Source organism: Eretmochelys imbricata, chromosome 1, assembly GCF_965152235.1.
Source record: "Eretmochelys imbricata isolate rEreImb1 chromosome 1, rEreImb1.hap1, whole genome shotgun sequence".
In the NCBI taxonomy this organism is placed as follows: domain Eukaryota; kingdom Metazoa; phylum Chordata; order Testudines; family Cheloniidae; genus Eretmochelys; species Eretmochelys imbricata.
Genome location: NC_135572.1, coordinates 333,600,051 through 334,176,766, shown reverse-complemented (window position 1 = coordinate 334,176,766; position 576,716 = coordinate 333,600,051). Strand labels below are relative to the sequence as shown.

The 576,716-nt window shown below is 42.1% G+C and overlaps 3 protein-coding genes across 10 annotated transcripts; 1 reads left to right on the top strand and 2 right to left on the bottom strand.

The window, feature by feature from the left end:
* Nucleotides 1-62,263: 62,263 nt before the first annotated feature.
* LOC144275978 (uncharacterized) lies at nt 62,264-128,511 on the bottom strand. 5 transcript variants are annotated; one of them, XM_077835732.1, is made up of 6 exons: nt 127,770-128,511; nt 127,154-127,219; nt 95,512-97,980; nt 94,942-95,229; nt 63,543-64,108; nt 62,264-62,873 (listed from the first exon to the last, which is right to left on the bottom strand). In XM_077835732.1, exons 5-6 carry the CDS (start codon nt 64,066-64,068, stop codon nt 62,725-62,727), a joined length of 675 nt encoding a protein of 224 aa, XP_077691858.1. In that variant the 5' UTR covers nt 64,069-64,108; nt 94,942-95,229; nt 95,512-97,980; nt 127,154-127,219; nt 127,770-128,511; the 3' UTR covers nt 62,264-62,724. The 5 variants fall into 5 exon arrangements, 4 of the variants coding, with proteins under 4 accessions (XP_077691858.1, XP_077691848.1, XP_077691868.1 ...); XM_077835722.1 differs by lacking the exon at nt 95,512-97,980; XM_077835742.1 differs by lacking the exon at nt 95,512-97,980 and having other exon boundaries at nt 128,139-128,511.
* An 86-nt stretch (nt 128,512-128,597) lies between these two features.
* KMT2E (lysine methyltransferase 2E (inactive)) lies at nt 128,598-248,653 on the top strand. Of its 3 annotated transcripts, XM_077835683.1 has the most exons (26): nt 128,598-128,908; nt 147,799-147,983; nt 161,222-161,336; nt 162,719-162,948; nt 167,671-167,751; nt 171,724-171,782; nt 183,552-183,724; nt 185,292-185,330; nt 186,860-187,072; nt 190,189-190,319; nt 190,968-191,085; nt 191,804-191,913; nt 193,945-194,209; nt 196,427-196,525; nt 211,235-211,399; nt 212,469-212,777; nt 223,392-223,646; nt 223,887-224,031; nt 225,065-225,318; nt 227,496-227,552; nt 230,249-230,815; nt 236,540-236,838; nt 244,537-244,625; nt 244,729-244,824; nt 244,983-245,074; nt 246,380-248,653. In XM_077835683.1, exons 2-26 carry the CDS (start codon nt 147,913-147,915, stop codon nt 247,895-247,897), a joined length of 5,550 nt encoding a protein of 1,849 aa, XP_077691809.1. In that variant the 5' UTR covers nt 128,598-128,908; nt 147,799-147,912; the 3' UTR covers nt 247,898-248,653. The 3 variants fall into 3 exon arrangements, with proteins under 3 accessions (XP_077691809.1, XP_077691791.1, XP_077691800.1); XM_077835665.1 differs by lacking the exon at nt 244,729-244,824; XM_077835674.1 differs by lacking the exon at nt 244,729-244,824 and having other exon boundaries at nt 128,679-128,696.
* Nucleotides 248,654-251,246: 2,593 nt separating this feature from the next.
* On the bottom strand, nt 251,247-558,408 carry SRPK2 (SRSF protein kinase 2). 2 transcript variants are annotated; one of them, XM_077835698.1, is made up of 19 exons: nt 558,343-558,408; nt 558,161-558,233; nt 463,316-463,379; nt 384,066-384,149; nt 381,822-381,973; nt 360,837-360,945; nt 360,068-360,155; nt 359,750-359,837; nt 352,536-352,642; nt 335,218-335,383; nt 331,066-331,091; nt 329,449-329,695; nt 316,807-317,286; nt 293,075-293,175; nt 292,865-292,972; nt 274,643-274,712; nt 273,887-273,979; nt 273,376-273,468; nt 251,247-252,867 (listed from the first exon to the last, which is right to left on the bottom strand). In XM_077835698.1, the coding sequence occupies exons 3-19, from the start codon at nt 463,351-463,353 to the stop codon at nt 252,683-252,685; spliced, it is 2,235 nt and encodes a 744-aa protein (XP_077691824.1). In that variant the 5' UTR covers nt 463,354-463,379; nt 558,161-558,233; nt 558,343-558,408; the 3' UTR covers nt 251,247-252,682. The 2 variants fall into 2 exon arrangements, with proteins under 2 accessions (XP_077691824.1, XP_077691833.1); XM_077835707.1 differs by lacking the exons at nt 273,887-273,979; nt 558,161-558,233; nt 558,343-558,408 and having other exon boundaries at nt 463,316-463,566.
* Between the last annotated feature and the right edge of the window lie 18,308 nt (nt 558,409-576,716).

The following is a 576,716-nucleotide window of genomic DNA, read 5'->3' as shown; positions in this document are numbered from 1 at the left end:
AAGAATTCATCTCGGGTGCAATTTGTCTGAAATTGATGGCTTTACACCTAGGATAATTTGGCCTAGTAAAATATTATTTTTAGCACCCAAAATTATGCTAGGCACTCCACAGGAGACAGATACAGCCAATCCCTGCCAAAAAGAATTTACAATCTCAATTTTACGTATTATTCTCCAACCTTTTATAAGAAAGGTAGGACATTGTTCTTTCTTCCTGCCAAAAGATTTTACAAGCTGTGCTCTAGCCCACAAAATGGAGCCATAAAAGTTCAGCCAGTCTTTATTCTGCATAAACTTGCTTTGTGTTCAGTGAGGACTAGAAACGATAACCCAGGGTGAGTCTGTGCTTATAGAGAGTGACCTCATAAGACTAGAACTTATGATTGATCACAGAAATTTCAAAAACACTAAAAAAAAATCTAATGGGTTCAAAGTGATGTTTTTCTTATATAAGCATGAGCTTGTTCTCATCTGTGCAAAAAAAAAAAAAACTCACTGAAAATGCCTGGTTAGATTCATAGCAGTTCTTGGTTTTATGAGTGGTGCTGACTCTGCTGATTTTCATAACAACCCCAAACAGTTTCTCAAGCGAAACAGATCATACAGGAAAACATGGCTGGGAGCAGGTTTTGCTTGGAAGTATTCAAAATATCAGGCTAAGAAAACTAAAATTAACTCTTTATTTACTGGGGTTAGCATTTCCTGGTGCCAGACATCAACGATTCCAGACTTCAGCACTGACAAGGGTTAGGATGCTCAGGAGCTAGAAATCACAACTGAAAAAGATCTTCCCATGCTGCTTGTTTTGTTAAAATAACAATAACAATCAATAGTTTATGCTCTGTCATGTATTTGAGACATCTGTCATGTTTTAGCTTTAGATGAATGTGTGAGAGAATTCAGAAATAGCACAAGAAGGAAGCTCTCTGTGGTTAAATTTTTCAGTTCACTTTAATTGCTAATCATCTGCAGCAAATAATTAAAATACATTATTATATTAGTACCAAGCCAGAGGGAAATCCATCCATTGTAATGTTTGAGTAAATAAATCGACACAATTTACGGTCCACCTACATGGAAACTTCAGAGCTGGTATTACGTGATGCCATAGATGTGCATTGTGCTTCGTGCTTTACAAAATGGATTAAGAGTAAGGTCAAGCCCCAAATCCATGGTCCCAATCCTCCACGGGATCCATGCAGTCAAATCCTTGCACCCATACAGAGTCCCACTGGGGTCATGGGTATGTCTACACAGGCCATTAAAGGAAGTCTCCCAGTCTGAGTTCACAGACTTAGGCTTGCAGGGCTTGCGCTAGCATTCCAGACATAGCTATACAGACAGCTCTTTGACGTTGCAGCGTGGGCTGGAGCTCAGACTTCCAAGCCAGTGCCCCACACACACTTCCCTAAGCTTCAGAGCCCGAGCTCCAGCACAAGCCACAACTTCAAAGTGCTGTCTACACAGCTATTTTAGAGCACTAGTGAGTCTGTCACCCCGGGCTGGGAGGTTTGCCTCCACAGGCTGTATACACATACCCAATGGGACTGTGTACATGTGAAGGGATGTGCCCATATGGATCCAATTATAGGTTTGCAACCTAAGCTAAGAGAAGAACTATGGAAGGAGATGAAAACACATGGAGGAAAGGGAGGGAAGGATGGGGCTGAAGACAAAATGATTGTCTGGTTATTAAAAGGATTAGGAGTGTAGTCAACTCTCATGATATTTTTTCAAAGCACTCGCTTCTGGAGTCATGTGATTGTGTGAGACCCTTAGCTCTTTTTTTTAAAGTAAATTTCTAGCCCTCGTGGCTGCAGAAAAAAAAACTTGAAAAACATGAGCCTTAAAGGCTCAAACACCATGAGGCAAATACAAACATCCCAACATTTAGTTTTAGAATCTCATAATTTGTAAGTCACTCATGGTTTTGGGTGCCTGACTCATGAGTTTTGAATGGTTAGGGTAGTCATATTTGAGTTAGTGGCATACATCTAGATGGTTGCACTTTTCTCCATCACTAGATACATATGATTATAATTTATCATTTGAGACTTCCTTAAGAAATGGGTTTTGAGAAGACTGAGGAGGTGAAGTCAGTCAAGAAAGGTTTTCAAGGCACAGGGGGCTGCATGAAATAACACATTATGTTAGTCTCTAGAATTCACTTGGAAATGCTGATAGACAGCTATATAATTGCAACATGTTTTAAGTTTTCTGTTTTGCTTGACCACTTTTTGTAAGTTCATGCGTAATAGGCCTGATTGAGGGTCCAAGATATCCAATAGCCATGCCCCAGTGAGAGTCCAGCTGCTTATGTTGCTGCCACCACCCTCATATCCAGTTGCATTTCTGGGACAGCATGCTGAATCCCAAAGCCCCCTTAATGCACATAGAGAGATAAGTATGTTTGTCATGGTGCTCACAGACATCACTGATTCTGCAATGGTTTTCCATGAGCACCAAGATTAATTTTTTTTAATATCATTGGGTTTGAAGTAACATGCCTATCTGTCCTTCCTGAAAGAGGGTGTGAATACGCTAGCCCAGTTGGCCTAGCCAACAACCCAAATATTCACAGTGTAAGTTCCATATATACACTCATTCTTCTCAAAGACTATACTGATCTTTGAAAGTGTCACCATTCACTTTTCTAAGTAAAGATACTCAAACACAATAAATTTCAGTGTCTGAGGAGGTAATGATTTAATCCCCTCCTCTCTCTAGGATATTTGTCATCAAAGATTTACTCACATGCCATTCACTAACAGAAGCAATTGACAAGGATTGTGACAACTGGCGTATATTAACCCAGCTAAAGAACACAAGCCCTCAGTCTAGAGAAGAAGTGTATTATATTATTCAATTATTTCAACACCAACAATATGTCCAGCCCTGTACAAGATACAAAATGAAGTCACCTGCTCTGAAGAGTTTGCATTCTAGAAGATAGATACAGAGAAGACCAGATGCACTAGGCAGCACACAGAAAAGAATGAGCTGGAGGGAGGGTGGGAGGGAGTTCGGGCACCATGCATCGCTACTCTACTCAGCACTGGTGAGGAGGCCTCAGTTGGAAGGCTGTGTCCAATTTTTGGCACCACACTTTAGGAAAGATGTGGACAAATTAGAGAGCAACAAAAGTGACAGAAGGTTTAGAAAACCTGACCTATGAACAGAGGTTAAAAAATCTGGGCATGTTTAGTTTTGAGAAAAGAAAACTGAGGGGGTGACCTGATAAACAGTCTTCAAATATCTTAAGGGCTGTTATAAAGAGGACTGAGATCAGTTGGTCTGCATGTCCACTGATGGTAGGACAAGAAGTAAGCATCTTTATCTGCAGCAAAGGCAATTTAGGTTAGATATTAAGAAAAAATTTCTAACTATAAGGTTAGTTAAGCTCTGGAAAAGGCTTCCAAGGGAGGTTGTGGAAACCAAAGCATTGGAGATTTTCAAGAACATGTTGGAAAAACATCTGTCAAGGGTGATCTAGGTTTATTTGGTCCTGTGTTAGCGCAGGAGGCTTTATGACTTCAAGAGGTCCCTTCTAGCTCCACATTTCTATGAATCTGTGATCATAACAGAAGGAGAGAGAGCTCTCTCTCAAACAGGTGTGTGACTGGACATGCAAAAGAACAGATCATACTTGTACAATACTCCAAAATCATCCGGTATTGAAGTTGGTTGAAAAAAATGGGAAAATGATGTCACACAAAAATTTAAAGTTGTTTCTATTTTGCAGAGTTTGACATGGAGCCATTCTTCCATTCACTACCTTTTCTGACATTTTTACTGAATTTTTTATTGACATTATTTTTAAAAATCTTCAGTAAGAAGAAAATGCTGTTTTCAGTAAACTAAACATTTTTTATAAAAAATTTAGAACATTTCACAAACACCAGACATTTTGATAATGCCAACAATTTTTCACAATTTTTTAAAAGGCCATTTTAAATTAAATGTCTTCTCATGCAAAAAATTGACCAGTTCTATCCATAATTTAACAACCTGAACTACACAAGATCACTATGGGAAGTCTGTGTCTGATAGTATTGCTATTAAATCTGATCAATGTCATCAAAGAAGGGGAAAAGCAAGAACTATTTCTTTACAACACACATTCCTGTACTATTATCAGAGACTATGGGGTCTTTAACTCTGGTCCACATGGTTCTTAGGAGCCAGAAAGTGCCAACCCACCAACAGTCACTAGCAATAGAAGCTGAACTGCTTGTTGGGTTGTTTCCATTAGGAGGAGAAATTGATGATAAGATTCAGGTATTCTTGAACGCAATCCTGTTTATTTACAAAGAATGTACTCAATATCCTGTTTCCCTGAACACAGTCAGAACAAAGAGAGGCAGTTCACTTCTTCAGATTCCAAGCCTCTTTTTCAGCTAACACTGTGCCCAGAATAATATCTCTCTCTCAGCTTTCTCCCAGGGTCACACTCACTGTGCTTCTCTGGCTGTCTCCTACCTTTCTCATGCTAACAAACGTGCAAATCAATTTAATGCCCCACCCTGTGGATTTGCAATCAGTTGTAGGGAAACTCCTTATTCTTCCTGAGTTAGTTCTTGCTCAAGCCTTCCCATGTGGCCTAGCATGTTGGGCAGTGGGTTTTATTATTTCAGCTATCTGACTCCATAATGGACCTTAATCACATCTTCCATTTAGCCTGAATGAAAAGGGGCTAGCATGTCTATCAGCACAATATAGAAAAAAAAAGTGAAAACTTATCTTTAAAACTCACTGAATCTTACTAGATGCGAAGATACAGTCTTGCTGTAATCAAGAATGAAGCAAACAGAGAACAGGTGACAAAGATTGCTGTTTTCAAACCTGATGCCTAATGTTCGGCACCTAAGTCTATATTTAGGCACCTAAGGCTATATATATCTACACTACAGACCTGTACCACTGCAGCTGTGCCACTGTAAGGTCTCCCATGTAATAGCTCTATGCCAACGCGCGAGAGAAAACAGTTAAGGGACACTTAGGGATCACAACAACCGTCATTTCTTTGGATGTCCAGGACAGATAGGGAAAGACTGCAGCAAACCAGAACGAAGAAATAAAAATCGGTGAATAAAAAACCTGATTTTTGCCTGACTTGTGTCCTACAACTCACTAGAGAAAGCTGCTTAATAACATAAAAGTCCTTATTGGTGAAGGCATTTCTGTCTCCCTCCAGTTCTCAGCAAAACTCCATATCATCCATGCCAGCAAAACCTCTTTTGAGACATGATTCCCTTCTCAAAGCTCCCAAAAAAGATCACAGAGTACTATTTAAGGGACAAAGGCAAATTGATGAGGATTCCGAAAAGGCATTGTCAGAAGAAGATGAGCTTGTGCGATGCCACCTGACTTGCTGCTCTGTGTTAAAGACAAATTCTTTGAGAGGGAAAGAATGAGGGGGCTGTGTGTTATATTTGTTTATGATGCTAAACATGTCTCTCTCTCAATCCCTCCCTGCGCCCACTATAACTTATAGCCTTGGGCCTGATCCTGCAAATCATTACTTATCCTATAATCCAGGGATCGGCAAACTTTGGCCCACGGCCCGCCAGGGTAAATCCCCTGACGGGACGGGACGGTTTGTTTACCTGCCGCGTCCGCAGGTTCGGTTGATTGCAGCTCCCACTGGCCGCAGATCACCATTCCAAGCCAATGGGTGCTGCGGGAAGTGGTGCAGGCTGAGGGATGTGCTGGCCTCTGCTTCCCCCGTTGGCCTGGAGCGGCGAACTGCAACCAGTGAGAGCCGCGATCGGCCGACCCTGCGGACGCGGCAGGTAAACAAACTGGCCCAGCCCCCCAGGGGGCTTACCTGGAGGGCTGCGTGCCAAAGGTTGCCAATCCCTGCTGTAATCCTTTCTCCTGTGAGTGAGCCAAAAAAAGTCAGTGGATCTGCTCATATCAGTGCAGACTGTCATAAATAGTAACTGATTGTAGGTTTTGGCTTCTTATTGGTGGTCTCTGTCAGCAGTGAGGACTGAATAGGTACAGACACTGGACTGTTGGTCTCACCAGGTCAGAGATGAGACAAGCCGGCAGGGTAGTGAGGGGAAGCTGGACTACTGTTGCTGCCTGCCTTGTAGGCAGCAGACACACAAGATTTCAGAACCTGTGGCTGCCATCTCCCTGCATTTAGGTAAGTTTAAACAGTGGTTCTGTTGAAAGAAGAACTAGCTGGCTGTGAGCAGTTGCCTCTCTCAATCTGCTCTAAAAGACAGTCCACACACTGTGCAGAATCAAAACTCACCCTCTTCCCATGGGATGTAGCCTTGTTAACAGAGAAAGGAACTGAAAGATAATATGAAGTCCCTTCCATGCCTTCTCACTAGGGTTGGTTGCTTCTAGGGTTCCTACCTCAAAGTCGTTCAGCCAAGACCCTAGTTCATCCATCAGATTCACAGACTCTCTTTGGGTAGAAGGCTATTCCCATCTTCTTTATATCCATAAACCTCACCTGGTAAGGGAGTCTTGCTGACTCACTGTTACAGGCCCCACTGGGATCCAAAACACTAGCTACTAGAGCAGATGTGGGCAAACTACGGCCTGCGGGCCACATCCGGCCTGCGGGACCATCCTGCATGGCCCCTGAGCTCCTGGACCGGGAGGCTAGCCCCCAGCGCCTCCCGTGCAGTTCCTCTTCCATGCAGCCATTCCACTGCGCGGGCAGCGTTCTGGGCAGTGGGACTGCACGCTCATGCAGGGCAGCGCAGCAGCATGTCTGGTTCCAGCCAGGCGGCGCAGTGACCAGACACGCTGCTCTGAGCAGCATGGTAAGGGGACCGGGGCCGGGGGGTTGGATAAGGGGCAGGGGGTCGCGGGGGGGGGCAGTCAGGAGACAGGGAGCAGGGGCGGTTGGATGGGGTGGAGGTTCTGGGGATGGAGAACTGGGGGGGGGGGGTGGATAGGTCAAGGGATGGGGAACTGGGGGGGTTGGATAGGGGGTGGAGTCCTGGGGGGCAGTTAGGGGCAGGGGACAAGGAGTGGGGGGGTTGGATGGGTGGGGGGTACTGAGGGGGGCAGTCAGGGGGCAGGAAGTGGGAGGGGTAGATAGGGGGTGGGGGCCAGGCTGTTTGGGGAGGCACATCCTTCCCTATCCGGCCCTCCATATAGTTTCGCACGCTAATGTGGCCCTCAGGCCAAAAAGTTTGCCCACCCTTGTACTAGAAAGTGTTCACAGGAGAATGCTTCCAGACTGTTACACATGCCATAGCACACACTAATCTAAACATCGCTACCATTTTGAAAATAGTTTAAAATATAACAATTTTAGGTTAAAAATAATCTGTTATGCTTGAGGAGTAGATTCTCTCCTGGCATTACCATGTGGATTGTTATATCACACTATTCTGTGTTTCTGTCCATAGTAATTGTATATCACATTATTACAAAGACCAAATAACACATAGAATGACATTTACTAATGCAAACCCCCACCTCAAAAAGCCCCTTCAAATCTGCCACACATCAAAAGAATATGAAGCTAATAACAAACGTGAAAGGAAACAAGCAAGATTGACCTCTGCACATTAAGGGGCCTTCTAATCTCATTCCCTAATGTGCCTGATCTGTTGCACTTTGACATGTGGAGGTCCTACTTAATTATGTATCCCTTTGTTTTAATTGATTGGACTATTTAAGGGACTCCAAATTAAAACTTACACTTCCCTCTGGAGCTGCTTTACCTACTAGTGTTACAAATAGCACCTAAAATTATGCCAGTTAAAAGAGATTAGAAAATAATGTTTCTCTGTTTTGTCACTTTGTTCACCCAGTGCACTTGACAGCATTTTGTGTACAATTACTTTTAAATGTTCTCCCTGCAGCCAATCACTTCCTCCTGTGCAGTGTGGGTCTTTCACCCACAAAAACAGGAGAGAAAAAAATAAAAATAAGAAAATGGGATTGAAAAGCCACAAAAATTAGCCAGGGGCTCAAGGGCACTGGACCCAGTGGGAGCTTCACGTATGCTAGGAGTGCAGGTTTGGGTCCTTGATGTTCCTTAGGTGTATTTTGCTGTTGCTCATGAATAATTATCGGAATGACATGGATTATTCATGTCTGTGGTAAAGTAATTTATTTGAGCATAAGCTTTCGTGAACTACAGCTCACTTCATCGGATGTAGCTGTAGCTCACGAAAGCTTATACTCAAATAAATTGGTTAGTCTCTAAGGTGCCACAAGTACTCCTTTTCTTTTTGCGAATACAGACTAACACGGCTGCTACTCTGAAACCTGTGGTAAAGTGTTACTAGACAAAGCACTATACCCAATCACAAGATGAATTGTCAACAGAAAATAGTGCTATCAGTAATATGACAAAAACAATTTTTTTCAATCCTCCAGCCATTTTTCTGTTCCTCCTTTGTATAAGAAAAAGTGGCATGCCATTCAGTGGTTAATTACTACCATTATCTGCCTCATCTGCCTTGAAATCAGCCTGTCAGATTTTAAGAGTTTTATTATGTAGCCAGGAACTGAGCTTTCTGCAAATAGAAATGGCAAGATTTCTCTTTTTATGTGAGCATTTGGAAAATTCTTGAATGCTTCTGAAAACATTCATAAAGCCTGTTAGGCTGGAAGTTAAACTACTGCCCCTAACAGAACAACAAGTAATATAATTGTAGCAGATCTAATGAGCAGTAAGTGGCCTTCCATTCAGAGTTGTGGTCCCCTATTCCATGGAGTCTGAATATAGAATCTGTTAACATCCTTTTTTTTTTTTTTTCCTATTGCTTTGCAAGAAAATGCTGCAAACAAAGAAGCCAGGTCACTTATCAATCTATCAATGTAAACTCCTGTAATTCTTCACCGGAAAAGGCAACATAGAATCTTACTCCTTGGGTTTTTTAAAACTTTTATAAACATCTTGATATTTCTTGTATACGCTACACAGTCTCTGACCCTCAGCATTCTCTGCTGGCAGAGTCGGGCTTTGACACCCATGGATGACTGTGTAAAAGATAACTGCCAGATCCTGCTTGCTAGTCTACAACTAAAGGGAAGAAGTGCTGTGTTTACCTTAGGCGTTGGCTAAACAAGAGGCCATTCCTGATGTTCTATCAAAAAGGTGCTGGAACAGCATGAGCATTCACCTACAAGCCAGCCCCAAACCAAAGAGGTTTGGCTAGGAAGTTTACGACATCTTGAGTCTCCCATTCAATAGGACAGCCTCGCTACTGCTGTGCATAGCTGTGGGCAGCTTTACATCTATTGTGTGCCCCAGAATCCTGTACAAGTGCTGCCACAGCCCCCCCTTTGCAGCGCTGCTGCAACCAAGGCAAAGGATGCTTGCTGGACACATTTGGAAAAGAAAAGGCACTTTCTGCAGATGAGTGAGTGGAAGTAGATACTACATGTAGCCCTCCAAAAGTCTTCTCTCCTCCTCATCGCCGGGAAAAGCAATGACATTGTCTTAGGCCAGCCTATTATTCAGGAATATTTTTCATTGTAAGAACTTAGGGGAAGATTTTCAAAGACATGAAGAGCAGTTAGGCACCCAATGTCCACTTGGATTTGGGTGCCTACCTGCCCTTCATCCCTTTCCCCTTAATCACAGGTACATATGTAACCTTTGGGTGGGATAGAGTTCACTTCATTACACTTCTCCAGTGCCTACAAAAACCCCAACTCCCATAGAAGAGTAGTTGGAGACCCAGAGTTCAGTCTCTAAGGATTTTGAGCAAGGATTGCTCAGGGTCAACCTCCCGACATTCAAGTCCCAAAAGGAACTAAAGAAATGAATTTAATTAAATAACTTTATATTTTTGTAATCTAATTTTTACAACATGACATGGCTATGCTATAATACACAGACATTACCTTCACAGTTATACATAAACATATATAAAGAAAACTAAAATTAAAATCTGAACCGTTCAGTCCCCACAGAAATACAGTGAGAAGAAACTGAAACTTCCCAAAAGCTTAGGGCTTGTTCACCTAAGTCTCAGTTTGAGGCTTTGATCACCAAATCTATACAGTCTGCTGAGTCTAAAACAACATCTTCCCTCCACTTGCTTGTAGGAATCTTCAGTTGGAATCCATGCAGACTCTTCCTCTGCTGAAACCACTGCTAGTCAGTCAGCTAACAGATTAACCAACCACTCAGTTAAGTGTACAGATTTAAAGAAAATACAAAACTGAGAATAGCAAAATAGAAAAGACTCTTTCCCCATTACTACATTTAAAGAAAAGTTGGCGACTCAGACTAGTTGAGACAATTTAGCCAGAACTGTTTGGCTAAAATTAGGATGACCAGATTTCCCGATTTTATAGGGACAGTCCCAATTTTGGGGGCTTTTTCTTATATAGGCACCTATTACTCCCCACCCCCTGTCCCGATTTTTTACCCTTGATGTCTGGTCACCCTAGCTAAGATCAAAACAACATTCAAAACATACACTTAAAAGAGAAGTTATTTTTCCCTCCCAGTTTCCCTTTGCTATAATTAGCATTGCCCAGGCTTCCCTGTTAGAGGGTTAACAATATCACTGACCTGCTGCAAAATGCTTCAGAGTCAGGGACAACAGGCTGCTTTCTGCTCCTGGGCTCAGCTTCTCCCAACTCACACAGGGCACATAGCCCCCCGCGAAGCAGCTTCCCTGACTGCTTGCCCTCATGGAGTCTGACCCCACCAACAGGGAACCTACTGGAGCAGACCCAAAACTACCACACCCAATTCCAGAAGCTTCTGGATGTGGAGTGCTTAATCTGCCTAGCAACACTAAGTAGATGTCTTCACTGCTGCTATCGAGGCTGCAAAGCAGAGCAAAGAAACGTTGGAGCTTGGGACGCTAACCTCCAGACACAACTACTTCCTGTTGTTGGTGATAGGAGTGCTTTCCTCTCCGCCTTCAAGAGTTTTCCATCTTCAGAATGAAGGTCTCATCCGTATGGGTGGTTGCCCTGAGCTTTGACATTCTGGACTGGTTCAATGTAGCAGGTATACAATAAAAAACCTGGTTTGGTTAGGGAAAAATAAAAACAACCAATGAACCAGACACGGCTCACTCCTACCTCCCCCAATGGGTCTCTTAAGGAGATATCTCCCTATTAGGCTCATGGGTTACACATACACATGTATGGATGCTGCCTGTATACTGATGCACGTTAGTTTCTGATTTCTGTGTTGCAGCAACTAAGCGTGGATTTTTCAGAAATGCTCAACATTAAACTTACTCTGTTCCCATTGAAGTTACTGGTAAAATTCCCATGGACTTCAATGGAAAGAGATTTAGGCCAAGGCTAAGTACTTCTGAAAATCCCACCCTATGTATCTATAGTTACAAGGTGCAGTTCCAGATGATAAACAGAAACTGAAAGTATTTGAAGAACATAATTAAAATTACAGTGAACCCTATGTTCTTCTAGGACTGGCCTAGCTCATTGGCAGCAGTTTTGTCCAGGACCAGGAACAATTCAATGAAAAAATAAAAACAAAAACATTAACAAATTCTGCATGCCTCATTTTGGGATTAGACAGTCATCTCCTCACCCAGTGTTTTATGTATCCAAACTGCATTGCATGTCTATTTTAGATTGTAAGCCCCTGGGAGCAGGCACCATAGCTTCCTTTCTCTCCTGTAGTATACCAAATATACTGCCAGCATTCAATAAATAATAATAAATAACTGGTCAGCGGAGCACTTTGGGTCTATGGTGAGACGAGGAGGAAATTTTACCAGTCGCTTATTTCTCAAGCGACTCCTAGCAGCTGATCTGATTTTGGAATAGCATTGGTCTTGGCCTCATCAAGAAAGTCATTTTCTTTCCCTCTCTAACTTAGTAAGACACTTGTAATCACAAGTGTTTGGCGAGAACAGCAAAGTAATAACCCCTAGAAGGCTGGCATTTTTCAGACTACCAATCAAATGCACGGCTAAGAGGTTGTATAAATATGTCTGCAGAGAATTAATCAGGTAAAGTGCTGAGACTGTTGCAAAGGCAATGTATTCAGCCTTTGAAGGATGAAGACCCTTGCATTATTCTCTATAAGTGCTGTTTATCTGAATGTCCTTGCCATAAAAGCATGTTGTGGACTATCTGAAACTTCAATCTGTGTATTTACTTTGGGAAGGAGCAGCCTGCAATGCTCTCTACTATTCATCTTCACACCAAAGAAATATTGATGAGCTCCCTCAGAAAACATGCATAAACATTGGAATGCTGTAAATCCCTCAAGCAGAGACTGCATACCAACTCTATCATCAACAATTGGCACGTACCCTAATTGAATGGATCAAGTAGGAACAATAATCATATCACCAGGATGTGAAGCCTTTCAAAATCTCCAAATAGATTGAGAATCTAACAGCATTGCAATTAGGTAGTTGGACAATATAGCTTTCACAGAGACTGCTTTCATTAATTTTGGTTCACATGACAGCTCTAAAAAGGATTTGTAGGTAACTCCGATGCAAAGAAACGTCAAAAAGTCAAAAGCATGTGACATGTTACAAGGTCAAGCCAGACTGAACAAAATGAATGACTTATTTATGCAGCTTCTTCTTTGCACAGCACTAACTAGGAGTCTGTGACATTTATTAAATGTCCTCTTTCCTCTGTATAACACCTGTGTATAAAATTTTGCAGAAGAATTAATAAAGATGTTAATATGTTGCAACCCTAATGCTGAATTTCAAATGTTGCTGGAAATCCAATAATTATCATGCCAAATATTGTCATGCCTTTGAATAGCAAATACAATAACCTGTGATAAAAACTCTTTTTTGAAATGCTCCATTTAATCCTACAAACCTGACATTTTTCATGGAGGTGCCACAGTATATTATTAAGGCCTGTACATTTGGTGTTCCTTGTTAAAATTGTCCCATATCAAATAATTTCTCTGTGATGCCATCTATCTGTATTTGTCCACATATATTTTTGTCATAGCCTTCCCATAGCTATTAGATATAGTAGAGGCAGGATGATGAGTGGGCCGACCAGGGGACTTGGAGTCAAAAAAAACTGGTTTTATTCCTGATTCTGACACTGACTCACTCTTTGGCTGTGGGAAAGTGATTTAGCTCTCTCAGCATCATTATTTCTATTTGTGAAAGGAGGATAATTTTAACAGTAAATTAGACCACATGCTTGCCTAGGTACTGTGGGGAACAATACTTCACTGAGAAGGAAATAGATGGGATGATGAAACAGATCTTTACCTTCTTGATCATCTGTGACTCCATAATGATACTTACTCAACTTTATAAAATGCCTTAGGATCCTTTTAATCAGACACGTGCGCATTTCTTGTCTACTACTTGTCCTTCACTATTGGCACATTCTTTTCATGGGGACAAGAGCAAGCTCTGCTTAGAAAAGTGTAACTGATCATTTCCATTTGTAAAAGGCAAATTATTAAACCCACTGTATACTAACTCCATTAAAGTATTGTTCCCTCAGAGATCACTCTAAATTGTGTATTAGTTTTCTGACAAAAGCAGAATAGTCCCAATCATCATCACCAGTGCTCTCCTTGTGCACAGATATAGATAATCTTCCTGTGCCATTTGTTTTCTATTGTCTAGTTCCAGCAACAGCCATTGTAAGAGTCCTCTTTATAAAACACATCTAAACATAGCATGTGAGCTGAGCATTATTCCTGGTGGAGACCACACTCCACTTGGTGCAGGACTGGGGGAAGTGGCAAAGGTAGCTTTTCTCAATCCTATTCTCAGTCCCTGAAACAGGTTTGAGCAGCCTCAGGGCTGCTCTGACTTGTGCCTTGTTGCCTAATGGCCCCAAGAGGCCATTCCAGCAGCTCAGAATAGTTAGAGGGCAGTGATGCCACAGCCATACCCCATTTCTTCCATCCCATCATACCCCCCTGTGGTGGAAGCTGTGATGGGGATAGCATAGGGGCATTATGCTGGCTGCGACACCAAGAGAATTCTCATCTCCAGTGCTATATCCATTGGCTTTACAGATCTTTGTGCCAGCAGAGCTGGCATAAAGGGGCCAGAGAGTAATGATGAATCAGTCCCATTGACTCTGTTCTCCAGCCCCATGCATGTGAGCACAGAGCCCCTTCAGTCAGGCTGTGTGTTTATGTCCAGAATTTCACCCTAAATACTTTCTCAGGCAAAACTCCTGCCAGTGAAGATGTTGCCAGAGTAAAGACTTCAAGGTTCAGCCTAAATAGTCCAGTTATCAGGGAAATTTTAGCTAGTGATCCATCTGCAGATCTCCACTTCTACAATAACTTTTTATTCAAATTTAGGGACAAATACTGACCTACTTTCCACATACACACATATCAGGAGAACAACACACAAGCCAGTATGGTTGGAGGAGGATCTTGGAGAAGATGGCTGTCCTACATTTGGATGCCCTGAAAGGAAGCAGAATGTGCCCTCCACAGGGCCTTCACAACAGCAGCAGTGGAGAGACATACCAGTCCATGGCTTAAGGTCATGTGTATATGGACACATCAGTTATGCCATGGTTTCTGTGCACAGTACCCTGGGTTTTATTCCTAATTTAGATGCAATAGATTGCATAAAGGGAGGGGAGGAGGCTTTCTGCAGCAGCAGCCTATTCACAGTATGACTGCAGTCATTCCTTTTTTGCCCTGAACATGAATTTATGTTTATGTGGTACTGAAAATCATGGAGGGGGAGGGAGGGGCATACCAGTGCATGATGGATGATGGTATGTGTTGAAAACACCTCTATTATTTTGGGGGACTGTCCCTTTGAAATCTACCAGACTAACGTTATTTATTTATTATTTTAATGAGGTTTGTGTATGCAGGCATTTGAAGTAAATCATAAATACTGAATAGAAATCTCAGGACCTTGATTTGATTCCTGATGTTATTCAAACAAATGTGACTCTCACCCAGTACATGCTGCATCTTTATGTTCCCACTGTTCAGACTTCAGATGAAACAATCCCTTTATTTTGACTTTTCTTGTCGAATAATAGATCAAAACTGATTTCAAAGATTCCACCCTACAACTCACAGTGATAGTTGGAGATTAAAGTTGATGACCAATGTTATCTTTTAAAATGAATGGAAATAAAAATAGTGAAATGTATTTAGAGTATTGATCAGAAGATAGCACTGTGCCAAACACAATAGCAATGACTGTCTGCTGGCAATAAACTGACTTCTCTCTTCTCTCTGTTTTGCACAGTCCTGCTACGCCAATCCTCACTAGAATGAGCACAAAACAAAATGAGTAACTGCTTTTGTACATCAACATTAAATGGAAAGAAGCTTGGGAAGGAGCCTTCAATGGAGAAGAATGTTGACAAGTGCAAAAATGCCTGATTGGTAAGAGCTGCCTTCTAAACATAGATCAGCCAGGCATGGAAGTGATTTTCTGAAGAGAAATGCAATCATGGATTACACACCAGCTCATTAGAAACTGTCACTGAATACAGCATTCAGAAGACATGCATGAAAAGTCACATTTAGGGAATAAATTAAAAGGGATGTAGTTGTTGCTAGACAAAACTTATGTAATATATGCATTGAAAAGGTTTGTAAACTCATTTTTTTATTCAACTGAAAAGCAAAAAGCTTTAAAACCTTTCACAGTAGAGACACAGTTAACTCAAGACTGTTTCTGTTCCAGTAGCCAGGAAACTGATAGGACATCACTCTTAAATAAGCATTTAGAAATAGACTCTCTGAATGTTTCCATCTCCTAGAGGAAAAAGTATTACTGCAGCATTTCTGCACTTTGTTTATTTCACTGTATAATAAATTGGTTAAAAATGTAAAGCTTCTCGATTTTTACTGCATATGTCTTCTGTTTCATTTATGTCTGTAACAAACTTATAACTGAAGAATTATTTCGGACATATATCGTAGTTCTGTGAAGGCCTATATACAATAAGTTACATCTTTCTGAATGTCATAACACTGTTGATTCCCATGCAACATAGACTTGCTCCTATTTAAGGTGGCAAAATAAAGCCACTTATTTACAAAACGAAAAGGGAGGGGGAGAAATTACTTGACACCTGAAATGTAACACACAGCTGCAGTTAAGCACTTTTGTATTTTTTCCTGTTCTATGTCATATAACCACGTAATGAAATCCAATGGCCTATGTTATACAGGAGGTCAGAGAAGATGATCTAATGGTCCCATCTGGCCTTACAATCTATGAATCTGTCTAGTAAACAGGTACATTTTACGGAAAACTGTGTAAAAGCTCTGAGCCTGATTCACTGCTATGCTCTGGCTGCTTTGTGTGGTGTGAAGCAGCTGGAGCACAGCAGTGGCCGTGGCCCTTCGCGTTTTATTTTGCTTATGTGGTGCGAGAGGCATGTTACCACCGAGTTGTTCTGACTTCAGTGCAACATTTTGTTGCTGTTCATAAGGTTCCTTGCCAGGCAAACTCATTCTGGAAAGGAACTGAATAGTAAGAGCAGTCTGAGGCCTGGGATGTGATCAGATAATTATTCTAGAGAGGAGTATTTTAGAAGTGAGCAGCCTTTGTGTTCCCTGATGCAATTCTAAGTTTGGGAGATTTGGAACGCCACTATTATACTTGCTGGCATTCACAAAAAGTAGCTAGAATAACAATTGATTATTATTACAGGCCCCAAATAACAAATAGCTCTCGAAGAGGGACAGAGATGAAACATGCTTTTAACTTCTGGTTATAGATGAGCCACTGCAAAACAAAACTCTTCTGCATCTAAGTGCATGAATCTCAGTTATGCTTCTTTGGCTGAAGACAGTCTGTGACCAAACTGTCAATAAATAATGACTAGTTATTAAATAGCAATTTTAGCTGTTTGTCAAGGTACCTATATGGCCCTTATCACTATAGTAACTAAACACCTAACATATATGCTTGCCAAATAAGTTTACAGATAAATTTGGGTGGGATTTTCAAACACTCTGTCCCTTAGCCCAAGTTTGCATCCATTGTAGCCAATGGGAGTTTCCACTGACTTCAGTGGATGCTGAGCACCAATGCTGAGCACTTTTGAAAGTCACACCCAAAAGTTGTCCGCCAACATAAATCTATTCCTAGTCTCTGTCACCAAAATAAAGAGGAAGGGTATAACAAAAGTGACTTACGTGAGTGGGGTCGGAAGCTCATTAAGGCCCCAATTCAGCAAGGTATTTAAGCATGTGAGTAATCCCCCTGAAATCAATGGGACAACTCACATGCTCAAAATTGGGCACATTTAGGCCCACCTTGCTAAATGGGGTCTTAATAAAGTTTGTCATCATTTACCAGTGTTGGTATATCATAGGCACACTTTATTCTCAAAAGTTTGTAAAGAGGTTTACCTGAATGTGCTACAGTATCGTTGTAATCATTTATGCCAGGGGTTACATTGTATTCTCAGATTATTGCAGTCATGATATTTTTTTCCTGCAATAGAAACTACGTTAATTGGGTTTCTCTGTGCCATGCAATTTTGTTACTGCCTACTGAGTTTTGCATCATAGTGATTGTATCACGAAAAAGCCCACTTTAGACATATACAAATGTTGAAAAAAATGTGTCATCACAAGACCTTGTGGCTCTACTATTTCAATTAAAATGTACCATATGTACATAAATAAAGCAAAGTTACAAGGATGTACATCACTAAATGTTAATTAAGTCTACGTAGTATGTTTTTATCTTTTTAAAAGTGAACGCTTTCCCATTCCATTCCATTGTAATGTCAAAAATGTGTGCAATTTTTTTTAAAGTCAACAAACTGTAAAGAAAATTGTTGGAATACCTGACTTTCTGTAAAAAACTAAAATAAAATAAAATGACTACAATATTTTTTCTTACTTTAATATATGCTTAGCATTAAAGTACCTAATAAATGTCCATGATTAATTTTTGTAGCATACTAAAATAGAGTATGCTCATGCTTTTCTCCAGTTCACCTGTGGTAATGACTGCTGGTACTGCAATCAGTATCCCCCTTTCTAGACCCTATCCAGGCCCCACCCCTACAATGTGACGCATAGGGATACACCCCTGTGCTCATGTGGAGCCCCAGTAAAGTAAGTGGTCTCTGGATGGGCACATGGACTGTCCAGACCCATCATATTTGCAAGCTTGGGCCTTATTTGTTAAATGCTCTTCATTCTCTTATTGTAAACTTGGTTTCATAAAATGCAAAATAATCAGGAGTTGAATACAGTAAAGCCATCTACATATAGCAAGGTTTTCAAAGCCACCCAGGAGATTTGGATGCCAAGTGCCCATTAATTTTAATAGATTGATTACTCCTAGGCAGGTTTGTAAAGTTCAACTTAAATATTTTTGTGGAACTGAATAAAGCTCAGCGATTTTTTTTTCAATTCCAGTTTATAGTTCTGTCACAAATGGCCATTCTGTAAACAGAAACCAAGTAATAGCTTGATTTCAGAAAGCATATTATATCATCTCCTTTACATTGGCCTTAAATGTTTTTAAATTATTGAGGCCCCCCATTGTGATAGGCACTGTACAAATACATCAGTAGTCATGGTCAAAGAGCTTACCATCTGATTGTTAATGTTGTGCAAAATCCTTATCATGAAATGTGAAATATCTTTTCTGAATGAGATTAAACCTCGCTAGCTCCCTTCTCTCATCTCTGATTGGCTGCCCAGGTCAAATTTACTCCTGCAACCCCATTAACGTCAGTGTATTTTTGCCTGGCTATATCAGGTCAGGATTTGGATCTTCAGGTCTGTTTGGAAAAACAAGAAGATAATGTATGTCTTCGGCAAGATCTCCCCATGGTAAAACTGGTTCTAAAGTCTAAGGGTGCAAATCTTCACTTACAACTGCTGCATACCTCCTAAAGTCAACTGGGGTTGCAGCAGATGCAAACCATTGCAGAATTTAGCCCCAAGAAGCTTTGTGAGTTTTATTGGTAAGTGTACAATAGCTGTTGCATCCGCTACCATACTCCAGTCCCCACATGACGTCATGTATGACTGTAAATTCATTTGGGATATAAAGACAAGCTCTTTGGCTTTGGTCTTGAATTTTTTATCACAGAGGGCTTGTCTTCACTACCGGGGTAAGTTGACTTAGGTTACGCTACTCCAGCTACGTGAATAACATAGCTGGAGTCGACATAGCTTAGGTCGATTTATCCCAGTGTCCTCACTGCACTGCGTCAACAGGAGACACTCTCCGGTCGACATACTTTGCTCTTCTCAGAGAGCTGGAGTACCAGGGTTGACCAGCGAGCGTTCTGCTGTCGACTTAGCAGGTCTTCACTAGACCTGCTAAATCGACCCCTGCTGCGGCAATTGCAGCAGCATCGATCTCCCCGTAGTGAAGACAAGCCTAGTGGGTTAAGTCTGTACTTTCAAACTCTGAACACCTGCCAAATTTTGCAAACTCTGAGCACCTGCTACTGTTCCGTAATATATATCTTCTGAGGATAGTCCCAAAAAGATTATTAAAGTACCTTTAAGGCTGATCAACGTTTGTGCCTAAACAATAGGACAACGTCTTTCATATGTTATGAAAGTGTCATTAGTTTCAGCTGGGAAACCGACTGTCAGTGATTTGAAGTGAAACAAACTGTCCAGTTAAAAAAGTAAAGCAGGATTCAATTTGTACAGTTGATATATGTATATGTCTATGGTGAATAATTTCTGAGCTAATCCTCAGAGTGGAACATGGAGCAATTTTCCCCTCCACTAAAGTGTATGGGGTTTTAAATATGTTTTTCCTTTCCAGGTATTTTTGTACAGAAGGGGATGGTCTGGCCCAGGGTTGTTATATTAGCTGACAAAACCTGCACAGGTTAATGGTTAAAATGCACATGCAGCCATTCCTTCTGGTGCTGTGCACTTCTGTATTCTCACAAGCTAGGCCTCATTGGGTCTAGTTAGTACTTGGATGTGAGAGCTCAATAGAAACCCAAGTTCTGCAGAAAGTGGCATTTGTGGTTTGGTAAGTGATACTTGTTCCTTAAAATCAGTATTGAACAAATGCCACAGCCCTGATTACTGACTTCCAGTGGAAATTAGGTCCCTTCCTGCCTATGTGGCTTGATCCTGCACCCACTGAAGTGAATGGCAAAGGCCCCATTGACTCCAATGGAGCAGGAGCAGCCCCCTAGTTTGTATATCATTTTGTTACATTTGTAAAACACTTTGGGATGAAAGATGTTAAACACATGTATGGACTCATTCTGCTCTTATACAAATCAGTTTTACACCAGCATAACTGAACTAATAGTTATTCCTGGTTTACACAGGTAAAAATTAGTGCAGAACCAGGCCCTTAATATTTATTATTAATCAAACCATGAAACAAAAATTGTCAACACCCCATCTCCTGGGTTATATTCCTATTCCATCTGCTTGAAAAATATTTCCACCATGAACATTTTCAGTTTCAACAACTCAAGATGATCTAGAAGTATATAAATGCCATTAACAGGTGTAATCAGTTTTCTATTATAAGGCTTCCCAAATTCAGGCTTTAGGACAGATATACAGGAACTTTTCTGTTGTTCCAACCCAGATTCAGAAGTGAAGCCTGACAAAGGAGGAACTCAAAACTAGATTTCTGGTGGCCTGAATCATATTCTCAGCTCCAAACTAGAGATTTCCTTAGTGACCGCAGATAAACCACTAGCTCAAAATTTTCAAACTCAGAAGCCTAAAGTAAGGCCCTGAATCTATTTAATATGGATCCAATTACTCTATAATAATCCAATCCAATTAATACTGAGTTAAGTGCCTGTGGTGAGATGTACAAACCCCAAACTGGAGACGAAGGGGTTAAGGAGCTGCTCTGGGCCTAAACAGCCCTGCCCCATCAACCTGCACAAGCTAGAGGCACAGCTTAAAAAAGGGAAGCAGAGTAGCTCAGAGGTAGGCAGACAGGGATCAAGTCACACCACATCACTGCTTTTCCATTCCTGCTGCCCAGTGATATTGACCTGAATCAGAGGGTCTGTAAAGGAGGGGCTGGTGACTTTTGAAGGTCAGAAACTTTATTTTTATATTCAGTTCTTTCCCTGTGAGAAAAGGGGACACTGATAGGAAGTGATCCCGGGAGGCAGCTGTACAGCACCCCAGGGTACAGGACTTAACTGCCTACCACTGGGCCAGAGATTGGAACCTGGTGGAAAGGATGGGCCTGGGCTTCCATAACAGTCCCTAAAGAGGGGACAATGACAGAAGTCTATCTGTCAGCAGTTGAGGAAGACCCTGACCCAAGGGGGAAGCCCTGATGCCCTTGCTGATTTATGATGAATTCTGCATTATTGGACTCTATGTATTGGACCCTGAAAGGGGTAGATTTGCATGTGTGACTCAGACAGAGAGCTGAGCTGCTAAAAGGACATACCACCACAGGGTGGAGGTATAGCGAGAAAGGGGAATGCCAGGGAGAAATACAGCCTGCTACGCCCCAGCCTGACCAGTTGGCAGCATCTGTGGTTAGTATTCCCCTTCACAGGGCCTGAGTGAAGTCATCCAGATTGGAGAAGTTTTGGTTCTGATTGCCCTCTGCCTGAGCTCCCTCATTTGTTAAGAAATGGGAAAACAAATATGTACATCACAGGCTGTGCTAGGAAGCTAAATAAATGACTGCAACGATAGTGCAATGTTCATTAAGATTCTCAAATGGCCGGTGCTACAGAAAGCAAAGGATTATTATAATATGGCAGAGTAAATAGGGTTAGCTGGCTGGGTTGCTGTGAAAACTGAGGGCAGATGCTTGAAGAGTTTTCAGGCTTTATTCTAGGTTAAATGCCATCAGAAAAAGAGCCATTTTATTCAGTATAAATGAATACCCTCCCATGTTTCAGAGTGAGTGCACATGGAGGATAAGCAATCAAAAATACATAAAGTTGTTAATGGTTTTAAAGGGCTTGTTCTGGTTTTTAATTTTATCAGCTAGACATAGTGTGAAAATTCCTCATTTTTAAGTATATCAATCCATTTTGAATTAAATATAGTTACAATGGAATCTAGGGCACTAGAAAATTCTTCAGAGGCAAGATAATTTAGGCATACAGAAACCATTTATGGTATGTGACATTTATTGTTTTGTGTACATTTATGCTGCCATCTAGTGGCAGATGTTTTAATAGGTTTTGTTAATTCAAAATGGTTTCCAGTCCCTATTTTTCTATTTGTATTTATAAAAAGATCAGATCAGTAAAAATAATACTTATGTAAGCTTACATGCCTCCCATAATATGGACAAACCCTTTGACTAAACTGGCAGTGTAATAATTTGTACTGCAAGTTTACTATAAAAACCATTTGAGATGGGAAGAAATTAAACTTAATTTTTATTTGCATTCCTGGAGTGAGTAGAGGCTAAACCTTGAACTGGTGTGTATGAAAGCTTTGTCTGCTCAACCATTGGCCAGCACAGTTTAGGTCCATTCACTCAACAAGGGCTCTTCAGAGACCGTGTTTTGCATTTCTCAGACAGCAGTGATACTGATTCAGCTTTTCCCCCATCTGACTCTGCACTCTTTCCTGGACCTTACATTCCTTGTTGAACACCACCCAGCTTCAGATTCAAATTCACAAACTTAGGGTTCATCTCCAGGTTCACACTGCTGTCTGGTAACCATAACAAACACTTCACAGAAATGCCTGTTATTTCTTCAACACCTTCCTCTCTCCTCCACCCATGCAGCTTCTCCCCTCTCAGCCTCTCTGCAGCCAGGTGTTCAGTCCAGTGTACTGAATCTGCAGGCTCACTGCTGAGGCCCTTTCCCCTACCTGAATGATCTGAGGAGCCACAGGTCAGTAACTGGGTTCAAGGGAAAATGAAAGTCTGTATCAATCACCTCAGCCAATAAAGAGTAACAGGTGGAAGGACACTGGACCTTCTTAAAAAGCCGGTATCAGGGACCCTCTGCCTCTTGAAGCTCAGCCAGGAAGCAAAAAAGATCTTCTGTCCATATGCACCCAACATACCGAAAGGCCTAACACCTCTGCAAAGGAGAAGAAAATGGCTGTGATTGGCTGGAGAGAACCAGTACACAGTGAGCATAAAGCCAAGGCAGGGATAGAACTCTAGACCAGTGCGTGAAGCTAGGGAGGAAGAGCTGGGAAACAGCCCAGGCCATGTTGCACTGTGAACTTACAAAAAGACCTTCCAGGCCTTCAGAAGATTCATGGCTGGGAGCACCAACTCAGTGCTCAGAAGAGGAGTAAGGACTGATGAGAGCTGCCATTTAAAGAACTGCAGAGGAACTGCATGAGACAATGATGCTAAAATGTAGAGTCTGCTCACCTCCGATGCCTTTAGAAGCAGCCCATCTGCTACATTCAGGCTGATGGAGTCCAAACTGGAGAGCAGACCAGTTATTGAGGCTCCGAGTGAATGGGGGCCATGGGAGACAGCAGGGATGGGGGAGGAGGAGCCTCAGACACTGGAAAGAATACTGAAGAGGGCTGAAAGGAGCAGCAGCTAAAACCAAACTACTATACTAGGAATAGACAATACTACTGGTCAGCACATCTCCAGACCTTCCTTGAGGGAGCAGCAGCAGTTAATGGGGTTGCTGCATTAAGAGGGCCCAGATACTAAGATAGTATAGATAAGTTGATGAAGTAGGGTCAGATGGTAGGCCAAAGGATATAGGCTTTCAAGCAGCTTTGCTAGGATCAAAATGTGCCAATTAGGTGGTCCTGAGAGGAGCGGGACATTGGGTTTAGGCACTACTTCAAAAGAGAATAGCTCTGAAATGAGCTAAAGGTAATTGTGTACATCTAGGAACAAAGAAGGTAGACCATGCTTACTGCGTGGGGGACACTGTCCTGGGGAGCAGTGACTCTGAAAAAGATTGGGGGTTTGTGGTGGATAATCAGCTGAACATGAGCTCCCTGTATAATGCTGTGGCCAAAAGGGCTAATGTGATCCTTGGATGCATAATCAGGAATATCAAGTAAGAGTAGAAAGGTTATTTTACCTTTGTATTTGCTGCTGGTGTGACCACTTCTGGAATGCTGTGTACAGTTCTGGTGTCCACAATTCAAGGATGTTCAAAAACTGGAGAGGGTTCAGAGGAGAACCACAGGAATGATTTAAAGGATTGGAAAACATGCCTTACAGTGATATATTCAAGGAGCTTAATCTAGTTATCTTAACGAGAGAAGGTTGAGGATTTGACTGTACAATAGAAGAACCTACATGGGGAACAAATATTTGATAATAGGTTCTTCAATCTAGCGGAGAAAGATATAGCATGATCCAATGCCTGGAAGTTGAAGCTAGACAAATTCAGAATGGAAGTAAGGTGTAATTTTAACAGTGAGGGTAATTAATTGAAACAATTTATCAAGAGCTGTGATGGAGTCTTCATCCACTAGCAATTTTAAAATTGAGATTGGATATTTTACTAAAATATGTTCTCTAATTATTACTTTGGGGAGCTTCTATGGCCTGTGTTATATAGGATTTCAGACTAGATGATCACAATGGTCCCTTCTGGACTTGGAACCAATGAGCTTAGGGAGCAGCATACACCCACAATGCAAGGCATGAGGGATTGTGATTAGGGATGGTTAATCACATTAGGGACTGGCAGAGGCCTGAGCCCTGTCATCCTACAGGAAGACCACTCCAAGCAGCGATCCTGGGGATCACTGACATAACTAATGACAAAGAAGGTTATGCAGCAAGTCTCCAATGGGACCATCTGATTCTGTCAGGAATGACAGGTGCAGTCAACCTTATCCTGTATGGTCAAAGACAAAAAGCTTCATGACTCTCTTCAAGGAGGGATGAACTGGAAGGGATGCTCCCAGGTACAAGGCCATAGGTACTCACAGGGTAGTGGCAATGTATTACTACTGCAAATCAAACTCAATCAGTTGCTTACAAATTTTGGTCCATGAGCTCCTTCCCGCTGGTCTGCAGAATGAACTGTTCTGAGAACCAAGCTGTGATAAGGTGAGGTATTGGGTCAGGAGGCTATCAGTTCATGGCAGCTGCACCTGTATTCCATCTCCATGGTTCCATCAAGGGAATCTCCTCTTAGGCTTCTGGTTCCTCAGCCATCAGCTCTCTTGGGTGGAGACACACATCTTGCTCCTTCCTGACTGGGATATTTCCAGGCTGCAGAGTCCTCTGCCTACACTGTGAATTTCTCAACAAGTCAGACTGCCTCAGCAGGCCTGCTTTGCCTTCCTTTCTCAAAGCCTATAAACAGTGTACTTGTTCACAGTTAAGTTACCATACAGCTCTTTCTAAGCTAGCACATGTATCCTTAAGGTGAAAGCATTTCAGAGAAAACATATTAGAAACAATAATAGAATCTGCATGCATGCTAATAAGCTTACCAGAGATCACCCCGGTTCCAGCAAGGGCTTGGCCAGATGAATAGTCCTTCAGACCCCATCTTGAGATTTTCTGTGGTCACAAATTCACTAGAGCTGTTAGCTCAGAACAAGCACATCCCTAAATCTGTGGTTTTTCTCTTTTATACAGTTTGGGTCTTTGATCGCTACAGGCATGAATAGGTAATCAGTCAGACAATGGCTTTCTCCTCAAGCCATAGCTTCAGAAGATTGGGGCTGGAAATGGGGAATTTGCATTCCCTTCCCACCCTGCTCGATGTTTCCTAGGAAACCCATTTAACTCTAAAAGTTCGCATTGTTTCCAATAGTCCTTTGGGAAGTGTTATGAACTTCAAGAGACTTAACACAGTTCCCTAGAGACATTACATACAATCCCACCATAATACATAATATTTCCATTTTTAATACAATGAACTCCTAAAATATTTAAACTTAATGCAATGAGGTTTAATTTAATTCAATCAAGTTTCTCCAGGAAATTGCCATATCTGTCACAGAGGCATTTCCATAACAGGAGCTCTCTCAAAGTGCGCCACAGAATGAAAGGGTGAGAATCACCACTCATAAATCTTAACACATATAGCGCTTGAGTAATATTTTGTACAGGGTTTGCATACTATCTAGCTGTGACCACAACAAAGCAATAAGAACCATAGAATTACTTCTGAATTAGCAGATGCCTCTGTAATGTGTGTAGAGTATATTGTAAAATATGCTGTTCCCTTTTACACTGAGCCCGAACACTTTCACACAGGTGCTCATAGAGGTCCAGAGTGGTTAATGCACAGGACAAAGTGACCGGCTCTAGGAGTTCACAGAAGCTGTTGTAATGTATGTGGTCACACATTCCAAGACATACTGTTCCTTTCACATCAGTCTTGTGAATTTTTCATAGAAGCATGCTCAGAGGTCCAGTGTTAATACATTTACTGGTGATAATTTGAGTTCTCTTCCTTCACTTCGTATGAGGGTGTGTTTAGTCTGTGCTGGCAAAATCTTCCTGTGGTTCCTCTGTAAACTTTATTACAGAGTATATTTCTCTCTTCCTCACCCCCCAAAAAAAGACTGTGGTAAATCTAGATTTATTTTATTTGAGAATTCAGCACTGCTTTTTTCTCATTACTGGCCTGTGGCTGTACATTCATCAGTGCTGAAGCTGATGATGAACCAAGCGGAGTCAGGCCAGGCTAGAATTTGAATTGGAGACCTCTCAGAATAGTCCAAATGGTACATTTAAGTGGAGCTGGCAGTTCAAAATGTGGACTTTTTCCATGCAATTGCTTTAAAATGCATGGTTTTTTTTTTTTAAATCTTAGTTTTGCTGAGTTAAATTGGATGAATAAGAACATAAGAACGGCCACACTGGGTCAGACCAAAGGTCCATCTAGCCTAATATCCTGTCTTCTGACAGTGACCAATGCCAGGTGCCCCAGAGGGAATGAACAGAACAGGTAATCATCAAGTGATCCATCCCATCGCCCATTCCCAGCTTCTGGCAAACAGAGTCTAGGGACACCTGTGAATGGACACGGGACATCAGTTTGAACTGTAAGATGTTATCTAAAATTGTTGAAAGGACAAATGAAGTCAAAGAAGTTGTGTTAATGTAGAATCATAGAAGATTAGGGTTGGAAGAAGCGTCAGGAAGTCATCTAGTCCTACACCCTGCTCAGAGCAGGACCAACCCCATCTAAATCATCCCATTGTCAAGCTGGGTCTTAAAAACCTCTAAGGATGGAGATTCCACCACCTCCCTAGGTAACCAATTCCAGTGCTTCACCACTCTCCTAGTGAAATAGTGTTTCCTTATATCCAACCTAGACCTCCCCCAGTGCAACTCGAAACCATTGCTTCTTGTTCTGTCATCTGCCACCACGGACAACAGCCTAGCTCCATCCTCTTTGGAACCCCCCTTCAGGTAGTAGAAGGCTGCTATCAAATCCCCCACACACGCATACGCTCTTCTCTTCTGCAGACTAAATAAGCCCAGTTACCTCAGCCATTCCTCATAAATCATGTGCCCCAATCCCCTAATCATTTTTGTTGCCCTCCACTGGAATCTCTCAATTTGTCCACCTCCTTTCTGGGCGGGGGGCAAAACTGGATGTAATACTCCAGATGTGGCCGAATAGAGTGGAATAATCACTTCCCCCAATCTGCCGGCAATGCTCCTACAAATGCAGCCCAATATGAGATTAGCCTTCTTGGTAACAAGGGCACACTGACTGATATCCAGCTTCTTGTCCACTGTAATTACCCAGATACTTTTCTGAAGAACTGCCACTTAGCCAGTTGGTCCCCAGCCTGTAACAGTGCATGGGATTCTTCCGTCCTAAGTGCAGGACTCTGCACTTGTCCTTGTTGAACCTCATCAGATTTCTTTTGGCACAATCCTCCAATTTGTCTAGGTCACTCTGGACCCTATCCCTACCCTCCAGTGTATTTACTTCTCCCCCCAGCTGTGTGTCCTCTGCAAACTTGCTGAGGGTGCAATCCATCCCATCATCCAGATAATTAATGAAGATGTTGAAGAAAATCGGCCCCAGGACCAATCCGTGTGGCACTCCACTTGATACTGGCTGCCAACTAGACGGCGAGCTGTTGATCACTACCTGTTGAATTTAGTATGTCATCACTCAAATGTGATGGTTAGATGACCTGCAAGCACTTGTATGAACTCACATTTTGGCATAATGGACCAGGATACCTGAAATCATTTTGGTGAGATACTTGAGGCAGTGATGATTGATCATCCCTTGTAGATAATTTTGGGGCATTCCTCATCCAGTACCCTTTGAGGAATTTTCAGGCCTCAGATGGACCCACTCAGAAGCCAGACAGAGATTATTGTGGATGTCGCGTTACTAGAGGTAGGCAAAAAAATTCCAGGCAAAACTTGTTTTCACTGAGTAATGCAGATTTGGGTTAACTGAAACATTTTGTGAATTTGTGTCAATTTTGACAAACTGTTTCAGCCAAAAAACTTTTGGAAATGTCAAGACAGTCAATTTCAGCATTGCCAAAACGAAACTTCTCTTTTTTTTTTTTTTTTTTTTAGGCTAGCATCCCAAGGGGATTTAGGTGCTATTCTCAATACTAGGGTGGGGGTGGTATTCCCCCAGCAGCCCAATGGTTGGGGCACACATCTGAGATGCAGGAGACTCAGGTTCAAATTCCCACTCTAGAGTAGGGACTTGAACCCAGGTTTCCATATCCCAGGTGAGAGCCCTAATCATCAGGCTTTGGGATATTCTGAGGAGGAACTCTTTCAGTCTCTCCTACTGAAGCTCTTCTGGTTTGTATAAATAATTAAATATTCATCGAGACAGCATCAGAGAGAATGCCTCTGTAGCCCTCTGATTAGGGCCCTCACCTGGGAGTGGAGAAATTAAAGAGCCATGAATATGTAATTAGCTATAGAAAGTAGAACAGTTTCAACAGCAAAGCTTGAGCATTATACTCGATAGCCCTGTGGTAAGGGCATTCAACAGGGATATAGGAGATCTGGGTTCAAGTTCCTGCTCCGCAGTGGGGATTTGAACCTGTCTCCCCCCTTCATCTCTCTTTTGTGAATGGTGCCTATGTCCCTTGTGACGCTAGCCTTTTGTTTCCAAATTTCCTTCACTTTTTTTTTTAAAGGTTAAAGAAGCCCAAAATCAAAATATTTCATTGAGGGCCAAAGCATGACATTTGACCCAAAAATCCATTATTTGCTCAGCTCTATTCACCACTACCAGATCTGTTGGTGCTTAAGCAGCTCTTGACAGTACAATTTAAGATTCCTGCTACCTCTTCCATAGTATATTACTTCATTCAGTCTAATTTTGCTACTTTTCTGTTCCATTTTCTCCTGTCTACTTGACTCAAAGCTGGACAAGCTTAGAAGCTGACAACTCCTTTTTGCTATCACCAGTGTTGCCAGTTCTCAAGGTTTTCAGTTTGAGTCTCATGATAACTGGTGGTTTTCTTAGAGCCCCAGCTCCCGGAATCATGGAAATATATGGGGTTCTCAGATTTCCTTTTTTTTTTTTTTTTTTAAATAAAACTTCTCGCCCTTAGTCACGGAGAAAAGAATGAAAGTGTGACACCAGCACACCCAAAAGGTTCAAAACCAAGAAGGCAGATAAAGAGACTGCAAAATGGATTGTTTAAATCTCATGGGTTTTCAACCCCTCACATGCTACTTTGGGGTCTGACTCAAGATGTTTAAAGGTTTGGGGGCAACAAACACAGTAATTAGTGTGAAAGGCTACAAAAGCAATTAGTGGCCTTGCCGTGGTGTGAGACCATGCCAGCCAGGTCCTATCCCAGACCATAAAGGAACATAGGGTGCAGAAGTGAAAGCAATTTGTGTATGTCCCTGACTCACATTGTACAATTGTCGATTGGCAGTGTGCCAGGGAAAAAGGAGAGCCTCAAACAGAAGATTCACTATTTCTTCCTTATCTTTTTTTCTCTTACGTACTTTTATTATGTTTGTTCTAAAAGGTTGAATTTACAAACATGACTGTCCATCCTTTATCTGCCCCAAGACAGACACGTGGTATTAAAAGCATCTTTTTAAACAAAGGAGTTTATTGATTGTAACAAGAAACAAAGGGAACCGTTCCAAAATGAATGATTGTTTAAGTTGTGTGAAGTTTCTGTTTTGTTTCTTTTTGTCACTTGTGGAGTGGTTGTGACAGCAGAGTCCAGAGTCCCTTACAAAAACTCACAAACCAAAATTAACTATTTTAATGTTATGACAGTAGAAAGAACGGTCCAGGAACACCTCCAAGCCCTCAAAGCTAATCAGCACTGAGCCAGTGCCCAGCATGATGCTAGAAGACACTGAACTGTGGCAGCAGTGTAATGCTTCTGTATCCACTCGGGACTTCATTGTCATTAGGTATGCTTCACACCACTACTGTGGAGACTGTCAGTTGGGACAGCAAACATAAACAGGCCACTTGAATGAAAGGAGAAGATATAGTAGCTACAGCGGTACAATTTATTTTCTTTATGTATTAAAGCTATTAGAGTTCAACATAATCCCATAAATGGGAGCAGGTATGTCATTCCATCCAGTAGCTAGCAGGAATAAATATACAGTAATTGCACTGGTTTGTATTTATACTAGATTCACCACTTCTGAGGTACAGAAAAAACAGCTGGTCTGTGGCAACATTGGCTGGTGCTTGCCCCTGGCAGAGAGGGACCCAGGTGCCCGCTGGGCAGGGGCAGCACATTCCAAAGTGGGATGTGCACGGACAGTAGTTAAGATAGCTGCACATGCTGCCACATTACACATAGCAAAAAAAATCTGCCATACTACTTTTTCTGACCAGCAACTGGCAAGGCAGTAGAAAAAAAAAAACCCAGACTGGTCAAATGAGCCAGAGGGTATAGGTCCCATTACGTGGCCACACAGGGCCCACATGGTTTTTGTAAAGGAAAATCATGCCTCACCAATCTACTAGAATTATTTGAGGGCATCAACAAGCATGTGGACAAGAGGGATCCAGTGGATATTGTGTACTTAGATTTTCAGAAAGCCTTTGACAAGGTCCCTCACTAAAAGCTCTTAAGCAAAGTAAACTGTCATGGAATGAGAGGGAAGGCCCTTTCATGGATTAGTAACTAGCTAAAGGATAGGAAACAAAGGGTAGGAATAAATGGTCAGTTTTCACAATAGAAAGCAGTAAATAGTGGCGTCCCCCAGGGGTCTGGGGGACATACGGTATTCATAAATGATCTGGATAAAGGAGTAAAGAGTGAGGTGGCAAAACTTGTAGATGACACAAAACTACTCAAGATAGTTAAGTCCCAGGCAGACTGAGAAGCGCTACAAAAGGATCTCACAAAACTGGATGACTGGGCAACAAAATGGCAGATGAAATTCAATGTTGATAAATACAAAGTGATGCACATTGGAAAACATAATCCCAGCTATACATATAAAATGATGGGGTCTAAATTAGCTGTTACCACTCAAGAAAGAGATCTTGGAGTCATTGTGGAGAGTTCTCTGAAAACATCCACTCAATGTGCAGCAGCAGTCAAAAAAGTTAATAGAATGTTGGGAATCATTAAGAAAGGGATAAATAATAAGATAGAAAATATCATATTGCCTCTATATAAATCCATGGTGCACCCACATCTTGAATACTGTGTGCAGATGCAGTTGCCCTATCTCAAAGATATATTGGAATTGGAAAAGGTTCAGAAAAGGGCAACAAAAATTATTAGGGGTATGGAAAAGCTGCCATATGAGGAGCGATTAATAAGACTGGGCTTGGAAAAGAGATGACTTTTCAGCTTGGAAAAGAGATGACTAAGGGGGGATATGATACGGGGATATGATACAGGTCTATAAAATCATGACTTATGTGGAGAAAGTAAATAAGGAAGTGTTATTTACTCCTCATAATAGAAGAACCAGGGGTCACCAAATGAAATTAATAGGCAGCAGGTTTAAAACAAACATAAGGAAGTATTTTTTCACACAACGCACAGTCAACCTATGGAACTCCTTGCCAGAGGATGTTGTAAAGGCCAAGATTATAACAGTGTTCAAAAAAGAACTAGATAAGTTCATGGAGGATAGGTCCGTCAGTGGCTATTAGCCGGGATAGGCAGGGATAGTGTCCCTAGCCTCTGCCAGAAGCTGGGAATGGGTAACGGGGGATGGATCACTTGCTGATTACCTGTTCTGGTCATTCCCTCTGGGGCATTTGGCATTGGTCACTGTTGGTAGATAGGATACTGGGCTATATGGACCTTTGATCTGACCCACTATGGCCATTCTTATGTTCTTATGCCATAGCATTTGTGCAGGGACCAGTGTATTCCCCATTCCTCCCCAAAAAGGGGGCAAAGAGACGGTGGGATCATGGCCCTGTCCCTCCTCTTGCACTAGCCTGTGGAGCTGGGCCTTTGCATCAGGGGAGCAATCTGCTGCATCCTAATGGATGCAGCAGATAGACTGCACTTTTCAATCTGCATATTCTTAGCACTGCTTCTTGTGCACTATCTCTAGTGCTCTTCCCAGGGCAGGGCAGTCCTGTACTCTAGACTATATCTTAAAAGCAAAACTCTAGCATGTCATGTATGCAAGCAGCTAATATAGAAAGAGTTGAGGAGGTTAATGGATGACTAGATCAAGGTCTGAGAGAAGATGGTGAATACTAGGAAGCTCTTTACTAGGAAGTAGACAAAGGCTTAACAAGTTCCAGTAGTTGGAAGTTGAAGCGAGACAAATAAGGCAAAAAAATTTCAATAGTGAGGCTAATCCACCATTGGACAGTTTTACCAAGGGTTCTCTATCACTTGGTGTTTTAAATCAAAACTGGATATGTTTGTAAAAAAGATTTTTCTTTCTTAGCCACAAGTTTTGGGGCTTGATGCAGAAATCATTGAGTAAAATTCCCTGCAGTAAGAGGACAGACTAGATGATCCAGCTTTAAACCTATGGATGGTTTGCAAAGCATTTTGTGTTCCAGCTTGATGAAAGTTTCTATGTAAACATCATATCATTATTACTTAACTACAAATTGTTTTCACACTAAACGGTTTTCTATGGATATAAACACTGGTTTTGTGAATTCTTTATGAGAGGAAAAATGGCTGTGGGTTTAATGCACGTTTGTCAAACAAAGTTATCTATTGTATGTGTACTAGTGAGATTACTTATGTATCTTGCAACAAGCATTCTTTAGTTGGGAAGGATAAAGTGAACTACAGCATAACACTGTTTATCCTTGAGGGAACCGATTCTGCATTTCTTATATGTCCTGAACTTTGATTTAATGGATCCTCTAACTTCAAGATATGGAAATTTTCAGATGCACAAGGAATGCAAGATTGTGTCCCAGTCAGAGACTATTTTCGCCAAATTTTCCTATTTAATGCAAGAGGAAAAGATTAAAACAATTGAAAGCATCCTTAAAGCCAACCTGCCCTCTTTTACTTGAAACTTCTCCTGTGCTATATAAACTGAATTGTACTGGAAAATAATTTTCACAATTAAAAGTGGCATTTTGTTAGTTCTTTTGCAGTGTTTAGATGCCATGTTCACACCCCAGTTTGGTTTTTAGGATGGATTACTGAGAGTGATACATGGGGATATAATTGAGAGTAAGGAGAAAGCATTAAGGGGAGATTTAAGCTGAATTTCACAATATCTTCCTGACAGTGAGAGACGTTCAACTGAGCAATAATCTCCTCAGGGAAGTGATATAGAAGTCCCAAAGTATGGGGATTTTAAATCTAGAAAAGATATTTACCACTAAAAAATATTTACCACTGGGAACAACCCTGCATTGGCAGGGACTTAGACTGAATGATCTCTGAAGCTTCTTCTGTTGCTGAGCCTGAATCTGATCCCACTCATGCCAGGGTTACACGGTGGATGTCACTGGAGTTTATTTATTAGCATGTTTATTGGGATAAGAGGCCCCAACCAGCTTCACCACCCATTGTGAAGTCCATACTGATGGTCCCTGCCTCAGAGTTTACAAGCTAAAAGGAATTTGCCTGATTTATGCAGCCAACAAAGAAAGATCCTCTAAGTCTTCTTTCTGTGACTTCTCCCATGCCTGGCCACAGAAGCTTCAGAAAGACCAACTCAGTGCTTCTAGGGCTTCCTTCACCATCTCAAAGGTATAGGAAGTGTCTTAGCAAAGGTTGGGTAGGATTTCCATACTTTGTTTGAAGTTGGACACAGCAGGCTTTTCACCTACTCCAGTAAGTTAGCTCCAAGTAGTTCCCCTTGTTTGGTCAGTTTTGTTGACTTTCAGCTGTCACCAGCCTCTTCTGTACACGTCAGGGCTGGGACTGTCAAACTGCCTAAGGTACACAGCACTCATTTAAATTCTATTTAATTTAAGCTCCTTTGAAAGATAGGTGTCAGTTAGGGAGGGGAGAGGGGCACTTACCCACCCCACCCCCTGGAGTTTCATACCTGAGCCGGGCTCCAGCTTGCTCCTCATGGACGAGCACAAGCATGCAGGAGCACTGTCCCTTTAAGACAGGCATGCAAAGCTCTCTGTGTGCAAGTGTCATGCAACCCCACCCCTGAGCTATCAGTCTGACCAGACAGAAAGTATGAAAAATCAGGACAGGGGGTGGGGGGTAATAGGAGCCTCTATAAGAAAAAGACCCAAAAATCGGGACTGTCCCTATAAATCAGGACACCTGGTCACCCTAATCAGCTGGGTGGCTTCTTTGTTGGCCACAGCCCTTAGCTAGGGCTCCCCTGCCTCACTCACTCCCACACATACACTGCTCTGCTTGGAGGGCTTCATGTTGTGCCTCTCCTGGCCAAAGCCTGGGGCTTGCACTACTGCTGGCTGCTACTTCATTGAGCCTTCCTGGGGCTGTGGGGCGGGAAGCAGTGTGGATTGCTGGTCCCTGGATCCTACGTCTCCTTCATCCGCCAGGCTATCAATTGCAACCCCCTCGTCTTCCCTCCCCTCCCCTTCCCACCCCCACGCCCCCAAAGGATTTAAGCTAATATTCTCACCTTTGGTGCATTCATCATATTTTTGAGAAGCTTTCTAAGCTTTCACAACTGAAGTAACAGGGGTGTGCATAGGCATTTAAATTCCCCTCCTTTTGGAGAGGCACATCCCATAGGAGATACATGGGGGACATGTGGGGTCAAGTGCCCCTGCAGATTTCTGCTTGGCCTGTCAGGGTGGGGCAGTGAGAGGGACCCTGTCCTTCTCCAACTGTACCTGCCCCCCAGCACGCTTAGTCTCTGTCCGGCAGCTGGGCCCAGGCAGGGAGCGGAGAAGGCAGGACCAGCCACTTCTCATGCCAGCCACTCTGGGTCACTGCTCTGTGAGCATGGCAGCTGCCTGTGAAAGCCTAGCTGTGGAGGTAGCCGCATGCTGCACCCAGCCCAGGCCCAGCTGCCAGTGACAGGGGTCAAGTGAGCTGGGGTCCCCTCTCCCCCGGCACCTTTCCAGCTTGCTTGTCCCCTCACCCCAGCAGCTGGGCCCGGTTGGGGAGCAGGCTACTGCCACCACCTCCCCAGCTGGGCTGTCTCTCAGGAAGTGCTTTTACTGACATGGTGTAGCATTATTTCTAATGCCTAGGACAGTGCCCTAAAGAAATTAAAGGAAAAAGATCAGAGAGGGTAAATGATGCTCAGCATCAAGACAGTGGTGTAGTTCTGAATTATCCAGAGGGGTTTCTTTTCAGATCTCCTCAACTCTAGTTTCAGCTCCAATGTTAAAACAAAAAGAGCAAGAGCTACCTCCAGAATGCCCCTTCATTTACCCAAACACAAGTATTGGATGATAATTTGTGATGTATGTGTTTAAGACTTCAGTTTAACTTTATATCTGTGTACCCCCTTGTAAAATGGCTTGCTTCTCCCCCCCCCACACACCCCCATAAAAGGGTTCTGTTGTGGATGCTCTCCATACAAATGGACTTTTTTTCCATAGTTAATTCATTGCAGTTGGTCCTACTCAAGGGTCTAATGTTACTGGAAGGCAATGTTGGTTCCAATCTTTACAGAAGTTTTACAAAGAAACATCATCAAGCAAGTTCTAGTAATTAGGTGCACTTTAATACTTACAGTAAGTTGTGCTAAGTGAATTCTTCAATATAATGTGCCATTTAGGGGTTTTACCAGAGGCCCTATCTGTAGCACAGTTTCCAACTGAAATTGCAAGTAACAAACCCAAGGGGGCAAATTCTGCTCTCCTTAGCACTGCTCTAAATCTGGAGTAATTGCCAGGGCTTCAACCATTATTCTGAATTAGGAGCTGTGTAAATAAGAACAGAATATGATCCATCTTATTTCATTTTTAGTTTTGACCTTATTGATTAAAGACTTTGAACAATATATTTTAACCTCCTTAATATAAATCTGGGGTTCACTGAAATTCAACTAAATTTAGTTGAATTTCAGTGAACCCCAGGTTTATATTAAGGAGGTTAAAATATATTGTTCAATCAATCATTTGTGCTTTGGAAAAGTGATGTGCAGGGGGTCAGATTAGGTGATCTAACAGTCTCTTCTGGCCTTAAAGTCAACAAATCTATGAAAAACTGTGTGTGGCATGTTAAGCAGCCACTGCTATTTTCTTCATGTGTAGCCTGCTTGATCCCCAGAACAATGAGTGAATGGGGTGATACACAGGGAGCGGCTCAAACATCCAAAGGGGCTGACCAGAGCCAGGACATTAGCCCTGGGTGTGGCAGTGACATCACAAGGGCCTTTTGCAGGACCTCAACTTATTGGTCAAAGGAGGTCAGGAGTCAGAGGCTCACTGTAAGGTCACTGACAACGGCCAGGTAGGAAAGGGCTGCAGGCAGGGACAATCTCAGAGACCCCCATGGATTTCTTGCAGTAAGGCTCCTTCTTGAGGTCTCTCCTGGAGAACTGAGAGAGAATTCAGGTGCTCATACATGAGCGTGAGGAGCTGTCTCGTTGGAGTTTTCTCCTTTTCCACTACTGATATTGCTAGAAAACAGACAACCTGTTGAGAGAGGTTTGGTACCTCTTCAGCCTGAGCCATCTATTGCCAGCCAAATGCTAGGCACAGAAAACACTAGGTTAAGGAGGTGGGAGAATTTTTTCAGTTGTCTGTTTCAGTTGGTGGCCATCACCATAATATCTGAGGGCCGAGTATCACATTTTTCCTGTGGGGAGGCAATCTCTCTTCCCCCTTAACAAGAGCCTGACTTTATTATTTTAAATCAATTTAAACGAGCACGAGTATTGGGAAGTGTAGGGCTTTGTGGTGTTTAGATGCTGCTTGTAATTATTAGAACTGGGAGCACTGGCTGTTGGGAGTCTGAAAGGACAGGAAACAGGAAGCCGGGGGAGTTGAGGAGGCTGAGTGAGAGCTACCAAGGGTGCAGCAGCAGCTTGGTAAAGAGGTTTCCACTTTAAGAATAACGTCCTGTTGAAGTTTTAGTACCTTGCCTGGTTGTTACAACATTTTAGCGACAAGGATGGATCTTCTGCCTCTGAACCCACCTGCAGCCTTTCTGCAAAGCCCAGGTGAGCCTCCAATTACTTTTACTGCCTGGATCCATATGTCTGAGACTTATCTGCTTGCAATCAGTGCTACAGAGATTTCTGAAATAAGAAAGCATGCTCTGCTAATCCACTGCCTTGGAGCAGAAGGGCAGTGTATATTTTACACTTTTCCCCTTGCAGATGATAAATATGAGACTTCACTCACTGCATTAAATAACTTGTTTGTGCCAAAAGTGAGTGTAGTAGTTAATCGCTACAGATTTCGCCAGTGTGAGAAGAAAACGGGAGACTACAATGCAGTATATTGCTTCCCTGAGGAGTCCGATTGTAACTTGTGACTTTGGGAATATGGCAGATGAGATGATTAGAGACCAGCTCATTGAGAAAACAACCATGCTTCATGTAAGAGAATGCTTACTTCTAGAACCACAACTTACACTAGAAAAAGCAATAACCATTGCTACTCAGATTGAGTCAGCTACAGCTGAAGCCAAAATAATGAGCATGGATACAGGAGGCATAGTCCAGGCTATGACACCTTTTGCAGAAAAGTTCATTATTGCTGCAGACAAACGACTCCAAGAGGAAAACTAATGAAAAACCACCAAATCAGCAAATTCAAAATACAGTAAAAGCATGCTTTCGCTGTGGATCCCCACAATGCCTTGCAAGCTACACAGGATGTCCGGCAAAAGTAGGTCAGTGCAATCATTGCAAAAAGATTGGGCATTTTGCTAAAGTATGTCGCAGCAGCCAGTTCAGGTGCATGCAGTTACAATACCAGCTGTTACTGTGCTGAGTGGACATAATCACTACTGCACATACCCAGAACAAATAAAGTGTACTGTAAACATTGCTGCCATACTCTCAGGCAAATCACACTCTATTCAGCTAATGTTGGACACTGGCTCAGCAGTATCCATACTACCTGATTCCATATATTTGCATTACTTTAAAGATGTGCCTCTTACTGAACCCAAACTTCACTTGGTGTGCTATTTGAAAAACCATATTCCAGTACATGGCTGCCTGCCAGCAATAGTTACTTTTGGTGATTGCTGTGTAACTGCAGAGTTCTATATTGTCCACAAAGGCACTCCTATCCTTGGCAGAGATTTATTGGCTGCTTTAAATCTCAGGGTAGTTAATGGATGAATTGATCTTCCTCAGCAAGGCACTCTTGCAGTACACACACCAGTTTCACCTGGGACCTAACACCAGGTTGAGGAGAAACTCTGCTGTGCTTATAGGTTTCTGCTTAAAGTTAAAATGCGGAATAATGTGATGCCTGTAAAACAGAAGTTACGGAGCTTACCCTTTTCAGTCAGGGAAGCTGTTTCAGAGGAACTTAGAAAACTTGTTCAAAAGGACATTATTGAGGAGATTGACTCCTTGGAATGGGTTTCACCTATAATAGTGACACAGAAGAAGGGTGGAGGCATTCGCCTTTGTGTGGACTTAAGGGAGCTAAATAAAGCTATTGTGATTGACAGCCATCCTCTTCCTCACATAGAAGAAGTATTTGCAGAACTCCGTGGAGCAAAGATGTTTTCTACTCTTGGTTTGCAGAGCACATACTACCAGGTTATGTTGCATTAAGATAGCAGAGACCTCACAGCATTTATTACACAAGAGGGACTATTTCATTTTAAACGTGTTCCATACGGTCTCACATCTGCCCCAAGTGCTTTCCAAAAAATGATGTCATTGATTCTGAAGAATCAACATGGAGTTCAGTGCTATCTGGATGATATTATCATGTTTGGAAATACTTCTGAGGAGCAAAATTCATTCCCAGTTATGCTTCTGTCATTGAACTGTTACGAGAATTACTATGGAGAAGTTCAACCTTAGTGTGGACAATGGATGCACAAGCTATCTTTGAAACTGTGAAAGACTTGACTGTACATAGTCCAGTACTTGCACTATTCAGTCCTGCATTGCTCACAATTGTAACTACTGATACTTCTGATTATGGACTTGGGGCTGTCCTCACACAACTTCATGAGGAATACACAGAGAGGACTGTTGCATTTGCTTCAAGGACACAAGTAATGCTGACAGAAAATATTCTACAGTTGAAAAAGAAGCACTTGCTTGTTTCTGGGCTACTGAAAAATGGAGAACTTCAAGTTGTGCACAGACCACAGCCCTTTGACGACGTTGCTCACCGCGAAAGGACTGGGAAGAGCAGGATATCATATTGCTAGATAGTCTGCAAGACTACTCTCTTTCAATTACGAACTGGAATATAAGCCTGGAAACCAAAACGTGGCAGCTGATTGCCTTTCTCGCCCGCCGTTGCCTTCACCAGATGGTCCACCGGAGGATGACTATGTAGTAGTTGCGCTTATTACAAGCACTCTTACTGCAGTTACAAGAGAACAATTTCAAGCCGCTTGTTCAGCGTGTCCAACTCAACAAAAACTACGGGAATTTCTGACAGAGATGGCCCAGTAACCATAAAGACCTTGACCCAGTTTTGCTGCCTTATTTTAGAGTTTGGGACGAACTTTCTTTGCATGATGGCTGTGTGCTACGAGGTACACACCGGCTACTTGTGCCAGAAGAATTACAGTCAAAACTCATACACCTGGCACACAATACTCATCAAGGAATTGTCAGAACCAAACAACGACTACGGGAATCTGTATTGGTGGCCAGGGATGGACTCTCAAACTGAAGCACTCATAAAATCCTATGTCACTTGCCAAATGCATGATAAGACAGCAGTGACATATACCCCTCCATTACAGCCTGTTCCTCTTCCTGAATCTGCGTGGGGAAAAAGTGGTGACTGACATTGTACGACCTTTGATACTGCTCCAAGTGACTGCCATTATGCCATCACTTTAATAGACTATTTCAGTAAATGGCCTGAGGTAGCGTTTACATCGCAAATCTCTTCTGCTACAGTAATTAAGTTCCTCTCTTCAGTTTTTAGCAGGGAAGGTAACCCCAAAGAACTGGTTTCAGATAATGGTAGTCAATTTACTTCCCTGGAGTCTGAAACTTTTCTAGCAGAGAGGAACATTTTACAGAGACGGTCATCCCTATGGGGAAATCAAACAGTTTAACAGAAGTTTGAAAGAGAGTTTGCAAACAGATAAACTGGAAGGGTGATTGTGGATAACCTTCACTACTGATTTCTTGCAAGCATACTGGGCTACACGACATGCCACAATGCAAAGATCACCCCCAGAGTTACTGCATGGGAAACAGATGAATACTAAACTGAACATTGCTGGATTGTTACAGGCATGACCTGATGCCCCAACCAAGGATGATGTCTGTGAAAGCCTTATACTTTGCTTGGTTCTGTTCAACTGTTTTTCTCACAAGTGGCGGGGTGCTAAGGAACCAAAGTTTGAGTGTGGTTCTTTCGTTAGAATACGAAAACCTGGAATCTTAGGCAAAGGGAACCATAAATTCACAGCTCCTCTTAAAATCCTAGAGAAGAAAGGACCTTACACCTATCAACTTTCTGATGAGCGGGTATGGAATGCTTCTTATCTTGCACCTGCCTATTCACCAAGAGGAGATTATGCCAACACTCAGTCTGCACTGGATGACTTCACCATAGTATCAACACAACAAGACGTTGCACTAGAATCGGGGCTTGAGAGATGGCCTATCAGACCGAGACAACCACCTGTCTGGACTAGAGACTGTTATGTAGCATCTACAGTGTTTTCAGTGTAATATTTCTGCCAACAGTATAGTGTCTTGTTTCATATTTGTTCCTGTGGTTAGAACAACAATGTTTATTTTAATTGGGAGAGTTTCTTAAGAGAGGCGGGAATGTGGTGTTTAGATGCTGCTTGTAATTATTAGAACTGGGAGCACTGGTTGTTGGGAGTCTGAAAGGACAGAAAACAGGAAGGATGGGCGGGGGAGTTGAGGAGGCTGAGTGAGAGCTACCGAGGGTGCAGCAGCAGCTTGGTAAAGAGGTTTCCACTTTAAGAATAAAGTCCTGTTGAAATTTGTTAGTACCTTGGCCGGTTGTTACAACAGGCTTGTTTACACTAGAAGGTTGTACTGCTTGAGCTCTACTAGTAGAGCTCAAGCAGTACAATTCCCCTACTATGGACACAGTCATATCAGTATAAAGGTGCTTTATACCAGTATAGCTATTCCAGTACAGGGAGGGGAATAAGTCGTATTGGTGTAGGGCAATTTTATAAAGATATAATTGTGTCCACACTAGAAGTTGTGTTGGGACAACTATTTAGGTAAAAATAAATAAACAAATGCATCTCTACCAAAGTAGTTATTTAAAGGCCACAGTTCTTTGTATTTCTATGTTAGAAAACAGCAGAAAGAAGGTTTCTTGTACAACCTAAGTGCAGTTCCACAATGCATATATATTATGATACAGACTCACAAGTGTGGCCTTGGCATCAATTCCCTTTCCCTCACTGCATCAGTTTCCTCCAGACTACCAAGGGAAGTGGTGATTTCTCCACCTCTTGATGTTTCTAATGAAGACTAGATGCCTTTCTGGGGTGTGCTTTGGTCAAAAACTAGCTACTGTGCTAGTGATTGTGGGGTACTCTGAAACAATCTTTGAGTTAGGGTTTGATAAAATATTGCTCATGTGCATCATTCAAATCGTTGCAGTACCACAAGGTTTAAAGTACCTAGCCTGCAGGGCAGTGGTGGTGTTTGGTTATTTTTGAAATCTACTTGTCTGTAGTCTAGCCTCTGGAATCACGGTTAAAGTTGTCCCCCCGCCCCCCCCCGGGCCCCCCACCTGCCCACCAAAATCTGAAATGGTGCCCCTGTTTTGCAATTCCCAGGTAGGAGCATATGTGAAGACAGATTAAGAGCTGCAGAAACCGTGCACAGGCAGAGCAATACTACAGCCTGCTGGCCTGTTGCTCTTCAGTAGCTGCAGAAGGACTGAGCACCATTAGCTAATGTACAACAGGAAAATAAAACAGAGGGAGGGAGAAGGGAGTCACTTGCTCACTAACCTATGAAACGATTGTTGCATACGTAACCAATGCCTGAATGCAGTTAGGAAGAAGTGATAGGGAGGGGTGGGAAACTGCCTATCAAGGCTGGCACTTTCCTTATTTTCTGCTTATGCATTTTGGCCCTTTACAAAACTACCAAATTGGAGCAGGATTTGCTTCACATGATAACAAGAATCATCTCATTACAAACTACCTGTAATTCTATATTTAACATAAAATCAAACACAACAACCCCACCTTCCTGATAAAAGGGTGAGAATGATTATTGCCGGGGTGGCCAACCTGTGGCACTGGAGTCACATGCGGCTCTTCAAAAGTTAACATGCGGCTCCTTGTATAGGCACCGACTCCTCCGGGGCTGGAGCGACAGGCGCCAACTTTCCAATGTGCCGGGGGGCGCTCACTGCTGGACCCCTAGCTCTGCCCCAGGCCCTGCTCCCACTCCACCCCTTCCCTCCCTCCCCTGAGCCTGCCATGCTCTCGCTCCTCCCCCTTCCCCCTCCTGCATGCCAGGAAACAGCTGATTGGGAGATGCAGGGGAGGCACTAATCGGCTGGGAGCAGGGGCAAGGGAGCTGATGGGGAGCTGCTGACATATTACTGTGGCTCTTTGGCAATGTACATTGGTAAATTATGGCTCCATCTCAGGCTGAGGTTGGCCACCCCTGGATTAATGTATGTCTAATCCTCAGACAGTGGAGAGAGAGGGGAATTGGGGCAGCACAACTGGAAATTGTTTAATGGAAAGCAACATATTACAAAGACCTACAAATGGCTTATGATCTACCTGCTCACCTCTCCCACCCATTAGAACAACATGTTACATTTAAGTTCAAAACAGAAATGTAAGTTAGCTAAACCACTTTAGAAGCATGAAAGAGTCCAGGTCAGATTTAGGGTTAATGTATAAATTTACTGAAACCAATGGAGTTACCCCCACTCATGTCACCTCTGATCCTGAGCCCTTCATTTCCTTATCTTTACAGAAGAGTTAGCAAATAAAGCACATGCTAAAAAGTAGTAAACAGTGCTGGGAATAGTTCATTAAGTATTCTACCATGATTCTGGTGATGGACTGTAGCAAGGGAGTAGGAGAGCAATGGAAGTCTTTAGGCTCCTAGGAACATAAATATCTGTGTGGATCAGGGAGTAGGTCCTTAACATAACTAACACTGCAAATTTTCAGACTTAACACTTTAGTATCCAGCTCAGGATCCATCATATTTGGAAGACTCAGGAGATATTCATTTATTTACAACTTCTCCAGTCATTTGGACTCCCAAAAGAGAGAATTTCCCATGCTAAGATTTGGCAGGGTGCTGGATTGTTACTTCTGCTGTCTTCTCCACAGGATCAGCTGGGCTGAGCCCTTAAGGGGACCTAGGGCTCAGGCTCAAACTGAGCCTCAACCTGTACCTGGTTTCCCTTCTGGATCATGAAAACTGTAATTTCCAGAGGGTCATGTAACTACAGGCTGGAAGCAAGGCCTGCAAGGAGACGTGCGGGAGGCTAACATGGAGCTTGATAAATTTCAGAACAAGATTATATGATGAGGTTGCGTGTGATTGCAGGGGACTAGATTTGAATACTCAGGAAGTCCCTGTGAATGAACAGTCTGTGGTAGGGAACAAAAATCTATGGAAGAGGCCTGTGGCAGGAGCCTAGGGAACGCAGTGTGTCAGCTGAGCTCTTCAGAGACCAGGAGTCTGACATGAGACTGCCAATGAGTTCGTGAACAGAGGGAAGCAACAACAGAACCTGGGAAGGTCTTGATGGAGGACTGCTACGGACAAGGCCTTAAAGAGAGACAAGCATTGTAAGCAGCATCCCCATGACTAGGGCTTCACACTGGTTTCTGGGGCCCTGAAACTGAGCCCTCTGTCCTTCCAAACAATTGACAGGGAAATAAGAAGCCCTGTGGGGAGGGTGGAGAGCAAGCCTGAACTGCACTCACCCGCACAGTAGTGGCTCCTGTCCCATTGGGCTGGGCTCAGCTCCCCGCTCCAGCTGTTGTGACCGGGCACGCTGGGTCACAGAGCCACTCAGGTAACTGAAGGATTGGCAGGCCAAATCTGTGTGGCACATGTGTAGCCCTGTGGATCAGGTTGCAACACCATGCACTCAAATTCCATGGGTTTAGGGGCCCCTCAAATGAGGGCTTTGTGGCAAACTACCCCTTTTGCCCTCATCTCTTCCCCAGTTCTGCCTGTGAAGCAAGACAGACAGTTTGAGAGAGACCGCTATAGGGTTGCCAGTGTCTGGTTTTCGACACCCAAAAGGGACTCTGGTGGCTCCAGTCAGCACTGCTGACTGGGCAGTTAAAAGTCCAAGTTGGATTGGGGCTGGCAGGCTCCCTACCCTGCTCCCACAAGTGGAGGCATGTTCCTCCGGCTCCTAGGTGGAAGCGCAGCCGGGGGGCTCTGTGCACTGCCCCCACCCCAAGTGTCGGCTCTGCAGCTTCCTTTAGCCCGGAACTGCGGCCAATGGGAGTGGCAGGGGCAGGGCCTGCGGCATGGGTGGCGGGTGAACCCCCGCTTTGGGGAGGATAGCCTGATGGCCTCGCCCCTTCTGCCCAACACCCCACACACACACGCCAGACCCCCCAAATCCCCACCCCCACCCTGTAAAAGGAGAAGTCCTGACTCTGAGGGGCCCCTGTGACTGGAGGAGCCCTGGCCCACCCGCCACAGCAGGCCAAGCCGCCGCTGCCTGCCCCTTTGACCCCCACCCCCATCCCCTCCAGCGCCAGGCCAAGCTGCCAGGCCAAGCCGCCAGCCCCCATGCCTCTGACAAACCCCCTTGCCCCTGATGCCCCCCCCAGAGTTGGGCAGTCCCAGCACTGTGCCAAACCACCAGCCTTCCCAAGCGCCAGGCCAAGGCACCAGCCTCCCCAAGCACTGGCCCAACCCCCAGTGCTGGGCTGGGCCGAGCCGCCAGGGCCCCTGGCCCCCGAGTGCCTGCTGGCCATGGTCTGTGGGCAGAGAAGGCACACAAAGCTGTCTGGCGCCTCTGCCTAGGAGTTGAGGGACGTATCACTGCTTGCAGGGAGTCGCCCAAGGTAAGCGCAGCCTGGAGCCCACACCCCTTATCCCCTCCTGCACCCCAACCCCCTTCCCCAGCCTTGAACCCGCTCCTGCACCCAACCCCTCATCCCTGCCCCAGCCCAGAGCCCCCTCCCACACCCTGAATCCCTCATTTCTGGCCCCACCCCAGAGCCCGCACCCCCAGCCAGAGCCCTCACCCCCTCCTGCACCCCAACCTCCTGCCCCAGCCCAGTGAAAATGAGTGAGGGTGGGGGAGAGTGAGCAACAGAGGGAGGAGGGATTGAATGAGCACGGCATGAGCATCTCGGAGAAGGGGCAGGGCAGGGGGTGGGCAAGGGTGTTCGGTTTTGTGCGATTAGAAAGTTGGCAACCCTAGACAGCTACTGTTCAGGAGGGTCCCAGGGCCAGAACCTAGAGCAGAGGGAGGGCCTGAGCTCCTTTATGGTGTCACCTAGACTGGTGTGGAAAAAGTGACGCTGTGGCCTGGAGAATGTGAAGGTTTGATCCGTGTTCCAAGGGGAAAAGAAGAACCTCTCTCCTGAGGTGGGAGAGACTACTGAGGCCCTTGAAATGAGGAATGAAGGGCATGTTTGTGGAAGGCCTGTTTTTGATTGGCCTTTGTGCCAGAGGAGGAGGACTTCTGCTTTGGGTGAAGGGCCAATGCACAAACTACCCTACTAGCTTACAGCAGCCACAGCGAGAGAACTGAGGCAGCCATTACATTCTCAATAAGCTACACTGGAAATGTTCAGGGTGATGAATGGCTTGATGGAACCTTGCTGCTTGCATTCTTTAGCAGAGTCAACTTTATCTTGCCACAGTTTATTATGGGGATAAGATCACTTAGCCTAAGACCAGGCTTTCAGTGTGTCTGGGTCTTGGAGGAGACAAATACTAGATTTTCTCTGTTTGAGTTTTGGCCTCCTTTTGTGCAGTGGAGTTTTGGAGAGGCTTGTGCAGCTTAGGATACTACCTGCAAACTAGACCCATGTCCCACCTGGCTGATAAAATCTAGTGGAGAGAATTCCCAGGTGTCATATAACTCTAACCCCACACTTCCTTCCCCCTGCTAGGCTCTTGGGTGAAAGAGGGTGTGACTGGGGTAGCCCCATGCCCTCCCAATGCTATCAGCTGCAAGAATGGTCTCTTGAGGCAGCTAGCACTCTGGACCAGACCAAGCCCCACGATTAGGGAGTAGATATGAAGGTGGTTTACCTAGCCTCTAATCCTAATTGTCTCTGGCCCTGCAGTGAACACAGCTCAGCTGGACTGGTAGATCTAGCTCCAGGGGTCAGAAGAAGTTGTTGATTCTGCCCTTTGGGAAACAATGGTTATGCCTTGAACCACTAAAGGTGTTTTGATGTTGTAAATATCAACCTGCATAAAAACGTCACCTGCATAAAAAAGACAAACTCTGAAACAGTCCCAGCTTTCAGCAGGATATAAATTGCCCTTCACAACTGTCCCAGAAGAAGAGACCCAACCTTCCCCACTGTTGTGTACAATAGCTCTTCTTTACTGTCTCCATAGGACTTACTTGATTCCACATCCTTTTCCCAATCTTAGCTGCAGAAAAATTGTCACCTCTGGCCCCTCCTCCAAACCAGGAGGAAACTTGGGAGAGTTCTTGACCACAGGCTTCACACCTCACTGTGGTACAGAAAAGCCTGGCCTTTTTAGCCTATGCACTCACCAACGTCTGGCTTGCCCCTAGATAAATGATGAGAATACAGGGGTGCTGGAAAAGAGTGGGAGGGTCTCACTGTTGCCACACTTGTGACCTTTGTTCACCGAGAATCCCAGTATCTATCTGTCTGGCCTCATATTTTGAATTTGGCTGCAACCCTTGCTCCAAGTGCAGGAAATAACACTTCCTTCCCTTGCAGAGCCCCACCTTCTTTAACTGGAAACTTCTGCTTCTCCAAGTGCTTTTTTGAGTCCAGGCCAATCTAAACACTGAGTAGCATTCAAAGACTCTCCTTCTGAGCTCAATATGGCTGACCTCCAGCTGTGACGTTTAGAACGCACTCAGGAGTCAGATCACACAGCACTTTTTCTTAACACCACAAGTTCACAGGATCTACTTGAAGCTTCAGGAGGCACTTGATTTAAAGCCCATTGACTCAATGATGAGGGTGTTTCCATTGACCTCAGTGGACTTTGGACTGAGTCCTTACTTTATAATGGGCATAAGCACAGTCACTCCCATGTTGACATTATACTGGCTGGTCTGTATAATCGCTCCCATGATAGCAACGTGATACCTATTCTTACATCCCTGTGTTAGATATTTTAACTCCTCCAAGGCAGCACATCCAACTTTGAAATAACATGGATTTTAAAAAGCTTTAAAAACTGTTAATCAATTGCTTTTTCTCTCAATCCTGTGCTCACCTGGCTTATTTTCCTCAAAACGCTGCCACTGACGTGATTGACTCTGGGGCCAGGCTGTTTTGGTGGTGGCTCCAGCCGAGTGCGGCTTGTGATTGGCAGCTCTGATGATGATGCTGGTGTTTGTGACAGTTCTGAAGTTGATTTTAGTGCTGATGGTGTTTGTAGCAGTCTTGTGGGTAACAGCACAGGTTCTTTCAGTCCCTTATCATAGAATATCAGGGTTGGAAGGGACCTCAGGAGGTCCTCTAGTCCAACCCCTGCTCAAAGCAGGACCAATCCCCAATTTTTGCCCCAGATCCCTAAATGGCCCCCTCAAGGATTGAACTCACAAGCCTGGGTTTAGCAGGCCAATGCTCAAACCACTGAGCTATTCCTCGCCCCCCATCTGTGGAGCCACACAAACGTCTTTGGGGGCCCAGGGCAAAATCTGAAACAGAGGCATCTCAGCCCTCAAAGGAGCCTCCCCCACCTCATTCCTTACTTTACTCCTCCCTGCTGGCAAGCCTCACCTGGGAGATGAGTCCACGTTGCTTCCTGGCTGGTCCCCAGTGCTAAGAGTTGCTGCTGTGGTTTTGGCAACTGGCAAGTGAGGGCCTGGCATACAGCATGTTGCAGGCAGGGGTCTCTCTAGCTATAGTGGCACCATGACCCCATGCACCAAGTTGCAATGCCACTCACTCAAATTTAGCCTGCCTCCCCCTCCATCATATTGTTTCATGAGTTTGGGGGCCCTCTCAAACAGGGGTCCTGGAACAAATTGCCCCACTCCCTGGGCAGTCCCAACCACAGGATCGGGGCTATTTCTTGAGGTAACCAGTTTTCACCTTTTTCATACGCATCTACTGGCATCTGGGATGTGTCAGGTTTTTCCAGTAAATCTCCAATTATCTCAGATTGTCAACTTCCACCACATAGGATCAGGGCTGGTCTTTGAGGGTAACAAGTTTCAAGCTGCTGTTGCTCATTCTCAGCTTGACCATTTGCCCAGCTGTCAATCTAAATAGGGTTTTGTGTAATAAAAGTTTTTTAGTTAATTTACCTTGCTTCCAGACTGTATTTATAAATCAGGTATTCACTTAGTGCTTGTCTACAAAAGGGTTTTAAACTTGATCAAATCAAGTTAATCCAGTTTGAAAATGCTCTATGCAATCCATCACTGTGCTCTAATTCCACATTTATCATGAACTCTGGAGCCCTCTTGCAAAGTGGACTAGGTTTGATTCTAATTATATTAGTTTGGTATATTGTTCATGTGGATGCAATTTCTGCACACCACTTTTTTGCATGCTTCTAATGACTATTCCACACAGTGCTTTACAGGTCGGCTATTACTGACCTGTGCATTTACCTGTGTGTCCTCCCATGCCTTTGTGTCAAGTTCCCAGGATGACCCCTTCCTCCTTCAAAAGGTAGCACAGAGCCAGATTTTGCTCCTAGATCCCAGTGTATCATTATTCTGGCATCATAACCATGGTAGCTCCCCAGAAGCCCCATAGCATGCCTCTCCTAGCTGCTTAGAGCTGTACTGAGACCCTGGATCTCATTGCCATCTGGGGAGTGAGAAGTGTCCTTGCAGGAAGCTGTTGGGGCCAGCCACTGGAATAAAGACCTTTTTGTGGACACCTCAAAGCAGATGTCTGGGAGGAGTCATGACCAAGATGCTGAGCAGTGCTAGACAAAGAGCAAGCAGCTCACAAGAAGGGGACTCAATGAGGGACACAAGGAGACAATCTGGCAGCAGACATATGACCTGTCCATTTTTTGATGAGGTGGTCAGGATTTTGCACAATTGTAAACAGAGTCAGAATGAGCTCCACCCTGACATCTGGTGGTGAGCTGTGTGACTTCAGGGGCTGATCTCGTTTGCATGGGCACACCCACCCTGCCTAACATGATGGACTGCTTGCCCAAATGGTCACTTTGGCTGCTGTGGGATCCACAGTCTCTTTGTTATTGGGGCAGGAGTAATAAAGGGTTGTTATCGTGGTTATGTGAATCAAGGTCAGCAGAACGGTACTTGGCATTTTATGATGGCGGGACTTGCCCTCAACTAAGCAGTACTCACTAGGCAAGGGACATGGGTTCCAAAAACCCAGTGAATTGAGAGAGACTGGGAACAGGTATCTGTACCTGGTAGTATAGCCCCCTTCCTCCTGTAAAACTGATCAATAAAATTGTTTTTAATTGTTCACTTTATTAATATACCTTCATAAGCAAAGTTTTGTGAATGAAACAACTTTCATTCATAAAACTGGTTACCTCAATAACTGGCTAATTGAGTTTCACTTTCAATCCAATTGCTGCTTAAATTGCTGAAACTTACACTGTTTCAACATTGTAACTTCTGTTCACTGTTTGCTATTCCTTACACTTGTCCATATTGTAACTCAAACTCCATTTTTAACTTGTCCCAAACTCCATTTTAAAATACTCACTTCATTTTGTAAAAGCTTGCTGCAACCTTCATTTTTGCAAAACCCTGCTGTAACCTTATTAGGTTAGATGTGTGAATAAGGTATGTATGGATGATGGAATCAACCTCCAGCCCATCCTGATGAAATAAAGTGTAAACACCGAACGGCCGAAGATGCAGACAACAGCCCTGACAAAGTAAGAGGAGTCCATCCGCAAACGAAAAGAACAAAAGTACAATTGAAGAAACATCAAAGCCAGGTCCTAGGCTGAAAGTCATGTCTGCAATTGAGGGGTGATCAATCACACCGAACTCAGAGGCAGCGTGACAGCAAGACCTATAGACTCTGGATTCAAACTAAAGCCTACAACAAGGATGGGTGAGATGGAAGACTTTGGAGGGTAACATTCTGCTGCCAACATGGAAGGGCATCGGTGCATGCCCAATAGAGACCCAGCTCTTCCTCGTGCCCAGCTTTCCTGGCCAGTGAGCCGCCACAAGCTACGAACCCAAGAACTCAAGCTACATTCAGGACTGGTAACTATACAGCAGCTGCAGAAGCTGTGTGTGCATGAACGAACGTGTGAATGAATGTAAAATTGAATGAAATGTTATAGGTAGAACTGACTGCTTACTAGATTCTTTTTGTATTCACAATAAATGTGGCATTTTGTCTTATCCCCTTTAGTAAGATACTGCTGGTTTTTATTTTATTGGTATAACACCCCAAGGGCCCTAAACACAAATTTGACCCATCCTCTCTCCACTGTGTAATAGAGCTAATTTTGGCTCCATTAGGAGTCTTGTTACATGCTGCAGAGCTGAAATCACTGATACCTAGGTCTAAACATTAGACCCACTTGGGATAGTGGTGCACCAGCACTGAGGCTTCCATACTACCAGCTAAAATCACTGAGAGCTGAAGTCACTAAGAGCTGAGATCACTGAGAGTTGTGGTAAGGGGGGTGGGCCTGAAGACAAGCTGGTGAGTGGACAGCAGGATGGCTAGCACGAAGAGTGGAGCGGAGCGGATAGCAGGGCGGCGGGCAGAGAGGAGCGGACAGCTAGCGGAGCAGATAGCAGGGCGGCTGGTGGTGAAGACTGCAGGAGAACCCCATGGAGAGGCATCGCACTCGGCCATCGTTCCGAGCAGCAGAGCATGTAAGATGCCCCCATACCTCCCTCCACTTCCACCCAGGCTGGGCGGTAAACTCTGCAGATAAACTTCTGAATTCTCAGGGGGCTACACTGACTGAGGACAGACAACGTGGAGGGGTGAATTTTGGGTTGCTGGACTCAAGAACCACTCTGGGGCTGTACTGACCAAGGTCAGAAACTATGGGTGGGGTGACTGTTGGGTTGCTGGACTTAAGACCCTGAGGGGAAAAGGACACTGCCAAACTTACTTGGGGGTGGGTCTTTTGCTCATGGTTGGTGTTATGAATCCTCTTTTGTGGTGTTTCCCCAACATAATGCAGCATTGTTTCCCTCCCTTATTAAAAGGCTTTTGCTACACTCAGACTCTGTGCTTGCGAGAGGGGAAGTATTGCCACTTAGAGGCACCTAGGGGGGTGGTATGTAATTGTCCTAGGTCACTGGGTGGGGGCTCGAGCCGGTTTTGCATTGTGTTATTGAAACAGAACCCCTAGATACTGAACCCGGCCCTTGTTGCTGCCAACTCTGATGGGCAGAAGGGTTACACAATAATAGGACAACCCATCAAAGACATCACTCAAAGCCTGTTGCCTGTGCTCTCCCTGCCACTGAGGATGACTAGCAGACACATGGGAGGATCAGCAGAAGGATGCTGGAGAGAAGCTGTCCTTGAGAGCCAGGATCTTTTTGAGACATGGGACCCTGACACCCACCAGCTGGAAAGCCAGCCCCAGTCCTGCCCTGCTGCAGCAGATCATAATTCCTGCCCTGCATCGGCTGAGCCTGGATCCCAGCCAGAAACCCAGACTGGGACCAAAGAGGCAGATTCTATGGATGGAACTTTGGCATGTAAGTACCTATCTTTTCTATTTATTATTATTGTGCTATACTATGGTTCTGGATTTGGTTCTCGGTGCCCGATGGCTGAAGCCATTGTAGATAGATGTGAGCTAGGAGCCCTTCTGCGTATCCAGCCCCTACCTTCCTCCTTCCCATGCTGTCCACTTGCCCCACACACATGTTTCCAAAATGGTGGTTGCCCACCAAGGAAATCAGCCTGTCTTTACCCGGTCCTCCTACAGCAGATTTGAATAACTAAAGCATTAATTTATGCAAAATTTAAGAGTTTTTATTGAGACAGTGCTTACAGGAAAAGAAATCTGGTTATTGTTCATAGTTTCCATGAAGAATAAATGGACATTGCAAGCCCAGAAAAGGTACAAACAATACTGCTCCCCCCGAGGTACAAATGCCCTGAAATACGCATTCTACCTGACGTCGCTGCAGGACCCTATCTATTTTTCTCTGCACTTTCTACATGTCTGCTTGGGAAATATAGGAGAACTTAAGAGTGAGAAATTACTCAATTTTGCATTATTAGGGAACAGCTGCATGCCTGTGTCCAGTGCTTCTATATCGTGATGCCAACTTTTCCCAACCTAGTGCTAAAAATTTTCCAAATCTTCCCAAATCTGGTGAAAAATTCACAGCTGTGCTTCTGTATCCTGGGAAATTTCCCAAAATCTGGGAATTTTTGAGTAAAATGTTTCAACTTGGGAAATTGGGAATTTTCATTCAAAACATTTTAGTCAAATTCCCAGATTTTGGGAAATTTCCCAGGATATAGAAGCACTGCCCATGTCCCCCAGTATAGCTTGCAAGCCCCTTCCACTCCTGCAGCACTTTTAGGGGGACCATCCTGGTGAATAACTTCACAGCATAGCTTGTGGGTTTGCCCTATGCCTTTTTGAATAAGCTCATTCTCTGGTCACCTGCCTCAATGTAACATCAAGAGTCAAAAGAGTCCGCTTAACTTCAGTATCTGGAAAGATAATGGAGCAAATAATTACGCAGAAGCAGTGTTAGGTTTATGTGGACAACCCCTGTAACACACTGCAAGTGCAATCTGTTCTTCAGTCAATTTGCAAATATCTAGAAGATAATAAGGTGATATGTAACTGTCAGCATGGATTTCTCAAGAACAAATCATGTCAGACCAACCTGATAGCTTTCTTTGACAAGGTAACAAGCCTTGTGGATGCGGAAAACCCATAGACATGGTATATCTTGACTTTAGTAAGACTTTTGATACTGTCTCGCACAAACTAGAGAAATACAACCTAAATCAGTGGTTTTCAAACTGCGGGTCACAACCCACTACTGGGTTGTGGAATGTAAGGCACTGGATCACGGTGGCTCTGGTCAGCACCACCGACCGGGCTGTTAAAAGTCCCATCGGCGGTGCTGCCCGGCTAAGGCAGGCTAGTCCCTACCTGTTCTGACACCATGCTGCACCGCAGAAGGGGCCAGCTGCAGGTCCGGCTTCTAGGTGGGGGGGGCCACAGGGCTCCATGCACTGTCCCCGCCCCAAGCACCGGCTCCGCACACCCATTGGCCAGGAACCGACCAATGGGAGCTGGGAGAGGGGGGTGGTACCTGCGGGTGAGAGCTGCACAGAACTGCTTGTGTGCCTCCACCTAGGAGCTGGACCTGCTGCTGGCTGCTTCCGGGGCTCAGCGCAGTCCGTGATGCCAGGACAGGCAGGAAGCCTGCCTTAGCACTTCTGGTGTACCACTGACTGGGAGCCACCCAGGTAAGCCCACGCCCCAACCCTGCACCCTAATCCCCTACCCCAGCCCTGAGCCCCTTCCTGCACCCCAAACCCCTCATTCCCAGCCCCACCCCAGAGCCTGCACCCCCAGCCCAGACCCCCCCCCACACACACCCTGAACTCCTCATTCCCAGCCCCACGTTGCAGCCCTCACCCCCACACCTCAATCCTCTGCCCCAGCCCTGAGCCCCTCCCACTCCCCAAACCCCTCATTCCCAGCTCCATTGGGTCATGGGCATCAACAATTTTCTTCAACTGGGTCACCAGAAGAAAAGTTTGAAAACCACTGGACTAGATGACCTCTCAAGGTCCCTTCCTGTCCTATGTTTCTATGAAAACAGCATCAAAGGGATGTAGAGGGGATTACTATTCTGGTTCTGCACACACACCCTCACATCCCCGCGCTCCCATAACCCATCTTCACCATAGAAGTGCCTCCAGCACACCAAAAAAAAAAAACCCCAAAAAACTTCAAAACCAAAATGGGAACATAATTCCACCCTACCCCAAACCTCCCTAACAGCATATGCAGCAGATTAGAAATCACAACACTTTCAGCACTCTCCTCACACACAGGCCACTTACCATCTCTGAGTTTCCCCAAGATTAGGAAGAGGCTCAGGAGGAAAAGTAACATTTATATATTAAAAAAATACTATCATGAGCTGTCTGGAACATGAACAATAAGTGACTTCCCTCCACCCCATTCTCCCACAGCCACGGCACCTGCAGCAGCCAGACTGTTGTGGACAGGGCCTCTTTGTACTGCTGAATGGCTGGCCAAACTGAGGGGGCAAGAAAGGAAGACTTGGGATGAGATGTTTGTAGAGCTCATAGCAGGTTTTCAGAGACAAACCAGCCTGGTTAAGAAGTGAAGGCTGTACATGAAAACCCAGAGAGAAAGAAATGCAGCTCTCTCAGGTGAGCATTGGCAGACAGAAATGCAGAGGCAATTCATGGATGTCAGGGTACCCTCCTGCAAAACATGCTCTCGAGTCCTGCTAGGTCAACAGGTCTTGCAATCCCATAATCTGGGACCCACGCATGTCCTTCAGTCCCTGGGCAAAACTGGCTAGTGGGACCAGCAACAATTCCTCTCTGCCATCCCCATGCAGCCATCCTACCGATAGCCATTCCTCTCTCAGAACCAGCCTCTAGCCTGTGAGAATGCTGGCTCTTGGGAGCCCAGCACTTTTGAGCCGAGCAGTACCCCGACAATTTTGAGGCAGGGAACTCAATCCCAGGCCCATTATGGACAAGAAGAGGCAGAGGGAAGGTGTATATTTACCTGTGACTTTAAGGCCACCGCCCCCTCTACACACACATACTTTGTTCTGTTTGCACTGTTAGTATTGTTACATTTCCAGTTTTGTTTGCACTGTTGCTTTTATTGAAAGCTTGTTTGTAGTTGGTTAGTTAGTAGGTTGTTTAATTGAATGTATTTTCAAATACAAAAACCTAGTTATTTTTCCACTGATTCAATTTAAACTTTATTTTTGGTTTTTATTGTTCTTAATAAAAACCATTTACAATCCATCCATTATGAGTCATTATTGCGTTTAACTCAGAAAATCCTCTAAATCTGAAATAATTCATAGCGTTTTACAAAAGTACATAGAGAAGCTTCCACTTCTACCACCTATGCCTAATACCCCGGGCTAGCAGCTGCACGTGTTCAGGCATGAGATTCAAACTATGAACAATAGGTATCCATGCCAATACTCGCCTGGGTGTTAAAGTTTTCTGTGGGATGCCTTACTAGCTGCTCAAACTGCAAGTCTCTGAACCTCAGCTTCCCACCCATCATTGAGGCTTTCCCCCTGGCTCTCACAAATATTGTGCAGAACATAACATGCTGTAATGTTTGTAATGTAATGGTTTGATTATTTTTTTCTGCTGCTTACAACATATTCCACAAACAGCACCATCTGCCTATCAAATAGCCAAATGCACACTCGACTGCCAATCTGCAACTACTCAGATGATAGTTAATATGTTCCTGACTTCTGTCCAACTGGTCTGTGAATGGCTTCCTCAGCCAGGGCATCAGAGGATAAGCCAGGTCTCCCAGAATAATCGGGCCAACATCCACATCATTAATATCCAGAGTCCTCCTAGGGGCGAGGAGTCCTTTCTCCATTAATTGAAAAAGAACTGACTTCCAAAAAATCCTGCATTTGTTTGTAAACCAGTGGCCCACCAGTCGTTAGAGCACCCTGGAGAAATACCCATTCCTGTTTATAAATTCTGCACCCTGGCTGTGGGGGAGGGGAATGATAGGCACATGGGTTCCATCAGATGCCCAAATACAATCTGGGAGCCCAATGCCTGCAAATCCACCAATAATCTTCAGAGTATTACCTAGCTTTAGGGCCCCATCAGATAGCACCTTATTAATGGCACAGGAGACCTGCACAAGAATGGCCCCAGTGGTTGATTTGTCCATGCCACATTGGTTAGATACAGACTAGTAACATTCCAGCCTGGCCAGCTTCCAGACAGCAATGGCAACCTGCTTTTCTGCAGGTATGGACACCACATGTGAATACTCTGTTGCTGAAGCTCCAGGATCAGTTCTGTGCAGATCTCAAAAAAGGTAGCTCTCCCAACCCTGAAATTCTCTCGCTAGTGTTTGTCATCCCAGGTTTGCAGAACAATCCTCTCCCACCAATCCATGCTGGTTTCCTGGGCCCAGCACGGGTGTGCGTATGGGGTGTGCCCAGGCACATCCTAATGTCTCAAAAAAAAAAGTGGCTTTGCGTTTTAATTTAATCGCATAATACGCTCTTTTAGTTTTAAAGTATGGATTGTTGTATTATGCAATAAGCGCCAAATTGCGTACTATAAATGTTGTAGCAATGTATAGAAAGCCCACGTTCGCTCGCAGCATGCGTCCCCACTACTGCGGCGCTGCATTACCATTGGTCCTCCCTTCCCCCTCCAGCTACTATTCTAGAAAATTCTTTGACCTATATAAGTGGCCGCGTCAGGCGTGCCCAGCTCAGTGTCTACAGTGTTTGTAATCTTTGTCGCGTGTACGCTACTGAAATAGCATAACAAGCCCATGGCTTTACGTTTTAATTCAATCATATGATACCTCTTTTAATTTTAAAATATGGATCAGTTCATTGTTAAGATAAGAAAAGGAGCAGACAAACTGAATGATAATGAATGTGCTGACAGTAGTGCAAATACCTCGGACTCCTCGGTTAAGAACTGACATGAAGATAGTGCCGCCACCAGTTCCAGTGTGTGCAATAAACTGAGTAATGACCAACAGAAACAGACTTTGTCTCTTAGTTCAGGTCAGTGTAGTTCCTATTCAAAGCCATCTGATGACCCGGTCTGTGATATTCCAAAAAACAGATTAGAACACCAGTCTCGATTACCTAGAGGTCCTTCTCAGCCTAGATTGAGCATGTTTCCCAGAAGTAAAATAGGGAATAAACAAAGAAGTTTTCAGTCTGATTAGTATGAAAAGCATAGGTGGTTAGAATATAGCCCATCAAAGGACGCAGCATTTTGCTTTTACTGCCGTTTCGTCTCCTCTAATGATGCAGCAAACAAAGGTCACACTGATCCAGCATTTATTGATAAGGGATTCAGAAACTGGCATAGGGCTAATGAATGTTTTAAAAACCACCTACTGTCAAAATCTCATGTGTTGAGCTGTTCTTCATGGTCAAGTTTTAATGAAGGGAAACCTATTGATGTATTGTTGGGTGAGGGCAAGCAGGCTTATCTGTCTAAACAAGAAGAACAGTGCCATAACCAAAGTGTAATGGAGCAACTGATTGACATTGTTCTGTGTTTGGCGAAAGGTGGGAGACCATTGAGGGGTCACAATGAAAAAGCTGACAGTTTTGAGAGAGGTTTATTTCTAAATCTTGTCAATATGCTCCAAAAATATGATCCCATAATGGCAAAGCATGTGCAACAATCTCCTCGAAACTCTACCTATCTGAGTAATCGCATCCAAAATGATTTAATTGTAGCCTTGCACAACGTTGTGCAACAAAAGATTGTGTCTTCACTAAATGGAAAAATAGCCTCAATAATTGCCGACAACACTACTGACTGTGGACACCATGAACGGATGTCAATTGTGGTTCGGTATTTTGACAGTGAAAAACATAGTCCAGTTGAACATTTTGCGTCTGTTCAGAGACTATTAACAGTTGATGCTCAGTCTATGTTTGACCAGATAAATGACGTCCTTGGCATTCTTAAAATTGACTGGTCATCCGTGATGTCTGTCTGTTTTTTGATGGTGCATCTACTATGTCTGGATGTACCGCGGGAGTTCAAATGAAATGTAAAGAAAGAAACAGTGAAATACTCTATGTACACTGCTATGCACATTGTTTGAATCTCCTCCTAGTAGATGCATGCACTTCAAGTAAACAAAACAGAACTGTCTTTGATTTTTTTTTTGTGTGTTATTCAGACTCTTTATGCCTTCATGGAGGGGAGTCCTGTGCGACATGCAGTAATGGAGAAGATTTCACAAGAAGTAGGATCCCAGTTGAAGACTTTGAAGTCACTGTCAAACACAAGATGGGCATGCAGAGCAGAAGCAGGGGCTACTGTAAAACAAAACTACTCCATCATTTTACAAGCTTTATAAGAGATTATCAAAACAACTTGCCTTCCTGATGCTAAAATAAAAGCCAGGGGCCTTATGCAGTAACTAAATTCATTCAAGTTCATCTTTGCCCTTCACATGATGCACCCTATTCTCCAGATGGTGGTAAAAGTGAGTAAGGCTCTTCAAGTTTCAGATCTCAACTTACTTAGTGCAATGATAGGGGTGAAAAGCTTGTGTAACTCTTTGGCTGTGATGAGAAGTGGCCCAGAATATTTTTTATCTATTTTCAATGACAGTGTGAAAATGTGTGTAGAGAATGATACATCGATTCCCCCAGTTAAGAAGAGAAAAATGTCCACTGGTATTGATGACGCGTTTGAGTCCCAGCATCACTTTGATACAAAAGAGGAGCAGGAGAGAATAACTTCGTCTTACCCACTCCTAGACTCAATGATTACCGGCATTGACCAGCAATTTGAACAGGAGACTTGTAAAATTGTGACTGCATTGGGAAAACTGCTGAGCTTAGACATTGGCAGGAACAATATGAGAATCATTGCCAACAAATTTAAAGTGTCCTTGGATGAGTTGGAAGCTGAAGTCAGATTGCTTCGGGGTTATGAAGTATCTGTTCCTAAAGGTAGCACTACGAACACCACCAGAGAGTGACTTGATTGGCTAAAGGAATCAGATCGGCCTTCCATGTTCCAGGCCTTTTACAAATCTATTCAATGCTTTGCAGTCTTATCTGTTACAAGCTGTTCATGTGAAAGAGCCTTTTCAAAACTAGCACATGTAAAAAACAAACTAAGTACAATGTCCCAACAGCGCCTCCACTCACTCATGATTTTGTACATTGAACAAGTATTGGCTTAGTCAGTTAATTACAATGATGTGACTGAGGAATTTAAGTCCATAACACCTGGTGAGCGATGTCTCATTCTCTAGGACAGAAAGATGAAGAAACCTTAAACTGTTTTGGTCAATTTGGGTTAGCTCATTATCTGGTTAAAGATAAAGATCATGAAAATTGACTGTATTTTTGTATACGCCTGGTTATCACTGCAGCAAAAATTTGGTATTTTGTGTCTTATTTTTTAAGTTTGTATTTTTTAAGTAAACTTTAGTTGTTAATTTAAAAAAGTTTTAGTTAAGTTTTAGTTTCTTTTGTTTGTTTGAATAAAAAATAATGTCCTTTATGATTGAGTATTCAATAAATGTTCGCATTTAAAAAAAAAAAAATCCTGGGTGCACACCCTAATGAAATGTGCAGCACACACCTATGGGGCCCAGAAATGGCGCTGAACGCTGTGCAGCTGCTCCTCTAATTCAAATAGCTCAACACTGTCCTCTTCCTCCTCATCCTGCTGCCAGAGGAGTTGCTGCTGCTGCCATAGAATATTCTGCTCCTGCATCATCTGCTTGGTGGTGTGCGATGAGGTCCAATGCCAGATTCATCCGACTTTGTCTGCTGTAATACAACCCAAGCAACCTCTATATATTCACACTTGGCACCATGGAGCATTGTTGCTGTCCTGCTGGCAGACTGTAATTTGAATATGGCACGAGCCCACCCAGAATGGAAGTATGTGGTGGAGACAGCAGAAATGTAGGGTTAAAAAAACTGTGTTTGAACACACCTGGCGGCCCACAATTCAGTGAACACAATCTCAGGCTGCACACAGCTCGAAAGCAAAGCAGAGGATCATGGGATACCCCGAGAATGCTATGCCCGCCATTCACAGCAAACTGCTTCATGTGTTCATGAAAATGGAACGGGCAGTCTGTGTGCGCACTATAAGGGCGTGGCTACACTTGCAAATGTAGAGCACTTTGAGTTAAACCCGCCTTCGGAGAGCACAGTAGAGAAAGCGCTGCAGTCTGTCCACACTGACAGCTGCAAGCGCACTGGCGTGGCCACATTTGCGGCACTTGCAGCAGCATTGAGAGCTGTGCATTGTGGGCAGCTATCCCACAGAGCACCTCTTCCCATTCTGGCGCTGTCCCTTGTGGGAAGGGCGGGGGGGTGCGTGGGGCATTCTGGGTCCTGTCCCAATGCCCCGTTATGCGTCGGTTCGCATCCCAGAAATCCCTCTGCTTCCGGCCACAATTGGCACAATCTTTCAACGTTTTTTGTACTGCATGCTCTGTCTTCCCTTTCGGTCTGCGGGAATGGAGCCTGAATTGCTGAGGAACATGCTGATGAGTCTCGCCAGCACATCACATTTGGCAGTCGAGTTACTCCTTAAGATCCAAAGTGACAGTGAGGACTCTGACGATATTGACGCGAGTAACGAATACGACACGAGATTGCTTGTGACATTCACAGACATGCTCACCACAGTGGAACAGCGCTTTTGGGCTCGGGAAACAAGCACTGAGTGGTGGGATCACATCAACATGCAAGTCTGGGATGACGAGCACTGGCTGCAGAACTTTCGGATGAGAAAAGCCACTTTCAAGGAACTGTGTGAGGAGCTCACCCCCACCCTGTGGCACAAGGACATGAGATTGAGAGCTGCCCTGACAGTGGAGAAGCAGGTGGCTATTGCAATCTGGAAGCTGGCAACTCCAGACAGCTACCAATTGGTCACTAACCAGTTTGGAGTGGAGAAGTCGACTGTTGGAATCGTGTTGATGCAAGTTTGCAGGGCCATTAATCACATCCTGCTCAGAAGAACCATGACTCCGGGTAACGTGCATGACATTGTGGCTGGCTTTGCACAAATGGATTTCCCTAACTGCAGAAAGAAAACAAGTACTTGTGGCACCTTAGAGACTAACCAATTTATTTGAGCATAAGCTTTCGTGAGCTACAGCTCACTTCATCGGATGCTGTAGCTCACGAAAGCTCATGCTCAAATAAATTGGTTAGTCTCTAAGGTGCCACAAGTCCTCCTTTTCTTTTTGCGAATACAGACTAACACGGCTGTTACTCTGAAACCTAACTGCAGAGGGGTGCATTCCACACACATTCCAATTCTGGCACCAGCCCACCTAGCCTCTGAGTACGTTTAATCAGAAGGACTATTTCTCTATGGTTCTCCAGGCCCTTGTGGATCACCATGGGCGTTTCATTGACATTAACGGAGGCTGGCCCGAAAAGGTGCATGACACATGCATCTTTTGGAACACTGGCCTGTTTAGGAAGCTGCAAGCCAGGACTTTTTTCCCAGACCAGAAGATCACCATGGGGAAGTCGAAATGCCCATTTTTGATCCTTGGAGACTCCGCTTACCCTTTAATGCTGTGGCTCATGAAACCCTACACAGGGAGCCTTGACAGCAGCAAAGAGCAGTTCAACAACAGGCTGAGCTGGTGCAGAATGACTGTGGAGTGTGTTTTTGGCTGTTTAAAAGGCCGCTGGTGCTCTCTATATGGGAAGCTGGACCTGGCCCATAACAGCATCCCCATGGTTATAGCCGTGTGTTACCCTTCCCTTCACAAATATTATGGAGGGTTCAGAAGATTCACTCAGGCATGGAACTTGGAGGTTCAACACCTGGAGGCTGAATTTGAACAGCCAGAGAGCAGGGCTATTAGAGGGGCCCAGCACAGGCCTGCAAGGATTAGGGATGCCTTGAGGGAGCAACCTGAGGCTGAAAGCCACCACTAATGTCTGGTGCCCTGCACGGGAGTGAAGTGCAGTGGTTCCAATGTTAGTAAGAATCTGTGTTTGCTACGTATGATACACTGACTTGCAGTGCCTGTTGCTTTCCTGGGCTAAGGTATCTTTTACGTTATGCACTAATAAAGAATGTTTTCAAAGCCAAAAAATCCATTTAATGAAAAGAAAATGCATTTATTGAAAAGAAACACAACTGCTTGGGAAACAAAAAGGGCAAGGGGCTGGGGTGGGGAACAGTACAATCACAGGTGTGCATATGTCCTGTTATCATACTCAGCCTTCTTGTCTGGAGTGCTGTGCAATGAGTGCTGCACTTCAGGATGGCTACACTGCATGGTGATGGGGGTTGAGTGCAGTGGGTAAGGGTCATAGTTTTCAGGGCTGGGTGGTGAAGCTACAGGTGTTGGAGGCAACTGGTGGCGATAAGAACCCGGATGTTAGGGAAAGTGGGTTGGAGGTGACATGGGGGCACAAGGGAAAGAGTTTTGGGACAATGGCTGCAGGGGGGGGGGGTCGGGTGCGGTAGTGCTCCGCCTGCATGGCTACGAGCGCCTGGATCAAGTCCACTTGGCGCTCCATGATGCTTATCAGACACTCTGTGCTTTGATGCCAGGGATCTGCATTCTGCTGGCGGACCCTCCTTTCACTCTCCTACAACTCCTGCACTTTTTGATTTTCATTAAGGGAGTGCTGCATGACTTCATGCAGCATGTCCTCTTCACTTCTACGTGGCCTCTTCCTGATTCTTTGCAGACTCTCAGCCGGTGATAACATGGATGGCTGAGATCTCAAGGTTGCATCTGTAAAGGCAAAATGCAACACTTAAAAGGGGTAGCATTGTTCACACCAGACAGAGCAATGATTCCCCCGTACTTAACGAAGGCAAGCACAGTCTACACAATAGCATAATTTGCCTGTCCCAAACCGAGCACACATAACCCCTGGGAGCCCCAAAATGGTGAGTAAGCACAGGGTCAAGGGGGACTGATTGTTTCATGGCTGTACTATCCTCTGGGTTTCTGTACCTTGGGGAGAGCCAATAGCTGCAGGGGGCCCCTATACTGACACTGTCCCCACATTTTCCAGAGGAGTTCGTCCTGGAAGATATCTCGCTGCTGAGAGTGACCTGGGAAGCAAGGGAGGGTTTTCAATTACAATGCGGCTTCCGCCCTGGCCCATATGCAGCTTGCTTGTGTGCAGCAATGGTCCTTCCGCCCCTCATGGCACAGTGGTGTGGACATGTTAGCCTGACTAGGACAAGGACCACAGGGGCTTTCCCACAAAACCTGCACAACTGCATTGCCCAAGTTCTGGATGAGACCTTTGAAGAGATCACTGATGCCGATTACCATGATGTGAGAGAGCACATCAACATCCTATTCCGCATCTAGGCATGCATGCAGCCCTAACCCTCCTCACCCCAAGAGCCCGCACCGAATAACTTCCTTCCCAAAATAAAAGCCACTTACCGGGAGCCTCCTCTGGTGTTTGTCCTTCCCCAAGCACCGGCTGCCGTGACTGGCTACCTTCCTCCTGGCTTGAGAACAGCTCCTGGCTGCTTGCATCTGGGGATGCTGGGGTGTCTTCCTCCTCCTCAGCACCCTCGCTCCCGCTTTGCTCCTCCTCCTCCTCCTGCCTTGTTGAACTGGGCTCTGAAGTGTCCATGGTGGTACTCAGAGTGGAGGTGGGGTCACCCCCAGGTATTGCGTCCAGTTTTTTGTAAAAACGGCAGGTCACGGGGGCAGCACCGGAGCGGCTGTTTGCCTCGCAGGTTTTGCGGTAGGCATTCCGCCGCTCCTTCACTTTAACCCTGCACTGCACTGCATCCCGGTCATGGCCCCTTTCCATCATGTCCCTTGATAGCTGCCCAAAGGTATCGTAATTCCTACGGCTGGAGCGCAGCTGGGACTGAATAGCTTCCTCCCCGCAGACACTGATGAGGTCCAGCACCTCGCCATTGCTCCATACTGGGGATCTCCTGGCCCGTGGAGGCATGGTCACCTGGAAAGATTCGCTGAGAGTACTCCATGCCTGGCTGAGCAAACAGGAAGGAGATTTTCAAAATTCCCAGAGAATTTAAAGGGTGGGTCTGACGGCAGGTCACCTGAGGGCAGGGCAGTAGAGTTCAAAGTGATGAGCAGAGTGGCTAGAACAGGCATTGTGGGACAGTTCTGGAGGCCGATCAGTGTGCATTGACAGACCAGGGCGTCCACACTGGGGCCACGGCGCTCCGGCAGGGTGCATCACACGTTATGCCACTCGCCGAGGTGGAGTACCAGCAGTGCGCTAGCCATGGAGTCAGAGCGCTCTACATGCCTGGCCAGTGTGGCTGCGTCGTGAGTTAGCGTGCACCGGCTGCTTTAATGCGCTGTAACTCGCAAGTGTAGCCATGCCCTAAGTGTGATGTGTACTACTGGGAGTTACCTGCGGCATGTCAAAGAGTTTCTGATTAAATTCCCTGTGTAGACACACCCATAGATTTGATTATATCCCCTCTGTCAACACACCCATTTCACTGAGCTCTTGTAGAAAGTAAATTTCTTGTTCCTCTGCTCATTAGCATTTTATCTGGGTGTATTTCTATGGGCTTGTCTACACTGGCACTTTACAGCACGGCACCTCTCTCGCTCGGGGTGTGAAAAAACACCCCACTGAGCGCAGCAAGTTTCAGCTCTGTAAAGCGCCAGTGTAGACAGTGCACCGGCGCTGGGAGCCGCGCTCCTGGCGCTGGGAGCTGCGCCCCTCGTGGAGGTGGGTTTTTTAGAGCACTGGGAGAGCTCTCTCCCAGCGCTCTGCTGTGACTACCCAAGCTACGTTAAAGCACTTTAATGGTGCCAGTGTAGATTAGCCCTAAGTGCTAAAATAGTGTAGGCAGGGTCAAATGTGTCAGAGCCTAGCCAGGAGTAAGTGTCAGTGTTATGACTGGGGTGATGTATTTTGACCAGTCCACTTTGGACCCACTTTGTCTGGCCCTGATAATATCTCTGAACTTCCAAAGCAGTGGACAATGTTGGAGCAATGGCCAAAACATGGCACACTCCCTCTTCTATGGTCACAGTGTTTCAGTCCCTCTTTGTAGGGGGGTTTTAACCTCATATTTTAGCCAGTTTCCAACTTGGGCAATAACATTCTAATTACCTCAGATCAACTCTGGTCATTGCAATTGAATAAAGGGCTGGATTATTACCTAGCTTAACTGTGTGTTGCTAAACAGTTCCCATATTTCTTTCAGAGGTGGTTGCATTTTAATGGTGGTTCAATGATTTTTTAAGATTCAAAAACTAGAATCACTCTGCCTGGCCTAAGTCAGTGCAAATTGATCCTCTCTGCTCTGATGAGGACCTCGGTACTGGAAGGGGAATTCCTTCCTGAGGGAAGGCAGATGGAACAGTTGGTGTTTTTTCTGCGAAGGACCACTTCAGTTTCTGTCATTGTGCTCCAGAGAAACCTCCAACAGCAGAGGCTGCTACTGGAGTAGATACGCTACATCAGCTTGCAATTTGGCCCCCCGGCCCCCACTCCACTCAGCGAGCCCTACCCATTCTTGCCACTCTGCCACAGTACTGCGGGTCCCTTGATTGACCCACTGCAGCCTTCTCTTGGCAGACTTTCCCCCAGGAGGGCCTACCTGCGCCTCGGTTTATGCTGGGAGAAACTGCTATGAATCTGGTCTACAGGCTTATAAAGCTTGATTAAGCACTTTAGTGCCTTGCATTTAATCCAAGACTATGTAAATATCATCATCACTGCTATTCTTGCAGAGTACAAAGAAACCATAACCACAATATGAGATCCTTTGTGGCATGTTATTTTATAGGAACTAAATAATGACATAATTACTCAGTATGGCATCATAATAGGTTTTGATAATTACTGTCACCCACTGTGTTGCCATAAGTACTGACAGACTGGACTTAAGTATAAATACCAAATAGACCATTACAGAAGTACTTATAAGTACAAGTGTACATAGCCTTTGGAAATAGTACTGAAATTAAGTAAAAATACAACTATAAGCGCAAGTGCTTTTAACTCCTGTATTCCCTGCAAGTGTCTGGTCAATATATGGATAACTGCTGAAATAATAAGCACACAGTGGAAGAGAAAGAAAGAGATGCAGCTACTGTGTTTGTTTGCTCAATCCAGGGCACTAAGAGGTATGTGTCTGCCTGCTCTGCTCTGGCACAACTCATCCCTTCGCTGGGCAGAGCAGCGAGTCTCCCTGCTGCTGAGCTGGGCCAGGGAGCGACTCGTGAGTCTCCGCACTGCAGGTTGCAGTGACCAATCAGGAATGAAGGGGGCAGGACTGCCACCCTCATTGGCTGGTGCAACTGCGGGGCCAAGAGAAGAGAGCGCTGGCAGCCAGAACTCAGGACCTGGAGCTCCCAAGACAGGACAGTGGTTCTGTGAGACAACCAGAATCCAGGACACTTGGGAGGGGTGTGATGTGTTTTTGAAACAATTTTGGAAAAGTACTTACAGATTTAAAAAATTACTTATGCTCTAAGTACCTTTAAAATGTAAATGCAAATATCAAATACAGGATATATGAAGTACTTAAGTACAGGTGTGTAGAGTACTTCAGAATACTTAAGTACAAATGGGAACCTTGCTTTCACCAAAACTCTAGATTTCCTCACCAAACCTGCCATAGAGAATATCTGCAAGTTCATAAACCAGTCAGTATCTTTGTATAAGGCTTTGATAATCTCAGGCTTGAATCTCTTGGCATTGCTTTTATTCACACTGCTGAATCACCAGAAATACGCATTCAAATAGGAATTTACGTGACTGTCCTAGAGCAAACATACAAATGCCAAATGAATTCTCAGCAGAAATGATATTTTTATCAACTTCACACCTTTGAGATGAGCAGTGATTTGATTTAAAACAGAGTATTAGCTGGAGCCAGAACTAGTGTTTTACCTTTGGCAGCAGCGCAAACTGATGAATTAGCTGCTAGCATTTATCACAATGCTGAAGTGTCACTTACATTGCTATAGTAACTACAGGTGCAGAACAATCACAAAACCAAGCAAATCTCAGTGTGGAATGGGTTAAGCAGAGTTACATCTAAAGCTGTTTCTGCCTGAAGGCTGGTAAAGCATTAAACTACAAATCGTGTGGTACAGAAGTTCTGAGGCTGTGGAAGAACTAGAGTTGGAAAGTGGCAATTGTTGAAACCTACTATCTGAGGCCTGGTCTACCCTACAAAGTTAGGTTGGCATATGTTGCCTTGCACCGACCTATTTGTGCATATGTCTATACTCTCATTTGTCTCTGGCTAATGTAAGTGCCCAATTACAACGATGCAATAAAACCACCTCCCCCAGTGGCTTGGAGACATGGTAGACCTACTGAGGTCAATGCAGTGCAAGTGAAGACGCTGCATGATCTATGCTGACCCTAACATGCCCCTGTGACCGGGACTGCTCTGGTGAGAGTTGTGAGTGCCACTGCCCAGGGGTTATGGAGACTGGAAGCCACTAACCCCTACCTCCCCCCAACACTCCCACCCAGCATATTTTTGAAATGCCTTCTTGATTGCCCACCTTGGTGAGCACACCTAGCAACTCCCCCTTGTGTGTGACTGCCCAACCAACCGCTCCGGCTCCATCCAGTAGATGCCTGGAGCAGGCTCAGAAGATCCAATACCTGTCTACAGAGAGAAGAGGAAGCCATAGAAACATGGACATCTACAAGCAGATTGTGCAGGGGATCCAGGCAAAGGGGTATGACAGAGATCAGCAGTGGTGCTGCATGAAAGTGAAGATACTGTGGCAGGCATACATACTGCAAGGCCAGGGAGGCCAACAATAGATCTTGTGCTGCTGCACAGCCTGCTGCTTTTACAATGAACGGCATGCCATACTTGGCGAAGACACCACCAGCACCCTGCAGACCATTGTGGGTACCTCAGAGGACCATAAGACAGAGACCTCTGCTGTGAACAGTGGGGGTGTGTGGGGAGAGGAGGGGTGAGACATGGCACAGGCCCATGAGCCAGGACCTGTTTGAGACTCCCCCACAGTCTAGCCAGTCCCACCAGGCAAGCCTGATGAGGGGGAAGGAAACACAGGTAAGCATGTGCATGCATTTTTCCTTATAATGTTTAAATTTAAATATGGCACCTGGCCCATCTCCAAGTTAATAAGACAAAGGTATTGTCTTTTCATTGTTTTACACATACAAGAAGAGGTAGAGGTACATGTGACAGAATATACCCCTGTGTTAACACCCGACACATTATTGTAATAATTACAAGGCATGACTTGTGAGGTCTCATTTAAAAACTCATAATTTTCTGATCAGTAATATCGTGGCAAAATGTATGTAGCAGCATCGTATGTGAAGTCATCAACTAACTGAAATCATGACTAAAAGTATATTTTCCAGTCTGGGAAGTGGCTAAACCAGTTCCTTTGAGACAAAGGGAAAGCTGACACATCAGTCAGGTGTAAACAAGGAGGGAATGCTTCTCAAAGGGAGGACAGGGCTATAGAAAGCAGGGGAAGACAACCCCTCTCTCTCTTCCTGCTCAACGCATTCACTGCAACTGAAGAGACAAAGGAAGCTGCCATTAGACTACTGGGGAGGGATCCTGACCTAAAGAGTTTGCTCAGTAAGACTGCTGAAAGATTGGGTTAGAAAACTTTGCTTTGAATCTAATATAGTTTGTTAGGCACCAGTAAGCATTTTATCTTCATTTTTCTTGTAACTATTTCTGACTTTTATGCCTCATTACTGGTACTCACTTAAAATGTCTTTCTTTGTCGTTAATAAACTTGTTTTATTGTTTTATCTAATACAATGAGTTCAAGCTGAAGTGTCTGGGTAATCCCATTAGGGTTAACAAGGTATGTGCATATTACTCCCTTAAAGGAATAATGGACTCAATATATTTGTACTGTCCAGGAGAGGGCTTGGCAGTACAGGACACACATTTCTGAGGGGAAATCTGGGACTGGGACTGTGTGTGATAATCTTTAAGGCTGGTAAGAGCCAAGGTGTGGTTGGTTGGCTGCAGCACACACAGACATAGTTGGGAGTGACTACATGCTGGAGGCTGTGACAGTCCAGGTTGTAGCCTCCAACCGCAAGGCCAGAGACAGAGTAAGGCTTTGTCAGACCCTGGGCCAGAGCAAGTGGGGGCCCCTCCCCAACCCTTCCACCTGCAGTCCCCCACGCCTCCCCTGGCACTACTGCTGGGGAAATTGGGGTTGGGAGGGGGGCTTCCCCTGCTCTCTCAGTGCTCCTGCTGGGGAGCAGAAGAGGGTAGAAAGCCCCCCACGCCCTGACCCTGCTCCCTGGCAAGAGGGCTGGGCAGGTGGAACAAGTCAGGGTGCAAGGGCGCCTATTTTTCTGGAGGACCCCCAATTGGTTGGTTCATGGTTCACGCAGTGGCTGGTCAGAGAGCCTGCATGTAACTGCAGCTGGGTGTGTCCCTGCCCATGTGAATGCTGGTGGCACTGTAGGACCAGGAGTGGGTCTGCAGCTTGTCACAGCAGCACAGTGTGAGAAGGAGCCCAGGCTGGTGAGTCAGAGGGCTCAGTGGTACCCCACTTCCAGGTGGCACCCCGGGGCAACCCATCATATGGGGACCAACATTTTATAGATTCATTCAAGAGAACAGCCTCCCCCATCATCAGCCCCCACCCACCCCTGGAGGACCACACTCACCATGGCTGGGAAATGCACCAGGACATAACAGATCTTCTTGGGTGGGAAAACCAAATGGTGCAGACCCGGTTGATTACACGTCCAAAAATTTTGGACGCTCCACCCTTTGTAGTCCTTGGAGAACTTCATGGTTGCTGCTCCCTACCCTCCCCCTGCCGCAGGGCATCATGGACCACATCCTTACCCTTACCGTTCCATGCCAAGAGACAGCAAGGAAAACCACAGCTTCACATAGACTGAACTGTGAGAACCATTGCTGGTGTATGTGTAGCCACAACAGACTACCTCTGTGCACTCAAATGTACAGAAATGTTTACCCCTTTTCCAGTGTTAAAGTTCCACTCTGTTAATTTATGTTAAAAATTTGTATTATATTGAATTGACTGTGATTTTTTGCACATTGTTTTTCTGTCCTGTATTTCTGATTCAATAAAGTTATATTTTTGGATAATCAAATTACCTTTATTAGTTCACAATAAATGTTGCAAAACACATAGGTGTTGTCAAAGCAAACTGTACTTGTAAACGTACAGTAAGCCCCACATAAATGTACTGCAAGCACTACACAATTTTTATCAGCGCTCAAAGCCCCAGAGAACACTACGGTGGCTGACCCTTAAGGTACTCTATCAAAGCCTCCCTCAACCAATAGTTCCATGTTGGTCTCTTCTAAGCGCCCTTGTGTCTGGCTGTTCAAAGTCAGCAGACAGCAGCTCCGTCTCTGCCCTCTACACTAGCAGCAGCTTTTCTGCCTTTGCCTCACAGGTTGTCAGGGACCATAAGTCTTGAACACTGCTCCACAGGGCACTACAGAGCTAGTAAGTTCTAACCTGCCACCCAGTGACCTGCTAACCAGTGTCAGAATAGGAGCTGACCAAGGACTCCAGTCCTAGAATCCAACTGGCAGTCCCGATTGGTTCACGGCTTCTATATAAACCCACCACAGGAACAGGAAGTTGTCCATGCAACTGGATTTTCCCTGCTTTGGACTGCTTCCCCTGTGATATCTGCTCCTACTGCCTGCTGCTGATCTCGTAACCTGACCCAGCTTGCCTACTGACACCTGATTCTTAGTTTGCCCTCTGGCCTGGCTGACTCTGACCTCCTGGCCTGGCCTGACTCCTGCTCTGACCACTAGGGTCACACCACCCACATTGTCCCAGTTGTGACAAAGATATTATGCAGGACAGGCAGCTTTAACCACTGGGATATTTTTCACACTGAGATCCAGTCTAGTGCATAAACACCAGTACCCTCCCTCCAATCTAACAAAAGCACATTCAACTGTCAGTCAGACCTCCTGACCTGATAGTTGAATCTTTTCTTGGTGCTGTCCAGGTGGCCAGTGTACAGCTTCCTGAGCCAGAGGAACAAAGCGTAAGCAGGGTACCCCAGAATCACTATTGACATTTCAGTATCACCAGTGGTAATCCACTAGTTGGGAGAAAGTGTCCAACTCCAGAATGACTTCCCAGAATGCAATCCTACTCACGCCTCCGTCGCCAGTGCAGCTCTCACCTAGGTGTCCCTGCACTGGAGGGATGGGGCAAGCCTGGCACACAGATCCAGGAATGGGGCCTTTTGCATCTGAAAGTCCTGCAGCCACTGCTCATTTCTTGGACACAGAATCTTTGCTCCACTATCCACAGCTGTTCTGTGAATGCCACCGAACTTTTGAATTGTTTTTCTCTATGTCCCTTAGAAATCGTCATGTCCCTCCCTTTGTTGCGGCACTTCCAGCCTGGTGGAGTCCCCAGTGGCCGGTGAGCTTCCCCCCTGCAGCCACCTGCACACAGGAAGGGAGTGGTCAGAACACATGGTTCTCTGGCTAGCTCCAGTTGCAGGAAGGATGGCTGTCAGCTGGTGCAAGTTATAACAACCCCAGGCTAGAGCAGGGAGCCAAAACTAGCTGTTGGTTCTCAGCTTCTCTCTTGTCCCATCTTCTGGGCTGCTCTAGGTAGCTCTGTGGGTGAGGCAAGACATCATGTGCTTGGTGCACTCCAGGACATGGGTAGAACTGACGGAATCCCTGCCCTGCTTGCTGGGCTGCCTCAGCCCAGTGGGGAAGCAGGCAATGGAGTAGCCAAGGCCATTCTCCCCCTTTTCCTGTAATGCACCAGGTAGCCTGTGGGGGAGCCACTGAACAGCTGCAGCTGCGAAGCAACAGCAGTGGCTTGGAGTGATTCTCAACTCAGACCTGGAGCTGGCTGGGAGGCAATGCATCCTGCAACCTCCCTGCAGCAACAGGGCTGGTTCAAATGCATTAGTTTAAAATTTTCAGGGAAAGGCTTGGGAAGTATTTTCAATTAACAAACAAATACAAATTTTCTTAACAAGGAAATAGACCCTGCATACAAAGCATAGCAACACTGTGTGTCAGTCTTATCTGCACAAGGGAGCATTCAGAACATTGCTTGTACAAAACCAACAAAGTGCATGAAGACTGTTTATGAAATGGAGAGGGCTTCATTTGTAGTAATAATGGGACACTTTGTAAACAGTTACGCAAATGCTCTGTGTCATGGGACTCTGGTCTGACAGAAGCAGGCTGACCTTCAAGGCATCCTACAAGTCTCGTCTGTTTGGTCAGGCTTTTTGCTGAAGTGGATAATTAGGCAGGGTCTGCAGATTTCTTTTTGTGGGAGGGCATTTACCTTTCAATTGGGCAGTTTGTAAAGCTGTCCTTTATAGTATGTGGGGGTTTATTGCACATGTCCTTGGAGAGCTACTGATCAGAAGAGTTTATGAACAAAATAAATGAAGGGTAATCCAAATAGCATTGTCAATTAGCAGAGAAAATAATCTTGTTCACTAATAAAATGATACGTCATTCTGGGCAAGATGCTGGAGTAAGGAGGGTCTGGAGGGTCTATGCTTGGCTGTAGCCACTAGGAGGAATTCTGGCATGACTCCATACTCCCTGCTCTGCAACCAGCCAGTAGCTGTTTTTGGGTCCTGCTTTTAGCCAGTGCCATCCCTATCCCATTTCAGATAGCTATCACCCTAGGGAGTGCTAGTGGAGGGGGGCAGGTACTACACTCCCTAATGGGGTTCTTACCAGCCCCTTGGCATGGAAGCAGAAGGGAGAGGGAGCTCTTTGCACCCTCACGTCTTGCTCCTGCATGTAAGAGTTGGCCAGAAACTGGCCCTGTACAATATACTGATGTTGCCACTTTGCTGACTGGTAGCAGAGTTTGGGTCCTTGCTGGTCAGTTTCCCAGTTGAAGCAGGCAGTGTCACATAATTTCTTCATGTAGCTAAGTTACAAAATGTGGACGTATCCATTAAGGTTGCCAGGTGTCTGTTTTTTTAACCAGAAAGTCCAGCTGAAAAGGCGACCGGGCAATGTCCGGTCAGATGTACTGACCAGATGCTCAAAGTCCGGTTACTGCTGGGGTTGGGGAGAGAGTGTCAGCCTGTTGCCTGGCCCTGAAGCGGTGGCTCCCATGGCAGCACATATTGTACCGGCTCAGGTAGCCCCTTTGAGGAGCACAGTTTGCAGCAGAGGACAGAGTGCAGGGGCCCACAGCAAGTGGCTAAGGGGTTCCCAGTGGGCATGGAACATTCCCCTGGAGGGCAGCTTTGGAGCATGGAGGGCTCGAGTGGGTGGGGAAGGGGGCTGCTGGGCAGGCAGCAGAGAGGGAGGCGGGAGCTGCCATGCAGGAGGGCTGCACCCTACTTCTCCAGCAGGGCTGCCTGGCTGCTCCGAGGCAGCTGTAACACTCTTCTGACTTGCACTCCCTGGCTACCTACTGATGCTGGGGTTTGCAAGTCCCTTGGGGCTGCTCAGACTGGAGTTGAGAGGGGAGAGCAGCAAGCGATGGGGGAGGAGGGGAGAGGGAGGGACGGGACGTGGGGAAAGAGGTGGGGCGGGGGAGGGTCCAGTTTTCAGAAATTAGAAAGTTGGTAACCTTAATCCTGTTTTCTCGAACAGAGTTGGAGACAACTGGCACACAGGCAACAACTCCCTTTTGCAGAAACCACGGGTAAAACACTGCTGCCCTGTCCCAAGAAGCAGCTGGCTTGAGCTGATTCTCTCTAGGATTTAACACAAAACTAAGTTTGCTTAACAATTTTCTCTTTCTACCCCAGTCCCTGGGCCTGACACCTAGGAAAGTCTTCTAAGGACCACATGGACTTTCAGGGTAGGTCTAGGCATCAGCTCTCCTTTTGAGCAACTGCTTTGCAATACAAAAGAACCTCACAGCTTTGACTTCCAGACAGAGTGCTTTAACTTACAAAATTTTCTTAACTAGGGTTTGGGTGTTTATCCCGCAAAAACCTACCTCTTCTAAGCCCTAGGCTAGTGTCCTGACCATCTTCCTCTCTAGCTGAGCTAGTGTAACTATGGTCTGCAGAATTGTTTACATACACAGGAAACTTTGGTCTGCTACCTCAAGACTAAAATTTTAGCTAACATGCAAAAAGATGTCCTTCAGGCTGAATGCCATGCTTTTCAAGGTCTCCCTGTCGGTTCTGTCATGGCTATTTATATTACTTTATGCTGTGTAATTCTAGTCATGTTGGTGCTAGGATATTAGAGAGACAAGGTGGGTGAGGCAATATCTTTTATGGGATCAACTTCTGTTGGTGAGAGAGAGAAGCTTTTGAGCCACACAGAGCTCTTCTTCAGGTCTGGGAATGGATCTCCCAGCATCACAGCAAAATGCAAGGTGGAACAGATTGTCTAGTATTAGTAGTTAACACATATTGTAAGGGACCATGCAAGGTAGAGTGGCTCTTTAACACCTCTGCAGACTAAGGACAAAAAGAGGGGGCAAGTGGGTTACAAATTATTGTAATAAGCTACAAATCCAGTTTGTCTGTTCAGTCCATGATTTTTAGTGTCCAGCAGAGTAATGAATTTAACCCCCCAGGCTCATCTTTTGAAAGCGTTGTGCAGGTTTCCTTTGAGGCTGAGGACTGATAGGTCAGATATAGAGTGATCGCTTTGTGAAAAGTGTTCACCCACAGTATATGTAATTCACCCGAGAGGGTGGTATTTCTCTGGAATTGTTTACCAGAGTCCCAGGATCTGCAGTAATCCACTGGTTTCCGCTCTTGGGGAAAACTGGGTAACCCTCCTCCATAGGACTAGAATACAATCCCTAGCTCACAAAGATACATATAATAACATAACTTTTTATGGCTAATCTCTTGGCACATCTCTCTATAGCAGTCTTTTGAAGTTCCCATGCCTCCAAAGTCTCACATCTATCATACCCCCCATTAGTTAAAACTTGGTTTATGTTCTGGTGCCCCCTCTTGGTGGTTGGGTCTGCTCCCAAACCCTTTTACAGAAACTATTTTACTTATAGATATTTCTGATTATAGCAGATGCCTCCAATGCAGTTTATGAGAGAGCATTGGTGCACTGTATATCTTCATATTTTTCATAGTTATCCACAAACTCATAATGAATGTTGAGCCAAGTAATCAAAAAGTCACTTCACTGTGAGCACTAATTATAGACACTAGTGGCTAAGTTTGACTAAATGGACAAAAGGTACCCTAAGCTTCCATGTTAAGACCAGTGATGTTTAATATTTTAATCAGTGAGCTGGAAAAGTGGAGTAAACAGTGAGGTGGCAAAATGTGCATATTAGACAGAATTATTTAGGATAGTCAGGACTAGAGCACTCTGAAGAAATTCAGAGTAATCTAACAAAGCTAGAAGAATGGGTTGAATGAAGGCAGAGTAAGCCATTATTGACAAATGTAGGGTAAGGTACATTGGAAGGAATCATTTGAACTCCTCAGCCACCTTATCTTGTCCTAAATTAATTGTAATTCCTCAGGAAAAAAGACCTGGGTGTCACTGTGGACAGCTCAGTGAAAACTTCTGCTCAATGTGCTGTAGTGGTCAAAAAAGCAAACAGTGTTTGAATGAATAAGGAATGAAATGGAGAATAATATGGAAAAATATTATAATGCCATTATATAAACTAATGGTATTCCCTCACCTGGAGTGTTAGGATTATTTTATCTCAGAGGATAGCGTAGAAACAGAGAGGTTCAAACATGCATTGAGTTATCAGAAGCCCCTATTGGCTAGTCTAGGCTGGCACCACTAAAGCTCTGCCGTGTTGTGTGGCTTGTGTGGTCGCGCCAGAGCTCTGGGAGAGAGCTCTCCCAGTGCTCTAAAAAGCCACCTCCACGAGGGGCGCAGCTCCCAGCGCTGGGGCACTCTCTACACTGGTGCTTTACAGCACTGAAACTTGCTGCGCTCAGGGGGGTGTTTTTTCACATCCCTGAGTGAGAAAGTTGCAGCCCTGTAAATTGCCAGTGTAGAAGGATTTTCATGTGAAGAAACTGTAAAGATTGGGGCTAGTTATGTTAGAGGAGACACAAATAAGAGGGCACATGGCACAAGTATACAAAATAATTAATTATACAGAGAAATACATACAGAAACTATACAGAGAAAGTAAACTGGGTGCTCCCTCTCATTCAATCTTACAGTGGAAGACTGAGGGGGCACTCAATGAAATTGAAAGGCAACACATTTCAGATTGATAAGTTTGATGTAAGGGGGAAAACACCCTTAATTAACCCATGGAACTCACTGCCATAAAGTATCATTGAGACCAAGAGCTAAGCAGGATTCAAAATAGGACATCTGTAAGGATAATAAGAAAATTCTCGATTACATTAGATAGGATAATTTTTTTTAGAAGAGATATAAACCCTCATGCTTCAGGGTATAATCCATTGATGGATCACAGGAAGGAAATTCTCCTAATAACAGTTTATTCCATAATTGTCCTCTGAGCAGTTTCTTCCACTTTCCTTTGAAACATGTGGTACTGGCTACTGTTGATGATAGGATACTGCACTAGATGGACCACTGGTCTGATCCAGTCTGGCAACTCTTATGCTTTTGGGTCTTAGCTGTCACATAAACTAAATTCCATTTCAAAGATTAGCAGGAACTCCTATCAAAAGAATAAGCAAATTTCCTGGCCAAATATTTGAGGTAAACTATATTCTGGATCAAAATACAGACAGCTCAGTCTATATTTTCTGATAAACAGTGGTGGATTAAGGCATGATGAGACAGATCATCTGATGTCAGCCTCATCATCCCCACCAGGTAATGATCTGGTGAGGGGGCTTGTGTTCTTTATCTGTCTATAACACATGTAGCTTTAATCCATCCTTGAATGAAGTGGCCCATGATGGCCAACATTTTCATAGCTGCAGAGGGGACAAACAGGATCGATTTAATTAAGCATCATGCTTGCAAATGGGTATTTTTCTATATTTGGAATATCAGAGCCAAGCAGGTCATTCAGCAGCTGGCAATGTCTTCTGTGGAAGATAGACTTCAGCCTGAGAGCAAGGGAAGCAAAATTGGTCTCCATGGCAATAGGTGAATCAGACAAAGATTGGCACTGTGTGAGCTGAACAAGGAGGAGGGAGAGGTAGAAATCCTAAGACTGCAGCACCTGTTCTCATCTTCCCAGCATGCCCCCCTACACCAGGGCTTGCGGTGGCCAGTGTAGAGCCCCCAAGAGCAGCCAAAAAGTGCCTGCACCAGAGAAAGTCTCCCCAAACCTTGCAGGCTGTTTGAGTGGGTGGACAGAATACCATCCCTGGTCGTCATGGAGGTGTAACACAATTCTCTACTTGCTGCTATGTTACTATGTGCTAAGTTTTTCACAAAAGAGTATGGGTAGGTGATTGGTACCAGACCTGTAACAAATAAAATCTAAATGATGGAACTCATCACCGTGGATCTGTGGAACTGACAGCCAATGCCATATACCAGGGAAAGGGAGTGGAGGAAAAAGAACAATCCTTATAAAAACGTTTGCTCCTGGATATACAGGCAAGTCCAAATCATGTCCTGATATAGGCTGGGCACTATTGTTATCAGATATCCAAAGGGACTGCTTCAGGAGCTTGTGTAGATGGATCCTTATTTGCTCAAGGTCACAAAACAAGTCAGAGGAAAGATCAGGAGCAAATGCTGACAATAAGATGTGTCTGAGTTGTCATGGGCAATTTCAGCTGAGTCATTTGTGTAGTAGAGGAAGCAATTCCCTGTCATTGTGAAAAACAATCCCAAAATAGACACTTTAGAACTGTTTAAGTCTGCCCAGCACTGGAAAGGGATGCTATCTTCCCATTTTGTTACAGCAGCCTTCCAATTGTGAAGTCAGTCTTGTCTTCCAGTGGTGTAAACTTGGAATTAAGCCTTAAGGTTTAGTTCATCCTTAAATTTTCCTCTTTCGGGGATTCTCATGCAAGGTTTTGTGATTGATTGTAATATAGCATTGCAGGGAAACAATCCCTAAATTAGAGCATATCCAAGTCTCTGCATACAACCGTATTCTTACTAAGGTTTCTGAATTTATTTCTTTTGACTCCTCTTAATTCTACTGTTTTTCCAGTGCCCAGAAGAGACAATCTGAGAGCTAAGTCCTCAACTGGTGTAAATCAGCATTCTTATACTGTAGTCTAATTTTACACTAGCTGAGGATCTAGCCCAGGGGTCGACAACCTTTCAGAAGTGGTGTGCCGAATTCTTCATTTATTTACTCTAATTTAAGGTTTCGTGTGCCAGTTGTACATTTTAACGTTTTTAGAAAGTCTCTTTCTATAAGTCCATAATATATAACTAAACTATTGTTGTATATAAAGTAAATAAGGTTTTTAAAATGTTTAAGAAGCTTCATTTAAAATTAAACTAAAAGGCAGAGCCCTCCGGACTGGTGGCCAGGACCCGGGCAGTGTGAGTGCTACTGAAAATCAGCTCACGTGCCGCCTTTGGCACATATGCCATAGGTTGCCTACCCTGATCTAGCCCTACCTATCTGTTATTGACTATAAATCTTTCCGTAGTTTAGCTCTCCATTATCACGCTGATCTTATTAAACAATGTTTCTTGTTTACATTCTACTGGAGCACAGTTCTAATGGGAGGTCTTTCTAACTCAATCGTCTGTCAGAGGAGATTCATTTAGTAGTATTGCTCCTAATCTTGGAAACAGGCTCCCTCCATAAATTAGATCTACCTGTGAAATTATAACAAATGGTGGCTTGAGTGGTTTCTCGGATTTTCTTTTTAACGTTAAATGCCATAGAACAGTCACAGTCAGGAAACTGCTTTTCCTCACAGTTAACTTCTCCTTAGCGTAAAAGAGAAAAAATTAACTTAGTAATGACAATTTGTCATGACTCATTGGATTGATTTTTTTGGTTTAGTTTGAAAGTAATTCTCCTGTAATCTACTATAAAGATATCTGAAGTGAATTCTAAACCCTTCCTAAGTCAAATATTGCAAGACAGAAGTGAGATTTGAGAAGATAATATGGTTTGTGATATCTGTATATAACCTTGTTAGGTTTTGTTTCCTTAAGAGCCTAATTAACAAATGCAATGTTCTTAGAATGTTATTCCTGAGGCAGCAAAGACTAAGCTTCTACAAAGAAGGAAATAGAATTTAAATTCATTTTTGGCCATGCATAAATGTGTAGTTAATTATATATTAATGAAGTATAAAGTGTTCTTTGTGGCCAGTTACTCTAAATGTCATCTTTCCTCTCCTGAAGTTTTAGATTTAAATTACGCTAAAAGGTATTTTTTTAGTGTAACTAACAAAATGAATTTGTTTCATGTGGTTTTCTACTCACTTTCTATTCTGGGAATCTTTCTAATAAATATTGTCTTGCATCCAAATGATCCCAAAACATTAAAAAAAAAATCATGGGCTAAATTTTCAAAGCTAGGCATATGCAGTTGTACATTTACATCTGTGTGTACCTAACTAATGTATGATGATACAAATACACATGTAAATCAAGTATTTGTGTATGGTCTGTTAGATGCCTAACCAGCAATGTTCACTTGCAGTTACCTAACTAGTAAACCCACATTGGGAATTTATGTAGTAAAACGGTCATCTAGGGCTTAATTGGGTTACTGAGAATATTATGGGTTGGAGCCATGCTCCACTCCTCTCCTACTGTTCAGTTTTTGCATGTTTTCGCCCATTCTGTTATGCACTTAAATAAAGCTGCATGTTCCCAGCCTGCAATACTGTAAGTAAAGTGTGTTTCTTGTGCACCTTTTTGTCATAAATATAAAGGGAAGGGTAAACCCCTTTGAAATCCCTCCTGGCCAGGGGAAAGCTCCTCTCACCTGTAAAGGGTTAAGAAGCTAAAGGTAACCTCGCTGGCACCTGACCAAAATGACCAATGAGGAGACAAGATACTTTCAAAAGCTGGGAGGAGGGAGAGAAACAAAGGGTCTGTGAGTCTGTCTGTATGCTGGGTCTTGGCCGGGGACAGACCAGGAATGGAGTCTTAGAACTTTTAGTAAGTAATCTAGCTAGGTATGTGTTAGATTATGATTTCTTTAAATGGCTGAGAAAAGAATTGTGCTGAATAGAATAACTATTTCTGTCTGTGTATCTTTTTTGTAACTTAAGGTTTTGCCTAGAGGGGTTCTCTATGTTTTTGAATCTAATTACCCTGTAAGATATCTACCATCCTGATTTTACAGGGGGGATTTCTTCATTTCTATTTACTTCTATTTTTATTAAAAGTCTTCTTGTAAGAAACTGAATGCTTTTTCATTGTTCTCAGATCCAAGGGTTTGGGTCTGTGGTCACCTATGCAAATTGGTGAGGCTTTTTATCCAACATTTCCCAGGAAAGGGGGGGTGCAAGTGTTGGGAGGATTATTCATTGTTCTTAAGATCCAAGGGTCTGGGTCTGTAGCCACCTAGGCAAATTGGTGAGGCTTTTTACCAAACCTTGTCCAGGAAGTGGGGTGCAAGGTTTTGGGAGGTATTTTGGGGGGAAGGACGTGTCCAAACAGCTCTTCCCCAGTAACCAGTATTAGTTTGGTGGTAGTAGCGGCCAGTCCAAGGACAACGGGTGGAATATTTTGTACCTTGGGGAAGTTTTGACCTAAGCTGGTAAAGATAAGCTTAGGAGGTTTTTCATGCAGGTCCCCACATCTGTACCCTAGAGTTCAGAGTGGGGGAGGAACCTTGACACCTTTAAAAAACTGGTGATGAGGAAAAACATAAGAATGGCACCTTTGCATAAAATTGAGGAATGCCGAAAATGAGGATTGTCAGCAATATGTTGACAGAGTGGACCACTGTTTTCTTGCAAATGAGATAAGGACAAACAGAAATCAATTTTCCTCAGTGGCAGAGCGGTCTGCCTCTGGGTCAGCGGGGACTCCCACAGAAACACGCTGACCTCACACGGGTGGGAGGTACCACTTGCGATCCCTCCCTGGGTCACTTCCTGCTGCATTTCCAGGCATTGTAGTTCACGGAGCATCAGGACTCCCAGGCTCCTCAGCGCAGGTGACTCCCTGTAGATGCAGCCCTCCAGTCTGGCTCTCAGAGTTTCCGTTTCCTGTAGGCAAAGGCTGTGATGGCTCTTCAGCTGGAGCCTCCACCCAAGGTCCTTCCCCTCCAGCGGTCAGCCTAGAATGAGCTGGGCTGCTCCCTTTTATACTGAGGCAGTAGTTGGCGCATGCCCAGCACGGTCTGAGGGATGGGACTTCCTCCACCCATAGTGTGGGGTTAATCCTCTCTTGTCCAGTGCAGGGTATGCACACCCCATCACAAGGAGTTAGGGGAGAAGGGGAAAGAGGAGGGGAGTGCTGGGGTTGGGTTGAAGGAGGCGCAGGAGGAGTTAGGGGAGAAGGGCGCACAGGAGGAGTTAGGGGAGAAGGAGGCGCAGGAGGGGAGTGCAAGGGTTGGGGGAGAAGGGGGCACAGGAGGCGTTAGAGAAGGGGAAAGAGGCGGGGAGTGCAAGGGTTAGGGGAGAAGGGGGCGCAGGAAGGGTTAGGGGAGAAGGCTGGCCCTACCAGGGTTCGTCTTAGGGAAAATGATGCCTTAGATGAACCTGTATTTTGCACCCCACCTCCCCATTCTCCCTGGCCCCTGCTCTTTAAGAAACAGTTCTTTAATGTTTTGAAGGAGCCATTGCAAGCCTCTGTCCATTTAACCTTTCTGGGGCTAGTGTCCTTCACCTGTTCAGTAAGGGGGGCTGCTTTCATAGCAATGCTCGGTACATACTACCTGTAATAGTCAGCCAAGCCTAGGAAGTGGTGTACCTGCCTTTTGGTCAATGGTATTGGGTAGTCAACTAGTGCCTGGACTTGTCAGTCAGTGAGTGCAGCCAGCCCTTCCCCATCCTGTACCTGAGATACTGCACCTCCCTCTTCCCAGCTTACAGCAAACCTGGCCATTTGCTGCATTTTCCCTCAGCCTCTCTAGTCTTTCTGCTATTTCCCTCAGCTTCTCTAGTCTTTCTGCTATTTGCCTCACAAACCCAGCTCCACCAATTAACGCTCTAGGCCGTGTCTTTGCTAGATCAGTCACTAGGGAACGCCCTGGAGCTGCACGATTCAGTTTAAAAAAATAGAGACTGTTTGGTTAGCTTGTTTTAGAGTCAGCAGAAAACAGTCTAGTTAATAAGGACTTTACTCACTTTGACTTATACCTTGCTCCCTGAGTAGTTAAGAAGACTACTTGCAGAGCAAGGTACTAACCTAACTAATGGTGGCAGAATCAGATCCCAAATAAATAGCAGCTATTATTTGTTATTAAAAAGAAAAGGAGTACTAGTGGCACCTTAGAGACTAACCAATTTATTTGAGCATAAGCTTTCGTGAGCTACAGCTCACTTCATCGGATGCTGTAGCTCACAAAAGCTTATGCTCAAATAAATTGGTTAGTCTCTAAGGTGCCACTAGTACTCCTTTTCTTTTTGCGAATACAGACTAACACGGCTGCTACTCTGAAACCTGTCGTATTTGTTATCAGTTTCTCAGTGCAGGATTATTTTAAAAAAGATTTAAATCCTAAAGGCAAGACTCTACCAGATTGTAAAACTAATTTAAGGCAGCTTGTATGTTGAACCTAAATTGTTCCTTTTGTTGACAATAATATTCAGTCCTTGCAATATTGCTCTGACAATACAGTTTCTGTTTGTGTTTTCTGCCTGGTCATTTCCTCCTACGTTTTGATTGACTCATAGTCAGTGGGCCTGTTTCTCCTCAGACTGTTAAATTAATAAATCTGGACTAACTCCACAAAAAAATCAGTGGAGTTACACTGGTGTAAAACTAATATGAGGACAGTTAGGCCAATCTATTTCTCTGATCCATCACTTGAAGTATTTTTAGGTCAAGACTGGATTTTTTAAATTAGGCTCTTAATGGACAAATTACTGGGGAATGTTCCATGGCTTGTATTATGCAGGAGTTCAGACTAGATGATCATAATGGTGCCTTCTGGCCTTAAAATCTATGATAATAGAACTAAGTGTCTTGTCAGAACAAATATTTTTGTTTTGATTCTTTATATTTAGGTTTTTTGTTATCTAGAAAAGTGTCAGAGGAAAAATGTAGTTGAGCAATACAGTGCCACAAGAGCTCCTTTCTAAAGCAGAAGAGAATGCAAGTCCTCACAAAAGCAAAACCCAAAGGAATTGCATTAATATGCAGGGGAGATATTCAGTCTAACTGGTTTGCTATTGGTAGTAAGAGTCTAATCTGGAAATTCAGTAAATGATTAAATTTAAAAAGATAATTGTTGAATTCCTGATACCTTTATATAAAAGGCAAAAAGCGATATGCGCTCCTGAAACCACTTTCCTGATGAGATGCAGCTTTCCAAAGACTAATTTTCTTAGTTCTAATGGGACAATATCAAAAATATAATCAGTTACATAGTGAGTTGTGCAGCTGTCTGTTCCTGATAGTTCATATAATCAGTTAACATCTTTCATGCTTCCTGTACCAACCAACCAAGTCAGATAAGGGATCTTTTGCCCCCAAAAGACAGTGACTTACATTCAGAGCTGCTCCTGCTGTACTCACACAAAACAAACATTAGTGTCAGATATTACAAAGAATAACTCCAATGAATATTACTCCTTGGGAAATTCTGCACCAAAAATTTAAAATTCTGTGCACAATATTTTAAAATTCTGCATATTTTATTTATCAAAATAACAAAATATATTGACACTCCCCCTGTCAGCCCAGCCACCCATGCCAGCTGAGGGCAGGACTGCTTGGGGAAATCACAAATTCTGCTGGGAACATTAATTCTGTGCAAATTCTGCATTGTGCAGTAGCACAGAATTAGAGCAGGAGTAGAAGGTAATGTCAATTAATTCAAGTGCTATACTAGTTCAACTAATGGAATTTGATCCAGTGTGTAAAAATATCCCCTTAATTTTTGTAACTCTTTGGTTTCCTTAATTCCCAGATCATGTATTTTGTTTTAGCTGGATTGACATGAAATGATAGTACAATTAAGCTAAACCACAACGTAAATTCCTTATGACATTATACATACACTTTTTTTACTTTAAGGAAATAACTTTTTATTTCTAATAAATAAGTAAGCTCTTCTAAACTGAATGTGGTTTTGGCTGGCAAGGTGTTTTATTAGCAAATGCTGAAATAATTTACCTCCAGTAATTCAAAGTGGTTTAAAAGTGAAAAATCAGTTTCTTATTCATAGTGTGGGGCTTCCTTAGCATGCTTTCATTTTGACAACAGATATTCTGTGAAGCTAATTCCTACTGCTTTTCATGAGCAGTTGGTGGCAGATCTACCACGATGTTAAGAATAGATAATTTCCTTTGCAAAACATGTTTCAAGGACTTTTTTACAATATAAGACCTCACATAATTACAATCTCCCATCTAAATTACTGGTTCATATAAAAACTTACCTTGAAATATGAAGTATTATGCAACAATAAAACTTGGCAATAGAACTTAAACTGGGCCCCTTTGATATGACCAGAAAGTATTAATATAGATTTAAACACATTTTATAAAGGCATCCCCAACTTTAACATTTAATACTTAAGCCGTGTACCCTTGTTTCACCCACATCCTCTACCTCAATATGGCGCTTTGCATTGCTGCAGAGGTGCCCAATGGCCATAAGGATGGCATAACCATTTTCCTAGGGATTCTCCCACCTGGAGGGGAACTTATGGCTGGTGTAGGGTCAGCTACCACCCGCTTCCTTGGCCGCTAGCATAGAGTGTAGCCACGATTAGAGAATGGGAACACAGCTGCAATATTCCACTGGTTCTCAGCTTCTGGAACAGGCCCTCACGCTGCTCTGAGTTGCACTGTGGGCCAGACCAGTTCTTAAGTGAACCCAGGATTGGAGGGGCATAAAGGGGATTCATTACCACATTTACAACCTCTTCTCTCAGATGCACTAAGTACAGTTCAGATTCAACTGAACTTCCCTGTGTCTCTAATGTATATTGCAAACTTCTTGAAATAGACAGCAGATCTTCCCTTATGTTTGTACAGCACCGAGGATGCTGTCAGCCCTCAATAAATAACTATTACAATAAAGGCCAGGTTTGCAGTTATTCATGGACTCAGGGTTTTTAGAGACACAGTATTCTCCCATGGACATGGCACTAGCCTAGGATGAAGCAGACAGGGTTCTAGTGCTGGGTCTGCCACTTTCCTGCCCAAATCAGCAGGGCCTGGTGCTATCCACGCCAGGGTATTGAAGGAATTAGCTGAAAAAACTTCAGAGCCACTGGCAATATTTGTAAACTCATGGATGATAAGAGAGGGCATGGAAGACTGGAGAAGGGCTAACAGTGCCCATTTTTAAAAGGGGGAAAAGGAAGAGCCAGGGAACTATAGACCAGTCAGACTGACTTTGATACTTGGGAAGCTACTAAAGCAATGTATAAAACGTTCAGTTTGCAAATGCCTGGAGAATGAAGGGGTAATTACTAGCAACCAGCATGGATTTACTAAGAACAAATCATGACAAACAAAGTTGATTTCCTTCTTTGACGGGGCAATTGGTTTGGTGGATAGGGGGAATGTGGAGGATATAACATACCTGGACTTCAGCAAGGCTTTTGACACAGTCCCACATGACATTCTGATAAGTAAGCTAGAGAAATACAGGCTTGGCAGAACTACTATTAAATGGATACATAATTGGTTAAACAACTGCAAATAAAGAGTAACTATTAATATAATGATGTCAGATTGGTGGGGGGTCTCAAGTGTGGTTCCACAAGGATCTGTTCTGGGTTCGATGTTGTTTAACATCTTTATTAATGACCTGGATGTAGGAATAGAGAGCACAGTGATCAAATCGGCAGATGACAAAAAGCTAGGAGGATTGCCAAAACTTTGGAGGATAGAGCTAAAATTCAGAAAGATCTTGATAAACTGGAGAACTGGGCTACAGACAACAAAATGAAATTCAACAAAGACAAATGTAAGGTGCTACATTTAGGGAAGAAAAGCCAAATGCACAAATACAGAATGGGGGATAAATGGCTCGGCAGTAGCACTGCTGAAAAGAATTTGGGAGTTGTAATGGATCACAACCTCAACATGAGTCAGCAATGGGATGCTTTTGGAAAAAAAGCAAATGCAATTTTAGGTTGCATTAACAGAGGCATAGCATGCAAATCATGAGAGGTGATAGTACCACTTTACTCAGCACTGGTTGGGTCTCAGCTGGACAGTGTGTCCAGTTTTGGTTACCAATGTATAGAAAGGATGTAGAGCAGTGGTTCTCAACCCGTGGGCCGCATGTGGCCCAATTAGCACACACCTGTGGCCCAGCTGTGTGCTAAAGGGCAACGGGGTCGGGGGCTGAGGCTGCCACGTGGTAGGGTCCAGGGTCAGGGCTGCCACCTGGCAGGGTCCAGGGTGTCTGCTACCCAGCCCCTGACAATGGGGTCTGGGATCAGAGTTGCCACCTGGCCCCACACAGCAGGGTTGGGGTTAGGGTCAGGGCACCTGCCTGGCCCCGAACAGCAGAGTCCAGAGTCAGGGTTGCTGCCCGGCCCCATACAGTGGGGTCCAGGGTCTGGGGTTGGGGCTGCTGCCCTGCCCAGCAAGATCCAGAGTCTGGGGTCGGGGCTGCTTCCCAGCCCTGCGCAATGGGGTGCAGCTTTGGGGCTGCCACCTGGCAACATACAACAGGATCCGGGGTCAGAGCTGCCGCCTGGCATATCTGACCCACAATGATTAATAGGTTGAGAACTACTCATGTAGAGAAACTGGAAAGGATCCAGAGGCAAGTGACAAAGATGATCAAAGTGATGAAATGCAAGTCTTTTGAGCACTGTCAACTCTTAGATATACCCATTTCAATCAAAAGATTTAAACACACACATTAATGTGGTAAGTACACTTGTTTGTTATTTTCCTCTAAAGCTTCTAAGATTCTGGAAACTAATTGCATTCTTCATTGAATTAATTCAGATGCAGCTGATAACCTAAGGAAGGTGATTTGCTTTCAAGCTGCTGGGCTTTTTCTGCTCTTACTTTTCTTGTTTTGGCTGTAGCTAAATTCATGAATGATTTTTCACAAGCAGCCAGCACAGGACTTGGCAATGTCAGGGCTTCCAGCTGTGACGTTAAGACCTACAACCATAAGGAGCCTTCTGTGGATAGTTGAAAGTAGGTTGATTTCAAGAAGGAACAAGAGACCACACACTTAGCTCAAATTATTAGTGATAACATCCTACACTTGGAAATGACAGATTTTGCTTAGAGGAATTATATCTCTTTCTCCAATACTTATCTTTGCTGGTTCTACTGTGCAAACAGCTAAGTCACTTCAGGGCATTTATTATATACATTGTGACAACCCAAGCCATGATGGGATAAATCATGCTCCCATATTTACCACCTCATTGAACCTCAGTTACAGTCTCTTCATGGGGGAAGAAAGCAGGCCCTGGGACTCCAGTGGTCCTAGAAAGGGAATCTGCTGCTTTTCCCTCCTCCCAAGAGTCCCCCATGCACTGGCTTATGCATTACACAGCATGAGATGTGATCACAAAGAAGTCTCTTGTACTGAACAAAGAAGCTAAGAATCTCACAATATAAACAATCCCATGAGCAGAGTGATAATATAACTTCAAAAGGTTGGACTGATCTGCTGGGAATCACCCTTTCCTCTGAACTTGCTGCTGTTTCAAGGTGGGAGGCCTAGGAACTGGTACAACTAAGGCCTAGGAAAATAGTACCTATAGACTAAGGGAGCCAGTAATTGCCACTGGGCCAATTCAAGTCTGTCCTCAGGCATGTGTATATAACTCCCACTGACTTGAATGAGAATTGTGCAAAAATAGCTAAAGCCAGAATTTGACCCTTAGGACTAAATGGTGCTGCAATGCTCAGTGGAATTCACATCCCTGAGTTAGGTGCCTGGCTCCCTGTACAATGCACAAAGGCCAGCATGCTGAGCAGGGAGCCACCTAAGCTAGCCAGTAGAAAGGATGCTGAGAAGGATCTGTCCTAAACCGCATCCCCCTCAGGGAGACAGGTGTCTATGACAAGGCTGGAGGGAAGCGCCTGGCTCCACTCAGGCTTCACAGCCATAAACCCTCTCATGCAGTTAGGCACCTAAGCCTGGTCAGCTCTTTTTGAAGAAAAGTCAAGGAGCAGGATGATGTGGTGGTGCCTCCCACCCATAACTTTTAGCCCAATGATTAGGGCACTTATCCAGGATGTGGAAGACTGTTTCAGTTTCCTCCTCTGCCTGATGTGAAAAAGGGATTTCAGCTTGGGTCTCGCAGGTGAGTGCTGTATCCACCAGGTTATGGAATATTCCAGGGCTGGTTTCTCTTAACTTATCCTGTTGAAGCTGTTCCACTGTATATAAATAATTAAAAATGGAGCTGGGGGAGTAGAACATGGTTCTCCCATTTCCTCCTGCCCCTTCTCTAGCCACCTTGTATGGGTTTAGGTGTGCTCTGAGCATGCCTACTGGCTCGGATCCCAAATGTAAGAGAAACAGGGGAATGCCCAGTTTGAGAAGCCTGCTAGAGCTTAGATATGAGTTAGGTGCCAAGCTACTGCATCATGTCAGGACTTTCACGGCTGTGCACATGGTCAGTTATTGAAATGTAGGTGCCATGGTGTACGGGAAGACTTTGGCAAACCAGTAAAGTGCCTGAAACCACTATTGCTTATTGCTAAAAGCAGCCAAGTCAGCAGGCCGTAAATTGGCCATGTAGCGGCTTTAGCTTAACCAAGGCAGGAGGGGAGGAGGTTTTGGGTGCCACAGAAAGGGCAGCTTGACCCCACGTCCTTCCTGCTAAGAATGTTGAAAATGCTGTTATAGGTACTTTAGAAAAACAGGAAGCATGTCTATAATGTGCTCTTAGGAATGTGTCTCTCAGGGTCCCAAGGCATGTACACTCTGAAAAAAACATATCTGGTTAATTGATGATCATAAGAAAACCTTTTGCTTGACCTTTAAAAACTGCTTGATTAGCAAGTTTTCTTTAAGTGATAGGTCATTGTATTACTGATGTATAAATAAGGAAAAAAGTTTGAGGTAGGTAGACTCTTTAGGAGGGTTTCTTCAGGGATGCTCCCTCTGGACGCATCTTGGGGTCCCCACTGGCAGACGGAAGTTTGTCCAATGGAAGCCTGTTGCTGTGCCACTCGAAAGCCACACTCAGCTCTGGTAATTATCAAGGGTTGGGGGTGTTTTACTAACCTGTTGCAGACGTGTGTAAATGTTTGAGACTAAGTAAAGTTAAGGTTTAAGTAAAAGCACTGTTGTGTTGTCCTGTTTGTGCCAGCCATCTATCGGTCGGATGGCCGTGTCTCCCTTGATTTATTTCCTGATACCACCTCACACAGAGTAAAAGTCACTAAGAGATTTGGGTTAAAAAAAAACAAATGTGTAACAATGGGTACTTTAAGAGGGGAAACTTTAACAGGGAAACGTAGGTACCTAGAGAACTTTAGGCACCTACAGGGTTAGGTGGCAGCTGAGCAGGGACTTTGTGAATAGCTGTGGTGCCTACATGTTGGACTTAGGCATCTAAAGTACAGCCAGGTGCCTAAGTCCTTTTGTGAATCCTATCCTCAGCGTGGACCCTCTTATATGTTCCTGTGCTTAATGACTACTGCTATTAGAATTGTAATAAATGTTATCATACCCTGCACTTCTGTAGCACTTTCCAATTGAAAGCATTTCACGTTAGTTAATCTTTACAAAATCGCATGAAATGGTTATGTATAATGTGACATGATGTGACATCATCTTAAAAGATATTGTATCAAATCAACTTAAACCATGACAGAGTCCATGTGATACAGAAAACAAGAGAGGCACTTGCATGAAGAAATATACAAGACTCATGATGAGATCCTGTAAGCCACTGTTTACTTGCAATTGCTACTATTTGAAATGAAGCAAGACACAAGAGACATTAATTCTCAGGAGCTCTTCAATCTGAAAGAGTTACAGTCACAAAACTAGCTGCAGAGTGGCTGCCATTTGCCAGTCACCACGTGGCCATAAATAGCACCACATAATGTCAGGATGCCTGACACTGCGCTGGGTCTGATCAACCCCTGTATGGGAGTAAGAGGCCCTGTCTAAGCTAACAGGCACATTTAAATCCCCGAAGGAAGTCCAAGATGACAAAATAATGCCAGCAGGAGCAACAGCACACATTTTATATGTTCAAATTGTCTCTGCACCTTAGAGAGGCATCCAGGGATTTGGGCACCATATCATGCCCATCACCGTGACAGTGAAAAGTTATTGTCATAAAGAAACAGCTTCAAGAGCTATGAGTGTGTAGTGATACAGCACTATAAAGATCAATTGCAGTAAGCAATAAGCCACCAAAAGGTCCAGCTTTCAGAGACCCAATAGTCTGGTTATTTCATTTTAACTGAAAAGAGTTTGCCTTGTGTGTTTGTCTTCTGCTCTATTGTTAACTCTGTAAATAAACTTATCTCAGTTCCTCAGGAGTTCTGCACCTTTACGTAGTAAGAATGTACCTGTAAAAATGATGCATTTTGGGCCTTCAACTATGAATCTAGAATAACAGACAGACTGACTGTAACCTATAACAAATGTTTTAAATTTAGTTTACACTTATTTATCAGACTGAATGCCTCTCCCAATATGTTAAGTTGGAGCATTCAGCACATATATCTGATAGTGGAATCTTTGTGTATGTCTCAAGGGTTAATGTGAAGTCTAAAATTTTTGTTATATTCTTAACATTAAATTGATGTGGTTAATCCTTTGATTTCAGTGCACCACTAAAATCGGATATTAAACAATGACTGCTACTGTTGAGTAGACTTACAATCTTATTTTCTCTATTTTTGAGGCAAGACATTTCTGTGTGTCCAAGAGAATCAAACTGCCTTTGGATGGTGTGTATATTTGGAATAGCTTACATTTTATGCATGGGGAAAAATAATGCCTACATATGTCAAAAAATTAAACAAGAATTATGTGCACAACAGTGATATAAAAGTGAAAGCATATGTCATCATTCTACATGCAAACTAAAAATGGCTCTCAAACTGACAGCCATATTGTAATATGTACAGTATGCAGTCCTCTGTGGAAAGACTGTGTTTCAAATGTTCAAAGGAAAAAGTCCACTAGGGGGCGCCTGATGCCTCAAAGATCAAAACATTGCCTGGTGTAATGCACTGCATTTTCTGCAGTACTGTCATATTTCTAGTGCCAGCTAAGGGTCAAAAAAGGATTACTGACAGGAGGGGGATACAGTTGTGGATAATTCCTGAGCCTCAGCTGCCTTAGCCTCCATCTCACCACTGTATCATATTTGAGAGTAATTTCCATTAATTATTGGAAATTTTGATTCTCTGAGGCCTTGTCGTTTTTTTTTTTTTTTTTTTAAATTGAAAAGGTAGATTACTTGCAGCTCAAAAGCCTGACATTTGTAGGTAGTTTTAAAATGGTGGTGAGATGCAGCAATAACTTAAAGATCTGTTAAGAAGAGAGTTAAAAAGGAAACAAACTTTTAGTATGATTTAGCCTGGCAACTGTCCAAACTCTGGGCTTTGGCAGATTGCTGGGTGGTTATAACAGAAACCACTTCCTTAGTAGCAACAGGCATATCAACACTATTGTGCATTTCCTGGGGATGGGCTTTTGGGTATTTCAGTCTTGTGGGTAAGAGTCTGAAGCTGCACAATGTTGCCTGTACAGATCTGTGTGATTTACAAACAAAACACCATTGGCACACTAGGGAAATCTCCCATGTGTATCTAACTCAGAAGAAATGAATCATGGTATTTTTCTTCTGCCCCTGTCTCTGGATCTCTGACAGCTCTATTTAGTTTCAAGGGAGAAGGCAAGCTTTAGTGGAAGTTTGCCTCTGAGGGTTCCTCTACAGCTGCAGATGACTCACTCTAGGAGAGCCCTTTCAATGAGCTTTAAAGAGACATGGTCACCTGCGTTTTTTTTTCTTTTAATAATTATTTGCAAACCACTTTAAACTTTTGATACAATATCCTTTAAATAGCACAACTTGTCTGTCTTTCTTTTTTCTACCCCATTTTTACAATATGGTAGGAGGAGCAGGCCTGTGAGTAACACCAACAAATGTGCCAGGTCCTCTCTCCTACCGTCCTATCAAGATGATACTCCTGCCTCTTTGGTAGCAGCAGCACTCTTAAGGCAAAGCTCCTCAGATTCCAAACTCCTTCCTGAGACCTGTAGAGGAATCATGGGGGTGAAGAACCCCTCCTTCTCTGCTGCCTTACTTCCCTGCTCCCATTGTTTCCCCACTCCATGGAGAGAGATGAGGAGGGACGAAGGGATGCTTTCTAGGTATCCTCCACAAGCTTCCATTGCTGCCTGGTTCTGTACAGTTCTCTGAGAGAAGCTGGGGGATCCCTGCCCCAGGCTTCCATTGCTTCCTAGCTCTGTGCAGGGGTCTGAGGCTCCACGATCCTGCCTCAGTTTCCCGATCCATATAGGGACTGTGGAATAACAAACAGGTTCCAGTTGCTCCTTGGCCTTGTGTAGGAGATCCAAGGAGTGAGGGGGAGCCATTGCTCCCCAGGCTTACACAGGTTTATGAAGCTTAAAGGGGATTTCCCTCACCTGGCCCCTTACTCTTGCTGCTTCCTAGCTCTGTGCCTCCGATGAAGTGAGCTGTAGCTCACGAAAGCTTATGCTTAAATAAATTGGTTAGTTTCTAAGGTGCCACAAGTACTCCTTTTCTTTTTGCCTAGAAAAGAGACTCTTTATGGACCCAAGACTCATACAGCAGGAAGCCTGCTGCTGGGACGGAGGTAAAGGCCCTCTTGCTGTGGTTTGGGATGAGCATAGCTCCCCCCGAGCAGTGCATGAGACAGGATTTGCGACCATACATCCACAAAACAAACTATGAGTACTTGTGGCACCTCAGAGACTAACAAATTTATTTGGGCATAAGCTTTCGTGGGCTAAAACCCACTTCATCGGATGCATGCAGTGGAAAATACAGTGGGAAGATAGATATACACAGAGAACAGAAAAAATGGGTGTTGCCATATCAACTGTAACAAGACTAATCAATTAAAGTGGGCTATTATCAGCAGGAGAAAAAAGACGTTTGTAGCGATAATCATGATGGCCCATTTCAAACAGTTGACAAGGTGTGAGTAACGGTAGGGGAAAAATTAGCATGGGGAAATAGTTTTTACTTTGTGTAATGACCCATCCATTCCCAGTCTTAATTCAAGCCTAATTTAACAGTGTCCAGTTTGCAAATTAATTCCAATTCTGCAGTTTCTCGTTGGAGTCTGTTTTTGAAGTTTTTTTGTTGGAGAATCATGACTTTTAGGTCTGAAATTGAGTGACTGTTTGAAATGGGCTATCCTGATTATCACTACAAAAGTTTTTTTCTCCTGCTGATAATAGCCCACCTTAATTGATTAGTCTTGTTACAGTTGATATGGCAACACCCATTTTTTCATGTTCTTTGTGCGTATATATCTTCCTACTGTATTTTCCACTGCATGCATCCGATGAAGTGGGTTTTAGCCCACGAAAGCTTATGCCCAAATAAATTTTAGTCTCTAAGATGCCATAAGTACTTCTTGTTTTTTTTTTGCTGATTCAGACTAACACGGCTACCACTCTGAAACCATCCACAAAACAGTGAAACTTACTACTCAAAGTGCTATCAGACATACAAAATAACTGAACACAAAAGAGAACAAAATAACTTGCTTCACTTATGTCTTCCAGTTTAAGTAATCTCTGGTAAGACTCTTTTTAGAACTATGGTAGCAGGCTGTCTACAGTTTCAGACAGCCATCAATGCTTTGACTACACTTGGTTCATGTTTTAAAGGTTTTCTTTGTAACCATTTTGTTGTAATCTCTCTTTTTTTAAATTAAAACTGATATTCTCACATCACTCCAGGAGCTGTGACCCTAGATATTTGGCTATGGCTTGATCTGGCACTGAATATAAAAATGTATATGTTGAATGTCTAAACAAATTACACATGATTTTCTGAAAGAAAAGTTTCTTTACTGTAGGATTTTTTTTTTTAATAATGCATCATCTGTAAATCAAATACAAACAAATAAAAATTAGGTAATAACATGCATTCAACCGTTGCTGTTATTAACTGCAACAGACTCTCAATCTATTAATTTAATATCATGTCCTACCTAATGATTGGAAAATGCAGTAATTACATTTATCTTGTAAAAATGCAAGTCATTATTTCCCCTTCAACTTCAGCATAACAATCAGACATTTAAATCCCAAAGGATGCTGAACATTAAAAAACAAAACAAAATTAAACTACATTAAATTAGGAAACCCACTGAATGCATCCGATGAAGTGAGCTGTAGCTCACGAAAGCTTATGCTCAAATAAATTTGTTAGTCTCTAAGGTGCCACAAGTCCGCCTTTTCTTTTTGCTGATACGGCAAGTATCTAAATTTTTTAAGCTCTGATATGGGTGGCGTATGGTGAAGAAATATTTTAGGAAGCAAATATAATTAATTATGAATTCAGGGTGAAGTTTTAAATAGCTTTTCATATGACATTAATTTTGGAATCAATACCCTTCAAAACAAGCTTCAGCATTAAATGGCATGAAATAATCATAGAAGATAATTTTATTGAATGTTCTGAAATCTCAGAAGGTCTCATTCTCCTTTCACTTCCTGCTGATTTATACAAAACATAAGTGGGAGGAGATGAGACTCACTGAATGCGAAACGTGCTTAAAAATAGGACAATGATTCCTGATATATTAGCAATTACTGCTGGCCTGTGCTATCTGCCGAGAATTGAGTTTGTGTAAGTTTCCTCCAAATTCTAAATTAAAACACACACACACACACAAATCTCCCAATCTACTGACCAAATGAAAATAACTTACCTTAGAATGTAAACAGTGCTGTGCTTCAGCTGCTGCAGAAGGTGCACATTTAACTAATCAAGTCCAAACTCCCTTTGAGTTCAATGGGAGCTGGATTGGGCACCCTGTTCCTAGAGCTGTTCTTGTATGCTCACTGACACCGGTCCAGAAACAAACCCCATGATCTTGGCTTGTACTCCTAGGTAAACTTAATAATTAATACTTGGCACTTAGTGATATATATCTTCAAAGTATGGTAAAAACAATGACTGACTAAAATTTGTTATAATACTTGTTGTTCTGATGCACCTGTAAAGAGAAATAAATAAAATAATATATAAGGCTGTATTGTGCCTTACTGGCACTAGTCTGCATCCTATTCAATGTAGTTTCTTATATCATGCTCATGACCTGAGTAGTACCTGAACTCCAGCACACTGGTGGCCATCCACAAAGGGGACTCATTCTCTTCCTAAGAAGAGATGAGTGTGCAAAGGAATGTTTTGGTTTTGAATTTTTAATAATATATATTATATACATACATATGTTGCTATATGTTTTAGTAGTTAAAGTAAAAGAAATACACCTTACACTTAGAGTGGAAGGTAGTGGGTTTCCAACGGTCCCTAGTTCCTGGGAGAGTTCATTTCAGTCTTGCCCAGCTGCATACTGCATTGCTTTAGTCCAGCTGAGTGGTGACAAAGGCTTGAGTAACTGAGGCCAGGTCATTGGTTACCAAGATGGGAGGTTACCTTGTACCCCCTTCCTCACTACCTGTGAAGAAGTCAGGTACATTGTAGCTTTTGGGTGTGTGTGTCTATTCATTTTCAAAACACTGACATAGGAAAGAACTTCTTACAGAAAAATTTGTGAAGGGTTATTATAAACATTAATGCTCTATATTCAGAGATGCTTAAAAGAAACAGCAACTTGGGCCAGCTGATGTGTGGAAACTCATTTTGTTTAATAAATTTTAAGGGCAGAAAGGACGATTATGGTCACATAATCTGGCCACCTGCATAACATAGGGCATCCACACATGAACTTCTGTATCAAACCCATAACTTCTGTTTGAGCTACAGCAACTCTTATAGACAGTCAATCTTCATTTAAACACTAAGTAATGGAGAATCCACCAAGTCCTTATATAAGTTGTTCCAATTATTAATTACCTTCACTGTTAAAAAATAAAATGCCTTATTTGGTTTCAATCTGTCTAGCTTTAAGCTTTGAACCATTGGATCTTGTACCTTTCCCTGCTACATTAAAGAGCCTGAGCCTCACTGTCATAACTCATGACAGGTTTCAGAGTAACAGCCGTGTTAGTCTGTATTCACGAAAGCTCATGCTCAAATAAATTGGTTAGTCTCTAAGGTGCCACAAGTACTCCTTTTCTTTTTGTCATAACTTAGCTATCTAAGTACTTGTATATCATGATCAGATCACCTCTTAACCTTCCCTTAGATAAACTAAATAGATTGAACTTACTGAACCTCTCCCTGTGAGGCAGGTTTTCCAGCTCTTGAATCATTTTTGTAGCTCTTTGCTGAATCCTTTCAATTTTTTCAACATCCTTTTTGAAGTGTAGACACCAGACTTGGACCCAGGAAGTTTAGTTACAAAACTAAAAATGTAGTCCACATTAATAGAAAGGCTTGCTAAGGCTCACTCACATACCTGCCAAGCAAACCTAGGCCAATGTATAATTTTCCATTGAAATTGCAGGGAGCTTGCAAATTGCAACTTTTTTTAAAAATAAAACCAGCTAAAACTCAGTTTAGATTTTTAGATTTTTGTTGGTCTGTTTGAGTGGGTTTGTTTAATTGCAAAACTGAAAGCAGAAGTTTGGGGAACAGCATTTTGTGCAACCTGATGGACTCGAACCAAAAACTACAAAACTATTCGCAGGAACCTCTGAAGTCCCTGGTTTTCACAAAGATCTGTCTAAAACATTGTTTTAAGATAATTTTGTATGCGAAGAGGTGAAGGGGAAAAAGGAAAGGGATGTGAGTGAAGCATTCAGTCGGAAACATACAGGAGTTCTAAATGATTTAAAATGTAGATCTTATCTTGTTCATTCGAAGGCCTGCAATCATGCGTTCCCTGTAAGATGAGCAGTTGGGCGGCCACCCAGGAGAGAGTCAAGTGCCCTGCAGTTGATTAGCAGAGCCACGCATACCAAGCCAGCAGAGCATGTTCAGGTGCCCCTCCACCCCACTGCTTTGCAGCTTTGTTGCTCCTGCAGCTGCTCCCAGGACCCTCCTGGTAGCCGTGCAGAGCAGGGGAGGAAAGAAAGTGCTGATATCAGGGTGACCCCTCCCCTGTACTCCATCTCCACAGAGCAGGGGACAGGGCTCTGGACTCGTGACTCGCTGCAGCTCTGAGGTCTGAACAAGCCTTCTGGTGAGTGAGTGCCTTAAAGAGACAGACTTCCCCAGCAGCCAGCACACACAATCTCTGTCTGTCTGTCACACACACACAGTCTCACCCCCTCCCCATGTACCGCATACTGGGGGGGAGGAAGGCGGGGACGACATTGTTCAGTAGGAGGGGAGCTTTCAGTGAGTGCCTTAAAGAGACAGCGGATGGGCGTCTCTCAGAAACTTCCCCAGCAACCAGCACACACACAGTGCGTCACACACCTCCCAACACTGTTACTTCTTGGTACTTCCTGCAACGCACATATTCTCTGTAATTTTATTCTTTCAAAGTGTGTAATTTTAGTTTCTTGACTGGTCTATGCATTTCATAATTTTTATTTTTCTCTTACACTTAAATTTAATTCTTTGAGTAGTGGGTTCTAAAATGCCTAACTTGTCTTGGCTAGAGTTAATTATCCCTATTGGTAACTTTAAAAAAAAAATTCTATCTAGGTTTTTTGCCTCCAGTGATGGTGCACATCCTCACCTTACCTTGGTGCACATAATTTATTCCACACATGGGTGGAAAAAATTAGAGAGAACATCGCTGCTATTTAATCCTATGTTATGTGCCATAAATTCTGGGATTGCTGAACATTCAGCAGATTGGCAATAAAGGGTGAGTCCTTTCAGATGATTGCTGGAAGAGAACATAGCTTAAACGTTCTTTTGGTAATCTTGAGCTCTCAATATGTTAAAACTGCCTAAACCACAGTTTGACCAACAAAGACACAGACAAATAAGCCAAGCAGGTAACAAACTGCACTATACAAGTAGTGACTTTTTTTTTTCCTTGTAAAACGATGCTATTGATACTTCTTTCCCACACTAACAGTGCTGATTTTTCTTTTTTGGTTTTAATGGACAAAATTAAAAGCAACACCTCACTCCTAAAATGTATTGTCCAAAAAGACAAAATGGGGGGGAGGGGGGCGAGGAAAGGAAAAATTAACAAAAACAGCAAAAAAAAATAATCGAATAATCTCACAGATATTACTGCTTGTATTGGGCTGAAGAACAACTTATTCTGTGAGTAGGCACATTAATTTCAGTGGGACTGCTTACTGAGTAAAGTACCACTTGGCATAAGTAAGAGTGGCAGATTCAGATCCATTGAGCTCCAGTTTAGTTTTTACAGTGCCTGATATTCTCTAGATCCCTGACCTGCTTTACACTATAATAACTGAGCAGCAACAGTGCAGTAATTGGGAAAACAACAGAAAGTGTGTGTCTAGGAACAGTCTGAATTATTTTATTTTGAAATTTTGTGAATAAAAAAAAAAACCTCAGTTTTTCCTATTGACAGAGGTGCATACATATGATTGTCACACTGCAAGTGTATATACAGTTAACACCACTGCTGAATTACCAATAGCATCAAACATAAGATACTTTTACTGGAAGCACAGTTATGCTGTATTCTTTTCAAAAGATCCACTTCTGTGTTGCGCTGAGTTTCCTTCAACTTCCATGAAACTCTATAGGTTCAGCACCTTGCAGGACTGAGCATTATTTGAGCTGCTAAAGTTCTTTTGCATTAATATTTTTCATATTCCACACTTTCCCATACTTAAGATCAGAGTGCATGCAGAAACCAAAAAGAACAATGGATAGTCCTGTGAATTGCTTCTCTGTACAGGATGTAGGGTGGAGTCCTACTGAGCTTGTGTAAGCCGGCTGGAAGTCCAAAACCACACTCTAAAAACAAGCCTTTTTTTAAAATGAATAGTTTCACAATAAGGAGGCCATTATGTTTGTTTCGTGAAATGCAGCCTTATAAAACTATCAGGAACCATGCATGCTTTAAAATACTTTTATTTATTAAGATCTTAAATCATTAGACTATATATGTTCCCTAAATTACAAGAAATGAACTTTAATAGTAAGTGAAAGGCTTTTTTTTTTTTAAAATAAAAACCCTCTAAGACCTGTGTTCAGTGTCTTTTTAATACATCCACTCCTCACACACCTAAAGCAGATAAAGAAGCTGCTATTCCTGATGATATTTAGGTGTTGAGAGTTATTCCTTTTTTAGTAAAAACACTAAAGCCTGAGTATATGTCCTTGCTGGTAAAGTAGAGGACATGGTTTTCAAATACCCTGTTTTAAGATGTACTTGTATGTAATTTTAAAAGCAACCCAAATATTTTGCTAGGGGCAAATCCTGCCCCCTCCTCTGAGTGTGCGCAGGGCTCTCTTGCACCAGAACTAGTTTGGTTGGCAACTAGGGTTGCCAACCCTCCAGGATTGGCCTGGAGGCTCCTGCAATTGGCATTGATCTTCCGGTGACTATTGAAAGCAATCCGAGAGGTTTTAATAGGATATTTTAAGAAAATGACATATATGGGGGGGTGGGGGGGGGGAATCTGGAACAGCTTCAGTCAGAGTTGGCAACCCTTTTTGCAACAGGTGGAAGCAAGACTTAGGGAGGCTACGAAGGGGTGTAGAGTCCTGTGCAATGTGAATGCAGCACTATGAATATGACCACTGCTCCCCCTGAAGCAGAAGAGCAGACAGTGCAGCACCATCATAGAAGGCAGCATACAGCCCATTGCTCTATTTCACAGCATTCCACCCTCAGAAGTTGAAAAAGGTTTGTGTTTTATTTCAAACACATTTCATTCATCTTTAAAATGTTATCTTTGTTGATTTAGGGGAAGGAGGAAGTTTTACTGAGCTATGGAAAAAACAACCACCAAAAAGGCATGTGTTATATTTAGGGCCCTACCAAATTCACTGTCATGAAAAATAGGTCATGGACTATGAAATCTGGTCTCCCCTGGTAAAAATTTGTGGTTTTGTGTACTTTTACCCTATACAGATTTCACAGTGGAGACCAGCATTTCTTAAACTGGGGGTCCTGACCCAAAAGGGAGGTGCGGGGGAGGGGGGGTTGCAAGGTTGAAACACTTTCTTCTGTACACCTTCAGTGGAAGCAGGATAGCGGTGGCTGGTAGCCAGGCATCCAGCTTTGAATGCAGCGGCCCGCCAGCGGCAGCACAGAAGTAAGAGTGGCAGTACCAAAACCTACCTCCCTACAATAATCTTGTGTGCATTAGGGGGAAGTAAAACTACTCCAAGCAACCACTCAAGGGACTAAATATCAGTTGTATGTTTTTTCTTCTTTTAAAATGTTTAGTCTATTGCTAGCATCATTTATGAAAATGAAAACATGACCTTTAAAGAATTCACCTACTTCTCCTGAATATTTGTATTGATGTTTTAATTGCCTGTTTGTATGATCACAATTAGTTGCTGCAGAGAGGCTTCTGGTATTTAAGGACTTCTGTTACAATCTGTCCCGAGCGGTTTGTGGTACAAGTAAAAAATACAGAATAATATACAGCTAAAATACAGTACTGTTACAGAAAATTAAAAAAAAATACAGCAAACAGTTCACAGTGTACTCAAGCACATAGTTAATTTTTTAAATAGCTGCATTGATGGAATATCTAGTATCAAATCACCAAAATGATTGCTTTTGTAATGATAAAGATTTGTAGTGCATTACCTTCACTATAATTTTCACTGGTAGGTGAGTTTAATATTGAGGCTTTCCTTATAATGGTATTTTCCCATGCTCAACTTTCTGAACAATTCTGCTTTGGAGCTGAAAACTTTGTTCTGTTCCCAGAAGTTTTTTTTCCTCCCCGCTCCAGCCATTTATTACTGATTGGGCAGGGGAGGGGGGAGGGAGGAAGGAGAAAATAACTTTTCTAGCATTTTAAGGTCTATTTTTTTCTAATAAAAACTTCTAAAATGGCTGAGGAACGTCTTAAAGTTTTTTGTGATCCTTTCCAATTTTGTTTCATTGAGTTTGATTAGCATATGCTCTACTCCATTATCCAAGCTATGAATTTAAAAGTACTCTAATATTAGAGGCAGAATAGAGCCCTGCTATATACTTCATTCAGCATCACCTCACAATCTAACAATTAGAAATTATTACATTCTACATTGTTTAGCTGGTTTTGTATGTTTCAACTTAGCTTTGTCAGAAATCCTATGCTGTGCAGGGTTGGGTCTTATGTGTATGGGAAAGTGGCAAGGAAAACCCAAAGGCTGAAGGAAGTAAAGTTTATGATTTGATAGGTGGTATTCTTCCCTTAGAGATGGTATGCTCATGCATTGGTTCAATACTATTCGCTACTTAAGATGCTGTCTTTCTGATGAGATGCAAGATTTGAGGCCCCATACTCAGGCACAGGGAGGCAGAGGACAGACCACTGGAGTGGGACTCAAGAGACCTGGGCTCTATTTCCAGCTCAGCCACTGACCTGCTGGGTGATACTGGGCAAGTCACCTCATCTCTCTGTGCATCAGTTTCTCTATCTGTAAAATGGGGAGAATGATCCTTCCCTCCTTCATAAAGGGCTTTGAAATCTACAGATGAAAAGCACTATGTAAGAACGAGGCATTATTCCATAAGCTAGTTAATTAAATAAAATAAGTTGTCCTGGCCAAATTCCAATTTACAGTCTATCTACTAAAAAGTCTCCCTGCACTTTCATTTGGACAGGATTCTTTTCTAAAACTATGCGCTCTTAAACTGTTGCAACATTTCACCCCAGAGGTGGCTGTACTGCAGTGACTGGTGAAATGATTCTTCTCTATGGATTGAGTCAGTTTGTGATCTTTATGCATGAAAGGAGTATTGTTAACACAAGCCACTTTCAGTCACATTTGCAGGAGTAAAGCAGTTAACAATAAAGCAGAACTTTTCAGTGTGCATGTGACTCCACCCAAGATTTATGGGAGATACCTTGGCACAGAGAAAGACTGTACATAACAATGACTGAACTGACGAGAGCAAGATACAAACTAACTCCGAGTTGAAAAGAACAATGAAAAACAGAGTTTTGTGGACATCATAAACCACAAAGAATTAATTCCATGCAGCTTACTTCTGTTTTTGTTTGAATATGGTGTTCAAACTTCTTTAAAACGTCAGAATTTTTTAATTCTAAACAATCCTATGGCTAGTATTATTGGTAACTAAAAAAATACTGGAATATAAAAATTAGCTATAAAAGTAAAACTAACTCCATCACTTACGTTCACTGTTTCCAGAATGATCTTATTTAATCCTTTAAAAGCATTCACAGTGTCTTGGGTTTAAAAAGTGTGTTTGCCAAGTCAAATTTTACTCATCTCTACACATATTACACTCAGAAAACTATGTTAAGATTGCAAGGTCAAGCACGGAAATGTTAGGAAATGCCAGAACTAATGTTGCCTGTATAACCTTAACATGGCCCCCTTGTACATACATGATCACATACTATTTTTCCTCACAGGACCCATGCCTTATTCAGTGCACAAGATGGATGGTATTCACTTAATGAGCAGCTATTCAATATTTTGTTTTATCCTCATTGAACAATGTATGGCCCTAGATCTTATTTACTGCACACTACTTTAATCCTCCTAAGAGACTGAATTATTAATTTATTCAGTGCCTTTCCTATGCAGCTCATCATTACAGTATCCAAGTACATCATAAACATATCTTCACAAAACCTGTGAGGTAAGGCAGTATTATCCCTGTCTGACAGGATGGGGAGTTGAGGGTCAGAAAGATTAAGGTCAAAAGTATCCACTAATTTTGGGTGCCCAATTTGAGACACCCAGAACCTGATCAGCAGCCTCAGCACTTTATATATTCAAGCACAGCTTCCACTGACTTCAGTTGGAGCTGAGATTTTACAGTACTTCTGCAAATCCTGTCCCAGGGTCTCAAGTTGGGCACCAAGAAAATGAAGAACCGTTAGCGACCATGTGTGAAATTTTTGGTGTTTGTGACTTGCTTAACATTACACAGGAAATCTGTTGGAAAGTCAGGGATAGAATCCAGTTCTCCAAACCAGCATTCAACTGCATTAACCACGAGACCCTCTTTTCCTATTCCTATAATCCTCTCTCATTCTATACATACCTTCCAGGTTCTGCAACAAATGAGGCAGGGGTCCTACAGATAGCCTCCTTTACTGCACAACTCAGATTCATCCCCAATGTAAGTCCACCCTTTGCACTGAATGAGGCAGTGGCCTCAAGGAAAAACAGTATGTCCTCATGCAATTAAAAATTGTAGGGGAGAGGGACATGGACACAAATTAAGGTTTCACAGGTAACCTTCATTCTGGCATTTCCTAACTTTTGAGTGCTTGACTTTTCAACCTTCAGTGTTCTTTTATTTCACATAGTTTGGTGTGTGTAATATCCTAGGTTTTTTTAAAAGCAGACTAAAAAATAGAAATTCCATCATGTGGCATTATATTGACACCTACATGGTTCTTCAACAGGATTGGAACCTAAGATCCACTACACAGACCCCTGACTCTTGAGATGAGTAACCAATAGCAGAAGGAGGTGGTCATCCTCCATGTGGACCAGCATTAGAGGGAGATGAGACATAGTTGCTGACAGCAGGAGAATGGCGAGACAAGAATAATATCCAGCTCTTATAGAACACTTTTCATGAGTAGATCTTAAAAAGTTCTTTATAAAGAAGGTAATCTTGAGTTCCATTTCAGACTATCGAGGGGAGTATATTCTTGTGATCACAGCCTTTTTTCCTAGTTCCCCCAGGCTTGATCCCTTCTGCCTCATCCTGTCCAACCTGTCCCTGACCCAGTCCTGTCTCCTTTTTTCAGTTGGGGTCTATAGTTAGGGCCCTCCCAATTTCGCGACCATGAAAAAAAAAAAAAAATGTACCATGGACCATGAAATAAGCCCTTCCCCATGAAATCTCATATCCCCCTAGCTGCTGGGAGTGCTCCAGGAGGGGGGCACCTAGCTACAAGCCCCCACCAGGCTGGAGGGACAGGACTTGTCCTTCCTTTGCATGGCATCTCTTGGGGGTGGGGGAGATCAGACCCACCTCAGAGTGCCTCCCCCTGCTGTAGGAAGCTCCGGTGCTGGCAGCAGCCCTGAAGGTTCCTGCAGCTGGAGGAAGCTTGTGGAAGTGGATCCAATCTCCCCCTTCTGCTAGGAGTGCGCCAGCCGAAGTCCCCGCTGTCAGAAGGTGGACTCCAATGGTCATGATGTGTAAACAGCTGAAAAAATGTGAAACTGACCAATTTTAAAATCCTTTGGCTATGAAATTGATCAAAATGGACTGTGACTTTGGTAAGGCCCTAAAATCCTTAGGCTTCTCATCCTAGTCTCAGTATCCTTGCCTGGTCATTCCCGGTACTCTCTTCTCTCCTTGTAGTGCCTCTCAGTCTCTCTGTCTGGGCTCCTAATGTATGGAGTTTTGTCATAACCACGTTGGTCCCAGGATATTAAAGAGACAAGTTAGGTGAGGTAATCTTTTACTTGACCAACTTCTGTTGGTGAGACAAACTTTCAAATTACACAGAGCTCTTAAGAGCTCAAAAGCGTGTTTCTCTCACCAACAGAAGCCGGTCCAATAAAACATTACCTCGCCTACCTTGTCTCTGGATTCCTAATGCAATTTCTGTCTGTGCTCCCCATCTCCCTCAGCTCTTTGTCCAACCAGTCCCAATTATCCTCCTGCACGCCATCTCCCTATGGAGGTATGTCTCTGCTACCCCATGACCATTTTCTCCACCTACTGCCTCCTACTCTCACTCCCTTTTGTCCAGCTAGTTCTAGTTTCCCTCAGCTCCTTGTCCAATCTGTGTTCTTCCCCGTCCTAGCAAACTGGCCCACTGTCTCCCTGTCCATCATAAGGATACCAAAGGCGTACACCTGACACAAAGGCTGACAAATTTCTCATTGCTGCTCCAAAGCACAGGGACACTAGAGCATTTCAAAGAAAAGGTCTCAAGAATGTTTTAACATGTACAAAACATTTTTCCTAGCCTCATTCTTGGAAATGGCTGTACCATTTTGGCTGAAATAAAACAAACCCCCCCCCCCCCCCCAAAGTAGACACCCAGCATGGAAAATTTCAGCCCAAATGTTTAAAAAGTTTTGCGAAGTTATAGGCAACTGAACACAGTTTCATGATGGGAAGAATCAGGCAACTTAAGTAGGGTGGGCCTACCAAACAACTATCATCAAATCCTTTATAGTGGTCATATGTTTGAGTTTTTACTGTACACTCACCTGTCTATAAAAAAACACAACCTAGGAAGTACTTATAGATGTGACTGATTTGAAAACAGATCTCCCATATCAGCAGATATTCTGGGACACTGCCCAGGTCCCGTAGGTGAAGTTGAGAGGGCGTTCCTAGTTTGAGAATCCTGCCAGGGCTTAGGTGTGAGATAGAGAGTGCTTCAGAAGAGACTGTTACTAACCTTCTGTAACTAACTGTTCTTCAAGATGTGCTGCTCATGTCCATTCCATGTCAGGTGTACATGTGACGCGTGCACCATTGCTGGAGATTTTTTCTCCCAGTGGTATCAGCAGGGCCAGCTCTATTGCCCCCTGGAGGCCCACACTCATGCACCAGTATAGGGGGCACTGCCGGCTCTGCTCCCTCAGTTCCTTCTTGCCATCAACTCTGACAGCAGGGAAGGATGGCAGGTCATGGAATGAACATGAGCAACACATCATCTTGAAGAACAATAGCTACGGTAGGTTAGTAACTATCTTTTCTTCTTCGAAGTGCTTTCTCACGTCTATTCCATGTCAGGTAACTCACAAGCAGTGCCCTTGGCGGTGAGCTAGGAGTTCACAGGCATGTTGATTGAAATACAGCTCTCCCAAAGCTGGTGTCATCCCTGGGTTGCCAGGTGATGTGGCTCTTGAGTCTTTTAAGACTACACAGCTTTGTGTCCGTCCAGTCGGAAAATAGCGACGACCCTTCAAACAGAAGGTCCTGCACCTCCCGTGACAGCCCTGACAACTGCAGCCACGAGCCTCCCCTCATTGTGATCGCTGATGCCATCGACCTGGCAGCTGCATCTGCCATGTCCAAGGCAGCTTGGAGGGAGGTTCTCACCACCGTCTTTCCTTCCTCCACAATGGACAAGAATTCCTGCTGCACACCTTGGGACAGTGAATCCTTAAATCAAGCCGTGGTGTTCCAGACACCAAAATTGTATTGCCCCAGCAGCTCATGCTGGTTTGCAATATGTAACTGGAGGCTCATAGTAAAATAAACCTTTCTACCATTAAAGAGTCCAAGCATTTTGCCTCGTTTTTTTGGGTTGCGCTGGCCTGGTCCTGCCTATCGCGCTCGTTGGCTGTGGTGACCACTAGTGAACCCGGGGGTGGGTAGGAGTACATGTAATACTTCTTTTCTGCCCTTTTAAAAGTTGGGGGCAGAGATGCGTGGGTCTGCCATAGCGCCTTCACCATTTTGAACACCCCTTGGTGCATGCGCAGAGCCACACCAAAATGTCAAAGATGGGGTCCGTAAGCTCTTTGAGATCCTCCACCTCGAGGCCCAGATTGAAGCGATGCTCTTGAGGTGCTCCTGGTGGGCTTGAAGATTGTCGTGGGCCACAGGGTTAACAGGCCACATGAGCACCTCATTTGGGGAAGATGAGGAAGAAGCAACTGGTGGGGGAGGAGCTGGATCCACAGTCTCTTCCAGGGCCCCTTCAATTGGGAGTACCACGGGGTTCTCAATGCCGCAGTCAGAGTCCAATGCAGGTTCCAGTACTGGCTGAGATAGGGCTGCAGACATTCACTCAGAGGTCAACATCAACAGGGGTTGCCAAAAAACTGTCCAGGTGCCAGCAGGAACCCCCACTGATTCCAGTACTGACAATGCACTGGCCATTGTCCTGGGGCCCATGGATGGACGAGCACCGATGTCTATCTGGTAAGCTGGGCAATGATGCCTCTTCTGTGGCGGCGCTGACTCTTTGAGGATTCCATGAGGAGGGCCATGGCAGTACTGTTGCGCCTTCTAGCCAGCTACAATGGGACTCTGGGGAGTGAGGATTTGGTATCGGGGAATGACTGTGGAGACTCGAGTGAGTGGTGCTGGGCTTGCATGAGTAGTGTCACAGCGCCAGAGAACAGAGACAGATCTCTGGAGATCAATGCCTGGGATCCAGTGAATGGCGTTGAGAGGATGGAGACCAGAGCTAGCCTGCTATGCCTAAGCAAGAGAGAAGACTGTTCCAGCAACCGTCATGGGTGGTAAGAAGGAACTGAGAGGCTGAAGGGCTAGCGACACTCCTTGCCTCCTCCAGGGGCAATAGAGCTGGTCCTACAAGTACACTGGGAAGAAAAAAAACTCCAGCAACGGTGCACACAGTGTGTGAACACGTAACATGGAATAGACGTGAGCAAGAACTTGGGTGATTCTGTGCATGTCAACCAGCAGAAACTTAGGTGTCTATAAAGTTAGGGAGTATAAGTAGAGGTTTTGAGGATCTCAATGGTGCCTAGATATTGAACTTAACTGCCTAAAATGGTAGTGAGGCACCTAAGTCCCTGAATCTAGCTCACAGTCCCCTTTTAAGCACTAAAATTAGTAGCCTAGTTTTCAAAAAACACACAACTCCAGTGTTGGATGCTCAACACTTTTGAAAATGTAGCCCTTCATTCAGGTGCCAAAATATAGGTTGGGGAGCCTAATTTAAAAACTCACTTGTTAAACCTTATAAAAAAGGTTACACTAAATTTATTAGGCTAAGTGTAAGCTACAGTGTAACTTCTGTTCACTTACATACAGACAATACACAAGGACTAATATAAAAAGCTATAAAGATAATGGAGTACAAATAAGACACAACATCTCATGAGAATGAAGATGGCACTAGCACAATTTCTGTGTAGTTGGGGAGACAGCTTTCTAGAAGGAACAGGCTAGGACAAGACCAATACTTGGCATCTTCAGCTCCACCCTTAGAGGCACTTCTGCATGCTAAAGCAAGTGTCTGTCTGCCTTTTACTGTAGTAATTTCAAGGCCAACTCTGCACACACCTGCACTGCCAAGGCCTGTTCTGCACACACCTTGCAATTCAGATTATCACAGAGATCGTTAAATCAATACAAGAGATTATGTACTCCTGTGATACCTGAACAATGACTAAAGTGCAGTGTGAAAGAAATAGCTCACATAGCAGCCTTCTTTTAGAGATTTTTCTTATGGCTTTGGCATGCATATGAACTAACTTGTATTAGTTAGTACACTATACGAGGAGCATGTGATGTTAAATGACATGTTTTGTAGCAGAAATAATTAGAACCACTCATATCCCCCATCACTTTATAAAGCAAAACATTCTGTATGCCCCCCACAGATCAAAATCATCTGTTAAATTCTGCTTTCGAACTCTGATGTTCACACATGGACTAGACCTAATTTTATTAATTTTCTACTTCTAGTAACTGTTTTCCAATTATAAATTAATTGTAGTTCCTTCAGAAGGTGCATTGGGATACACTACTCTAGCTTTATAAAATGGGCACGCACTAAAGTCTGCAAATGTGAAGGGCATGTGACTACTGTCAGTAAGAAGAAAGGAGCAGTTGATGTGAAGATAGCAAATGGTTATTACACATGCAGTTGTTATAAACAAGCTTATATTCAGGTGAAGCTGGAGTATACAGTTTCATTATAATTTGTACTATGAGCAATGCCTGTGACTAGAATCAGAACCAATCCCTGAAAACTGTCAATTAAAAAAAAAAAGTGAGAGACTTGGTCAACTTTTAATGGGGATTTGTTTTAGAGGTTTCCATGTGTGCATGACTGAAATCAGAAGTAAAACATTGTAATTTTAGTGGCCCTGGTACATTCTTAGCTTCTCTGTATTATTTGAAACAAAAATTAAAATCATACTGTGATTGCACTTGCTATATGACTTATCCACAGAAAATGTCAGCATGATAGATATAAAGACAAACCTGACAAATAGTTCCTGCCTCAGAAAATAAGTCAAAACCCCCTCCCCATATAAATCAAACTATGCCCCAGCTCTCTATGGGCAAAGATGGTGTTAGGGTTACAGATAACCTGAAAAACTTGAAATAATTACTGGAACGTGTAGCAAATATTATGTAAAATGTATTGTAATTAATATGTTTCTTCTACCCATACAAGTTTTTATATAGATAAAAAACAGACACTTTTAAAAAAAAGTATGCAGTATTTTCCCCTGAAATGCTATATAGGAGTGGTTATGCAATTTTCACTATTAACATTGTGACTACAAGAAAAAATATAAAAGGAAATTTAGCATGAAGATGTCACTTAAAGAATCACTTTTCAAATGTAAAAGCGTATGATTTAAATATAGTTTGAGTAATGAAGACTGACAAAATGTGATACAGATGTTTCTTCTCAGAATTGAATTCAAACTGAATAGGCAGCCTCTGTTACTCACTACAGAATTAGGGAACTGCTTTGACTGACAAATAGGAGGCCTGGTTCTCCTCTCACATATACATACTCGTCTCACACCAGTGTAAATAGGTTTACTTCAGTGAAATTATTCCTTATTTACACCAGAGCAGGTGAGAAGAGAATGCAGTCCAGGACATTTTAGAATGAAAAATATCCAAATAAAACTAAATTTAAATCACCTTTTAACCTTGGATGTTACTAACAGGATTAAACGTTAAAAAAATAAAATAAAAAGACTTCTGGGAAAAAAGTAAATCAATCCAATTTTTTATTTCTATTTTGCAATTAGTTTTCCCTCATACATATTGAATGGTTGCATCTGTACAGCCAGCTGTTACTTCACATGTCTTGTGTGCTAATATGTGATTGTGCTCATGTGAATAGAAAAGAATGTACATTTATCTATACCACTATGGCAGCTAGGCTCCTACTATAGTTATATCCATAAAGATGATAAAGGGCCAGATTGTGCTCAAGATATAAACTTGCATTGATGATGATGGTGCAGACCAGCCATACCCCATGGGAACTCCAGAAGGGACTGTGTCAGAGGCACAATCCCCTGGAGCTCAATAGAGCACATGGAGTGTGCAAGCTGCACTATTCCCTTTCTCTGCACCTCTATGTGGTAGGGGAAGGGGGCATGCCCTCCCCATTCTCCATGGCTTTAGGGGCACTAAGAGAGCAGTTTCTTCACTTCTCTGAACACAGGACTGAAATACAGTGGGTGTACACAGATGGAGGGGTGTACGTGCACAAGGACTAGACACAATCCAGTCACAAAGGAGGAAGGATGGTCATGTGCTTAAGGCACACGCATTGGAGTCAGGAAGCCGTCAGCAGCCTTACCACAGTTTTAGTTTATTCCCCAATTTCCTCATCTGTAAATTGGGGATAATACCACCTACATCACAGCAAGTTGTGTAGATAAATTCATTATGAATGTCTATGAAATGGTTTGATATTCTTGAATAGGAGGTGCTATAGAAATTCAAAAGTACCAGTAGGATATCTGAGAAGGGGTGAAGAGCTGTTTTGTATTTAGACATAATGATGCGTTATTATGTCACTATCATAACAGCGAGCCTGATTGTCAGATTGGGTAGGGGTGGAGGAAGGAGAGGAAGAGAAACTAAAATGGCTGTCTTCCTATTTGTTTTCTCAATGAGGAGGGAGTGGAGTTTCCCACCCCACTGCACTGAACAAACTGCAAGTGCACCATCACCAAACACCAGGGCTCCCAAGGGATCACCAGAAGACCAAAACCTTCCACATGGTTCTGCAGCCTGCTGTGGCTCCAGCCCTGTTCCTTGACAGCATGGTTCAAATGGAGCCACCTTGTCAGGAACTACTGTGGGTATGACTTCCCTCAGGATCCCTCTTAAGCAGGAATGTAGCAAAATAATACAAGCCCTCGCTGTTATTTTTCAGCCCTGAACTCCAGAGAAACAGGAGGGGAGGCAATAATTTGTATGCCCCAGACCCTCTATTTCCTCCCCACACAGATCATTTTGACTGGCCTTCACATCATCTAAGTAAATGAAATGACACATCAGAGGGGAGGAAAACATCTGTGCATAAGATTCCCTCCACATATGGCTCTCAGTGACATAACCAGTACAATGCTACTCCATTTTCATGCTTCCTAAATTTCTGCCTACATTTACATCTGCTTTGCTTTCCACTTCAACCAGCTGTTGCTTCCCTCCCAAACACCAGGACTTCAATTAAATGTCTAATTTCCCCCCACTCCACAAAAGAGTTGTTCTGATTTGCAGCCCATCTTCCAACAGCGATCCAAATTCTTGCAGAGTTCTACTCACACAAGTAACTTCACAATGTCCTATTAACCTTACCTCGTGTCTTGACCAGTTTGCCTATTCAATCCCTAGCAAACTAATCCTAACTCATAGTTTTCCACCTTCTTCCCCTTCCTTTATACTTGGGCTTCTCTAGATTGTAAAACTTAATTGTTACATGTTAACATGGTGAAGATTTAACAAACAAGTGTTAGCCATGACACAATTTTAAACACAACAGTCCTTGTTTACAGTGAGAGGCTGTTATATTACATTACACTGATATTTCCCAGTACAGACAAACCACTGTTGCCACACACACCACTACACCATTTTGCCTCTTGGAGGGAGGGGCAGGGTGAGTTGCACTTAATCAGTGAACTTCCTGAGAACAGGAAACACTAGGGCTCAGTAAAGGCTCGTTTACACTGGGGGAGGGAAATTGATCTAAGTTATGCAACTTCAGCTACATGAATAATATGTCAGCTTCAGCTATGTTTAGGTCTACGTGGTGGTGTCTTCACTGTGGTAAGTCAATGGCTGACGCTCTCCAGTTGACTCTGCTTGCGCCTCTTGCCCTGGTGAAGTACCAGGGTCGACAGGAGAGCTCTTGGGGGTCGATTTATTGCATCCAGACTAGATGCGAGAAATCCACCCCCACTGGATCAATTGCTGCCCGTTGATCTAGCAAGTAATGTAGACAAGCCCTAAGAGTGATCTTTGCAGCAGGGCCTCTTCCCTGCATGCATGGACTTGGAACATGAGGAAGTTTTGAAGCGCTTGATGACTTTGCAAAGAGTCGTATTAAATGTTACCAACTCCAACACGGTCTTGGCATGCTTGTATAGGGAAAAGACTCTGCCAAGATAATTTATTTAGCCTCTCAGAAGGAGCAGAGCAGTACATTCTTTTTTATCCTCAGTAGTATTCGATATGTGAACAGCAATGCAGCCATGGGTAGGCCATGAACTTTGCCATTTGCAAGTTCATTTTTCCAATGCAGTAAAATATTTTAAGTGACTAGCAAATGGTTTTTAAAATCAGTCAGCTTTGTAAGTTGCAAATTATTAGCTATTTGCATAAATCAGACAATTTTTGTTTCAGTATTAGACAGAATGCATGAATTATGGTGCTATATAATTAACATAGGAGAGTTTCTCAGATTACAAAACTAAAAAGCAAATCCACAGGTAAGTTTATCCAAGTTTTTTTTCCTTTGGACAAACTGATGTCATGCCACACAGCTCCACTGCAACTTGAATATATTATACAGGAATGTCACAGCTGCCAGGCAGACTTGCTTGACTGCTGAGCAAATCCATGGCTAGCACTTAATTACTATACTGATTTGGCCCTATACCTTAGATAGATAGAAGTTTCACTACAAAGCTAGCCAGCACTACCTTGAAGAAATTAAATTCTTCACAATCAGTGAAAATAATTTTTGGTGAGAGCTAGATTTTTCTAAAGAGCTCAGCTCACTTTGGATACCTACATAAAGGCCAAATTTTCAAAACTGCTCAGCCTCTGCAAGCTCCTATTGACATTTACACACAGGTTTTCAAGAACTTACTATGTTGGGCATAAGTTATACTGAAAAATCTATTTTGATTATGAGAACTGAGGCCTTTTGGAAAAAAAAAAATCTACTCTTTAATGCGGTCTCATACTTGATATTTGTGACATTCAGCACTTAACTGAGTGAAGTTATTTTAGGGAGAGAACTGTAAAAACTGTAAAACTAAGTTCACCGGGAGAAGAAGACCAAAGTCCTGAGGTAAGTGGGATACCGGGAGGAAGCACGAGAAGGAGCGCGTGGGAAGGGACGATCAGCGAGTTCTCAAGTGCCTATACACAAATGCAAGAAGCCTTGGAAACAAGCAGGGAGAACTGGAAGTCCTGGCACAGTCAAGGAATTATGAGGTGACTGGAATAACAGAGACTTGGTGGGATAACTCACATGACTGGAGTACTGTCATGGATGGATATAAACTGTTCAGGAAGGACAGACAGGGCAGAAAAGGTGGGGGAGTTGAATTGTATGTAAGGGAGCAGTATGACTGCTGAGAGTTCAAGTATGAAACTGCAGAAAAACCTGAGAGTCTCTGGATTAAGTTTAGAAGTGTGAGCAACAAGGGTGATGTCGTGGTGGGAGTCTGCTATAGACCACTGGGACCAGGGGGATGAGGTGGACAAGGCTTTCTTCTGGCAACTCATGGAAGTTACTAGATTGCAGGCCCTGGTTCTCATGGGACACTTCAATCACCCTGATATCTGCTGGGAGAGCAATACAGCAGTGCACAGACAATCCAGGAAGTTTTTGGAAAGCGTAGGGGACAATTTCCTGGTACAAGTGCTGGAGGAACCAACTAGGGGCAGAGCTCTTCTTGACCTGCTGCTCACAAACCGGGAAGAATTAGTAGGGGAAGCAAAAAAGTGGATGGGAACCTGGGAGGCAGTGACCATGAGATGGTAGAGTTCAGGACCCTGACACAGGGAAGAAAGGAGAGCAGCAGAATACGGACCCTGGACTTCAGAAAAGCAGACTTCGACTCCCTCAGGGAACTGATGGGCAGGATCCCCTGGGAGAACAACATGAGAGGGAAAGGAGTCCAGGAGAGCTGGCTGTATAAAGAATCCTTATTGAGGTTACAGGGACAAACCATCCCAATGTGTAGAAAGAACAGTAAATATGGCAGGCGACCAGCTTGGCTTAACAGTGAAATCCTTGCTGATCTTAAACACAAAAAAGAAGCTTACAAGAAGTGGAAGATTGGACAGATGACCAGGGAAGAGTATAAAAATATTGCTCGGGCATGCAGGAGTGAAATCAGGAAGGCCAAATCACACCTGGAGTTGCAGCTAGCAAGAGATGTTAAGAGTAACAAGAAGGGTTTCTTCAAGTATGTTAGCAACAAGAGGAAAAAGTCAAGGAAATTGTGGGCCCCTTACTGAATGAGGGAGGCAACCCAGTGACGGAGGATGTGGAAAAAGCTAAATGTACTCAATGCTTTTTTTGCCTCGGTCTTCACGAACAAGGTCAGTTCCCAGACTACTGCACTGGGCAGCACAGCATGGGGAGGAGGTGACCAGCCCTCTGTGGCGAAAGAAGTGGTTCGGGACCATTTAGAAAAGCTGGATGAGCACGAGTCCACGGGGCCGGATGCGCTGCATCCAAGAGTGCTAAAAGAGTTTGCGGATGTGATTGCAGAGCCATTGGCCATTATCTTTGAAAACTCATGGTGATCAGGGGAAGTCCCAGACAACTGGAAAAAGGCTAATGTGGCGCCCATCTTTAAAAAAAGGGAAGGAGGATCCTGGGAACTACAGTCCAGTCAGCCTCACCTCAGTCCCTGGAAAAATCATGGAGCGTGTCCTCAAGGAATCAGGAACAGTCAGCATGGATTCACCAAGGGCAAGTCATGCCTGACTAATCTACTTGCCTTCTATGACTAGATAACTGGCTCTGTGGATGAGGGGAAAGCGTGGACATGTTGTTCCCTTGACTTTAGCAAAGCTTTTGACACAGTCTCCCACAGTATTCTTGCCAGCAAGTTAAAGAAGTATGGGCTGGATGAATGGACTATAAGGTGGATAGAAAGTTGGCTCGATTGTCGCGTTCAACAGGTAGTGATCAATGGCTCCATGTCTAGTTGGCAGCTGGTATCAAGTGGAATGCCCCAAGGGTCGGTCCTGGGGCCGGTTTTGTTCAATATCTTCATAAACGATCTGGAGGATGGTGTGGATTGCACCCTCAGCAAGTTTGCAGATGACACTAAACTGGGATGAGAGGTAGATATGCTGGAGGGTAGGGATAGGATACAGAGGGACCTAGACAAATTGGAGGATTGGGCCAAAAGAAATTGATGAGGTTCAACAAGGACGAGTCCTGCACTCAGGACGGAAGAATCCCATTCACTACTACAGACTAGGGACCGAATGGCTCGGCAGCAGTTCTGCAGAAAAGGACCTAGGGGTTACATTGGACGAGAAGCTGGATATGAGTCAACAGTGTGCCCTTGTTGCCAAGAAGGCCAATGGCATTTTGGGATGTATAAGTAGGGGCATTGCCAGCAGATCGAGGGACATGATTGTTCCCCCTCTATTCAACATTGGTGAAGCCTCATCTGGAGTAATGTGTCCAGTTTTGGGCCCCACACTACAAGAAGGATGTGGAAAAATTGGAAAGAGTCCAGCGGAGGGCAACAAAAATGATTAGGGGACTGGAACACATGACTTATGAGGAGAGGCTGAGGGAACTGGGATTGTTTAGTCTGCAGAAGAGAAGAATGAGGGGGGGATCTGATAGCTGCTTTCAACTACTTGAAAGGGGGTTCCAAAGAGGATGGATCTAGACTGTTCTCAGTGGTAGCAGATGACAGAACGAGGAGTAATGGTCTCAAGTTGCAGTGGGGGAGGTTTAGGTTGGATATTAGGAAAGACTTTTTCACTAGGAGGGTGGTGAAACACTGGAATGCGTTACCTAGGGAGGTGGTGGAATCTCCTTCCCTAGAAGTTTTTAAGGTCAGGCTTTACAAAGCCCTGGCTGGGATGATTTAATTGGGGATTGGTCCTGCTTTGAGCAGGGGGTTGGACTAGATGACCTCCTGAGGTCCCTTCCAACCCTGATATTCTATGAAAATATACACTTTAATGGAAAGACTTCCCTTAATACCAAAAATTAATCCCCATCCCCACAAATCTGGGGGCCTAAAAAAAGTTGAAAGTGTTCCAACACCTCTTGTGTTTTTCCCCTTAATATTAAGGTGCCAAAAGTTGTCAAGTGTCTAAAAAAAAACAACAAAAACCACACAATCTGAAAACTAAACTGGTTCATAGTACCAGGAGTTCCTTTTATACAGGGAGCACTATGTCACACTGTGTATCGGTGAGCAAAATCTACACCTGATCAGTTCAAGAATCACAGAGGCGTAAGTTACCAGGCTTGAGGCCCTGTGACTTCACACCAGCTCCCACAACTAGCAATAAGGCTCTTGAAGAAGCTACTGACCAGAGCTGCCAACCAGCTGCTACACCCAGCATCCTTCCTCAGCACAAAGACTGGATGAGTAAGAGTTGATTGGAAAAACATTAAACTATGGAAGTTGTGAGGGAGGGAAGGAAAATGATACTTTTTGCATCACTCCCCTTCATCTACACTTTATTTTAGCCTGGATCACAAAGGAGTTTCCATGGAGTAAGGTGGAAAAACCCTACTAAAATGACTCAGGCCAAGTTGTACTAGTAAAGTGCTCCTAGTGTAAAGTATTCTGTATGAGCAAAGCAGTCCTAGTGCATACACAGCTTGTAACAGGAGAACTGCACTTTATCCCAGTCCCACTCCAGCAAAATACGGTATACTGTCAAAATGCAGTTTTGCTGGTATAATAGTATCTGAACTAGAGAGGTTTGCTGGTACAGCTATGCAGGTCACCCCTGATCAAGACAGCTAAAGTTTGTAGTGTAGATGGGGCCACACACCCCATCCATCCATACCTTAAGGTCAGGATTCTCTGGCTCACTGTATCATGCACCCAAACAGTGGATGGTACAATGTGGCCCAAAGTAATTTTGTTAAGGACTGACAGCATACTTAGCCCTGCCCTGAGGGGACTGCAGTCAAATACTTAATAAAAATTAAAATGATCTGCACGGCCAAAGAACTTCAGAGAGTTTTTGTTTAGATAAGATTTTTCTATGAATGGTATGAGTGTATATAGAGCCTAATGGTTTCTTTGGAGCCTTTCTGGTCTACAGGCATTATTTAAAATGTAGATGACTGACCCCCACTGTAATAGCTACACTGCAAGCATTAGTCTGTTACTGAAGTCCTTTTTAGTGTGTAACTCATTGATACAGAGGACAAAGTGGCCAAGAGGCCAAAAGTTAGCAGGACTAATAGTGTTGGAAAAATTTAATACACAAAAGTAGTAGACATCTTTTAATTAAGAGATCAAACATTGAGTTTTTTTGCTTTGGCCCTTCAGACAGAGTCTTTACTAGGATAAAATTTCCACTGAGGCCAAGATGAATTTTGCTGGAGCAAGGACTACTAGACTAGACTCACAGGATTTGAGAAGAGCACTCAAGAGGGACTGAACTAAAAGGAGAACCAGATGTCTACTTTGATATAGGGACATTTTCTGCTGCTATTACCAATCCACTAGATTTGCAGTTTTTGAATAATCTGTTTTTTGGTTTTATTCTATTGTAGGCTAGTGTTGAATGCAGTATAACAAATGCCATATCTAGAATTTCCTTCAGCGAACAATGTTTGAAGGGCACTCACATATTACTTGAAGGCATATTACCAAAGCACATAATTTCCAAGTAGGTCCTATTTCCCTCATGCCCACATACAAACTGGAGGCTTTCAGTTGCAACCCCCACCAAATTTTTACTGCTGTTGTGTAGTATTGCCATCCTTTAAAGGTTTCAGATATTACAGTAAGGGCAAATACTGAACAGATGTGATATTAAAATATCTGAAAAGTTGTTAGAAATAGCTTGTTGCAAACATGTGACAATGTTCACTGAACAGATTTAGATATACTTGCAAGGAAACTTGCATCCTGTTTACAATAGCAGTAGCTACCATGTCTGTATAATTGGCGCTTAACCTTTCACTATAGAAAAAAATTCTTACAAGAAGCCACATGCTTCCTGTTATTTAAGGAGCTAGTAACCTACTAAAAATCCTTAACTTTATACACTGGAATATGTGAAAGCAGATCTGAAAAAGGGGACTTGTTAGCATCGTAACTCCCTTTCCCTACTTTTTACATAAGAGCTAAATATTTTAAGAAATATGGATTGCAATTTGAAAAAAGTTATTTTGTCACCACTAACAGAAGTAATCCATTCAAAATTACGAAGTCATGAACAGTTTGGCTTTGATGGTCTCCATTAGAGAAGCTAGAAAGAAGACAAAAGGAAAAAACTCATTCATAAAAGGTTTGAAATTTTAAATATATTGTTCACATAACCAACCACATTGGAGTTCAACGTATCTTATTTGTCTATACTTTTAGAGTTGAAATTTATGAATTGTTTAAGAAGTCTTTATATATAGTCTATACAAATACTTTGTTTTTCCCCCCAAATCCCCTGTCCTCACTTTAGTTTGCCCACAACAGCTACAGCAGGCCCAATAGCAAGTTTCCCTGTGTAAACACTAAAATTTGGCTTACATGAGTTAGGTAGCAGCTGCTCGTCTGTACCAATAGCTAACATTAAAATAAATGAAGAGTTGTGCAATTGAAATGGAAGTAGAAGCAAGGTCTATCTATATTTGTACAGCACCTAGCATAAACCTAGGGCATCTTCAGGACTACGGTAACACACCCTACACTGGAATAGAGCATATGGAGGCTGAATATTCTCCAGGCTAGACCTTTAATTTTAGAATTTATTTTCCTTATCACTATGGCAAAGCCTAAGTTAATGTCTTGGGGGTAGTTAAAAAACGAAGCTTTTCTTTTCATTTAAGTTTTTAAACCTGAATAAGGGGGTGGATGAATTAAGAGTGGCAGGGGACTGGATTCTCAAGTGAATTGTCAGCATGTTAATTTTATTTTATATACTGTATTCATATTCAGCAGTTTCAGAATGTCCTTATAAGAAGAACTTAAGCAGACCTGAACCTCTTCACATTTAAGTGGCATGGTATCAGTCAGTTTTTCCTGCTCACTTTATAGAAGCCTAACAGAAACCTCTTACCACAAACTCCAGAACACATTATCTAGAGATCAGTCACCAGCTCCCCTTGTGATGAGGTTCAGTCAGATCTCAGCAGCTAGGCCTAGGGCAAGGTTGAACAGCACATTAGAAGAAGTCTTTCTACTCTGAATTAATGGTGACAGAGGTTATAGTGTACTCTAGGGTCCATATTGAGATTAGATACTAAACCAAAGTCTTAACCACCCATATCAATCCTATGCATTTTTATTTTTTTAACCATAAAACAGTTTTATCTGGATGGGAATCAGTATGTATGTTTGCCTTCTGTCCATCTAGACTCCCACTGAAGTTTCTATTAGGTAGCCTTCATTAACAGTCTTCAGTTACTTTTACAGTGGTGTAATCATGCTGTGCATTAATAGCTACTGCATTTTAGTAAAATGGAGTGCTTTAAGGTTCATTAGGATGAAAGGTATTTATAAAGCTCAGATCCATGACATTAGAAGCAGTGGATGAGAGACAAATGAGCATGCACGCTAAACAAAGGAATTTCCCTTGCTTTTATAACAGAAATAGTTATACCTAAATGTGAGCTTTGGCACTTTGCACACAGCAGTTAGATGGTTTCTTTTTTTTTTTTTTTTAAAAAAGAAAAAAGGAGTAACCCTCTTCCTTTTTAGGATAAAGTTTTAGTCACTTGACTGGTAAAAGATAACACTATTTGTTAGTCTCTAAGGTGCCACAAGTACTCCTTTTCTTTTCGTGGATACAGACAAACTGGCCACTACTCTGAAAACTATCTATCCAAGTAATTTTCTCCCCTTCTGTACCAGAAATCAACATAGCTCTTCTAGTTGTTGCCTTTGAGGACAAGGATCAGTAGTCCCAGCACTAGAGATTAAGAAAATAGAGTGGCTAGTTAGCTGAATCCAGACAGTCTGGCTCCTACATGAAGTGTGGTTTTTTTCCTTCAACCAACAGGACTGTGGAATACAACTTGTTAAACATTGCTCAACCTATTAGAACAAGTTTAAAAATAGAGCCTAAAAACAACTGTAGGCTATGCCTTTATATGCATGTGAATTTGTTCCAGCATGTCACCCTGGAATGGTAACCACTGAAAAGTAGTTTTAAAGTTGAACTACAAATGCAAATAGTGCATATTAGTGAAATAAAATTATCTTTTGGAAGTGAAAAAACTTTCACCAAAATAATTGCTGATTTGAGATTTAATGAGAAGATTAAGTGGCAAATAAACCTAGTTAAAATAGTGGTAAGTTACCACTCTAAGGCAGTCTCTACACTAGAGACCTTATAGAGGCACATCGGTACTGCCTCAGCTGTGCTGCTGTAAGGTCTCCCATGTAGCTGTGCTATGCTACTGGTGAGAGCTCTCCTGCTGGCATAATAATTAAATCCACCCCCAACACGCGGTGGTAGCTATGTCTCCTGCCAATATAGCACTGTTCACACTGGCACTTTTGTCAGTGAAACCTATGTTGATCAGGGGGTGTTTTTTCCACACCCCTACTGGCAAAAGGGCTAGTACAGACTAAGCCTAAGGCCCTGTCTACAATAAGTCAAGTTAATGCACATATATTAAAAGGTTTTAAAACCCTTGAGTGGATCTCTCAGGAATAAAAGTAGTTTTAGTTCAGGACACTACTGAGAACATACACAGCTTTAACATCCTTTAATTTATGTGCTGACTTCACACCTTCAGGAAAGTGAAGGCAAATCAATTGCATGGCCCCATACAAATAAACCTTAAGAGCCTGAGCAGTTTAGTATGGTAAAGTCCTAGTTACCGTGTGCCAGGAATTGTTTAGAACAGTGCTTATGTAGACACTGGTGAAGTAGGGTCTGGCTCAGAACACAAGTCAGCATGGCTCCTATAGTTCAGTATGTAACCGTTTAAAACACAATAGTTCCCTAGTTTGAGAGAGGGCCTAGAAGCTTGGTTCCTTGCCTTTAGCTAGTAGTGTCTAGGCAAGACCATCTAAACAAAACGAAAGCTGTACAGCTGTCCTTAATTTGGGCCACAGCTCCTTTTGGGAGGAATAGGCAAAAGGCTCTGACTTGAGAGCCCAGAATTAGACTGCAGCCCTATAGTAAGGTGGAAGGAAAAACAAAATTGTCTCAAAAAGAGAGACAGTTTTAAGGGGGTGGGGGGGGAGGGGTGAGGGAGGAGAAGAGGGGTATCTACCAGTCAAATGAATGAAATGTCATGTTTAGGATCAAAAATCCTTGACATACTAGCATGCATCAGGATTTTGATCTACTGATGGCTGCTCTGCTATTCATCCTAGTTCAGAGATTGCTTTCAGCACCCAGGGCTTGAGAATGCAAAAAAGTTTTCCATTTAATACCTGAACAGCCATTTACATTTCCTCCTTAACACAAAATATGAACCCAGGCCCCTTTCAACAGGGGATGCATTAGAACCACACAAATTGACAAATTTTATCCACTGTTAAGTTAGATTAACATAAGTTACTCTTTTACTGAAGTTTCTAAAATAAAATATTGAAATATTCTTCACACACCATAAATCAGGGGTGGGTAAATGATGGCCTGCGGGCCGGATCCAGCCTGCAGGACTTGCTCCCTGTGGTGCTGCAGGCCCTGCGCTGCTCTCAGAAGCAGCCAGCACCACATTCCTGTGGGGGGACAGGGGAGAGAAGGGGAGACGCAGCGCAGAAGGCCCTGTGTGTTGCCCTTGCCTCCAGGCACTGCCCCCCCCACAGCTCCCATTGGCTGGGAACAGGGATCTGCGGCCAATGGGAGCTTTAGGGGAGGTACCTGGAGGCATGGCAAGGGCAGCACATGGAGCCCTGTGGCCCGTCCCTGCCCCCAGAGGCCGCACAGGGACATGGTGCTGGCTGCCTCCTGGAGCAATGCAGAGAGCCTGCCCTGGCCCCGGTGCACGCTGCTGCCACCCCAGAGCCACTTTAGGTAAGCGGCACTGGGCCAGACCCTGAACCCCTCCTGCACCTTGCACCCCAACCCTGTGCTCCCTCCTGCAGTCCACACCCCTCCTCTACCCCAATCCCTTGCCCTGAGCCTGTTCCTACACACTACACCTTGCACTCCCTCCCACACCCCAACCCTGCATACAATTTCTCCACCCAGATGTGGCCCTCAGCCCAAAAGGTTTTCCCACCCCTGCCATAAATTATGGTATGTTCACATTATAACTTAAGCATTGACACCTGGCAAAAAACTTCTAAAGTGGGCAAATGTTTGGATTTTCTACCAATATTGGTTTTGGTTATGCACACACGAGAAAGGAGAAAGGTGCAAACAGCTTTAGTAGGGCAGAGAAGCTGTCATTACCTTATGCAAGCCTCCCCAACTCCAAAAATATACTGAACCCCCTGCACACCAGTGGCCGACTATCTCCTGCAGAACGCTAGAGCTAGTTGAGATCTGGGAGCAGTTTACAACCTTTTGCTCACGTCTCTCCTTACTTAGCCCATACCTAGAATTCTGAGATGCTCCACCACATACTTCTCTTAAGGCTGTTTTGCAGTATCATTGTTCATGCTGTCTCTATTCTGGAAGGGTCTCCCTCCATTAAGGACAGCATCGTGGGAACAGGCACAAGAAATTCACTGAACTCTTTGTGGAAGTCAAAAAGGGGGAGGGGAAGTAGTATCATGTATAGATGCACAAGAGCAGGGGGCAACAATGTTTTGTTTTATATAGCAAGCTAACAGTAGGCAGATTTCTTACACAGAAACTTAGTCAATTATACATGGAACCCTGGTGTAAACTTCTTCAGCATGATTTCTTTCTTAAGAGTTATTGCAGGAGTTAGGGATGCACATTTGAGCAGGTCAGACTGGTTAAAACTACAGTAAGACAACATATTAAAACTTTCCTAGTCTCTTCTGCAGCTAATAGGTTGAAGCTGCTAAACTGTATCACTTCTAAGATGTGACAACACTGAAAATGTTTTGCTCTCAACACACAAGAAAACCTGCTATTGCAATTAGATTAGGCTTGAGCATGCGCCAAAAATCTTCCTGGGGCCCAGTGTATCCCAGGTGTCAATCACATGAGTCAGATCCTCAACAGCAGGTCTTTAAACTCAGACAAAATGCTCACACCAACGTAAGCAACATCTTTCTAACCCAATCCCAGATACCTCCAATGGAACATGCTAGTATCTTGCCTAATGGCAAAAACACACAAGAGGAACAATTACAATTAAGTGGTACTTCAACTCTGGACAGAAGGCTCACAAATCCAGTTATCTCTGAAACAGGTCACCTCTACCTACCATGTCTTTAAGACACCTGTGGGGGAAATAATGGATCTTATTCAGAGATCTGAGAAAGCAAAGTGATTATCTTTCCCCTCTAGGTTTACACTATTCATTTGTCTTTCAGTTTTGAAGAGTCAAATAGCTAGCTGCCCCTCACTTCAGCAGGTGCAGGTAAGCCCCAAAATTCAATTTTATTCACTACTGGCTTGCAGTGTAACTTAACCATCCAGTTTCAAAGCAAAATACTACCACAACAACCCATTCCTCCATTAGCCTGGTTCTTCCATTTTTTGTTAAAACTTGTATTCAGTTTAGTCTACAGTTAATCAACAGAAGGTTTCTATAATACAAAGCCACACTATAAAATTGCTATTTTTAATAAGGCTACTACATCCAAGCTATGGCCTATATTAAACTAAAAATATTAACAAATGCTCAACTCAGAAGAGTATATTATTTTTTGAGCATTTAAGCCTTCATTTTCTACTCTCCCTCCCCTCTTCCCCCTCTCAAGTTCTAGAGACCACTCCATCCAAGTCACCATTACTCCAGAGGCACTGTACCACTAAAGTTTCCCCAGCCAACAGTGCCCCCAGGACTCTATGCTATATAATAGAGAAAAGTTAGTGGACCCTTATGTCTGTCATACCCTCATCTTTCCCCCCTACCCCTCTGGGCTGGATGGAGAAAAGGAAGTAGTGCTGTGCAGGCAACGCTGCCTATCATAACAGAATGGGATACGTCTACATGCAGCAGAACCCTCAGCTCCAGCATGAAATCCAAGGGGCACCAGCTAGTCCTAAGTGCGCCTCATTAACCAAATAAAGTTTTGTATTCAGTCACTTCACATTAAGAAGAAGAGGTACAATTCCAATTTAAGGCAACTGAGGGCAACTCTACACTACACTGATGCAGCTGTGCCATTGCAGCAGGTCTAAAGATTTGCTATGCTGATGGGAGAGTGCTCTCCTGTTGGCATAATTATTCCACCTTGGCAAGAAGTGGAAGCTGCAATAGCAGCTGTGTGGACAGTGCAAAAGTCACATTTCTGGGGGCGAAGAGAGCTTTTTCCACTCCTGAGCAATGCAAGTTAGACAGACTCAAGCAGTAGTGGAGGTGTACCGCAGTAGCTCAAGCAGTAGCGGAGGTGAGTTATTTAGTCTAAACGGGATAGTCTCTACTGTTAAAGAGAGCAAATACCTTTATCTGGCCCTCTTTTCCTCTGCCCTGTTGCCCCTTTTTGTAAGGCTCTGCTTGTGCCTCATTACTTTTCTGCTTCCCCTCCCCTCCTAGTTTGTGCCAAGGTTGCTCATATGGGCTCTATACAGCTCTTGTGGCATACATACCAAAGCACCACAATCAAATAGAAGTATGTATATTTGTTTTCACTGTGCTCCTATGACAACATAAGATATGCACTGTGATTAAGAACAGCACAGGCATTCTCTGCTACTGTAGTGGCAGGGACAGAGGAATAGTAAAGTGGTGGAGATTCTGAAACAAATCTTTGCAGATCCAGATAGATCAACAACTCCACTAGCTTCAAGTATCTAAATTAAGCAAGTATGCTTTTGTAAATGTAATCACAGGTTTCTAGAACAAAATATTTTGTGTGTGTAATATATTAAAAAATAAGATCATTTCCTTCAATCAGTGTCATTGCCAGATATTCAGCTGACATGCTCCTTAAAAAAAAAAAGCCTCTCAAACTTACTGCATCTTTTCATAAAGAAGACTGAATACAGAAGTTAATCCCCAAGATGTGGTCTTAACAATAAAGTAAGTTTGACAGTCCAAGTTCTTAAACCTTTGAGCCTCAAATAATTAAGTTAGCCATCTATATTTCAGTGTCTAATCTCTGCATTTGTCTTGAATTATATGTAGGAAATTAAAATAAAAAAAGGAGAACACTATTTGATGTTGGATAGAAAGGAGGCCCTTCTCCCTTAGTGAAGTTATTTGCAACTATGCAAGAGTACTCAGACTACCTCTCAAAGTAGCATAGATGCCAGTCACTCCTGGGCTATATGTCAGGCTAAGAAGCTGTAACTGGGACCACATTTAGTTATGTAACTAGACTCCAACCCACCCATGTGACTTACAGATAAGTCTTGATTTGTGTAAGTTGGTAGCAAATATTTGTAGTATTTTTAATGCAACAGTACACAACCTCCAGGATAAGACATCAGACAATGCATATTTAAGCTCCCCTTCCTTGCTCACTACTATCTGGAAAGAGAGGTATATGTAAACAGAATACAAGTGAACAATTTAAGAGGGATAACACATTAGTCCCTCTATGGAGAGAGCATAGACTCCTCTAGTTTTAAATTTGCTAATTTTTTGTTCAGTCTAGTTTTAAGTATGGCATCTTTAAAAGACTACCAGGATTACATATATATTATAAACACACACACAAATCCAAGAGTTAATACATTGGTGCAATTGCAATACTTCAAATCACAGATTTTCTATATATCTGTAGTCTGAACTACCTGTTATTTAACTGCATCATGTTCTCTAAGTGAGAGAGGCTGTTCCACTGGAAAAGCTGGTATCACCCCAAAAAAATATTAGTCAACTTTCATGACTGGTCAATCGTATGAAGAACCTTCATCATTCTTCCTTAGTAAGCCACCTCTGCAAGTCAGTCCAATGTTGAGAGGGAGCAGGCACCAGCTCACAAAAAGGAGTATATTTGCAAACTGTGCAGAGGTGGACTAGGATAGTTAAGTGTCTCACTAAGATGGAGACACCAACAAGCACTACCACAGGATATCTAACTAACAAAGAAGGAGTTGCTCTTACAAGTGAAATAAGGAGAGTCAGGCATTTTAGTCACCAAAGTGGATCGCAAATGTGACCTAATTTAGATAGCAGCAATCAGACACCTTACAACCTTGTCCGGGAGTTGTGAAAAACATTACTCTCCACCCCCATACCCTCACGGAAAGAGGGCTGGGACAGGAAGAACGAGAACTTTCCTCTGCAACAGCCAAGCTCAATGCAGAGAAGAGGTGCAGGAGGAATGAACTTCCCCCAGAAGGAGCTGCCACATCCTGGGGGTGGGGAATAGGACAAGAAGCGAGAACTTTCTTCAGCAGCACCAGCTACACCCTTGTACAGACGGGTAATAGGGAAGGGAAATAAAAATCCACCCAGACTTTCCAGCCTGGGGCGGGGATGATGGGGCGGGGAAGGAAGCGCGGACTCTCCCCAGCAGCAGCCACCGTCTCCGCCAACTTGGTCTGCAGCCAAACAACCCCACAAGAATGCAACGCGGTCACATGACCTCCGGCGGACGTGCAGCTCCCGTCCCTCTCCAGGGAGACCCTACGCCATCTTGTACTGACGCAGTTACAAATACAGGCACAGCTTGGCCCGCTCCCCCCGCTTATCTCCTCGGTCTCGGCACCGCTTGGGTGATGGTTGTCAAGGCCTTCTCGTTCCCTTCCCATGAGCTTGCCTCAGTCTCCGAGCCCTCACGGACTCCCCAGCGCCGGGATCATGGCGCCCGTTTTCTCCCTTTGCACCAGCCTCCCCCGACAGCTCCTCAGCCCTGCCCAGCTGCGGCTGCCCCTACTGCAAGATGATGTCAGCAGCAGCCAATCCGGGCGCGCCTGGGCAGCCGAGCCAGCCTGGCGATTGGCTTCAATGCGGTCCGTTCCCCCCTCCTCTCCCTCCTGACTCAGTCCTCACCGCGGTTCGCTGCGGAGAAATGGCCAAGGCAGATGTGGGGGAGGGGAAAGAAGGGAAAAAAAACAACAACAAAACCAAACCCACCAAGGTAGCAGCCGCCATTTCGCGCAACAACAGGCAGAACCCGAGCGAGCAGCCCAACCAAGCGCCCTATGGAGAGAGAAAGAGAGAGATAGAGACACACACACACGAGTTAGACAGGAAAAAATACCCTCAGACTCCGCCAGGGCCACAAGACGTTTAATCACTCCCTCCCCCCATACTCGATGCCTCGTTACAGCCGCCTCCTCTGCATCCAGATCCCTTCCTCTCGACTCCTTCCCGCCGCAGCAGCGGTTCTTTACAGCCCCTCTGTGCCCAAAGTACGGGGAAGGCGAGGCTCTAGCGCCGCTGCTAGCGGCTTCTCCGGCCACCCGCTTGTGGCGGCTCCATCGAGGCAAGGTAAAGAGCTGCCAGCCCAGCTTTTATGTGGTGCCCCGAGTTTGCGCACTGAAGGAGGCTCGCTCAGCCCCTGGTGGGCGTCGAATGAAACCCCAGCCGCCGCCGCCTCCCCTCCCTCACTCAGCCATCACCGGAGCGGCTGAAGCCAGGCGCGGAATGCGGGGCGGTGTGTGGGCACCACACACAGGGAGGGGATGTGAGGGAAGGGCAGGAGCTCAACATAAACAGCGGGGCTTGCGCCTGCCTCACACACATTTACCTCTTGCTCTGCCCGTGGTGAGTCCACATCAGGGCTGCCCCAGAACTGCCCCCACAAGTGTCATTCGCTAAAGGGGAGCCTGACAGGCAGAGCTGACCCTAATGCCCCAGTCTCGTTCCTTGGAGGAGGAGGTTCCCCGAGGCAGGCCTGGGCTAAACTTCAGTTACTTGTGGAGAGACTTCCTCTGCCGGACCTGCCTCACGTCTCCACTAACTGGAGGGGGAGATCCCCTCAGGCAGCAACCCTCCATCGTTCACCAAATGGGTTTCAGTCTCTTATCCCCCGTCTCACTCTGCGTGGGGGAGATTGCCTCGGTCTGGCCGCCTCCCCCACAGTCTGTGTGTGTCAGGAGGGCTGGCCCAGGCTCACCAGAGGTCAGAGGGTAGGCTGGCGCAGGTGGTAGGCTGAAGACAGGTTTCGGTGTCTGCGTCCCTGCGGAAGACAAGGTCTCGCTCCGCGCTTTAGGTCCTCCGCAGCATCATTTTGGGCCCGAGCCCCCCCACCGCCAGTGGACTCCGCTGCACGATCGCCCCGAGCCTCCACCCAGACACAGTTCTCTCGCCCGTGCCGTTCCCTAGGCTGCCCCTTTCTAGCATTTTTCGATCGAGGTCGCGCTCCTTGGCCCCGGCCGTCGAACAATTTAATATCGTGAGGAAACCCCCCTTTGTGAAATGGACATAGCACGAGGGAGGACTTAACGGACACAGACTGCGCTCCAGCCCACAAGCAAAATGGCGACCGTTTGGCTTCGCCCTGGTAACCTTGCCCCTGCCGGGCGGGACGGGTAAGCCCCGTGCAGTGGGAGGGAGGGGAGAGCGGAGGACGCCATTTTCCCAGAGAGAGGCAGTGACATAGAGGGAGCGTAGGAGGCTGAGAGGAGGGAGACGGGAGCAGCAGCGGCAGCGGGGTTTGTACACGGGTCCCAAGGTAAAGGCGCTGCCGAGCTGGTCCCTGCAGGGTTCTGAGTACTGAGCCGGTCTGGGGGACCCCTCTGCTCACTCCTCTTTACCAGAGCCAGCTAAGGGCTGCGTCCTGCCCAGGCTAGGGATATCCGCAGTGGGGCCGTTGCATTGTTTTGGTTGGGATAGGAAAGGGACTCAGCTAAGGGGGAGCTGCTGCCTGGCCTGTGATCATTACAGGTGAGTCTCCTGTTATGATTATCATTCCTGCCGAGGGGGAAGGGGGGTTCCTAGTAAGAGTTAAAACGTTAGGGAGGCATCGCTTTACATCTGGGAGGGGTGGGGTGTGAGGTCCGCTCCCCCCTAAACCGTGCATGATTCTGTATAAATTGCTTTGGGTTGTGTTCCATGTTCTATGGGTTGGTTTTAAAATGAAAGGGAGTCGTTATATCTTGTGAATATGGCGGGTTACTGTGACTGGAGGCGCCGAGGGGATTTTTTTTTTTGGCAGTTATGCCGGATTTATGCATTATGATTAAAACCAAACAAACCCAAGAGGGGCTATTATGTGACATACAACATAAATTTCTGTAGACCCAGCGTTTAAGAGCAGGCATTTGTAACAGTATGATTGCGTATTGGGTTGTATGTATGAAGCTTAGGAAATAGTCTCCCTTATCCTGCATATTTTTGTTTTGTGATGCTAAAATGGCTCGTTATAGGCCTAATCTCTCTCCCTTCCACACCCCCATCTCCCTCCCTCTCTCCCTCCCTCCCTTTTAACATCTCTTCTGTGGTGTAACCTGGTCAAACGGAAAACAGTTCTAAAGAGTTTCTGTGTCAATTTAAAAGGGGGATGATTCTCCCCACCCCCTTTGTAGCGACGGTAAGGAGCCTAAGGTATATTTAAAATACTCATCTTCGCCTCCTTGTTTTAGTTTTTATATCTGGTATTCCTGTTTCCTTGTGTGGCACATCTAAATCTTTTTTTTTTTTTAATTAAAAGGCATTAGTGGAGTAGACCCTACTGCTGCAGATGTAGGGGAGGAGAAACAAACGGTCCACTGTGTAGTACTAAATAGGGGAGAAGAAATATAAGTAGTCCGATTAGAAAGGTCCTGTATTCCTCTATATTCAGTCATTTAGGAATGTCCGGTAGTTAAAAGCCCTGAGGTTCCTAAAATTGTATACACTACATTTGATTAAAGTCGAACTTAAGAATGTTTAGCCTTAGTTTATGTACATCATACTAAAGGGATTAGTAACGAAAAGGCTTTTTTGTTTTTTGAGACCTACCTCAGTGAACTGAAAGAGATGGCTATGACCATAGGTAGGATACTTAAATGCTTGACCATAAACATTGTACTTTTTAAGTTACTTATGGTAAATGTGGAGTAAAAATTGTAATTTCCCTCTTTTGTCCTTTAGAGATTCTAAAAATGGCGGCCCCAGGCTGATGTTGTGGTAATCTAATCAGCTCGGGTCCTCCACACCCCATGCAGTGCGTTTGTCTGCAGCACATTACTGGCTTGTTATGTTTAAATGAAAGGCTGTTTTCTTCAAATCATGTACAAAACATGTCTTGATTTTCTATGAATAAAATGCTGTATCCCAGCTGATTAATTTTACTGGTTATGTGTGTGAAAGGCAAACGAACGAGACCACTCTCACTGGTGGGGGTGGGGGAGACGATGGACTCAAGTAGCTTCTTGGGGGGTGTGTTTGTATCTTGTGTGATGTGATATGCATGCCATATTAATCTCTTCACTTTTGTTTTAATAATGTTTTGGAATAATTCCTATATCCATGCTAGTTAATCTAGATATGTATTGCAATACATCTGTTACTAACACAAGGACCAGTAATACTTATAAAAAAAGACAAAAGATTAAAATAATCCTAACTAAATTCTTAGTCATTGCTTTTGTGAATGTCAGGTTAATCTTTGACAGAATACTTTTTTTTACTGGAGATGGTGGTGGTAGTTTGGGAATACTAGTTTAACATTTTGATGTTACTGTTCAAGGAATTATCCAGACAAGATTAAAACCTGTTACTTTGCTTCTTCAGATGTAAGGCTTTCTTGCCCATGTGTAATTTTTCAGCATACGAATCTTTTTTTTGTTGTTAACTCATTAAATATATATAGTGTAAAGTGTAAAAACTCTCATACTGTACATAAACATTTAAGTGAAACTACAGTACCTAGTCTTTCTTTCTTCCTGTCCCAAGTGACATATGAACCTTTTAGTATCATCATAAAGAAGATGGGGGGGAGGGGAGGTGGAGAAGCAAGGAAGCATTCTTTTAGTAGTTGATATATTGAATGCAAAATTGAAAGCCACAAATCTCAGGAAACTTGTCATGTTTTTAGTATGTTAAACTAAAATTACAAAAGGTAAATAGAAATTTGTAAATTCAAACTCCTGCTGTCTCTACTTTAATGAGATGCAAGTTCCCATTTTAGTATATTACTGGAACCTTCTGGATTTTAAGAGCCAAATGTGAAATACTATTCCAGTAGCAAACCATTTTTCAGTGCATGAATAATTTTAACTTTACGAATATTACTTTGCACTGCTATGGAAGAATAGATAATTTGTTCTTTATATCTGTATCAGCTAAGCAATAAGACTTTGAAGGTATGCATTAATAGCACTGCAAGGCATACCTTGTGTGTGGTGAGGCCAAAGGCTTGAGTGACTTAAACCACACGAGTAGTGCATTAATAGGACAGGGCATGCATTACTGGTCCAACATATTGCTATAATATGAATTTTTAAAATTTAAATCCATATATTATTTCACTCAGTTATATATTTTTAATAATTTGTGGATGGCTAAAGGGTCTGTGGTAAACTTATGGGGTATTCTTGATTAGAATTCTGGTAATTTCCATAGGTTTCTGTTTTTGATTCTGTTGTCTACGTTTCTAATGCTAATAGGATTTGTGTGCAAATATCAAGAAGCAAAGGGGTATATCTTGCCCCTTTAGGTGGTAATTTCAATATGACTGGGGTCACAAAAGCAGAATCTGAAGTATACGCTGCAACACTTGGTTTAAAACAAACAATATCCTATACCTTAAAGGTGATATGAAAATTGTCTGTTGTCTAAGTAACATCTTTACCACTAGACTTCCTTGGGAATCAGAAGGTCTTCCTTGGTGACCTTGTGTGAGTCACTTTACCTTTTTCTGTTTCTCCATCTGTAAAATGGGGTTGGTAATACTTTACCTCACAAGGTGCTTTAAGGCTAAATTCATTGATGTTTTTGAGGAGCTTGGATATTTATTATGAGGATGATTAACACAGTAAAATCTATAAATAAATCCAGCAAATTTTAAATTTAAAAAATTGTCCATGAGACTTAGTTTGAAATCTCAACATTTCTGACACTCTGTTTTAAGGTCCAATGTACCAATGTGTTTCCAAATGTCAGACTTAATATCTGGGTAGTCCCTCAGTAATCTGGACTCCAAGTACTAAAACCATCTATATATTTTTGGTCATCTGCATTTGGAATGACTTTAGTGATCTGGGAAATACCTTAGGATACCACGGTATGCATCCGATGAAGTGAGCTGTAGCTCACGAAAGCTCATGCTCACATAAATTGGTTAGTCTCTAAGGTGCCACAAGTACTCCTTTTCTTTTTGCGAAGACAGACTAACACGGCTGTTACTCTGAAACCAGAGAAAAATATTGGGGATGGTAAATACTTTTTTAGCATATTTGCATGAGAGTACTAGGACTCAGATTATTTCTCTGGATTAGATTTCTGTGGTTTAGTTTTCCTGTGAGTATAATTGGTTTAATATTTTGTTGAGGATTGATTGATGTTTATTAAGTACTTTGATAGCCTCTTATTTGTTAAACTAAACTTTCATTGGAATCTTACTGGCAATTTTTTTTATTAAAAGGTACATTGTTTTTAGTTGGGACTTTGAGGAACAGCAAGAATATAGAAATTGATTTCAAAATTTTAGATTCCTTAAAGGTCTGCAGGATTATCCTTAGAGCCCCAGTCCCCAAGGACTTAAGCACATGCTTAACTTTGTCTAATATGACTTCAGTAGGATTAATTGAAGAGCATAAAGCAGTGGTGGGCAACCTGTGGTCCATGGGCCACACGCGGCCCATTAGGGTAATCCCCTGGCAGACAGCGAGACAGTTTGTTTACATTGACTGTCCGCAGGCACGGCCACTCGCAGCTTCCAGTGGCCACGGTTCACCATTCCCGGTCAATGGGAGCTGCGGGAAGCGACGCAGGCCACGAGGATATGCTGGATTCCTGATTTCTGTGACATCAACACATTTATTTATATTTGTTTATAAATCTCTCAAAAGCAAATTCCGTTGGGACTGTGACCCAGGAACAGGTAGTGCATTTAAACAAACTACGATACAGATACAGTAAGTCAGAATTGATATTAGGATTGAAAGTATATCTTCAGTTTTATAGGGATGTCCTACCTATGTGGCCTTCAGTTGAATTCTGAATACATCTCTTAAGAATCTGTATTTATGTTTTCCATAGTTTGAAAGCTAAAACTTTAACTTCACTGAGAAGCAGGTTTCTCTCTAATTACAATTATTTATGTATTATTTTGTTTCTATTCTTATCAGACACAAACTAAAAATTTAAACAAAAGTTAATCCTGCCTCCTAAAATAACATTTAATTGTCTCTTGCACAAGATTTTGGACCCTCTTCATACTACAAAGGAAGAAATTGTAATTTTGCTGTAATTTCCCAAGATGAAACTCTGCTAATGCTGTCTTTGTAGTCTTGTTAAAATGGAGTATAGCAACAGTTTCTAAAAAACGTATATGTAAATGCTGCTGGACTTTTGTATATTAGCCACTAGAAATTTGTGAGATCACTGAGATTTTTCTTTCAAATTTCATAAAGATTGTTGTGCTGGTAGACAATTACTCAGATAAATTTATAGAACTGTCCATAAAGATGAACTTTTACTATTATATAATACATTTTAAGGATCACTGTGAGCCTTAAGTAGAGACTGCAGTTTATTCTACTAAATGATAACTTATTATTTGTCAGATATCTGGTTACTTTACTGTTTCTCTTTCTTTAATTAAGCCTCACTGCCAAAATATCAATGCCTTGGATCCCTTTATTCAAAGGACTAGGAATATTTTAAATAGCTCAAGTTTGTAAGGTGTTCCAACATATTAACTTTTTTTTCCTTAAAATTTTCTAACTTAACAAGTTTTAGAAATATTATGCTGGATGTAATTGACAATTTTGTTAACTTTCATTATGTCTTCACTAGTCAGTGGAAGATTACTCCTCAACTAGTAGGTGTGGTTATAATAGGGCCATGTTAAGAGCCATCTGTCTGTTACATCAGGCAATTGGTATTCTTTGCCTAGACAGCTGATCATGTCTTAAGAGTTGGTTTGAGAGACTCTTTAAATGGTGTGAAAATATTTTTCACAGTAGATATATTTATTTTGAATTGAGGATCAGTTATCTAGTTGGGGTGGTTCAATTTTAAGTATAAACTTTAAGCAAACTGATAAAACCCCACTTCTGACATTTTTAATAATTATGCAAATTAAAAAAAAATTAAAAATAGAAACTGGAAATGTTTCCTCCCTCAAGGGATTTTTTTTTTTAAGTCATTCACTTCCTGTCCCTGCTGTTTGCTCTCATTCACTTCCAAGTCAAGCACAACAGCTACTTAGGAAGTTTTCTGCATGTTTGTGTTTGCATCCAACAAAGATACCGAGTGGTCAAAAGTCGCAACTCCTGCCTGTGTCATTTGGAAATGCATTAGCCCATGATGGTTTTAACATTCTACAACAGATGTCAGCTCAGAATTATGCTGTCACAATTTGAAAAACAAACAAACAAAAAAACCCTATAAAAATTAACTTTTCTTCCTAAGAAGAGAAAGCACCAAGCTACCAAAATAAATAGAAATTAGAGTCCCTAAATATAACATAATTGCAAATTGAGTAATTTAGTTTTGGATGGACATTGCAACTGAAAATGTTAGTGATCAGTGCAATGTCTTGAAAATGGGAACTGTAGTTTGAAGGGGATTGAAAATGCTTAAATTCTGTGTGCTGTGACTTTCTTGAACGTGGCTGAAAGAACTCTTGGGATTAAAACATGTAACAATATGTATAATGATATTATAACCAAGAAATCTAGCCCAGATTGGTTTTTTTGTATTTATACAAAAACAGTATTTATATAAAACAGTATTTTTTGTATTTATAGAGAGGAAACTGCCAACACTGAGGAAAAATTAAAAATTCCGATTTATTTTAAGGTTTAAAACTTCCAGTCTTCCTGGGTTTGGATTCCCAGACTAAAACGTAAGGAGATCAAACCGTCTTCCAATTCCTGCAGGTTTTCCCAAGACACAAGTGGAAGCTCTAATCCAGCATCTATTCAGACCAAATGCAACATATGGAAGTGGGGTGAAAACTACATGTGTGGGAATCCTATATCAGTGGAAAAAAATTAGAATAAAATAGAGTTTAGCTGAAAGGTCAGTCTTTGACTCAAATGAAATAATTTATCCTCTGTGTATTACAAATTTGTAATACCAAGTGGAACAAAAACTACACCAGAATCTCTCGATACCTGAGAGTTTTTTCCATGCTATTTATCAGCTGAGAGTTGTAATTGTATCTGGTGAAGGCAGTAAAACATTTGGTATGCTTTTGTCTCAGTTATAGGAAATACATGGTTAAAGTTTATTACTTACTTCTGCCTATAATAAAAAAATGCAAAACAACCCACCCCTGATTTAAATACCGCATTCAGAACTCAGATTCGGAATATGTTTCTTGAAAGATTTGTTATAATCAAGAATTTTCAGTGGATGAACCAGTGATAAGTAAACTGTCACACATCAAAGAAAATAAATCCATAGCTTGCCACCCCACTAGATGAGATGTGCTTATTGAATATTGATTACACATAAATGCAGAAATACTCTACTTATTTGAAATGCTCTTTGTGAATTTTGATGGTGTTATATGGTAATGAACTTCGAGATCTATGGAAGCTTTGACTCTGTAGTACACTTTCATAGAGAATAGTTTTATTAACATCTTTAAAATATCCCACTGTAATCTACTGCTCAATAAGTATGTCAGATCATATGTTTGGAAGGAAACAACTGGTAGGAAGAACGATTTAGGAAAACAAGTTTTGTTCTACTGTGTCACTCTTTTACTAATTTTGTTAGCTTGATGTGTCCTATGAGGTCTTGTCTTAAAGCATTTTGCATGTAACAGTAATAGTTATGATACAGAATTATTGTGAATGAGGTGACAGTCACTGTTTAATACAAACCAACCAGTATTTCCTGTAAACTGATAAAGAACAAAATTTTGCTATGTCCATGCTAAAAGAATAAACTTTTCCACCATGCTCGTTGGTTTCCCCCCATTTTACCATCTTGGTTCTTGACTCTTTCTAAATGTCTGGTGTGACATGGATATAGATAGGCCCTCATCTAAGTAGCATTTTTCTCCTCCCTCAAGACAGGCAGCAAATTATTTTTTCCCCATTTTGTGTGGCTTTAGTAGTTACAGCAGCAGACACTAGGTATTTGAGCATCATGTTCCCTGTCTCCTCCCCCCTTTTTTGTTTATGTAGAATAAGTGACTGTCAGAGCTCTGTCTCATTTCTCAGTCTGTTTACCCTTTTAATAATTGATTCTCTCTCATTTATCTCACATTAATTCCAAAATCCACATTAATTTTTATTTCCTTGCTACCATTCACTCTCTTCCTCTTGTATCTTTTCTCTTCCTAGCCTCCATGTTCTCTCACTTTCACTCAGATAGAAGGAGAGAAAAGGGGAAGCCCTGAAGGTTCTCTAGTGGACTTACAGAAGTATCTGGGAAAAGGGGGACACTGATCTCCTTCTACCACTCTGATCCCTTCTAGAAGGAAGCCAGTGGGGCCTTTGGAGCACTCTCCATCCCTTCACCAGTAGGGTGAGGCCCAGTGGAGAGTAGCTTCCTTTTGTGTCAGGACTTAAGTTAATAGACAAAATTACTTCTGGATGGCATTTATACAAGAGTCTTTCTTTTCTCAACTATTTAGGGTTGGCGTAATCTATGTAATGAGCTGGAGCTCTTTGAGAGCTCCAGAGACCATTTTCAGATTGGACATTTGAGAGATGGAGACCTTATTGTTAGTTTTCCCTTGCACAAGAGTCTTAAATTCTCTGAAGGTAGCATTGAAATTGTGGCTTGCTGGTCCTCCATTCCAGATTTATTACTGCCTGCTGCTAGTGGATCGGTGGTTTTTCCAAGCCTGATGGAAACTCATCTTAAGTGTGGAGTTTAGTATTGTTAATATTACACCTACTGATAATGTTGCTTTTGCATCTTCGAACCTCCATGTAAACAGTGGTGAAGTAGTTTCTGAATATAGGGACTCAGTTAAAGGGGAAACCAAGAAGAGCAGCTTTTTTCTGGGGCAGTTTGACTTTGCTAGTATTGAACATAATTTTTATTTATTCTGCTGCATATGGAGGGGTTTTGGTTTAGTTTTGTTTTTCTCCTGTGAAATTCCTCATTCTGGGGTGTCCTGGCTCCTTTATCTTTTCCTCCTTCTATCCCTTATTTTCTGTTCCTCCTTTTTTTATTCATCCTTTGTTCTCCTTAGCCTCAGAAATTTGGAATGATGGGTGCTAGTCAGTTTCTTAGGTTACCATCGTGGGCTACCCAAGAGAGCCAGTTGGGGTCTAAGTCTGGACTAGCAGTAGTCTCTAAATTTGCACTGTTGGGACTTGGCTATGGTAAAGGATATTGTAGCACCTGGGAGTTGAATGTCCCCTTATAAACTCTTAACAGAATCCTTACTGTTTGAGGGCAGGAGGGCTTCCTTCGAGATCTGGCCAAAGGTAGTGTACTTCCTTAGTAACATCCAACATAAATGTTCGTTCAGGGTACCTCGCTTAATTGTTCTACATATCATTGGAATATTCTACACGTGATCTAATCTCTATATTAATATTCCAAATAACCAGACTAGTGTTTATGGAAAACATATTCCTAATATTATATTCTGGACAATGATAAATGCTGTAGTGTAGCCACACCTAAAATTGCTTCTAATTAAGTTTTTCCTTTAGCATAGGTTTTTTTTTATACTTAACAAAATATTTTAAGGGTCGGGAATGAGAGTTTATAATATGCTGGTGCTGCCACTACTATGACATTGAAGGAGGCCATGATAAAAATTGTTTTTGCTAATGAATACAAAACTATATATTAAAATGCTTAATGTGGAGGAAAAATAGGAAAATGTTCATTATCTATGTTCTTGTATGTTTAAAAAGTTTACCCAAAGAGAGAATTTTTAAATATTTGTGCTTAAAGGATGGTTTCTTTTCCCTTTGTGCAGGTGCCTGCTCCCTCTCCTCACTTTCGGATGTTAATATAAGGCAGGGTTGGGTCTTCTTTCAGTTTTTTTTAAATGATTTGTGGCTTTTGGCTAAGTTGTGTTATGCTGAACACCAGCACTAACATTTAGTGTAGAATGGATTTCTTTTTTGCTAAATTTCATACCAACCTATAGAAAATATTATAAATAAATTGAGGGTGGGGGAAGTAACTTTCTGCCTTGGAAGCTTGTTCGCCCATGCTCAGGAGTGGGAGTAGGGACTGGATAACATGGAAAGAAATACACATCTTTTCCAGTGAAATTCGCCTTATTTCTTTTGATTTGTTCACATTCCCTAAAAATGAGTACATGTCCTTTTTTGTTTGTGCTCCTTGACAATTATACAAATAGACTACCTCCAGGAAATTACCACTCTGGTTACCTTAAAATTAACATTACTTTGGCAGTAGTTTTACCCATGGTTTTAGTTGTACATGTTAATTTCTTCTGAGCACATGTACAGAGAAAGAAGTATAATACATTCAAACATTCCATAAACAATTTGCTTTTCCACAGTAATCACAAAATGCATAATGTAGCATAACAAAATTTTAGGAACAAATATTATTCTGAGCTGGAAAGACGTAAAATGTCTATTCAGCCTACCAAGTATGAGTAGATTCCTGTTCAGATGGTATTGATGCCAGGACTTAAATTAGGGAAGCAAAATTGTATTGTTGCTTATGTATAAGAACTAGTGAATTTTCTACTTGCAGCCCATACCTTTTCCCTTCCCTTTCTCAAATCTGCAATTAGAAATATGACATTTTTTCCCTCCCCCCAGATTTTCATTCTGTATTGCTCAGGGAATACCTTCCAGTGATAGTGTATTGTGATTCCGTTTACATATACAATGTGAACTGCAGACAGTCTTAATATGACTGGATCCCCAAGTTTTAAAACATTTAAAATATAATGGTCCTCTTTTTGCTGTATTTTATAGACACTTTAATTTGGAGAAGGTGGTTTTTTTTTATTTGTTGTTAGGCTGTATCAAAATTAGAAGCTCTTGCCTATCTTTCTATCTGCTTCATTTGCTTGTTGGATGCAAGTTAGATTTTATTCTTCAAGCTGTGGATTTATCAGTTATAGAATCATAGAAATATGGGTCTGAAAGGGACTTCGAGAGTTCATCCTGTCCATCCCTGCACACTGAAGTAGGGCCAAGTATATACCTAGACCATCTCGGAAAAGTGTTAGTCTAGCCCAGGGGTCTCAAACTCAATTTACCTGAGGGCCAGTGCCAGTCCACAGATCCTCTTAGCGGGCCAATAATGTCACTGAAGATGGTGTTCAGAAAAGAAAACCTTTATATTTTTTTATTTAGAATTTCTTAGAAATAATAAAGCTGTCATACAACTTTATACAATTCTTCGCCTACCAGAGAGTTTTTAGTGTTTGCCAGACACCTGGCAACGCTTCCGTTCTGTCAGCTTGCTGATGTTTGGCCTCAGTGACTGAGCAGTTGAAACCTTCAGGATTGCAGCAAGGTGTCCATCAGATAGTTGTGTTCGGTATTTTGACTTATTTATATTTATTGTGGGGAAAAAGTGACATTGCCTCCATGGCTGACTGTGCCCAGCAACTAATGATGCTGCCTCTGCCCGGCAACTAGCGATGATATCTCTGTTCCTCTCCCCCAGCCAGTGGGAGTTGTGGGGGGCGTTGCCTGCAGCAGACAGAGCTGGCAACATGGCTGCATGGGTCTCTCCTCAGCGGGCTGCAGTGGGGAGGTTTTCAGGCTGTAGATGGCCTGCGGACCGGGACTTTGAGACCCTTGGTCTAGCCTATTCTGAAAAACCTCCAGTGATGGGGATTCCACAACCTCCCTTGGAAGCCTACTCCAGTACTTAACTATCCTTATATTTGGAAAGTTTTTCCTAATAGCTAACGTAAATCTCCCTTACTGCAGACTAACTCCATTACTTCCTCTCTTACTTTCAGTGGACCTGGAGAACAGTTTGATTACCATCATCTTTATAACAGCCCTTAGTATATTTGAAGTCTGTTACCAGGTTCACCCGTACCTCCCTCAGTCTTTGTTTTTCCTTAAGACTAAACATACCCTGTTTTTTTAGCTTTTCCTCATAGGTCAGGTTTTCTAATCCTTTTATCATTTTTATTGCTCTCCTGTGGACTTTCTCCAGTTTGTCTACCCTTGTTCTTAAAGTATGGCGTCCAAAACTTGATATATTACTCCAGATGATGACTCACAAGTGCTGAGTAGAGTGGGACAAGTTATCTCCTGTGTCTTCCATGCTACACTGCTGTTAATACACCCCAGAATATTAGCTTTTTTCACCGTTACATCAAATTGTTGAATTGTTTTCAATTTTTGATCCACTATAACCCCCAGATCATTTTCAGTAGTACTGTCACCTAGCTAGTCATTCCCCTATTTGTAGTTATGCTTTTGATTTTTTTCATTCCTAAATGTAGTGCTTTGCAGTTTATTGCTTTGCTCTTTATTGAATTTCATCTTGTTGATTTCTGACCAGTTTTCAATTTGTCAAGGTTGTTTTGAATTCTAATCCTGTCTTCCAAGGTACTAGCAACTCCTCCCATCTTGGTGTCATGCACAGATTTTATAAGCATGCTCTCCACTGTGTTCTCCAGGTGATTAATGAAACTATTGAATAGTACCAGACCCAGGATAGACCCTGCAGGACTCCCTAGATACGTCCCTCCAGTTTAACAGCAAATCACTGATTATAACTCTTTGAGTGTGGTTTTCAACCACTTGTGCATGCACGTTATAATAATTTCAGCTAGGTGACATTTCCCTACTTTGTTTCTGAGCACGTCATGTAGGATTGTGTTAAACGGCTTACTGAAATCAAGATATATCACATCTACTGATTCCCTCTTCATCCACTAGACTAGAAACCCTTTCAAAAAAGCGGTAAGGTTGGGTTGGCGTGATTTGTTGTTGACACATCCTTGTTGGCTATTACTTATCACTCTGGTATCCTTTAGGGGCTTACAAATTTATTGATAATTTGTTCCAGTATTTTTCCAGGAATCAAAGTTAGGCTGACAGGTCCGTGGTTCCCCAGGTCCTTTTTGTTCTCCTTTTTAAGGACTGATGCTAAGTTTGCCCGTCTCCTGTCTGGTCCTCCATGAGTTCTTGAAGATAATCACTCATAGTTCCAAGATTGCTTCAGTGAGTTCCTTAAGTATCCAAGGGTGAATTTTGTCAGTTCCTGCTGACTTGTATACATCTAAGTTATCTAAATGTTGTCTAGCCTGTTCTTGCTATATTAAGTTGTGTGTTCCTTCCCTCTTGTTAATATTAATTATGTTAAGCATCTGGTCACAACCTTTTAAAACCTTTTAATGTGACCTTTTTTACTACATGTAGTTTCACCATTTGGAACATAGCATGTGCAAGTCATAAATTTTTTTTTTTTTATTGTGGCAAAATATCCTCAGTTTTTTTGGACATGAGTTACATAATCACAGTATCTGTTTGTGGTGATTTACAAACAGTCTGGTAATAGTTACATGTGATTTCAATTAAGTTTGCCAAGAATGGAGTTTCTTCCAGCCCAAGGCCAACCATGTTGTTCTCCAACTCAAGTCTTTATAGCTCTGTGTTTTAGAAGCCCAGTGTATGGTCGGAAGTCCAGTCTTCTACAAGGCAAATGAAAGTGTTACCAACTTGCTATTTAAAAATGACCTGCAAAAGAGAAAATAATTTGGCTTTTCCCCTCTTCTTTATGATGTATGAATAAGCAGAAGGTTTGAAAGCTTTTCTGTTTCTGCTTCATTTTTACATTAGATATTCAGGTCTTGCAAACTATTCTTGAAAACTATGGTTGGATAGAGAACTATAAATTTTATGATATGCTAAAGATGTGAAACATTAATTTTATTCAGGCTATTTAAAGCTGTAAACTTCTATTTAAGACACATGATGCAGAAACTCTTTTTAAGGGCTAAGTATTACAGCTCCTTTAAGTACTAGAAGAATCAATAGCTGGAAGTTAAAACTGGGCAAATCAAAATAACTCACATTTTTTTAAGAGTGAAGGTGATTAACTAATGGAACAAACTGCTAAGGGAAGTGGTGGTTTCTCCATCTCTTAAAGCCTTCAGATCAAGACCGGATGTCTTTCTGGAAGATATGTTTTAGTCAGACACAAGTTATTGGGCTCAACGTGAGAGTAAATGGTTGAAATTTGATGGCCTACGTTGTATGCGAGGTCAGGTTGAATCATGTAGTAATCCCTTCTGGCCTTAAAATCTATGAAGAGAGAGAGTTGAAAAAGTTCCCAGTGTATATCTATGTCATTCAGAGTCCTCCAACAAAAAAACATGGAAGGAGAAGACTTAACATTCCTATTTTTAAGGACTTGCTTACATGAGAAAATTATAGTGATTTAGAAACTGATATAGCTAAATCAGTGCAACTTCCTTCTGTGAAAACTCTTATTTAGAATTGAGTGCCTTACGTCATCTATAAATAGGTAGGAAATACCTCAAAACCTCAAATTATTATTATCCATTAAAAAAATGGATTAAAGTTGATGTTCCTTTGAGTGTACAACGAGGTATTTCCCCCTCTGAAGTTTGATTATGTTGGGGGCCAGGGGAAACTGTGAAACGGCCTATCCAAAGTGCTGTTAAATGCACTAAGTCAAATGTAAAAATAGACTTCGTTAATTTTTTCAGTTACAGTCATGTGTGTGAGATGACTGTACTGTTTATTTCCTTTTAAGGTCTCTATACACTACGCCAAAAAAAAAAATAAAAATCACTGGTACTACCAACACTTGTCACCGTCATTTCTAAAAAGCCTTATATTCTCATACGCAAATGAGAGTCCAGGTATTGCAACATATAGAGTGCACTAACTTGAGCAAGTTTTTACACCACTCGTACTGGTACGTCCTACAGAGATAAATTGCTAGTGTAAATTGGAAACCTCACAGGTTGCAGTCTCACCAGTATAGCAGGTTCTCCTTGACTTCAGCTCTGCTTTTGAAACACCATGCATAATAAAGGACACAATGAAATAAAAATATTTTAATTTTTATTAGAAAAAGAGTAACAATACAAATCTAGTGAACATCAAAACGGACATCAATAGGAACCTGTCTTCTGCTACTATACAACAAAATCTAAGTAAAGTTAGAACACTAACTTCATTACCATTTAAAAAAACCTTACATTGAAAATCTAAGATGACTGAGATGCATTACCCATGCATTGGACACCTGAAAGATGGTTGGTGGGAGGGAAATTAAGGAACATTATTGAAATGCCATAAGAACACAAACCAGAAAGTGCCCTCCTTCCACCCACCCCCAAAAAGAAAATCTGGTATCTCAGACTTACTACCCCATAGATGTTCCACCCACCACTCGCCTTCTGAGGGGCAGGAACATGCCTTTTTTAATGGTCCTGAGACGAACATGAGAGGAAGAAAAAGCTATTAACCCAACTGAAAAAGTAGGCCTGCAGCCCCCACTCAGCCAAAGTCCCATCAAAGCAATGACAGTGGTAATTTTTAAAAGAAAAGTTAATGCAATTTCAGAAGATATGACCAATTTGCTTGCTGCCTCAAGCACTTACAGTAGTGCCAGGTTAAAAGAGAGTGGGGGAAGAGGGTTCAAATTACTTTTTGCTATCACTTCATTCCATCAGTAATATAAGGACATAGCATCACACCATCTCCACACTTTTTTTTTTAAAAACAATGCAGAATGAATCTATGGGAGTAAGGGCAGAAATGTCAATCTGTGGCTGGTACAACATGAAGAATTTCTTGAGTATTGTTCACAAGCAACACAGGTTTTGGTCCTGAGCTAGCTGGGGATATGTAGGTGTTGCAAAGGCAGTGCATTCAGCTCCTGGTGGAGTAGTTTAAGGGCATACCACCCTCAAATACTACTACAGCTTTCTTTGCTGAGGTAAGGAAGGTTGCTATGTCCTGTAATTTTAAGATGGTGGTGATAAATAATGAAGGGGTCTTGAAAAATCTTTTTGTGGAAAGTACAACATAAGAGTTTTAGATCAGTTATACAAAGTGGATAAGTAGATCTGTCTTCCTCTTAAAGGGAAAGTTCTTTGGCTGTAATATAATCAGTGAAATTTATTGAAGTTCATCATTTTTCTGGTTTTATTCAAAGTGGTTGAAACTGGGCCAAGAATTTAAATGACTAGTCTGCCACTGAAAGACCTACATCTAAATGGTGTGTGTGTGTGTGTGTGTGTGTGATGTCTCCTGACCTATTTTTTTTCCCCCGTTACAACAATTTTGAACTTTAATGGTGCCACTGCCTTTTCTGTTTACATCAGTACTGAATATTCCCTCTGCAGCCCTTCCAATAACTTTTCTGTACTGTTCGGGCACCTCTTGAATTAATACCATAATCACAGCAAAAATCAGTCTAGGTCATTAGACACTAACATGCTAGTAATCACATTTCTGACTTTGGGACACACATTGGCAATAAATCCTGTAGGTTTGTACGCCTTCAGAAAACTAATCTGTTCTCTCCCTGCTTTATTGAACGTTTTCTGATTAGTAGTTTTTATTTTCTTAAGGCTCAGTTTTGCCAGCCACATCTTATACTTCTTCTTATAATCATTGTCCAGACATAGGTCACTTAGTCCAATCCAAATATCTTGTGTACACAATGAGCTTATTGTTGGATAATCTTAGTTGCTTTGTGCAAGAAAATAGACGTGATAGCACATGAGACAGGTGGCATAGTTCTTCTCCACATCCCTTGCACCTCCTCTTTTGTTTCAGCCTCTGCTGATGTGTGGCTTTCCAAATCTTTACAGTTTAATTTTTGACTGCCTGGCTCAACACCACTGAAAATGACAGGCAAGGCAAAGTCACATCCAGACTATAATAACTCTAAAATGTTACCATTGAACCTCTCCATCCCAAACCGTTTTTCAGAATAGGTTTTCCTAGTTACATTCTGGCGTTAATTTATCAGCATCACTGCCTGGGGGCTGACTGGTTCAGTGCATAGGTAACGTGCAGCCTTTCATTTTGTAGCTGCTAGTTTAGATCAAGCTGAGATTGGCAGAGACCCAACCCAATGTTGTTACCATTTGATGACTGTCTAGTTTAAATGAGCGGATCGTTGTCTCAGTCCAGTTTGGTATGAATTGGCACCCTTTTTTGAGAGTCTCAGAAGGGAGATAAGTAAGTGGAAATTGAACTTCACTCAGTTGTAGAGGTGGTCCTTCCAGTTTAATGTTGTAGCCTAAAAGTAGGATAGTGTGAGAATTTGTGCTGCTGCTGCCCCTTATTTGTCTATCTTATGTATTTGCAGTGCATCCATCACCGTAAAGTTTGATGTACTTTTTCTTTGGCTTAGAGGACTTCATTTCTTGGTCTCTCAAGAGCAATAAATTGATTGTAATAAAGTAAAAATTCGTACTGTTCCTAAGATGTCTCTATGTAAAATAGTGTGGTGTCCATGGCATCTGACAAAACATAAACTACCATACTTCTGTAAATAGTAGGAATTATCTTCAGGAGGTAGGTGACCTGACTTCTCTGCAGTTAGTATATTTGGTAATTTGTCTAATGGGCTAAAAAAGACATCTTCTACTCCAACAAGAACAAGAGAGTTGGGAATGGTGAAATATCCAGAGGCCTTAGTCATCTCATAAGGAAGTTTAATATGATCTACTCTAGACTTTTTTATAGTTTATTAAATGTGTCTTTCTAATGTTCTAAGCATGTACACTTTTAAAAATACAAAATCTTCTAATTAGATCAACATCAGTGTGAAGTCCTTCACAATCCACCTCAGGGAAATTCTTTGGAAACCATCCTTGTCAATAAATTAAGATTTCTGTTCTAAAGCTAGGATGCTGTTGAAAATGCCTGGTCACTCGTATGCTCCCTTCAAATCAAAGGGCAGTTATATTAAATACTGCAGTTGATCTTAACTGTTGTGGTATCCAATGCGGAGAAAAGTGGTTTTAAAATAGCCAGAGCCCAAAACCTTTATGACTTTATGGGTCAAAACCAACAGCTAAAACTGCACCCTTAAACAAACTGGAAGCAAATGTAGTTTACTGGGCACAGGAATTGTATGCTTCATCCAAGAAGCACTGCTCAGCAATCTGCATTCTGCACAGTCGAATGTTTGAGGCTGGTCTACAAGTGCATTGCAGTAATTCAATGTGGAAGTAAGGAAGACATGGATAGCTGTGCTGAAGTATATCCCTAAAAATAAAGACTGACAAATGGAGAAGTGCCATCAGTTTGGGGTTGAGATCTTACCTCACTTGGCTAATCACTGCTGGGTAAGTTACTGCTGACTCAGTACACGTTAACTTACTACTATAGTTCTGTGGAGTAGGAACAGTACAGTAATATAATTCTGTTCACCCCTCCTTGTGCTCATATTCTGTACTTTTGTGACACCTCTGCAAAGGGGAAGAAGAGAAGGTTGGAAGCACAGTGTCAGGGAGGTGGGACTTTGTTGATTTATGTATGAGTCAAAATAGATTCTCACTCTCTCTTGTTAGCCATTTTGACTCTTCAGTGCTTGCCAGAGTAAAATATAGCAAACTTATGTTAATCAGAACCCATTGGAAGATTTGTACAATATATAATATTCAGAGTTGTTCTTGAATAACAAGGAGACATTTTGTTAAATAGTCATAAACTGTTGTCTAACTCATCACCTGGAGAAACTGATCTTTGTTCCTTAAGCATGCATGAGTTACTTCACCCCCCTTCTTCCTCATTAAAATGCATTAAATTGAGTGGCTTCACTTTTTCAGTTTTGCATTATTTGCTAATAAACCAAGAGTACAGTAGTAACATTGAGCCTAAAGGTCCAGCAGTCATTTTAATACATGTTGACATTTTATTATTCCATCAGAAATGTTATATAATTTTGTCTATAATCAGACTATGTGAAAGCTCTTCAATGAAAAAAATTAAAAATAACATTGTCCTGTTTTTAAGGATCTCTCTGAGTTTTAAATTATCACGTAGAATTTGGAAGAAAGAGTTAGGATACCTATCAGTTATCCACCACATAATAACCAAACGAAGGAAGAAGAATGTTATTTGCTGAAAGTTGAGTGGGTAAAATGAGAATTGTGGCCATATTAGGTTATCTGGTGGTTTATTCAGTCCATTCTAATAATGGCCAATCATGACTGAAGTGAGAATTTTGAGTGTTTGTGGTGTTACATCTAATTGTATATATGAACATTATGATTTTATTTTCAACAAAATAGTTATTCAAACAGAGTGGTGAATGTTTTTTGTTCATTTATATACTCTGTTTTGTATGCAGTCCTTTACTTTTGAATTCTAAAACTTTGTGGTTTGATCCTATACTGTCTATGTTCATCTTTAGATTTTTGGCTCAGATTTTTTGATTGAAAGTATGGGAAGAAAGCTTCCTTCAGAAGTATTTTAAGTTCTATGAGAGCTGTCCTACTGAAGATTTTTAGGTATTTATTTATTTTTTTTAAAAAAAGCCGATGCTGGTAGGGTAATATACTAAACTAAAGCAAATTTTAAAGGTTTATAATGTTTGCCATAATCTGACTATTTTTTTTGTCTTCATGCTGATAACAAACTGAAATTATTGTAAGATGTCTTAGCACAGGGTGCCATTTTAAAACGCAGCATGGAACTGCCGGTTTAAAATGATTTGTTTTCAATGTTTTTCTTATTTTTAAACAGGGTTTGTGGATGCACTTAGATGTTTGCAATGAGCACTGTGGCTGGCATGCCCCAGTGTTTTGGATACCAATGCACAGGACTCCGTAGTAATCGAATTTATCAGAAACGAACGTCATGAGCATAGTGATCCCGTTTGGGGTTGACACAGCAGAAACTTCTCATTTGGAAATGGCTGCAGGCTCAGAGTAAGTATTTTTAACATAACTGCTAACTTAGTTATTTTTTCTTTTTGTGATGGGCATTTTTGAATAGAGCTAAGCAGACTTCCAATATGTTTTACTTAATAGTTTGAATTTTTAATACTATTTTAATTCATCTTCTGTAGCTTTATTTTTTCTTCACGTCAGTACTCTCTCTCTCTCGCTCTTTTTTTTTTTTAAAAGAACGAAGCAGTATTTGTCAGCAGTTCAGTTTATCAAAGGGGATAGTTTTTAAATAAAATATACTTTACTGCGTTAAAATTTTTTCTCGTGTTGATCATTTTGGCTTCCTTAAAGTACGCATCAAAACCTGTTTGGTTGTATTTAGAGTCACAGATATCTCCTTTGGTGCATGGAATGACGTACATGAAATACTGATCATCCGGAAGGGTGTTTTAAAAAATAAATTTGCGTAGTTTATATTTTTAATTTTTTTATGCATCTGGTTACATTTATTTCTCTCCCAATATTTTAGTCTTTCTATTTGGTAATCCATTGTTTTTGCTTTTTATAGCTGAAGTGGGTAGCTTAAAGGTTTAGGTGTATGTGTGGAATAACTAGACAGACTCCTAGGAATCACAGGTTCAGCTCAGCTCTTCGTCTTTTGAGGTAGATAAAATAGTCAAAACTCCATTTGCTTTGTTCGGTGTCAATCAGATGATACTTAAAGTCTGGCGCAGTCTGTCTTTTGTAGACATCAAAGACCTCATGGCACTCCTCTTAAGAGGAGTCCTATGATTTATAGAATGGTAGGATTGGAAGGGACCTCAAGAGGTCATCTAGGCCAGTCCCCTGCACTGATGGCAGGACTAAATATTATCTAGAGCAGTGGTTCTCACACTTTTGTACTGGTGACCCCATTCACATAGCAAGCCTCTGAGTGCAACCCCCTTTATAAATTAAAAACACGTTTTAATATATTTAACACCATTATAAATGCTGGAGGCAAAACGGAGTTTGTGGTGGAGGCTGACAGCTTGCAACCCCCTGAAGGGTCCTGACCCCCAGTTTGAGATCCCTTATCTTGACTATCCCTGACATGTGTTTGTCTAACCTGCTCTTAAAAATTTCCAATGATGGAGATTCCGCAACCTCCCTAGGCAAGTTATTCCATGGCTTAACCACCTTGATAGGAAGTTTTTCCTTATGTCCAACCTAAACTGCCCTTGCTGCAATTTAAGCCCATTGCTTCTTGTCTTATCCTCAGAAGTTAAGAGACAAATTTTTTTTTTCCTCTTTGTAACAACCTTTTATGTATTTGAAAAAAGTTACCATGTCCCTTTTTAGTCTTTTCTTCTCCATACTAAACAAACCCAGTTTTTTCAATCTTCCCTCATAGGTCATGTTTTCTTGACCTTTAATCATTTTTGTTGCTCTCCTCTGGACTTTTTCCGATTGGTCCACATCTTTCCTGAAATGTGGCGCCCAGAACTGGACACACTACTTCAGTTAAGGACTAATCAGCGTGGAGCAGAGTGGAAGAATTACTTCTCATGTTTGCTTACAACACTTCTGCAAATACATCCCAGAATGATGTTTGCCTTTTTTGCAACAGTGTAACACTGTTGACTCATATTTAGCCTGTGATCCACTATGACCCTCCAGATCCCTTTCTACAGTGCTTCCTAGGCAGTCATTTTCCATTTTGTATGTGTGCAGCTGATTGTTCCTGCCTAAGTAGAGTACTTCGCATTTGACCTTATTGAATTTCATCCTATTTACTTCAGACCATTTCTTCAGTTTGTCCAGATCACTTTGAATTATAATCCTATCCTCAAAAGCACTTGCAATCCCTCCCAGCTTGATATTGTCTGCAAACTTTAGAAGTGTACTCTCTATGCCATTATCTAAATCATTGATGAAGATATTGAGCGGAACCAGACCTAGAACTGATCCTTGTTGGACCCCTCTTGATATACTCTTCCAGCTTGACTGTGAACAACTGATAACTACTCTCTTGGAGCATTTTTCCATGTAGTTATGTGTCCGCCTCATAGTAGCTCCTTCTAGGTTGTATTTCCCTAGTTTGTTTGAGACGGTCATGGGAGACAGTATCAAAAGCCTTACTAAATTCAAGATATATCACATCTGCCACTTCTCTCCCTATCTAAAAGGCTTGTTACCCTATCAAAGAAAGTTATTAGGTTGATTTTTGACAGGATTTGTTCTTGACAAATTCATGCTGACTGTCACTTTATTACCTTACCTTCTAGGTGCCTGCAAATTGATTGCTTAATTATTTGCTCTATTCTCTTTCCGGGTACTGAAGTTAAGCTGATCGGTCTGTAATTCCCTGGGTTGCCCTTATTTCCCTTTTTATAGATTGCCACTATATTTGCCCCTTTTCCAGTCGTCTGGAATCTCTCGCATCTTCCATGACTTTTTGAAGATAATCGCTAATGGCTCAGATATCTTCACAGTCAGCTCCTTGAGTATTCTAGGGTGTATTTCATCAGGCCCTGCTGACTTGAAGACATCTAACTTGTTGTATTCTTGCCAATCTGATTAAAAATATGTCCCTGTCGTTGTATGGTGTGCTGAGCATGGTTGCCACTCTCCACACCAAAGGTAGCTGCATATCCATGATGTTTGTGGATTCTTTTGGGATGAAATATAGTACAAAATATTTTTCATGGAGTACAAGTGACTGATTTTTTTTTTTCATTTACACAAAGTAGTAGTATCAGCACCATCCAAATGATCTCAGCATGTCTAAGAATAGCATTTGTTAATTTTTGTGTTTCCTCTTTTTTCTTTGCATTAGCAGAGTATGTAGCAATGCAGTGGGTTTTGACTTTGGCAGGGGGTGAGGGAAGTAACCCAAAAAAATAAAATCTTGCCTTTATATAGAGAGAGGGTCTCTGTAATGCACAGTATAATATATGTGCTTATAAATCTTAGCGATGATTATTTTTAACAAATAAGTCAATGGGAGATGCTAGTTACTCAGCATTTTTGATCATCAGACTGTTTATTTCAGAGCCGAACTTAAGTCACCTATTTTTGAAAAATATTAGGTCATATGTAAATTATATTTAGAATCCAGTAGGAAAGTCAAATTTTGGACTTATAACTTGTTTCTTTCTAGTCTTTTGAAAGAACTTGCATTTTGAAACTTGCCAATAGACTGACAGTCACAATGAATATAATTAAATGTTCTTAATCTTTTTCCTTAGGCGTCTTGCCCCCACCCTCCTACACATACAGTTTTAATTTTGTCCTGTTGAAACGATACAGCTTTCATGGTTTTGGACAGTTTAAGAACGTATTTGCATGGTTTAGGTGTTGGAAAAATAGACAATTTGTTTTTACATATTTTCTTTCACGCTTCAGATCTCCTGAAGAACTTCCAAAGTAATAAGATATTAAGTAAAGGCAGTGGGGTAGGTTTCATCAAGATAGATGAATTGGACATTGTAAACTTGAAAAATGGCTTGCATGCAGCCTTTAACATTAAAACCTGTTGAGTCAGGGTGGGGAATTTTCCCTAAAACATGAGTGTTTGGTCTTAATTTCTATGAAGAGTGAAATGAGTTTCCTAGTTTTCACCTGGAAAGCTTTTAGAGACTGGGCTTAAGAAGACATCTGTTAGTGTGCCTTTCTTGAAGGGTATCTCCTTATGTTGCATAATCTATCCTTTTATACTTAAGACCATGTGAAGAGAATAAGTGGCAAGAGATGCACAAGCTTATGCAGTCAGTATTGTAGGCTGGTTGACATGCCACTATTTATGTCAGGAAAACCAAGGATTCTACACTGATGTTTTAGTGACAACAGAGAATCCAAGACTTGCTTCAGCTAGAGTTCAAAACTGAGATGCTTCCAACAGCCAAAGCCTAGAAAAGGAGTGCTAGGTTTTCCTGGTTTTGAAAAAGTAAAGAGCCAAAGAAAACAGCTGCATGTATGTGTTTTCATTTTTGTTTTTTGTGTTTGTGTCCTGCACACTCTAGGGGCATTAGGTGTCTGTTATTAGTTAGGCTGATGAGACCGCATGTGTTCATTGGTTGTAATGTTGAAGAACTTAACTGCTATCATGGCTGCAAAGGCTTCTGGGGGTCAGGGGCAAGATTTTAAACTCTGAGTTGCTGGGTGCTTTGTGGGGCATCTGGAATAACTTAAAATTTCCATTCTTGAATTTGAACTTCAGAACTCATTTAGTTTGTGGATTTGTCCAGGATCATGCACAGAAAAGTTCTATTTTTAAAATAAAATGTAGGAACAGTCCTCCCCATCACCGAAGAGGACTGCTTAGAAGCATGAGGCAGGTAACATCTTCTAGTGGATTTCCATCCTATAAGGGCAGTACGTATGTCCCTTATTGAAGGAGGCAAATGTAGAAACTGATAAGCTCTTACTTGCAATTGCTGAGCTCTTAAATAGGGTTCATCAGATGGAAAATGAGTAGCCAAGAGAGAAGAAGCTGTGGAATATATAGAAATAGCAAACAGTTTTATTTAGTTTTCCTTGATCATAACTAATTTGTATTATGTCAACTTAAAATCAAGGGGGAAAACAGAATACATGATAGATGGTATACAAGAACGGGTTTAACTATTGACTATTCTAGTATTGTAATAAGGACCACTGGGAAATGTTAGATTGACATAACCACCTTCTGTTTTTCAAACACAGCTTTTTTCTAGAAACTGACACTTTGGACATTGATTGTATCAATAACAATGATAGATCCTTATTGAATATACCTTGGGCCTGAAAGGAGGCAAACCAGTTCCCTGTAGGCCCGTTTCTGCTTCCTAAGATGCCAAAGCATGGGGGAAAATGGGGGGTGGCAAACTTGACTGTGTAGGAGAATAATCTTCATTGAAAAAGGAGACCTGGAAATTTAATCATCCTTTCTTCTACCCTTCCAAATAGAGGGTTGAGGCCTGTAAAGAGAACACTGTTGTAGTTAGTTACTAGAACAGTATGCATAAATTTGAATATAATTATTATACTATTCACTTTGAACCTATTAAATGTTACAATTTTGGGGGGAAAATCACAGTTGATGGTGAAATAAACTGCATGTCTTCCTGTACTCAGAATTAGTTAGGAACTATAAAGGTGCTGCCTCATTAGGCCATACTAATAAAAGATCTATGTAACAGAAGGCATTATCTGTGCTATGGGTATGTACCTGAGTTCCTCTGGGTGCCTCTACAAAATCTGACGCACAAAATTGTGTAAATACAAGACAACATACTTTAATAGCGAGAGTACAATATAGACATTGTACAGCATATAAAAGCAGTTTTCAGTTTGATGTGAAGAACACCAGATGGACTGAAAGTGAATATTCAGGAGAAGAGAATTTTTAAAGTGTGTGCCTTTAGTGGAAAAGGATCTTGGGATAGTAAGACTCTAGCCTAATTTTTCTTGCTGTGAAGGGACAGAGAGCAATAGACATTGCCTTGAATAGAGTGGCCTTATTAAGTGAAATGCTCTTGCTGACTTACAGGAAGTCAGTGTAGTTCCAAGCATCAATGTTGAGTATTCATGGTCAAGTGTCTGGGAAATCATGCTGCCTCGTTCTACGGTCTGTAGATGGCTTTCAGAGTTAACCCCAAATAAAAGGCTTTACCATAGTTTAGTCTAATGATCACAATACGTGGGTCACTGTAGCAAGTTCTACATCTAGAAGAAAAGGGAACTTTATGATGTTTTATATTACTTTTTTAAAAAAATTTTAAACTCCTTCATAACTACTGTGGAAATCTGGTCTTCCAGGTGCAGGTCATGATAAAAAGTAGTAGACCTACCTTGCAAACCATGTCAGAAATCAGTAAGCAATTGCCAAAGATCAGGCAATATTCTCTACCTAGTTTTGCCCATGAAGCTGTCTTGTATTCTTTAACTAAAGTATTACAATACATTTTGTGTGAAATACAATACATTGTTCTACATCATATTTTCTTATCTGGGTTGAATTTTAGCCAAACAATGTTCATATGAATTGTAGTGCAAAAACCTGTCAAATTGTTGTACATAGTATAATAACTTGTTTTTTTCAGAAAATTTGCAAAGCTGCTGAGGCACACTAGGAACAAGTGTCAGAGTAACAGCCGTGTTAGTCTGTATTCGCAAAAAGAAAAGGAGTACTTGTGGCACCTTAGAGACTAACCAATTTATTTGAGCATAAGCTTTCGTGAGCTAAGTGAGCTGTAGCTCACGAAAGCTTATGCTCAAATAAATTGGTTAGTCTCTAAGGTGCCACAAGTACTCCTTTTCTTTTTAGGAACAAGTGGTTTTCAAATAATTCCCCCCCCCCCCATTTTTAATAAGTAAATGCTGCTTTTGAGTTTATAAGGCTATGGTAAATGACCTTAAAAACGTTAGGCTGGCACTTTCAAAGGAGCCTAAAAGAGTTGAGATTCTAATTAACCTAGGCTCCTTTGAAAATCTGTCTTAATGAGTGTCAGTTTTTTTGACATCCACGATTTAAAAAAACCTGTTGCGCTCCCAGCTTTCATATAAACTTTATTTTTGGTGTTAAGGGTGAGAACCACTCGGATTAACTTTTTATAATGAATAGTCAAAACAATCATGGAAAGAAACGGTCCGCTTAACCCCCCTTTTCAGACCCCTTAGAAGAAAATAATGGTCTTTAGCTAAAACTTTTTAACCACGATTCAGAGTGTAGATAACTTGAGCCATAAGCCCATAAAACTGAGTTTATGGAAATCTTCACTGATAACTTTAACAGCCTTGTGGTACGTTGGTTTTTTTCTTTTTCAGCATTATTTATTTAATTAATTTAATTAACTTCACTAGGGCCATCTGCTGATAGAATGGGGTAGTTTAAGGCTGTATAGTAATCGAGTGTTAATTCTCAAGTGATCTAGTTCTAGATATGCAAGTTGTCTGACCCAAAACCAGAACTGAGACTCTTAAATGTGGCTTAAATTTTTTTTAGTGTAGGTGAGAAAATCTAGTACTATTTTCTAATAGTAGAAAAACTTTTAACCCATTGGAAGATTGGGATTTGGGACAATGTTTTCTAGCCTGAACACTTGTGAATGTTTAACAGTTTCTAACCACTCTACCAGTCTGTTAACTGATAGACCACTTACATGTACATGACCTCACCCAAGGGGTTTAGTATACATCTTTGAGATGAATAATTTGGTCAGAATCCCACTCAGATAATTAAAAATTTGTGATTTAGGGCATAATAGTGAGTGCTAATTTGTTGGGGTTTTTTTGGTTGGTTGGTTTGTTTGTTTTGTTGTTAAAGTCTATGTAGGCTGCTGGCCTGTTTCCACATCCCAGGAAGGTCACAGTCTTTTCAAGCTCTTCCTTCAGGGTACAGTTTATTCAGCAAATACAATAAATCAGTTCAAGATAGGGTTTCACACACAAACCCAACCTTCTGCAAGCCCTTTTCCTTTCATCAGGAGACCATTTGCTTTATCTAGCTCTCCTTTCCAGCTGAGATACTTGGTGGCTTTTATAATTACTTGACCATCTCAGTTTGGAGGTTGCTTATGAGAAACAGGTGAGGCTGAGCCCAACTCTCCTTAAAGGGCCAACCACCCTGTGACATTGTGTCTCATGCTGTGTGTGTGTATAGACAAACAACATTACAACAAAAAGAAAAGGAGGACTTGTGGCACCTTAGAAACTAACAAATTTATTTGAGCATAAGCTTTCGTGAGCTACAGCTCACTTCATCGGATGCATTCAGTGGAAAATACAGTGGGGAGATTTATATACATAGAGAACATGAAACAATGGGTGTTACCATACACACTGTAATGAGTGATCGCTTAAGATGAGAAAAGGAGTACTTGTGGCACCTTAGAGACTAACCAATTTATTTGAGCATAAGCTTTCGTGAGCTACAGCTCACTTCATCGGATGCATTCAGTGGAAAATACAGTGGGGAGATTTATATACATAGAGAACATGAAACAATGGGTGTTACCATACACACTGTAATGAGTGATCGCTTAAGATGAGAAAAGGAGTACTTGTGGCACCTTAGAGACTAACCAATTTATTTGAGCATAAGCTTTCGTGAGCTACAGCTCACTTCATCGGATGCATACTGTGGAAAGTGTAGAAGATATTATTATATACACACAAAGCATGAAAAAATACCTCCTCCCACCCCACTTTCCTGCTGGTAATAGCTTATCTAAAGTGTGCATGGCAGAGGGGCATTGCTGGCACATGCTGGCGTATATCACATTGGTAGATGTACGTGTACATTGGTCAAACTGGACAGTCTCTACGTAAAAGAATAAATGGACACAAATCAGACATCAAGAATTATAACATTCAAAAACCAGTCGGAGAACACTTCAATCTCTCTGGTCACTCGATTACAGACCTAAAAGTCTCAATTCTTCAACAAAAAAACTTCAAAAACAGATTCCAACGAGAGACTGCTGAATTGGAATTAATTTGCAGACTGGATACAATTAACTTAGGCTTGAATGGAGACTTGGAGTGGTATGGATCATTACACAAACTAAAACTATTTCCCCACATTTGTTCCCCCCCGCACCCCTCACTGTTCCTCAGACGTTCTTGTCAACTGCTGGAAATGGCCCACCTTGATTATCACTACAAAAGGTTTTTTTTTCCCCTCTCTCTCCTGCTGGTAATAGCTCACCTTACCTGATCACTCTCGTGAGGTATATATGGGAACACACATTGTTTCATATTCTCTGTGTATATAAATCTCCTCGCTGTATTTTCCACTGAATGCATCCGATGAAGTGAGCTGTAGCTCACAAAAGCTTATGCTCAAATAAATTGGTTAGTCTCTAAGGTGCCACAAGTACTCCTTTTCTTTTTGCGAATACAGACTAACACGGCTGCTACTCTGAAAAATTACAAGAAGTTTCAGTTGTGAAGTTCGAATGTCCCTAAGTACTAGGGAAGTAAACAGTAAAAATAAGATGATTCCATTGTTTATAAACACCAGGAGTAGGCTTTTTTTTTTAAATGTATCATCTTGGTGGGTCAGGACAGATGTATGGTACTGTGAAGCTACAGAATGGGGCCTGTTCAAAATATTTCTAAATACAGTGCCTCAAGTGCACATCTTTGATATCAAGAACATAAGTGAGGAATGCCAAGTCATACATTCTTTTGACCCTTTTCCTCTTGAAAACTCAAGTTTTTGGAAGATATCCACAATAAGAGTCCTTGAAATCCAGTATTTTAAAAAAATTTAGTGAATCTTCACGAAGTACATACTTCTTACTCACTTCATTGATGTGATTCTTGACTTTGCACATTGCATCCACTCCCTACTACTGTATCACCCTCTCTTGTTCTGTCCCATGTGAAACTTAGTCCCTTATTCTCCAGTCACTTACATACATGCTGCACTTTAAACATGTGAATTATCTAACCTAAATCCATAGGAATAGTCACAGCCTTAAAATGGGTAACAATAACCCTTGGATTTCTTTGTTTTCTTTGGTTTTTTAACTTTCATGTTTTTACTTTGGTAGTTGCTGCTTTCCACTGTTTTGTGTGATTATATGGATGCTTGTTATCAGGACAGTCACATAATGGAAGCCAAGTCCACCAATTATCCCCAAAGAACTACAATAAGTAGCCAACACTTACAGAAAGTGGGATTTATTGTCTGAATTTAAAGAGCACTTCAAATCCCTTGCAAAGCCCAGTTACTCTTTGGACTCCAATTTGATTGTGTGGAATGCACAAACTGCCACCTTCAGGGTATATATTGTAAGGTAGAGCAGGAAATTTTGGTGGTTAGGCTCTTAAGGTCTTTTGATTAAGTATATACTATTATCAGTATCTTTCATTGAATTATCTCACATTTAAGAACTTGACATTTTTACAACTCACAATAATGGTATCTAACAAAGAAAAGTTTCTGTAATAAACTTTAGCATTACTGAAATGTAGACTGCATATTAAAATATTTTTTTCCAGGGAGTTTTGGTACTCAGATTGCCTGTTAGACCAAATAGTTCTCCAGTTACTAGGGAAAACAAATAAGATCCAAATAATCCCTGGGAAAAATGCACTATTTAGTGGAAAACAGGATAGGCATGCTACCTCCTTTCACTTTCAAAAAGCATTAAAAATATTCTGCTAGGAAACCTTAGGGGATGGACAGCAGTCTCTTGAATTGGGAGGGAAGGATATGAAAGTGACTAGAAATTCTGGAAACTTAGCTGGGCTGTACTGGGCAAATATCCACTCCTTGTGCATCAGAGCTTTGAGTATCCAGATCTTCAGGATTAGTATTATTTCCATTGCAGTAGGACCCCAACCAGAAAACATTGTACCTTCAACATGACATTATGAGGATAGTGGAGTATCTGACATACCTTTTCAAATTTGTTTTCTTTCTAGAACCTGGGTTCATAAACCTAGGGAGGATGGGAGATTACAATTCCCCAGATGGGGGAGGGATGCCCCCAGATGCTTCTGTTACATTGTATAGAAAAGGTTGAGGACCACTGCTGCTCCCTCTCGTTTCTTTACTGAACAACCTTTTTCATCATTCCCTTCCCAAAATGAAAAGGCAGTCAGTGACTACAAAGGTTTCAGAGTAGCAGCCCTGTTAGTCTGTATCCACAAAAAGAAAAGGAGTATGTGTGGCACCTTAGAGACTAACAAATTTATTTGAGCATAAGCTTTTGTGAGCTACAGCTCTCTTCATTGGATGCATGCAGTGGAAAATACAGTGGGGAGATTTTCCTCTGCATGCATCCAATGAAGCGAGCTGCAGCTCATGAAAGCTTATGCTCAAATAAATTTGTTCATATCTAAGGTGCCACAAGTACTCCTTTTCTTTTTAGTGACTAGAAAGTTATTGTAATAGAAGGTATGTCACAGAGTAAATATCTTCCACTTAGGAAATGTTTGTATTCTTCCTTAACACTTTTTTTTCAATTCTCAGCAGTATGTAGTAGCAAGAGTCCATTATTCTGTGAAAAATATTCAGTTCAATTGTCATTACTTTTAAAAGAAAACTTTGGTGTAGCTGAGGAGATACAGTATTTGTGTGTTTTAAAGATAGATGTGGAAGTTCTGAAAGAACTTTGATCTAAGTGTTTTCAAATATTTACATGGTTCCTGTGTGATTGTGTACTGTTGATGATAGACTTGGTTCTGCGGAATACACAAAGCAGTAGACAGTCCTACACTGAAGAATTTACAGTCTATGAAAGCTGTACAATATTCTAATCTCCCTTTATCCTAAAGTCCCCTTCTAATTTTTTGTGGCTATACAAACTTTACTCTTTTGTTTTTTTTTTTTTCTTTTCTCTGTTCCTGTGTGGAAAACCTGCTTGCATAAAGGGAAAGTGACTAACCAAGTAACTATACATAAGGTGAAAAGTTCCCTCAAATTCATGAAGTAAACAAATGAATATAGTCATAGATACTCAGGTCAGAAGGGACTACGATGATCATCTCGCCTGACCTGTATAACACAGGCCATGGAATGTCCCCAAAATTATTCCTAGAGCATATCTTTTAGAAAAAACATAAAGATGAGAGAAAATGACTGTTTTATTACAAAAGGTTAAAATAATACAGAAGTGTGACTTAAGTAGTCAGTGTTCCTCTAACAAAACTTTGTAGAACTCTTCTTTTCATGGCATAGAGCAAAAAAAGTGTGTGTATATATACTATTATTTTCTGTTAATAATTTGTAATTACAAATTAAACCAGAGGAAAAAATATGCACAATATGAATTGGGTCATTACACATATTGAATCTGTTTCCCTAAGTTAAGTATCCTCACAACTTCTTGTCAACTGTCTAAATGGGTCATCTTGATTATCACTACAAAAGTTTTTAGCTCATCTTAACTAATTAGCCTCTCACAGTTTGTATGGTAACTTCCAACTTATCTGTATGAAAAATAAATATATAATATAAATCTTCTTACTATATGTTCCATTCTATGCACCCGATGAAGTGGGCTGTAGCCAACGAAAGCTTATGCTCTAATAAAATGTGTTAGTCTCTAAGGTGCCTCAAGTACTCCTGTTCTTTTCACAATATGAATATTTGTTTAAAAACAAAACAAAACACACAACCCTCCAAACTAGCTTTAAGTACCCTGAATCCATGTTTTGTTAAATAATTTTTTAAACATACATATCACTAGACTCCTTTTGGATGATCGGTATATTAGAGTTCATTGAATTTTCATTTTAATTGTTGGGAATAAGAAAAACTTTTGTGAACTTCTTAGAGAATAGTAGCAGACGAAGATTGTTTGTTTTTTGTTATTTATGAGTCGGCATCTTGCCCTGGCTGGCCCTGGCAGTGATTTGCTGTCATGTAGAAGTTTCATTTGTGAGCTCCAAGTTCCTTTGAAATTTGCCCCAGTGGTATGGGGCCCCTAGATGAAATGATGAATAAGTAATAAGTTACTGCCAATATGTAATAAGGTCAGAATTAACTTGTTGGGCAATTCCATAAGTAGGGCCAAAAAATCTAGCTCTCATACTTGTGTGTCTATAAATATTATAAAACTTCTAGGAAAAAGCAATCAAATATCCTGTTACTATTTCTTTTCACACTTTCCCTCTTTCTACATTCTTTTCTCGTTTTTTTGCAATTTTTTCTTCAGTAATATCACCTTTTAATTTTTCTTCCAATTTTGTTTTGAATATCAAGCGCCTTATTTTTTTTATTTACTCTGTGCATGTTCTTTCCTTCCCAGTCAAAAACTGTTGTGGAACCTGATTGGCACCACAGATCTCTATAGGAGGTTATTGGCACTGCACTGATGTTCTCACTAGATGTCATTGTGGAACTTCATTAAGTTGCGGGTAGTGATACGAATATATTGATAGACTTCTGTAGTTTCATATGTATTGTCCCTTGTTGCTTCTATCGTTATTAATGATGCTAATGTGCCTCTTCTTGCAGTCACTTTATACGATTATGTGGTATTGTACAGCCTTTTCTAATGATAAACCAAGTTTTATGCTCAGGGTGTCTGAACTGCTGCAGAATTTACTTGCAGCTAATGCCTATAACAAGATCTCATATGTCAAAGATCCATTTGAGCTATATGTCTCGTTCTAGAAACTTCTTTCTTGGTGATATGTATTTTATGCTTCCTTTGGGGCCACTTCTTATGAAAATGGGTCTTTTTACTTTCTAACAGGAACAAAATGTAAATAGTTGTTTATAAAATGAAAAAAATACAAGTAAAAGCAAATACATATGAAATATTGTATGTAATGGTGTACATCTTGCTTTTCAGACCAGAATCTGTAGAAGCTAGCCCTGTGGTAGTTGAAAAATCAAACAGTTATCCACACCAGTTATATACCAGCAGTTCTCATCACTCTCACAGTTACATTGGTTTGCCTTATGCGGTAAGTTTAAAAGCTTAGAGTATTTGTGTGAGGTTCCAACTTTTTTAATCAAATAGTTTTGAGGCATATTTAAAGTTCCTTATTGTGTGTGGACAGGGGAAGAACGGGGTTACTTAAAAGCCAGATATACAAAAAGACAAGCATGCTTTTTAGAGTTCTGTTTAATGCTCTTTTACTGTTTGTAATGCTTGGAATCTTAAAAACTTTCCATTCCAGTTTTGTTCTTTTCTATTGAATAAACATTGCTTTGCTCAAATGAGCTTCTGAGTGGATGTATATAGAGCAGGGATGGGCAAACTTTTTGGCCTGAGGACCATATCGGGGTTGCAAAACTGTATGGAGGGCCAGGTAGGAAAGGTTTGCCTCCCTAAACAGCCTGGCCCCCGCTCTCTTCTGCTTCCCGCCCCGACTGCCCCCTCAGAACCCCTGACCCATCCAACCCCCTGCTCCTTGTCCCCTGACCGCCCCCTCCTGGGACCCCCCAATCCCTTAACCCCCCCCACCGACCCCATCTCCATCCAACCCCCCTGCTCCCTGTCCCCTGACTGCCCCAACCCCTATCCACACCCCTGCCCCCTGACAGGCCCCCACCCCCCCCCGGACTCCCACATCTATCCAACCACCCCCTGTCCCCTGACCGCTCCTCCCCAGCACCTCTGCCCCATCAAACTGCTCCCTGCCCCCTTACCAAGCCGCTCAGAGCAGCAGGAGCTCGCAGCCCCGCCGCCTGGCCGGAGCCTGCCATGCTGCCCGGCAGGAATGGCGGGCCAGAGCGCGCTAGTAGCGCGGCAAGCTGAGGCTGTGGGGGAGTGGGGACAGCAGGGGAGGGACCGGGGATTGGCTAGCCTCTCCGGCTGGGAGCTCAGGAGCTGGGTATGACGGTCCTGTGAGCCGGATATGGCCCGTAGGCTGTAGTTTGACCACCTCTGATATAGAGCCTATATCGGCAATGTTCAATACTGCTGCTGATGCAGTAGTAGTAAAATCTAGCTTTTGCAACTAGTGCTTCCGGAGTGATTTGATATTGGTATATAAACAGACATTTATTTTTCAAGCTGCTTTATCTCCCTTTTCTTGTTTGTGTAAAGTTAAATGTGGATTTAGATATCTAGGCACCTGCATAACTGGTCTTAGTTTAAAAAGTTTGATGGGAGCTGCTGGAATCACAGCATTTTTGAAGTGTGTAGGGCATTATGTAGGTGTTTAAACGTGAATTTAGGAGCATAACTTTGGGCTTCTGTTTTTGAGTGTTTTCATTCTGGCTATGAATTTAGAAACCTGACTTCCAGACAAAAGTGGGTGTAGGAATCCTTCTGAGGAGTTTGAAAATGAATATTGGTTACATGTCAAGATAACTGTGGGTTTTTCAAAAAATCATCCAGGACCATAACTATGGTGCTCGTCCTCCTCCAACACCTCCAGCATCTCCTCCTCCATCAGTTCTTATCAGCAAGAATGAAGTAGGCATATTTACCACTCCCAATTTTGATGAAACTTCCAGTGCTACTACCATCAGCACATCAGAAGATGGAAGCTATGGAACTGATATTACCAGGTGCATTTGTGGTTTTACCCATGATGATGGATACATGATCTGTTGTGATAAATGCAGGTAAAATATTTTACATGAATTAAAATGTTAATACATACGTACATGTTTTTATTTTTAATCAAACTGTAGTAGTAAGCAGTTTTTGAAATGGCTAATTACTTTAGATTACATTCAATTTTAGGGTAGGGGAACCGCCATCAAAACAGAGGCTCTTTCAAGTCCATTATAGGCCATGTAACTGTCTTAACCGGCAAAATAGAAGTTCAAGGAAGGAAAGAGTTTCACACTTTGTTCCAGTTTGCTATTTTGTGTCTGGCTGCTCCATTGTAAATATTGAAGAGTCTACTCTTTTGTCAGTAGTGGGACTTTTTTTGCAGGCCATTCACATTACTCATTAAATCCAGTCTAGTCCAGCGTTTCTCAAATGCGGCGACTGTGGCTGCATGCGGCCCCGAGGGGCTTTTCATGCATCCACAGCCTCCTGGGCAGTGATGGCGGCAGGGAGAGGTAGCGGTGGGGAAACAAACATACAAATACCACTTTTCACAGAAATGGACTTACTAGCTAGTAAATTTTTTTTTTTAAAAAAAGGCAACCCGAAAAGCAAAAGAAACAACCACAGAAGACAAGAATCTGCAAAGCACTTTATTTGTTCCGATTTTGTTTAGGTCCAGTAAAGAATAGAGACAACTGTATATTATTTTTATTATTGAGTCTGCAATAAAAATCTACTTAAATTATGATTTGGACATGTATATATGTGCATATTTATTTGTTTTTCCTAAGATCAATGAAGTAGTTAGGAAAAATTGTCAGAGCAGCCATCAGCAAGAGTTGGTGGCCTCACTGTGAGGCCACCAAAATATTTCTTGAGACCCCTGGTCTAGTCCTTTTGGAAGGCACACTTTCATGTTCTGGGTAGTGTGTTTATAATATCTCATGCAAAATATTAGCACACTAGTTTTAGTGTACAGTATTTAGGTTGATAAAATAAACATTTCTGTTAACAGTGAATATTACGTGTAACACTTGACAAGGGAATGTTTTAAGAACAATTTAAAAAAACATGTTTTGTTATAAGGACATTGCTATCAAGCCCTGCTGAGATGGACTAATGAATTTATTAAAAATTGTTCTCTGCTGCAACATTCACTTAGTTTCAGTGCAATGTCTTACCCTCTGGCGGTTCTAATAACACTTATGCTTCTTATATTTTTAAAGTGCTGAAGGAGGAGCATTTTGTAGAGGACAAATGTGGCTGAGGGAGCAGTGCGAATGAAGAAACAGCTACTGGGATGGAAATGGAGAGGGATCAGATCAGTGGAATGTAAAATAAGTAGTCAGGTAGTGGGAGTGGGGTAGGGTGGTAGTTCAGAGAAATCAATTTATGTGTTGTTTTCAGGATAGCACAAGCCATATAGAAAATGACTTTGGAAATGTGCCTCTTCTTTGAGTAGATACAGCCGTGTATTCCACTTAGATGTGTGCATGCTCAGTGCAATGGAGCTGGAGAACTTTGCATAGCAGTATCCATAGAGGGGCAGCACTAGTGCATTGTGGCCATACCTGCTCCCTTGGATATATGAGGCATCGCTGCCCAGGTCCCGTCTGTTACTTCTTACCACCTGTGGCTGGAGTCAGAGCTCTGTGTGGTTTTCATCTCAGTCCCTCTATTTATTGACTTTTCTAGTTGGATATAGTTAATTAGTACCCTTAGTATAGTCTTAGTTAGATTTAGTATGTGTTAGCTGTAATTTAAGTATTTCCTTGGTGATACCCTCACCAGGGTTTAAACATAGTCTGTCATGTGGGGTAGTGATCCCCAGCAGTGATCACAATGTGGTGCTTGCTGTGCCTAAGTGAAGCCTACATCAAGAAGCGGTGTTCGATTTGCAGATCATTCAGAGAAAAGACTCCATGAATGGTTATCGTGATGGTGTATCTTAGGAGGAAAAGAATCCAAATCTTCCTGTATCTGGATGACTCGTTACTGAGGGGCAGGTACAGAGAGGAAGCTCTTTCTCATATCGACACTGTACTGTGCTTGCTTGACCATCTGGTTCTTATCCTAAACATTGGGAAGTCAGCTTTGGTTCCCACTCAGAAAATCGAGTTCACTGGGCCCTAATAGACTTAACAAGTTCAAGAGCTTTTCTGCTGACTGACTGTTTTCAGGTGATTTACCACATTTTGCCGCAGACTGCAGTCTCAGCCTTCCATGACAGTTCGGATGTGCCTGGGGCTCCTGGGCCACATGTCCACTTGCACACAGGTGGTCCAGTTTGCAAGGTTGCACCTCTGCCCCCTGCAAATGTGGCTCAGGATGGTTTATCATCCAACTCTTCACCCCTTGGACAGATTCGTCTGCCTTCCCAACTGTTCATGGGCTCCTTGCAGTGATGGACATGGTCTAGAGAACATTTGCCAGTGTGTTCCCTTCATCTGGCCTTTGCCAGCTAGGTCTGCTGTTGTCGATGCCTCCCTAATGGGTTGGGGAGCACACCTGGGGTCACTGAAAGTTAAGTCTATGGTCAGAGCAGAAGTCCTCATTGCATATCAACATGGTGGAGCTTCGGGTCATCTACAATTTATGCAATGCTTTTCTGGACTGTTTCAGGGTCTCAGTGGTTCACATACTTTCTGATAATATCACTGCAATGTATTATGTGAACAAGCCAGGGGGGAAGCACGCTCCAGGATGCTCTGCCAAGAGGCATTCAGGTTGTGGCAGTTTTGCATTGAGGAGAGCATTACGCTGATAGCCAACTGCTTGCCTGGATTCCAGAGTCATCTCACAGACCGTCTCAGCATGAATTTCTTCCTGAGTCACAAGTGGTCTGAAGACAAGTGTCTTCTGGGTCATCTTTGCAAATTGGGGCATTCTGATGATCATCTTGTTTGCTATGAGGGACAACAGGAAATGTCACCTGTTCTGCTCTCAAGGGGGGCCTTAGCCTGGGCTCCTGTCCAACTCTTTCTGTCTCAGCTGGCACTTGGCTCTCTTGTACTCTTTTCCCCAATCCCAGTCATCCCACTGGTCAGTCTCAAGATGAAGGCAGATCGGGCCAAGCTCATTCTCATTTCCCCAGTGTGTCTGAGGCAGTGCTGGTTCTCTGACTTTTGCTGTCAGTTCAACCTCCTGTGCCCTTTACTGTCCATCCCAAACTGCTCACACAGAATCACGGTCACACATTGCATCCCGTTCTCAGCTCCCTGCATCTCATGGTGTCGGTACTTTGTGGCTAAATGAGGAGAAAAGAGCAGTGTTTGGTGGCTGTTTAGCAGATCCTACTCAAAAGTAGAAAGATCTCTATCAGAATGGCCTTGTCAGTGAAATGGAAGCTGTTTTTGGTGTGGTCATTGGCCCATGGAATTCAGCCAACACTGGCTTCTATCCAGGACATCTTGGAGTACCTGCTATGCTTTCAGGTTGTCGGGACTTGTGTTTAACTCATTGAAAGCGCATCTAGCAGCGATACTGTTTCATTCCCCTCTTCAGGGAAGATTGGTAGTCTTCAGTAACATGGTAGCAAGTTTCTTAAAAGGACTACTTTTGTCTCCATTCTCCAGTCTGAGAGCTTGTTCTTCTGTGGAAGTTAGTGTGGTACTAATGGCTTTAATAGGACCTACTTTCAAGCCTGTGGAATCTTGTCTGTTTCTGCTTTTGTGGCTGAAAACTGCATTCCTAGTAGCAATAATATCCAGCAGAAGATTGTGTGAGTTGCAGGCTCTAATGGCAGGGCCTCCTTATCCACAGTTCTCTATGGGCAAAGTGACTTTAGAGAAAAATTTTGGACGTGGTTGTGAAGTGGTTTCTCAGTTTTATTTTAACCAGGCTGTGTATTTACCCATATTCTCTCATAAGTGACATTCATCTCCGGAGCAACAGCGTCTCCATACATTAGATGATAGGCGATGTCTGGCCTTCTTTCTGGACAGGACTAAACCATTTTGTGCTTTGCCTTGCCTCGCCTCTTTATATCATATGCAGATTGTATAAAGGATCAAGCAGTCCTTTCACAGACTGTCTCAAAATGAATAACATCCTGTATCAAAACTGTATATGAAATAGCTTCAGCTATGCCTCCTCAGCAGGGGAGCTCATTCTATGAGAGCTAAAACAACATCAGTAGTGACATCTCAGTGACATCTCAATACTGGACATTTTCAGGGCTGCTAAATGGTCATCCATCCATCCATACATTTATGAACCATTATTCCTTTACTGCATCTTTCAAGGCGGATGCAAGTTTTGGTAGGGCAGTCCTGCAATCCTTCTTTAGGTAGACTCGGAGCCCTCCTTCCCAGGGTGGGTACTGCTTGTGAGTCACCTAAGTGGAATACATGGCTGCATCTGTTCAAAGAAGAAACAGTCACTTCCTGTAACTGTGGTTCTTTGAGATGTGATGTAGACATGTATTCCATGACTCACTCTCCGTCTGCATTGTAGTTTAGTTTTTGGGCATTCTGTGTGACGGAACCTGGCAGGAGGGCAACTGGGGCAGCGCCGCCTCATATAGCCAGGGGAGAGGCTGTGGACACAAGGCATGAGTGTCGACCCTCTATGGATATGGCTAGGCAAAATTCTCCAGCTCCAATGGGTTGGTTGCGCACACACCTAAGTGGAATACATGTCTGCATCACATCTTGAAGAATCACTGTTACATTAAGTAACCGTTTCTTTTGACCGAACATGTCCAGTGTGCCATGGTCACTAAAGATGTCAGTCTTAAATGCATTAATTTCAGAAGACTATACATGTGGAATCTTTATTTTTTTCAGTGTTTGGCAGCACATTGACTGCATGGGGATCGACAGGCAGCATATTCCTGATATATATCTGTGTGAACGTTGTCAACCTAGGTGAGTAGCAAATGGCTAATAATGGTGTGTGCGTACAATTTTAAACTCTTAACTAAAATATTTAGAGACTATAACATGAATAAAAGTTGCCTTTTAAATATGTTAATTTTATTGAAAGTGAGTTGATCACAAAGTAGCAAGCAGGTTTCTGTGTTATAAAGAAGCATACACATGTGTTAACAATTAAAATTCTTGAAGTATTAAGCAGAAAACTTGAAAGAGAATTGCGTCTGTTGCTAGGTCATCTGGAAGTAAAACAACTAATTAGACACCTCATCCATTGTTATTTCTTTGGCTCAGTCTTCACTACAGAGAATGGAGTAGGAAAATACCTTCTCTTTTCAGGTAATAAAGATCAGAAATTGTCAAACTGAAGTTTTAAGAGGAGAAGCTGGAAAAGCTGATAAATCAAGGGGCAACAAGTCACTAGGACTAGATGGCATAAACCTAACAATGGGTAACAAATATGAAATTGTATTAGTTAGTTGGAAGATAGCGAATGTTAGAACTACCATTACTGAGGGTGATCCAGGAGTATAGCAGGAGCCTACCTGCTACGATTCTGGATCTGTTAGCTGTTGTGGTTCTCCCACCACGGTTTGGCTGCTAAGGTGATTTAGCCCTCCAGTCAAGTCATGAGAAGTCTCCCCTTTCTAGGTATCGAGTGCAAACAACAGAAAGTATCAGAGGGGTAGCCGTGTTAGTCTGAATCTGTAAAAGCGGCAAAGGAGTCCTGTGGCACCTTATAGACTAAGACGTATTGGAGCATAAGCTTTTGTGGGTGAATACCCTCTTCTTCGGATGCATGTAGTGGAAATTTCCAGAGGCAGGTATAAATACACAAGCAAGAGTCAGGCTAGGGATAAGGAGGTTAGTTCAATCAGGGAGGATTAGGCCCTCTTCTAGCAGTTGAGGTGTGAACACCAAGGGAGGAGAAACAGCTTTTGTAGTTGGCTAGCCATTCATAGTCTTTGTTTAATCCTGAGCTGATGGTGTCAAATTTGCAAATGAACTGAAGCTCAGCAGTTTCTCTTTGCCCCTCTGCTATGTACATCGCCCAAACTGGACAGTCCCAACATAAAAAGATAAATGGACACAAATCAGATATTAGGAGTGGCAATGTACAAAAACCTATAGGAGAACACTTCAATCTCCCTGGACACACAATAGCAGATTTAAAGGTAGCCATCCTGCTTCAAAAAAACTTCATGACCAGACTTCAAAGAGAAACTGCTGAGCTTCAGTTCATTTGCAAATTTGACACCATCAGCTCAGGATTAAACGAAGACTGTGAATGGCTCGCCAACTACAAAAGCAGTTTCTCTTTCCTTGGTGTTCACACCTCAACTGCTAGAAGAGGGCCTCATCCTCCCTGATTGAACTAACCTCCTTATCCCTAACCTGATTCTTGCTTGCGTATTTATACCTGCCTCTGGAAATTTCCACTACATGCATCCAACGAAGTGGGTATTCACCCACGAAAGCTTATGCTTCAATACGTCTGTTAGTCTGTAAGGTGCCACAGGACTCTTTGCCAACAACAGAAAGTGTCCTTTACCCCCATCTTAAGCTGAGCAGTATGGCAAGTATTCATGGCACAGGTACAGCTGACCAACCTTCTTTAAGGGCCAACTCACCCTGTGACATGGGAATTAAAGAACAATGAGTCCTATTTCAGTTCAAGTATGTTGGTTGAGGGAATAATGAAAGAAATGTGCTATGATACATACAAACCTGCACAGCTTTTGTAAAAAGTAAATCATGTCACCCCAAAATGGTGGATAAGAGGAGTAGATATGATAAATCTAATTTATTTGGACTTGCAAAAGGTTTTTCAAAGTTCTCACAAAAGGCTTTGAAGGGAGTGGGGGAAGAAATCAGGCTTTTTTTCTTCTTGCTATATGAAATAGTTCTGAGGCTTTTTCATTTTTTAAAGGAGGGGACCGGGTTTGTGCCTGTATGTGGGATATGGGTTTTTGTTGTGTTTTTAATTTTTTTTTTTTTTATTACATTGGTAATTCAATTCCTTTCCAGGCTGGAAGGGCTAGATTCACAAGGGGAATTTAGGTGTTGCAATGGTTAGCATTAGAGCACTTAACTTTTTGGTGACCTGCTGTCCATTGAATTTACAAACCCAAGTTACACACCCGTATTCCTTATATAATGCCTAGGGAGAGTTAGGTGCCTAAGAAGGGGATTCACAAAAGCCGTTATGCTGAGCGGAGAGCTGCCTAAGTTAGCAGTAGGAAATGCAGAGGAGAGGGTTAAGTAGGGACTTGAACTAGGTCTCTCACTTCCAGATGAGTGCCCTAACCTCTGGGTTATGGGTTATTCCGGGCTGGGGATCTCAGTCTCTCCTGTTGGAACTGTTCCACTGTGAATAAATAATTTAGATATTAATTGGGCCAGAGAGAAAATGAGTGACTCTATAGCTCAGTGGTTAGGGCCCTCATGTGGGAGTTGGGAAACCCAGGTTCCAGTCCCCTTTCTCCAGTGAGTGTTCAGGTATTTTCTATAAAGAGGAACAACTTCAGCAGGCATATTGAGAGCTTCACCACAGAATACCCCTTAGCCAAGTGGTTAGGGCAGTCAACTAGGAGGTGGGAGACTTGGGTTCAAATCCCTGCTCCACATCAGGTAGAGTAGGGATTTGAACCTGGGTTTCATATATCCTGGGTGAATACTGTAACCACTGGGCTATTGCAGGGCACCAGCACCATTTCTGTCTTGTGTTTGGGTTGGGCTTGCTCTGAGTTTGCCTTGCGGATTGGGCCGTTAAGGTAAGATGGGCAAGGGAACACCAAGTTTGTGAATACCACTAGAGCATAGGCATGAATTAAGCATTGAGCTGCTGAGTGGTGCCAGGACTTAGGCTGCTTTGTGCAGGCCCAGCTGCTGAAGTTTAAGCATCTTGAGGACTTTACTGGTGGTAACGTATCCACCTAGGACTTTAAGCTCCTACAGGGTTAGGTAGCAGCTGAACAGTGGTTTTGTGAATGCCATTGGCATCTAAATGTTGGATGTAGGTACCCAAGTCCCTTGTGAATGTAGCCTGAAGTGTCCATGGTACCTGGAGAACTAGGGAGCTGTATCACAAAAGTCAAGGTGATAAAAACAGAACAATTGAGATTGGGAGGAAATTTTTGAGACAGCCAAAACTGTTTTGTTAACACCTATTCAACTTTCATGACTGACTAAACTTATGAATAAAGTATGTCTTAAAAACTCAACACCTCCACCCCATCAGATAAATGGTAGAGCTTATAATGAACATACAGTTAGACCTGGTGGTTCTTCAGCAAAACCATGGAAAACCAGATTTGGCATTTCTGAAATGTTTAAGAATTTTTGCTTCCTTTTTATCTTGAACTCTTTTGACCCCCTTTACATCCTAATTTCTTCAAGTTTCTTTTGAGGGATCTTGTCAAAAGCCTTTTGAAAGTCTAAATAAATTATGTCAAGTGGTTCTGCTTTCTCCACTATTTTACTGACATGTTCAAAGAATTCTAGTTAGTGAGACATGATTTTCCATTGCCAGAACTGCTGATTGAACCCAATCACATCATGATCTTTCAGGTGTTTTAGTTATTCCATTTTTAATAGTTGTTTTGACCAATTTCCCATTTAAAGATGCAAGGCTTATTGATCTGTAATTCCATGGATCAACTTAGAACCTCTTTTAAATATGGATACAACATTTGCTACCTTCTCAAGTGAGTTAGATGAGAGTGGCACTTTTGGATACTATTATGCACAGATCGTATTGTTGCATAATGGAACAGTGAACCAACTTCATTTTTATGCATTACAGCATCCACCTACTGACCATTACAGAATAAATAATAAGTGTGTATACTGGTTACTGTAATTGTCTAAGTGTCTAAGGTTTGGCTGCATTTCATACCTAGGTTCAGCCACTTAGAAATGTTCTGATGTGTTGACTAAACTGTTCTGAAAATTTTTTTTATGCAGAAGTTTAGATAAAGAAAGGGCAGTGCTGCTGCAGCGAAGAAAAAGGGAAAATATGTCAGGTGGGTAATAAGAAAATTTAATAAACTTATTAAAATATGTCATATATACTGAATGTTTCAATGAACTGTAAAGACCCTGAGAATATTTTTATAGTTCTCCAATTTGCAGCCTTGCAGGTGCTTTGAAACTAACATTCTTGCATATAAAATCTGGAATCGAATGAAATATTTTAACCGTATTTTATCTTATCAAACAAAGCACATCTTAATTTTATATATGTACTAGTCAGTTATGAAACTCTGTAAGAAACGAGTTTCTTCTTTGAGGGATGGTCTGCATGCACACCATCCGCCTGAGTTCGGAGATTTTTAGTAAGCGGTGTCCTCTGGCCTGCATGTGCACAGCTGTTCTCCTTGTGCTCCAAACTGAGAGTATAAGAGGCAGTGTGGACTGACACCTCTCCAATTCCTTTTTACTAGTGCATGGTCTCATTCAATCTTCTGTGTCCACAGCTTCGCCTATTGTTGCTTCTAATTAGTATTTTAGAATTTCACTCTTAGATTTATAACTTTTAGTACTTAGGAAAGTGTAGCTTTAGTTCTCTCCCCACCATGGGGAAGTTCTCCCCTGAGGGCAAGGACTATGCCTACAGTCCCAGGGTTTAAGAATTGAATTTCTTGCCCCTGCTCCTTTCCAGCGAGTGACAAACACTAACACTGCCTTTAGTGCCTTGGTAATGCTCACTTCTCCACTGAGTGCAGCATCTGCTGCTACTCCCCTCCCTGACTGTGTGAGGGTTGAGAGCTCAGACTCAGTGGGGAAAAAAACAGCCAATGGAAAAAGCCATTAGACCCCAGTTGGATCACGACATCGGCCTCAGTCAAGAGGTAGCACCCCTGTGAGTGTGACCTCAGGAGCTGAGGCTGCAACTTCCAAGCTTAAAGAGTCCAAGGCTTCTCATGACAGTAAGTGACACTCACAAGCACAGAGACAGATCCTACTCTAAATCTGTCCTGAAGAGAAAAGATCCCTTTCCAACCCTTCCCAAGTCAGACAAGTCCTCACACATGGTCCTAAGGACTTAAGTCTTTGTAAACCTCCCCAGCAGGAAAATGCAACGTGCAGGAGTAAGGACCCGTCGGTTCCAATCTTTGATCAAGTGTATAAACCAGAAAAAAGACCTCCACTGACATTATCTTTAACATCCAGATGAGACTCTGTGCTGGTACCAACAAGGCCCCAGAGGGATTTGACATCTGCTGCAACCAGGGAAGTGTCTGATCTGACTGCTGTTACCACCAGTTCACTGTACATCACAGGGTGGTCTGAGACGTACATCTTCCCAAGGGATGTTTTTGCTCTCCTGTACCTTCAATCCCCTCTTCTTTCAGGTCCATTCTTATTTAGAGACATTATACCAGAGCAGCAGTTCTCAACCCATGGGCCGCATGCAGCCCAATTGGAACACAGCTGCGGCCCAGCTCAGCTGTGTGCTAAAGGCTGGCCCACAAGGTGAGGTCCGGGTTCTTGGCTGCCCAGCACAAGGGGGATCTAGGCTGCCTGGCCAACCCCATAAGGTCCAGGGTTGGGGCAGCTGGTGGGCCCTGCAAGCTCCGGGGGGGCTGCTGCCCTGCCACCTGGCCCCTGCGACCCAGGTAACACACTGTGGGCCGCATAGTCGGCCCACAATTATAAATAGGTTGAGAACCACTGCACCAGAGTAAGATAGTCTTCCATCTGCAGAACTGAGTACCCATACATTGGTACTAATGGTTCCACTGGTCAGTTGAGAACCAACCTTCTCATTGGATGAGTTGGAGGCCCCGGATGAGCCTCTATTCCTGCATGAGGAGCAAGCCTGGATGGAAGCTCCAGGAGATTGGGATTCTGTTGTCCACCCAGGTATGACTTTCCAAGGGACCGATGGTTCCCAATGCAATGGGGTCTGCCCCAACTAGTTGACCTCTTCTACTGGCATTAGTGGGATCCTTAATCTAGGCACCACAGATTCATGCATGAACCTCTTCTGCCCTCTCCTAGCTGACACCAACAGGTTCTGTTGAGTATGAGGAGGAGGAAGTGGAGCCACATCTGTCAGCTATTTTATCATCTTCTCCCAATCAGGCGGTCACCCCATCTTCGCTGTCTCTGCCTGATGATCACAGGCAGTATCAGGAGCTCTTACTTTGAGTGGTGCCTGAGTTCTGGATCCAGCTTGAAGAGATTCAAGAGTCTCAACATAAACCGTTGGACATATTAGAACCCTTGTGTTCCTGGTCAATGAGGCCATTATAGACCCAGACAGAGTAGCGTGGCACACTTTTTCACCACCTATGGTCCCACCTCAAAGATGGCTGAGAAGCACTATTTCGTTTTACCTACAGGTGTTTTTGATCTGACATCCCAGCACTGAACTCTCTGGTGGTACAAGCAGCCATTGACAGGTCCAGGCTGCAACAGTCCCAACATATAACACCTTTGAACAAAGGTGCCTCAACCTCGTATGGAGAAAAGCTTTCTCCTACACAAGTCTTCAATTCAGAATTGCTAATTACGAGGGCCTCTTAGCAAAATATAATTTCATCAATTATGTGAAGTTGTTAGAATTCAAAGACAGAGTCTGTTAGGGTAGAATCCAATTCCAGAACTTAATTGATTAGGGTAAATCTCTAGCCAAAACATCTCTTCAGGTTGTAGATGCTGCTGATACTGCTTCCAGAGCGATGGCTATTGTGGCTATGAGGAGACGATCCTGATTTGCAGTCCACAAATTTTCCTGGAGCGGTACAAAGTACCATTGAAGACCTGACCTCTGATTCAGTTAACTATTTTAATGAAAAGACTTATCAGTTTCTTCATTCTCTTAAAGGCTTGAAAACCTTTATCTTTGAGTATCTATACATCTGCCCCAAAGAGAGAGCATCACAAACAGAAGTACAGAAAAAGACTACCCATCAACTGTTTTGTCATCAGTGCCACCTTGAAAATGACAGAGGGTACAGAGACTGAGGTATGTAGTTTCCTCAACATCGGTTGATACACCGCACCCCAAGCCACAGCCGAAGGTTTTCTTTTGACAGGATTTTTGAGATCCGCGTTCCTGAATTGATGCCTTACTCTTCTACCTCCCAGATTTTTGGTGACCACATTTCCCGCTTTGCCTGCAATTGTGGGGCAATAACAGACAAGTGAGTGCTGAAAATTATTTACTCTGGCTATTTGATGGAGTTTTTTTTTACCTCTTACCACAAACCCCCTTCCCAGCCCCTTTTCACGGACTAATCTCATAAGGAAATCCTACATCAAGAGGTGCACCTCTTGCCACTTCAACATCAGAGGAGGGGATTTTTCTCCCATATTTCCTAGTCCCCAGAAAGAACGGAGGATGGAGACTGATTCTTGACCTATGCCAATTAAATGTATTTAATCAAAAAATTAAAATTCTGTATGGTCACACTGGGATCAAAAATTTTCCCCTCTGGAAGAGGACACACAGTTTGTGGCTTTTGACATGAAAGACGCTTAGTTTCACATAGACATGCACCTATCCTACGGAAGGTTCTTCAGGTTCTTCCTTAGGCAAGATCATTACCAATTCAGAATCCTCCCATTTGAGCTAGATATGGTACCCAGGGTCTTTTACAGAAATCTTTTTCAGTGGTTGCAGCTTGAGTGAGAAGAAACAGCTTTTACTGTTTTTCCATGCCTTGATGACTGGCTCCTGATGGGCAGATCCATCAGGGAAGTCCAGTTGGTGACCATATTCCTACTCTGCCTATTGTCTTCCTTGGGAATCTGTCAGCCACAAAAAAATCCACTTTCACTCCCACAAGGACTAGAGATTTTGTAGGTGTGATCTTGGACTCAACTGCAGCAAGAGCCTATCTCCCGATGGAGAGATTCTACACCCCGATTGATTTGATAAAGCAGGTCACCCTCAGACTTCGGACTACAGTCAGGGTTTGCTTTTCCCTTTTAGGCCATATGGCCTCATGCATCTAGTTACACCATTTGCTAGGCTCCATCTCTGTTGCCTATAAGCCTGGCTTCAGTCTGTCTACTCATCAGACAAAGACAACATCAGTGCCAGAGTAACAGGTTACAATCAATGTTACAGTCTCTCTTGCAAACCCAGAAAAGGTTCAGGTTGGAGTTCCTTCTCTCACACTGACACCCAAAGTGAGCATCATTACAGATGCTTCCCTCTTAGTTTGGGGAGCCCGTATGGTTAATCACAAGGAACTTGGATCCCTCTGGAGGCCAGAATGCATCTCAATTTACTGGAATTAAGAACAGTGTATTCCGCATGCAATACATTCCTTCCACTCATCCAGTCCCAATATTTCCAGATAATGTTGGACAATATGACTACTATCTTCTCGATAAACACAGAATGAGATCCCTTTCCCTGTGCGTAGAGACAGTCCACCTCTGGAATTGGTGTAACGGTAACCACATAACTCTCTCAGCAGCATGCCTTCCAAGTGCACAGAAATCCCTAGCAAACAGTCTCAGCAGGCATTTTTCCACAGACCACAAATGGGAGTTTTACAACTCTGTCCTGAACAAGATCTTCACCCATTGGGGAATGCTGCCTTGAGACCTCCTCACTTCACAGGCTAACTAGAAACTCCCCCCTGTAGTGCTCCAGAGCAGCTCTGGGCTGAGGCTCAAAGGATGATGGATTCTGCTACCCTGGACAGGACATCTCAAATATGCCTTCCCTCTCATCTCGCTAATATCACAAGTCTTCCGAAAGATTTGTCACAACAAGGCTCAGTTCATCCTTATAGTGCCCAGCTGACCAAGAAAGTTCTGATTCTTGGATTGCCTCAGGATTTCAACCCATCCGCCTATCAACATCCAATCATTTCAGGATCTACTAATGCAATGCAATGCTACAACCAAGCATCCCAGATTAGGATCTCTACAATTCAAGGCCTGGTATTTGGATACCATGTCACAGCAATCAGCACCTTTCATCCAGCAGTTGAGGGACACACCTTCTTTACTAATCCAATGACAACCTGATTCCTGAAGAGACTTATTAGAACATTCCCACCAATGGTGAAACCAACACCACAATGGGATCTCAATCTGGTCCTTTCAGTTATCACCAGGCCTCCCTTCAAACTGTTAGCTGCCTGTTCTGTGTCCCATCTCCTGATGAAAGTTGCCTTCCTTGTTGCCATCACATCAGCCAGACGGGAGAATGAATTGGGAGTGCTCATGGCAGATCAGTCATATATCATTTTTCAAAAATTTTTGGAGTTTTTCACATGAATCAAACCATCCACTTAATAGTATTTTTGTTTGCAAAATCTCATGCTTCTGATGAGGAGAGAAGACTTCACTCCCTAAATGTCTGATGGGGCTGGTTTTCTAGCTACAAAGAATGAAAACGATTAGACACCTAGGCTATGTATTGCCCTGGCAGAATGATCAGTGGGTCAACCACTATTTGTGCAAAGACTCGCTAATTGGATCTTGGGCTGCATCATAATCTGTTACCAACTAACATGTATGTTCGTCTCCCCTGCCCCTCCCAGAGAGGATGAGAGCCCATTTCGCCAGAGCAAAAGCAACCACTGTGGCATCTCTGCAAGACATACCCTTAATAGATAGCCTCCCTACATCTATCTGGAGTTCCATCCACAGCTTCACAAAACTTTATGCATTGGTCTAATCTTCTTCTACAGATACAGTTGTGGGGTGGCACCATTACAGATATGCATACCAAATGCATCCTCTCACCCTCCCTTCCTCCAATTGACTGCTACTTACTGATCTCCCACATGTGCAATACACATAGGGACTATCACTCAAGGAAGAAATGGAGGTTACTTACCTGTAACTGAAGGTTGTTCGAGATGTGTGGTCCCTATCTGTATTCCATTACCCATCCTATGTCGCCTCTGCTGTGGATCATGACAGGATTCATGATCAGAAAAGGAACTGGAGAGGCATTGGTTCCATGCTGTCTCTTATACCCTCCATTCAGAGCACAAGGAGAACAACTGTCTGTATGTGCACGACCATGTGAACAGTCATCTGAGATTTTTGCCCTAGCAGTATCCATAGGGTCGGCAGTGGCGTCGTCTGGAGCGCCACGCTCATGCACTGCTGGTCCTATGCCCTCTCAGTTCCTTATTACTGCCCATCAGTTGGTCAGAGCGTCTTATCTTGCCTTGCAAGCGTGTTAGCAGTGTTAGCCCATTGACTGTCTTCTTTGTATATAGTTCTCAGATAGTTGAGTGTTTAGGTATTAGTTTAGTAGTTAGAGTCCTGGCTGGGACTTTGCCCTGGGATGGGGCATGTCCTGTTCCCTAGGCTTCAAACCGTATTCCTCATGCAACTGGCCAGTGCCTATTAGTGACACCCACAGCAGCTGTTTGAAGTGCTAGGGAGCATCCCATATAAAGGAGAAGTGCAGGATTTGTAAGAACTTTCGTCCCAGAATCCAAAAAGAGCAGGATATCCACCTGAAAGCCCTCCTCATGGAGGTGCACTTCATCTGGAGTCGGACCCTTCCCATTCGGACTCTGCACCCAGCACCTTGGCGTCAGTGCGGAGTGCTCTGCTGGCACTGGGTTCCTCCCGGCACCGTTGCCCTTTGCCAGCGCCCAAAAAGTGGCGAAAGGAAAGAAGCTCCCCGGCGCTGTCCAAGGAAGGGAAGGGGGCTCTGGACAGAGGACCTAGTTAAGGCCACATGCCCACTCTGGAGCTACAACAGGGTGCCACTACGTTTGGACCCCTAACCCAACCAGGGATTCGACTCCTGGGAGCGGCAGGGGACCCTGGTTCCTTCTGGGGCGTTCGATGCCCAAGGCTGCCCAGGTGGCTAAGGGACTGCCGGTGCTGCATTCGCCACACCCGCTGCAGGATGGGGTTAAGGCCATGTAACCCAAGCCGGCCATGAGACCATCCCAAAGGGTGGTGGAGCACCACCGGTCCACAGAACACTGACGTATTTCCCAGTCCCCGCAACCTCAGTCACCAGCCAAACAACCCAGGTCTCCGGCATCACGCTCACGATCTCCTTCTACGAGGTATGGGACAGTGGAATCGAGGCATCGGTCTCCGTATTCTGGTACTGACCAGGATCTCACCAGAGATCTCCCTGGTGCAGGTCCCTATTGCCTAGACGAGCTCTGAGGCATCGATTCTCACCGGTGTGGGACTGCTCACCATCATGGCACCGGTCTCCATTGTCCTGGTACTGCTTTGTGGAAAGGCACCATTTCCCACTCCACCCTGGTTCCCGGAAGGGAACTGGTTTGCATTGGAACCGGAGTTCAGCCCTTCGCCAAGGAAGCATAAATCTCCAGCGGTGCTGGAGACTGGCAAGGCACTTGCGGTGGCTGCATGGCAGCAGGGCCAGTGGCCTGCTCAATGGCCTTGTTGGAGCCCTTGGAGTGGATATGCCTGTGATGCTGTTACCGTACTCCCACCACTCCTCCCTGTTTGGACAAACCACCGCTGGCACCAGGCTCAGAGCCTGGTGCGGAATCTGACACGGGGGTAGCACAACAGGTGCCGACGCCTAGGGAGCCATCCCCAGAAGCATGGAGCAGTTGATAGCTAAGTTAGGTCAGACTTTTGCCTAGAGGCAAATGATTAGGTGTACATCAAGCCTCAAAGAAGGCATCAAACTTGTATGCATAACCATCAGACCCTTTTTTCACAACAATGTCTGCAGGAGCGCCATATCTGAGAGAGAAGTTCTTTGGATCACATTAGCTGATCATATTTTTGTTTTTACCTTTCATTTGTTTGGTGGTCATGTTGTATTTGTTTTAGGACTGTTTTTGTTTTTGTTTTTGTTTTTTTTTGATAGTGTAAAAATGTAGTTTTAATCTGGTGTTTTGTGAATTGGATAATTCAATATGTCTCAGAAGACTTCCTGCTTCTAAAAGGAGCTTCAAGTAAACTGAAAAGATGTTCTGTCTGGACACTTGTGAGTGTTACACTTGGTCTTTCTTGGTAAGTATCATGGTTTGTCTGGATGCGCTATCTAATCAAAGATGTCACTTCAGCTATTTGGTCTTGGAAGTAGAGTTTGAGAAATCACCTGGCTGTCCCTGAAAAAAGAATCAGTATTACCAATGGAGGAATCTTGTATGAATTCTCCAGGTTTCATTCTTTGGGAGTCAAAATTTCCTTTAATGCACCATTCCAAAGAATCTTGAAAATGAAGCCAGGTTCCATAGTTGGGAACTGAATAGGTCAGAGCAGGCCTACATATGTTATAGATTCAAGAGCTGCGGGAGTGCTTCCATGAAGGAGAGCAGAGTTTCTGCTTGTGTTCAGGGTAGACACTAATATTAAGGTAGTTCCTTCCCGCAGGATGATGGGTTTTGTCCTTTGATTTATCGATTACGTGGGCTCCACTATATGGAATTTAGCATTCACTTATTTCCAGGAGTGCCTTGGACTAACATTTACTATGTAACTGTCTAATTATTTGCCACTCATTGTAATTTTTGTTTGCAAAAAATGTGTGTTCTTTCCATATGGTTTACTGATGCCAGTTTAGACAACAGTTCCAAGAGGTGCAACTAGATTAAGAAAATTTCATTTACCTAATGTATAGGCAACTGTCAATCTATTGGATCAAGGTGTACACATAAAAGGTCTAGTCAGATGCCTGATGAATCCACTTATGGCTGACAAGCCCAGTTGGAGAGCGACACAGCTTGTTGCAAGTTTCACAGATCCATATGTTGTCTGGGTTGGCATTCAGGATTACAGCAGGCTTTCTTCTTTCTCCCTTTGCTTCCGTCTTCTGGATCAAAGATGCTTCATGTTGAGCTGTACCCAGTTCCAGATGTTCCCTCCAGATGGAAGGGGAGTCTGCACACTCCTCCTAGCATTCTACATTGATATTGAATGATTTCGTATCATTTTTGTACATATCGTGGTACCACCATAAAGGGCGATCCCACTTTCTAGAGCTGTCTTGAACCTCGCTGTACAAAATATTCTTGGGGATATGGTCTTCTCCCATTCTCCTGACATGACCAAGCCATCACAACCTCCTATTCTTGATAGTAGTTTCTAGGCGTGTCAGTCCTGTGTGCTCCTGCACTATGTATTTGGTATTTTATCTTCCCACTTTATTTCCAGAGTCTTACACAGGCATCTCATGTGAAAGCTGTTCAGGCTACTGATGTGCCTAGCATATGTAGTCCATGTTTCTGAACCATAGTCGGGATAACAGCAGTCAAGTCTTATAGATTCACATCTTCACCTTAATTTGCTGTTGTTCCATTCTGTATTAGCCTGAAATTCTAAGCTGCTTTTCCAATTGTTAGTCAGTTCAGTCTGAAGGTCAAGATTTGTGCTGATCATAGACTCCAACTAGCAAAAGCTGTTGACTGTGCCAAGAGATTTACCCTTTAGGGTAACAATAGCAGGCATTGGTTCTTCCACCTGTGGTACATGATCACAGTCTTCTTGAAACTGATGGTCAACCTGAAGTTCTTGCATGACGCAAAAAATCAAGATCTTCTAATGTATAAATAAATAATGGGTGACAGGGGATGGATCACTTGATGATTACCTGTTCTGTTCATTCCATCTGAAGCACCTGGCATTGGTCACTGTTGGAAGACAGAATACTGGGCTAGGTTGACCTTTGGTCTGACCCAGTATGGCTGTTCTTATAACTAAGAACCTATTTATTAAATGAACTGTCAATTCAATATCTTATGTTTATATTATACACAAAAATCTACATTAAAAGAACATTAAGGTTGCCGAGTCAAGCACTCAGAAAGTTTAAGAAATGCCTGTGCAACCTTAATTCACGCACTTCTACATGTGTGCTTTGACAGACGTCATTAAAAACTGAAATCTGGCCTGCCTTCGATCACTCATTACATTTGAAAGCAATATTGCATGCTCTTCGGCCATGGTGCAAGGATGGACAAAAACTCCCCAGCACACTGTGTTCTCAGACTCTCCATCGATGCATGAAGGAGTACATGTCCTGACCCTACCTGGTGCACCCTGCAGGACCACTCCAGAGACTTGTGGATTCGCAGGATTAAGTCAGCTCTGGGAACTTTTTACCGGGCATCATGTAGTGACGCCATCCACCATGGTTACTTTGACTGACAGTCCTCAGTAGACCATACGTTTTAATTGTTTAATTACATGATCACATAGTATTATTTCTTCAGGATCCCTGCCTCATTAAGTGTACATGATGGATGTTCTCCATGAATGACCTTTAATTCAATATTTTGTTATATCATTGTTCAGTGTGTGGCCCAGTGCCTTGTTTACTGCACACTATTCTAACATTGCTCTGAAAATTGAATTACTGATTTTTCTCATGGACTTTTCTGTGGTGCTCATCACTGTAGTATCTTAAGTGCGTCTGAGATACTACGTTTTTCACAGCATCCTTGTGAGATGAGTAGGTATTATCTCAGTTTTAAAAATGGGGAACTGAGGTTCCAAGATTAAGGATAAAAGTATCCATTAGTTTTGTATGCTCATTTTGAGACACCTAAAACATGATTTTTCAGATAACTTAGCATTATATAGGTTTCAGAGTAGCAGCCGTGGTAGTCTGTATCCACAAAAAGAAAAGGAGGACTTGTGGCACCTTGGAGACTAACAAATTTATTTGAGCATAAGCTTTCGTGAGCTACAGCTCACTTCGTCGGATGCATCAACTGTAGCTCACTAAAGCTTATGCTCAAATTTGTTAGTCTCTAAGGTGCCACAAGTCCTCCTTTTCTTTTAGCATTATATAGTGTTTTGTATGTTCAAAGCACTGTCCCTGTTGACATCAGTTGCAGCTGTGAGTGCCCAGCACTTCTGCAGATCAGGCCCCAGAGTTTCAAGTCAGGCACCCAGAAAATGAGGAACAAACAATTAGTGCCATTCTGTGAAAAGTTTGATATAAGGGACTTGCCTAGCATCCATAGGAACTATGTGGTAGAGGCAGGGATAGAATCCAGTTTTCCAGGGCAACATTGATCTGCTGTAACCACGAGATCATCCTTTCTGTTCTTGCAATCCCCTGCCTCAGTCACTTCATACCCTTCCAGCTTCTACAATAAACGAAGCAGGGGTTCAGCAGACAAATCTCCCACACTGCATGACTGTCATTCATCCCCAGAGTAGATCTATCCAGTACGTTGAATAAGGCAGCATCCTGTGGGAAAAATAGCATGTGATTGTATAATTTAAGGTGATGTCATAATACGTACCATAAGTGAGGGGGACGTGAATTAAGGTTGCACTAGCATTTCTGGAGTGAGTGCTTTATTTTGTAACCTTAATAATAATAAATCTAATATTTTTTCCTTTTTTTTTAATGTGTAATTTCCTAGGTTTTTGGGCTCCCTGACCAATCTCCTTTCCCTTTCGGTCTCCAGCAACTTTCTCCTGCTGGTGACTGCGGGGGCAGGTCATTGGGACTACAAGAGAGAGTGTTCAGGTGCCCAGACCCCACATGGCCTGCAGCAGCGCAGAGTTGCCCTTGGAGGGAAAGTCCTGCTTAGCTGTGATGTGACGCATGCTCAAGAATCTTCAAGGAGTCTAGCTGCTAAACCTTTAAGTCTCTACTGAGCATGTGTGAACTCAGATTTTTTGAAGTCTTTTAACTTGGCTATATTGGGATAGAGTTTTATGGGGACACCAAAAGACTCATTCATGTCATGCCACCTTGCTGAATTCTGCGTGTGGATACTTGCAGCAGCTTATAGGTTGGGACTCCGCTTATCTTAATTTTGGAAACCCAGTATTATAGGTTAAACACTTCCTGAATACCTGATTATTTTTACAGTGTTTGTTTTATTTTGTTTTTATAGATGGGGATACAAGTGCAACAGAAAGTGGTGATGAAGTTCCTGTGGAACTGTATACTGCTTTTCAACACACACCAACTACAATTACTCTAACTGCTACAAGGGTTACTAAGGTTAATGACAAGAAAAGGAAAAAAAGTGGGGAGAAAGAGCAGAACATTGCAAAATGTAAAAAGGTAAGTTAACTTAAACATTTAATTGCTCTTTACTTCTCATAGCTTTCATGTAATGGAATGAATTACTGGTATGTGACATTTTTAACATTTGCCTCGTGTTGCCTGAATTTAGATTAGTATGCAGGATTCATCCATGGAAAGTGATGTATCAGACCTCTTTCTCCCCCCCCCCCCTTTTTTTTTTTTGGTTATCCAGTATTCTTTATGGTGGAATCCCTTTAGAAATGGATTAATATTAATTTTTTTAAATTTATAACACATTTGAATACAATATATACAGGCTTACATGGTGTCCTGTGAGGAGTCTATTTATAAATACATTTGGACATTTTTTGCCTCATGCTATTATCACTAGAATATTTCTCGCTCATTTTTTTTCTTCCCACTGCTGCTAATAAAGGGCAAATATTTTTATAGTGCTCTTTAGCTATTAAAATTCAGGAATGATTGATTGATGGTGTTGTCAGTTCTACCTGAGATGGCTTGGCATTCCATTCAGTTGAAGTGGCAGTTCTGTAGAAAACTGCTGCCAGAAAGTAACCTTTTCAACACAATTTAGTAAGTGAAGTGTGATTATTCCAAAATTCTTTTTGAAAATATAATTTTTAACCAAGGAAATAACAATGTGTTGTATTTAGAAAATTAAAAAAACAGCTTAAAAGTAACTGTATTGAGGAACCACTACAATAGAATTAATACACTGACATTGTGAAATATGATACCTTGATCTTCTAGATTCATATAAAAATCAAACACTGGATACTAGCAAAATACAGAAATTAAATCATTCCATGATTTTAAGAATATGCTCTGTTTGTGATCATGTTAAAATAAAGAACTGTGACAGTCAAGCAAAAATATTAAAAGAAACTGGAGCTGGAAATCAGAATTTCAATAGTTAGTGTTTTGGCGTTTGAAACAAATGTTTAAGGTCATTAATTTATTTTTTAAAACCAAATGCAGTTGTAGAAATATCTGATCACCTGGTAAAATATCACTTGAATGACAGCTCTTAATATAAAGTGCTGATACTCAGTGGTTACCTCCTAATATAGTGTAAGGGGATGTTTGAAAAGGCAAACTTAATGGAAAATACTGTGTTTTGAGAGAGTGTTTCCATAATTTTACATGATATACAATGTACATCCATAGGCTTTCCAATGTGTGCGCCATTTAATGGGTTTACTTTGTATGCCCACAGAGCGTTCTAGGTTAATGTTGATCACTAGCACAGTGAGTGAAGCATCAAGGTGAGTTTGTAATACTGGAAAAAAGGCAAATTTCATGCCACCAAATGCCATTGGACTACTAGCTTTGAAACCTTGGATTTCATTTTATTGGCAACCTTTATATAATGTTCTCAAGAATATGAAAAATGCAAGTGGCCTTCCTTCTTTTTATTGATCTTTTAATGTCACTCTCTACCCTTCCTGTTTTTGCTTTTAATGAGAACAGTTGTATTAAGAACTTAATTACGTTTTTAAAAAAGCATAGGATCATTTTCCCCTCAGAAAAACGTTGTTAATCTTTAAATATTTTTAAATGACAACTGCATTTTTTTTTTAAGGCTTTTCGCGAAGGATCTAGGAAATCTTCAAGAGTTAAGGTAAGTGTAAATATATGATAATTGTAGATAGATATGGATATTACTTCAGTTACATTCTGAACTTCCTGCTAACTAATCTTATTTTTGTTTATATGAGAACATGTGTTTGTATAGTTAGACTATCGTCTTATATATTGGTGTTTATATTTATCCAGAATACACCTGAATAACATGTACAGGTGTTAAAATACCTTTCTAGTAGAATAATTGTTTTCTGGTGGTGGTTAAATAAAGAATATAAGAAAATGACCAATTTGTCTTTCAATTGGCACTGACTCTGCAAGCTCAGGCAATGCTATTTATCTAGAATTTCTTCCCTTTGAGAAAACATGAGATTTCAAAAAGATGGATGAGAATTTAGAAGACGCAGCCTGAGGAAGAGTTTCCCATGCCTCTAGCAAGTCAAACAATGATCTGGGATGTCAGCTGTGAGATTGTTTTGACAGTTTTATCTTAAAACCTAATTGGTCTTAGAGGACTTCAAAAGATCCATGTTGTGTAAATTAGAACTACAGAATTCTTCCACTGTTCTGTTCTGTTCTTTAGTTATTTGATCCTAACTATTCCTCCTGTTCAGTATAAACATACAAAAAAGCAGCACAGCCAGCCTAAAAATCATTTGTCTGAAAGTGTTCTTCTTACCATTGTGACAAGTAATATTGCAAATGAATAAAATTGGAAAAGCAGTTTTACTGATGGTAAGTTTCACTTCCTAGTTCTATGCACTGTGTTATGATATCACTCTTATTCGTTTCTTAGAAGGAGCTCGCATGCATCATCTGTTAACACCTGTGTTAAGCAGCATCATAGATAAACTCAACTACTGGGAATTCAGATACTACTGATTTATTAGCTTCTATCAGTTGCTGTGTTAGGTCAGGTAGAAGAGAGGAGCAACAGCACATGGAACAACAAGGACCCCTGAGACCGTTTTGGGAGAAGGAAAAAGCCTTTCATGTAGGGATGGTGAGGGAGGGGCAGAAAACACCTGTCATCTCAGGCCCCTCTATGGAGTTGTGGTGTGGAGGTGGAGCGTGGCTCTGGGACTATAATGATCCTGAGTCATCTGTGGTTCCACTGTGGAGCCAAGCAAGGAAGGACCACAGGATCTGGGCAGGAAAGGCAGAGCTGGGACTAAGAGGGAAGGGGACAGGTGGGAACTCTCTGCCTTTGACCCCTTATCATAAGAGTTTAAAATGAAGGGGGAATTAACTTCCAACACCTGCCCCCTTGAGGCCAGGAGGCAACAGCAAGAGTTTCCTGCATTCTCAGTCTATCTCCTCTAGAAGCCAACCACAAGCTTGGGCCAGGAACTTACTTCTAGATGTTTTTCCATGAGACACGGGTACAGCGGGGGTGGGTTCATTGCTCTGATTCACATTTCCTGACACACCCTGCTCTGCACATGCACTCTGGATTGTTTGTGTTGGTCACACAACTTATTAACTTATGAGCTTATAACTTATTAAAGGTTATGCTATTAAAAATCATGTATCTTGTTTGTAATTTCTGGTTATTGTGATTTGTAGGGTTCAGCTCCAGAGATTGATCCTTCTGACAGTTCAAACTTTGGATGGGAAACTAAAATCAAGGCATGGATGGATCGTTACGAAGAAGCAAATAATAACCAGTACAGCGAGGGTGTTCAGAGAGAGGCACAAAGAATAGCTCTGAGACTAGGCAATGGAAATGACAAAAAAGAAGTTAGCACCAGCAATCTGATCTTCAAACCTCCCGTAGAGGTAAATAAGTGAAGACGGAACTGTGTAACAACGGAAAGAACTGCATAACTCATTAAAGTAGCACTAAAATTTGTATGCTTTTATGAGATACTGTTCCCAGTGTCGTAGTCATTCTTTTCTTCTTTAGGTTTTTTTTTAATCTCTAGCTCATTCTACCAATTGGGAACATGTTAGCAGTAATAGTTTTAAGTGAGCTATAGCTCACGAAAGCTTATGCTCAAATAAATTTGTTAGTCTCTAAGGTGCCACAAGTACTCCTTTTTCTTTTTGTGGATACAGACTAACACAGCTGCTACTCTGAAACCTTTCTTAAATAATGAATCACAGTTGATATTCATGCATTTGTGTGCTTCATAACATTCCAATTTTCTTTATTTTTAAAAACTGCTAGGTGAATGTTAGTGTTCATAAAAATTGCCAGATTGACAGCATGGAGACTAAATTAATCTGTTTATCCACAGAATAGTTTCCACACAGGTTGTAATAAAGTAAACTTCCCCATTCTGCCCTGCTAATGTTCCTCATCTCTGACCTGGGGGAATACTTGTAGAAGTGAGAATAGATAATTCTCTAGCTGTGCTGATTGTTTTTCTGCCAGGATTGTCAACAGAGGTCCAAATTAAGTGTTGAGCATTTCCTTTTTTAATCATTTAAGATAACATTCAGAATTTCCCAGTAATACACAGTATATATTTCTATAATTATAAATGTTTACAAAAACACTGCTAGCAAACAGTGATATTGTCAGCCCTGGAAACATCATTCCTCTGCTTACAGAGAAAAGGTTCAACACCCATATTTTTACCAAAAAGTGGTTGACCTAACCCACTCTGGAGGGAACACCTCTGCTGGTGAGAAGGTAGTTGCGTCTCTATAGCTAGTCTATTCTTGATCAATGAACTTAATGCTGGTTTATGGCTCCAATTGACTTCAGTGGGATTTCTGTGCATGCATACAAAGACAGAATTTGTCCCAGTCACTAGTGACTTGTGCCCAATTTTGAACTTGAAGTGAGAGGTAAATATTCTTCCACTTTATATCTGCTTACCTCATGCTACAGTTTTAAATAGGCTTATAAAATTTTTCCCCCACTAAAACTTTCATATTGCTGTGAGGTTGTAGGGTGCAGGGGGATGGGGTGGGGGTGGGGGAAGCTAATAAATGCACAGCTGTAAACTATGGCAGATTATCTGTATACAGTTCAAGTTCTGTACTGTTACAACATTCATATAGTGAACTTTATCATAAAAGCATATTTAGAACACAGTAAATCAAAATGGTTTCCTTAACTTTATATTTGGATAAGTGAGTCTCATTAATATTAACATACAGGACTCTCAGAATTACAGTCCACAGCCTATTTTGTGTAACACAGCTTCAGATTTTCTCCTAAGGACTGGTTTTGTTTGTATTTCAATGAAACTGAAGTTTTCTAAATGTCTAAGTCTCTGAAAATGGGATCCAAGGCCACCCTTTTGGGTTACATTTAAGAATTTGTAGTGAGACACTGGTAGGACTACTCATCTTTAAGGTTCTCATTGATACCCGTATGAAATGTTTTAAAAATATTATGGTATGTGTTGCATTTAAAAGGATTTTTAACTGGAGGAATTCTGTCGATTGATTCATCAAATGGAACGTTGCTGAATGCATCAGACTGGTGGGAAGCTCTATATCGTATGGAATAGCCTTCTACTGGGATGATTATTCTTTTTAATATTATGTGTGTGTTCTGTCTTCTTTAGAAGAAATCAATTTAGGGCCCAGACCCACAGTTCTTGCTCCAACACAACTCATAGAAAACAAAGGATATTTTCAGTTTTATGTTAGCAAGTCCCAGAACCTAGGACTCAAACAAAAAAAACTTAGTTAATAAAGACTCAAGATGGAAAATGTAGTCCACCTAATAGCAACGGAATCCAGCTAGCACTTAAAGTATATGTTGACAAATTTTTTGCACCTTTCATAAACACACATGTGAATGGCTAGTTCACCCTAGCTGTGTAATCCTGTATCCCCCACAAGACTTTCCCATTACTACATTCATCATTATTTAAGGTTACGAAAAAGGTTTGGATGTCATAGCATTTGTTATTTTTTCAGTTGTTTCACTCGTGTACTTGTGACTTGCTAATGTTTCTTCTTATGAACTGGTTACACAGTTCTCTCATTAACCCTCATACCAGGTCAGAGCATAAGGTCAGCAGTATCTTCACAGATGTCCTACAGTTTTTTCCAAAATAAACTACCAGTGACAGTCAAGTTAGATAATACAAGTTATGTCTTTATAACCTAAATTACAAAAGAGAAAACATATAGAAAATACTATATGATAAACATCAGCTGCCTTACATGAGATCTGTGGAAGGAAACTGCAAGCTATTGATAGGGAAAGGCTAATCTTAAGGAAAATTTACCTTATCAGATTTTATACTTTCCCTTTCTATAGCACCAGCATGGCACAGATGACACATTCCTTTGCCTAGATATAGGCCAATTTATGTAATCTCTGATCAAAACTAATTACAAGAGGTGTGAGTTCTTTAGTTGTTGTGTCCGAGTACATATTACCTTTTGATTAACAGGCATCCTCCCATCTGAAGTTATAGAAATACATACAAAATTTACAATTTCCTTTTTCCTGTTCTCGAAAGTTTTGTTTTAAAATGCATTCTTTCTGTTTGTGTCTTTGTTTGATCAAGGACAGCGATACCTTGGAAAGAGTTCTAGTGTGCAGATGAACCACTTCGGTCTTTCATCCTGGGGAGTTCATAGGCATAATGAAAGGCATAGTTACTAGTTAAAACTTAAGAAACGACGAACACTTCAAATGTCCATTATTAAACATAATACCTGAATTATAAGGGCATTGCTACATTGATTCTCAATCCTGTTTTAGGGAATTGTAGTTATAACTTTATAATTTAAATCTGTAGATAACTGCATTGATAGGAGGAAAAGCCTTATAAGATCAAATAACTTTTATTTTAATTAAAAGAAGGAAATGGCTTCAGTTACCAAGTTGCTGCTTGAAGGGTTGCAGCCATATAATCTGTTTGTTTACACTAATAAAATGAGTTTAATTATGCTTCTTAAATTCATTTTGTCTTTTGTAGAGCTATGTGCAAAAAAACAAGAAAATTCTAAAAGCTGCCAAAGACTTGCCTCCAGATGCGCTTATTATTGAATATAGAGGAAAGTTCATGCTGAGAGAACAATTTGAAGCTAATGGGTATTTCTTTAAAAGGTATATTTATTTTAAGAACTCTTTTTTTTTAATAAGTTAACTTTCTTAAATGTGCTATTTTACCGACAACCTTTTTCCTTTTCTGCAATTATCTTATTGCTCTTTTTGTACCAACTACTGCATATGTTACTTCTAATACACCAAGAAAATTATATAGCTGCTTTTGAACTTGTATAACAGCTTTCACTTTGGGTGTCAATTAAATATTTATAACACACCTAGTAAGTGTAAGTAAATATTATTCCCATTTTACAAATTGAGACTCAGAGACTAAATGACTTGCTCAAGATTATACAAAGAGCCAGGTATAAACACTTGACTTTCTGACTTTCAGTCTTGAGATTTAGCCATGAGACTACCAATCTTTTCCTACTCTTCTTATTATTTACAAAACTCGGCCTCCATAACTGAGAAAAGTTTTGTGTTAGACATGTTTTTTGTTTTATAAATCTCAGTAGATTTGGATTGAGAGTTCTTCATTGCTGAATTGCAAGAATTGCAATATAAAATCAGCACTAAATTACGCAGCATAGTGATACAAAACCAGTAAATGTGAAAAAGAACTCTTAATGCTTTTAAAGGGGAAAAACATCCTATCTACCATATTAAAAAAATTTAAACTAGGGTTTTCCTTCTTTTTCTTTCTAGGCCATACCCTTTTGTTTTGTTCTATTCCAAATTCCATGGACTAGAAATGTGTGTTGATGCAAGAACCTTTGGAAATGAAGCTCGATTCATTAGACGGTCTTGTACACCCAATGCGGAGGTAAGCGTATAAATATAGGAAATAATTCCTTAGTTAATCTAGATATTTGTTTATTTTGCTTGGCTTGCAGGATATGATGTTCTCACCTGTTCCCCTAAATCTTGGACTGAGGGGATTTAATATGGAGGTGATATATAGTATAATGATGGATTAATCTTTCAATATTGTTTCTGGTAAACAAGTTATATATGCTGTTTTTTAGTATTCTTTCTTTGTAAAGTGCCTAAACACTCAGGCTCAGTACTGTGTGAAGCCCTGAGCACCTTCACCTCTCATTGTTTCTAATTGGGGAAAAGGATTGGACACACTTTTGGAAATGAAAATAAAACAAACGTATTTTCACATTTAGCATGTTCTCTAGCATGTTACATGCTAATGAAATATTTTCACCAGGGCATTGACTCTATGCAAAGAATAAGGGGAAATATATATAAAGAATGAATAGTAGATCATGTCTTGATATCATTAAGGCATTTCGTAAGAATAATTTTTTTTTTTTTTGAACCTGTGCAGGGCAGCATCAAGAAATATATATACATTTTGCTTATTATGAAAAGCAATCATTTTTTTTAATACTGGTTTTATCAGTCTCTCCCAATTGATGGCATTGGTGGAGGGAACAACCTGTAGAAAGTGGTCAAGTATATCTGGGTTTTTAAGAATGAGTGTGGGTTTTAATGCGTTATAAACTAATGTATAGCTTTTCTCCTGGATTTAGGTGAGACATATAATTGAAGATGGAACAATTCATCTTTATATTTACTCTATCCAAAACATTCCAAAGGGAACAGAAATTACTATCGCATTTGATTTTGATTATGGAAATTGGTAAGTATCTTTTAAATTGTTTGAAACATGCTGTATTTTAGGACAATATACTTCTAAAATGTTAGTAATATATTAATTGAGGCTATCATGTTATCACAAATATTCCTATTTTCTTTTACTCTTTTCATACACTTCAATAGTACAGTGCCCTTAAAGTCCTCAATGATAAGTGTATGCCATTGCAGGATTTTCCTTTAAGGGATGTTTTATTATTGTTGGGATTAGTGATAGATCTTTTCACTGTAAATTTAAGTGATTTTTATATCTCCGTAATACTACATACTTGGATTTACAGTGAAAATTCTTCAAACATAACATTCATTTTATGGATTGTTGGATACTATTTGATATTTAGTGTAAGCTAATGTAGAGCTATTCAGTAATGTGCTATTTTTTTTTTTAAATCCACTCTTCTTACAGCTTTACGTACCATAGTTAATTGCTGACATAATTTAGAAGGAATAGAATCATACCTAAGGTAAATCTCTGTAGAAATGAGAATAAATTATGTTCATGCTATAACCCATCATTAAAGAAGGATGTTCAAGTCTATTGAGCCCTTCCTTAAAATAAGGTCTTCAATTCTATAACCTATCGATCCCATGTTCTCCTGGGTACAACTTATTTCTCCTTTTGTGAATTGTGAAATACTCTGGTAGATAGATGCCATTGTTCTCTAAGGTGCCACAAGTACTCCTTTTTTTTTTTTTAAAGTAATTAGGGTAAGTGCTGCTCCCAGATATGCATGAACAATTTCCATTGACTAAAGAGCACAAAATTTTGCCTTTAGGCGATGTAGCTAATGCCTTCCTCAGTCATTAAGAGTAACGAAAACACTTCTTCCTAAAGTGAGGTTCCCGTGAAAATTGACCGTTCTTACTGTTTTTTAAAAAAAAGCAATAGTTGGATTCAGTGCTTCCAGTGACCTAGTGAGTTCATATGAAATGTACTCAATTTACCGGAAAACTTGTTCGGTATATTCTTCCTGCGACCTCTGCAGACTCTACATCTTCTCTGAAAGACATGAGGAGTAATTTCCTTTTGTCATATCATTACTATAAATAAATATTCTTCAGACAAAACTAAGCTCTGTTAAATAGATTTCCCTGTTAGACATTAATATAGTTTCACAGGTGTAATTTAAGGCTTAATTTGGAGGAAGGAATGTATTACAGATTTAGTTGACAGCAGAATTTGACCCATAACATCTTATTACTTGGTGATTGCGTAAACCAGAAAGAAAACAGCTTGCTTTCCATATCCTGAGTTGAGTGTAGACGGCTGGTAATTATGGGGGAAATATATATATATATATATATATTTTTTTTAACTGGGAAGTAAATATAAGCTGAAAATCCATGAAAGCTGATTAACGAACCACTCAGTACCATTCAAGATTCAGGGCAAACTCTCTGCTGGAGCAAATGGACAAAACTCTATTGACAAGAGATTGAATTGTACTCTGAGAGAGCTTTTTTGCACCAATCTGGATATTCTGCTTATTTATAAATGCTACTAGAGAAAGTTTTAAATTGCTGAAACTTGTATAACTTGCAAGATCTCTTGTATACATCAAGTAAAAGTAACTCAATTGACTTATAAATATCTGTTGGGTTGTGTTTCCCAGTGTCCAATCCAGACGGACATAAGATAAATCAATTTTGTACAAAACTAAATTGCTCTAATTTTTTCTGTTCATTTTTGCACCAGAGTGTGTTTCTTTTTTTGCTTTTTATTTTATTTAGCTTTGTTTCGTATAATAGATTTTTATTTGTTTTAATGGAATTCCAAACTGTAAACTGGGAAACGGATTTAAGAACCTGTGGATGAGAGTAATAAAAGATAGCACTGCACAGCTTAGTGAAAGTTTAAATTAACCCTTTTCAAATATGCTAAAATACTGACTCTTTATCTTGGCAGATGTTAATTTACAGTGAAATGAACAAGAGTGGTTTAACTTTCAAAAATCATATTGTTGTAGCATTCAGTTCAATATTTTTACACCAAATTTTTTTGTATTGGCTATTTTAGTAAATACAAAGTGGATTGCGCTTGCCTCAAAGAAAATCCTGAATGTCCAGTTCTTAAACATGGTTCCGAACCTACAGAAAACATAAATACTGGATATGAGACCAGAAGGAAAAAGGGAAAGAAAGAGAAGGACATTTCAAGAGAAAAGGAAACACAGAATCAGAACATCACACTGGATTGTGAAGGAGCAGCCACCAAGATGAAGATTCCTGATAATAAGCAGAGGAGACTTTCTCCCCTCAGGCTATCCATTTCCAATAACCAGGTATTAAAGCAAAAATCACTAGATGGTCAGATTTACAAACCAGAAGATTCCCTGCTTTAGAGTAATTCTTAAAAATCTTACAAGTTATTGGAAAGAGTTGTTCTTTGTGAATTTTAGTGTTGGATTAGCTACTTAAAGTATGTATGCTATTTCTAGTTCTCTTGAAATGACTAGTTGTTTTTTAAAGATACTTTGGTTCTCTTTAACCAGCTGCTTCTCTCACTGAAATGTCTCAACATAAACCAGAAATTCTGCCTCCTAAAATTCTTTGCAGATCTGTGGTGTAAAAGCTGCACGCCATGCCTCAAGATCCCAAAACCATCCTGAAGCAGTGTTAGTCACACGTATGTTGTCCCCACAATTCTGATGTTTTTAGCCACACTTACAAATTGGCTTGCTTCCATAACAATTTCTACTACCAAGATTTCAGCCCAAAAAAGATCTTCTGGTCTCTCACTAATAGCCTCCATGTACCTGTTGTATGTTTTTGTGTAGATTGAACACTGGCATAAAGATGGTAAACAGGTATTTATTGAGTATGGATGGGAATGGGGGTTCTAGTGAGATACCAGAGGTCTTGGTTATAGGTTTGGTTGTCTTAGTTTATTGGCAAAGAAGAGCAGGTAAATGAGAAAGTAATGAATTTCACAGATCCTAATTTGGAAGGAGCCGCACACAGTAATTAGTAAAGAGAAATTCTACAAAGAAATCAGAGAGAGACCATAATGATGGATTGATTTTTGTTGTTTTTTGAGGGACGAGAAAAATGATTGTGAGTCTGAGGGTAAATACTTGATGGAATTATGAGGGTAATTTGAAGGATGAAAGAGAGTTGTATAAGGTGTGGGTTTACTTGGTGGGAGCCATTTTCAAAATTCTCTCCATTGGCCTATAGAGTAATAAAGGGAACCATCATGGAGGAAGGGATGAGCGATGGAGATCAGGGAATTGGTGATGAATATGCAATTGATTTTGTAAAAATTTTTCATAAAGTTTACATTAGCCTTTTTCATGGGGTACAGTAGACTGACCTACCCAAACAGCTAACTTGCTTTAGAATGCTTCTGGGGTCATAAGGGGTGGCATGTGATTTCTACAGGAGTAGAGCTACAAAGGCAGTATATTCAAACTGCAGTTTTACAGGTAAGTTACTTTCCTTTTTCCAGCCAGGTTGCCACTAGCAATAACTGGTATTTGGAACCTGCTCCTGGGCACATAGAAGCCTATGTAATTTTTATAGCAATTGTCACAGGCGCGCTAAAAGTTTGTCAACCTAGAAGAGGCTCAATAAAATATAAGCACATCTGATATTTAAAAAAGCAGTTCAGTCAGCCAAAATAACACCTTATGTATGTACTTTGTTTAGTTGTTTTAGTGCTGTGCTCAAGAATTGTACTGTTAATTTCCACTTTATAGCAGTTTTATTAAGGAACAAATGTAACAATTTCAACTTTATTTTTAAGGCAACCACATCTAAGAACAAAAGGTAGAATGTTGGTAACAGATCAATTATTATTGACTCTGCTTTAACTTTTTAATTTTTTGAATGTTATCCTTCTATTGTAAGAGACCTGAAAAACCCAGAAGCATTCCCACACCAAGCATTTTTCAGTATTTATTAATCGGATCTCTTTTGTGTTCCCTATGGTAAGTCGCTAATGTTAGATTATAGTGGAGATATAAATAGCATCAGTGGAAAGGGTTATGTTAATAGTTACATAGGTTTGAGTTGACTGCAAATTTATATAAATATGATAACCTATCTTGTTTGACATGACAGTATACATTCCATTTTACTGAAAAAATGAGGTTTAAGATTTTCAAAAATGGGTGCCTAAAGTTAGGGTCAAAATTTCCTATTTAGCTGCATAAATAAGTGGCCTGATGTTCATAAGTGTTGAGTGCCCTGTAGCGCCCATTGGTTTGGAAGCTTAATTCTTATTATTTGGTTGAAAAAACTTGAGTGAGATTACAATTAAAGAAAATGATGTGGATGTTTCTGTTTGGATCGGAGAAGGTACTTGAGTCAGGCTATATTTCTAGAATCATAAAAGTCCAAGCGGATGATATGTAGCTTTTACATGTTGCATTGGTTAATTGGCTGGTAGCTTTTGAAGTAGTGATTTGAGGACACTTTGCTCTGTGTAGCCTTTAGATTTCCCTAGTTTGAAAGAGTAGTAGTGGAGCTTCTGTAAAGCAGTCATTTCCATCTTTCAGGAGCCAGATTTTATTGATGATATAGAAGAAAAAACTCCTATTAGCAATGAAGTAGAAATGGAATCAGAGGAGCAGATTGCAGAAAGGAAAAGGAAGATGGTAAGTTGGGAAGCAAGTAGCTGCTTAAAGCTGTCACTAGGACTTAGTGATGGCTGCTCTTCCCATGCTAATTTGCTGCCTTTTTATAGGCTTTTTTAGAATCTGAGAATATATGAAGCCAGCACCTCATATACACTTTAACTTCAAATCCAAGGCTTGCTTGTTGAGTGAGAGCATTTCCATTTGGCTTGATCATCACCTCCTGACAAACATGCAAATCTGCTTTTGTTTTTAAATGTGTATAATTTTCTATTGCTTCTGCATAGGTGCCATTACTTGTAGAAAATGCCTATGGCTTTAAGGCTTCCTTTTTATTATTGTGCACCACAGTGGTTGGTTATTTGTAAGATACAATCAGGGGCCAAGATTTTCATAACTGACTAGTGATTTTGGGTGCCAAACTTCAGATACCTTTAAAGAAGCCTAATTTTCAGAGGCTGGTTGCTCAACAATTTCTGAAAAGTAGGTCTTTTTTAGACATTCAGTCTGTTGGACACTCAACATTTTAGATGCCTAAAGTCACTAGTCGCTTTTGAAAATCTCAGCCAGGAAATAATTTATTTAAATAGTAGTATGAAAAGTTCCTTATTCATCCTTGCTCTACATAAATCTTATTTTAAAGGCAAAAGTAACCTTCAGAACTTCGGCTGCTGTCTTTTACAGACAAGCTTGAGTGAACATTATCTAAGTTTTTGCCTCCACAAAAGCAATGATGTGTATCTAAAATGAATTTGCTAGATAGAGAATTAACCATTTGATTTTTGTATTCAAAATATGTTGTGCGTATGCACAATTCTTGTGCCTGCAAAAATTTGGTGAAGGGAGAGAAATGTTCACTCAAACATATGGTTAGTTGTCTACCAGAGTTGTTCATGAATACAGATGGTATGCATAAAGGCTTATTTATTTTTTTGGCACAATCTTAGTCATAAGACAATGTGCTACTAAAAATATGTATCTACCGTTTAAGTGGTTGGGAACTTTATGGAAATTTGACCCTTTAAGAAATGGAGTTACACTGGTTGAATTTGAATACTGTTTCAAATGCTAAGGACACAGATTTGTTTACAGAAAGCAAAAAGAAAAATAAAGTTGGGATTGATACTAAAACTAGTACTGTGTGTGTGTGTGTGTGTGTGTGTGTGTAAACTAATACATAGATTTATAGTTTATTGTGCAATTTAGGTACACAATCACATGTTTAGTCTTTGTTTCATGTTTTTAACGTTTGTGTTATAAAACAACTCTACCTTGAGAGGATGTAGGAACTGGTAGGCACACTGAAGAGTTAATAGGGGCAGGAATTGGCAGGTTTGTCACTCAGGATATTTGTATGAATTTGCAATCATAACTTCACACCACTGGGACTACATAACCCTAAAGGCAGGATTCCATACTTCACATCTCCCCTGAGCCAAAGTTGAATAGCCGATGGTGGCATAGTGTTAGGAGTGTTGCAGTTTTCCATAAAGGGGCATATTTTTGGAGTTTAATGTACCCACCCTGCACACCGTACACAAACCATATCATTTGAAAGCTTATTTTATGTGCATTTAGGTGAGGTATGATGTGCATCTGTCAAGTGGTGCTATAAACCTGTAGGAGAGGTGAAACAGTGGTACTACAAATGAGAAAGTGTCATCCTTCTTCGATTGATTGCAAGGAGATGTACACGCCGTGTGCACGATCGTCGGAAGGTTTTTCCCTGGCAGTACCCATTGGGTCGGCTGTGGAGCCCCTTGGAGTGGCGCTTTCATGGCCGTGTATATAGATCCCTTCTGACCGTCAGTGATGGTCATTGCAGCAGCTCCTCTCTTGCGTTAGCAAACAATTCCCTAGTGCACTCTCCTTTTCTCCCTGTAAATAGTTTATAACTTTATCACTAACTAAAGCTTTCAGTTAGCTAAGTTTTAGTTGGGGGTTCTTCTCTCCCCGCCCTTGCCCCCCCTTTGTTCCCATCCTGGGGAACAACACATGCCTCTGTCTCAGAGCTTCAAGCTGTGTGGGTCCTGCCTGAAGTCTATGCTGAAGGGAGACCCACACGATTTATGTCTAACATGTTTCGGAGAGGGACATCAGTCCGGTAGGTGTAAAATCTGCAGGGGTATTAAGCCCAGAACTCAGAAGGAGTGGGACTTGCGCTTAAAACTCCTTTTAATGGAGTCAGCTCTTCAACCCCAACTACCCCACGCCGTGTCTGACCCAGCACCAGGCGCTTCTGTGCACAGTGAGCTGGCCTCGGTACAGGAAGCCTCAGCACCGAGGAAGGACTCATCCAAACGGCCACAGCACCGCCATTCCCCGGCACTAAGGACCAGCTCTAGTGTGAGGCACCACTTGCAGTCGCCGCTGCCACACAAGAAGAAGAAAGTTGACAGGGGATGCTCCCTCCTAGGACAGCAGAGCAGGTTGACACCAGTGGGGTGCGTCCTGCGTTGGAACACCCAGCCTCGAGTCTGCCTAGACTGGTGCCATAGACTTTGGCTTCTTGGGGTGGTCTGTTGAGTACGGCCACAGTGAACCCCCTGGTGTGGGAAGATTTGGAGGAGGACTTGGATGCTCCCTCCATGCCGGACACATTTGAGGTGGCCAAGGAGTTGATTGCCATGATGGTGCAGTTATCACTACACATCAGCGTCAGGAAGCTTGCCAGACATTTCATGCCCCATCTTCAGGGCAAATGTGTATCGGTGTTGACAGACAACACCACAGCTATGTTCTATATAAACAAACAGGGTGGTTCTCACTCCTCTCCGCATGTGCCAGGAAACCTCAGGTTGTGGGACTTCTGCATCGCCCACTCGATACAGTTGGAGGTGTCTTATTTGTCAGGTGCACAAAATGAACAGGCCGATCACCTCAGTAGATCTTTCCATGGCAATGGATGGTCTCTCTGACCGGACGTTGTCAGCAGTATCTTCCTGAGGTGGGCATCTCCAGACCAGTTTGCAACACAAGGCAACAGGAAGTGCCAGCAGTTCTGCTCCTTCCTGAATCACAGCCGCGGTCAATCATGGATGCCTTTCTCCTCTTGTGGACGGGACCCCTGCTGTATGCATTCCTGCTGTTCCCTCTCATCCATAAGGTCCTCCTCAAGGTCCAGCGGGACAAGGCTTCGCTGATTTTCATAGCGCCGGCATGGTCCCGCCAACACTGGTTCTCCATGCTGTTGAACCTCTTGGTGGACACACCGATGACCTTGCCCATGATTCCAAACCTCATCACGCAGGACCATGGCTGCCTTCAGCACCCCAACCTGGAGTCTTCACCTCACTGCATGGAAAATCCATGGCTAAATCCGTTAGAGCTGCAGTGCTCTGATTTGGTTAGGGAAGTTCTCCTTGGCAGTAGAAAGCCCTGCACTCGTGCCACTTATCTAGCCAAGTGGAAAAGGTTCTCTATTTGGTTCACACAGAAGGGCACCCCTCTGCTGTAATCCTCAGTCCCCTTTATAGTGGACTATTTACTTAAAGCGGCAAGGGCCGGCAGTCTCGTCAGTCAAGGTGCACGTGGCAGCTATTAGCTATTTCCGCTTTCCACCTGTTCCCAGTGGAACGGTCAGTATTTGTTAATCCCATGGTTGGATGCTTCCTTAAAGAGCTAGACAGATTGTACCCCCAAGTGCGGCAACCTGTCCTTCCATGAGACATTAACCTGGTCCTCTCAAGGCTCATGGGGACCCCTTTTGAACATCTAGCAACTTGTTAGCTGCTTTACCTCTCTTAGAGAGTGGCGTTTCTCATGGCTATAACGTCAGCCAGAAGAGTGTCTGAGCTCAAAGCTTTAACAGCTGAGCCCCTTTATACGGTGTTTTATAAGGGCAAGGTACAATTGCAGCCGCTCTCAGCTTTTCTCCCTAAGGTTGTTTCACAATTTCATGCAAATCAGGACATCTCTTTACCAGTGTTCTTCCCGAAGCCACATGCTCATGACAGGGAACACAGGCTCCATTCCTTAAATGTTGGACAGGCACTGGCTTTTTACATTGAGCCGACAAAGCCATTTAGAAAGTCTATGGAACTCTTCATCGCCATTGCTGAGAGAATGAAAGGACTGACAGACTCATCCCGACAAATCTCATCTTGGATCACGGCCTGTATCAGGAAGTGGTATGACCTGGCAAAGATACCAGCCTCTGCATTGATGGCGCACTCCATGAGAGTGAAAGCTTCGTCTGCAGCGTTCCTGGTGCAGGTCCCCATTCAGGATCTCTGCAGGGCAGCGACATGGTCATCTATTCATACCTTTACGTCATACTATGCCATCACACAGCAGGCTAGAGATGATGCCGCGTTTGGTAGAGCAGTGCTTTAATCTGCAACTCGGTGAATTCCAACCCGTCCTCCAGGGGACTGCTTGGGAGTCACCTACTTGGAATTGACAACGAGCAATCGCTCGAAGAAGAAAAACCAGTTATCTGCCTTTTGTAACTGTTGTTCTTCGAGATGTGTTGCTCATGTCCATTCCAAGACCCACCCGCCTCCCCTCTGTCAGAGTATCCAGCAAGAAGGAACTGAAGAGGCAGCAAGTCGGCAGGGACTTGTATATACAGCCATGAAGGTACCACGCCAGGGGGCTCCAGAGCCCCGAAGGGTACTGCTAGGGAAAAACCTTCCGAAGGTGTGTGCGCTGTGTGCACAATTGACTTGGAATGAACATGAGCAGCACATCTCGAACAACAGTTTCGAAGGCAAATAACTGTTTTTTTTGTTGCACGGTTCCAGAAATGCTCTAACACGACTCTGACTACAGTTTTTACTGTTCAAGTTAATTTAAGCACCTTAATATGGTGTGTGTTGGTGTTTAATACATTTAAACAACAATGTATTAAAATTAGAGCTGTCAACTGATTCAAAAAATTAACCGTGTGATTAATTGTGCTGTTAAACTATAATAGAATACCATTTAATTTAAATATTTTTGAATGTTTTCTACATTTTCAAATATATTGATTTCAGTTACATCACAGAATACCAAGTGTACAGTGCTCACTTTATATTTATTACAAATATTTGCACTGTAAAAAATAAAAGAAATAGTATTTTTCAATTCGCCTAATACAAGTACTGTAGTGCAATCTCTTTATCATGAAAGTTGAACTTACAAATGTAGAATTATGTACAAAAAAACCCTGCATCCAGAAATAAAACAATGTAAAACTTTAGAGCCTACAAGTCCACTCAGTCCTACTTCAGCCAATCGCTTAGACAAACAGGTTTGGTTACAGTTTGCAGGAGATAATGCTGCCTGCTTCTTGTTTACAGTGTCATCTGAAAGTGAGAACAGGCTTTCACATAGCACTGTTGTAGACGACGTTACAAGATATTTACGTGCGGATGTGCTAAAGATTCATATGTCCCTTCATGCTTCAACCGACATTACAGAGGACATGCATGCATGCTGATGATGGGTTCTGCTTGATAACGATCCAGAGCAGAGCTGACTGATGCATGTTTATTTTCATCATCTGAGTCGGATGCCATCAGCAGAAGGTTGATTTTCTTTTTTGGTGGTTCAGGTTCTGTAGTTTCTGCATCAAAGTGTTGCTCTTTTAAGACTTCTGAAAGCATGCTCCACACCTTGTCTCTCTCAGATTTTGGATGGCACTTCAGATTCTTAAATCTTGGGTCAAGTGCTGTAGCTATTTTTAGAAATCTCATGTTGGTACCTTCTTTGCGTTTTGTCAAATCTGCAGTGAAAGTGTTTTTAAAACGAACACGTGCTGGGTCATCATCCAAGACTGCTATAATATGAAATATATGGCAGAATGTGGCTAAAACAGAACAGGAGACATACAATCCTTCCCAAAGGAGTTCAGTCACGCATTTATTTAACACTTTTTTTTTTTTTTTTTTTTTTTTTTACGATTATCATCAGCATGGAAGCATGTCCTCTGGAATGGTGGCCAAAGCATGAAGGCACATACAGATCTTTAGCATATCTGGCACATAAATACCTTGCAATGCCAGCTACAAAAGTGCCATGTGAATGCATGTTCTCACTTTCAGGTGACATTGTAAATGAGAAGCAGGCAGCATTATCTCCTGTAAATGTAAACAAACTTGTTTGCCTTAGCGATTGGCTGAAGAAGAAGTTGGACTGAGTGGACTTGTAGGCTCTAAAGTTTTACATTGTTTTGTTTTTGAGTGCAGTTATATACCAAAAAAGTTCTACATTTGTAAGTTACACTTTCACGATAAAGAGATTGCACTACAGTACTTGTCTGAGGTGAATTAAAAAATACTATTTTTGTTTATCATTTTTACAGTGCAAATATTTATAATAAAGAATAATATAAAGTGAGCACTGAACACTTTGTATTCTGTGTTGTAATCAAAATCAATATATTTGAAAATGTAGAAAAACATCCAAAATATTTAATAAATTTCAGTTGGTATTCTGTTGCTTAACAGTGCAATTAATCACTATTAATTTTTTAATCATGATTAATTTTTTTGAGTTAATTGTGTTTAACTGTGATTAATCAACAGCCCTAATTAAAACATTTTTATTGGTTTTTCACAGGCAAGTATTTTTTTCAGAAATGATGAAGCTGTTAGCCTGTGGCAAAAATGGCGAATATCAATATTTTGCAGTATATTAACATGAAATGTTTTCACATCTTATTCTCAATTTTCAGAGTACTTTACAATTGATTATACTAGTTTTCTATATTTTCTATTGAAGTTTGCTGACCAGATCAGTTTCACATGAAGATTGTGCACCATTAGTAGTAGATTACGTGCTCATACTTTGCACTGCATAGTGAGTAGATACAAATTTACGTGAAATCCTAATGTAACGCTTCTCCACTTGTAAGCCTTTGTACATACAATGTAGCACCTCGTCTTATTGGTAGAAGGATTTAATTTGTAATTGCCTGTGCAAGCAATACTAGCCTTTGAAATATTCTAGAAACTCGTTTTTTAATTCAGTGACACTTATGCACAAGTCAGTAATAGTTCTAGATGACAATACATAGCTTCGTCTTATGAATATGCAAAAGCTGTGAAAGAAAAGTGGACTAACAAGAAGTACTGGAGACAAAGTCCACAAACAAGTTTTTGCCTCTGTACTGAAGACGGACAAAGACCATGATACAGCTCTTACCAGCCATGTCATCAAAAGTATGACAAACCTATTTGGGTGCAAATCACATCCAGTGGACTTTTATCCAACTACATACTTGAGTGCATGTAACATCAGATGTTCAAGAGTCTACTGAAAATAGCAGATGTTGGTGAAAAACAAATGGGGACATTTGTGAGAGGTGCACTTGATTCTGATGGGACGCATAGCTTCATCAGCCCAGTCAAAAAATCTGGCATCAGAACATGTGCTGACATAACCAAGAAGATCAAATTTAAGACTGGAAAGGGAGGGACAATCACAGCATCTATCAGTCCTGAAATTGTTTTCCACAGAGCCCTGTCCTTAGCAAGATGGAGAGATGATGCTTCAGTGGCAGCTGTTCTTCACCCAATAAGACCTATGCCTGTGTCGTTCTTCCATGCTGGTGGAACAATGACAATGAGAAAAATGGACACAGCTGAAATAGAGCATCAGATGGAATATCAAGCTGAAAGACTCCATGAGCTAAGACCATGCAGTAAAGAAACCAGAGTATACTCCTGGGGGAGTTCTGCGCACAAATTTTCCGGTCTTTATTCACCCTTCATTTTGAAGTAATAATTGACTGTAAAAACAGCACTGTGAGGCTCTATTTGTTTTGTTTCATTACTTTCTAAATTAAATTTGCTTAGTCTGCAAGGACTAAACAATTATTTTTAGCTGCCAGCACAATAAAAGGAAGACTGTTTTTCTGGCTCATCTACTCAATTAATATTGTATGTAGTAAAGATCTTTTGGTTTGAATTCTGCCATCAGGTACACCTGTGCAACTCAGGTTTTTTTATAAGGCTATATGAGTAGGGCTCTACCAAATTCCACGGCCATGAAAAACGCGTCACAGACCGTGAAATCTCGTCTCCCCCTGTGAAATCTCTGGTCTTTTGTGTGCTTTTACCTTATACTATAGAGATTTCACAGGGAAGACTAGTGTTTCTTAAATTGGGGGTCCTGACCCAAAAAGGAGTTGCATGGGGGTCAAAATTATTTTAGGGGGCTGCAGTATTACCACCTTTACTTCTGCGCTGCCTTCAGTGGAGGCAGGAGAGTGGCAGGTAGTGGCCAGGCGCCCAGCTCTGAAGGCAGTTCCCCACCAGCAACAGCACAGAAGTAAGAGTGGCAATACCATACCATGCCATCCCTGCTTCTGCGCTGCTGGTGGCAGCGGCTCTGCCTTCAGAGCTGGGCTCCTGGCCAGCAGCTGCCACTCTCCAGTTGGCCAGATCTGAAGGCAGCGCCACTGCCAGCTGCAGCGCAGAAGTAAGGGTAGCAGCACCACAACCCCCTTACAGTAACCTTGCAAACCCGCCCCCTCACCCCCTTTTTTGGTCAGGATCCCTTCAATTACAACACCATGTAATTTCAGATTTAAATAGCTGAAATCATGACATTTACTATTTTAAAAAATTCTGTGACTGTGAAAATGACCAAAATGGACCATGAATTTGGTAGGGCCCTACATATGAGTATAACTGAAATCAGAATTTTCCCTACAGTTAAAATCGTAAGTTCTGTGGATTCATGAGCAAGCTGTGTCTGCTCTTCAATGCTAATAAGTCAACCTTGGTATTTAAACAAATTTTATCCTGAACATCTACAGGGAACAGATCTATTGTGTAAAGAGGTGCCATGTTTACACTCTCTCTCTCTCTCTCTCTCTCTGCTGGGAGCTACCAATGTGAAGTGGACTCCTCATCTCCTTAGTACTTTTAGTGTGATAGAATTGTGTGGCAGGGTGCATTATCTCTTGACATGCATAATCTCCTTTTTTAACTATTTTGATGGGTTTATGATAATCTCAAGTGTAATATAAGCTTTTGTACACCAAATTGTTAAACTATATTCTAGTTTTGGCTTTAATTATGTTGAGCCTGAATGTTTGTCTGCTTCAGAACTGGGTATCTTGGTGCATTAATGCAGACGTTATGGACCTGAGTTTCTAATATGAGAGAGACTGATCCCTTGAAGTATAATACGTAGTTTAAATATATCTGTCAGAGGGTCCTTTGTTAATCATTAGTCGTAGCAGTGTTACTGTAGCACTTATGAGCCCCAGTCATGGACCCAGGACCCTATTGTGCTAGGTGTGATACAAACACAGAACAAAGACTATCCCGGCTGCAGAGAACTTAGTCTAAATATAAGATAGAGACCACAGATGAATGCAGTACAAACAGCTGGGGAGTACAAGGAAACAGTGAGACATTATTGGTCATCCGTGAAAGGCAATGATCTCAGCACGCCACAGCCTAACTGTTATCCAGTTTTTTGTAGGCATCACGGAAGAGGAGGGTAATGAGGTAGCTTTGCAGATGTTTTACAGGGAGCTCCTCCCAAGCATGAGGGTCAGCATGGCAGAAAGCACCAAGGAGCATGTTTGAAAATGTAAGAAGTAGAGGCAGGAGATGAAGTCGTTTAAAAATTTAGTATTACACCTGGCAATTATAGTCAGTCTGTCTCTTGCGACTGACATCAGGAACTTGGGTTTATCTCCCACCTCAGTCACCTTAACTTCTCTAATGCTTGTGGACTTATTCTCCTTTTATTTAGCTAACGTGTCTTTGTGAATGGCCCCTTTACTAGGTTTTTTGCATCATTTTCTCTATGTGAACTGCTTTCTTCCTGCAGGTCCAGTTTTGGCACCTTCAGTGATATGAGACTGGTTGATCCCCTAAGGCCAATTTTTGTGGTTTTAAAATCACATTTTGTTTTTATAATACTTTCTCTCTATGTTGCTGTGCAGAAAACCCATGTAAATGGCATACACTCCATTTCATTGTGTTCCAAATACTATAAATGTACAAAATAAACAATACCAGATTTTCTCTAATATTTAAAGAAACTTTAGTTTTAACATATGACAGTAATAGGTAAACATTCAGATGAAAGTTGACTCTGTCTTTAACAAGACTAACATTTAAAATTGTCTTGGTTAGGGGTCAGTCAGCACCCCACTAATGTTTTTGGAGGCCCTTCATTCTTCTGAACTCTTTGAGGCTGTCTGTAGACAAAACTGTTAACCCTGAAAACATGATCAGAGTGTAATCTTCACCACCATAGCAGCAAGAAACTTTTTTTTTTTTTAAACGAAGGCTTAGGAACTGGAACATAATTCTGCAGCAAGGAGTGGAGCCACAGAATTACAGAATACACACACAGTTGCTTATGAGGAAAGACTGAATTAATTCATGCGTATCTCAGTTAAATGCTGTGGGGTAATGGGTGAAACAGCTCTGTCCAAAATATTTTATTGAAAACACATAGGGCTACAAATATGAAAAGAAAAATATCCTGAACATCAGGAAATGCTTCCTAAAGATATGGATAAACATGCACAGTATGCTTTGAGGGAAAATTATAATGACCCATTGCTTTAAGACATTTACCTATATTGGACAAAACATTAGAAAATGTACTATGGAGAGTAATTCTACATTAGCATGGGCATAGTGGATAAGTTGGTCATATAGGTCTCTTTCCATCACTAACTTCTGCCATTACGTGTTAGGGGAAAATTTGAAGAAATGGGGACTTCGTACCTCATCACTCCCCTCAGCTAGACTTTTTTGTTAAGCCCCTGAAAGTCAAATTTAAATGACTGATCCACCTTCCACAACTTGAAATACCTACTTAAATTGGATGTATTAGTATCCTACCAGATATTTACTAACATAGCAATGCAAAATTAGAACATGCATTTGAAAGTATTATTATAACCTGTTAATTTTCAGTGTTGCATTATGACATTTGTTAGTAGTCAGTAGTTAGCCTTTTGATTTTCTACTCATATTTGCCAAAATGAGGATTATAAAATATGGATTATGAGGTCTAGTCTCAAACTGTTGCTGTTTTAGCTGGGGAGAAGTAAATAACTTTAGTGCAATTGAATATTTTTATTATGGAGAGAAAAAAATTCCTTCATAAACTTCTAGTGAGTGCCATGATGTTACCTTGCCTTTGACTAGGGTAATTAGATAAGTGACATTCTACAAAGGTAATTTTGCTCTGTAGATTGAATACCAGATGTATTAAGAGAGGATGAGAGCATCTCTCTTAAATCCTTTCAGATTAAAAGAAGGAAGAGATAAAAGGCAATTAAGTCAGTCTAACTCTAAATTAATGAGGGGAAGACTTGTGGATTATGTTCTATACTGCCTAAATGTAATTTTGTGTTAACAAGTATTTATTGTGTTGTGCTGGAAAACCACTTTCTTTAGGGTATGACAGAATAGGAATGGTTTACTGTTACATATCTTCCCCTTTCCCAAAAAAACTAAGTGATTATATAATAATTCATATTTGATCTATCATTTCTTCTTAAAAATATTAAATTTGTCAGTCACAGATTTTGAAATGTGTATTCTTTGTCTAAAATATACATTATATCATCAGGTGCTCAATCTTTGCATGGTAAGTTTTATGCAAGTGAACACCATTTGACACTGAATTCTGTTTAAATAGCAACCAAAGAGCTGTGTTTAGCGGTGTTTCAGGTTGCAACAGGATATGCTCCATCATCCCATAACCATAAACAAATTTTAAGATGGTAAGGGAAAAGATTTTTGCATTTCTTTCCACCTTCATATTGCCTGCAAAGCTATGGATAAGGTACTACAACACTCCATTAGGTTTTCATTTCCATCCCCAATTGATATAAAAAAGCAATATGTAACCCAACTTTATTGAACTTGCATTTTAATGCAAAACTTTTAAGATCTCATATGCTTTATAGCAACACATCAGCACATCTGACTGTCTCATATCACATGCATTTGGGAAGTTATTCTGCCTTAATACTGCTGAGGCAATTGTTAAAGTTTTGTGTTAGAGTCCAAACTTGATGAAGTTGCACTATACGGTGGTGTATGGGGAAGGATTCTCTCTCTCTCTCTTTTTTGTTTTACAATTTTTGTCAAGATTGATGTGGCAGATTTGTCATCAAATGAAATACAGCAGATTTGCCTTAGCACACATTTTCCATTATGGCTAAAAAATTCTGAAATATAGACAACCAAAATTTTGAACAATATTCTATGTCAATTCATTATTCATCAAACCACCATGAAAAAATGCAAGTAGTAACCACGTTTATATTTATTTTGGTTTTGCCATTTCAATTAGATTTGTACATAATAAAAGTTTAAAGCTCCTATTAAAGCTGAACTCTGTATAGCAACTTTAACTATGCTGCAGATAGTGGTGCATAATAATCCTGCACAATGAGAATAGAATTAAGTCTAAACTACAACTCCATCACCATAATTGCAAATAATATAAAGCTTTACCTTCAGATATAGTAACTCCTCACTTAATGTCATCCCGGTTAATGTTGTTTCGTTGCTGATCAATTAGAGAATATGCTCGTTCAAAGTTGTGCAGTGCTCCCTTATAATGTTGATTGGCAGCTGCCTGCTTTGTCCACTGCTTGCAGAAAGAACAGCTCATTGGAACTAGCTGGTAGGGGCTTGCAACGAGGGTGGACCGGCAGCTCCCCTAAGTTCCATGTACTGCAGCTGCCCAGCTGGCTATCAATTGCCAGTCAGTTCCCCCACTGCCATGTGCTGCTCCTGCCTTCTGCCTTGGAGCTGCTCCCAGGAACCTCCTGCTTGCTGTGCGGGGGGAGGAGGAAAAAAGAATGCTAATGTCAAGGTGTCCCCCTCGCCCCACTCCTTTGCCCCATCTCCATGGGGGTGAAGGGGGGGAAGGGGAAGAAAACGGATGACACTACCGGCTCAGGAAGGAGCTTGCTGGCGGCAGCTGCTGTCTCAACTTGTTGATCTACTTAAAAAGGCAGTGTACTTAGAGTGGAGTCAGGGCAATGCCCATGTCTGTCTGTCTGTGTCTCTCTCTCACACTCACACACACTGTGTGTGTCTATCTCTCTGCCATGCTGTGTCTCCTCCTTCCACGAGGGCTGAGCCAAGTGCTAGTTCATCATTTTAGCAGTAAGGCATTCCATGGGAAATATCTTACCCTCTGACTCTGCCACCTCAACCAAGCTTCACAATCATAATTGCTGTGTACAGTATTAAATTGTTTAAAACTTACACTGTGTGTGTGGTGTGTGTGTGTAAATATAGTCTTTTGTCTGGTGAAAAAAATTTTCCTGGAACCTAACCCCCCCCACTATTTACATTAATTCTTATGGGGAAATTGGATTTGTTTAATATCGTTTAGCTTAAAGTAGCATTTTTGGGAGCATAACTACAACGTTAAGTGAGGAGTTACTGTATTAGTAAAACAGGTGCAGAGCTGGAGCTTTATTTTGCCCATTTGTTTCACTGTTAGGAGCAGCATAGTTAATTGTAAGTGCCCCCTTTCTTTAACATAAAACGTATTTCTCTATTGTGCCCAGTCTTTACTGGAACAAGATTAAAGTTAGTAGTAGTAAGAAAAATACCTTGCCATAGGTATGTATGGCCCTTCACAGAAAATGGAAAGACAGGTCCCTGACTCAGAGCTTTTAATCTAAAGATCTGATCCTGTAACTTGTGCATTTACATAAATGGAGCTCTCCGTGAGTGCAAGGGGTCTGTCATGCACAAGGATCAAGACCTGAATTACTCCTGTATTCATAGTGAGAATCTAGTTGCTTTATATGGCAATGTTGGTATATTAACCTAAGGGCACCTATTTTGACACATACCATATATACTTGTTCATAAGCCGAATATTTTTGGTAAAAAAGGGACGCATCAAAGAGTGGGGGTCGACTTATAAATGGATCTACACCAAAATTTGATGATTTAAAACTCTATGAAATCATTGAATTGAATATCTAATACATTGTTGTTTTGTTTACCTGGAGCGTCTGCAGGCATGGAGCCCCTCAGTTCGCTGTGGCTGTGGTTCGCCGTTCCCAGCCAATGGGAGCTGCAGGGCTCCGTGCCTGTGAACGCTCCAGGTAAACAAAACGTCCTGACCTGCCAGCGACTTACCCTGATGGGCCGGGAGCCAAAGTTTGCGAACCCCTGAAATATAGGGTCGGCTTATGAAAGGGTCATACAGTTTTTACTATTTTTACCTATCCATCTTTGGGAGTCGGCTTATTAACGAATGAGTATATATGGGATATTCTTTTAAATTAAAAAAATAAAATACTACTTTGGCATATATAATGTTGAAAAACTCCATTTATTTGTATTGTTCCTGATAAGTAATGTTCATTTTCCTCTGGCCATCAGTTTTGCAGTATTCCCATTGTGAAATTGACTTGGAGCAACATACAAATAATAGCCAGAGGGCTTGAGACCTGGAGCTACATGCTATTTTTACATTTCTAGTATAACTGATTACTGGTAAATGCTTATGTTTAGTATGCTATTGGTTCTAGTCCAGAACAGGAAATCCTACTTTATGTGTATGATGGGGCTGGTAAGAATTCAAATGTTGTTCAAATACTATCTCATGATACTAACAGTCATTTTCTCTGAGCTTTGGCTGAATCTGACCTGAACATGAACACATTATATGTATATCACTGAATGTTTTTTTTAAGCCCCTTCTTAAAAATCAAATCTTGTGCATTTTGTATCTAAAACTGATGTTCGATATCTGATAAATCTTTATTATATGCTTCAGACAAGAGAAGAACGGAAAATGGAAGCTATTCTGCAAGCTTTTGCCAGACTAGAAAAAAGAGAAAAAAGAAGAGAACAAGCTTTGGAAAGAATCAGCACGGCTAAAACGGAGGTTAAATCAGAATGCAAGGAAGCACAGATTATCAGTGACACAGAGTTTATTCAGGTAGCTATCTGTAACTTAAAACAAGTATTAAATATTACCTTGTTAAAGATTGTTTGGAATTCAAAATAGATTTTTAGTCTAAAACTTTTGAAATCTTAATTCCATGTTTTGTCTTTTGGATTTGACTTCAAATTTTAGTAAAATTTGAACAGAGCTTTGACATGACATGGTATATTTTTTAATCTTTCAAGAACAGATAAATTAGTATAACCATTCATAGCAGTTAAATTAAGAGAGTTTTATATACACACAAAGGTTCCCTGGAGACTGCATTAGCTAGTATTTAGAGTTCAGGAGTGAGAATCAGATTGCACTCTAATCCTAACTCCAAGAGTTTTGTAAGGCTTAGTTTGTTATGTCTGATACATGTGGTGATCTTCAAAGAGAAAGTATATAAATATATTAAATATTATGCATGTCATTGTAAATGCTTAGATTTTAAGTAAGAATAACTTTGTCAGGTATACTTAAAATAAAAATTCAATAAATTAAAACCATGCTGTTTGTAACAGCCATGGTTAAAAGCATTAATCAGCAGTGGGAAATACTTTCCTTGCTGAATAGTACTGCATTCTCTGTATTAAATATTTTGCCTTTCTTTACTATGCAGATACTGTAACAGAGACAAGGAAAAGTCCAAAATATTCACAGTTAACATATTTAAGAGCATTATTTATGTAGCACCAAAGGTGTGCTGGGGCACTGCAGACAAACAAGGGAACAAGGTCCTTGCCCTGAAAGAGATTTATGATATAAATAAATTAATTATAGACCAGTCTAGTTAGAAACTATCATAAAGTTCAGCAGAGGAATTACCAAGTCAGTTAGACCAGTAGTTTTTCCACTCCAGATTCCTGCTCGACAGTGGCTAATGCCTGATATTTCACATAAACATACAGGAAACCCCATGCACATGTTTGTATCTTGAGAGGGTACAGGCATTAAATATTTCCGTTGTAAAGCCAGAAACTGGGTTAATAGTCTTTCAAACCTCTAAGAATGAGGGAATCAGTCTTGTTTTATTCTTAGGCATGTATGTAACTACTTTAACTGCTATATCTTGCACCAGGAATCAGCAAAAGAGGAAACTGCCACCAAGCCAACCCCTGCCAAAGTTAATAGAGCTAAACAAAGAAAAAGTTTCTCTCGGAGCAGAACACATATTGGACAGCAGCGTAGACGACACAGAACTGTCAGCACGTGTTCAGATATCCAGCCGTCTTCTCCGGATGTGGAAGTTGCTTCACAACAGAATGAAACTGAGAACACTGCACTTGCAGCTGAGCCTGAAACAGAAACTAGTATTGCAGAAATAGTTACTGAAACAGAAGCTCCAGCACTTAATAAATGCCCTGCTAAGTATCCTAAAACAAAGAAGGTATGTCTGTCTATAAAAAGGAACATCTATAAAAAAACGGAACTTTAAGGAAAAACAAAAAAATTTTAAAAAACTTTATAGAAAGATACATACTACACCAAAATTTGTGCTTAATGTGATGCATGCTATGCAACTCCTTGACTTTACTGACAGGAACACCATTATAGATTTTGGCATGTCACTGTTGGTAATCTAAGGGACTAAAATATTTATTGGAATTCTACAACAGTTTGGTTACAGCTGATAAAATACATTCTTCTTCAAATGCTTGCTCATGTCGATTGCGTTCTAGGGGTGCATGTGCCGACGTGCACCGTTGTCAGAGATTTTTGCCTTAGCGGTATCCTTAGGGTTGGCAGTGGCGCCCCCTTGAGTTCTGTGCTCATGCGTCGGTATATCAGGCGCCGCCGACGCTCTGCCCTCTTAGTTCCTTCTTACTGCCTGTCGTGGTTAGTGGAACCGCATCCCGGATGCTGTGGGGCTCCTCGGTCACAGATGCCACATTCCCGGTCACTGCCATCTCAACGTGGATTGCCTAGAGCAAGATGCCACTCATCCTCCCGCAGATAGTCTTATAGGCGCAGGTTCTTTCTCCCGAATTGTGGAAGTTCTCCCAATCGTGTCTCCAGTCCCCCCAGCACTGGCCCCTCGCTACCAGCATTGATCATCTCTCTCTGGGCACTGGTCCCTGTCAGTGATGCCCAGCAAGCAGACCCAGGTGTCAGCGGCCCCACCGTGGTCACAGGAAGGGGATTCCTCCGGCACGGAAGCCCAGTTCAGCCCCTCGCCTAGTCAGCACGAGCGCGAATGGGCACTCAAGGCTGTGTCGACATGGACTGAACCAACTTGGCAGCATGGCCAGTGGCAGGTGAAATGGCCTTATTGAGGCACATGGGGAATGCCGGTTGTGGCGATGCCCACTTCTCACCACTCATTGGCACTGCCTTGGAGCAGCAGCTTGCACCACCGATGGCACGCTCATTGGTTGGAGCAGAGGGAATAGTGCCCACCCCTAAGCCTCCTTCCCCCACGGGGGAAGATGCCCCAGAACCTCCCCCAGCAGTGCAATCATCGTCCTCGTCCCTGGATGAGGTGATTGCGGGACCCTCAAGGACAAGCCCGCCAGATGATTTCAAAGAACATCAGGCCCTGCTGCGTCAGGTGGCCGAGAAGTTGGGCCTGGAGGCAGAGGAAATGGCTGAACAGATGGACTCCTTGTTTAACGTCCTGTCAGCCTCCACCCCTACTCCTCTCACACTACCGGTGCACAATGGAGTCCTTAAGATTGCCAAGGGTCTCTGGCAACCTCTGTTCTCCCACTTCAAAGAGGGCTGAAAAGAAGTTTTGTCCCAGCCAAGGGGTTAGAGTACCTCTATACCCGCCCTCCCTAGGCTTGCTGATGGTCTCTGCAGCCAATAAAAGAGACGAATGGGCATACCAGTTTGACTCACAAAAATAAAGACGCCAAACAGTTGGATCTGTTTGGGAGAAAGATTTATTCGACGGCTAGTTTGCAGTTCTGGGTGGTGAACCATCAGGCCCTCTTGGGCGGTTACAAATTTAACTTATGGGACTCCTTTCATAGGTTCAGAGAGTCCCTTCCACAGGAGTTGACCCAAGAATTTGGACCCTGGTGGAGGAGGGCACTGTGGCTGCCAGGTGCTCCCTCCAGATGGTGTGGGACACGGCAGCCAGGGTGGTTGTGTCGGCGGTGGTGATTAGGCGCAGCTCCTGGCTTCAGACTGAAGGTCTCTTTCCAGGAAATTCAGACCTCCATCCAAGACTTCCTGTTTGATGTGAACAGTCTCTTTTAAGATCAGATTGATGCAAGGCTGCATGGGCTGAAGGACAACAGGGCTACCCTTTGCTTGCTGGGAACGCATGCACCGCAGTGAGGAGGCGGTTCTGGCCGCCCCTGTGTCTAAGCCTTGGCAGTTCTGGCCACCGTTGCCCCGCTCACCTGCGCAGCCTGGTCCGGCAAAACACTATGGGTGGCCGGAAGTGCTCATTTTGAGGGTGTGGTTGAGAGTAATGCCCCATTCACCGTCCAGGATCCACCCTGCTCTTTCCTCAACCGCTTGTGTTCCTTCCATTTGGTCTGGTCCCAAGTCACCTTGCACCATTGGGTGCTGTACATAGTGTCTCACGGTTACACCCTGCAATTTTTGGCCTCCCCTCCCTCCCTCCCACCCTTACTCTTCTGGGACCCATCTCACCAGCAACTCTTCGTTCAGGAGGTTGCGAACCTCCTGCGCCTGGCTGCAGTGGAGGAGGTCCCTCGGTACATGAGGGGAAAGGGATTCTACTCCTGCTACTTCCAATTCCTGAAGGTAAAAGGGGGCCTCAGGCCTCTTCTGGACGTACGACACATCAACAAGGCTCTCAAAAGCTGAAGTTTCGCATGGTCTCCCTGGCCTCCATCATCCCCTCCCTGGAACTGGGAGACTGGTATGCTCCCCTTGCTTTGAAGGACACCGATTTACACATCTGCATATTCCAAGGTCACGGGCATTTCCTCCGGTTTATAGTGGGCAAACACCATTTCCAATTTACGGCACTCCCCTTTGGCCTCTCCTCAGCCCAAGGGTTTTTACCAGATGTGTGGGGCTGGTGGCTGCTTACCTCAGACGCCGAGGGGTCCAGGTCTTCCCATACATCGACAACTGGCTCATCAAAGGCAGGTCCCAGAACCAAGTGCAGAGACACCTTGATCTGGTGTGTTCCACCTGCCATGACCTGGGCCTGTTGATAAACGAGAAAAAAATCCACCTTAAAACTGGTTCACTGCATAGAGTTAATTGGAGCGGTTCTCGACTCCACGCAAGCCCAGAGCCTTCCTCCCGGAGGTGCATTTTCAGACCATGTCTGATCTGATCTCCCATGTGAGAAGCTGCCCGCTCACCACAGCTCACACCGGTCTGTGGTTGTTGGGCCACATGGCCGCTGGTATCTATGTGGTCAGTCACACCCGGCTCCACCTCCGTTCTCTGCGAGCATGGCTGGCATCAGTCTACAGCCCCAACTGACACGATCTAGACTGGATGGTCAGGGTGCCAGATCAAATCCTGTTGTCCCTCGATTGGTGGTTGGACACTGGATCAGTGTTGCAGGGAGTCCCCTCTGTGACCCTGGTCTCTGATGCTTCAGACTGGGGCTGGGGAGCCCACCTGGGCGAACTGAGCACCCAGGGCCGATGGGTGTGGGATGATCTGGCCCTTCACATCATCAGGGAGCTCAGAGCAGTTCGCCTGGCCTGCCAGGCCTTCTTGCCCCACCTGAGAGGCAAGGTGGTGCAAGTCCTCATGGACGGTACCGCCGCAATGTGTTACATCAACAGACAGGGCAGAGCCAGGTCGTCAGCCCTCTGCCAAGAAGCTCTCAACCTTTGGCACTTCTCTGTGCAGCATGCCATTCATCTGGTAGCCGGATACCTGCCTGGCACCAAGAATGTGCTAACAGATCGCCTCAGCAGAACCTTCTCGTCTCGCTACAAGTCGTCGCTCCATCTGGAGGCGGCCAGTATGATCGTCTGAAAGTGGGGAATTCCCCAGGGGAACTTCGCATCCCCCCAGAACAGAAAATGTCATGTTATGTTCGCTCGAGGGTGTGGACAGGGGTTCCCTGTCAGATGCTTTCTACTTCTGTGGTCGGGGCCCTGATGTACGCCTTCCCGCCAGTGTCGTTGATCTACAGAGTCCTAGTGAAAATCAAGCAGGACAGGGCAGGGGTTATCCTGATAGCTCCTGAGTGGTGTTGCCAGCAGTGGTTCGGCATGCCGCTGGACCTTTTAGTAGCCTAGCCACTGCAACTCCCTCTCTGGCCAGACCTGCTGTCTTAGAATCATGGCAGTCTCCTGCACCAGAACCTAAAGGCACTGTACTTGACAGTGTGGCTGCTGCGTGGCTAACTGTGGATGAGCAGGCATGCTCGACCTGAATGCAACTGATCTTGTTGGGTAGCAGAAAGCCCTCCACCAGAGTGACCTATCGGGCAAAATGGAAAAGGTTTACGTGCTGGGCCTTGGATCGGTGTTTCTGGGCCCAACAGGCCTCCCTGCAGGTGATCCTGGACTATCTCCTGCATCTCAAACTCCAAGGATTCACTGTTGTCAGTCAGGGTCCACCTGGCTGCTATTTCAGGTTTCCACCCTCCATTCCAAGGCAGGTTAATCTTCGCTCATGACCTGAAGGCCTGATTCCTGAAAGGTCTGGAGCGTCTTTACCCGCACGTCTGGGATCCAGTCCCTCCCTGGGATTTGAACCTTGTGCTGTCGAGGCTCGTGGGACCGCTGTTTGAGCCTCTGGCTTCCTGTTCTCTTCTCCTTCTCTTCTGAAAGGTGGCATTCCTGATGGCAATTACATCCACCTGCAGAGTATCAGAGCTCAGGGTGCTTATGTCGGAGCCACCCTATATAGTGTTCTACAAGGATAAAATCCAGTTGCAGCCGTACCCGGCATTTCTGCACATGATAGTTTCCCAGTTTCATATCAGCTAAGACGTTTTCTTATTGGTCTTCTTTCCAAAGCCCCATAGTTCCAAAGAGAGCGCAGGTTACACGCCCTGGATGTCTGGAGGGCACTGGCCTTTTATATCTACAGGACACGGCCTTTCCATAAGTTAATGCAACTGTTCTTTGCTGTGGCAGACAGGAAGAAAGGTCATCCAGTGTCTGCTCAGAGGATTTAGTCCTGGATCACAATCTGCATCTGATACTACTACGAGCTCCTGAGTGTGCCTCCACTGATGATTAGTCAAGTGCGCCTTGATTAGAGTGCAAGCATCATCAGTGGCCGCCTTGGTTCATGTGCAGATCCAAGAGATCTGTAGAGCTGCTACCTGGTCGTCTGTCCACATGTTTACATCCCATTATGTGCTGACCCAGCAGGCCCGGGACGATGCTGGCTTCAGAAGAACAGTGCTGCAAGCTGCAAAACATGAACTACAAGCCCACCTCCATTGTCACTGCTTGTGAGTCACTTAGAATGGAATTGACATGAGCAAGCACTCGAAGAAGAAAAAACGGTTACCTACCTTTCGTAACTGTTCTTTGAGATGTGTTGCTCATGTCCATTCCATTACCTGCCCTTTCGCCCCTCTGTTGGTCACTGGTAAGAAGGAGCCAAGAGGGCATAGGGTCGGCGGTGCCCGATATACCAACGCATGAGTGCAGGACTCAAGAGGGCGCCACTACTGACCCTACGGACACTGCTATGGCAAAAGTCTCTGACTACTGCGCACGTGGGCACATGCACACCTTGAATGGAATGAACATGAGCATCATGAGAATCCGAACATCTTACGAACGGTAGGTAACCATTTTTTCTTTGGATTTACAAAACTTCTGAAGTACATTTTGCAGAATAATTCTGGAGTTCGTGTTTGCTAATCAAATTTCTTTGCCCATGCAAATATTACGAAATCTGTTAAAAGAAAGTTACTTAGATTGCAAAGTCAAGCAATCAAAGTTTAATAAATAAAAAGGAGATGTATTTTATGTTCTGCTTTGTGATCAGATTTAACTTGTTTTTAACTTTAACTGTTTGTGCCAGGATGTTTCAATTTATTTGTTTGTTTTTTTTCTTTTGCTGAGAAGGCTGGCTTTCAAGTTGGCTAAATTTAAAAGATCTCAAGAAAAATTAAACGCTTGAAAGTACTAGGAATAGTGTTCAAAGGAACTTCCATTTTTTATGTAACATGTTACATATAACCTGTAAAGATATCCTACAGCACTAATTAAAACAGCTTTCAAAATATCTTGCACTGTGAAAGATAATAATTCTCTAAACAACTTGTGCAGCATGTTCATAATTTAAAGAAAGTATTCTTTATAATTAAGACTCTTCGTTTTCAGTTTAAACCAATTTTTACTGAAAAATTCCCAGGTTTTACAGAAAGTATTATTCAGCTTTTATTGATTTTCACTTTTGTATCATTCAAATATATAAAAATAACTTGTTTTATTAGGAAAATACGATACATTAGTCTGTGTGTATATATGCAAAGCTGCCCGTTAAAATAAGGCGCTGCATTAGTGTAGAAGATACACACAGTAAACACAGGACACGCACTCGAACTCTGAAGTGCATGTGCATCTGAACGTACTGATGGATCTCATGCCCACCATGTACACATTTCGAGCTGTTAGCAGATTACAGTTTAAAAATTTGACACACTAAAATGGGAGGAAAATGAAAATCTGTATCAGAATACATTTGAGAACACAAGGAAGCATTCAATTTTTTTTTTTTTAAAGGGAGAAAAGGATGAAGTTGAGTGTATGCGCTGCAAGTGGTGTGGCCCAATTATTAAATGTAAATATTTATAGGCTAATAGTTCTAAGTCTACAACAGTAAACTGTTTATTCAAATGAAAAGTTTTATTTGGGGATTAGAGAGAAATTGTTTTCTTAAACTCAGAGGTGGCATTATGTTTTGAGTTCTGTTTTAGTTTTGCAGCAGATCATATAGATGAATAATGGAATTCAAAGTATTCATCTACTGAATACTTTTTTCTCCATGTCTTTCTGTCCACCAAAATAAACCCCTGTATTTACACAGAAAAATTACTAGTTTTTTGTACTGATTTTCACCTGTTTTTATTGTTGTGGTAACAAACACTGATAAATTCCTGGGAAAAATTAAATAAAATAAAAACTGAAAACGAAGAACCCTATTTTTAATATAACTGTGGAAGAAAATAGTGCTAGACCAGTTTCAGTATTTTGACACCATTAGTAAACAACTCCAAAAATTCAGTTAACTTGCATTATTTAATAAGGTATCTTTTTACCCTTCCACACATCACAAAACCAAAGCATAGCAATGAAGCAGTATATCCTAAACGCCCAGGGATATTATTGCTCTGCTTACCGCAGATGCCTACCTTTTAAATCACCTTTTAGCTCCTATTGTGAAGGAAAGCTAGAAGCTATTTCTTATCTTCTCTGTTTGTGACCCAAAGCTTAAAGGAGTAAAAGACACCTGAGAAGTCTGAAGAAAAATCAATGACTGAAACTAGAGTCCATTTGCCACTCCATAATATTCTAGATGTCCTTTCTCAAATTTCTTTATTGTGTCATTGTGGGAAGCGTGGATACAAATTTTGGATTTTTCTTACTTAAATTGTGTTTTTATTTAAATTAAATAGACTTACCTGTTTTAAAAAAACAACTGTTTAAAATAAATTTAAAATTGACAACCTATGGTAAACCCTAATTGTAGTATAATTTGCTAAAATCCTTTAAATAAAAAATATGCCACAACAATAAGCCCTCCTCAAATTTTAGTGAGTTAAAGTGTACTTTTTAAATTTTATATATCTATATATAAAATAAATTAGGGAGAAAACACATCTTTAACTTTTGAGGTCAACTCAAGCATTTATAAATATGTTGCCGTGTCCTGTACTGCATTACGTACCTCTCTTTTCAGTCTTTAAAATGGAGATAAGATTGGATATTTACAATTTTCAAAATGTAAGTACTTCCAGTTTCTGTTGTTCAAAGAAGTTTTTGCCCTACCTACTTTCGGTTTCAGTTTAGCTAACAGATGAAAGAATATTTTCTTCATGTGGATGGAGTAGTTCATTCAAAGTTGAAAAATAGATTGGAAGTTGAAAAAGCAGGAAAGCTTATTTTCCTTTTCCAATAAGTAAATAAAAAACAGGTGGGAGAAGATAAGATCTACTAATTCTAAAATTTAAAGAACATGGGTCCAAATTTTCAAAGCTACTTAGGTGGCTAAAGATGCAACAGATAGGTGCCATGTAGGATTTTCAAATGTCCCCAGCAAGCGCCAGTGGCGACCAGAGACCATTAATGCTCCCATTGTTTCATAAATCAGTTAGTTAGTTTATCAAAACTTGTTTTGTAATTAGAACTTTTTTTCTAATGTATTCAGTACATTTAAGGAATTTTCAGCTAATAAGAACAATTTTTAAATGCTGTATTGTACACTTTTAATTGAATTCCAGTTTCTATCCAGATGCAGTTTGACATAAATCCCGAGAAAAAGATTATCATCTAGTAAATAAGAAATGTGCCATTTGTCATGTTCCAATATAAAAATGTGTAAACATTAAGAATTTGAATAATGCATGTTAAATTATGTAATTGCTTATATAAACACGTGTAGATATAGTGTATCTTGGTTAGCAAAAAGGAATACCATATTAGTGCAATGTCTATATTTGTTTGCAAAGCAACATGTTTTAGTGGTTATCCCATCCAATGAGAAGGAACATTTCTTTAGCAAAATAAAATACAAATGCAAAACAAGATTAAAATCAGTGTTTTAAATTAAGGTTTTCCACATGCTGATTTAAATAATGATTAAAATAGGTGACTTGATTCTTGGGGGATCAGAGACTTTGATTTTGATTTAAAAAGGCATTTTGGTGTAAGTCTAAATGACAGGATAGCTAAAATGCTGGTGGGTGGTCAACACTAGCATTTCTCCCCATATCAACCGTTCTAGTGTATTAATAGCGGTAGAAAATTTTAGGTGAAAAAGTGTAGTTTAGGCATAGCCCATTGAGGGCTGTAACAGTGACATATTGTACCATACTGGGGAATGAGAAGCAAAAATCCTACATGACTGAACATAAGAATGGCCATACTAGATCAGACCAAAGGTCCATCTAGCCCAGTATCATATCTTCTGACAGTGGCAAATGCCAGGTGCCCCAGAGGGAATGAACAGAACAGGTAGATCCATTCCCAGCTTCTGGAAAACAGAGGCTAGGGACACCATCCCTGCCCATCCTGGCTAAAAGCCATTGATGGACCTATCCTCTATGAATTTATCTAGTTCTTTTTTGAAAACAGTTTTTATTGCAAGCATATACTTAAGCATTCTGATTAGTTGTTGGGCCACCCAGTTATTAAAGCGAGTTGGAAAATTTGTCGATTTTTTAAAATTAAAAATGACCTTTCAATTAAATGGACATGTTTAAACATGTTTTTTCAAGTATTGACTTTCTGACAAAAATTTTTTGGCAAAGTGAAAGTTTGGTTTTGTCAGTTTTTTGGGGGTGGGATAATTTCCCAACCATCTCTATCAATGCTTTTTCACTGATTCATTTCAAGCTTGGTGTAACAGCCTCTGCAGATACTGCTCTCAAGCAATGTTTTGAAGTAAAGAGATTTTACCATCTTTTTGGAGGGAGTAGCTTTCTCTACTATGGTTTACCACTTTACAGACTTAGAGATACAGGTTGGAGTACAAAATGCAACACTTTTGGAAGTTATTGAAAAGAGTGATATACATATTGGAATTCAGCCTTCTTGCTTCCTGTGATTGGAGCTAAATCCCCTTGTAGGACTTAGGGTTTTTTGCAATTCTATATATGTGGAGAAGCCACTTTGGAGAAAGTGCCATTAGTGGTGTATTTCAACTTTTTAGAGTACATTTTGTTTGGGGGTTTTTTGGGAGGAGGGGAATATATTCAAATTAGAACAGTGAAAATAAATTAAGCTGAAGACAGGACACTAATGAAATCTGACAATGAAGACCTATACATATTAAGCCTTTTCCCATGCTTAGTGGCTTAGAGGTTAGTCTTGAAATATACTCTGGAATCAAAATATGTATGGTCCTAAGAACATTCAATCTATACAACTTCACAGCAGATACGATTATTTATATTATTGTTGTGCCTATGGGCCCCAGTCATGGACCATGACCTCATTATGCCAGATGCTGTACAAACAGGAAAAAAAAGAGTACAGTAGGAATTTAACAAAGTATCGGCGTAAAATTTTCAAGAATGTTAATGAAAGAACCAGCACCAAGAACCAGCACTAGTTCAAAATCATGTAAACAATTCCACTTTGTTAGTTTAGCAGTATTTAACATCTAGATCTTTTTGTATTGAATTATTTCACCAGTTATCAAAACTATGCATTTTATTATGATGATCTTTGGCCTTTAGGTTGCCTCAAGAGTTTGCACATGTATGTAATTGCGCTGATGTTGTAACTGAATATAAACTCAGTGTTATTAGATGGGATGGGAGGATAATAGAGTAAATGAAGAACCAATTTCTAAATGTTGATGAAATGTAAATTGAACATTTTAAGTTACCATCAGTAGAAAGACAGATTTATGGTTAGGCTAAAATAACAATGTGATTTAGTCTCATTCCAGTCTACCTATTTGCTGGATGATAAATTAATGAACCTTTATATACTATTAACAGAATCTGCTGAAAAAGCAAACTGCACCCAACACTTTAACCTGTAAAATGCCTTCTGTAAATGAAAACTCATTTCATTCATACTCACTATGAAAAAGACAATCCAACATAAACTGATGATGTGGCTGATTAAAAAAGAACCATGTCAAGGATGGTAAGAAACATACAAGCTAGCTAGAATTTTAGGGAGTGTGAAGAAAATTATCAGTGAGAAATTGCAAGCTGATCTATACTTTAGATGTTAAAGATTTGTGAGTTTACAGTCCAGAAAACTAGATATCAATATATTGTATGAGCCAAAAAGCATATATGATTTACCAAATGCAGAAGGGTTGAGATATTAAACCATTCTGTAAGCAGCATTTAGCAATTTCTTATGTATAACTTTATAAGCACTGACATTTTCCCCTTTTTTTCTAGCACTTGGTCAGTGAATGGTTAAGTGAGAAGATTGAGAAGACAGGAAAGCCTATAGACAGCCTTTCAGAAAGGCCTCTGCGTATAACTACAGACCCTGAAGTTCTGGCTACACAATTGAATTCTTTACCAGGTCTCACTTACAGTCCACATGTATATTCTACTCCTAAGCACTATATTCGTTTTACTTCACCATTCCTTTCAGAAAAAAGGAGGAGAAAAGAACCCATGGAAAACATTACTGGCTCTTGCAAAAAGGTAATGAATCCTTTGTCTTAACTTGGCTTTAAAACGAAAGGCAAATTGCTTGTTTCTGTGGGTTTTCTTTTTTTCCCAACTCCCTCTTATTTAATCACAATTCTTGTTTGTAAGCATGAATCCTGTGTTGGAACTTGCAGTGTTTAGAACTTGCTCTACTGTCTGTAGCATGTTCAGAACTTGTTTCAATTAGAAATGAAATTACATCTAATTTTTGAAAAGTCTTTCTTTTTATGACAGCGTTGGTTGAAGCAAGCTTTGGAAGAAGAAAACTCAACAATGATGGACAGATTTAATTCTCCATCTCAAGAAAGATCTAGAAGTCCTGTGATCAATGGTGAAAATAAAAGTCCATTATTATTGAATGACAGCTGTTCCTTACCAGGTGAAGTTTTTAACACCTAAATATTATAAGACATCTTAAACTTTTGAAGTAGCTTAATATTTTTTAAATTACTGAGGAAACATGGTTTTCAAACTATAAACGCCCCATATAAACAACAAATATTCTAGTGGACAGTATAGGAAAACCCTCCTTAATATTGGGTATTATGCACTCTTTTCTTTGTTCTTGTCATATTAGAACACTTGAAATATGGGATGAAAATAATTTGTGGTGTACTATAGTTTATTACTCCAGCTAGTGTAAATTTACACATAAATATGGATACCTTTTATTCTTCAGAATTTTAAGGGTTTCACTGAGGGAAAATATGATTTAGAGCAGTGCTTCTCAAGCTATCTGATGTGGGGGACCAGCAATTTTTTTTCCCAGTGTGCCCGCAGACCGGCAGCTGATGGCTCACGGACCGGCACTGGTCTGCGGACCACCACTTTGAGTAGCACTGGTTTAGAGGAAGTATTTCATATTGATCTGCTCAGACTTATTTTTCAGGTTATAGACCCATTCCTGCAGTCCTTGTATATCCAAAATGCCTATTAATTTCAATGGGAGAGTTGCTTGCACAAAAAAAACCCCAGAAAAATTACCTAGTCTTAAAATTATTTATTTAATGAGAATGTGGTGAAACTAAGCAACCTTGGGATATGAAGTCTGTGTGCAATGTCTCCTATCCAAAGTTACAAACATGTTGATAGTTTTAATGTTCATGATGTAGTAACTGATGCGTTATTGTAACTTTAGTAATTTATAATGTTTTTCCATCATTTTAGTTAATATTGAAAATTTCAGTTCTTAAAGTCTGCTGCCTTCAGTAATTTGTTAAGATTATAGTTGACTTTTCATGTTTAACACTTTTTTCATGAGAGAGGCATTTCTTTAATTTGACTGCCTGACTGATTTAATGTGTTGTATTTATAACTTTATTTCATGCCCAAGTCTTTACAAAATGAGGAGGAATGACTATCAGATCAGCAAAATATTGTTTCCTAGTCTCTTCTTTCTATTTAACGTATAGATCTAACAACACCACTAAAAAAACGAAGACTCTATCAGTTACTGGATTCTGCTTATTCAGAAACCTCCACACCTACTCCTTCTCCATATGCCACGCCAACTCATGCTGATACCACTGCCACAGACCCGTCATTGTTTGCTACTCCTCCTAGGATAAAAGCAGAAGATGAAACTTGTAGGAATGGTTACAAACCCATATATTCACCAGTTACCCCTGTGACTCCATGTATACATGGAAATGCCATGCACTTTGAGGTAAGATTTTCAGATGAACATGAATATGTACTCCCCTTCTCCCCCCCCCCCCCATCTTTTAAATAAGACATTTTCTGATATCTATATATATATAGATATATTACTGTCTTGTTTTGCACTTAAAACTCTTTAGCCAGTTGCTTTAAGCACCAAGATTATCAGACTTGGTTTCTGTTCGTGGAACATAAGGTCTTGTTTACATGGAACAACACCAGAGGGGTATGATTTTGTAAAGTGCTCTAACATGTTGTGCTCTGACTGCCCCATGTAGTTCCTGCTGGCATGCTCTAAAAGGTACCTAGTTTGGATTTTTAGAGTGTGCCAGCAGGGTCTACAAGGGGCAGTTAGAATGCAACATATTATCTTTATAGGACCTTTATAAATCACACCCCTCTGGCATGTTTTACCAGTGCCATGTAGTTAAACCCCAAATTGCTCATTAGGACTACACTTTGCAGAGTAACAGCCGTGTTAGTCTGTATTCGCAAAAAGAAAAGGAGTACTTGTGGCACCTTAGAGACTAACCAATTTATTTGAGCATAATAAAATAAAAGCTGGCTAGATTGTCGGGCTCAACGGGTAGTGATCAATGGCTCCATGTCTAGTTGGCAGCCGGTGTCAAGTGGAGTGCCCCAGGGGTCGGTCCTGGGGCCGGTTTTGTTCAATATCTTCATAAATGATCTGGAGGATGGTGTGGATTGCACTCTCAGCAAATTTGCGGACGATACTAAACTGGGAGGAGTGGTAGATACGCTGGAGGGGAGGGATAGGATACAGAAGGACCTAGACAAATTGGAGGATTGGGCCAAAAGAAATCTGATGAGGTTCAATAAGGATAAGTGCAGGGTCCTGCACTTAGGACGGAAGAATCCAATGCACCGCTACAGACTAGGGACCGAATGGCTAGGCAGCAGTTCTGCGGAAAAGGACCTAGGGGTGACAGTGGACGAGAAGCTGGATATGAGTAGCAGTGTGCCCTTGTTGCCAAGAAGGCCAATGGCATTTTGGGATGTATAAGTAGGGGCATAGCGAGCAGATCGAGGGACGTGATCGTCCCCCTCTATTCGACATTGGTGAGGCCTCATCTGGAGTACTGTGTCCAGTTTTGGGCACCACACTACAAGAAGGATGTGGATAAATTGGAGAGAGTCCAGCGAAGGGCAACAAAAATGATTAGGGGTCTAGAACACATGACTTATGAGGAGAGGCTGAGGGAGCTGGGATTGTTTAGCCTGCAGAAGAGAAGAATGAGGGGGGATTTGATAGCTGCTTTCAACTACCTGAAAGGGGGTTCCAAAGAGGATGGCTCTAGACTGTTCTCAATGGTAGCAGATGACAGAACGAGGAGTAATGGCCTCAAGTTGCAGTGGGGGAGGTTTAGATTGGATATTAGGAAAAGCTTTTTCACTAAGAGGGTGGTGAAACACTGGAATGCGTTGCCTAGGGAGGTGGTGGAATCTCCTTCCTTGGAAGTTTTTAAGGTCAGGCTTGACAAAGCCCTGGCTGGGATGATTTAACTGGGAATTGGTCCTGCTTCGAGCAGGGGGTTGGACTAGATGACCTTCAGGGGTCCCTTCCAACCCTGATATTCTATGATTCTATGATAAGCTTTCGTGAGCTACAGCTCACTGTAGCTCACGAAAGCTTATGCTCAAATAAATTGGTTAGTCTCTAAGGTGCCACAAGTACTCCTTTTCTTTTTAGGACTACACTGTAAGTTACTGTTAAAGGCCCTGGTTCAACAATCGGAACCATCTAGGTGAATTCTTATGCTTGTATTGAGCCCCATTTACTTCTCTGGGCACATCCACTTGCACAAATCTTATTGCAAAATCTGGACCTAAAAATTGTACAGTTATCAACAAGATCTGGATATTATTAGTTTACTTTCAAAATCTGAAAAGAATGAAGGGTCAACAGTATTGAAGCAGAGATGTGCTTTTCTATATGTTGCATTGTAATATATAATTAATAGCCTGGTAACTTTCGTATGTTGTGGTTATTGTCAACAACAGTTACGGAACAGTTACTTTTATGCCATTAAATTGAAACAAAACCACTTCTTACACAAATTTGAAGAATGGAAACTTAAGTTGTTTCATTCTTATTTCTCATATTTCTTTGTCACCCTATGTTAAGATTGAACTTGAATCTTACTAATTTTCTTATTTGTGCAGAATATTTCCTCACCTGACAGTTCCCCAGAAATTAAGAGGCGAGCTTACAGTCAAGAGGTAAGAATCTTTGTGAGAAACTGTAGAAAAGTCTGCTGATTCATCTGTACATCTTCATTAGCAGAAAAATCTCTTGTTTTGCAAGACTAATAGTAAACAAACCAGAAATCAGTCAACTGGTGAAAATGTGGCAAGTAATTTTTCTTCAAGCTCAGGTTGTCGACTTCTGCACTGCACATTCCCAGTTTTTCTCTTTATTTATCCCTTTCTTGTTATCTGCTCCCCCTTCTTAATTCTTTCCCCATCCTTCCACATTCTCCCACTTCCCTTCCATTTGCTGTTCCTTTCTTTGTCCCACTTAGAGCTTAGATCCTCTGTAACTACAGGCACTAGAGGGCAACATGATCCATACATTTGAGAAGACATAAATGAAATTTCTTTCAGAAGAAGACAGTCATAAACAGTGCATTATTCTGTAGATTACCAGCAACAAAATTTAAGAGTTAAAATTGGTGAAATAATCAATCCTTAATTAGTGTTAATATTAAAAAAAATTCCAAAACTCTAAGCACTGAAATGTCTAGAAATGATCAGTAAAGGTTATTTATACATACTTCTAATACTATTATGTCTTACACATTCAGCTAAAGGCAGTTCTTGAGAAATTTACCTTGTATATTCTAATGGGAGTCTTAAAAATGACTTAAAATGTACCTCTGAATGTGTGGAAAAAAATATTCACTGATACATGTTGTTGTTGTTGTTAAGTACATCAGTAGGTTAGAATGAACATGGTTGTCAAATTTTCATGTCAGTTGAATATATGAACTGTAAAGCTCATTTAAATAAATACTTCATACTTATAACTGGTTATTTTTAGACACAGGGCTTGTATAATTTTAATTATGTAGCTATATTTTACATAAGGTGGTATTGTGTCTGATTTAAGATTTAAATTACTAGCCTTCTATGATGCCTAGAATGGCATTTCTCTCCTGAAAACATTTAAAATGTCAGTGGTAGTAGGTAGGCCTGCCGATAGCAATTTCAGGCCCCGGAGCAGAACAGTGAGTGGCCTCCCTAGAAAGGGATGGCTGAGATTTATGACACTACTTTTTATCCTATTTGTAACACATTAGAACCTCTATAAGTAAGTTGTACCGTTGCTTGAACTTTTTTTTCCAGTTACAGCATCAGTATTAAACAAATTGTGAGCCTAAATATAAGCTGTAGAATTTGTTGTTTTGAATTATATATTTCAATTAAATAAATACATTATGGAATTATATTAAGTAATATATAAAACATTTAAAGACGCACAAAGTAAAAAAACACCTGAAGTATCAAGTAGGCTAATTAAACACCTCATTACAAGTTTCAGAGTAGCAGCTGTGTTAGTCTGTATCTGCAAAAAGAACAAGAGTACTTGTGGCACCTTAGAGACTAACCAATTTATTTGAGCATAAGCTTTCATGTGATTCATGTGTAAAAGACAAAGAAAAAACTGATATACAAGATGTAACTGAATATGACCAACAAAGTTAAAATATACAATACAGTACTTGCGTTTTGGTGCTGTGCGACATCATCACCCAGAGCAATGAGGAGACAGCAGGCATGATGTACCAAATCTACCAGGAGATCTCCGAGGAGGCAAGGCCGAGGGAAAACCTGCACCTCGTTCCTTGGCTGAGTGGGAGAGGTGGCCCCTCATCCTGTGCTCGTGATAGCAGCTAGTTGCAGCGAAGGGGGAAACTTAGGATGGCTCAATTGGGTGGCTGAACTGGCTGGCTTGTGTTTGGCAAGGAGCTGTAGTCCTGTAGTCTTGGGGGAGGAAATCTGGTAGCTCAGAGGGACCTTGTTCCTCTTCAGAGTTGCCCTGTAGCCAGAGAGCCAGCATGGCAGGCACAGCAGTTCCCGACCAGCCAGAGGAGGCAGCAAGCTCCACGGTTCCCAGGCTGCTGTTGCTGACATTCTGCCAGACGAGCAGGTGCAGCAGCGTTTTGGCAAACTGTTACTGTCACAGTGAGGGATGGTGCTCTGTATAGAGTAGCAGCAGCAGGAAATTGGATTTTTTTTTAATCTTAATTTTTATTTAAAAAATACATATCTATCCCATCTGCTTGAGCCCCTTTAAATTACCGGGGCCCCTGCGCAATTGACCCCGCCTCTCTGTCGGCAGGCCTAGTAGTAGGGAACCCTCTGGGCCTTGTTAGGTGACGCACTATTTGGAAAGGAGCCTGCCATATGTCATTTAAGCTCTTTAGGACCAGGAACCCTGCTTCTGTTGAGATTTCTTTGTATCATAAGAGCTGACATCTAAAATTTAACACCAGTATTTTGATATTGCAGACAAATTCAGAAATCTTCATTTGATTAAAATGTTATATCTATCAACATATGTAGCAAAAGTAGAAACATGAGAAATGTTTATTTTTTTTAAACTGGCCTGTCCATGAGATTGTTTTTCTCTCCTTAAATGTTCATGTGTTAAGGTGGCGGCAAGGAAGGCATTAAAAAAAACAAAAACAAACACAAACATCATTTTGAACGTGGCTCTTAAATGTGCTCTCTGCAAGTGGTCTAATTCTGATTAAAATAATTTGTTCCCATAACTAAAAGGGATTTAATTCTGCTTTAAGGATGCAGTCACCAGTGAAGTCTCAATTATATTACATGTAGTAGTATAAGAAGAAAAGTTATATTGTGAAAAAATAATATCTGCTATATGCCTTTTTTTTTCCCTCTCCATGCAGGGATATGACAGATCATCCACAATTCTAGCACTAAATTCTTTCAGAAATTCCAGTCTGACAGAAATGGGCCTGCAAGAAATAAAGACTATTGGATATTCTAGTCCAAGGAATAGGACCGATGTCACCAGGCAGTGCACTGGAGAAAAGGAATCTGTATCAGACCTTCAGCTGGGACTCGAAGTAATTGAGCAAAGTACACTGCATAAAAACTTGGAAGCCCCCTCACATGATAGGACTGATTCTAACAGCCAACTAGAAACTGCTCAGTGTGGTCGGGGTACAATTTATTCTACATGGGTAAAAAGCCCAGACAGGACAGGTGTAAATTTTTCAATGAATTCTAATTTGAGGGACTTGACACCTTCACATCAATTGGAAGTAGGAGGTGGATTCAGAATAAGTGAGTCAAAGTGCCTGATTCAAGATGATGCAAGAGGCATGTTTATGGAAGCATCTGTTTTTTGTACGTCAGAAGATGGAATTGCATCTGGCTTTGGAAGGACTGTCAATAACGACATCTTGATGGATGGAAATTGCACACCCCAGAATCCTCCACAAAAGAAAAAGGTTACAACTTTAAGCATCATTCATGATTTATTTTATATAGTCCAGTACATGCATAACTGTTATGAGAATAAATAACCACATTAATAAAAACAAATTATTGATCAGTTTTTACAGGTATTACAATGCAGATATTACATTCATTGTACGATTAACAGATTACCTTTTTAAAAAGGAACCTCTAATTTTCATACCTGAAAATCAATATACCTGCTTCTATCCCAAAATATCACAATACTATAGTTGAAGGGATTCTGTCAGCTTAAAAATCATATGCTGCAAACAAAGAAACTCATAGTACTAGTTTATTAAAAAAGATTGAAGTATAAAGAATATTTAAATGAAACAGTTACAGTACATTTAGGGTATGTATGGCTATAGGCCCATTTGTAACTGTCAGCCATTACCAGCACTAAAATCTCCTGCATAATGCCTTCAGTAGATGTTACTATGTTGAGTGGTACCCGTTCTCTCTCCTTACAGAATGGGGAACAGGAACACTGGGGATGAGGGTGTCTCTCACCTGGCAACTTGCCAGAAGTTCTGCCCCCATAGTCATTAGCACTTCTAGATTTCCTCTTCCTTTTTTCAAACTTCTTGTTGCAGTAATGAACAGGGTTTTCCCCCCCTTTTTCTCTTTTTTTTACCCCCTCCAACATGGCCGATCAGCTCAGGAAAAGGAAATTCAAGTCCAGGCTGTGCTCACATTGAGAGATACATCCACAGCTAGATACTGAAGGCGAGCTGTGTTGTTCTGACACTCATAGACATGGTTGTTCCCAGTCATGTCACTGCAGCCCTTTTTCCTTCCAAGGCACCTTGAAGGAGGAGGAAAGGAACCTGATCTCAGCTGAAGCCAAACAGCTATAAACTCCTGCAACTACTCTGCCATTCATCCTCATCTGATGCTTAAGTGAGCCTCATTGTCTTTAAATCCAGGCATAGCCACCTAGGCAACAAAGGGATTTCTCTACTCCATCCACAGTCCTAAAATCAGTGTTCAGCATACTTTAAAAGTTATAATTTCCTACCCCCTCCTCTCACTGATGAGAAATGTTCTCAAAAGTACTGCAGTGTAGGGTTTATGTCTACCATACCAGTTACTCATCTCCTGATGAGAGAAAAAATGTAGTTTCACACAAGAGAAATTTCCAAGAAAAGCAGACAAAATTGCAAACCTCCTCTCTCTCCCACCAAAGCTAAGAAATCAAAGGAGGGCTAAAAAGTCCAAAGAGCACAACAAGAAATCAAAGAAACATCAGATTTCTTTATTCCTCCTTTTGTATCAAAAAAGAGAGGAATTCGTAGAAACTGAGGAAGAGCATCCTGAGAGAAAATTGTAGGAGAATCTTTTCCTGTCCAATAAATTTGAAACCATGAGGAGAAAAGTAATTACCAAACTGGAATCGAGGCATCTAAGACCATTTTGTAGAAGCATACAGATAGGGATCAAGTTAAGTCCCTTACTTCTAAGATCAAATTAGTTATAGGTGTGTACTTGTTCAGTATTATTGTGGCAGCCTAGGAGTTTCCAGACATGGGCAAGAGGCTCATTGTGCAGACTCCAAAATTTTATCAAATGCAGGAACCCAAGGATAGTACATACTGAGGTGGCATCAGCAAAAGATACGGTTTATCCCCTCCATAGGGGAACTTCTTCCCAAAGGAAAATTTAAAGAAACTAAGACAAGATGTCAAATCTTAAAGCAGCCAGTTTACAGTGGTTTTATCCAGGCGTACTTCATGATATAGTACAATGACCTCCAGACCACAGATTGCACCAGTCTAGAACATGAAAATCCTTAGATGTTTGTCTGGTATCATCTTTAATGGCCATTGTTTCTGTGGATACAGTGCATTTTGTTGTGAAAGCTTTGGCCTTCAACACATTGCCAAATGCAATATTTAGCTATACCTTTGAACTGCAAATGAGTATTCCAAATGTACAGTTTCTCTAATACCTACCTGAGTTATTGATTGCTTACATGGAGTATAGAGGTTAGGTGAGATTCTGGCCAATCCAGGAAATGACTTCTACATGGATGACGGAGCTTCTCATCTATCTACAATACTGCTGTCGTGTTAGTCAATTGTATCACAACATGGGAGTTCAAGGCTTCCTTTTGAAAGGTCAAGAGAAAGGGCCTCAAATCTAGAAAAATGTATGCTTAATTTCAACTTCAACACCAGTTGAAAGAGAACTCTCAGACCAGAAGACTTCCATGAATTTTGAGGACGCTTCTCTAGAGAGGATGACTGGTCAGGCTGCACCTTTGACATCAGAACTGATGGGATTACGGAATCCACGCCTTACTGTTCACAGATTGGGATATGCTTGTATTCCTTAGGCAGTAATCTCTGAATCTTCCTCATGTGTAGATGAGACTACACCTAAACAAAACAGTCAGTTCCAAATAATGGAAACAGAGCCTAATAATGATGTGTATATATAGAGGGAGATCTTGATAAGTCTTTCCTTACTGGTATATATCTCTCTCCTCCCAAGTTGTTATATGTGCATCTCAGATCAGGGTTTGTCCACATATGAGTTATTCTGGAGTAATTCCGTATGTAGACACTTATTCCAAAATAAGTGTCCACATGTGGAATTATTTCAGAACAACTATTCTGCTTTAAATTAAAACCGTATCTTATTCTATAATAAGTTTCATGCTTAGACAAGCTCTCAGATCTCTAAATTCACGAGCATCTTCAGAGTAGAGAACTGCTTTGCTGAACATAGTCTGGATTAACATATTACCTAGGCAAAAGTACATGTATGCTCGGGGGCCCTTGAGACTGGCTACTATCATTAAGAGAATGTTTGCGAAAGCTCTGATGCAGATAGAAGACCAAGAGGCCGTGTATTGATAGTGTTTGTGACCGTAGGTGAACATGAAGAAACAGCTACCACATTCTGGACTGATATATGAAATTACACTTTTGTTAGACATATGGAGGATTCAGTAGTTCGGGTGCGAGAGTGGGATTCACAAGGCCACACTTCAATTCCATGCTCCACCGCAGACTTCCTGTATGACTGTGGGCAACTCACGTAGTCTGTGCTTCAGTTCCCAATCTGATAAATGGGGATGTGATTTCCCTAACACACAGGAGTGCTGTGAGGAGAAGATGGTAAAGACTGAGACACTCATATACTATGGTAATACAGATGCTGCGACATTACAATGAATGGTAAGCATAGGGTCTCTGTCCAGAAAAGCAGTTTTCTTGCACATGTTGTGATTCCATCAGCTCTAGAACATAATGCATTTCTGACCTTTTCTTCCTGATGAAGAATATGGAGTATACCCTCAAGAACTGTTCTTGTTCTGGCACAAGTTATACTGCTCTTACATCAAGGAACTGGGATCTCGACTGAAGAATCAAATATTGTTAAATGAAGTATGAAAATGAGAGACAGTGAAAAATTACTTTGGAAAGCAAATCAACTTTGGGGAAGATCACTGGTGCACTACCTACAGGAACCCTCTGGCTGTGGTGGAATTGTGCCATATGGGGAGAAAATACTAAGCTCAGTTATGGATAGAGAGAGGGTGAACAGATGTCCCGTTTTTAAAGGGACAGTCCCATTTTTGGGGACTTTTACTTATATAGGCACCTCTCCCCCTTCCACCCCCATCCCGTTTTTTCACTGTTGCTATCTGGTCACCCTAGATAGAGACCATTCCTTTTGTTATCATGCAGAGAACGTTGTTGATCTCAAGCTCCTCTACTGCATAATTAGCTTCTTCAAAAGTTGAACCATGTCTGTTTAAAGGACTGCTTTAAGCAAAATGAGTATCTGAATTCCATTTACTTATTTTATATGAGTGGGGGGGTTGGGGAGGGAGTGAGACAGGGCAAGACAAGGCATTTAATCTTGCCCTGTCTCACTCCTTCCCCAGGTAGAATGCATCTTCAGTCTTCATATCCTTTCTAATAGGAAAAGTATGAGGCCCTCACCATTGGAACAGTTTGCAAGTCAACTAAATGCTGAGGCTATCCATCTTTTTCAAAATAAAGTGACCTGAATTCCCTTGGATGGGTCCCTTATCATATCACTGGTCACAGTCTTTTCTAATTTCCCACCATTTCTCTTAATTTACAAAACAGTAAATACATGAAGGATAAGGCAACACTTAGGCTATGTCTACCCTACAGTGTATGTTGCTCACCAAGCAACATAAGTTACACCAACATAAGCACCAGTATGGACAGAGCTATGTCAGTGGAAGAGCTTCTGCTGCCAACATAGCTGCTGCCACTTGCGGAGGTGGTTTTATTATGCTGATGGGAGAACGCTCTCCCATTGGCATAGAGCGTCTTCACCAGACGCAGTGGAGCTGCACCACTGCAGTGCTCTATATGTAGACAAGCCCTAATTCTATTTGTTAGACTTAATGGAGATGTTCATAGTTCAACCGCTTCCTCCTTTCTCATAATGACTTAAGTGGGAGCTGTTGGTATCAACATTTTTTAAAATCAGTTGTGCCCAAAAATGGATTCAGGGTACTAATTTTAAGCTTCTATTTTTTAAAAAATCTTGGCCATTGGGGGTGTGTGTGTGTGTGTATATGCAGTTGGTCAGAATCTCAACAGTTGTAAATCTGTGTAGCTTCAGTAATTTTTTTTTTTCAATGGCACTATGCCAATTTATAGCAGCTGAGAATTTGCCCCAGTATCTCATGCATTTTCTGTTGTGGCACTTCTGTTCCCTGGGTTTGGGGTTTATGAAGATAAGGCTCAGCACAGGTTGCCAGTAATAGACATGAAAGCATAAAGGGGTTAAATCTAACTTGCACAGAAGGCTGATTTCTTAATGAATAAAAATACTGTCCAGGCCTGAATATCAGTATTTCAGCTTTTTGTTTCAAACCCAAAGGTGTACACTGAGAGCAGCTTTGCACAGATTTTCCTCCTGGATAGAAGGAAGCATAGAAAACACAGCCTGTTTAAAAATTTATATTTTAAGGAGACTTCCGAAAGTTACAAATATATATAAAACCTTTAACATTAAGAAATATAATGTACATTGTGTTCTTCAGTAATGAAATGAAACCAGTTTTGACAAATAATGTTGTTTATGCTGAATCTCTACTTTATTATTATATACTATTTATATAATAAAGGGTTAATTGAAAACAAAAATGCATGAATTGGAAATAATTCAGATTGTCATTATTTAAAAGAAAAAGTTATGGAAATCAAATACGGATGTTGCAAATCTTTCCGTATATCAGAACAAACCATCAGCCTACTGTTCTGTTTTGTTTTAAATGCAAATGCATTGGCGTAAAACCAGAAAAATAAAATAGTTTAAAATGGCCACCACTATCATATGGTAGCTTGAAGTCCCAATATTTACAATGCAGTCCCCAACAGTGCAGCTTCTGCATAGTGGGACCTTCTCACACTCACTGCCCCAGATCCATTCTCCGCCTTTTCCTAGGTAAGAAATACATGCTTCTTCTGCCTGTACTCCTGTTTCTATTCACCAGATACCAAAGTAAATCATTTTGTAAATCTCCAGAAAAGAGTATCATTAGCCCTACTAACTTACCTCCTCTTATATTTTAGAGACAATTTAAGTGGTATATCCATTTGAAGTTATTTAAAGAGAACTGCTCTGTAGATTTTTATTTCAATTTAATTTTATCAGCAATCAGAAGTTAACTGTGTGTAAAGAAAAATGAGTAAACTTTTCCTCTTATTTTTTTTCCATAGGTGTCTTTATTAGAATACCGAAAGAGACAACGAGAAGCTAGAAAAAGTGGTTCCAAGACCGAGAGCTTTTCTCTGGTTACCGTATCTCCTCATGCTGCTGGTGGAGGAAGTATAAGCAGTAACAATGGTGCTAATGATGGGTATAACAGTGGTGAAAACGGGGAGCAAACTGATAACACTGCTAACCTACCTTTACCATTGCCAGCTACTGTTTATAATACAACTCCAGAAGAAGCTGGCAACAACTGTCCAGCTAAAGAAGTTTCTTCCAGTGAGAAGAATGAACCAGAAGTTCAATGGTAAGCCATTTAGCACAGGTTGCAAGTTCAGAAAATGTATTTGCATAGCCAAATAGACAATTGGAGAAGCAATCTGCTACATTTTCACTCTAAATTTGTAGAGTGTCTAGGAAATATTACATAGCATCAGTTTATTTTATTAACAGATATGGGGGTATTTTATAGAATCTAATTTTGTCAAACTTGTATTTTGATATTTTTTTTATTTTGTCAGTGTGCTACGGTGGGATGACTTAGGAGCTAAGGCAATGGGATACCATTTATAAATACATAAATTATACATTTGAACAGAATACCTAATCTACATTTACTTCATAAAAAATAAGTTTTGGCCAGAAGCCTTTCTTTCAAGTGACTGAACAAATATTTTAGTTCCATTTTCCTTACAATCACAGAGAATAGATTCCTCAGGGAAGTGATTGGAATATGTATACGCTCTCGGTCCTGTCACTGAAAGTTTGCATGTGGATTATTCAGCACTTAAATATTTTAAAATGCTGTATGGTGAAGAGGTGTGTTAGTAAATAGTCCTATTTAGCCAGGGTGAAACAAATCAATATTTCTTGTTTCTGTGGATTATAAAAGCCTAGATAGGATGGCAGGAGGAAAGGTCAAGATTGTAACTTTCCACATAAAATAGAGTATTTTTTAACTACACTTTTTGGAAAGAACAGCATCCCATCTACATTAGGGTTCCCAATGTTGCTAGCACAGGTAAAGGTGATCTGGTATTAGCAACAATGGAGAATTTTCGTCACATTTCCCTACTGTAGAGAAGTTCCCCCAAAGATTCAGCTCACCATGGGCTGAGAAGCTGAGCAGGAAGAGCTGCCCCTTTTGAGCAGCAGAATTCTCACAGTTGGACTTCACAAAACTTTAGGCAGGTTTTTAATGGAGTACTTAAAAAAAATTAACTTTGCAGTGGGGGATCATGCAGAAATTAGTGTATTAGGATGTAAAGGGAGGCACCTGAAAAACAGCAAAGATAAAGCAATCAACCAGCAAGATACAGGGGGAATGGAAAATTCCTTACCAATAATTTCCTTTCTGCTAGTCCCACAATTCTGGGGTGCTCTCCTCTCTCTACAGCTCAGGGAGGCGGATCGATATTTTGGCACCCTCTGGTCTGGCCCTGCCCCCTCTGCTCCTGCTTGCTGCCAGATGAGGTATTCCCAAACTATAAAACTTACATAACATCATTAATAAATATTCCAGAGATAACGAAATAAATATGTACATTAGACCAAGGAAGATGGTCATATGGTAACCATTCCACTTAATATCTGACCCTTGACTACTGAACCATCCAGGGTGGGTAAAATAATGGGAGCTGCTGATAGCAGAAAGGAAATTATTGGTAAGAAATCTTCCATTCTGTAGCCCAGCATCTCCCACTGAAATAGCAAGCAATGAACAGAAGTAGGGAGGGTTATGAAAAAAAGGGTTTGGTAGGAAAGAAGTACCATCCTTTTTGTGAGGTCACTCAAAAGTCTCTTGATTTCTGAGCCACTGCATGGAGCACCTTCCTGCCAAAGGAGGCCTCTGCAGAAAATAGTTGGTCCACCTTGTAAGGCTTGCTTAATGAAGGTACTAGCTATAGACCGTGTGGCTGTTTCACTGATTTCCAGTGGACATGTTCACTTGTTCCAATCATGAGGTTGCTAAGGCTCTCATGGAGCGTGCCATTATTCCTTCTGACACAGGAACCAATGATGATTTGTAGGCTTCCACAATACATAGTTTAAGCCACCTCATGATGAAGGACTTAGAAGCGCTGAGTCCCTGGCATTTTCGGTGGAAGGGCACAAGTAAGGGAGCCTGATCTTCGTGTGGAGTCTGTGTGCTTGAGAGATTTTCAACACTCTTCTGACATCTAAGGTGTGCTACATCTTTTCATTTGGATCTTGTGGTTTTGGGCAGAACGAAGAAAGTGTAACCTCTTGGGAAGCATGGAAGGAGGAATTTACTTACGAGAAGAAGGGATTCTGGTGTCCTGAACATCACCTTGTCCTCATGTACCATGCAGTAAGGCTCCTGTATAGATAAGGCTGGCAGCTCCGACAGTCTCCTGGTGGTTGTGACAACTACTAAGAAACAAGTTGCAATAGATAGATAAAAGGCCGTCTCTAACATCAAACACTCAAAAAGATGGCTTGTCAGGGGACTCAGAACTTGCGAAAGGTCCCATTTTTAAAAAAGTGGCCTGAGCACAGTCTGGCGAACCGGACTGCTCAATCTGCCAGAGAGTCTGAGGCTTCTGCAAATAGCACACTACTAAGAGCAGACACCTGAGGCACAGTGGTACTGGGCTGAAGGCCTTGGTCTATGGCTTCTTAGAGGAAATCCTGACTAGTCAGAATTCCTGGAGTTCTGGGATTTTGCACTGTGGTTTTGGCTTTTGTTGAATCTGGACAAGATAGAGAAGTACACTTTTAGCATATCTACTCTTCTAGATGAAGCAATGTCTTAATGACCGGAGGACAGAGCTCTCAGTACCCAGGCTGTTAGCTGAAGCTGTTTTGGGTCCAGATGAGGAAGGGAACCTTGTGAGAAGATGTCCAATCTCTGCAGAAGCTGGAGTGGGGGCTCCAGTGTCAGCTGTATCAGGTCTGAGAACCCACGTCTCCTTGGCCAAAAAGGAATTATCAGTATTATCACTGTTCTCATTTTCTTTTCTGGACCACCCTCCACAGTAGTGGAAAGGGTGGAAATGCATAGAGTAGGCCCTACAGCTAGCTGTGCGATAAGGCATCTGCCCCCATGGATCTGGGGTCTGCCTCCATTGTGAAGTATTTTGGCCTCTTTGTGTTTGTATGATCCATGAACAGCTCGGTTGAAGAGGGGCTGAACATCTGACCAATGAGATTGAAAACCTCCTGATTCAGACACCAGTCGGAGTTGTTGACCCTGCACCTGCTGACCCAGTCTGCCTGCTGGTTCAGGTCCCCTTTAATGTGGAGTGCTCTGAGAGAAAGGAGGAACTGTTCCACCTGTCTCATTATTTCCTTTGCTTCCATTTATAGTTCCCTTGTGGTTGTTTAAATATGTGATTATAGTAGTGTTGTCTGATTGAACCAGGATGTGGTTCACCCTTAGGTTGAGCAGGAACTGTAGCAGAGCTAGCTTGACTGCTCTCAGCTCTAGGTTTATGCTATGAGCCATTTCTTCCTTGCTTCAGGTTCCCTGGGGTGTCTGGGTCTCTAAGTGAGCTCCCCAATCCTCCAGAGTGATCTCAACTGCAAGGACTAAAGGATCTGGAAGGCAGATGGCCATACCTTTGCAGACATTGCTTTGGGCTGACCACCATTGTAAGGAGTTGATCACCTGTGTTAGAACGTGTACATGATCTCTCGTGTTCTGTAGAGTGGTCCTACACCTTTTAGTATGAAGACTTCTGATGCATGATTGTGACCATGGAGTGATCCCTATCCAGGACACCTGGAGTCCTAGGAGTTGAAAACATAGTATCTGCAACTCTAGAGCAAGAAAATTAATTCCTGGATGGAACCAGATATCTTTTCTTGGCCCTGATGATGAAGCTATGGGCCTTAAGGAGATTCATTGTCTGGGATGTGGCCCTGTGCACTGCTTACTGCACTGGAGTTCTGGTCAGGATGTCATCCAGGAAGGGGGAAAAGGGGAGTTCCCGTCAACCTTAGTCTCACTATTATCACCACCACCATTTTTGTAAAAACCCTGGGGTCCGAGAACAGGCCCAATGGGAGCGTTCGGTACCAGTGATGTTTCCTGCCACAGACAAACCTCAGAAGACTGCAGTGACGCTTTATGTGGGGATATGCTTCTGCTAGATCTACTGAAGTTAAGAATTCCCCCTAGGACAGGGATAGGGTCTCCATCCAAAACTTATTTTCTTATCCACTTGTTTTGAGCCTTTTGAAATGGAGAATAGCTCTGATTCCACCCCCTTGCACTTCTGTATAATGACAAAGATGGAGTAAGAACCAAGAGCACCCTTCTTGTGTGGGAACACTTTCTGTTGCTACCATATGCAGATGAGATAGTTAGTTTGTTCTGGATCAGATTGTTTTACGTAGTCATTGAACTGGGTGAGTGGCTGAAGAATGGATGCGGTAGAACAATATTTTCAGATTCTGATTAGTTGTACATTTTAGTATGTTAGAAAATGGTGAATGATACTGGTTATTTACTGGATAATTAACTTTTTGCTCTTAGTGTCAAGCTGTATTAGGATTGTAACTGGAATTTAATTAAACACACAAAATAATATATCAAATTTATTTTTATTAAACAAAACACCTTTAAATGGTTTGGGTACATCAACTTCATTGTTTTTCCATGAGCTGGAGAGTAAGTTTCCATAATGTATGGAATCCTAAATATTCATAATTTGAGAACTAAGCTTATCTGAGCTCAGGTAAAGAAGCTATAAAATAGGAATATGAAACCATTCAGGTGAGCTCAGTGGATGATTCTGATGAAATACATGATGGTGTGTCTGGGAGTCAGAGGTCGGGTCCCAAAGCCTGTGATGACTTTGCTAGTCTCTTGCACCTAGTAGCACAGCCTCTGGGTCCCCCCAAGAGTCAAGCCCTTAATGCAGGTCATGGCCTTTTATGCCATATTTATAAAGCTTGACCTCAAAAGTCAGACTTCACCCCAGATTCATTCTTTATATAGAAAAAAGTTAAGTCAAAGTTTTTGATAGCCTCATGGAGTCAGTATATTTTTATTTAAATGTTTTAAGAGATTATAATAAGTTTAGGCCTTAACATATTTTGTTTTAAATTCATATTTCATTTAAAACAGGTTTATTTTTAAAAAGAAAAACGTATTATTTAAATAAATTTTAAAAAATCACTAATTTTTATCCACCCTGGTCAGAGCCATAGGTGGCACCTGGCTAATGAGCTGGAAGCCATGGCTTAGGCTGAGAACCTTATTGAATCCACTGAGGCATCAGCTATAAATGCTTTTGCTTGGGAGACTCTTTAAATTGGAGCCAAACTCAGGGTGATCTCTGTCCTTAAGGGCTTTGAGATCTTTCAGCCAGGAAGGAGATGATGTTGCAAATTAGGTAGCTGCCAGGGACACTCGGTGACAGAAAAGGCTTCAAAGCCCATCTTTCTATCCATGGATTCCTTAGGATAGAATTCCCCCACCAGGGAGGATGCTATAGTGCATCATCCTTTGGTAACACAGCAGTAGAGCCCTTTGGTTCTTGAACATTATAGAGCCTGAGGTTACTCTTTTTAACATGCTTGTTCCATTAATTCTTCATCACTTCCTTGAAGGAGGAGTGAAGAGCTGTTGAAGCCTTGGGAGGATTTTGAGAGGTGAGGTTTATGCTCAGGAGTCTGCTCAGGTTTCAGATTCAGATAGCGCACCTTCCTCAGAGGGGAAGGAGGAGGAGGCAAAGAACTTTTATCTTGTGGATTTTTTGTGCTTTCTTGTTTCGTGCTTTCTTGTGGATTTTTGGCTCGGGAAGGAGTGTTCTGCATGATCCCCTGAGTTGAATGGGCAGAGTTCTTTGCTTTTGGAGCTTCTTCCTGCTCTGCGCTGGGGTTCCTGGTCCATTGTTTCCCTGTTGGAGTTGCAGCTGCCTTGCTCGGTAAAGGACCTCACTTGCCTGTCCAACTTGTAGCTCTGGGACCTAACGCAGTTACGGACAGAAGTCTGGGTGCAACTCACCATCCACCTGAGAAGCCTACCTTACATATAGAGCACTACTTGGATTTGACCGAGTGCTTTCTTGGCTGCTGAGACTGTAGTGGAGGCTCAGGGAGGGTTAACTGCCCCAGGGAGCAGAAGGAAGAATGACCAGGAGGGAGAACACTGCCTCCACTGCCTTAAAAAAACTGGACAGAAAAGTTAAAATAGAATGAGTGGGAGTAAAAGAAAGTGCTATTGTCTGCTGCTGTTGAGGCAGAGTCTGGCAGCAAGCAGGAACAGAGGGAGTGTTACCAGATCATGTGGTGCTAAAACACGAATCCACTTCCAAGAGCTGCAGAGATAGAAGAGCAGCCCAGACATCCAGAACTGTGGGAGATGCTGGGCTGCAGAAATAAAGAGTGATGGGGGGGAAGAGAAAACAGGATAGAAAGAAGTACTAGTCTGAACACTGGATGCTGCTTAATTTTTTCCCCATTAAGCATTATTAGAGACCTTTAAGGATATTTTCAGGACTACCAACCAGGCCTACAGGTTACCATACAAACCTAGCAAGGCAGAAAAAAACACGGCTGACTCCAGAGTTCAGATCCAAGGAACAGGTTTATTTCAGAATAGGTACAAAGTGCCAACACCCTAGTGATCAGTTGAGGTATGTTTGGTCAATGATCTTGCTGAGTATATACAGACAAGTTTTTGCCTTTGTTTGTGTATAGTCTTAAGTCTGCGTACACCCTTCTATGCCCAGGATGACACCCTGCTGTCTAACAACACCCCTCTTTGATTCATTACATAATAATGATTAACAATATTTATGACCAAATGTAAGATTCCACAATACACTTAATCAATACTATCAATCTTAAATATTTGACAAGGACTTTCTTGGTTTATCCTGATTATATTTGGTGGGGACATTGTGACCCCTCATTGTTAATTCATCCTTGTTCTGCACTCAAATATCAGGGACGTTTCAAGAAAAGAAATTAGGGATACTTAATGAGCCAAAAATGTTGTTTTGCACTCCTTCCCAGAAAATGATTATTCAAAAGTTTGATGAACCATACTAAACTATGTATAAATTTATATTGATTATACATTTGCTCATATGTATTACTAACTAGTATGTGAGACATATATATAGTACATATATGTCACATACTCGTTAGTAATACATATGAGCAAATGCATAATCAATATAAATTGATTATATATATGATCCATTAAATACACTTAGGCCCTTTCATGTGGTAAGTTTACTTAATGATTGACTCACCTCCTTACAAGACTTAAGAAACCAAATGTTTTTCAGAAGCCAACAAGGCCACTGTAGAGTAATCCTGTAGATTCACTGATAACTAATCAAAACATTTTAGAATGCAGAGGAAGAGTTCCAGTGTTGTCCATTTCCCCTACCAATGCGTGGCACTGCTCTCAACTCTAGCTAATATGGCTTGGACTCTGCCCAAAAAAACCTGTGCTCATGTAGCACCTTCCAGAACTGCTTTACAAATGACAATGAACTAGTCATTACATCACCCTGTGTGATATTATCTTCTCTATTTTACCAATGGATAAACTGAATGACAGAGAACGAGGCCTAAATTTTCAGAAATGTCCACCAACGTTGGGTGCCCAATTTATCTCAGTGACAAAGCATCCTTCCCTTTCTCATCCATGTAGTTTCTACAGTAAGAAAAAAGATCCTGATCTCTAATCTCTTCATATTAACAGGAATTCTGTTAGTGCTAACTTCCTTTTCTGTTCAGATGAACATGTTGCAGAAATTGTTGAACTTATTCCATATTTGAAGTGAGAATCTATTAAAATGAACAGCCTAATTAACTGATTACATGTTTGTCGATAGGAACATTCTTTGTCTTTTGTGTATACTGTCTATACAAGAACAAGTGAGTATGCTACACAGTATTCTTGCCCAAACAGCTGCTCTCTCACCCTATGTTTGAGTTTAAATTATATACATCCTGACATGTGAAATGTAGAATTAGATCTCTTTAATGTAAAGAATATTTTGTTTGTTTTTTAAAGGACTGCTTCAACTTCAGTGGAACAAGTGAGGGAGCGAAGTTATCAAAGAGCTTTACTTCTCAGTGATCATAGGAAAGACAAGGACAGTGGTAAGTTGGCTTACTATCAGTCCAGAAAATGGATTCATTGAACTAATCCACATAATAGCTCTTAGCCATTTTAATATTATGTTCAGATCTGCTTCATCTGTAGGACGAGAATCACCTTGTAGTTCATACTCACCATCTCATTCAAATATCATTCCTCAGTTGCAACTTAAGGTCCTTTATTTCACTGAACTAATGGAAGGTCAGTAAGCAGATGACCTCGTATCATGCTTGCAGTGTTGAATCATATCACTTAAAACTTGAAAAATAGTTCTCTGGAGTTGAACATAAACTGTTCAGTAGTGTTTACAAAAGTCTTGTTTATCAAATTTCTACATTTTACTGTGATTTTGTTTGTAGACCCTGATCCTGAAAATCCAGAGTCCACAGCTGAATGTCCATCCCCAGATACTTCTCAAAAGACTTGCAAGAGTCCTTCAAAAGCAAGCAAGGTAATAGAGAGTGAGTGTGTGTGTGTGTGTGCGCACATGCGTAGATAAGATGCACCCAGCACTAATGTGTAGTTTGATTAGATTAGTACGTATAGATATGCAGTACATTTGGGAATGTCTTTCTTGATTGTTTGAAGTGCTTTTCACTTAGGTAGTTGTCAAGATCTTTTTTCTTTTACCTGTTATGCATCTGTGTTGAATATGAGCAGCAATAACTCTAGCCAAGTCTCAACCATGTAATATGCCACATAAGACATTTTTCATCTAATCCAAGTAAAAAGTTACCATTGCTTTCATTCATGATAGGGATTCTCAATTGCAAAGGACTTGCCAACACCAACAAGCACATTTAAGATCATATACCTTAGCATAGTACAAGTGGTATTGTTTATCAAGATTTTCTGATAATTCCAAAGAATAACCAGACTGATTAATCTGTTTTTTATCCTAATTCTCTGGAATATGAACAGATAAAATCTATTCAATCCTCATAGATCATAGGCTCATTCAAATATGGAATATTTTGGCTATCTCAGTTCAATTAAAATTTGGTATGTGTAATGTTGAATGGTAGTGACCAAAGTCACAATTGCAGTGATTTTTTGGGGGAGACAAATTGTTTCAGTGGTTTTGCATTTTCATTTTAAAAACCAAATAGATATAATTTTACAAGGAATCTGAACTCTAATCTTTGTGCTTAAATTCATATTGAAAATAAAGTGTCAGTTTTTTAACAGAGAGGGTAATAAACACTGATAGGAAGAAAATTGCGTGGTAGCTACTGGCATAATATTAAATGGAGGAATTCAGGTTGTAATGTTCAGTCAGTTTGTTCACATTATCCCAGTTTTAAGATTTGAAGTTTGATGTGAAACCTGTAAATTATTTTGTATAGAACTTGAAATAAATCCCTTAGTATCAGCAGTCCAGGGCTTTTATAAATAACATAGATTGTAAGATATTTCAAGTAGTGACGTCTTCTCCAGTGTTGTTTTTTTTAAAACCTGGGATGCTTTGTATGCTGTATAGATAAGAAGTTTCAGTGCATTTTGGTAACACTGTATCATGAGGATAATGCTACCATTAAGGAAGCTTAGCCTTCCACCTGTATCTATCGTTTTCTTTTTCTTTTTCTTCAAATAATGAACATCCTGTGCACCTGCCAAGGAAAACAAACTCTTTTTGATTTCTAAAACACTTACTGGGTGAAAGTTATTTTTAAGAAACTGGTTTTTATATATATATACTTTAAAACATTTTGGGGTAAAGTTACACTGACTTTGTTGTTTCTCTTCATCTATCTAGCCTTCTTCACCTGGTCCTGTAGTTTCAGCGCAATCAATTGGGAGAACACCCACAAAACCAGATTCTCACTGGGAAACTGCAGTTAATGCTCCAGAGGCTGAGAATGCGAATCATCCAAAATCTGAGCTGCAACAAAAACAACTGACAAATAATGTCCAAGTACTTTCAAAAACTCACCCATCTCAGTCGCATTTGCGTAGTTCAACAGAGCAACTTTCCCATTCACAAAAGCTGCCTTCTGCACCTTTGAAACTGCACTGTCCCCCTTCACCTCATGTAGAAAATCCTCCAAAGTCATCAACTCCTCACGCACCTGTACAGCATGGTTATCTTTCACCAAAGCCTCACTCACAGCAGTTAGGATCTCCGTACAGACCTCATCATCCACAGTCACCTCAAGTTGGAACACCTCAGAGAGAAACACACCGAAGTTTTTATCCAGCAGTACAGAACCTTCAGCCTGGTAGTCAGCAGCAAGCTAGTGGACAGTTGTTCACCCAGGCACCTTCAGGACAATCTTCAGCAACTTATAGTCAGTTTAACCAACAAAATTTGAACAGCAGTGCACCGCCCCCACCTCCTCCCCCACCCCCTTCTTCTTCTACTTACTATCAAAACCAGCAGCCCTCTGGAAACTTTCAGAGTTATAGTCAGTTAAAGGGTAGCATACCCCAACAAACTGTTTTCTCTTCTGGACCAAATCAAGCACTTCCTGGCACTACGGGCCAGCAAGCAGTTCCAGGACACCATGTAACTGCAGGGCATTTTTTGCCATCTCAGAGCCCCAGTATTCATCATCAGGCTTCAGCATCTGCTGTACCTCCTCCTCCTCCACCACCACCTGCTCCAGGACCTCATCTTGTACAGCAGCAAAGTTCCCATCAGCAGCATTCTGTAGCACACGTAGTAGGTCCAGTTCATGCCGTGGCAGTAGCCCCTGGATCACACATTCATTCTCAAGCTGCTAGTCACCATTTGCCACCACCACCTCCACCCCCAGGTCCTCTGCCCCACCATCAACCTCCTCATTCCACAACAGGACATCAAGGTCTGCAAGCACAACACCAGCATGTAGTAAATTCAGCTCCTCCACCCCCACCACCTCCACCTTCCAATGTTTTAGGCTCTGGGCATCACCCAGCATCAGCACAAGGGATACACCATCCATCACATCAAGGACCCCCACATTTTCCTTCAAGTGCTCATTCAAATGTATCTTCCTATTCATCACAAGCCCCACATCATACCACGTTGGGACCTGGACCTCAACATCAGCCTGCTGGAACAGGACCTCACTGTCCACTACCAGGTCAAGGTCCTCATATCCAACCTCAAGGACCAAACAGTATTCCAACACCTACAGCTTCAGGGTTCTGTCCTCATCCTGGCTCTGTAACCCTTCCTCATGGTGTGCAAGGACCTCAGCAGGCATCTCCAGTGCCTGGACAAATTCCTATTCACAGAGCACAGGTGCCACCAACTTTTCAAAATAATTACCATGGTTCAGGGTGGCATTAAAATGGGACCCTTGCTCCTAAACATTTTAAAAATGTTTCTGTAAGATAAACTGTGTATATTTCATATGTACCTGTTCAAGGTACTTTTTAAAGCTTGTACATGATACTTTGTATAAAAGCAAACACCAGTGCTCTTTCATTGTATTCTTTCCATTTTTTTGCTTTTTTAAAATTCCTGAAAATGTGCTGTTCAGCCAGTATTAGGTATTTCTTTTTATTTTGTAAGTGAACATTCCAGCAGTTTTTTCTGGCAGTAGATTTGATGCTGCATAATCTTTAAATTTTATTGTTGCAGTTAAATTCATTTAGTGAATGTTTTCTATATTACTTTTTATACATATGTAATTAAATAAGTACACTGATAAGAGATGGCACGAATAGGTTTTTCATTTTCTTCTGTCAACAGTTCTTTGTGTGCATATAGCTAGAAAACAATGCAATACAGATTTTTATAGTTTGGCGTGGACATGACTTTTGTTTCATCAGTTATTTACAGAAATGTAATTTAATGTATAGATTGTTTCTAATATCTCTGACAACTGCTGTAAATACTGTTTCTTTTTGCGTGTAAAATTGCTTAAGGCTTCTTTCATTTGATATAGTACTGTACATAATGACAAGTCTCTTTTGCAAAAATGTGTGATCTTTGTGGAAGTAGTACAGTATATGATCTTTAATTTTTTAATATACTGTCACATTGCAGCACTGGCTGGGCATTTTAATTCATGTTAATAAATCACAATTATGTCAGTTTTAACACTGTCCTGAGAGTTGTGTATTTAAGGAAAAAATAAGGTTATAAGTGACTGCATGTCCAGCTATTTAAAAATCTGCCAGGATTGTGAGTGCTATAATTAGAAGTGACGGCAGTACTTTATTTCCTCTTCAAAAATACTGAGTTCCCATTTCATGGATATTTTATTCTTCCTGTGAGGAAAGCTGACCAGTTGCATATTCCACCTCAAATTTCATCTGTGAAGCTGTCCATTAAAGCAGGGGTTCTCAAACTGGGGGGACATGAGAAGCTTTACGGGGCAGGTGGGGAACTTACTGTGCACATTCAGAGCTGGGTGGCCAGAGAGCAGCAGCTCCTGGCTGGGCACCCAGCAGCAGTGCAGAAGTAAGGGTGATAATACATGCCACTCTTAATTCTGTGCTGCCTTCACAGCTACTGCTCTCCGGCTGCCCAGCTCTGAAGGTGGGTGGTGTAAACTACTACAGCCACAAAGAAGAGAGGGCAACAATCAAATAAGTTTGAGAACCACTGCATTAAAGGTTAGTGTGTTCTTTTCCTGCTAATCTTAGTGATTAGAGATGAGGAAAAACTACTTGAAATATCAGTGTAGTGTCAGTTTACTGAAACATGTTACATTATACAAAACTAATCCACACAGTTTATGCATTGTACAGGATAATTATTCATACATTGGTACAGTTACAGTCTAGATCCATACCATTCAAATATTGGTTATTCTGATCTTGAAGATAGACCCCCAGGAACATTTGCACATATTTTGGTACCTATAGGTATGTTTCCTATTCTAAAAGTTCAAAATAGAATTCCAACATGTATGGTTTGTTAGATTTTTGTAAAATAATTCCTGAAATGCACTAAGACATTAAAACCGACCACCTACATTGTGAAGAGAAGACATTTAAACATAAAAATGAAAGATTTATGAACTTTATTACCAAAAGAGAGGAGATGGTATGTTTTTGTGGCTAAAGAGTAACATGGAGGGTAATGGACTTAACAGAAAAGAATAAATACAGCCAGAAAGCTTATTGTTAAAATGCAAGTTCAGTGTTTTAACTTTATATCTAGGATAAGATATCTGTAGGGTAATGAAGATGCTGCAACTATGCTTGAATGTGTGCACAGAAGAAATGTGTGCACCAATTTTTATGCTATAGAACATGAAGACAAGCCTTTAATCATCTTATTAAATACCAGTCTGGTGGTAGGACCAATTATTTCAGATCTTAAAACTAATTCACTTGGCTGTATATAATTTAAAAGTTTAATTAGTCCTGTGAAACTAGCTGAAGGCATGGGGAGTCAAGTAATTTTTCTACTGTAGCTTATTGTGGATGTTAATTTTTTTTCAGGTTTTTAAGAATCAAGAAATTCCACCAGTTTATAAAAAGCTAGTATAGCAGATTGAGTAAAGAGGAACTGTTGCTTTGTCTTTATGTTCAATTGCTACTGGTGAAAGAAGGCATTGGACTGGTAACAGCATTAGAAATAGATTTTCTTACTACTACAGGAAAGGCAATTCAGTTCCATTACTATTCACATCCTTGTATTTTTTTTCCTGAGTCTAGCAACCAAAGTCTACTAGGAACTGGCTAAGACCATCAACTAATTAAACGACCAGAGCTTTGAACAAGTAACCTCCTTATCCCAACCCTATAGAGCCACAATTTATTACTTTACTGTGGTGGTCAAAGCCATTGTATTAATAAAATAAGTGAGTGGATCATTAGCTAGCTTGGAAGCAAGAACTCATATTTTGTACGAGACATTTTGTCAGTATAAATTGAGTAGCTACAGCTTCTTGAAAGAAATGGGTAAAAGACAGCATAGTACGTGTCTGAAATGGTACTGTTTAAGTTACCACCATTAACTGAATGTTAGGATACCAGTAACTTTTGTAAAAATAGCTACAGTAGTGCAAAGAGCTGTAATATTGGAATATTTGGTTTGGTGCCTAGAAAGTGACGTTTTAAACTAATATTTCAATTCTTAAGTTTTTCTTTCCTTCCTGTATCGAAAATTTATCACTTGTTGCAACAGGATGAACCTAAAGGCAACTCCTCGGTGAAACAGAAAATTTTACCTCCTGTCTTCTCTTGCTTTCATTACAGCATTTTGTCTTCACACTATCAATATTATCCTTGCTGCCTTTTTAAAAAAAAAAAAACAGCTTTCCAGTATGAAGTCCTTAAGTAGATGGCTGCCATTGCTCTGAAACCCAAATGTTAGCATTGCCAAATGTGGCTGAAAGTCTCTTGAATAATAGCATATTGTGTTGTACTCTACCAAGAGGTTTTAAATAATCTTCATTTTTAATTATACACAGAAGGGCAAAAAGCAAGCAAAGGTTACTTTAACTTGAACAAGTTCTGTGGAATGCCATTTCTGAGTCTGAAGAAGCAATGAGTTAACTGTTGCAGGTGCTATTTTAGCTCTGATGTATTAAGTAAAATATTTTAAGCGTGTACAGATATTTTAGAAATGAATTGTCAACTGGCATTTCCAGTATGCTAGGTTAAAAAACCTACTGAGAAATGTGACTATCAAACAGTTGGATTTACCATTATCAAGCATTTGAATGACCAGCACAATGTCTGAAAAAACAAAACACTTTAATTAGACAACTGCAAGCACCTCAAACAATTGGTTATTGTTACAACACAGAGCTATCTTCTCACAATCTAGTTATTGCAAAGGCATGTGAATAAATTTAAAATGGACAGTCAAAAAAGTGGCACCATAATTATGTAAAACCAGAAATAAACTTACATTCACCCCACTGACTTCTAAAAGAGGGCAAAATACACCTCCATATTTTACATTCTAAAATCTGTATTGCCTATGAATTTGAGTATTTAGCTTTTTTCACCCCCGGAAACATTTACAATTTTGCGTGCAACTTACAAAGGGCAAACTAATTGCTATATATGTCAATTCATGGGGGAAAAAAGCTAGTGCAATTCGTTTTCGGAGCATGTAAAGCTATGAATGGAATGAGCATGAACTGTCTCAAACATTGAATTATTTTGTCCTCTAAATTATATTTGCTTTTTGGTCAATCCTTTTCGTACCCCAAGCATATATTATTGTAAAAGATCAGTAATCCTAGACAGAATATTTCCCATGCTCACTTTTAATCTTTTGGGTATAGTACAAATTACAGTGCTTATAAAAAGGCAACACCATATGGTACCATGTCTTCACTATCACATTGTAAGGGAAATTGCTATTTTCTCCTTAAAAGCACTTAAAATAGGCAAAAATTCTAAAAGGGAGTGCTAAATGATAATGCATACTTTATCATTAGAAAGAAGTCTAGCCTTCCTTTAAAGTGCCATTGGTGGAATGAAGTCTTGTAAACCAGAGCCACTTTGTTTATAATCTAATGTACAGGAACTTCTACAAAATGGAAAGTTTACACAAATCCTTAAAGCAGCTTGAAGTCCGCTACATGCAATTTGTATGCTACAAAGCTCTTTAAACTTAGTAGCTTTACTCTGAAATCTGAGTCCCCATCCCATATTTAAATGGAAATAAACATTTACAGGGTGCATTTACATACACTATAATACAAGAATGATGTCCCTTTGTCAGAAAATAAAATTGTACAATTCCTTGCCATTTCTCAGTTCTGACTTGATGTCAAACTTGTAAATTATATAATACTCAGCTAAAATATTTCATCATAAATAGTTACAAAACCTGCCAAAACACAGAGGGATGGGGGGAATAGTTTGTTTAAAAGTTTGACATTTGAATGCCACACAACACAAGAAATGATGCTTAAAGACACGGTAAGTGTTTTCTGAAGAGAGTGGGTCAGTAAACTACCAGCTGAAGACAAGACTATCCTTCCCCAAGAATACAGTGCACAAAAAGCAAAATGTCAAACAGTACCTCAAAGCAAAATAAAGGTCTGAGGATGAAGCCAGCTCACTTGTGATCCTGTTAAAGAATTTGTGACAGTCACCATTTAGGTCCGATGCACTGGAAGTGGTTGCTGGTTCAATCTTACATTTGAAGATTCTGCTAAGAATTCAACCACGGATGCCTAAGGCATTCTCCAGCTGAAGCTCGTTTTTCTGGAACCATTTCTAGCATGGGAATCAGGAAATCTGTGAACTGTGCGGCATCTTCATGAGGCCAACCATATTTTTCCACGAGCACATCAAAGAGGCTCCAAGGTTTTAGCTTGGTAATGTGCCGGAGTTCTCCTGCATATAAAAATGTTCTGTTAGAAAGTTCTCATTATCCTTGATTATTACTTGTTCAGTCTCTCTTCCCACTGTATGCCTAAACTATTTAGGCAGGCTAGTGTAGTATGTTACTATAGTTCTCCCTGAAAATAAACCCATCCAGTGTTTTATTCAGTTGAAAAAAATGAAAAACCTTTCTCAAAGCACATTCTGAAGGCATTATTTCCTTTGAAATTACTATACTAGATCTGAAAACCACTGTAAACATACTTCTATTATGTTCCTACCTTCTGCCTTCTTTTGATAAGAAAGCATGTATTTACAATATACTTAGTGATACTGGCTTTAAAAAAAACCAACCTCTCAAAGAAAAGCTAAATAAAATTAGAGTGAATACTGATAAAATCATCTGCAACAGTGGACGTTTCTAGTATCAAATACAATGAAATGCACTTTAGTTTGGTATCCATAGGAACAGCATGTCCTATTGCTAACACTGTATGCAAAGACTGTCTGAAAGTCATTTACCATTCATGAGACTGAAGCAAAGTAAGGCAACACTTTTTCAGTTTATACTGGTGAGTTCCATGAGTATTGCTATGAAATTATTACTATTTACAAAATGAGAATACCTCGTCTTTTCATTGACTCTGTTTTGTCAAACTGACAATTATATATCATCAAAAAACAAAGCAAACAAAAAACCATCAGAAAGCCCAAATTAAGAATTGACTTCACACACACATTTTATTTGGAACATTAGCAATTGTAGATGTGGTCACGCAAACAACTTTAACTTTGTCCCTTCTCATACTATCTCAATAGAGCTTCTTCTTCTTATCTATCCATTACTCAGATACATCATCAGTGACAAAAAACACATTTCTCTCAATAAATTTGTGTGATGGCATGATAAGGTTTCTGATTGTTCCCATGGTGTCACTATGGAGGCTGAGCAAAGGCTGTTTGCATACTCCGAACATTTGGATGTTTTTGTAAAATGGAGCCTGAATTTGACATGACAAGCCTCAGATTAGTGCATTCTGAGGAAACTGTAAACATTCTCTGGGGTCTTTGGCTGAGGGGTAGATACTTTGATCACTAACTCTAGGTAAAAGTTTTCTGCAAGAAATTCCGCTAGGACTTTTTATATGTTTTAAGAATTGCTCAGTGACAGGTATCCATCCCTTCTGCCCTTCCAAGCTCTGACATGACTGGCAGAGCTTGCAAGCTAATCAGAATGGACCCCATTTTTTCCTAAACTGTCTTGCTTCATTTCCATTCTCCATACTAATTCCTTTTCCCTGCTGTGCGCCTTCCAGAACAAACCTACCTGCACCCTCTGGGGTTCCTGCCAACTGTGCCCAGCCTCACGTCCTTTCACACATGCACCATGCACACTTTTCAAAGCGTGTATCAAACTGATGTGCAAGTATTATGCATGCATCAAACTGGTATGGATTATATACACTTCCAAACACAGGTATCGATGCACGCACTTTTGTATTCTCACAAGAATACCTTTTAAATAGCTACATGTTCTCTCGCAAAACCTAGGGCAGGCTCTTCTACTCATTAGGGATGCCCGGTAGATTGAAATTTGAAGTTTTTATGTGAATGTTTCAGAGATACGACAAGTCAAAGTAGTATTAGGAAAATCTATGAAAAGTGAATAATTAGGACATTTTAAAGCATCCCTCAAATTCCTTGTGATGGGCCCCAAACTTTCCAGAAGTATTCTGCCCTAAAATGAGCTGTGGCCTAGGGTTATTTTAGTTTTGATGAAGTTAGGGAAGAAAAAATGATGTTGAAAACTGGATTTGTAACAGGACTGGATTCAACTTTAACTACACCCAGACCAGCACCCCTCCAATAATTTAATGGAAACTTCTTCCCCTTTCCCTTCATTTAAGTACTGCTGAATGTCCAATTTAAACCTACAAAAAGTATATTCATAATTAAAGCTGAAAAAATAATTCAAAAGAATTCCTAGAAATGCAATCCATAACTGTAAGAGGCACGACAAGTCAACAACAATAAAGCAGGGGTTTTATATAACAATCTCACGAAAATTTCTTTGATCATGCACTTTTTCTTGAAAACACACACATTCCTAAAAACAGACTTATTCAAAAGGTTTAGGACCAATTCTGGAAGGGACATGTGCAGACACACCTGCCAGAAAAGTTATGTACAGCTAGGGATGCATGACACAGAAGTTTTTTGCACAGCCTCGGCTCCCCCAATTGTCTGAAGAGCTTTCTGCAATAGGAGCAAGGGAGGATGTTCTGGTGCAAGGGTCCACCTGTTTTTGCATTATTTCTTTCCCTCCACTCCGTTAAATAGCTAGTAGTATTTTTTTTCCACTAACAACCTCCAAAGGCATACTCAATAGTTATGCTAGCCTAGCCAGCATCCTATGAAACAGATTTAGCTCATGAGGAAATGTAGCCTTAGTAAATACCAGTTCATCCACAGAGTTTGAAGAGAAGAAAAAAGAGAGAGGAGACTCCGACCTTGAACAACGCAAAACTTTTTTCAGGTTCTATCCCAAATACCCAGTCATCTTCAAGAAAAAAATATCTACCCAAACGGTGAATGGAGGCGGATTCTTTAATGGAGAGGGTCAGGACCTCTTAGGAGGAAGAGTGAGATGCCTGGCACTGAGGGGTGACCACACTGAGACCATGGGTCATGATGAATAAAATCAATTTAATTAAAGTGTTTGTAGAACCCTAAAGGACAGGGGGCAATCAACAGGGATCTTCAAACATGTCATCAGATTTGATTGAAGATCTGATGACTGCAGCACAAGAGGATCTAACTTATAGACCTCCTCATGTCCAAAAGATGGCTAGCGTAAGCAACAACCCCAGGCTAAGTCAATGGATCCATCCCAACTGATTCAAAGCCTGACCAAGAAGGTTCCCAGATCCATGCACTTGCAACTGAAGTAGGAAGAGTCACAGGGGAGAAATGTAACTGCTGGGGCATGAAGATTCTAAAGATGATGACCTGCAAAGCCTAAGAGCTCAACACTCTCCAGAACCTCAGCTGAAACCAAAACAGGAGCTTGATAACAGTCTATCATCAGTACTGTGAGCAGAAGAACCAAGAACAAATCTCCTTCCAGACCCAGAGGACTCTAAGTCAGAGACAGAACTTTTCCACTTCTTATAGATAAACAGCAACTTGGCACTGAAGTCACTCAAGATCCATATGTAGGAATGGTTATGAAATTAAAACAATTAGTTTAGTTAAGAAAATAATGTCCGCTTTATGGTTTGTGGCTAGAAAGGAAAAGGCCCCACTCAGCAATTAAAAGAAAGCTGTGACAATAATAAGAGGAAGTTACTCACCTTGTGCAGTAATGATGGTTCTTCGAGATGTGTGTCCCTATGGGTGTTCCACTGTAGGTGTGTCTATTGATCAGAGATTAGGCAGATTAGTTTCAGAGTAACAGTCGTGTTAGTCTGTATTCGCAAAAAGAAAAGGAGTACTGCCACAAGTACTCATTTTCTTTTTAGGTGGATTAGGTTTCCCTAATCCCTGTACTATTGATCAGAGATATTTGGAAGCAGTGTCCGTTCAGCCTGCACATGCTCTTTCCCTCCCTTGTGTTGTGCCTTGAGGCTAATTAGCGTTGCATAGGCAAACCACCCTCAATTCCTTCTCTACCACAAAGCCTCCATTGAGAACTCCAAAGTAGAGGGGAGGAGGGTGGGTTGGGGAGCACCAAGAGGGGGACACATCCTGAAGAACCATCCTTACTGCACACAGTGAGTAACTTCCTCTTCTTCTTTGAATAATGTCCCTGTGGGTGACTCCCGAGCAGAATCCCCAGTGGGAGATTGGGGCTTCGGAGTCGAGTCTGTTATGGATGAGAATACTGTGGAGCTGAAGATAGCATCGGAAGCAGAGTCTCCAGTAATCACACAAGTGTTCTGTGAAGGTATGAGCAGATTCCCAAGTTGCTGCCCTACAGATTTCTGAGATAGGAACAGTCTTGAGGAAAACGACAGAGGTGGAAACCAACCTCATCAAATGTGTGCAGATTATGGATGGAAGTAACACCGTGCAACCATGACAACAGTGGTTAATACAATTGATACTGCGTGCAGATGTGGTCACCCCATCTCAAAAAAGATATATTGGAATTGGAAAAGGTTCCGAAAAGGGCAACAAAAATGATTAGGGATAAGGAATGGCTTCCGTATGAGTAGAGATTAATAACACTAGGACTTTTCATCTTGGAAAAGAAACAACTAAGGGGAGATAGGATCGAGGTCTATAAAATCATGACTGGTGTGGAGAAAGTAAATAAGGAAGTGTTATTTACTCAACACAAGAACTAGGGATCATCAAATGAAATTAATAGGCAGCAGGTTTAAAACAAACAAAAGGAAGTATTTATTCACACAATGCACAGTCAACCTGTGGAATTCCCTGCCAGAGGATGTTGCGAAGGCCAAGATTATAGCAGGGTTCAAAAAAGAACGAGATAAGTTCATAGAGGATAGGTCTATCAATGGCTTTTAGCCAGGACATACAGGGATGGCATCCCTAGTCTCTGTTTGCCAGAAGCTGGGAATGGGCGATGGGATGGATCACTTGATGATTACCTGTTCTGTTTGTTCCCTGTGGGGCACCTGGCATTGGCCACTGTCGGAAGACAGGATACTGGGCTAGATGGACCTTTGGTCAGACCCAGTATGGCTGTTCTTACGTTTGAGACCCATTTGGAGAATCTTTGGGCCGATATTGCTACGCCTTTTGACCTTTCCACAATGAAGAGGAAAAGATTAGGAGATTTTCTAAAGGCCTCTTTCCTGTCCAGATAAAAGGCTAAGACGCTCCTAATGTCTAGTGTAGGCAGTATAGCTGCCCTGGTATCATGATAAAGCTTTGGATAAAAGGTTAGGAGATGAATCAGCTGTTTATGTGAAAAGACAAGGTCACCTTGGGGATGAACTTCAGACGTGACCTAAAAGTAGCCTCATCTTTAAAGAATACTGTGAAGGGGGGGTGCCATTAGTGCTGCTATCTCCCCTATTCTCCTCGTCAAGGTGACGGCCACCAGAATTGCCATCTTCATTGACAGGTATGTAAGTGAAGAAGTGACCATAGGTTCAAAGAGCATTCTAGTCAGGCTCTTTAAAACTAGATTTAGGTCCCATGTTGGAGTGGGGTGTCCGGGTTGGGGATAGAGGTTCACTATGCCCTTGAGGAATCTCTTTGTAGTTGGATGGGCGAAAACCAAGAATCCCTCAATTTGCTGATGGAAAGCTATTATAACTGCAAGGTGTACCTTGACTGAACTGAGGGATAGCCCTGACGTCTTGACATCCAGCATATAGTCCTATACCACAGGGAAGGTGGAAGACTCCGGGTAATTTGTCTGGAATTGCACCAAACCTGAAACCTAATTCACTTTGCAGATAAGCGTGTTGGGTAGCTGATTTTCTACTGTGTAGTAGCACTTCCTGCACCTCCTCGGAACAGCAGTTCTCTATGTGCTGGAACCACAAAGGAGCCAAGCCTTGAGCTGGAGGATCCGCAGGTTGGGATGAAAAGTTTGTCCTTCATTCTGTGGGAGGAGGTTGGGGGATGTTTGAAAAATCGCCAGCTGTGTGAGGTACAAAGAAAAATGGACTTAAAATAAACAAAAACAAACCTTCCCACTATTCTGTTGGTTGGCAAGAAGGAGGGGAAGAGATAGAGAAGAAGGGCCTTGGAAAGAAAGGAGGTTGTACATTTTATCTGGGTTAGGACTGGAATAAGGGTGAGTTGTCTCAAATTGGTTTCTAGCTGAAATCAGTAATTGGCAATGACATCACCTGTTTGTTAAAGGGTATAAAAAGTAAACTCTTAAAGGGTTCGTTGCTAATACCGGCCTGACCACGCTGGAGCCAACCAATATGGGTCTAAGCACCCTAGGTTTATCTTGGTTGTAAGTATCTTGATTAAATACCTATAAATGTTTGGTTACCGTTCGGATGTAGTAAATTGCTTATTATTTAGGCTTTGGGGGAATGTTTAGAGCAACTGTATAACTCCTTTGGATTTAATAAAGGATTTTATGATTAAATTAGTGTTTGGTGGTGTCCCACATTAATATTAATAATTTCAAATATTAATTCTAGCATTTTGGAGACCACAAAGAGATGCCAGACTTTAATTTCAGTTGCTCTGAATCCCCAGAGTGAAGGGGTAACGACCGATCCTCTGGGGCAAGTACAGAAGTTCCTTCTAAAGAGAAATTCAGTAACAGAAGGGGACTACAGGGAGGTACTTTGGATCACTATGTAAAAGAATGCCTGGCAGAGCACAGCAAAGATCTGTACTTGGAGCAAACTCTTTGCAAGTACGGCAAACTGTAAACTTGGCAAACTTGGAGGCTAACTGTACAGCAAACTGTACTTGGAGGCCAACTCTTTGCAGGCAAAGTGCACCACCTTGAAGAATGAGTGCAAAAAAGCACAAAGATAAGCTCAGTGCAGCCAAGAGAAATTGGCTGATAAATGTGTCACTTTGGGAGATAAGTAAGTGATTTAAGGAAAGAGAGAGGGGGGTTAAAAGGAGCTTTTGCACAAATTAACACTGCAGAGTTTGGAGGGAATTAAACAGTCAGGGGTTGTGGAAACCTTAAAGTGTGAAAGTGTTATAAGAAGCGAGTGCTTGATTTGATAATAAAACCCAGTTATGGCAGTACAACTTGGTATAGTCATGCTGGGTGGAACCCTGGTAGTCAAACAAATTATACAATGGGGTCAGGTGGTGGCTACTACCACCATTGTTTTTGGCCCCAGAAGCCTTTTCAGCTATTCTGAAGGACAATGGGCCCTTTTCCCAAAGGAATGGTCTATAAATAATCAATTATAAATGACTGCTGCAGGCACAGAGACACTCTGATTTAAGAAAAGGAGGACTTGTGGCACCTTAGAGACTAACCAATTTATTTGAGCATAAGCTTTCGTGAGCTACAGCTCACTCTGATTTAAATCATTTGACTATGGCCGATTTAGTCAAAATCACTACAAGGAAATAGGGGTTTCCACTGGAATTTGCCTCTGAATGCACAAGGGAATGTAATCTGGGTACAGCTGTGTAAAAGGCAATTAAAGCAGTGCAATGGATGTTAAGGAAAAATGTTTTTTTAAAAAATGTAAATATATTATGTAATTACATAAGGTTTTAAGGACCTAAACAAACACTCCTGGTTTGTAAATCCCTATTTTGTCTTTTTAAAATGAATTGGCTTTTAAAAGATTTCACTAAAAATCTATTTGCATCTTTCATTCAAGGTTGCAAAACTGACAGAATTTTTTGTCAAACACAGGTAGCTAGTGTTATTTGGCTTTGTTATTTAGCGTTATTTTACCTTGGGGTACCTCAATGGTTTTATAAAGTTTAATATCATGTAAATAAGGACTAGAGGACATGGCTGTGGTGGCCAGAACCTGGATAGTGGGAAGAGATCCTGATCCTTTTTCAGTAATCAAACAGCAACTAAAAGAGTTGCGTGAGAAGAATGAAAAATTAAAAAGATAGTGCACCTTTGGAGCAATAGCAGGGGTGAGGTACCCAAGAGAAGAAATGTTAGGAACACTGAGCCTTAAGGTGGCCCTGAGTAAGCAGACAGTCACTTTGATAAAAATTCATGGGAATGCTGAAGCACAAAATCAAAGAGTTACACTTCATGTGAAAACTGACACGGCTAATATAATGTGATAGCAAATAAAAGTGGAAGTTAAACTATGGAAAGAACATGCATTTCCCCCATGGAATATGCAGCGTATGCTGTAACAGGGGTAAAAGTAATGTAAGCAAAACATGCTAATTAATTAAGATCCTATAATGGCTACGAAGAGGAGCAATGTTAGTTTGTGTTTTCTTCTTCAGATGGCTGTGCGTTTTGGAAGCAGAAACCAACCCAGCATCAAGATCAGGGAATATAAGAAATGGAACCATTAAAAATCTTATCCAAAAGTTATGATTAATTGTGATGTAAAGTAAATGTTATTAGGGAATGAAAATCTATTTGGTGATGTTTTGTAAATGGAAAAAATAACTGTATTAAAACTAAGTAATTGTATAATAGATTGAAATGCCCTAGGTTGTAAACAAATACAACTAATTGCTTTGGGTTAAATCTATTAATGATGTGCTATACGTAGATGATATTCTGATGCATACTGCTGACAGGGAAACCCATTTAAAAGCACTGTAAACCTTGTTTGCAGGTGGTTTCCTTCCTGGGACTAACCCTGCAACCTGGCCAGCAAGCTCCTGACAAATAAAAAGTTAAGTGATTTTATTTACTGCCCTTCTCTACCTCAGAAACGGCACTGCTATCCCCCGCTGGGTATGACAGGATTTTGTCAAGACTTCATCTCTGACTATGAAGCAATCGCTGCACCCTTGTACTAGCTCCTGAAAAGGTAGGTGGGAATTGACACATCCCAGCATACCCAAGCAGTCTAAAGAGGTTTTAACACAAACTCCAGTTCTTCACACCAGATTATACAAAACCTTTTGGATTGCTTTTAGCAACCAGGGACGCAGCCATTTCAGCTGTGTTAACTCAGGACTATCATCACAGGGGAAAAAAAGAACCTATTGCTTATGTTTACAGGGTACTGAATTGAGTTGAAAATCAGCACAGCTCCTGTGAAAAACATGTTTTGACACATTTTAGATATCTGATAGGGTTAGGACACACAAAACTGTTCACTGCTCATACTCCGTTAAAGTATCTTTTTTTCTGGGTCAATCAAAGATGGTACAGTGTCTAGTCCTAGACTGACACAGTGGTCCTTGCCACTGGAAGAGCACCAAATCGAAGTCTGTCCTCTGAAATAACCCTCACCTTTGCCTGCAGGACTGTTAATTGAGTTACTCCACATGAGTGTCCTGGAAAAGTGGCCCTCACCCCTATTATAACATGTAGTGTGGCGCAGTGACTGGTTATGGTAACACAAACAAGTTTATTAACTACCAAAAGCTAGATTTTAAGATAGCAAACAGATCAAAGCAGATTATCTAGCAAATAAAAACGCAAACTAAACCTAACATACGAGATAGATTGGACATGAATTAGCAATTTCTCACCCTGACTGATGATACAAGCAGTCCTCCAAGTTTCCATACACAGGCTAGAAATCCCTCCAGCACTTCCCCCGGTTCAGTCTTTGTTCCTCAGGTGTTTCCTTGTGTGGGGAGTGAAGCCTGCCCAGCTGGGGAGGTTAGGGAACACAGCAGTTCCCACAGCTCCCAGACTGCACCCCAGAGGTGACAACACATCACATGCAGTACTATATTTAAATTCTGAAGGGCTGCACCTCGAGGTTCTGACAATGCATGTTGATGGGTCATCCAAAAAAGGGACCCCAGTCACAGAATTTGCAATTTGGGCTCCCTCGGTTTAGGCTGAACCTGTGCAGTGCAGATGTAGTACACACTCAGCACTGTATGTGGAATTGGCTGCTGCTGCGGAGGCATTATCACTCTGTAAAAAAGGACAAGTACTGGCTGGTATAATATGCTCAGACTCTCAAAGGATCTGTGATGCCTTAACATTCCTCCCCTCGTGGAGTATGAATTTATTTTCCAGTGCAGATAACAAGCCTTTACGCTATCAAGCCCTTTTGTGCTATGTATGGAAATGAGCAACTAAACTGGGTAATTCAGCGGTATATGTAAAAGTAAAAGCTCATTCCAGACATGAGGAAGCGAGCAAGAAAAACAGCAATCATGAAGCATTTAATCCCAGATAAAACTCTGTTTCCAGCATCAAGGTGGGGAGGCCCTTACTATATAATACAAATAGCCAGTGCTGCAATGTATCTAGTATGGATAGAATCAGGACCTAAAAGCAAGGATTGATGGCTACATGCTACTCAGTTAAAACTGTTTAGGGGTTCCCACTAAGGGAGCATCAGAACTTGTGTTTTGTTTTGCAGGCTGTTGGTAGTGTACAGAGGCAGGTGTGATTGTGCCTGGAGAACGTGACTCAATAAAACGCAGAAACAACAATCCCAGTCTCAGGATATATTGAAATGACAGCTGAAAGTCCAATTCAGTTATGGTGTGAAATAAACAATGCTACTGGATATCACATACAATTCTGCAAGTGACCTGAGGACAAGTAAAAACAAGGTGATTCTGTAAGAACTGACAATCACAGCACCAATCCCTATTTTGGGAATGCTACCTTGAACTTTCCATTTGTGTATACTAGGTATAAGGGGTATAGTACATGTTTTGTGTTTCCTGTAAAATTTAATCAAACAAGGGCTTATTAATATATACCCTTTAGAGAATCAGGGAAGGTAGAACTAAGGATGGAACAAATACCATAAATTGAAAAAAAAAACAAACTGAGAATGCCCCAAGATGGAGGCAGGATCCAGTGATGAATTGATATTAAGGCTCCTTAAAGAAGTGCTGTACCATGATGTTCAGTTTATACATATAACTGTTTAATTTGATGTCACTGCATTTGTCAAAAGGAATATGCCCGCAACAGTTTGTCCAATTTTATGGCAAATGATTATGGGAAAGATCTTGTTAAAAAAAAAATGCAGAGGTAAAGGCACCTGAATCAATTCAAAGGTGAAGCCAGCGGGGCCTATCCGCCAGTTATGTACCAGGATCGTTTGAAGCCAGAGCATCAATCTGAAACCAGGCAGACACAGAGACCTGGTGGGAACACGACTAAGCATTCCAGCACAAGCTGGCTGCAGCTGTATTGAGCCCAATGAATGAGCAAAGCAAAGAACTCATTAATTAAGAACTTTTGAATGTATATAATATGCATATATAATTAATTTGCTTAAGGAAGTACAGCATAAAGTAAATGAAATAGTTAACCAAACCAATGAATATCATCGAAGCAGCGCAATAGCGGGGGCCATAACATGTTCTGTGTATGGAGAGTATGCACTACACAAAATCAAGGCACCGCACAGATATAGAGAAAGGTAAATTTCCCACTTTTATCACCACAGAGAAATTGAAAACTTGGTATGGCAGAGATCATTCTGATCGGTGTAAAACAAAACAAAACAAAACCCTCACAAAGGTCCAATACCATCATGTTAATTGTGGAATAGACACAGGGGTCCTTATGCCACTTATGCTATCCGTCCCAGGTCACTGAAACCATTGTCAGAGTATTACCAGTAGAAGTACTGGAAGAAATAAGATTTTAAAAGAGTTTGTTTCTCCTCCTCAGATACTGTTGCAAACTAATGACACGGTATGGAAAGCTCCAGACTTGTCCTATTGCTTGCACTTGGGGGACACCTAAAGCAATCTCCAAACAGCACAGAACAGATACTGGGGAACTGGTAAAGTCAAAACTGCTCATGCTGGCAAAGATAAATGTTGGGTTGTGGCTGAAAGTAACCATTTTTGATATGGACCCAAAAACTGTTATTTTCATTGGCCAAGATTCACTGCAGTGATAAATGGAAAGACCTTACTTCCCAAACCCATTTTTCATAATATAACTAAATTACAGGCTGAATTCAGATTATAGGAGTATGCTTTAAAAGCAGTATCCAAGTCTTGGCATTGTATTCGTCCTTTGAGCCTGGATTTTAAAAGCTTAATAGCCAAGAACAGAGAATGCAGGAGTTAACTAACTTCTCCTGGTGGACAGAAGCACATGACATGGGATTACACCCATGGTGAGGACTGTGATTCAAAGCTTTGGTAGTTCTCTATGTGATTATGGTAACTGTAATTTTGATTTTGTATTTGATGTTGCAAAATCGTAGAAGAATGTTTAAAAGCTTAATGTAAAACCCACATAGCATGTAGGGTTTTAAGGTGGAGAATGTAGAGATGGCTATGAAATTAAAAGAATTAACATTATTTTAAGCTTGGTTAAGAAAATAATGGTTGCTTTATGGTTTGTGGCTAGTAAGGAAAAGGCCCCAATCAGCAAGCAAAAGAACGCTGTGAGAATAATAAGCAGCGTTACTATTACTTGCAGTGTGGGAAGGATGTATGGTTAGAGCTGCAGCAACAAGACAAAGAAAATAAAAATCAAGTAATAGCAATGGGGAATTCAATTATTAGAAACATAGATTGCTGGGTCTGCAATGACCAGGAGAACCACATGGTGACTTGCCTCCCAGGTGCGAATCTCTTGAGACATCTACAAAGACTTATGTGTAGTGCTGGGGAGGAGCTACTAGTCATGGTACATGTAAGTACAAATGACATAGGGAAGATGGGAGAGAGGTCTTGGAGGCCAAATTTAGACTGCTAGGTAAGAGATTGAAGCCCAGGATCTCCATGGTAGCATTCTCTGAAATGCTTCCAGTTCCACATGCAGGGCCAGTTAGACAGGCAGAACTGCAGAGTCTCAATGCGTGGATGAGACAATGGTGTAGAAAGGAGGGGTTAAGATTTATTAGGAACTGGGGAATCGTTTGAGACAGGTGGAACCTAAGCAGTGGTCCCCAAACTTTTGAGAGTCATGCCCCCCCTACTCTGGCCCACCCCCACCCCCCCAGGCCAGGAGCAGGCCATGGCTCAGGGTGGAGTGGGGCTGCGGACAGGAGTAAGGGGGCTGATGGCTGGGGCTACAGCTGGGGGCAGGAGCAGAGCCACGGCCAAGCCGTTGTGGATGTTGGCAGCTGGGCCCACGGCCAGGTGCAGCTCTGCTCCCGGCATTTCTCCCAGCCTTGGGAACAGAGCCATGGCCAGCAACCGAGGCTGGGGCCTGGCACGGGGCCAGGAGTGAAACCGCACCGAGACTGAGGATGGGGCCAGGTGAGCGGCCAGGATCCAGGAACATGGCTGGGGGCAGAGAGGACCTGGGGGACGCTCCCCTAGAGGGCACACAACACACTTTGGGGAACTCTGCTATACAGGAAGGATGGGCTCCACCTAAACCAAAATGGAACTGGATTGTGGGCAAATAACATTAAAAAGGTCATAGAGCAGTTTTTAAGCTAAGGGCTGGGGGAAAACCAACCGGTGCAGAATAGCATGTGGTTCTGACAGAGACATCCCTTAGGGGGGTGTCTATTCATGGACTTTCTCTATATCCTAGTGAGGAGGAGAGGATGGCAGATGATAAAATATGGGTAGGATCTGACAAGAAACAGTCAAATGAAAAAGAGACCCATTCAATTACACCACATAATGGCAGACAACTAAAAAGTGATTTTTTTAAAGTGCTTATATACAAATGCTAGAAGTCTAAATACTAAGATGGGTGAACTTAAGTACCTCATATTAAATGAGGATATTGATATAATAGGTATAACAGAAACCTGGTGGAATGAGGATAATCAATGGGACACAATAATACCAGGGTACAAAATATATAGGAAGGCCAGAATAGGTCGTACTGGTGGGGAAGTAGCAATATATGTGAAGGAAAGCGTAGAGTCAAATGAATTAAAAAGGTTAAATAAACCAAACTGTACCCCAGAATCTCTATGGACATAATTCTATGCTTGAATAATAAGAATATACCAGTAGGATATACTACCGACCACCTGACCAGGATGGTGATAGTGACTGTGAAATGCTCTGGGAGATTAGAGAGGCTATAAAAATAAAAAATAAATCAATAATAAAGAGGGATTTCAACCCCATATTGACTGGGTATATGTCACCTCAGGACAGGATGCAAAGATAAACTTTCTTGACACCTTAAATCAGGGGTTCTCAAACTTCATTGCACCGCGCCTCCCTTCTGATAACACAAATTACTACATGATCCCAGGCAGGGGGACTGAAGCCTAAGCCTGAGCCCGCCCAAGCTCCACCACCCTGGGGAGGTGGGGGTAGCAAAGCCTGAGTCCCACTGCCCGAGGGAGGGGGAACAAAGCAGAAGCCCAAGGGCTTCAGCCCCAGAAAGGGAGCCTGTAACCTGAGTCCCGCCATCCCAGGCTGAAGCCTTTGGCCTTTGGCACCGGGTGGTGGGTCTCAGGCTTTGGCCTCAAACACCAGCAAGTCTAAGCCAGCCCTGGTGATGACCCACTTTGGGGTCCCAACCCACAGTTTGAGAACCACTGCCTTAAATGACTGCTTCTTAGAGCAGCTAGTCTTGGAATCCACAAGAGGGGAGTAAATCAAGAATTGCCTCTCAAGTGGAGTACAGGATCTTTTCCAAGAGGTGAACATGGCTGAGCCCCTTCGTAATAGTGACCAATAATAAAATTTTACTTCCCTGTGGGGAGCAGCGGGAAACACCAAAGCAGCCCAACCTGGTAGCATTTAATTTCAGAAAGGGGAACTACACAAAAATGAGGAAGTTAGTTAAACAGAAATTAAAAGGTACAGCACCAAAAGTAAAATCCCTGTAAGCTGCATGGAAATTTTTTGAAGATACCACAGTAGAGGTTCAATTTAAATGTATACCCCAAATTAAAAAACATAGTAAGAGGACCAAAAAAGTGCCACTTTAGCTAAACAAAGTAAAAGAAGCAGTTAGAGGCAAAAAAGCATCCTTTAAAACGTGGAAATTAAATCATAGTGAGGAAAATAGAAAAGAGCATAAACTCCGGCAAGTGACGTGTAAAAATATAATTAGGAAGGCCAAAAAAGAATTTGAAGAACAGCTAGCCAAAGACTCAAAAAGTAACAGAATTTTTTTTTTTAAGTACATCAAAAGCAGGAAGCCTACTAAAAAAACAGTGGGGCCACTGGAGAATCGAGATGCTAAAGGAGTACTCAAGAAAGATAAGGCCATTGTGGAGAAACTAAATGAATTGTTTGCACCAGTCTTCACAGCTGAGAATGTGAGGGAGATTCCCAAACCTGAGTCATTCATGTTAAGTGACAAATGTGAGGAATTGTCTCAGATTGAGTTATCGTTAGAGTAGGTTTTGGAACAAACTGATTAATTAAACAGTAATAAGTCACCAGGACCAGATGGTATTCACCCAAGAGTTCTGAAGGAACTCAAAGTGTGAAATTGCAGAACTACTAACTGTGGTATGCGATCTATCATTTAAATCAGCTTCTGTACCATGACTGGAGGATGGCTAATGTAACACCTATTTTTAAAAAAGGCTCCAGAGGTGATTCAGGCAATTACAGGCTGGTAAGCCTAACTTCAGTACCAGGCTAATTGGTTGAAACGATAGTAAAGAACAGAATTATCAGACACATAGATGAACATGATTTGTTGGGGAAGAGTCAACATGGTTTTTGTAAAGGGAAATCATGCCTCACCAATCTACTAGAGGGGGTCAACAAGCATGTGGACAAGGGGGATCCAGTGGATATAGTGTACTTAGATTTTCAGAAAGCCTCTGACAAGGTCCCTCACCAAAGGCTCTTAAGCAATATAAGTTGTCATGGGATAAGAGGGAAGGTCCCCTCATGGATCAGTAACTGGTTAAAAGATAGGAAACAAAGGGTAGGAATAGGGGGAGGGATAGCTCAGTGGTTTGAGCATTGGCCTGCTAAACCCAGGGTTGTGAATTCAATCCTTGAAGGGGCCATTTAGGGATCTGGGACAAAAATTGGGGATTGGTCCTGCTTTGAGCAGGGGGTTGGACTTGGTGACCTCCTGAGGTCCCTTCCAACCCTGATAGTCTAGGATTCTATGATAATAAATGGTCAGTTTTCAGAATGGAGAGAGGTAAATAGTGGTGCCCATCAGGGGTGTATACTCAGATCAGTACTGTTCAACATATTCATAAATGATCTGGAAAAAGGGGTAAACAGTGAGGAGGCAAAATTTGCAGATGATACAAAACTACTCAAGACAGTTAAGTCCAAAGCATACTGCAAAGAGTTACAAAGGGACCTTGCAAAACTAGGTGACTGGATAACAAAATGGCAGATGAAGTTCAATGTTGATAAATACAAAGTAATGCACATTGGAAAACATAATCCCAACTACACATATAAAATGATGGGGTCTAAATTAGCTGTTACCACTCAAGAAAGAGATCTTGGAGTCATTGTGGATAGTTCTCTGAAAATATCCACTCAATGTGCAGTGGCAGTCAAAAAAGCTAACAGAATGTTGGGAACCATTAGGAAAGGGATAGATAAAACAGAAAATATCATATTGTCTCTATATAAATCTATAGTGCACCCACATCTTGAATACTGCATGTAGATGTGGTCACCCCCATCTCAAAAAAGATATATTGGAACTGGAAAAGGTTCAGAAAAGGACAACAAAGATGACTGGGGTATGGAACAGCTTCCATATGAGGAGAGATTAATAAGACTCGGACTTTGCAGCTAGGAAAAGAGACGACTAGGGGGGATATGACAGAGGTCTATAAAATCATGACTGGTGCGGAGCAAATAAATAAGGAAGTGTTTAATCCTTCTCATAACATAGTAACTAGGGGTACCAAATGAAATTAATAGGCAGCAGGTTTAAAACAAACAAAAGGAAGTATTTCTTCACACAACGCACAGTCAACCTGTGGAACTTTTTACCAGAAGATGTTGTGAAGGCCAAGACAATAACAGTATTAAAAAAAGAACTAGATAAGTTCATGGAGGATAGGTCCATCAATGGCTATTTGCTGGAACTCAAAACTATGTTCTGAAGTGTCCCTAGCCTCTGTTTTCCAGAAACTGGGAATGGGTGACAGGGGATGGATCTCCTGATGATACCTGTTCTGTTCATTCCCTCTGAAGCACCTGGCATTATTGAAAGACAAGATACTGGGATAGATGGACCATTGGTCTGTTCTGGTATGGCTGTTCTTATGTCCTAAAAACTGACTTTAAAGAAACAAGCGCAAACCTTCCCACGGTGCCGTTGGTCAGCAACAAGAAAAGGCCTTGGGAAGAAAGGAGGCTGTAAATCTTATCTGGATTAAGACTGAAAATAGGGGTGAATTGTCTCAAACTAGATTTTAGTTGAAGTCAATAATTGGCAATGACATTATTTGTTTTTTAAAGGGTTCATTGCTAATACCTACCTGACCACACTGGAGCCAACCAATATGGGTCTAAAAACCCCTGGGTTTAGCCCAGTTGCAAGTATCTTGATCAAATGCTTAAAAATGTTTTGTTGCTCTTTGGATGTAGTAAATTGCTTATTATGTAGGCTTTTAAAGCATGTTTATGGCAATTATATAAATACCATTTGGCCTCTGGCTTTAATAACATAATTTATGGTTAATTAATGTTTGGTGGTTTCCCATATTAATAATTTCAAATATCATTAAAAATTCCAACACCCTAGCTCCTCTGATGCTTTCTGGGCAATGACAGACAGTTTGTAAGCATGTTTTCTTTTCTTCAGTCTAGCTGACAGTTGAAACAAAAGGCCCCTTTAAATTCAATCCTTAAATGCAGCTCTTCTCCCACAACCATCTTCACAGCCTTCTGCTGTGAATGACTTTCCAACCAGTGTGTGCTTCAACAGAGCCCTCTGCTCTAATTGACTGGCTAGACTTATTCACAACATTTAGAGGTGAGGCAGTCCCAGTCTAGGGGGATCAGTTCTACCATAGTATTTGACATAGAGAAGGGAACAGACATTCTGGGCTTTCAATGTCTCTTCCATAACAAGTAGCTTGGGCCTTTTTTGAGTGGTAAAGGACACAAATGGCACTCGAGGGAGTCAGTATACAGATTGGAGCCACAGCTGCAGGGCAGAGTGATCTAAATCATTGCTTTACATCACTTGATTTTTTTAATTGATTTAAATCCGGTTGAGGCTTTATAAACCTAAATTTGATCTGGGCTATTGGGACTTTAGTTTAAACTGACAATGAACCAAATTATAAATGCTGGTTTTGGGGGTTGTTGTTTTTGTTTTTTTTTTTAATTATACTATTGCAAAGGTATCTTGTCTGAATTTTACAAAACTGTAAAAAATCGAAATATTGAAAATTAAGGCCTTGAGCCTGAAAACACAAACTAATAAACTTTATTCACGTCAACAGTGCCATTGACTTCAATGAGACTACTCCAGTGCTTAAACTTAATTTGGGCATAATTGTTTGCAGCAACAGAGGCTACAGTTGTGTTTTTTGATACACAGAGGATATTTTTAAAAACAGGAGGCTAAAATTGGACTTCTAAGCCCACATTTAGGTAAGTGTGAAATTTTCACAAGCACCTAAGTGACTCAGGTGCACAAACCCCACTGACTGCTCATACATCATAGTTTGTAGTTTCTATGGTGTGGCTATTTGTTTATCAGTCTTGTATATGGGTTCATGTATTCTCACAGTAAGGGTGTTCATGAAGCTTGGGACTTATATTTTTCAGCCTGAACATTTTAAGTGTGAAAACTTCTTAGTAGAAAAAAATCTATGTAAAATCTGAAATTCTTATTTGAAAACTAATTAAAGTAACAAGTGCATACATCCAGTTTAGCACTGGGAATAATGTAAAGAATTAACATGTAAATAAAAATTCTGATTTAAATTTAAACAGATTTAAATTAAAAATATAATGATTTAAATTAAAAAATAGAAGTAAATAATTACTTTTATCCACCTTACACAGCTGGAGTAGTGTTTGAAACCCAGTTTCCTGCCAGGATCAGCCATGACAATGAACAATACTAACTGATATGATCCGAATCATCAGCTGGTAATGAACAACTTATTTAATAGAGAAGAACAAATCACAAATAAACGGTTCCTACAAAAAGGCCACCAGAACACTTCTCTATAGGACTAAGGGCTATAGGACTCTATAGGACTTTAGTTTTAACATCAATATTTAAAAAAAAAAAAAAAGTAACAAGCCAATTAACTATTTGAAAGGAGAACGAGTAAGAAAGAATTTTAACACAGCTGACTGTGCTGGGAGAAACAACGAGGAGTCCTTGTGGCACCTTAGAGACTAACAAATTCATTTGGGCATAAGCTTTCGTGGGCTAAAACCCACTTCATTTCCACTCCATGCACCTGATGAAGTTGGGTTTAGCCGAAGTAAATTTGTTAGTCTCTAAGGTGCCACAAGGATTCCTCGTTGTTTTTGCTGATACAGACTAACATGGCTACCACTTTGAAACCTGGGCTGGGAAAGGAAGTGATGGTTGATTCCTTATCTACTCCTGCACTAAAAGTTCAGATCCACCAGGGGGCACTGTGCATGGCCTCACTGAACACAGCTCTGCCAAAGTGGAAATCTGCAGGGGGGACTAACAAAGGAGAATGAGACAATCATTAGAAGTAAATGAATTCCTTTTTCCACATTATATTACGCTTACAAAGTGCCCCAAAGGATTAAAATGTCCTCAATAGTAAAGTTTCCTCTTTTGTACACCACAGACAACTTCAATTAATGACAATTTCTAGGTAGTTTTAAGGTTTTAATGCCTCCTGGTCATTAAGCTGGTCAATCTGTGCTAAACTGGTATTTCAGCCAACATGACCTTCATCACAATTCTTACGAAGAGAGCAATAACTAAAATGGCAGTTTATGTGCGCATTTAAACTCACCACCACAGTGAATCAGTGCTGGATTTGGGAATAGAACCCAGCAGTTCCTACTGCTGCTTAACCACCAAACATCACCACTTTCCACCATGAATTTAATTATGAAGTCTGAAGTAATGCTCTGCCATTATAAGTGCTATTCTAAGCTGGTGTTTTCCATGGCTTGCTGAAGAGAGCATTTAAGAATATCTATTAGTATTAACTGAAATTTTAGACAAGTACAAGATTACCCTTTTTTTTTCATAAATAATAAAAAGAATATGGTGAACTGAATGAGAAGAGAAAAAATCAAGGGACACAGGAGATACTGCAACTTGACAACAGAATGATTCACCCACATTACCACAAATTTAAAAAAGTAACTTACATTAGTTAATTCTACTAACCTAATCAAAGACAAAAAGTTAATGGAATCAAGGGAATGACACATTACATTAAAAACATTTTTTGCCCTGTGCCACACAACACACAGGGTAAAAATTTGTTTTAAATGTCCTGTGATACTTAAAATGAGACAGCACTATCCAGACAGAGGATGGAAGCTGTACTCACCCTTATGTCACACAATTATCTTTTCTGCACTCAGTCTAAACACAAATGGTAAGATAATGGCAGGATACATGATCTCTGTGTTGAGTGCTCACTTATCCCATCCCTCAGTTTGACCCATATAAAGAGGGTTTGCTTGAACACTAAATAAGATGAAAACCAAATAACTAATATTTTCCAGAAAGTATTTTAACTCCTTTCAATGGTGCCAAAAAGTGTATATTCCCTGACAGTTCCTTCATATAAGACATCAACTGAAATGGATTGAACATTAGGTCGTATTTGATACACTGCACACATTTAAGCAGTTAAATAGGGTTTCATAGACATTTTACTTAACATCCACAACTTTGTTGAGTACACCATTTAATATAAATGATACAGGGAAACGGTTTTTATTCTGCAACTTCCTGCTCCTCAAAGAATGGTGAGTTCACATTTATCAGGACTCTTCTTTAACATGGTGTCCTCCCTTAAATTGATATATTTCTTCAGTAATCATAAATGAACGTACAATTTCTCCTTTTGGATAGTACTATGCTTTAAATTAGTGTTGCATAAATACCGTTACCTTTTTTGGTGAAAAACTCCTTGGAATATTTCCCCAACATAGCGTATTTTCGAGGGATTTTTCCCAGCAGTTCAATGATCAATGCTATGTGATCTGCATTGGAGAACATTGCCAGCAAAACAGAAACATACAACAGTTTAATCAGTACACTGCATGCACACACTAACACTGGCCCGGTACAGACAGAAATAGATTGATCCTGGTAAAAAAATGTAAGGGCACTTCCACCAAAACTTCTTCATCCAAAATCACTGAACTGCAGTCTTTAAAGATAAGATTTTACCAATAAAGTGATTTAAAATATGTCAGCAATTGTTCCTTTTAAATTAGTGCAACTAAAATAAGGAGTTCTTCATAGCTTTTTGTTTTTAATTTGTTAATGTTTATATATCGGGGTAGATTTTTGTTATATGACTTGAGAAAATGCTCTTTATTGGTATGCGTTACAACCAGCAACTGCTATTCCACTTCTGTCTGCATCACGGCGCCTTTCAAAAAGAAGAGGTACTACCTCTGCGATTGAAGAATTCCCGAGAATATTTTCCAGATAGAGCAAAGTGCCTTGGGATATTGCCTAGCAGCTCTATGATGTGTGCTATGTGGTCTATGAAGGAGAGAAAAAAGGACACAGGAGTGGGAAGGGCAGGGAAAGGATGGGATAAAAAGAGGAGGAAAGAAACCGGAATTAGTAAAAAATCAGAAATTGTTTCAAATCAACAGTGTTTGCAGCAAACCCATGCACAGGTTTCCAGGGTCAGCAGAACTCCGGCATTCTTAGTCGCATTTAGGAACAATGAATGATGCCCATGTTACCGCTGCAAGGGGCATTACAAGCATGGAAATGGACAGGTATATAGATGGAAGCAGGAGTTAATTCTGTGGGTTTTTTTTAAATTAGTAACCAGCTACTTCAAACAATATATACACAAATGTAAACACCTAGTTCAGTGTCACTCTAATAAACAGAAGATACATTAAAACTCAAGTGTGTTGCTTTTTGTAGCTAAAACATCTTGTTATTTCTCAGTCAGGTTTTCACACATATGCAAATCTTACAAGAAAGCAGTCTAACTCCTTCAGGCTGCTGTTAAGCAAGATGAATGTGTCTGATGAAGGGGGCTTGCCCACTTAATGCTACAGATGGGACTTAAAATTAAAAGATCTGAATTTACAATCTGATACCAAAACACAATGTTTATCAACAGTTTACTCAAGTACACAGATAAACACTACTGTAAACTGTTCAAACATCTCAGAAGATACATACCCTCATCCCTGGAATAGTCTTCACCAGAATGTGGTTCAAACAAATAGTCTCCAGTTGCAAGCTCAAATGCCTAGGAAATAACAGACATATTTATAGCTATTTCAGAAATAATTATTTTAATCTTAGAATTTTGACAATGAAATCTCAAATGTTAAAACAGAGAGAATTACACACCACCTCCATACTGGTGCATATAACAAAATTAATTCCACACATGGACATAAAAAATTAGAGGGAACTCTGCCCCAAACCCCCGGTTGAGAACCGCTGCTCTAGAGAGCATGCTCCCTTGCAACACTGAAGATTCATATCCAAGGCTTCACAAGCAGCAGCAAGCCTTAGTCCATTTCTTTGTACTTAATCAGAATCTATGCCTTAGACTGAAGAACTGGAGAAAACAGATAGGGAGTGTGGATCTATGCTATCAATTTACCTGGTAATTCCTGGAGTTTGAATTTACTAGGTAAGAAATCTATCACCTTTGTGTATCATCAACACAGATCCCTGCTGTTGGGAGGTTAATTAACAGCATCAACCCTTAAAGGAGGTGATTCTGAAGAAAACCAGTTAAATAAAGATTGCTGAGTGCTCGCCTTCATTGGACACAATATTCTGAACTCAAACCAAGATAGTAATGCTGTGTCAAAGTGTGTATCAAACTGCAGTTAGCAGTTTTATGCTTCTCAGAGACAATCACTTCTGAGACACACAGTTTTATCTGGAGGACTCTAGCTTTCCAAGATCCAGTGGCTGAAAGCTGAATTCACTAAAGTTCAAACTGGAAATAAAAGGCATGTTTTTAACAGTGACAGTAATTCACCACTTGAACAAATTATCCAGGGATGTGATAAAATCATCATCACTTGGGGTCTCTAAATCCAGTTGGATATGTTTCTACAAATATACTCTAGTTCAGTTACAAGTTGTTCATCTAGATACAGGAATCACGGAGTGAAAATCTATGTCTTATGATCCGAATGAAGGTCAGACTTGAATCAGGGGTTCTCAAACTGGGGGTCGTGACCCCTTAGGGGGTCGCGAGATTATCACCTGGGGGATGAGAGCTGTCAGCCTCCACCCCAAAACCTGCTTTGCCTCCAGCATTTATAATAGTGTTAAATATAAAAAATGTGTTTTTAATTTATAAGGGGGGGTCACACTCAGACACTTGCTGTGTGAGAGGAGTCACCAATACAAAAGTTTGAGAACTACTGGACTAGATGATCGTAATAGTCCCTCAAGGCCTTAAAAATCTCTGGATGAAGGACCCTGTCTTGAAATCAGTGGCAAAATTCCTCATAATATCTACAAGACCAAGATTTCATACCATGAATCTATAATATAATGTATTCTAAAACTTTCAAGGCACAGAAACACCTTCAAGGGCATACATGTTTGTATACAAAGTTGGATCCATTTAGACAATCCTTGGGCAAAAACAGTCTCCCCCACATGAATTTATCCTGACAGTCTACAAGTAACCTACGTGATTTACAGAAAAATTTAATTTCTTCTAGGTAGGGAAATGTTGTCAGCCACATTTTACTGATGGCAAAACTGAGGCAATAAAAACATTAAACTGAATTGCACAAGATCAGTAAACTGAATTGCACAGTAGGTCAGTGATTCACACATGTCCAGCAACATGCTGTATTCCAAGCCACAAAATTCAGAGGCTTTAGGTCTGGATAAATAATCTGGCCCTGAGCTTGTGAAGGGAGATCCAGAAGAGCTGTAAAATGAACTGGAAGTTCCAAAGTCAAGGAAGGAACTCTGAGAACCAGAAATGGCAAGCTCAGGTTAGAGCTATATTACCTCAACTCTGTCATGCCTGATAGTCCTGAAGACTCTTCATAACAGCTATAAAAAGGCATACAAGAATTCTTGACTCCAGCCTAAGAAGTCAAAAGCTTGAATCCTCATCCTGAGGGAGGGAAACTACGGGTATGTCATATTTTCTCTTATTGAAAGCAGGTCTATTTAAAGAGAACCCAAACTTCTGAATACTAAAATTACTTGAACGATCACTTGTGCTGACCACTGTCTCTCCAATTTAAGTCATCTTCCAAGATGTTGCTTTTTCTGGGTAGATGAAGGGCAAGAGGAGGGATACATTGAGAGCCTGACAACTTTTTGATCCACTCTTTCAGTTCACTTTACTCCATGGTTGTGATGGTGTCTGCAAAATACTGTTCTGCCTCTAATTCACAGATTTGAAGGCCAGAATGTAATCATTGAGTCTCACCTCCTGTATAATACATGCCATACATTCAGAACTTCCCCAAAATACTTCATGGAATATAAGATTTGAATATATAATTAATTACCTGTAACTCTAACCTATTTATAGGTCCTTGACTTCCACAGGCTTTGAATTGCATGGTGATCCATAGAGCCCTGCAAATCCGTGGATATCTACTTTATATTTGCGGACCGTTTTTGCAGATCACAGATCGGATGCGATACAAATTTTGTATCTGCACAGGGCTCTAGTGATCCAAATGAGCCCATATCAGAATAATCTGTCACAATAATATCTGGCAACTGAGGAAAACTGAGACACGTCCCTTTCAGACATTTTTGTCCATCATGCCAGAGAGATAGTGATCTTCAAAGGCATAGTCACTAATGGCTGAAAATGGTCTCAAATGGTTCCAGTATTAAACTGGACTGCTACCTAGCGCTGCTGAAGAAAGTCTAAAAAGTGAAACAACTGTGATTCACAGTTTTGTGGATTTATACACAGACCCTGGAAAGTTCAAGATCTAGAGCCCCCATCATATATGCAAAGAAATCTCAGCAGCTCCAGAAGTTATATGGTGGTGAAATCACAGAGGATACCACACTGGCATCATAGGGAAAATATAATGGGTTGAGACTCCTCCTTACCAGGATCCTTCAGAAAATCATTATCCAAATCAGATGAGAGTGAGAAGCCATCAATGGCCACCTGGACCTGAGGAGGAGATGTCTTCACTGATGCAGTAGCTGGGGCCAGATTTCTTAAGAGAATGTATGTGAAAGGTAGCTCGTCGTTGCGGATTTCAAAAGATTAATATCTTTTAAAAACTGATTCTCAGATAGAATCCATGTAGGTAGGGACTATGTGGTTTGCTAAAATTAATCTCTTGGAGCAGAATAAACCTGGGTGGGATTAAAAAACTGACTTGCAGAAAACCTATTAACAGAAGTGTGGGGATAGAGACCTAAGATATTGAAGAGTCAGGCAGAGAGGTTTTGGACCTGGGAATACTCAAGTGTGAGCCTCAAGTCTCATTAGATCCATGGTACCTGTTCTACTTCAGTGCTGAGCAGAAACTTCATGACACCTCAGAACTGATTCAGCTTCTCCCTTTGTCTTCTTGTGTAGCTTTGACTCCAGGATTTGAACCGTGCAGGTTTCTATTTGTTTGTAGAGTATACTGACTGGATAACACAAAGTGAATGGCACTGACCAGGCCATACTGTGGTGCTGAGGCTAACACTAAAATACTTTTTTAAACATCCAACAAGAAACAACAAGAATAACAATTAAAAACTCGCTAACTCTATTAGCAAAGAAACAAGTGGCCACAAAAAGAAGGAGGGGTCAAAGTTTTTGGTCTGTAGCAGTCAAAAGGCTCTGGAGTTGGGTCACAGTTACGTCTCCTTATATAATTTCACATCCAAATGGTTGGTGTCCCAGAAAGCATGTGCAGAGCCACAATAGCTCAGTGCCAAGACAATATGTGCTCCCAAGTATGACAAACTGTGCTATCAATACTGAAAATAAGGCTATGTCTACCCGACAAGCTAGGGGGGTAATTCCCCTACTTGCGTACACATTAGCCTGAAACTGGTGGATAGACAGCCAGCAACGCCAAGCTGTGCCTCCCCTGCTGCTATCCATGCTACCGTGGCTGCACGGCTATTTACACGTGTGCTAGTGTGAGGAGAGTTAGCACAAGTACGTGTATACAAGCAGGGGAATCACACCCCTAGCTCATAGCATAGAGAGAGCCTGTGATAGGGCCTCTGCTCCACACTGGCCCATAAGGGGTTAACAGAGCCCTAGGGAGGTTGTGCAGGAGGCAGCCAATTAAGAGAGGGGTTGCAAGGAGTAGCCAATCAGGGCCAGGCTGGCCTATATAAGAAGGGCTGCAGAGCAGAGCAGCTTCAGTCACCTCCTGGAGTTTGAGGAGGGATGAGGACTGGCGGCCTTGCAGGCTGAAGGTAGCAAGCACCCTGGAGAGACCCGGGGAGCTAAAGGCAGTTCCTGGTGGGCTGCAGGGATCTGCAAGCTGAGGCCCTGAGGCGAGGGCAAAGAGAGTGCTGGGGCTGCGGGAAAGTGGCCCAGGGAAATCTACTGAGGAGTCAGAGGGGACGCAAGTGGCGGCCATCTACACATCTACAAGGTCCCTGGGCCAGGACCTGGAGTAGTGGGCAGGCTTGGATTTCACGCACACACTCGCCAGTGAGGAAGTAGTCAGACATTGGGCTGCAGTTGCCACTGAGGGAATTGCCTGGACAGTGGACTGCAATTTCCATGGAAGGGGGGAGCATCGAGTGTGGCACAGCTGGAGTGCTGTGTCCTGAAGAGGACACTGCAGTCCTTGGAGCAGAAGTGACAACAGGCGAGACACCACAGGGAGTCAGCATAGTGACCTGTGGAGCTGATCTGCAGGATGATCAGCAGGGGGTGCTAGCGTGCCGAGTCCCACCCCATCACAGAGCCTAAGATTACATTGTTTCTTGAAGTAAATATTGACCATGAGTTTACCTTGATTTATGTTCATCTCTTGGATCAAAAAATCTTTAGTAGAAGTTAATGTCAATTTATGTCTAGTTAATGTCATTTTATACAAGTGAGCTGAGACACAGGAAAGTTCAGTGGGTTCCTCAAAGGCTAGTGATCTTCTCTGGCCTTGTACCTGGAATTATCTGTTGGCAATTTCCCAAAGGTATCACAAGAGAAGTAGGTCTAGATGTAAGGGGTTGAAGGAGATCATAGCAGTTTTAGCAGCTGGATTTGCTCAGTGAAGGCATTCCATGTGTGAAGGGAGACATGGAAGAAAGGGCAAAATGGCTGACAGAAGTTCACTATGACAGTTTGTTCCCTGTAAAACTCTCTCTACAATGTCAGGTAATAAAAAGGACAAACACACAAAAGGTATTTTGCCTTATCTCAGCTTGATAAGGAAGGCCTGATACACAAAACACAAGCAATCATAGAGGGAATTAGGGTTCTGTTATTCCCTACAGCCTACTCTCAAAGCCAGGGTAATGCCACGAGTGGTTGTTCATTAAGCATCTTTTTCTGTTCTACTCTATTTTGGTTCTTATACTGTATCTACCATTATAACACCATTGGAACGTAATTTTCTTTTGTATATTTCAGCATGTGTACTGCATTCTTCAAAGCAAAGCAGCAATTAGTAGTTATTAAAAGCAACGAGTACTGTCCAACCCTGCTGATGGAAAAATGTGCACCTGGATATTTTTCTTTATGAAAAGCATCTCTTACTGGAATCTAAACAGTGTCTTCACTTAACTGCTTTCTAAACCGTGTACCTAAATGTGCTTTGGTTCCATGACATTAAGCTTGCAGCATCTTTCCTCCATTGCAAAATGCAAGGCAATCTGCTTTCTCTGATCCCAGTATCCTTCTACACCTGCCCTCTTCCTACAGAACAATATTAACTCTGCCATTTTTATATTTTTGTTAAGTATTTTCCCCCTTAGTGATGTTACTACCACTACCTGAGAAACCATGAGGGTCACATTTGTTTTCCAACCAGACTTGTAATTCTCCAGTTTTTTTAAGATGCTAATTCCTGTGCAGAGTAAGATGATTTGTTACACATCCTGGTATGTGCTTCTTATATGCACCAGTACGATGGTATCATCGTGTTCATACAGTGCCTTCGGAGACACATTCACTCTCTCTAAAATGCTTAATAGGAAGAATGAGAAAGCTACTACTACAATCTGTTAAGAAGAAAGAATGTGAGTAAATATATTTGGTCCCGAACCTGCATACACTTACTCATGTTTAACGTTAGTAATGTGAGTAATCCCATTAATTTCAATGGGACTGCTTGCAGTAGAAAGTTAATCACCTGTATAAGTGTTTGCAGAATTGGGACCTTAGACTGTAATACCACTATTTATTTCATAGACCTCATTTTAGAGGGGTGTCCACTCCACAAAAACACTCCCACTCCCCACCCAGGTTCTCTTTGGGGAAGCAAAAAGCCAAGTACAAGTTTCCTCCTCTCCAATTCCTCCTGCCATTCTATAGTTATGTTTTATTTGCTTACTTTTAAAAGTTGTTTATAAATGCAATGGTGCTCTTTTCCTTCAGTGATCCAACTCTCCCTGAAAGCTATTTTACTGAGGGCCAAAATAGATCCACACAAACATAATAGAAAAAGATCCTTCTATGACTGTGCTCCCCGAGTAGCCTTGCACTTTAACCACCTGCCCAGACATTAATGGATTAAAAATGCAACAACGTGAGATAGACAGTGAGGGTGTTATCATTTCAGATACTTGCCCTTGCTCCAATCCAAGGAGCATAAACAAAGACAAGCAGTGCAATCACAGTTCTCATTCCCATTTCCAGCAGCTGTACAAGCGAAGTAATGACAGAGGTTAGCCCTAACCTCATTAGTTTGTTTGTAATTGGCAACATTGAAGCCCTGTATCCTATGGATTTCTGGCTGCTGAAATAATAGGAATGTTGTCAATGACAATGTAGGTCCCGTCAAAGGCACATCCAGCTATAATTCTGCTCCTGCTGGGACAGCAGTTAAAGAACGCTCCATCCTCTGGGAATAATCAGATATAGTTTCATACACTGAGGGAATGCAGGATCTCCCAGAACCATGGTGGGAACAGACTCTCCATTTTTGTCTTTGGGGTGGGAGCTGTATGGCACCCTACCCTCATTTGAACAAACCCAAGTTCTTAAAAACGTGTGCATGGGGTGGGGGTGGGGGAGGTCTCATAATACTCATTAGGAAGATGGCTGCCTAGTGCCAGACCTTCTCACTCCCCACATACCAATTTGTTTCTAATAATTACTTTCCTAGCTAATTGGCAATAAGTTTCTGTCATAAAAATTTAATTAATCCCCTGGATAAACTTCAAACTGTTGAATATGGATTCCAATGAAAAAATGAGGCAACAAGAGACCTAAGATTGAATCACAGAGCATCTAAAGAGAGAGACTGCCAGGCTACAGAAGAATCTAGCCCAGGATATTGTGGCACTAAAAGAATTCCTCACAAACCGACTGGATTCAATCTCAAAAGATATTTGTGGCCTCTCTAAAGATGTATGTAATGTAAAATCCCAAATGGCTCACTTGGAAAACAAGCTATAAAAGACTGCCATTGAAACCAGTGAAATTAAAGAAACTGCCTCCTTAAAGCTTAGACTGGACAAACTGGAACAAAAACAGGATGACTCAGAAAACAAATCTCAAAGAAACAACCTTTGTCTCTTGGGTATTACGGAGGGTCTAGAGGGGAAGGATATTATCTGCCTTCTTCAGAAGCTGCTCCCCTACATCATCTTCCAGCTCCTAGCAGCTAACCAGTTAGATGAAACTCTTCTGTTGAGCTCCTTTGGAACTGAACAATAATGAACTGTATAGCATTGCAATGCATAGAGCAGGGGTAGTCAACAGGCGGACCAAGGCCAAATCCAGACTGGCAAATGCTTTTGAACGGACCGTGAAATCTTTTTATTTACTTATTATTATCATTATTATTATTACTGCGGTGTGAAAAATGTTTCTCTGGAGTTTGGACCTTGAGTATACTTGACCAAGAAATTTGGACTTTGGCAAAAAATAATTGACTATCCCTGGAATAGAGTAACATTTTAACACTAAGCTGGGGTTTATTGAACCATCTACTGACTGAAGTATTATCTGCACTCATCATCACAATCTGCACTGTTAGACAGGATCTCTTCACTAACTCTGCCTTTGATGGATTGTGCTATGGTGATCACAATTCTCTTGCAACAGTCAACATTCCTGACATATAAAGTAGACAATAACCTAAACCATGAATAACACTAGCTATTTCATTTTGTGCAAGGCATTTGGCATACTATGACTATTGTTTTTTATATTTTGTACATTTCATATTTAGATTTTGTACTAATTTATATTTGATTTACCAAATTGTAAATGTACATGTGATAAGTCTATATATACATATATATATATAAAATGTGTGTACGTATGAATACATAAACACTTCTGTAGGAATGTATTATACATATTCTAGAATACCCAATCATATTTACAGGGTAATATTTGACTTGAAAATACATTTGTATTTAGAGATGTTTAGATTATTATTAGATAATACAGGAAGGACAAGAGCAGATGGAACCGAAGCCACAAGGGGTCTGAATGTGCCCACACTGGCTTCTTTTAAGTCTGTACATTTTTTTTTTTTTTTTGGTCTTCTGTTACAAATATACTTTGGAAGACACACGATATTTAATTATAGATCTTTTTATATACCTGACCCGAGGCTCAACAGAAGGCATAAATTCATTCAAAACTAACCAGTATCTAATATCCTAGAGATATGGTTTTACACAATCAACAATTAAATATGTATCTTTAGAAGAACATTATATATCTTAATATATCTTTTAAAAGTTTTCCATGAATTTTCTTAGAATGTACTCCTGGAATGGGAAAGGACTTAATCAAGCTTCCAAAACATTTAAAATCCTGAGATACCTCTGATCAAAAATGTGCAAACTAGCTTTATTGCAGGAAACTCATCAACAAGAAATAGATACCAACAGAATCAAGAAGAGGTGGAGAGGTGTTGAGTATCATTCATTATTGAATTCTAAGAGCAGAGGCACTTCTATCTTAATTCATAAATGTGTAACTTTTCAATGTATACAGACTTGGTCTGATCCTGAAGGAAGATATGTTCTTCTTAAAGGATGTTTCAACTCAAAAAAGTTAATTCTAGGAAGCATGTGCAATCCAAGTGGAAGTAATTCTGATTTTTTCAAAGACTATTGCAGACATTCTTCCCAATAAAAAAGACATTCCTGTAATACTGTGAGGGAATTTGAATACTACTAGACAGACATCCAGACAAATCAAATAACATGAGACTCAGCTCTTGAAAGCACAATAGGCCAACCTTCATTATTAATGAATGAACTTGATCTAAAGGAAATATGGAGATAGAAACCTCAAGGGGCATGACTACACATATTTCTCTACAGTAAATACATCCTACTCCAGGACTGACCTTTTTCTTGCATCTTCAGAACTGATTCCAGCATGCCTAGAAGCAGCTTTTGGTAATATATTAATTTCTGATCAGACCCCAATCCTATTTACCATAGACACTGGTTACACAACATTAAAATCTTCTTGGTGGAAGCTGAACACTCTGCTACTAAAAGATACAAAGTTTTCAGTCATACTTTTGGGAAGATCTGAAAAAAGAACTTAGCCTTACTATAATAAGAGAAACCTGGGAGGATATCTGGCTTAATGAGACAGATACTTCCAGTTCTTTATCCTTGTGATTCTTCTAGAACAAGATAACAAGTACTACTGGACTCCAGAATGTTTGTTTAAGGCCAGACTGGCAACACACAGTGAATGTTGGAGATTCAAACAGCCATGGGACAACTTTTCATACATCCTCCGTATCTCAACAAATGCATGTGTTCTGGAACACCATATTCAGTGCTCTCTCAATAACTTTAAGTGTTGCTATCTTTCCTTCTCCAAGCCTGTCTATTGTAGGGGTGCTGGTTTGTATTACCAGTTAACATTAAGAAATGGATTGCAATAACTATTTTAGTGTCCAAAATACTTATTTAGAGAAAATGGAAATTGGCAAATCCTCCCTCATACACAGATTGGCTTAGTGAGCGAGCTCTCTACTACTGCATTAATGAAAAAAAAATGACTTTCTAATAGAAACACATTGGAAAAAATATGAGGATGTCTGGTCACATATGAAAAAACTGCATACTTTTGCAGGTTAGTATATATTAGACCTTGATATTCCTATGTTCTCATTTATTTATGTATTTAGTCACTTTAATAACTGATGCCCTGCATGACCTCTATGGGTTCTGGTTTAGTTTGTTTTTCTTTTGTTTTTTTTTTCCATGTTTTACAAATTATGAACATTTAATTTTATTATTTATATGGTATTTCCATCTTGTGATTGTATATGTTTTATTTCATTATGTGTTTGTATTTTATATAAAAAATAAGATTGACGTTAAAAAATGTGTACATTATGGGATTTGCTTGGCACGACTATGTGAAAATGCTGTATGTCAACACAGCACACTAGTCTGGATCCTGACTCAAAAGTACATGCTGGATCCTGTAAATATTAAAGAAAAGAAAGCACAGGTAGAGGGAAACAAAACCAGTGAAATCTATTTTTTTCATCATGCTAAAATAAAATCAGATCTTGATGACAATATGCAACTGTGGAATATAGTGCTCTGATATTATTGACATGGATTATGATTTTATTCTGATTTCTTTTAACTAGAACAGACATCCTAGGAAAGGCAAATTACTAACTATTTGTATGAGTCCTAATAATATCTAATAATATATTCTAAGGGACCTTATTTGATTTAAAACTCTTATAGTGAGGTGAATGAAGCTTGTTAAGAGTGTACAGTAGGTTGGGGGGGAGCAGATGAAAATAAACATTTCAGGAAAGCACCTGACCACTTCCGCTGTTCGCCAGAACACACATCCAGTCCCTTAAACCTGAATTATCCTTCCTCCTCCTGTTATCTAAGCTTCTTTACTTTCTTCCTTTAAATCTTTTCTAAAACTCATTTTTATCAGTTTCCCTTCTACATCTAACCTCCCACACCTCTTGATTATATAAAGTATGAGACAAATCTTCTTTTCATTATATTATGTAAAAATTATTTTTAAAAAATTCTGGAACTTACAGAAAGCATATGCCTAACCCACACAATCAGAAATGCTTATTTTTCATGCTACTTCCATAATCTCCTCTTCTCTCCTCTCCTTTCTGTATGCTATCTATGGCTTGATCCTGCAAGCTGAGCACCCACAGTTCCCACTAGATTCAATGGAAGTTGTACATGCGCAGCACCTCTCAGGATACGGTCCTTACAGCAACAGTCTAAAGCACCACATAGACTGTAAATGCTTCATATAGGAATTGTTTGGCTCATAAAACTTGCAAGGTGTTCAGATGCAGATAGACATGGCAAAGCTTTTAAATTCCTTGAACCACAAAATAATTGACAGAACTTACAGGATCAAAAGGTGTTTCCTACAGAGCTTGCAATGTATGAGGTACAAGGAGTCCATAGTAGCAAATATGGCACTTACAGCCTGTGGACCTTGTAAGCTGTATAGCAGTCCAAAAAGTCACCTGAAAAGCTGACCACAAAGTTAGCCAGATGGGTTGCACCTACAAATCTTAACTCCCTAAGGTAAAGAAAAAAGACTATTTAAAGACAAAAAATATGTTAAGGTGAAGTGGGGTTGAGTGGACATATCAGTACCTAGAGAATTCCTACAATAATTTTATAGTTAGTAAAGAAAACAAACAGTAAAGAGCAAGGAATTCAGAGTTAAGGTTAAACTTACAAGAACCTAGGTATTTGAAAAGATGGAATTATGAATTTAATCTCTAAATTACCTGAACTCTACCTTCTACAGTTGATCTAACTGATAGGAGCCGAGGAAACAACTAAGTTTGATCTCTCTCCTTTACTATTTTTTATTTTGAACACTGGTGAATACTTCTATTTGTAGGATCTCGTAATTCCAGGATCTGTTTGTCCAATTCACATCCAATTTAGCAGAAAAAAAAATCTACTTTTTTCCTCAAAACCAACATACCAATTCAGGGTGGGCATGGAGAGTTCATACTTTGTTGTGGCTTTTAGAGTAGAGGTCAAAATCAGGCTTATAGTGGAAACTGAGCTACAATTTTAACTATGAATTGGCTAGGACTACTATGACTACTTCAAACACTAGATTTACTAAAATCCTAATCTCTACACATTTTTAATATTTATTTTTTCCTTCTTTGCATGACAGCTCCACAATCCTTCTCGTCTTCCAGGCTTACAAACTCAGTGTAAAATTCAACCCTCTCCCTCACATGCACCCAGTACCTTTGGACAAAGTATTTTTGAAATATAAGTGTCTGGAGAAAAAATAGTCATGTATGGGGTTATTTTAAAATGTAGTGTGTAAAAATGGCTTAGATTAGAAAATAAAGATTTGATTTATTTATTTGTTCTCAAAGAGATCTTGTGCACAGAACCTTTCAAAAGGTTGGGCAGTTAATTTTGAATTTATTTCCTACCCTTTGCTCCTTGAAGAGGTCTCTGCAAAATTATTTTAATTTGTTTTTAAAATCACTTCTACAGTATAATAGGTTTACCTAATTTATAAGCAAAATAAGTTACTTGCATCAGATTTTACAATCCAAGCCCCTGATCCTACAAACTTGAAGAATTAGATAAGTTCATGGAGGAGAGGTTCATCATTGGCTACTAGCCAAGATGGTTAGGGATGCAACCCCATGCTTTGGGTGTCCTTATACCTCAGACTGCAAGAAACTGGGACTGGATGACAGATCATCTGATAAAGTGCCTTGTTCTGTTCACGCTCTCTGAAACATCTGGCACTGGCCACTGTCGGAAGATAGGATACTAGGCTAGACTGACCATTGGTCTGACCCAGTATGGCCATTCTTACATTCTTATATGAATATAAGTATGAAGTCAACAAGAAGTCAAAAAGTCTTCTAGTGATTTTTGCCACTTTATAGAGAAAAAAAGAAAGGAGAGAAATTAAACTTAGTTTATTGGACTTATTGGATTTATTCAGTTAATTTGTGACTCTTTGAAAAATGAAAATTTTTTTCCCTAAACTCTCATATTTCAAAAATGTCTTGCCCAATAAAAAAATGGTTACCTACCTGTAACTGTTGTTCTTCAAGTTGTGATGCAGATGGGTATTCCATGTGGGTATGCGTGCACCACGCATGGGAGCCAGACAACTTTTCCTGGCAGTACCTATAGGGGCAGTGCATATACCCTGCAGTCGTAATTGCTCTCCCAGCTGCATAGGGGCAGTGCCGCCCCAACCCCCTCAGTTCCTTCACACCAAATCTCCGATGCAGAGGGAATGGAGGGCAGGTCATGGAATACAGGTCTGCAACACATCTCGAAGAACAACAGTTACAGGTAGATAACCGTTTTTAATTCTTCAAGTAGTTGCATATTCCAAGTGGGTGACTTGCAAGCAGTACTCGCAGGAGGTGGGGCTTGGAGTCTATTTAAAGAACTGCAGGATTGCCTTCCTGAAGTTTGCATCTGATCTGGATGCAGCTGTAACAGCATAGTTATTTGCAAAGAAGTGTATATAGAGGACTAAGTGGCCACCCTGCAGATGCCCAATATAGGAACTTCCTTTAGAAATGCCACTGACATCACCTGAGCTCTCGTGGAATGAGCTGGTACTCCTTGAGTAGGCATAGCCTGGGTTACTTCATATGCTGTCATGATACAGGAAGTTATCCACAGACATAGTCTGTGAAGAGACTGCTTGACCCTTTATTCAGTCTGCATGTAAAACAAACAGACAAGGTGAGGGACAGAGAGGTTTACTTCTATCCATATAAAATGTTAGACATTGCCTGACATGTAATGTTGAAGACATTGCTCCTCTGGGGTTGGAAGAGGCTTAGGGAAGAACACGATTGACGTATTACTTGATTCAAGTGAAACTGCGAAATCACCTTTGATAAAAACAAAGGGTGCAGCCAAAGGGTTACTTTGCCTTTGGAAAACTGCATGTAAGAAGGCTCTGCCATCAAAGCCTGCAACTCACACAACTCTTTGCAGATGTTATCACCACAAGGAAGGCAGTTTTCTGACACAATGGAGAAAAAAACTGCCAGAGGCTTGAATGGAGGTCCTATACGAGCCGCTAAACAGTATTAAAAACCCACAAAGGAACCGGCTCTTTAACCAGTGGGTGGAGTTGAGGGACTCCTTTCAAGAACCTCACTGCCATGGAGTTTGAAAACACTGACTTCCCACAGATAGGTGGATGAAATGCCAAAATCTCTGCCAGGTGGATTTGCAGTGAAATAAGTGCAAGACCACAAGACTGAAGGTGTAATAGGTACTCCAAGATGTCCTGGATACAAGCCAGCATTGGCTGAACTCCCCTGGTTAATGACCATACTGAGAGCAGCTTCTAGTTGTCCGAATAGACCACCGTGGTTGAAGGCTTCCAACTATTAAGCAAGAGCCACTGAACATCGTTCCTTTTCCTCATCTAATCATGCAGCACCCATGAAGAGATGCAGGGAACTGAGTGTTGGATGCAAAACTTGACCGCAATGCTGAGTTGGGAGGTCAGGATGAAGAGGAAGGAATATGGAAGGCTGAAACGATAATGTGAGGTCGAAGAATCAACGTTGTCTTCGCCACGCTGGCGCAATAAGAATGAGCTTGACATGGTCCAATTTCAGCATGAAAATGACCTGTCGGATGTCTGGAATTAGAGGAAAGGCACATTGGAGTGCCGATTCCCAGCTCAGGTGAAAAGCATTGGTCAAGGAGTCTAGACTGAGATGACCTCAAGAACAGAACAGATGGCATTTCTTGTTTTCTCTTATGCCAAACAAGTTGATCGTCAGGATACCCTAAGCATCAAAGACAGACTGCAGGATACTGGGCTTTAGAGATAGCTCTTGAATAAATGAGAAATTCCTGCTGAGGTTATTCATCAATTGATTCTGGAACCCAAGTGATCAGCCAAGGGGGATGTTTTGCTGGATGAAAAAATGCCAGAGACTGATTGCCTCCTGACAAAGCATTTTGGAATGTGCTCCCCTCACCTGTTCACATAATACATCATGGTGGTATTGCCAGAGAGTATGAGAAATGCTGCACCCTTGATCCTAACAGGTCTGGCAGGCATCATAGATGGCATGAAGCTCCAGAACACTGTCATACAGAGAAGCTTCTCACTCTGAACACAGGCCTTCAACTTTCAATGAGTCCAAATGCGCTCCCCAACCTATTCAGGAGGCATCGGTGACTATGGTCCTGGTTAGTGGTGGCTGCGTGAGAGGAACACCCCGGCACACTTTGTCAAGAATTGTCCACCACTGTAAGAAACCCAGGATTGGTGGGAGGAGTCCGATCATCGTGCTCAAGGGACAGCGATTTGGACAATAGACCAACTTCAGCTACATCTAAAGAGGACACAGGTGCAGCCTCGCATATTGGACTACCTGGATAAATGTGGCCATATGGCGTAGCAACCTCAGGCATACTCAGGCTGCGGTTAAGAGTTGAGACTGCAGCTTAAGACATAGGTGATGGATCACCTGGAATTGCTCAGTCGGTAGAAACGCTCCTGACCTTGTAGAATCTATCTGGGCCCCAATTAACTTGATTCTTCGAGTTGGAAGCAATACTGCTTTCCTGCTGTTCAGGATCAGACCTAGATGTTTGAGTAGGCGTAGCGTGAAGTGAACATAAGAAAGGACTTCCTTGCTGGACTTGCCCCTCTATAACCAATCATTCAGATATGGGAAGGTATGAATTCCCTTCTTCCTGAGATACGCGGTTACCACAATCATACACTTGATGAAAAGCAGGGAAACAGAAAAGAGGCCAAAAGGCAGCATGGTGTATTGATAGGGTGGCTATCCATGACGAATCTAAGAAACTTCCTGTGGCTCCGGAGGATTGCTATGTGGAAATAAGTGTCCTGCAGGTTCAGGGCTGAAAACCAGCCATTGTGATTCAAGGCCAGGAGGATAGTTTAATAGAGTGACCATATGGAATCTCACATATCTGATGTATTTGTTGAGATCATGGAAGTTGAGGATAGGTCCCATTGCTTCCTTGGACTTGGGGACCAGGAAATACTGGGAGTAGAATCTCTGCCCTCAGTGTTGCAGGGGGACCGCCTCTGTGCCCCCCAAAACCAATAAATAATGAACCTGCTCAAAGAGCAGCAACTCATGAGAGGGGGTCCCTGAAAAGGGATTGGGTAGGGATGTGGAGAAGAGGGATGGAGAGGAACTGTATGGCAACCTGACCTGAAGGTGTTTAGGACCTGGTTGTCCACTGTAACTGAGTCCCGAACACTATAAAAAGCAGGCCAGCCTGTCTCTGAATCGAGGGTGGGATGTGGGGTGGGGGGAACGGGACAAAGAGGGAGAGGGTACCACTGGGTCACTGTGCTTGACACGAGTCAAAACGGCACTTGTTATATGCTGCAGAGGGGGAGGGGGCGGCTGGTTAAACCAACAACCAGAAGGCCTTCTCCTTGGGATCTATGACTCTTTCCGGAGTAGACCAGCTGCAGCAACATTACAAGCAGTATTGCTGCTCCTGATTCCCAGGAGGCCACAGGACATTCAGGTAAGGCACCGTGCCAAGAGCCTTCTCCCGACTGCAGGACAGATGCCCAATCTCAATACCAATAGTGATCTGAGGGTGATCTCTGGCACCTATCTGACGAGGATGGGGAGGATGACCTCGACCTGGATCTTGAGGAATCCCAGAGGTGTTGTGGTAACAATGTGGAAGCCAGCCCTGAAGGGGAAAACCACCAATCAAAATTATCTAAAGCCCAATAAGGAGGAAACATCGGTGCCAAAGGTGAATGGGGAAACAGCACCAGATGCACCAAATGAGAGACACTTCGTGCAGTACCAGGAGAGGTGCTGGTAACATCATCATTGATGGGATTTGCCACCAAGACAATGATGTTGCCAAAGGATGCATCAGAATTGAGGGAGCTTTTGGTCCAGGGCCTGACTTCAGCTCTATAGTCTGCTACTGAGGCAGTGTGAGCCGCAATTTTGAGGGACCCAGCAGCTCTTTGACACGGCGAGAAGGTACCAAGGGCAGAACAGAGGACAAGCTGGTAGATGCCATAGCACCAGATAACTCCTGAACCAGCAGAGAGTCTGGAATCAAGAGGCAAAGCAGGTCTGATGTCACCTGGTATGCTGTTGGCATGGAGATGGTCAGTAATGTTGCCAGTGCTGTTGATAGTGGACTCAACAGATGCCCCGTGACCAGAACCGGAGTCGACAGGACAGGCCCTCACTGTTCTCAGCATGGTACCGGGTAGCAGTTGGACAATTGCTCCATCCCACCTTCCAGAGTGAGTACAGCGCTGGTCAGCACTCCTCCTAGAATTGGAGCAGGAGTTACCCTGAGACCTGAAACGGTCCCAACTCATTTTATGGGACCTCTTCCTTGCTGCACCAGAGGAGGGTAAACAACCTTTTCCTCTTGGGAAAAACACCTGAGCCCGAGCGTGGGGTGGCATCGCTTGTCACATCCAAAGGCAGCCGCTGATCAGAAGGCCTTGGTGCCAAAGGGGGACTGCTTCAGAAGGTGCTGCCTCAACCACAAGTCTCTCGCCACCTGAGTCCGCTTTGTGAACGACTTGCAGATGGAGCACCTCTCTCTGTGTTCATCACCAAGAAACAACAAGCAACCTATGTGTGGGAGGGTCACTGTTCGGGATGGCCCCCCTACACAATGGAGAATGCTTAAACTCTCGTTAGGACATCAAACGGCATTAGCCAACTAATCTACTAACACTTAAACTAAACCTATACAAGAAAAGTTCTCAGAAAACTGAAAGCAAAAGTGTGAGGTGAAGTCAACACACAGAGCTCCGACTCTAGCCGTGGGCAGTGACAAGAAACAGAGGGCGTCAGGGCAGCACCACCTTTATATGACATGAGGAGGGGCTACGGCCACAGAACATCAGTGCCGCCCCAATGGATACTGCTAGGCTAAGTTCTCTGGTTCCAGTATGCAAGGCACACACACCAGCATAGAATACATGGCTGCATCTACTCGAACAAGAAAGAAACTTTCCGCAAAACATTCCTCTGTGCCAAAAGACCATGCAAGGACAATTACTGGAAGCTACTACTTTGAGAATGTTGGAGAAGTTGAGGTGGGAAAAAAATATCAAACTTATAGTGAAAATATGTTTATTATCTCAGTTATAGCATTGCTCCTGTGATTACTTAATTTATAAGAAGAACCCTTATAGCCAGGTCCACACTGTAAATAAGCAAGTGTTCTCAATGAATTTTATTTAGTAAAATAAAGTTTGATTGACATAATAAAATAACAGCATATTCTTGTTCTTACCATACAGGCTGTACTCCAGATATCTGCAGGTGTACTGTAACCTGCTCCTATTAAAACCTCTATGGATCTATACTGTCTTGTCTGGATGTCTTCAGTGAAGTGTTTATGCTAAAATGGAAAGAATGGCATTAATGGAAAAAAACCTAACAATAAAAAGGTTTGTTCTCAATAATGAAGGCTAAAAACTTAAAATAAGATTTTTATACTTACTACCCAGCAAGCATTTCCCAGATCAGCAATTTTAACTCTAATTTTATCTGCATTTCTTGGATCCAGGGGATTCACCAATAAATCCGCAGCACGGGTTTTTGCTAGTACAAACAAGAAGTAGAAGTAGAACAATTAGTACCCATGGCATGTTTTTTATTGTCTATAAACAACATTGGTTTGACACTTCATCCAGTTTCTTAAAAACTTGGAGGCATCAAAATCATTAGCTGACAGTTATGAGAATTTAAAGTGACACTCAGGTTTCCTTACCTGTGTTTCTAACAACTGCAAATTAGATTATTAAAATGTCTTACAGCCTCATAATTTTAGAAGTTGAAAATTCACCCATTCCCATCCTGTATCACCAGTGAAACATTTGACTTATGATTTTAACCTTTCCCTAATATTTCACTCAGGATTGAAGATATCTAATATGTAACAGATATTTTATTAAGATACTGCTAACTTAAGCATCCATTCACAAGTGCAACTCTCCACAATAATAATTTTGCTATTTGCAGATTAAAGAAAATAAATAGTTTGCATTGGATGATGTAAAATTTACAAGAAAGATTCTCATACAGATTGTAAATTGCTAAGTTCTATGTGCTAAGAACAAAATTATTAACTCTGTGGTCTATCAGTAGCTCAGATGTACTAGTATGTGGGGACTGGAGTTTGGAATTCATGTTTGGTGTTGTATTCTGGACCAACAAGAACTGAGATTCCCATGAAAGAATTGTGCTTAGCCTTGGAAGGAACTGAGGAAAAAGTGCCTCTCATCTCTGCAGTCAATCATTTGTTCAAATCATTAGCACTAGCAGGTGCCAGCAGCCTCTCCTGAGAAGACAGTCAGCACCCAGACCTTTGAGGCTGAGAAGGTAAAGATAATTACAGGGATCTTCTTTGAGAGGGAAAAATGACAATCATAACTTGTAACTGTTATGGAAAAAATCATCAATCAAAATGTGTATATTGTTTTCATCTATTGCAAACAAATTACAACCCTGCAAGGGTCAGGAAGCGTCCTCTCCTCTCCCCCCTATGTATTCTGTAAGGGTGGTGGGGTTTTTTTTGTTTTTTTTTAATCTCTTTCCTCCGAACCATCAGAGATGGCCACACCTGGAGATGGGATACTGGACAGCGAGGGCCAGAGCTCCGAGCATTCTCTCTCTCAGGTACTTAGCTGGCTGGTTCTTGCTTAGAATCATAGAATATCAGGGCTGGAAGGGGCCTCAGGAGGTCATATAGTCCAACCCCCTGCTCAAAGCAGAACCAATCCCCAACTAAATCAAGCTTACATGCTCAGGGTCTAACTGATCTCCATATATGGGGTCGTGCCACCACTTCCCACAGCTCCCATTGTCCAGGATCGGCAAACTGGGCCACTGGGAGCTGCAAGCGGCCGTACCTTCTGATGCTCTGTTTCGTAAACAAAGCATCTTGCGGCCCGCCGGAGCTTACCCTGAACAAGCCGCGAACCAAGTTTGGGAACCACTGGACTAGATGGTCTAGTGGTTCCTTCTGGCCTTAAACTCTATGATGCTATATAAATTAGTTAAAATTATTACACATTTTAAATTTCAAAGGACAGCTTTATAATAGAAGATTTAATATGGTTGTGTTTTTAAACAGATTGATAAGAATTTTTTTTTTAGTCCATTGAATTGGACTATGAAATAATCATAGAATCACAGAAATGTAGGGCTGCAAGAAATGTAGGACATGTCATCTAGTCCAGTCCCCTGCACTGAGGCAGGACTAAGTACTACAGAAGGATGGCCGAGGATCATCCAACCCTGATTGTTATGCCATGCCGCTCATACATGTGGGCACTAATGATACACCAACATATGACCCTGAGCAGATCAGAAGTGTCTACAATGTTCTGAGAGTGAGGGTGAAGGAACTGGGGGCACAGGTGGTGTTCTCATTGATCCTTCCAGTCAAGGGCATGGGCTCGGGCTCAGGCACAGACACACACATCCAGGAAGTAAATGCATGGCTGCACAGATGGTGTCACCATGAGGGCTTCAGCTTCCTTGACCATGGGATGCTCTTTCGAGAAAGACCACTGAGCAGAGATGGGGTCCACCTATCAAGGAAGAAGAGTATCTTTGGAAACAGACTGGCTAACCTGGTAAGGTTACCTAGGGAGGTGGTGGAATCTCCTTCCTTTGAGGTTTTTAAGGTCAAGCTTGACAAAGCTCTGGATGGGATGATTTAGTTGGGGATTGGTCTTGCTTTGAGCAGGGGGTTGGACTAGATGACCTCCTGAGGTCCCTTCCAACCCTGATATTCTATGCTTCTAAGGTGGGCTTAAAACTAGGTTCAACAGGAATAGGAGACAAAAGCCCACAGGTAAATCCAAAACATGGAGACCTTGAGGAAGGGTTGGAAGCTGGGAGGAACACGGGCAATCACAGCAAGGACAAAGGAGAAACAAGAAGGAATATAGAGGGGAAATCTACTGACCATGTTATATGTTTGTATACTAATGCTACAAGTATGGGGAATTAACAGGAAGAACTAGAAATACTAGTGAATAATCACAGTTATGACATAATTGGCATCACAGAACTTGGTGAGATAATTCACTACTGGACTATTGGCATAGAAGGGTAGAGCTTGTTCAGGAATGTCAGGCAGGGAAAAAAGAGAGGTGTTTTCTTGTATTTGAAAGATGCATACAGTTGCACTGAGGTTGCAATAGAAGTGGAAGGCAGACCCGTTGAAAGTCTTTGGGTAAGGATAAAAGGGATATAAAAAACCAAGGGTGATGTCATGAGAGGTGTCTATTATAGATCACTTAATAAGCAAGAAGAGGTGAATGGGGCTTTTTTAAAACAACTAACAAAATAATCCAAAACACAGGACTTGTTGGTGATGGGTGGACTTCAACTAGCCAGACATCTGTTGGGAATATAATACAGCAGGGTACAGATTACCCAACAAGTTCTTGGAATGCACTGCAGACAACTTTTTATTTCCGAACACGGAGAAAGCGATGAGGGAAGAGGCTATTCTAGCTGTGATGCTGTCAAAAAGGGAGGAACTGGTTGAGTATTTGAAGGAAGAAGGCCACTTATATGAAAGTGATCGTGAAATGATAAGAGTTCACAATCCTAAGGAATGGTAAAATGGAAAACATCAGAATAAAGACAACGGACTTCAAGAAGGCAGACTTCAGCAAACTAAGAGAATTGGTAGGTAAAATCCCTAAGGGAAAAAGGAGTTCAGGAGAATTGGCAGTATTTTAGAGAGACATTATTAAGGGCACAAAAGCAAACACACACAATGCATAGGAAAGCTAGGAAGAGACCCCCTGGCTTAACCAGGATATCCTGAACGACCTGACACTCAAAATAGAGTCCTATAAAAAGTGGAAACCCTAGGTCAAATTATGAAGGATGAATATAAAAAAACAGCACAAGCATGTAGGGACAAAAGTAGAATGGTGAAGACAAAAAATTAAATTAAACTAGCTAGAGACACAAAGGATACCATCAAAACATTTACAAATACTTTAGAAGCAAGAGAAAGACTAAGGACAGGGTAGGCCCATTACTCAACCAGGAGAGAGAGACAACAACAGAAAACTCAGCAGTGGCTGAAGTGTTATATGCCTTTTTTGTTTCACCAAAAAAGGTTAGCTGTGATTGGAAAATATACATAGTGAAAATCGGTGTAAATGGGGAAGGATCTGAGGCTAAAATAGGAAAAGAACAGGTTATGAATTACTTAGACATGTTAGATGACTTCAAGCCGGTAGGGACTGATGAAATACATCCTAGAATATTTAAGGAACTGACTGAAGAGATCTGTGAGCTAGCCATTAGCGATTATCTTTGAGAACTTGTAGAGGATGGGACAGATCCCAGAGGACTAGAAAAGGGCAAACACAGTACCTAGCTATAAAAAGGGGAATAGGGACAACCCAGGGAATTTTAGACTACTTAGCTTAACTTCTATACCCAGAAAGATAATGGAGAAAATAATCAATTTGTAACACCTAAAAGACGATAAGGAGATAAGTAACAGACAACATGGATTTGTCAAGGATAAATCATGTCAAATGAACCTAATATCCTTCTTTGAAAGGGTAACATGCCTTGTGGATGGGGATAAGCAGTAGATACAATGCATCTCAATTTTAGTAAGGTTTGTGACACTGTATCACATGACCTCATAAAACTAACTAGAGAAATATAGCCTAGAAGAAGCTACTATAAGGTAGGTGCACAACTGGCTGGAAAAGCATACCAGGAGATTAGTTATCAGTGGTTCGCAATCAAGCTGGAAGGGCATATCAAGGGGGGTCCTGCAGGGATATATCCTGGGTCAGGTTCTACTCAATATCTTCATAAATGATGCATAGAGTACACTTATAAAGTTTGTGGATGATACCCAACTGGGAGGGGCTGGAAGCATTTTGGAGGATGTAATTAAAATTCAGAATGATCTTGACAAATTTGAGAAATGGTCTGGAATAAACAGGATGAAATTCAATAAGGACAAATGCAAATTATTATACTTAGGAAGGAATAATCAACTGCATAATTACAAAATGAGAAATGACTGCATAGGTAGGAGTACTGCAATAAAGGACCTGGAAATTATAGCTGATCACAAACTAAATATGAGTCAACAATGTAATACTGTTGGAAAAAAGGCAAACATTATTTGGGAATATATTAACAGGAGTTTTGTAAGCAAGACATCAGAAGTAAATCTTCCACTCTGCTCAGCACTGATAAGGCCTCAATTGGAGTATTGTGTCCAGTTCTGGGAACCACACTTTCAGAAAGATGTGGACAAATTGGTGAAAGTCCAGAAGACAGCAATTAAAATGATTAAAGGTCAGAAAACATGACCTATGAGGAAAGACTGAAAAAATTGGGTTTGTGAAGTTTGGAGAAGAAAAGACTGGGGGAGGGGGGACGACACACATGATAACAGTCTTCAAGTATGTACAAGGTTTTTATAATGATACAGGTGATAAATTGTTCTCCTTAACCACTGAGGACAGGACAGGACAAGAAGTAATGGTCTTAAATTGCAGCAAGGGAGATTTAGGTTAGACATTAGTAGACATTAGGAAAACCTTCCTAACTGTAAGGGTGGTTAAGCACTGGAACAAATTACTTAGGGAGGTTGTGGAATCTCTGGCATTGGAGGATTTTAAGAACAGGTTAGAGAAACACCTATCAGAGATGGTCTAGCTAATACTTAGTCCTGACTCAGTACAGAGGTCTGGACTAGATAACCTACCAAGGTTCCTGCAGTTCTACATTTCTATGATTACCTAGACAATTCCTAACAGGTGTTTGACTAAGCTGTTCAGTTTATTACACCTTTTATTCTGAATCCATTTTGTAGCATACAGAATGAATTAAGGCTGTCAAGCGATTAAAAAATTAATTGCGATTAATTGCACTGTTAATAACAGAATATCATTTATTTAAATATTTTTGGATATTTTCCACATTGTCAAATATATTGATTTCAATTACAACACAGAATACAAAGTGTACAGTGCTCACTTTATATTTATTTTTTATTACAAATATTTGCACTGTAAAAAACAAAAAATAGTATTTTCAGTTCACCTAATACAAGCACTGTAGTGCAATATCTTTAGCATAAAAGTTGAACTTACAAATGTAGAATTATGTACAAAAAATAACTGCACTAAAAAATTTAAAAATGTAAAACTTTAGTGCCTACAAATCCATTCAGTCCTACTTCTTGTTCAGCCAATTGCTCAAACAAGTTTGTTTACATTTGCAGGAGATAATGCTGCCTGCTTCTTTCTTTACAGTGTCACTTGAAAGTAAGAACAGGCTTTCGCATGGCACTGTTGTAGCCGGCGTTGCAAGATGTTTACGTGCCAGATGCACTAAAGATTGATATTTCCCTTCATGCTTCAAACACCATTCCAGAGGACATGCGTTCATGCTGATGACTGGTTCTGCTCGACAACAATCCAAAGTGATGCAGACCAACGCATGTTCATTTTCATTATCTGAGTCAGATGCCACCAGCAGAAGGATAATTTTCTTTTTTGATGGTTTGGATTGTGTAATTTCTGTATCAGAGTGTTGCTCTTTTAAGACTTCTGAAAGCGTATTCCACACCTCCTCCTCCTCCGATTTTGGAAGGCACTTCAGATTCTTAAACCTTGGGTCAAATGCTATAACTATTTTTAGAAATCTCACATTGGTACCTTCTTTGTGTTTTGTCAAATCTGCAGTAAGTGTTCTTAAAATGAACATGTGCTGGGCCATCATCCGAGACTGCTATAACATGAAATATATGGCAGAATGTGGGTAAAACAGAGCACGAGACATGTAATTCTCCCCCAAGGAGTTCAGTCACAAATTTCATTAATGCATTATTTTTTTAAAGGAGCATCATCAGCATGGAAGCATGTCCTCTGGAATGGTGGCTGAAGCATGAATGGGCATACAAATGTTTAGCATATCTGGCACATAAATACCTTGCAATGCCGGCTACGAAAGCGCCATGCGAATGCCTGTTCTCACTTTCAGGTGATACTGTAAATAAGAAGAGGGCAGCATTATCTCCTGTAAATGTAAACAAACTTGTTTGTCTTAGCGATTTGCTGAACAAGAAGTAGGACTGAGTGGACTCATAGGCTCTAAAGTTTTACATTGTTTTGTTTTTGAGTGCAGTTATATACCAAAAAAGTTCTACATTTGTAAGTTGCACTTTCACAATAAAGAGATTGCACTACAGTACTTGTATGAGGTGAACTGAAAAAGTACTATTTCTTTTATCATTTTTACAGTGCAAAATATTTGTAATCAAAAATAATATTAAGTGAGCACTGTACACTTTGTATTCTGTGTTCTAATTGAAATCAATAAATTTGAAAATGTAGACAAACATCCAAAAATATTTAATATATTTCAATTGGTATTCTATTGTTAAACAGTGCGATTAATCACGATTAATTTTTTGTATTAATTGCGTGAGTTAACTGCGATTAACTGACAACCCTAGAATGAACGTATTCAAACAGACAGAAAAGAAAGCTAAAAAGTCCACAAAATATCTAAAGATAAAGTGCTCCCAAAGGACCCATCTTCTTTCACTTTTCTAATAGATATCAGGGTAGTATTCTTCAAAAGCCCACATCAGGATACACTCATAGGCACTCATAGTATCCAGGTCACAATTTTCAAAACTACTTAATCTATGTGCCAAACTTGTGATGCCATCAAGTGGCACGATACTTAAAAGTCCAGAGAACGCCTCTTTTGTGACAAGAAGCCCCCAAATAATGAAGCCCCCAAAATCACTAGTTACTTCAGAAATCCTTGGCAGAAGCATTTAATTTTAAACTTCCAATATAAAGGCCAAAAATTCAACAGAACCTCTATCCATCTTTCAGTTTGGTAGAAACCCTCATATTTCAAATTGGGGTTTGGATACCATAGGAAGCTTCTAATTAACCTCACTCTAAGGCACTTTCTGACAAATTAAGGCTCGAGCACTGACTGCTGTACCACACTTGAGCAAGGTGCCTTTTGCTGTTTCAGTGAAAAAGCACCCAAACATGGCCAATTCATAACCTTCTGAAAAATCTTAGTTCATATCTCCGCAGTATAGGGTATACTTTGGTAGCTAAATTTTTTGACAATTTTTCATTTGCACTAAGCATGATACCTCCCAGGAATGCAGGATCTGAGCAGAAGCTTATCATGAAATTGCTGCTCCTAGGTGCCGAGGACAGGAAGATTATATCTTCTGTGTCTTAATGCATGCCCTCCATCTCCTGGCTCCTGGACAGCATAGAAAAAACTGCAGCCTGACTCCCAAGCAGAGGGGCTAAGAATCCAATGTGTGGGTGGTGGGAGAGAGAAATAACTGGGACAAACAGGCAGTGGAGGGCAGGGGGACTGGGAGTGAACTAGTGGGAGAAGAAGGGGGAACAATGACTAGGAGCCAGATCAGATGAGGAGCTGAGGTGGGAGGAGAGGGATTAGATTTGGGCTGGCTAAGCATTGCGGAATAAGGAACCTGGGTGGAAGGACTGGAAGCAGTGGGATGGGGAGACTGAGATCGAAGGAGGAGACTGGAATTCCCAGGCAGGGTGTCTGGGAAGGAAAGTGGGATGAGGACCCTGGGGATGGAGACTGGATTCACTGGGTAGCCTTCAGGAGAGAATTAGGACTGGCTGGGCAAGGAGACTGGGACGGTGGGGTGGGGGAGAGACATGACTGGCAGAAGGACAGACTAAAGGCGATGGGTAGAAGGGTCACTGACAACCATAGAACATTCCCCTCCAGAATCTGGAATAGAATCCAAGATTCCTGAGTCATAAGAACATAAGAAGCGCCATACTGAGTCAGACCAAAGGTCTATATAGCCCAGTATCCTGTCTCTCACCATGGCCAGAGCCAGATGCTTCAGACAGAACAAACACAATAGGGCAATTTCAAGTGATCCATCTCCTCCATGATGTCTGGACCTCCCTGGGAAACCCCAAAGCATGAAGCCACGATTCACAGCACATCACAACGGCTGCTACCATTGACCTTGAAGATGTATCTGCTACATCAACCACTGATTGAAAAGTGGTCCTGGCAATCAACTTGCCATCCTCAATGAGAACCTGGAATTGTGATCTCTCTTAGTGCAGAAACTTGTCAATGAAGTCCAGGAATCTGGAATTGTTCAAATAATCATATTTAGCCAACAGTGATTGGTAATTAGCTATTCTGAACTAAAGGCTAGGAACATAAGAAGGGCCTTACTGGGTCAGATCAATGGTCCATCTAGCCCAGTATCCTGCCTAGTGCCAGATTCTTCAGAGGGAATTAACAGAACAGGGCAATATATCGAGCAATCCATTCCCGGTTGTCCAATTCCAGCTTCTGGCAATCACAGGCTTACAGTCAGTCTTGAGTGGTAATAGCTAATTTAGAAGCCTTTATTTTGTATGTATAGTTGTGATTATTTTTTCTCAATGTGCACACTTTGCATATAACAATGAATTTCATCTGTCATTTTGTTGCCCACGCAGTGTAGTTGTAGCCAGGCCAGTCGCAGGATATTAGAGAGGCAAGGTGGATGAGGTAATATCTTTTATTGGATCAACAACTTTTGGTGAGAGAGACAAGCTTTCGAGCCACACAGAGCTCTTCTTCAGGTCTGGGAAAGGAACTTCCAGCATCACAACAAAATGCAAGGTGGAACAGATTGTTTAGCTGCAGCATAAGTACTTAACACATATTGTACTGCACCATTCAAGGTAGAGACACCGCTGAAGTCACAGGACAAAATGAGGATGTTAGTGGGTTACAGTTTGTTGTAATAAGCCATAAATCCAGTGTCTCTGTTCAGTCCATGATTTTTAGTGTCCAGCAGAGTAATGAATTTAACCCCCCAGGCTCATCTTTTGAAAGTGTTGTGCAGGTTTCCTTTGAAGTTGAGGACCGATAGGTCAGATATAGAGTGATTGTTTTGTGAAAAGTGTTCACTCACAGGTGATGTGGTGTTTTTGTCTTATTTTTCTGTGAGAGTTCATTTGGGAGCGTAGTGATTGTCTGGTTTCACCCTACATAGTTGTTACTGGGGCATTTAGTGTGCTGGATGAGGTATTCCACATGTGATAGTCGTGTAGAATCAATGGAGCTTGTGTTGTGTGGGGTGTTGAACATTGTAGTAGTGGAGATAATGTCTGCAGGTTTTGAATCTGTTGTTCTGGCAGGGTCTGGTGATGCTTTGAGTTGGTGTGTTCTGGTCTGTAGAGAGCTTGCTTTTGATGATGATGTGCGTGGAGAGACTAGGGGGGTATTTTGAAGTGGGAGTGCAGGAAAGATTTCTTTCAGGATGGGGTCCCCATCGAGCATAAGTTGTAAAAGTTTGAGGATACCCCGTATAGGTTCCAGTGTGGGCAGGGGAGTAGGTGACAACTATGGGTGTTTTATTTCTGTATTGAAGTAGACTCTCTCAGGGTATTTGGGTGGCCTGATCCATGATGTGATCTACTGTTCTGATGCGGTGTCCTTGTTTGGAGAAAGCAGTGATAAGGTGTGTATCTCAGATTTTCTCCTTGGAGCATATTGTAGAATCTAAGTGCCTGGCTGTAGATAACAGATTTTTTGGTGTGTTTGTCATGGTTACTGGATCTATGAGGCTAGGTGTGGTGATCCGTGGGTTTCTTGTATATGGTTGTTTGTAGGGTTCCAGTTGCTGAAACTGATTGTGGTTTCCAGCAAATTGATGCTTGTGTGGGAGAGAGTTTAACTGATGGATGGTGGTTGCTGAAATTGTAGTGGAAATCTATGAGGGAGTTTACCTGTCTGTCCAGGTAAATATCATTGATGTATATGATCTTAGGTACATGATTTGTTTTGTGGTGCATGTGTCCACAAACTGTTCTTCAATGTAGCCCAAAGAGAGGCTGACATATTGGCATGCTATGGTTGTTCCCACGGTTTGGACAAAGTGCTGTTGAATGTGAAATTGTTATGGGTGAGGATGAAATGGATGAGTTTGACTATGCGTTTGGGGTGGATAGCTGAGGGCTGCCTGTGGTCTTGTAAACATTTGAGGCAGGCAGCTATGCTGTCATTGTTTTCTTTTGTTGCCCAGTCAGCCATTTTTGTGAGATCTCCTTGCATTCAGCTTTGGATTTAACTATCTTGATTTGGATTTAACTGTAGGTATTTGCTTGGTAAGGCATAGGTATAAGTTAAAACAGTACAGCAATGAGCCTATAGGCCTCAGGCCTGTAATACAATGGGTTAAATAAACAAGGCAGAAGACCCAAAAGCTTTGGCATATGCAGCTAACCACAAGTAGCCGTAGATCATAAAATAGAATACCGTAATCTCTAAACTGATGACAGGTAACCAAAAGATGCTAGCTTGGGATATTTTGAGTTATGATCATCTGCAAATGTCTGACCACAAGAGTGCCATGGTAACTCACTGATGTATATTCTAATAAGCTTGAAATAAAAGGCCTGGTAATCTATGGGAGAAGTTTCAGAGTAACAACTGTGTTAGTCTGTATTCGCAAAAAGAAAAGGAGTACTTGTGGCACCTTAGAGACTAACCAATTTATTTGAGCATAAGCTTTTGTGAGCTACAGCTCACTTCATTGGATGCATACTGTGGAAAATACAGAAGGTGTTTTTATACACACAAACCATGAAAAAATGGGTGTTTATCACTACAAAAGGTTTTCTCTCCCGCCACCCTACTCTCCTGCTGGTAATAGCTTACCTAAAGTGATCACTCTCCTTACAATGTGTACGATAATCAAGGTGGGCCATTTCCAGCACAAATCCAGGTTTTCTCTCCCCCCTCCCCCAAACCCACTCTCCTGTTGGTAATAGCTTATCTAAAGTGATCACTCTCCTTACAATGTGTATGATAATCAAGATGGGCCATTTCCAGCACAAATCCAGGGTTTAACAAGAACGTCTGAGGAACAGTGGGGGAGGGGGGAATAATAAACAAGGGGAAATAGGTTACTTTTTATAATAACTCAACCATTCCCAGTCTCTATTCAAGCCTAAGTTAATTGTATCCAATTTGCAAATTAATTCCAATTCAGCAGTCTCTCGTTGGAGTCTGTTTTCAAAGTTTTTTTGTTGAAGGATAGTCACTTTGAGATCAGAAATCGAGTGACCAGAGAGATTGAAGTGTTCTCCGATTGGTTTATGAATGTTATAATTCTTGACATCTGATTTGTGTCCATTTATACTTTTACGTAGAGACTGTCCAGTTTGACCAACGTACATGGCAGAGGGGCATTGCTGGCACATGATGGCATATATCACATTGGTGGATGTGCAGGTGAACGAGCCTCTGATAGCGTGGCTGATGTTATTAGGCCCTGTGATGGTGTCCCCTGAATAGATATGTGGGCACAGTTGGCAACGGTCTTTGTTGCAAGGATAGGTTTCAGAGTAACAGCCGTGTTAGTCTGTATTCGCAAAAAGAAAAGGAGTACTTGTGGCACCTTAGAGACTAACCAATTTATTTGAGCATAAGCTTTTGTGAGCTACAGCTCACTTCATCGGATGCATACTGTGGAAAGTGTAGAAGAACTTTTTATACACACAAAGCATGAAAAAATACCTCCCCCCACCCCACTCTCCTGCTGGTAATAGCTTATCTAAAGTGATCACTCTCCTTACAATGTGTATGATAATCAAGGTGGGCCATTTCCAGCACAAATCCAGGTTTTCTCTCTCCCCCTCACACACACAAACCTACTCTCCTGTTGGTAATAGCTTATCTAAAGTGACCGCTCTCCTTACAATGTGTATGATAATCAAGGTGGGCCATTTCCAGCACAAATCCACGGTTTAACAAGAACGTCGGGGGGGGGGGGGGGAGAGGTAGGAAAAAACAAGGGGAAATAGGTTACCTTGCATAATGACTTAGCAGGCGTCACCTTCAGCCCCCAACTAAAACCCCTCCAACGCATTATTAAGGATCTACAACTTATCCTGAAGGATGACACAACACTCTCACAAATCTTAGGAGACAGGCCAGTCCTTGCCTACAGACAGCTCCCCAACCTGAAGCAAATACTCACCAGCAACCACATACCACACAACAGAACCACTAACCCAGGAACCTATCCTTGCAACAAAGCCCGTTGCCAACTGTGCCCACATATCTATTCAGGGGACACCATCACAGGGCCTAATAACATCAGCCACACTATCAGAGGCTCGTTCACCTGCACATCCACCAATGTGATATGTGCCATCATGTGCCAGCAATGCCCCTCTGCCAGGTACATTGGTCAAACTGGACAGTCTCTACGTAAAAGTATAAATGGACACAAATCAGATTTCAAGAATTATAACATTCATAAACCAGTCGGAGAACACTTCAATCTCTCTGGTCACGCGATTACAGACATGAAAGTTGCGATATTACAACAAAAAAACTTCAAATCCAGACTCCAGCGAGAGACTGCTGAATTGGAATTCATTTGCAAATTGGATACAATTAACTTAGGCTTGAATAGAGACTGGGAGTGGCTAAGTCATTATGCAAAGTAACCTATTTCCCCTTGTTTTTTCCTACCCTCCCCCGCTCAGACGTTCTTGTTAAACCCTGGATTTGTGCTGGAAATGGCCCACCTTGATTATCATACACATTGTAAGGAGAGTGGTCACTTTAGATAAGCTATTACCAACAGGAGAGTGGGTTTGTGGGGGGGGTTGGGGGGGGAAAGAGAAAACCTGGATTTGTGCTGGAAATGGCCCACCTTGATTATCATACACATTGTAAGGAGAGTGATCACTTTAGATAAGCTATTACCAGCAGGAGAGTGGGGTGGGAGGAGGTATTTTTTCATGCTTTGTGTGTATGAAAAGATCTTCTACACTTTCCACAGTATGCATCCGATGAAGTGAGCTGTAGCTCACGAAAGCTTATGCTCAAATAAATTGGTTAGTCTCTAAGATGCCACAAGTACTCCTTTTCTTGTTGCAAGGATAGGTTCCTGGGTTAGTGGTTCTGTTGTGTGGTATGTGGTTGCTGGTGAGTATTCGCTTCAGGTTGGGGGGCTGTCTGTAGGCAAGGACTGGCCTGTCTCCCAAGATTTGTGGGGGTCGGAGGAAAACCTGGATTTGTGCTGGAAATGGCCCACCTTGATTATCATACACATTGTAAGGAGAGTGATCACTTTAAATAAGCTATTACCAGCAGGAGAGTAGGGTGGGGGGAGAGAAAACCTTTTGTAGTGATAAACACCCATTTTTTCATGGTTTGTGTGTATAAAAACATCTTCTGCATTTTCCACAGTATGCATCCGATGAAGTGAGCTGTAGCTCACGAAAGCTTATGCTCAAATAAATTGGTTAGTCTCTAAGGTGCCACCAGTACTCCTTTTCTGTGGGAGAAGGGCACCCCAACATTAATTGGGTGAGGAAATACAAACAAGGAAAAGGGGAGAAATCCCTACTGAATTATGCATAGTGGGGTTAGTGCAACATATTATAATAGTTGTATCCTCGCCTGCAAGAGATTTGGGAGATGGCAGTATGACAACCACTGGTGATGGTGATCAGGAAGATAATGACTAAAATTTCAGGCTGTTCTGCAAGGGATGGATCTATTGATGGTTCCGCTGGAGGGAAACCATGACTGGACGATGGAATGGGGGACAGACACTTGCCATAAGTTGCATCTCCTGGTAGTCGGGTTGCCCACATTCTAACTGCACAAAACCGAACACCCTTGCCCTGCCTGTTCCCAAAGGCCATGCCCCTGCTCCACCCCTTCTCTGAGGCCCCACCCCCGCTCACTCCATCCCCTCACTTGCCACCACCCTCCCTCAACAGCTCGTTTTCACTGGGCTGGGGCAGTGGGTTGGGGTGCAGGAGAGGGTGAGGGCTTTGTCTGGGGGTATGAGCTCTGGGTTGGGGCCAGGGATGAGAGGTTTGGTGTGCAGGTCGGGGATGGGGAGTAGGGCTAAGGGGTTCAGCCTGCAGGAGGGGACTCAAGTCTGAGGCAGGAGATTGGGGTGTGGGAGGGGCTCTGGGCTGCAGCCAGGGATGAGGGCTTTGAGGTAGAGGAGGCGGCTCTGGGCAGTTTGGAGGGGTTTGGAGTGTGGGAGGGGGTTCCAAGCTGGGGTAGAGGTTGGGGTGCAGAAGGAGGTTCAGGTGCAGGAGGGAGCTCAGGGCTGGGGGTTGGGGTGCAGGAGGGGGTGAAGGATGTGGGCTCTTAGCGGCGCTCACCTCAGGCGGTCAGCCGCAAGCAGCAACATGTCCCTTGGCTCCTAGGCAGAGGCGCAGCCAGGCGTTTCTGCATGCTGCCTTGGCATGCAGGCGCCAGCCTCTCAGCTCCCATTGTCCGCGGTTCCCAGCCAATGGGAGCTGCAGAGTCAGGGCAGCACACAGAGCCCCCGTGGCTGTTCCTCCGCCTAGAAGCCAAGGGACATGTTGCCACTTCCATGGAGCCACACAGAGCCAGGTAGGGAGCCTGCAAGTCCTGCCAACCAGACTTTTAGAGGCCCGCCGCCAAGGTCCCTTATTGACCGGGCGTTCCAGTCAAAAAATGGACACCTGACAACCCTATCTGGTGGAGTTAGGCCCTTCCTTCATGAGGAAAAGCCCTGACAGTGACATTGGGGATCAGGGAGATAAAAATATCATCAGGTGTAGCTTAAGTCTCTGCTCTCCCTGGTCCTGTACCCCTCTCCCCACAATCTGACAGAGCCACAGCAGTTATAGTTTGCACCACAGTCTGAAGAGGCAGAGCCTATACTGTAGGTGGTTGAGGGTCCCTGTGGGTGCTTTTTGTCAGTGCTGTGGTTCCCAATGTTTAGGCTTAGTTGGAACCATAAGTATCATTGCCACAAGAACATGGTCTGATACCGATGTGTTATGTAAAGCCTCCGCTCAAATGCGATTGTAAGATCTGTAACTTGTATCATTAAGTTCTGCAACCTTGTTGCAGACTTTGTAACGTCAGTTACTGTTAGCACAGCCTTTTAAGTTTTGTAACCTTTGCAAACTCTGTAACCTTTTCAAGTTACCACTTGTATGAACTGCCACGCTTTGTAATATCCCATCGTGCAATCAGAGAGTGTGTGAACAAGGGAGTGTGTGTGTGGAAGATAAGGGAGTGTGAGGGGGACTGGGCAGAGAGGAACTGCAAGGAGAAAAGAGCCCGGAGCCAGGTGTGTCTGATATAATCTGCCCTGAGAAGGCAATCACGGAGTGCTGTAAAGAAAAGATGCATGAAAGGAACAGGGACTGGGAACGTTTCTCGGTGACGGACACAGAAGAAAAACTCAGTGTACGTGACAGGAGTGCCCACTTCCAAAATAAAAAGGAAGCAGCCACACACACAAGCAGCTGCTCCTTGACCTGCTCACCAGCCCAGATCCGTGACCGCAGGCGGACACACCAGATCTACCACGCTTCGGCTTCTTGGTTTCCCATGCTGTCTCCGGTAACCCTCAGCCTGTGTAAGTGTGTGGGTACATGGGGATATGAATGCGGTGTATAAATAAGCTCCTTCTCTTTTCTGTCTGACTTAACAGCAGCATCGAAATAAAACTAATACGAGTGTGACCCTGGGTTGGTTTTTAGGGGAACAGAGGTAACACAATGGAGCCCTGGATTTTTGGGCATTCTTGTCATGACCCTCAGACTTAGGACATTCTAACTCCTTATGGACTGAAAAGGAAGACTTGTTCAACATAGGCAGAGTTGCATCCAACTTCTTTGAAGTGGAATTAGAGGAGAATTTGCGCACGTATTTATGAGAGCACTCTCTGCCTTCCTTGCAAGACCCCAATGCAATCCCTTGCTCCTAAGTAGGACCTTGTGGTAGGAAGTGCACTGGGCGGGGGGAGGGGGGTAATCTCCCAGCCTAGGTCTGACTGCAGACTCATGGCTTTCTATGTTAGGTACTCCTTGAGGTGAAGTTCCTGCCCCTCACAGGTACAACTGAAGAAAGAGCAGCAGATACTGCACCGTGCTGTGATGTGAGCTTCCCCAAGGCAGTACAGACAAGGCTGATGGTCATCACTGACCGTGAAGGAGAATGGACAAGAAACACAGATTTTGGAGCCTGGAATCCTGGGCATAGTCCACTACTCATAAAAAGATATGTGCCTGGGAAGTGGGGAGAGGGGGAAAGGAGAGGGCAGGGTTTTCCGCAGAATGGGGAATCTAACTATAAAACTTAGCTAAAACTACAGAGTAAAATTTGAAACTATTTACTATATATATAGACACACACACACCCTTACAGATCAAAGAATAAAACAAGGCAAAGCTCTGGACACTGGGAGTTCTGAATCAAGCCATATGGCAATAAGAAGAAACTGAAGAGGCGGTCAGTCCTCTCTTCCCTTTATAACCTCAGTTGGAGCCACAAGGAGAGCGAGGGCTTATGCACAGACCAACAGACATTGCTTTCAAGAATTCTCTCAGGCACATGGAGCACACTGCAATACACGTAGGGACCAGCACTCAAAGAATTTCCGCTTTTCCAGTTTACTTTTTTTAAAACATAAGAAATTACACACACACACACAAAACACTACATTAAAAGAATGTTAAGGTTAAGAGGCTGCTAAGGTATTAGTGTGATGTTAAGGTACTAGTTCCCTGGTGCAGTTTATGTTAAACTAGGTAAGATGGGGGTGCTTATTAATTAAGGCCCTGGACTTTTTTCTAGGTTTTGCTTAGTTTTCTTTTAAGCTTCTCATAGACCTTTGAATTAATTTATTACAGTGAGGTTCTGCATCAGTTACCTTACTTAAATACTGAATTAATATATCTACAGTACTGTAGTCTCTTAATCCACTAATTTTAAAATTGAGTACCTATGCCTGGGATGATGCTCGTGCAAACCTAATGCTCATGCCCAATGAACTTTCATATTTCCCCCTATCTGGTTACAGATTTCTCCTCTTACCATCTCTCCCACTGTTTTATTAGGATTGAAATTACCAATAGATTTACCATTAGGTAACTGACACAGATCAAAACACTCACAAGTAAAATCCTGGAGTCTTTGAAGTCTGTGGCAAAACTCCCAACGAATGGAATGGGGCAAGGATTTGACCTGAAGTCTTATGCACCTTCTATACAAGGGATCTGCGGAGACTTTCTGGCTTTGGGTCTGGATTAGAAGCCAAGAAAAGTCTCTCCTTTGCTTTTAATTTCCTGCAACCTTATCTAAAATGTTTTGCTGTTATAGTCGCTGAATTATAAAATTGTGCCTCATCTTTTTGTAAAAAAATGTTGTCATCCTCTTCACTGCAAAGGATGTCAAGGAGATTCCCAAACCTGAGCCATTCTTTTTAGGTAACAAATCTGAGGAACTGTCCCCGATTGAGGTGTCATTAAGAGTAGGTTTTAGAACAAACGGATAGATTAAACAGTAATAACTCACCAGGATCAGATGGTATTCACCAAGAGTTCTGAAGGAACTCAAATATGAAATTGCAGAACTACTAACTTCAGTATGTAACTATTAATTACATCAACCTCTGTTCCAGATGACTGGAGGATACCTAATGTAACGCTGATATCTATAAAAAAGGTTTCAAAAGTGATACTGACAATTACAGGTGCACCTTCAGTACCAGGTAAAAAACCTATAGTAAAGAACAAATTATCAATCACATAAACAAACACAATATGTTGGGAAAGAGTCGAACGGCTTTTGTAAAGGGAAATCATGCCTCACCAATCTATTACCATTCTCTGAGTCAACAAGCGTGCGGACAAAGATGATCCAGTGAATACAGTGTACTTGGAGTTTCAGAAAGTCTTTGGCAAGGTCCCACACCAAAGGCTCTTACACAAATTAACCAGTCATGGGATAAGAGGGAAGGTGCTTTCATGGATTCATAACTGGTTAAAAGTTAGGAAACAAAAGGTAAGAATAAATGGTCAGTTTTCACAATGGAAAGAGGTAAATAGTGGGGTTCCCCAGAGAGGTATACTGGAGTCAGTGCTGTTCAACATTTTTATAAATGACCAGGAAAAAGGTGTGTAAACAGTAAGGTGGCAACATTTGCAAACAATATTAATTACTCAAGATAGTAAGGTCCAAAGCTGACTGTGAAGAATTACAAAGGGATCTCAAAAAACTGGGTGACTAGGCAACAAACTAGCAGACGAAATTCAATGTTGACAAATGCAAAGAAATACACAATTGAAAAAATAATCCCAGCTATACATACAAAATGCTGGGGGTCTAAATTAGCTGCTACCACTCAAGAAAGAGATCTTGGAATCATCATTGATAGTTCTCTGAAAACATCTGCTCAGTGTGCTGCAGCAGTCAAAAAAGCTAACAGAATCACAGAATCTGGAAGGGACCTTGAGATTCCCCTTAGTCCAGTCCTCTGCACTCATGGCAGGACTAAGTATTATCTAGACTATCCCTAACAGGTGTTTGTTTAGCCTGCACTTAAAAATCTCCAATAATAGAGATTCCACTATCTCCCTAGGCAATTTATTCCAGTGCTTAACCACCTGGACAGTTAGGAAGGTTTTCCTAATGTCCAACCTAAACTGCCCTTGCTACAATTTAAGCCCATTGCTTCTTGTCCTATCCTCAAAAGTTAAGGAGAACAATCTTTCTCCCTCCTCCTTGTAACAACCGTTTTTGAACTTCAAAGCTTTTATCATGTCCCCTCTCAGTCTTCTCTTCTCCAAATTAAACAAACCCATTTTTTTCAATCTTCCCACACAGGTCATGCTTTCTAGACCTTTAATCATTTTTGTTCCTCTTCTCTGGACTTTCTCCAATTTGTCCACATCCTTCCTGAAATGTGGCCTCCAGAACTGGCCACAATACTCCAGTTGAGGTCTAATCAGCACAGAATAGAGCAGAAGAATTACTTTTCATGTCTTGCTTACAACAGTCCTGCTAATACATCCCAAAATGATGTTTGGTTTTTTTGCAACAGTGTTGACTCCTATTTATCTCGTGACCCCCAGATTCCTTTCTGCAGTACTCCCTAGGCAATCATTTCCCATTTTGTATGTGTGCAACTGATTGTTCTTTCCTAAGTGGAGTACTTTGCATTTGACCTTATTGAATTTCGTCCTATTTGCTTCAGACCCTTTCTCCAGTTTGTCCAGATCATTTTGAATTTTAATCTTATCCTCCAAAGCACTTGCAACCCCTCCCAGCTTGGCATCCTTTGCAAACTTTATAAGTGTACTCTCTATGCCATTAACTAAATCATTGGTGAAGATATTGAACAGAACCGGACTCTGCAGGACCCCACTTGATATGCCCTGATAATGTTGTTCTTTACTATTGTTTCACCCAATTTGCCTGGTATATTGGAATTGGAAAAGGTACAGAGAAGGGATACAAAATGATCAAGAGTATGGAACAATTTCTATACGAGGAGAGATTAAAAAGACTGGGACTGTTCAGCTTAGAAAAGAGACGACTCAGGGTGGGGGGACATATAATCATGAATGATGTGGAGAAAGTGAATAAGGAAGTGTTTATTTACCCACTCACATAACACAAGAAGCCAAGGTCACTCAATGAAATTAATAGGCAGCAGGTTTAAAACAAACATAAGGAAGTGCTACTTCACACAGTAAAAATTCAACCTATGGAACTCGTTGCCAGGGACTGTTGTGAAGGCCAAAAGGATAACTGGGTTCAAAAAAGAATTCGATAAATTCATGGAGGATAGGTCCATCAATGGCTATTAGCCAAAATACTCAAGGACGCAACGCCATGCTCCAGGGGTCCCTAAACTTCTGACCATCAGAAGCTAAGACTTGAGAACTGGGAATGGATCATTTGATAATTGCCCTGTTCTTACATTCTCTCCAACATCTGGCACCAGCCACGGTCATATAGGGTAGTCATACATATGGGGTAGTCAAACAGAATGATCTGGATCACTTGGTAAGCTGGGCACATTCAAACAAAATGATTTTAAAATGGCCAAATGCAAAGTTATACATCTAAGAGCAAGGAATGCAGGCCATACCTATCGAATAGGTAACTGTATCCTAAAAATCAATGACCCTGAAAAAGATCTAGAGAGCATAACTCAGCATCGTCTCCCAGTGCAATCTTGATTTCATCTATGTTACAGACATCTCACTTTCTTTATTTCTTCTCTTTTTTTTTTAATGACTCAAACTGAAAGTATATGCCAGATTTTTTTTAATTTTGCAAAAAGTTCTCCTGTACTCTGTTCCAAATTATAGTTTAAAGCCCTTTCAGTTTTGAACCTGAAGAAAACTGGTATCTCCTTTACTTAAGTAAAGACCATATAATCTAAGTCTGCCTCTTAGCAGAAGGCATTACACAAAGCTCTGTCAAACCAAAGCTTTCTTTTCTACATTATCACCTCATTCATCCATTTGTCGGTCTTTTTCTGTTGGCAATAGATCACTGACAAGAAACCTTCATCAATAGACTGCAGTTTTCTCTTCTCCGCTCCCTAAAGTCATCTGAGCCTATCAAATCTTTTTCTTGTGTCAGTTTCCAAGTATTTGTATTAAGTGGAAATTCACCAGCATTCTCTAGGAGCATAGATTCTCCTTTTAAAAGTTATCTAGTCCATCTCTTTGCCATCTCTTTTGTCCTTATACTTTTCTTGTCCTGGCACCTGGGAGTATCTGGTACCATCCCAGTCTCTCTATCTAGATCAAATGATCTATGGTTCTTTTATAGTGCCCATCACTGTAGTATCTAAGCATCGATTCTGAGCCATGATTTCATTATTAAAGCACGTATCAAAACCACTTCTCTCTCCTTCCCCTTGAGTGATCATCTTTCAGTGCTTACTTTTCCTTCACTAGTTAAGACTACTATTCTCTGCTTCTTCCCAGTTTCATCATCCTCTAACTCAGCAAGTGCAGAATATTCTCTGGAACTCATTTATTTGCTATTCACTATGCTCAAAGACTGCTATGCCTGGCTCTGTTCCACACCAACACTTGTAACCATTCACAAACCTCCCAGTGTTCTCTAACCTTCCACACAGTTTTTAAATGAAGCCTGCTAAACAGATCACAACTAGCTGTTAAAAAAACTCACCAAACCAGCACTTTTTGTGTCAGCCATTCATACAGAAAATACAGACCCTATACCTGTTTTTCCAAAGTCTCACAAGCACATCTGAGGTCTTCTGCTCAAAGCTAACTGTCTGACCTTTATTGTATTGTTCTTAATTTGTCTGTTTATTAGTCACTCACCAGCGCTCACACTTAGCTCCTGCCTCTAACTCGGATCAAAATGTATTTTATTAGGACTCATTCTTGATGCTGCCTTCACTTCAGCTGGCCTCCCAGACACCACTCATTTGGTATTTCCTCTTTCCTCTCCCCTACTTTAGTTTTGCCTTCCAGGATCATGCCTTGTTATTGCTCCTGCTAGTATTGCTTACTAAAAAGAGCTGGATGCAGCAGCAAAAAATAACATTCTCTGGTTTGGTTCACATCCTGCACCCGCTGGACCATACAAAAGCTATTCTGTCTAAGAGCAGCCCAGATGCAATTCTCCACTGCTGCTGTGCTTGGTAAGGAAGGAGAGGCGAACAGCCATGTAGTATATCTTCTGACCCCTTGCACAGGGGGCACAGCAGGGGGAGTACCATAGCACTGAGCACTACAGGAGATCCTGGACTGTTGCACAGCCCAGATGTAGCCCTGGGGAGTCAGAACAGGAACATGAGCAGTCCAGAATCTAAAAGCTGTGAAGATGGTGTCCCCCCAGACAGTTCAGAAGATGAAGCACAGAATCTTTCCCTAGGTCTGTGTTGCTCCTGCGCATAACACTTTTTATGGCATAGGAAAACTAGAGTGAAAGTGACCAGAGGCTTATTCCATTCAGGTTTTACTACTGTTGCTGAGTGCCATGTGCAGGAGTCACAGTGCAAGTGTGATTCTTCCGCAAGGGAATTTCAAGTGTGGTGAAAAAGAGAGGGGAGGGCATGCAGGGTGGAATAACTGCAAACCCACTCCAGATGTACAGCTGATATGATATCCTGTATTATAACAAGGCAAAACCATGGAATCTACAGAGCCGTTCTTTAGCGAACAGCTGCTAACAATCACTTCTAAAGATTGGCTTGCTACCTATGAGCACTTGTAAAGCTCCTATACTTTATGATGTACTACCAAACTTTTAATAAGGAGCTCTCCCACAAAAACGTTCCATCACAGGGGACTATTCATGAGACAATCCCTCAGCAATAGACCTCCCCCCAAAATAATCATTTCTATATCCTTCCCCCCAAAAATCTAACTTCTTCCACTTCCATTCCAGCCCAATAATGGTCCCAACCATGGTTCCTCAGAATCCCATAAATAAAACACTAGGTGGCTCTTGCAGTATCCCTGTGGCTCAAGGATCTTGGGAAGGATAAACGACACGATGACTAAATTTAATTAACTCCATCTTTATAAACTGTGGTGAGGGAGAGGAACAGAGAGTGCCTCAAGTCTACTGAAGTGGAAGTAGGGCCACAGGGTTTCGCCGCCATCACCTCCTTTCAGCCCTAGTGAGTGGTTTACTTTTGGGGGGTAATCTTCAATTAATTAATTAAAAGGAGCAGAAACTTACTTTATTATTTATTATTCTTAATTTTATTATTATTGTTTTAAAAAATAAAAGCTGTTTCATGGACCCAGAGGCTGGCTCAGTTAACAAGGAGATCCTACAAACTCCCTCCATCTCAGTGCACAGCATATACTATACTGACTCTAGTAACATGCATTACAATAAGATAAACATTGCAAAATACAGAAATATCCATGCATGTGTCTGCTTAATTTACATGGCACATCTATCTAGGTACTTATATGATTCCCCATCCTGTAGGTCTGAGCACCTATACAACAATTTAACCTAGTCTTAAAAATACATTAAATATGCTGGAGTTAAAATGAAGATAATTTCCTATTCTGGTTTCTGGCAATAATTAAGACATAACTGACAACTTAAACCAGCCAAATGGATGAAATATTAAATTTCAAATGATTATAATTGAGATTTACTATTAACATAATATACGGAGCAAATAAGCAAAATATTCTAGTTTAAACTAATTTCATCAGTATCCAAATAAAAAGCAAGCTCTCAATGCACACGTCACTGAATAGAGTTATGGCACACATACAACATTTAAATCCATCAATCCATTCCAAAGTACGATTTCATCTACAATTCTGAGATACACAAAAGCATTTACAAGAGGAGGCAAGTACTTACTTTTTGGCAAGTCTCCAGTACTAGACGCTGAAACCGTTCTGCTTCTATCCTGAGATGGGCTGCTCTCATCTCTTTCAGTTACAGATGATCCCTCAGAAACAGCTGAACCACAAGCTACAGATTCTAAAGCTCCAGAGAACATTGAAGCTGAAAATTCAGAGAACTGTGACTCAGGAATTTTATGACGTCCATTTGGCAATTCACCATTAAATTGTTCATAGGAGCTACTATAAGAATAATCACTTTTTGCATTTGGCTCATTGAAGTTATACTCCTCAGGGTTTGGGCAGTCTTCCTCTTCCTCATCTTCATCTTCAATCTGTTGTTCCAGTAAGAATGGGCCATTTACAATATGGCCATTTGTTTTGGGGGATTCTATCCATGTAGGGTCTGTGTTAACAAGTTCCTGTTCAACATCATCATCTTTCTCAGTGTTTTCTTTTTCTGTGTCTTCTTTTTCCTCCTGATCTTCTGCTTCACCTTAAGAATGTAATGAACAACGTATTAGATAGTACATCAATATACCTTTTTTGAAATTATGAATTTTCATGATCTTTAACTCCTCAATAACTACTAGACTTCACTGTAAAGAAACACTTGAATACACAAAGATTTCAACTTTAATTTGAAGTCTTTATTTCATTTATTAGGCATCTCATTTCACTTTTTATTTGGAAATGCTTGTGTTTTACAACTTTGATTATTTTCCAATTTCATCTTTATGTTTTAAAAAAAATATTTTTCAGCAAAGCTAACAAGTGATTATTATTATTCACAATTTGTATTATGGTAATGCCCAAAGGTCACATTATGCTAGATGCGGCACTAACACTCAGGAGAGATGGTCCACCTCCAAAGAGCTCACCGTCTGCAGCCCTGATCCTGCAGGCTGTTACTTATGTGTGGAGAGCTGTACCTGTGTGGAGCCCAAGTGAATTCAAAGGGGCTCTGCATGGGCATAATTAGAGCCCTACCATATTCACAGTTCATGTTGGTCAATTTCATGGTCATAGGATTTTAAAAATCATAAATTTTGAGTCAGGACCCCCATTTTGACAAACGCTGGTCTCCCCCGTGAAATCTGTATAGTAGAGGGTAAAAGCACGCAGAAGACCAGATTTCATGGGGGGAGACCAGATTTCATGCTCCATGATGCATTTTTCATGGCTGTGAATTTGATAGGACCCTAGGCATAATGGTCTGCATGCTCAGGACAGCTTGCAGGATCAGAGTCTACACTGAAACAAAACACATGTGGACATACCAAACAGCAGGAGAAAATGAAAGAGGAAGGACAAGGATAATCGTAAATATGATCATGAAGTTACATAGTTATGTGTACAACTTAGTGGCTCCAAATCTCTATTTGTTAATATAAACAAATGAAGCATCATATAAAGAGCAGCACAAATGTGTCTCAGGAAGGGATCTGAGTAAGAGGGCAATGGCCTTACTGATTAGTTCAAGGGGAACATTATATGGCGGTAGGGTAAGAGAAAGCACTAGTAAAGCTGAGGGAGAAGAGGCCAAATAGGCATTCAAGGCTAGCATCACTGTCAGAATGAAGGGAGTGGTGGCAATGAGTTAAGAGTGGATAAGCAGGGAAGGGCACAGTTATGAAGGTCCTTGAAGGTAAGAACAAGAACCCTGAATCTGATTCAGTGGCAAACAGGGAGCCAGTAGAGGGACTCAAAGAAATGCAAGATATTGCCAGAGTAAGGGACAAGAAAGGTGATCCTAGAAGCAACATTTTATCTGGAATGGAGAAGGGCAATGTGAAGATTGGGGAGACCAGAGAGAAGTTAGTTACAGGAGTGGTTTTCAACCTTTTTTCATTTGCGGACCCCTAAGAAATTTCAAATGTAGGTGGGGACTCTTTTAGAAATCTTAAACAAAGTCTGTGAACCCCCATGGGTCCACGGACAGCAGGTTGAAAACCACTGGGTTACAGTAATCAAGACATAATGAGGGCCTGAAAGAGAGTGTTTAGCAACATGGGAAGAAAGACAAAAGGCATATCTTAGAAATGTTATGGAAGAAGCTGCAGGATTTGCAGATAATTATAATAGTAATAAATTACTTAGATGTGCACAGAAAGGGAGAGGTGGAATCAGAGATGACTCTATAGCTACATTAATTTTATGTAATAAAGATGCAACTTGTTGTTCTGTTACTTCCTCAGGATACTTAGTTATGTCAGCATTTGTAGTAATAATAGATTTTCAGGACCTAAGTAAAATGATTTATATTTAATTAAAGTCTCTTTAATTAAGGTTGTTTTTACCTCATCGCCATTTGATCAGAGAAAACTAGGACTGTCAAGCGATTAAAAAAATTAATTGGGATTTATCATGCTGTTAAACAATAATACAAAATCATTTATTTAAATATTTTTGGATGTTTTCTACATTTTCAAATATATTGATTTCAATTACAACACAGAATACAAAGTGTAGAGTGCTCACTTTATATTATTTTTATTACAAATATTTGCACTGTAAAAAACAAAATAGTATTTTTCAATTCACCTAATACAAGTACTGTAGTGCAATATCTTTGTCCTGAAAATTGAACTCATAAATGTAGAATTATGTACAGAAAATAACTGTATTCAAAAATAAAACCATGTAAAACTTTAGAGCCTACAAGTCCAATCAGTCCTACTTCTTGTCCAGCCAATCGCTCAGACTAACAAGTTTGTTTACATTTGCAGAAGATAATGCTGCCCGCTTCTTGTTTACAACATCCACCTGAAAGTGAAAACAGGGGTCCACATGGTATTGTTATAGCTGGCATTGTAAGATACTTACATGCCAGATGCGCTACAGATTCATATGTCCTTTCATGCTTCAATCACCATTTCAGAGGACATACGTGCATGCTGATGATGGGGGCTGCTCGATAACAATCCAAAGCAGCGTGGACCAATGCATGTTCATTTTCATCATCTGAGTCAGATGCCACCAGCAGAAGGTTGATTTATTTAATTTTTTTTGGTGGTTCAGGTTCTGTAGTTTCTGCATCGGAGCGCTGCTCTTTTAAGACTTCTGAAAGCATGCTCCACACCTCGTCCCTCTCAGATTTTGGAAGGCACTTCAGATTCTTAAACCTTGGGTCGAGTGCTGTAGCTATCTTTAGAAATCTCACATTAGTACCTTCTTTGTGTTTTGTCAAATCTGCAGTGAAAGTGTTCTTGAAACGAACATGTGCTGGGTTATCATCTGAGACTGCTATAACATGAAATATATGGCAGAATGCGGGTAAAAAAGAGCAGGACACATGCAATTCTCCCCCAAGGAGTTCAGTCACAAATTTCATTAATGCATGATTTTTTTAACGAGCGTGATCACTGTGGAACATGTCCTCTGGAATGGGTGGTCGAAGCAGGAAGGGACATACGAATGTTTAGTATATTTGGTATGTAAATACCTTGCATGCCTGCTACAAAAGTGACATGAGAATGCCTGTGCTCACTTTCAGGTGATGTAAATAAGCGGGCAGCATTATTTTCCATAAATGTAAACAAAGTTGTTTCTCTTAGCACTTGGCTGAACGAGAAGTAGGACTGAGTCGACTTGTAGGCTCTAAAGGTTTACATTGTTTTGTTTTTCAGTGCAGTTATGTAACAAAAAAAAAATCTACATTTGAAAGGTACACCTTCACAATAAAGAGACTGCACTACACTACTTGTATTAGGTGAACTGAAAAATACTATTTCTTTTGTTAATCATTTTCACAGTGCAAATGTTTGGAATAAAAAATAATATAAAGTGAGCACTGTACACTTTGTATTCTGTGTTGTAATCGAAATCAATATATTTGAAAATGTAGAAAAACATCCAGAAATATTTAATATGTTTCAATTGGTATTTTATTGTTTAGCAGTGTGATTAAAACTGCGATTAATCACGATTAATTTTTTTTTAGTTAATCGCGTGAGTTAACTGCGATTAATCGACAGCCTTAGAGAAAACCAATTCAGTGTGTTTTATGGTTTTTATTTAAAAGCAGAAACAACTATAAGGCTAATTTATTATACTTCCCTAAAGTACTAAACAATACGAAAATCAGATTGAGTTACAATGTAGACGGCATTAATCCAATCAAGGAGTTAACAATAATACAAATCAAAACTGGTTAACTAACAAGAAAACAATGAGATCAACAATTTATCAAATCACTGCAGAAGCACAATAAATAATCAACTCACAAAACTAATATAGTACCAATGATTAAATGGCTTATTTAGTCATACACAGACTCCCCACCCCCAACCCACACCCTGCAAAATGGCTAAGACAAGTCTTTCCTGGTAGGCATCCCCGTATCTGTTAAGGAAACAAAAAGAAGTGAAGTTATTCAGGAAAAGAAGGAGGATCTGCTCTTCTGGCTCAGATACCGTCATGCAGTGGGTGTTATCTGCTGACCAACTGGCTGGTCTGCAATGTCTTTGATTCCACTTTCTCTGGGAGGGAAAGTAGAAGTATCTGGTTGTTGCGGTGGTGACCTCGGGAGGAGCACACTTCTTCCTTGTTTATCTAGTCCTTTAAGGTAGAAATTCAAGCTGATAATTTCCCAGAGGACAGACCACCTCAGTAATCTTTGGACCAAACTGGGGATCACAGGTTTGCATTCCACCTTTACTGTCCAGCCAACCCTGGTCGAGTGAGGTAAATCTAAACACTCTTGGGGCCCTTCTTCCGGGGGACTGATTCTTTGTCACATCCACAGCTCCTGATATTGTGTGCCAAATGCATGGCAATGTAAAAACAAGCATCCTGGAGGTTGAAAGCTGCAAACCAATCCCCTGGATCTAATGACAGTATTATTGAAGCTAGGGTAACCATCCTGAATTTCAAATGCGAAATGAAGGTGTTGAGCATTCTGAGGGCTAGGATCTTCTTTGGTATGAGGAAAAATTTAGAACAGAAGCCTGACCCTCTGTAAGGACCAAGAATTGCTTTGAGAACTGGGAGAGAATTCTATTCTAAAAAAAGCTTATTATGAGACGGTCTCTGAAAAGGGAGATGGAAGGTGGGAGAATGGTAGGTGTAAGTATGGAAATGAATCCTGTAGCCAAATGATATCATGCTAGGATCCATTTGTCCAATTTTAGGCAGTTTCATCAGGCCCACCGATGGAGTAGATACACCCCATATTGGCCAGGAAGGGGTTAATAAGATTCTGTGGGCTCAATAACCCGAACCCCATTACAACTGCAAGAACTGTCAAGCCTAGAAGGAGGCATTAAAAGAGGAAAAAGCCGAGCTCAATAGTGGCTGACTGGCAGAAGGAGTGGGAGGGCCTGGTTGGGACCACAGGAAACATACCAACAGCTTGGAGGAAGGCTGGCCTAGGCCAGAGGCTATCCTGAGACGGTTAGATGCCAGAGCTTCCTTGGGGGTAGGTATATCTGGTGCAGGACCTTTATATTTGCTTTGTTCATCATAACTAATCTACTTTCCTTTGGGGATCTGTAGAGGAGTGAGCCCAGGAAGACCCTGTAAGAAAGGGACTAGAGACAGGTTGAGGGAGAATTTAATAGCCAGAACTTACCTGCTTACTACAGGATCCCCAGCTGGAACCCAACAATAGAGGGAGGGCCTAGGTTCCCCTATCAGCCCACTGAGGATGGTGACATGAAGATCCCTGGAAGCAAGGATCCAGGCCTGAGACTAAACTACTGTTTTGCTGGACTTGATTTACCCTGGAAGGGGTGGGACTATATGTGACCTGGCTGAAGTGCCATGTCATGAGAAGAAGTAGATGACTACAGGGCCACAATGGCTGTAGGCAGGGACACCAGAGGAGAAGACCCTGCTATGCCACACCCAGCTGCCAGGGGACACACTGGCCATGAGTTACCTATCTATACTCCCAAAATAGGAAAATACAGTTCCCAAATAGTAGGCAAGAAGAGAGAAGGGAGATCTGGTAGAATGATCAATTCGCAGCTCCTGATTGGATTGTAAAAAGGAAGACTTACTAGTTGTAGCCAGATATGACAAGGAGGTGAGGCTTCTGAAATTTTTGTCACTTCCTTGGGAACTCAGAAGGCCTCTAGTACTATTAAGTAACTGGAATAATCCTCTGTCTAGGGAAGGACTGAGATCTATTGTATCTCCTCATTATTGTAGGGACAAAAATGCCAAGGGATCATAGTGTCAATAGGAAATCTTTGAGCATGTGCAGGGACTCAGTTTTCTCACTGAAGAGGTTGGGCCATCAAATGGAAGATCCTCCAGATGACTGAATCCACAAAGTTTGATGCACAACTACTGATGTTTCTATCCAGTGGGAAGCTATATCAGCAGCATACAACACTGTCTGCTACAAGGCCCTTTCTATCAGCTGACCTCCAATGATTAACAACTGGAACTGCTCTCTGTATTCCTGTGGCAACTTATCAATAAAGTCTGTGAATTTATTATAATTAATAAAATCGTTTTTGGCCTTGGGAACCTGACAGTTTGAAATCCTGAGTTTGTAGGTTTGCAGATGAGTAATTTTTTCATCCAGGCATTTCAGTTCTTTTTCATATGGTGTCATCTAAGGGCTTGTCTATAGAGTGGGGTAACATGCTACACAGGGGTCAGATTTGAAAAGTACAATAATGTGTTGCACATTAATTGGTCCATGTTGAACCAGCTGATGTGCATTAAAAGTGTTCCCTAGTATGCTTTAACATGGTACTGTTTTAAACAGCACTATGTTAAAGCACATTAGCAAGGTCTACACAGACCAATTAATGCATCGCATGTTAGTATTCTTTAGAAATCACACCCCTCCATAGAGCACGTTCCCCCACTGTGTACACAAAACCTTAAAGTGGTGCTGCTTTAAGCTCCATTCATTTGTGGCCACCACAACTAGTAAACCTTGGACCAGGTAGGAAAAAAAGTATTCCACTCTCTTAAGATGGCAAATACTACTTTCTGTCCCTCTTAGACATTGGAGAAATAATTACTGGAGTCTGTCAGACAGATGTAGGAGGCTCTAATAGCACCACATTAACAGGCAGGGCACTTCACCCTAGCATGGTAGTATGTAAGATGTCTAAATGTTTATGAAGTGCTTCCTGAACATACTTCAGCAGAATCTGGGAAGTCTCAGCTACTCGTTTCATTAGGTCCTGAAAAATCCTATAATTGTTCGGACATGACAGTGGTGAAAGAATCATTGCCTCATGTCAAGAGGAGGTGGCAGTGGCAATGGCAATGGCTTGTGGAACTTACATGTCTTCCTCTGTGGGACGTTCTTCCTCCGCTGACTGCTCCTCTAATTGTTGGGTTTGCACTGGGCGTTCCTGAGACTGAGTGGGCTGACATCTCTGAGTCACCCACCCCCCACCAAGAACATGAGGATGTATGAGGTAATGCTTCCTCTAAGTAGCCCAGGGATTCCAAAAAGGCAACTGAGGGGTACTATATGAAAAGAGGAGGGGCCCAAAGGAGGTGGGTATCATTGCACTTGGTAAGCCAGAAAACTCCACCTACAGAATGGTGCTACATCCTAAATCCTCTTTCAAACTGAATATCAGGGGATGGCTCCCAACGGGAGAAATTAGACAAATCTACATCACCTTGATGTCAATCTGATGAGGACTATGAGACCTGAGACTCAAAAGGAGGAGGAGAAGAAGCAGGAGTGGTAAGCAGTAGAATCTGACTTACAATCAGTACCAGAGAGTCAGTTGGTAGCAGTGAAAGTCTTGTAACTTTCCTGGTGTCCATTGTACAGGAGATCAGAGGGATTCAGATCTGAGGCTGTCCATGTGGAACAAGCTAACAAATAAATTTTTAACCTTGCTTCCCTGAGCTTTTTTGGTTCTCTTAGAGAACGATTTGTAGACATAGCAGTTGGCAGGGATCTGTGACTCTCCTAAACAAGAAAAAGCAGTGATCATAGAATCACAGAACTGGAAGGGACCTTGAGAGGTCATCTAGTCGAGTCCCCTGCACTCAAGGGAGGACTAAGTATTATCTAGACCATCCCTGACAAGTGTTTGTCTAACCTGCTCTTAAAAATCCCCAATGATGGAGATTCCACAACCTCCCTAGGCAATTTATTCCAGTGCTTAACCACTCTGACAGTTAGGAAGTTTTTCCTAATGTCCAACCTAAACCGCCCTTGCTGCAATTTAAGGCCATTGCTTCTTGTCCTACCCTCAGAGGTTAAGAACAACAATTTTTCTCCCTCCTCCTTGTAACAACCTTTTACATACTTGAAACTGTTATCATGTCCCCTCTCGGTCTTCTCTTCTCCAGACTAAACAAACCCAATTTTTTCAATCTTCTCTCATAGGTCATGTTTTCTAGCCCTTTAATCTTTTTTCTTGCTCTTCTCTGGACTTTCTCCAATTTGTCCACATCCTTCCTGAAATGTGGCGCCCAGAACTGAACACAATACTCCAGTTGAGGCCTAATCAGTGCGGAGTAGAGCAGAAGAATTACTCCTTGTGTCTTGTTTACAATACTCCTGCTAATACATCCTAGAATGATGTTTGCTTTTTTTGCAACAGTGTTACACTGTTGATGCATATTTAGCTTGTGACCCACTAGGACTCCCCAGATCCCTTTCCATAGTACTCCTTCCTAGGCAGTCTTTTCCCATGTTGTATGTGTGCAACTGATTGTTTTTTCCTAAGTGGAGTACTTTGCATTTGGCCTTATTGAATTTCGTCCTATTTACTTCAGACCCTTTCTCCAGTTTGTCCAGATCATTTTGAATTTTAATCCTATCTTCCAAAGCACTTGCAACCCCTCCCAGCTTGGTATCGTCCGCAAACTTTCTAAGTGTACTCTCTATGCCATTATCTAAATCACTGATGAAGATATAGAACAGAACCAGACCCAGAACCGATCCCTGCAGGACCCCACTTACTATGCCCTTCCAGCATGACTGTGAACAACTGATAGCTACTCTCTGGGAATTATTTTCCAACTAGTTATGCACCCACCTTATGGTAGCTCCATCTAGGTCGTATTTCCCTAGTTTGTTTATGAGAAGGTCATGCGAGACAGTATCAAAAGCCTTACTAAAGTCAAGATATACCAAATCCACTGCTTCCCCCCATCCACAGGGCTTGTTACCCTGTCAAAGAAAGCTATCAGGTTGGTTTGACACAATTTGTTCTTGACAAATCCACGCTGACGATTATTTATCACCTTATTATCTTCTGGGTGTTTGCAAATTGATTGCTTAATTATTTGCTCCATTATCTTTCCAGGTACAGAAGTTAAGCTGACTGGTCTGTAATTCCCCGGGTTGTCCTTATTTCCCTTTTTATAGATGGGCACTATATCTGCCCTTTTCCAGTTTTCTGGAACATCTCCTGTCTTCCATAACTTTTCAAAGATAATTGCTAATGGCTCAGATATCTCCTCAGTCAGCTCCTTGAGTATTCTAGGATGCACTTCATCAGGCCCTGGTGATTTGAAGACATCTAACTTGTTCTTTCCCTATTTTAGACTCTGATCCTACCTCATTTTCACTGGCATTCACTATTTTAGATGTCCAATCGTCACCAACCTTCTTGGTGAAAACCGAAATAAAGAAGTCATTAAGCACCTCTGCCATTTCCACATTTTCTGTTATTGTCTTTCCCCCCCATTGAGTAACGGGCCTACTCTGTCCTTGGTCTTTCTCTTGCTTCTAATGTATTTGTAGAATGTTTTCTTGTTTCCTTTTATGTCCCTAGCTAGTTTGAGCTTGTTTTATGCCTTGGCTTTTCTAATTTTGTCCCTACATACTTGTGTTATATTCATCCTTTGTAATTTGATGCAATAGTCATTGAGGGGAAAAGCCTCCCACAAAAGTCACAAAATTTAAAGCCAGGGGATTTTGGCATCATTAAAGAAAACTTCCCTCACTAAAAGAATAAATGAAAGAGGGGGAAAAAATCAAGGAGGAGTAAAATCCTTTAAATAAAACTACACTAATCACAGATATAGCCAAGCAGCCAACTCTTATATTATACTTTCCTCAGGCTTGGCAGAATTTGATTTTTTTAATATAATTTCAACAGATAATATCAGTGTTTATTTTTAAGCTTTTTTATCCTTATCAGTTTAAATTCTCACAGTTGGGGGGTGTCAGACAATAATTATAATAATGACAGTAGACATGAGATTCATACAGGTAAGCTTTGTAACTATTAAAACACAAATTGTCAACATGTCAGAATATCTTAAATCAAACTCATGACAAATTCTCAAGCAGCATTTTTCTTACTTTGCCTATCTGTAAATTGTGATTATCAATTAATCCATTTTTGTTAGTGTGTGTACAGTGAAACCAATGTTTACCAACATTTACTGATAAAAGTCCAATTCTTCCAAGCCTAACTATACTATATACAAAGAAAAATATCCTAATACTACCTAAATGCATTTACAAAATGTCACGCCAATCACATCAACAAATGCGAAAACACATGGGGCTGGCAGTGAAAGGGGGACTGGCAGTAGCAGTAGCAAGGGAGGGAGTCGCTGGCCAAGGAACAATAAGTAGCTCCTCATGGGAGTCTCTGGCACCCTTTGGCCAGCTGGAGGAGAAGGGTGCTGACTGGCCCAGATCCAAGAATCTAACCCAGTGCAGGGGCCATATGGAGCCTCTTTTGGCTCCATTCCAGCAGCCCACCCTACCCATTTGAACTAGGAATGGGAACCCGGCCTGACAGATGTTCTGGGTCAAGCTGACCACCTGTTTAGGGGGTCAGGAAGGATTTTTTTCTCCCATGGACAATTGGCAGAGAACCAGGGAGTTTTTTGTCTTCCTCACAGTGCCTGCAAGCCACAGTGGGTTAAGTAGGAATGTGCCTGGTGCCTGACTAAGGTACTGGAGTGGTGTTGCTTACTCGTTGCAACTCGCAGCCAGTTTCCAGTGCAGTTAAGAGACTAAAATGAGTGTTTCCCAGAGGTAAAAGACCTGGGATTTTGGTGATGGGCCTTGGGCTCATCTGATAGGATGAGACCTTGTAGTCTTTGTGGGCCAAGGTCAGACCTTGTGGCCATTGCAAGCTGAGGTCTCTCGGGGGGAAGGGTGCTAGGACACACAGAGCTAACTCCTGGGGGATAGGCTGAGGAGAGTCTACTCCACGTTAGGGGTTGTATGATAAGCTCTGTAACCCTGACACCACTTACAGGTTATATAGGGAGGAGCCCTGTAATCCCCACAATGGAACCAATTAAATGTCTGATATAGGAAAGTATGGGTGATGGGCGGGTAGTGCCCCTCCCTTGTGTTAAAAGTTTAATAAAAGTTGTGGCCTGCCACTTAATTCCATGCATGTGTCCATCCTCATTTTGTCGCTGTATCCACATGAATGAGAAAGCCAAAGCTAAGGAGTGTAGACACAGAAATGTTGCATCTCAGGCCAATTGGGATGAGAAGGAACAAAAATAGTAGTTGGGGTCTTCTATAGCCCCCGTATAATGACGAGAGTAGTCCAGGTGCATGCACAGATCAGGAGGATACTCCTAACAAAATATACATCTGCAATCTCTCATGCATGGACATATGTGCAGCAATGTTCCCTCTAATTTTTTCTGTTCATGTGTGAAATGAATTTTATGTGCACCAATATCAAGGTAATGTGTGGATGTGCGCCACCAGTAGAAACAAACAACCTAGATATAATATATATTTTTAATAAGTTACCATAGGGCTAATTACTCCAGCCAGGACATGTTAGGCATTTTAGAACTCACTATTCAAAGAATTAAATTTAAGCATAAGAGAGAAATAAAAATTATGAAATGCACAGACCCATCAAAAAACTCAAATAACAGCACTTTGAAAGAATAAAATTACAAAGAATACGTGTGCTTTGCAGGAAGTATCAAGATGTAACAACAACAATAATACAAGTATGTATTGGGAGGTGAGAGAGAAAGAGAGACCGTGTGTGTGTATGTGTGTGTGAGAGAGAGACACACACACACACTGTGAGCGTATGTGAAAGACCCCTTTAAGTAGATCAGCACTCACAAATCCGAAGCCTGCTTGTTCAGACATAGCAGTAACCGCCAGCACATCCCACTCCTGTGCCCTAACATGTTCCCCTCTTCCACCCCCACCCCCCCGCACTGCCTGTGGAGATGGGGTACAGGAGCGGGGTAGGGGACATCCTGACATCAATGACCCCTCCCCCCCCCCCCCCCCCTGCTTTGCACAGCAAGCAGGCGACTCCTGGGAGCAGCTGGCCAGGGGCTCCAAGGCAGAGAGCAGGAGTAGAGCAGCAGTGGGGGCAGGGGCACCTGAAGTGTGTGACACTTGATAGACTGCTGGCTGGCCAGGCAGCTGCACAGCTTAGAAGGAACTCAGATGTGCAGCTACAGTTGAATATACATATGGACAAGCACCTCAAGAACAGCAAAGTAAAAATGTTAAATTTCTCTCTCTCACCAACAGAAGTTGGTTCAGTAAAAGATATTATCTCACCCACCTCGTGCCTCTAATATCCTGGGACTGACACGGTTACAACTACACTGCGTATAATATAAAACCTATTCGTTTTAGAGATTTTGTGGGATTAATTCATAATTAAGATAAACCAGTTTCAGAAAGTACAATTAAAGTTCCATCTCAGTTCCAACTCAAAATTAGTTTCAGTATCAGGGTAAAATAGAAGTTACTAACCATCTTCATTCCCAGGCTCTTCATCTGCTACCTCCTCTAAATCAGCTGTTTTTAGCTTGACCTCTGGGTGGTACTCATCTTCTTGCTCATTTGATGGTACACCCAACGTTACATTTTCTTCTATTTTTTTCCTTTCAGCTTCTCGCTCCAGTTCTTCTATTTCCTGCAGGCGTTTCTCTAGTAGCTCAGCTTGCCTCTTCTGTTTTTTTTTCAGTTTTTTCTTTTTGTTTTTAGATATTTTCCCAACCTACATTTAACGAAGATAAACAATGTCAACTGATTATTCTTCCAATCATCTCACATCAAAGTTTAAATAATTTTGGTAGCTTTATATTTGCAAATTCTCGATATTATGTATGATATTAAAGTATTTATGTTCTTTATTTAATTTTCATCTCAAAAAGCACTTCAGATTATATAAAGCAAAAAAAGTTATGTGGGACATAACCTCAGGCCAGGAGTATTCTACTAATTAAACTAAAAAGCAAATTATATGGAAAACGGTACAGTAGAATTGACTTGATTCATTTAATCTTACTCAACAGCAACCTCCTTAACCTTTAGACTATTATTGATCACGTTCATGCCTATGGAACGTACTCTGCTAACAACGTAAAAATGTTTTATTATTCTTCCAGTATTCCAATTCAGGGGAAAAACAGCTGCTAACTATCAGAAAATGGCTGTAAAAAGGTGAAGAAATTATTTTAGATCATTCACATGTTGTTTAGTTATAACTCCATAAAAATGAAAAGCAGTTTTATTACCCACTTCATGTCAAAAACATATGCATCACTAATGGCAGAAGGAAGTGATAAAAGCTCTAATTTTCTATGCCATAAGGAATGAGAAAAGGAACTTCCAGGTACAGTAACAACAAGCAGAAGAAAAATTAACAGATTAGAGATAGCAGATTGGTGTAGTTTTACTGTAACATTTTGACTCCATTTTTTATTTTAATTAGGCATCTTTTGTATTTTGAGTTTTCTAATATATATGGAAGTTTTCTTCTTGTGGTCATTCAAAATAATTGATTTAAGTGTAGGAAATGAAGAGCAAATTTCTGCTCTGAAAGGTTCATGAATAGACCCCATAATCTTCAAGCAACTGTGCAGCACAGTCAGAAATAGATCACTGAAGTCAATGGGACTGCTCACAGTGCATAACATTAAGCATGCAGGATCAGGATTATGCCATAAGAAAGATGAAAAATGGCAATTCCTCAACTTCATTCCACATGAAGCTATTATTACAGCTTTGGAGACTGCTCAAAAATGCATCAACAGTCATGATAGGGTAAATATTGTGTTTAAAAACTGCAATTATGTATTTTGCCTATAATTCATATTTAATTCTTTTTTAAAATAAATTTATCATTACTGTGAAAGAAAAAATGTACCTTAAAAAAGAACTCCTAGACCACTCTTGATAACAACTTGCTACAAAATCATGAGAAATGAACAAAGACTGCAGAACTGCATAAAAAGTGCTCGTTTAAGGACAAAAGCTATAGTCAGAGGAGCTTCTGTATAGAATGTAAAATGTCAGTAGTCTAACAGTTAATATAACTAAAGGACAGCAAGATGCTTTAGATATGAGTTATATAAATATACTTACAGGCTTTTGTTGTGGGGCAGTACTCACTAAAAAAGAAAAAATAAAGTCAAACTCACAGGAGCATGTAAGTACATTTTAGAAAAGGATTCTGAAATAAAATATAAAATATAATATATTGCAAACCAGTGCCTTTTTGTATTTATCAGTACGTTAGTATTGTGTCTCCTTAAAAGTATCCACAAACTTAAAACAATTAGTTGTCTTCATTGGAACAGAGGTGATATGCGGTGGATTCTCTATTACAGGCAATTTTTAAAGCAAGACTGGATGTTTTTCTATAAGATCTGCTGTAGTTCAGACAGGAATTAATTCACGGAAATCCTGCGGCCTATACAGGCAGTCAGATAAGATGAACACAGTGGTTCTTTCTGGTCTTATCCATGAATCGACACATACTGTCTTACTGTTAACAGCCTGCTCATTTTCCTACTTTAAAAACAATTAGTTTTAAAATTTGTCCATCTAAATATAGTGATCAATATACTATGAGAATAAAGCAAATTGAATATTCAGAATAACACAGTTTAAACAAAATTATTGCACTAGCTGGGTTAGGTCAGGACTCTTAAGCGAGTCCTGTCTAGCCTTCCTGCTGCCAGAAACTTGCAGCGATCCCAGCTACTCCTATGCAACTCAACTCCCCATGACCAGTTCCTGACCTTTCCACCAGGCTGGAAACCAGCAGCTGGGAGGCTCCGGGCACTCAACCACTCCACCCCAGTGGACAGCCCAAGCAACAGAAGGCTGTCATTCAAGAAGTTTTAAAGTGGCCTTTTCCTTCCCTCCTACCCTCTTCCCACACCCCACCCGGGCTACCTTGTGAGTTATCTCCCTATTTCTATAATCAATTAATAAAGAATACATGTGTTTTAAACTATAGTGACTTTATTTCCTTTGCAAGCAAGCTGTGATCGAAGGGGGGAGGGTGGGTGGCTTACAGGGAATTTAGAGGCAACCAGGCGGGCGGGTTTTCATCAAGGAGAAACAAACAGAAGTGTCACACTGTACCCTGGCCAGTCATGAAACTGGTTTTCAAAGCTTCTCTGATGCGCAGCGCTTCCTGCTGTGCTCTTCTAGCCGCGCTGGTGTCTGGCTGCGTGTATTCAGCAGCCAGGCAATTTGCATCAACCTCCCACCTCGCCATAAACGTCTCCCCCTTACTCTCACAGAGATTGTGGAGCACACAGCAAGCAGCAATAACAATGGGAATATTGGTTTTGCTGAGGTCTGAGCGAGTCAGTAAACTGCGCCAGTGACCCTTTAAACGTCCAAATGCACGCTCTACCAGCTTTCTGCATTTGCTCAGCCTGTAGTTGAACAGCTCCTTACTACTGTCCAGGGTGCCTGTGTACGGCTTCATGAGCCAGGGCATTAAGAGGTAGGCTGGGTCCCCAAGGATAACTATAGGCATTTCAACATCCCCAACAGTTATTTTCTGGTCTGGGAAGTAAATCCCTTCCTGTGCCATTTAAACAGACCAGAGTTCCTGAAGACGCGAGCATCATGAACCTTTCCCGGCCAGCCCACATTGATGTTGGTGAAACGTCCCACCAGTGATCCACCAGTGCTTACAGCACCATTGAAAAGTACCCCTTGCAGTTAATGTACTGGCTGCCCTTGTGGTTTGGCCCCAAGATAGGGATATGCGTTCCATCTATAGCCCCACCACAGTTAGGGAATCCCATTGCAGCAAAGCCATCCACTATGGCCTGCACATTTCCCAGAGTCACTACCCTTGATAGCAGCAGCTCAATGATTGCGTTGGCTATTTGCATCACAGCAAACCCCACAGTAGATTTGCCCACTCCAAATTGATTAATGACTGATCGGTAGCTGTCTGGCATTGCAAGCTTCCACAGGGCAATTGCCACTCGCTTGTGAACTGTGAGGACTGCTCTCATCTTGGTACTCTTGCGCTTCAGGGCAGGGGAAAGCAAGTCACAGAGTTCCATGAAAGTGCCCTTATGCTTGCGAAAGTTTCGGAGCCACTGGGAATCACCCCAAATCTGCAACACTATGCGGTCCCACCAGTCTGTGCTTGTTTCCCGGACCCAGAATCGGCATTCCACGGCATGAGCCTGCCCCAATAACACCATGATCTCCAAATTGCTGGGGACCGCGGTTTTAGAGAACTCTGTGTTCATGTCCTCATCATCGCGCTTCCGTTGCCTCCTCGCCTGGTTTTTCAGGTGCTGCTTCTGCATGAACTGCACGATAATGCGCGAGGTGTTTACAGTGGTCATAACTGCTGCGGTGAGCTGAACAGCCGGGCTCCATGATTGCTGTGCTATGGCGTCTGCTCGGGCAATCCAGGGAAAAAGGCGCAAAATGATTGTCTGCTGTTGCTTTCACAGAGGGAGGGAGGGAGGGAAGGTTGACTGATGACATTTACCCATAACCACCTGTGACAAATTTTTGGCTCCATCAGGCATTGGGAGCTCAGCCCAGAATTCCAATGGGCAGCGGAGACTGTGGGATAGCTACCCACAGTGCACTGCTCAGAACATTGATGCTTGCCACGGTACTGTTGACGCACACCACCGAATTAATGTGCTTAGTGTGGACACATGCACTTGATTTTATACAATCTGTTCCCAAAAATCGACTTCTGTAAAATCGGAGTACTTTCGTAGTGTAGCCATAGCCTCAGAGTGCTCCTCTGGATCTAAAAGGTGTACTGGTTTTTAGCAGGTTCTCAAAATTCAACACCATCATACCATGTAGCTCAGAAGTGGAACTATGCAAAGAGCTAAATACTACACTCATCTTCAGTTAGTTCTGGGGAAGTGTTATAAGTAACAACTACCACTGGCTAAGAACAAACTATATAAATAATTCCATCAAATATCTTCATTGAAGAGAATGTTAAGGTTGCACAGTGAGTCACGTAAAAGTCAGGAAACAACATCAAGGTTGCAAGCACAATCTTAAGTGCAATTACTATACAGTCTTTAGTTACATGATCACACATGATTTCAAAACCAACGCATTATTTTTTGAAAATTTTACACGTCTAAAATCATACGTATAATATTCCAGATGGCTGAACCACTCTTGCTCAAACTTTTTAAAAAATCATCTTCAGGCAAAGAGTAAGCCTGAAAAGTTTCAGTCTAAATGGTGAATGTTTTGGAAAGTTGTGAAGATCTGAAAACAACGTGCTAGATTGTGGAAACATTTATGGAACCTTAACTGCAAAGGTTGCTAGACTCCTGCTGTAACAGACAACATTATTAAAATACAACTCAACTATTGCTCCCTACACATTTTCCCATAGTATTGTATAATAACTTTCTTAATTATTATCTTTTCCCCATGCTTGTGGCTGATATGGTGGATTGATAAATGACCAGGAGCCACAAGACTGATGACCATTAGAAAGCCACATTTTCTCTAAGTATCCCTTTACTGTTTCATAGTGAACTCTCCTAGCCATCCACACTGTGCAAAGGTAGAAAAGAAGGTACAGTCCCACCTGAACCCTAGGCAAATTTCACAAGCTATTTTATATGTGAGGGGGAAGTATACCTAAAAGAGGACACTGATGTATGTACAATACATTCACTTTTCAAAGCTTAAAGACCAGGGATTCCAAGACTTGATTTAGTTGAGGACTGGTCCTGCTTTGAGCAGGGGGTTGGACTTGATGACCTCCCGAGGCCCCTGATAGTCTATGATTCTATGACTTTTGTGACATCACTAGATCTAACTATAATGCCTAGATTAGAAGTCAGACAATTTGAAATTTAAGGTAACGAACTTGGGACAGAATTGGAAAACAATTTAAAGTTATTAACTCTTATGACTGCTGCAGTACGGCAGGGCTCCAGTGCAGCTAATAGTTGTCATTTGAGTTCCCAACTTGAAAAACGTGAAAGATTGTTTAGGCATATCATTTCCCTATATTACAGTACTCTGAATACTGGGAGCATACCAACGTGAGAAACCGAAAACATCCCTCAGATGGCTTTCCTGTGGTCTAAATAATACTTACATTAAACTAGGGATACATTAAAGTAATTAACATTCACACATTTAATTCAGTCATTTAAAATATAAAATATTCATGAACTAGAACAAGTTAAATGTGATTATGATGATCTGTTTTCCAATGCAGTTTTACTTGCAGCAAGTTTAACTCTATTAGTGTACCTGCTGAGCCAGAAGGAGGAGGAGCACCAGCTTTCTGCCACTCTGTAGCTTCAGCAGCCATTCTACGCACATAGGCATCATCCACACACATCAAGATATTTTCTGGTTTTATATCTGTATGGATGATCTTGCATTTGCTGTGTAGATAATCTAAACCCTGAAGGACCTGCATACAACAAAATCAGTTGAAAAAAATTTTGATAGTCTGACCAACATAAATACATAAATTGTCTTACTGTTTAAATAATTATTCTAATTCAAATGCAATAAAATATGAAAACTTGACTTCAATGTAGTATACAAGTATTTTATAAGATGTTAATATTCTGAATGTTCAAACAGTCAGAAATATTTTATACACTGTGTTCAACAAAAGGTAATTTTCCTTAGATATACAATATTACCTCAGTTTCCAACGTGACTAAGATGTTATGATGATTTGTCCACTTTTATCTATTACACCTTTGGCATTTCAAATTTATTTGTTATAAAATATTGGCCGTCACAGATTATTTAGCCCAGGGCACATTTTTTACACTATGCACAGGAAGCAGCCTGCAAGTTATCACACAAATCTACATAAATTCTGGTGCAAAATTGGTAACAAGAAAAAAATGACACCCTCATAATATTAATCTGCACTTTTACAGCAGTGTCCATCAGAAGATCTTAAAGCACTTTACAATCACAAATGAACTAGGCCTCACAACACCATTAAGAACAGACAGGTTAAGTGAATTATCTGATGTCGCTGAAGAAGCCTGTGGCAGTGTGGAAAATAGAATCCCTGTGCTTTATCCACAAGAACCCTGTGCCCCTCTAAACATTTTATCAAGACATTACACAGCACATTCTTAATCCAACCCTTCTCAGAATCATTCAAGATATGATGAATTTTAAAAGCTAAATGTGTGGGTTCAAAAACCTAATACTGGAATCACTAATCTGGATTCGTGCGTGCAAGTCTGGTCCACTAAATTCCAAAATTTGCTTGTTTATTTGAAAAACCAACTGAAAGAGCAGGGATTATTCTCTTAAAGGATAGAAACCGCAGTTTATCCTGAAAAGATATATGATGACAAGCAGTCCAAGTTTTAGAAAAAGGACACTAAAGTAATATCCACATCAAGAAAGTGCTCGTGATTAGAGCTTGTTGAGAAATGGTTTTCCCATTTTGCAAAATTTTTTGAGATTTAAAAAACTCTCCTGCTCTGCGCTGGAACGAAACTGAGAACTTTCAAAAAATGTTCACAAAAAACAGGAGAGAGATTCTCCACTCCAGAACTGTCAATAGCCTTGTCGTTCAGGCACTCACCGAGGATGTGAGAGACCCAGATTTGACTCTCTGCTCCACACCAAGCAGAGCAGGGACTTGAACCTCTCTATCCCATACCCTAGGTATGCCCTAACCACTTGGCTAGAGAATCAATCCTCTCTCTCTCTCTCTCCCCCACCATTCTAGTTTTCACCAGAAATTCTATCCTTGACCTGACATACTTTGGGCATGGCTACACTTGCAGATGTAGAGTGCTTTGAGTTAAACCAGCCTTTGTAGGGTGCAGTAGGGAAAGTGCTGCAGTCTGTCCACACTGATAGCTTCAAGTGCATTGGCGTGGCCACATCTGTGGCACTTGCAGCGGCATTGGGAACGGTGCATTATGGGCAGCTATCCCAGCATGCAAGTGGCCGCAACGTGCTTTTCAAATGGGTGGGGTGGGGTGGAGTGTGACAGGGAGTGTGTTGTGTGTATGTGGGGGAGAGAGAGTGGGTTTTTGGGGGGCTGAGAGCATGTCAGCATGCTGTCTTGTAAGTTCAGACAGCAACAGACCCCCATCGCCGCCCCGCCACTCTCTCTCACACACAGCATTCCACATGAATGACTTGCTTTGTCTCAGAGCAGATAAGCAGCAGGCTGTCAGAAACGGAGCTTTCAAAGGGCATTTCTGCATTCCTACAGCCGATTCCAAACAATGACAAGAGTGGCCACCTAACTTAAGGGGATTATGGGACGTTTCCAGAAGCTGATCAGAGCGCAGTAAAGCAACACCTCGTTCACCCTGGCGCTGCGGCACCCCAGCAAGGGCACAGTAAACATTATTCCACTCACTGAGGTGTAGTACCAGCAGCACTGTAGCCGCGGAGTCAGAGAGTTCTACGTGCCTTGCCAGTGTGGACAGGTAGTGAGCTAGTGCGCCCAGGGCTCCTTTACTGCGCTGTAACTCGCAAGTGCAGCCAAGCCCTTTCCCAATGAAAAGTTTTGGTTTTGACCAATCAGCATTTTCCAGTTAAAAACATTTAAATGAAAAATTCCTGAGCAGCTTTACTCACGATTCCTCTACTCCATCTACTACAATATCTCCTCATTTTAACAATGTGTATATAACACAGAGACCAAGACAAAGATTCTCAGAGTACATTAAAGGCCCTAAGTTTTTTCCCCAAAAAAACCTCTCTGTTTTAATGGTAGAAACACAAGGAATTCAGTGAAGCTTAAGTAACTGATTCTCAGACATAGGACTAAAATTTGCAATTGCACACTAGATAAAGTTAAAAATTTTTGCCCAGTTTTGGAATTAGAGGATAAAACCAAAAAGCTCAAATTTTTATTGGACCTTTGTATTGTTAAGATTTAATTTTGGTTGGGGTTTCTTTTAAAAGAAATACATCTCTTGAATATCATCTTTTGATAATAATTAAACTATTATTATTATTTTATTTATTTGGTTCCTGTTCTCCACTAATCCAGCTGAGAAGCATTTTTGGTGACGAATTTGAAAGTCTCAAGTGATAGAAAATTATTATAGATTATTGGTCGGTAAAAAAAATGAACACCACAAACATTTTATTTTGTTGCATTAGCAGGGTACATACATTACACAGAAAATAGTTCTTACACACCAGCAAAGAGTACTAAAAGCTTTAATTAAACCAAATGTATTTAAGAGGCTTGCTGGCACAGTGATCCTTTCTATTATGGTGATGTAATTTCAAATTATTATTTATGATATAAATAACACTGAGTTTCATGATCTGTGACAAAGAATTATACTAATGTTAGGATTTATAGATAAGAATGTTCTTAGCCTGAACTTTAGTCAGATAGCTTAAACTAAAAATAGAAGGTATGATGATGCACTAAACCTGTGTGAGAAAAATATCAAATTCTATACAGGGACTGAGACCAAGACTGGGCATAATCCCTAGTTTTTATTTACATCATCTGGCAAGGGGAAGATTGAAATGGATAAGAAAAGCTACATTTTCCTGGGTGTCAAAAAATGCAGACAGGAAATATTCCGTTAATATCCCTATAGATATAGTTTAGGGGGATCCAAACTGTGGTATAGTTTCTCACTTGGAAAGGTCATATATATAAGAATTTGACTGCTCCACATCAAGAGATACTTTGCCACCACTTATCAGATTCTCTCTCATTGATAGTTAACCGGGATTGCAGACCATTATGCCTCTGAGAGTCTATTACTTACTACACATGGTTCATTTACACAAAAATCAAGAATGTTCACAGATGGAATACAAGATGCTAATTTTGGATCTTTTCAATTTCAGAGCATGTCCCTTGTCAGATAAGCTAGTGCTTTAAGTTTTACTGCCCAAAGGAATACTCCTTCAACATTAGTAAATCTGCACTTTCAAGCATTCCCACTGGAACAACAGGACTTTCCCTCTGACAACAGATCATTTTGCAGCTCCACAGAATCGGCTCTTGTATAACATTTCATACAGTTCTGATCTGGGGGAAGAAAATAGATCAAACGCTGCTCAACACTGAAATTAAGTTTCTATTAAACAACTAAAAAAGCAATTACTGATTAAAACTAGGCCTGAATTATGCATCTGAATAAGATTATAACCAAATTTTCAACCAGTGTTCTAAATCTGACAAAGCATTTTGTAAAGTACAGATTTACATGGTTTTTTTAGACTGTCCCCCAAGATGTCTGTATTATATCAAATAGTGAAATAATCTGTTTTAAATAAAAATGTTTACTGTCCAGCAAACAATGCAACAGCTAGATTGTTTCACAACAAAATTTAACTTTCAGTATATCTACTGCACAAGTTTTATTTATCTATGCCAAACCACAGACGAGAGGATGAAAAGCTGCATACCTTAAGAGATAAACCATCTGGCAACACTGTGGTTCACTAGTTGTACCATCCATACAATTCCACGTACTCCATTCATCCCATCTCCACTATATGTAACTCTCCCCCGCCTTCCATAACTGATTGTTCACCTACCCTTATTTTTTTTTTTAATGAAGTGTATGTAGATTGTTTCAGCTTCTTTGTCGGAGCATAGGTTTAAACTGTATATTTTTAGTAGGGGTTCATTTAATTTATTTGTATTATTTCTGAATTAATTTTTAGTAACTTAATTTTGAAAGTATTTTGGCTTTTGACTTTTTTGCTCATACTTAGTCATATTTTCAAAGTCTAGGGATTTGCCTTCTTTCCTGACAAAATCTGGATTAAACTAGCTTTAGACCTATTTATTATTCAAAGAACTTTTTCAAAAGTTACTTGAATCTGTATTACCAGAACCATTTCAATCATCCCTAGATAACCTATTAAAGAAATCAAGATTAACAACAATCATGCACAAAAATGTGTGCTGATTCATTAATTTATGCAAACAACAACCTTACAAGGCCAATGGGAAATTATCCCAGGAAAAAATACACATTGATCTCATCTGGTTGAGATTATAGATGGACATCCTAAAACAAGAACATGTCAATTAACTGAAATGGATACAATACAATTAGCTGAATCCAGTATGTTCCATGCAAGCCAGCTGTTTTGGGAATGCCTTACTCTGAAAAAGACATTAGGAATATATGCTAGAGAAAACGGACCATAATACTAGTCATACACTGACAGTTATTCCTGAATTATGTCCATTACATAATAGGGACAAAAAGGAAAACTCAACAAAAGAATGTGTAAAATGGATCAAAGTAAGTAATTCACATCTGTACAAATCTGACTCAAAACCTAGATGTAAAGGATAGATCACATCACTATCTGAAACAACTTTGTATGAGAGTACAAAATAAAGTTTACATGGTAAAGAAGAAATATTTAATTCCCTATGGAGATTAATCCTATAATGTTAATAAGGGAAGGATACTTGCCTTCATTCTGTTTCTCTGAATCTTAAAATTTTTTCACTCCTGGATCTCAGCTTCTTAGTGAGACATAGGTGGAAAACCACAAACTCTGGAAGTTTTTGGCCCCAAAGAACAGTAGTTGTGGTGAAGTGCATCTGACAACTGCCTGCCATCTTGGCGGTCCCACACTTCCCTGAACCACCAACTACGACCAATTTCACTTTAACATTTCAGTCCGATACTAATTCGGCAGGAAATTAAGGCTCCCCATAAAGCCAAGCTGATCACCAAAAAGAACGATTGAAAAAAAAAAATCTTTCTTCGAAGGCATTTAGATGTAAATACTTCACCACTGGTTAAAGAAAACTCCTCTGAACTCCCAGGGCAGAGGGGTGTGTGTGTAAGAATCCTGCAAGATGATATCTTCAGAGAAGAAGAATTACACACAAGTAATTTTCACTTCTCTAAAAATACCATCTTTGAAGGAATCTGGGTAATCAGAAGCTTGTCACATCTTGTTACAAACCTAGATTCCAAGCTCTCAGGAACAGGGATTGTTTTCATGTTATTTGGTAGTACAATGGGGCCCTGAACAGTGATTGGGCCTCCTAAACTCTACTGTAATACCAATAAGAAAAAAAAGCAGCAGCAGCAGCTGGAGGAAGATATCCCAATGGAAAAGACAATTTTAACTAACAAGAGCAGACAGAACAAAGGCAACATAGAGCAAGGAACAGGGTTTTTTCTGTTTTTGTTTTAAACAAACAACAAAAAAGGAGAAAAAGATTACCTCCCTGGTAATTACCACATCAGGCCTACTACTCAAGGACTGGTAGGGTGTGTTCCATCAAACAAAAGAACAAAATTCAACCAATTCCAAGGAGAGACCTCCAGAGAAAACAAAACTGTAGAAGACAGAAGAGTCTGGGCTCCCCAGCCATGGAGCAGAACCACAGAACTGTGATACTGAAGCAAAAACACTCCTGAAAAACTGAATACAAACATCAGTATTCAGTGAACATACCACCTACAGCCTATGTAGACATATACATATGTATCTATAATTGAATAATTCTTTGTCAGCCTCTAGTGGCTGACTCACCATGGGCTATAGAAGCCTGGTATGGTTCAGGGTTGTCTGATCATACAAATAAAAAAATGCAGACAGCCATATAGGTGTGGGCCAACATTTATAAAATTGTGTGCCTAAGCTGTATGTAGGGAATATTCATCACTTGGAACTCATGTTAAACAAAGTCTTTAACTCTTAAAAAGTTTTATCAGAGGCTGACTTCCAACAGAAAAAGACCCAAGTAATTGCATTTTGTATAGCTGAAGATAAATTACTTGGGACTCAACCCACCAAGTAAACCAAATTTTAATTTTATTATTAAAAGCAAGAAATCAAAAACGCAGGTAAGTAACATCACAACATAATGCAATTCCACAGCTACTTCACTTTGTACCTGGGACTACACCTGGACAGAGCTTAAGAATTACTCCCACACTCTTAAGTATTAATAGCCTAGCTGAAACAACGTCTAAAGACCTTCCACTTAAATATCCAGATAAAAATCCTTCAGATACCAATTTGTTTATCTTAAAGCCCCTGCAGCCTGCATGAGAAAAGACAAGTAACCTACAAGTTTAAACGCCTCACTTGAATAATACAATAAATTTTTTCATAACTGGAGCCTTTGTTTCTGTAACTGACAATGAATGCTGCTAAGTGAGTGAAATTTGAAATAATCTTAATATGCATCTTGGTTGGTTTTGCAGAACAATGTAGAACTACAGAATTGCATTGTGCTGTTATATGACCTGTCTATTTTATTTTATTCTTGCTCTTAATACATAATAATTAAGTAGAATTTAGTTTGCTTCATGAGTGGAGTTCTGAGTCCTCAGTCAAGGGCTATATCAACTGCTAATTAATTAATTTAGGCTTTTCAGTAGGAAAAAGTCAGACTTTTAAAAAAAGTAAGACTTTATATAACAGTCATAAATAGCCCCTACAGAATCAGTCTCCTAAATCCCTATTTAGGCTTCCAAATAAAAGTGCCTTAATTTTAGAGGTCCTGAGCACCTGCAGCTTTTAAATCAAATGTTAGACACCTAGCTTTGAAAACTGGTCATGATCCCCTAGCAACAACAGAGCCACCTGCCGAGTGCACGGATACCAAATGAAATGAGAAAGCTGGGCGGGCTGAGGAAGGGACTTAAGCCACCTCTAGTCAGGGGTGGCGAGTTGTATGGGCATGTGGTGCCTATGCTCCACCAATATAAGCGCCCCCTGCCCCAGCCCAGAGCCCGCACCCAAACTCCCTCCCAGAGCCCTCTCTCTCCCGCTCCCACACCCAAACTTCCTCCCAGAGCCCTCTCCCTCCCCCTCTCGCACCCAAACTCCCTCTCAGAGCATTAGGCAGGTGGGGGGGGGCAGACTTGGACCCGTTCTGGGCACCCCAACCCCCTGCCCCAGCCCAGACCCTGCAGGGCTGCACCCAAACTTCCACCCAGAGCCCGCCTCCCCCTCGCACCCCAACCTCCTGCCCCAGCCCGGAGCCTGCACCCAAACTCCCTCCCAGAGCCTTAGGCAGGTGTGTGTGTGGATGGGGTGCTTGGACCTGTTCTGAGCATCACCAAAAATTATACAAACATGCCGCCTCTGCCTCTAGTAACACTTCCAAACTTTTTCACACTGACTTTGTTAAGAGAAGGCTCATGGGGTAAGACATGGGAAGAGAGCTGGCATGACAATATGTCCACTAAGCTAAGTACTTATCATAGAATCATAGAATATCAGGGTTGGAAGGGACCCCTGAAGGTCATCTAGTCCAACCCCCTGCTCGAACCAGGACCAATTCCCAGTTAAATCATCCCAGCCAGGGCTTTGTCAAGCCTGACCTTAAAAACCTCTAAGGAAGGAGATTCTACCACCTCCCTAGGTAACGCATTCCAGTGTTTCACCACCCTCTTAGTGAAAAAGTTTTTCCTAATATCCAATCTAAACCTCCCCCACTGCAACTTGAGACCATTACTCCTCGTTCTGTCATCTGCTACCATTGAGAACAGTCTAGATCCATCCTCTTTGGAACCCCCTTTCAGGTAGTTGAAAGCAGCTATCAAATCCCCCCTCATTCTTCTCTTCTGCAGGCTAAACAATCCCAGCTCCCTCAGCCTCTCCTCATAAGTCATGTGTTCTAGACCCCTAATCATTTTTGTTGCCCTTCGCTGGACTCTCTCCAATTTATCCACATCCTTCTCGTAGTGTGGGGTCCAAAACTGGACACAGTACTCCAGATGAGGCCTCACCAATGTCGAATAGAGGGGAATGATCACGTCCCTCGATCTGCTCGCTATGCCCCTACTTATACATCCCAAAATGCCATTGGCCTTCTTGGCAACAAGGGCACACTGCTGACTCATATCCAGCTTCTCGTCCACTGTCACCCCTAGGTCCTTTTCCGCAGAACTGCTGCCTAGCCATTCGGTCCCTAGTCTGTAGCGGTGCATTGGATTCTTCCATCCTAAGTGCAGGACCCTGCACTTATCCTTATTGAACCTCATCAGATTTCTTTTGGCCCAATCCTCCAATTTGTCTAGGTCCTTCTGTATCCTATCCCTCCCCTCCAGCATATCTACCACTCCTCCCAGTTTAGTATCATCCGCAAATTTGCTGAGAGTGCAATCCACACCATCCTCCAGATCATTTATGAAGATATTGAACAAAACCGGCCCCAGGACCGACCCTTGGGGCACTCCACTTGATACCGGCTGCCAACTAGACATGGAGCCATTGATCACTACCCGTTGAGCCCGACAATCTAGCCAGCTTTCTACCCACCTTATAGTGCATTCATCCAGCCCATACTTCCTTAACTTGCTGACAAGAATACTTGACAAGAATCATGACCTTGGAAAGGGATTTTAGAAGTTTTCCTTAACACCACTGTAGTCTCGAAAATTTGGAGGCTACAGCTGTATAAAACACACTCATTGAATGATCCTACTCCATTTGAACCTACACCACTATTGAGAAGTGACTTACCATGTAAGAAAAATAGCCTTTATTAGTTTGCGAAGGACTCCACTAAGACCCCACAACTCAGGGGCTTCGGTGCGGATTTTGGTAAGCATCAAGTCTCAGCTGATCATTGAGTTCTGATGTTAGCTCTCATTCCAAAGACAGTTACCCCAAGGATGCTATCGCTGTTGCAGACTAATTGGCCTTAAAGGCAACAGGGGCTAAACGATCCGTCAAAAATACCTCTGTTTTGCCTGCATCTCTTTCACGGGCCTATGGTTATGTCTCCAAATTCCTCTACTCCATCCATAAAACTCCAAAACCTATTCTACTCCAGGAAGATTTTCTCTATGTAGAAAATGACAGCTATGGGTTGGTAACCCCATCTTCAGAATGAGAGTCAGACCTGGTCTACACTACAAAGTTAGGTCGACATAAGCTGCGTTAGGTCGAGTTAATAAAGTATGTGTCTACGCAACCAAGTCCCTTCCGCCGACCTAAAGGGCTTGTAAAGTTGACTTTTGTACACTACCTCCAAGAGAGCCATAGCGCTTGAGTCGACATCCACGCATTGACATGTGGATAGTGTAGACACTGCGTTGTGTAATTCGAATGAATTGGCCTCCAGGAGGTATCCCACAGTGCTCTGCAGTGACCACTCTAGAGAGCACTTTCAACCCCACTGCACTTCAGCCAGGTACACAGGAAACAACTGCCCGTCTGTTAAAGCCCCAGGACCTTTTGAATTTTCATTTCCTGTTTGATTAGCATGGAGAGCTCGTCAACACAGCTGGTCATGATACCCAAGGCCGCAAACGTGCTCCAGCATGGAGTACACAGGAGGTGATGGATCTTATTACTGTGTGGGGAGAAGAGTCTGTGCAGGCAGAGCTCCAATCCAGCAGAAGAAACGCTAACATCTACGCCAAAATCGTGCAGGGCCTGGGAGAGAAAGGCTACACCAGGAACATGCAGCAGTGCCGCATGAAAATAAAGAAGTTTCTGCAAACGTACCAGAAGACAAGGGAAGTGAACAGATGCTCTGGTTCTGAGCCACAGACATGCTGCTTCTATGAGGAGCTGCATGCAATTCTTGGTGACGACCCCACCACTACCCCAAAACACTCCTTGGATACCTCCCAGGAGCCCGGATGACCTCGAGCAACAATGAGGAGGACGTTGCTGATGAGGAAGAGGAGGAGAATGCGAGGCAGCCAAGCGGAGGATCCATCCTCCCCGACAGCCAAGAACTATTTTTTAACTCTGGAGCCTATCCCCTCACAGGACCAATTGTCAGCAGAGCATGATATTGTGGAAGGCACCTCTGGTGAGTATACATTTCCAATTAAACTGTAGGGGTTACATGCTATTATTTTTAATGTTGAATCTGAAGAAAAAAATAGGTACAGTGGTTATCAGTGGCCACTCCAGCTATGCAGAGGGTGCTTTCCGAAAAAGACTGTTTATGTGCACAGGGTTGGCCCTGGAATCCTCCATGGAGATCTCTAAGAACCTTTCATGGAGGCACTCTGCAACCCTTTCCAGAAAGTTTCTGGGAAGAGCTGCCTCATTTTGTCCACCATGGTAGGACACTTTCCTGCACCACTCCAGTATTAACTCTTCTGGCATCATTGTGGTACACAGCATTGCAGAATAAGGACCAGGAGCGTACCCAGACGCTTGCAGGATGTGCTCCCTTTCCGCCTCTGTTACCCTCAGGAGAGGGTTATCACATATGGTCACCTAGGGGAAATGGGGGAAGTTTTAAATGCTAGCCCTTAAACCGCAAGCAATTTGACAAGTAATCTGCCCATTTAGTGAATTCTGGCTCACACAACCATGCTTTCCTGAGCGTGCCCTGGTAGTGGTTGGAAGGGATCACCACGTATTGCAACCAGCATTTAAATGAAGGGGAAGGGGGCTTTTCTGAGGTTGGAAACATTGATCCCAAGGATGTCTTCACAAAAGCCGCAGCACAAGACCTCTCGCCCATGCTTCGTGGCCTTACTCACCATGGCTGGAGCAGCAAATTGACTCTTGCAGTAGCCAGCATTTGTAATTACTTTGTGACTTGCAGGGGAGTGAATTGAGAGGTGTTTCTTTTATAAAAAAAATTAACCTTGCACCAGAAACAATGTATGCACTGTCAATTCTACCCTTGTGCTTTGGATTATTTGCAGTCGAAAATTTGTCTGTCGGTGCATCCACAGGCGCCAACTTCCCCACTGCCCTGTGGGTGCTCGACCCCCTGCCCCACCTCAATTCCACCCCCTTCCCCCAAGTCCCCGCCATTGTCCCGCCTCTTTACCGCCTCCTCCCCCTCCCTCCCGGAAAGTCCTAAGCACCGCCAAACAGCTGTTAAGCAGCAGGAGGGAAGCGCTGGGAGGGGGAGGAATGGAGACATGGCATGCTTGGGGGAAGAGGAGGCGAGGAGGGGGTGGGGGGAGCTTGGCTGCCGGTGGGGGCGGAGCATCTGCTAATTTTTCCCTGTGGGTGCTCCAGCCCCACAGCACCCATGGAGTCGACGCCCATGGGTGCCTTCTCCACACCGGGACAGAGACTTTCCCAGATTAGAAGGCGGAAAAAGAAGACTCGGGGGGACATGTTCAATGAGTTAATGTGTGTCTCCGAGACTGACAAGACGGAACACAGCGCGCGGAGGATTGCACTGTCTGACAGCCTGCACGAAGACAGTAGAACATGCAGGGAACACAAGCGTGAGATGCAGGAAGAGATGGTGTGCATTATGAGGGAGCAAACAGACATGTTGAGGCGTCTGGCTGAGGTTCAAGAAAAGCAGCTGGACACTAAAGTCCCTCTGCAGCCTATGCTGAACCTGCTGCCATCGTCACAAGTTCCACATCCTCCTCTCCCAGAAGTCCTAGGATGCAGCAGTGGGGGAGGGGACAGTCTGGTATCTTTTGCACTCAACTCCAGGGGAGGGTACAAGGACCAGAAGGCGCTCATTCCCCACATTTGATTGTCATTACAGTGCAATTTTAGGAAAGCTGTCCTTGTTTCTCCCCGCCCCAACTGTCCACTCGCCACTAGTGCTATCAGCCCTTTTGCCCCAGGTTATCTTACTATTCTTTGCTGTCTCTCAGTGTTTGTGAGCATAATAAAACTTAATGGATTGAGGAGAAAAGGCTCTTTATTCATTCATCGCACAGTGGTTAGTGGGGGTGGAGTTTACGCAATGAAGGGGACAGCTTGGTAAGGAACAACACACAAGTGTCATTTTACTGTGGGTCATTGCTGAAATGAATTTTCAAAGCCTCACGAATTTGCAATGCCTGTTGATGTGCTCTTCTGATTGCCCTGGTGTCTGGCTGCTCAAAATTGGCTGCCAGGTGATCTCCCTCAACCCCACACCCCACCAGAAACTTTTCTCCTTTTGTTTCACAGATATTATGGAGTACACAGCAGGCAGCAACAACAATGGGGATATTGCTTTCACTGAGGTTTAACCTAGTAACCAAACAATGCCAGCGGGCTTTTAAACATCTAAAGGCACATTCCATCAACCATTCTGTACTTGCTCAGCCTATGGTTGAACCGGTCCTTACTGCTATCCAAGCTGCCAGTGTACGGCTTCATGAGAAAGGGGTAGGCTGGGTCTCCCAGGATCACAATTGGCATTTCAACATCACCAACGGTTATTCTGCAGTCTGGAAGGAAAGTTCCTGCTTGCAGCTTTCTGAATAGACCAGAGTTCCTAAAGATGCACGCATCATGCACCTTTCCCAACCACCCCATGTTGATGTTGGTGAAATGGCCCCTGTGATTCAGCAGCACTTGCAACACCATTGAGAAGTACCCCTTTCAGTTTATGTACTCTTTGGCAAGGTAGTCTGGTACCAAGATAGGGCTATGCATTCCGTTTATCACCCCACCACAGTTAGGAAAATCCATCACGGCAAAACAATCCACTATGTCCTGCACGTTTCCCAAAGTCACTACCCTTCTTAGCAGAAGTCTATTTATTGCCCTGGCAACTTGGATCACAACAGACCCCACGGTAGATTCACCCACTCCAAATTGATTCCCCACTGACTGGTGGCAATCTGGCATTGCAAGCTTCCACAGAGCTATCACCACCCATTTCTCAACTGTCAGAGCAGCTCTCATTTTAGTATTGCTGCGCTTCAGGGCTGGGGAAAGTTCTTCACACAGTTCCATGAAAGTGGCCTTATGCATTCGAAAGTTCTGCAGCCACTGCTTGTCATCCCTTAGCCACATAATTATGTGGTCCCACCCGTCAGTGCTTGCTTCCCGGGCCCAGAAGCAGTGCCCCACCATGTCAAGGTCATGCGCAACTGTCGCAAGCATCTGCAAATTGCTCCACTCCAAGGCTTCCAGCAGTGCTGCTTGCATGGCATCACATTGTTCCACACGTTGTCTCCTGCTTCGGCTGAATAAATACTGCAGGATAAGGTGTGAGGTGTTTGTAATGCTCACAACAACAGTGTACAGCTGAGCGGGGTCCATGCTTGCCGTGCTGTGGCGTCTGCGCGGGTAACCCAGGCTTAGGAAAAAAGGCTTGGTTTCTTTGCCATTGATTTCAGGGAGGGACGGAGGAAGTGAAGTAAGTGCATCATGGGATGCTAATGCCATGTTCCCATAACCACCCACGCAACTGTTTTGGTCCTATGAGGCATTGCAAGCCCAACCCAACATTCCGCTCAGCTCCATGCGCTGTGGAATAGCTACCTACAGTGCAACACTCCATCGGCCGATTCAAGCCCTGCTAGTGAGGATGCACTCCACTGACACAAAGAGCATACTGGGGACATTCAAGATCGACTTGCTTAAATTGGAGGCTCAATGTCAACATACATAAAATCAACCTAAATTTGTAGTGTAGACATACCATAAGTGTCAAAGCTCAGGTCTCTAGAGTGACTAACTAGTGAGCAGGGGTGGCAGGTTTGTAGAAATTTTGGTGGTGCCCAGAACCCGCCCCCACCTAAACTCCGCCCCCCACCTGCCTAAGGCTCTGGGAGGGAGTTTGGGTTGGGGGAGGAGGTCTGGGGGGAATGTGGGTGGGGGAGGGGGTCTGGGGTGCAGGACCTGGACTGGGGCTTGGGTGCTGGGTGCAGGCTCTGGGCTGGGGCAGTGGGTGGGGGTGCAGGAAGGGGTGAGGGGTGCAGGCTCTGGGAGGGAGTGCAGAGGGTTGGGGTGCAGGTTCTGGGAGGGAGTTTGGGGACAGGCTCCGGGATGGGGCAGGGGGTGGGTGTGCAGGAGGTGGTGAGGGGTGCGGGCTCTAGGATGGATAGGATAGGATAGGAGGGGGTGCAGGGGTGAATATGAGGGGTTTGGGGTGTGTGAGGGGGCTCAGGGCTAGGGCAGAGGAGTGGGGTGTGGGGGATGAGGGCTTTGTGTGAGGATGAGGGGTGTGGAGGGCAGAGGGTTAGGGTGCGGGGGATATGAGGGTTCTGTCTGGGGCTGGGGATGAGGGGTTTGGGGTGTGGCAGGGGTTCAGGGCTGGGGTGGAAGGGCAGCCTGCCTTGGCCCTAGTGGAGGGGGACACTAGGACCCTGAGGCAGCAGTTGATGCCAGAAGCCGGCAGAGCAGAGTTAGCGTGAGCTGCAGGTTCCAGGCAGTGAGCGGGGGCAGCAAGTGGGGGCCCGGGGGCACTTGGGGGAGGTGCATGGGGGTGGCAGATGGGGCCAGGGGAGAGACCCGGCCCCAAACATTGGTGGAGCTGGGCCCCCGGGCCCTGACTATTGGTGGAGCCCAGGCAGGGGTGAAAGTAAGTCTAGGAACTTACCAGTAAGGGGCTAGGCTGCGGCCAGCTCTGGCCCCCGGAAGGAGCGGGGCCTCAGGCAGAAGGGGAGGGGTTGGGGGAGGTCAGAGCCAGCCCCGGCCCACCCTGTACCGGCAAGTACCTCCTTCCCCTCCCCGGGGTAACAGCGGCAGCCAGGGGCTCTGGCAGCGATTTAAAGGGCCCTGGGTGGTAGTGGCGGCCAGAGCCCTGGGCCCTTTAAATCGTACCCGGAGCCCCGCCATTGCTTCCCCAGGGCTCCGGCAGCAGGGCTCCAGGGACAGGGCTCCAGCCGCCACTACCGCCCCGGACCCTTTAAATCGCCATCCCAGCCCCGCTGCTGCTACCCCAGGGCTCTGGCAGCAATTTAAAGGGCCGGGGGCTCCCACCACTGCTGGGAGCCGCAGGACCTTTAAATTGCGCCTGGGGAAGCCGATCCACCCCGGTACGGCACTCCGGCTTACTTTCACCTCTGAGCCCAGGCACCATGAGCCCATATAACTTGCCGTCCCTGTTAGTGGGCACATGTAGTGTCAAAGAAATCTGATGGCTGCCCTGTAATTAAGTAGCAGTCATCAACACATGAACACAGCCTTCAAGCCTTACAGTGAAAATCTGCTGAGACCTCCTGAAGCTAAAAAGAGTTGAAACGTTTTGAGGCTTAAAGGACACAAAGCACTGTGAAGAAATCAAGGTCTCACAAGCCAAAGTTCCAAAGCTAAAAGATGAAGCTGAAGAGCAGAACTTGTGAGTCCAGAGGCGGGAGCCTGGCTCATGCTCCTGAACACAGAGAGTCATGAACCACTAGTTTGAAATAAACCATCACCCATGACTGGAAGGCAAGGACATTCTTTAAAGGCTACCTAAAGCACTGCAACACTGCAATGGGATACAGAGGCATCTGACATGGTAGAGCTCAGATAAGGAGCTACTTTGCTGTCTGTAAAAACAACGAGGAGTCCTTGTGGCACCTTAGAGACTAATGAATTTATTTGGGCATAAGCTTTCGTGGCCTAAAACTCACTTCATCACGGCCATGGAAAACGCACCACAGACCGTGAAATCTAGTCTTTTATGTACTTTTACCCTATACTATAAAGATTTCAGGGGGGAGACCAGCATTTCTTGAATTGAGGGTCCTGTCCCAAAAGGGAGTTACAGGGGGGTCGCAAGGTTGTTTTAGGGAGGTTGCAGTATTGCCACCCTTACTTCTACGCTGCCTTCAGAGCTGGGCGGCTGGAGAGCGGCAGCTGTTGGCCAGGCACCCAGATCTGAAGGCAGCACCCTGCCAGCAGCAGTGCAGAAGTAAGGGTGGCAATACCATACCATGCCATGCCATCCTTTCTCTGCTCTGCTGCCTTCAGAGCTGGGCGGCTGGAGAGTGGTGGCTGCTGACTGAGGGCCCAGCTCTGCAAGCAGCAGCAGGGCAGAAGTAAGGGTGGCATCCTTACTTCTGTGCTGCTGTTGGCAGCAGCTCTGCCTTCAGAGCTGGGATCCCGGCCAGGAGCCACTGATCTCCAGCTGTCCAGCTCTGAAGTAAGGGTAGCAGTACCACAACTCCCCCTACAACAATCTTGTGACCACCCACAACTCCTTTTTGTGTCAGGACCCCTACAATTACACCACCATGAAATTTCAGATTTAAATAGCTGAAACCATGAAATTTATTATTTTTTAAATCCTATGACCATGAAATTTACCAAAATGAATCATAAATTTGGTAGGGCCCTAACAGTAAGATACTATGTCTGATCTTTTCCCTCTCTGGCACTTTATTTCTGTAAGTTCATCTCCCCAGCAATTTGGTTTGTATGGTGCAATGTAGGAATGTACATATGAGAGAGAACTCTAAAAGTGGAAATTTCAAAAGTACCTAATCATCTTTAGATGTGTGTTCCTAAATCATTTGGATACTTCTGAAAATCCTATCCTCGGTTTTTTAATGTATATCTCCTGAGGATCTGGTTTTCAGGCAGAGATGCAATTGGTATTAATTTTTTAAATATTATGTTTATATTATGATCTTGTGTTGTATATTCTGAAGGTGGCTCAGTATGAAAGATGAAATTGTGGTCCATTTATTAATCAAGAAAACGGATTTCCTTATTTTCAAATACTCTTAAATTTGTAAGAAACAGATTGACTTAAAAATTTAAGCATATGTTTTGTGAAAGAGCTCAGTATCTAATGGAATATCAACACACACAAAGCAAGCAATGTGCACAAATGCATGTTATAGGAAAGGATACTCTCAACAGCTACCTGTGGGAATACCTATGCAATTAATACCTATTGTGTATTTCCTGGCATGATCTGCAGTTGAAATATCAACACATGAACATCAAAGTAAAGCAACACTGTGGAAAAAAATTAAAACATTAGCAAATCTTACCTGTCGAATTATACTTTTTACGCAACGGATAGGAAGGCCTTGATAGTTGGATTTGATTATCCATTTTAAGAGATGATGTCCAAGAACTTCAAAGACCATACAGACATCTGGGATTTAAATAAGGATAATTTTCAAAGTAACTTCTTATTTAGCTCAACCATAATACTTTTTTGCACTTGAGCTAAAGAGCCCAACGTTCCTCTAAAAAAATAGTCCTCATGAACAGAATGAAAATCATAACATCATAGAAATGCAGGGCTGGCAGTGACCTTGAAAGATCATCTAGTCTATCAACCCAAACTGAGGAAGGGTTATGTATACTTAGATCATCTCTGACAGGTGTTGGTCTAACTTGTTCTTAAAAAACACCAGTGACAGGGATTCCACAACCTCCCTTGGTAACTATTCCAGTACTTAACTATCCTTATAGAAAGAAAGTTTTCCTAATACCTAACCTAAATCTTCCCTGCTGCAGTTTAAGTCCATTACTTCTTGTCCTATCCTCATGGGCATGGGGAACAACTGATCACCATCCTCTTTGTAACAGCCCTTAACATATTTGAAGACTTATCAGGGTCCTTCTCAGACTTCTTTTCTTAAGACCAAACATGACCATTTTTTAAAACATTTAATCATAGATTAAGTTTTCTAAACCTTTTATTATTTTTATTGCTCCACTCTGGACTCTCTCCAGTTTGTCCACATCTTTCTTAAAGTGTGGTCCTCAAAACTGGACACAATTCTCCAGATGAGGCCTCACCAGTGCACAGTAGAGTGGAACAATTACCTCCTATGTCTTACGTATGACATTCTTGTTAATATAACCCAGAATCATATCAGTCTTTTGCAACAGTGTCACATTGCTGGCTCATATTCAGTTTGTGAAGCCCACAGACACTAGTCTGCAGTACTACCATCTAGCCAGTTATTCTCCATTTTCTAGTTGTGCATTTGATTTTCCTTCCTATGTGTAGTTTTCGCTCTTGTCATTATTGAATTTCATCTAATTGATTTCAGACAATTCTCCAATTTATCAAGGTCATTTTGAATTCTATTCTTGTCCTCCCAGCTTGGCGTCATTTGCAATTTTATAAGTGAACTCTCCACTACATCATCCAAGTTATTATATTTGAATGGTACTGGATCCAGGACCTCCCTAGATATGTCCTCCCAAGTTGACCGCAAACCATCAATAACTATGCTTGGAATATGGTTTTTCAACTAGTTGTGCACCCTTCTTCTAGTAATTGCAGCTACACCACATTTAAAATCTGTGAGTTGGGAGGAAGACCTTCAAAGGGTAGATCTGCGACAGCTGTCTGCACCTCTCTGGGGAACCTGGAAAGGTGAAGCCGTGATGTTTGTCTCGTCACCACTGTCATTGCAAGAGAGTGTGCAGCTGTGTCTGCAGAGTCCAGAGAGGCTTGTAGCGCCGTATGGGCCAGAAGTTGTCCTTCCGTCACCAGTGCCTGGAACTGTTCCTTCTTCTCATCTGGTAGGTGTTGACAGAATTCCTGGAATTTGGAATAGTTTATGTGATTATATTTGGCCACAAGTGCCTCATATTTAGCAATATGGAACTGGAGTGCAGCAGAAGAGTATGCTTTACGACCAAAGATGTCTTGCCTCTTTCAGTCCCTGTCGTAGGGGGCTATCCTAAAGTGGTGTTTTTGCCCCTTCTCTTGTATTGCATTAACAATCCAGGGAATTCAGAGTAGGATGGAAAAAAAAGAAATTCCCCAGCCATACCAAGGACATAGTATTTCTTGTCTGCTCATTTGTAGGTGGATGGTATTGACTCTGGGGTCTACCAGATTACCTTGTTGGGGTCCAACAAGGCCTCACTGATTGAGAGTGCTATCTTTGCTGATGTAAAGGCCTGTAAAGTATCGAGCCACTTGTGCTGTTGCTCTCTGACTTCCTCCAGAGGGATCTGGAGAGAATCTGCAATCCTGCGGAACAGTTCTTGGAACGGGTTAAAATCATCCACCGATGTTGGAGGTGGTGGCATTATGACTTCATCAGGGAAAGATGAGAAGTGGGAGAATCTCTTCTTCCATTTCTTCCTCCTGTTCCTCTAGCGCTTCTGGTTCAGCATTAGGCGGTCTAGACACTGATGAAGATGGAAAGCATATTTGTCTCTGTTTCTATTCCGCGGATGATTTGGGAAAGTGCACTCTATAGATAAGCTATTACCAGCAGGAGAGTGGGGTGGGAGGAGGTATTGTTTCATGGTCTCTGTGTATATAATGTCTTCTGCAGTTTCCACAGTATGCATCCGATGAAGTGAGCTGTAGCTCACGACAGCTTATGCTCAAATAAATTGGTGAGTCTCTAAGGTGCCACAAGTACTCCTTTTCTTTTTTCTCTTGATGGTACATAGCGAATGAGGTTGGCCAATGACTGTGCCAATGGTGGCTGACACATAGGAGAGGTATCAGGGCCAGGGTCTGAGACTGGTCACAGAGAGCTCTCCATTAGTAAAAGTTTTAGCTTCAGTTTTTCTGGACTGAGCCTTACATTTGAGGCAGTGGATACACTTTTGTATGACGAGCTCCGCACTGAGACAGCGTACACACTGTGAGTGCCCATCGCTCACGATGATGGCCTTGTGGCGGGAGAGACACCTCTTGAACCCAGGGGATCTGGGTATAACCCCGAGAAAGGGAGGACTTCCCAATTGGGAAGGGTGCAGGAAAAAAGGAAACCTATGCTCAGGTAAAGAATAACAGGGAGGGAAGAGAAATGGAAAAAATATTTTTTTTTCCAGGGGAGAGAGAAAAATAAAGGAAATTTCTAACATCTAGAAAATTATAACAGAAACACTACTATTACTAAAGGCTACAGATGTATGGCGGGCTCTGCTCAGGATTCCGTCCCAGACCAAAAGAGGTTGAGAAAGGACTGAGGGTGGTTGGAGCGCACAGCACTATATAGAACAGCATTTCCCAAACTTTTTTGGCCGCGGAACACTTTTTAGCCTATTACGGAACACTTATAATATTATTTTGTAGTTGTTTTGTTTTCAAATATAAAATTGCGTTATTTATGCTCAAATATATTTTATTTTATAAAACAAAGCAAAAATACAAATTTAAAATTACTTGAACTAACAATTTCTAACTGGAAAGCGCGTATAAAGTAGTACAAAAATCAAGTGCAAGAGTCAAAATTAAAAACAGTGTTCTACTTAAAAAAATATATCTTTTATATCTACACAAACACCAAACAAATTAGATTTTTACTAGGAAGATCTATTTTTATAAACAGAAATACAAATTTGGATTTAATGGGATTGGTGTTTCTGCATTTTTCTATCACAAATTCGCTTACTATTACGAATAATGCTGGAAAGTTGAATCCTCATGTCAGGCGCAGCATCAAGTCTATTCCTATATTTGTTTTTTGTTGCAGTATAATACGAAAATCTGGTCTCACACAAATAAGTTGTGGCAAAAGGAAGGAGCACTCGACCTGCACGTTTAGCCACATTAGGGTACTCTTCTATTAGGCTGCTCCAAAAATTATTCAGTGGAAGATCCTTAAACTTTTCTTTCAAATCAGAATCAGAAATTAAGTCAATTAGGCTTTCATAATCATGCACAGTAAAGCTGACTGGTTTGGCTGTAATTACAAACAGATTTCGAACCAAGCATTATCATCAGTAGTTGTAGGAAAATATTCTAATAAAGAGGCCTGCAAGTCACGTAAGTGCTGCAAAATGGTGCTGGAAACTTCTTCATGGACTGTAGAATGTACTTCAGTCAGAAATTCATGTAGTGTAGGAAAGCAGTTGAAGTTATTCTGTTCTACAGAAGATGCCCAGAATTCCAGTTTCTTTTTTAACGCCGAAATTTTATCCATTGTAGTAAAAATGGTCACATTCTTTCCTTGCAGCGACAGATTAATTTAATTTAATTTTGCAAAAATATGCAGTCTCATTAGCCATAAGGAATTTGTCAGACAGTCATTAAATTTTCATCCTGAATTATCTGAAGTGAAGAATACCAGTAGTTCACTACAAAGCTCAAAAAGCCTCACAAGCACTTTTCCTCTGGATAGCCACCTCACTTCCATATGTAAAAGAAGTGTTTTGTGCTGACTACCCATTTCCTCGCACAAAATTTTAAATAACCTGGATTGAAGTGGTCGAGATTTGACAAAATTGATAATTTGTACTGATTCATTGAGCACAATTTTCAGATATGCTGGTATTTTTTTTAACTGCAAGTGCTTGTCTGTGTAGAACACAATGGTTCTTAATGCTTTCTGGTGCCACACTTATGATTCACATTACAGCTCCCTTCATCTTCCCGATCATTGCCCGAGCACCGTCAGTACATACATCAATACATTTTCCCTAACTAATTTCATGCTTTCTGATAAAATTGTTGATGCAGTTGAATATTTCTTCTCCAGTCATGTTGATTTGCAGAGATTCACATAAGAACAGGTCCTCTTCAATAATATTATTAAATGTATATCGGACAAATACTAGTAGCACAGCAAGTCCTGAAACATCAGTGGACTCATCTAGCTGCAATGAATACTCATGGCAAATGTTCAGTCCGCAAACTAGCTCTTTTTCTATGTCATCAGCAAGATCTTTAATACGGCATGCAACAGTATTATTTGACAACTGTACAGCATCAATTTTTTTTTTTTACCAGACTGCTCGTTCAACATGCACGTTACAATATCTTTCGCACAAGGCTTGATAAGCGTTTCTCCAATACTGTGAGCTTCTCAGGCAAGCGTTATACGGTAATTTACTCAATAAGATGCCACTGTTGCACTTTTGTTGTCTGTTTTAGCAATTTTAATCATCGAAAGTTTACAATTTCCAAGTGAGTCACACTGCCTCTTGAAAAACTTATATCTTTGTCTTTGTATTCAGCATGCTTGGTTTCCAAATGCCTACGAAGTTTAGCAGGAGCCAATGAACTGTTTGCTAGTATTTTGTTGTACACGACACACTGCGCATCAGGAACACCTTTATTTCCAACACACGTAAAACCGAAAGACAAATAACGTTCATCACACTTTCATTTCGGTCTTTTAACACCTGCTTATTCTTGTTTTTGATATACTTTGGTGGAAATTCTTTCGCCTTGGATAACTCACCAGTACTAACAGATTTTTCAACAACAAAAGACTGCAATTGTTCATCCTCACTTTGAAGTGTCACAATATTTTGCTCGTTTATTTCGGCCACAGTTGGAGTACCAGAAGAACTTGCTTTTCGTTTCAAAGTTCCTTCTTTTAGCCACAAATTCATGGTGATTAGGTTTAGTAACAACATTTAGAAATACTGATTTTTGTCAAATTTTGTTAGTTACACATATTTATATTGTTTTGAGTGAAACTAGTTTAGTTGTGCTTACCGCACATACGGTAAAGACCCACCGGTTTGAAAGTGTTGAGTGAATATGTTATATTCAACATGGCGTAAAGAGAATGGTGTGTGCATACCGCTGCAGTTTGCGCAGCCTCGAGCAGAAGGGGTACGACATCACTAACTGAAACGTGCCCGAAAGGGGTAGACATCAACATGCTTGCATGCCGCGTTCTCTTTAAGCCATTATAGTCAATACGAGATATATCAATAACCGGAAAAAGAGTTTTATGTTAAATTATAGTCATTCAAAAAGAGTTGTAAACTACGCTTCAAATTTGCCAAATTTAAAATTAAAAAAAATTTAAAGACCCTTTTTTTAAATCATGATTCTTTCATGGAACACCTGTTCACATCATGCGGAACACAATTTGGGAAACGCTGATATAGACACTGCTCACAGCGTGAGACAGTGAGAAGCGCATATGCAGCCCAACAGGCACTGCTACCAAAGGTCGCCAATCCCAGGCACAGTGGAGCACCCATACAGACACTACTTGAAGAAGAACAAACATGATCAGCAAAGATAGTTCAGCAGCAGCAGGGAATCACCAAGCATATTAATGAGGATTGTTTCATTTTAGTGTCTCATTGAAATATGTCAAAAAAATCTATCAAGTCCAAGTGTGCTGGCAGATATTTTCTCAATAACATTTCTCAAACAAAAAAAAAAAGAAAGAAAAAAAAAAGAGGTTAACATCTAATCAGTAACTCACTAAAAGGATCACATAAGCAACAAGAGAAACTTCGTGTACTTATACCTCTCAGTAGGAGAGGCATACCACCTTCTTCAGGAGCCAACTCGGGATCTCCCCACTGGCCTCCATCAGACAGGAGGAACATAACCTCACTATGCTCTGGGCTGGATTTCAACCAAAGATTTAGAGGTAAAAGGCTCCAGACCCTATTACCAATCCTCTAATCTATCCAGTCTTCCACGTTTATTATTTCCTATCCTTACTATATTTTACTATATGGCTTTTCATCAGAATCGTTACAGACTGTAATTCTAGAAAGCATCATAAAGATTCAGGTACCCAGTGTTTTTTATTTGTCACTCAGAATCTCTCCTCTAGCCAGTTACAGGAATTAAAGAACACTGCAGCTAATAACATATCTACATTTTATATTAATAAACAATTTAAAGGATAGGAACAAAATAACTGATTAGTTGATGATTCTTCCTTATCTAAAGTGAGTGATTACCCCTTCATTTTTAAGTTTCTCTATATATATTACAACAGTAACACACATTGGAATCTAATCTAATAATGTTTCAACATAAATTGCTTGTTTGTTTTTAGAAAAAAATCTTTTTCAGCCTACACTAATTGAATGTACTGCAGGATTTATTATAATAATAAAATAATAATAATAATAATAATGAAGCACAGTACACTAACTAATGCACAACATGTTTCTTAACTACGTTATTTGGAAAGGTTAGACAAACCATGAACATTGGTCACTGTAAATAAAATTTCAATTTTTTAAAAATACCCTGTCTTCTGATGTTTTAGTGGGCAAGCCTGTTCATCAAGGAACAAATTTAAAATGTTTATCTTTTATTCTTCATTATATTTAGAACTATTAAGCTATTTTCATTAGGGAAAGCGAATTACACACTGTAATACAGTGCATGACTAAATGTCTCTGAGATGGTCTTAAATTTTACTTTTAAAAAAAATTAAAGAAAGCAGATTATTTTGAAAAATTACTCCACCCTGCATACACTAAGACATTAATGTATGAAAACTAAATACTCATTTGTCCTCTTCATTTTAATCTTAATATAAGAAGAATAGCCAAAAAAGGATACGTATTCCATTCATCCCTGAAATTTTGAAGTCATCAATTAACTGTACAACCATGTCTTTGTTTGGATCGTTAGGATCACTTTCACGAACCTAAGCAAAGAAAGAAGATACTGGAAATAACTCATCTTCTTATAAGGGTAATACATTTTTTCTAAAAATTTAAGCAAGATTATAGAGCCTTACAAATAATGACAATGAAGTAATGTCATATATTTAGAAAACAGATTTAGGGAAAATAATGATGTTCGAAAGCATTTACTTCCATTGTAGCTATACATAATTTACCATTATCAGTACTGAGCACTCAGTATAATACTCACACATCTGAGCAACTTAATTTCATCCAAGGCTGTCTCTGTATAATGCTGGGCACTTTTTACAACTTTCATTGCAACAAACCTCTTCCCCCTTGAAAATAACAAAAACTTATTCAACAAATGACCAGAGCTAAAAGATGTTATGAAGCATACTTCAGAGGATTATATCTGGAAAGTTTTGGTAATTTTATCTTAAAATTAAGGGGAAACTCCTAAATGCTCAATAATACAGTAATTAAAATATTTGACGTAATTTAGTGCATTATGACAGAGAATAACAATACCTTTGGAACTGTATTTTATGCATTGTTTCTACAATATTGAAATCACAGAATTATTAATATTTTAAATGATAATGACTTTAAAAGAAGAATTTCAATTCTATTTTACCATTTAATCAAAATACAATTAGGTTTACTATTAAGGATACAGGAGGAATAAAAACATTAACTTGTTCTCCAGCTCAAGAAAACATGTGAATTCAATAAGCACTGATAATTTGTTAAGAAAATAAAACTTAGATTTCAACTTCTGACAAGTTTTATAAAATACATCCTTAACCAAAAGGAGAAAAACACTGTGGACATCTCTATATACAGTTGTTTACCAAACAACAACAAAGACACAACAAAACACCTGGATAGCTTCAGCCTGTATCTAAAACAGCAGTTATTGCACATATAACAAATCAGCATTTACTTGATTAGAAATGGAAAAGAGAAAGTTTAAAGGCAAATAAATATATATATATATATATATGTAGATCTCTTACTGCATATCCCAGCATAGCCAAACTGTAGAGAAGTGTCCCCATCCTAGCTTCCTAATTACATGATACCGGCCATTGAAAAGATCTCCAATTTTCACGGGATGATAGCCACCTTTCAAAAAAAATAAAGAAGTACATTCAGAAAATAAGCAGATACTTCTAATTACCTGTTTATTCCTTTAATACCAAACACCTTTTAAAGTTGTCCTAAACTATAAATCAGGAAATTGCAGTAAGTTTTTTCTACAATCAAAATATTTTGCCTCAAAAATGTTCTGCATCTTCTAAGCACATTCTTTACACACCCCCTTGTGGAAAATGTGGAGATTTCTGTACTTCTATGAAAATTATATGCCTCAGTTTACCAGCTTGATATTATTGTATTTGACTCCCCAGAGTTAAATCAGAGGAAGCTGTTAGGGGAAAACAAGTAGGAGACAAAACCTCCCAAGAGATTACCAAGGGTACTCAAGAGAACTATGGGGGCATCATTATTGGAAAATGCCCTCCTGCAAGACTTGCAGTTTTATTTTTCCCAGCCCCATGCCTAAGATCAAAGGGAACTAAACCATGAAAGACTCCAGCCTAGAGAGGAAGGAGGGTGAGCAGGCAGCACTGCCTGGAGGGGAGTATCTGACAGAGGGGCACTGGGGCTACCTCTATACTACAAGTGATACAGCAGCATGGGTGCAGCCTAGCTATGCCACTATAGCACGGCAGTGCAGGTGCTTCCTACATCGACAGAAAGGGTTTTCCCATCAATTCAGGCAATCCACTTCCCTGAATGGTGGTAATTCTTCCACTGACTTAGTTGTGTCTACACCAGGGGTTAGGTCGGCTTAACTATGGCATTCAGCAACATAGCTAGGTCAATCTAAATTGTAAGTGTAGACCAGATCTGAGAGAATGTTGCAGTGGCTGGCTCTCTCTCCCAGGCCAAGACTAGGGGTGTCTAGGCTGAGTGGAACATACCCAAAACTTGTAAGGAAAGAATAAAGTTTAGGTAATATTCATGTGTATAGGCCTTACTCATTATTTTAATACAAGACTTTGACTAGTTCATTCCTGTTGACTATTCAACAATACTTTGTTTTTAAAAGGCTGCAGTGTGTCACTGATATATTTTCTGATCACAAAGCTCCCAAGATAGAAGATTCCTGCAGGGACTCAATACAAATTGGCCCTGCTAAAGTAGCCACAGTGAGAAAGAAGGGTCCTGAAGCCTAGTGGCTCAGTCTAAGAATGGCAGAGTCTTGGGACTCCCCCTTAAGTGAGGTGGAGGCCCAGGGCCTATCACTAGGAGGGATGCACTGAAGAGTAATACAAGGTAGAGCTCACCCTGTTGTCCATGACACCCCATAACTGGGAACACAATGTCTTGATTTTAAAAATGCACTGTGGTAACTGATAAAAGATGTGTCTCATTCCCAAACCTTAGATTCTTACCCCTCAAGCAACAACAGATTTATTTATTTATTTTTACAGTAGCACTCCAAATCTGCATCACAGCAGATTTCTTCAAGAGAAAACCTAGAGCATATTTACTCAAAGCAAATACTGAAACTTTGCTATCTACTTCATATTCAAAGATAGCAGATACCTTAGACTTCTTAAGATGGGAAGCCCTGATCTTGCACATGTCTATGCACAGTTCAAAGGTTTTGTCTATAGCAGTCACCTATATTATTCATTTCATCATAAACATTTGGTCAACACACACGAATCCACTGCAAGACTAAATACCGATGAAGAAATCATCTTACAAACAAAACCAAAAAACTAGTTTGACCATTTAACTAACAGACCTAACTGCATAGCTTGAAGGCTAGAAACTGAAGATCTGGATAAATATTAACTTGCTTCCTAATAACTACAGAACTGGATTGCTATAGATTGAATTCATACCAATTCTCCATAAACTCTAAACTTTAAACTACTAGTTAGATAAAATAAAGATAGATCTCAAGAGACATATGCAGGATAGGGGAAAAGGGAGGAAAGAGCAATACCACTTCCTATTCCTGAAAAGATTTGCAGTTCTGAGAATTAAATCTGTTGACCTGACAGTCAAGATTACATACGTCACTAACACACAACTTACTAAATCATTTATTTTCTTATGAACACTCCATCTGTTGCATTAAAAATATGAAAAGTATGAAACATTATTCCCTGTGCAATCGTTCTCTTGGCAAAAGATACAATTTTCCTCATTGAAGTTTTAGAAGCTAAAAATATTTAAGACTCAGTTTTAGCATCTTTAAGTTACACAGCAAATCTCTGTAATTAAACAGGACAAAATGAAAAATGTCTGAAATATCTTACACCTTCCCTAATAGTCATCAGAAATACCAAGGAACACAAATGGGTGCCCATTTTAATGTTTCTTTACACTACTGAAGTGGTATAAATGGGTCCTACTGTGATTATATGACAAAATAATTCTTCTCCCTAAATAATGTTGGATCATATTAAAGTATTTCTGTATTAAAATCACAAATGAGTTTGATTCCTCATAGTTTAAATTCCAGGGTATTACTAATTACGAGGTCTCTTGGTTTTTGGTACTGTTTCTCTCCCTCTCTGTGTGAAACTTGCAAGCTGCTATTTGTGTTAGTACATTCTAAGACAGAGTCTGTTCTCAAAGCAATTCTTTGTAACAACAACTACTCACACAGAGAGAGACTCAAAGCAGTACTCTGTAACAACAGAAACAGCACCCAGAGACTCCCAGCCCTTTTGTTGTATTCATCTCACTTTGTTAACAATTGTGATTAAAATAGAGATAGAGGATGTATGTGGATGGATGCTTGGTGTGGATAATAGCTGAATGATCAGGGAGGTGCCGGCCTAAGAATCCAGTGTTCGTTGGCTGAAGAAGGCGTCAAGTGGAAATAACCAGAGGACCCCTGGAGGGCAGACTGGAATCCACCCAACAGCCTCAAGGATGGGAGAACCAAAGAACAAGATAACATCTGGCAGCACGGAACCATCAGGAATGTGCTATCTGCTGATTGATTCAGCAACAGCATGATGAAGCAATTCCCATAGACTGGCATAGGAAGAAAATCCTATAAAAATGGACTCTAGAAAGTAAGAACTTTGGGGTCTGATTCTGCAAACCAACTTCCAGGAGCATCAGATGAGCATCTGACAAGGCCCTGCTCCCTCCTCATGTCCAGGCCACCTGGCCAGTGGCTTGGCATGAGCAACTCTAAGGCTGGTAACTATGATAACAACCTTGCAGAATGTGTGTGTGTGTGTATATGAATGAATGTGCGAATAAATATGAAATTGAATGGAATGTTATAGCTATAACTAACTGCTTACTATGATTCTTTCTGTATTCACAATAAATGTGGCATTTTGCCTTTTCCCCTTTAATAAGATCCTTCTGGTTTTTATTTTATTGGTATAACAATAAGATATGTGGTACACAGTATTTTGGCCCTTCTGAGGCACCAATAGGTGTCTCTCATGGACAGATAAACTGCCAGAGTCTCATTCAATTCAGGACTGTTCTCTTTTAGTAAAGGATCACATTATTAGAATAGTGCCAGTTTCATATCAAAATTTATTTTACCACTACATCACCCTCAAAACTATTACTGTAATAGAATTCCAAATGCTCTGCTTCTCTGTGTGCATTTTCCACAGCACGTTTTTCTGTTGCCCTAGGCCCCAGTCCTGCAGACTTGCACAAGGGTAACTTTACTCATGAGAGTAGTCAGTGACATCACCCACATATGCAAAGTTATTCCTTTTCATGTTTGAAGCACTGGGGTGCTAATTTGCAGTTCTGAAGCACCAGGTAACACCACTACTAGGAAAAAGGCATTTTGAATATTGGTGTCTCCTTTGCCGTGATTAGTGGGATGTATTTCAACGCTTCATAGCGCAAAAAAAGATTATTTACAAAGCACTAGGTAAGAGAATTATAAATAAACGTTCATACAGAATTAGGAGGCGTGATAGGGGTGTTTACCCCACGCTCACCCAAAAGGGGTTAATGGAGGTCAGATGGCCAATAACCTATTAGGCTGAAGTCTGAGAGGAAAGCCCTAATTAGGGGAAGCTCATCTGTGCAGGTACAGATGGGGTTTCCATAAAGCCAGGGAGCTGAGAGCAGGAAGGTAGTCTGCAGTCACTTCCTGGGAGAAGGGGGTGTGTTTGGGGGCTACAGAGACAAGTAGCCCACATTTGCTCCCAGGGAGGAGGTAGAAGAGAGGCTGACTTCCTGGGGGATAGGAAGCAGACAAGGGTACAAGCAGCAAGGTAGGCAACTGAACAGACCTTGGCTGCATGTTGTAGGGTTCCTGGGCTGGAACCTGGAATAGAAAGTGTGCCCGGATTCTCCTTTCTGCCACTGGGAAAGTGGCACCAGCAGGACAGTGAACTGCCTGTGTAACTGCAGGAGTGACAGAGACTCTGAAAGCCTATACTCTGGAAGGGGGTAATGCTGAGTTACCAGGCCAAAGGGCCGAGTCACAAAAAGGATACTGCAATCCCTGGAGCGAGAGAGGGGCTACAGACCAGAGGGAAAGATGGAGTGACAATGTGCGACCCTGGAAGGGGTGTCAATCTCCTGAGCTAATCCCAAGAACAGCCAGAAGGAGGTGCCAGCATAGCGGTGAGTGGGGCACTCCATCACAGTGGGGGTTTAATGAAATTGTGTACTTTTGGGTGGAAAAAACACCAGGATTTGTAAATATTCAGTGTATAAGTAGTACTGCTCAGATCATAATAAAAGCTCTGTTGTGCCTTTCAGTTCTCCACAGAAAATAATGATGTTTCTGATGAAACCGCTGAACGCAAGCATATGAAAGAGAGAGAGAGAAAACCAGAGAGATCATTATTCCTCAATGTCTCTTGAATGTATTGGTAATCGTAGCTGATGAATTCCACAGCTGTGTCGGGAATTAGCCCCTTTGTAAACTGAATGAATGGGAGACATCTCTGGAGGAGAAACTAGAAAATCAGAGAGACAAAGTATTCTAACTGATTGTAGTCTCTTGAGAGTAATCTCCAAATGTTTAAGGTTTTTCAGAAACAGGAGAACAGCAGCATCGTGGTTCATATATGCCTTCACAAATCAGGTAATTGGAATTTTGAGATTTAATTACATTTCTAGACAAGTGGACATTTAAAACAGGCCTGATCTAAAACCCACTGAAGTCAAGGGGAGTCTTTCCACTGATTTCACTGGGCTTTGAATCAAGTCTTCAGGGAACAGTGCCTGGTCTAATTAAATCCATTTCTTGCACACAAAAGAAGTTCCCCCCCTTTAATGATATTACATCAACTAATGACCATGACCTCACTGAAAAATGTAAGAGGCCTAACTTAACTATACATATATATTAGGAAAAAGTACACTAGTCATGGCATTCTATGAACTATGTGGGCACTTTTAGATACTTTCATATTTTCTTTGTCTACTTCTTCAATTTCCATCAGTAGATACTTTTAGAAATGTTTTTCTGCCTCTTGTGTTATTTAATCAGAGAAGATAATCACCCCCAATTCTATACTGATTGCCTAGGAGTACAATAAGGCTCGTCAGATTGATAACTGCACTGTTTCACTTTAGGTTGCTAGTTCAAATCAATCCTAGCCTAGAGACTGAAAAAATCATTACCACCTGAGAAATGTTTGCTGGCCAATGTGAAATGAGCTAGAGACCCAAGTAAAGTTCTTAGTAGGTGCATTAACAATAAAATCAATTAGGCACTGACTACGCACTTTTGTTGGCACAACTAGCAGAGGTTCAAATGTTTAATGTTTATGGAAGTGGAATTACCTCCTCAGTCCTCAAAGCAGCCCCTCCTCGGGATTTCAGATCAAAGTTGATTTACTGGAAAAGTATGGTAATATTTCACTTAAAACTTACTGAGGAGCCTCAGATGGTTTTGAGGATGGAGTTAAGAGAAGAAGAGACACACTAATGGAACATGGTAAGTTCCAATTTTTATATTCCTCCCCCTTAATATAAGGTATGGGAACGTTAACAGAAACAGAAAAGGTAGCAAAAGGTGAATATGTGACGCTGGCAGACCAGGTCATGTCAGAGACTATTCAGGTCAATTCACTTGTGTATTATTATAGATCAAAGCGATTAGTGTTTTCGGTGTTTAAACTTCATAAAACTAATGGGATGTTACATGCATTGTTTTCACTTTTCTGTTCCCGTTATAATGTAATAGCAAACATTTACATTATGTATACCCCATAACCACATAACTCATCAGACATCAAAGAAGTCTTGGGGAATGTTAATGAAGGACTTTATCAGAAAATGTGCTAATTCCAAAGCAAATGGCCACTGTGGTGATGACCTGAGGTCAGAGATTCAAAGTGCATTCCTCACCCATTGTCATCAAAGGAAAAGCCCATGTGGGTAGAGACACTGTCAGCTTGTCTTCTGACAGAAGAAGATATAAGAATGGATTCCAAGAAAGATCCTTTATCTCTGAACTGTTTGGATTTTTACAGGGAAGTGTGCCAGATGCAAACTGGAGATCCCAAAGACAATCTGGGTACCTTGAAAGACTTTTGGGGAACTGGCAATTTATTACATCACTGCCACGATCTGGAGTTACAAAAGGTGACTCACCTGTACACATATTTTACCTACTTTAATCTCTCAATAACTCTCATTCTTTTTTCTTAACTAATAAACCCTTAGTTAGTTTATTATAGAATTGGCTGCCAGCATTGTCTTTGGTGTAAGATCCAGAGTACCAATTGATCTGGGGTAAGTGACTGGTCTCCTGGGATTGAGAGAAACCTGATGTGGTGTGATTTTTGTTTTAAGTGACCATTATTGCAAGACAGGCTAGAGAGTCTATGGGGAATTTCTGTGACTCTATGGTAAGACTGATCCAGGATAGTGATCCAGGAGTTCACATTTGTTACTGGTGTGATGAAATCTAATTATAAAATATACCACTAGTTTGGGGTGTCTGGCTTGTTTTCTGACAGTCTGCCTTAAGGCAGGCACTCACAGCTGTGAGCCACTCCAGACATACTCTCACGCTAATAAAATTACTTACAAACAAGTTAGGAATCAATATAAGCAAAACAGACAGTTACCTTTTCCAGAACTGGTGTTCTTTGAGATGTGTTGCTCATGTCTATTCCACAATAGGTGTGCGTGCTTGCCACGTGCACCAGTGCCGGACGTTTTTCCGCTAGCAGTACCCGCAGGGGAGGAGCGCTCCCTGCAGTCCCTGGAGTGGCGCCTGCCTGGCGCGGTATAAGGTAGCTTCGCGCTCCCCCCACCCTCAGTTCCTTCTTGCTGGACAACTGTGACAGATGGGAAGCAGGGTGGGATGTGGAATAGGCATGAGCAACACATCTCAAAGAACACCAGTTATGGAAAAGGTAACTGTCTTTTCTTCTTCGAGTGATTGCTCATGTGTATTCCACAATAGGTGATTCCAAGCTATATCTGTTGGAGGTGGGTAGGAGTTCACAAGTTCCCAGGACGGACGACAGCCCTGCCGAACCCGGCGTCATCCCTGGTTTGGGGGACGATTGCATAGTGCGAGGTGAACATGTGAATCAAAGACCACGTGGTAGCCCTACAAATGTCTTGGATGGGGACGTGGGCCACGAAGGCAGCCGATGAGGCCTGTGGCCGAGTCAAGTGTGCCCTCACAATGGGTAGCGGGGAGACACCCGCCAGCTCATAACAGGAACGGATACACTAAGTGGAAAGCCGCTGAGTGGAAATCAGCTGGCCCCTCGTGTGCTCAGCCGAGGCGATGAACTGTTACGAGGACTTTCTGAACAGCCTGGTCTGCTCGAGGTAGAAAGCCAGAGCCTGCCGCACATTGAGCGTGTGGAGACGGCGCTCCTCACTGGACACGTGAGGCTTGGGGCAGAGGACCGGTAGAAAAATGTCCTGACCCATGTGGTAGGAGGAGACCACCTTTGGGAGGAACGTGGGGTGTGGGCAAAGTTGGACCTCGTCCTTATAGAAGACCATGTACGGCAGCTCGGAGCTCAGGGCCACGAGCTCCAAGACTCGCCTGGCCGACGTGACTGCAACCAGGAAGGCCACCTTCCATGAGAGGTGAGACGAGGGGCACCTGGCCAGTGGTTCAAACGGGGCCCCCATGAGATGAGCCAACACCAGGTTTAGGTCCCACTGCTGGACCGGGGGTCTAGAATACAGAAAAAGACGGTCCAAACCCTTAAGGAACCGGCCAGTCATAGCATGGGAAAATGCCATGTGCCCTTGCACCAGCGGATGGAAGGCCGATATGGCTGCCAGGTGCACCTTGACTGATGAGGGCGCCATGCCCTGGGCCCTCAGGTGGAGGAGGTAATCAAGGATAAGCTGCATCAGGGTGGCCAAAGGGGAGACACCTTGGTCTGCCGCCCACCTAGAAAATCAGGACCACTTTGCCAAATAAGCGCGGCGAGTGAAGGGCCTTCTACTTTCGAGGAGGACGTGCTGAACCTGTTCTAAGCACATCCTTTCCTCTCCACCTACCCAATGAGCAGCCACGCAGTGAGGTGAAGAGCCGCCAGGTTGGGATGGAGGAGGCGGCCCTGGTCCTGAGAGAGCAGGTACCGGCAGAGCGGCAAATGCCACAGCCACGGCAGAGCTACCGCCAGGCCCGTGAGGGTCCCGTACCAATGCTGCCTAGGCCACGCCGGGGCAATCAGGAGGACCCGGGCCATGTCCGTCTTTATCTTCTCCAAGACCCTGCTGATTAGAGGGACCAGGGGAAAGGCATAGGCATAGAGAAGCTGGCCTGACCAGGACAGGATAAAGGCATCGGAGATAGCGCCCCTCCGGAGCAGAGCCGGGGCATCACTGGTTCTGCTGAGTCGTGAATAGGTCCACTTGGGGAGTTCCCCCACCTTCAGAAGAGCCGGTGGGCCACTTCGGGGTGGAGGGACCAGTCATGTTGCGAGGAAAAGTCCCTGCCCAAGCAATCCACCCTCTCATTCCAGGTGCCCGGTAGGTGGAAGGCCTTCAGGTGGATGTCATGGGCTATACAGAAGTCCCACAGCCTGAGGGCTTCGTGGCAGAGGATCAGGCCCTGCCTTGCCTGTTGATATAAAATATCGAGGCCGTGTTGTCCGTGAGGACCCTGACTACCTTGCCCTCCAGGTGTGAGCGGAAGGCCATACACACCAGCTGCACCACCTTGAGCTCCTTGACGTTTATATGTAGGGTCAGGTCTTGAGCTGACCACAGGCCTGGGGTCTGAAAGTTCCCCACATGGGCCCCCCAACCCAGGTCCGACGCATCGGACACCAGCTCCAATGACGGGGCCCTGTCCCTGAACACGACCTCTTGGAGCATGTTGTTTGGGGCGGAACACCACCGTAGGGAGGTGATCACAGTGTCTGGCATGGTGAGGACCTTGTCCATCCTGTCCGTGGCCTGGGAAAACTTCAAGGCCAACCAGAGCTGGAGGGGCCTCATCCTGAGTCTGGAGTGATGGACCACATACATGCACGCTGACATGTGACCCAAGAGCTACAGGCAAACCCTGGCTGTTGTCACCTGGAATCTTGTGACCAAGTCGATGAGACCTTTCAGGGTCTCGAATCTGTCTGGCGGGAGAGAGGCCCTGGCTGGCGCTGCATCCAGGAGCGCCCCAATAAACTCTATGCGTTGGGCCGGGACTAACATGGACTTGGTGTTGTTTACCAATAGGCCCAAGGCAGTGCTCGTGGACAGGAGGAGCACCATGTGATCCCTCACCTGCGACTGGGAGGTGCCCTTGACAAGCCAATCGTCCAGTTAGGGAAATATCTGGACCCACCACCGTCTGAGGTAGGCCGCTACCACCGACATGCATTTTGTAAACACCCTGGGGGCAGTGGACAGACCAAATGGGAGGCCCGTGAATTGGTAGTGATTCCATCCCACCACGAAACAGAGGAAGCGCCTGTGCCCCTCGAATATGTGGATGTGGAAGTATGCGTCCTGTAGATCGAGGGCAGCGTACCATCCCTGGGATCCAGGGAAGGGATGATAGAGGCTAGGGAAACCATGCAGAACTTGAGTTTTACCATGTACTGGTTCAGACCTCACAGGTCCAGGATGGGCCTGAGCCCCCCTTTGGCCTTTGGGATAAGGAAATAACGGGAGTAATACCCCTTGCCCATGAACTCCTCGGGCACCGCCTCTATTGCTCCTAGTCCTAGGAGCCGCCCCACCTCCTGCTCGAGCAGAGGGACGGGGGAGAGGGGTGGTTGGGCGGGAAGGAAGTAAGCTGGAGGGTGTAACCCCAGGAGATGGTGTTGAGGACCCATCGGTCTAAGGTTAGCCGTGACCATTCCAGGAGGAAAGCACACAACCGGTTGGAGAAGGGGAGCTTTATTGGGGGTCGATCCCTGATGAGGACTGGCAGGGTGCCCCCGAGCATCCCGTCAAAAGCGCCTTTTCCCTGCCTGCTTGCCCTTGGAGGACCCAGGTTGAGGGGCAGGCCAAGTCTACCTCTGAGGGAGTCTCTTATAGTCCCGCTGCCTCTTATGGGTGGCCTCATACTTCGAGAGGACGGCCTGGGCAGGAGTCTGCTGAGGCTTGAACTTAGGTTTTGCTGGAGCCGGGACATAGAGGCCCAGAGTCTGTAGGGTCGTACAGGAGTCCTTCATGCCATGCAGCCCTGTATCTATTTCCACCGCAAACAGAGCTGTCCCATCAAACAGGAGATCCTGCATGGAAGACTGCGCCTCACTGGACAGCCCAGAAAGCAGGAGCCATGACGCCCGGCTCATGGACACCGCGGAGGCCATGGATCATGCAGTCGTGTCCACAGCATCTGAGGCTGCCTGAAGGGATGCCCTAGCGGCCACTGCCCCTTCCTCCATTACTGCCTTGAACTCCTTCCTATCGTGCTCCTGGAGAGAGTCCTCAAACTTGGGCAGGGAGCCCCACAGATTGAATTCATACCGACCCAGGAGAGCCTGATGGTTTGCCACTCGTAACAGGAAGCTCGAAGACAAATACATTTTCCTTCCGAAAGAGTCCAGTATCTGAGAGTCTTTGTTCTTTGGGGTCGGGGCTGGCTGACCCTGCCATTCCCTGTGGTTGACCAACTCGACCACCAGGGAGTTGGGCGCCAGGTGGGTATACACGTACTCATGCCCCTTAGTAGGTACAAAGTATTTGCGTTCCGCTTTCTTAGAGATGGGGGCCAACGAGGCCGGTGTCTGACATGGGGCATTTGAAATCTTAGCCACCTCTTCATGGAGGGGCAAGGCCACCCTACCCAGTGCCGACCGGGACAGCACGTTAAACAGGGAGTCTGAGGGTTCCTCCATCTCCTCTGCCTGGAGGTGGAGGCTTGCTGCCACCCTTTTCAAGAGTTCTTCATATGCCCTGAAGTCCTCCTGCAGGGCAGAGGGGGGTGGGGCAGCAACCGCCTCCTCCGGGCGGGGTGAGCAGGCAGGTGCGCTACTCTGGGTATCGTCCGGCACCGGAGAGTCTACCATCTGGTCGGTGCCGAGGACGTACGTCCCGCCGACTCCTTTCTCAGGGGTCTGGAGAGGGAGGCCGATGGTGCTTCCGAAGCTCCGGCCACCGAGCGAGCTCCCACCAGGGGCTGTGCCGGAGGCCAAGGTGCCCACCGGTACCATTGGGCCGGCCACAACGCTCAGTGCCACTGCACCTGCTGTGGAACCGGCGGGGCCAGCTGTTCGGGTTGGCTGGCCTGGCCCATTGAAGGACAGCTACGAATGGAGGCCGGGCTGGTGTAAGATCTATTGCTGTCTCTGGACCGTGAGGAGCGGCAGTGCTGGGATCTACATCAGCCACAGGACCGCAATCTCAGCATGGAGGACCGGTACCAATGGTAACAGCTGCTCCGCGAATGGCCTCGACAGGCAGATCCGCGACGGCGAGACAACAGCAATTGATGCCCAGGGCTGCGATGTCTTGGCGGAGACTTGGAGCAGGAGTCCGAGCGGGAATGGCGTCGACAACCATGCCGTGACCGACTGCGGTACCCCCTCCGAGATGAGGACTGTTGGCGACGCCTGCTGTGGTCCCGTTGATATTCACTCCTTGAGGACGAGCGGTGTCGAAAGTCCCAGATGGACGGAACCCAGCCAGACAGTCTGGTCAGCATCGAGGGTGATCCACATGGACTCTGCCCCAAATGGTCGCTGGGTAGTGACCGGCGTCGGGAACGTTCCCTTGACTGAGACCGGTACCGGGCCGGAGGCAACTGCGGAGATTCCAGTGACTGCTTGCCTCTGGAGCGTGGGGCCGACATCAGTAGCGCTCCGGGCACCAGCATGGACATAACATCCTGGGCCGCCTAGAGGGCTTCAGTTGTGGACGGCACCCAGACATCCAGAGAGGCCTGTTCTGAAGGGGCCGGGCTATTCTGCTCAATGTGAATTGGACTCCTGGGGCCCGGTGGGGATCGAGGACTGCCCAACATGGGCCTAGCCTCTGTCCCAGACTTTCCTCGGTGCCACTGTGAAGAGGGAGTCTTTCTGGCCCTCTTGGTGTGCCCCGTGGACTGGGAGCGGTGCCCACTGGTCAATGGCACCGGAGGGTCGCCGCCTACTGACGCTGTGGTGCCAGGTACTGGTTCAGAGTGGCGTGATGGAGTTGGGGTCAGCGCCGACTCCATCAGGATGGCCCGGAGCCTAATGTCCCTCCAAGGTGTAAACAACTTGCAAATCTTGCACCTTTCGCTTATGTGGATTTCTCCCAAACAGCGCAAACAGTCTGCATGCGGGTCACTTCTTGGCATAGAATGCCTACAAGAGCCAGACGACTTAAACCCCGGGGCATGCCCCGGCCCGGGCTCACTGACTAACTAAACTAAACTAACTACAGGTACTAACACTGAACGAATGAACAGTTCTGGGAACGAGCTACAGCAAAGCTGAAGCAGAGTAGTTCCGACACACCTTCTTTGGCGGCAAGAAGGAACTGAGGGTGGGGGGGAGCACGCAGCTCCCCTTATACAGTGCCAGGCAGATACCACTCCAGGGGTCACGGGGGGTGCTCCCCACCTACGGGTACTGCTAGGGGAAAAACTTCCAGCACCGGTGCATGTGGCAAGCATGCACACCTACTGTGGAACACACGAGCAATCACTTGAAGCAGCAGCAGACTTTGAGGTTCCTCAGCAAAATTACTTCCTCCATGCTGGGTTCCCTGTGCAGAGACATAGTCTCCTCAATCTCCAAACACAGACTGAGTGGAGAACGAAAGAGAAATGTATTTTTATAGGGCTCCATGTCACAACACCCGTCCACTCAGTCAGGTTCTACATAAGGTGTTATAAAGGTGGTATCCCCTGCAATTCAGTCCCAACACACTAAAATAAAAGTTACTTATAACTAAGGCTACGATTTAATCACGGGTATTTTTAGCAAAAGTCACGGACAGGTCACCGTCAAGAAACAAAATATCACGGCCTGTGACCTGTCCGTGGTTTATACCATAAATACCCCTGACTGTTTCTTGTGTAGGGGAGTGAGCCCTGGGGCCCAAGGCACCAGCTGCAAGGTGGGGAGCCCCAGAGGCCCCACCGCTGGCTCCAGTTGCCCTGGGACTGCTGCCAGAAGCCACCAAGCTGAGGCTGCTCCCACTGTCTCCGGGACTGCTGCTCAGGTGGTCTCTGGGGCCAGCCGCACCAGCCGCTGCTTGGGCGATCCCCAGGGCCAGCTACCCAGGGCCACCAGAGCAGCAGCCGGTACGGCTGGCCCTGGGCCACTCCAGCAGCGGTTGGTGCAGCTGGCTGCAGGGTTGCCCAAGTGGTTGGCTGCAGAGCCGTTCCAGCAGCGGCCGGTGTGGGTGTCTCCAGGGCCAGCTGCTTGGGAGGTCCTGGGGTCAGCCCCACTGGCTGCTGCAGAAGTCAGGAAGGTCGCAGAAAGTCACGGAATCCGTGACTTCCGCGACCTCCCCATGACAAACATGGAACCCTACTTATAACTAATACTTCTAAGATATTGGTGTGACTGAGCCACATTGTCAGGGTGCTGGCACTCAGTCAGCTGGTCCAAAACTTTTGGGAAATCTGGATCTATTGGAGCCAGGTAAGCACCATCATCACTGAACCAAACATTTGGGACCAAAGCCCTTGCTACCCTCAATGTCATTCCACAAAATCAGAGTTCCAAAACTAAGTAGGCCATGGAAGCTGCCTTAAGGATGTGGAAAGAGCCTTTAATCTTTCAGGAACACCTGTAAGAAGTCTTAATACAATGTCTAATCCATTTTAAATGTGTGGCTGAGACAAACAACCCTATTGATTTATTTCCACAGGTCACAAAATATCGACTGGTAGCTGACTACTGGAAGACTTTTGTCTTAACTAGATATTTAGGAGCTTATGTGATCTAGCTTCCCCAGATAGATTATGACATTTTGGAAAGAAAACTGGAAACAGAGACTAATACAATGTTTCAGATTAAACTGACTTACTATGTCAGGAAGGAATTTTGGGCCAGGACACAAGATCACTTTTTTTCTATGAAATACTGTTAAAAAAAATTAAAATTACAAAACCTGGAGCTCACTCACTTATGTCTGATATTATAGTTATCAGAAAAGTCATCTTCGGGGACAGATATTATAGTTTTGCAAGATAAGTTTTCAATAACAAACAGTGTTTTGATTACTCATATTTTCTTTTCCCTGCACCTCAGATATAACCTGATTTTAATGGCTGCTTCCACAGTATCTAAAATAGGCTCAAGATTTTAAGCCATCTGAAGGTTCAGAATCCCATAGATTAGTATAATTTTTGATACCTACAAATACTGGTTTTGTACAATAGCTAAGAAATCTTAAACTTTTTCCATGCTAGGAAATAGGAAATTTAAAATTATAGTCCGCTAAGGTACACGCTTGCATGAAAAATTATGAACCACAATGACATATTAGCCTAGGCCTGCGACTCTTGGATATGGAATCACAGGTATAGTCAATTTTTATAATGCTTTTTTGTTGTGGCATCTGATGATTGTTAGCTATTTCTCCAAAAATACAGTGTAATTTTTGTATTTCAATTTGTTCTCAAAGGTCAAGTTCCTTTACTACTTTTGAGCAGTCTCAACTCTCTTACTGGATAAATTTAGAGTCTAAGTGAATATTCAGAAATGGAGATATCAGATCTCTTAAACATTTAAGCTATAGGACTGTTTGAAAAACAGGATGCTGAAGCAGTTAATTGAAGAACTGAGTTAAATACACTCATCTTCTAAGAATAAGATAGTTCACTTATGCTATCTAGAAAGAAATACGGTATTCTTTTTCCTTCCTATTTGTGAAAATCTATGTACCCAAAATGTGATCCCAAAGGAAGCCAAATGCAGCTCAACAGAGGTAAAACTAGCATTCTCCAGGACTAACATTTATATCAAATCATTCAACCAAGGGAAACTTTCTTTGTCAGTACAGTTATTCTGATAAGAAAACATTTATTTTCCCAGCAGATATAGATAAAACTAAACTCCCAACAAGAAAATGGAAAGGATCCCAATTACTTCACTAGGAGTAGGATCAAGCCCTAAAGATATTAGATATGTTTTGGAACCACACAATTTGATATACAGATTAATATTTAGAACAAAGTTTTTCTTTTTATATAATTTATTTATGCCCAAACTGGTTTAATTACATTATTTTTTCCATTTAACTCTCCCTCTCCCTTTTTTGGCATTAACGAAGAATTTATTTCCATCATGGTGAACTCAGAATAACACCATTATTAGATTAAATTTAGATTATTTCCCACATCTTGCAATACTGCTTTAACTTAGAGTAGGTTTTTAACGGTTAGGAACTGTATTAGCACAGGATCAAATATTGTATGATGTATGTGTATTGACATGGCTGCATTGTCATGACATGCTGTTAAAATATACTTTTTTTTATTATAAAACAAATGTCAATAAAATGCTAGCTAAAATATGATGTTACCTGAAAAAGAAAGCTAATAACATGGAAAGGAGACATCAAAAATGAGAACTCAATCTAAGACAGCATGTGAAAAGATACATGTATTTTGTAGCCAGAAATTAAAATAGCAAGCAAAGATTTGCACATTCATATGCCATTGTGAATAGATAATGGGGCAAATAAGTAGGTCATCTATAGGTTTACAGTTATCAGGCTATACCATCATGAAGTAAGCAAACATTGTGGAAGTCAAATATCCTTGAAAAGAATTTTAAGCACAGCACATTTAATGTAGGTACATTTAAATTCTATTAAGTGCTTGAATACAAACGCTAGAAGTCTAAATACTGAGATGGTTGAACAGGAGTTCCTAGTATTCTGTGAAGATATTGAATATAATAGCGATCACAGAAACTCAGTGGAACAATAATAATCAATGGGGCATGGTAATATCAAGGTACAAACTATACAGGAATGATAGAATAGGTCGTGCTGGTGAGAGGGTGGCACAGCATGTGAAAAAAAGCATAAAGTCAAATATAGTAAAAATCTTAAATGAATCAAACTGTACCACAGAATCTCTATGGATAGAAATTCCATGCTTGAATAATGAGGATAGCAGTAGGAATATACTACTGACCACTTGACCAGGATGGTGATGGTGATTATGAAATGCTCAGGAAGATTAGAGAGGCTACAAAAACAGAAAACCTAATAATAATGGGGGATTTCAACTATCCCCATATTGACTAGCTACATATCACCTCAAGATTGGATGCAGATATAAAATGCATAGACACCATTAATGACTGTTTCATGGAGCAGCTACTCCTGGAATCCACATAGAGCAATTCTTGAAAAAGTCCTAAGTGGCGCACAAGATCTGGTCCATCAGGTGACTATAACTGAACTGTTCAGTAATAGCAACCATAATGTAATTAAATTTAACATTCCTGTTGGGGGCAAAATACCACAGAAACCCAACACAGTAGCATTTAACTTCAAAAAGGGGAACTACAGAAAAATGAGGAAGCTAATTAAACAGAAATTAAGACAAACAGTCACAACAGTGAAATGCTGGCAAAGTGCATGGAAAATTACCACACCATAATAGAAGCTCAAACTAAATTATAACCCAAGTTAAAAAAAAAAAAAACAGCAAGAGGACCAAAAAAGTGCCACCATGGCTAAACAACAATGTTAAAGAGGCGGTTAGAGACAAAAAGACATCCTTTAAAAACTGGAAGTTGAATCCTTCTGAGGAAAATAGAAGGGATCTTGAACTCTGGCAAGACAAGTGTAAAAATAAAATCAGACAAGCCAAAAAAGAATGTGAAGAGCAACTAGTAAAAGACACAAAAACTAAACAGCAAAAAAAAATTTTTCTTTAAGTACATAAGAAGTAGGAAGCCTGCCAAACAATCAGTGGGGCCACTGGATGACCTAGGTGCTAAAAGGGCACTCAAGGAAGACAAGGCTGTTGTGAAGAAGCTAAATTAAGTCTTTGCATTGGTCTTCACTGCAGAGGATGTGAGGGAGATTCCCAAACCTGAGCCATTTTTTTTAGGTGACAAATCGAGGAACTTTCCCAGATTGAGATGTCAATAGAGGAGGTTTTGGAACAAACTGAAAAAAGTAGAGAGTTATAAGTCACCAGGACCAGATGGAATTCATCCAAGAGTTCTGAAGGAACTCAAATACGAAATTGCAGTGCTCCTATCTGAGGTATGTAACCTATCACTTCAATCAGCTTCTGTACCAACTGACTAGAGGATAGCTAATATAACACTGTTTTTTAAAAATAACTTCACAGACAATCCTGGCAATTACAGGAAGGTAAGGCTAACTTTAGTGCCAGGCAAACGGTTGAAACTATAATAAAGAATAAATTATAAAGCACATGAACACAACATCTTGGGGAAGAGTCAACACGGCTTTTGTAAAGGGAAATCACGCCTCACCAATCTATTACCTTTCTTTGACGGAGTCAACAAGCATGTGGACAAGGGTGATCCAGTGCATATAGTGTACCTGGACTTTCAAAAGGTCTTTGACAAAGTTCCATCACCAAGGGCTTTTAAGTAAAATAAGTAGTCATGGGTTAAGAGGGAAGGGTCCTCTCACAGGTTAGTAAATGGTTAAAAGACAGGGGAGAAGGTAGGAATAAATGGTCAGATTTTACAGTGGAGAGAGGTAAATAGTAGGATCCCCAAGGATCTTTATGGAACCAATGCTCCTCAACATATTCATCAATGATATGGGAAAAAGGATAAACAGTGAGATAGCAAAGCTTGCAGACAATACAAAATTACTCAAGACAGTTAAGTCCAAAGCTGACTGCAAAGAGTTACAAAGGGATCTCACAAAAATGGCTGACTTGGCAACAAAATGGCAGATGAAATTCAATGCTGACAAACACAAAGTAATGTGCACTGGAAAACATAGTCCCAACTATACATACAAAATGATGGGGACTAAATTAGCTGTTACCATTAAAGAAAGAGATCTTGTAGTCATAGTGGATAGTTCTCTGAAAACATCTGCTCAATGTGCAGCAGCAGTCAAAACAGCTAACAGAATGTTAGGATCCATTAGGAAAGATAGATGATAAGACACAAAATATCATAATGCCACTATATAAATCCATGGTACACCCACAACTTGGAGACTGTGTGCAGTTCTGGTTGCCCCATCTTAAAAAATATATATTAGAATTGAAAAAAGTACAGAGAAGGGCAACAAAAATTATTAGGAGTATGGAACATCTTCCATATGAGGACAGATTAAAAAAGACTGAGACTGTTCAGTGTAGAAGACAGACAATTAAGGGGGGATATGATAGAGGTATTTAAAATCATGAATGGTGTGGAGAAAGTGAATAAGGAAGTGTTATTTACTCCTTTACACAACACAAGAATCAAGGATCACCTAATGAAATTAATAGGCAGCAGGCTTAAAACAAACGTAAGGTAGTACTTCTTCAAACAACACACATTCTATCTATGGAACTTGTTGCCACAGGTTATTGTGAAGGCTAAAACTGGTTTTCAAAAAATAATTAGATAAGTTCATGGAGGATAGGTCCATCAATGGCTATTAGTCACAATGGACAGGGATGCAATCCCATGCTCTAAGTGTCCCCAAACCTCTGACTACCAGATGCTGGGACTGGAAGATAGGGGATGGACCACTCATTTATTGCCCTGTTCTGTTCATTCCCTCTGAAGCATCTGGCACCAGCTACTACCAGAAGACAGGATTCTGGGCTAGATGGACCATTCGTCTGACCCAGCATGGCCATTCTTATGTTTTTTAAGCCTATAACTGAATGGGCCGGCAGTCTACTGACAGCACAGTAAGTTACCAGATGTATGATCAGATCAAGGATTGAACTTGGTGCTCTTTTGCTTGACTGGAAGCAGATGAACAAACTGGCAAGTCACTCCACTCGGCCCTTAGGAGAAGGGTGTATGAATTCTGTTGCTTTGCTGTAGTCCTTCTGGCTGATTTGGAGATAGTAGTGACAGTTTCATAGGGAATAGCATCCAGTTCTTCTAAACAGGAATGGTGGTCATCAAGATGTAGAGCATTAAGGTTTGAAGTGAAATAAAATTGGTAAAAGAAAAAGGTATCTTTGGAGCTTAAAGAACCCCTCCATCCCATCTCATGAAAAGCCTGGTATTTGGAATATTTTTGTAAGAGTAATTGGTGTGGCAATTAGTAAGCTACACAAAAACTGGTTTGGGTTTTTTAAATAAAACTTCATAATTTTACTGTACAACTGGTAGAATTAGAGAAAGATTGACAGCAACCAAAACACATCTTCAACAATTACAAGATTTTACTCTGGCCTTATCCAACTTCAAAGAATATTTTTTAGAAATTCTTTGGTGTATGGAATGCTTTGACAAAATTATGCGCCTATGTGAAGTAACATGCATAACACTAAGAACAGGAGTTCTCATGGGGCAATAGATCTGCACTTTTTTGGTTGCTCCTGGTTCACATTAACGTTTTTTGCTCAATATTTACTTCTCTTTCACTTGTCTTGAGTACACAGTACAATCAATTTGGTTACCACAGTGAATAGCTGAAGAGTTTCATGAAGGCTTATTTAAGTTTATCTGCATTCTCCACTAAAATAATGTTTTGTACTTTACCAGATTCCCAGTGATGTGGCGAGGGACTTAGAGCAAAAATGCCCCCAAGATATGGTGCCAAGACTCCCGGCAGAAGTTGGGGCAATTAGACTAGCTGATTGGATCTAATTAGCCCATGCTCACCATAAATCAGGCAGAATAGCAGAATAAGAACGGCCTGAGTAAAGTTTCCATATAGTGTACAAGGACAGGATCAGAAGATTTCCAGTGAGTGAACGAGAGTCTCAGGATGGTGCAGATAAGTTAGAGGGAAGAATCAGATAAATAAATTCTATTCTAAGTATAGGTTATTACATCATCCCAGTCATCAAAGTACTTGAAAGCCTTGCAGAGTTAAAAAATAATGTGGCGAATGTTAGTCCAAAAATGTTCTCTCCATTCCTTTGCCTAGAGAAAAATAAAGTAAATAAAAGTGATAAGCATTGCATAGACAGAAAATGGTGACTTTTCTGGCCATTTTTAGGCTTGGTCTACACTTAAAAATTAGATCAACATAATTACATTGGTCAGGTGTGTGGGGAAAAAAAGCACTCCCTGCCCGACACAGTTATGCCAAACTAGCCCCCTGTAAGATGAAGCTATGTCAACAGAAGAATGCTTCCATCGACTTACAGCTACCATTATTCAGGGAGGTGGTGTTCCTACACCAACAACATAGGCAGCATCTATACTACAGGGTTATGCCAGCATAGCTACAGCGACATAGCAATGCCTGAATAGTCTCTCTAGTGTAGACATACCCTTGACTCTTGCAGGAGTGAACCCCATAATCTAGGACCAGCACTAAGAAAACTCTGTCTACCACACAAAAACATAAACTTCACTCTAAAAGAAGACCGTTCAAGTGGCTCCTGAGGACCAAAGTTGTCAAGGGCTATAGAGATGTTTACTATTTAACATTCAACATTTTATATAGTGCTTAATTACACAAACCTTTGCAATAATCTGCAGGGTCTTCTTGCTCCTCATCATCAGATCCCAGAATCTCCTCCTCTGGTTCTGGTGGTGCTGGCTCTGGCAGAGGCGGAGGCGGAGGCGGGGGCGGAGGTGGAGGTGCAGATGGAGCTTTCTGTTGAGGCTCTGGCCTGAAAATGAAAAGAAAGTACATTTACTGAGAAGCTTGGTCAGGATGCTAATTGAGGGTTGAGCCACAAAATCCATCTTTCGAATTTTAGTGAAATATATCTCATTTATTTTCCCACAGTTATTCTTTATATTATCTGGTAATGCCCCAGGTTATTTCCAAAAATGTATGTAGGTAAAGCTGGCAAGACGAGATATAGCTTTCATGTGAAGGTAGACCATTACACTGAAACAGCTCATAAAAGGTTTACAATAACAGGAATAATTAGCCATATAAAAATATTACAAATTCCTAAACAGTATATGAAAAACTGTACATATGCTTTTAGAGTATGAAGTACTTGGAATCAAGAAAGAATATTCCTCAAAGATGACCAATGTGGACAAGTTATACCAAGTCACCTCTGTGACAGCAACAAAGAAGTTTCAAGAACATATTGCAGGCAGCAATCCATCCAATAAATTAGATGACTCCACAGGCTTTTTCCATATCTAATTTCTATCAGTAATGTAGAAAATCACCTCAATATGGAAGGAGCAAGTAGTAGTAAATAGGAAAAAAATACTAAGCTTCTTAGCTAGCCTTTGCTCAAAATATGCAATGGAATCAATCAATGGAAACACACAGATTTTTACCACATATGTTTTTGAAACAGTGAATTGTTAAAGACATTTTGTATTCTGATCATTGTTCTGGCTTCTGAAGATCAGAGGTATCCTACAAGTGAGATGTCTTCTTGGATTAGCTATTTAGAATACATTTCATATACGATAATTAGAATAATTACAATTAGTATTTTGAAGCTTAGAGTTTTGTCAGATTTTCACATTTTGGTTGTCACCAGCTATCTATGTAAGAAAAAGAGGACATTTAGGTACCTATCTGTTAATCTTTTTTTCTCTCTCTCTCAAATAGTTTGATGTTGTGGGGGGAGGGTTGTATTTATACTTACAAATATACAGAAAATCTTATTTGCAGAAAAAGAGATCAGTAATATATTGTATTGCTATAGGTAAGGTTGATCTGAGCCTTCCATCACCAGCCATAACTATCTACACTTATTTTCACATCTATTGCAAATTCCACCTCTCTGAAAGATCTCACTTAAATTATCAGTGTCTCTCCATTAAAACCACAACAGTTGAGGACAGGAAAATACATTGGTGTAACATGTTAACTTTTCAACTCTGGAAATCTAAATTCAAATACTGCTGCGTGATCATAATAGAAAATTATTTAGGTGGATTTATCTCAGTACTACATATATCCATATCACAACACATACCCCTCCACTTTTATGCACAACATATAGTCTGTTTGGGAAAATACAGCATTTGGAATAACAAGGTACAGTTGGTCAGAAATAAGTTCAATTGGCAATATGGGGCAGCCTGCACAGCAGCTGCTATGCCTTTGCTCTAAGCAATATTAAAACTTGCATGAGTATCAAATTTATCCCTCCCTACACCTCCTCCAGAAACAAACGGAAGAAGTGTTATTACATTCTGAGTAAATTCTAAGATTTAGAAAGACAATTTTGAATACATTTCAGCATCTTTTTTGCTAAGCTTTAGGCAGGAATTAACAATTTTAGAAAATTAAAGATTTGAATGGGAGAGAATAGAAACAGGGGAAGGAAATTGCATGCATAAGTCATATAGCTAGAGTCCTGCGCGGATATAAAATTTGTATCTGCATCCAATCCATGATCTTCAAACATGGTCTGAGGACATAAAGCAGATATCTGCAGATTTGCAAGGCTCTACCTATAGCAATTGTGTTTCTAAATATTTCTCTCAAGGAATTGGATTAATTTTTATTCCTTTTATTCCTTTTTTTTGTTAGCGTCATTCATCTCTGTACTGCTATTTTTGATTGAAAGAAAACTGAATTTGGTCTCACAAAAACATTCTCAGCCCAATCACCATCAATCTTAGTACAAGGTCAACTAATGGACCTGAAATCTACCATCTCCAAAAGCCTGGATTTATTACATAAATGAACAGATAGCATTCAAGCCCAGCTGGAGGTTGACAAAAAGCTCTAATCCATTTTTAAAAAGAATTCACAGTGTAAAGCTCCATGTCACAAACCTTGAAACTTCATCTTCTGGACATGAGGCCATTTTGGATACCGTGGTCAAGGACTGTAAACAGTTCAACATTAAGACTGATGAGCTAGAAAACAAATGCACAATCATGAACTTGCACTTGGTTGGCATACCTGAAAACAGTGAGTCAGGTAACAAGGGCATATTTTTGAATGTTTGGAATCATCATATTGGATGATATGACTTTAGAAACTATAGTAACTAACTTCAGCCATGAGATTCTCCATTGGATAATGTTTCAGAGAATATGGCAATAATATCCAGGTAGAATATACTCAATTCTCCTTTCCCCCCACCCACCACCACCATAGAATATTTTCACCAGACACCTATGCAAAGTGGCAAATAGAGCAGAGTGTTGGGTGCAAAGGGAAAGTGTGTTTGGGGAAGGTGATAGGAGAGAAGAGGAAGAGAGAAAGGGGGGCAGGGCATGTATGAAATGGGCAGAAAAGTGGAAAGGGTGGGTGGGGGAGAGAAGGATCAGGGGAAGCTGTGAGGTCAAGAGTGGAGGGCAGGGTTCTGGCACTATAAAATTTAGCAATACATTACTCACTAAACCCTCTCTCTGAGGGAGAGAACTGTACAAGATGCTAAAGTTACAATGAATCTACAGTGATTTAGTAACAAGGAGCTACTGTTCTATTTCTGCACCAGATATTGATAGTACTTAAGAGAGAACTGTGAGTTATCTCAGAAATAGGACTCTAACTTTTCATTACTCATCTTGAAGTAAACACCAAGGAATATCAAGAACGTTTCTCCAAAGGCCCAAAAGTAATCCATACTTTTAGAATTTGAAAAAGCAGATATTTCTGGAGAAACAGTCTAACAAAATGAAGAATCATTTGAGACTTTTCCAACTTACTATATATTTGATTTATTTTAAGAAGAGATTTTTTTTCTGTTATAATCCTTGTTATATTTGCTAGCTGGGAATTCAGGGATAGGTTGTTCTTATTGGCCTTTGTGTATGTCATATTAGCAATTGTTGGAACAAGGAAGAATAGAAGAAGTCTTGAAATAGTTTCTTATCTGGCTATTTAGACTTTTACTTAAAAGGTATAAAGTGTTGATTTAAAATCAGAGAGCTCTGTTTTGTCTATGGAGCCTGTAAGACTGGCATCTCTGGAAAGGCTAAATTTATTTGCTGCCTGAGAAGGGGATGAGGAAGGACAACACCTGGGTGATTAGCCGTGAAAGCACTTCTCCAGTTTTGTGGGGTTTTTTAAACTGAACACATGCTATAGATCACATAAACCTGATGACTATATCTAACACTTCATTTGGCTGCCTGAATTTCTGTCAAATAGTTTAATAAAAATTAGTTATGATACTTTACCAATGTTAAATGTTGTCCTCTCTCTACTACACTATTTCACAGTACTCAGCTGTGCCAGTGTTTATGAAGGAGCACTAACAGGGTTACTTTACATGTCCTCTCATTGAATGATCAGATACTATGAAAGCTACTCTTGTATCCTTCTTTGAGATGTATGAAATAAATATAAAAATAGTTATTGTTGAGATTTTATTTATAACTATAAAAATACTGAAATGCTAATTTTTAAAAATGTTTTATTTATATTTGTTAAGTGGACTTTAAAACACCTTTGGCATTAAAAAGTCAAAATGCTAAAGTTTTAAATTATAGCAAAAAGCATATATACCAACTTCAATTAATATTTTTTAAAACAGCATTATCAAACGTTCTAGGAAATGCAGTAAGATTTCTAACTAAAGATTATTTACATTATTGCACTTTTATAACACCCCAAATATGAATCTAACACACACATGCTAAAATGTACTCACCCATTCTAATTTTTTCTTTCTACATGGGGCACCCTGAGCTCTGTGATCCATTATAACTGGAATATTCCTCCTCAACTTTCAAAGCTTGGAGGCTCCTCTTTTTAAAAAACAAAACAAAAAAACTGCCTAGCTTTAGTATGTTCTGCCAGCAGGTGGAGCTCTTCAGAGAAATGACTCCCTTTCACTCCCCCGTCAATTGCCCAAGCTAAGATAATAAACTATAAATTCTAATTAATATAATTACAACAGATTAGATATCTCCAGGCAGGATACTTATCTTATTTCAGAGTGGTAGCCGTGTTAGTCTGTATCAGCAAAAACAACAAGCAGTCCTTGTGGCACCTTAGAAACTAACCAATTTATTTGGGCATAAGCTTTCGTGGACTAGAACCCACTTCATCAGATGCATGGAGTGGAAAATACAGGAGCAGGTATAAATACATGAAAAGATGTGAATTGCCTTACCAAGTGTGAGGTTAGTCTAATGAGACAATTCAATTGACAGCAGGACACCAAGGGAGGAAAAATAGTTCTTAAAACTACAATACCCACCTAGTGAAGTGAAGAAACAGATTGACAGAGCCAGAAGGGTACCCAGAAGTCACCTACCACAAGACAGGCCCAACAAAGAAAGTAACAGAACGCCACTAGTCATCACCTACAGCCCCCAACTAAAACCTCTCCAGAGCATCATCAAGGATCTACAACGTATCCTGAAGGACAATCCCTCACTCTCACAGACCCTGGGGGACAGGCCAGTCCTCGCTTACAGACAGCCACCCAACCTGAAGCAAATACGCACCAGTAACTACACACCACACAACAAAAACACCAACCCAGGAATCAAACCCTGCTACAAACCCCGATGCCAACTCTGTCTGTATATCTATTCAAGGGACACCATTATAGGACCTAACCACATCAGCCACACCATCAGGGGCTCGTTCACCTGCACATCTACCAATGTGATATATGCCATCATGTGCCAGCAATGTCCCTCTGCCATGTACATTGGCCAAACCAGACAATCTCTATGCAAAAGAATAAATGGACACAAAAGTGACATCAGGAATCATAAGATCCAAAAAGCAGTAGAACACTTCAATCTCCCTGGTCACTCAACAACAGACCTAAAAGTGGCAATTCTTCAACCAAAAAAACTTCAAAAACAGACTCCAATATGAAACTGCAGAACTGGAATTAATTTGCAAACTGGACATCATCAGATCAGGCCTGAATAAAGACTGGGAGTGGTTGGGTCATTATAAAACCTAAACCTAATTTTCCCCTACTGTTACTCCCACCTTCTTGTCAACTGTCTGAAATGAGCCACTCTCATTAGCACTTCAAAAGTTATTTTTCCTCTCTTGGTATCCTTCTGTCAACTGAATTGTCTCATTAGACTAACTTCACACTTGGTAAGGCAAGTCACATCTTTTCATGTATTTATACCTGCTCCTGTATTTTCCACTCCATGCATCTGATGAAGTGGGTTCTAGGCCACGAAAGCTTATGCCCAAATAAATTGGTTAGTCTCTAAGGTGCCACAAGGACTCTTCATTGTTTTATCTTATTTGTTTATTATACAAAAAATGGAAATGAAGAATTACAGCAAAGTCAGATCCCAAGCTCTCAATTTCTCTCTCTGTAGAAATGCTCCAAAAGAGAAAAGGAAGGATTGATGTATTTCCCGTGCAGCTTGAATGTAATGCAAAATTTGGTGATAGCCTGCGTGTGGTCTCGTGGAGCACCAGGTGCCCACTTCAGAGAAGGAAAAATTATGGATGGGTAAGTAAATTTTTCTGTCCTCTCTTGTGGGAAATTGGTGCTCCAAGATCCCTTACAACTGGGAAGTAGGCAGCAGGAAAATCAATCTTTACAAATGAGAGAGCAATTTAAAACACCAGGAAAATTTAACCAAAAGAATAAACAGCTTTTGTTTGAGATGATTTTTGTACTTGCCAACTTTTTGCTTTTCTTCTTTCTTCCCACACCACATGACGAGTTTTAATAAAGGAAAAGCAAGAAAGACGCCAGAACTCTTTGTCCAAAAGTCTATCAGACAAAGACAACACAGCTTTACTTTAAAGCGATGGATAAGAATACGCTGAACACCAGGTAGCCATACAGCGAAGTTATTTGAACTAAACACTGTTCTGCATGGGGAATGGCCATGTGTCTGAATGAGTGAGTCCTCACAGAGGGAGGGCAATCTTGTATGAACAATTTGTAGATCTGACAAGTTACTGAATGTATCTATCTGCAAACAGTGGACATGGATGCCTTTGTACCCCTTCTTATGTCCCTCAACTAATCCTGAAGTTGCATCCAATTTTTTTTGTTTTATGAAAACAAAATTTGAACGACCTGATCGCATCTAAAGTACACATCTGATTCTCCTAGTTGTGGAAGGGCTTGGTACACACAGAATGAAAACAGACTGGCTGAAGTAAAAAGAATTTTGGGGGACAGAAAATTCTAGCGCAGGCCTGAGAATCACCACTTCTGGGAACAACTGCATATAAGGATTCCAGAGGAATAAATCCCCTGAATTTATTAACTCTCCTGGCCAATATAACTGTTGATAGGAAAAACATTGAATAGAAAGTGACAGGAATACTCCTCCATACATTTAATAAAAGAAAGTTCAGGGATTACTTGAAGTATATAATTCTACTAGTCTCTTGACAGCATCTCTGTAGACACACATCTTTAAGGAATGAAATGTGAGGCTGCTGCAAAAGAAGGACTAGAAGTAGAAATACATTTTATGTTTAAAAATGTAGGTCTGAATCTCTTCCATGAAGAAAGATCGGAGGAATAATACACCAACTGATCACAGTACAGTATTTGCATTTATTGCAGTACTTTATAATGTTGCCATGGCAACTAGCTATGATTTCTACTGCCATCACCAGCTGCCAGTATACATAGTATGTAAGCAGAAAAATCACTTAAATAACAACATAAGAACAGCCATATTGGGTCAGACCAAGGGTCCATCTAGCCCAGTATCCTGTCTTCCAACAGTAGCCAATGCCAGGTGCTTCAGAGGGAATGAACAGAACAGGTAAATCATCAAGTGATCGATCCCCTGTCGCCCATCCCCAGCTTCTGGAAAACAGAGATGAGGGACATTTATATAATATGTAATAGAAGAAACTAACCAAGCTTATGTTAGTTAAAATTTATTGGAGACCTGAGGCCCCATTAAACTTGCTCAAAGGTTTTTCAGCTTCTTTCTGTCAAACCTCTAAATTAGCTTAACATTATTAACCTCAAAAACCATAGCTTTGGAAATATAGAAATTTGTGGACCTTATTATAATCTTGTCTGTTTTATTCTGAGTCACAGAGACGGACAAGCCTTGCACTCCACGAGGGAAAAATTGAACTATTTTATCATTAGAGAGCGAGACTACCAGTAAGCTTTATCTCAGATAAAAGTCACAATGAGAGGCTAAAGATATTCTTGGAACAGGAAAAATCTCTCATCCCAATACAAAGCACTTGCCTTATCTGGAATCTCAGGGAATTAACTGGATGACATCTTATTTCTTATTTTGTTCTTTTTCTCTCTTTTTCTTTTTTAAATGAATTGACTGCAGAAATCACTGCAATTAAAAACAAACAAAAATGTACCTGTAATTCTTGTTCTCTGAATATCCTGTGAATAATGGATCAACGCACCTAGGCTTCAGTCTCAGGACTGAGGGCTAGAAGCAAAATTAACTCAAACTTCCAAAAAGTAATTCACCCTTGGGGTAAGACCTAGCACAGACATTTTCAACTCCAAAAAACCTATTTAAGTTAAAGGACAACTGAAAAAGGAGGGTTAGAATGATGTTTTTCATCCCTGTCTAAAGCATTGGTGGACAGTGAATGCTGTTGTAAAAGACTTTAGATAGATTAGATAAAATAGATAGATAGACTCTTGTCTCTATCAAATCTAGCCATTAGTCAAATCTAGTCAAAACATTTTAGTCAACGCTGAAACATCTCATGGACATATACTGGTTTAAAAAAATTTGTATTTTGACGTTTTGTTGAGAAAGACTCATATTCTGATAGCCTGGTGCCTAGGTCAATGCCCTGGGAGACTCAGGTTCAAGTCCCTGCTCCGCCTGATTCAGAGTGATCTGGGATGAAGTATTCTACTCTGAATCAAGGTGAGAAGAGACTGGAATCTGGATCTCCTGCATTCCAGGCCAGTGCCCTAATTATCAGGCTATGGAGTGCAAAAGTCTCAGTCTCTTCCTCTCACCCACCCACCCAAATAGAAAATGTTTGAAGGTTGCTATGAAGCAGCAGAGGAGGTTACTTACTAGGGATGTAAAATGTTAACCACTTAACCGGTAAGTATTAGTCTCACTGGTTAACCCGCCTTAACTGTTAACCCCTGGGCACTCTGGCTGGCCCACAGCGGCCCCAGCCACAACAGCCTGAGCAGCCCCAGCCGCACTGGCTGGATTGGCCCCAGCCATGCCAGCTGGCCAGTCTTTTAAATCGGTTAACCGTTTAAATGAAATATTTCTAATTATTTAAATGGCTAAATTTTTAAACGGTATTTACATCCCTATTACTTACCTGTAACTGGAGGTTCTTCAAGATGTGTGGTCCCTATTTATATTCCAAAAGTGGGAGTGCATATACGCCATGAGCTGGAGCCGGAAGTTTTCAGCAGCAGTGTCCGCTGACCCGCACATGTGTCTTTTGTTGCCTTCTGCTCAGACACCATCTTACCACTGAAAAAACTGTCTGCAGCAGAAGGGATGGTGAGCAGGTACTGGAATACAGATAGGGACCACACATCTTGAAGAACCTCCAGTTACAGGAAAGTAAATCCTGTTATTCTTCGAGTGATGGTCCCTGTACGTATTCCAAATGCAGATGAGTACAAAACAGTGATCAGCTCGGAGGTGGATGCAAGGACAAGAGAGTTATCGCCTGCTGCAGGACAGCACGTCCCATGGTCACATCTTCGGCTGCCCACTGGTCAATGGCGTAGTGCGCTGAAGGTATGGACAGAGCGCCAGGTCATCGCACAGCAGATATCGTGCACGGGGACATCTGCCAGGGAGGTGGTCACATGCACCCTTGTGGAGTGTGCCGTAATTCTGCTGGCCGGTGCCACGTTGGAATATGCATAGCATTTCATGATGTATGAAAAGATCCACTTGGATATGCACTGTGAGTAGAGGGCCTGCCCCGTCAACTGTTCCACAATAGCCACAGAAAAGTGTGGGGAGATGCAGAAGGCGCATGTCAAAGTAGAATGCTAGTGCGTGTCAGATGTCCAGGGAGTGCAGCGTCCTGTCCATGGAAGTGGCATGCGGGTTAGGATGGAAAACCAGGAGATGGATCAACTGGTTGACGTGGAAGTCAGAGATGACTTTTGGGAGGAACTTAGGGTGAAGGTGCAGGGAGACTTTGTCCTTATGGAAGATCATATATGAGGGATGAGCCATCATGGCCACAAATTCACTGGCCTGCGAGCAGAAGTGATGACAACAAGGGAGAGGACCTTCATGGATAGGTGTGAGAGGGAGCATGTGCCCAGAGGTTCAAAGGGAGGTCTGGTGAGGGCAGACAGCACAAGATTAAGGTCTGGGGCACGGGCGGTGTAGGTGTAAGGACTGGCGAGAAGCAGTTCTTCAGGCCCTTCAGAAACCAAGTAGTGGTAGGGTGAGTGAACACCGAGTGTCCATCCACTGAGGAGAGGAAGGAGCTGAGGGCCACAAGATGGACACAGACAAAGCTAAGTGCAAGGCCCGAGTCCTTAAGTTCCAAGAGGTAGTCTAGGATGACAAGCACAGAGATGTCCCGGAGGGGAAAGCGGTGACATTGAGCCCAGGAGGTGAAGCTCTTCCATTTTGTGATGTAACACGCCCATGTAGAGTACCATCTGTTGTAAGTAAGTATCCAGAGGATGGGTGTGGAGCAGGCACTGTCTACATGCGAGTCCAAAAACCAGTCCATCAGCTGAAGTGGGCCTGAGTTGGATGTTGAACCCTGCCGTTTTCCTGGGTGAGGAGGTCAGGCAGGGCAGAGACTGATTGGTGAGCGGGCAGACAGTCTGTGTAGATAGGGAAAACAGAACTGTCAAATCCAGCATGGGGCTACCAGGAGGACCATGGCCCAGTCGCAGCGGATCTTGCATAGAACTTGGGGGAGGAGGGAAAGAGGGGAAGGCATATTGGAGACTGCCCACGCTACAGAAGGAGAAGGGTGTTGCCCTTGGAATCGCGACCTCTGGCACCCAGGAGCAGTGAAGGGGGAACTTGCAGTTCTCGCAAGTGGCAAAGAGGTCCCAACGAGAGGTTCCCCAGACCTGGCAGATGGAGCAGAGATGGGGGATTGTGGAGCTCCCTCTCGTGATAGAGGTAACAGGTCCAGCTGAGTGCTTCTCCCAAGGAGTTCTGCATCCCCAGAAGGTACACTGGATAGGGCATGACATTGTGGCTAAGACACCAGATCCAGGGGCAGATGGCCCCTGTGCAGAGTGACGGGGACATGGTGCCTCCCTGTCTGTCTATGTATGCCAAGGCAGTGGTATTGTCCTAGAGTATCTGGATGTGCCGGTCACGGAGAAGAGGCAGGGACACGTGGCAAGCTAGGCAGACCACGTGCAGTTCCAAGTCGTTGATGTGCATGCGCACCTCATTGGTGCCCATGTCCCTTGTGCGTCATGGCCATGTAGATATGCACCCCATCCAGCTAGGGAGGTATCCATGGCAAGGATGGTTGTAGGGACAGTAGTGGTGAACGGAAGGCTGCATAGCACCTTGGCGGGATCGTTCCACCAGGCGAGGGAGGCGCAGACCAAAAGCAGGACAGTCAGGGCCGAGTCCCGGTAGTTGATTTGGGAACTGCAGACCAAGAGGAGCTACAGTTGTAGACAGCGCATGTGGAAGCAGGCATGCAGTGTCACATGGGTGCAGCGCACCATGTGGCCAAGGAGGAAGAGACAGCAGTATACTGTTGTGCATGGGTTCTGGCACAGGGTCGCCATGAGGGCCGTGAGGGCACAAAGCAGACATTGGGAGGAGGGCCCAAGCTGCTACAGAGCCCAGGCACACCTCAATTAAATAGATGGTCTGCATCGGGAGAAGCATTGATTTTTCCTTGTTGACACAGATGCCGAGGGAGGTGAGGAGCAAGTGGAGAGCAGCGACAGCTGTCGTCGTTTTGGCAAGGGTTGGTGCCACCAGGTGCCAATCATCCAGGTAAGGAAACATAGAGAGCCCCAGGCAGCAAAGGTGGGCTGTGACGACCACGAAGACCTTTGTGAAGAGCCTTGAGCCATGACAATGCTCAAGGGGAGTACTCTGAACTGGAAGTGGTTGTTGCCCAGACAGATGTGGAGGAACTTCCACTGGGTTGGGTGGATATCGAAATAGAAGTACGTATCTTTCTTGTCAAGGGCTGTGAACCACACCTCCTAAGGAAGGGAGGGAATGATCGATGTAAGCATCACCATAAGGAACTTGGTTGGTGCCGTGACGCGATGGAGGAGGTGATGGTGGCTGATGGGCACAGAAGCTAGGATCTGGGGCACCATCGGACAGGCTCCAAATACCAGGTGTAGGTGGGCTGGTATGGGGGGTAGGGATGTGGACAGAATGATGGCTTATTGTGCTGGTGGCGGGAGGCCAGGTTGTAAATTCCCAGAGACCAGAGGGTGGCCCTAGAGTCCTTCAGGAAGTGAAGGGCCTCATCCATCTTACCAGAGAACATTTTGTCCTCGTCTAAGGGAAGGTCCTGGACTGGACTTCCCTGGGAAAGCCTGAAGATTCCAGGAAGGCCTCTTGGGGTATACCACCACCTGTCGCCAGCGAGCAGGAGGACATGTCTGTTGCATTCACTGCTGTCTGGAGACGGACCTTGTTGATAAAGCTGTCTTCCTCCACCAGGGCTTGAAGCCTGTGTTATTCGTCCTGCGAGATATCCTCCAAGAACTCTCCCAGCTTTGCATAATTATTGAAATCATACCTTGCCAGCAGAGCCTGGTAGCTCAAAATGCGAAACTGCAGGGTAACCGATGAGTAAAGTTTGCATCTGAGCAGATCCAGGCACTTTGCTGCTCTATCGGGAGGGATGAAGGTAGAGCAGTGCTGACCTGCCCATTCCGTTGCCGTGTGCACCACCAGCAAAGCTGGGGCAGGGTGAGAAAAAAGGAAATCAACCCCTTTAGATGTCACAAAGTAGCGATGTTCTACCCTCTTTGCTGTTAGGGTGCAGGACAATGGGTTGTGTCAGACCTCTCGAGTGGGGTGGAGGATGGCCTCACTGATGGTCAGAGCCATGTGCGCCAGTCCTTGAAGCTGAAGGTATCCAGCAGCTGATGGGGTGGCCCTGGACTTCCTCCAAGGGGATACCCAAATCAAGGGCCAACCTCTGCAGCAGCCCCTGGTATAGGCAGTAATAATCAGGAGACAAGAGGGTTGGGGGAATCAGGGCTTCGTCCCAATAGGAGGATGCCGCCATCGGGACCAGTGCCACCGGGTCACACTCTGGGTCTGCTTCTGGATCCAAGTTAGAGGGTTCCAGCAGAGGGGCCCAGATGGAAGGGTGTGAGGCCTGTGAAGGCGGGTACGGGCAGTGATACAGATCCTATCTGGGCCATTGCTGCCATGCAGGTCCAGTGGGTATTATTGTGCCCCAAGAATAGGGATTCCACTGTGGTGGGACTGGGGGAAAGCCCATCTGGTGTGGTGGATGCGTCCAGGAGTCTGAGCTGCATCGGGATACCGGGGAAAATGATGGTTCTTCCGCTGAAAAGCCCTCTGAGTCTGAAGAGGCCTCCGGCGGCAGCAGCAGGGCCATCGATGTGGGCGGTCCTGCGACCGTTGGGTGTGGATCCCAGTCCAGGAGGAGTGGCACATCCGCTGGTGTAGGTGGCTGTGGAGCCAAGAGGAGCAGGGAGAACGGATACAGCAGGTTGAGGTGCGCCGTTGGGAGCAGTGGTTCAACCCATCCAGGTGTCCACATCCCGCTGACCGCCAAAGCGGGGAAAGGGGATGCACAGTGCAGAGCATGGGGACTCCTGTTGAGATGGAGAAGCATGCCTCGGAAGGCTGCCATGCTGCACAGCCAGCACGGGAGCCAAGTGTACCAGTGCCTCCTTCTTCCTCTTCGCCTTCTTTCCCACCATGTGTGTAGTCATAGGGAGAGACATAGTGGGCTCTGCATGCGACATCTCACCCAACCGGGCACGGCTCAGGTAGGAAACGCTGTGCATCACAGCAGTCCACGATGGGGACCTGCTGTGACGTCCACGGGATCGCTTGCTGCTCTCCTCCTTGGCCTTCTCGTGCTTTGGGCAGGAGGGATGAAGAGGGTGGGGTGCACCACTGGTTCCACCAGTCCAGAATTGGACACCACATGGGGCTTCCTCCAAGAGAAATCTGCAGAGGTGCAGGAGATAAGCCTTGCGGATCCGCAATTGAAAGGACCTGCAGATGTTTCAAGGTGCTGTGAGATGCGCTCCCTCCAGGCAATAGAGGCAGCGGTTCTTAAATCCCGGGACTTGAGGACATAGTAACCTGACGACGTCAGGGTGGGCCCTGAATGGGGCAACTATGAACACTAATTACAAGTTATGTACACAACTAAGAGAAACAACTGAACTAACTATATACAATGGATGATTGTTCTCATGGAGGCTGTGAGCACAGAGAGAGAAGATTCTGACTATGATCATGCAGTGGTAAGGGACTACGGGTGTATCGCCCCGTCCGGCCTCTTATAACCTCACCTGGAGCATGAAGTAATGTAAGACGCTCATGCGTGTCAACAGTCACTGCTGCAGAAAATTTCCAGCTCCGGCACATGGCACACATGCACACCCCATTTGTAATACATATAGGGACCATTACTCAAAGAAGAATCCTCATACTCCAGATAGTTCTACTAACAGTACAGTAGAGAAAGGAGACTATGGTGAGTATTCACATGAATAATCTCACCAGCTTCAGTGCACGTGAGTGTGATGAAAAGGATTTGGCCCTATGGTTAGTAAAGACTATGCTAAATATGAAAATATCAGATTGAATTTATTTAAGTACAGATACCACCAGAAGATATAGCTGCATAACCATGCTCTTCTCATCTCCTTGGAAAACAAGGAGCTGACCACTGGAGGCTATGATGCTCTATCTGTATGATTATGACTCTCTTGAGAGTTCTAATTCTTTTTTAACCTAAGAGTGTACTTTTGTTGTAATCCATTTATCTATGGAGAATCAATAAATCAATCAATAACTCTAAAAGGAAATGCCATTTATATAAACAGAATTATCTATTATTGGACCCAACTCTACAACTTAAGTATATATTTGTAAAGAGATTAAAATGTGAAAACATTTTGAGTCAGTATTGGCAGACATTGCTATTGTAGCTGTAAAGCATCCTGTAAAAGATCATCTACTTTTGCAAAACTGTTCTTTAAATTTCGCAACACCACAGCCAAAACTAAGTTGTGTTAATTTCTTGAAGAACACAAAAGTACAATTTATCTATTTATATATCTATCTACAGCAGTATTAAAGGCAGTTACAGGAAGCAGGATTGAACAGTGACAAAAACATAGCAAATCAATGCTGAAAATGGATTTTATTCACAAAACTTAAGGGTTTTTTTAAAAAATAATTGACTGTGTTTTTAGACAACATGTCGTTGCTGGATCCAAAAGCCACATAATCCAGGGTAATTTTTTTTTTTTTGAGAAAGTATTCTTAACAGTATTTCTTAACAGTATTTCCCTGTGCTAGTAAGAGTTGTTTGAGAACCCAAGAAAGATCAATGATGGAACAATCCTATATAGAAATTATTCACTCAGTACATTTTTCAAATTTCCCCCACAACAAGCATATGAAAATATTTTTCAAGTTCGATTTTTTATAGAAGAAAGTAAAATACACAGATTTCTCAAATGCTGCAATAAATTAATCTGTGGTATCCCAATAGGTGTCAATTCCATAGACTCTCATATATCAAATAAGAAATGATAGGGTGTCACTGCCAAAAGTGGTAATCTAGAAAGCATCAAATTGAAAATAGGCATAGAGACTACAGAAAAGATGGAAACAGGAAAAAAGTAATCATCAGTACAGTCCAGAAGCCTTAAAATTCCACCTGTGCTGAAAGAAAGTAGTGGTGGTTTGTTTGTTTGCATTTTAAACAAGAACTCTGTTAGTTGATGGAGCTCACCCTGCAGGGCATGAAATGCCTTGGAGAACAAAAATGATTCACAAGATGGGTCATTATTTGAAAAAGATTCAGGAAGACCAAGTAACTTATCTTCAAAATGTAATAGTTAAACTACTACTCTTCAATATAGTAGACATCTAATTTCACTTGTAGAACCATTTATCATAAACAAACATATTTGGCTCTCTCCATTGTCAGGGTATGGACAAAATAAACTAATTAGACTTTTCTTTCTTTAATTTCTATGATCACTATATGTATGTATTCATATATCATGAACGAAGTGGGTTGAACACATGTCTGAAAGTGAGGTTATGACAGGTTATGGTAAGAAAAGTAATACCATTCAGCACAGAATTGTACTTTAAATGGCCACACCTAACAAACTGCCAGGGTGAATTAACAAAAACTAATTTCTGCGGCGAATACATGGACTGCATATAATTATCTATATGGAGCAGCCTTCAATCTCTTGAACCAATATAGCATAGGTTGCTCAAAACTTTAAACTGACATTTCAACAAATTATTTTTAAACCAGCAGAAATCATTCTATACTACATGGTGTGTACAGTGAATATGAATTTAAAAATGTGACTGCAAGGCCCATGTAAAATATTTTTATATATTTATTAAATTCCATAATCCAACATGCTTCAGTTTCATTTCTTATGACTATGTGGAAAACTTGACTTTTCTCATTTTTTACTTTTGTATTTTTTATTTTTCAGCTGGTAACGATTTATGCAAGTAAGGACTCCAGCAAAACGGCAGCAGGGTGAAACTATCCACTAGTATAAAACACATGCCTTTATAAGTTTCTGTATGGAGAAGAGACTGTTCTCAAAATAATATATAGTTTACAAATGAATTCAATTAGGGGAATAAATAATGTATCTTGATGAAATGTGGATGCCTGGAAAATGTGTCCGGAAATAATTCAAATTTTGAAAATAGATCAGTTTAGTAAGAAGTGGGAGCTTTACATACTATGTTAACTGTTCTGTCTAGTTCTCTAGAAAGATATTGGAATATTCATAAAGAAATGCACAAAATGGCATCTTTATATAATAGACTGACAAAATATGTATTTTTTCCAGTCATAATGAAGATTTTAGGATCCTCTGGTAAAGCACCAAGACTGCTGCAATCATTACGCACAACATATCAACTCGAACAGGTCATGGCATGTTAAATGAAAACTGAATGTTGCTTTTGAGAGTTTAAATCTCAAATTTAAAAGGTTGGTTTGCATTTAAATTTCCTTACAAAGTTTAGAAAGCATAACTTGAGCTGACTTTGCTTTGCAATCATTCTTCTATTGTACTGTTTCCCCAGAGTTGCACTGTACCTAGGGTTGCCAGGCACCTGATTTTCGACCGGAATGCCTGGTCGAAAAGGGACCAGGGCAGCTACGGTCAGCACCACCAACCGCGCTGTTAAAAGTCCGGTCAGCGGTGCTGAGGGTCTAAGGCAGGCAGGCTAGTCCCTACCTGTCCTGGCACTGTGCTGCACCCTGGAAGCAGCCAGAAAGTCCAGCTTCTAGGGGGAAGGGCCACAGGGCTCTGTGCGCTGCCCTCGCCCCGAGCAGCGACTCCGCACTCCCATTAGCTGAGAACCCCAGCCATTGGGAGCTGGAGGGATGGATTCTGAGGGCGACAGCAGCGCACGGACCCTCGTGGACCTCCCCGCCTAGGAGCCGGACTGGTTGGCCGCTTCCAGGGCACAGCGCGGAGCCAGGACAGGCAGGGAGCCTGCCTTAGACCTGCTGTGCCGCTGACTGAGAGCCGCCTGAGGTAAGCCTGAGCCTCAACTCCCTGTCCCAGCCCCTGCCCCCCACAAACCCTCCTCCTGTACCCCAAACCCCTCATCCCTGGCCCCAGCCCAGAGTCCACACCCCAACCCCCTGCCTCAACCCGCAACCCCCTCCCACATTCCCAATCCTTTGGCCCCACCACCCAGTCTGGAGCCCTCTCCTGCACCCCAAACCCCTCATCCCGAGCCCCACCCCAGAGCCCACACCCCCAGCCAGAGCCTTCACCCCTTCCCGCACCTCAACCCCCTACTCCAGCCCAGTGAAAGTGAGTGAGGGTGGGGGACAGCAAGCCACCAAGGGAGGGGGAATGTAGTGAGCGGGGGCGGGGCCTTGGGGAAGGGGCAGGGCTAGGATGTTCGGTTTTGTGCGATTAGAAAGTTGACAACCCTAGCTGTACCATCTTATCACAACAAACTCTAATTGTGTTAGAAGATGGTAAGGCTGAAGGAAAGATAGTGATGTCCAGTTTCAAGCCTTTGTTTATTCTGATGATTTCACTGTCTACTCCTGCCGGGCAGTGATCTCTCTAGGTTGGAGCACAAGCATATTGATGTGGCAGCGTAGGGAAGCATAATTATACAATGACAACATGCTTTCATTGTCTGCAGTGAAAGTTATTAACTTTTAAAATAGGGACTTCCCTCATTAATGTGACTATTTATTTTTACTATGGTTGCACACAAAGTTCACATATAAAAGTGGGAGCCCACAGTGCTAGAAGCTGCACAAATACAGTAGTATTATTGAGCAGTTAATCATTGGAATAATATTTTTGAAGAGCCACAAAAGAAGTAGAGTATCTTTTAAAAAGCAAACCATGTTCTTTCATGTCCTGAACAGTTTCTGACTCTGCTAACAAACAGAAAAGTATTTAGGGAGGTTAATAAAAAAAAGAAAAAAGAAAAAAAAGACGCACTGGAAATTAAATTTAACCCATTTTTTTCTTGCTGGGTTTAGGATTATAATTGGCAATCATAGCTTTCATCATCTCCACCCAAGTTTTTGGACCAAAAAAGAATGAGTTAATGAATCAGAAGAGCTTGGCTCAGTTATTAGTTACTTCAGACACATGAAAGCTGTCTAGAAAACTTTTTTCTCCCCTTTAAGTACTTGTTCAATAGGAAAAATTTTAATTTTTTAGGCTTTTTCCTCCACTTCTTATTTCCTGCATTTTCCACCCAAAGTTTTTATATATATTTGTCCATACAATTAGTACTACAGAGAATCTTGGGAAACTTTCTGTGGAAGTGTTAGTTATACTTGCACAAATAGCAATGTAGAAGTTAGCCATGTTAAAGAACTTTAGTAGGAATACCTAAAATTTAAATTGCATGTAAGTTACTATATTTGCAGTATATGAATTAATATTTAACTCACTGCTCCATCTACCATGTCCTGGTCACTCATCTAGAATTCAATGTCTCCGCCATTACATACATGTCTGGATTGCGAATGGGAGCAGATTGGAGTTTACCGTTAAATTCATGATGATGAGAACTGCGAGAAAGCACAGGTGATATTGTTCACCATGTATCAATCAACAGAAGCCTCTCCTCAAAAAGCAATGATTTTCTTTGTCACATCCAAAGAGCCCGCCTTCCAGAATTGGTATGGAAGCAGGCAAATTGCAACAATCCCCATTACCCTCACCAGTGAATATGGGTTGGAACAAACACAATGGAAAACTGGTACCCAAGCTAATGTCACTGGAGCCAATCCCCAGCAGCTGTGCAGAAATGTGTTACCCGTGGATATGTCAAAGGGAGCATATCACAATGCTGTAGCTGCAGAAATGCCACTGCAGCATGCACTGGGGCCTGTAAATGCAAGGGGTGTGTCGGCACATAAAAACATAAGAACTGCCATACTGGGTCAGACCAAAGGTATCCCTAGCCCAGTATCCTGTCTTTCAACAGGTTTCAGAGCACCAGCCGTGTTAGTCTGTATTCGCAAAAAGAAAAGGAGTACTTGTGGCACCTCAGAGACTAACAAATTTATTTGAGCATAAGCTTTCGTGAGCTACAGCTCACTTCATCGGAAGTGAGCTGTAGTTCACAAAAGCTTATGCTCAAATAAATTTGTTAGTCTCTAAGGTGCCACAAGTACTCCTTTTCTTTTTGTTTTTCAACAGTGGCCAATGCCAGGTGCCCCAGAGGGAATGAACAGAACAGGTAATCATCAAGTGATTCATCCCCTGTCACCCATTCCCAGCTTTTAGCAAACAGAGGCTAGGGACACTGTCCCTGCCCATCCCGGCTAATAGCCATTGATGGACCTATCCTCCATAAATTTATCAAGTTCTTTTTTGAACTCTGTTACAGTCTTGGCCTTCACAACATCCTCTGACAAGGAGTTCCACAGGTTGACTGTGCATTGTATGAAAAAATACTTCCTTTTGTTTGTTTTAAATTTGCTGCCTATTAATTTCATTTGGTGGCCCCTAGATCTTGTGTTATGAGAAGAAGTAAATAACACTTCCTTATTTACTTTCTCCACACCAGTCATGATTTTGTAAACCTCTATCATATCCCCCCTTAGTCATCTCTTTTACAAGCTGAAAAGTCCAAGTCTAAGTATCTCTCCTCATAAGGCAGCTGTTCCATACCCCTAATCATTTTTGTTCCCTTTTCTAAACCTTTTTCAATTCCATTGTATCTTTTTTGAGATGGGGCAATCACATCTGCACACAGTATTAACTGTATTAACCACTGCTATCATGGTCGCACAGTGTTCCTTCCATCCATAATCTGCAAACATTTGATGAGGCTGGTTTTCATCTCTGTCGCCTTCCTCAAGAATGTGGGCGTACCATGGATTTATACAGAAGCAATATGATATTTTCTTCTTATCTGTCCATCCCTTTCTTAATGATTCCCAACATTCTGTTTGCTATGTGGAACTGTTAAATTAAACCTGTATAAACAATGCGCACAACATACAGTAACTGTCTGCAGTGGAATAAAAATCATAGAAATTTACTAATTTTTCAAATTTTATTTACATTTTGAACTCCAATTTAGAAGGTGAAATATTCAAAATTCAGCTTGGTAAACTTTTTTTTTTCCAGGTTCAGCACATTCAAATTATGAAAGATAACTTGTTTTAACTACTTTTCCTCAAAAATGCCTGACATTTTATTTTATAGAAAATGTGCCCAGTCAATAAAAGAAAAAAGTCTGACTTATCCTTGGTTACCATTACAGGTTGGAATTTTTCTTTAATGTTCCACAGTGCCACATGTTCTCTCTACATATCTTTATTCTGTTGATGGATCTTTGAATTCTCCCAAGATTACTAAAGGTCTCTCTGCTTTGGGGCAACAAGTTTTAATAACTGAGAAATATTACACTGTTCCACAGTGTCACTTTTCTTTGTGTGGTGGGGCTGACATATCCTGAGTTTAGAAGATATATTATCAGTGATACCCTAGTGCATCTGTATTACAACATCCATGTCAACAGCAGTTAAAAAAATAACACCTGCTTATGTATCTTTAGTTAAAAATTGAACAAGTACAACACTGTTCGCAGGGAACCATGAATGCTCTCAAAGTCAATTTATTCACTCAGTTACATTTAAAAAGAACACAGCAATAGTCTACAGTAAGAATGAAGTGCAAAAATGTGGTTTTTAAGAATAATCATCAAGAGTATGTAAAAGATTTATAGTAGTGTTATGGGGTACAACCGTAATAAAAACTAAATGCCAAAATATACCACCACACACAAATAGTGAAATACACACTGTTAGGATACCGATATTCAGGCCTGTCTGTAAAGGCCTATACTCTAAGAATGTAGGTGTATTCTTATCACTTAGCTTGTTATAGAGGTATAAAAGAAACAATCAAAATCACTGTCTGCTGGTGTAAGAGCCTTCTCTTACTGTGACATTCTGAGGCCCTGTTCTTAGGCTAAGGCCTTTGATTAAGCAACAGAGGCAGCCATAAGCTGGGAAGCGACCAGTCACATCCTCACATTCCAAACCAGTCACATTGAAATCAGGTGTTATTGGGCTGTTAGGAATACAATCCTGTCCTGATAATGCCTATCGCCTCCAGAGAAAGGGAAGTGCCTAGAAGATGTAAAAGGAAACTTAGTTTGATAGCATCCTGTCTGGCAAGAACTCACTTATCAGTAGCTGGGATGTGAAATCCTCATTTCTGTTAGGTTTCAGAGTAACAGCCGTGTTAGTCTGTATTCGCAAAAAGAAAAGGAGTACTTGTGGCACCTTAGAGACTAACCAATTTATTTGAGCATAAGCTTTCGTGAGCTACAGCTCACTATCACTGTAGTCCCCAATTCCCTATTGTTTGTATGCATAATCTCTGTCTGGTTCTGTGATTGTTCCTGTCTGCTGTATAATTAATTTTGCTGGCTGTAAACTAATTAAGGTGGTGGGATATAATTGGTTACATAATCATGTTACAATATGTTAGGATTGGTTAGTTAAATTTCAGGAAAATGATTGGTTACAGTATAGCTAAGCGGAACTCAGGTTTTACTATATCGTCTGCAGTCAATCAGGAAGTGGGTGGGTGGGGTGTGTGGGGGGGAATGGGAACAGGGAATGGGGGTGGGGAAATTGGAATCATGTTTTGCTAAGGGGGGAAATGGGAACAGGGACACAGGTAAGGCTCTGTGGTGTCAGAGCTGGGAAGGGGGACATTAAGGAAGGAAACTGGAATCATGCTTGCTGGAAGTTCACCCCAATAAACATCGAATTGTTTGCACCTTTGGACTTCAGGTATTGTTGCTCTCTGTTCATGCGAGAAGGACCAGGGAAGTAAGTGGGTGAAGGAATAAGCCCCCTAACACACACACAAATACTAATACTAACGCTTCAAAGGGTATGTTATTTTTAATACTTTTTTCCCTCCCCTCAACCCACAGAAGCAATACATAGACTTTGCAGAACTTTTAGACTTGAGAGCAATTTTAGCATTGCTCTCTGTCATCCAGCTACATTGAACCCATGGCAAGATAAATCAAACTTCAGCTTGTTGATTCTCGGATCATCTTTTTGCCCCTCAGATCATATCCATCAAGTAGCAACAGACTTTTGCTGTGTTTCAGAAACTTTTAAGGCCTGTGACCCAAATAATCAACACTTCACCTAGCAGTTTATCAAGAATGTGGCAGCAGGTTACTTGTCACAAAAACCTGAAGAATCTGCTACTTACATGTAAAAAGAAAAGGAGTACTGTGGCACCTTAGAGACTAACCAATTTATTTGAGCATAAGCTTTTGTGAGTTACAGCTCACTTCATCGGTTAGTCTCTAAGGTGCCACAAGTACTCCTTTTCTTTTTGCGAATACAGACTAACATGGCTGTTACTCTGAAACCTGTCATACTTACATGTAGTAACTGTGGAAGCAGACTTCAAGACATCTGTCAATTATGTGCTGAATAATTCTATTCTTGAGTGATATTTTTTCTCTTTTTAATATCCTCTAGTTAGATATTTTAGACCTATATTCAAGATATATAATGCTGTTATGGAACACTGTCAAACTGTGTTGATTTCTGAAGCTCCTTTGTAAGTCTTCCTTTTGATAAAAGGAAAGGTCAGCTGGATATTGTGAAAGTTTAATGGATCACTGATGGTTGATTAAGTTTTATTCATTTGGTATAAAATTCCCATATTGTGTTCTAACTAGGAAGTACAAAAATATTAAGCTCTTGAAAATGTATGACTAATTATTTGGGGATTAATGGTTTTGGAAGGGTACAATGCCATTCCCAATTAAATCTCATGGAATAGTTTTCCATTGTGTCTACTATTTAGATTTTTAATGTTTTATGGGACCGTGGGATAAGGTGTTATGTATTTTTCCTTTGTTCACTATTAAAATATTGTTTTCATACCTGTAGTACACAGAATATCTTTTTATATGTGATAATTGTGGTTGATATTTAGTTCTACTATGTGTTAAGTTTTCTCTCTCCTTCCTAATAGGAATACTGAAACTATTTATATTTCTCTTCTGAGAAAACCTTCACTTGGTATTTTTTATATATATATTACTAGTATTGCTCTGATGACCAAGGAAAACAGGGCAGAGTGCGGGGGTGGCATAGAATTCTTGATGATACTATTCAGCTATAAAGTAATTGGGAACATAACTGAATATTTTTAATGAAATTCTTCTATTTGTATCAAATTGCTAACAACAGATACAGTAGACATTTAAAAAAATACAGCAAAGTAAAAGGTAAGTTAGAAAAGAATATCTGTGAGGGTTAATTACTAAGAGTCTCTTTATGCAGTGATTTTTTTAATTTCCTTTTTATTTAATTTTTTTTCAATTCACTTTTCTGACTCTTCCTTGCCTGCTATATGCATCTTCTTCTCCTTGCCTTCAAATACCTGCACAAATCTCCCCCAGCCTACATCTCACATCTCATTTTGTAACTGGTCCCCCCTTCTCCTTTTCACTTTATCAACAACGGAAGCATTGATGCCCCTTCATGTCCTTTTCCTCCCAACTTTATGCCTTCTTCCCCCTTCCCCCTATACATTTCTCTTGCAAGACTCCCTCAGTGTGTCTCACCTTCTCTGTCTCTCTTTCAGGTTTAAGATCTCTGAGGCAGGGATTGCCTTTATAAATCTATTTTGTACTATACATCAAGATTATCTGTTCTTAATAATAATTTGAAATACACAAGTGATTTTCATGCACATTAGAATGGACTACTTTAGAATTTTGTTCACTTTTTTTTATGTAGACTCAAAAGACAATCCATATGCCTTCAACCTAAGAAAACTGATATAAAGATGGCCCTTAAAACTAATATTCCATGCTATGATGATGAAGTTGCCCCAGAGGAAAAGCATATCCTGATGGTTTTTAGAAATTTTTGTTGTGCAATATATACTTGAAAAGAAGTGAAGTTATTTAAGTCATGTTTTCCCATTTATACCCTTAGAGACCTGGAAATGTCAAATTAACTATACCATTCATAAATGAGCCGATGCCAGGAAGCTATAGGCACCATAACTCTTTAGAACCTACCTAGTTTTCTAGAGCTGGAGGATACTGGAAAGAATACTTCCATATATTCCTGGTTGGTTTCACATGGCCCTCCCTATTTGAGTATTTATGCCTTCTGTCCTGAGCACCAAAGTCCTGTCAATAAATGGAATAACCAATGCAGAAGCTATAGAAGAAAGAAGCCTCAATACCAAGACTGTGGTTTTGAGATATAGTATTTAAAAACTCTATATAGATTTTATTCAGAAAACTTAACATAGTTTAAAAGCTAGAATAGGAAATCAAAAGGAATCAAAAGGAAATCAAATATCATTACCTTTGTATATGAAACTAATGCATGTTTTTGAATAGATAACTAAAGTGATTCTATCTGATTAATTGCTTTTGATTTATAAACAAAAAACTTTTGTAGATAAGATCGGTAGTTTCTACATAATCAAGCATATAATGTTTGTTTTATTAATGATTTATGAGCTTTTCTCAGTTAAGTTTCATTCTCTAGACAGATTTTTTTTAAAGAATTAAATAGATGGTCAAACTGCAAAGTAACATGAAATTTCAAAACCCTGGCATCCCTAGCAAATAATTAGGCTGGAGTAAAACACATTATGAAAATATACATGCAAACAACTAGCTATATGAGGTAATGCAACACACATTAAAATGAAGCCTGCAGCTAAATCAAGCCAATGGAGAACACTAAGCACTGGAAGGTATGGTGTAGGCTAAGGCCTTTCTGCAGTAAGCAGCAGCAGCCATAGGAGGACAGCAGCAGCCATGAGCTAAGAAGCAGGGAGTCACAATACAATATTGGCAAAAAGAAAAGGAGTACTTGTGGCACCTTAGAGACGAACAAATTTATTTGAGCATAAGCTTTCGTGAGCTACGGCTCACTTCATCGGATGAAGTGAGCTGTAGCTCATGGAAGTCTGAAATGAGCTGTAGCTCACGAAAGCTTATGCTCAGATAAATTTGTTAGTCTGTAAGGTGCCACAAGTCCTCCTTTTCTTTTTGCGGATACAGACTAACATGACTGCTACTCTGAATACAATATTGGATAGTTAAGAAGCATTTCTGCCCTAATAGCACCAACAGTGACCAATCAAACAGAAAAATCTTGAGATATATAAAGCGAACTTTGCAAGGTAACACTGTCTGGCAAAACCACTTACCAGCAATTTTGGTTGAAAAGACACCGTTGATTGCTTTTGTCTGTTCTTTAATTTGCAATACTTCATTTGTTTTCCTATAGTTATCACTGTCTATTCTTTATTTTTGTCAAAATTTAACTCAACTAAGGTGGTGGGGTATGATTGCTTAAAGAATTGTTACGTAATTGGCTAAGATTGGTGAAAAATTGGTGTAATGCTTTAGTTTAAAATGATTGGTTAAGTTTTAACTAAGTAAAATACAAGTTTTAACTATATAAACTAGGGTCCAAAAGGAAGTTCTTTGGAACCTGACTCCAGGACACGGCCCAAGATCAGAGCTGCCAGACCTCAACACTCTGCGAATAATGTGCAGAAGCTGGAGTCCCCAGATGATCTAATTTTGACTTGCCATCAAGAAAAGTCTGTCTGCCTTATTGGGAGTGGCGAGCATTGTATGCTTAGCATGTATATTCTGTTGATCAATTGTTAATAAATATAGGTTAAGGATATTACTGTTTAAGGCTCTTTCACTGGGAAAAAGTCCCGCAAACCCACAAGGTTACGCCCTGAGCCCAGGATGGGTAAGGATGGGTACTTAAATTGACCAGGTTTTGCACCAAGCCCAGGACAAATTAACTGGGTTACACCTTGAGCCCATGGTATGGTAAAGGTGGGGTGCCCTAGATTGTGTGTGGGTCCCAGAAAAATAAACTTGAGGTAGAAGATTTTCAAAAGCAGAACACTGGTATGCAAAACAACAGTTATTTACTAAATACTTCTACTTCTGGCCAATACCTAATAGAGAGAAACAGCCTAGCAGGCAAGCACGCTCTTTATGACTGGTTGTCAACTTTCCTTACGGATTGCACCTTCCTTGCTATGACTACTAGAAGCACAAAATCTTTATTAGGAATGTGGAATTAACAGGTCTTAGAAAACTTTAGATTCAGGAAATCAGAAAGCTTCAGGATACAGAGGCCTTCTTCGAAAATTTCAAAAGGGCCTGCCTTGGGCACAGCATCTCTACAGACCAGTACATGGTAGAGCTGAGGCCGCAGCCCAGTGGACTCTTAGCAGAGGTGGCAGCTGAAATGCCTAAGGAACACATGAACAGTTATGAACTTTTTAAAAGACAGGCCAGAATCAGAATGGAGCTAACACCCAAGCATGCCCGTCGGCGGTTCAGAGCCCTAAAGTGGAAACCGGACATGGCATTTTCCCGACACGCCTACCACATTGTAAAAAATTGGGATGCCTGGATATCAGGATCAAGCGTTAAATCTCCGGAAGATCTGTCTTTCCTAATGCAAATGGAGCAGTTCTTAGAGATTGTTCCTGAGGAAATAGAAAGATGATGGGAAGCCCAAAACGGTAATCAAGGCGGGGGAGATTGGAACCAAATGGGCGGAGGTGGCAGAAAAGAAAAAAACTAGTAGCAGCTGGAGCAGATATCAGAAGGAGCAACCCGAGACAACAACCTATCACCAGGGGCAGCCCAAGGCCCCACCTACATCCCAAGGAAAAACCCAAAAACCTTATCGTCACCCCACACCAGTCTCCAGCAACCCACCTTGCCCCAGTGACCAGTCAGCTGGGCGATGTTTTAAACTTAATGAGCTGGGGCACGTGAAAGCCAACTGCCCCAAGAACCCCAAACTGATTTCAGTTCATTAAACCGGAGTCACACCAAAGGTCCTCAGGCCCAGATGCCTCCCAGGTACCCTCAGAGCGAAGGGAAACTGCGAGTGTGGGCGGGAAGGTGGTTACAGCATGGAGGGACACTGGAGCACAGGTGTCAGCTATCCACCAATCCTTACTGGACCCCAAATTCATCAACCCAGAGCCCCAAGTGACAATTCAACCCTTTATGTCAAAATCTTTAAACTTGCCTACGGCCAAGTTGTCTATCCAGTACAAGGGCTGGTCAGGAATGTGGACTTTTTCAGTCTATGATGATTATCCCATTCCCATGCTGCTGGGGGAAGACTTGGCCAACCATGCGAAGCTAGCCAAGAGGATGGGAATGGTCACCCGCAGGCAGGCTAAGCAAGCTGTCACGCCTAGCTCTGTTCCTGAGCCTTCCACCAGGTGCCTGTCTGTGTTACCAGAGACCCAGACGGAGGTGATGGAACTGGATCCCCTGCCAACGATTGCAACAGCCATAGCGGATCCAGTCCCAGAGACCCAGCCAAAGCCAGTCTCTACGTAAAAGAATAAATGGACACAAATCAGACATCAAGAATTATAACATTCAAAAACCAGTCAGAGAACACTTCAATCTCCCTGGTCACTCGATTAGAGACCTAAAGGTCACAATACTCCAACAAAAAAACTTCAGAAACAGACTCCAATGAGAGACTGCTGAATTGGAATTAATTTGCAAACTGGACACAACAAATTAGGCTCGAATAAAGACTGGGAGTGGATGGGTCATTACACAAAGTAAAACTATTTCCCCATGCTTATTTCCCCCCCCTTGCTCCCCATCTTTCTCTCTCTGTCTCACACCCACCCACACCCCTGAAAAAAGTTATATTAGCCAAAAGAAAGCCAAAGTAAGACAAAGCTTTCAAATTTTTCAACCTGTTTGTCACTGATGCAAATGCATCCTGACCTCATTAATGCGATTATTATTATTCATTAAAACTAACACACAATGTTCTTACAGTGCATTGGGTTGTATATAAATGGATCTCTTACAATCCCTGTAAACCTGTGTCTAGAGACTTTAGATGGTTATTCCATTTTGCCCCTTTTCAGGCTGTAATTATTGTAATTTTACAAACTACCACTCATCAACTCACCTGAGATGACTGAAAATTGGCCCTTTGATCTGACAACACTGTGACTGTCACATAGAACCACCTCCGACTGCAGACAGCTCTCTTTCTTTAGAGAACAGGAGGTGACCTTCTTCTGCTCTTTCACTATCATCAGAGATGTAGAGGGCAGGATGGAAAGTTGCAAGCCCTTCCAATTTCCCAAAGCAGCAGCCACACATTTCCCCCCGCCCAAAAAAAAAGAAATTAGCAGTATATGCAAGAGGAGTGTCTAGATTTTTTTTCCAAGGCTGGTAAAACTTGTGACACTTCTGTAAGGCTGAATTACTGAACCTATGATTCCATGACTGAAAGCATGGATTGAAGATCTTTCTTTTTTCAAATTTGCCAGAAAATAGTTTTATGGGCACAGATTTTAAAATCTGAAATAATCAGATGTTTGTCTACCTAGACAATTTCTTGGTCAGTCTCTCAATAAATTATTTCAGTTTAATTATCCTGGAAAAGATTGAAAGTAATTTGTGAGATGGATAATCTTCCTGTTTTCTCTCATGGAAAAGATCAGCTCTATAAACATGGATATACTACCTAAGCTGTCATAAATCTTTAAAAATGGTTAAATGTGATTTCCCAACTATATTATTCAAAAAGCTCACATGCAGGAAGAACATTAATCCTAGACTAAGGTTGCAAAAAAAGTTACAGAAAGGAGCTCATGTTCTTGTATCAAAACCATCCAGTATCCCAACTCTGACCAGACTCCTGGTCAGGGCTCTTAAAACTGATTTCTGTAGTCCTCCCCAATGAGGGGATTAGCGCTGAAATCGACATCACCATTTCGAATTAGAGTTAGTGTGGATGCAATTCGAAGGTATGGCCTCTGGGAGCTATCCCACAGTGCACCATTGTGACCGCTCTGGACAGCGCTCTGAACTCGGATGCACTGACCAGGTATACAGGAAAAGCCCTGGGAACTTTTGAATCTCATTTCCTGTTTGGCCAGGCGAGCTCATCAGGACAGGTGACCATGCAGACCTCATCAGCACAGGCAACCATGTAGTCCCAGAATCGAAAAAGAACTCCAGCATTCACTGAATGGGAGATACTGGATCTGATCGCTGTATGGGGAGAGGAATCCGTGCTATCAGAACTACATTCCAAAAGACGAAATGCCAAAACATTTCAAAAAATCTCCGAGGCCATGAGGGACAGAGGCTACAGCAGGGACGCAACACAGTGCCACGTGAAACTTAAGGAGCTCAGACATGCGTACAAGAAAACCAAAGAATCAAACAGACGCTCCGGGACAGAGCCCCAGACATGCCGCTTCTACGCTGAGCTGCATGCAAGTCTGGGGGGGGCCGCCACCACTACCCCACCCCTGTCCCTGGATTTTGATGATGGGGTACTCTCCGCCATGCCTGAGGATTTTGCAGATGGGGAAGATGAGGAGGAGGAGGATGAGCTTGGGGAGAGCACACAGCACACCATTCTCCACAACAGCCAGGATCTTTTTATCACCCTGACTGAAATACCCTCACAACCCAACGAAGCCAGAGAAGGGACCTCTGGTGAGAGTACCTTTTTAAATATAATACATGTTATAAAAGCAAGTGTTTTTTAATGATTAAGTAGCCCTGAGGACTTGGGATGCATTCGTGGCCAGTACAGCTACTGGAAAAGTCTGTTAACTTGTCTGGGGATGGAGCAGAAATGCGCCAGGGACATCTCCATGAAGCTCTCCTGGATGTACTCTAAAAGCCTTTGCAGAAAGTTTCTGGGGAGAGCAGCCTTATTCCATCCTCCATGGTAGGACACTTTACCACGCCATGCTAGTAGCAAGTAATCTGGTATCATTGCATGACAAAGCCTGGCAGTGTATGGTCCCACTGTTTGCTGGCATTCAAGCAAAATCCGTTCTTTAACTCTCTGTGTTATCCTCAGGAGAGTGATATCATTCATGGTAACCTGATTGAAATAGGGGAATTTAATTAAGGGGACATTCAGAGGTGCCCGTTCCCACTGGGCTGTTTGCCTGTGGCTGAAAAGAAATCCTCCCAGAAGTTAGCCACGCGTTGTGGGGGCGGGAGGAGGGGCATTGGCACTGAGCTGTTCACATTTGGCTAGCAGGGATCTTCCCTGATACCAGCCACACAGTTGGGGGAGGGGTAAAGCGATCTTCCCAGAAAATTGGATGGGGGGAGGGGGTTAGTTTGGTTTCTGCTGCTGCACATAAACAGGAAAACCGCAGCACTATATGGCCAACTCAACAGGCTTTGCTTGGTATGGGAAAGGAGGGCGCTGCTGTTATGAAGGTTGCAGAAGCCGAAAGACTATGGCTTACCATGGCCACCTGCAAGCCGAATTGTGTTGCCCGGCACTGCGTGTGTGATCTCTAACACCAAAGCCACAGGCACTCAATATAAGATGCAAAATGCGACCTTGTACCAAAATCACATGTAATGTGTATGTAATATGAATAGTGTTGTTCACTATGAAAGAGTATAGCCATTGTTCTGTAAAATGTATCTTTTTAAATACTTCACTCCCTTTTTTTCCTCCACCAGCTGCAAATGTTTCAAGCCTCCCTCCTCCGTCCCAAAGGCTATGTCAGATAAGGCGGCAAAAAAAAATGTACGTGCAATGCACGTCCCTCCTTAACCACCTTCCCTCCTCCCCAAGTTCCACAGCCTCCTCACCCAGATGCCCAAGAACATGGGCGGGGGGGGAGGAGGCTCCAGGCACCCAACCACTCCACCCCAATGGACAGCACAAGCAACAGAAGGCTGTCATTCAAGATGTTTTAAAATGGCCTTTTCCTTTCCTCCTACCCTCCTCCCACACCCCACCCGGGCTACCTTGCGAGTTATCTCCCTATTTTTATAATCAATTAATAAAGAATACATGTTTTCTAAACAACAGTGACTTTATTTCCTTTGCAAGCAAGCTGTGATCAAAGGGGGGAGGGCTGGTGGCTTACAGGGAATTTAGAGGCAACCAAGTGGGGGGGGAGGGGTTCATCAAGGAGAAACAAACAGAAGTGTCACACTGTACCTTGGCCAGTCATGAAACTGGTTTTCAAAGCTTCTCTGATGCGCAGCGCTTCCTGCTACACTCTTCTAACGGCCCTGGTGTCTGGCTGCGCGTATTCAGCGGCCAGGCAATTTGCATCAACCTCCCACCCTGCCATAAACGTCTCCCCCTTACTCTCACAGAGATTGTGGAGCACAAAGCAAGCAGCAATAACAATGGGAATATTTGTTTCGCTGCGGTTTCTGAGCGAGTCAGTAAACTGCGCCAGAGACCCTTTAAACATCCAAATGCACACTCTACCACCATTCTGCACTTGCTCAGCCTATAGTTGAACAGCTCCTGACAACTGTCCAGGGTGCCTGTGTCTGGCTTCATGAGCCATGGCATTAAGGGGTAGGCTGGGTCCCCAAGGATAACTATGGGCGTCAACATTCATAGAATCATAGAATATCAGGGTTGGAAGGGACCCCCGAAGGTCATCTAGTCCAACCCCCTGCTCGAAGCAGGACCAATTCCCAGTTAAATCATCCCAGCCAGGGCTTTGTCAAGCCTGACCTTAAAAACTTCCAAGGAAGGAGATTCCACCACCTCCCTAGGCAACGCATTCCAGTGTTTCACCACCCTCTTAGTGAAAAAGTTTTTCCTAATATCCAATCTAAACCTCCCCCACTGCAACTTGAGGCCATTACTCCTCGTTCTGTCATCTGCTACCATTGAGAACAGTCTAGAGCCATCCTCTTTGGAACCCCCTTTCAGGTAGTTGAAAGCAGCTATCAAATCCCCCCTCATTCTTCTCTTCTGCAGGCTAAACAATCCCAGCTCCCTCAGCCTCTCCTCATAAGTCATGTGTTCTAGACCCCTAATCATTTTTGTTGCCCTTCGCTGGACTCTCTCCAATTTATCCACATCCTTCTTGTAGTGTGGGGCCCAAAACTGGACACAGTACTCCAGATGAGGCCTCACCAATGTCGAATAGAGGGGGACGATCACGTCCCTCGATCTGCTCGCTATGCCCCTACTTATACATCCCAAAATGCCATTGGCCTTCTTGGCAACAAGGGCACACTGCTGACTCATATCCAGCTTCTCGTCCACTGTCACCCCTAGGTCCTTTTCCGCAGAACTGCTGCCTAGCCATTCGGTCCCTAATCTGTAGCGGTGCATTGGATTCTTCCATCCTAAGTGCAGGACCCTGCACTTATCCTTATTGAACCTCATCAGATTTCTTTTGGCCCAATCCTCCAATTTGTCTAGGTCCTTCTGTATCCTATCCCTCCCCTCCAGCGTATCTACCACTCCTCCCAGTTTAGTATCGTCCGCAAATTTGCTGAGAGTGCAATCCACACCATCCTCCAGATCATTTATGAAGATATTGAACAAAACCGGCCCCAGGACTGACCCCTGGGGCACTCCACTTGACACCGGCTGCCAACTAGACATGGAGCCATTGATCACTACCCGTTGAGCCCGACAATCTAGCCAGCTTTCTACCCACCCTATAGTGCATTCATCCAGCCCATACTTCCTTAACTTGCTGACAAGAATACTGTGGGAGACCGTGTCAAAAGCTTTGCTAAAGTCAAGAAACAATACATCCACTGCTTTCCCTTCATCCACAGAACCAGTAATCTCATGATAAAAGGCGATTAGATTAGTCAGGCATGACCTTCCCTTGGTGAATCCATGCTGGCTGTTCCTGATCACTTTCCTCTCATGCAAGTACTTCAAGATTGATTCTTTGAGGACCTGCTCCATGATTTTTCCAGGGACTGAGGTGAGGCTGACTGGCCTGTAGTTCCCAGGATCCTCCTTCTTCCCTTTTTTAAAGATTGGCACTACATTAGCCTTTTTCCAGTCATCCGGGACTTCCCCGGTTCGCCACGAGTTTTCAAAGATAATGGCCAATGGCTCTGCAATCACAGCCGCCAATTCCTTCAGCACTCTCGGATGCAACTCGTCCGGCCCCATGGACTTGTGCACGTCCAGCTTTTCTAAATAGTCCCTAACCACCTCTATCTCCACAGAGGGCTGGCCATCTCTTCCCCATTTTGTGATGCCCAGCGTAGCAGTCTGGGAGCTGACCTTGTTAGTGAAGACAGAGGCAAAAAAAGCACTGAGTACATTAGCTTTTTCCACATCCTCTGTCACTAGGTTGCCTCCCTCATTCAGTAAGGGGCCCACACTTTCCTTGGCTTTCTTCTTGTTGCCAACATACCTGAAGAAACCCTTCTTGTTACTCTTGACATCTCTCGCTAGCTGCAGCTCCAGGTGCGATTTGGCCCTCCTGATTTCATTCCTACATGCCCGAGCAATATTTTTATACTTTTCCCTGGTCATATGTCCAACCTTCCACTTCTTGTAAGCTTCTTTTTTATGTTTAAGATCCGCTAGGATCTCACCGTTAAGCCAAGCTGGTCGCCTGCCATATTTACTATTCTTTCGACTCATTGGGATGGTTTGTCCCTGTAACCCAACAGTTACCTGTAACCCAACATTCCCAACAGTTATTTTCTGTTCTGGGAAGTAAATCCCTGCAGCCGTTTAAATAGACCAGAGTTCCTGAAGACGCGAGCGTCATGAACCTTTCCCGGCCATCCCATGTTGATGTTGGTGAAACGTCCCTTGTGATCCACCAGTGCTTGCAGCACCATTGAAAAGTACCCCTTGCAGTTAATGTACTGGCTGCCCTGGTGGTCTGGTCCCAAGATAGGGATATGCGTTCCGTCTATCGCCCCACCACAGCTAGGGAATCCCATTGCAGCAAAGCCATCCACTATGACCTGCACATTTCCCAGAGTCACTACCTTTGATAGCAGCAGCTCAATGATTGCGTTGGCTACTTGCATCACAGCAACCTCCACAGTAGATTTGCCCACTCCAAATTGATTAATGACTGATCGGTAACTGTCTGGCGTTGCAAGCTTCCACAGGGCTATTGCCACTCGCTTGTGAACTGTGAGGACTGCTCTCATCTTGGTATTCTTGCGCTTCAGGGCAGTGGAAAGCAAATCACAAAGTTCCATGAAAGTGCCCTTACGCATGCGAAAATTTCTCAGCCACTGGGAATCCTCCCAGGCCTGCAACACTATGCAGTCCCACCACTCTGTGCTTGTTTCCCGGGCCCAGAATCGGCATTCCACAGCATGAGCCTCCCCCAATAACACCATGATCTCCAAATTGCCGGGGAACGCGATTTTAGAGAAAAGTTTTCATGTCCTCATCTCCATGCTTCCGTCGCCTCCTCGCCTGGTTTTTCAGGTGCTGGTTCTGCATAAACTGCACGATAATGCGCGAGGTGTTTACAATGGTCATAATTGCTGCGGTGTGTTAGGATATAGATATTCAGGCCTGTCTGTAAAGGCCTATACTCTAAGAATTTAGGTGTATTCTTATCGCTTGGCTAGTTCTAGAGGTATAAAAGAAAGAAATCATTTCACAGACAGAAATCACTGTCTGCCGGTGTAAGGGCCTTCTCTTACTGTGTCAGTTTGTGGCCCTGTGCTTAGGCTCAGGCCTTTGGCTAAGCAGCAGAGGCAGCCATAAGCTGGGAAGCGACCGGTCACATCCTCACATTCCAAACTAGTCACACTGAAATAAGGTGCTATTCGGCTGTTAGGAATACAGTCCTGTCCTGATAGTTCCTATCACCTCCAGAGAAAGGGAAGTGCCTAGAAAATGTAAAAGGAAACTTAGTTTGATAGCATCCTGTCTGGCAAGAACTCACTTATCAATAGCTGGGATGTGAAATCCTCACTTCTGTGTTGTCTTGTCATTGTAGTTCCCACTTTGCTATTGTTTGTCTGTATAATCTCTGTCTAGTTCTGTGATTGTTCCTGTCTGCTATATAATTAATTTTGCTGGGTGTAAACTAATTAAGGTGGTGGGATATAATTGGTTACATAATCATGTTACAATATGTTAGGACTGGTTAGTTAAATTTCAGGAAAATGATTGGTTAAGGTATAGCTAAGCAGAACTCAAGTTTTACTATATAATCTGTAGTCAATCAGGAAGTGAGGGGGTGTGGGTGGGGGTGGGCATGGGCATGTGCGTGCGTGAGATGGGAACAGGGAATGGGGGTAAGAAAATTGGAATCATGTTTTGCTAAAGGGGGAAATGGGAACAGGGAATGGGAGTAAGGAAGTTGGAATCATGTTTGGCTAAGGGTAGGAATGGGAACAGGGACACAGGCGTAAGGCTCTGTGGTGTCAGAGCTGGGAAGGAGGATACTAAGGAAGGAAACTGGAATCATGCTTGCTGGAAGTTCACCCCAATAAACATCAAATTGTTTGCACCTTTGGACTTCGGGTATTGTTGCTCTCTGTTCATGCGAGAAGGACCAGGGAAGTAAGTGGGTGAAGGAATAAGCCCCCTAACACGGTGAGCTGAACAGGCTCCATGCTTGCTGTGCTATGGTGTCTGCTCCTGCTTGGGCAATCCAGGGAAAAGGGCACAAAACGATTGTTTGATGTTGCTCTGATGGAGGGAGGGGCAACCAACAACATGGCTTACAGGGTTGGCTTACAGGGAATTAAAATCCACAAAGGGGGTGGCTTTGCAGGAAACAGAATGGCCCCCTCAAGGACAGAACTCAAAACCTCAAGGATAGAACTCAAAACTGGGTTTAGCAGGCCGTTGATTCCACGGAGGGAGGGAGGAGAAAATGAATACAAAACAAATCTGGTCTATTTCTTGTTTTGATCCACTTCATCTATCTTTATAAATCTTGCTGGCAGCAGACCATGCAGTACGACCGTTAGCCATCGTCATCTCCTGGGTGCTCGGTAGAAGACGGTCCAGTATGACTGCTGGCCATCATCGTCTCCTGGCTGCTCATTAAAAGACGGTGCAGTAGGACTGCCAGCAGGACTGAATCGGCATGAGATGAAACTTAAAAGGGTAATGACCTGGCTGAGTCCCTCCCATGTTTGCCCAGGCGCCCCTGACCTCATCGAGGTCAGTTAAAAGAGCACCCTGGACTACGCCGACAACAGCTACCAGTCATACTGCACTGTCTGCTGCGAAAAGGCAATAAGCTGCTGCTGTGTAGCAATGCAGTACTGTGTCCGCCAGCACCTAGGAGACATACGGTGACAGTTAGCTGAGCAGGCTTCATGCTTGCCATGGTATGGCGTCTGCACGGGTAACCCAGGAAAAAAGGTGCGAAATGATTGTCTGCCGTTGCTTTCACAGAGGGAGGGAAGGAAGGGGGGCCTGATGATATGTACCCAGAACCACCCGCGACAATGTTTTAGCCCCATCAGGCATTGGGATTTCTACCCAGAATTCAAATGGGCAGCGGAGACTGCGGGAACTGTGGGATAGCTACCCACAGTGCAATGCTCCGGAAGTCTACGGTTGCCTCGGTACTGTGGTACTCTGACTGTGCTGACTACGTGCACTTAGAGCATTTGTGTGGGGACACACACAATCAACTGTATAAAAAAGCTTTCTGCAAAACCGACTTCTATAAATTCGACCTAATTTCGTAGTGCAGACAAGGCCCACTCCCCTACTGACTTACTTCAAAAGGCCAGAGAAAAGTAGATTTTTCAAAATGATTTTTTCTTAATTCAGATGGCTCGTCTTATCTATATAACCGAACACTCCCAGCTAATTTATGAAAATTTTGAAAGATGACAGGTAATTGATTTGTTTAAATGACACTCCATGACAACCTCACTGGTAGGTAGGAATTTTGGGTGATGATGGAAGAACCACTTTTTGAAAAACTGTAAATGGAGGACCTGCTCTCCAAATGTGTAGCTGAGTCTCCCAGCAGATGTTATGGTAGCTAGAAATGCAGTCTTTAATGACAGATATATAGTTCAATAAATGAATGATACACAATATAGCTATTAGATGCACTTTCAGTGAAAATTAGTAAAGCCCATCTTGACTAAGAAACAGCACACACATTTGTCTAGAAGATGACCAAGTAAAGGAATTTCTGCTATTGTTATTGAATGACAAAATAAAAAGCCTCCTTCTTATTAGTACATTAGTCTTTGTTGTTGAAGGCTGACATTACTGCAAAGTAACTTCTTGAACTTCATAACATACCCTTGTCAAGTCCTAACAGATTCTGTAGTCCATTCAAACAAATGTAAAAATTCCAGTTCAAAATGAGTATCTAGCCATGATTCTAAAATAAAAAGTCTCGTTCTACCAGTAAATAAAATGGAAGTTCCCACATCAGAACTGGGATATATGAGAACAAAAGCTGATGAAACTAAAATGGCACTTTCTGAAATATATAGATTCTTTTCCTTCTTAACTTGCTTATGATATGAGGGCAAAGTAGTTACAGCTGGAAGGCATCTGGAAAACTGACTCAAATTCAACATGGAGGCATCCAATTAAGAGCCTAGATCTCTTCTTGTACACTGTTTTCTTTTGTGGAAAACAAGTCGATCTATTTTCTGAGTATGGATTGAGACACTGAATATATCAGAGAGCACTCATGCTGATCCTGAAGTCTGAAACTCAAGTTATCTGCCCAATAAGTTCTACTTCTCATCAATGTCAAGAACTGTTGGAAAAAGCATGCCTCGTTTGCACAGTCTAAATGATTCCTGGCAAAAATTTTGAGGTGCGCGCTCCTCCTTACCTATTCATAAGATACATTGCTGTGGTGCTGTCTGTAAAAATCGGAGCTAAAATATCCTTGAGTTTTGTCAGAAAGGATCTCAATACCAGACACACCACTGAATTATAGTTTATTTTTATGGAGATTTTTTCCCTTTGGGTGAGCACAATCCATGCATTGTTAGATAACTCATGTGAGCCCCTAAACCCAGACTTAAGTCATCTGTCACCACCTCTCCAGATGGGGATAGCTGAGTACCAGAACCCTCTTTAGCATATTCTCTGAAACAGCTTGCCAGAGAAGAGACTTAGAATGTTTTTCAAGACTCATACTTCAGAGTAGATGGACTTACAAAAAGAAATGCATGTTGCACTTGGGTAGTGGTGAAGAGGACTAATTCTTAATAGAGTAAAAGGAATCACAAATATGACCACCACCACAAAACCCAAAGAACTGAGGAAAAATAGAAATGATCTGCTCTGATTTTGATCAAGTAGACATCTAACAACTCTTCGGTCTGGAAATCTCCCTCATGAAGAGAGAGCTATTATGAATCAAAGATTGCCTCAATTAATATTCATTTCTAGGTTCAAAGAAGAATAGATTTTTGTGCATTTTTTCAAAATCCAAAATTTCCAAACTAGAAAACACATATCTGAAGTGAATTTGAGACCTCTTTGGCAGACTGATTTTCTATTTGCCTGTTATCCAAGTTTGGCTACCTGTGAATATCCAATCTAATGAACATGTGCAGTTATCACAATCAGGTATTTGTAGAATCCTAGGAGTCATGTGAAGGCCAAACAGCAGAATTCTGCATTGCTGCTTGTTTCCTACATAGACCAGAAATTACTTTCTGTGAATTGGTTTGATTAAAATGTGAAAATATACATATTTTAAGTCAAGAGTCACAAATAAATCCTGGGTTCAAAGAATTCGATTTTAGTTATGGAATCTGAAACTCCTGATGTAGTGGTTTAGCTTTCACAGATCCCAAATGGGAGGTATTCCTACTATATTTTTTGGAATGAGGAAATCTCTGTGTGTATATAATGTCTTCTGCAGTTTCCACGGTATGCATCCGATGAAGTGAGCCGTAGCTCATGAAAGCTCATGCTCAAATAAATTGGTTAGTCTCTAAGGTGCCACAAGTACTCCTTTTCTTTTTGCGAATACAGACTAACACGGCTGTTACTCTGAAACCTAAAAAAAAGTAGAAACTCTTCCTTCTATACTTAAAAGGAACCTCTTCTATCGCCTTCAATTCTACAGTATCAAATCCGTTTTGTAGCAAGTTTACATTAAATGGGTAAAAGGGTGAGTGGAAATGAACTTCAAAATCTTTAATGGGGTGTAGAATTGGATTGCCACTGACCTCAGTGGGGCCAGGATTTCACCCATGATATTGCCAAAGTGCCTCACCACAACGCTCTCAACCTTGCTCTGAAAAAGCGAGATGCATAACACCCACACAAAAAAATAACTGTTTTCAGTATTTTAAAAGATTGTTCGGCTCTGACAGAGGGGTTTTATAAAGTAAAAACACAAACTCCTAACATTATTTATCCAAAGTGTTAGGATATAGATATTCAGGCCTGTCTGTAAAGGCCTATACTCTAAGAATTTAGGTGCATTCTTATCACTTAGCTTGTTATAGAGGTATAAGAAAGAATCAAAATCACTGTCTGCCGGTGTAAGAGCCTTCTCTTACTGTGACAGTCTGAGGCCCTGTTCTTAGGCTAAGGCCTTTGGTTAAGCAACAGAGGCAGCCATAAGCTGGGAAGCGACCGGTCACATCCTCACATTCCAAACTAGTCACATTGAAAGAAGGTGCTATTGGGCTGTTAGGAATACAATCCTGTCCTGGTAGTGCCTATCACCTCCAGAGAAAGGGAAGTGCCTAGAAAATGTAAAATGAAACTTAGTTTGATAGCATCCTGTCTGGCAAGAACTCACGTATCAATAGCTGGGATGTGAAATCCTCACTTCTGTATTGTTTTGTCATTATAGTTCCCGCTTTGCTATTGTTTGTCTGTATAATCTCTGTCTGGTTCTGTGATTGTTCCTGTCTGCTTATAATTAATTTTGCTGGGTGTAAACTAATTAAGGTGGTGGGATATAATTGGTTATGTAATCATGTTACAATATGTTAGGATTGGTTAGTTAAATTTCAGTAAAATGATTGGTTAAGGTATAGCAAAGCAGAACTCAAGTTTTACTATATAGTCTGCAGTCAATCAGGAAGTGGGTGGGTGTGGGGAGGGGAAATGGGAACAGGGAATGGGGGTGGGGAAAGTGGAATCATGTTTTGCTAAAGGGGGAAATGGGAACAGGGAATGAGGGTGGGGAAATTGGAATCATGTTTAGCTAAAGGGGGAAATGGGAACAGGTACACAGGTAAGCCTCTGTGGTGTCAGAGCTAGGAAGGGGGACACTAAGGAAGGAAACTGGAATCATGCTTGCCGGAAGTTCACCCCAATAAACATCGAATTGTTTGCACCTTTGGACTTCGGGTATTGTTGCTCTCTGTTCATGCAAGAAGGACCAGGGAAGTAAGTGGGTGAAGGAATAAGCCCCCTAACACAACGTATTTTTCTTTTTTCTTACTTTCTTTTTCTTTTTCCTTCCTAATATGATGTTTTACATTTGTAAACAAGCATAGTGCAAAAACTTGATTCAAAAACAAGAAAATTGTGCCTCATTTAAAAATCTAATTTCAAAAGTTCTTACAGTAAGGTTGTCAGAATAAACCCAGACCCAGAATAAATCCAGATTTAGCAAACAAAATTAATTTGAGATAGAATCATAGAACCATAGGGGTAGAAGGGACCACAAGGGTCATCTAGTCTAACCCCCTGCCAAGATGCAGGATTTGTTGTGTCTAAACCATCCACGACAGATGGCTGTCTAGCCTCCTTTTAAAAACCTCAGTGAAGGAGCTTCCACGACATCTCTAGGCAGCCTGTTCCATTGTCCTGCTGTTCTTACTGTTCAGAAGGTTTTCCCGAGATTTAATCTAAATCTGCTACGTTGTAGTTTGAACCCACTGCCTCTTGTCCTGTCCTCCATGACAAGAGAAAATGACTTTTCTCCATCTTTTTTATGGCAGCCTTTCATGGGTTTGAAGACCACTATCACGTGCCCCCCTTTAGCTCCTCTTTTCTAACTAAAAATACCCAGTTCCTTCAGCCTTTGCTCATATGGCTTGCATTCCATCTCTTTGTTCATCCTTATCACTTTCCTCTGGATCCTTTCCACTTTCTTTACACCCTTTCTATATATTTGGTGACCAAAACTGGACACAGTGCTCCAGCTAAAGCGTAACCATTGCTGAGTAGATCGGTACTATTACCTCCCATGACTTGCATGCTATCCCTCTGTTAATGAAACACAAAATTGCATTTGCTTTTTTTGGCAATAGCATTGCACCGTTGACTCATGTTAAGGTTGTGATCCACCACAACTCCCAGATCCTTCTCAGCCATGCTGTTGCCAAGCCAGTTATCTCCCATTCTGTATTTGTGCATTTGGCTTTTCTTCCCTAAGTGTAGCACCTTACATTTGTCTTTGTTGAATTTCATTTAATTTTGTTGTCTATAGCCCAGTTATCCAATTTATCAAGATCTCTCTGAATTTTAGCTCTATCCTCCATAGTTTTGGCAATCCCCCCTTGGCTTTGTGTCATCTGCAAATTTGATCAGGATGCTCTCTACTCCTACATCCAGGTCATTAATGAAGACGTTAAACACCAGACCCAGAACAGATCCCTGTGGAACCCCACTTGTCCACTGCATTCCCCCTATCCACCAAATCAGTTACCCTGTCAATGAAGGAAATCAAGCTAGTTTGGCATGGTTCGTTTTTAGTAAAAACATGCTGGATGCTATTGATCACTCCTTCATCCTCCAGGTATTTGCAAATTGAATGTTTTATACACTGCTCTAGTAGCTTTCCTGGTATGGAAGTCAGGCTGACTGGTTTGTAGTTCGCCGGCTCCTCCTTTTCCCCCTTTATAAAGATATCTATGTTAGCTCTTCTCCAGTCTTCCAGGACCTCTCCTGTCATCCATCAGTTTGCAATTATTATTGCCATTTGCTCCGAAATTTCTTCCTACAGGAAATTTCTAATTCCTACAGCACCCTGGGATGAATAGCATCTGGGCCCGCTGACTTGAACTCATTCAAATTAGTCAGAGCTCTGTGTGAGAGACCTGGGGCTGAAGACAAAGACCTGCCATGACTGAACCGTGCCTTTATGTATGGCCCTAGAGGAGAGAGAGCAGCAAAAGGCAATTTTCAGGGCAGCAAAAGGCAGGAGAGGGAGAAGTTGGGGAAATGGTCCTGTGGGGACTTGGGCAGAGAAGACAATCCCGGGCAGCAGGAGGCAAGGGAGTGTTGCTCCTGGGTCAAGACAGAAACAAAAAAATGGACAGCAGTTCCCCTATATTAGGGGGTGAGGAGAGGGGAAGTGAAGTCTTCATCTGAGCGAGAGAGAGGCATGCATTTTTGTGTGCATTAAAAGGCTGACTTTTCAACCTGAAATTATCATATACACACATTTGCAGAGGAATAGAAAGTAGGACTGTTGATTAATCGCAGTTAACTCAAAAAAATTAATCACAATTAAAAAATAAATTGCAATTAATCGCAATTTTAATCACACTGTTAAACAATACCAATTACATTTATTAAATATTTTGGATGTTTTTCTACATTTTCACGTATATTGTATTTTGTGTTGTAACTGATATCAAAGTGCATATTATTTTGATTACAAATATTTGCACTATAAAAATGATAAAAGAAATAGTATTTTTCAATTAATCTCATACAAATACTCTAGTGCAATCTCTGTTGTGAAAGTGTAACTTACAAATGTAGATCTTTTTTGGTTACATTACTGTACTCAAAAACAAAACAATGTAAAACTTCAGAGCCTACAAGTCCACTTAGTCCTAATTCTTGTTCAGCCAATCACTAAGACAAACAAGTTGTTTACATTTACAGGATATAATGCTGCCCTCTTCTTATTTACAATGTCATCAGAAAGTGAGAACAGGCATTTGCATGGCACTTTTGAAGCCAGCATTGCAAGGTATTTACGTGCCAGATATGCTAAACATTCATATGTCCCTTCATGCTTCGGCCACCATTCCAGAGGACATGCTTCCATGCTGATGACACTTGTTAAAAAAATAAGGTGTTAATTAATTTGTGACTAAATGCCTTGGGAGAGAATTGTATGTCCCCTACTCTATTTTACTTCCATTCTGCCATATATTTTGTGTTATAGCAGTCTCAGATAATGACCCAGCACATGTTGTTCATTTTAAGAACACTTTCACTGCAGATTTGACGAAACAAAGAAGGTACCAATGTGAGATTTCTAAAGACAACTACAGCACTTGACCCAAGGTTTAACAATTTGAAGTGCCTTCCAAAATCTGAAGGATATGGTGCGGAGCATGCTTTCAGGAGTCTTAAAAGAGCAACACTCCGATATGGAAACTACAGAAATCAAACCACCAAAAAAGAAAATCAACCTTCTGCTGGTGGCAAGTGACTCAGATAATGAAAATGAACATGCTTCAGTCCGCACTGCTTTGGACTGTTATCGAGCAGAACCCGTCATCAACATGGACGGATGTCCTCTGGAATGGTGGTTGAAGCATGAAGGGACATATGAATCTTTAGCGCATCTGCCACATAAATAGCTTGCGACGTTGACTACAAAAGTGTCATGACTACACCTGCTCTCACTTTCAGGTGACACTGTAAACAAGAAGTGGGCAGGATTATCTCCTGCAAATGTAAACAAACTTGTTTATCTGATCGATTGGCTGAACAAGTAGGACTGAGTGGACTTGCAGGCTTTACAATTTTACATTTTTTTATTTTCGAATGCAAGGTTTTTTTGTACATAATTCTGCATTTGTAAGTTCAACTTTCATGATAAAGAGATTGCACTATAATACTTGTATTAGGTGAATTGAAAAACACAATTTCTTTTGTCTTTTTACAGTGCAAATACTTGTAATCAAAAATAAATATAAAGTGAGCACTGTACACTTTGTATTCTGTGTTGTAATTGAAATCAATATATTTGAAAATGTAGAAAACATCCAAACATATTTAAATAAATGGTATTCTATTATTAACAGTGCAATTAATCATGATTTTTTTAATTGCACGATTAATCGCAATTATTTTTTTTTGATCGCTTGACAGTTCTAATAGAAAGCAATTAAAAATTCCAAAGACAAATTATGGTGGAAACATACCTTAGCAATAAGTATGTTATTGGTAGAATGATAATAGCGAGACTGGTGAAATGTGGCTAGGTAGTAAGCAAGCTTCACATTGATTTCAAAACAGAGGTGTCAGACACTCAAGGAGTCAAGCATATGTTTGCCACAAAATGAAAATGGTTATTTGCTTTCAACATTAATAAAATGTATTGTTCAACATTTTGTGAAAATATAGAGAAATATCTAAGTAATTTAACAAACAACTGGGGGGGGGGTGGCATTTTCGAGTTAGGTGATATGAGTCAAAATTGTCACATGTGCAATTTGACAATTTTGTTTTGCATTTATATTCTATTTTTGTTGTCTAATATTTTCATCCAGCAATCACTATCACTTCAAAAGACCTTATGAAATACATCCACACAATAGTACAAGCTTGCAGTTAGTAACACAATAAAATGGAAGTAACTGGAGTTCACAGAGATATGTGGCCCCTATCCGTATTCCACTGTGGTTATTCCACTGTTGGCAGGCACTCCATGGCACTTAAGACCAGAGAATTCTAGTAAGTAGTGTCCCCACCGGTCACACCTGCACCTTTGCTCTCCTCATGCTCCTATGCTGAGGGGCAGAGCAGACTGACCCCTCTCCAGTTCCCTCTCTTACTGTGCATCAGAGATGATCTGAAGCAGAAAGGAAGGACAGCAGGTAATGGAATAAAAGTAACACTGCTTTTTCCTTCAAATGTTGGTCCCTATGTATATTCACTGGTGGTAGCAAACAACCAGCTCTCAAAAAGGAAGGTCTGAGAATGCAGGTATAGTATGGCTGTTCGTAGAGCTTCTATCCCAAAGGATGTGTTAATGGAGGAAACTTGGACCAAAGTGTAATGTCTTGTGAATGTATGGATGGAACTCCACGTTGTTGCCTTGCAAGTATCAAGCAGAGATACTTCTTGAAATTATGCTATTGAGGCTGCCTGTGCTCTCATACAGTGAGCCCATAACCAGTGTAGAGGAGGAAAACCTGCTACATGATAAAGTAGGATATAGAGATCCTGTGGGAGGAAATAACTTGAGTTTGGACTCATTCTGCTATGACATCACACAGCCTACACTTTCTGATCTGTTTTGTGCTCTGTAACTAAAATGCCAAAGCTCATCTCACGTCAAGAAATGAAATCTCTTCTCCATACTGGAAGGTTGGGGCTTCTGGACGAACACAGGTAAGTGGATAGCCTGGTATTTATGTGGAATTCCAAACTACTTTAACATAAGAATGGCCATACTGGGTCAGACCAAAGGTATCCCTAGCCCAGTATCCTGTCTTTCGACAGTGGCCAATGCCAGGTGCCCCACAGGGAATGAACAGAACAGATAATCATCAAGCGATCCATCCCGTCACCCATTCCCAGCTTCTGGCGAACAGAGGCTAGGGACACCATCTCTGCCCATCCTGGCTAATAGCCATTGATGGACCTATCCTCCATGAACTTATCTAGTTCTTTTTTGAACCCTCTTATAGTCTTGGCCTTCACAACATCCTCTGGCAAAGAGTTCCACAGGTTGACTGTGTGTTGTGTGGAAAAAAAATACTTCCATTTGTTTGTTTTAAATCTGCTGCCTATTAATTTCATTTGGTGACCCCCTAGTTCTTGTGTTATGAGGAGTAAATAACACTGCCTTATTTACTTTCTCCACACCCGTCATGATTTTATAGATCTCTATTATATCCCCCCTTAGTTGTCTCTTTTCCAAGCTGAAAAGTCCCAGTCTTATTAATCTCTCCTCATACAGCAGCCATTCCATACCCCTAATCATTGTCACCTTTTTCTGAACCTGTTCCAATTCCAATATATCTTTTTTGAGATGGTGCGATCACATCTGCATGCAGTATTCAAGATGGATATATATAGAGAGGCAATATATTTTGTGTCTTATTATCTATCACTTTCTTAATGATTCCCAACATTCTGCTGCTGCACACTGAGTGGATGTTGTCAGAGAACTATCCACAATGACTCAAAGATCTGTGTCTCCTGACCTGACTCAGATTCTGGTTGAAATTAGCACTCCATCACTGTCTGAACTTAATCTCCCTGTTCTTCCTTGCCCTAGATTTGAGGGGTTGGCAGAAATTGCACTTCTGGGAGATGTGAGTCTCCACCAAACAAAAGACACATTTGGAGTGGCTGTCGTTCACAGGTATAGCCTCTCAGCAGGCGAAGCAGGGTTTGAAGCTGGCGAGCCAGGCATCCCCTGCCAGGAAGACAAGGCTCCCCAAGGATAAAGAGAGGAGGAAAAACTACTAACAACTAACTATACTAACTAATCTTAACAAACAACTATAAAAAGAATGCCAAATAGCCAAGGCATGCTCAAGGCCAGTAAAGTAGAGAAGGAACTTAGGGTGGTTTGTCCACGCATCCCTATACAGTTTCAGTGTCCAGCACAAAGAGGCATCGGAGGCATGTGTGGGCTGAACTGGCACTGCTAGGAGAAAAATCTCCAATCAAGGGCTTGAGAAGTGCAGGCACACCTGAAGTGGAGCACCCATAGTAACATTACTGGAACAAGAATAGAACTTTGACAAGCAGAAGCACAGTGAAATTAACAGAAAACAAAACCCCGTGGGAAGCAGTTAAACAATCTCAAACCATGTCAATTAGGTGGTGTTCAGCAGCTTCAAAATTCCTTCTCTCTTCCTGAAGGGGATAAGCTGGGGTGGCCAAACTGCAGCTTGCGAGCCACATGCAGGTCTTTTACAGTTAAAGTGCGGCTCACAGGGTTAGGGGCTTTGGCCCAGCATGGAGGGTGGTCTCGGAGCTTCAGCTCCTCAGGGAGTGCCTGCCGGGGCTCAGGGATTCAGCAGGGGTGAGGCATGCCTGCTGGGGCTTGAGGCTTCAGCAGGAGTGGGGCAGAAGCCCTGAACCCCAGCAGGTGCCTCCCGAGTGCGACAGAAGCCCTGAACCCCGGCAGCCGCCTCCTGCATGGGGCAGATGCCCCGAGCCCCGGCAGGCATGCATGGCTCTCGAACTTCTGAAGATTACCGTATGCAGCTTGAAGGGTCGGTACATTTGGCCACCCCTGGGATAGAGCTTCATCTGTATTAGACACCTACAGGCCAGAAAATAATATGTAAATATGACAGGTTTCAGAGTAGCAGCCATGTTAGTCTGTACTCGCAAAAAGAAAAGGAGTACTTGTGGCACCTTAGAGACTAACCAATTTTGTAGTGATAATCAAGGTGTCCCGTCCCCCTCCCGCTCTCCTGCTGGTAATAGCTCATCTTAAGCGATCACTCTCCTTACAGTGTGTATGATAACACCCATTTTTTCACGTTCTGTGTGTATATAAATCTCCTCACTGTATTCTCCACTGAATGCATCCGATAAAGTGAGCTGTAGCTCATGAAAGCTTATGCTCAAATAAATTGGTTAGTCTCTAAGGTGCCACAAGTCCTCCTTTTCTTTTTATGTAAATATGGAAGCTCTCAAATCTCACCAGTCTCTTCACCTATTCTTAGAATAGAATATAGCTGATAGGCTGGTTTTCTCACCAGGATACTGCCCTGTATCTCATTGGTAAGCCCTGCCTCCATCCTCCTCTTTCATATTTACCTCCGAGTAGTAGATGTCTTGGTAACTGTTTTCAAGCCTTGTGGTTGTACATCCAAGCAGATTTGATCACAGTATTTCTCACTAGCCTTTTTTCAGATAAACACACAATAAACTTATCACTCAACTCCCCTAAACAATTCAAAAACCTCACTATCCTTAAGGCAATAGAATGATCTTTCTATGAAAGAAGTTGAGGACCTGTTGCTAGAAGTGTTTAAGAGAAAATAACTGAAGAACTACTAGCAAAGAATATTTATGGTCCATGCTAGAATTTGGACTAAATTGCCAAGGAGGTCTCTGTCAGCCCCATTATTTATTATTCAATGATTAAATATGTTCAATAAGTGACAGGATTTAGAAGTGCATATAAAATTAAACAAGCATTAACCAAAGATACTAATTAACACATTCCTTTTTTGCCAATTATTTTCTGCTATGTGCTAAAATTTGATTCACAAGATTCACTCAGAGAAAATGTTTTAATGTTTGCAAACAGTGATCATAACACAATGGGGGAGTATAATAATAAAAGCCCACAAAACAATGATAAAGTATTAAGATTGAGATAAACAAATGCAAGGGAATTCTTAATTAAGTTTTTTTAAAAATCCAAACACTCATGTTATTGCCAATAAAAAAAGAAAAGGAACTGGATAACTCACAGAATATGGACTAGCGACCTAATGTTATCGTCTGAGTCTGTTGATCCCTTATGCAAACTAAACTGGTAGTCTCGGTCAATTTTCTAGAGGAAACACATCCTCCTCAGAAAAGGCACCTACATAACTGGCACCCGTAACACAGAGGAACAAGCAACTGAATGGACATGGAAACTGAGCTACTTGTTTATCCCTTCATGTTAGATGGGAGGCACATGGATAGAGTGGTTTAAATCAGGGATTCTAAACCTTTTTCTTTCTGAGGAAACCCCAACACGCTGTAAAAACTCCATGGCCCACATGTGCCACAACAACTGTTTTTCTACATATAAAAGCCAGGTCCAGTATTACAGGGTAGCAAGCATGGCAACTGCCTGCGGCCCCTCACCACAGGGGGCCCCACAAAGCTAAACTTCTCCAGCTTAAGTTTGCACCAGGGGGCTTGGGCTCAGGATTCAGCCCCGCCAGGACAGGGCTCCATCTTCGGCTTTCCGCCCTGGGCCCCAGTGAGTCTAACACCAGCCCTGCTTGGCAAACCCCCTGAAACCTGCTGGTTTGAGAAGCATTGGTTTAGATAAGCTTGCAATGCCACTACCCTGGATGTACTGCTCCTGCACTCAGGTGATTTTAATTTCTATCTAGTGCAGTCATTCAGCACTTCTCAACAGCACCAACATTCACTTATAAAAATTTACCAATTTAAAAACATCATACATAAGAGGAACGATGTTGCTGTGGCACTGGGCTGGAACTCAGGAAACGTGAGTTCAGTCCCTAGCTCTGCCACAGACTCCCAGTATGACTTTGAGCAAATCATTTAATCTCTTTTACTTTTTATCTCACACCTTTTGTCTTGACTATTTAAATTGTAACACTTTCATGGCAGGGGTCTTTTACTAAATTTTTATTCAGGACTTGGCATAATGGGGTCCAGTCTCAGCTGGGGCCTCTGGGCACTACTATAACAGAATTCTGTTTTTAAATCCACACACAGAGAAAACTGACAGTATGTACGGAATATAATCCTTACTCCTAAAACCTCCCTAGATTTGTGCATTTTAGTCAATTTCTGTGCTTTTAAGTGATTAACTCTAACATAGGTTGTGACACTACACCCCATATGCTTCATAGTGATATTATGATATGATTATGGCATAATTATGATGCATTTTATATAAGACGGTCACGTAAGGCATCATTGGAAAAGTTATGATTTGCTGAATATGATTATCCTATTTGTATGCATGCATCATTTTTGTATCTGAAGTTATGACTATGTATCTGTATTTCACATGTAGTCACACCTTGGTGACACCCACTAGGCAAAATGTTTCCCATCTAGATAGCTGGCTGTGAAGGGCCTATTGATGGTAATGGGCCATTAGGAAGAACAGTAGGCCTCAGGAGAAGCTTATCCCCCACCAGGAGAGCCTTCCTGAGAACCTCCAGCAAGGTATGCAAGGGCATGTGACCAGGCCACATGACATGGAACTCCATCTTGGATACCAGTGTTTTTCCACAAATTGAGTTTGGGATAATGGGTTCCCGCCATATGCTAAAGCTATATAAAGCAGGGATTGACATAATCAGTGGTTCTTCACTCCCCACACAAGAAAACTCCTGGAAACACGTAAGGAACAAAAGACTTAACTGGGAGAAGTGCTAGACTCAGGCTAACGGGATTTCTAGCCTGTTACCTACCTCTCGTAACTGTTGTTCTTCGAGATGTTTTGCTCATGTTCACTCCAATAGGTGTGCCTGCACCACATTCATGATCGTCAGAAGGTTTTTCCCGCAGCAGGAAAGGGCGGGAACGCATGTGTGACTCATCCACGTGAGGTGAAAAGCATCTGCGATGGAGCCTGGGCTGTACTGCTGGCGCTTCCTATTGCTCCGTGTCGCAACAAGTTTATGTGGGGAAAGCCTCACTTCTGGAAAATTGAAAGGGTGATGTCTGGGCCCGAGGGACCATTTGTGACTGAGGAACAAGCGGCTGAGTTGGTAGATAGCTCGTTCTGCGCCCCCAGAACATACGACACTTGTATGTGTATCGAGTTGGCGATGCAAAATTCCCAGAGCGCTAGGGCTTCCTGGTACAGGGGAGAGAAGCGAGCACCACCCTGTTTGTTTACATAAAACGTTGCCATGGTGTTGTCTGTGAGCACTGACAGACACCTGCCTCAAAGGTGGTTCTGGAACACTTGGCATGCCAGACGGACAGTCCTCAACTCCCACACGTTGATGTGCAGCGATAGTTCTGCCTGCAACCATAGGCCTTGAGTTCTGATACTGCCTAGGTGCACTCCCCACCCCAGCGCCGAGGCTTCCGTGACCAGTGACATGGTAGGTTGCAGTTTGGCAAAGGGAACTCCCGCACAGACCACTTGCAGCTGTAGCCACCAGCGTAGAGATTCGAGAACGGGAGGGGAAAGGGTAACTATCCTGTCCAGTGAGTCTCGGCTGGGTCTATACAATTGAAACAACCACGCATGGAGGGGTCTGAGATGTAGTCTGGTGTGCTGGACCACAAATGGGCATGCCGCCATATGCCTCAGCAGCTTCATACATTTTCTGACCATTGTAGGGAGGAACTGGTGGAGGTTCTCGATAATGTCCCTGAGGGCTTAGAAGCGTGGCTTGGGCAGGGATGCCCTAGCTTGCACAGAGTCCAAGAGAGTCCCAGTGAACTCTATTATCAGTGTAGGTACCAGCGTGGATTTGGGCACGTTTAGAATGAGGCCCAACCTGAGGAACGTGGTTTGGGCCAGGGCCACATGTACCTCCACTTGTGCTTGCGACTTTGGCCTTGATGAGCCAGTCGTCCAGGTATGGCAACACTTGTACCTGATGTTTGCAGAGGAAGGTTGCCACAACTGCCATGCACTTCATGAACACCCTGGGGGCCGTCAAGAGCCCAAACAGGAGTACTGTGAACTGGTAGTGCTGCCCGCTGGCCACAAAGTGAAGAAACCGTCTGTGGGCCGGGATAATGGAGACATGGAAGTAAGCATCCTGCACGTCGAGGGCGGTGTACCAGTCCCCCAGATCCAGGGAAGGAACGATAGAGGCTCGGGAGACCATGCAAAACCTGGCTTTCTTGATGAATGCATTGAGGTCTCACAGATCCAGAATAGGTCGCTGTCCACCCTTAGCCTTGGGGAAAAGGAAATACCAGGAGTAAAATCCCTTGCACCTGAACTCCTGAGGAACCACCCCTAGAGCAAGGAGTGATTGCACTTCTTGGAGAAGGAGTTGCTTGTGAGTAGGGTCCATGAAGAATGACGGGGAAGGTGGGTGGGAAGGCAGGAGGGAACAGAACTGGATAGACTATCCCACCCCTATTTTGCTCAGAACCCAGCGATCTGTTGTGATCTGGGACCGAGCACAGCAGAAGTGGGATAGCAGTTCACAAAGGGAGGGTAAGGATCTGGAGTGTGTCCTGGGGCTCCGTCCTCGGGCGCACCTTCAAAAGTTAGGTTTCGGCTCCAGGGGCTGTATGGATGAGCTCTGGCCTTGGCCTGTGGAGGACTGTGACTGGCGCCACCTATTATTCCTCCCCCTTCTCCTGGCTGAGTCCTGCCTCAGTGGTCCGGAGTAGAAGCAGGACAGGGGCAGGGGATTGAAGGACTTCCTCTGGAGTGCAGGAGTGTCGATCCCCAGGGACTTCAATGTCACTCTCGAGTCTTTCAGACTGTGCAAGCAGGAGTCCATGTTCTCGGCAAACAAGTCAAAAGGCAGGTCCTGAATGGTGTGCTGGACCTCCGGGGGCATGCACGAAACCTGTAACCAGGCGGTCCGTCTCATGGTAATTGATGTGGCCATGGTCTGAGCCACAGAGTCAGCTGGGTCTAGGGCAGGGAGGGAGGTCCTTGGTACCACCTTGCCCTCCTCAAGAAGCGCCGCAAACTCCGCAAATGAGTCTGACGGGAGCAAATCCTGGAACTTAGCTCACGCTCTCCAGGAATTGAAGGCATAGTGGCTGAGCACTGCTTGCTGGTTAGCAACATGAAGCTGGAGCCCCTGGTCAAGTAGACTATGGCCGAAAAGGTCCAGCTTCTTAGCATCCTGTGACTTTGGGGCAGAACCTGGTTGACCTTGCTGCACTTTGTGGTTCACCACATCCACCACTAATGTTCTAGGCTAAGGGTGAGCCTGATGATAGGCCCAAGGAGTCCAAAAGTGCCACTGTACCGGCCCCTGCCACTGTGGGGACCTGGATACCACTGGCGCCAGCACCTCCCGCGATCTGTGGTGCCGGGACCGGTGCCAGATCGGGACCAGTAACGACTATGTCGGGAAATCGACAACTCATTATCGGAGTCCGAATAGTCTGAGCCAGACCATGGAGGGGCGGAGCCAGACAGTGCCGGGGAATGCTATTGCAGTGACAAGGCTCAGCGCCGTAGCATCGTTGGCTTGCCCAGATGTTGAATGGGTGGCAATGCCACCATCGGTGCCACAAAAGGTGCTGTAGTCTGCGCCGGTGCTGGGCCTTGCGCCACCGCCTGGACCAGTGCCGGTGGTCGTGCCACGGGGCCGGGGACTGTGCCATCATGGCAAGAAGATCCCATGTGGCCTCAGAGGTATCCAGAGTGGAGGGGAGATCAGTCTTGTCCTCCAACTCCTCCCGAGTCGGGGAGTCCACAAGCACTGGGTTTGATGGAGCCCCTGGCAGGGCCGGAGTTGACAGTGCCGGGATCTGAGGGCCAGGCCATGAATGCCCTGCCGTAGGATGCACCCCACTGGCATCCCTGTGCTGTTTCTTGACAGCGGATGACCCCTTTCCACCTTCTTCTTCTTCTTATGCAGCACTGGGGACTGAGAGCGGTGCCGCATGATCGAACTCGCTTTGTGAGCCAGGGAGCGGTGTCGATGCTCCCTGAAGGAGTCTTTTTTTTGGTGCCGAGGCATTCCACACGGAAGCCGGTGCGCTGCGCACCAATGTCACCAGTGCTGCTTCCAGTGCCGGCTGAGGGCGAAGAGCTGCCTCCATTAAAAAGGAGCTTGAGGCAATAGTCCTGCTCTCTCTTCGTCCTGGGTCTAAAGCTCCTGCAAATGGAGCACTTACCTGTTTGATGGCCCTCACCCAGGCACGTAAGGCACGATCCGTGCGGATCGCCCTTGGACAAAGGCTTCCAGCAGCGTTCGCAATATTTAAACCCTTGAGACCGAGACATAACCCAGTCAGGGGAGCTAGGGCGGGAGGGGTCCAGGGGGTAGCCACTACGTAGGCACTGGCGAAGCAAGAGACTGAAGGAAGCTCCAACGACCATCACTGGCAGTAAGAGGGAACTGAGTAGGCGGCAGGTCGGCAGGGTCCTATATACACCATCATGAGGGCGTCACTCCAGGAGGCTCCACATCCAACCCAATGGGTACCACTAGGGGAAAAGCCTTCCGACGATCGTGCATGTGACGCACGCACCTATTGGAATAGACATGAGCAAGCACTCGAAGAAGAACCTATGGAACCCAAGCTGCAAAGCAAGTCTGCAAGCCTGCTTGTATCATCAGTCAGGGTGAGAATTTGTTAATTCATACCTATCTTTCTAGTATTTTAGGCTTAGTTTACGTTTTTGTTGATTTACTAGGTAATCTGCTTTGATCTGTTTGCTATCACTTTTAATCATTTAAAAAGTCTATCTTTCTGTAATTAAGAAACTTATTTTATGTTTTAATCTAAACCAGTAAGTTTGGAGTGAAGTGCTTGGGAATCTTAGCTCAGGGGCAGGGGCTGTTGCATTTCCTCTCCACATTGAGGGAGGGGCGAACTCTATGAGCTTACATTGTATTGTTCTCTGTGCAGTGCAAGACAATACAATTTTGGGTTTATATTCCAGTGGGGGTGTGTGCCTGGCGAGCTGGGGGTTATCTTGGCTGTAGCCACTATATTGCTGGTTCATGCAGTGGCTGGTCAGAGAGCCTGCATGTAACTGCAGTTGGGTGTGTCCCTACCTGTGTGAATGCTGGTGGAAGTGTAGGACCAGGAGTGGATCTGCAGCTTGTTACAGCAGCACAGTGTGAGAGGGAGCCCAGGCTGGTAAGTCAGAGGGCTCAGTAGTACCCTAGTTCCAGATGGCACCCCATGGGGAACCTGTCACACAGGTAACACTTTAGACATCTTTGTTTTGGGATTGTCAGGGGCTATGAACACTTCAGAGACTGCGCAATCAGGCCCTGAGGGAAGATGATGTCTTGTGTTGTTCTGCAGAATGCCCTCAGGACAATTCAAATAAAGCACTGATGAGTTCTAGAGAGAGCTACATCATCATGATACAGTACCTTGAGGCGGAGGGTAGTAACATGGAAATACATAACTTAATCTGGCACTTCTGCTTCAAACAAAGGTAGTAAACTAATGCACCTTGTTTAATTCAGAACATTACACATCTTATTATCCAGATCTTAATAAAAGAAGCATTCAACAGCTAAATTTGAAATTAATGCATTCCACTCACATAATCCATTATATTTGCATTTTATAACAAGGGAAAGGGGTACATTTTCCTCAAAACTTATATTATTATTCTTCAAACTTATTCTTTTAAATACAGAAAGACTGAACATGTAAAAGACACTTCTCTTTAAAAAGTACATATGCAATATATCTTTTCACTAATTATATGAAAAAACACAAGGTATACTGTATGTTCCACATGGAAAAAAACATTACAAAAACTTGTCCTGAAGAAAAGCTAAATCTTTAGGAAGATCTTTTAACAAAACAACATTAGCATTTCTTGTGTGTAGTATATTACCCTCTCCATGTTTACATTATTACTGAACCTAATTACATCATAACAACACAACTTATTTATTTACAAATTCCATTTAAAATATGACATTCATGTGCATTATGTTCTTAAATGTAACAATATATCAATACTCAGTTGAGTACAATTTAAAAAATGCACTCAACAAAAATTGCAGTAGAAATTTCACATTAATTTCCAATATTTACATAATATTTATATGAGCATATTGTATATCTCGACATATGCATACAGAAGAAAAAAGCAAATAAGTTTTAAAACAAAAAACAAAAGGGAAAATTTGGTTTCTCCTAAAGTCATGTAAAGGATGCAGATCTTACTGTTTTAGGCCTCAATCCCACAATTTGCTATTTGTAGGCAGTGTACTACGCATGCGTGGAACCTAATGGGATGGCACAAGGGCATCCAACACTGAGGTCTTAAATGTGAACTAAAAGGCTTCTTAATAAGTACAAAGTACAACTAGGTGCCATCTTTACATTGCCTTTCTGGGTCCACCAGTAGCTAAGTCTATGAGTTTAAACCTTAAATATTATTTTTGGGGGGTTATGAGTTTGTGTCACCCTCAGGCCATTTTTCGTTTTGTTTTTTTTCTTTTTAGTTTTGTTTTAAACATCGTTTTTTATGTAAAATTAATATAAGAATGTCCTTTTTTTTTTTAAACTTCACTTTCTCAATTTTCAGACTGGAAAATCATCCCAGAAAAGCATGACAATTTTAAATACAAACTTCACTATTTAGCTTTTTTGTTAACATTAACTATATCTTCCAGATATATCAGAGCAGCAGTAACCAAAATCTAGTTTAAAGCTACATTTGCATCAACTTTATAGGCATAAAGTTCATAGGCACCAAGGGAAAAAGAGTCAGTTACAAAGATATTTATCATTGTTATTATTTCTTTTTAAAACCTAACACATACACACACTCTCTCACACACACACTTAATGGTAACATTCTTTGTAATAGTCATTCTTGGCTACTTGTTATGTAGACGTCTACTTGTTATGTTATGTTTCCTTAGTATATAAGTCAGGCAATGGACAACCAGCAACACTTGTACAGAAATATCTTCTCTTGAACACTACAATAGTCTTTAATACCTGCTGTCAAGCAGATAGAAAGACAGAACTAAAGAAAAACAGAGGAGGAGGATTAACAGGAGAATAAAGAAGATAGATGCAGATGAGAACAAGCAGTAGGGAGACAACAATGGTGGTCTAATTTTTGGTATCAATTTTTCCCCACTATGAATTATGTAGATCTCTGAAATTTAAAAGTAAACAAAAACTATTGGCAACCCACTAGATTACCATAACAATATATTTACTACTGCTAAATAACTTTAAAACATTGGAATATCTGGATGAAATTTCAAGGACACAAAACACTGGTGTATGAAGATTGATGCCAAAGTTCAAAAAATTCAGATTTATGAAACCACTAACAGGGAGCCAAAAAAAAAAAAAAAAAAGATTTTTTTTATTTACCACATGCTTTAAGTTTAAGGGCACATCCAGCTGTATCACCATCATTTCAGATGATAGTAACAATGGCATTACTATGAGCAGTCTTTAACAAGAATTTTACTTAAAGAAAATAAGTAAGTTAGCACATTGACTAAAGTGAAATGGATATTTCATGTTTTTCACAAAAACTTTAGCCATCCTTTAGCCATTATGGCTAAAATGCCAAAATTTATCATGTCTGTACTCTGATTACAAGTCTATTAAATTAGTTGACCGTTCTCTATTTTTTATAATGGTTGTGTGCCTTATTTTCAATATGCTCAATATAACACAATAGATACCAAACTTAGTTTTGACAGGTTTCAGAGGGGTAACCGTGTTAGTCTGTATCAGCAAAAACAACGAGTCCTTGTGGCACCTTAGAGGCATAAATTCTGTATAGGTTGGCTGACATATGCTAGGTAGTAGAATCATGGGGCTAGGAGAGGCTACACATCACCACAATCTAATAGTTTTATAATTTTGTAAAAAAGTCTTCCTGTAACAATTAAAGACATGGATTTACAACAGGAAGGAAAGGAGAAAATAAATTTTTAAAAATCAGTAAGCAAAGCTGCTGAATCTACAACAGATGAAGAACAGAAACCACTAGGGAGATCTCTATTTTTCTTAATTGTTCTTTTTGGTACATTCATGGTGAATGTCATTGAAATACCACAGTAGATGATAATTAATGATCTAGTGCCCCTTTTCTTAAATTGATTTGCTTCTGGTAAAGATCTCCCAATGTTCTGACAGCAATGCTCAAGTTAGCTGAAAAACTAAAGCACTGATCCTTTCAATTGCCTAAGAAATTAGAATATAAACCATACTTTAATGAGCTTACATAGTTACTGTGTTTTTAAATTTGAGAAGAAGGGTATTAGTATACACAGAGCACAGACCTGAGAATCAGAAGGCCCAAGGTCTATTCCCAGCTCTTCCATACATGTACTAGTTGATCTCAGATAAATCACGCCTCTGTATCTGTTTTCCCATACATAAAATGGTGATACTACTACTTACCTATGTCACCAGGATGTTATAAAGATAAACACGTTAATATTTATGGGACACTGAAATGTCTGCATAGAAAGGTGCACTAGAATGTATGCATATATATATATATAAAACAAGACAACAAAATGTACTGTGATATAAAGGTTTTATAGGAAAATATTTGAGATGGCCATTTCAATCATGAGCAGCAAAGCCCATTCTAAAAGCTGGGTTTCCTACTATAGTTTAGGATATATGACCAGAGCTCTTAGTAACAGCAAATTGTCTTGGCTCTGCCCAGCTGGGAAAACCCCCACATGAGACTGCTTCCAGAGCTGAAATATACAATACTTCAAAAACTTACTATGTTCTATAAATTGGTTCCCAAAACACAATCCCCAAGATATATTTCTACAGGGCATAAGAAGCCCCAAAAAGCCTGATTAAGAAATGAACTGATTCTCACCAAGGGAGCAACAGAATGGCAAACCTGGCCATTCAGAGCACAGAAATCACTAAGTAGAAAGAGAAACCCCAAAGGTTGCAAGTATATTTAGAAAATTAGATTTATTTATTTTGACTGCATCCACTGAGGCCTGAATATCTAACACAGTGTCTGGAGACTGTGTGTAGGGATGACCACGTGGCCACTTCACAAATTTTTTTCAAAGAAAGCAAAGGATTTTTGTACTCATAGAATGAAGATGACTCTGGTTTAATGAGCTGTGACTGACTTAGCATAAAGCCCTTGGCTTTGCAAGCTTCTTTAATGTACAATTCAGACACCTGGAGATCAAGGATTTTGATGCTTTGTTTGCCCTTAGTGCTGGATAGTACCAAATAAAGAGAGCTTTCCAATGTTTCTTTCATGATTAAGTATTTTTTAATCACCCTGCACACACTGAATAAATACCATTCCTCTTCCCTGAGATACAGTAGCTTGAGACAGGAGGAGAGAAGAACTGTTACTTGCAAATGAAAGAACACAGTTTTTACCTTGGGGATAAAGGCTTTCCACCGTCACAAAATGGAAAGTGCAAAACTGGGATTCCACTGTCAGAGCTCCCAGTTTGGAGATTTTTTGTGTTTAACTGCTACTAAAAACGGAATTCCTGATGAAAAGGTAGTAGGAGGATACTGATGAAAGGGTTCCCAAACTGAGATTTTGTTAACACATCTAAAACAAGGTTGAGCTTCCACTGTTCTGTTTCATGAGCTTCTTTGAGATTTAGCAGAAAAAATACTTTTTATTTGAGGGTTAAAAGAAATTTGTGTTTGTTTACTTTTATAATAATGGAGATGGCCAAGACACTCTTACATTAGATGCTTATTTTGAGCATGGCACAAAAATCCTTCAGGAAATCTAAAACATATGGAATTTTAGATGATCTGAGTGCATCAAACACCTAATTTACTCAGTCTTTACTACATTAGAATAATAGAAATCTAGCACTGGAAGGAACCTCAATAGGTCTTCTAGTCCAGTCCCCCGCACTGAGGCAGGACTATGTATTATTGGCGTCAACCTTCTGAGCCACTAATTTTTTTTTCCCCCGTTAGTATATGAATATACTGTCTCTGCATCAGAATAACCTCTCTCTGCCAACTGTCTCCTTCTATCATCCTGGCTCCTAGTCAGAGATTCCCTGGATCTGAATGAGTCAGTGGTCCTTATGTCAGAAGATATTAATGCAGAAGCAAATGAAGATGTGGTTGTGTGGCTAGAATTACTAAGTCTGACAATTAAAGTTTATGGAGGTAGGAGAGAGCCCCCATGATCACAAAAACCTTTTGACACAGGATCTGCCCCACCTATCTCCAGCCCTGGCTCCCCCACAACATCTGCTTCCTCCACTCCTACTCTCATGCTGTGAAGCAACTCTTGCTGAAGCCCTGTAACTAGACTAACTTCCTTCACTACTAATTCATTCTCTTCTTCAGGTCTGCCATTTTCCTTGATAAACAACTCTACTTCTCCAACTTAACTGGAGCCCACGCCCACAATCCGAGCTGCCTTTTCACCATTGTTTACTCACTCCTCAAACCCTCTGCGCTCCTTCTGTCTCCACCTCTCTCCCTGCACAGAAACACACCAATTTCTTCCAAGAGAAGATATTCTGTCACAGATTTGGTCAGGCTCCCAGATTGCTGTGAAGGGATCCAGACTCTGAATCCCCCATGTGCTTTAAAGTTCCCTGGGTCTCAGGTTGCAGCACTGTTCCCTCCCTTGGCATCTCAGGCACATTTCCTGGGCATTGACTCTCAGTCTGTTACCCCTTCACAGAAATTGAGTCCTGCAGCCCACCTGCTTTAGGCCTCAAAGACCAGCGCTGATCCTGAATAGATCAACTCCTGACCTTTATAACCTTCTCGTCCCTCTGTCTGATGACTCCAGGATCAGTCTCTTGCTAGCCGACTTTGTTGTTAGGCAGCCTACCCAGGAGAACTGGTTTATCAGGAGAGATGAGCTTGCCTACGGTTTAGAGAAATCACACGTCAATGCAAGAGCACTTAAGTCAATGATCCTCTATTGCCAGCCCTGTATCACTACTCCTTGGAATTTCAGTCCAACCACACCAACTTCCTCGTGGCTGGACTTTACAAAAATTAGACAAGCCATTTACAACACACACTTTGCTTCTCTACAAAGGAAAAAGGACACTAAACTATCTAAACTACTACATGCCACAAGCGGCCACAACAGTGGTTCCCTTAACCCACCCAGCAATATTGTTAATCTATCCAGCTATACTCTAAGCCCAGCAGAAGAATCTGTCCTATCTCGGGGCCTCTCCTTCTGCCCCTCCACCCCCACGAACATGATACAGTTTTGTGGTGACCTAGAATCCTATTTTCGACGTCTCCGACTCAAGGAATATTTCCAACACACCTCTGAACAGCATACTAACCCACAGAGACCTTCCTACCTACACTACAAAAAGAAGGATTCTGGGTAGACTCCTCCTGAAGGTCGAAACAACAGACTGGACTTCTACATAGAGTGCTTCCGCCGACGCACACGAGCTGAAATTGTGGAAAAGCAGCATCACTTGCCCCATAACCTCAGCCGTGCAGAACACAATGCCATCCACAGTCTCAAAAACAACTCTGACATCATAATCAAAAAGGCTGACAAAGGAGGTGCTGTCGTCGTCATGAATAGGTCGGAATATGAACAAGAGGCTGCTAGCCAGCTCTCCAACACCACTTTCTACAGGCCATTACCCTCTGATCCCACTGAGGGTTACCAAAAGAAACTACACCATCTGCTCAAGAAACTCCCTGAAAAAGCACAAGAACAAATCTGCACAGACACATCCCGACCAGGGGTATTCTATCTGCTACCCAAGATCCATAAACCTGGAAATCCTGGACCCCCCCATCATCTCAGGCATTGGCACCCTGACAACAGGATTGTCTGGCTATGTAAACTCCCTTCTCAGGCCCTATGCTACTAGCATTCCCAGCTATCTTCGAGACACTACTGACTTCCTGAGGAAACTACAATTCACTGGTGAGCTTCCTGAAAACACCATCCTGACCACTATGGATGTAGAAGCCCTCTACACCAATATTCCACACAAAGATGTTGTACAAGCCGTCAGGAACAGTATCCCCCGATAATGTCACAGCAAACCTGGTGGCTGAACTTTGTGACTTTGTCCTCACCCACAACTGTTTCACGTTTGGGGACAATGTACACCTTCAAGTCAGCAGCACTGCTATGGGTACCCGCATGGACCCACAGTATGCCAACATTTTTATGGCTGACTTAGAACAACGCTTCCTCAGCTCTCATCCCCTAACGCCCCTACTCTACTTGCGCTACAGTGATGACATCTTCATCATCTGGACCCATGGAAAAGAAGCCCTTGAGGAATTCCACCATGATTTCAACAATTTCCATCCCACCATCTACCTCAGCCTGGACCAGTCCACACAAGAGATCCACTTCCTGGACACTACAGTGCTAATAAGCGATGGTCACATAAACACCACCCTATACCAGAAACCTGATGACCGCTATACTTACCTATATACCTCCAGCTTTCATCCAAACCACACCACACAATTCATTGTCTATAGCCAAGCTCTAAGATACAACCCCTCCAATCCCTCAGACAGAGATAAACACCTACAAGATCCCTATCAAGCTTTCTTACAACTACAATACCCACCTGCTGAAGTGAAGAAACAGACTGACAGAGCCAGAAGAGTACCCAGAAGTCACCTACTACAGGACAGGCCTAACAAAGAAAGTAACAGAATGCCACTAGCCATTACCTTCAGCCCCCAACTAAAACCTCTCCCAGCGCATCATCAAAGATTTACAATTTTTATCCTGAAAAATGATCCCTCACTCTCACAGATTTTGGGAGACAGATAAGTCCTCGCTTACAGACAGCACCCTAATCTGAAGCAAATGCTCTCCAGCAACACAACACAACAACAACACTAACCCAGGAACCTATCCTTGCAACAAAGCCCGTTGCCAACTCTGTCCACATATCTATTCAGGGGACACCATCATAGGATCTAATCACATCAGCCACACTCTCAGAGGCTCGTTCACCTGCACATCTACCAATGTGATATATGCCATCATGTGCCAGCAATGCCCCTCTGCCATGTACATTGGTCAAACTGGACAGTCTCTACGTAAAAGAATAAATGGACACAAATCAGATGTCATGAATTATAACATTCAAAAACCAGTCGGAGAACACTTTGATCGCCCTGGTCACTCGATTACAGACCTAAAAGTCGCAATATTACAACAAAAAAAATTCAAAAAAAGACTCCAACGAGAGACTGCTGAATTGGAATTAATTTGCAAACTGGACACCATTAAAATTAGGCTTGAATAAAGACTGGAAGTGGATGGGTCATTACACAAAATAAAACTATTTCCCCATGCTTATTTCCCCCCACAAACACTGTTACTCACACCTTCTTGTCAACTGTTGGAAATGGGCCATCCTGATTATCACTACAAAAGGTTTTTTTCTCCTCCTGATAATAACTCACCTTAATTGATCACTCTCGTTATAGTGTGTATGGCAACACCGATTTTTTTCATGTTCTCTGTGTGTATATATATATTGTGACAGAGCAAGGCCAGATGGCTATAGAAAAGTAGTGAGAGATAGATATATTAGCTCCAGGCTAAACAAATCCCTGGTACCAGGATAAGGGAAATGGCAGCTGCTCCAGGTCAATTAAGACAGCTGGGGCCAATTAAGAACTTTCCAGAAGGCAGGGAGAATGTTAGGTTGATTGGGACACCTGAAGCCAATCAGGGGCTGGCTGAAACTAGTTAAAAGCCTCCCAGCTAGTCAGGTGGGTGTGCATGTCAGGAGCTGTGGAAGGAAGTTGTGCTGTTGGAGAGACTGAGCAGTACACACCATATCAGGCATGAGGAAGGAGGCCCTGAGGTGAGGGTGAAGTGGAGCTTGAGGAAGTGAGGGCTGCTGTGGGGGAAGTAGCCCAGGGAATTGTACATGTCAGTTTCTAAAAGCTCAGCTGCCATAGCTGATACTATTAGGGTCCCTGGGCTGGAGCCTGGAGTAGAGGGTGGGCCTGGGCTCTCTCCCGCCTTTGCCCCCTGATTAATCACTGAGACTGGGAGACAACAGAGACTGTGCAAGGAAGGATAACTTCTCCTCACCTCCCTCGCTGGCTTATGATGAAAATGGCTCAGTAGACTGTGACCCTTGTCTCTAGAGAGAGATGGGTTATGTGGAGGGTCACAGTGAGCCTCTGAGGCTAGTGAAATCTGCCAGGAAACGCGGGACCCACGGAGGCAAGGACAGAGCTTTGTCACAATATATATATATCTTCCTACTGTATTGTCCAGTGCATGCATCTGATGAAGTGGGTTTTAGCCCATGAAAGCTTATGCTCAAATAAATGTGTTAGTCTCTAAAGTGCCATAAGTACTCCTCGTTCTTTTCACATCTAAAATAGAATCTTCAGTCTGACAGTTATATACAGAGAGTACAAAATCTCACATAGAATTCTTACGTCATACAAACAGATTCCCAAATTATCTCACATTCCCCCTCCTCTCAGCCTTCTCATCCCCCTTCTCTTCCTCTATCATCTCCTTTTCCCATCACAGACACAAAAGTTTCTCATCTGCTCTCCTCCTCTAATTCCTCCATTTATTCCAATAACCCCATCCCATCCCGATTTCCCTAATACAGACTCTCATCCTCTACCTTACTCTTCTTAACCTCACTCGCCTCCGACACTTTCCTCTCACAATACATGCACGATGTAGTCTCTCCCATCTTAAAAAAAAAAAAATTTTAACCCCACTTGCCTCTGCAACTATCACTTCATCTCCCCCTTTCATCCCTAAACTCAGTGAACACACTTTCGACAATCACTGTCTGGAGTTCCTCTCCTTCAATTCCATCCTAGATCCTCTCCAATCCAGCTTCCACTCCCAGCATTTCCATGAAACTGCTCTTGCCAAAGTCTCAATTGACCTCAACCTACTTAAGCTTGTAGCCCTTGCATGAGCAATGCAAGAAGAAGGAAGGAAGAGAAGTACGGAAACAAAGTTCACAATAGACAAAGCATAAACTCAGAAGAGGTCTTGTAAATAATATGTAGTTAGTAGATTAAGAAATAGTAAAAAGAGCAATGTGTGATAAAAACTTGCAGATGCAACTTTACTTACTAGCATACCTTGCAATTTATGGGCAGTTCATCATCTGTACGGGTAAGGACAAAGTCACGAAGTTCAGCCACCAGGTTAGTCACCTGGTCCTTACCCATAACTATTTTACATTTGGGGACAATGTATACCTTCAGATCAGTGGCACTGCTATGGGTACCCGCATGGCCCCACAGTATGCCAACATTTTTATGGCTGACTTAGAACAACGCTTCCTCAGCTCTCATCCCCTAACGCCCCTACTCTACTTGCGCTATATTGATGACATCTTCATCATCTGGACCCATGCAAAAGAAGCCCTTGAGGAATTCCACCATGATTTCAACAATTTCCATCCCACCATCAACCTCAGCCTGGTCCAGTCCACACAAGAGATCCACTTCCTGGACACTACAGTGTTAATAAACGATGGTCACATAAACACCACCCTATACTGGAAACCTACTGACTGCTATTCCTACCTACATGCCTCCAGCTTTCACCCTGACCACACCACACGATCCATCGTCTACAGCCAAGCTCTGCGACACAACCGCATTTGCTCCAACCCCTCAGACAGAGACAAACACCTACAAGATCTCTATCAAGCATTCTTACAACTACAATACCCACCTGCGGAAGTGAAGAAACAGATTGATAGAGCCAGAAGAGTTCCCAGAAGTCCCCTACTACAGGACAGGCCTAACAAAGAAAATAACAGAACGCCACTAGCCGTCACCTTCAGCCCCCCACTAAAACCCCTCCAACGCATTATTAAGGATCTACAACCTATCCTGAAGGATGACCCAACACTCTCACAAATCTTGGGAGACAGGCCAGTCCTTGCCTACAGACAGCTCCCCAACCTGAAGCAAATACTCACCAGCAACCACATACCACACAACAGAACCACTAACCCAGGAACCTATCCTTGCAACAAAGCCCGTTGCCAACTGTGCCCACATATCTATTCAGGGGACACCATCACAGGCCTAATAACATCAGCCACACTATCAGAGGCTCGTTCACCTGCACATCCACCAATGTGATATATGCCATCATGTGCCAGCAATGCCCCTCTGCCATGTACATTGGTCAAACTGGACAGTCTCTACGTAAAAATAAATGAACACAAATCAAATGTCAGGAATTATAACATTCATAAACCAGTTGGAGAACACTTCAATCTCTCTAGTCACGCGATTACAGACATGAAAGTTGCGATATTACAACAAAATAACTTCAAATCCAGACTCCAGCGAGAAACTGTTGAATTGGAATTCATTTGCAAATTGGATACAATTAACTTAGGCTTGAATAGAGACTGGGAGTGGCTAAGTCATTATGCAAGGTAACCTATTTCCCCTTGTTTTTTCCTACCCCCCCCCCCGGACGTTCTTGTTAAACCCTGGATTTGTGCTGGAAATGGCCCACCTTGATTATCATACACATTGTAAGGAAAGTGATCACTTTAGATAAGCTATTACCAGCAGGAGAGTGGGGTGGGAGGAGGTATTTTTTCATGCTTTGTGTGTAAAAATATCTTCTACACTTTCCACAGTATGCATCCGATGAAGTGAGCTGTAGCTCACGAAAGCTTATGCTCAAATAAATTGGTTAGTCTCTAAAGTGCCACAAGTACTCCTTTTCTTTTTGTGGAGTTAGGATAAGATTTGTTTTAAGACATTTGAATTGTTGTTGTTATGCTGGAAGGTGTTAAGGGCTTCCATCAAATGGGTCTTTTGATCTATAGACAATAGCTGATGGGTATGCTATCCATCCTTCTTTTCAGGCTAAATGGGAGGAACAATTAAATGCCTCTCTATGCAATAGTGATATCTGAACCAATAGGAAGCCACTGCCGCAGGCAACAGGCCACATGGCAAGACTGCTTTGTGTAGGCAGAAAAATTCCAGTAGGACTGACTGAAACACAGGAGCTAAGGGACTTGTTGATTGCACCTCTGTGAGAGGCAGAAAATTGAAGAAAGCAAGAGAGACAGCCATGAGCGTGGCCCTGCGAAGACGACAAGAGACAGAGCTTACTTTTAGCAGAGGCCTTGCTGAAAAGCCAGGCTTGGAAATTGTGAGCCAGGACACTATGTGCTGCTGTTTATACTGCGTTCAGAGAAACAGGACTTTGGGAACGTTCTTTCCAAATAAACAGGACTACATCAAAGAAATTCCTACTCATATAGTTAGTTTCTGTTTCTATTAGAATCTGGAAAAGATTTGAATATTTGCTAACCAGCTGGGCCAAAAAAAAACCGGAACATTCTTTTTACAAACCAGACCACAGAAAGGGACGCTTGACTTACACAGGTGTTACAGGGAAGTTTTTCAGAACTCCAACAAGGGGAAACTGAGGCAGCACCACATTCTGATGCTAGATTGCGTAAGCCCCAACAATACCTTTTAACAGCCCTAGAAAAGAGCATTCTTGATAGAAATGAATACAGTAGTCTTGGCTAGGGTTGATAATCTGCATCCAGGGCAACTGCTCCTTGTTTCTGGTGTCTAGAGAAAAATTCAAAACCTTTAAGTTTATCTTATATGCTTTTTGCATTCATTCATCAACTCAGTACACTTTGCATGCAAGGCCGTACTGACTAAATACAGTCCTCGTAAAACTGTTGCCTTGATCTGGGCTTTCTTTGCCTTGTGATTAGAAAGTACCAGATACACCATATTCTCCATGGCTACCCAGGGATTCTTATTCTTTAAAATCTCAGCAGCACTTTGTGGACTGCCACCACACTGAGCTAAAAATTCCACCACACAGGTATTTACACACCTACCACTTCTCTTTATGTTACAGTGTTTCCCTTTAAGTTGAAAGCCCTACAGAGGCCCCAGAGACCTCTTTGGTAGCTATCCTGTATGTTTCCGAGAATTCAGAGCAATTGAAATTAGTATCTGTGGGGTCCCTTCATGATCACCACTTTGTTGGAATTATTATTTATGAATATTAAAAGCATAGGGCATCACCAGACATTAACTTAATCAGAAATTCCTTTATTTAATCCGAAAGCCAAATGATACCTATACAATTGCTCTACACATGTCTAAAGTCTAAATAATAAGCATTACTACATCCAATACAATAATAAAATATTTATAAGTATCTGATCAATTTCATACTTACAAAAGGACCAGACCAGAGAAGAGTCATTTCATAATGGCCACAGCATGATTGGACCCAATCTGATAAAAACCCTCAGATCCGTGGCTCTCTTTATACATTTTAAATACATAATTGTTACCTTCAACTAAAACCCAATTGCTAGCTTCAGCTAAATCTCAGTGAGGCAGTTTACGCTTGTTACTTTCCTTCCCCCAAGACCTTCTCTTCTGATCTCCTCTCCCCTCTTTTCTTTACCCACTGTTTTTTATTTCCATTGCCATTGGTTTCACATGGGCCTCATTTTCAAAATAACACTGGTATGTGGGAAGGTTTGTGCTTGTTTCTTATAAGACAGTTTTTCTTTGCCTTGTTACTGCAGTCCCCTATCATTGAGACAAAACTTTCCTTTATTTTATTAGTTACTTTTTAATACATACATCCTTGCCATTAAATTCTGGTCTCACAACTTACTATTCTCACGGCCTTCCTTTACTTGCTGATTAGGGCTTTTTTCTGCTTACCTGTCACAAACTATAAAGCAAATACAGTAAGAGCTGTGTTATCCAGCACTTTACCAACTGGAAAGCTCTATAAACCGGCATTTCTGATCTTCATTGAAACTCCGGTTTATAGTCTGGGTAGCGGGGGGCCAACAGGCTCCCTATCTGGCTCCACATGGCTCCCCGGAAGCAGTGACATGTCCCTGCTGCTTCTAGGCAGAGAAACAGCCTTGGGGGCTCCGTATGCTGTCCCCAACCAACCCCGAGAACAGACTCCGCAGCTCCCATTGGCCAGGAACTGCGGCCAATAGTAGCTGTGAGGGTGGCGCTGGAGGGCAGAGGCAGAGCGCAGAGCCGCCTAGCTGCACTTCTGTCTAGGAGCAGCAGGGACATGTTCCCGCTTGCAGGGAGCTACCCAAGGTGAGCGCTGCCCAGATTTGGCACCCCAAAACTCCTCCCACATCCCAACCCTCAGCCCTGAGCCCCCTCCCACACCGAAACTTCCTGCCTCTTAGTTATCTAGAATTTTTGACTTACCAGCACCCCCCATTCCCCCAAAACACCAGATAAAGCTTTTACAGTACATTATTTTCATAACCAAACTTAAACTACCTTTAATTCTATAATTTCATAATTATCCTATAGTTCCCCTATGAAATTAAGAGATCCATGCCTGGGACTCCAAACATAAATGTCAGGTAGCTGAACACTGACTGGTCCATTCTTTTGATCTGCTTTTTTCCTGCTTAGCCACTTTGTCATGGAGCTGAGTTTTCCCTTGACAATCAAGCTTCAGACTGATGTCGGGCTCTTTCAGTCTAGCTTAGCGAAGACATTGCTTTCTTCAAAGAAGGGATATTTGATACCCTGTTGCTTCTTTACATAGGCCAGAGCCATTCGATTGACTGTCATTACCAAGACATCCTGGTTTTTTCCCCACTTTTCTCTATGGGGCTTGAAGGACGAAACTGATAGCCTGCCACACATATCAATGTCTCTGTACCGTATGGTGAGTTGAATGGGTTTCGCATCAGAAGCATGTGACATCTGTTACTTTGACATCTGATTCCAGGATGAGGTATTCTAGCTTGAATCAAACCTTGGAAGAATCTACTCTAGAAATAAGATCACCTCTTGATAAACAGAAATGTTGTGACAAGTGCAGGAGCAGGTGTTTGGAGAGCTAGATAGCAGTAATGACTGTGGTCTCTGTGTATTGGGCCTTGCCCAAGACAACAAATATAAATGCGAGATGAACATCCCCAACAGGCTTGAGAATGTCTGGAATGTGGAGGAAGTCTGAGTATACATAGGGTGGATTAGTGAAAGAATCTTGAGTCTTCCTTTCCAAAGGCACATCTCTATATAATCTGAGTTGGGGTAATGATTAAATCAAATTGTACAACACTTAAAAATAAACTGCATCCGATGAAGTGAGCTGTAGCTCATGAAAGCTCATGCTCAAATAAATTGGTTAGTCTCTAAGGTGCCACAAGTACTCCTTTTCTTTTTGCGAATACAGACTAACACGGCTGTTACTCTGAAAATTGTCAAGAAAGGAACTGATGTGAATCCTCTTCTGACAGCTGCTGCTGTCATTAACACATTGGCAAAGATCACTGGGAATGTGACAAGGCAGAAAAACAGAAAAATGTCTGTATTAATAATGGTCTTGGAAAAAGGAAAAGATTTGTTCTGGTCAGAAACTTCCAGGATCTGATGATACACATATATCTTCCAATCACTACTTTTGTTGCTATTTGCCTGGAGGCAAAGCAGAGGGAGCTAGGTAGAAGTCTGACAAAGCCTGCAGCCAATTAAGTTTTGTCCAGGGCTGTCTTTAGTAACTTACTTCTACCAGAGGGAGGGCTTTAAACAGTACTAACATAACACAAGAAACGTATTTGTAGCTATGTTGGTCCCAGGTTATCAGAGAGACATGGTGGGTGAGGTAATATCTTGTACTGGACCAACTTCCATTGGTGAGTCACAAGCTTTCAAGCCACAAAGCTCTTCTTCAGGTCTGGGAAAGGAGCTCCCAGCATCACAGCAAAATGCAAGGTGCAACAGATTCTTTAGCATAAGTACTGAGCATATACTGTAAGGGACCATGCAAGGTAGAGTAGCCCAATAAATTCATTATTCTGCTAGACACTAAAAATCACAGACTGAGTAAAGACACTGAATTTATGGCTTATTACAATAATCTGTAACCCATTAACCCCCTCCTTTTATCCTATGACTACAGAGGTACTAAACGGGCCACTCAACCTTGAATGGTCCCTTACAATACGTACTAAGAACTTATGCCAAACAATCTTTTCCACCTTGCATTTTGCTGTGATGCTGCGAGTTCCTTTCCCAGGTCCGAAGAAGAGCTCTGTGGGTATGTCTACACAGCAAAGAAAAACCCGCAGCTGACCCATGCCAGCCGATTTGGGCTCATGAGGCTCAGGCTGCGGGGCTGTTTCACTGCTGTGTAGAGTTCTGGGCTTGGGCTGGAGCTCAGGCTCTAGTACCCTGCGGGATAGTAGGGGCTCAGAGCTCGGGCTCCAGCCGAGCCCAGAAGTCGACACAGCAATGAAATAGCCCCACAGCCCGAGCTTCAGAAGCCCAAGTCGGCTAGCACAGGCCTGTCACGGGTTTTTCTCTGCTGTGTAGTCATTCCTTTTGTGGCTCAAAAGCTTGTCTCTCTTACCAACAAAAGGTGGTTCAATAAAAGAGATTACCTCACCCACCTTGTCTCTGTAACAACACAGGCAAAGCAGAAGGCCATGCTTGAGAGCAGTAGATGCTGTTTCATTCTTCTCTCTATCGGCCCTTGAGGGAGGAATTTTCCTTCCAAACACACAGATTCACTGTATTCTTCACGTCCACTACCTCACGTTTTGGAAGTGTCAATCTGTTTTCTGTTTGGATACATCATAAAATTTCTGTACCTCTTTGAGCCATTTGTGTTTGCAGGACCACTCTCACCAGACCAGAATTACATTCTCAAAGACAGAATGTAAAAGAGTGCTAAGCCTTTTTTGGTGATGGTACAGAACACCATAAGGTAGTCTCTTGCTTTGAGTCTATGTCTTCAGCAAATTTGGCCCGATGTCAAGGTCTGTTACAACCATGTGCAGTATAGTTTCATATTCCTTTGGAGAGGAGTTTTTTCTGGATCTTTTCTATGTTCTCCTCGACTTTGGAATTCTAATGGTAAAGAGAAAGACAAGGATTTGCTTCTTGCGCATAAAGGATTTCTTTCTATGGGACTTTCATTTCTTTTACTTCTGGAAGAAACCAGAGTAAACTGAGAATAATGATAGATTCCTTTTCTTTGACATGTTTTTTTTTAGACCACTAAGGCCCTGTAATAATCCTTACATGAAAAGCAGTTAGATAAAATTTGAAACTAACCATATGGGGACAGCGTTTGGACTCTGTTTCTCATATTGGAATGTGAAATATTTTAATGTACTAAAATCCCAGAAGGCAGGGACGGGGGGTGGGGGTGAGGGGAGGAGGGAATGTTTACCTTAAGCACCAGGGGATGGATGAAGTCATGAGTGATTAAAGTCCTCGTTGCTTGTGACCTAAGGAACTGAATAGGTAAGTAGGAATCAAGAGATGGATCAGCTGTGGTTAATCACAAGGAAGATGGTAGAGTACTTACTCTGTATAAAGGGTCCTGAGTGAAAAAACTGTGTTTTTGTAGAAGAACCGCATTTAAGAATAAAGACACTTCCAGTAATTTTTCAGAATTTTATCCCTGTGAGGAACTGGGTGCTGGCCTAGAATAAATGAAGACTGTCTTACCTCTGACCGGTATGCAGTGTTGGCAGCAACTGGGGGCTCCCTGTGCTGAATCTCTATCATGGATGAGATAGGGCCAAGAAGAATGTGAAGGATTGTCATTGGATGGTGACTATTGAAACAGGGTAACAAAAAATTAGTTATAAAAAAGGTTCCAGAGAAATATTTTAATATTTTGTTGGGTTTTATTTTTAATGCTCTGCAGGTTAAGGTGGCAAGAAGTCTAGATATCATCCATGCAGCTGACAGGAGGCAGAACAAATTTAGGAAGAGAGGACCTGCGAAAAATGTTTTTTCTTACCTCTCAAAATTAGACTATTCCAAGCCCTAGGTTAGGCAATATTTAGTCCTGAACTAGTTACAGGTTTCACAATCTGGATATCTTACCAGCTGGATATCTTACCAGCATAGAATGAGCAATACTAGAAAGCGGCTATCCCCAACTTTCCAATGGCTTACTTTTACCCTTGGGAGACTGCAAGATAAAGGATTTTAAGATAGACATTTATATGCATAGAAATGGTATTTTAAGTCCTTTTTAGCAGCCCTTTAAATATACTGCCCAAAATATTCACACTCAGTGAGAGTTCTAAGTAGGATTTGCAGCCCATTGTGCTAGACTCTGTACAAACACAGAAAAGAAACAATCACAATCCTAAAGAGTTTACTCTCTAAAGACACAACTAGATGAGTGTTGGGAATGTAGATGAATATGGTGAAGAATTGGCACAACTTTGTTACTGTATTGTAGGTGTGGTTACAGTTTGGTTTAGGCCAGGTTGTTTTTTTTGTTGGGAGTAAGAGGAAGGTTGGGAGTTAGGAAAGAGGAAGCGAAATAGTCGCAGCTGATGACCTGTCTAGCCATAATCACCACGCTGGATAATGTAGGCATCAGGACTGAGGTGAATCTTATGGAGTTGAAAAAAGAGGAGCTAGTGGCTGTTTGGATTTTATCAGGGAGCTTTCCCAAGCATAAGGGGTTACATGGGAGAAAGTACAGAAGTATTTAAGGGAGAAGCTGACTGATGGTTAGTAAAACTCCCAGAGACCTCAAGATAACAAACTTTAAGGTCACAATATTTTTACCTATAAAAAAAGCTATTTTAAGTCAGATTTAGAAGTTTTTATGGCTTCTTCTGAACCCTACAGTAAGATCATGGCAAATAAGACACCTGGGCTTCACAGGCGGAGAGATACCACAGTATATCTTCTAAGACAGTACAGTACTTTCATAATATATAATATAAAGAGAATACATGATGGTATGCAGCACTGTAAGGGTTTTATCAGCACTTATTTGGAAGACTTACCTGTGGCTTCACTACTCATTAGTAATGTATTGCAAACTCACGCCAGTAAAAGCTTTATACCACATTACTTCACTCGGGTCTGTATAATAATATAGATATGTGTACGCAAACATACTTGTGTGTATTTGTTTTTAAATAGTTTGATAGTGCTCAGATACACAAGAGCTCAGCATTATTTATCCTGTAGTATTAGCAACTGCATACAGCATGCACATGGAAATGCAACGATTTCACAGGGCACACAACAATGCACACCTATGTACAGGACAGTACTTCCCTAAACTTTGTTTGGAAGTTTATATTTAGAGATTTAAGTGAAGTCATGATTAAGTCATTTATTAGGCTAAGAGTTTAAATTCATGAAACCAGGCTAAATATACAGCATATTTATGTGCTGGAGTTCTCAATTACCAATCACATTTTTTTTCCCTTAGCGTAACAAAAATAAATCAGATACAAATCTAACTTGAATTGGGAGGAGAAAGATGCACCATTCAAATCATTCCATCCAACCTATTTATACAAATGTCTTTCAATCATTAATTGCCTCCACACAATCACCATTTTGCTCAGCATTAACTCCTAGTGAAGAATAATATTTACGAAGGATAGTCTTGTACAAGCCCCCAACATCTCCCCCAAGATAATTTGTCATCTTGGCTCCAATTATACATACAAATAAACATCCTATCTGTGCTTTGTATTTCTCAGAAAGTAGAAAATGTGCTCCCCTGTAATAAAACTACTTCATAAACAAGCTTACGTTGAAGGCCCTTTCGAGAAGAAAACAAGTTCAATTCAAAAGGAAAAAATAACGCCAAAGTGGTACACAAACAAGTATCTCAATATCAAAGATGTTAACGAAAACATTACTTAATAGTTACAGTAAAAATATTAAAGTTATAAGTTTTGATGTTAAAGTCATAGCTGAAAGATTCCAGTAAGAACCAGGAATTAAGTGAAATTCTGTCACTGAGGACAAAAATATGTAGGAAAACAAGTCCTTAGGGGAAAAAATAAAATCTCTAAATGTTTACCTTTCGAAACACGATACACAGTGCATTTTGGTCTATGTCCTGAAGTGATTGGCAGCGTTAAGAATTTACAACTAATGGATGTTGTGACACTATGCCCCATATTCTTCATAGAGATAAACTTATGATATGAATATGGCATAACTATGATATTTTTTATGCAAGATGGGTCATGTGGGGTATCAATGGAAAGGTTATGATTTACTGAATCAGATTATCTAATTTGTATGCATGTATCATTTCTGTACCTGAAGTTAGGAATATAGACTATGTAACAATTAAAACTGTGTTTTCACCTGGGGAACGCCCACCAGACAGTATGCAATCAGTTTGGAATGGGCCATTAGGGAGAATAGGATTCTGAAGATACTAATCTCCCTCCTTCCTGAGAAGTTTCCTGGGATGCTGCTTTGACAGTGCAAAGTCATGTGATCATGTCACCTCGTACTGGACACCATCTTGGACTGCTGGTCCAAGTATTTTTCCACTAGGAGGGGATGGGGGTCAAATTTGGAAACAAAGAATTCCCGCCATATGCAAATCCTGTTGAAGGCTGGAGAGTGAGTTAACCTAGATTATTCTCCACAGCCTCCCTGCCCAAGAAGGAAGGCTGCTGAAAACACCTGAAGAGACAAAGGAACTAAGCTGGGGTGGGGGGAGGGCAGGGGCTGAGCCATGCAAGAAATGTCTAGCCTGTGAAAGGAATACCAGTGCAGTTTACCTTCTAGAAACTCTGCAAGCTGCACAAAACAACATTTAGGGTGAGAATGGGCTACTATTAGCCAGTTCATTTAGTGTATTAAGCTTAGGTTGCGTGTTTTGTTTTATTTGCTCAGTAATCTCCTTTCACCTGTTTGCTATCCTTTATAATCACTTAAAATCTATCTTTTGCAGTTAAACTTTTTTGTTTATTCTAAAACACAGTTTGTGCAATTCATAACAGGGGTGGGAGGAAGCTGCGCATATCTTCCTCCACATTGAGGGAGGGGGCAGATTTCATTAGCTTACGCTGTATAGATCTCTGTGCAGCGCAAGACAACATAATTTTGGGTTTATATTCCACAGGGTGTGTGCACCCAAGTGCTGGGCAATTCCCTAGCTGAAAGCCTTCCCATGCAGTACTGATTTCAGTATCGGTGTCATTCTGCAGCTGGGTGTGTCCCTACCTGTATGTGCATGCGCAGCAGGACAGAGTGAGGGAGCCCAGGCTGGTGGAACAGGTGGGCTCAGTGGAACCCCAGTACATCACATGGCACCCCGGGGGTAAAGGGGAGACCCATCACAGATGTGATGTCCAGAAAGTTTTTAATTCATGGGTGGAACACTTTATCTATAAATTACTATTTTTTACCATGCGAACATGCAATTTCCACTGCTATTTCACATCAGCACAATTGTGAATTATAACAGAACTTCTCATGCCTGTACCCCTTTCATATTTTGCTTAAAATAAAATTAAAAAACTGGCACATTAACGGTATTACAGGCTGATTGTTTTAACGTGAAAATTGTACTAAACATCAAGCAACCCTACATGAAGTGCTATTAAAAGCAAGGTCAGTTCACTATTTTTAAAAAGGAAAAGTGAAATATAATGTATAATCACAGTGGACACAAAATGCCAACATCATATATTGGGCATAAAGTGGAATGACTTCATTTGCACTGCAGATGTTTATGGCCACTCTGGTCTACAGACTACTGGGGCCATTGTCCGCAGATGCCATCTTACACTTTTCAGACATGTCAGGAGAATGCCACAAGACATTCCAGCGAACACCATTCTCCTGGTGGCTTGTAATATCTGGGATAAAATTCCACCAACCGAGGGAGGGAGGTGGCCCAGAGGCAGATGCTCTATTACATGGGTTCATCAAGTCTGTTCCAATGTTGGACTCTCGGGCCATCAAGCCCTTGTGGCTGTGCAGGAATGGACCAAAGGGTGAACAATCGCTAAAGCCAACCATTCGGCTAAGCGTTGAAGAGGACATCTCCCCAAGTTATTTTTCGTAAAAACTGAAAGTTAAAAGCAGCACAGCAAAGAGCAAAGTGCTCTTAAAACAAATTGGAATTGTTCTGAGTTAGAAACTAAACCAATTAGAAACTTATTTTTATTACTCTAGTTAAAAAAATGAAACAAGCACCATGGAAGAAGTATAAAGACAAAAGGATAAAAAGGGGCAAGAGGAAAAGTGAGCTGTCTTTTTAATATGTATATATCACATTAAATAAAATTAGAGAAACTCAAAATAAAGCAAACACAATTCCAGGAACATGATATATCATTCTGGCTTCAATCCTATTATGATGTCACAAAACTCCACTATAGTTATAATCATGAAATGCACCATTATCTAGCACTTATTCCAAAACATGTTTATATCACATTAACACTGATGCCATGTCATACGAAAGACAGCAAGCTGAATATTGCTTGAAACTGACTTATCCACTTGTGAGAATGTCATAGCCCTACTATTTGTTACCAGCAAATGACAATTCTCTACATCAATACTGTATAAGGGGGGAAATGTGTACATATATAGAACACACAACTCACTTTATGGACCCTTAAAAACCTTGGTTGCTATTCATGAAAGAACGCTACAATATCCTCACTTCCTTTCACAACATAATCTTGCAACAACTAGTAGAAGTTATTTTCTTAAGTAAGGAGAATAGAGACACTACTAGGCCTGCACTTTCTCTTTCATTATTTTAGATTTCCTCCTCTATTCTCTTCCTTCCTGACAGAATTCTTGGAGATGGACCAATCTAGGGAGAATGTAAATGCATCAAGAGCAAACATTTCATTTGCTCTGAATAGATCAATTACAAAAAGAGAGAGCAGTGAAAAAGGCTCAAGGCTACAAAATGAATGGAAATAAAATACAAGAAAGAACCAGTTGCTGTCCCTACACAATCCCCATCAATAATACTGCACATTTGGATTTTTTTTAAAAAAAGACATTGTCAAGATATTTTATGATCTGAAAATATTCTCCTCTTGCTGCTATTTATAAAACACCTTAGAACCTGAACACTGTTTTTTCCATCATACATATACTTACTGGTTTGCTATTGTAAGACTGCTCATGAGTGCAGGCCTAATATTGATTTAAAAAATAAATAAATAAAAAATAGAGCATTGAAGTGTGAGTTCATTTTAAAGTAAAATATACATATAGGGTCTGCAAAAAGATATAAGGAAAAAAGTAGGTTAAATATTTTAGAATTATTAACCTTGTCAGTGACCTTTAGCTACACAATAATACCTTTTATCAAACTACATCAATGAGAAGACAAATCACAAATTCCGGATCCAGAAATCACAGCGGTAAATATAGTTTACTGAGCACTTTGTTCTAATCTATGAGAAAGATTAATATACTGTGTGTTAAATTTATTAGGGAATGTTCAGTGATTGTAAAGTGACACAGACAGATGAAGTGACTTTTCTATCTTTAAAATGCAAAGTCCACAGACATCCTCTGAACGGAGTTCTGCAAAATAGGTTCACATAAAGGCACACACATAAGCATGTGCACGTCCACACTTTTAAAAGTGCAGCTGTAGCTTAAAGTGCCGAATGCACCAAATAAATACAAAAGGGGGACAGGACATTTGCAATGTAAATATGATGTTTTTCCTTCTTTTACAGGTTCTTGAAAAGCAGACTCCCTCCCCATGACTGCTGGTCCCAGCTCTCTAATGGCTGCAGCAAGAACTCTGCTGGCAACTTCACGTATCCACTACTGAATAGCCAAAGAACATGCAGGCTTAGGCTACCTGCAGAGAGGGATAGAGCAAGAGGTACAGTAAGTGAGCTTATTCCCAATATTACATGATTTTGTAATATGTTTTCTCATTAATGTTATCTTCTCTTAAAGGAGGACTGTCCTTCAAAATCATGCAAAATAAAAAACATACACAGAGGATATGCTGAAACTTCCCTTTATTTGGGGCAGTTATCACCCTACCCTACATTTCTAAATTTATATCTAATTGAGTATACTAAATGAAATGTTTAATAAGATCATACAGGAAAAAATATTTTAATGCTGATGTAGTAGCCCCCCAATCCCAACTAAGTAATTCCAATTATTTTTGAGTGAATTTCATAGGGAAAAAGAGTCTCATATTTGCATTACTTTCCTTTTTGAGGTTGTTGCCCTTCTCATCAACTTGAGGCCTCCTTGTCCTTAAGCAGATGTGGGCAAACTACGGCCCGCGGGACCGTCCTGCCCAACCCCGAGCTCCAGACCCAGGAGGCTAGCCCCTGGCCCCTCCCCTGCTGTTCCCCCTCCCCTGCAGCCTCAGCGCTCCGCCAGCGCTCTGGGCGGTGGGGCTGCGCGCTTGTGCAGGGCAGCGCAGCAGAGTGTCTGGCTCTGGCCGGGCGGTGCGACTCACAGACATACTGCTCTGAGTGGCATGATAAGGGGGCCGGGGGGGTTGGATAAGGGGCAGGGTGTACCAGGGGGCAGTCAGGGGACAGGGAGGAGGGGGCGGTTGGATAGGGCAGAGGTTCTGGGGGGGCAGTAAAGGGACGGGGAGCAGGGGAGGGTTAGATAGGGGGTGGAGTCCCAGGGGTGGCTGGTGGGGGTCCGAGGAGCAGGGGGGGTTGGATGTGTGGGGGCAGTCAGGGGGCAGAAGTGGGAGGGGACAGATGGGGGGACAGGCTGTTTGCCCACCCCTGTCCGAAAGCCTCCATCATCACACTTCCTTGTTAGTTTCACTTCATATCAGGGCCTCTTAAAAAGAGGGAAACCTGAGAGATAGCAACTAACCCAGGATCATAAAGCAGGACTTTAAGAATTTGAGCCTTCTTAAAACGCGGCCATTTTTTTTTTTTTTCATTTTTATTCCCACCTTCTTCCTACTAAGGATTACTCCTGTCTGACAAGACAGTATATTGATCTTAAAAAAAAAGAACATGCCTTTTCCTCAGGTAGAATCTGCAATCATCAAAGCACCCTTTTCTAAGAAAAGACAGGCAGAGGGTCAAACTCTCCCTCATCCCTTCCACTCACACTGGGTACAGTTTGTGTCAATGCACAAATCCTAACCTCTCCCTCCCACCCCGTGAAGGTGCAAGCATCCTCTATTAACCCCTCCTGGCCTGGAAAACATGGGACCAAACCAGAGACTCTACTTTAGATCTTCCACCGGGCAGCTCAAAGTACCAGAAGAGTCCCATGTTCATAAATTAAAATGGAAACAAATACAACGTAAGACTGCATGTGTGCCCAAACAGTAAGTTTACATATAAACATTATGTATATACCATATACAGACTCAATACCTGTGCACAACAGGTTAAGGATAGAGTTTTGCAAATACTTTAAATGCGCTAACTTTCATTGTTTAATGTTACCTATTTGATAGTATAGATTTCTTTTACAAAACAGCTTTTTTATGTTGCAATTTTTAAAGGTCATAGAAGGATCTGAAAGTTAATAGGGTAGATAATATTGTTTCCTACTGTGCAGCAAATAAATTCAGTATATTTTCGGTTCAGGGAAAAGAAGGTGGATATTTTACAGTAATAATGAAAAACTGTATCTGACAGACTGTGTGAAAGTCTTTATTTGCTGATTTCTGACCCTATAAACTGCGTAACTAATGAACGTCAACTCAAATCACTAAAATAGTATCTCACAATGCTCAAAAATCTCTGAATATTGTAGAAAGTTTACTGTGCATGCACAATATCCAATTTTTAATAGTTATCTTGACCTTTTCAGATTTACCTTTTTCCTTCAAAATACTTAAAACCATAAGGCAACTTATGAACTATGCACTTGCCAAATTTAATTTTTAAATTAAGGGCATTTTTAATGGATCATGAGCATAAAATGCATCTTTAAAATCCTTTCCTCCTTTTCTAATTATGTATAACAATAATTTAGAAACATAGGTTCATGTTGGTCAGCCATCAGTTTCTTCCCAGAGTTCATACTGTATTTTGACACACATTTTGAGCAACAATATATTTTGATCAGCCACCAGTTTGTCATAGCATTCGAGCTGCTAAAAATATATTCTAATTGGATTCACCACTTCATCACCGTATCCCTCACAGAAGCCCTAAAAATCACAGTTAACACCTGTTTCTTGTACTACTTTCACCCTGTCATCCTCTCTCCTATCACCATCACCATTTATTTGGCCTAACATTTTACAGTTTATATGATATCAAGGTGCAGGGGGATGGATAAACAAAATATCTTAGGCTTTTTCTTAATGACTTTCAATTTATACTCGCAAAAATAACCCAAAGCTTTTCTTACATTTCTCCATTTTGGAAAGGTGACTTAACAACCCACTCCCCCCACCATTTTCTGTATCTCTCATTGCTCTGATATTTTGTCATGCTAGAGCTAGTGAAAAGCAATATCATGGTTTAGTTCACATCTACCCTCGCTCGTGTCATAAATCCAATTAAACTGCTCATATGGTTTTAAAGCCATGGTTGCCCCACAGCACTCTCTCATTTTTAATTATTTGTCTTTTATCCTATCTATGTTCCCTTAACTTAGATTTCCAGTGCACTGCCATTATGTTTTATTATGTTTAACCATTCATTCAAATACATTTTAGATAACATAATTTCAGCTAAAAAAGCCTGCTCAGGTGTACTAAATTACTAATTACAATTCTGGCAACTCATTTCCGAAATATATAATACTCAGCTGCACACAGATGAAATGATTTAATTCAAATAATATTTTGATTTGAATTGATCTTATGTTGTCCTCAGTTGAAATAATTTTATTAACACAAGTTTCTGTTAAAATTAAATCTCAAGCAAAACAGGAGTGAATAGGTTTGGTTATTAAAAGCACCAAAATAGTCACTAAGAGGACACTGCATGTCAAAAATCTGAATGTCAAATATATATATATATATATATTTAAAAATATTTATGTAAAATGAAACAGCTACTTACGATTATAATAATCTGACTGACAGATAAAATAATTGCTTTAAAAACACTTGAGTCATTTTGCCCTTACCTGCAGGCATGAACCATTATTACTGCATGCAGTGACTGTTCCATTTCCTAGCACAGACTTGAAGCAGCATCACATCTATCTTACAGAATGTGACTAATTTGTGTGTTTGCAATTCCTAAGCTATTTGCAAAGGACACTCCCTTTCAACATAACAGGATATTTAATGGTTCACCAAATTATATTTTCTACTAACCCAAATTGAACAGCAACCTTGGTAACTGTAAAATGATTTCCTCTAATACAAAGCAAAAAAAAAAAGAAAATCTAATTTTTGAAACTGAATTTAGAAATCAAGATGCTTTTTGGGTGAAAACAAAAAACAGAACACAGACTGAACAACAGTATATATAAACCAGTAGTCTGCTGTATTATGATTTCCATGCTGCTGCTGATTAGACTTCATTAAAAACAAAAATCAATAACCCTTTGCAAAAAGACACAAAGCTTAACCAAAAACACAGATTCAATCAATACATTACAATAACCAGCATGCAATACATCAACAAAATTAGCAAACTGACAAGAAAAAAATGCCCTATGCTGCTTCTTTGCAATGCTACACCATTAATTGTTCATGCAAGAGATGTAGCTGTACCTTTCTGAAGAGGACGACTTCTCAGAGTTAACTGACATCAGCAGCTCAATCTTCTGCTTGATTTCTGGAAAAATCAGAAAATATTCACAACCAAGATTGCCTGCCCTGGCTTTCCAAAGTCTTATTATCAAATGATTTTTTCTTAATCCCTTTTGTTCAGAATGAGATCACGAGATTCACAGTACTTCTGTAAGGACTGATTCAATGGTGCTCGAAAGGAAAAAGCTCCAGAGGCATCAGGCCTTGCTAAACTATGCACATGACTGTTTATGAAAGCAGGAAGTACCATTTCTTTTAAGCAGAGGGGTGGTTACTCTTTTGAGGTTGAGCTAACATATTTACTAGATGATTCTTATCATAACAAATTACAAACCGCTGCACAAATTCCAGTGTCCACGAAAAATCAAACAAATCATCTGGGGAGTAAATTATTCTGCAGCTTTGCTACCTGAACATATTTACTACCCTTAGGAAAATTCATTTCAAAAGGCCTGAAAAATATGGCTCTTTGAATTATTTTTGTCACAAAGAATGAAGTATTTAATCACTACTTTAATATATGGATCAGAAATCATAAACAGCATATACTAATATCTGAGTTTCTTAAATTAAGATTACAGGGTGCTCTTTCGAATACACTTTGAAGGCCAAATTTAGATGTACCTTCAATTTTTTATTCCTAATACTTTAATTGCCCCTCCTAATGCTCACAACCAATGAACAGCAACACCCATTGGCAGAGCGGGGCTGATACATAATACTTGTCCTAAAAGAAATGGCCTGACAATGTCATTTAGAACAGAAATATTGAGAGCCAGATCAATTTTACTAACAAACTACTGTTGGGAGGGGGGTGGGGGCAGAAGAAAGAAATATCCCCATACCATCTGTGATTTCTATTTCATGAGATCTCAAAACCGAATACACATGGATGGTTTTAAAAATAAATTAAGATCATCACGTAGCCAGAAGGTCTGTTATTTAAATGTTTCAGATGAAAACCAAAGGGTACTATCATAAAATAAAGTTGACTGATTATAATTTAAGATCCTGTTTTCAATTGCTTATAACTTTTTGAAACTTTAATTATTCAGGCTGACCGTTTCCATGTCATGGATCTGCCTCAGGGTACTGCATTTATGTTTCAGCTGAAAAAAAGTTCAGCCATTTCTGAGCAGGAGATTAAGAAAAAGCATGTTTTTCCCATGTTAAAATAAAATCTTACAACCATTTCATTAAGAAGCTATCATTACCATGCTTTGGAACAAGGGCTTGAAATTTAGCAAGCAGTAGGGTGGGGGTCACCTTGCTGCCTGGGGTGCGTCTTTTGCTTTCCCCAAACTGCACAAATTTGGCTAAGTTATAAGACCCCAAAAAGTCTCAGTTCCCACATGCTCAGTAGAGGATTATTAGAATTTGGTAGCTAAATTTTCCAAAATACCCTGTCTGCACTGAGCATACTCCATCGTGGGGATTCAGGGTCTGAGCATGATTTTCCCTGCTATTGCCTGTCCCAGCCATTAGGGGCCATTAGCAGGGATAAGAAATGAGATGTACTTGCATGTGCCCCTGATGTTTCCAGGCAGGAAGTAGGAGGAAGCAACTTGATTCAAATGCAAAGGGGTGAGCCGCAAAGGGGAGGGAGGTGCAAAAACCAGAAGGGAGAGAAGAACTGAGAGGGTCAGGAGCCGCATGCAACAGAAGAGGGGGAGGAGATGAAGCATAAGGTTGGACAGAAGTGATGGCGGGGGGAATAGGAGCAGGCAGTGTGGGAAGGGAAGCAGAAGCTGGGATACACTGGAGCAGAGAAGGACAAGAACTGGGACCTGTGCAGGGGATAGAGAGGAGCAGAGATGGAGGAGGGCAGAAGTCAAAGTGTGGGAGTGTGGATAGGAGCAGAGGGAGGAGGGACAGGATACAATGGGAACAGGGATAGGAGTGTTGGGATGGGGCACATTGGAGCAGAGACAGGCTGAGGAGGGGGAGAGGGAAAGCAAGGGCAGAAGGAACTAGAATCATTAGAAAACCCTTCCTGACAGAACCTGGAATTGAACCCAGGAGTCCTAAGTCTCTACACCCCCCTGCTGTCAGCAAACAAAAGTGAAATCTACTGCCAAAGCATGTGTCTCAATCCCCTCTAGTGGCTGATCCACATAGAGGACAACAGCCAACTACTTCGACCACTCTGTTAGCTCAAGTGGTAAAGGTCTCTCTGCACTATGAATCTGAAGGTCCAAAACGTGCTAACGACTCAAGTGGGGAATCAGTGTGGTTCCGTATGACAGAATTTCTGTTTTTCCGCTTCATTTAAAAACAAAACAAAAATACACAACTTAGGAGATGACAGCCAAAAATCTATGTTAAAAGAACATCACATTACAAACTCAAGCTAGAAAATGCCAGAATTCAGGTTGCCCGTGCAGTCTTAATTTGGTCCCCATTCATTCTATGCATGTGCATTATGATACAGACTCATGTCACATACTTTGCCGCTCTCTCCCCCCTCCCGAATGGATAGTACTCTGGGAATGAATCATGGTGGTGTAATGAAGGAGGCTGTTATCTATCGGACTGCTGACTCATTTGTTGCAGAAGTTGGAAGGTAGGTAGTGACTGAGGCTAGAGGTAGACTGAGGTAGAGACTGCAGGAAGAGAAAGGATGATCTTATGGTTAAGGAAGTTGAATGCCACCCTGGATAATTAGATTCTACCCCTGCCTCTGCCACACAGTCCCTATGTGATGCTGAATAATTCTCTTAAACTAAAGTGTTCACAGCTGTCTACTAATTGTGTGTTCCCCATTTTGTGAGTGCCCAACATGAGACATCTAGGGCCAGATTTGCAGAAATGCCAATCACTACAACTGAAGTCAACTGGAGCTGTGCTTTGAATATGTAAAGTTCTATAAAAAAATGGGGGGTGGGGGAGTAAGTATTCTCAAGAAAAAAAAAGGCTATAAGTATTTCAGTTGGACACCCAAATTTAGTGGACATGGGTCAATATTGCCCCTACTATCTCTGTGGCTCAGTTCACCAGCTGTAAAATGGGGATAATACTATTGTTTAATCTTACAGAGGTGTTAAGATAAATTCATGAGTGTTTTCTAAACCACTCAGACACGAGGGTGAGAGCGCCATAAAAACACCCAATCAAAAGTAACACCTAGGGCCACAAACTGAATGAGGAGGACAAAAATATTGAATATCTACCCATTCACTGAATGAGGCAGGAGTCCTGCAAGGGAAACAAATAGTACATGATCAAGTAAATAAAGACTATACAGTAACTCCTCACTTAAGGTCGCCCTGGTTAACATTGTTACGTTGCTGATCAATTAGAGAACATGCTCGTTTAAAGTTGCACAATGCTCCCTTATAACGTTGTTTGGCAGCCACCTGCTTTGTCCACTGCTTGCAGAAAGAGTAGCCTGTTGGAGCTAGCTGGTGGGGGCTTGGAACCAGGGTGGACCAGCAGCCCCCCCATCAGCTCCCCTTAGTTCCTTGTGGGCAGCCTCTCCCCACTGCCGTGTGCTGTTCCTGCCCTCTTTCTTGGAGCTGCTCCCGGGAGACTCCTGCTTGCTGTGCAGAGGAAGAGGAGTGCTAATGCCAGGGTGCCCCACTCCTTTACCCCTTCTCCACAGAGCCATGTGGGGAGGGGAACTCAGAACCAAAGGAGCTTGCTCGCAGCAGCTGCTGTCTCAACTTGCTGATCTACTTTAAAAGGCAGTGTACTTAGAGTGGGGTCAGCGTATTTAAAGAGGCAATGCGCATCTCTCTCTCTCTCACACACACAATGTGTGTCTGTCTCTCCCTCCCCCCCGCCACACACACACGATGTGTGTCTGTCTCTCTCTGCCATGCTGTGTCTCCTCCCTCCATTCCTGTTGCCTTGTAGAGTGTGAGGCTACATTAACAACAATGAGTTAACCTTTGAGGGCTCAGCCCAGTGCTAGTTCATCATTTAGCAGTAAGGCATTCCCTGGAAAATATCCCACCCTCTGACTCCACCACCTCAACCAAGCTTCACAATCATAATTGCTGTATACAGCATTAAATTGTTTGTTTAAAACTTATACTGTGTATATGAGAGAGAGAGAGAGAGAGTCTGTCTTTTGTCTGGCAAAAAAAAATCCCTGGAACCTAACCCCCCCACTATTTACATTAATTCTTATGGAGAAATTGGATTCACTTAACATCATTTAACTTAAAGTAGCATTTTTCAGGAACATAACTACAACATTAAGTGAGGAATTACTGTACAGTGCAAGTCAATATAATTTGGGGTTTACACCTGAAAGGAGGTGTGCACATGAATGCTGGGTAAATTCCCGAGCTGAGTCCTCCCACGCAGACTGATTTCAGTTTGTGTCTGCAGGTGGGTGTGGCCTTACTTGTGTGTTTGCTAGAGAAGTCTTGAGGACCTGGCACAGCAAGGACAGGGTGAGGAAGCCCAGGCTGGTGGAATGGGCGGGCTCAGTGGGACTCCAGTATATCAGGTGGCATCCCAGACCTCAAGTCCAACCCATCACACTCTTTATGACAGACCTTAACATATTTGAAGACTGATATCTGGTCTGACTTCTTTTCTCAAGACTAAATATTCCCAGTTTTTTAACCTTACCTCATAGGCCAGGTTTTCTAAACCTTTTATCACTTTTGTTGCTCTCCTCCGGATTCTCTCCAATTTGCTCACATTTTTCTTAAACTGTGGCACCTAACTTGGACACCATACTCCAGCTTTGGCCTCACTAGTGTCAAACAGACTGGAACAGTTACATTCCATGTCTTGCATATCACACTCCTGGTAATACACCCCAAAATTAAATTAGCCTTTTTCATAACTGCACCACATTGTTGACTAGAGATGTAAGTAAGCCAGTACACACCCCGGTATGGCATACCTGCAAGAGCCGGTGTGCAGTACCGGGGTGGATCGGCTTCCACAGGCGCAATTTAAATGGCCTTCGGCTCCCAGCAGTGGCTGGAGCCCCCGGCCCTTTAAATTGCTGCCAGAGCCCTGGGGTAGCGGCAGCGGGGCTGGGGCAGCAATTTAAAGGGCCCGGGGCGGTAGCAGCAGCCGGAGCCTCGTCCCTAGAGCCCTGCTGCCAGAGCCGTAGAGAACCGGCGGTGGGGCTCCGGGGACGATTTAAAGGGCACAGGGTTCCGGCTACCACTACCGCCCTGGGCCCTTTGAACCGCTGCCAGAGCTCCCGGCTGCTGCTGTTACCACGGCAGGGGGAGGCACTTACCAGTACAGGGTGGGCCAGGGCTGGCTCTGACTCCCACAGCCCCACCCCTTCCGGGGGACAGAGCCGGCCCCAGCCCAGCCCCGTACCGGTAAGTCCCTAGACTTACTTTCACCCCTGTTGTTGACACATATTCCATTTGTGATCTACTATAGCCCCCGGATCCCTTTCTGCTGTACTACAAACTAGCCAGTTATACCCCATTTTGCATTTGTACATTTGATTTTTTTTTTCCCCAACTGGTCATGCTTTGCAGTTGTCTTTACTGAATTTCATCTCGTTGATTTTGATCAATTCTCCTATTTATCAAGGTCATTTTGAATTCTATTCCCATTCTCCAAAGTGCTAGCTACCCCCCCAGGTTGGTGTCATCCACAAATTTCATAAATATACGCTCCACTCCATTATCCAAGTGATTAATGAAAATATTTAAAAGTACCAGACCCAGGACAGACCCCCTTAGGTGGGACCACACTAGATACATCCTCACAGTTTGACAGCGAACCATTGAAAACTACTCTTTGAACATGGTTTTTCAACCAATTGTGCCTCAACCTTACAATAATTTCATCTAGTACACATTTTCCTTGTTTAATTTTGGATATCAAATTAAATTTATTTTATGCTATCTGTACTGTAAAAATTATTGGGAGGAGAAGAAAGCTGGAGATTTTGACAGCCGAGTAGGAGACAATTGGGGCTTTATCAGCAAGTAAGAATGAGCGGTGATTTTTGTATGCAGGAGACAGTGGAGTCTTAGGGCTAGTCTACACTGAAAAGTTATATCAACATAGCTACATTTCTCAGGGGTGTGAAAAATCTACACCCCGACACAGTTAAGTCAACTTAACTCCCCGTCTAGACATCACTAAATTGACAGAAGAATTCTTCCGTCAAGCTACCTACCACCTCTTGGGAAAGTGGATTACCTACAGTGATGGGAGAATCCCTCCCACCATTGTAGTAAGTGTCCACAGTGAAGCGCTACAACAACTCAGATGCAATGCTGAAGCTATGTCACTGTAGGGATTCAAGTGTAGATATAGCCTTACTGGGGAAGGACATACAACCGCCCCTTTTGGATAAAGGTGAAGTGACAAATCTGGAGGAGGAGGCAGAATTAATATACCACCCTCAAACCTCTGACAACTAAATAAATATCTCAGTATCTGCCATTGTGTGCAATGACAGGTAAGCAGAAATCGCATTTTGTTCCAGCTAACATAATCAATAATGAATTATTTAACCAAGTTAAAACTTAAATTAACATAATTGAATTTCAGTGTCAACTCTCTTTGGGATGAATGGAAGCAGTTCATGCTTCTCTCACAGCTATTGTCTCAAGCTGTCTACAGATTTAGGCACATATCACTGTGTTGTTTCACATATGGTTCACATTCTGAAGATTAACACTGCAGAAGAATTTTCTTTTTAAATGAAAGCTTAGATTCTAGACCACAGTGAAGCGACCAATTTTTAAACAGCCATTATTCACATCGGCTATGCTATCAAAACTTCTGAAACCAGAACTCTCCCACCACTTACTTAGCCATCATTCTAAGATAAACCTTGGGAGAACAAACTTCTAATGCAAGTCAAAGGACAAAAAAATTGAGACACAATTAAACACAGCAGCCAACATAAATACAGTACTAACAGGTAGGCCTGGTAACCCAGTCTACTAAGCTGTCAAATAATGTCAAATGACCAATCAACTGATCGCCTATTCTTTAACCAGTCAAATATTGTCAAATATTCCAGCAAGAATGCCCTGATGTAAATGGCAGCCTACCTTATGATTGTATCATGGTGCTATCTGTTAGCAAGCCTACTTAAATGTCTTGATCACTCATTTTATGACCATCTGTTGGAAAAGAGGCAAACTAATTGAAAGCTGAGCATCTTGACTCGCTAGAGTATTCTAGAACAAAGCGTATGTATGTATGTGTATATATATCTTTATTTGTATGCTAGACCATCAATGTAAATGGCAGTTTACAAAACAAATTAAACAAATTAAAAGACTTGGCTCCAGACATGAAGATTTTACAATCTAAACTGTCACTAGACAAACTTACAGAAATTAACTCAGAAGCGGGGCGGCGTGTACAGGCACCACGACTTTCCCTTAACAAACAAAAGTTTCACAGCTATTAAACTCCAACAACTCTCTAACTCTCCACAAAGCAAACAATGCACATTAAATACCCATGTAAATAAACCCCCCACTCCTCCCCTCTCAACAAAAATCCCATACACAATATACACACATAGCCAAACCTGGCTGAGAATATAAAAAGTTCTATGCATATGAGGGGGTGTGACATAAAATCTTTGTGAGGCCCCTCTCTTCCTGAAGCTGCTTATGTTTCATGCAAAGAGGAGGGGGCATCTGCTTCCTGCCCCATATCCCTCCACATGAGCTAATAGTCTGTAATGACTGGGAGGGAGAGGGCAGCATATCCAAAAACATTTTGAGTGGCTGGAATCTTCTGGAACAGCAGCAGTTAGAAACAGAACTGAATTTCTACTGACTGGCTGAAATACAAGAGATACTTCATAATCTAGAGTGCATTACAAAAATAAAAAGACATTAATGACATAATAAATTAGGTAGAGCCAGGGAAAACAAAAATCATTTGTATGAATTTTTTTTCCTAGACATGAACATGGAAAAACTGTTAAAGCCAAGTACAAGCTCTGTTCTTCCACATACATAACACACTTAGAAAGAATGGAGAAGCACTCATTGAATTCTTGTGACATATGTCCACTGCTGTCAAATTTAGATTATTGCAGTCAAACAGTAAGGCCTGGTGTACACCGGGGGGGCGGTGGGGTGGGGAGATCGATCTAAGTTATGCCACTTCAGCTACGTGAATAATGTAGCTGAAGTTGATGTACTTAGATCTACTTACCGTGGTGTCTTCACTGCGGTAAGTCAATGGCTGACTCTCTCCTGTTGACTCCACCTGCACCTCTTGCCCTGGTGGAGTACCGGAGTCGATGGGAGAGTGCTCGGCGGTCGATTTATCGCGTCTAGACTAGACGCGATAAATTGAGCCCTGCTGGATTGATCACTGCCCGTCGATCCAATGGGTAATGTAGACAAGCCCTAAGAAGGAGAAAACTGGTCTCCATCAAGAATTGTTTTCTTCTGTGCATTCTCCTTCTACTTCATATTCAGCAGCATCATCTTTTGATGAGAACAGTGATATGAGTGACAGTGAAAGGAAAGGTAATTTCATTTCTTCATTTTCTAACAAGAATTTTTCTACTCCATCTGCTTCAGCGTTGAAAACTCCTACTCCTGGAAAGCCTTCAGATGTGCATCAAATTAGAGGATAGAATGTCTCATGATCAGAACAACAAATAAGTGACTTATAACTGCTAATGTGGGGTGGGGAGGAGGCGCACAATGGCAGGCCCCCTCCCTCACCACTACAGCCACGGTCAACTTCCTGCTGACTGCCAAGTCACCCACTTGACCACGGTGCCTCCCCGACCACAGCACACTGGGCGGTTGCCCACGTCACCCACCCGTAAGGCTGGTCTCGCCAGGGTTGGCCTTAGGGAAAATGGCGCCCTGGGCAAACTTTTATTTTGGTGCCCTGCTCCCCACTGCTTTCCCCAGCCCCCAAACCCATAGCCCCCAATGCCTCCCCCAGCCTCCCACCCATCGCCCCAGCCCCCGCTGCCTCCCTGGGCTCCCCCGGCCCTGCGTTGCCTTCCCCCCAACTGACTCCTCTAGCTCCAAGCAGGCTAGTCCAGACATGTACTCGAGCTGGTAACCATGGCTGCCAGCCAGCTAGGAAGGGATGCGAGTCAGCAGGCGTCGCACAGAGAGCTGTGCTGCCAGCCTGGTCTCAGGACCCTGCTCTGTGCGTCACCTAGTGGGGCTCAGCAAGAATGCTCGCTGCTGGTGCCTTTCCCAGGCTCATGCCTTCAGCCCCGCTCAGCACAACTCCCACCCTGGCAGAAATCGGGTGACCTCGCATGCCCCTTCCCATGCATCACCTGACATACATTTGCTAGAGACATTTATGCCAACAGTACACCATTTCCTATAATCAAAGCTCCTTATATGCTAGAATTTTTTCATAAGTTGCGTCCAGTTTACAAAGTAGCAAGTAAGAAATGGCTTGCAGGGAGTCTTCTGAATGCTGAAGCAGACAATCTGAAAAAGAGTTGGTGTTCTTATTGCACAAGCTCTTCACATGTCTCAAGTGGCTGATGGAGGATGCAATACTCATAATAAGGGCAGCATTGCCAGTGCTGCCTCCTTGTAGTCAGGTCTAGTCATTGGAGCAGAGGTTGAATCTGACATAGCGTCAGAAGAGGGCCAAGGCTCGCACTGGAATCGAGATCCAGGGACAGGCCAAGGTCAGAACCAAGATCAGAGTCCACAGTCAAGCCAGCATCAGTACCGGAGCCAGAGCCCAGGTGCAAGCCAGGGGTCGAAGCCGGGTGGTCAGAGTTCAAGGACAAGCTAAATCAGTACCATAGCCAGATTGCAGGTGCAAGGTAGGGGTCCAAGATGGGTGGTTTAGGTCCAGGGGACAAGCCTAGTCAGTATTGTATTTGTGATCCAGATACAGGACAAAGGTCAAAGCTGGGTAATCAGAGTCCGAATGACCAGGGATGTCAGAAAGTGCAGGCAAGGCTGAAACAGATCAGTATCAGGGCTGGAACAAGGTCAGGGTAGCGCAAGGACAAGACTAGAACAGGCTCAGAGACTTTAAGGTCAGAAGGGACCATTATGATCATCTAGTCTGACCTCCTACACAACACAGGCCACAGAATCTTACCCACCCACTCCTGTAACAAACCCCTAACCTATATCTGAGCTATTGAAGTCCTCAAACCATGATTTAAAGACCTCAAAGTGCAGAGAATCCTCCAGCAAGTGACCCGTGCTCCAAGCTGCAGAGGAAGGTGAAAAACCCGCAGGGCCTCTGCCACTCTGCCCTGGAGGAAAATTCCTTCCCGACCCCAAATATGGCAATCAGCTAAACCCTGAGCATGTGGGCAAGACTCAAGCCAGACATCCAGGAAAGAATTCTCTGTAGTACCTCAGATCCCACCTCATCTAACATCCCATCACAGGCCATTGGGCATATCTACCGCTAATAGTTGAAGATCAATTAATTGCCAAAATTAGGCTATCCCATCATAGAATCATAGAATATCAGGGTTGGAAGGGACCTCAGGAGGTCATCTAGTCCAACCCCCTGCTCAAAGCAGGACCAATCCCCAATTAAATCATCCCAGCCAGGGCTTTCTCAAGCCTGACCTTAAAAACAAATAATATCATATCATCCCTTCCATAAACTTATCAAGCTTTGTCTTGAAGCCAGATATGTCTTTTGCCCCCACTGCTTCCCTTGGAAGGCTGTTCCAGAACTTCACTCCTCTGATGGTTAGAAACCTTCATCTAATTTCAAGTCTAAACTTCCCGATGGCCATTTTATATCCATTTGTTCTTGTGTCCACATTGGTACTGAGCTTAAATAATTTTTCTCCCTCTGTGGTATTTATCTCTCTGATATATTTATAGAGAGCAATCATAGCTCCTCTCAGCCTTCTTTTGGTTAGGCTAAACAAGCCAAACTCTTTGAGTCTCCTTTCATAAGACAGGTTTTCCATTCCTCGGATCATCCTAGTAGCCCTTCTCTGTATCTGTTCCAGTTTGAATTCATCCTTCTTAAACATGGGAGACCAGAACTGCACACAATATTCCAGATGAGGTCTCACCAATGCCTTGTATAACGGTACTAACACCTCCTTATCTCTACTGGAAATACCTCGCCTGATGCATCCCAAGACTGCATTAGCTTTTTTCACAGCCATATCACATTGGCAGCTCATAGTCATCCTGTGATCAACCAATACTCCAAGGTCCTTCTCCTCCTCTGTTACTTCCAAGTGATGTGTCCCCAGTTTATAACAAAAATTCTTCTTATTAATCCCTAAATGCATGACCTTGCACTTTTCGCTATTAAATTTCATCCTATTGCTATTACTCCAGTTTACAAGGTCATCCAGATCTTCCTGTATGATATCCCGGTCCTTCTCTGTATTGGCAATACCTCCCAGCTTTGTGTCATCCGCAAATTTTATTAGCGCATTTCCACTTTTTGTGCCAAGGTCAGTAATAAAAAGATTAAATAAGATTAGTCCCAAAACCGATCCCTGAGGAACTCCACTAGTAACCTCCTTCCATCCTGACAGTTCACCTTTCAGTGCGACCCTCTGTAGTCTCCCCTTTAACCAGTTCCTTATCCATCTTTCAATTTTCATATTGGTCCCCATCTTTTCCAATTTAGCTAATAATTCCCCATGTGGAACCGTATCAAATGCCTTACTGAAATTGAGGTAAATTAGATCCACTGCATTTCCTTTATCTAAAAAATCCGTTACCTTCTCAAAGAAGGAGATCAGGTTGGTTTGACATGATCTATCTTTTGTAAAACCGTGTTGTATTTTGTCCCAATTACCATTGACCTCAATGTCCTTAACTACTTTCTCCTTCAAATTTTTTTCCAAGACCTTGCACTCTACAGATGTCAAACTAACAGGCCTGTAGTTCCACAGATCGCTTTTTTTCCCTTTCTTAAAAATAGGGACTATGTTAGCAATTCTCTAGTCATACAGTACAACCCCTGAGTTTACAGATTCATTAAACATTTTTGCTAATGGGCTTGCAATTTCATGTGCCAGTTCCTTTAATATTATTCGTCAGGCAAGACTGGGGCAGGAACAGGATCTAGAGCAGGCTCAGAGACTTGAGAGTTTGACACAGTGCAAGGCAAGAGAAGAGTTCCTGGTTGGGTAACACTGTTGCACAGATTGATCTGCAGCTCTGGGGGTTAGGGAAATACCTGAGCCTAGGAGTGGTTCTTCTCCAGGATAGGCTGCTGCTGCATGCCTGAGTGGTGACTCACCACATCTCTGTTGGAAGGACAGCTGAGCAAGCAGCCCTAGTTTGGCTGCGGGTTTTGTCTCATAGTCATCAACTCCATGGGAACAACTCCGCAAACAGTGTTTTTCTCATTCCAATACACAACTAACTGGGCACCACCACACAGCCCAACATGCTGCCGAACAGTTAAAAATAATATAATCAATGAACTGGATCCAGAGAAGATTATTTCAGTAACCGACAGCCTGGTTAATATCAAAGCTGCTTAGACTTTGTTGATAAATGAGTATCTACACCTTCTATGTTATGAATATGCTGCCCACACAATGCCCACAAAAACCTGACGCAACGTACTCTGGGATGAATGTTTTGCTGATGGTTTTATGTTTATGAATCCTACTTACAAAGTTTTCCCAAATTAATGCCAGGTTACTTCCTTCCTTCTATTTAAGAAGTTTCTTTTCTACACTCAGACTCCGTGCTTGTGAGAGGAGAAATATTGTCTCTTAGAGGCACCCAGACGGTGGCGTGTAATTTTCCCAGATTACTGGGTGGGAGCTCAATCTGCTTCCGTATTGTATTGTAAAGATGGACCCCGAATACGGAACCCATCTCTTGTTGCTCCTGACTCCACCTGGCAGAAGGGTTACAGGTGTTAACCCTACATTAATTTCATGGATGACAATGACATTTTTAAAATCTAAGAAATGTAAGTATGAAGAAGAAAACCAAAGTTTTAAACCAGAATGGGAGGAAGATTTAACATTCACTGTTAAAGGTGGCAAACCCCTATGCCTTATCTGCAATGCATCGCTCACTTACTACAAAGTGAGCAACTTGAAACATCATTATGAAACGAATCACAATAACTTTTTGTCTATAGCCTCCTGAATCAGAATTAAGGAAAAACAAGCTAACTGCATTAAAATTACACCTAAGCAGTCAACAGACACTACTTTTGGTGTTCAGTAAGGAAGATAACACAATAACCAGAGCTAGTTTTATGTAATCGAATATTGCTCATGCTAAATAGCCACATTGTGATGGAGAACTTGTTAAGAAGAATATTGCAGAAGTGGTTGCAATTTTAGATCCAAGTAACACAAAACTTAAACAACTAATCAACTAAATTTCAATTTTGCACCACACTACAGAGAGGCATATCTACCAAATCAGCACTGATGTTGCAAACAAGATGCAAAACAATCTAAAGAATTCTCTAGCATTCAGCCTAGTTGTCAACGAGTCCACTGATATACAAGATAGACCACAACTAGTGATATTTGTTTGCTATGTTTCCGCAGATGTAATTGTGAAAGAAGAAACGTTGCACTTAGTGGTGCAAAAGAAACAACCCCTCATGCTGACATAAAGAATGCACTTGACAAAGATTGACAAATGCCAATGTACCCCTGGATAAATTTGTCAGTGTTGCAACGGATGGAGCACCTGTAATGGTGGGGGCGCGGGGGGAAGCCTTATCAGATTCTTGAAAAGTGATCCCAAATTTCCAGAGATTCTCCCTGTTCACTGCATCATCCATCGTGAACATCTTGCACGCAGATACTTCAAGCATAAAAATATTATGGAGACAGTCCTAAAAATTGTCAATTTTACCCTCTCAAATGGGAAGACTCATCAACAGTTCAAAAATTTCATCAAAGAGCTGGGTCTTGAAGACAAACCTAACAATGTCTCTTTCTGCTATATTGTGAGGTGGTTATCAACCAGCAATTTCTTAAATAGGTTTGTGGAACTGTTGGAGCCTATCAATGCTTTCCTTGAAGAAAAAGAAAAGTCCTAGCCACGACTGGAAGATGAGCAATGGATGCAAGATCTGATGTTTTTCACTGATATTTTGCAGCATCTGCAAACTCACAAATTGGCACTCCAAGGGAAGGATAAGATTATTTCTGACCTTACTCAGACAGTCTTCAGCTTCCAGAACAAGTTAAAGTTTCTGCAAAGAGACATAGTGTCAAGAGACTTCAACCACTTTCCCCATCTCAAGAGTAGGGAAACACATTCCCCGAAATTGAAGCAGAAGAAGATCACAAACTCAAGGAATACAGAGGCAAATTACAAGGACTGCTTGATGATTTTCAGGCCAGGCTTGAAGACTTGCAGAAGTTGAGATCCTGCTTTACCTTTCTTTTAAAACTATTCATGGTTGATAATGATCAACGACAGCTGTCCGATTCCCAAAATCATGGTTACGGAAACATCTACTCTAGAAATGGAACTATTGGAACTCCAGGAGAACCAGGCTCTAAAGATGCTACATAAATCACAGTCTACAATTGAGTTCCAGAAGCAAGTACCAGAAATAAATTATCCTCAACTCAAGAGGACTAGTGTGTGACTCATTTCAATTTTCACCACAACATACTTCTGTGAATCACTGTACTCAGTGATAAAGCTTGTAAAATCGAAACATTGTGCAGTCCTTACAAATCAACATCTGATCGAGCTTCTCCATACCTCCTTGACAACATATCAACCAGATTTCCAAAGACTTACAACCAGGATGGAGACCCACAAGGCCTCTAGCTCTAAGAGTAATTAGCCATGATACAGTAAATAGGATGTTAATATTTTTTAAAATGCATGTGTAAAGGCAGTACATGTCTTGTGGCTCTCAAACTTCTGAAGAGTACTGTATACAGCTGGGAGGGTCAGTAAGTTTGGCCACCTCTGGCACAGTGCATCACAAACATGTGTATTGAACTCCAGGTGGCCACTCTGCAGATGTCCTGCAGTGGAATGTCTGTTAGGGATGCTGTGGAGGTAGCTTGTAGAGTGAGCTGTGATACCCCCAGGGGGAGGAATGTTTGCTATCTTGTATCGTTGTAAGATGCATCCCGAGACTAAGTGATCTTCTGGGAGGATATAGCTTGCCCAAACGATTTCTCTGTTATGGCGATAGAGTGTCTCAGTGATTTCCTAATGGACTTGATTCTTTGCAGGTAGAATGCCAGGACATGCCAGACATCGAGCAAGTGACATATCCTGTCTTCAGAGGAAGTGTGAGGTTTCAGGAAAAATACAAGTGTACTGTTTGATTGATGTTGAACTTAGAAACAAGCTTGGGAAAAAACCCAGGATATAGTCATGCCCCGGCCAAAAACATCTCCACTGGGCCTGACAGCAGGTTTTAGAAGTCTACTTTCTACTTTTCTTAAGGACCACCTGAATGGGGCCGAACACAAGTGTTCTATTTCCAACACCCATGCAAAAACCAGGCCATAAGGTGGAGTGAACCTGGATTGGGATACTTAGTCTTCCCCCTGTTCTGGGTTAGGAGATCTGGGAATGGGCGGACCCTGATTGGTGGGCAGGCAGACATTGTTAGAAGTTCCATGGACCAGAACCAGAACTGCCTGGGCCAGAGGGGTGCTAGAAGAATGTTGTTGGCTTTTTTGCAGCATATCTTCCCTACGACCTGAGGAGGAAAGGCATATCTGAGTCTGTTCGTCCGAGATATCAGCAAACCATCGCCTTGGGAATTGCAACCCATGGCTTCCCTGGAGTAATATAGGGGAGTTTTCCATTCATTTGTGATGCAGAGAGGTCCCATAGCACAGTACCCCACTGTGTAAATATCTTGTTTAGGACTGTGTCATGAACGTCCCACTCATGGTCTATCAAGAAGCTTCTACTTAATTTCTCTGCCAGAGAGTTGTGAATACAGGGAAAATACACTGCCTGTATCATAATGCAGTTCCTGATGCACCAGTTCCAAACCTAACAGCTTCCTGGCAGAGGGGACAAGATTTCATTCCTCCATGTTTGTTTATATAGACCACCATGTAATATTTTCCAACATCGTCTATATATAGAGTGATTGTATAAGCAGAAGGAAGGCCTTGCACACAAGGCAGGCAGCCCTCAGTTCCAGTTTTACACGTAGTCTGGCCTTCCGTGGTTGTCCAGGTTAGCACCACACCCAAGGAGGGAGTCATCCATCATAATGGTGGCCCCGGGGGCCAAAAAGGCTGAAGGGAACTCCCACCATGATCTTTTCCAGGTTCAACCACCAAGTTAAGGAGGTGACAACTCTGGCAGGCACAATAACCTGATGGAGACGATGTGGTTCTTGCATGGTTGACAGATCAAGTGGAGCCAACCCTGCAAGTACCACAAGTGGAGTCTGGCAAAAGAAGTCAGGTAGGTGCATGCCTAACAGTGAGAGGCACTTATGCACTGTGGTTCATGGTCTGTGGGTGATGTGTGAAATCTGGTTGCTCATTGCATGATACCTTTCTGAGGAGAGGAATGCTCTCCTGGAAACTGAATCCAGCTTTGCCCCTATAAAGTTTATTGACCATGTGGGTAACAAAACAGATTTTTCTTCATTTATGCAAACACCTAGGGCTATTAAAAGTTGTATGAGAAATCCTGTCACCAACCTGACGTACTGATGAGATCAGTCTATCAGGAGCCAATCCTCCAGGTATGGGAATACTGTAGAGCCCTGGCATCTCATCTGGGCTGCTACCACAGAGGAAAACTTTTGTAAATACTCTGGGTGCTGAAGCCAGCCCGAAGGGGAAGACTCAAATACGGAAAGTGTTCATCACATACCATGAAATGCAGGAACTTCTTATACGATGAGCAAATGTCCACATGGAAATACGTGTCCTTTATGTCAAAGGCCATGAACCACATTCCTCCCCGAAGGGAGGGGATTATAGATACCAGTGTATTCATCCAGAACATTAGCTTTTGAATTAACATGCTGAGTTGCCGAAGGTCCAAGATGGGTCTCCATGCTCCATCTTTATGGAGGATGAGGAAATACAGGAAGTAGAACTCTCTCACATAGTAATGAGGCAGGATGTGCTCTATTGCCCCTCAGTGTAAAAGGGATTCTTCTTCTCATTGAAGAATTACCTCATGATAGTGGTCCCCGAAAGGGGACTGGGAAGAGGGTTTGGGAGGTCGGGAAGGAGAGAAACTCTATGGAGTATCCCTGGTGGATAATCTCCAGAACCCAGCTGTCTGTACTGATCTTGTTCCAGTTGTAGGCAAAGCACGTAAGAAGGCCCCCAAAGAAGATAGGAGATGAGGTGGTTAGCATCAGTGACTCTCAACCCACAGGTCAAAAATGGCTTTTGGACACTGGTTAAGAGTGAATAGAGGCTGAGACAGTAGAGGGGGCTGAGAAGCAAGGCTTCTGAATCTTTTGGTATTTGCAGAGGCTCGTTGTGACCTGTTAATAAGATGCATGAGGAGGCGGTGGCCTTGGTCTACAGGATTGCCTCTGGTATAAACTCCCAGGAAACGCAGTCGATCTCAAGTCTTTTAGTGAATGCAGGGACTCATGTATTTTCTTATTGAAGAGATTTGATTAATCAAAATGGAGGTCCTGGGTGTTGTTTTGCACCTCCTTACAAACTCTGATGATTGCAGAAAGAATCCCTCCTCATGACCAGACCAGTGGCCAAACTTCTGGAAGCTGTATCCACCACATCCTCTGCAGCCTGGAGGGCTACTTTTGCCACTGGCTTCCCCACATCTAAAATAGACTGAAATTGGGCCCTGTCGCTGTGGAAACCTTATCTGTGAAGTCTGCAAGCCTGGAATAGGTATTAAAATTATATTTCGCTAGCAACACTTGGTAGTTACTGACATGAAATTGAAAACCTGTGGAGAAGACCTTCCCTGCCCCAGGAGGTCCAGTCTCTTAAAGCCTTTATCTGATGGGGTGGTCCTTAGATACTATGACCAAGCCCTTTCAGCAGCCGCCTGAACCACCAGCAAGTTTGGGGCAGGATAGAAGAATAAAAACTCAGCCCCTTTAGCAGGAACAAAATACCATAGAATCATAGGGTTAGAAGGGACCGCAAAGGTCATCTAGTCTAACTCCTTGACAAGATACAGGATTTGTTGTGTCTAAACCATCTCTCAGCCCTTTTCAGTGCAGGGGCAGAGGATGCCAGCGTGTGCCATACTGTTCTTGCTGGTTCTAGTATGGTTTCATTGATGGGCAGTGCCACCTTACTCTGTCCCTAAGACTACAAGATGTCCAGGAGCTGGTGTTGAGGGTCCTGGACCTCCTTTAACGGGATCTGTAGGTCACTGGAAACTCTTTGTAACAGCTCCTGGTGTTGGCAGTGGTCATCCGGTGGAGAAGGCAAAGGAGGAGTGACTGACTCATCCAGGAATGATGAAACTGCATCCATTCATACTCGAGGCTCTGGTTCCACCTCTTCCTCCTCATACACCAGTGGAACCAGCTGATGAGAGGAAGAGAAGCAGTATGAGTCTCAAGAGGGCCCTGAAGTCTATCATAAGGATCCCATGGACCACAGTAAGGACAGAAAGAGGAATAAATTCGTAGAAGGGGTCTCCAAGGAAATCAGTAGCAGCAGTCCTGGAAGGGGGAGGGTTGTATCCAGCGGAATGGCAAGCGTAACCCCTTGACTGTCTATCAGGGCTTAACTGCCTCTGCGGATACTGATGTGCATCTCTCCTCTAATTCAATTGAGTCCGAGAACTGCTCCATCAGTAGCGGCAGTGCTGTTGGTACCATGGCACTTCTACCAGATGGTTGGAGGTGAGATGGCTCCTGGGACAGTGATGTAGGCTCCTGCTCCAGAGTAAGGACATCCCTCAGAAGGCCTAGGCCGGAAAGAAGTAGAGACTGTTTAAAAGGGAGGAATATATCTTCCAGTATTATATGTCTCAGTATGCCCTGGCGTCTGAGGGTTTCCCACAGTTAAGTCTGATGGATCCAGTGCATCTGCTGCAACCGGATGGTCTTTAGATTGATGAAGTGGTACCAACAATGGGTCCGGACCCGCACTCGTAGACAGAACTAGCAAACATCTATCCTTACGCTTCAGTACCAAGGTGACCAATGGAACTGATGGATCTTACTTTTTGTGTGTCTTGTCCTCTGATCTGGGAGTCTTCACTGTACCTGTATCTTTAGGTTCCCTACGTGATGTCTCACCTGACCTTCGCAGGCTCAAGGAGGAAGCATGTTTCTTATGAAGAGTCCTCAACAGGTATCTGTCCTTGCACCTATGAGAGTGCCCTCTACTCTTATGTGGTGCTCTAGAAGAAGACTCTTTGGGCTTAGATGCTGAGGGCTCTGCTCCAAGGCATGTGCTTAGAGGGCCACTGCTGGTCAGTTGAGGCCGATGTACAGGGAGGTCTCCTTGGCCCAGATCAGAGAGAGACCTCATAGTCTTCTCCATCACATGTTTCTGTAGGTGAAGCTCCTGGGCCGCTTGAGTTTTGGGTGGGAAGGAGTGACAGATACACTGCACTTTACAGAGATATGCGCCTCACCCAGACAGTATAGGCAGCGCTGATGTTCATCACTGATGGAGAAGAATCAAGGGCAGAAGATATGATTCTTGAATCCCGGGTCTCTGGGGATAGTCCCAGAGCCAGGAAGAGGTTCCCCCACCAAGGAGAAAGAAAACACTCTATGCTATACTATAAACTTTAACTACTAACTACAAATCTAATAATATAACTATTTACAAATGTTTTCTTTATAGGTTATAGTAAAGGAGGACACAATTCCAACTCAGGCTAGGCGGTGGTAAGAAGGAACTGGAGAGGTGTTGACACTCACTGCCTCTTATACCCTCAGTCAGAAACACAAGGAGAGCTCCTGTGAATGCACAGAGTGCACTGCTTTGAAGAATTTCTGGACTTGGACATATGGTGTGCATGCATACTCACGTGTGGAATACACATTGGAACCATCACTCGAAGAAGCAGTGCTCAGATGCTGTGGGGATGAGCAGCAGTACAAAACAATTGACAGACCAGATAGAATACATAAAGAAGTAACCAGATGTCACTCATGCTCCTTCAAAGACAGTCTACATTTAACAAGCCTTCTGTCTACTTCTGTCTTACAGGACATAATCTGGCCAACTATAATGTAAAATAAGGCTTCTATATTTATGGATGGAAATTAGAATTGACAGTGAGAGCCTGTTCTTGGTCTCTGTCCTTGTGATACAGTGTAGCACAACAGAGATATAATAATTAACAATGATACTGAATCAGGGAATAGTTCCAGCTACTGAAATCGTCAACATCAGGTGTTACCACAGCTGAGATTTCTTTGGAGACCTCCCATCCAAATACTGACCAAGCCTGACCCTGTTTAACCTGTGAGTTTTAATGGTTACTTTCCCCAGAGTAACTGTGGTTCTTCGAGATGTTGTAGTCAGTGTGGATCTCACTGTATGTGCACACGCAACTTGTTTTCACAAGACTGGAGTTCTTCTGAATAACGGTGTCCATCAGGGTACACATGCACTGTGCCTCCTCAAACTCTTGTATAAGAACAAAAAGGATGGGGTGGCCATGATCTTCCCTCAGTATCCTCACAGTTCAAAGCCCATGTTGCTGAACTCTTCCAAAAAGTGGGGATGGAAGGCAGGCCATGGGATCCACATTGACTACAAACATCTTGAAGAAAAAAGACAGTTACCATTTTCCATCACTGGTGTTCAAGATGTGTTGCTCATGTCCATTCAACTAAGGTGTGTGCGCTCCCCACATGCGCCGGAAGTTTTTTCCCTCATCAGTATCCGTAGAGGACCGGCTCTGGCAGCCCCTGGAGCGGTGCACACATGCCACAGTATATAGGGTGCCGTCTGCCCCCCCCACCCTCAGTTTCTTCTTGCCAGAAACTCCAACAGTGGGGAAGGAGGGTGGGTTGTGGAATGGATATGAGCAACACATATCGAAGACAACCAGTTACAGAAAAAAGCAACTGTCTTTTCTTCTTCGAGTGCTTGCTCATGTCTAGTCAACTTAGGTGACTCCCAAGCAGTACCTCTCAGAGGTGGGTAGGAGTTCACAGATGTGTAGATTGCAACACAGCTCTGTTGAACCCAGCGTCGTCCCTGGCCTGCTGAGTGATGGCATAGTGGGATGTGAACATGTGCACCAACAACCACATCATGGCTCGAGAGATGTCTTGGATCAGGAAGTGTGCCAGGAAGGCCGCCGAAGATGCCTGTGCTCTGCTCAAGTGGGCTTCGACAATCAGCAGTGGAGGGATTCCCACAAGCTCATAGCAGGTCCAAACACAAGAGGACCTGTTAGATCCAGTTAGAAATCCTCTAAGTGGACAGTGGGAGGCCCTTCATCCTATCAGCTGTAGAGATGAAAAGCTGAGTTGACTTATGGAAAGGCTTTGTCCGATCTAGGTAGAAAGCCAGGGCCCTTCTTATGTCCAAAGCATGAAGGCGCCTCTCTGCACCAGTTTCATGCGCCTTCGGGCAGAAGACCAGAAGGAAGATGTCCTGGCTCATGTGGAAAGTAGACATCACCTTGGGAAAGAAGGCCAGATGGGGTCAGAGCTGAACCTTGTTCTTATAGAAGACCGTGTGTGGCCGTTCTGAGGTAAAGACTTGCAGCTTGGAGACTCACCCAGCCGATGTCACCGCCACCAGAAAAGCTACCTTCCATGATAGGAGAGACAGGGAGCATGAGGCCAAAGGCTCAAAGCATGGGCCCATGAGCCTGGACAAAACCAAGTTGAGATCCCACTGAGGGACCGGGGACCAAACTCGTGGGAAAAGTCTCTCAAGACCTCTGAGGAACCTGACTGTCATGTGATGGGAGAACACCGTCTGCCCCTGGATCAGTAGATGAAAGGCAGAAATGGCTGCCAGATGCACTCTGATAGAAGAGTGTGCCAGGCCCTGGTTCCTCAAACGAAGCAGGTAGTCTAAAATCGACTGAACCGAAGAATGCGAAGAAGAGATGCCCCGTTCGGCCGCCCAGCAGGAGAACCTCGTCCACTTTGTCAGGTAAGTCTGTCTAGTCGAGGGCTTTCTACTCTCGAAGAGGACCTTCTGGACCCCTTCCAAACAGGCCAGTTCGTCAGGGTTCAGCCATGCAACATCCATGCCATGAGGTGGTAGGACACGAGGTTGGGATGCAACGGTGACCGTGATCCTGTGACAGCAGGTCCGGTCGCTTCGGCAGGGACAACGGAGGGCTCTCTGCAAGCCTCAATAGCATCATGAACCAGTGCTGGTGAGGCCACACCAGAGCAATCATGATCATCTGAGCCTTGTCTCTCCTGATTTTCGCTAGGACCTTGCTGATGAATGGAATCGGAATGTGTACATCGGGGTTCCTGTCCATGGCAGGAGGAAGGCATCGGAGAGGGAGCCCTTGCCCAGACCCCGTGTGGAGCAGAACCTGTAGCACCTCCTGTTCTGCCTGGTGGCGAACAAATCCACTTGGGGAGTTCCCCACCTCTGGACGATCATGCCTGCTACCTTCAGGTGAAGCACCCACTCGTGGTGAGAAGAGAAGTCCCTGCTTATGTGATCCGCTAGCATATTCTTGGCACCCAGGAGGTGACACACTTCTAGGTGGATTCCATGGTCGATGCAGAAGTCCCAGAGACAGAGTGCCTCTTGACAGAGGCTCACGCTCCCCCTTGTCTTTTGATGTAGAACATCAAGGCTCTGTTGTCCATCAAGACTCTGACCACTCTGCCTGACAAGTGAGGCAGGAAGACCATGCATGCCCTGAGCTCTTTGACGATTATGTGTAGCGTCATTTCCTCTGGGGACCACACACCCAGGATCTGGAGATTGCCAAGGTGAGCCCCCCAGCCGAGGTCCAAGGCATCCAAAACCAACTTGACTGAGTGAGGGGTACTGTCGAAGGGAACTCCTTCCAGGACTTGCCCAGGGTCAGTCCACCATCGCAGCGATGGAAGTTTTGTTGCGGGGATGGTAACAAACTTTTCCAGGTGGTCCCTGGACTGGGAGTAGACCGTTGCCAGCTGTTGCTGCAGGGGTCGCACCCGGAGCCTGGCGTGGTATACCACATATGTGCACACTGCCATATAACCTAGGAGGCGCAGGCAAACCCTGGCCATGGTCAGGGGAAACATGAAGACCTCCTTGATGCGGTCCGTCAACGCCCTGAATCTCTCCAGTGTCAGGAAAGCCCTGGCGCAGGTCGAGTCAAGCACCGCTCCGATGAACTCTATTCTCTGTACCAGAATGAACCTGGATTTTTTGTAGTTTACTAATAGGCCGAGGCAACAGCAAGTAGCTAACAGCATCATGACATCCCTTTGGACCCGAGACCTAGAGCTGCCTCTGACTAACTTGTCATAGAGGTACAGGTAAATCTGGACACCCCAACGTCTGATATAAGCAGCCTTCACTGACATGTACTTGGTAAATACCTACGACGCTGTTGCTAGGCCAAATGGGAGGACCACAAACTGATAGTGGTAGGGACCTACTGTAAACCGGAAGAAGCGTCTGTGCCCTCAAATACGGCGATATGAAAGTACGCATCTTTCAGATTGAGGGTGGCGTACCAGTCTCCCGAATCCAGGGAGGTGATGATGGAGGCCAGGGAGACTATGCGGAACTTCAGCTTCACTAGGAGTGGTTCAAGTCTTGCAGGTCCAGGATACGTCACAGTCCGCTCTTGGCCTTTGGGATTAAAAAGTAACAGGAATAAAAACCCTTATTCCTGTACTCTGGAAGAACAACCGCCACCGCATCTAGCTGCAGTAACCCCTCTACCTCCTGCATGAGGAGACTCTTGTGAGAAGGGTCCATGAAGAGGGATGGCGAGGGAGGGAGGAAGGAGGGGTAGAAAGCAACTGAAGGGTGTAACCCCGCACCACAGTACTGAAGACCCATCAGTCTGATGTTATAGATGCCCATGCAGGGAGGGAAGGAGAAAGGCGGTTGGCAAAAATAGGGGAGGAAGGATCCTGGGAACAGTCCGATAGGTTGCCCTTGGCCATACACTCTAAATGGGCACTTGGCCACTTGCTTTTTGCAGTTCGAGCTCAACTGAGAAGACTGTGAAGGCTGGTGCTTAGGATGCCGCTTGCAGCCTCTGCATTTCTTATGGAGAGTCTCCTGGCGAGGGTGGCTCCCCTGGCCCCTGAGGCTGCTGTAGTTTTAACCGCTTGCAGGCAGAGCTGTGCACATATAGGGTCAATGTTTTAAGGGTCGTGAGGAATTCTTGAGGCCATGGAGCTTATTGTCCGTCTGTTCCGCAAACAGGGCTTGCCCACCGAAGGGAAGGTCTTGCATCGACTGCTGAGCCTCCATGGACAAGCCAGAGAGGTACAGCCAGGATGCCCGGCGCATAACGACAGCCAAGGTCATGGTTTAGGCCTGTGCCCTCCTTCATGATTGCCCGGAACTCCTTCCTAGAAGCCTCAGGAAGGGAGCCCTCAAACTTGGCCCTGACTTGCCACATGTTGAAGTCACAGCATCCCAAGAGGGCCTGATGGTTGGCCACCCTCAACTGGAGAATAGAGGACAAATAAACCTTACGCCCAAACAAGTCTAGTCTCTTGGAGTCTTTATTCTTAGGGGTAGCCCCAGGTTGACCCAGTAGCTCCCTGTGGTTAACTGCCTCTACCATTAGGGAGTTGGGAGCAAGGTGAGTGTACAGGTACTCATGGCCTTTGGATGGCACAAAGTACTTGTGCTCAGTCCTCTTGGAGATGGGAGGCAGGGAGGAAGGAGTTTGCCACAGGGCTTTGGCGATCTTTGAGACCACTTCATGAAGGGCCAAAGCCACCCTGGCCAGAGCTGTGGAGCAGAGGACAGCAAAGAGAGAGTCCGAGGGCTCCTCTAACTCCTCCGCCTGAAGGCCCAGGTTGGTGGCGACCCTCTTCAGTAGTTCCTGATCATCCAAAACGGGGGGAGAGGGCCCTGTTATAGTCTGGCGATGACGAGGGAGACGCCGGTACCGACAGGTCCTCCACAACCATTGGTGGCCTAGTGACTTGCTCCCCTACTCCCTCTTGGACCTGCGGGGTCCTTGTGCCCGAGGCTTCGTGCACCAGAGGAGGGCAGGAGAGAGAGGCAGGTGGTCTCTCCAAGGCTCCGGACACTGAGCCGGCGGCCTGGGAGAGCTGGATGATCCCCCACAGGTTCCATGGGAACCATGGCCCCAGCCACTGTACCTGAGACCACGGGGCCAGTTTCAGTGCCGACAATGTAGCTGCTACCACTGGTATCGGAGCTTGTCCCACCATCAGGGAACCTCGTTCCAAACCAGAGTTGGATCCTGAGCGGTCACTCCCAGGCAACCAGGACAGAGCAGATTGGTGGTTCTGCCCCGACTGATGCGGTCACTCCGCCTGGAGTCCAATCTGGAATGGGGTCTTGGGGACCGGTGGCGCTCGACTGATACGCGAAGTCCCGGAGCTGGCGATCTACGTCTCGCACTAGATGAATGGTACTGGGATGAGGAGTGAGACTGGGAGTCAGAACAGGCCCAGTAACGGGGAAGCAGCTGCACACAGTGATGCCTTCCTAGGGGATCAGTGATGGCCCAAGGAATGGTAGCTTCAATCCCGCGATGGGTCTCTGGAGCAGTATAATGGTCTCTGAGATACAGGGTGCCGAGACCAGTACTCCTGCCGGGGGTAGGGGGGAGAGGAAGAGTGCCTCCAGAGGTCTGTGCCCAGTCGCCGGTGAGCCGTGCCTCAAGCCTCTCTGCCCGTGTCCAAGGTCCGGGGACTGAATGGGGCTGCACTGTGTCTGCCTTTCACGGTCAGAGGTGTGGTGGCTACAGGAGGGCAAGTGCTGGCAAGACATCCCCTGCGATAGGGAATGGTGCCACTGAGGTGGGGACCATGGCAGTCAGAAAGCAGGTTTACCCCATCACCGGGGAACCGCAGGAGCACGTGTGGGTGGCACCAGGAGGGGCATGATCTCCTGCGCCGCCTGCAGGGCCTCCAGCGTGGACAGTATCTGGAGCTGACAGAGGCCTCAGCCACTATCTGGGGTGGCTGGCGGGGAGCGGGCTGGCCTACACCTCTTGGGTCCGAGATCCCAATGGGGGTGAAAAGTTGCCCGGCCTGGGACCTTGCTCAGACCCAGTCTTATCCTTTCCCTTGCAGGAGGTTGGAGACCAACCTTGCACCATTTTCTTAGGCTTCTTGGTCAGAGCCATAGATGGGGACCGGTGCCAGCCAGTGGACGGTCCCGGTGGGGTCCTGTGTACCAAGGTCACGGTGCTCAGCGCTGAGTCAGAGCATTGCTCCAGTGCTGGGGTGAAGGCCTGTACAGGGAGACTTTGGCAAACCAGAACAGTGCCTGAAACCACTATGGATTATTGCTAAAAGCAGGCAAGTCAGCAGGCTGTAAATTGGCCATTCAGCACTCTCAGTTTGACCAAGGCAGGAGGGGAGGGTGTTTTGGGTGCCACAGAAAGGGCAGTTTGACCCCGCGTCCTTCCTGATAAGAATTGTGTTGAAGTTGCTGATACATGGATTTTAGAAGAGCAGGATGTGCCCCAGGAATGTCTATTGGGACCTCAAGACTGCAAACTCTGGAAAAACCCACACCTGGTTAATCAATAATCAGAAGGAACCTTTTGCTTGACCATTGAAACTGCTTACTTATAAGTTTTCTTTAAGGAACATGTAATTCTATTACTAATGTATAAATAAGGGGAGAAAGTTTGAGGTAGTTGGACTCTTTTTAGACTCTCCCTCTGGATACATCTTGCAGTCCCCGCCGGCACATGGAAGATTTGGCCACCGGAAGCCTGCCGCTTTGTCACTCAAGAGCCACACTCAGCTTTGGTAATTATCAAGGGTTGGGGGTATTTTATTAACTGGTTGCGGACATGTGTAAGTGCTTGAGACTAAGTAAAGTTTAGCTTAAAGTGAAAGCACTCTTGTGTTGTCCTGTTTGTGCCAGCCATTTATCGGTCGGATGGCCGTGTCTCCCCCAATTTATTTCCTGACACCACCTCGCACAGAGTAAAAGTTAACAAGAGCTTTGGGTTGAAAGAACCCCGGGTAACAGGCCAACTCCATAAGAAGCGCTCATAAACAAATATCGTGCTCCTTCTTAGTCCTTGACTTGAAGGACTTGCAAATTTTGCACTTTTCACTAATGTGCCCTTCGCTCAAGCAACACAGACAGCTGCTGTGTGGATCACTAATGGTGATCTTGCAGCAATCACAGGGCTTAAAGCCTGGGGATCAGGGCATGCCTCATCCCGAGGCAAAGTCCCATTCGGGACCTACGAAGTCTCTAACTACAGCTAAGGGATTTACTAATACTATACAGAAAACTATATACCAGGGATTGGCAACATTTGGCACATGGTCTGCCAGGGTAAGCTCCATGGCAGGCCAGGCCGGTTTGTTTACCTGCCGCGTCCACAGGTTCGGCCGATCGCGGCTCCCACTGGCGCTCCAGGCCAATGGGGGCTGCAGGAAGCAGCGTGGGTCAAGGGATGTGCTGGCCACATCTTCCCGCAGCCCCCATTGGCCTGCAGCGGCGAACCGCGGCCAGTGGGAGCCACGATCGGCCGAAACTGCAGACGCGGCAGGTAAACAAACTGGCCCGGCCCACCAGGGGGCTTACCCTGGCGGGCCGTGGGCCAAACGTTGCCGATCCCTGCTATATACACTATAATACAAGAATTAACGAGTTCGTATGAACGAGAAAGCAACACTGCTATGAAGCTGCAACAGTTTCAGCACCGTCACCGGCGGCAAGAAGGAACTGAGGATAGGGGGAGCCAGCGGCACCCTATATATTGCGGCATGTGCACGCCATTCAAATGGGCGCCAGAGCCAGTCCCCTACAGATACTGCTGAGGGAAAAAACTTCCAGCACCAGTGCAGGTGGCAAGCACACACACCTAAGTTGAATGGACATGAGCAAGCACCTGAAGAAGAATCATAGTTACTGTAGGGTAAGTAGCTGTTCTTTCTTCTTTGAGTATGTGTCAGGGTCGATCCCACTGCAGGTAACTGGCAAGCAGTATCCTCCTTGGACTGTGGAAGTAAGGAGTTCCAGCTGTATCAGTCAGTCAAAAGACATTGAAGTACTGCTCTCCCGAACTTGGCGTCCAACCTAGTGCCATATGAAGGCCATAATGTTTAACAGCATTCGGTGGATTGCTCTATGTTGCCAACTTGCAGATCTCAGAGATTGACAGAGCCCTGAAACAGATGGAAGTGGCTGCTTGTGCCTTGGTGGAGTGTGCCTTGACACTCAGATAGGGAGAGTCTCACCAGCCATTCAATAGCAGGTGGAAATGCACTGTGTGATCCACTTGGAGATTCTCTGTGATGAGATGTGTTGGTCTTTCAATGAGCCAGATATGGCCACAACAAGGCAGAAAGTCATGCTGCAAGGTTTGGTCCTGTTAAGGTAACAGAGCAAAGCTCTGGATATATCCAAAGTATGCAGTTTCTTTTCTCCGAGCATTGAACGTGGCTTCAGAAGGCAACTGACTGGTTTAGATGGAATTTCGAGACCAACTTAGGGATGAACTTGGGACTCTCTGTGTACCTTATTTTGAAGATTAACTGTCTGTAAAACACATAGAAGAGGAAAAGCACTGTATATTGCAAATATTACCACTATTCTGTTTTTTGTTCCTGCTAGAAGTTGTTGTCCTATTAGAGTGCAAAGTTATTGTTTTTTAAATATCTTGTAACTGCTAAGTGACCGAATCTATATGTGAAAGTTTATTTCTACTTTCTGTTTCTACTTCTCAAAAAAGTGAAGGAGATATGGCTAACTATGCTAAAACAAATTACAATTGCCTCTTCAAAGTTTGCAAGATTATCCCTCAGTCCTCCAAAGTGTCCTGACTAACCGGTTGCCTTTATTACTAACAAAAGTAATCTTACATGGCCTTTATTTTTGGGACCTATAGATTTAACCATTAGCTAAAGAAGATCATAAGATGAATATCTGAGATAAATAATCAGTTATACAACTATTGTCATGTGGTATGATTCTGGTGCCTATCACATTCCCCTTCAGTTTTGTAATGCACCTAAATGCTAATAACAGTTAAGCATTTAAAAATACCATGAAGTTTTTTCACCTCATTTTCTAAGACTGCACTGTGCTATTTTCTCAAAACTCAAGCACAAACTCAGATTATCATATACTGTAGAATGACAAATTTAATCACTGCTTTTGAAAAAAAATGTAGATTTGATTCAGTCAAACTAACTCAGCCAGACACATGCTAACTCCAAGGATTGACAGACTGGCTATGAAAAAAAACTTTTATATGCTCTGACTCTGTCTCTCCCAGTAGATGATGCTACGTGATTAACCCAAAAAGACTAAACTGGGGCAAGGTTTCTTAGATAAATGTTATAACTCCAAAATTGAAGAGATCAGAATTTCCCTTTAATCAATTTTTTCACAAATACAATACAGATCATTTCTTTTAAAAAATCATGAGATTAAAAATTCTCATAGTAAAAAAATTTATTTTAGAGACTTTTTCCCCCTTAGATTCATCAAAGACTGCTATCTAATCTGTCCTATTCAGATTTTTTTATTGTGCCCATCACCATAGTATCCATATGCTTGCCTTTGGTAAATGAATCTATGTTAGGCTTCCACATTGCATCTACCACAATGATATTTTTATGTTGCACAAAATTAAGGGATATAAAAACACAGAACAAAAAGGTGTTTTTCATTCTTCCTTCCTCCAAGGCACAGGAGCATGACTAGATTTGTCAATTTTTTGTTTCGTTTTGAAGAGGATCAAATCTGGGAAAAGACTTTATCAAAAAGGTATTTTATAGCTCATTCTGAACACAGCCAGACTTTGATTCAGTCTGTATATTTTGGCAAGGAGTTCCACAGCAAGCGTTACCACTGAAAATTCTTTGTTCACAGTGCCAATAGTAGGAACCTGGGTCCATCCAGCTGCATCATCCTTTGTGAAATGTATTTGTGCTGGGAGACCATGAAGGAGGTTAAGAGCATCTCTGAGGTAACTAAATCTCAATAAGCCCCCTTGTATCCAACCGGAGCCTAAACACCTACACTGCTATTTTTTGCCCCAGGGTGCAAGCCCAGGTCAGCTGACCAAGGCTCTGAGACTCGCTGCCGCGGATTTTTTTTTTTTTTTTTTTTTTTTTGCTTTACAGATGTACTTTTTGTGGCAGCTGCATCCAACCCTAGATTCTGCTGTCTATTCTATATAAATTCTCATACCATGCTCATCACTGTAATAGTTGAGAACTGGTACGCTACTGTTTGTTAGATCCGAATTGTTTTATTTCCTTTCCTAAAAAAAAACAAAACAAAACTGATCAATAAGCAGAATATTTTTAAACTACAAGAAGCTGAATTTTATAGTAAAAAGTATATTAGTGCAAGATAGTTAAAAAGTGAAAACAACTAATTCCCCAGTGGCAAATTTTAAATAATGCATAGAGTGCTACAGGAACAAGAAACTAGCAATATTCTAACCAAGTTTCTTGGTGTTTACAGTTTTAAAGATGTAAGAGTCTTGGTTTTATATAGCATGTCAGAAATCGCTACAGGCGTTTTTCTGCATGCTAAGCTAATCTGTACATTGACACTGGAAGTTACGGTGTAAAAGGAGGAGAGATTTTCATATTTTACTGTATCAAAGAGTTTGGCTAAATGCCTTCCTCGCATTAAAAATGGCATTTAACCAAAAATCTTTGTCCACAGAATTTCTTTTCTTTCATTCTAATTTTAACTGAATATTTAAAAGTGAAGTTATTTCTATTTCTCATGGAAATAGAAAAGTAAAGTATTGTGTAGTATCATTAAAAGGAATACATTGTGAAAGGAACCTACTATACTGGAGTCAATGAAAATAGAAAATATAAATATAATGAAATGCTTCAAATTAGTTAAGAGGATACAGTAAAACTTTCAGGTCTACAATGAGACCCATTGATTATATTCTGAATTGCAGGCATACACAAGCATGTGATACAAACAGGCAACCACATGTCAGAACATACCTCGGTTACCTCTACTCTGTTCTTTTGAATAAACAGGAAATTGACTTCTGAGGAAAGATATGTATAGGTTGGCTAAGAGATGGGGTGGAGGTGCATCTAAGAACAATCTATAAATATCTGCTGCAAGGGTTGAGGTTAATTATTTAAGATACTACAGGAGGGTTAGACAGAAGAAATAGGATGGATGTAAGAAAATAAAGAAAATAGGGTATCAGAAAAGAACTGCTGACCATAAAATATCAGTTTGTGGAATAAACTCCTGGAGTGGCATGATAGAAAAATAACAATTGGGACACTTCTAAATAGTCTGGACAAAACATGGGAAGACATGCTGTGAGGATCGTGCTTGCAGTAACAAGGAGATGGACTTCTACACCTCTAATTTTTATAATATATTTCTATGACTTAGCTGATACGTAATATAATTAGCTTTTACCTATGTACATTTCACACGGTACTTTGCTGTCTTGTGAGTGTTGCATTCTGAGATACATGATTGCTCCCATGTCTCTTGTCCATGTCCATGCATCTCCTTCTCCCCAATCCTTCCTTCCTTCTCTCTTTCTCCCCCTCTCCATCTATCTTCCCACTGTTCAGCAACGGTATGAGCAGCCTCTTATTGCCCCTGTTTGAACAGTTGCCTACAAACAGCTCCTTGTTCAGTGTAGACATTGTGACATTAGAGGCGAGTAATCACCCCTCCTTATCGTATTGTGGTGTGGCGGCAGTGTGACTTAGGTAGTAAACCACTCCTCCTCCTCTTCACCTCGTTTCTTCTACTTTCCAAGTATTTTCTTGAGGCTTCGTCTACACTTAAAAGTTAGATGGACTTAGCTATGTTGCTCAGGGCTATGAAAAATTTCACACTCTGAGCTCCGTAGTTATGTCGACCTAACCCCAGTGTAGACATGGCTAGGCTGATGGAAGAATTCTTCCACAGACCTAACTACTGCCTGAGGTGGATTAACTGTATAGACAGAAAAAACACTTTGGTTGATACTGGAAGCATCCAATCGCTACAGCTACATAACTGCAGCAGCATAGCTGTGCCACTGTACCAGCTGTAGTGAGACATGGCCTGAGTGACAGTACTGAGACACACATATCCTTTGCTCTGCTCACCCAGCCCCCACTGCTTTACTCCATTTCCACCTTGTGATCTTCCTCAATTCATAACACTAACTGTTAAACTGAAGTGAGTCAGTAAATTATGCCAAATGTGCATGTCTGTACACATATATCCCTTCTTCTCTAAATATTACTAAGTTCAAAATTCTTGTACATTTCAATGCCTTCCTGCTTGCAAAAACAGAGCAAAGGATATTTAGTATCTAGAATTTCTTTTTGACAGGATGTCTCTTAAAAAAAATAAAGGGTTTTAACAATGTTGCAGTCATGGTTTTGGAAGCTGCTAAGATTTATCAAGATCAAGGGTTTTTCTCAGAAATTTGTTTAAAACAATATAAAAGGTTGCATAGACTGTCAACAGTTACAACTGAAGAAGGAATTATTAAAAAAAACTTAAGTGGGTATTTTTGGTCTGGTTGGTCTAATATTAAAACACAGATATCCCAACAGACATAAAAAGCAAGGAAATACAAAATTACAACTGCTTCCCCATCTGATGATGTTGGTATTGCAAGGATCTCAGTGCAATAAGTGATCTTTCATGCTATATCTACAGTATTTCATTTTATAAGTGTAGCAGACTTTCATTTACAGAAACAAAATTAAGTAAAATCAAACACATTGTAACAGATAAAAATTGACATCTTCTGAACTATTCTCAGCTAGTCCCACTATCTTCAACCCATAACATGTATCTTCATTTTCAGTCAAAAATGCTGTGTTGGCAATCAGTTATCTCAAGTTAGAACAGCACCAGAAAGTCTTGTCTAGCAAAGCCTAAGGGTAGTTCCCCTGGCTCCTGCTACTCTGAAGGTTGCATGCTCCAAAGGCAGTCACATAAAACTGTATTCACATGTGGCTTTTTAATACTACTACTTTTATTTTAACTAAGTCAGTTTCCTCTAAGTAAGGTAGACATAGATATTGCTCAGGCATGCAGGAGTGAAATCAGGAAGGCCAAATTACACTTGGAGTTTTCTACAGGTATGTTAGCAACAAGGTGGTGGTCAAGGAAAGTATGGGCCCCTTACTGAATGGGGGAGGCAACCCAGTGACGGAGGATGTGGAAAAAGCTAATATACTCAATGCTTTTTTTGCCTCTGTCTTCACGAACAAGATCAGCTCCCAGACTACTGCACTGGGCAGCACAGCATGGGGAGGAGGTGACCAGCCCTCTGTGGAGAAAGAAGTGGTTCAGGACTATTTAGAAAAGCTGGATGAGCACAAGTCCATGGGGCCAGATGCACTGCATCTGAGGGTGCCAAAGGAGTTTGCGGATGTGATTGCAGAGCCATTGGCCATTATCTTTGAAAACTCATGGCGATCGGGGGAGGTCCCGGATGACTGCAAAAAGGCTAATGTAGTGCCCATCTTTAAAAAAGGGAAGGAAGAGGAACTGGGGAACTACAGGCCAGTCAGCCTCACCTCAGTCCCTGGAAAAATCATGGAGCAGGTCCTCAAGGCATCAATTCTGAAGCACTTAGAGGAGAGGAAAGTGATCAGAGGTGTAGTCAGCATGGATTCACCAAGGGCAAGTCATGCCGACTAATCTAATTGCCTTCTATGACAAGATAACTGGCTCTGTGGATGAGGGGAAAGCAGTGGACGTGTTATTCCTTGACTTTAGCAAAGCTTTTGACACTGTCTCCCACAGTATTCTTGCCAGCAAGTTAAAGAAGTATGGGCTGGATGAATGGACTACAAGATTGATAAAAAACTGGCTAGATCATCGGGCTCAACGGGTAACGATCAATGGCTCCATGTCTAGTTGGCAGCCAGTATCAGGCGGAGTGCCCCAAGGGTCGGTCCTGGGCCTGGTTTTGTTCAATATCTTCATTAATAATCTGGAGGATGGCGTGGATTGCACCCTCAGCAAGTTTGCAGATGACACTAAACTGGGAGGAGTGATAGATACGCTGGAGGGTAGGGATAGGATACAGAGGGACCTAGACAAATTAGAGGACTGGGCCGAAAAGAATCTGATAAGGTTCAACAAGGACAAATGTAGAGTCCTGCACTTAGGACGGAAGAATCCCATGCACTGATAAAGACTAGGGACCGAGTGGCTAGGCAGCAGTTCTGCAGAAAAGGACCTAGGAGATAACAGTGAACTAGAAGCTGCATATGAGTCAACAGTGTGCCCTTGTTGCCAAGAAGGCTAACAGCATTTTGGGCTGTATAAGTAGGAGCATTGCCAGCAGATCGAGGGACATGATCATTCCCCTCTATTCGGCACTGGTGAGGCCTCATCTGGAGTACTGTGTCCAGTTTTGGGCCCCACACTCCAAGAAGAATGTGGAAAAGTTGGAAAGAGTTCAGCGGAGGGCAACAAAAATTATTACGGGGCTGGACCACATGACTTACAAGGAGAGGCTGAGGGAACTGGGCTTATTTAGTCTGCAGAAGAGAAGAATGAGGGGGGATTTGACAGATGCTTTCAACTACCTGAAAGGGAGTTCCAAAGAGGATGGATCTAGGCTCTTCTCAGTGGTACCAGATGACAGAACAAGGAGTAATAGTCCCAAGTTGCAGTGGGGGAGGTTTAGGTTGGATATTAGGAAAAACTTTTTCACTAGGAGGGTAGTGAACCACTGGAATGGGTTACCTAGGGAGGTGGTGGAATCTCCTTCCTTAGAGGTTTTTAAGGTCAGACTTGACAAAGCCCGGACTGGGATGATTTCGTTGGGAATTGGTCCTGCTTTGAGCAGGGGGTTGGACTAGATGACCTCCTGAGGTCCCTTCCAACCCTGATATTCTATGATAAAATTAACTATATACAGCATTTAGCACCAGTAATGGATTATATGTTACCAAAAAAGGGAAAGAAGAAATGAAGCAAGAATATTGGAATAACCAATATCTATACACATACAAGAATAACAAGGTTGTATTATTTGGGATTACAAACATTACCCATATACCCATCTACAATTTCTAATAATAATTAGAATAATCTAATAATTTCTTCATAAAAACAGATTCCTCTTACACCTAACATTTAGCTTGAGAATCAGGGTGGAGAAGATAAGAGGAGGCAACAGAGAACGACAGGAAAGTGAAGTGGACTTCATGTGCCATACACAGAGGGACAAAAGAGAACTTGCAGGCGGGGTTAAGGGAGAAAGGAAAAGTGAGAGGGAGGAGAGAGAATAAGATGCTGTTGTTGGGGTGGAGAGAAAGAGTAGATGGGACGTTCTGCGGGAGAAAAGGTGCATTGGTGAAATGTGAGTAGATCTTTTCAAAGGACACAGAAAGAGAGGAAACAAAGGTAGAGAGTGTGGGCTATTGAGAAAGGGGGACTAGGATAGGAAGATAAAAGATAGAAACTTTTAAGGGAAGAAGCAAAAGCATGGAATGTTTGTTGAAGACTGGTAATAGAGAGCAGCAAGTGAGGGGGTTAAGAGGGCAGGAAAGAAAGGGGCTTTTGAAAAGTCTTTCGAAAGTGTAAGGTGGCCATATGCTCTCATCATGTCTCCCAAATCCTCATGTTCTAGAGCAGTGGCTCTCAACCTTCACAGAGTACTGCACCCCTTTCAGGAGTCTCATTTGTCTTGCATACCCACAACTTTCACCTCACTTAAAAACTACTTGCTGACACAATCAGACATAAAAATACAAAAGTGTCACAGCACTCCATTACTGAAAAACTGCTGACTTTCTCATTTTACCATATAATTATAAACTAAATCAACTGGAATATAAATATCGTAACTTTCATTTCAGTGTATAATATATAGAGCAGTATCAACAAGTCATTGTATGAAATTTTTGTTTGTACTGACTTAGCTAGCGCTTTTTTTATGCGGCCTGTTGTAAAATATCTAGATGAGCTGATATACCCCCTGGAAGGCCTCTGCATACCCCCAGGGGTATGGGTACCCCTTGTTAAGAACCACTGTTCTAGAGGCCTTATAAAAAAGCCTACAAGCGAATTCAAGCTTTGAGCTCTTTTGTGCATCCTGACAATGTAAAACAGGCTTTAAAGTGTCCCCGCCAAAAAAAAAAAAATAATCTGATTACTTTATAATATCTGAAATTTAGATTTTTGTCTACTCTGGAAAATTCTATAGAAGACTAGCAAATGGAGCAATAGAATGACATCATAAATACCAAGCAAGCAAAACCTGAGGGATTTTTATTCTGACTGTTTAAAACCTTGATTGGTAGTTGTTGTTTTGCTAATACCTATTTAAATATAACACTTGGGAGAAAAACTTGCTTTGTTTGTTAAGGATTCAACACTTCCACCCCTTCAATTAAGGGCTGGAAAAGCTCCCAATGCATATCTGAGTCATCAAACCAGCCCTCCAACAAAAACAACAAGAAAAAGAAGACAAGACTTGACAGTCCTGATATTTCTAAGGGGGAAAAAGCAACAGAGAAATGGCTGAGGGTGAATAAACCTTCAAGCTTCCTTTATACCCAGGGCTTCTGATTTTCTGTTGTACCTAATAAACACAATAAAACATCCCCAATACAAAAAAATATGAAGTTGGTGTTTATCCAACACTGGAAAAACATCAGAAATAGTTACTTGTATCTAAGGGTATGTCTACACTATGAAATTAGGTTGAATTTATAGAAGTCAATTTTTTAGAAATCAATTTTATACAGTCGATTGTGCCTGTCCCCACTTAAGACCATTAAGTTGGCAGAGTGCATCCACAGTACCGAGGCTAGCGTCGACTTCCCAGAGCATTGCACTGTGGGTAGCTATCCCACAGTCCCCGCAATCTCCGCCTCCCATTGGAACTCTGGGTTGAGATCCCAATGCCTGATGGGGCAAAAACACTGTCGCAGGTGGTTCTGGGTACATGTCTTGAGCCCCCCCCGTAAAAGCAACAGCAGACAATCGTTTCATGCCATACCACGGCAAGCATGGAGCCCGCTCAGCTCACAGTCACCGTACGTGTCCTGGGTGCTGGCAGACGCGGTGAGGTCTGTCAGGAGTGCCTGGACATAAATGGGAGTGACTCCAGGTCATTCTCTTCTTAAGTTTCGTCTCATGGACATTCAGTCTACCTGGAAACGATGACGGCTACAGTCGTATTGCACTGTCTGCTGCCAGCCTACCCCTTGCTCCCTCCTCCCTCCCTCCGTGAAAGCAATGGCCAACAACAGTTTCAAGCCTTTTTCCGTGCAGGCATCATATTGCTGTCAGCATCGTCATCCACCCGCCGCTTCCGCTGCCACTCTGCTCTCCTGCAGACGCCATACCTCGGCAAGCATGGAGCCCACTCAACTCACCGTGGCAGTTATGAGTGTTGTAAACACCATGCACGTTATCCAGCTGTATATGCAGAACCAGAACCTGCAAAAGCAGGCGAGAAGGCAACGGCAGCACTGTCACAAGAGTGATGAGGACATGGACACGGACTTCTGTCAAAGCATGGGCTCCGGCAATTTAGATATCATGTTGGTAATGGGGCAGGTTCATGCTGTGGAATGCTGATTCTGGGCCCGGGAAACAAGCACAGACTGGTGGGATTGCATAGTGTTGCAGGTCTGGGACGATTCCCAGTGGCTGCGAAACTTTCGCATGCATAAGGGCACTTTCATGAAACTTTGTGACTGGCTTTCCCCTGCCCTGAAGCGCAAGAATACCAAGATGAGAGCAGTCCTCACAGTTCACAAGCAAGTGGTGATAGCCCTGTGGAAGCTTGCAATGCTAGACCACTACCGGTCAGTCGGGAATCAATTTGGAGTGGGCAAATCTACTGTGGGGGCTGCTGTGATCCAAGTAGCCAACACAATCACTGAGCTGCTGCTATCAAGGGTAGAGACTCTGGGAAATGTGCAGATCATAGTGGATGGCTTTGCTGCAATGGGATTCCCTAACTGTGGTGGGGCGACAGACGGAACCCATATCCCTATCATGGCACCGGAGTACCAAGGCAGTGAGTACATAAACCAAAAGGGGTACTTTTCAATGGTGCTAAAAGCACTGGTGGATCACAAGGGACATTTCACCAACATCAACGTGGGATGGCCGGGAAAGGTACATGACGCTCACATCTTCAGACACTCTGGTCTGTTTCAACAGCTGCAGCAAGGGACTTTCTTCCCAGACCAGAAAATAACCGTTGGGGATGTTGAAATGCCTATAGTTATCCTTGGGGACCCAGCGTACCCCTTGCTCCCATGGCTCATGACACAGGCAGCCTGAACAGTAGTCAGGAGCTGTTCAATGATAGTCTGAGCAAGTGCAGAATGGTGGTGGAATGTGCATTTGGACATTTAAAAGCGCACTGGCATAGTTTACTGACTCGGTTAGACCTCAGCAAAAACAATATTCCCATTGTTATTACTGCTTGCTGTGCACTCCACAATAGGAGATGTTTATGGCGGGGTGGGAGGTTGAGGCAAATCGCCTGGCCGCTGATTACGCGCAGCCAGACACCAGGGCGGTTAGAAGAGTACAGGACGGCGCAGTGCACATCAGAGAAGTTTTGAAAACCAGTTTCATAACTGGCCAGGCTACGGTGTGAAAGTTCTGTTTGTTTCTCCTTGATGAAAACCCATCCCCTTGGTTCACTCTACTTCCCTGTAAGCCAACCGCCCTCCCCTCCCCCTTTGATCACCGCTTGTAGAGGCAATAAAGTCATTGTTATTTCAAAGTCATGCATTCTTTATTAATTCATCACACAAATAGGTGGATAACTGCCCAGGTAGCCTGGGAGGGGTGGGGGAGGAAGGAAGGACAAGGCCACACTGCACTTTAAAACTTAAGAATGCCAGCTTTCTGTTGCTTGGGCAGTCCTCTGGGGTGGAGCGCTTGGGTCCCCGGAAGCCTCCCCCCCCCCCCACCATGTTCTTGGGCATCTGGGTGAGGAGGCTATGGAACTTCCGGAGGAGGGCGTTACACAGGGGCTGTAGCGGCGGTCCCTGCTCCTGCTTTTCCTGCAGCTCAACCATATACCGGAGCATATCAGTTTGATCCTCCAGTAGCCTCAGCATTGCCTCCTGCCTTCTGTCAGCAAGCTGACGCCACCTATCATCTTCAACCTGCCACCTGCCCTCGCGTTCATATTGTGCTTTCCTGGACCCATGGAAAAGCAGCCCTTGAGGAATTCCACCATGATTTCAACAATTTCCATCCCACCATCAACCTCAGCCTGGACCAATCCACACATGAGATCCACTTCCTGGACACTATAGTGCTAATAAGCGATGGCCACATAAACGCCACCCTATACCAGAAACCTACTGACCGCTGTACTTACCTATATGCCTCCAGCTTTCATCCAGGACACACCACACAATCCATTGTCTACAGCCAAGCTCTAAGATACAACCCCTCCAATCCCTCAGACAGAGACAAACACCTACAAGATCTCTATCAAGCATTCTTAAAACTACAATACCCACCTGCTGAAGTGAAAAAACAGATTGACAGAGCCATTAGAGTACCCAGAAGTCACCTACTACGGGACAGGCCCAACAAAGAAAATAATGGAACGCCACTAGCTGTCACCTTAAGCCCCCAACTAAAACCTCTCCCAGCGCATCATGAAAAATTTACAAATCTATCCTGAAAAATGATCCCTCACTCTCACAGATCTTGGGAAACAAACTGGACAGTCTCTATGTAAAAGAATAAATGGACACAAATCTGACATCAGGAATCATAACATTCAAAAACCAGTCGGAGAACACTTCAACCTCTCTGGCCACTCAGTAAAAGATTTAAAGGTGGCAGTTTTGCTACAGAAAAGCTCCCAAAACAGATTCCAACAAGAAACTGCTGAGCTTGAATTAATATGCAAAGTAGATACCATTAACTTGAGTTTGAATAGATACTGGGAATGGCTGGGTCATTACACATATTGAATCTATTTCCCTATGTTAAGTGTCCTCACATCTTCTTGTCAACTGTCTAAATGGGCCATCTTGATTATCACTATAAAAGTTCATTTTCTCCTGCTGATAACAGCTCAACCTAACTAATTAGCCTCTCACAGTTTGTATGGCAACTTCCACCTTCTCTGTATGTGTGTGTATATATATATATTCTTACTATATGTTCCATTCTATGCATCCGATGAAGAGGACTGTAGCCCATGAAAGCTTATGCTCTAATAAATTTGTTAGTCTCTAAGGTGCCACAAGTACTCCTGTTCTTTTTTCCTGGACTCTGACATTGCTTGCCTCCACGCATTCTGCTGGGATGTTTCAGTGTGGGAGGACTGCATTAGCTCAGAGAACATTTCATCACGAGTGTGTTTTTTTTGCCTTCTAATCTTCACTAGCCTTTGGGATGGAGATGATTCTGTGAGCATTGAAACATTTGCAGCTGCGGGAGGAAAAAAAGGGAGAGTAGTAGTTAAAGAGACACATTTTAGAGAACAATGGGTAGACTCTTTCACGGTGAACCTTGCTGTTAACATTACATAGCACATGTGCTTTCGGTACAAGGTTGCATTTTCCCTCTTATATTGAGGGTCTGCCAGTTTGGTGTGAGATATGACACACACGCAGGGCCAGGCAACAGAATTCGGCTTGCGGACAGCCATGGTAAGCCACAGTCTTTTGAATTCTTTAACCTTCATAACAAGTGGGAATGGTGTCAAACATCAGAGCCCTCATTTCCCATACCAAGCAGCCGTTGGGTTGGCCATTTAAAATGGTTTGGCAATTTAAAAGGAGGGGCTGCGGTTTTGAGGTTAACGTTCAGCACAAACCCAACTAAACCTCCCACACACCCCCAATTCTCTGGGGTGATCACTTCACCCCTCCCCACACCACGTGGCTAACAGCAGGGAAGATTTCTGTTCAGCCACAGGCACACAGCCCAGCAGCAACGGCCACGCCCCCCCCAAACACCCAATTCTCTGGGATGATCGCTTCACCCCTCCCCACACCACATGGATAACAGCAGGGAATATTTCTTTTCAGTCACAGGCACACAGCCCAGCAGGAATGGCCACCTCTGAATGTCACCTTAATAAAATTACCCTATTTCAACCAGGTGACCACGAGGAGTGACCATCCAGGAGAGCTTTATGAAGATGTCCCTGGAGGATTTCCACTCCCTCCACATTAACAGACTTTTCCAGTAGCTGTACTGGCCACGAATGCATCCCAAGTCTTCAGGGCAAATTAATCATTAAACACGCTTGCTTTTAAACCATGTATTATATTTACAAAGGTACACTCACCAGAGGTCCCTTCTCTACCTGGCGGGTCCTGGAACCCGCCTTGGGTGGGTTCGGCAGGTACTGGCTCCAGGTCCAGGGTGAGAAACAGTTCCTGGCTCTTCGGGAAAACGGTTTCTCCGCTTGCTTGCTGTGCGCTAACTTCAACCTCCTCGTCCTCATCATCATCATCTTCCTCGTCCCCAAAATGCGCATCCCTGTTGCGTGATATTTCATTGATGGAATCAAAGCACAGGGGTGGGGTAGTAGCGGCTGCACCCCCTATAATGCCATGCAGCTCATCATAGAAGTGGCATGTCTGGGGCTCTGACCCCGAGCGGCCGTTTGCCTCTCTGGTTTTTTGGTAGGCTTGTCTGAACTCCTTAAGTTTCACATGGCACTGCTGCGGGTCCCTGTTATAGCCTCTATCCTTCATGCCTTTGGAGATTTTTTCAAATGTTTGGGCATTTCGTCTTTTGGAACGGAGTTCTGATAGCACGGATTTGTCTCCCCATATAGCAATCAGATCCCGTACCCCCCATTCGGTCCATGCTGGAGCTCTTTTCCGATTCTGGGACTCCATCATGGTCACCCCTGCTGATGAGATCTGCACTCACCTGCAGCTTGCCACACTGGCCAAACAGGAAATGAGATTCAAAAGTTCGCGAGCCTTTTCCTGTGTACCTGGCCAGTGCATCTGAATTGAGAGCGCTGTCCAAAGCAGTCACAATGGAGCACTCTGGGATAGCTCCCAGAGGCCAATACCATCAAATTGCGACCACACTACCCCAAATTCAACCCAGCAAGGTCGATTTCAGCGCTAATCCCCTCATTGGGGGAGGAGTACAGAAATCGATTTTAAAAGCCCTTTAAGTCGAAAAAATGGTTTTGTCATGTGGACGGGTGAAGGGTTAAATCTATTTAACACTGCTAAATTCGACCTGAACTCGTAGTGTAGACCAGGACTAAGGGCTTGTCTATCCAGAGCAGTAATGCAGATTATGGCATATTGGGGAACATTACAAAGACATTGCTTATTACAGTATGTATTACTTTAATGAATAATGTATCTAATATACATTACTCATTACAGTACATACAGAGAAAAAGCTCCCAAGCCCCCAGATTTTTGGACATCTACATACAACTCAAAAAGTGTAAAAATAACCTCCCCAAAATTATTATAATAACCCCCCCCAAAAAAGAAGCCCTATTTATACCCCAAAGAAGCAAAAAGAAAAATAAGGGCCCTAAAGAAACAGTAGTAGAATTACTATAGAAAAATTGAATAGAAGAAAAACAGGAAATTTTTCAAAAAAATTATTAGACATGTATATAAATAAAGAAAAGTGAATGGAAGGAAGAGAAAAAGAAAGGGGGAAAGCACAAGGATGCAAGTGTAAATTATTAAAAAAATATTTTAAATATAAGGAAAAAATTTATGCTAAAATACACATAGCTGATTTTGCTTAACAGCATGGGACAAATTCATTACTGGTGTAACTTCAATAAAGTCTGTGAAACTACATAGGGTAAGTTTGGCCCAAGAGATTGTTTAATAAATATGGAAGCACATTCACAGAGAGACAGAAACTCTGATTAACTGACCTCTAATAAACAGAAACTCCAAATTAATGATACATCAGTTATGTCCCCTGTGATTACACAGACTTCATCTCTGTATAACTCTGACAGCCACGCATCAGCTCTGAAGCTCCAAGCATCTGAAATTTCTGGATATCCAAACCACTAATTATTCCAAGATTTGAGACGCACTGAAGATCTTTGCAAAACATTAGTTCATGGTTCAACAAGGATAATCCTGTTGCTATAATCAACATAACAGGAATCAAATGCAGTCACTGTGCTGTGCTATTCTTAAATCATGAGCATTTCAGGGCAGGTACTGTGTCTACATTTCTGCACAGCACCTAGCACAGTGGGACCCTGATTCTGACTGGTGGATCGGGGCACTATCACAATACAAATAATATTAGTAACAGTTCTTAATTCATTATTTTGTAATTATTTGTTTTGAATTTTGAAGCAAATGCTATATACAGAGCAGGCAATTCTGACCACTGTCTCATGTCATATAAACACACTAATTCTACCTAAAAGGAAGGTATGCTAGAAAATATCTTGGCTTTGCATCCCTAAAGCAGGATGAAGAAATGGAGCCTGAGATGGCTGGAGTTGCCACTACCGTAAGGGCACTTATGTCCTTCATCTTGGCAGCAATCTGATATAATAAGGAAAATGACAGAACAGAACAGTTATTTTTATTGAGGGCCAAAGCGTAAACAATAGAACAGCCTGTGATGCAAACAGCAAATTTAATCAGGAGGTGATTGTTTGACAGAAGAGATCATTTTAAATGAATCTACCACTGGAGACTGCCCAAATGACAGGCGGAGGAGAAATAACCCAATGAATATGGATTGGTATGTTGCGCTGAAACAAAAACTTTTTTCCCAAACTACTTCAGTTTTGATTTCTCTCTTTTGTATACCACTATAAACATTCATAATGAAGTAAAATATGCACATAATGTAAAATACATGTAACATACAAGTTTTTTAAATCTGGGCCAAATTTATGCTTGCTGAATTTGTTAAAAAGATCAATTTTTTCACTCCTAGTCAGCAAGCATCATTAAACAGCGTCACAAGTGTGACAAACAGAAGTCTAAGCAAACACAGTTCTACATGCTAATAAATATAATACTTGAAATGCTATTTACCACTCTGACTTTTTTATTATTAAAAGCATAGAGTCTGCAAGACCTACCTGTCCTCTCATACAGTCTGTGTCATGGAATCCGTCCAGTCCACAGATATTAGGATATCTGCCCCTTCTCCAATATAATTTTGTGCCTTTTTTTTTTTGGCAATTGGATCATATTAATAAGTGAACAGATAAACTGATTTTGCCGCCTAGAATCCATCTCTCCAGCTTATAAATATCTTTTCATTTTGAAAGGGCTACATGTTTGGAGATCGTGGCAAGGCCCAAGCCCAAATGACTGTTAAATACAGTTTCTGGATTAACGGGCCTCATTACAGAAGATGATCCAATAACATCTAAAATACGCTCTCAGACTCAGAACGCTACCAACTCCTAAATACCCCAACTTAGGAACCCTTATCAGGTTCAAATGTTGGAAATAAAGAACATACTCTGAAATCCACCAAAGTCTGCTAGAGTTACTCAAGCCTAGGGCTGGTTTCAGAGTAGCAGCCGTGTTAGTCTGTATTCGCAAAAAGAAAAGGAGTATTTGTGGCACCTTAGAGACTAAGGTGCCACAAGTACTCCTTTTCTTCATGCCTAGGGCTATGATTTTGGCACAGAGGTCACAGTGTTCATAGTAATCATGAATCTGAGTAAAGTCCATGACCCCCACAATAGAGCCCCTTCCCCCTCTGGGTTTTGCGACCTAACCCACATGGCCACTCAGGCATGTCAGGCATCTCTCCCTCCATAGATGGAGACAGAGGGTCATGGGCCAAATTTGATTGGCATTGCGACCTGACCCACAGTGTAACTCCAGTTTGGCACATCCACTCCTGCGTAGATAGAGACAGAGGGGCAGAGAGCCAAATTTGATCTGTACTGGGACACCGGTGTACTAGGTCACAATGCAAATCAAATATGGCCCTCAACCCCCCGTCTCCATTTAAGGTATTTTGTATTCAATTTAAATTACATACAATGTTTTAAGATATATATTAGCCTCTTATGAAATCCTGATTTTCAGATTACAATGCCAGTTCCCAGAATAAAATGTGTTTTAGACTACTGTCTCCACATTAAATACATTGTTTTGGTAATACATTGATAAAAGGTGGTATAAATTAGAGATGGCCTCAGCCAAAATCCCAGATTAAAAAACCACAGATGAAGCTGAGGACTATTCACAGTACCATTACAGGACAATCTTCAGGGATAATCCAAAATTATGATGTAGGCAAAACAAGCCTTTATTTTTTTATGCCCAAGATTCATATTATCAGAGTGGGCTTGTTTCTCAATGACCTTTGTTGCCTTTGCAAGCACAAAGATGCAACTGTAAACCAACGATGACCCGCAGCTGGATACTGAAAAATAAATGAAAAAACTAAAGGGCTAGAACAGCTAAAGAAACATATAAAAAGATTCATATTCCCATTTTTAAAAGCAAAGCTACCTACACCCCATGTTTACTCATTAAGAAAGGTACGGGCTGAAAGCACTTGTCACTTCAAATCTATTTCTCTAAATCCTATTGGTCAGTTCTGTGTCCTCAAACTTAAAGATTTGACAGGAATTATCAGCATAAAGAAATTTCAGTAAACTTAAACATAACACATTCAGTTTTCCTATCTGGATTTGTTCTCTAAGTAGGAAGATGTCATGCTGAAATGCTGATGTGACAGCTCTGATCTATATAGATATATTTTTATTATATATTCGCTTTTCAATGAAAACCTTCAATACTACAGCAAGGAAAACCACTATCTTACTCCCCAGCTCCTAAATTACTCTCATGCTGTGTTCTGACACATCCCTTTTTCCTGTCCAGAATGACGACTTGCAGCTGCAACTTCCTAGTTTCCATACAGCCTGAGTGTGGCTGAACCACAGCAGGGCCAGCTGATTGACCGCTGCGCCTGATAGGCCAAGGAAGTCAGCAAGTCTGCTCTTAAACACAACAGCAACAATTGGTCTCTGCTCAAGGCACATGTCTGCAGCTGTGATCTCTCTTATGCCTGCCTTGCTCCTGTGCTGTCCTATCTGCTCCAGCCCTGCTTGGCTCCCGGTCCCTGGCTCTAACCTTTGCTGCTGTTCATGGCCACTGCCTCCGAATGGCCCACTAGGCCTGATTGCCCACATGCCAGGTTTGTGACATTTCCATTCATTCTATTTCTTTACTATGCTTTTCTATCCCAGTTCTCTCTTCCCTTATCCTGTTTTCTGATTTCTATTTTTTAATCAAACCCATAAGAAACATATAAGAAAAGATATGCAAGCAGGCTAGCCTTAAATGTATCTCATGTACCAGTTATTTATGTCAGTTCGTTGCCAGGACACTTCTGTGGCTGAATTATTTCCCTGAGGTTGTAACTTCCCCTTAATCTCTATTTTCAGCTTCCCAAATACTTGGGGTTTTCTGTTGGGCCATTTATCTGTTCAAACGTCTCAAGCCTTATGCTAACTTGTTGAAGCTAACGTCTTACAGGATATGGGCCTGTAGGTTTTTTGCATTACTGCTGAATATAATGCAAATCAGAATATAATGCAGAGCAGCAAATATAATAAAGGCAAGCTAGCCCACTGGGCTACAGGCCCACCTTTGATAGGGTGATTGTTAATGAACCCTATCACATAAGATGAGGACTTTACCCTTAACACACCAGATAACAGGAAAATGGGAATTGCCACTTGTTTAATTAGTATATGTGCCTTTGGGGTTTTCAAAAGTTTGACCCTACACTTCAATTGACCATAAAAGTAATTTTGAGATATGTAAATTACAATATTAGAGTACTGTTTACCTACACTGTATGTCACCCTCCGCATACAAACCTACTGCGTGGTTAGCCTGGCAGGCTACCGACAACGATGACGACGGATTCTTTTGATACCTTCCTTCTGGCCATATCACGGTGTGTTTACCTCAAACATTGTATCCACGAATGTACTGATACTCCTTTTTAGAGCAACAGGCCATTGGTGAAATTTTTCCATTTGGGTGATAAACTAGCAGAGACAGTACATTGCTGTGTTTATTGCAGACATTGTTTTTAAGGTGACTTACTGAGTGGATAATTGCCAAGTGACCGAACACATTTTCACCTGGATTGAACATAGGCAAAGAGGCTGTGAACAGGATACAAAAGGTTTTGCCATGATAATCATAGTTAAATAAGAGTTTTAATTAGGGTGCAGTGTTACATACCCCATACCTGAATTATTTGGCCTGATGTGGCTGGGGCAGGTAGGCCGGCGCTCCTCTCCGGTCACAGGAGCCCCTCAGGGCTTCTCCTTTTACAGGGTGATGGGGGAGGTTTGGCAGGCGGGCAGGGCCTTGGGCAGAAGGGTTGGGACCGGTGGGCTAGCCTCCCCTAAGTGGGGTTCACCCGCTGCCCATGCGCGTCTCACTCCCAGTGCTGCACAGAGAACCAGCCCATGCGGCAGGCTCCTTCCTTCCCTCACTGCCTCTGGCTGGGCTGGCACCCCAGGAAAGCCCAAGACCCTCCAGGCGCTGGCCAGGAGGAGCCAAGCCCTGCATATGCAAAAGCCCCTCACAGCACTGGCATGAGGAAGCCCCTCTGCCCCTCAGCTAAGCTCTGGAGTGGAGGGAGGGAGGAGATGGGCCACGCAGGGAGAAGAAGAGATGCCAAAGGACTGCTGGACATTTAATTATTATATCTTACGTATGTTGATAACACAGAATTATCTGTAATTCTTACTCTCTGAAGATATTCCTCACAAAAAATCTGCACCCTTGGGTTTTTGCTTCAAGTGTGTTCCCAGATGGGAAAAACTAGAGCTCAAAGTTCAGAACCACAGTTCCTTAAGAGAGGTTTCATAAGCCAGTCCTGAAGAAAAACCATAGTGACCCTGTAGTGCCTCCAATAATCAGTTACTTTCTAGGAAAAGGAAAATGATAGAATGTAAAAGCTACTGAAAGTATGTAATTGAAGATGTTACAGAATCTTCTACTCTGTGGGGAGACAAGTAAGCAAGTAGTGAGCTGTTATGATGTAAAGTACTATCTTCAGAGAGAAACAATTACAGGCCAATTTTCTCGTCTGTAAGATATCAATCACATCAGATTTCTCCTATTAGAAAAAGCACCAGAGCAGTATCTCTGAAAAAGAAAAAAATTTACAGTAAAAGAGATATTATCCTGAACACTAGGGAAGAAATAATACTTGGAAAACAAAGCTGATTCTTTTTGCTTAAAATACCTCCTAACAGGTTATATGTTTATTTGTTGGTGTTAGGATATAGATATTCAGGCCTGTTTGTAAAGGCCTATACTTTAAGAATTTAGGTACAGGTTTATCATTCAGCTCGTTATAGAGGTATAAAAGAGAATCTGTGGAAGGGCCTTCTCTCACTGTGACAGTCTGAGGCCCTGTTCTGAGGCTAATGCCTTTGGCTAAGCAGGAGAGGCAGCCATAAACTGGAAAAGCATACTTGTCATAAACATACAGCTAAGGGTATCATAAAATCCCTCCTTACCTGTAAAGGGTTAAGAAGCTCAGGCACCTGACCAAAAGGACCATTAAGGGGAGAAGATACTTTCAAATCTGTGGAGGAAGGTTTTTGCTTTGTTCTCTTTGTTGGTTCTCTCTGGGTCAGCGAAGAATCAGGACAGGGAAAATACATCTCCCAAAGCCCTACTTGAACTAAGCATCTAGATTACAAAAATTGTAAGTAAAGCAAGGAAATGTGTTAGTTTATCTTTTGTTTTAGCTTGTGAATTTTCCCTGTGCTAGAGGGAGGTTTATCCCTGGTTTTTGTAACTTTTAAGTTTTGAATCTGGTTGTCCTGTAAAATTACCTTCCATCCTGATTTTACAGAGGTGTTTCTTTTACTTTTTTTTCCTTATAATAAAGTTCTGTTTTTTAAGAATCTGATTGGGTTTTTAGTGTCCTGCAAACCCAAGGGTCTGGTTTGTGCTCACCTTGTTTATTTTTCAAGCCTCTCCAGGAAAGGGGGTGTAGGCTTGGGGGGATATTTTGTGGGAATAGGAACTCCAAGTGGTCCTTTCCCTGATTCTTTATCTAAATCACTTGGTGGTGGCAGCATACCTCAGTCCAAGGACAAATAGAGATTGATGCCTTGGGAAAGTTTTTAAACTAAGCTGGTAGAAATAAGCTTAGGGGGTCTTTCATGCAGGTCCCCACATCTGTACCCTAGAGTTCAGAGTGGGGAGGGAACCCTCACAGGGGCCTGGGGCACATGACTTATGAGGAGAGGCTGAGGGAACTGGGTTTATTTAGCCTGCAGAAGACAAGAGTGAGGGGGGATTTGATAGTAGCCTTCAACTACCTGAAGTGGGGTTCCAAAGAGGATGGAGCTAAGCTGTTCTCAGTGGTGGCAGATGACAGAACAAGAAGCAATGGTCTCAAGTTGCAATGGGGGAGGTCTAGGTTGGATATTAGGAAACACTATTTCACTAGGAGGGTGGTGAAGCACTGAATGAGTTACCTAGGGAGGTGGTAGAATCTCCGGCCTTAGAGAGTTTTAAGGCTCGGCTTGACAAAGTCCTGGCTGCAATGGTTTAGTTGGTGTTGGTCCTACTTTGAGCAGGGGTTGGACTAAATGACCTCCTGAGGTCTCTTCCAACCCTAATATTCTAGGATTCTAATGGATGGTAACAAATCACATTTTGGGGGGGGGGGAGGGGCAATATGTAACTTGTTTGTATCAGGGTATAAGAAGGAGCCTCAGAGGGAGTCTCTCTGGCCAGCCTAGCAGAGAATGGAAAGTCCCACCATTCACTGAGCTGAGTCCACTATCACGGGCATACATATATTAGTGTACCTGTAACCACTGAGGCAGGGCATTAGGACTGTCCTTCATCAACAATAAACCTGGCTGGGTGCCTTCACTACTGAACCAAGTCTTGTGGTCTTATTGGGCAGCTCGATTGGAGCCTGCCATATGGGCTAACTGGCCAGAGCCAGTGCAGCACATGGAGAGAACACACATGCAGCCAACATCTGACAACAACTGCTATCCTACCTGACTCTTTATCGGACATAATGGTGATTAGAAAGGGAGCCTTGGAAAGCAGCAATAACTCAATCAATGAAATATTGTTCTTAACTACAATAATACAGAGATAATACAATTAATATACATATAGTTATAAAAGTGTGGATTCCAGCACACGCTGGGATACTGGGCAATGAAAACGCAGAGAAAGCAGCGAAAAATGCCTTAAAAATTTGGAGATTAACATAAAGGTCCCTCTTACGAAACAGGACTTCACACATTTGGTTATGAGGACTAAAGAAGGAAAGGCAAGAACTATGGATGTAAGAGAAAAAAGGACAAAGAGTCTATTAAACGTGTCCTAAACTTGAGGATAATGGTATACTTAATAGCTATGACAAAAGAAGTGAAGCCAGTATATTCAGAGTGCTAAAAGGTCACTGTGACCTGATGTGAGACAAACCCGCAGCCAACCCAGTGCTGCTCGCTCAGCTGCCCTTCCAACACCATAGCTGTACTGAGTTACCTTCCCACAGAGCCTGCAGTGACTCAGCGTTCAGGCACAGGGCAGCAGCTTATTCCTTAGCAAAGCCTGGGTCAGGTGACCATCAGGCTGACGTATTTCCCCAACTTCCCCCCACCCCCAAACTGCAGCTCAGACAGCATAACTTCCATGACTGCCATACTGGGGGGGCACCATCTGAAGGGGAAGACATGTGACCACCCCACGCCTCCCCTGCCCAATGACACCCCCGCCCTCGGCCCAGCCCAGGGCCACCTCGCTTTCCCCATCCCACATTACCAGCGGTTGGGGGGGCCTCTGTCCTTCTCTCCCTGGACTTCCTACCCCCTGCATGTTCAGCCACTCTCCCTGGCAGCCGGGTGGGGAGCAGGATGTGGCTGCTTCTGCCTGAGAGCGCCTGGCTGGGAGGCAGCAGTCTGCTCCCTGCCCGGACTCTGGTTCACTCAGCCCTTGTACCCAGCAGCAGGGTCCAGGTCGGGGGGTGACTCTCCCTCCCCAACCCCTTATGCCCCCCCCTCCGCCCCAAATGCAGCACCTCACAGTTTATCAAACTCTCCGGACTATCAGCCTGCTCTAGATCTTGTTCTTGCCTCAGCCTTACCCGAACCCTATTCCAGTCTTGTCTTTGCCCTAACCTGACCTTGCTCCAGCACTGTTACTGACCTGTTTCAGCCTTGCCCCTGCTTCCTGACTTTCCCTGGATCCTCAGACTCTGACTACCCAGCTTCGACCTTTGGCCTTTATCTGGACCCTGGATACAATACTGACTTAGCTTGATGCCGAACTCTTGATCACCTGGCTTTGACCCCTGGCTTGCACCTGGACTGCAGCTATGGTATGGATTTGGCTTGTCCATGGACTGACCACTTGGACTTTGGCTACAGCACTTAGTCTGACTTGACTAAGGACTCTGATCTCAGTTCTGAACCAGGCCTGTCCCCAGATCTTAATTCCAGTGCCATCCCTGTCCTAGTCCTGAACAGAGCTCTGGCTTCAACTTCCATTCCAATCAGTATGCCTGAATATCAGGAAGCAGCCCTGACACCTTGTCATAAATATAAAGGGAAGGGTAAACACCTTTAAATCCCTCCTGGCCAGAAGAAAAACCCTTTCACTTCTTCTGTCATATCTATTAAGATAACCTCGCTGGCACCTGACCAAAATGACCAATGAGGAGACAAGATACTTTCAAAGCTGGAGGGGAGGGAAACAAAGGGTTCCTTCTGTCTGTGTGATGCTTTTGCTGGGACCAGAGCAGGAATGCAGGTCAGAACTCCTGTAAAGAGTTAATAAGCAATCTAGTTAGATATGCATTAGATTCTGTTTTGTTTAAATGGCTGATAAAATAAGCTGTGCTGGAGGGACTGTATATTCCTGTTTTTGTGTCTTTTTGTAACTTAAGGTTTTGCCTAGAGGGATTCTCTATGTTTTGAATCTGATTACCCTGTAAGGTATTTACCATCCTGATTTTACAGAGGTGATTCTTTCACTTTTTCTTTAATTAAAATTCTTCTTTTAAGAACCTGATTGCTTTTTCATTGTTCTTAAGATCCCAGGGTTTGGGTCTGTGTTCACCTATGCAAATTGGTGAGGATTTTTATCAAGCCTTCCCCAGGAAAGGGGGTGTAGTGCTTGGGGGGTTATTTTGGGGGGGGGGGGACGTTTCCAAGTGAGCACGTCCCCTGTTCTTTGTGTAACACTTTGGTGGCAGCGTTTAACCTAAGCTGGTAAGAATAAGCTTGGGGGTCTTTCATGCAGGTCTCCACATCTGTTCCCTAGAGTTCAGAGTGGGGAAGGAACCTTGACACACCTGAATAGTAATTTATATTTACTAAACAAAAATGCAAAGTCCAAAAAATAGTTGAGCATCTTCTGTGGCAATGCAGGGAGAATTACTCAGAAAGAAAGATTATTTATGAAGAATTGAAACACCTCACTGAAAGACTACAGCCTGAAAGGATTAGTGAGAGTACCAGGAAAGAGGGTAGCAAAGTAATTTGCTTTTTTAAGGATATAAGATTGGATGAAAGAATATAGATTTTTGCTTTCAAGAAAACTGCTGTAGGTGGTGGTCATAGCCTCACATGCTTAGACTGCTGTGCCACAGAACGACAGGAAAAGAAAAGGCTACAGGGAGGAACTCTGCAATCATTCCCTAGAGAGGAGGGGAACTGGCAACAGACCAGGAGGAGTTCTAGGAGGGATTAAGCTCTGAAATCCTGCCTTGGAATATAGACTCTGGCAAAAACCCGAGAGGGGGTGAAATAGCCCCAGGGAGTGGAGGATGCTCCAGTGATAACCCAGAGTAGGGCCAGAAGATAGGAAGGAAAGGTAGGAAGAAGCCAGGGAAACAGCAACCAGGTCAGAGCTTGAGCAGACCATGGTTACTGGGCATAGGGTCCCTGGACTGGAACCCAGAGTGGTGGACATGCCTGGGTTCCCCTACCAGCCACTGGGGAAGTGCCACAGACTGGGAAGAAGACTGCCTGCGACAGTTTGTCCAGCAGAATTTTGATACCCCAGAAGGGGAGGACTACAGTGACCTGGCCGGAGGGCCAAGCCATGAAGACGCAACACCATGAGTGATGAAGAGGAAGTAACCTGACTCCAGAGAGAGAGCGTGAGACCATGGAGTGAGAAACCATGGGAGGAGGTGTCAAACTGTTCATGAGCTAATTCCCCAGGTGGGCCACAAACAGGCACCACAGCAGTGAGTAGTGAACCCCATGACAGTGCCTCACAGAAAATTAATACTGACTACAGAGCAACAGCACACAGATCTGTCTCATGTCTGAGAAAGATGTGACCCACCATTTTCCAATCTAAGGCATCCTCACAAGAACGTTTTGTATATCAGCTTGGCTTGTCTAGTCATGTGTTCCTTTCCTGATGAGTGATAACTAGGAATGTCTGCAGGACACTGATCACTCCCACATGTGCAGGGTTTCCTGACTCAAGAACTGAAAGACTTTTTCACTTCTTTATGAAGGTTGTTTTGCTTTTATCTACAAAGTTATTTGCAATAAGGTTTTTACAAGATTTTTAAAAAATCAGGATCATCAAGCCTTTTGTCTTCCCCTGACAAATGAGATTCCTGTTCCGCTAGGGATCATACTGTATAGCAACTTCAACTGCACAAGAAGGCATCCTAGGATTCATTTTACACCTTTGTCAAACTTCACAAATGGGATGTGTAAATGTAAGAAAAAATACTTTATTTTTCTATGAGAGTCTACTAGCTTACGTTTCTGTTAGACTGATACAGAAATATATATTTTGTTCCTGAGAGTTTGTTTTCTGCTGGTGACCTTTGGCATGTCACTTAACCACTCTGCACATTAGTTTCCTACCTGCTAAATGGAAATTATGACACTTACTGACCTTTGTAAAGGATTTTGAGATCTACAGATGAACAAGTGCTATATAAAATGCAAATGGTACTATATAAATTCTAGGTACTAATATCCATTACGTATTACAGGCAACAAAAAAAACAAACTAAAGTGTCTGAATTAAAATTAAATGTAGGTGTCACACAATTAAACACTGTCTCAATTGAAATCTTAAGGAAAAAAGTATAACCATTCAAACCCAAAGGCAAATAAGTTTGCTAGCTATAGTACCTCAAAATTAGTACAATAACATCCAGATTATAAAACACAATCTAATCATATCAGTTATCATGAACTGAATCTGCTAGGTTATCAGAAGCCTTGATTTTGGTTCTATTTTAGCAATACCACAATCAAATAATGAAATAGCTAAACCAGAACTAGACTTGTGCTGGAATAATCCATTATGATGTCACATTTTAGACATACATGCAATGTTTTACCTGCTTGTAAACTGCCAATAAGAGTTTTTCTTTATAAATATAGACAACCCAGGACTTTGTTTTTTCTGATCATTGCCACAATGGTGAAAAACTAGGAGTTCTTAGTCCTTTAATTTTATGTCCCCACTTCCAAAAGTGACAGGTGTTAGAAATCAGAGCTCACATTCAAATTATGCACTGTTTTAAAACTTCCTTTCCTAATCTGACCCAGAAAAATTTAATATGCCATTTTCTATCATTAACTTGATAGACAATATTTTAAATAATCCCCAAGTAACCTCTTCAGTAATCTACTTTATTGCAATTAAAATTAGTTTCCTCTCATTGTTCTTCTGTTATTAAAATTAAGCAGTGTTGTATTGTACCATCTGAAGCGGTCATCCTATATTGTAAACCTGTCACTTTGAATACTCTAAGAAACACCAGGGCAAAATCACACAGGCTTCAAGTATGATCCTTTGAAATATTCCTACCTCGCTTAGTACTTCCTACCTCTATGTTGAATGGAGTCCACTTTCAGAGGATGGCTTTTTCAAAATTATATTAAAAAATGTGAAAGTTTGAATAATGAACTGACAAATTTCTATGTCCAACCCTATACTAACACCACTTCATAATATTCATTTCTATAAACCCTATCACATAGTTATACCACCCAAAATAAAGAACTATGGAAAATTAATAATTACTGCAATTCCTGACTGAAGAGTTAAATTCACCCAGTAAACAAAAAATGACAAACTCAGCCCCGGAATACCAATCCAACAAAGCCAGGACCAGCCATACTGGCTAGCCAGCACAACCAAGATACCCAAGACAGAAAACTCAAATCTCTAAAACTCAAGAACCAAAATTATTCAGTATTAAATTAATAGTCAAATAACAGTTTATATGATCATATCCAAAGCTTGCTTTAAGTTCTAGATATAAAAATAGAGCAATGACAGTTTCTATAGATTTTTTGTTTTCCTAGCCACAGCCCTGGAACGATCTCCACAGCAACGCTATTCCCTCTCATACACAAGTTCCAGATACAAAGATAGTATGATGAAAGTTCTATAGATTTTTTTTTTTATTTTTATTTTCCCAGGCGGCACATCTCAACTATAGCCCTAGGGTAATCTCCACAACAATCAAATGTAAGGCAAGAGTTGGGTCAAAGCCCTGATGCAGCCAGACAGCAAACTCCAGGTCATAAATTGCTGAACATGTGTTTTTACAAAAGCTCCACCTTTACTCATCAAAGGCAAACTAATTTTCCAGTTACTGTATTAAAAGCCAAAATCAAATTCCATTTAACAAAACTACAAACTAAGTAAGATAACCATGTTACTAAAAGATTTTTTTCAACAATACAGTAAAATAAAGGTGAAACCAGTATGTTCCTGCTATCCCACATATCTGCAAGTGACATCTGATAAATCTGCTCTTATCTCAGCAAAAGTCAAACAGCCAAATATAGTCCTCAATTCTCTTCATACTGGGGGCTCAAAAATAAAGTCTGAGAATTTTTCCAACTGATATCCACTGTTATTCAAATAATAAGTAAGCAAAAACAATCTTTAGAAACAAAATCCCAATGCAATCCTGTCCCTTTCTTTCCACAGAAAATGAAACCCATTAGAATACACAGCAATTTCAGGCAAACTTAGGTAGTACTGAAGCTACTGCAGCATTTCATAATTTACTAGATTCCCAATTTCATCAATAAAATGTGAAAACTTAAGAATAAAAAGAAAACACAGTAAAAGGAAGCACTTACTCCTGAGATAAAAGGCCACTCCAATATTTTCATCATCTTCTCAGGAGTATAAGACAGCCTGCACAATGCGCACTTTCAGTATGAAAAATGATGACAACTTCAGCCATGTTTTTTTTATCATAGAATCATAGAATCATAGAATATCAGGGTTGGAAGGGACCCCTGAAGGTCATCTAGTCCAACCCCCTGCTCGAAGCAGGACCAATTCCCAGTTAAATCATCCCAGCCAGGGCATTGTCAAGCCTGACCTTAAAAACTTCCAAGGAAGGAGATTCCACCACCTCCCTAGGCAACGCATTCCAGTGTTTCACCACCCTCTTAGTGAAAAAGTTTTTCCTAATATCCAATCTAAACCTCCCCCACTGCAACTTGAAGCCATTACTCCTCGTTCTGTCATCTGCTACCATTGAGAACAGTCTAGAGCCATCCTCTTTGGAACCCCCTTTCAGGTAGTTGAAAGCAGCTATCAAATCCCCCCTCATTCTTCTCTTCTGCAGGCTAAACAATCCCAGCTCCCTCAGCCTCTCCTCATAAGTCATGTGTTCTAGACCCCTAATCATTTTTGTTGCCCTTCGCTGGACTCTCTCCAATTTATCCACATCCTTCTTGTAGTGTGGGGCCCAAAACTGGACACAGTACTCCAGATGAGGCCTCACCAATGTCGAATAGAGGGGGACGATCACGTCCCTCGATCTGCTCGCTATGCCCCTACGTATACATCCCAAAATGCCATTGGCCTTCTTGGCAACAAGGGCACACTGCTGACTCATATCCAGCTTCTCGTCCACTGTAACCCCTAGGTCCTTTTCCGCAGAACTGCTGCCTAGCCATTCGGTCCCTAGTCTGTAGCGGTGCATTGGATTCTTCCGTCCTAAGTGCAGGACCCTGCACTTATCCTTATTGAACCTCATCAGATTTCTTTTGGCCCAATCCTCCAATTTGTCTAGGTCCTTCTGTATCCTATCCCTCCCCTCCAGCGTATCTACCACTCCTCCCAGTTTAGTATCGTCCGCAAATTTGCTGAGAGTGCAATCCACACCATCCTCCAGATCATTTATGAAGATATTGAACAAAACCAGCCCCAGGACCGACCCCTGGGGCACTCCACTTGACACCGGCTGCCAACTAGACATGGAGCCATTGATCACTACCCGTTGAGCCCGACAATCTAGCCAGCTTTCTACCCACCCTATAGTGCATTCATCCAGCCCATACTTCCTTAACTTGCTGACAAGAATACTGTGGGAGACCGTGTCAAAAGCTTTGCTAAAGTCAAGAAACAATACATCCACTGCTTTCCCTTCATCCACAGAACCAGTAATCTCATGATAAAAGGCGATTAGATTAGTCAGGCATGACCTTCCCTTGGTGAATCCATGCTGGCTGTTCCTGATCACTTTCCTTTCATGCAAGTACTTCAAGATTGATTCTTTGAGGACCTGCTCCATGATTTTTCCAGGGACTGAGGTGAGGCTGACTGGCCTGTAGTTCCCAGGATCCTCCTTCTTCCCTTTTTTAAAGATTGGCACTACATTAGCCTTTTTCCAGTCATCCGGGACTTCCCCGGTTCGCCACGAGTTTTCAAAGATAATGGCCAATGGCTCTGCAATCACAGCCGCCAATTCCTTCAGCACTCTCGGATGCAACTCGTCCGGCCCCATGGACTTGTGCACGTCCAGCTTTTCTAAATAGTCCCTAACCACCTCTATCTCCACAGAGGGCTGGCCATCTCTTCCCCATTTTGTGATGCCCAGCGTAGCAGTCTGGGAGCTGTCCTTGTTAGTGAAAACAGAGGCAAAAAAAGCATTGAGTACATTAGCTTTTTCCACATCCTCTGTCACTAGGTTGCCTCCCTCATTCAGTAAGGGTCCCACACTTTCCTTGGCTTTCTTCTTGTTGCCAACATACCTGAAGAAACCCTTCTTGTTACTCTTGACATCTCTCGCTAGCTGCAGCTCCAGGTGCGATTTGGCCCTCCTGATTTCCTGATTTTAGTCTGTTTCTATACAGTATAGGGGGTTAAGTGTTCTTTGTTCAACTGTGAAAGTGCTTTTTAATCACTTGTACTTTTTGTCCAGCTTTCACCTTATTTGGCAGTACATTTATTCATATGAATAGTGAACAAGGGACAATATTGCTGCATCTCTTTCCTTCACGAAAGTCAGACAAAATATTACATGGGAAGATTTCCCTTGAAGACCATTCTATTTGCCTACTACTAGTCCTGGCTTTAGGCTCCCCATCTACTTCTGATTTCATCATGCCCACCATTCAAGCAAAGGGCTGAAGTGTTCATCTTCCTTCACCTTATCAGATCATTTCTCATAAATATGTGGAATTAACTATTATCATGCAGTATTTTTAATTAAGTTTTAAAAATATTACAGAGTAACAGCCTTTCACAAATGTGACCGAAACATATACATAAATGAAGATTAGGACAAAGGAATAAAACTATTTAAAGCAGAATGAACATAGTTATTTGGTTCACTAAAAACAGGGGTGGCGGGGGGAATACTGGCAACAGAATTCCAATTGCAAAATATAAACTTGAGCCATGTAATCAATATGCACAAATCTTTCTACTGACATATAGGAAGGTAAGAGGTTTTCAGTCTGAGTAGTCCTGAAACACTTCTGATGCATTTGGAATCTTGGATCACAAACAGTTACACACCTCACCAAACTCAGTAACAACCAAATTCCTGTCTTCAAGGACTGTATGTAATCTAACAAGAAAGATTAAAGCAAAAGTAGCTCCAAACTGAATGAATTCTCATCTCTGAGAAATCCAGGTGTTCAAGATACCATAGTGCTGAGTGTGGTGTAAGTACCTAAATAGAGTGGAACATCTTAGTCCCTGACCTTGCAAAAAATTATGCACATCAAAGCCAATGTGATTATTCTCATGTTTCAAATTGAGCACATACATAAATCTTTGCAGGATCAGGATCTTAAGTCTGCAGCTTATGTTTTAGCAGCGTAAAGATGAAGGCACTGTCTGGGCATGTGGAGTGTCATATAGGGTATATAACCTAGGGGTCTGGCATATCTGTTCTCTACTCACCGAAGCAGTACCACACCGTCTCCACTGCTATTTAAACCATGCTAACTGGCTGTGCAGTGTCTGTACTCTCCATGTCATAACAAGTGTAGACATACCTTATGATTTTAAGCAGTTTATACAGATTACGAAATGGGACTCCTTCCTCCAAATCATTTGAATTAAATGCAACTGGAAGACTAGATCTAGACTAGGTACTAACAATGACGCAGACTAAACTTGATTCTATAGAAACCCCATGTTGCTAGTGGCATTGTCTAATAAACTGTTCTATTTACACCCCCCCCAACGACGTCTCAGATGACCTCTTCTTCCTAGATCCCAGTATAAGAAATCAAATGGCAAAAAGCTTCATTAACACAGAGTTAACATAACCTGCTGTGTCCTTCCAGAATGTCAAATTCAGCAAAACTCAAAAACTTACAAAACCCAGGAAATACAGAGTTATGGTAAAACCTTAACTCTGCCCCTGACAGCTAGCAATAGCCACTGGGAATTATCTGCATGCACTCCAGCTGCATTTAGTGTTAGGTGCAGCTGTATTGATTAGTGGGGAAATAATTTGGAGGAGCTTGGAAGAGCTGTGATTATGATATGAGGAGATCTGGGTCTGAGTTCCACCCCATGTGTGTTATCAAAGGAAAGAAGTGCATGTTTACTTTGAGGTTCCAGTCTGCGCATCATTTCAATATAGAATCGTGTAGGTCATGTCTGTGGCAGGGTACTGTGGTATTCTTGACATAGGTACTGTTAGCGGTGACGTGGGATATGAAAGCAGACTATGGATTTGATTGTAAGTAGGGGAAAGTATAGTTTTAGATGGTATCCTGTGTCCAAGTGTGAAAGGGCTGTAAAAGGATGTGAAGTTGTTAAATTTTCCAAATGTGTTATCCTGTTGTGGGAGCAGATTCAGTTTGAGCACAGGGCATGTGTCAGTAGCATTTGTCTATTACACTGAAAAGGTAGAGTGGGAGCATGTGTGTTCTGGATGTACTGGGGCAGCACTCAGACAGGGAAGCCGTAAGGATGCACAGGCATTTACTTTAACTCTATATTTTCTGGTTTTCAAAAGTTTGAGTGTTGCTGAACTTGACCTTCTGGAAGGGCACTAGCTATCACCAGGCAATGTTAACTCTATGTTAACAAAGTTTTGTGACATTTAATGTCCTAGTTTCTTTGAACAGAAAAAGAAATATTTGTTGGTAGGAGGTGGTGGTCATTTAGGCAGTTGTAGTTCTCACCTAGGTTTGCAGTAAATATGCTGCTGTGGCTAGGTAATAAGTAAGAGACCTAGTTTTTATATAGCGCTTTTCACCAGTAAATCTCAAGGAAATTTACATCATCCATATTGTACAGATGGGAAACTGAGGCACAGAAAGGTGAGGTGACTTGCCCAATGTCACCCTGCAGGCTAGAGGCAGAGCTAGGAACAGTCCCAGTCAGTGTTCATTCCACTAGGACAGAGAATCATCATGTGATTCCTAAGTGCTCCTCCACATTTTGTTAGAGCCAAGAGAGGATCATGGTTGTCCTTTGAAATGTTTGCAATGTGTAGCTGCTAACAGGGTCAGTGAGAGAATGTCCCAAAATGTTGACAGTTTTATTACATGGTGATTACAGAAACTTTGTGTGAGAGAAGACTGGTGTATGTCTCCCCTGCCTCACCATCCCGTTAAGCCATTAGCTGGCACTGTATAACCCATTACCATGTAAGGAATTGCTCCTTGATGTCTCCTTTCCTATGCTGCTGTATACAGGTCAGAAGCAACAGCTATATGGCCCGAGGTGCACACTGAGCTGGGGCCCTCACTCCCACTATCAACCCACAGCTAGGACTCCTACCCCTGCTTCAGTCAGCCTTCCCCAGACATATCCCAGGTATACCCAAATCCATCCTTCCTCAAACCCCTCTGTTATCTTCAGTCCCCTCGACCCTAGATCCCAGCTCACATAGAGGGGCAGAGAGAGGAGCTCACACACTCTAAGAGGAGCAGGGTTCCCCAGATCTCAAAACACACAGCAGGCAGGAAGTGGGATTGAGACCCTTGCAGAAGGGTAGTACCTGCCCCCCCAGATCACAGTACACAGACAAGGGGAGAATTCCAGGCTGACAAGGCTCCCCACCCCCAAATGCCCATCTACCCCTCCCAGTCTCCAACCTCTCCCTTCTCACTCCCCCCAGCCTCTCCCCCTTACTTCAACCCCAAACCCTCTTCTACCACACATTATCATGTATCCCCCTTGCCATAAGACCCCTATCTGTTGCTGCAGACTCAAACGCTTCTTTCCTTCTCCTCCCCTCAATCACTCTACTCCTCCCAGGGAACATTTACATATGTAATTTCCTTTTTAAAAACCTGTTTCAGCACCTTCTGAATATTCTGCAGTACTCAGATTATGTTTCTCCAATTAACACACACACACACACCCCTGACAAAGTCAGATATTTCCCAAATGTTCACAGTTTACTCTCAAATTTTTGCCCAGAGTAAGTTTCAAACTTCAAAGTTGCCAGAATGTGCCAACTTCATGAAATGCTCTTGTTTCGGAGGGCTATATCTCAGGAACATGTTACTCAATAACCCCCACATTTGGATCACTAACTCTACTACAATCCATAAGGCATACATTTCAAGAAAATCTGTTTAAGCACATGGAAATAAACTAAGTGCTCTATAATTCTGCTAAAATCTAAAGATGCCACGTTATGCAAAACGACACTCAGAAAAAAAACAAGCCCCAAAGAAGTAAAATTTTTCAAAAACATCAGAAAGAGCTGGTTCAATAATTATAGATCCTCAATTATATTAACTTAATTGAGATTTATAAAAGGTACATAAACCTAAATTTTGTCCTGTTGTGCTTCTACAATATAATGTAGACTTTAATTAGGTCAGGGGTGGCCAACCTGTGGCTCTGGAGTCACATGCGGCTCTTCAGAGGTTAATATGCGGCTCCTTGCACAGGCACTGACTCCAGGCGTGGATCTAGAGACACTAACTTTCCAGTGTGCAAGGGAGTGCTCACTGCTCAACTCCCTGCTCTGCCCCCACTCCACCCCTTCCTCCAGGGCGACTTCCCCTTCCCCTGAGCCTACGCAGACGAAACAGCTGATTGTGGCAGGCGAGAGGCGTGGGGAGTGAGGGGCAGGTGCTGATTGGTGGGGCTGCTGACGGGCGGGGAGCTGATGGGCGGCTGCTGATGTATTACTGTGGCTCTTTGGCAATGTACATTGATAAATTCTGGCTCCTTCTCAGGCTCAGGTTGGCCACCTCTGAATTAGGTGATCACTTACTGTTTCTCAAATACAATTTTCTACAACTTTAGAGCACTTCGTAACTTGTCATTCTTTTCTGCTAATTTGCATTGTCCTATGAGCCCTGCATATCTTTATTTACATTTTATATAATATACTCGCTCTATTATTTTGATAGTCTTGCAATATATAATACCATATATTTTCTTTTCAACTATCAGCCTTTTCAGCACAGCATTCTTAAATATAATTTTAAAAATGAGGCAATAAAGTATACAACTAGTTTATTTTAGGTACACATATGATGGCATATACAGGTCATGTAAACTTGCAACAAATTAGCTTAATAATTAATGTTCCATCACCTGAAGTACCTATCACACTATAGCCAATTTATAATTAAAATATTCTTCCAAAGACTCCTGGTTTATTTTTTATTTTCCTAATAACAATCATATGCCTCATCTATTATAATTGGGTTTTCAAGCCACAGTTTACACAGTTTCACTAGCAATGTGAAAAGGCATAGATATAGTAGGCTTACGATTTCTGCTCAATCAGAGCCCATAGAAGATATCTTTATCTAGGTATCAAAGTACCCAAGTACCTTATAAAATAAGTTTAGCTTTTGTTCTATTAAGAAGGCTGCAAGAAGAGGTTGAGTACTGGAAGTATATATAATCTGCATGCTTGCAGGGTGAGGAAGATTGGCCCAAATACTGTAGCTTATGCTCCGACATGAACTGAATGAGGCGGTCAGATATTTTAAACTTAACATCTGTATTAATTGAGGACAAATGATGGATTCAGATATTATATGTTTAAAGGTCTGTATAAAGAGGGGTCAGAAGGAAGTTTATAGAAAATTACTATGATGGGAACAGAAGGTGGTAGGTACTATAGATACAAGGGCAATATTCTAGCAAAATAGCATGAAGAGGTTCAAATACTGTTCATACAACATTATTTATTCATTCATTATTCAAGATCTCACTAAAAGATGACTACCCATTTTGCATCTTCTGTTCTAGAAGACAGATGGAGAAATTCTAATGTTCTATATTCTGGATTAAACTTTTTCCTAATTATTGTCATCTTGGTTTCAACAGTAATGAGGTAAGAAGAATGTATAAGCGATTCTACACATTTTATCAGATGCCAGAATTTTCCTTGTCTTTTTAATTACTCTTTCAACTTCACACATTAGGGCCAAATGCAGAAACAACAAAAAAAATCAAAAGCAATTATTGGAAATGAAGAGGAAACAGAGACAGGGGCATTAAGGCCTTGCCTATAATTAAAAATCGGAGTTGCTTAGCTACATCATTTAGATGTATGAAAAATTCACACCCCAGAGAGCTGTAGTTAATTCGACCTAACCCCAGTACGGACACTAGAGAAAGCAACTACAGCCGTTGTAGTTCAGTCACTCTAGTTAATCCATCTCTCCGAGTGGCAGCAGCCAGGTCAAATTCTTCCAGATTAGGGTGGTTTAACTAGAGCACTCACAAGTGAATTTTTCACACCCCTGAGCAACTTTACTAGGTTGAATAACTTACTAAAGATCACACAGTGATAAAATGGCAGAGTAGGAAATTGAAAAAACACCTCCAGACTTCCAATTTTGCACCCTATTTTAAAAAAAAAAATAAAGGTGATCTGTAAAGGAAAAAATTGTCCTTATTTGCTTCCTTATGATACATAACAAAGGCCTGAATAGTTTTCTCTGAAGTGGGGGAAAAAGGAGGAAGTTGGGAAGGGATCTGACTACTTGTTTTATACAGTAGAAATTCAGGTCATGTCTACATTAGAAGACTAATTAGTAGAGACATGGTGAAACTATGACATCTTAAGTACCAAGACAGTAAAAATTGAGCAACTGAGAAGAAATTTTTAGTCAAACAATTTAAAACTTTTTTTGTTTACACCTGTTTAGCTTAATGAAGCTGTAGATTTTTTAAACAAACCTTCGGTAACAATTTAACACCCTCATTCCTCCAATTAAGGGGTTAGAGATCACAATAAACATCCCCAGAAATCCAAAACCAAAACAAAGGAAGACCAAATTTGGCATTGCTGATACTTTATATATAATAAAGAAGCAAAAGAGGGCCCAAGCCCCCCTCCTTTTTTTGGCCAATCACCTTTAAGATGAAGTTAACACTGAAACAGCATATTACACCAGATCATTATGTTATATTAATTAAAAGAAAATGTTAGAATGTTGACAGCATATCAATCTTCATTTCTGATTTCTCAGGAGAGATCTGCTTTCCATCTGAAAGCTAAGTCTGTAATAAGGCCCTATCCAGAAAGAAAAATATTGCCTGCAAGGCTGCTGATCAGGTGGAAGTTTTTCAAGCTCTCTTAACTATGCAACCACAGAGACTGCTCCCTCTTCTGAAGAGACAAGTACTCCTCTCTAATAATTACAAAATGTACCTGTAGCAGACATTCTGTAGTTAAAAACCATCCTTGGCCCATATCTGGATACTATCAAGATTGACAGGAAAGTCCAGGGTCAAAGAGTTAACCCTTCTTCTTTAGCATGTGAAAGTGAAGGTGCATTCTTCCTTTGCTAACTATCTGGAAGCAAATTAGCAACAAATTTTAAATAAGCCATGGCCTGAAGATGTAAGAACTTCCCAACTTGACAGCACCATTTCAGGTGACAGAGAAGAGCTATGTTCGTTAAAGAATCCTCTCTCTGCTCCTACCCCGACCAAAAAAAAAGAAAGAAAAAAGAGAAATATACAGGGGCAAGAAGGAGGAGTGTATCCAAAACACAACAGTTTATGGAAAAGAAAGGTTGCCTGGCCATATAGAAGGGGCTGGAGACTCCTTCGTAATCCTAAATAAAGCATGCACTTTGCAATTACTTTCTCTCTTTCCAAGGAACAAGATGTTGTTTTAGCTTTACATTCTGGAAACAGGAGGGAAAGAGAACTTTTTTGCTAATCATGGGAGTACTCTGAATTCATTTTATTTATACCTCTCCAAAAGGCAGACCACAAACATTACATAATTTTCTGCAAGGTATGCTACAACACATCTGTGTTAAACAGACAAGTCTATCAAATCAAACATGCAGTTCAAAGAGAACAAATTTAAGAGCAGTGATCTCTTCACAAAGCGTCCCAACTGCCCATCCAAAAATTTTAACTAGTAACTAAGTCATCTAATTGAGTCAATGGTTATGAATGTACAACGTTATGAATGTACAAAGCTCTAAGATTTCTTTTGTGGAATTGTCTTCATTGTATCATTATTTAAGTTTGTCTTTATCTAAGCTCATATTATTCATCATATCACAGACAATTAGCTAGCTGCTTGCATTTACAAGTCTATTTATTCAAACATGTCAGCCTTCCATAATCAGGACAAAAATATAAATATGAAGTTGTTATTCTAACCAGTGTTTTTATTGTTATTCCACAACATTCATAGTAAAAAAAAAAAATTAAGAAATGCTTTAACATGTACAGAACTAATTTGAGAAAAATTCAGGCACTTTCCTTAGCGACATGTCTTAAATGTAATGAAAACTGACAGATAGAATATAACCAGACACCAGGATTATAAAAATTCAGAGAATTTTCCTTCTTCTACAAAAATCTATTTATGTAGCATTTTGGAAAGTGGTAGATATCTTCAAAGTTCCTTGTGGCAGTTACACACACAGGAAGATTACAAATAATTAAAAATGCTCTTATATTTGTTCTGCTATCACCACTTTAGATCACTAATACTGAATTTTAATAATTTAGTTTTCCATTATTTGTACAACTTGCTCACTTGGTGAATTTCACTCATACTGAACAATGAAAACAGTATAGTCACCTTTTAGTTAATTTCACTTTTTTTCTCCTACAGTAGCAAAATCCTGCAATATTTATGTTGTAAATAACATAAGAGGATATTTAAATTTAATATTAAAACTTTGTCATTTGTATTTAATGAAAACACTTATTAGGCTTTGTGATTCGTATTTATTTTTTATTGAAACCTAATTTGTGGTCTAAACCAGTGGTCCTCAACTAGGGGTACGCGTATGCTTGGGGGTACACACAGAGGTCTTCCAGGGGTACATCAAGTCATCTAGATATTTGTCTAGTTTTACAACAAGCTACAGAAAAAGCACTAGCAAAGCCAATGCAAACTAAAATTTCTCGACTGATTTATACTGCTCTGTATACTATACAATGAGTAGTCTAGACAGGTTGAGAGCCACTGGCCTAAAGTATTTGGCAATGTCCTTATTAAAAAAAAATCTGAACTAAAACATGTGCAACTGAAATGTTCAGTACAGAAAAAAATTTACTCTTGTTCATATTCAATATGAGCTAAATGAGTCATAATTCCCTGCATCCAAACTGTACCCTCCGTTCTTTGCCTAAGAAAAATATAGCACACAAAGGAACGTCTTGTCATTGCAGTCACCAAACATAGAATCTGACTTTGCTGATTTTGCTTCTCAGGTGTGCTGTATATTAAGTAAGCTGCCAGTGATAGTTAAGGCCTGGTCCTGCCACAACCACCATGGCGGAGCACTTACTACTTGAGCAGTCCCACAGACTTCAATGACAGAACATATGGTAGTAAGCACTACATTCCATAATAAGTATTTGTAGCATCAGGCAGATGTTCCTAAATAGTTATGGAAAAGGGACTTACTTTAAGATATTTCAATACAATGTTTTTACATTAACTGGTTCTTCACACATCTGATTATGAAGTGTTTACATTTTCATTAACATTTACATTTTTATTATAAAAAGTGTTTGTCTTTAAGCCATTGCTTACCTGTGTTTTGTTTTAACCCTTTCCCAATTGGAATCCTAAAATAAATACCATCATACAAGAAAGCAATGTTAAAACCCATTAAATGTTTGCACACATATTCCAGAGCATAAATCCAAAATGCTCTTGTCCATTCAATAAGTAGAAATACATATAGCTAGTTTGAAGTTTCCCCTACACCACTTTTTACAGAGTGCCAGCTTCCTCAATCACAATAAAAAAAAACTGGATGCAAAGCTGTTTGTTTCTGTTTTCATCAAAATTTTGTTCTACTGTCACATTTTATTCAAGAGTTATAGTTCCTTTTGAAAGAATTTATAAAAATTGATATGTTGCCACCTGGTGGTGTATTTCAATATTATTAAGCATTTTCTAATAACCAAAAATGCTATCATTGGCTTTACAGAGAAGCAACTTGAGGGAGGGAGGCAAACATTTTTTGTAATGTTCTTTTCTAATCTGAACAACATAACTAACAAAGGGGTAGTCGTGTTTGCCGCTTTTACAGGTCTAGACTAAGTCCTGTGGCACCTTATAGACTAACAGATGTATTGGAGCATAAGCTTTCGTGGGTGAATACCCACTTCGTCGGATGCATGTCTTCGTCGGATGCATGTCTTCGTCGGATGCATGTCTTCGTCGGATGCATGACCGACATGCATCCGACGAAGACATACATCCGACGAAGTGGGTATTCACCCACAAAAGCTTATGCTCCAATACGTCTGTTAGTCTATAAGGTGCCACAGGACTCTTTGCCGCTATAACTAACAAAGGTAGTTTAGCAGGAAATGCTGAAGTATTTAAACCTAAAGAAGTACTCTCCACTTCCCAAGTAAAAAAACTTCTTCCTTGGGCAAGCAGAATAAGGGCATAATGTGATAAAATGATTTTGAAAAAAATCATTACGGCTAGGCAGTAACCTAGTCTTGAATGGGTTTCCAGAACTACAGTATGTTCAACACTTTACCAGACATACCAACTCTCACAAATTTATCGCAAGATGGGATTTCTAAGTAAAATTAAGCCTCACTCATGATCTAGTGCTAGAACTCAAAAATAAATCCTGACATTTAAGAGTTCTATCGCAAGAATTTTACTTTTAATATTTAGAAATCACTGTCCGCCCCGGGTGGCCAGGGCTCCCACTGTCCCTGCTGCTCGGGGCTGACAGCCATAGCCCCGCCACCCAGGGCTCCCACTGACAGCCCCAACCAGCTGCTCTCCCACCAGCCTAGGAAGTGGGAGAGGGACCCCACTGCAGCCTCCACCCGCAGGCCTGGGGAGAGTGAAGAACCCTAAGAGGAGCAGAGGTAAGGCTGGGGAGGCTGCAGGTGGGCTGAAGTGGATGGGGTAAGTGCAGGGAGGATGAACTGAGGACAATGAGGGTTGATGGAGTAGGGGGGCTGAACTGATGGGGTAGTGATGATGAGGGCTGGTGGACTGAACTGAGGGGAGGGGCTGAATTGAGGGGGGTTGGGTGGGGATATAACTGATGGGGGACTGGAGGACAGACTTAATTGCTGGCCAGGAGATGGACTGATGTGGGGGTGAGAGCTCCTGGAACAAGGGCCAATGTTACCTTATATAGTACATATGGGAAGGTGAGCAACACTTCTTGTCACATGCACATATCTTGGGGATGGGCAACGGGAGTTCAAATATCAAGAGACTGACCTAAAAAACAATATAATCTTTTTTTTAAATCTCATGGTTTTGCGGGACCCGACTCATGATTTTTGATCTCTTGAAGTTGGTAATACTGCCTTACCCTCTGACCAGGCTGGGAGCAAAAATTGTATTAGGTGAAAAAGTTATTAAAATTTGATTTTAAAAATGGTTTCTTAGCACAGCCTTTCTTGTAGTGTAGGCAGGACATGCATGCATCTGAGGAGTCTGCTTTTTGTCTTCAGTTTGTCCAAACAACCACCAATTAGACAATTCTACTCAACAGCAAAACTTCTAAGGCTGGTTCTGTAGTGGACTCCTTGGCAGCCTAAGGCCAAGATCCACAGATAATCCACCTTGGGCAGTCCCTGCCCTGAAAAACTTACACCCCTCTCCAAAAAACAAGATAGAATATGGAGATATGTCTCATACAGTGCAAAAAAGGAACAAATGTAAAGATAGTTTTGCTAGCAATTTTGGTTAGATAACTGAAGAGTAAAAATAAATTCAAAAATGATTTCTTACTATTTATGAAGTTTTAAAATTGCCACGTGGCTGCTTCTACAAACAGCCCTTTTCATTCTGATCCACATCATACACAATTATAACTAAAAAATATTGTTTCTGTTGACTTCCTGTTTGCTCTCTAGTTGAAGTTACCTCTGCTTTTGGTATCTCTTGAGAACCAAGAAAATTATGTAGTGTTTAAAGGGACACAGCTGATTGCAGAGACTGGGTGGCACTCTCCATTACCATTATCCTTTTTTAATGTCCCTTTATGTAGGGATTGGTTGACAGAACAGATATTTTAGTTACATTTTGTTCATCAAAAAATAAGAAATCCTGTTTTCCATGTTTGTTTCCACAAAGAAAAACAATTTACAGTTTCCATCACTACCACACTTAAATAAAATCATGCAAGTAGAAAACCAGACACAAATAAATCCACAGTAAACAAACCCACAGCCAGCATCTTTCATCCAGTAGTTCTGGTATTAAACAGTGTTTCTTCTAGTGCTCAAATATAATTCTCATCATTTCTGAATATTTTGGGATTTACAGTATCTTGTAATTTGTGCATTATTTATTCTTATCTCTTTGGCATTGTCATAGCAGATTTCTTATCTAGTAAGTGTGTTCTAGGCAATTCAACATACATTATGCAAAATGTACAAATTAGTAATACCACAAACCAGTTGAGTGACTGAATAAGTTATACACAAAGGTAGAAGAAATATTGATATAAATATTTAAATCAAAATATTCTAAATAATCCATCACATGCTTGTTATCTTTAAAAATGAATGCTACACTGAGACCTAAATGGATATGAATAATCAATCACAAGGAAAATTAAAAAACAAACATATGTCACTGCTATGTAAACAGATATATGGATCATACTGTCTATAGTTTAAGCAATCTTTGTATAAAATGCCTGAAAATAGTGTGTTATACCTTTTTTATATATATATATTCAGGCACTATTTCCTGCTGCTTCTTTGAGCAACTTTACAGAATTTATTTCTAGAATGAAAATAAAGTATTTTAAACCAAACAGTGAACTTGCTATTTAAATACAATTTCAATTCTCTTCTAGAGAAACATTACTATTCAGTATGCAATGCAACATAGCTTTGTCCACTCTGAATATAAAAGCCTCTCGTGCTTTGTATATTAAGACAGATTCAGACAAAGGATGTTTTCTTTTGCGAATGAACACAAATTTTCTAATCGAGTTCTATATAACTACTTTATATGTGAAAATAAATCCCAAAGCCATTGCACAGACTATCAGCACTTAAACAAAGACTTTGAAACTATAATGGACCTAATGAGACAAATTTATGTCATAACTGAATGTCTTGTGTTTTCCTACTCTGTAGCATTGTAGGTGCCTGCCATCTGTGACCTCATTTTTTAACAGTGAATATCAAAGTTAAGATCAAATAGTTTTGTTTATTTTTTAAAATTTTTATATTTTCATATGAACTCATAAATTGGCCTCCTGAAATTTCTTCTTTCCTTTCTAATTGCAGAAAGAAATTCCATTCCCCTTGGCATCATTTCTGATTATGCCACCATCCACTAGGCAGAAACAGCATTTATTATGGAGGAAAGTTCTGTCTGCAGTTAGATCAGCAAAGCTGTTCCATTCACAATTATACCGATGCCATAGTCTTATATAGTTGGAGTCTTGCGGGGGGGGAGAAGGGGAGTGTTTAATCTCTTCCCTCCCCCTCCCCCCCCCCCCAAAAAAAAGCATAGGCACTTCATTAATAAAGAAAACACTGAGTTTGGAATAGAAGCTTGTTTATCTCACTTTTTTAAAAGTGGTCAAATTTAGTCATGGTAAAACTACTCATTAAAGCAATATTCATCAACTATTTTTAACTCTAGCCCCCACCCCAAATTTAAAAAAAAGTTATCGATACCTCTGCTACAGTCAGCCTACTGGAAATTAAAAATCAGCTCCCTGTGGTCCCTAGACGAAGTTAGACTGCCTTCAGGGCCAGGAGCAAGCTCTTCTGCGCCACTTAAGGGAATCCAATCCAGTTGGCTGGAAGGGAAAAGCAGCCTGTTTTAAGCTCCCAAGTGCTTACATCCCTGCTTGCTGGTGTTTCATAACAGAAAAAGATGCATTAAAGGAGCTGGCAGATAAGGACTGGAGGCACTAATAAGAATGCTCTCTTTATCTCACCAATTCCTGCAGGCTTCTCAGGGATAGTATACACTACCATGCTACATCAGCACAGCTGCACCGATGCAGATGCATTGCTGTAGTACGTCTGGTGAAGATGCACTACGCCGACAGGAGAGCGCTCTTCCATCAGCATAATTACTCCACCGCAACAAGAGGTGGAAGCTGTGTCAGTAGGAGAACGTCTGCCACCAACATTGCACTGTGTAGACACCACTTTAAGTCAATGTAACTTATGTTGTTTGGGGGGGGTTCATACTCCTGAGCGACATAACTTACATCAATTTAAGTGGTAGTGTAGATAAGATCTCAGATTCTCTTGGAAGTGCCGGGGGTGTGGTTCACACCTAGCAACCCTGCAGCAGACTAGCTGGCTTTTTTTTTTTTAATTCATTTGTGTGTGGAGCTAGAAGGAAAGCTTGTTTATCCTACACACATCCCTCTTATAGGAAGCAAAAAGTCCCATATATACCAGTCTTTCTGGTCTTCTAACTGCCCGTGCTACCTCCCCTTGCTGCTAATACATGTTGAAATTTACGAAAAATTATACCTGTAAGCAGCAGAAGAGAACAGGGTGGTGGGAAAGGAAAGTTGTGTTTTCTCAAATACTGACTGAACAGTTCCTAACAACCTTTACATTTTTTAAAAGGAGATTTCTCCATCACATCATCTTCCACCTTCATAATGGATCAACCTGTCTGTTTATCTGTGCACCCTCTACCACTCTGGGGTCATGTTGACCAGATGTCATTTCCCCCATTTAAATGCTGATCCGAAGCCGGGTGCACGCCATTTGTGAATAAACATTCCTGGAGTCACATGCCCTTCTCAGCATTATAGCAGCCAGGCCTTGTGTTTCTGCATGGATCCACACAGTGACCATGGATTTCCTTATGACCTGGTGAGAGAAGACTATTCAGCCCTGCCTTAAAAGTTGCCACTAGAATGCATATATAAGAGCATATATCAAACAAAAAATAAACAACAGAGAGGAGTCACACGTGGGACAAGTTCCAGTACTGCAACAAACAAAAGGAGCGCAAGAAGAATAAAAAAAAACAACCAGCAACAAGACCTCCAGTAATGCTCCCAGTGCCTGCCCCTACTATCATAAGCTGGACTGGATTTCTGTAAAAGAGGCCACCCTAAACCCTGGTATTTTGTGGACAGCACCAAAGGTTCCCAAGAAACTGAGGAACCCGACCTACAACGAGGAGGAAATTTTCTTGGAAAGCCAGGATCTCACCCCTCACCAAGAGCCCAACGTAGACCCAAAGACAGAGACCGCATCAAATATGGTTCCCAAAACCCACATAGACACTTAGCAGGACAATGCGGGGGACAGCATCTCTTCCAATAAACATTATGTGCTATAATACAACTGTATAGGAGGGTTAAGCAGCTTTTGTTCTGAGTACTTGATAGCCACTATCATTTTGGGCAGATGTGTCAGGAGACTGGGTCATGGGTGGTCATGCCTAGTGGTCACAGTTCAAATGCCAGAGCCAAGGGTCAAGGTACACTCTGAACCAGGGCCAAGGATCAGACGCTTAGTCAGTCCAGATACCAGAGCCTAGGGTCAAACCCAAATTATCTAGAGTCAGGGAAGGCAGAAGCAGGACCGATCCCAAGGCACAAGCAAGGCTGGGTACAGGGCAGGGTCTAGGCTGGAGCAAGGCTGGGGGCAAGGCTTGGAGTAAAGTGAGCATAGGGAAGCAAAAAATCCAAAGGCATATGCATTGAGCAGCTGCTATCAACTGCAGCTGCTGGGCTTAACTGCAAGCCACCTGACTGCCTTACTGAATCAGGTGATTTTGCTGTGTTCCAGCTGTGCTCATTGGCTGCCTGACAACTGGACAGGCACAGCTGCAGGCCCTCATTCTTGTAGGCATGTGAGCTGTTATTCCACTCACCCCCCACCCATGCTCAAAATGGCATCCATGACAGGGAGAATGTAATATCTACCATGTTTATTTCTCTGATATATCAAATCCCCAACTATTGGCAAATCTGGCACCTCCTCCACCCCATGTTCCTTTCCCTCCTGCTTTACTGCCACTCCACTCTTTCCCTCTCATTCAACTGGCAGCACGACAACAGTTAAAAATCAAACACACTGGCATGCAGGCATGTTTATTTAAATGGAAAATGCTTTTTCTTTTACTGTAATATAAAAAAGTACTTTGCTTCACAGTTTGAGCAATGTCCTGAGTCTTTAGCTACCGTATCATTTTATGAGGTATATTCCCCAACACAGAGATTACAAGGCATTCATAGCTATTTTTAATCAGACTCTCATCATTGTTAACCCACTGGATTCAGAACAAGTACCGCAAAAGTCTGTATTTTGCAGTGAATTTTTGGCTGATCAAAAAATTATAGAATAGAATTTACGTTAAAAATAGTGCTCTATTTTGGCACAAACATTGAAAGACAATGTAGCCCTCTCAGGGCCACCTATATAGGTAGTGTTCCCCTTCCACTCCTGCACCGGTTCCAGGAGGGAGGGTAGGACTACACCCTGGTGAACAACTTCATTACACATCTTGCTGGTTTTCCCATTAGTCTTTTGAAAGAGACCCTTCTCTAAATCTTGGTAACATGCCTCAAGGGAACATCCTTTAAAGTGAAGACAGGATGCACATGCAATTACTGACTCGGCTCCACCAGCACCACCACCACTCCCCCTCCCAGATTCCCAACCCTCCAGTGGACCAGTGACCCACAGAGCTGCACACTCAGTTATTAACCAGCCCTCTCCTACCCCCCCTCAAATGCGCCAGTGCACCACAAACCCAGGATTAGTACAGGGGCCCTATCCCTGTGCAGATACAAAATCTGCATCCGCATCCAATCCGCAAAAATGGTCTGCGGATATAAAGCAGATATCCACGGATTTGGAGGGCTCTATCTGTAAAAGGGGGAGCCAAGGTGGAAAATGTCTCAATTTCACACTCACCCCAGATTCGAAAGAGACTATGAGCATGATATTCCAAAACCCAGGAAGAAGCAAAATGTCATCATTGCTGCCAGGGAGACTATGATTAGTACAACGACTACCCATGCTGCTTCTCAGCTCCTGCACCTGAAGTGCCACAGCCCCCATGGACAGGTGTGTTATCCTCTGAATGCCTGACAAATCTCCAGGGAAGAATAAATGTCTGGGGAGCTCATGTCTGCACCCCAAAAGATGGATTTGAAGAAAGAAGGTTGGAGAAAAGGTTTTCTTACAAAAAGAGAAAAGGACAGAGAATTGACAACAAAGAGCAAGGGAAAAGATATGGACATGCAGAAAAAGTTTCTGGAATTGACAGAGAAGCAGACAGTCCTGCTGAAGAACTTTTTGGTGCAATGTTCCCACTTACTCCAACCCAGTCATATCCTGCAGTCCTTTGAGACCAATGCATACTAGTCTTCCACAATTCCCAGCCTCAGGCACTTCCCTCCCCACTTCATCCCACAAGACAATGAGAACAGTCAATGAAAAAATAAACACTAGTTAAAGAATTTTTTTAAAAAAAATACAACAATCTGTGGAAAACTCTGCTACAATATATCATTGAGTTCAAGATCATAGCAGGATTCAAAAAGGATTAGACATCTATATGGATAATGAGAATTAGTTACAGTAGATAGAATAAAATAAATGTTAGTAAAGGATACAAACTAATATTCTTTAGGTCATGAATTAATCATTAATCTGATTTCTTCATGCAAAACACATCCATCTACCCACAAACAAGCAAGCAAGCAAATTCCTATAATTCACTCAAGCTATTTCTCCTACAGGCTGAGAAAAAAAACTGGTATTGTTATTTCTATTTTAAAATATTTAGGAAGTGCTGAGATACTGCGGTGACAGAGACCATACAAGTATAGATAGATATAACGGATGGAAAGTAGGAAAAAGCTTTCCCATGGATTGGTTATTCCATAATTGTTAACTACAGGATTTCTTGCATCTTCCAGTAAAGCATCTGGTACTGGTCATTATCAGAGACAGGATCCTGGACTACATAGACCAGTGGTTTGATCTGGAATGGAATGCCTATGTTCCTATGTATAAGATATTAGTGACTGACACTTCAAGCTTGAGCTGAAATGTGTACTGCAAGAACTTCAACCATAATTTAATGGAATACTCAATTACATCATTTAAGCAAGAACATTAATTACCTCATTGATTATCCAAGCATAAAAAATATACATGGTAGGCGTGAAAGAAATCATTACATCAGCTATCTGGCTATGAAGGTAATTGTATCTAAGAAAAACTGAAGAAACCAGCACATAAGTAATTTATCTCTATTTGTTCCACAAGTGTCCCACAGTTAAAGAGAAACCATCAGGCTAAACCATGCATGCTAAAAATTTAGTTTTGTTATTTTTCAAAACCATAACAACTGTAATAATTCTGTAATTTTTAATGGAGTTTGTTTAGATTCAAAGGGATGTTGTAAACTTGAACGGACTAATTTTGTTAAAAATCCACTTCCTAATTAAGCAAGATAGTTTGCCCTATTTTTTTAAAGTAACTTCTGGAAAAGATGTTCAAGGTTTTTCTTCCTCCCACCTTAATGTTAAGGGAGAAACTGACTGACTATACACAACATGTTTAAGTACATAGACAAACTGACAAAAAGGAAGATAATTTTTGCTAACTTTTGTCAGTCACGTTAGGTGCTACTGATGTTATCAGCAGATATAATTTTTTTCATACAAAAGTTTGGTTTTCAAGTTGACTGGGTGCCTAAATAATATTTTGCTGTGTTTGCAACCCAAACATGGCAACATTTTTATGTGCATGTGAGTGAGAAGGTGATGCTAAGGCAAATATTTGAAATTTCATCAAGGAAGATGGGTTTTGGTTAAGACATAAGGCATCTGTAATCCCGGCATTCCCAAATACTTCCTGTGTGACCTCAGTCAAGTTACTTAACCGCTCTGTGCCTCAATTTCCTCACTGGTACTCCGAGGATGATAATACTTACTCTAACTCACAAAAGAGGTTGAGAGGCTTAATGTATTAATATTTCTAAACCACTTCAACATCCTCACAATGAAGGCTAAACACAAGGTAGTATTAGTTTAATTTAATCTAGAATGACTGAAATGCAAAAAGTAAATAGTCAGCAATAAAGATGAAAAATAAATTAGATTTTTAAAATGTTCAGTTTTCTATGGTGTTTTAGGAACCTCAGATATAGCTGCTATAGAAGTGCAAGTTATTACAATCAAATAATGCTAAAATTAAATTTTTGCAAAAACCACATAATCTGTAATCATGCCATTTTAGATTTATAGCAGCTTGACTTGGAATTTGAATAGTATCAGAAAATAAAGTTAAGATTCTCATAGTAACATGAATAATTCTCTTACAGATCATCACAATAGTGGTTTACTAGAGAAAAACAACTTGTTCATTTCCTGACCACACATTTAAATTCACAACCTAAAAACTGCATTAGTGTAGGTTTATTTAATTTCCTTGATTTTTATTTTCAGAAAGGAAATAGCCTCACTTAATTTTAGCAATTAAGCATCACAAATAGAATTTGTTTAGGTTAGGAAAAGCAGCTGAGGTTAGGTCAGGGTTAGCTAATGCACTGCTAACCCATCCCAACCTTTTCCCTAACGTTAACACTTTTTAACCTAGATTTAGCAGTTGAGGTCCACCCTAGGGTCAAACTCAACCAGCTACACTGAGGTTAAATACATTAACGTGTCAATACTAGGGGGAAAATTCATGTCGGAGTTTAGGACCAGTCTCCTTTTGTCCATTGTCAGTTCAAGTACCTTGGGTGGCTTAATACAGAGAGCTGTTGTACGGAAAACTCCACTTCGGGAATATCATTTCCCAAGCCCCCCTACTCTGATAGGCATTATGGAACATTGTGGGTGGGGGGAGGGAATCAAATCTAGACCTAGGATGCTAGGATGCCAATGCTTTATTGAAGGGAACTATAGCCAAGATGTTCTTTTTTCCCCCTGAACTAAGATTCTCATTTTCTGTCATATGAACCCTTCAGAAAGATGGAACTCTCCACATTGAGATGGATTTCTTGAGTGACAAACTTACCCCCTGCACAATATAAGGGAGCAATACCCAAGTCTTATGGTAATATTTAAGGAGCCAACGCAATGTCCTTAGGGAGAGGCAGTCAGGTATCAAGTTTTTCCCAGGATTCCATGATGCTCTCTAGTATATCAACAATGACAGAAAGAGAGCCCTGGCTTATCTCTGGATTTGAGATGGTACTACATGGTGGTAGCCTCATAAAAACATAAGACCAACCATTGGATCAAACCAATGATCCATCTAGCCCTGTATCCTGTCTTCCAAAAGTGGCCAGTGCCAGATGCTTCAGAGGGAATTAACAGATAGGACAATTTATCAAGAGATCCAACCCTTGCCATAAAGGCCCAGCTTCTGACAGTCAGAGATTTAGGGACACCCACAGCACGGTGTTGAATCCATGACCATATTAGCTAATAGCCATTGATGGACCTATCCTGCATGAACGTATCTAATTTATTAACCCAGTTTTAGCCTCCACAACTTCTGCTGGCAGTGAGTTCCACAAGTTGACTGTGCATTGTTTGAAGAAGTACTTCCTTAGGTTTGTTTTAAACCTATTGCCTATTAATTTAATTGAGCAACCCTGGTCCTTGTGCTATGTGAAGGAGTAAATATCACTTCCTTATTCATTTTCTCTGCGCCAGTCATGATTTTATAGACCTCTGTCATATCCCCCCTTAGTCATCTCTTTTCCAAGCTGAACAGTCCCAGTCTTTTTAATCTCTCCTCATACACCCAATCATTTTTGTTGCGTATCTCTGTACTTTTTCCATTTCTAATATATCTTTCTTGAGATGAGGCAACAGGAACTGCACACAGTAGTCAAGGTATGGGCATACCATGGATTTATATAGTGGCACTATGATATTTTGTGTCTTATTATTTATCCCTCTCCTAATGGTTCCTAACATTGTTATTTTTTCTGACTGTAGCTGCACATTAAGCAAATGTTTTCAGAGAACTATCCACCACAACTCCAAGATCTCTTTCTTGAATGGGAACAGCAAATTTAGAACCCATCATTTTGTATGTATAGTGGGGATTATGTTTATTTGCATTTATAAACATTGAATTTCATCTGCCATTTTCTTGCCCAGTCAGCCAACTTTGTGAGATTCCTTTGTAACTCTTCACAGTCAGCTTTGTACCTATCTATCTTGAATAATTTTGAATCATTTGCAAACTGTCATCTCACTGTTTACCCACTTCTCAAGATCATTTATGAATATGTTGAACTGCACCAGTCCCAACATAGATCTGTGGGGGACTGCCCTATTTACCTCTCTCCACTGTAAGAACTGTGTTCCTCATGTGTCTGATAAGTCTGTTCTTTACGACAGTTTCAACCAATTTGCCTGGTACTGGAGTCAGGCTTACCACCTGTTATTGTCAGGATCACCTGTGGAACCTTTTTTAATGATCAGCACTACATGGTACAGAGGCTGATCTAAGTGATAAGTTACAGACCATAGTTAGTATTTCTGCAGTTCATATTTGAGTTGCTTTTTTAGGGACTTATTACTGTGGAATTTATCAATTTGTTCCAAACCCTCCTCTACTGACACCTCTATCTGGGACAGTTCCTCAGATTTGTCACCTAAAAGGAATGGCTCAGGTGTGGAAATTGCCCTCACATCCTCTTCAGTTTTCAGAGTAACAGCCATGTTAGTCTGTATTCGCAAAAAGAAAAGGAGTACTTGTGGCACCTTAGAGACTAACTAATTTATTTGAGCATAAGCTTTCGTGAGCTATAGCTCACTTCATCGGATGCACACTGTGGAAAATACAGAAGATGTTTTTATACACACAAACCATGAAAAAATGGGTGTTTATCACTACAAAAGGTTTTCTCTCCCCCCACCCCACTCTCCTGCTGGTAATAGCTTATGTAAAGTGATCACTCTCCTTACAATGTGTATGATAATCAAGGTGGGCCATTTCCAGCACAAATCCAGGTTTTCTCCCCACCCCCCTCCACACAAACCCACTCTCCTGTTGGTAGCTAATGTAAAGTGATCACTCTCCTTACAATGTGTATGATAATCAAGGTGGGCCATTTCCAGTGAAGACCGATGCAAAGAATTCATTTAGATTCTCCACATTGGCCCTGTCTTACTAGAGTGCTCCTTTAGCACCTTGATCGTCCAGTGGCCCCACTGATAGTTTGGCAGGCTTCCTGCTTCTGATATACTTTAAAAAAATGCTGTTAGTTGTTGTGTCTTTTGCTCGTGGTTCTTTAAATTATTTTTTGGCCTGCCTCTCTCAACTTCTCCATTCAACTTTGTTCTTAAAGAGACTGATGGCAGAGAAGATGCATCAGTCAAGGCTTTGAAGTCCTTTGATGTGAACTGTCTTGCTACTTATCGTTTTAGTATTGCAAACACATCTCTCACCACGGTATCCAAGTGCCATCCAGTTGACAGCTAGATCCCTCTGAGGAGCATTCTTCTTCAGAAGAGCAGGGGAGAAAAGACTAGTTCTGCACTCATATCCTTCAGGACTAATGAGAGAGCAAGGGCATAGCAATAAGGAAGACATGCCATGATATCTTTGGAGGAAATAATGCAATTGTGGAAGCAGAACCAGAATGGGCAGAGGGGCTGGAACAGAACCATTGCAGACTGTGAGGACAGGAGAGAAGGAGACCATGAGATCAACTGGCCATTTGAAGCAGCAGCAACTTGGAGAAGGGAGAGAGGAGGAACTACTTTCTTGTAGCAGGCCTGGAAGAAGGCTGAATGAAAAAGGTACAGCAAGGAAGCAGCTCAGGAAAAGGGATTCTGACTCCTCTTTACCATTACATGGTGCCTGTGTGTAGTTTCAGCCACAAGTTTCCATGCAGCACCTGCCCAGTAACCACTCAGTGAAGAGGTATGTTGCAGACTTTGCTTCCCAGGCACTAATTCAGGAAGCAGGAGGAGTGGAAGCAGACAGCCGATTGAGATCACTCCTGCTCCATAAACAGGACATCCCCCACACTGAGGAACAGTTGCCATCTTGACAGCAGTAACTTGCTTAGGGCATATATACGCTATGCCCACCGCAGTGGCAGCATTGAAGCACTGCAGCTATGCAAATGTAATGCCATAGTACAGATGCTTCCTACCTCAATGGAAGGGATTTTCCTATCAATGTAGATCCACCTCCCTAAGCTGAATTCTTCTGTTGACCTAGATGTATCTACACCAGGGGTTAGGTCTACTTAACTATGGTGCTAAGGGATGTGAATTTTTCATACCCCTGAGCAATGTACCAAGATCTAGCTAAATTTTACTTGTCAGCCAGAGCTCTGTGTTTTCTGGTTCTGTAGAACAGATTTGTGAGCCAGAGCGAGGGATGTTGCTAAGGGAGGGAGGCAACAAAATATTCTTCATCCTGACTGGAGCTTTATCTGAGGCCAAAAGAAGGAAGGGCAGTCTTATAAACCCATCTTATGGGAGCCCTGAAAAGCAGAATCTCCAAGACTGTTATAGGTATTGGTCGTGGAACCTTGAGGTGCATTTCTGTACGAAGTTGCACATGACAGAAAGATGAAGCTACGGTGATGCCTTTCAAACTATTTACCAAACTGCTTGCATTTCTACTTTATAGGGTGATGCACTGTTGAGCATTTCCTTGAATATATTACCAGAAAATAAATGCAGACCCACTGACCTTTTCCAAAGCTAGTTTTCAAATAATGTTCTCATTTTACCACCAGTGGTCCAGGAGATATAAAATTTGCACATTTAGCATTGATATATACAAGAGATTATGATGAGAGTAGAACTAAGATCTCACGAGTCTAAAAATATGTTCTCCCTCTGACAATGCACATAAATACTATTAATTTTAAGTTTTCTGTATTTAGAGGAAAATATAACCCAAACAGTTTTACTGCCAATTCTGACAAATATGGGATCTAAATGACCGGTTTGCAAAAAGCCTATACCTAAATTTTAAATTTGTCTTCATCACACAAGAAAATTGAGTATTCTTTTTCTACATATTGAAAAATAAAACTCATAAATGAAATACATTAACTATTTTATTTCTCAATATTAGTACACTGAGTGATATCATTTGACTTTTTGCATCATCATGTTCTTGGGACATGCACAATGGGTCTTCAGTCTCCAATTCAGCATTCTCAATTACTGCACTGTAGTCAACTGTAATCACCTCTCAATAATACATATGCACCCTTATTATTAGAAAACAGGAAAAAAGTGGATGAGCCTCCCGAATAGATAACTTTACCCTACTTTCTAGATCGGGGGTGGCCAAACTGGCTTGTGAGCCACATGCGGCTCTTTTACAGTTAAAGTGTGGCTCACAGAGCCCCCACACACACACTCCACCTACCAGACTGGGTCAGGGGAGCTTGGGACCTTATGCCCAGCAGGGACGCGGGACTAGAGGCTTCAGCCCCGCAGGGAGCTCAGGACTTCAGCAGGAGCAGGGCTGAAACTCCAAGCCCCTGCAGGTGCCTCCCAGAGTGCTGAAGCCCCGATTCCCAGGAGATGTGCCCTGGCTCTCGAACTTCTGAAGATTGTTGTATGCGGCTCAGAGGGTCAGTAAGTTTGGCCACCCCAGTTCATGACGGTCTTATTGAAGACCGCATAGCTGAAGAGACTGGGAATGGGAATGGAGTATTTTACTTCTGGGTCACTGATTCAGACTGGCAGGCCAAAAGGAATTCTTTAATAGATGTTTGGTAGACCAGATTAAACTAACTGATGCTCTCAGCTTAGTGCCTAGTAGACAGGTGTCCATATCACAATTATCACCATCAAAATTGGCACTCTTGTAGTTGACAGTCTCAGTGGAAAGGCAAAGGAGTGAATGGATGTGCAAGAGACTGAACTCCTCTCTCCTAACATTGGTGGTCATTCCACATCAGAAGTAAATCACACCATTGGATCAATGCACAGCACCTTACAGTATTATGGCCTGTGCTATGCTAGTCTTGTGGAAAGCAGAGTCTACTTTCATGGGTATTAAGTCTGAACATAACATGAGCACTCAATTCATTTCAAATTTAAAAGAATTTTGTCTTTCTTCACTTATGGAGGAGTTTTAAAACAATGCACTGTATGGAATATGTGGGACACTTTATGATATTATTGATTCCAATATTATAAAATTGCAAGGAATCTGACCCAATATGCCGTGTGAGGTATCTGTGAAAATGTTATAATTTGCCAAGTATGATAATCTTGTTTATATGTTTGTACCGCCTTTGTATTATGAATTAAAAGATATGTATGGTATATCTGTATTTCCAAACTTGTGCTGTGTTTCTGGGTGACACCCTCAGATTGGCATCAGCACTAGGCCTGCTTGATGGCCCATCCAGGGACATCAGCTATACAATGAACCCATTGAAAGGAGACAAGGATTACACCTTATGGGTCAGCAAGCCAAACAGGGGCATGCCTATGTACTGAACTCTAAGGCCTTTCAATGCCATATGCTGTGAAGCTTGTGTTTGGGACACAGGACATACAAGCCACATGGCAAAAGGAATATAAAGGGCAACTGCATCCCCTCCATTTTGTCTTCATTCCTGCTTCTTACATCTGGAGCAACTTTTCTACAAATAAAGCTCTGAACAAATGACTGAATGACCCATCCTAGCTGTGGATGTGTTCCAGAAGGACTTTCAAGCCAGCAAACTTACCAATACTGCTAAGAACCTGATGTATGGATTTTGAAGTCTATATGTATCTGATTGCTTTACCATTAAACAACTCTCTTCCTGTTCTTTCTTTTTTCTCTATAATAAACCTTGAGTTTAAAGGATTGGCTGGCAGCATGGTATTTTGAGTAAGATCCAAACTAATACTGACCTGGCAACATGACTGACCCTTTGGGGTCAGAAGAACATTTTGGTATAGTGGGCAGAGTTTTTAAACAACTTCTCACTGTACTGGACCTAGGACCTGATTGAGAACCAGAGAATTGGAATGCAATAAAGGGGGCTGTGTGATTTTTATTTTATTTTTTTAAGCTTCTTGATAACCAGTGTGGGGGGGATCAGGAGCACAGTTTGTGACTGGCTATGGAGTTTAACTTCAGTGTTACCCACCAATCTTGGGAGTATCTGCTCTCCCTTTTGCAGCCTGCCCTGACCTTGGCATTTCCAGTGAGGGCTACCCCAGTCACCTGTTGTGTCACACACAATACCAAAGCCCTCTTAATGTTAGCCCATATCAATAGAAAAAGTTCTGACTCAATAAGCAACTATATGTGTAAGCCCCTTCATTTTCAGTTTAAACCAATTTTTACCAAAAAAATCCCGGATTTCACAGAAAAGTATTATTCTTTTTTTTCCCCAATTTTCACCTTTTGTATCATTCAAAGAAGATATATGAATTACGATAATACATTAGTCTGTGTGTATATGCGAAGACGCCTGTTGAAGTAAGGTTATGTATTCGTCTAGAAGATACAAACAAACAGGCACGCATGCAAGCTCCAAAGTGCATGCGCATCTGAACGTACTGATGAATCTCAGACCCATCACGTACACATTTCAAGCTGTTAGCAGATTACAGTTTAAAGATCTGACATACTAAAACAGGAAGAAAATGAAAATCTGTATCAGAAGATGTTTCAGAACACAAGAAAATATTTGAAAGTTTTTAAAAAAGGAGAAAAGGATGAAGTTGAGTGTATGCGCTGCAAGTGGTGTGGCCCAATTATTAAATGTAAATATTTATAGACTAACAGTTCTAAGTCTACAACAGTAAACTGTTTATTCAAATGAGAAGTTTTATTTGGGGATTAGAGAAATATTGTTTTCTTAAACTCAGAAATGGCATTATATTTTGAGTTCTGTTTTACCTCTACAGCAAACCACATTGAATTCCATTCATCAAAGCATAATCTACTGAATACTTTTTCCCCATCCTTCCATCCACCAAAATAAACCCCAATATTTACTCAGAAAAAATATTAATAGTTTTTTCCACCAATTTTCACCTGTTTTTGTTATAGTAAAAAAACTACCGATAAATTCCCAGGAAAAATTAAATAAAACAGAAACCGAAAACGAAGGGCCCTATACATGTGATAGGGTGGAATAGTGGTGAAGGTCTGCTGAAATGCACAGTTTGTTAGTTCAAGGTTGAATTTGGCCCTTAACTAACAGCATGAGCCCCAGAGGAGGAGAAACTTAAATGTGCATACCCATAACCCCAAAGAGCCACAGAGAGGTCAAACTACTTTGGAAGAAACCCAATTTGAAAGTCTGGGTAATTGGCAAAATGTCAAAGCTCCTAAAGACAATCAGATCCGTGGTTTGAGAATAAAATTTTCTCTACTATATTTAGAGAGTATTAAACACACTATGAAACATGCTATGAAAATTTTACTTTATCTGATACTGTTTCCTGCATTTGCCATATATACAACCTTATTATAGGTTATATATTCTTTTGTAAGAAAAAGAAATAGAAAAAGAGCTTACATGCGTGTTATATAGTAAGTGCTGTTGTAATTAAAGGTAAGCAAGTAATTCAGACTAATTTGGTCTGCCTTCAATACATCTTACCTAAAGAGAAACAAGAGGCCATTCAGAGGGACACTGTCATGAATAACAAAAATAAATATCAGCTGTGAAATAAAACACACATAAAACTAAGAAATCTGCCTAAGTACAAAATTTTCCAAAAAACACTTACTTTGGACAGTTCCAGCACGCACATTCATGTTTCCTTATACACAAGCCTAAACTTTGCTGAAGCAAAACACTACTAAATTATGTCAATGTGAGTTTCTCTCTCACCTTTTTCTGGAGCATTTAACAGAAAATTACACATTAGCTGTGAAAATATTTCTGAATATGCAAAGTAGACAAAAAGCATACTAATTAGCCATTGATATACTGGTCTAAAGTAAGAGGATAGGACCTTATTATATTTATGATCTGAAACTGTATAAATTAACACCTTATTCTGCTCAAAGTTCCATAACAAAACTCTCACAGGATTACTCAGTTCTGAAGTTTTACAAAGATATTGACTTCATACTGTAAGATTTGTTCCCGGATTAATATTTTTCTACAGATTTTACCTTTAAGAATTTACCAGTCTGCTCCTGTATTATGAAGTACATAATTAGTAATGGAGATAATGAAAGCATTAGTAAGTGTGTAGAGTGGCTCATAGGTCAGTCTATTTTTGAAATGTGCCAGCTTAAATTTTACATCAGTATTTTAACTCACTGATGTATAAACTGTGTGGAATATTCATACTTCATCTTAAAGATTTTTAGTTAGTTATGTAATGTATGTGTCAGGGTTAAATCACCTAAGTCAAATTAAATATAATTCTTTTGTGCCAGAATAAAGTAAGTTATACACAAAGACTATGTTAAAGCAATAATTAGGTTGAGATTTTAATGAAGGAAAAGTCAGGAAATTCAGAATTAAGGATCCCACAGCAACTTTAACTCTACTCCACTATATAAATGCATACAATAAGACATTGTTTCCCCTCCTTGAACAGTCTGGAAGAGAAAGAGCCACAGTGCAGAGAAAAGAAGGAATGCAGAAAAATACATCACGCTGGACTATAAACTCCTCTGGTAATATGCTTTCAGCACTTGTAGCAACCTTTAAGGGAGGCACAGCACACAACAGGCGCACCTCAAGCATATAGGGCCACAAGCTCAGCTCAGTTCTCTTCTCTTCTCCTGTTGCACTTTGCCACAAAAACATACAGCCCACAAGGGGCCACCAGTAGCATCCCCATGTAGCATGTCACCTTCAGGTGAGTTACAGGGGAAACAAAGAACAATCAAAGATGACAAACTGGAGGGAAATATATGAACAAAGATGAGACAAGAAGGCAGAAAAGGAAAAATAGGACTGGAAAGGACCTCCCAGGTAATCGAGTCCTGTCCGCTGCTACTGCAGACAACCCAGTAATATAATCCCATTTATAAATTAATCAAATTCCATTTTAAAACTAGTTAGGACAAGGCCAAGGGAGAAAGGGAAAAGTGAAAACGGCAACTGTTCCAAGAAATGGCACAAGGGAGATGCAACTCTTTTGAACAATTAACAGAATATACTTATAATATGGTACAATTTTTTACAGTACTAAGCTTTGTGTTTGCTAGTTTTCAAATAAGTGATTCCAATATTACAAATTAACACGCAGATTTTGTAAATGCACAAATTCTGGCTTTTATCACTGCAGCAACAACAACAGAAAGATTACAAAAAACAAAAACAAAACCAAGGACTTCAACAACCCTGGGCTATAGTCAATGCATGGTTTGCCAGAATTCTAAAATGATAACGAGACACTCAATACCATAGTTTAAAGTCAATGTTATTTTCCTATCCCTGAGGACAAAGAAAAACTCAGTCTCCTGTATCTTAGAAAAGTTAGTGTTTTTACTGATAGCTTTTTAGATGAGAAAAACTGTGAAACAACTACAGTCAATAAGCAGTTTTATTTCTCAAGAGTTAGAGATTTCTTCATGATTGCCTTTTTACAGGCACCCTCCAAATAAGATCATCTCAGAAGTGACACTAAACATGACATTTTAGTGAAACACATTTGTCCTTTATCCAGAATTTCTATACCAAATCAAAAGTTGCCAATTTATTTCCTGAAAAGGGACAAGCATGACATGACAAAACCTAGGGGTACATTTCTAATGAACACACTGAGTTTCAGCAACCTGACTCCCCACTATTATCAAGAACAGCTATTGGCTAAAAAATATGCAGTGCAGTAACAAGATACTATTTGTATAGAGTACCTTTTACTAACCTTAAGTACACATTTAGTCTGAAAATCTCAGTCTTCCCAAACAAACACTGCTAGACAAAAATAACGAGGAGTACTTGTGCCACTTTAGAGACTAAGAAATGTATTTGGGCATACCCTACAACCTATCCTGAAGGACGATCCCTAAGGTCTGTTAGAGTGAGGAGACAGGCCAGTCCTCGCTTACAGACAGCCACCCAACATGAAGCAAATACTCACCAGCAACTACACACCACACAACAAAAACACTAACCCAGGAACCTATCCCTGCAACAAACCCCGTTGCGAACTCTGTCCACATATCTATTCAAGGGACACCATCATAGGACCTAATCACATCAGCCACACCATAAGAGGCTCGTTCACCTGCACATCTACCAATGTGATGTATGCCATCATGTGCCAGCAATGCCCCTCTGCCATGTACATTGGCCAAACCGGACAGACTCTACACAAAAGAATAAATGGACACAAATCAGACATCAAGAATTATAATATTCAAAAACCAGTTGGAGAACACTTCAATCTCCCTGGACACTCAATAACAGACTTAAAAGTGGCAATTCTTCAACAAAAAAAATTCAAAATCAGACTCCAACAAGAAACTGCAGAACTGGAATTAATTTGCAAACTGGACACCATCAAATTAGGCCTGAATAAAGGCTGGGAGTGGATGAGTCACTATAAAAACTAATCTCCCTATACTAATTTTCCCCTACTGTTACTCACACTTTCTTGTCAATTTTTGAAATGGGTCACTCTGTTTACATTGGCCTCATTACCACTTCAAAAGTGATTTTTCCTCCCTCAATATTCTACTGTTGACATTAGCCTGCTTCCACTTTAACTGAATTGTCTCGTTAGCACTGACCCCCATCTTTTCATGTACTATGTATATATACCTGCCCACTGTTTTTTTCCAGTCCATGCATCTGATGAAGTGGGTTTTAGCCCACGAAAGCTTATGCCCAAATAAATTTGTTAGTCTCTAAGGTGCTACAAGTACTCCTCGTTGGTTTTGCTGATACAGACTAACACGGCTACCACACTGAAACCTGTCAGTGCTAGACAAAAATTTGTCAGATTGCAATTTTGCCATGTGACAGTACATATAGATTGTTATGTTACAGTAAGGTATGTAATATTTTAGCCCATTCTTGCCCTTCTACCTTACCTTCCATACACCATCTGGACAGTAACTCCCAAGGGTGTGGCTGAGATGCCAGGGGCACCTCGCAGTTTAGATAGTGGCAAGCGCAATTGCTCACAACACCAATGCTCCAGAAACGTTAACAAAGCCACTCCTCTTTGAACTTTTTAGAGGGATGATGGTTCGCAGAGCCATGAGGAGGAACCAGAGTATAGTTAGGGATTGTATGGAAAAATAACAGGGGAGAACAGGAGGTTGGGTAAGTCAGTTGAAATGGACAGAAGCTGACACCAACTGTAAAATAAAGAATTAAATTTAGGAATGGATAGAACACTGAGCACACAGACTAAAGTTGCGGGGAGAGGGTAGAGAAATGTATACATTTATAAAAATTGTTTAGCACAGTGGTGCCCTAATGCTGAGTGTGGCCTCTACAGACTACTACAATACAAATAATTATTGAAATGATAGTATGGGGGAAAAAGTAAAAGATGAGAGCTAGGCAGGATTAGAACCGGGGTAAAAGGATACAAAAATAAGTGATACATCTTTTTCTCCAATCCTTCATTTACATTTGGTTATTTTTGTGAGGTCCTCTGAGCTGTGCTGCCTTATTTTATGTCTTTGAAGATCTTAGCACACTTTTAAGTGTTATAACCACTGATATTCTCAGGGGAAATATTATAATAGAGATGTATATAAAAAGGAAACAAATACGGAGTTAATTTCTATTTTCCATGAAACCAAGCTGGCTGGTATTATGTTTCCATCTTTTAACAACAAAGTCCCACAACAGCTGTCCCATTCTTTTGCACGAGATCAGTGTTAGGCTGGCCAACCTATAATTACCCTGATCATCCCATAAGTCCTTTTTAAATATTGACATAACATTGGCTTCCTTCCTCCCCAGTTTTTCACAATTCATTAAAAATTAACATTAGCTTTCCAGAGAGCACCTCAGCCAATTCCTGTAAGACTAAAACATAAACTACTCCTTCTGATAGGCCGGGGCTACTTTACTTTATGCTGAATCCATTGTCTATATCTTTTTAGATGACCAGCCCTTCAGAACAAAAAATATCCCTTCTTTTATATTTGCATAGTACCTACCACGCAGAAGGCAGTCCAGGAGACTAAAATAATAGCAGAAGTAGGAAAATTTTTATTGGACACCTCTTATCTCCAGAATCTCTTTATTTGGTCTAACAGATCATGAAAGATCATCTTTGGAGCATGGTGTAAGGACCATCTCTTCTGGCTGAAGGGAAGGTAGGGGGAACCTTATTTGACATTGGTCAGTACAATGTGGTATTTTTCAGTGCATACGGCTTCAGAAAACTTGGTCTTATCCGTTCTTCCATTGTGCTGATCTGTTTACTTTACGTGTTTCTCCAGGGTGGATCAGCTGAGTGTACAGGATCTGTTGCATGAGGCGTGAAACGTCCACGGCTGTGATGGGGAACATTAGTTGAGGGTAAAAGAAATCAATCCATCCTGCGCACCATTGTGTGCCTCAGCCAATGTAGACCAAACCCCAAAATAGTATTCATGCAAAAAATTAAGGATATTTTTAACTAAGATAAGTAAGTTTTTAAATCAATGCAAAAAGTCAACTCTGTTTACAAACAGACCAGACAACAATGGTCTGAAGTTTATTGCTCCTCAATTAAAGAAGCAGGTTGCCACTGGAGGAGAAAATGGAGACAGTCAGTAGCATGAAAAGATATTGTGGATCTTTTCCCTCAACCTGATAGTAGCAGAATGGTGAAACAATCACTTCTCTAGCTATGCCTGTGACTTAACTAGACAGCCTAAGCTTTGTGATTAACAGCCTCTCTACCACACCAGAATATCAACAGAAACAACATGTCTGGAATTTGGAATGAAACTTTTATCTGAGACAAGACTAATCATGTAGAAGAGCAACTAACATGCACAATATGGAACATTTATCATTGAAAGTGGGAGCTCTTTCAAAATCCAGTTTTCACACTTTGTCTTGATAATCTATGTAAGGCCATAGACCGTTCTGCTTCCCATCCAACCCCCTTCCTCTACAATCTAAGGCAAATTTTATTGAAGTGATCAAAAATATATTTTCATATTGTAATAAGCAAACTGGCATGTGGCCAGAGATAAAGACCTTATCTATTAGAAAAATTAAGAATTCATGAAAGATACATTGGCAACCACCTTATTTTATCTACTGCACATTCCACAGCTTGTAGTTCTTGAGTGTCCAGTGGTTTAAAACTTGCCATTGCTACCCACCCAATTTATTTTATTTGAACAGAGGTTGTGAGAGACTCTCCCCCATTCCATGATACTCTGTTGTAGCTGAAAAAAATAAATAAATGAGAAGGGCAATAGCTTCCACTCCAGCTGTCCTCTTCTGAAGGGAAAAGGTAGAAGAAGGGATTACAGAGGGATAGGAGAAACTCCTTTCAAAATCCATGGTCAGAACCTGGCCATGTGGTTTACATTATTTTATAGACTTTTTTAGAAAATAGCATAGGAAAATAAAATAGAGAAATCAGAACAAAATATGGGACACACCACTGCAGCACACTAATGTCTCCTGCCCTTCACCATGATGGATTCACCCTCCAGTCCAACTGCATGTGAAAAGGATTACAAATTGTACTTCCCTGTGCCTGCAAAGGCAAATCGAAATAATGCATTTTTAGTGGACCTATGCTGAACCAGCCTGTAGTTGTAAAAGCAACTGTCCTACTGAAGACAACAGAGAGTTTTACATAAATGTAATGCAATTACTTCAGATTGAACCTTCTGCACGGCATATCTCTTTACTAATTTAACTATTTAGTGCTTGATGAGCAGGTTCTCACAGTTCATCACAGAAGCACTGGATGTTGGCAAATTCTGACTTCATCAAGGAATTCAGAGATTGATGTCTTGATACCTAAATCACTATATTTAGTTCCAACACACCTACCTGACAGTGGCCTTATATGAAATGTTACAGCTTCTGGAGCATTTCCTATTTCAGAAAGCCAATGGTTGCATCCTGGAATGATTTCCTAGGATGAGACATTGAAAGTCTCAGCAAACAGAACAATGCACTGCAACAGACCGTGTGCTGCTTTTTACTGTATATTGCATGGATTCCACAAACAACTTTTGTATCCACGTGCTAAACTTAAACACCCAAGTTTGAAAATTTTGTCCTTAGTATACTGCAGGACTACAATAGGAGTACAAGGCCTTACAATTCAGTTGAATGTGAGAGCCAAACAGAACCCAGCTGTCTCTTCCACAATTGCGCTGGCTCTGTAATGTTGAGAAATAAAGAACACTAAACAAGTACGTTTACTACAAAACAGACAGGGAGAAGATCTGTTGAAGGCATCATTTCACAGTCCCTTTCCAAAGCAGACCTGCAGTTAAACAAAAACTGTTTCACACAAAGTTCTATCAATGGCTTTGATGACTCCCTTGCCTCACACAGTGGGATTTATCAATGCAATTTGTATGTACTGCATACCAAATCCACCCATTATTCTGAGATCCCGATACTGTAGTGTTTGGGTTAATAACAAGCCAAGTGAATGTGAAAATCCCCACAATGTATTATTATTATTACCTGAAATCAAGTTGAATACTAGCTTTAACAAAATTTTGGGAAGAAACTACACAATAGTGTTCAAAAGAGCTACATGTCTTTCAGAATTTTACGTTAAGATGTTATATTGTTACCCAAAAGAGTAAACCAGAGAAAAAGGACTAGGTAATGTAAAACGGGTTAAGGAGACAAGAAATTATACACAGTAGAAAAGAAAGGAAAACTGTTTGCTGTAGCAAAGCCACTGTTTCCCAAGGCAACAGAATAGATTGGGGCACTGCATCTGGAAATGCCAACTCAGTATGGCGAGTGGCCAGGAACAGACTGTGTCATCAACTGACTGAACACTCATACCTACCAGCACCCAGTTTGCCCCGTGGTTTAACTTTAAAAAAATTCTAGTTCTGTGCTCAGTAAAAGTATGTGTTAATATAATGTCATTTAATTAATTCATTCACCAAAACAAAGTCACAAGGCAGCACTCACCAAAAGCGTACTAACCATTGCAATTTTTTTACTGAAGCATCAGTTAAAGTTATCCACTTTGTAGTTTTAACATCTAAACAGATATTGACTAATGAAAATCGTAAAATGTCTACACAATGTCAAATCATTTCTGAGAAATGTGTGTTTCTGAAGTGACAAACAAAAGCATACAAACTCTATGTAAGATGATCACAAATTTTCCTTCCAAAATGTTTTTTTGGAAATAATGGACCCAACCACATAGTACAACTATGCCACAAAACTTGGTTTCTTACATTAAAAAATGTTTAATATGACTGAAAGCACAATGCTTTTTTCACACACAGCATTGGAAACATACAGCAGAAGCAGAACAGGATGAGGATGCACCACTACTATCCACATCTAAAGAACAACACAGCAAAAGTTGTAAACCTCTGCTGCTTTTACCCATCCCTGAAAGGGCAGGAAAAGATTGCACCAGAATGATTGAATCTGTTTCTTTATATCTTTCTACATAAATCCAGAAGAAAAAATGGGGATGAGATGGATGTCCTGGGAGGAGACCCATGGAAATATGGCCCACTGGGAGGAGGGTGGGGGGCAGATAAAGAACATGGCAAAAAGTAATCTAATAAATACATGCGAAGTCTGATGGGATTTTAAGGAGAAGCCCATGAGGCTGTGGGTTATATAAGGATGATATGAAGAGCTGGATGGGGGATGCCATATATATATGGGAGGAGCATATATTCTAGTGGGTCCAAAGGGTAAAAGGGGCTATAGGGAGAGTAGGTATCCCAGTGGGTCCGGTCCTCTGGGCAGATATAGGGAAGTGTGGAGCGAGTTGGTATCCCAGTGGGAGTATTATGGCTGGCGCTGGGAGGGGACCATCTCTCCTTGTGTGTCCTAGAAGGAATTTGGGGAAGAGGGGGAGATCCAGGCAGATCTCAGAGTTATGGGAGTGATCTGTCCTGCAAAGATGAAAGACTGTCCAGGGGTGTCCTGTTCCAGCAGAATGAGGGACAGGTGCACAGGAAGAGGTACCCTGTCCCAATGGGCTATGTATACAGGGTACCCCCTGTTCCAGCTGGATGGGGCAAAGGAGAGGATCTCTATCAGTAGGATATTAGGGGTAATGTGAGGGCCAGCAGGGGTCTGTTCTGGTGGGAAAGGTGGCCCCCAAGTCAGGAGGGATTTCCCCCCTACAGGACACGCGAGGGGCGGCCGGGCAGGGAGAAGTGTGCCCAGGCGGCATATTGGAGGGTCCCAGAGTGGCTGTTCTGGAGAAATATGGGGGTGGGGGAAGGGGAATCTTGGGAGAACTCTTTTCACAGGATACTAGGTGCTCGTGGGGGGACTGTTCCAGAAAGACAGAGGTCTGTCCCAGCAGAATACGGAAGAGCCTTCCCGAGTAGGATATGGGGGGTTCCAAGGTCCCATGGGCAGGGGCTATTATTAACAAGGGAGATTATTCTAGAGGGATATGGGGTGGCTCGGAGGCGGCTGTCTGGAGGGATATGTGGGAATGGGAGCCTGGGGGGACCACCCTGTGCAATAAGGGGGGTCCCAATGGTGCCCTGGCAAGATGGAGGGGCTGTCCTGGAGAGGTCCCGTGGGAGGTCTATCCCAACAGGATATGGAGAGTCCTGTGGGTGGGAGGCTTTCCCAGAGAGTTGTTGAGGGTTCTTGGGGGACCAATACCAGCGGGATGGGGGTCCTGTAGGGGGGAAGGCTGTCCCAAAGGGATGTCGAGGGTTCCTGGGGGACCCGATGACAGCAGGATATAAGGAGTCTCGTGGGGGGCAGGCTGTCCCAGAGGGATGTCGAAGGTTCCCAGGGGACCCAATGCCAGCGGGATGGGGGTCCTGTAGGGGGGAAGGCTGTCCCAAAGGCATGTCGACGGTTCCTGGGAGACCCGATGAGAGCAGGATATAAGGGGGCTCGCGGGGGGCAGACTATCCCAGAGGGATGTTGAGGGTTCCTGGGGGACCCAATGCCAGTGGGATATGAGGAGTCTCGTGGGGGGCAGGCTGTCCCAAAGGAATGTCAACGGGTCCTGAGGGAGCCCCATGCTGGCGGAATATGTGGAGTCCCGGGGGGAGGCGGTGCCAGAGAAGTATGGGGGGTTCCGTGAGGGGGCTGTACCCAAAGGATATATAGAGTCCAGATGTCCCAACCCGGTGGGACAGAGGGAGTCCCGCGGGGGGTCCCGGCGGAATGTAGAGGAATGGGGGGCCCGGCAGGTTATGGGGGAGCCGAGGCTCCGCACTCACTTTTTGTGCTTGTCCCTCCTGCCGGCCGCCGCGGGCTGCTTGGGCCGCCGCCTCCGGGCCTGCAGGGCCAGCACTGGGGAGAAACGGGCACAGGTTAGTGGGCGCGCGCGGTACTTTCCCCAGCCCCCACCCCCGAGGAGCCGCTGCCGCTGCCGGGCTCCCGCCGCCGGCCAGGACGGTACCTTTTCGGGAGCTCATCGCTCTGCCCCGCCGCCGGCCCCTCACCCGCAGCCAGGCGGGTCCGAGCGCCGGGCACGGAGCAGGAGCAGGAGCAGGAGCAGGAGCAGCAGCCCCTCCAGCGAGCGCGCAGGCGCAGCCTCCCCCCCCCGGCAGGCCCGGCGAAGGACAGAAGGGGCGGGACGGTGAGAGGGCGGGCAGGTGCCGCCCAGGCCACGGGTCTCCAGCGCCCTCCCTTCCTTGCTGGCTTCGTTAGTGCCGCCAAGCCTTGCCCAGGGTCCCGGGAGCGACGCCTCGCGTCCCCAGCGGGGGCCGGGGCCCTTTGCGCTGGGCACTGTACACACGGTACGAAGAGGCAGATCCTGCCCAAGGGACCTTACAAACAAGGCAGAGGAAAGAAGCCCAGGCTGCTGCGGGGAAGCTACTCGCCCCACCTGGCCCATGGGCTCACAGCCAGGAACAGAACCCAGCTCTCCCACCAGCGAGCCTGGTACTCTGGCTGCTGGACCCCAGTGTTTCCCTCTCTTCACCACTCCCTCCTTCATATTAGAAGAGGTTCTAAGCAGTGCTCTCATATTCATGTTTCCTAACACCCTCCAATATATATGCCTGCAACCTTTTTTGTTTTGAGAACCTCTAACACCTTCATTGCTTACAGCTGGACTTGGATTTTGGCAGGGGAACTGCCCTGAGGTCAGAGAGGTGCCTTTTGCTAGTAAGATGAGAGTTGGCCTAGTTATAAACTGTTGAAAATTAGCCTTTTTCTCTATGTGGTTTGTGTAGTAGGGCTTGATTTAGTAGTATGCCCCAAACCCTGAGCTGTGTGAATGCCCTCAGTTCAGTATTACACATACACAGCTCAAACACTGCATGAGGCATAGGCGCCGACTGCTACTGGCACCGGTGAGGGCTCCACCACCCTCTGCTCCCAGCCCTGCCCTAACTCCACCTCTCCCACCCCCATTCCAAACCCTTCCCCAAAGTCCCTGCTCCAACTCCGCCCCCTCTCTGCCCTATTCTGACTCCTTCCCCAAATCCCCGCCCCGGCCCCACCTCTTCCCCTGAGCGTGCTATGTTCCCACTCCTCCCCACTCCCTCCAGGAGCTTGCTACAGCTGTTTGGCAGCAGCAAGCTGGGAGCTGGCGGAGGAGCAGGGACGTGGCGCGCTCAGGGGAGGAGGTGAGGTGGGGAGCTTGCTTGCCGGTGGGTGCAGAGCACCCACTAATTTTTCCCCATGGGTGCTCCAGCACCTATGGTATGAGTCACAAATTGAACTGGGAACTCCTAGGAGCAGAGGGTCCTCTCAGCTGCTGCCAGTTTAGCTGTGGTAGTATGACAGGGAGAGAAAAACCCTGCCCATTTCCTTCTTGGGATATCACATGAAGAAAGAACTGGACAAGAACCCCAAAAGAGGAGACCATGGTGCATAATGGAAGTTGTAGTCTGATGAAACAGCACAGCTTATAGAGGAGACTGGGAACATGGGGTACATGGACTAACACTCCCATAAGGCAGTGTGGTGGCATTTCTGAATTTAAATCTTTTGGTTTTCTATTTTTTGCCAAAAAGTCAAAATTTTCCATGGGAAAAACATTTGTTAAACAACTCTATTCATGCATAAGTCACCCACTATTTCAAAGTGTTATTCAACCTCCTCTAGTGGGGCAGGTTCATGTAGCAAAACGTCTCCTCTGTTAAAAGAAAAGGAGTACTTGTGGCATCTTAGAGACTAACCAATTTATTTGAACATAAGCTTTCGTGAGCTACAGCTCACTTCATCGGATGCATACTGTGGAAAATACAGAAGATGTTCTTATACATACAAACCATGAAAAAATGGGTGTTTACCACTCCTCTGTTACACTCCCATGTAATAGTTAGCCAGTGGATCAAGTGGTGGAACTCTGTACTGTACTACTGAAGGTTCAGTATTCAGACACTGCTGACACATGATGGGGGACAGCTCTGCATAACTAAAGCTGATGCTGATCAACACAAGATCTGCCACTGCCAACAATACATGACTTAATCAGAGATGAAGTACCCGATATAATGTTAATCAATGAGACCTGTCTTGATGACACTGCAGGCCCTGTGCTAGCCCCCTCACCCCTCGCCCCCAGGATATTGAGTACACCACAGATCTAGATAGGATAACAAAGCAGGTGAGAACTGCATTCATCATCTCTGCAAATATCAAAAGCAAGAGAGGTGCTTCAGGTGACATAAAACAACTTAATTTTAATTCATTCATCTGACAATAGAAACCAGAGCCAAAGCCAACATAGATTTTATGCTTATTTACAGACCACCGCAGAGAAAAAGATCCATAAAAAAGTTCACTGGCAGCTTGTCAAGTGATGGTGAAATACCCCACATTTGTCATCCTGGGAGATTTCAGTGCTCACACTGACAAGGTTGCAGATGCAAAACCCTCAACATTCATCTCACTTGTCCCACTAGGACTTTCACAGGTCATCTCTAGTCCAACGCACACAGCTGGTCAAACCCTGGACATGATCTCCAGCCTAGATATCATGATAGAAGACATTACAACCCAGCCAGTGTCTTGGCCACACCATCACCCCATTAAGGGAGTGGGAAGAGACCGTCTAGCACCAAGAAAGACCAACGATCCTGATTTAACCTTAAGGACTCCAACAAATTCCAAAACCTGCCAAAGGACAATGAGTCAAAGACTTGGTGGAACATTACCATTCTACAGTGCTCTCAGCCATTGACACACTGGCCCTACAAATGGCCCCTTCTTCGCCATCATTCACACAGATTCCCCTTGGTTTTCAGATATTCTGTGTGGGTGAAGAGAGAGGGGCAGAAACTGAAGCACTGGTGGCTGAAAACAAAGGCTGATTCAGACAATATGAAACAACAAATTTTTCAAAGCCTATGCTAAGCCTGTATTACTGGCCAAGAGAATTTTCCTATTGGTCTCTACTGAGGCTGCCAAATCCTGCCACAAGGAGCTATCCACAGTGGTAAATTGCTTCATTAGTCCTGAGTGCCTACACTCTGCATCAGAGCTTAGCACCAAGCACTGCAAAGAACTATCATCCTACTTTGCTGAAAAGATCACGCACGTTCAGGAAGCCTTGTCAAACAGAGATAGGTCCTCTCGGCATGCACCCATCCACCAATAGCCCATCTGCATTCTCAGAGTTTAATACATCCACTCATCAAGAAGTTCTGGATACCTCTGTTACCCTAACAGCATCACAATGCAACAGCAAGCTAATACTGATCATTAATATTATTGTGTGGTATATGTATGGAGGATAATTACAAACATGCAAAATTATGTTATCAAACTGTGCCTGCCAGGAAGGGCTAAAGTTACCACATTCTAGACAAAGAAATGTGGTTCTGCCACCTTGAAGGTATTTCCAAGGTACATCAACAGACTGGTATGCAATTTACATAGAAGGTAAACAGGACCATCAAGCTGATAGGGTGAGGAGACTTCCCTCTGCTGTGATGCTCAAAGGTTGAGTTTTCAGAGAACAGATCAATTTGCATTTTAGCAAACACCTGCAGGGGAATAAACCAACATGGAACTTCCTTCATCACCAAACTCCATGTTGTCTTCCTCCAAGTTTGAATGAACTTTACTTTGGGGGTTAATCTTTGGAAGAATCCATTTCAAAGGTGCACAGAACCTCAGGTTATCTGTTAAAGATGACAAAGGAACCGAACACTTTGGACTTTGTGGGAGATTCTGAGCAAAGGGGTGGTCAGCCCTCTAACTGGAAGGTAGATTGGTAAGGAAACTACCTTGAATGAAGGCTGTACCTAGTTTTGTTAAGTCTTAGCCTCTAGAAAGCATTTGTCACTTTTATTTGCTTGTAACCATTTCTAACTTAATATTTTAACTGAGTGTAAAGGATAATCTTCTTTTGTTAATAAATTTGTTTTACTGTTAATCTAAACAAACCCAGTGCTGTGTTTGATTTAAAGTGAATGTTAACTCCAGTTAATGTGGCAAGCTGGTGAGTATTGTATCTTCAAAGGAACAAACAAACCTTAATATCTTTCTGCATGGTTCAGGAGAGGGATAAACATTGCACATTACATGGTTTGGGGAAAATTTAGGACTGGGGATTGTTGGGGTCATCTTGCCAGGTGTAACAAAGGCTGGTGGAGGCCAGAGTGTGGCAGTGGCATAACAACCAGGCTACTGAAATCAGAACTCCTGAGTCAGAGCTCCTTAACACAGAGACCCTCAGTCCATGCTTGTATGCTGTCTGGAAGCATCCATACAAGAGAGTTATAGCAGCAGAGCATTTTGGGCACTCAGGGTTACAGGACAGGCAGTGACAAACTCCTCCCTTGTCTAGATTGCATTCCAGTATATGACAAACTGTCACAGGGCAGCCCCTCCTGGAGCACCCTCCTGCAGCAGGCAAAAGCAAAGTAGGTGTGCCTGTTTCAGTTTTATTTCTTCAGACACTCGAGAAATAATCCAAACCAGCTTCCCAAGTATAAGTATAGCCCTTGTGGAGGTCATTAATTACAGAAGTCCAGTGCACATAAATCATAACAAAAGTCCCAAAACCATAGTCCAGAATTCCCCTAAGTCATCTAAACAGTACATGCAAAATATAGCCCCAGCATCTCTCACCATATCCTGGTTCTCCAACACAGCCCTCTCCTGTCCTTGTAACAGGACAGCCATCCTAGACCTTCCAACTGGAGGGAAACCCCACTCTTCCTGGCAGGACCCCTCTACTATCCTCTCTGCTGGGAGCATCCTTGCCAGGGGAGAATCCCTCATATGCCCTGGCCTCTTGTGGCTTCTCTGGGTCTAGCTCTCCGGCACTGGAGATGTCAGCTGGTAAGCTCCTGCACTGGTCCTCTGCCTTTAGTCCTCTCCAGCTCTTGGCTCTGGCTTAGAGCTAGCAGGTAACTCCCTCTGCTGCTCCTCCTGCCTTGAGCCTTCTCCAGCCCTCTGGCCCTGACTCTCTGGCTTGGGGATACCAGCCAGCAAACCCCTCCTGCTGGTCTTCTGCCTTCAGCCTTCTCCTAGTTCCCAAACATACAGCCTCCTAACCAATTCCTTCCTCTTTCCAGGGAGGGCCTGCTGAGAGCTTCCTGCTGTCCGTAGCTTTCCCCAGTGACCTCCTCCTCCAGGTTCCTGACTTTTTTGACTGACTCCCCCTCACTGGGTCTCTCCCTGACCTTTTATAGCCCCCATGTGGTACCCCACCCTCTGAACTGGACAAATGGGAGCACCTGATCTGCCACGGGAGTGCTGGACCTAGTTCATTCACATAGCCAGCCTCCCTGTGCAGGGGCAGCTCTACCAATTTTGCCACCCCAAGCAGTCGCCGCCAAATTGCCGCCATGCCTGGAAGAGCAGCGGTGCTGCCGCTGAATTGCCGCCGTGGGACACAGACTGCCGCCCCATTCTGAATGCCGCCCCAAGCACCTGCTTGGAAAGCTGGTGCCTGGAGTTGGCCCTGTCCCTGTGACAACACTCTAAAGGAGTCCCAACCCAAGACCTGTGAATCCAATTAATGCCCTTCCTGGCTTGTGAAAGAGAGTCATGAGCAACTGGTACTGCTCCTGATCAAAACAGCCAACACCTCATTCAGAGGAGGAGTTTTCCCTTCCTCCCTCAACACACACTAGTCCAACGAACAGTGAAGAAACCCCCTCCAGATGCTTCAGTCCTAGCTGACTATCACCCAGTGTCAAACCTGTCATTCCTGAGCAAGCTCATAGAGAAGCTAGCCAAAGGCCAACTAAAGCCAACATTCTAGTTGTGGCACAATCTGGATTGAAGCCAAAAAAACAGAACTGAAACTACTTTAATGGCACAGATGGATGATCTGCTCCTATTAATGGATACAAGACAGACATCCATTCTCATCCTCTTGGACCTCTGCAGTGTTTGACACTGTTAACCATGAGATACCACTGTCTCGTCTGAGACAGGTGGCAGGAGACTAGGGTAATGCACTAAAATAGTTTGAGTCTTTCTTAGAGAGAAGCACCCAAACAGAACTGATTGGAAACTGGACCTCCACCACTAGACCCCTCACTTGGGTTCTACAAGGGTCAGTTTGCTCTCCAACCCTTTTCTACATCAACCACTAGCTGAACTGGTCAGATGAAATGCGTGCAATGCCAGCAATATGCAGATGATATGCAGTTCTAGCAATATGTATACGATACCACATACAACTACACCACTATCACCAAGATCGCCAAATGCTTGGATGAGATCAGCTCATAGATTAAGAACAGCTGGCTGAAAGTGAACCTGAGCAAAATAGAAGTGATGCTGGTGGGCAGAGAATAATATTTTGAGGATTTTGCAGCCATGGTGCAGTCTCTTTTGACTGAAGGTTCACATCCACAGTTGGTTGATTCAGTTCATAGTTTAGGAGTCCTCTTGGATTCCTCGCTAACTTTGAGCTCTCACACCACAACAGACACAAGTAATGCTTTCTATCATCTCCAGGTGGTTAGGAGACTCTATCCCACCTGGCAGATGAAGACTTGGCTCCAGTTGTTCATGCCTCCTTATAGCACCTCTCAGCTGTACTACAGCAATGTGTTATACCTTGGCATGAAACCATCAGCATTTCAGAAACTCCAATTAGTACAAACACTGCAGCACCTCCCCTGAGAAACACAGGCTACTGTGAGCACATGACACCTGTTCTCCACTGACTTCCCACAGAATTTTGAATGAAGTTCAAGGTCTCTGTTCTTATCTTCAATGTGCTCCATAGTCTGGTACCAGGATACATAAAAGATCATTTAACAGTTCTTGGACAAAGACCCTGGTCAACAGCTTCTCTCCTGTGGCACAGTGGAATTCTCAGCAATACGAGTAAAACTGATCTGTGTGGGAGGCAGAACCTTTGCAGGTGGTCTGAGAGTGTAGAATGAACGCCCCTAGGAACTAAGGACTATCACAAACCTCACTACTTTCCAGTCCAAGTGCAAGGCATTTTTTTACCTTGCCTTCTCTAATATAAACACATAGCAACTAGTATATTTAACAAAAACAAACTGCCAAAACAAGACACTGCACCTCACATGCTTCTCCCTCTGGGGAGTGGATGAGAGAACAAATACCACATGACATATGTATAGTCACATTGCTTAATGCATTGCTTGAAGGCCCTCATATACTATGGTGATAAGTGCAGTATTCAAACCTATATAGAATAGAATTTACTTTAAAAAAACACCTAGGAAATTTCATATAAGAAACTATGTTAAAAGAATGTCATTAAGGTTACAAACTCAAACATTCAAAAGCTAGGAAATGCTAGATTTAATGTACCCTGTGCTCCAATACTCTTCTTTATATATCATATTAAATGAAGCAAAGCCCTTTCAGAGTTCTGCCTCATTCCATATACACCTTATGTAGCATTGGTCAATGATCTTCTAGCAATGGAGAAAGATCAGGTGTTTACACTGATTCTTTCAGATCAGCTTCCTTTAATAGTACTAACCATGCAGTGTTGCTGACACATTTGCCAATGCCAACAGAGTTTAATGGGGTCACTCGAGTCATCCTTTCTTCTGGAGAGGTCCCGAAGAGTGACATTGGGCACTTATTCATCCACACCAAGTGTCAATCATACCGGGTTACACAAGATTCCATCTTGCCATATTTCCCATTGAATATACATACGGTTGTGAGGAGTAGTGAGGAAGTATGGCTTGCAGCATCTTCAGTATCCTGGTGATAATTAACTCTAAATAACACAGTATTGTCAACTCCTGTGAATTCATTGTAAGTCTCGTGATATTTGGTATTTTCCTTAAAACTCAGCTTCTGGATTAATGTGAGTACATTAGAATCTAAGCTTTAACTTTTTAAAAGTACATTTTTAAAAGGTTGAATAGAAAAGTTTGAAATTGGTAACCCTAAAGGCTCCAAAGCAAGAGGGCAAATAAAAAAAGACCACAAAGATATTCTTTCTGGGAAGGCTGACTCATTTTTTAATGCTTACGGTTGGCAATACTGTAACTAAAAGTCAGAGGGAATCCATGCAGGGGTTGGTAAATTGTAGGGTAGAAATGAGGTCGGGCCCACATCATCCTTTCAGCCGCTCATGTGTAGTTCCCATTTACTTCAATGGGAGCTGACCATGTGGAAGTGATGGGACAACTGGGTCTTAGTGTGACAGTTTTCAGGGTACCCAAGACTGTGGGTCACTTTGTTAGCCACCTGCCTCCACCATGAGGGAGACTTACTTGTGCTCAACTGGGTGTCAACTCCCTGACAGCACCAGACTGTTAGCTATCCATGCACTCTCCTCTGAGGTATGCCAGGCCTTACTTTGCCTTGCAGGTTAACAATCGGTGTATCCTAGTCCTCAAGTTTCTTTGAACCATTCCCCTGTAGCGTCCAGCCCCTTCTCCTCTGAACACACACAGAAATACCAGGTCACCTGTTCCCAAAGGAGCAATGTATACAGAAGATTGTATGACTTAACTCAAGATAAGCTCTTTGCTTAATGCCACAGAACTGAGATATATTTATAGTGAAAACAACAATACGTTTATCAAAATTTCAAGAGCTAGTGAGTAAGTATAATGGAAACAAAAGTGTTACAGATAAAACAAAATCACAGAACACTTTCTAAAACCTAAACTTAACAGGCTAACCTCCTATCTAAAGGATTTTATCTCACCCTACATGTCCTCTGCAGCAGTTCAACCAAGTCTGGTTGAGATCCTGTTTTCATTAATGTAAACACCGCCCCCCCCACAACTGGCTCACAGCTGCCATTGACTCTCCACCTCTGCTGCCACACTGTCTCTGCCACTGGCTGCCATCCTGCTGCTACTGCTCTCAACTACCACTGTCTCTCTGCCCCTGCCACTGGCTGCTGCTGCAACATTGCATTCTGAGGTTCCATCATTTACCCTAGCTCTAAATTATTTCAGCAGATAGTAGGGAACCTCACTGCCAATGCAACTTCTGTGTTGCCTTTCGCTGTTCCCACACCACACGTAAAACTTACCCCCAAGATGTACTCAATAATGAGGATAGCACTAGGAATCACTAACTGAAAAACAAGAACTTTTAACTGAGCCTAATCAACTCTATCATTATGCTGAAGAAGAGCAAACCAAATAGTAACTAGAACTCCTTGGGCAGATAACATACCACCACACAAAAATATTTACCCCTATCCACCCTTATCTTCCATTGGCGTTGGCATCCCTTCCCCCTGCTCAGCAAGTGAGGTTAGGATTATGGTGACCCTCACTATCAGGGCATAGTTCTTTACTGCCCTTTACTCATACAATAAGGGTAACATCATTTAATTATCCCTGCATTCAAAGTGATTTGTAACCCAAAACCAGCCAGAATTGATCATTTTGGCAAAGCAGCTCCATCATGCTGCGACCTAAGCAGAGTAGGTGTGTCTATGCAAACAAGGTCTGCTCCTGAAGTCCTTTCCCCCACTGTGTCACTAGATGTCAGGGGAGAGCTCATTCAGACCCTGATTAAATGTTCAGAAGAGACAAGGGGTACACCTTGATGCCAGAAAAACAAGGTAGAAAGCTGATCGGTTAAATCTACTTTTAGATGATATATACAATATCTTTTATTTGTAAACAGTAAACCTTCTGTGTAAGGTGAATATAATAACATTGCACAAGACAGCTTCCTGGAGACTGGTATACTAGAGAACCTTTTACCTGTATTATATTATTATTGGCTTATAGCAAGAAACCTGATTGACATTTGTTATTTGGTCTCTTTAGTATGTCATACAGTTTATACAATTGTACAATTTATCAACACAAAGGATGAGTATAATATACTCACACACAAATATTACTAAATAAATGGGAGAACTGGAAATGTATGCATGTGCACAGAGGAGTATAACATGGACTTAACTAAATTAGGAGGTAAATTAATGGTAATAGTGGGCAAATATGGAAGGATAATCATATGGACTTCAGTGCAAACACTTAAGCTTGTGTAAAACTTTACTCATGTAAGTAGTCCCCTGAAGTCAAAGAAACCACTCACATGAGTAAAATTATGATGGCCCAGATCCACAAAGAGACTTGGGCATTGCAATGCTCAACAACGCAACACTTAACTTTTAGGCACCTAGAAGATCACAAGAATAACACAAAAAGAAAAGGAGTACTTGTGGCATCTTAGAGACTAACCAATTTATTTGAGCATAAGCTTTCATGAGCTACAGCTCACTTCATCGGATGCATGGGTCGTCCTTCAGAATAGGCTGTAGATCCTTGATGATGCACTGGAGAGGTTTTAGTTGGGGGCTGAAGGTGATGATGTTCTGTTATTTTTTTTGTTGGGCCTGTCCTGTAGTAAGTAACTTCTGGGTACTCTTCTGGCTCTGTCAATCTGACCCATCACTCTCACAGATCTTGGGAGACAGGCCAGTCCTTGCTTACAGACAGCTCCCCAACCTGAAGCAAATACTCACCAGCAACCACACACCACACAATAAAAACACTAACCCAGGAACCTATCCTTGCAACAAAGCCCGTTGCCAGCTGTGTCCACATATCTATTCAGGGGACACCATCATAGGGCCTAATCACATCAGCCACAATATCAGAGGTTCGTTCACCTGCACATCTACCAATGTGATATGTGCCAGCAATGCCCCTCTGCCATGTACATTGGCCAAACTGGACAGTCTTTATGTAAAAGAATAAATGGACATAAATCAGACATAAAGAATTATAACATTGAAAAACCAGTTGGAGAACACTTCAATCTCTTTGGTCACTCGATTACAGACCTAAAAGTAGCAATTCTGCAACAAAAAAAGTTCAGAAACAGACTCCAACGAGAGACTGCTGAATTGGAATTAATTTGCAAACTGGATACAATTAACTTAGGCTTGAACAGAGACTGGGAGTGAATGGGTCATTACACAAAGTAAAACTATTTCCCCATGTTTATTCCCCCCCCACACACCCCACTGTTCCTCACACGTTCTTGTCAACTGCTGGAAATGGCCCACCTTGATTATCACTACAAAAGGTTGTCCCCCCCCCAATCTCCTGCTGGTAATAGCTCACCTTGCCTGATCACTCTTGTTACAGTGTGTATGGTAACACCCATTGTTTCATGTTCTCTGTGTATATAAAATCTCCCCACTGTATTTTCCACTACATGCATCTGATAAAGTGAGCTGTAGCTCATGAAAGCTTATGCTCAAATAAATTTGTTAGTCTCTAAGGTGCCACAAGTACTCTTTTTCTTTTTGCAGATACAGACTAACACGGCTGCTACTCTGAAAAGAATAACACAGCAATCCACAACGCCTGAGTTAGAAGCCTAGACACCTTTACAATGAATGGGGAAAGACAGGTGACTTAAAATGCAATTCACACAACCAACATGCTAGGTGAGGAGTCACCTAAAGTAGTCAATGGGATATGCTGGTAAGAAGGGTGTGTGCTAAGCCCTGCCCCTTTCTCAGAATTTGGCCTCTTAGTTCAAGCTTCAGGGAGGCACCGAATCTCTGCTAGTGATTCATGAACTGGGGAAAATAGGTGTTTGGGTGCCGAAATCTCATGTAGGCCCAGGCCCAATCCCATAAGCATGCTCAGAAGCTGCCTTACTTCACACAAAACAGCCAGGAGGGAGGAGGACAAAAACAGTGAGGAAGGAGGAGGACTTCCCCTGTGTTTTAACCACTGGAATATAGAATCATTCAAACACTTTTCCTTGCCCAATTAATATTTAATTATTCAATTATTCAATTAAAGTGGAACAACTTCAATAGGACATCTTGCAGGAGTCCCACATCAGAATATCCCATAGCCTAGTGTACTCACCTGAGAGGTGACAGAGCTCTATTCAAATCCCTTCACCTCAGGCAGAGAGAGAACTTGAAGCAGAGTCTCCCATCTCCCAGGTGAGTACCCGAACTACTGGGCTAAATGTTATAATGTCCTCTCCCCTGCCCCTAGGCTTTTTTGTGTGGAGTTAGCCTCTGAGCACACCGACCCAGTTAGAAGGGACAACAGTTAGTAACAATTATCTGTAGAGACCCACGTATTTTGCAAATGTGAAATAAAACAAACAAAAAAAAATCTTGCCCTGCAGCAGCAGCTCCCGCCACTTCTGTCCTCCAGGGCTCGGCCCTGCTACCCATTACACACATTGTGTCCTAGCACATGGGGTCACAGCATCACTCAGGTTTGGCCCAGCTGCTCCTCCATCAGAACAAGGGGGTGGCCAGGCCAAATTTGAGTGAGTAGCACTGTGACTGTCTATGCCTGGTTGCACACCTGGAATGGGGAGCCAGGCCCAGCCCTGGAGGACAACAGCCACCACTACATGATGAATGTAGGTTGGGCTCTCTTTGCAACCCCTCTCCCTGACCCCACCCCACCCTGGAGCCCTTCTCAGGGACAGGACCCAAGACCCTCTAGATCCTCCCATTGCCAAGGGCCAGGACCTGACCTCTCCCCCCGCCCTACACCCCCAGGGCTTCCTGCAATACAATGCAATAAAATTAAATTCCCGCAAAATAAAACAAAAAAATTATTAAAAAACACACACACACACACACCATGGGGCCCTAGTTATTTGTCAATTTGTATGGATATGGGAGTGGGGAGGAGATAGACATAAGCTGTGAGGTACATTTTTACCTGTTTCTTATGCTCAATAGTACAGTTTGGACAAGAAGTCTGAACCCATAATGTCTGGGTTGTTTTCTTTTCATCTAACCTTGACACATCTGATTTATACTGGGAGGTTTCAGTTATTTGGATATACACTGGGATAATTTTTTTATGCAAGGAACAAATCTAGCAGTAGTTTTGTTAATGTGGTCTGTCTACTTCCATTCTGAGGATATTACAAGACCCATACTTGAGCAAAGGGATGTTAAACGCCTTTTGCCCCAGAATTCTGTTTTATTTACCAATTAATTTCAGTACTGTTTTTCTCAGTGTGCAGTAGCATGGTCTACGGAAATAACTGACATCTTGGTCTGTGAACCACACACAAAGTCATGGGATCTCCGCATCAGCTTCCTCTTGGCACTGGCCATCGACCATACTAGGAGGAAGAAACTGGATGGGGGTGTGCTCTGCGACTGTGGAGCCTATTTCCATTCCCTTCTGAAGTCACGCCTCCGAACACAGTTCCTCTGGGCGGCGTCTGCTAGCCTCATTTGAGGACCAGTGGGCACCGTCCAGGGCTCTCTGCTCAGTGTGCCCCTCTGGAACCCTGGTTATAAACCTATGACTCTCACTCCCATTCCTGTTCTTTCATTTGTTGTCTCCTGGAATCAACTGATCCCTGTGCTTTTCCTGGTCCTTCCCCTCTGAAAGGGGAGATCCTTTTAGTGTACTTGCTGGAGCCCCTTTGGGGATCTATCTATTTGGGGAACCAAATAGACCTAGCACTGAGAGATCAGGATATTAGCCAAGGTCACTGTCACACTGCTGCTATTGCACAGAACGGAACTAACAAGAATAGGAAAGAAACATAGCAGGAGAGGGAAGAAAGAAAACAGGGGTGGTGGAAGGAAAGAGACAATGCAGAGAAAGAGAGTTTCCTAAATAAAGTAGGGATCTCATTAACATTCAAATCCAACTCTCTCTCCTCCTCTATGTTGTTTGTCTCCTTTTCTTTCATTTCTCTTGTGTCCTAATAGTATGATATTTCTGTTTGCATGCTGACAACTAGTCTATCATTTTCTTGTTCTTCACTTAACATGCTTTTCTCAAGCTACAAGCCTACTTGCTTGTATAGTCTGTGAACACACAAGAGAGAGGACAATTCTCAGCTTGATTTTGAACAACACAGATGACAAATGTGGAAATAGGAAGTATTAAGCAACATTAACTGATTATTTAGGTTTGCAATCAAAGCTAAAGGATTTGTTAGCCTTCCAATGCATGTGTGTAACTGCAATTAACATTAATAGGAGCAATGCACACATATGTTCAAACTACAAATTGGAAACACAGAAATTTGCCATTTCAGTGTTGTGAGTTGAGAAAAATGTAGCAGGAAGTGCTAGGTAGAATTCAATAAACTAAAGCAGGAAGCCAGAACTCCTTAGTTCAAATCCTGGTCCTACCACTGACTTACTGTGTGCCTTTATGCAAGTTTCATGACTTGTCTGTGACTCATTTTATAGGTGCTAACTCTATGGATGCTCCACGGCTGGACAGTCCTGATATTTGGGGCTTTTTTTTATATGGGCTCCTATTACCCCCCCACCCCGTCCGGATTTTTCACACTTGCTATCTGGACACACTAGTCAGCCTATGACTAATTTTCTTTGTCTGTAAAGTAAGGATAATAAAATGTACCCACAGGAGTGTTGTGAGGATTATTAATGTTTGTTAAAAGCTCTTAAATTGCAGCTCACCATGTAAATGGCAATAATAATGACAGAGAAAGACCTACAAAGTACTAAATAGTATGAAAATTATTAGTGGAAACAAACAAACAAAGAAAAATAGAAATAGTTTTTTAAATGACTCTGAAGGCAAGTATCTAATAGTAAATATCAGAAAAGGTAGATCAAAGTACAGAGTTTAAGGCATAAATCCCCATACAGTGAGGCTAGAATCCATCCTTCATTGTGGACAAAGGCTACTAGGTGAATAAGACAGGGCAAAAGGTGTCAGTGGTCCTGAAAAACATGTCCCAAAATTAAAAGATCACGTGTTATAAAAAATCACTGAAGTTGATTCAGACCATTAGGATTAGATTTCAAAAGGGCTCAGCTCCCATTCAGGCACCAAAATAAGGACTTGTCTATGCACCATTGTAGCTATATTGCTGTAGTTCACTGGTACAAACCCAGAGTGTAGATGCATTGCACGGGTGTAACACAGGGCTTGCACTGGCATGATCTACCCCATCTTCAAATCAGGATTAGTCAAACCATTGCAGCACTTCCACATTAGGGATTTGCATTCGTGTTAGATAAACTGGTGCAAAAATCCCAAATGTATACAAGCCCTAATCAGCCAGACTTTCAAAATATCTGTGCACATTGGATACTGAGTTCTTTTGAAAATCTGCTGATAAATGTGACAATGGGTGTTGATAGATGCTGAACAGTTTGGAAAATCTAACCTTTATTTAGATACCTGAAGGAGTGGGAGCTAAGCCCCTTTCAAAATCTGGCCCCATGTGTCTGCCCAGAGTAACAACTGAACAATTACTATCTGTGTTCTGTACTCGATTAGCCCAAGGTGTGTCAATCTAAAATGAGCCATATGGCACATGGGAAGTCTCTGACTACCTCCACCTGTTCTCCAGACAACCTCTATTTCTACCTCAATTGTGTCAACAGCAGTGGCTGTCCAGAAGAGAAACAGCTGGAAGTAATGGTACCAGGCAGGCAGATAGAATTTCTGCCTGATTCAAGATTTTGGTGTCTTCTGCATATACATGGATTATTCAACAGAAGTACAAATTCCCCAGAACTCAGTATCAGTGTATCACTGCAAGATTTGCCATAGACTTTGATGGAAACAAACTATAGGAAGCACAAAATATTAAAAAAAAAATCCTAATTTTGTGAAGAACTTGTGGGTTTGAGGGAGGCTGCATGTGCGTGTTTGTGTGTGTGTGCACAGGTGCATGCATGCGGTGGGTCCCTCTGGCTTAGTCAGGAAGGAACAACAGGCTTGTTCCCCACTGTGGTATCTTCTGGGGATATCTCCCACTTGCAGGATTGGAGCTGTACATAATCTAGTTTCCTGCTGATGAACATACATAACTCTTGTTAATATTAACTGGAGTTACATGAACATACAAAAGAAAAGAAGAAGCCATAGAATATGTATTTTTACCAAATGTAAATGCATGATTGCACTATATACATATACATGCACGCTTTATGTATATTACACATGTAAGCAGTGTCAGGATGAGCTCCACCCTGACATCTGGTGGTGAGGTGTGGCAAGTTGTGGAAAAGAACTTCAGGGGCCGATGTCATTTGCATAGGCACACCCACCACGCCTAGAATGAGACCATAGCTGCTCAAATGGTCACTTTGGCTGCTGTGGGATCCCCAGCGTCTCTGTTATTGGGGCAGGAAGAATAAATTGTTATTACCCTGATTATGGGAACTGTGCTTGGAACTGTACGTGGCCTTTTGTTATGATGGAGGGATTCACCATCAACTAAGTAGCACTCGCTAGCCAAGGGTCATGGTTTCCAAAACTGTGTGAATAGAGAGAGGCTGGGGACAAGTATTAATACTTGGTGGCATGGGCCCCTTGGTGAGGGCCTTACATGCTAATTGCACTTCCTCCTCTCTCCACTGTGGAATATCAGAGCTAATTTTGATTCCATTAGAAGTCTAGTTATAGGCTGCTGAGCTCACTTTGGGCTGACAGTGCACCAGCACTGGGGCTCCCCTACTACAAGCTGAAATCACCTAAGAGCTGAAATCACTGAGTGTTGTGTTAAGTAGTGGGAGCCTGAAGATATATTGTGGAGCAGTTTGCGGGACGGCTGGTGAAGCAGTTCGACGCGGAGCAGTGTGTGGATGGCAGGAGCTGCTTGTGGGTCGTGGAGCTGAGCGAAGGAGTTCGTGGGGCGGCTGGCAGAGCGGAGCGCAGCTGAGCGAAGGAGTTCGTGGGGCGGCTGGCGGAGCGGAGCGCAGCGGAGCGAAGGAGTTCGTGGGGCAGCTAGCGGAGCGCAGCGGAGCGAAGGAGTTCGTGGGGCGGCTGGCGGAGCGGAGCGCAGCGGAGCGAAGGAGTTCGTGGGGCGGCCGGCGGAGCGGAGCGCAGCTGAGCGAAGGAGTTTGTGGGGCGGCTGGCGGAGCAGAGCGCCGCTATGGAGCTATGGGGCGGTCAGCTTCAGATCATGTAAGGTTCCTCTTACCCCCGTCCCATTTCCACCCAGGTTGGGAGGTAAAGCTCCGCAGATAAACTTTCGAACTCTGGGGCTGCCCTGACCAGGGACAGAGACTTTTGGGGCGTTGGACTTTTGGGACTTTGGGTGATTTGGGGTTGCTGGACTCAAGAACCAAAGGGAAAAGGGCATGCCCCAGTTTGCCTGGGGTGGGTTTTTTTTATTCATGGGTTGTGTTATGAATCCTGTTGGTGGTGTTTCCCCAGCATAATGCCACATTGTTTCTCTCTGTTATTAAAAGGCTTTTGCTACACTCGGACTATGTGCTTGCGAGAGGGGAAGTATTGCCTCTTGGAGGCGCCCAGCGGGGGTGGTATATATTTGTCCCAGGTCACTGGGTGGGGGCTCGAGCCGGTTTGCATTGTGTTATTGGAATGGATCCCCTAGATATTGAACCCGGCCCTTGTTGCTGCCAACTCTGACGGGCAGAAGGGTTACATTTTTGGGGGCTCGTCCGGGATAGCCTGGGTCAGTACCCCTCGCAAGCACCTGTTGAGTGATCCACTACATTGGGAAACAATTTATATTTTTTTTTTGTTTTGTTTGTGCTTATATTTTGAGGAAATTACTGTTTGTATAATGGCTAATATGTCAGGTTTGTTGGGCCCTGGCTCAGCAGCTTCTAGCTCAGGGACTGCAGCCTCGGCTGATGATTGGACAAAAGCTCTGGGGCAAATATTGGAAAAGGTTGTGCTGCCCCATGCTGAGTCAGACTCTTGTCGTAAGTTAAGATTATTTGCTGGGGAGGAGGAGTTTGAACCCTGGTTAGAGCATACCACTGAAATGCTGCAAGAGTGGGCCGTACCAGATGCAGAAAAGCGAAGATGCCTTATAGAGAGCCTTGGCGGCCCAGCATTAGATGTGATTCGCACCCTGAAGCTCATTGACCCTGGGGTCAGTGTGAAGGACTGCCTAGAGGCCCTTGAACACAACTTTGGGAGCGTAGAGGGCCCTGAAGACAGCTACTGTAAGTTCCTTAATTCCCGACAACAAAAGGGCGAGAAGGCTTCAGCCTACATACAGAGACTGGAGAGACTGCTTCAGAGAGCTGTCATGAGGGGAGCAGTGACTGCTGAGCAGATGGATCAGACCAGACTGGCTCAAGTTGTAAGAGGAACTCAGTATCAGAACCCGATTCTACTTCATCTCCAGCTAAGAGAACGACGGGAACATCCCCCAAGTTACTCCCAGCTGATAAAAGAGGTCCGAGAGGAGGAAGAAAGGCAGGCTGCCAGTGAGTTTTGGGAAGCCCAAACATCGGAGCCAGGCAGCACAACACCACTGCAAACGGCCAGTGTACTGATGGTGAGCACCAGAGAGGAACTTGCCCAACAAATGCAGGTCCTGACGGAACGGATAGCTGAGCTGCAAAGTACCGTTGACCGAGTTAAGACTTCCAGGAATAAGAAGCCTCAAACTGTGGCGATTGAGAAGCCCGCACTTAGAGCCACCATCCCCCCCAGGCGAAGGGGAAAAGGT

Excerpts from the sequence above, each read along its gene's own strand:
- LOC144275978 (XM_077835732.1), bottom strand. The coding sequence starts at position 64,068 with ATGCCTCCACGGGCCAGGAGATCCCCAGTATGGAGCAATGGCGAGGTG. Across the intron at positions 62,874-63,542 it reads AACACCAGAGGAGGCTCCCG|ATGCAACCTTGAGATCTCAG; the intron begins GTAAGTGGCTTT and ends TTGCCTTTACAG.
- KMT2E (XM_077835683.1), top strand. The coding sequence starts at position 147,913 with ATGAGCATAGTGATCCCGTTTGGGGTTGACACAGCAGAAACTTCTCAT. Across the intron at positions 224,032-225,064 it reads TGACAGCTGTTCCTTACCAG|ATCTAACAACACCACTAAAA; the intron begins GTGAAGTTTTTA and ends TTTAACGTATAG. Across the intron at positions 244,825-244,982 it reads TTTCACTGAACTAATGGAAG|ACCCTGATCCTGAAAATCCA; the intron begins GTCAGTAAGCAG and ends TTTTGTTTGTAG.
- SRPK2 (XM_077835698.1), bottom strand. The coding sequence starts at position 463,353 with ATGTCAGTTAACTCTGAGAAGTCGTCCTCTTCAGAAAG. Across the intron at positions 352,643-359,749 it reads TTCAGGGATGAATGGAATAC|ATGTCTGTATGGTCTTTGAA; the intron begins GTATCCTTTTTT and ends TTTAAATCCCAG. Across the intron at positions 273,980-274,642 it reads AGACTATTCCAGGGATGAGG|ACCACATAGCACACATCATA; the intron begins GTATGTATCTTC and ends TCTCCTTCATAG.